Source organism: Aquila chrysaetos, chromosome 16 (genome assembly GCF_900496995.4).
Source record: "Aquila chrysaetos chrysaetos chromosome 16, bAquChr1.4, whole genome shotgun sequence".
Taxonomy (NCBI): domain Eukaryota; kingdom Metazoa; phylum Chordata; class Aves; order Accipitriformes; family Accipitridae; genus Aquila; species Aquila chrysaetos.
Window position 1 is genome coordinate 6,769,439 of NC_044019.1, and position 576,716 is coordinate 7,346,154.

Consider the following 576,716-nt stretch of genomic DNA (forward strand, 5'->3'; position numbering starts at 1 on the left):
ACAAGGACTGTCCTCACTGGAGAAGGACGCAGGGCAGAGCCTGGGCGCAGGGCAAGATGCCGCCGTCTTGGCAGCCCAGGCTGCTCCTGGCCTGACACCAGCATCACCTTGAGGGGGGGACGCAGCCAACACCGAGCGTGTGTGATGGGGGTTCCCCACCCGCACCCCTGAGCTGGAGCAGAACAGGGAGGGAGGGCAGAGGCAGCGATGAACAGAGCCCCCCCCGCGTGAATTAAAAGCAACTCAAATTTGCACGCAGGAATGGCAACCCACCCCCTTGGGCTGCCGCTGGTGTTCTTGCCTGTGTGTGCAACAGGGAAACAGCACAATTGCGGTGAGAGGCTCCGAAATGTCCCCTCCTGGCTCTCGAGGTGCACAGATGATGTCCCCAGGGCTGGGGAAGCGGGGTGCACCCGGGCGATGGAGTCCCTGCTCCCCTGGCCCTCCACCAGGATGCTGTTCCGGGCAGGAGTGGGGCTGGGCCCACATTCCCAGATTCCTAGCTCTGGCCATCTCTTCTCACTGCTGATGGTAAGGGGTGATGCTCAGCACCCAGAGCAAGGTGCCCATCCTGTCCCTTCCCCGAGGAAGCTCAGCACCGCCCGGGGCTTGTGGACCATGGGGAGAAGCTGGTGGCTGAGCCTGGCCCAGCAGTGGTTGCTGACCTGGGAAGGGCGATGCTTTCCTGACCTCTGCACCGGCCAGCAAGGCCAATTCGGACGTGCCTTGCAATGCCAGGGTTGTAGAGGGACAAGAGTCACTGAAGCAGCCAGGACTTGGCCGGTCTCAGCCCGATGCTTGTCTCCAGTACCCGCCGTACCCCCAACAGCTCGGGGCGGGGGGTGCTGGAGCCACTCGGCCCCACCAGCCAGCGGGAGGGACATTTATCCTGCCTGCTCGCTCAGGCGTGGTGATGGGCGACTGGCAGCTCCCGCGCGGCCAGCGGGGAGGAGAGCCTTCGCCAGCTGCTATTTTTAGCTCCTCACGCTCCGTTTTCTCCTTGACTGTCTCCCCTCTCTGGAGCAGTCTCGGGCCGAGCATCGGTGATGTTTATCCTGGCTGGCACCTGATCGGATGTGACACTGGCTGTCGCGGGTGGGGGGGATGGCTGCCATCCCTCTGCTCCGGGAAACGTGTGGGAGCAGGGGAGGAGATGTCGGGGGGACAGGGAGGGAGACAAGGGAAGCCCAGGGTGGTTGGGGAGGGTTCTGCTGGAGCACCCTGGGGAGGGTCTCCCTACCTCCAGCTCCTGGGTGCCCCCGAGGGATGGTCTGCCCTGGGAGAGCTGGGGGAGAGCTGCGGTGCGGTCCCCATTTCCACCTAGGCTGAATGCTTCCCTCTGCCAGTGTGATCCTTTGGGGATGGCTGGGCTAGGGGAGCTGGGTAAACTGAGGCATGCAAGAAGTGTGCGAGTCCCTCCATGTTCAGTCAGTGCATTGCTGGCACCGAATAACCTCTCCAAACCTGCCTGCATCCAGGACGTGGTAAGCATCAGGAGCCCAAACTCCCAGCTAAAGCTCGCAAAACTCTTGGGTACAAGCCCTGGCAATGCAAAAGCACGTCGGCATGGCAGCTGGGAAGGGAAAAATTATTCCCTTATCAGGCAGCACCTGTTCGGTGTTGGTACGGGGCAGTGCCGCGGTGCTTGGTGCTGTACTGACACGGGAGCAAAGGTTGCTCTGCTGTTCCTCTGCTCTTTCAGTGCCTGCTCTCAGGCTTTGAAGACATTGAGATCCTCTTCCCAGAGTGTTCCTGGCAGGGTGAGTATCCCTGCTGATGGAGGACATAAAATATACTGTCGGTGCCCTCCCAAGTATCGGGTCAGCCCCTGCTTTATCCATCAGGGAGGTGAAACCAGCGAGGTCGGCGTCAGACCACTCCCTGCTCTGCCACTTGCTTTAAACCCTACTTTCTTCTAAAAAAAAAGGGTCCACAATAGGGAGGAAAAGGGCTCAGGAGAGTATTTTCCTTCCGCTGCTGCTGCCAAGCTGCTTTATCCCACTTATGCAGGAAGGTCATTAAAAGCCACCAACTCTCGAGCTGCCGTAGGGCTGGGGCATCCCCCCGGGGATGGAAGCAGGGTCCCCCTCCCCAGGGGTGCAGACAGGGGAGGAGCAGGGTTGTTTTCCACTCGCCTGCCCAGTGCTGCAGGCTCTGTTCTGGGCTAAAAGTCACTTCTGAGGGAGAGCAGCACTTTGCTGTTCCTCTTTTAGACGTATCTTCCTAATTTCCAGCCCAGTTAAGACCCTGATTTCTCGCTGGGTACGTAGGTGACGTGGAGGAAAGGTTATTCCTGAGCTGAGCTCGCCCCTGGGCTGCGTCAGTCCCTCCGTTAAGGTGCTATTTTGGGACACGGGTCACAGGGTTTGGGGACCTGCAGGTTGCTCCCTGGCTGGGGACAGGAACTTTCCATCAGCCTGAGCTGGACATGGCCTTGGGGCCATCCCTGCATGGGGGGTACCAGCCCCAGAGCGATGGAGGGGGCTCCTGCAGGATGCATCTGCAGAAAACATGCTCAGCCCTTGGGAAAACCATCCTGCCTGTGAGATCTCAGAGGCCAAAGGCAGCGAGAGCATCTCATTGCCTGGAGGATTTAAAACAAGAGGGAAAATGCCAGCAAACACCTCCCAGGGAGGCAATTTGTCACCAGGCAGGGTGGAGCGTCACACTGAGACAAAAGTCTGGACATCTCCATGCCACCTCGACAGGAGACGCTAAGGTCACAGCAGATAGCAATGCCCTTTCTGGGCATTGTCTTTGCTCCGAGTACTCAGCCATCTGGATCTGAGCTTGCTGCACCCTCCTTCGCAGGGCACATCGATTATGCAGCATCATCTCCCACCGGGCACAACGTGATGGAGGTGGTGGAGATCTTCCCCCCACTGTGCCATGCCATCCCTTCCACGATGGGGGATAGCACATAAGCTGTTTTTCGTATTTCTGTAGGTCAAGGCAGCTTGAATACCTGCAATGAGTTGCACAGGTCTTTGCAACTCATCTGCAACTTAGCCATTCCCAGCAGAATGGGAAAATTCAACCAAAATAATGATGTCTTTTTTTTTTTTTTTTTTTGCAGCAGAAGCTCTTTCCTGACCCAAAGGCGTGGTGGATCATGCAGCCAGATGTAGCCACAGCTTGGGGCTTATCCTGCTGCCAGTTCATCACAAGAGCTGCTGTCCCACCAGGGAAATGAGGTCCCCATCGAATGACTCTAAGTGCCTCTCTTGGGGCCCAGCCATTGAAATATTCATCACCTGCCCCAACGGACAAGCAGAACATGCAAATTATTTCTGGGACAAATTAGCTACAGTTCTGGAAATGACCTTTCCAATGTATCGACTCCTATATTGGTTTAAATCTGATGTTTCTGGGCAGCAGCCCCATCTGCACAGGCAGGTGGTGAGTCCAGGCAAGGTCGGGGCAGTGCAGAAGAGCTCATAGAAACACAGGAGGGTTTGGGAAGAGCTGGGACATGGTGGGACTTGCCCAGTTTTTGCTTTAAGAGGCCAGATCGGGGCTGCGAGGTGAGCCTTTGGAAGAAAGGTGTGTTCAAGTTAACTGAGCATAAAGAAAGCATCCCAAAAAGGTGTCTTCATGGGCAAAAAAAAGCACTCAAATCTGTTGTTCATGCTCCAGTAACTTCCAGATGCCTGGATGGGGATGGAGGGAGCCTCACAGACACCTCCCAGCTTGGGGGAGCAGGCTGTCCCTCCTGCCTGCCACTGTCTCCTGTCCATGGAGGGGGATGCCTGCCCCAAAAGCCCTGGGATTTAACCAAAACCACTGAATTTCAGGCCCCATTCTCCCCCAGCAGACCCTTGCCATCCAGCTGAATGTTGGTATGCTGCAAACCAGCCAAATCAGCCCAAAATCACAGCAGTCAAATCGCCAACCAAGTGGACGGCGAGTAGCCATCACCCAGTGCTACCACCCTGGGGGGATGCGGTTGCTGCCTGCAGCCCTGCCTGCCTGCCTGCCTCCACCTCCAGCAGCGAGAGGGATTTGTGCAAAGCTCCCAGTGCCTGGGTTGGGCTTTTTTTATCCCTGGCTGCTCTTACGTTGACATTCTTAGCTGTGCCACTGGCTCCAGCGCTGCTTGCTAACCCCTTTTACAGGCAGCTAAATATAGCCCAGGCAGCTAAGCAAAATCTGCTCGGCAGGGCCACGTGGGGCTCGGCAGCGCTGCCGCAGCCACGGCCAGGGTGTGGGGTCTGCGAGCACTGGGGGGGGACAACGAGGTCCTCGCTGGTGGCATCTTTCACCCCGCAGTGTCTCACCCCCATCCAGGTGAGCATCACCGCTGCTGTGATGCTCCCAACGGCATCTCATCACTTCTCCCCACCTTGGTAGCCCCGCTCCTCTCCCACCCCAGGGTTTCCTGGGGTCCTTCCACCCAAGCTGGGGTATTTTATGCTGGAGAGCATCTGGACTTTATTAGCATCTCTGATCCTACAGAAACATGGTGTAAAACCCCAGCTTGCTGCTGTGCTTCATAAAGAACAGCCGAGTGACTCTGGGCATCCAGATGGGTGTTGTGCGAAGCACCCGGTGCAGGGAGCAAACCCGAAACCTGATGAGGCACGCTGCGGGCTCACCCGCACTCCACAAAGGGTCTGCAAAGGGGGGAACACGGCTCCCACCCCACAGCACACTCGCCCACGCGTGCAGCTCGGTTTCTGCCTCTCCTGTCAAAGACAGATATTTCCGCCGGAGCCATGAACTCATTAAGGAGACACTGATCTGATTGTCTCCACGCTTGTGCATGTTGGTTTTTTTCTTTTTTTTTCTTTTTTTTTTTTTTTATTCTATACGGCAAGGAACAAGGCGAAAGGCTGACTGGAGAAATCTAATTGGATCCCCATGGCTCATTAGCCATTTCTCCGAGAGGAAGAATCATTAAGGCTGAAAATGAACAGGCTCGAAAACTGCCTGCGCCATATGCAGCTTTCCAAGGGCATCCCAAATTTGCAATCCCCCCAGCATTGCCCTGGCTGGGACACCCAGGTGGCACTGGGGACACCCGGTCACCCAGGGGATGTTGGGAAATGCAGGTGAGGGGCTCAGGGAGGCTCGTGCTGTTGTTTGGAGGAAGGCTGGAGCCTTTGGGTGCTGGGAAAGCAAATTGGGGGGCTCAAACTCAGAGCTGGGGCGAGCGGCAAAGCAGAAGCACCCAGTGGTGTGGAGGCTGCAGGCTGAGAATGAAGGAAGAACCAGGTCCTCCTGCCAGGTGGACCAAGGACACCTTCAGATCAAGGTCTCACCCTGCTTCTTCCTCCCCCCACCTCCCTACCCCACCGTCTCTGTTGACTCAGATCCTGGTACCTTGGGGAAGACATTCAGCTCACAGTGGCGTCGCCTCCTCCCCAGATTTTCCACCCCATGAGAGACCCAGCAGTTGTGACAGCGCAGAAACTCCTGCGCGACACTCCCATCCATCACCGGCCAGGCATCTGGCCACCGCCACGAGAAAGACAAACAGCGTCTGTCCAAACTCAGCAGGGAAATGCCAAAGCTTTTCCAGTCAGTCACTGTGTCTGCAAGCCTAGGCTAAATCAAGCTTCAAGGACGGAGGGCAGCCAGCATTTCTCGGCCTCAAAGCCCTTTGCTCTTCTAGCTGGGAGAGGCTTTGGGGAGAAGACCTCAGCCTGTTGGATGACAAGCGATAAGTTTGGTGATGGCCCATTACAGAAACCGCCAGCCACGTCAGCTCCACATTGCCCCACTGGTCTTTAAGACGTCTCAAACTGGCAAAAGGTCCTCGAAGAGGGTCCAAAATGCAAATCCCGATGCTCAGTGGGTTTCCCAGAAGCAATGCCAGCAGGTGGGATGCCCATCACTAGATTCAGAGGGTTTTCTTTGTGTCCATCAGGCTCCTCTGTTGGGCTGGTCTCAAGGGCTGATGCATTTGAGATGTATTCGGCTGCTAAGCATGCGGTGTTGCAGGATGGGAGGGTCCTGGTAAACAAAAGGGACAAAGCAGGAGCTCAAGCACAGAAGGTTCTGAAGGTGCCTGCAATGGTCTTCCTGAAAATCATCCCCTTCATTTCCACTGGGTTTGAATCCCGGCTCCCGTGACCCTGAACACTCTGCCTCTGTCTGTAATTAAGGGCCAAGCAATCGCCCATTGCTAGTCCTCCCGTGTCTCTGTTTATTACAGAAGAGCTTAGTGGAAAACTAATTCCCTGACTCGAAGACATCCTTAGACAAGGGGGGAGGGAGACGCTTCAATCTCAGGACTTTTGCATTTGTCCTTCCCATCCCAGACTGGCTTTTTGCCTGTCCCCCTTCTTGTCTGGGGGCTGGAAACCCCGAGAGAGGCGGCATGGCTGAGAAAATATACTGCTGGCAGTAAATGGGGCTAGCTTCGTCCCTGGCCTCCCCTGGCTTCTCTTGCAGCCTGGGAAGGGCAGGGGGACCCCCCACACCTCCCAGCACAGATAAGCAGCACCCTGACATCTTGGAGCAGTTCCGCAAAGCACCCAAACCACAAGGCTGTGATGGCAGCTGGTGGCTGAGGGGAAGGGTCCCGGATACCCTAAAAGCCCCATCCAGGAGCGGGGCCGGCCCCCAGGGTGCCAGAGGTAGGACAACTCCATGGACCAGGGGTTCATCAAACCCATAATCATCACCCCAAAAATGCACCTTATGCCATGCCTGCATTTGCCTGCACTAGACGATGCTCTGGAGGAAAGGTGCTTGATGGGTTTAGCTGGTTTTCCAAATACAGAGTCGATTATTAATTATTATTAATTATTGTAATGTAGGTTTATCCATGAATAGCATTGCTCAGGCTCAGCAGGAACCCTTCTGGCTGCGCCCACGGCTAAGCTGGTATTGTCCCAGATACAGTCACATGAGATCATTTGTTTTCCCCCCTGGGTTCCCGGGTGGGAGAGCATCCCTGGCAAGCTGTGCTTGGCCTGCCAGTCTGGTGCTATCCCCAGCCCTATAGTCCCCCGTGGCAGGCAGAAAATGATACCCTGACCCCTAAGGAACCAGGCACTGAGGGGAGGGAAAGAAGATGTCCCCTGGCGCCTCGGGAATGCTGAGTGATGCGGGAGGAGCGGAAAGGGAGGCAGAGCAGAAAAAAGGTGTTTTATTAGGGGTCCATGGGCAAGGATGCTCCCAGCCCTGCTGAGCAGTGGGACGTGGGCTGGGGGTTTCTGTTGCACGGGGGGCTGGAGGCAGCCACACGTCCCTGGGCTCTGGCAGCATCCCTCCTCTCCCATTCCTCATCTTCCCCGTGTGTGGGGTGATGTAAAACCAGCGTGTCCTTTGGTGCACGGGGGGGACTGTCACAGCTCTGTCACTTGTGACATTGCTGCCTGCCTCGCTGCGTCCCGGTCCGGCCCAGGGCAGCTCTTGCTGCCGACGACAAGCCACCTCCCGAGAAGGGGACGGCCAGGGGCTGATGCTGTGGCTGGTGACGTGGACTCTGCTCACCAGCAAAAGCCAGGCGTGGGGACACCCCTATGACACGGGGGGGGGGGGAAGCCCTCTCCGTCCTGGCAGCCGGGGCCCTGCTTGGCCACTCAGGAGCAGGCAGGGCCCGAGCCCAGCCACCGTCCCCACTGCCGTGGCCGGTCTCATAGCGGCACTGCCATCTGGTGGCGTCGTCAAAGGGGACGAGGGGACAGTGTGGGCAGGATTGGTCCCCTCCAGGGTCGATGGAGCCGGTGGGATTTCTGCTCCCGGCGTGCCAGCGGGCTCACGTCCCTGGCAAGGCACAGGGGGACAGCCAGGACCCAGGGGACAAATACCCCTCGGGCCGATTTGTCCTTCCCAGGAGGACAGGGACCAAAGGACACTCGTGCTGCGGCTGTCACCGGGCTCCTGTGGCCAGCCGGGAAGAGATGGGAGCTGCCAGAGCCCCCGCGTCCCACCCGGGGGGCTGTGCCTGGAGCCAGCCCATCGCTGCCAGACCCGTGCCCGCACCCAGCCGGGCCGGGCAGGTCCCCAGCGCACAGCCCGGCCCGTCTCCCGAAAGGAAAAGCAACCCGAGGTCAGCTGAGATCAGCGAGCAATTTATGGGTGCTGACCTCTCCTGTTGCAGGACTGCAATCAGGTGGCAGCTTTTGGGAGCCCACGGTGGCTTAGAAAAGCTTTTTTTTAAATTTGTGCCAACCGCTGATCAGAGGCGGAACCCTGGAGCTTTACCTCTGGAGCAAGAAGCGTGACACCCTCCTCTTCCTCAACGAGACAGGAGGCATGTTGGCTCCTCATCTGCCCCAGCCCCGTGCCCCCCAAAGCCTGCCTGCTGCTGCATACTCATGTATTTTCCCGGCTGTCTAAATTTAGGGTCTGGAAGTGGGCTAGCACATCCCAGTTTATCTCAGCCCCTGAATTATGCATGCCAGCAGCAGAGCAGCATTCGCCGCTCCGAGCAGACGTGCCAGACTCCAGTGGGGCAGGCAGAGCAGGGAGATGGGCTGCCTGCCCAGCCCCAGCTCCCACCCTGGGCTCTGTGCAGGCAGATGCCCCTCGGACCCCCTTGCCCGGGGTCTGGTCCCGCAGGTGGAGTGGGTTCAGGCTGGTAGGTCTGCTGGAGCTGGGCGGTCTGCTGGAGCTGGGGGGGTCTGCTGGAGCTGGAAGGTGTGTTGTCAAAGCCAGCAAGAGGGGCTGCTACAGGCGACAAGCGGAAGACTAGGGAAAATATGGGTCCATTGCTCCATGAGATGGGAGACCTGGTGCCACAGGGCATGGGAAAGGCTAAGGAACTGAATGCCGCCTTTGCCTCTTTACCTGCAAGACCAATATTCAGGAATCCCAGGTCCCAGAGACCAAGGAGAAAGTCTGGAGCAAGGGAGACATACCCTTGGTAGAAGAGGATCAAGTCAGGGGATACTTAAGCAAACTGGACATACAAAAGTACCTGGACCCTGCTGGGATGCACCCACGAGTGCTGAGGGAGGTGGCTGATGTCATTGCGAGGCCACTCTCGACAACCTTTGATTGATCATGGCGACTAGGAGAAGAGCCTGAAGGCTGGAGGAAAGCAAATGTCACTCCTATCTTCAAGAAGGGCAAGGAGGACCCAGGGAACTATGGGCCTGCCAGCTGCACCTCAATCCCTGGGAAGGTGATGGAGCAGCTAAACCTGGGAAGCATTTCCAGGCACATTAAGGATGAGAAGTCAGCATGGCTTCACTAAGGGCAAGACATGCTTGGCCAACTTGATGAACTTCTACAGTGAAAAGACTGGCTTGGTAAACGAGGGGACAGCAGTGGGTATTGTCTACCAGGACTTCAGGAAGGCCTTTGACACTGTCTCCCACAAGATCCTCACAGAGAAGCTGTTGATGCAGGTGGATGAGCAGACAGTGAGGTGGGTTGAAAACTGGCTGAATGACCAGGCCCAGGCGTGGTGATCTGTGGCACAAAGTCTAGTTGGAGACCAGTCACTAGTGGTGTACCCCAGGGGTCTGTACTGGGTCCAGTCCTGTTAAATATCTTCATTAACGATCTGGATGATGGGGCAGAGTGTAGGCTCAGCAAGTTTGCAGATGACACCAAACTGGGAAGGGTGGCTGGTATAGCAGAGGTCATGCTGCCATCCAGAAGGACCTCGTCAGGCTGGAAAAATGGGCTGACAGGAACCTCACGGACTTCAGTAAGGGGAAGGGCAAAGTCTTGCCCCTGGGGAAGTACAGCTCCAGGCACCGGCACATGCTGGGGGCCGCCCAGCTGAAAAGCAGCTTTGCAGAAAAGGACCTGGTAGACACCAGGTTGAACATGAGGCGGCAACATGCCCTTGCTGCAAAGGCGGCGAAGGGTGTCCTTGCCTGCATTAGGCAAAGCACTGCCAGCAGGTCGAGGGAGGTGATCCGGTGATCAGCACTGCTGAGGCCACACCTGGACTGCTGTGGCCAGTGCTGGGCTCCCCAGTACGAGAGACGTGGATGTACTGGAAAGAGTCCAACAAAGGGCCACGAAGGTGATGAAGGGACTGGAGCGCCTCACATATGAGGAAAGGCTGAGGGAGCTGGGACTGTTCAGCCTGGAGCAGAGAAGGCTCAGGGGGATCTCATCAACGTATGTAAATACCTGAAGAGAGGATGCAAAGAGGGCGGATCCAGCCGCTTTTCAGTGTTGCCCAGCGACAGGACCCGTGGCCGTGGGCACAAACTGAAACACAGGAGGGTCCCTCTGAACATCAGGAAACACTTTTTTTACTGTGAGGGTGCCCGAGCACTGGCACAGGTTGCCCAGGCAGGCTGTGGAGTCTCCATCCTTGGAGATATTCAAATGTCGTCTGGACATGGTCCTGGGCAACTGATTCTGGATGGCCCTGCTTGAGCAGGGGGGTTGGACCAGATGACCCCCAGAGGTCCCGGCCAGCCTCAGCCATGCTGTGATTTTGTGATTCTGAGACGGTGGGTGGGCTGGAGCTGGTGGGCGTGCTGGACTTGTAGGACTTGATGGCCAGGAGTAGCCCAGCACTCTGCTCTTCCTGGGCCTCCAGCGCAGTCACTGACCCCACGTCTGCCCTCGGCAGCTCTCAGCAAAGTCACATCAGGCTGCACAAGCGGCATTCAATCACCAAAAATCCCAGGGCTTCATTAATTTCTCTCCTGGAGCCGGGTGCCGGGTGACCCCAGGCTCCCTGCAGCACCCTCAGCTGCTCTGGGGACAGGCGGCGGGGGGGACCAGACCCCCGGACACGGCCTTTCCAAGGGGACCCGGTTCACCGCGAACACACTCAAAACACCCCTCGGGACCCCGAGCTGCCTCCGAAGGCGCCGGGCCCTTCCCGCGGGCTGCTTCGAGGGGAAAGAAAGAGAGCCCCGGCGCTGCGGGCCTGGCCGTTCCTCCCCAGGGCCCCCGCTCCGGCCCGGGCCCACGGTGTCGGCGGGGTCCCCTCGGCGGTCAGCGGCGAAGGAGGGGCCGGGGCTGCCGCTCCCCCGGTCCGAGGGGCTCGGGGCGGCGGTGGAGGGGCTGCCCTGCGGTCGGGAGGGACCCGGGACCCGCCCCCGCCGCCGCGGGGGCCGCCCCGGGGGGAGGCGCGGCGGGAGCGACGCGCCCGGAGCTCGGTGCCCCGGGGCCGGCCCGGGCGGAGCCAGCGCGGCGGCGGCGGAGGGGAGCGGGGAGCCGGCGGCAGCCGCGGCCGCACCATGGGGGCCTGTCTCGGCGTCTGCTCCCTGCTCAGCTGCGTGAGTGCCGGCCCGGGAGGGGAGCGGCGGCGGGGGGGGGGGACGGGACCGAGGCGGGGAGCGGGGCTGCGCCGGGTCCCAGCGCCGCAGCGGCGGGCGCGGCCCGGGGGCCGGGGAGCCGCTGCTGCCGGGGGTCCGGAGGAGGGTTCAGGGGAGGCCCGGGGAGGTCTGAGGGGCACCCCGGGGATGGGCCCCGGTACACCCGGGGGGGCGAAGGAGACGCGGGGGGGGGGGGGGCCCAAGGGAAGCCCGGAGGGTGCGCAGTGCCGCTCCCGGGGGGATGGAGGGGACCCCCGGGGCGATGGAGGGGACCCCCGGAGCAGGGCATCCCACTGCACCCGGGGGTGCGCAGGGGAGACCCAGAGCGGACCCCAGTGCGCTTGGGGAATGTGGGGAGCTGGAGGAGTGATGCCCCCCTGCACCTGGGGGAGTGGGGGGGTCCTGGTCGCCCTGCCCTGATACACTGGGGGGGGGTCCAGTCCTGCTGCACCCATGCAATGCTGAGGGGCCGGGGGTCCTGCCCGGTTCTCACTGCCGAGCCCCAAAGCGGGGGGCTGGGGATGGAGTAAGAGCAGGGATGAGGGGGTGCAGGTCCGTGGGTGGGGGAGGCTCTGCGTGGGGTGCCGTGGCCCAGGGAGGGTGCAGGGTGCGTGATTCGGGGTGCCGTGCCCGGTGATGCAGGGTGCGTGATTCGGGGTGCCGTGCCCGGTGATGCAGGGTGCATGCTTCAGCGTGCCGTGCCCGGTGACGCGGCGGCTGCCCACGGCCGGCGTTGCCTGCCCTGGCGTTGCCTCACCTGCGGGCACGGGGCCAGGGCAGGGCTGTGAGACCAACCCGAGAGCCGCTGGCCTGGAAACCTGGAAATGGGGCCAGTTTTGCAACTTGACCTCAAAGTTTTGGAGGTTTAACGAACCGGAGCTTTTGAAATGTAAGATCGGACGGAGGGCGGTCTGCAAGGCCTCCGTCTGTAACACGTCCGGTATTTTTTCTTATGGGCAGGTATCGGAAAAGCTGGGAGTTACTCTGGAGCAGGGCTGGGGAGGTTTCTGGCCTAGTTCTGGATTTTTTCCCCAAAAAACCTATTCTGGCCCAGGCCATGGTAACAGGATAGAGTTGCTATACAGGTTTAGTTCTCTTATTCTTTCCAGTGGGGCTGGTTGGCTAAAGGGGTGTTTTAGCTCAATTCTGAACTGAAAAACCACAACAGGGGAAAAAAAAACCACCCCCCAAACCAAACAAAACCTTCAATCTTTGTATTTTTTTTAATTTTTAACAAGAAAATCTGAACTAAGTCCTTCTGGTCAGCCTGCATCATTTGACTCAAAGCAGCATCAGATTGTCAAGCCATCTCTTCAGCACTGTCCCGTTAAAACTCTACAAGCTGTTCCTGAGTGAAACTTTGCACCATCTGAGAAAAAATTTCCCTTTCTCTGCCTCCAGTGATTTGCCAGGCTGCCCACCGCCGCCACGAGCAGCGCGGTGGTCTCGAGCTGCCTTCCTTGCGGGACAGGGTTGGTGTTTGCCAGCAGAAGCTTGCCCAAGCTAAAGCAAACCCCAGGGGCAAGTGCAGCCCTCTGGCATGGTTTGGGCACCTCATGGGGACTATCAGCCTCGTTGTACCAATGCAAAGCCACCTGCCAGACGTGAGAGCCACCAGCCTCCCGAGCCTGTGCCTGATCCCGTGGGTTTGGTACTGATTAACCTGCCGGGTTATTCATTTAACAGGAGATAAAGACTGGTTGCTCGGCATTGCTTTTGGTTGACTCAGTCTCTGCCTCCCTGGGTTTGCTGGGGCGAGGGCAGCTTGCAGAAGATGTGGTGTTGGGCTGGTAGTGTTGGGCTGGTGTGGTTGGGCTGTTGTTAGGCTGGTGTAGTTGAGCTGGTGTAGTTGCACTGGTGTTGTTTGGGCGGTGGTGTTGGTTGGTGTAGTTGGGCTGGTGTAGTTGGGTTCATGTTGTTCCATTTCCCTGGGTTGGACTGGGTGGACAGTACTTGTCCGGCTCCAGCCACGCTCTCCTAGTCACCAGGCAGGGGAGGCACAGCAGCCCTTACCTGCAAGTCGCACTGGAGGTGAGCTGGATTTAATGAGGAAGTTGACAGCGAAACTGGAGAGGTTAATCTTTCATCTGCAGCAGCTGAAAACCGATGCTTCCTCATTAATCCACCGCTCTCATGCTGCAGCCACTTCCCTCGGTTGGCTTTTTCCATCCTGCTGTTTGGCCGTTGGCCATGTTCATACTTATGGGCATCTTTGAAAGTCTTTGAAATGAGGTGTATCAAAGGGTGTCCAGTGCTGCCTTAACATGGGAGGATTTTCCCTGCTCTTAACCCATTTGCTTTTTAAAGAGAAAGACTGAATTCAAGAGGTGCCCGGGCAGCAGGTCAGGTTAGCACATGGCACAAGGGATCTGCTTCCTTTGCAAAGGTGCTTAGAGGGGGATACCCAAGAAGGGCACCAGAAGTCATGAAAAAAGGCACCGGGTGACACGCGACTCTCACATTACTGCTGCACAAAGCAGGTCAGCAGAACTGGGCTGCTGTACCCCATTACCTTGGCAGTTGCCCTCCCATGGTTGCAAAAGGCTGTAAAACCTGAAATATTGCTATGGAGCTTGGCCCTCTAAGAGTCATCCTTGAAAATAAACCTCCGGCAGGCTCCAGGGTTGCTGTGGGCTCCCCAAAACCTCATACTAGAAACTACCTCATCCACCTGCAGCTTTCCCAGAGGTCAACCACAGGGTTTGGAGGCTGCACGTGGAGCAAGGATTTCCTTCAGCCCAGCTCCATCCTGGCCCTGTGGACACCCCTGCACCCCCATCCACCTGCACCGACCCTGGGGAAAACGTGACACCCAAGCCTGTGCCTCCTGCAAGCCTTCAGTGGTGTTTGGATGGGAGGCTGAACCCTCAAATCCAACAACCTCCTAAACAACAGCCAACCTCAGGATTTTCCAGGCTGGTTTCAGTGCTTTTAGGACGGGTGCTTTTTGTTTCAGTTGGCACTGAAAGGAGAGGAGCTGGAGGTATTGATGTGCTTAAAGTTAAGGGTGCACTAAGGTGCTTTGCTAGGTCAGGTGAAGTAATGCAGTAATTCTGCCTTAAAAGGGATTTTTGTTGTTCTCTTTTTTTTATTAGAAGGGGAAATACGGTAGTGGTGGCACATTTAAATGCATTCTTGTGCAAGTGGTGCATTTAATGAGCCTGAAAGGAAGCAATCTCTAACTGAAGGCCATTTTTTCTTGTCTTCAAGTTGAAAGCATGAAGTGATGTCCCTTGAGCAGCTCTTGGAGAGGTGGAATGAGGGTCCCTGTGGGATGCAGGGGCTCTCTCACCCATCCCAGCTCCCGTGGGTACCGTCAGCTCAACACAGCCTCTGGTGGGGCTGGGACATGGGGCTGGGATGTGGGTAGAGAGGAATAAATCAGGAAGGAGGTGATTTTTCTCAAATAATGATGTGCTTATGTTTCAAAAAGAAATTCAAAGCCACCTCTAGTGATTCAGGGGCATCAAAGTGATCGCTCATGACCATCCGTGAGCATCCTGGATGAGGGAGCTGCAGGTTTGATGTCCTGCACACAGAGCAGCTCAACATCTGGTTTCCTCTTCTGCCACGTCCATTTCTTACACATGAGAAATGTACATTTGTGTTGATACTTAGTGATATTTAATTAATATTGATTGCTGGGCACAATTAGGAAGTACATAGCCATAATAAACACACAACACGTGCGCATCCCTTAATAGTGGGAGAGAGCTGAACCCTTCTCCTGCTTGCAAGTGCATCTGGCTGGCTGATGTGTCTCAAGTGCAGGAGAGGAAGAGCTGTTCAAAGGGAAGAAATGAAGTATCAAAAGCAAAATAAATCAATGAAGTTAGCTTGTAAGTAGAGGGAAGGTAGTTTGCTGAGGACCAGAGATGGTCACAGGATTTCCTAGGAAGAAGCTGCCTGTGATACAGGAGTTAAAAACGCCCAATGGTCTAAATTTTTAAATAAGTGGATTTGGGAATGTGTTTTAGCTACAGAAAAACATTTTAAAAGCAAAGCAGTAGTATTTTAAACAAACTCTGAATATTTAATTCCCGTTGGTCTCTAGGCAATACCTGTAGCTGGAAGCTTGCCAGTACCTGCTTGGGGATTTCTCTTTGCTCCCTGGGCTGGTGCGTGGGACAGGGGAGGCTGTGCGCTTGTGATGGCTTCAGTGAGATATTAAAAAAAAAAAAGGAAATAGCCTGAAGTTTCCCTATTTTAGAGGACTTGGGGTGTATTTTGCTGCTGCATTGCTTGGGCTGTCTGTCCCGAGAGCCTCACTGTTCCTGCTTACACCATGGGGAGTGGGGCAGAGTTGGGAATTTAGTTTTAATTTAGGTTTTGGGTCCCTTGATGTTTTATTTAGCATTTTAGCCCATCTGTTTGTTTACATGGGGTCAACGCTGGCTCCTGGTTCAGTGGCCCGGAGGGCACAGACACCTGCTTTGCCTTGATGTGAGATGTTGGGTTTACTTCCCCAACCAACCCCGATAAATCCCGAGAGTGCAGCGTCTTCAATGCAAACCCGAGAGATACCTTATTCCCCTATTTTTTCCCCAAATATTGAACATGGGACCTTCTGCTCGCATGACATAGTGGATTAGTGACCCAGCAGTGACAGGCCATCCCAAAAAGCTTCTTCCATTCTCTTGCCTGAAAATGCCCTAGTTGTTCTCCAACTTCACCCTCTTTTGGGAAAATAGGGGTTTCAGGATGTGGCCGCAAGCCAGGAGATCCTGGGGGTGGCATCGGTGATTAAGAGGCTGAAAATCTTCCCCACCCAGCTCAGGGATGTCAGAGTCAGGGCTGGCTATGGCCATATCCTGCATTCCTGCCCCGTCATGGGCTTTAAAACTTGTTATGCAAAACCCCTGCAGCTGTTCTGCCTCTAAGGCAACTGATTGATGCACTCCCAAACTTTGTAGATATTGAATAGGCAGGTAGGTAGCCAAATTGTTGGACAAGCTGGTGACAACAGTGTATACTGGAGCAGCAAAACTCAACTCAACTCAGCCCAGCCCAGCCGAGCTGGTGGGATGCAAACAGCATCTCCCTAATGCTCCTCTGGCGATGGCTTGCAGGAACCAGGGAAGTCTAAGAATATAGTTTAATAAAAATTTCCTTTTTCTCCCTGCAAGCCTTATGCTGCACAATCCTTGTGCAGGAAACCCCTGCCAGTGTTTCGCTAGGTAGTAAGGTTGGGTTTTGTTAAGCTGGGGTTTCCCCAGTTGCCCAGCTCCCCACAGCAGTGGGAGACCCTGGAGTGAGCATGCACCTGGCAGTGCTGCCAATGCTGGCTTTAGGAGCCCAGGACCCACCATGGACTCCCAGGGATGCTGTGCCTCAGTTTCCCCACCTGTAAAGTGGCCTTTGGGGAAGGGGAAGGATGGCAGAACAAGCTAGTTTCCCCATGATGCTGATATCAGTGTTTTCCCCATCCTGTATGTCCTGGTTTTGGCTGGAATAAAGTTAATTTTCTTCCTAGTAGCTGGTATTGTGCTGTGTTTGGGATTTAGGATGAGAATAATGTTGGTAACACACCGATGTTTTAGTTGTTGCTAAGCAGTGTTTATACTAAGTCAAGGACTTTCCAGCTTCTCATACTGCCCTGCCAGCAGAGGCTGGGGGTGCACATGAAGTTGGGAGGGGACACAGCCAGGACAGCTGACCCAAACGAGCCAAAGGGGTATTCCATACCATGTGATGTCATGGCCAGTATATAAACTGGGGGGAGTTGGCCGGGGGACACTGTGCCTCGGGGTCAATTGTATTGTGCATCACTTGTTTTGTATATTCTATTATTATTATTATTATTATTATTATTATTATTATTATTATTATTATTATTATAATAATAATATTTATTTTCCCCCCTTCCTTTTCTGTCCTATTAAAACTGTCTTTATCTCAACCCACGAGTTTTACTTTTTTTTCCCCCAATTCTGTCCCCCATCCCACTGGGTTGGGGGGGAGTGAGTGAGTGGCTGCATGGTGCTTAATTGCTGGCTGGGGTTAAACCATGGCACTGTATTGGATTGGAAAGGCAGCCTTAAATTATTTTACAAGCTCATTTTATTTGGTAAAGAAAAGAAGCTCTGCAGGGCAGTGCTTTGTTTGGACCAGAGCCCTTTTTTGCATGCAATTGCTGGGGAGCTAAAAAGAAGATGAGGGTGTCTCCCAGACTCTTGGTGTCATTTTCCAAGTTGGTTGGTTATTACAGTGAACCCATTCCCGTGGCTTTTTTGGTTTTCAGCAACTTTTTGGGGGGATTTGGGGCCATTTCCATGAGGTCCCGCAGGGTACAGGTTGCAATGCTGGCTGGCGAGAAGCTCTAAGCAAAGCCCCTGGTGCAGTGGTGTGGATTGCTGGGCAGTTCTCCTTACGGTTCGACCTGGGCACGTGTTTTGGGGACAATTTTGACCCCTCCGATGCAGCGATGCTCTCATTGCAGGTGTCCTGTCTCTGCGGCTCTGCGCCATGCCTGCTGTGCGGCTGCTGCCCCTCGGCCAAGAACTCCACTGTCTCGCGCCTCCTCTTCACCTTCTTCCTCTTCCTCGGCACCCTTGTGTCCATCATTATGATAATCCCTGGCGTGGAGAAGGAGCTGCACAAGGTAAATAACTCCTGGAGGTCCTGGGCCTGTTCACCACGGGGAAGAGGTTTAACTCGTGGCGGGTACATGAGGCTGAATCAGAAAGTGAATTTTTGAGGCATGATGTTGCTTCTGTTCCTTTTTTTCTGAGCATCTCGCTGGGAGAGGGTGTTATTAACCCCATCTTTCCACAGAAGGGAAAATGCAGTGGGATAATTTCATGCATTATCTAGTTTGCCCAGATGTCTCCCAGGAAAGTTTCCTACATCCTGTTTTTGGGGTTCCACTGGCCAAGTGACTTGCAAGTCATGGAGGTGGGACTTCAGATGCAGGGAGCTGAGGTCTGCCGGCTGAGCTAATGCGAAGGCTGGGCTAGGGTTTTTGGGAAATGCTGGTTTCATCCCAGCTTTCCACTGACCTGCAGGGTGGCTTTAGCTGTGTCACCCCACCACTGTCCCCAAGAAGGCCAACTGCTTGCTTTATGGGTGGCAGTGGAGCAATCATGGGCTGGCCCATCTTTGGTGGCACCAGGGCTCGCGGTGGGTGCGGGATGCTGGGGTGATGTTCACCCTCCCGTCGCCTTTGCAGCTCCCTGGCTTCTGTGAAGGCAGCGGGTCAGTCCTGGGGGTCCAGACCCACGTCGACTGCAGCAGCTTCCTGGGCCACAAAGCCGTGTACCGCATGGGCTTCGCCATGGCCGCCTTCTTCTTCCTCTTCGCTCTGCTCATGGTGTGCGTGCGCAGCAGCAAGGACCCGCGAGCCGCCGTGCAGAACGGGTGAGCGTTCGTCCCTGGGGGGGGATGCTGGTGTGGGGAAGGGCTAGCCCCCCTCTTCCCCGCTGGCTTCCTGCTTGCAGACCGTGCCTCCTCTCTCCTGCCACAGCTTCTGGTTCTTCAAGTTCCTGGTGCTGGTGGGGATCACGGTGGGGGCCTTCTACATCCCTGACGGTGCCTTCACCTCAGGTGAGGAGCTGCCCGCACTGTCCTCTGCATCTCTGGGTTAACCCTCAGCACAGGATCAAACCTGGCGCTGGAGCTGGCATCCCTGCTGCCACGTGCCCCATTGCCAAATTCCCATTTTCCCTGCTCTTAACTGGTTTTTCTCTTCCCCTCAAGTCTGGTTTTACTTTGGTGTGGTTGGCTCCTTCCTCTTCATCCTCATCCAGCTTGTCCTCCTCATCGACTTCGCCCACTCCTGGAGCCAGCTGTGGCTGCACAATGCGGGCGAGAGCAATGCCAAGGGCTGGTACGCAGGTTGGTACGGCTGGCACTGCAGAGGGTTTAGGGATGGGAAGCTCATCCTGGGGGTGGGTGACACTGAGCTCATGGAGACTCGGGCTCTGCTCCAGCCTCGTTCCTTTTTGCTTTCTCCCCCAGCTCTTTGCATCATCACCTTCATCTTCTATGCCACCTCCATTGCGGCCATAGTGCTGCTCTACATCTACTACACCAAGCCTGAGGGTTGCACGGAGGGCAAGGTCCTCATCAGCATCAACCTCATCCTCTGCCTCATCATCTCTGCTGTGTCCATACTGCCCAAGATCCAGGTGAGGCGGCGGGGGGGCACCTGGGAGGCTGGTGGCCATGACACCGCGGGGTACACGACCAGCCCTGAGCATCCGCCGTTGCGTTTGCAGGATGCTCAGCCGCACTCGGGGCTGCTGCAGGCGTCCCTCATCACCCTCTACACCATCTACGTCACCTGGTCCGCCCTGGCCAATGTACCAAGTAAGCAGGATGCGGCCTCGGGTTCGGGAGGGGGGTGCACAGGGCAGGACCACACGCTGGGTGGTTGCTTTGCACCCCTGGGTCTCTGGGGGCTGAGGAAAGGTGCTGAACTCCCTACACGTCCTCCCCAGCCCAGACCTGTAACCCCACGCTGCTGGTGAGGAACAGCACCGGCTCGGCGACAGCCACCCAGCCGCTGACAACCTGGTGGGATGCCCCGAGCATTGTGGGGCTGATAATCTTCATCCTCTGCACCCTCTTCATCAGGTGAGGACTTGGCTCATGTCCCCAGGGACTGCACTGTCCCTCTGCCTGCCCACAGCAGAGAGGCATCGGGAGACTTTTAGGGAAAGACAATGCTGGAGGGGAGGTCGCAACTTGGTCCAGGGTTTTTGTCACTAAGTGCCTCTTGCAAAGCCGTCCCGGTCCCCAGGGACACAGGCAGGCTGCCCTGAGGGGTTGTGGGTGCAGCTTTTAGGGTTTCCGCACAAGCTGCATCCCGCAAACTGCCCTGCCTGTCCTGGGGATGGCCCCACTCGGGCTGGGGGCAGCCGAGGAGGCAGTGGGCAGGCAGCCCTGAGCCTGCTCTCCCTCTGCCTGCAGCGTCCGCTCCTCGGACCACCCGCAGGTCAACAAGCTGATGTTGACGGAGGAAAGTGCGGCCGGGGCGGGCGGCGAGGCGGCGGCCGTGGAGAGCGGGCTGCACCGTGCCTATGACAACGAGCAGGATGGCGTGTCCTACAACTACACCTTCTTCCACCTCTGCCTCCTCCTTGCTGCCCTCTACATCATGATGACCCTCACCAACTGGTACAGGTGGGCAGAACTCCCGTGGGGACCGGGGACTGTCCCCCTTCCTCTGCATCCACTTCTCCTGGTGTCCTCCCTGCTCTTGCGCTGGGCAGAGCTGTTTGCTGAGATGTGTCTGTGTGCAAGCCCACTTAATGTGCACCCTAATCATGTTAATTATTTCTAGGTAGCATAGGGCTGCCTGTGGCAGGTTGTGCCTGGGCTCACCATCTGTCTACTGCAGCATCTTCTGGTGCAGCCCAGGATCCCTTGGGACATGGGGCGAGCAGGGACCCAGCCCATGGGGTGCTGTAGGCTGCAGCGGTGGGGTCACATCCCCTGGGTGAGCTGCAGGCAGCTGCGCGGCTGCCGGGAGCTGCGTGGCTGCAGGCACGGGGCTCCTCCGCTCTCTCCTCCATGCTCTTTGCATTGCACCCGTGGCTCGGTGCTCGCAGCCTCCATCCTTCTCCAGCGCAGTTGCTGCCCGCCGTGCTCGCCGTGCCACCCTGCAGGCGCAGCACAGTGATGGGTGCCGCCTGCTCGTTTGCTGTTTCAGGCCGGATGAGAGCTTGCGGGTGCTGACGAGCCCCTGGACGGCCGTGTGGGTGAAGATCTGCTCCAGCTGGGCCGGGCTCCTGCTCTACCTCTGGACGTTGGTGGCTCCGCTGGTGCTGCCGAACCGAGACTTCAGCTAAGGTGGCCCTGAGCATCCTGCTGCTGGGTCGGAGCCGCCGTGGCCTTGTCCCTAGAGGCCGGGGACAGCCCCAGCTCTGCCTTGGCCTCAGGTTCTGCATGCTGGAGCTGCTATGCTGGGTTGTGCCTTCTTGCAGGTTTTCTGTTTTAATTTGAAAGGGATGAAGTGCCAAGCAGGGAAAATCAGCAAGGGCTGAGAAAAACTTGAAGATGTTTTTAAAGCTCTTATCATCTCCATGTTTGTCGGTGCCTTTGGCGGTACCTCCATACCCTCTTCTAGCGGAGACCACCGCCTTGCCTTGGGAGGGTTTGGTTTTCACCAGCTGCTGTCGTCTCGCTTGGTGCCCTGGGACCGCGGTGCCTTTTGGAGGGGCTCTGGGGACCGGCTGTGTACCAGGACCCAGGACCTGGCCAGTGTTGCCTTCCAAAACAGCCTGGAGGAAAATGAATCTCGGGAATTCGTGACTGGAGGCAGATGTCCCACTGCACCCCCCAGCCTCAGCGGTGGCTCCAACTCCTCGAGGGCTCTCCTGCCCAGCCCTCCCCACGGGAGAATGGGTCCCTGGTCCTTGCTGGAGGACAGGTCGGGTTTCCCGCAGGCTGTGCTGGCCTGGCCCCAATGTCTTGCCTTGTTAATAAAGTCTTGTTTGGAATAAACCTGGCAGATTTGTCCTTCTGGGGTTTTTCCTGCCGTGTGTGCTGGGTGCATGGGAGGTGGAGGAGGAGAAATGTATTAGAGACCTGACGCCGGGGTGAGGGCACAGCTGGCTGCCCCGTGGGTGCAGGTAGGGTGGCATCGCATTGGGGGGCACGGCGGCTTGGAGCCCTGGACCCTGTTGCCGGCCGGTGGGACCCCGAGAGCCGCTGCCGGAGGAGGGCACGTTGCTCGCAGGGCAGGTGGTGGCGGTAAGCCCAGCGGAGTGCATGCACCACATGGTGGGGTGCACACAGCGTGGGGGTGCACACAGCGTGGGGGTGCCCACCGTGCCCAGGGGCACCTGGGGATGGGGTGGGCACCACGGAAGGGTGCGCGGCGTGCTGGGACGCACGGCGGTGGGAGGCGGGAGGTGCCCGTCGCCCACCCCAGCCGGGGCTCCCAGGCAAAGGGCCCCCCCCCCGCCCCGGCCCTGCCCGGTGCCGGAGCCGCGATTCGGCCCATCCCCGTGGCCAGGCTGGCTTTGTGCCGGAGGAGGGGGCCGGGCCCCGCCGGCGGGAGCGGGCACGGCCGGGCCGGGGGCGCCGAGCGGCTCGGCCGGGGACGGGCCTCCGCCGCCAGGGGGCGCTGGCAGCTCGCGCTGCCGCACCCGGCCCGCGGCACCCAAAACCCCGCGCCCAAAACCCAAAACCCCGCGCCCAAAACCCCGAACCCTGCTCCCAGCACCCTGCACCCAGCAACCCTCAGCCCGCACCCTTCATCGTGTGTTCTGCATCCCGCGTCCGTCATTCCGCACCCCGCGTCCTGCAGCAGCCTGCGCTGGGGTGTGTGGGCGGTGCTGGGGGGTGAGGCCTGGGCAGAAACTGGGGGGCAGATGCACCCCCCAGCAGTGTGTTTGCAGATGCCCCCAACCTTTGCCGCTCCAGCCCAGGCCACGTAGGTGGGGGAGCTGCAGGAGCCCCCACTGCAGACCAGCTGTGCAACCAGCAGCAACGCACCAGGGAGCTGACCGGCACCTGGGTGACTCGAATATCCCCATAGGCACCTTGGGCAAGTGACACTTGCCAATGTGACATAGCAGCAGCTGGAGGTGACACAGTGACGGGGTGTCCCAAGTCTCCAGCTGAGCCAGCAGCAAGTCTCTAGCTACCACCAAAATGCCTTGTCCCTGGGATTTTCTCTGAAACAAGAAATCCTTGTTCTTTCATTTGGCTCTCCAGCTATATCCAAAGAGTTCCAGTGTGACGCTGCTGGAATAACCCAACAGCGAGCGGCAATGTGCTCGTTCCCTTGGCTTGGGAAGGCCTGGATCGCACAAGGGCCTGCTACAAGATTTATTTTCACTTCATGCCACCTATCCATTATTTATTTAAACACGAATAATCTTTGCTTGCTGTTTTCTTTAGGAGATGTTTCAGACCACTAGCAAATACACCTCAATGTAATGAGCATTGCAGCCCCAAAACAACTAAGGAAACTGAGGCAGGGCGACTCGGGGTGACTCTGGCTGTGCTGCTACAGCTGCCAAGCCATGCTGCCGCCGGCATCCTTTGAGTTTGGGTTTCAGCATAGAAAAACCTCCCCATGGTGCGTTATTCCCTCTATGATGTGACTGCCCCATCTGACTCTATTTATCTATTCACACATTCGTCCAGCTACGGAGCCCCCGAAGCAGGAGTTCAAACCACAGAGAAGCCTGGCTGCTATTGCAAGCACCGGCTGTATATTTTAATGCAAATAAATAAATTAAAAAAAAGATGGATTGATGGCAAGGCAAAAAAACCCAGGCCTAAACATGACATGAGTGAGGGTCATGGGCAGAGATGCAGCGTTCAGTCTGGGCCCTTGCAATCCCCTCCTGGTGCCTGTCACGGGAATGGAGAGTTGTGGCTGTTCTGCATTTGCTTCTTAGCAAGCAAGATCCGTTTCTGAGTCCAAATATCCCATCGTCCACAGGCAGGGGGGATGGGAAGCAGCCCCCTGCCAGCTGGGCATCACCTCTGAGCTCACCTGAGCCTGCAGGAGAGGCTGCAGGGAGCATCCATGGAGGCTGTCACCCTCCAGCTCAGGGTGACAACCTAAGAGGCGCACGCTGCCGGACAGCCCAGAATTACGCCTGGGATTCCCCAGCCATGGCTTTGCATCACGGTGTCACGTCCCAATTTCTCAGGACGATGTCTCAGGCTTGCTGATTCCCAGGTCAGGATTAAGGTGAAATGACACCAGGGATCCTTTAACTCACAAAACTCAACTTTTATTTGCTCACAAGAATTGGCATGCTCACCACAAAAATTGGCATGAAACTACATCAGTAAACTGTGTAACATGCTAACCCTACATCACCAAACATATACTACAGGCCTTGCTTATTCGGGGATCAGTTCAGGGAAGACAATAAGGAGAGCCCTCCTGTTGAGTCATGAGGTTCAGAGTAGACTCCCTTGTTTTCTAGACTCTTTCTCAGTGACAAGCCATGGGGTGGCTGGATCCACTCCTAGTCCCAGACTTGGTCAATGGTTTATGTCTAAAGGGATAAGGTGTAGGGATTCTGGAAAAAAAAGAGAGAGAGACAGAGAGAGAGAAGAGAAAGATGTCACCGGTCCTGGGTGCAGCGTTGGTCCAGTCAGCCGAGGGGTCCAGTCCCGGTGGGCTTGCACACATGGGGCTTCAGTTTCTGTCCTTTTATCATCCTTGTCCCTCCTTCGGGCGCACACTCGAACTTATTAGGCTAATTAGGTGTCATGAGCGGTTTGTGAGCCTTTGGGCTTGGGGTCATTTGGGGAGCAACTTCCCCTTCCCTGCAGACATGATCTTTTGCCATGCATGGTGAGCTGTCCTGCTCAGCACATCAGAACAGCGTTATCAGACCAGGGAGCTGTGCACCCTCTGGCACAGCCTCCCCCTCCTGTTGCTGATGGGTGCTGCTGGGCTGCTTTACACCTGGGGTTCCTTGCTATGCAGGGTTCCTTGTTAAGGAGAGTTTGTCATTAAGCAGAACTTGCCCCACCACAATGTTTGAGACATTAACTCTTTCAGGCTCTCACACACGGGTCTGATGGAAAAGGGAGGCACCAAGGAGAGTTTTTGTGCATGGGTGTTGCACAACTGGCATAGAGGCAGTGAGGGTCTAAAAACTTCCTTTTTTTTGGTGATCGTCACTTCCAGAAGGAAATGTTCTCACGTAACTATACTTTTGGGAGGCTAGCTGGTTGTTTAAATATACAGCATGGGCTGGTTGCTCCAGCTCTGCTAGTGATGACGAGGTACGGGCTGTCTCCAAAGTGTGCCTGGTTTAGATAGCATCGTCGGCCTCCAGATCCTGGTGGCTTCAGTAAATGGTCCATTGGCAGGCATGGGCCAGACCGGAGCACCCACAGCCACCTTGTTTCAGAAGTGGCGTGACCCTTTTCATTCTAATTTTCTGGGTGAATAATTCATCAGCAAACATCTGCCATCTTTTGCTCAGCAAAAAACACAGCCCTGGGTTGGGTCCCCTCCCTGCCTGTCCCTCCCCATTGGGCACCCGAGTCTCAGCCCCAGCCTGGAGAGCAGGATCAGACCATGCACGTACTGGGAAATCCACACACCGGCACGGGCACTATCTACTGATGTGGCTTTAAGTGCTCTAGTTTGCTCTCCCTGGGGCACGGGGCACCTCAGAATGATGGATATGGGGGAAATAGCAGTAACGGCTGAAATTGGGGACCCCAGGCAAAGTCACTCAGCAGTTTGACTAACTGAGTGACTAACACAAAAGATAACTGTGATCACTGCGTTGCCAAATTAAACTGAATTTAAACCCAGGGATGGGGACAGTACCCTCCTGGAGGTGCTCAGGTCATCAAAGGGTTTAGGACCACGCAGAGGGGGGACCCTCCAGCAATGCCCAGGTCCAGGGTGACAGGGGCAGCCGCAGTCCCAAACCTCTCCCCTGCCCGCCCCGGCCCCCAGGCGATGCCAGCGCTGCCAGGGGCTTCACAGCATCGTTTTATTCTCTTTAATGCATGGTCTCCCTTGTTTTTTATTTTATTCATGGGATTAACACATCGGGCAGCAGCCGGACTGGCTTTTGCTCAAAAGAGGAGGGGAAAGCGTTTACATAATTCATTTAAATGAGGCACCCGGGGAAATCCAAATTGGACTTCCAGCATGTTTACAGTGCCACGCAGAGCCCCATGATCCGCATCTGGAGCCATTAATGCCTCCCAGACGGACCACAGAGCATGTATAATTAATTGTGGAGCGAAGCCATTGCCCAGCCTCCAAAGACAACGCTCAGAGGCAGCATCGCCCAATGCTGTCCCCCCCGGGGCACAGATTTATTTCAGTGGGTCTTTTCTCTTTCCCAAGATGTTCAACCAACCTTCCTTGGGGTAGGAAGATGCTGGGGAACCGGTGGGGTTAAAGCAGCAGGAGGAATAAGACAAGCTGGGCTGCAAAATCACAGCTGCTTGGCTGGGCTTGTGGGCAAGCATCATCTGTGAGGATTCCTCGGTGTGTGTTTGAGCATAGCAGAGCCCCACAGCAATGGGCAGGCATCAGGGCTGAGCCCTGCCCTGGGGAAGGGGTGAGAGGGACCCCTTGGAGGGGAGAAAATCCACTACAGGGAGGAGGAAATGGGCCAGCACCACTTAGCCCCAAATATCCCCGTGTTGTTTTGCAGACGCATGGACCAAGCATCCCCTGGTCCGACGCATGGGGATGTTTGCTGCTGGGCGAGGCACCGTGGGTGCTCCAGGGGACCTGGCCCCAGGCTCAGCTCCCTCCCTGCCTTCAGAGAATCACTCTCCACGGTTTCCACCCAGTGAAACGGGTCTAATATCGCTCCCTTGGGTGCTCTCCGGGCTGGCTGCCAGCTGTGGTCCAGGGTGGCGGTTTGTGGGTTTCTAAGAAGGTGCCCCCGGCCTTGCACGGGGACACAGGGGCACCTCATCCCACTCAAACACTTTATTTCTAAAACCCCAGAGCAGGGAGTGACCCCTCTGCCTCCCCGCTGCTTTCTGGAGCTGCTTTCTCTACCTTCAGCAATGCTTTGAAGAGCAAAGGAGGGATGTGAAGGAAGACAGGGAGTAAAAAAAAAAAAAAAAAAAAAAAAATCAAGCTTGAACCCTGCTGCTACAGAAACATCTGTATCTATAAATATCTGCCGATGTGAGTGGGAACAGACTGTATCTCCAGCAGCTCCCTAAGGCAGCGGAGCAGCCTCGCCCCAGCTAACCTCATTCCAACACATGCTCCTGTAACACACACAAGTTGCTGCAGCTTTGCAGGCATTTTTCGGGGATAAAACCCCCCAAAACTGGTTTCTAAAAAAAGAAGAAAAAAGTGAGTGTTGTCTTCTTGTTTACAGCTCAGTCAGCGGGAGGGTAAGCCGTGGCCCTGGAGGATGTGACTGGCCCTCTGGGGTGCAGCGGGGCTGTCCCACTGGTTCTCGCTGGGACACAATGTCCCACTGCTGGTCCCCACCCTGCTGTCACCCCTTTCAGTGGCCTTCCCCATCTCGCCAGCCTGGCTCACTTATGCTCAGAGAAACCCATATCGAGCGCAGATTTGCTTTTTCACCATGCACGAACCCTCCTGCAGCCACAGTGGCCCTGGGGCAGGGAGATGCTCACCCAGATGGGAAACTGCTGAGTTCCTGGATGGATCCATCCCTGCCCTGACTCTCTGCAGAAGCTCAGCACCAGCCCTGGGGCAGGCAGGGTGGGATGGTGGCCAGGGGCGACACAGACCCCCATAGGCTGGAGCTGGTCCATGGACATGCCAGTGTTAAAGAACTTTCTCAGTGGGGTTTGATCTGCAAGTGCTGACCATCACTGCTCCAGGTTGCTCCCACTGGGGAGATGTCCCTCGCTGTCCAGCCAGGGACAGGAGGGGGTTGTTGGAGGCCATCACTGCTGCCACCTGCATTAGTTGAGATTTCCCATCAGAAGTGCTCTTAAGACAGGTGTTGCCCACACCCCATACAGTTCACACCATACAATATTCAGCTGCTCCCAGGGGTCTGACCCCTTTCTGGACACGTGTGTGACCTCCTGGTGCCCAAGAGCCATGGCTGCTGGTGCAAGACACGGAACAGGACACGGACCTTTCCATGGCGTGGGAGTTGCTGAAGCCTCAGCTGCAAAGAGGTCCCTGCAAGCTCTTGCTGGTGCTGTGGCAGATGGTGGGTTTCCACTGGTGAGGACCATACCACGCTGAGGTTTTCCAGATCCCAAGCTAGAAATAACACTGGGCCTACAGATGTGGAGCCAGCTCTGAACACCCCCAAATCCTTGTTCAGATCACACGGAGTCAGCAAGGGGGGAGATGATGTTGCTTGGACTCTGCAGCCCTCCCTGTTGCTCATGCAGATGGTTGGGGGAGTGTGGTACATACGGGGCACCCCAGAGCTCCTGCAGGCAACAGCTACAAGGTCATCCCACATCGCTCAGTCCCCCATCAAGTAAAATCCATCCTTCGTCCCTCCTTGGTAGTAGGAGCCTGCATGCACATGCACTTCAAGAGGTTATAGGGCATCTCCTTTCCCATCTCCAGCAAAACTACCCTCTTCCAGCTAAATCCCACGGTCCCGTTGCCTGTCCCAGGGCTGCCGGCTCTCTGTGATACTCCATGGGGTTGGCCCTGCCAGGCTGCTCTCAAGAGGCCATTTCTCCAAGCCACGCAGAACCGCCGTTGTACTTTTTTCCTAGCATCATTTATGTTATCTGTGCTTGGACTGGGGCCATAAGCCCCCAAGCATCCCCTTAAGTGCAGCGCCATTTGGCTCAAGGAAGGGGGGGTCTGAGCCCCCCAGCTCAGAAGATCCCAGGGGGCTGAGCAAGGAGTGGAAACATTTGCTCTGAAGGACGCTTGCACCTTTGGCTCTTTCAACTGGGTCCCATTTCCACTTTTTTTTTGGCTTCCCTCCTCCCAAAATGCCGACAAGGCGACACGTCACGTCCCAGCTTTTCAAGGACTCAGCTTGCTCCGGGTCCTGGAGAAACCCTATCCCAGAGAGCATCCTCCTGCCCAGCCCGCTGCTGCCCGTCACGTAGGGCTGCCGCAGATGTCCGCGCTGCCCCGCGCGGGAGGTGCTGGGGACCCTCGGAGCTGGCGCGTGTGTCAGCAAAGAAGGCAGCAGTGTGGGAAGCACAGGCTGCCCTTACGTCACCCTCCTCCATGGGTTCTTCTCGGGAGCACCGGGGCAGTTCTGTTGTGTTTTTTCCTTTTTTTTTTTTTGTTCTTCTTTTTTTCCCCATCTCCCTGTAACAACTAGGACTTTTCATAAGCTGCGTCCCTCCCCCTCTTTTCCTCTCTGACTCATTCCCTTCTGCCCTTGCAGCCGGGGATGTGCAGCTCCCCACGTCCCACAGCAATGCTCTCCCTCCGGCGTGGCGATCCGCAGCGGTGACACTGACGGCGCAGCCCAGGAGGGGCAATCCCGGGGTGAGGTACAACGAGGGACTTAATGCAACAAAGTGAACATTTTCTTCCCTTTTGTACTAATACTACCAGTGAATTTCAATGCTGGAAATAAACACTTGCTCATCTCAAAGATGTTCATAAGCAGAAATCCCCCCACCCCGGTGGCAGAGGGGGCTTTCATGGAGCATTGATGCAGCTGGGAGATGCGGCAACATGAGGACAGGCTGGCCAGAGTCTGGTCACCCAGCCAGCGTGCTGCTCCAGACTGTGGTACTATCCTGTGCCATCCTCGTTAGAGTCCCGCTGATGGCTGGGGAGGGTGTGGGGTGGGTTACCTGGGGCCCCCACTGGGCTGGGAGAGGGGTTGGCTGCTGATACCTGGGAGTGATGGAGATGGCTCCATCAGCCCTGGTGTTTGTCCTCAAAATGGCAGCCTGACCTCACTGGCAAGTGCTGTCACATAGCTGACACATGCTTCATCCTTTCCCCACACTGATGTTAGTGACTGCAAAGCCTACAAAATAAAAGCACCTGAAGGCTGCTGGTCCTTTTTCTGTCCCCAGGGCCCTCCAGCTGCTGTTGCAGCACTTCTACTCTGGCAAAATGGCAGGGAACAAAAATGTCTCCTGTCCCCAGCCCCTCCCATCCACCTCCCCTTGGCTATAAAAGATGCAGTGATCCCCAAACCCAGTTAATGACTACTCTTCGAGCATCACACCCCAACTCCACCTCTAATCCCAGCACCCCACACCAGCCCAGACCCGCTAGGCCCATTAAGGGGAGGTTAAACAGCTTGGAGAAGTGGCCAGTGTCGCAAAGAAAGCCAGGCCAGTGCTGGGGTTATAAACTGGTATTTGTGACACTCAAAACCTCACAGGACACCCCTTACTGTGGCTTCGCCCACCCTGGAGCCACGGCAGTGGGAAGGCACTGAACTCTGCATTGAAGACGCATGTGTCCATCGCTCCACAGTGCTTCGGTCCCATCCTGACATCCAAATGCAGGTGGGCTGCTAATAATCCACACGATTTTGGTCAGTAATAAATAAGGCAATATCACAACTAGTGGGGCTGTTGCAGGAACACTCGTGGCCAGCAAACAGCCTGTGTCGTGCTCAGGGGAGCATCTGCAGCACCATTTCTTCCTGCTCCTGCAAAGAGCTTTCAGGCTGAAACTGGACTTAGAGGGAATTTTTGCAGTTTCACTAAGTTGGAGGAAATTTGATTAAATAAACAAACAAAATGGCCTTTCAGCTGAAAGGAATAGCTCCACATGCAGAGCTCCTGCCAGCCAGGCCTCCCAGCTCCCCCATGCAAGGGAGGGAAAGGATTGAGCATGGGCTGGTTGCATTTCCCCATCTCGCTGCTCTCCATCACCAAGTGGACCTCTGGGAGCAAGAATCCCACCTGGCTGCTCAGTGCTGCTCACTCTTGTAATCAGACACAACCTGAGCTTGCACTTAATTAGCACAATTTGTTGCTTGGGCTGTGTAAGGCAATGCCACTAATCCTTGCGAAGGAGCAGCTGAGCACACACGGCCTCTCATTCACCTTCTCCCAAAGGCTGGTTATATCACCTGCAGGGCAAAACCCAGGGCAGGCGGCAGGGCTGTTCAAACAGAGAGAGGGAGATTGGCAGCTGGGGGACAACTACTCTGTCATGGGGATATTGATGCACGATACAGCTGGGATGGCTGCTGTGTGAGAGGTGTGTTAGTACTGGAGGTTTGCTAGGGGCGGGAAGGGAGCACTCATGTGCCCAGAGGCAGGGACCAGTTTCTGCTCAGCTCTGTGCCTTTTCTGTGATTTATATGGTTTGCAGGAGGTCAGGCAGGGGAATGGGCAGGGGGTACAAAGGCAGGAGTTGAAACAGGTCAGGCTGGAGGTTCACATAAAAGAATGGCCGTATCCAAGTGCAATGCAGTGACACTAAATACGCAAAAGGTTTTAGGGGCAAATGCAGTAGGGTGTTACAGGAACGTTGTTTGATCCCTGTGCATTTGTGTCAGTAAATGTTTTTCTGCACTAAATCTTTACTGGTGCTCTGGAGACGGTGAAGCTCCAGGCTGTGCTCTCTGGTGTGCAGGGAGGATGAACCTTGGTGCCACTGCAGTGCCCGCTCCTACAAGCTTGCAGCCTGGATTTGCAGAAGGATTTAAGGGCTTAGCTTCCACTGCTGAGGCACCAAAGTGCCTTTGAGGGTCTGGGCTGGAGGATTTACATACAATTTGCCACTGTCATTTTGTTGCTTCTCATGGAGACAGCTGGGAATTGAGGAGGGACGAGGCCTCCCGTCGCAGCGATGCCCTGAGGTCCTGCTCTCTGACCACGTGCTGCAGCTGCAGCGATGCCCACGGTCCCTTCTGGGTGCTGTGAAACCAGCCCAGACCTGGCTGCTGGTGGCGTTGGCTTTGCATTGCTCTTCCTCGGTGCCAGATCGCTTTGCCGCCTGGATTTTGTGGGAGGAGGACTTTTTGCCAAATCGCTTAAAAACCTGCAAACACACATTTGTGTGCTAGAGACCACGAAAGCCCCCAAATCTCTGCTGCTGGGACCCAGCCGGATAGATGCATGAGCAAGCTGTTGTCCAAGGAAACCAGTTGCTGTGGGAGCTGAGGTCCCAGGGGGGTGACACACGCAGTGCCCCGGGGGCAGCAGCAGCACCTCAGCCTCTGCCACCCCCCTCCTCTCCCCTGCTGCCAGCCCTGGGCACGGTGCAGGCAGCAGCGGGAGGCTGGGGTAGTGGGGGGGGTTGCATCCCCACCCACGGCAAACCATCTGGGGCTGCAATGAGTGAGACTCAGCTGATAGCGAGCAACGCTTCCAGCGACTGTGGGCGCGCGGACCGGGGTGAGGATGGCTCGTCTCTGCAGCCCCCGCTTCTACTGGGGCTGCTGGGGGTAGCTGGGGCTACGAAATGAGCAGGCTTTTTATTTTCCAGGAGTTAAGGGCTAAGGAGGAGGTAGGGGAAGGTACTTTATTAGACTGTTTGCTCCAGAGAGGGACCTGAACAGGGAAAGAAATCTGCTGGAAGAACCTCTTCCCTGCGCAGGGCGCCCGGGTGCCTGTCCCCGCATCTCCCTGGGGATGGCAGCTGCTCGGGCTGCCTCTCCCTTTCTCACAGTCTTGTGTTGTGGTTGTCATGAGGATATCAAAAATAAATGAGCAGCTCAGGATCTCGCCTGGGGGGTTGCAGCCTCCATGGCTGGATGCGGCCATGGTCACACTCCATCTCTCCAGCTACCCATGAGGCTGGTCCAGCGCAGACAGCACAGGAGCATCCGACTGTTTGTGATGGAGCACCCTGAGCACACCCACACCCCTGGGGCAGACGGTTCTGCACCTGGAGCTGGTCCTGGATCATGTCCTATGTCATGTCAGGGCTGCCCGTGGCTGCAGCAGGCATGGGAGCACCGTGGGCCTGCCAGGTCCCATCCTGCTCGTGCTCAGCTGTCCTGGGACATTACTTAGTGTTTACTCCAGGAGCTCAGGGGTGTCTCTGTAAACCCATGCGAGCCCATGATCAACCCTAATTACATCATTCCTGACAGATATTCCTCTCTCTGGGCCTTAAATCCCCCAGAGAAAAGTTAAATCGCTCTGGCCCTGGGGATGCTGCATCCTCCCCAGGCAAACCCCTCTAGCACTGGCCATGGTCGGACTCTGCCCCGTAGGTCCCTTGCTGCAGCGGCCGTTCCCGTGCTCCCCGTGCACCTCTGCAGGCAGGCAGCACTGCGTGCCCGTGCCCCGCTTACACCCACCATCGAGCAGCCTGACAACTTCATGTGTCTTGCAGTTATTTTCCTGTTTACACATCCCAAAGTGCTGTTTATCGGTTGTGACAGCTTGACATGGCTGACTCATGCTCAGCTTGTGATAGGCTCTAACCCCCAGCTCTTCTTCTCACTGAGCTCCCACCAGCCCCTTGTGCCGTCCCGTGTTTGTTCCACCGAGTAGCTCAGCTTGGGCATGGGGGCTTGTGTTTGTTCCTCGTGTGGGGCTGCCTGGTTTTTCACATCAACCTCTCCAAATTTGCAAGAGCTCTGCGAACGCCAGCCCTGTCCTCCAGCGTGTCGGTGGGACTGCTTTGGTGCAACCTGGAAAATGAATATCTCCCTTCTCTGTTCAGAGCCTGCAGTCATGAACAGCAGTGCTGAGTGGCACTGTTTCATGAAAAGCATTAAGGAGCATTATTTAATGAAGATATTGGACTTCTACTGTCTTTCCTTTGTCATTATTTACAGTCGGAGACATTGAGGCATGATGACTTTCTCAAGGACATCAAGGAAGCCCGTGTAGTGCAGGAAATAGGGCGTTTTGGTCCCAGACTGACACTCTGCCCTCTCTTGCATGCTGCCCTCTCAGCACTCTGCTTCCTCTTCTCCTTCCCACGTTGCACTTCTTGGCTACAGGTAGGACCAGAAACCAAACAAAACCCAGCCATTGTCTGAGCCTAAGGGGTCTTCTTCTGGCATCCCCCCACCAAATAGCTGCATAAACCCATTTTCTTTATGAAACCAGACTAACAGAGTTCACCAAAGAGAAATGCTCACCACCACTGCAGACTGACACAGAAAAGGTTCCAGGTGAAGATGATTTAATGACTGTTTTCCAGGATTTGCTCTACACTCTGCCCTGTGCTTTGGTAATCAGGCACCTCCAGGGTGGGCATGTGCTTGTTAATTTTTCCCTGGCTTTTATGAATCGAGCAGCTCGATCTGTGCTGAATTGCAGCTTTCCATTTTTCTAAGCAGATGTGAGCCATAGTCTCAGTAAAGTAAATTGCAGACATTTGGCCCCAGAAACAAACTCTTGGGGCTGTGAGCATCAGCCACAGACTGCCAGTTCCCAGGCTGCAATAGTCCTGATGTGCGTTATTTTTAAGAGAGGGTGAGACGGGCCTTAATATGGTTTTGAAAAATGATGCAAACTGGCAGGCGGGATTGCTGGATCTTATTTGCAACTGCACTGTGCCCTGGGACATTGTGAAAGGAACATGAATGTGGCCGTAGCCACAGTGTCCTTTCCAGGGACACTGTGCATCCCTCGGCAGAAGTCCCTTGGCTGGGCTGTCCAGCCTGAGGGGAGTGAGACAAGCAAGGTCTTGAGAGCAAAGGAGGCTGAGTGGAAAATGAGATGCAGGAGGGACTGGGAGGTATGTGGGAAGAAATCCTTAAGGATTCGCATAGTCGATAGTTGGGCTCATCAAAGAAAGGGCTTTGTTAAAAAAGACAGTGGAAAAGACCATCAAGACACCACTTAGAAAAGCTTTGTAAAGGCCAAGGGTTGCTAAATGAGCTGAAGCAATTAGAAATTGCCCCTTCTTAGAATAATAAAGGGGTTTTCTGTGTACAGGGACTGAGGAGAGAAGCAGCAGGCTGGATCCAGCATGATGTGTCAACCCAGCAATGCTCTCCTCTAACATGAGCGCACACCTCGTCATGGGGTGACTTTATGAAATTGTACCTTCCAGGCTTTCTTATGGGCAGCTCATAGGTCTGTCTCGGGTTGCAATCAAAATAATTCCAGTATTATGGCTTTTTTTTGCTTCCTAGGAATTGTGGCTGCAATATCTCCTTTTTTCACCACGTATTTTCATGTTCTAAAGCACTTTGAATGTAAAATTTGAGGGTGAATCATATTTTTGCTTTAAATAAAACTCCTTCCATACTTAAGAATGTGTTTGTCATTGATTGTGTGACTTCTGTGATTGAGCAGTTGTTAGAAGAAATAAAGCAGCCAATAATTATCCTTAAACTCCACCAAGGAGTGCTTTATTGAGGAAGACATAATGAAAGAGGCAATGTTTGTGGGAAGAAATAAGTTTTTTTATTAAATAAAATGATATAGCTGGTAAATAAGGACTAGCTTTTAACCACAAATCAGAGTAAGTGCATGGACAACAGCAAGTATGTCCATTTTTTTCTCTATGTGCTATTTAATCTAATGATGGTTGTGACTCACCCCTGCAGACTTGCCTCCCTTCCATCCTCACGCAGGCAGAGCTGTCACAGCACTGTTACACAGGGACAATAAAAGTCATGTTCTCATCTGCCAGGTGGATGAATTTGCTAAATGATTTTTGGAACAGGTCTAGACACAGGGAAAAAAAATATTACATTTCCTTGCTGCATATCCCACCTTCATCTGATCGTTTTTCTGCTAACTCCTCAGGATGCTGTGCCAGGAGACCAGGAAAGCATCGGGTGGTCCCCACAGCCAGCAGCTGGGGCTCTGTTGGTGTCTCACGCGACGTGTGCTTTGGTGGCCTTTTCTCCACTAAATGTCACAATCCTTTTTAGGCAATAAAAAGCAGTTTGGAGAGCTGGCCTTATAAGTCTGAAAACTTTCTGCAGTGCTTGCCTGTCGGATGCAGGGCTCGCTCAGCATCGCTAAGTCCAAGCTGCGAGAGCCAGCCCCTTGGAGCTGGGTGCTAAGGATCATGTCTACAGGACACCCTTCTGCATGATGCTCTGATGGGCAGAACCTGTTTTTTTCATTCATCTTCCCATTTTATACTGCATATTCCCTTTTTTGACCCAGCTGAGCCGTGGCCAGGGGTCATGCCTGGCCCCTCTCTCCTCTGGAGGAGGAAGAAGTCAGGCAGGGAAGGAGGATTTTGGTGAAACAGTTCACACACCGTTTCGGGACCCCCTCCTGGATCATAGCAGAGGGTCACAGTCCTGAATGAAGCCTGAGCCAGGAAGAGATTAAAACACTCTGTAGCTTCCCCTAAATCCCTGGAGTCATGGGCACTGGATCCACAACTACTTCAGGCTCTATGCAGAGATGGAGAAAAGCAGAAAAGAGAAAATAGGGAGAAATGGCTAAAGGTGCCTTGTCAATCCCGCAGGGATGCTTTGACCTAAGACCAGAGTTCTCTCCCTGACCTGTTTCTTCCACCAGTCGTTAGTAACATGGACATCCATGACTGCTGCAGCAAGCTGGAGACATGCTGGTTCTCTCCACGTAGTGCCTGGATCTCTTCCTAGCACTAGCTGCTGGCTCATGTGAGCCTGCTGAGGAAAGTGGACGCATCCTGCCTCCCTCACCGGGTGCTGCGAACAATGCACAGATGTGCCGGGACACGAGTGCTACATGGCTGAGGTGTGACGTGCCATTGCAGGACTAGCCCAGGGCTTGGCTGCATGGAGATCTGCCTGTGGGTGCATTTGCTCCTGCAGAGCTGAACCACATCCATGGTGCTTCGCTTTGGGAAACTGAGGCAAGCCCATAGTTACCTGCTGTCTCTGCAGGGACCCAAACTGCACTCTGCAGACCTTGGCATCAGCCAGGTGGCTGATGGGGCAAACATTGTGTCCTGCCACAGCTTATGGGACTCTAAGACATGCAGTAATTTAATAACTACCCAGTATCCCTCCCCTCACTTCCCCAAATACATCTGTAATTTGCCCCTGCTGTTTTGAAGCTCATGTCAAGCGTAGAGGACACACAGCCATGAATGCTTAGCAGAGCCAAGAAAATGACTGAAGTGTCTTTGAAAACTGACTGGAATATGAACTGAAATTACAGCAACATATTAGGTGTAAGCCTGGTGGCCAGCAGGCTTGACAGAGCAGGGATTGACCATGGACACCTGTTGGGGAGCAGGGAAAGAGCAGCCTGGAGATCTTCTGACATCTTGTATGGACAGACAGGAGAAGCTCTGCGGGCACGCTGGGGCCAGCTGCGTGGGCCAGACCCCATTTGCATGACTGTCGCTTGGGACGAGTTAAAAACAAACTCAAAGAAATTTGTGCTTGCAAATTGAGGGAACACAACGTTTGTATTGGAAACATCTGGAGGAGTGAACAATGTCTGCGTTCCCTGGGGGCAGGGGGGTGGCAGACAAAATCTGTGCAAGCCCGCATTATATTCCTTGGAAGAAGAGGTCATGGGGACCCTCTGGAGAGAACAGAGATCCCTCCCGAGGAAAGAGAGTGACAGCAAACATTTGGAGACTGCTGAGGTCTTGGCAGCTCCCCACCCCAACTGCTGAGGGAAGGCTCTGGAGCTTATTAGTCGAGTGAAGAGGAGACCAAGATGGGACCTAACAGCAGCCTACAATTCTTTGAAGGGCAGAGAGAAATGATGGATGACAGAGCCAAATTCTTCTTGGTACTGGCGGATGGTAAAACAAGGAGCAGTGGACACAGTTGTGACTTGGGAGGTACAGGAGGTCCTTCACTGCGGGGGTGCTGCAGCCCTGAGGTAGACTGGTAGGGGTGTCTCCATCCTTAAAGATTTTCAAGGCTTGGCCAGACAAAGCCATGGCCGACCTGCTTTAAGGATGGTGATAGACCTGCTCCAAGGGGGAGGAGGGACTGGAGATCTCCAACATCCCTCCCAGCTAAGGCTTCCGTGATTCTACCAGGAAGAAACCCAGGGACCTGAACCTCACCCAGTGGCAATGTTGAAGGGACAACACCCTGGTGTGTCTTGCTGTGAGGCGAGGACACAAACCACAACAGAAGTTGCTTGAGTTCTCCAGTCTGAGCTATGCTCATTTAAAAAGCAGAGGTCACCTGAATCCCTTGAATAGGGGAGGAGACTGAAGGCTGGCATGGCAGGAGCTGCAAGAAGGGCTGCAGGGGTTGAGGAGGGATGTCCTGGGGCTGGTGGGGCTGGCCAGAGCTTGTTGTCATGTGTAACGTCCTGGGGACAAAGTTGTGCATGAACCTTTATCTGTGCTTTGTCAGACTAAGATGCTCTGTGCTTTCTGTATTTCAAAGCAAAAAGATCTTCATTTCACATTTAAAAAGAATTTTTTTTTTTTTTCATTTTTCCTTTCAGCTAATTTAAAAGCCTTTTAGTCACTTTGGGGAGTTCTCGATAGGAAACGGTCTAGACAGAGCCCTTGCAAAGACTCCCCCTTCCCAGCACTCAGCACACAGAGGAAGCAGTAGTAAGGAGAGGGAAGGAAATGGCTCCTACCTAGGAGTGGCTCCTGGTGGCTCCAGGTCCTCAGCCAGGCTCCTGTAGGATGCTGGTTTTCCTCTGGAGGAACTGAAATTCGATGTGGTCATGTATATCCAGAGCAGTGATGGCCATGTAAGGAGGAGAAGCGCTGAAGGGTGACTGTTTGGCCCATAGCCACCAAAAGCCACCAAAAGCCATAGCCTGGAGCTGGAGCTCCAGCGTATACCTGCCCACCCAGCACCAGAGCCAGGCTGAGGCTGCGGAGTCCCTGGAAATCACCTCTCCTTGAAGGGTGAGAGACCAACCTGCCCAGCAGCAAGACTGCTCCAACCTTGGACAATAGTGGGAGTGGTGGAGGTGGGCAGGACCTCTCCAGTACCAGGAAGGTATTGTACCCTGGGGTGATGTTTGCTGCACTTGTCCTCCTGACCCGGTAGAGCACGGACCACTGCACAGCCCTGTGTACTTGGGCTTCTGGGTTGTCTTCTGGGTGGGCAACTTTCTCTTGGAGCTTTTAAAATTTGAGCAGATCTTTTCACTGCTGAAGAGTGTTGTGCAGAAGGGAAGGAGGAGCTGCACCACAGCGGACTGTGCAGTCACTTGTACAAACACACACTCATAAATACATATATATACACATATATAAGGGATATGTATATAGTTGTACAAGTATATAAAGCAAATAGCCTGCTCAGTGAGCCCACACTTCACCAGGAATTTTCTTCCAGCAGCCTCAGGCCTGGACATTGGTGAGGGCTCAGTGACCCATCCCTGTGCCCCCCCCCGCATCCAGTAAGGGTGATGGATATGGGGAGGGCCTGCAGATGGGGAAGGGGGGCACAAGCAGGGTCCCAGTCTGGTGCATTTTCAGGAGCTGGCAGGACTCAGGGAGGTGATGCTGTGCTTGACCTCTGGAACAAAACATGTTGAGACACAGATGTTTGTGTTGTCAGTGCCATGGTTCCTTCCAGGGCCATGTGTGTCCTTTCCAGGCCTCCTTGTACCTTCCAAGCTATGGGGTTGCTCAAGGAAATCTTCTTTTCACCCCCATCTTCATGGCTCCCAAGTTCTCCAGACATCTCTCCCAGGCTATCATGCTTCCCTCAGCATCTCGCCAGCTTTCTGGTGAGGGTGACACCAGTGTTGTCCTAGCCATAGCACAGCTGGATCTAAGGACAGGACGAACAAGCCCAGTACTTGTATATAAACCAGCAAAAATGAATCCATTGTTTGTCAGACAATTTTGGGAAGTGGTTCTGGAATCTCCACTGCTGTTCAGGGGTGGGAAAAGGCTTTGGAGTCTCGGAGAAGGTGGGAGGCTCATGACTGGAGGTTGTCTGCATCCAAGTGGAATGGTTTTCTCTTCCCTGCCTGGCATTGCTCTGCTCACGCCTTGGTCAGATTTGGGACCATCCAAAGATCCCAGCACCCTTTGTAAAGACTCTGCTTAGCCCAGTGTGTCCAAGCCAGTGTCTTTGTTCCTGCCACCATGCAAAGGGCAGCTGGCCCCATAGAAGCGGTGACATGTGGAGAGATGGCTGAAGGAGGGAGGTGGCCTGCAAGGAAGCATCCTTCCTTGCTGCTTGTTTTCCTGCTGGTGGGCAGCTCAGCCAGGGCGAGTCCTGCCCTGTACTCTGTCCTCACCTCTGCCCTGGGTCTGCCCAAGGCACACAAACCACTCTGCTTCGCAGGGTTAACTACCACCTCCTTGTCCCTCCTCATCCTTCCTCCTCCTTGGTTCCGCCGCCCATGACTTCCATCACAGCGTGATGCAGATGTCCCCCTCGTATCCCCCCAGGAGGCTGCCATGCTCCATGCAACGCCTAATTAGTCCTTACAAACAGCATCCTAATTTCCCTGCAGTTTACTCTGTTTTTTGTCACTGACATGTTTTTAAGCTATTAATGACTCCCATTTGGGGTTATTCTTGGCTCTTCTGGCGGGAGCTGGGCTGTCAGTGAGCGACCAGACCTCAGAGGCAGTCATGCCAACACCACACCATCGCCAGAGAGGAAATCAAGCAGAACCCACTGTTTTTAACAAGTTATTCGAAAAGCAGTTGCTTTGCCCCATGATACTCTTCTTCCTGCTTTTTCTGCCCTTTGAGACACTCTTCTGCCCTGCTGTAGGGTAACTACTGACTTGGGGAAGGCAGCTGCAGAGATGGGGACAGCCCAAGTCCCTTTATGCCCTGGCCAGACCTGGAAAAAACACCTCTCCCAGCAATATCCTTTTCAACCTTATCTAAATCAAGTTGTTCTGGGAGAAAAAGGGGGGCGGGGGTGAGTATTTCTCTGCCCTCCAACAAACCCTCTCCAAGCAACCTGCAGAGGATCTTCTCCTAACCACTCGTAGTGCAAATTGTGGAGTCCCTGGTCCCCTGCCTTGAACTGAGCTGTCACAGTGCAGCAAGTCGGAGGTCACAGAGCCACCCGGCACCTTTGCAAACACTTTGACTTCATGCTCAAAAGCAGGGCAAATCTCTCTAAATAAGTATCTTTCTCCTAAGGTCCGTAGGAACCAGTGTGTGGGTTGGAATGATTCCTCCCTGGCACGGCTCAGAGCTAAGAGCTCTGCAGCAGACACTGTTCCTGCCCAGTAAATGAGGAGAAATCATGCATTTGATTGACTTGCTTGACCTCCCCGTTCCTTGTTAGCAGCCCTAGAATAGCAGGTTTCCGTGTGACAGAAAACAACCTGGGAGATGTATGGAGCAGGAGGGGACCTGGTTTGTTTAGCTTCTATGAACGTGATTTTGCTCTGGCACGTGCCACAGGCACCCTTGTTTTAGTCACTCTGGGCCAAATTTTCCCTGTGGAAGGGGCAAGGAAGAAACTAAACAGCTATTTTGCCAAAAGATGAACCAAAACTTGACGTCTCTCTATACTGTCGATCTCCATATATATCTTTCTCTCCCCATACTGATCTACCCACATGCAATCTGCCACTCTGCAAGCTATCTAGGTTTCCATGAAGTCCCTGGGGTGATAGTGAGGGAGCTGTTCTAGTTTATGAGTGTGCCGAGAGCCTCTTTTATAGCTGGGTTAAAATCTTTGCTGCTCCTTTTCCCTTCCCGAGTCCCCACATACTCCAGGGAGATTGGGGGAACCTTTCCAGCCAGTGAGGAATTTTCCACCTAAACACTTTTCTGACCTAAAATCACTTCTTATCTTTCCAGCAGAAAACACGATTTCCATAGAAAATGACTGCTCACTCAACAAATAAAAACCTTGAGTTCTCAGCTTCCATAAAAGAGGGGCTTTACCCTGTTCGCTGAGCACCAATGAATATTTTTAATCAAAAGCCTTTTTTTTTCAAATAAGTTTCCCCATCATCTGTCCTGAGGGGCCCATCCCCAGAGTTTCCAAGCCCCCCAGATGAAGGCTGGGAGCCAGCAGCACATCAGCTTCCTGCAGAGCTGCTCAACTTCTTAAAACCACCAACACTAAGAAGGAAAGCCAATGATCCCATCAGACCCAGCCAGCAAGACTTGGCTGCCAGAGATGGTTGAATGCTGAACACACTTCTGACGATGCTGTTGGCAGCTCTGCTTCCCTGGGCTTTGCGGACCCATCCTTGGAAACGCTGCTGCTGCTTAATAGCAAACATGTGGGCATCTCGGCCCCTTCCCCTTCCAGCGCTGGGGTGCAGAGCGGAGGTAGAGGGCAGTGATGCTTCATCTCTCTCCTCTGTTAGAGCAGCTCATCCCAGCAGGCAGGACCAACTGTCCTTGCACAGGGCTTGGCAACAAATCCTAGCCTGGCTTCAGTGCTAAGCTGGCGGCAAAGGAGCCTCTTCCAGGCCAAATGAAGGGAGGGTCAGTGTCTTGTGGTGGTGCAGAGGGCTACCATCAATGCAAGAGAGAAGCGTGGAGGAGGAAACCTTGAGAGCCTTCCCTTTGCATTTGCTCCCCTGCTGTACCCACCTTCAGATGCCTCTTGTGCCCCTGGCCTTAGAGCAGGGGTTCTCCCAGGGCCAGAAGCAATAGAGGGGTTTCCCTTGCAGATGGATATCTGCTCCTTCAGTGCCTGCCTGCATTGCCTCATTTTTGCCCACAGTCACAAGGACTGGAATATTTCCAGGAAGACAGTTCCTATCCCAACAAGTGCCTTGAAAAATCCCCTGAGGAGCTGCCATGGAGCTTGCGTAGCAGCTGGGGCCATCCAAGGAGGGACGGCCGAGGCATGAAACCCGGCCACTGCTTTCACAGCACAAGGGCTGGCAGCATTCACAGGTTGTTTTCTGTGGATGCATCAGGGAAGTTCATATTGCTAAAACTTTCCAGTGTGGCATGACGGCAAGGACCGTTTCTAACGCATTTTGCCCAATTGTTTCTCCAGCCTGACTGTCCCCAGCCTCCCTTAGCTTGGCTAGTAAATCCCAGCATGAGCACGGCAGCGCGAAGGCTGCTGTGTTTCAGATGCCTTATCCTGCAGACCCAAATCCTCTTGTCAGGAGGTCTGTGACTTGCCACAAACACCAGGGACAACCTAGGGATTTCTGCACTCGCTGACAGGCTTTTCAAAGGCAAACCAAGCCCTCAACCTTAAATCCATCTGCACAAACCGTTGCAGCTCTAGTTGTCCAGAGTGTAAAAGTGCCCACTCATTTTCCTCTTAACTGGGGTCAGGTAACCTTTTTTTCCTAACACACCACCTGCGATGCACTTGATAGATGCATTTACTGGCAGTGTTTGAAGAAGAAAAGCTATAAGTGAGTTTCAGAGAAGAATTTGCAAAGAAGAACCTGACTACAGGAATGGGGTAGATAAGTGCACCCCACAAATGGGTATTTGGAGAAAAGTGTGTCTTTGAGATGTGTGGCAGCACATTGAGCTAGGAGTGGGATGTGGTGGGTGTGTTCCCTCCGGCAGTGTCAGACTATCCCTGTTTCAGCCACAGTGGGGTGAGCTCAGGCATGGAGACAAGAAGCTGTACTCATACTGCTGGGACACTGGGGAGGGACTGGGGCTTTTTCCAGTTAGGTTTTTTACTCTGAAAGCAGCTTAAGCAAAAAGCAGAGATGGTCCTGACCTCAGCTGGGAGCTGTAGTGGAGCAGGGCATGCAGATCGTGGTGCTACCAGCCAGCCTCTGAGCTGGTGTGAAACAGCTGCTCCTTGCACCTTAGCACTGGTCTGTGCTGGATGAGGATCTGGCAGAGGATTTTCCAAAACAGGCATCAATATCTGAGAGTATTTGGAAAAATGGTTTCTCTTACCTGCCCCATTTCTGTAGGAACTGCGCTTAGTTTCCATGGTATCACAGCATGCAAATTCCTGCGTTATCCCTTTTCCCCAGGTAGCACTTGGGAGGGGAGAAAGCCAAGGCTGTAAGTGATAGAGAGTGCAGAACAACTCGGGCTGGGTGAAATGCAGGGAGATATGGTTTTACTCCTGAATGATCTGAGAAGGATTGGAAATTACTGGGCTGTGGCAGGCAGGTCAGGCAGCTCCGCTTTGACAAGCCCAGAAGTCCTACAGCAGGGCAAAGTGCTGCAGAGGGATGCATCTATGGGACGTGAGAGGGATGCCCAACCATCAGTGGGGAGACAGCGGGCTCGGGGTCACAGGGATTTGAACGATACCCATGTGGAAGCAGGATGCTTCCCCAGAGCACGAAGCTTTGGTGGTTTCCCTTTGCATACACAAACCACAGAAGCAACAGGACTTTGGAGCGTAAGTAAGAATAGGTTTTTCAAAATAATTTTTCTCTCCTGAGATATAAGAGCTCTTGAGAGGGGTGTCAGCTGCCCTGTCCTCTCTGAGCACTTGCAGACACCAGGGACAGGAATGATTCACTTACACACATCAAAGCCTGCCCCCTCAGACCCATGTTCTCTGGTCCAGCAGGGCCTTGGGCTTTGTAAACCCCTCCTAGTGCCACATCAGGTGCCTAAGGGCTCTATTGGATTTTATCCTTAAAAAAAATCCACTGCCTCAGCTCCCCACCTGTAAGATGAATTACTTCTTGCACCTTGTTTAAATAGGCTGCTGGGTCCATCTTCTGCCGCCATCCTGGCATCCCAAGCTTGAATTACACCCCTGGACATGGGATTATAGTAATCATATGATCACAGCAGTCTATACATTAGCAGAGAAGACAGCTATGCTTATGCTCAGAAACATCTGCAGAACATGCTGACCATGTCTTATAGGAATATAATATGGGACTGATTATTTGATTGGAAGCACAGAGATAATATGTTTAAAGGATTGTAAAATTTGACCTGAATTGCTTTTTGATTATTATTGCGAGTGGATTTAAGCTTGGAGTCGCTGATATAAAAATGTAAGTAACATAATTAGTAACAAACATCAGTGTGGTGAGTTTTCTTTTATTACTTCATAATTTGAAACAGAAACTGTTTGTGGTATCTTCTGGGATTAAAAAAAATGCACAGAACGTCTGCTCCAGACAGTTTGAGACGAATATGCTGGATTTGATGAAAATGAAGGAACAGACTCCAAGGCCTGAAGTTTGTTGATTTCTCTGCTGCTGTTATTTCCAGTTAAAGTGTCATCTCACTTGAATTTTCTATCAAAACTTTTTTAGATGGATTTGGAAATGTGTGAACCTCAGTCCCATCAGGATCTGTCTTGCACAGTGTGTTCCATGTAAGGTAGCAAAACCCAGCAGTGTGAGCGCATGTCTCACAGCTTTTCCTGCGACAGCTGCTGGAAGTGGGTACTTTTCATGTTCTTTTTTTTTTTTTCCTGAGAAAGAGACCATCAGCAAAACCAGGCAACCCCAAACTCAGCACACCAGCATGTGGTCCTCCAGATGACCCCAGCCTTCCCTGACCACAGCTGGCTGGTTGCTGTGATGGCATTGGGTTGAAATGATCTCACATCTTTAAAGGAAGGACAGGGATTCCCATATCCCATGACATCTGCAGGCAGATTCATTTGCCCTAATTTAGTGCCTAAAAATTAGACTACCAAATATTAACCAGTCCCCTTGGCTTCCTCTGAAGGCAGTGGAGCTCCTCTAAAGAGCAATTCATCTCCTCATGGTGGCCTTCTAAGGCAGGACAGATGACTCCCCATCTGGAGGTGCCTGCTGGTCTCTACAGGCTACCCAGGGAGTTTAAGGTGACATTTAAAGCTTAAAGCTAGGTCAGAGGAGTCTCAGTTCCAGGGTTTCTCAGTTACAGGATTTAGGACAAAAATCCTGCATTTTCTAGCCTTTGTTTGTCTCGGTGACCCGAAGGAATGGGGAGGAGAGGCAGGGAGCTGGCAGTTACTCCCATGTCCTTGCCAGAGTGTCCTGAGAAACATCCATATCAGGGAGAAAAAAATGGCTCTAAAGAAGATACTGGAGCTTATGAGATAATAGTTGGCTCTTTCGATTGTTATAGAAAAATCTAGTGCCAGTGCATCCACTGTGTGATGTACCAAATGTGGGCAGATGCAGGAGAGCTGGGAGGGTGTGGAGGGGCAGTTTCTAGGAGGACATTTCCCTGGGAGAGAGACAGAGAGTATAAAGCTCACTGGAATGAGCCTGGAAGATACTCGTGGAGAGTCAAGGGCGCAAGTGGCTGGAATAAAAGCCTGGTGAAGCCTCAGTGAAGCCAGGCTGAATGTGTTCGGTAAGGATCCTTTCTATGGGTCAAGTGGAAGACTGTATTTGGACAAATAAATGGTCTGTGCAACAGAAGGCAGCATGGATAATAAAGGGTACAGCAGGAGAGGAGGTGAAGCAGTGTTGGACAAGGTCATCAGAGCAAAACTAATATAAAAAATTTCAGCAAATGAGCGTATTCCAGTAGCATGAGCTGAAAACAGCCCCCATGAAGATGTGAAAGACCTCAGTCACCTGCTATCCACTACAGGGAAAAGCAGCAAGACCTGGAGGCCGTGGGGACTTGGATACTACAGCTGAAAGCAGTCACCTGAAGGAGGAACATCTCTTGGAGCTTTGTGCTCTAAACAGTTTTGCAAGTTAGCAAAAGTATTCAGTATCTGCAAGTCACATCAGGACAGCAGCAAGGATTATGGATGCAGCTTTATTTGCAGGTCTAGCAGGGAACTTTTACTTCAGTAATGTTGATTTCTCTGCTGCTCACCAGCACCCAGAGGATATAATGTGTCAAACTGGAGGTGTTTGTAGATGAGAGATAACAACTGTTGAAAAATTAAATTAAGTGTCCTTAGAAAGTGTTAGCTGAGGTGCAGAAACAAAACAGCTGTAACTGCAACACCTGGGAAGCGGAGTGTGAACTTGGGGAATGCAGGAGGGTGATAATATCTTGCTGTCTCACCCAGCAACAGGTCCTAGAGGTAAATTGTCACCCGGCCAGGGAGAAGGAAGCGGGCCTTGGAGACATAAGAAAGCATGCGGGCAGGTTTCAAGAGGCACATATGGTCTTGCCAGTCCTTTTATCCGTGTTTTCAATACATGTGCTAACAGTTACATTCCCAGGGCCAGTTATGCCTTCATTAACCCTTTTGTTTTGACTCAGGTGCTTGGATTATATCTGTCAGCTTAGGCAGAGGGAACGGGGCATTGGGGAAGCCTCGATGCTTGGACCAGCACTGCTGGGTCCCCCCATCCTGGTCAGGCCAGCTGGGTACAGGAGGAAACTGTCCTCCACACACAAGCAAACACATGCCAAAAAAATGCATATGGTTTCTCTGGAGTGGCTGGAGAACCAGCAGGAAATTCTGCTTCTACGTTTGAGCTCCCGGTCGCCTAGATGACAGAGGTGCAATTTGGGAATGGGTGGCATGGGATGCTGTGGTTGGCATGTACTACAATGCAGGATATATTGGGTCCATTGGAGCCCAAACACGTGCTACAGACTCAAGGTCACATCTTTGGGGGTGAAGGCCATGTGAGGTTGCAGGGCTTGTGAGGATGACCCAGGCCATAAAGCAAACGTGTGGCCTATGCTGGGGCTGTAACAATGACTGGAGGGACAACGGAGACTCTGAGTGGCTGGAGCTCCTTCAGGAATCTGGGATTTGGAGTGCTCTTTGCAGTCACACTGCAGATCTGCCCACACTGCTGAAGACATCTCCAGATACTCACCCCTGCGATGCTGAATTCCTGCCTATCCAAAGGGAGCTGGCACAACAGACCCAGACAGGGTCATTTACCTATTTTCTCAAATGGAAGCAGAAAGATAAACTTGTTCCTTCACTTTTTCCAGGCAGCCCAAATCAGGCTGTTATAGCAATTTCAAGACAACCATCCTCCCAAGTGATTCTCAGCCTCACAGTCTTGGCCAAAGGGCCACACGGCAGCCTATACCAACAGTGGTTAAGGGAGCTGGCAAGGAAGCTTCCACATGCACAAATTGCTGCTAGACAGCAAAGCTAATAGTTTTAAACTTCTGTGTTAAACCCTCAACTCAACAAGTAAACATTACTTGGGTAGACAGCACAGAACAGACTTGACACCTGTAAGTGTGGCACATCAGCTCTGTGCTGCACCAACATAAACAATATGCTGGCTTTATGCAGATGTGTGAGCAGCATGTGATCCTGCCCATAACCAGAGCCTCACAAGCAACATGATGTTAGTCTTAACTGGAATTGCAAATTTTGCTATAGCTGAAGAAGTGGAGGCTCATGGTGTCCCAGCTTGGGATGTCTAGTCCCAGCTTGCTCGAGTGTTGTGAGATTGATGTAATAAATGTGAGTGTTGTTTGCAGAGCTCAGATTTGGAAGGGAACTCTTGGAAAAGCTAAACCCAAAACTGTCAAGAGAAAAGTGGTTTCCTTTCCCTTTTTCTGTCCATCACACCTGCCAAACACTAAAGGCAACCCCAGGAGAACATCCCACATTCACTTACGGAAAAAAGTTTCAGGTTTGTAAGGGTTCTCCACTCACTGCCAGAGGAAACAAAGCAATGAGAGGAATTTTACTTTCCAGACGTGTGAAATGTGTGGCATGCTGCACCTTAATTCTGGCCATGTTGGAGCAGTGACCGAAGTAAGGCTCAGGCTTGCACTGTGCTGGTGGATGGATGCTTTGAGAGGTATCCCTGAGCTCTGGGAGATGGATGGTTTGTAAACAGGTCCTGCCTGTCCTATCTCGTGTGGTCCATGGAAAGAGCAGATAACCAGTGACTCCCATACTCCTGTGTTTCTAAGCATGCTCTGGCCAGTTCCCATTTTTACACCCATGTGCAGCTACACCTGTGCTTGCTCTAGCCGATCAGATGGCCTCAGCCTGTACTCTACTCCAGCATGTCATCCTTGGGGAAGAGGTTTTCTCTTGTCCTCCTCCCACCCTTTGAGCCTCTTGTCCACAGAGCCTCTAAGTCCACCAGGATGGAACGTTTCTCACTGTGTGCACACAGTATCCATCAGGACAAAGCTCCCATCCTTGCTGGGGCCTCCAGATGCTCCTGTAATCAAAGCACCTCTTAAGAAAGCTGCGGAGTGGAATGTGTTCATGCCGTGGTATAACGCTCCCTCAGGACTGATGAGGGAGCAGAGAAATCACCATTCTGCAATGGCTCCTCAGCCCTCCCCAGACAGAAGGTGGTCTCAGGGCCAGGCATTGGTCTCTTGGACACACAGCTCCTGCTTCTGACATCGAGATTGATCAACGTTGGAGCCAGTGACCACGTGGAACCCAGTCCTTGTTCCTCACAATCTGCAGGTCAAGCCTGGATATTTTTCTGGTTCAGATGCTTTAGTCAAACAGAGGTAACTGGGTGAACTTTTATAGCCTTTGTTTTCTGCCTGAGGCCAGATGAGATGAGCTAATTGTCCTCTCTGGCTCTGAAGTTCACACCTCCAGGGTGGTATCATGCGCAGCATCCAACCTTGAACACCATGGATGTGGACAGAGATCCAGACACCAGCTGTGCAGTGTTGTGTCCAGAGAGAGCCTCTTTGGACATGATCATCCCATGTTATGCATCAGGAGAAAAAGCTGCCTTTCCCTTAATGTATAACCAGAGAGAGCAACGCTGGTCATTGTCTTGGCCAGCCCCTTCTCAATCAGTGGTGTTTGTCCCTGGTTTCTGCTGACAATGAATTTCAAATGCTGGATCCATGCTGTGTGCTGAATTATTTCCTGATACTTTAAGTTTACTGGCAATTAACTGCCACTGCCAGAGATGAGGATAAGGGGAATTTGGAAATCATCTTCAGATAAGATCCCTTTGCACTTTGTGTTTATCCACGCGAACAGAGATTACTCGGACAGGCAACAGTACGCCCTTGGGATGACCATGCAGAGCCCCTCCACTCTCCAGGCCCTGCCAACAGGATCTATCTCTGTAAACCCAAATCAACCCTTCAGAAATAGTTGGTTTTGTGGTGTCACATCACTGGGTAGGTACAGGTCAGGTCCTGCATCAGCAGAAATCAGGGCTTTACCTCTGCAACTCCCTCCTTCTTACTCCTAATAACCTCCCCAGGGTAACCCCACTAGCATCTCTCTCCCCTGGAGCTCCTCTTGCTGAGGAGCAGGAATTGCCCCCAAAATTGCAAGTGGTCCTGTCACCAGGTCGCTGCCTCTGACATAGGATGGACCATGCCACGCGCACTTGCCACCTTGTGAGCGAGAGCATGAAACGAGCCCTTGGATTTTGTAAATATGAATTTAACAGAAATATGCCTTTTCTTCAAATGTTTATTTTCACGACCTGATGGGTCAAATAGCATGAAAATACAGAAATGTTTTCTCAGTAGGCTTCGATTTGAAACAATCCAAGAATGCTGGGAATCTTCTGCAGAGTCAAGTTCAGCGTTTCGGTCCTGGGCTAACAATGCAGGACGCGGCTGAAGGTCTGCGTGAAACATCCCCCCTCCACATCTGTTTGGTTTTAATCGGAGATTTATTATGAACAAAGGCAGCTCTTGGAAGAGTTACTCTTCTCTGACATGCCTGCCTGGCCTGTTGGACCAGATGGACAGAAATAGTTTCACATATTAGTCAAATTCTGGATGGCTACTCACCATAAACTACCGGCAGGCATGAGCAGAATGGACATTATATTGTCATTGATTTATAGACAACCACAGAAAATAAATTCTAGCCTTGTATGGGGATGTTAGCCACTTAAGTTTCAGTATTGATCTCCAAGCCAAGAGACTGAAACTCCAGGTTTTCGTAGCCCCAAAGCCAGTAGCAGTAAAAGTTTATATTATCCCTGGTGAATTTGTGCTGCACATTGAATTGGAAAACTGATCTGAGGAGCAGAATAGCAGATTAAATTGTTACACTGGAAACCAGGGGATATATTTCCTAGGCTGCAGTCCCAGGGCTTTGCTTCTTACTACCTGGTTTTGAACAATAAATATTTAACAAGGCAAATTTATCCTCCTGCACTCATAATTAAGGGGAGATAAATTGCATTCCTAATTATTCCTAGCAAAAGGAAAAGTAATTTCTTCCAAGATCAGTGAGAATTCCCATATCTCCTCAAGTGAAATAAGAGCATGTAATGAATTGGGGTAAGGTACCAATCTAAACCAAAAGAGGACATTTAGCATCTGATGGAAAATTAAAGGCAGTGCTCATCTCTACTGCATGGTCTTACCCAGGGATGCTGGGTTAACAGAAGGGATTTCTGGCTCCATCACTAACTTACTAATGGACTATGGGAAACTCCCCATCTCTGGGCCTCAGTTTCCCATTTATAATATGAGGAAAACATTGCCTAGAGCTCATAAGGACTTTGTTGCGGGAACACTTTTTTTAGTGCCAAGATATGCATTGAAACATCTTGTGGAAAAATACTTTTAGAGCATATTTGTTGTTGGAAAACATTAATATTTGAGTTTGGAATTTTCAAATATTGCTTCATAATTTATGAGAATTTTCTCCCATAGTTATTTTTATTACTTTTAAGAGTTTTTCCTAACATGCCCCAACTGTTAACGAAGAGGTTTATCAACATGCCATTGCTGATAATAAACAAAGTAAAATGAAGATTAACAGCATGCACAGTCACAGAACCTCAGAAGTGACATCCAGCCTATCTCCCAACATGGTGCTCGAGTAGTGCTGCCACTAACCAGAGTGGAAATGCTGCATGTTGACAGCATCCCATAGGGATAGGGCTTGGACCTTTCCTGGTCCTGGCTTGGTTCCTGTAGCATCACTTGGGGAAGCCCACGCAGTTTCCCACTAAATGATCCCGTGAAGCTACAGTCCCTCCTGCCCACCTCTGTCGTGTGATGCCTGCCCTGTCCTCTCCTCTTGATGCTGGAGCAGCCCCTACAATCCCTGGCACTGTACATACCCTTCAAGGCAGTCTGCTTTCCTCAGGTGCTCCCTCCCTGTGCTGTGGCTCCCACTCCCGGAGCTTCTCCTGGCGCACTGCCTGGTCTCTCCCCATCCCTTTGTGTGGCTGATCATGGGCATCCCGTGAACCTCTGGGTGGAGTGGCCTGTTCCACCCCACCAGTTCCCTGTCCATCCCCTGCTCCTTCCCCAGTTTCAAATCCCTTTGGCTTTTCCTATATCTTCCTATAGAAGAAGCTTTTCCTATATTTTCCTATTTTTTTTCCTGTAGAAGCTTTTCCTATATTTTCCTATAGCTCTGTTCCCAGTTTCCATGCTCCAGCCTACCCCTACTCCTGGCTCTTGTAAAACCTGGATCGAACTCAAGAAGTTTTCACCTGCAAGACCTCAAACTGGTCAGTCCTTGAGGCCAGGGGAAAGCCATGGCTTTGCTCTCAGCTGCAGATAAAGCAAGTGTCACTGGAACAGAGGGATGTGAACACAGAGGGTCCTGCTCACAGATGGACTAGCTGTGGCCATGCAGTTGGAGCTATAGGGGTTGTATCCCTGTAATGTACAGCTGAGGTTTGATGTTAAACACAAGCCAACATCAGCATGGGCTGCTGGCAGCCTGCTTCCCCCTCCAAACCCTGGCAGCACATGTGTGCCCCTTCCTCACACTGCTCTGGTCACGTACCACCACGCAGCAGGTCAGCTCGGGTCCCTGATCTGGTGGAATACTAACCCCAGTCCCACGATGGCTGAGCCCAGCATGGGGAGGGTTAGCCCAGCATGCTGGGAGTGGGAGCTGGGGGCATGGGGAGCCCAGGGAAGCGGCAAGGACACATGGCCGGGATGTGACATAGAGAAAAGGTCTCCCTCTGGCAGCAACATCCAACCAATTTAGTTGACTAAAAACCGCACCAAGCTACTTTGCTGGACCAAGCCCTTGCAGCATTTTTTTTCCGTACAGTTACAACCTGAATTTTCTAGGTGGTAACAAATGGCATAGACTTCACCCAGAAATCACCCTGCAGGCCCCTGTTGTGAAGCATGGGGAGGTCACAACTTTTCAAACAAAAGTTGGCCAGAATTAGCAGGCTGGGGAAAACAATATGTTTTTTCCTCTAACTTTGTTCTTAGAAACTGCTGAATTGTTTTGGCTGAAGTTCACTCCCTCCCCTCCCCTTGCCCCTTAAAAAGAAAATCAGCCTGAGGTGGATGCTCCATTATAGAGAATTTCAGCACAAATGATTTAGATTAAAATTATAACTCCAAGCAGAGTCTTACAAGGGGAGTTTCAGACAGCCTTAATAGGCAATGATGCTATAGATGGGGCTAGTGAATCACCCCTTTTTACTGGATAATATTAATAGGCCTCTTTGCAGAATTATATCCAGAAACAGCAATTAAAGTAAAAATCAGAAAGGGTATAAACTCTGGGCCAGATCCTCAGCCAGCACTAATTGGTACAGCAGACAGAAACCAACAGACCTAAGCAGATTTACACCAGTTCAGGACTGCTCTGAGGAATTAGAGATTTCCTGCCACCCTCCTCTTGCATTTATCTTTTTTCTCTTGAAAAGCCAAGGGCACAATTAGTTTAACCATAACCATGGAGACAAAGGAACCTCTTCACCACCAAAAATGAAAAATAAGGCAGCCCTGGGATAATTGCTGATTTCTTCCAGTCTGGTAGAGTTTTTCTTTAATAAAATCTTGGGGTTTTTTATTTTTAATAATTATAAGAGTTACAATTATATACACCCTCCAGGACCTTTTCTTTCCCTTGTATCCTTTGATGAAGAAAAAGAAGGTAATATTGGACAGTTTAAAAATGAGATTTTTGTTTCAGTTAAAGAACAGGCGTAATGTCCTGGCTGCAGTCCGTTTAGCTCTGGGAAGCAAAGGACTTCACTTGTGTTACGTGTAGAGAGATGGGATTAAGGCAGATGAGGAGTGTCCCATCAAAAAGTGAATATTTCACTCTGTATTAGAGATGGTACCTGCTTCTCTCTAAACCCTTCCCTGAGTACACACAAGCAGAAAGAAGAGCAAAAAAAGCAAGTATAGCTGTTTTTCCTCTCCTTTTGCTTTCTTTGGGTCCGAAATTGACATTTGTATTTAATCCATTACCTGAAGACAAACAATTTGGGAATTTCTTATGAAGGTGTTTTTCTTATTTTATGCCACTTTCTTAGCAGGTGTTAGATAACAACGTCATGTCATCGGCAAATTTATATGGCAGTCTTGGCAACTGGGAAGCTAAATGGTCCCTAAAGTGCCTTAAGAAAATATTTTTTTCCATCAAAATTGGATTACATAAAAATGAGCCTTTTCTTGCATCTTCTAAAGAAGATGACAACCAAGCACTGGGGAAATGAAGGGAAGGAGGAAAGTTTTAAAATGCATATCTGGAAGCTGACATCTGGATTTGGAGGCACCTACATCCATTTACCTACAGACACCCAAGGAAAGCCATGATCTTGGCCAACACGTGACAACTTGGGCCGTGAACTGCCTTGCTTCATCTCAAAGCCCAGGAAATTGGGCAGAGGGGATAAAGCTGATGCTGAAATGCCTGGTGGGATTTGCACACATGCACTGACTTGGAGCTAGTGAGCCACGGAATTGCTGCAGCAAAGCTCATCGCATCCCAATCTTGCAAATGCCTCCAAAGGGTTGACCTTGGCGTAGCACCCTTCTGAGCCCCCTCCAGCACTGTCAAATAAGAATCTCTGACCTCCATGTGTACATTCATTAGTATTTCTTGTTCAATGAGTGAACAACAAGTTGTGGAAAGCCTGGTAGAGCCATCTGTGAGGGGAGAGGAACCCCCTGAATCTCACGTGCTTTGTTGAATTGCAAAACTCACAGAGGGACGTCAGTTGTCAGGTAGAGGTTGAGGACCTGCAGCTCCGTATCCTTGTGGGATGGCTCTGGCTTGATGCCCCAGCCCAAATTAAAACCCCTGCCTCCAGTCCACAGGCTGGCGAGATGCAGGAGCCAGTGGTGCTCACAGGGATGGAGCTGGGGGAAAGTAGAGAGGCAGAGCAGCAGGAAAGTTGGGCTCTGGTGTCACCATCACCTGGGATATTCGCTGGTGCCAGTCAGCAAGAGGGACTTCAGGCCTGCTCTGTAAAAGGCTGCTTCTTGCCCGGGGTCCTGCCTCCTCTCAGTTACAGTGAGGATGAAAATAGCCCCTTTTTAGCCTGTCACCTAAGGACAACAGCATCTTGCTCTCTCACTCTCTGCTTTCTGCCAGCCCCTCTGCAGCGTGGGACTCCAGGGAGCCAGTCTGGGTGGTGAAGGCCAAGGGTTTTAACCTCCTGAAAACATCTTGAGAAATCAACAGCGGAGGGAAGAAATCCTTGTGAACATCCTCAAGAAGGGAATGGCAGCAAGAGACACTCATCCCTACAAACCCAGCCTTTACTATCCCTGACTCCTGCGGTGATGGTGCTGCTGTTGCCCCACAAAGCCACAGCCTCTGAGCATCCATGTCCTGTGCTTGTCCCCCTCCTCATGCACCATTGGCTTGGCCAGTCCCAACTGCAAACCGCTGCTGGGGCCAGTGCAGCGAGTGCAAGTCTGGGAGCAGAGCCCTGCAGTCAGTGGATCCAGCTTGACCCACTGGGACCAAATTATGGATGACCCATGATCGCTGTTGCAGAGATCTACAGCAGCACACAGACACCCACCTCCAGCCAGCACAATTCACGCCTGTGAGCTGGTTGCCTGGATCCTCATTCAATACACAGCTGGAAGAAAATGCCAGAGAGGGACAGGATCCTTGGTTTTTATTTCCTTGTTGTATAAATGATTAAATATAAATTGAGACAGGGTTTTCACCTGTGTTACACAACGCCCCAGCATGGAGACTGGCTGTGGAGCTTGTCTCAGAGAGGGATGGCTTTAATGGGATGGAGCAAGGGTGACAACAAACCTTGCTGCCTTCTGCTTAGAAAAAGAGGTAAAAACAGTCCAAGCTTCAAATCAGGCAGAGAAAAGATTCAATCTCAGGTTTTCCAGTCCTGCTGGGTTTGCTTTCCCCAGGGGAGAATGGGAACAGTTCAACTCATGTAGACAACTTTTAAGATGAAGAATGACCTGGTTTGGAAAGGGGCCACATCTCCTGGACCCAGCTGGGGAAGGCAGTGTGGCTATGCCCCATTGCAGGATTTCTGCATGTGTTTAGCATGCGTAGCGTTGCTGTGTGGCTGCAAGTCAGCAGTGCCAAGCTCTGCTAATGACCACGGCGTGGCTGGCAATCACGAGCCAGGCATCATCCCCTCCTTTTCATCACAGCACGTAATACTTTTGTGAAATACAATGCTTGGCTCTCTTGCTGACTTTCTTAAAGCCCTCTACAAAGCATTGAAGTATTTAATCCTGCAGTAAATTCACACCAGGAGAGAAGTTATGAAAATTATCCTCCTCTTGCCTTTTTGAGGCAGAAAGAAGCAAAAATTGAATTTTTAATGCCAAAAAATCAGAAGTAATGAGTGAGACACCCCCCTCCTCCTTAAATATAGTAGGATCAACTTAAAAGTCAAGATCTTTGTTGCTGTTAAAAATAGCTAATGAAGTGACACTATTTGCTCAGAGGCTGGCTCTCCTGTGTGAGCACGCTGCCAGCCACCGCCAAGTCTCAGATCATCAGGAAGTTTAGAAGTGACATGTACAACGGCAGCAACCAAGTTTTGTAAGCACAATCTGGGAGCAAACAGTGATTATGCAAGAAAATATGGCAAAAACAACCATCTGGTTTATTTTCTCCTTTTGTTTGCCCATTGGGTTTTGAGTCTGTAGGGCTCAAGTTTTCCACATTTTCTCCAAAACAAATAATTGGCTTTTTCAATGAAGCTTGAGATTATCACATAATCACCTGCTTCCTAGACGTGAGGCTGGGAGGCAACGGCACAATCCCCAGCACAGCCAGAAAACCCAGCGGTGCTCAGAAATGAGGTGTCTCTGGACACACAGAGAAGGAAAACTCCGACCTCCCCATTTCTAGGCATGTGTGAGAACCAACGAACCTTTCCCCCCTCTCGCGAGACTTGCAATTGCAGAGGCTTGCCATATAGCCTTGTAATTAATCTAGCGGATCCAGAGAAATAAAAAAAGCCCCTGGAAAAGAAAAAAAATGTTTTCTCTTTGCATGCCAAAACATATGCCTTTTGTTACACCTCTGGCTTGTGCATCTCCCATGTGCTGCAGAAGGGGAAATAAACTCCAATGATTTCACTGCTATGCCTTGGTCAGGCTCCTGTTCACATTTGAGGAGTAATCTTCACACAGATAATGCTGGCTTGGAAAGCATTTTGTGTGCCTGAGAGCCACATGGTGAGAGAGAGGGAAAAAAAACCAGCCTTGCTGTTCATTGGTAGTAAATTCTCCTTCCTGGGAGTTGCCAGCATTTTTGGGTGCTCTTTGTCTTCAAGACAAGTGTTTTCTCCTTTCATCTCAGAGGTGCTGGGAGCAGCAGGCAGCATTGGCTGCTGCCTGGTGAGGGGCTCCCCTTTATCAGGGACAGCTGCTGGGAGATTCCTCTGCTTCATTTTCCTATAAATCATATTTAAAGACCAACAGATCATCCTGTGCTGGTGCATGCACACACACACACACACACACACAGGGTGCATGCACGACAAACGAGAGAGTGGAAAAAGAGGTTGCGTTAAGGAACATGCAGCCTGGGGCAGCTTTTTAGAGGTTTCCCCATTAAAGTGAGCTTTGGGTGTTGTAAGATTAGTGAGGGTTTTTCCACAGGGGGCTAGACAGGGTGGTCAGAGGGAGTCTTTTTGACACAGGGCTGCTAGGGAGACCTCAGCTATCTCGGAGAAGGGCGAGGAAGGGGAGCTTGGCAGTAAGCGGGGCAGGTGGGATCTCTTAAGCCCGAACAGCGTTGTGGTGGGAGGACAGATGGCAGCTGCCCTGGGCATAGAGAGCTCAGACCATACTCTCTAAGTCCTGCAGCAGCAGTAGGAGGAACAGACTGGCTTTTTTTTGTTTCTTTCCTTTTTAGCATCTCTGTCACCGTCTTGGTTCCTCTCTCCAGCAGCCTGTTCCTGTGGCTGTGGAGGAGGCTCTCGGGGAGGCGTTAATTCTGTATCTCCGTCTCGGCAGGTCCCGTCATGCTCAATAGCAGGTGAGAAGCTTGCTGCATACATCTCTCAAGCTCTCTGCCCAAAGACGATTTTAACCCATCCTCGCGTCTATAAACACCCTGCAGAAAGGCAGGGAGCCAATGCATGCCCAGAAATGTGGGTTTTCTTATATTCACACATCAGACTATTCAGTGTCCCAGGCAGGTCTTCAGTGTTACTGGGCCTAATCCCTCACCCAGCTATCTCTATTTTGAGTCTAGTAAACTGTATTTAACAGGGTCATCTTCCCCAGACTATAAATCTGCTCTGAGGGAAGAGGTAGCATAGCTGATCAGCCCCTTTCCCTTTTGCATGTCAGTCAGCTGAGCAGAGCCTCACAAATAATGAAGGTCCTTAGCAATCAGCAGGGAGGCAGAGGAGAGAGACTCAAGCTGATGCTGCCACTGGGGCAGATGCAGGTGAACTGGGGGTGTAACACGTCTGATTTGGCAGCAGGCAACTGATCAAGTAGCTTGTCTTATCTCTGAAGAAAGGGAGGCTGAATGATTTACACTGCAGCTCCTTGTCACAAGCAGCCACCATCTTCCCTGCTCCGCCATGTCCTTCCCAGGCCAAGGCAGCCTAAGGCTACGCTCTCCACCATGCCCAAACTGACCCCAGGGCTTTGGGGATGGAGATGCGCTGGGATACAGAGCTGATACAAAGCTGAGGTAGAGGGCTGTTGCCAAGTCTACCTTGAGGCAGTATTTTACTGGCCATGCTGGTGGGCATCGTCCTGCCTGTGGATGAGGGTGTGAGGAGGGAAGGCATCACAGCATCTGCAGATAATAATCACAGAGGGTTAAGTTAGTAGTGTTTTAGCTTTAAACCCTAACTAAACCTCTTCAGGTTGCTTCTGGCACCCTCTGAGCCAGGGATGGTGGGGAATAGTTCTTCATCTTGCAGATGAACTGATCACATTCTTGCCCACTGCAGAGCTCCAAGTCTATTAGCAGCCTCTGAAAAGCAGAAGCAAGAGGAAGAAAGAAAAGGTGTCAAGGAAATGACTAAGTAAAGACTAAGCCTCACATCTGCCACTGGTGTAAATCAGCACAAGTCCACGGTCATCAGCAGAGCTGGGCTCACATGGGAGTCCTGAGCATCCAGCCCTCCTGGTCCTCATTGCCAGCCAAACCACCACAAAGCCACGTTAAAATATTTCTGGGTGCCTCCAGGGCCCTGATCGGCAGCAGAAAGCTCAGGGATGATGTTCCCCCAAGATGTGTCTTCCGGAGGCAGGCTGAGGATAATTAACAAAAACTTCCTCAGGGGACTCATCGCCTGAGCCAGCTCTGGGGCATGAGGGCTCCCAGAGCTGAGCTGTTTGCTGGGGATGTTGTAAGGACACAGGGGATGTAGTCCTATGCTAACGAACAGTCCCACCTGCTAATCAAGTGGCTCAGTGCCGGGGATGGGGCTCCTCTGTGCCCGCTGAGTCGTGCATCTTTACTTGCAAAGCCGACGCTTTGTGTTTGTGCAGAAGAAACAACTGCTGCATGCTTGTGAGCGCCAGCAGCCACAGCTGTATTGATCTAATTAGCCCCATGAAGCATGGTTTGGCAGCCTGTGTCAGTGTCCCCCACCACGATACAGTCATCTTGTGACAGGCAGCTACAGCCATGAACCATGGGAGGAGGCACGGTCACAGTGTAAGGACTGCAGGCTGTTCTCCTTCTCCAAGCGGGGATGCCCAGGCGGGACAGACTGCATTGAGCTCAGCTGCATTTCAGCAGGTGGCTGCACTTTATTTTCGCCAGTTAAAAATTGGTTATTAAGCCAGAGCAGCAAAAAAGACAAGGAGAGGAAGCAAACGAAAGGCCTTGAACAGAAAAATCCCTGCTGATTGTGAGCCACTAATATGAGAGATTAAGATGTGAGCACTGCCCAGGCAGTCCCCTGATGCTGCACTGGTCGTGTGTTGTCCCAGCAGGTCTGGGATGTTTGCAGCCTTGCCTGGGGCCAGGGATGCTGGGCAGAACATGGCAAGTGCCAAAACTGTGTTGGGGCAGTTTGACTCTATCCAGAGCTGGCTTTGAACATGCCTGCAGGTCTAGGAAGGGACAAAAGCTGGGATGGAGCCCAGGGAAGCCAAAGCTGTGACCTTTGCTCATACCCTGCCAATGCCCTTTCCAGAGCTAAGAGCCATGACAGCCTGAAGACATCTGTCAGAGCACAGCGATTTGCTCCAGTCTGAGCAACTCGAACCAGTTCCCAATGCCCCATGCAGGGGGAGAGGGGAGAGCTGGGTTTTGGTGCATTTACAGCCCCAAGGGTGCATGGTGGTTGTCAGGAGGTTGAGGCAGAGGAGCTCCTGTCCAGCTGCTTTGCCTGGGTCTCTCCGGTGATGTGGGAGCGACCGGTTTCAGGACTCAGTGCAGTCAGTGTCAGCCTTTTCTCCCTGTCACCCGTAGGCTGTGCAGTGCTCAGAGGTGGGGGGAAACACTGAGGGACAGCAGGGACAACTTTGACAACAGACTGCCATCTTCCACGTTTTGTAGTGCAACAGCAAGGGATGAAAAAGAGCTAGGAAGGCTACTCTAGTTATTCCCCCAATAATTAAAATGTAGAATTTATTCCTTCTTCCAGTGAGCCTCATGCAGAGAATTAAACACAAGATTAATGAGGTGCCTAATGGTTTGTGTAGCCCCACTCAGAAATAAAGCAACTGTTTGCTCCTTGTGTGATTGGGTGTCTGAGAGCAGCCAGTTTCTCTCCAGATGATGTGCACTGCTACCAGTGACAACTGCAGATGGATGTTTATGCTGCTTGCCAAGCTGTTGGGAAAAGCACTGACGCAGATCTGAAAGAAATGCACTCAAACTTGCTGCTTTGAGTCATGGGTTTGAGAGCAAAAGCTCAGGGAAGGCGTAATACCCAGGACTCGGCTGCAATCAGGCTCGCTGGACTTTGCTCTCTCAACAAGGTTACTCTGATCCAGCTGGGATTACAGCTCTTAAATTGAGATGCCACAAAGCTTCTGGTGACCCAATGAACTTTGTCACCCAGAGCCACAGATCCATGGGTGGCTGTGACAAGCAGTGTAACCCCCATGCAGGTCTACCTGCGTCCCTGACCGTGCAGGTCTGCTTGCATCTCTGACAAGCAATAAAATCTTCAGTTGTATAACCACGGCGTGTGCTCCAACTGGATGTGTTATCTCTCACTGTCCCTCATTTTTTATTTTTTTTTAAGGACCACCCAGTTAAAGTATTCACTTCCAAAGCACTTGGCCTCCATGTCAAAACCACATGCTCTCCCCAGGCCTCCAAACAGGGGTTCTCCATGCTGGCTCCAGACACTGATGCTTTCTCCCAGCGAGGGCTGGGAAAAAGTGTCAACCCCCAGAGGTGCCCTGCCATGGCTGGGACCAAAAAAGATGAAGCAGGAATTAGAAATGCCAGCTGCTCCCCTTTCCAGAAATTTTTGAGGTCTTTTCTTGCTGGTATTCTGCAGTGTGTTGCAGTCTGCATAGTCAGCCAGCATGGCTTCAGTCATGCCTGCCGGGACATGCATCGTGACATGCTCTTCCCTCTGCAGCTCCTGCTGCCTCTCCCCTGCCGGGACACGTGGTGCGGCTGGGGCTCAGCAGGTGCCTGGTTCCTGCTGCTCTTTTCAGTCCCTATAAATCTGATCTCAGAAGGAGCTCAGGGATCCGTGTCATGTCGGTGATCCGGTGTTCATGGGCATCATAGTGGTACCTTGTGGTGTTCACCTACCAACCTTTCTGAAGAGGAACTGTGGCCTGAGAGATTTCCATCTGAGAACACAGGGCTGGAGACACCCCAGGAGATGGCATCAGCCATCCCCTGCCAGATCATGCCACCCCATGTCCCTGGTGGGCATCAGTAAGACCCCAAACCTCCTCCACTGCCAAACCTGGGACTTCCCTACTTTCCCATCAGGATGTTCTTCCTCAATTACTCTAAATTACCCTTCCCTGGTACCCAGCGACATGGAGAACAGTTTATTCCCTTCTCTCTGCAGCAACTTCTTGCATAGCTGAGGGCTGTTATCATGTCTCCCTTCCATTGCTTCTAGACTAAACAAGCCCAGTTCTCGCAGCCTTTCCCCACAGGTCGTGTTTTCAAAACTTCTGATCACGTTCGCTGATCGCCTTCTAGACTGTCTCCTGCTGATCATCATCTCTCTTTAAAGGCGGTGCCCGCTGGATGCAGTTCTCTGGCTACGTACATGAAGCAGAAGGATTATTTTGCATTTCTTATAGACAGCATTTGGATTTATACCTCCCAGGGGAGGGGAGAGGGGAGAAAGCCAAGCTCTCCTTAGCAGCTCCACTAATCACCCATTTATGATACTGCCTCACACATCAGGCTCCTAATATCCAAGAATCACAAGACATAGCATTTCAGGCATTTTCTTCCTAATTCTGGTGTCTCAGAAACTACCGGGTTGACCTATTTTGGTGTTCCCTGCACCTGGGAAGGCTGGAAGCCCCATGATGCACCCCAGTCACAGTGCTGAGAGATTACAAATGGACAGATAATAGAGCTAGGCAGAAAAAATACAACTCCTTTCCCCTGGGAGAGGATCAGGAGAAACTTAACGTTTTTCTCATAGAAAATCAAAATTCTGAGAATTCTGGGCTGAAAACCAATAAGGTTTTTTTTTCTTCCTTTTTTTTTCTTTTATTCCAGAAATGCTCTGCAGTGTCTCGTGCATCTTTCTGGACCTTGCTCTCTGTTTTCTGGCCAAATCCCATCCCCCAGAACACTCCACTGCCTGCCTTCAGCTGACCGCACTGCTCCACCATGGAGGAGTCTCCATCTACCCTGAGCCACCAGAGATGTCATTCTTTGGCAAAAAGTCATCCTTTTTTAAACAGACAAAGCAATCTGCGATCCAAAAAACCCCCACAGTGTCCCAAAGGTGTCAATAAACCCAATGCAGAAGACGCAATGCTCAGCAGCAGATAGTCAGATGCACTGAGTACTTTTTTGCAGCAGGTCTCACAACTTCTTGATGAGAGAGGGATGTGCCGATCTCAGAGCTGAATGCCCAGGGAGGTCCAGGCTTCACAAAGGAGGAGCTCCAAAGGTGGGAGAAGAGCAGCCCCATTCAGACGTGTGTCCAGCAGCAAAGCAGCATGAGCTCAATGAGCTGCTGTTTGGCGCCTGGTTTGGGACCTTTTAAGGTTGTTGACACAAGAACTGGGGGTCTCAGCTTTGCCACTTGTCCAAAGAGCTTCAGGGAAGGCTAGTGGCACAGGACTGGGCATGAGCTTCGATGGAAACACATCCCCCAGGACTAACCAGCATCTCATCTTGTCCCACCTCCGGAAATGCAACCGAACAGGAGACGGTCCATGAAGCACTCGTGCTGTAAATCCACTAGAAGCTGTATTTCCTAACCGAGGGGCTTTTACAGTCCTTGCAGTAAGTAATAAAACTTCAGGAGGATTTTCTTGTGGTTAAACACTGAGGCCTGTTTTGGCCAAGCAAAGTGGGCTTTGCTCTGTCCTCCGGATGGAGTGGAACTGGATTTATTGTTATTTATGTTTCAGTTTAAGCATTACTCAGAAGGTAGCATTAGTCATAAAGCTGGCTCCCTGCACAGCTACCCTTGTTTTCCTTGTGTTTCTCTTCCTGCCTTTAGCTGAATTCTCTTTGACATCAGCCATCAAACATTAAACTGCACATAGATCACATATTGTCAGGGGCTGGCAGGGTTTCCATTTGGCCTCTTTCCGCTCTACAGCTGTTTGGAGAGCTTGCTTTGCTGGGAGGAGAGTGGTCTGTGTCTCCTGTCCTTTGAAGTCCAAGGAGCCCCTAGACACATGCTCAGACTCTGATGTGCTCTCAGCTCATCCACGTTCAAATGTCAGCTGGACTGTGGCTGTAAAACTGTCTTGTTGGATGAGGCTTTGCACTGTGAGGGAAAGAGCAGAAATGCAACACCCACCTTAGGTGCTTCATCCTCAGACTCTACCTGTAGCCAAAGGAGAGAAACAGGGACTCCCAGGGAGCGTTTCTCCCACCCAAAGCATGGCAAACGAATCGCCTGATGGAGCACTCAGGCTTTTGCCTTGACATGGAGGGAGCTGAGGGGGGCTGGCTCTGGCATAGGCATCCAGCCTTGAGACATCTAAAATCAATAGTGCAATCCTACCCTGCGCTCCTTGCTGTGTGCCACCTTCCATTTCCTACATAATTTCATCCTCTTGACCACAGTTTCGGCTACACGCTGACAATCGCACCTGTCATTGATGCAGTTTCAGGTCATTCCTCTTCTTGCTTGCTGGCCTCACTAACCTTTACCCTTAAATTCACTCTTTCACCTCCCCCTCACTCAGACCTGTCCCCGTGTGAGTGTGCCCATGCGGGACCTCTCTTTTAGCAATGCCACCATCTCTTCTGGTGGGTGCAGTCATGTCTTTTCATTAGCCACAGGTTTGCTCCTGTGAGTGCAAAGGACATGGCAGTGTCGATAGATGGAGACCAAGGTGAGCGATATGCCCACCTGAGATTTGGTCTGTGGACTGAAAATGCTCCAGCAAACCTCTGCCTGCTACTGTTCCCATCAGATGAAGGACCCTCAGCAGGTCCCTGGGGCCTACGATCTGAACCAGGTGGCTGGAGGTTCCCTTTGAGGTTGCCCATGGCTCTCCATCCCCACAAGCTCTCCATGCCCAGCAACTCTCCCAGCCTCAGACCTCCTTGAAGCTGAGCTCAATGACTGTCCATGCATCCGCCTTGGCAAATGTGCTCAGCTTTCCTCCCGCAGCTTCTGCGCTAGACAGTGTCTCTAAACACATTTTCCAAAACAGAATATTATTTACTCACCCAAGGCAAAGAAAAATATTCCAACACGAGGCGGCCTCCTGCATTGCTCTTACCCAACCCCTGGCGTATTCCTCTCTGGGTGCTGTAATTTAGGATGGGGAAGGCAGACAGCCTTGATGTGGTTTTTCTTTCTCCTGGAGCTTCTCCAGCACACTCATCCTCTCCTCCCTACACCAAGTAGCTCTCCTTCCCCTCTCAGCCAACATATAATTGTCCTCTGATATTAGGAAGCTAAATGAAGAAACAGTTTGTTAAACTACTTGGAGCTGGGTAAATAGACTTTTTCTAATTAAGCGTCCTAAACCTGTGCCCTGCCTGGTGGACCAAGCTGCCCTTCATCATCGTCACTGCTAGACATTTTGGAGGGATCAATCCTACAATTTAAAGGTAGCTTTTCACACAGCATCCACAGCACTGCTGATATCCTCAGGGGTGCCTGGGATGGCAGTGAACTGCATGGGATTAGGAGGTGATCCTATTTTACTATCTCATTCCTCTGCTAGCTAAAAGGCCTGATCCCAAATACCAGACAAACCCCAGTGTATGCTATTATTAGTTTTCAATTATAAATTAATAGATTAAAAAGTCATGCTGGTTAATTACAACAGGCTAAAGCAGTAACCTGGCTTTACAGCAATGTTAATATGTGATCCAAGAAATAAAAGCAATGGGATGAGGGCAGGGAAACACAGAGAGAGCAGATGACACTGGAGGGTTACAGGGAAGGAGGTTGTCATCTTTGTGTTTTCCGCTGAAAGCCATGGCTTCATCAGCATGGACATGCTGCAATTCGGAGCCGAGGGCTGGAGCTGCCCTCTCTCACCAATTCTCAGAGGACCTGCATGCAAACCTCAGCCTGAGAAAGCAGCAGGACCAGCCGCGGTGCTGAGGCAGAGGGATATCGCTTCCAATACCCGGTTGCAAAAGCCATTCTGCATTCTGCAACTGTCCACATGTTTTATAATTGTTCATACCAAACTATAAATAAGCACACCCCAAAATTAACAGTGCCCTCCTCCGGCTTTAAATTATTTTCATGGATTCTTCTCTTGAAATCGCAGCAGACTTTTGGTTCAAAGCTTCATGGAAAATAAATCATGCAGGGAAGGAGATGGGACAGGCTAAAGTCTACACTCCTGCAGCTGAGTCTATAAAACCCTGCTGTGCCACTTGCACACGTAGGGGTTTCTGAGTGGGATGGCTCCTTCTTTCACTGATGTCTGCAAAAGGCGTCTCGCCTCTTGCAGAGCAAGCTGGATCTGGCCCACAGTTTCTCTAACGCTTGCCTAAAAAAGCAAGCAAGTCCCAGCAAATCGAGCAGTGGCAGCCGAGTCATTAACAACCCCCGTGATGTCTTCTGGCCTGCTGTTGGGTTTCACCATGTCTAGCAGAGGTGACTAGTGGGGACACGGAGCTGTGGGTCTGTGTCCCAGCAGCTCCAGGATTTTTGGTGCATGAGCTTAAATCCACCCCTGAAGGCTGGGTTGCACTTGGGTGACCAAAGTGTCAGGAGAACGAGTGCAAAGCAGCACTGGGGGATGCACAGGGAGGAATTTCCCCACAGTGTCTTGAGGAAAGCTGCTGCTCTGGGGTAGGACTGTGCCTTCCCAGTTAATGGTCTCCCTTTAGGGAGACCTCTCAGGCTGCACCAGAGCTGGGAATTGCCTGGAAGAGAGAGGCAGGGCTGGCTTTTTACTGCTGCTAATGAAGAGTGATCCCTGCCTGACCCTCGCATCACATGGGTCTTGGCATGGTAGGTCTGGATGTGTTTTACAGGGCAAAGTCTGTTAAAGAAGAGACACTGAAGTTTATTGCCCTGTTTGAATTCCACATACCTCCAGATGAAAAACAAGCCACTTAAAATGATAAAAGGGCCTGCTTTTTATTTACTGGAGTGGCAACCAAACTCCTAGCTACATCTCTCTTGTAGGCTGTATTCATGCAGATCAGACACTACCAGGCACACAGTCTTTCTTGACATAAAGCAACTGCCTGATTGCAGGAGAGATTTGAAGGGTGCTGCAGAAATGCCTGCCTGCCTGCTAGTCCCCTGCCTCTGCGGCTGAAGTTGAACCATCCTTGAGCCCTTCCTTCCCAGCCCTCCTGCCATGGCAGCATCCCTACGCTGTGCAGGAGAGAGGGAGGATGGGGGGGAAGGGATGAAATCAGTAGCGGCTGTCCCAGAGGAGCAGCCATAGAGGGGAGGGAAGGTGACGAAACGGATGGGAAGAGACAAAGTGTGCTGCAAAGGGCCAGGCCGGCATCTGAATGGGATGGAGAGGGTCTGAGACAGGGAGAGACTCCAAAACACTGAGGAAGCTGAAGGCAGAGAAGGGAAGAAAGGAATGGTGGTGACTTGACCTTGAGAGCGGAGAAGAGGGAATGGCAGAGAATGGACACCAAAGCCACAGTGAAAGAGAAACAGACCTCCCTCAGCCCATCAGCAGGGTGGGACAGGAGAGAAGGGGTGACACCCCAAGGTTGGGAGAAGCAGTCCCTCCTGCAGCCCCAGCCCAGGCCCCACAGCTCCTCCCCAGTCAGTCAGAGACCAGGGAGGGAGGGAGGACAGCAGTGGCAGGGTCTTGGGAGAACGCCTGCCAAACAGGGTGAACGCAGGTAGCAGGGTTGAGCCAAACCATAGTCTGAGAGCTTAACCAGCTTACCCTACATGAGACACTGCTTCAGCTTTGGTGAGTTGCAAAAAGCCCCATTTTTAGCGGTTTCCAGGCTCCCAAGTCCTACTGATTTCAGTGCGTTACAGACTGTGAGATCCGCTGTTCCCCAGGGACGGGGGCTGCAGAAAGAGGCAAGGTGAAGGTGTCTGAGCAATAAGCACTTTACAAGGCAGTTCACCCCCTGCTATCCGTGCACGTGTTCGTGTGATGCAGATGCAGATGTCTCTGTCGGTACATGTGCTCTCTACAGCATTACATCATTGCAGTGAAACAGCACCAGGTAGCAATGCAGCATACTGCAATCAAGGCCCAGGGCAGGCTTCTTGCTTCTCCCTCCAAAATAAACCACAACAGCAGCTGGTAGGAAAGAGGAGGCTTTCGAGTGGAAAATGTTGGGGTTTTGACCAGCCCCATCACCTAAACACTTGTGCCACGGTTCTTCAAGGAGGCTATGTCCATCAGATTTAGGAACCTGGATGGACACACATGTTGCAGTGATGGGAGCCCACAGCGCAGTCTGTTGCTGTTATTTAGAGGCTGCTATGGGAGAAACAAAAGGGTTCATTCAACGTGCCATCCTTGGATGGAGAACAAGCTGTCATGGCAACCCTATCAGTGTCATTCCAGTATCAGGACATACGTTGCAAAACAGATATGGTTTAAGGTGTCACTCCATGGAGCCAGAGGAGCCTGATGGGAGCTTGTATCTGGATCCAGGGGACAGGCTGTCCTCATTTGACATGGCAGTGAGTGGACACTCACCTCTGGGGCCAGCGAACAAAGGTGGCCACGTATGAGACTGTTTGCATCCCAGCCTTGTCTGTATAGAAAGCATATGGGAGCTTGTCAGTCCAAGAGGGTAGGTATGCTGAACCTTTGACCAGGAGGAGTTATATTAGTATCTGAAAGGCAAGAGATAATCTCAGCGTTTGGGCCAGAGCTCTGAGCTGCAATGTTTGTGTTGTTTCACAGATCACACTGGTTGTAGAGAAGGTTGTGTATCTGTTTATAGACACTCCATTATCAAAGTGATGCTGATAAATTGGAGCAAATTCCTCCAGAGATTTTTTGAGACGCAGTTTTGCAAAGGAGGCTAAAAGGACTAAATGTGCTTAGGATTTACAAAAGGAATCAGTTAAATGACAGCATGCTCTCTGTCAGGTAGAAATGCTAACTACCTTGATGGGGGAACAACAATTTGGATGGTTTGCAGTGGTAAAACTTCTTGGGATGAATCTAGGCAAAGGAAAACTTAGGCTGGGTCTTGGAAAGTCTAAAAGGATGTATGAGAAAAACTTACAGAGTTTTTTTGAATGGGAACTTACTGGAGGACCAAAAAGTGACTTTAAAAGGCAATAAAAGGACTGACTTATTTTCAGATGAGTTATGTGGCTATCACCATCTATTTGCTTTCTGCAATCTTTAATGCAGCTACAATAACTGCTCTGTTGAATGAAGGGTTTGGCCAGTCTTCTAGACCATCATTGTTCCACACACATTTTTACTCCTATGAATTTTAGTCAGGCAAATAATTTGCTACATGCAGCTTATTACAAAACCGAAACACTTTTTTTCCTGTTTCCGTACTGTAAACACAGAGCAGTTTATGTGACTTTCTTCACTCTTTGTTTATTTGGCAAGTGCAAACAAAACTTGGTTCTTGTGTCACCCACAAAATTTTTCCATGATTATTCACAAGGTGTGTGTCAGTCAAGATGTGTAACCGGTTTGCTGAAATCAATGACACTATTTCTGATTTTTGGCCAGCATCCCAAAATTAGCTATACAGGCATTTTTGGCATGACATTTTGGCATCCTTATGCAGGTATTTGCTTTCTGCAAAGGACAGTCATATTCCCACAAATACACCCCCCCCCCCCCCCCACCGTCGCTTCCACAGATGTACATGCACAATGAACTGCTAGCATCAGTGGTACGTTCAAAGAGAATTGACTTCAGAAATCACTGAAAAATTTACGATTCTGTACTGTTTGTCTGAGCATCTACTTGCAACCTGGGAACAGGAACGCTGCCATACTATGCTCAAGACATGGTCCTTTTCAAGTGCATGATTATATTACACCTATGGGCCATGCTTGCATGAACAGGTTAGCATGACTGGCATGACAGAGGAGTTTGTTCACTGAATCTGGGGATGACACCCGCTGGGAGAAACAGCAAACGTGTTGGAGCACAGGATTTGAATTAAAAATTATTTTGACAAGTTGAAGAAATGGCCTGAAAAAACAGACCTCAGTTCAGTAGGGACAAGCGCCAGGCACCATAGATATGCTCTTGCACCAATAAGGCATAGAAAGAACTGTTTGGGCAGCAAATGCAGAGGACAAGATAAAAAAGAAAGTGGGAGCTGGTGGATTGTAAGCTGAACACAAGTGGCAATGTGATTCAAGGGAAAAATAAACCAAAGAGAGAGAGGATGTGAACAACGAGAGAAAAACAGAAGTGTAGAGAACATGACCTACAGGGAGGGAGTGGGGGACTGGAGCTGCTGATGCCCCAGCGCAGATGGGACGCCCAGCAGTCTTCAAACACATCAAGTGTCTGCTGAAGGGACGGAAGAGCAACCTGCAGCCCGCGGTGAAGAGCAGAGAGATGAGCTCAAACTGCAGCCAGAAGAAGGTTCAGACCCACTTTAGGACAAATATGAACAGCAAGCAGGCTGGAAGAACAGGTATCAGGGAGAAACCTGCACCAGAAAACTCCTCAAGGCCTCTTCATGGCTGATTTTTTCTATATTTCTGCAAGCTGATTTGAGCATCAAAGCTCCTAGTCCATGGTGCAGTTAGAAAAGGCAACGCAGTCCTACCCCAGCTGCAGCAAATTCCTCCCTGGATAAATCAGGCAGTAGGCTCAGAGTTTCCACTGCCGGCTAATCCATGCCCAGCCTGCTCCGGGTACAGCTGCCTCTCTGAGATTAGCTCCAGGATCATGCCCTGACCTTTACCTCTCCTCCCTTAGCCATTTTTGTTTACTTACTAAAATGATTTAAAATTCCTACATATCTGACCACCTTAAAGCATTTAATGTCGTGCAGTACCTGGCGAGTGACACCAGTAACCACAAATGCAGTTGTAAGGACTGCAGAAACTGCTATTGATTGTTCAACAACCTCAGCTGAAAGGGAAGACAGGTGTCCCCCGTGAAATCTGCATTGCACAGGGCAGGAGCTGGCCATGCTTGCAAAAATTTTCCAGCATGGTGTGAGCAATTTGTTTTGTTAGATCAGTAAATATTATGTCTTGGTTTTATTTTATAAGATTTTTCTTGTTAAGAAGTGTAATAACTCTGATGAACCTACAGTTAGCCAAGGGATTTTTAGATGAGTTAAAAGGAAAAAAGACAGGAGTGCACAGGGTTAAACCTCTGGGAAAGCATGTGCTGCAGCCTGGGAAAGTATCTCACCGGCCTGAAAATGGACCTCTTTGATTTTCACGTCCCGTTCCATATTCTCAGGGGGAGAGGTGGTGTACGGTTCCCTCCAGAAAAGGATTAGGTCCATCTTAACACAAGTTTATTTTTTATTTCCTCCTGCTTGTCTTAAGTTAAAGCTATTTCTGCTCTTTGTGTTCAGAATGGCTTCAATGTGAAGCTTAATTTTTTAAGGGAAAACTTATAGCATCTATAAACACCCACCATCAGCATTGGGAACAGTTTTCTTTCCTTATCTCACAGTGTTCCCAGCTGGCTTTCCCACTCCCTTGCCCCACTGAAGTTTTGGGGGAGGACATGCCCTGGATGCTCAGACGTTGTGGGCTCAATGAGCAGCAATCCAGTGTGTGACAGTGACAACGCAGTGACAACGGCTGCTCTGTCCTCCCTGTGCAAAGAGCAAAAGCTAGCAGGGTGGCAGAGGCTGGACTTGTGGGGATGCTGTGCTCATGGAGGCACTTTGCTCCCACAGGTTGGTCGGGTGCTGAGTTTTTGGGCTGTTGCCAGCTTCCTCGAAGCACTGCTTTTCCCACTAACTTCTTCGCACCTCGCCTCCTCAACTGTAGGATTGGGGATGGTCCCTGTGGTCAGTGCACACAAGAAATACCAAAACCTTCTCTCCTGCCTCCTTATCAGTCACTGTGAGGGTTGCCAAGGTAGCGTAAGTGAAATACCTTAAATATTCAGACACAAAATCTTATTGTGAATGGAGACAGCAAAATATTTGGCCTATAAACCCTATGTAAGTACTGATCACCATTCACAAGCAGCAGGGCAGCAGAGTAGGTGTAGAGTTTGAGCTGTCACATCACCAGCAGAGTTTTACAAGCTGGAAGGTATCATCCAACAAGTTTGTTTTGAAAATCACCACTGGCATTTCATTTTGCCAGTGCAAGTCGCCGATGTGGCTTGCGAGCCGCCAGACCGTGTGCCTGCACTGCCCTGCCGGGTGGATGATCGTTGTCCAGGGCAGAGCCTGGCCTGTCAGCCACATGTTTAGGGTGCTGTAAAAGAAAAGTGCTATGTTAATACAGCCCCAAGCTGAGCTGAATAGAAATTCAAAATTCAGACACAGACATGACTCAGTAAGCAGATATTCTTCATTTATTTCTCCCAGAGGATTGAAAAGAGGAGTAGGTGGGCGAAATGTTATATCTTTTTCCCCAGAGATTAAGCCATGACTTGTCTGCACACAAGTGGACCCCGAGGGACCTGGGGTTTGGGAGAACATAGAGCAGGTCTGCCTTTAGCGTGAACTTGTTGTGTGGTGTTGCAAAGACATTTCACCTCCGTCCTGTGCGTCTGCTTTGTCCAACTCGGCACAGCTTTACCAGGGAAGGTTGCTACATTTTTGTGCAGTACACTGGGGTTTCTAGAGCCCTGGTAGATTCAGAGGATCCTGAAAATCAACAGCAATTTCTTAGAGGGTCCTGCAAGGTTTGATCTTTCCTTGAGTCTCCTTAACGGAGAACAGAGTAGACTGACAGCTTCTTACCCCAAACTATGGCTGAATCTTAACAATAAGACTAAGGCTCAGTACAAGAGCAAGCAGCAGACCATGGATATTCAAGTCTGTATTCCCTGGGAGCTCACCATCGTCATGAAGGTCTAATTTCTTCAGGCACACGAGTGGGTTTCTGGATGTGCCAACTGGAACAGCTTCACAGCAGAAACTGCCCTGAAATTGCTGCTTTTTCTTTCCCTCACATTCCCCTTCAAGGGAGAAACAGCCACTTCTCACCCAGCTAGAGCACTTTGATCTCCCAGGCCGTGGGATTTTTGGCTCTGCAGCCCATCTGGTAGGCTCCAAGTGGGGTGCCTGCAGGCCAAAGGATTTCCCATTGTCCTGCGGTAACCACCAAGCTTTGCTACAGGGCACCTTATCATTTTTCCTCTCTTCCTCTTTGTTTCCCAACTTGGATATACAATAAACAACCCAGCAATCAGGTCAGCATACTGTGCTCTTAAAGCAGCATAGGACCTCTGGGGTCATCGTGTTGCAGAAGGGTGATATATCAGAGCCATGGGTCATGCCTGTACTATCGAGGTGTGGTACTGGTGCCATACCTGTACCATCTCTGTGTATGTGCCACCAACATGATGGTCCAAGTGCTGCAGTGATACCCCTGATGCTACTCTTGTTCCATACCCTGAACTACTGTGCTGGTCCTGCCTGCCCCATTTCACCCTATCTGGCCCTTTTGTGTTTTCCTCCTTGCCCCACTGCCCAGCCCAGGCACTTGGTAGGTGTCACAGGGATAGACACCAGTGACAGTAGTGCTGCAAGGATGGGAGAGGAAGGACACATTGAGAAGAACAGATCTGAGGCATCACCTTCACCTTCTTCTGCATTGTGAAGCATGGAGGAGGACCTCCATGCCAAAACAACCCCCCAGCTCCACTAGCGTTGAAACACTGACTACATTGCACATGGATTTTCTCCAGTGCCTGGACCATGACGTAGCCCGCAAGGAGCAGTGGGATGCCGAGCTGAATCACTCTGCCTCCCTAATCATGGTTTTCTCCCTGAGCAGTGCATCTTGCCGCACAGGTGACACATGGGGACAGCCTACCCAGCGGGCCATAATGTGATGTTCCTGTCCCCCTTTGTAGGACATATTTTCCAAGCAATCTGCAAGCGCCAACCACGGTGTTTCTCATGTGTAACGTCAGCAGGCAGGAGCGTGGCAGAGCTGAATTTAGTCACATAGCTCTCCCAATGTGTCACTGCCGAAAGGTCACGGCATCTCTCCTTACCCCGCTGGCGCGGCGCCCGAGGGAGCGGGCGGCATTATATAACCTAGCCTTGTCAGGATCTTTTTGTACTTGGCAGGGCAGCCATACCTCCAATTATTATTTCCTGCAAACAAACAGCCTCAGTGCTTTGCAGCATCCTCAGAAATCCTCCATGCCACAGGGCTGGCATGCAGCTGAGCTCGATGCGGAGACAATGCTGCTGCTTGATTGCTCTCCATCTTCTCCATGGCTCTGCTGCTGCCACCAGGCTCCCGCAAGGCCAACCCTCTCTTCTGTATTTTCCTTTTCTGACAGCTGTTGACATCAAACCTTGAACCTGGAGAGCTGCAAAAAGAAGAGCCAGGCACGCCACGAGAGGCAGCATGATGGCAGAGTAGGGAGCAAGCAAATAACTAATGACAGGCAATACAGTACCTTCTGGTCGCGATGCTGCAAAGTCTTCAGCAAGCAGCACAGCTAGGGGACTAGCCCAGGGAGAGGGACTGATGTGCTGAGCTTGGTGCCCAAGGTCCTGCAGGGTGATGGGCACGGAGGTGGGAGTGTGTCATGCCACAGGATGTGGCTCTGCATCATAAGCCACCATTGCACCATTTGCGTTCATCATAATGTCACACCTGCCTTTGGTCTCGTCTTGATCTTCTGAGCTACCTAGCTTGATCTTCTCCCTACTCACTTCATGGCAGTCTTTCCCCTCCAGGCTCCCAGACTCCCAGAATAGACACTTTTATCCATCCCACAAACAAAAGCTGGATTGGGGGGGCAGGGACTAAATTTATTCCTGAAATAATTTTGTTGATTTGCGCAGTTCAGAATTTTGCCCTAAAGTCAGGGATCTGCTGCCTTTCCTCCCAGAGCAGCCTGTGAAAGCAGCGACGCTCTTTGTGGCTCTAGAAATCAGATCATCCGGATGGATTGGAGGCCATGAATATGCCTGGAGCAATCAGGTGCAAGCGGTAAAGAAAGGGCCCAGCACAGCAGGGCAGGCAGCAGAGAAATGGAAACCGCTTCGTGTGTTTGCAGCTGGTCCTCAGCACTGCCCTTCTTCCTCTGCCTCCGGCAGGACCTCGGCCATCGATGCTGGGTGACCTGGTCCCACCCAATGCCCACTTGGAGCTGCTCAGACTTCTTCAGGGAGTGCTCTGGTCAAGCACTGCCCGTGCACGATCGCCTGCACAGCTTTGAGCTCACCCAGCCACAAGCGCTGGCTGCTCCTGTCGTGTTCCTCCCTGATTCACATCACCTCATGGGGGAAAGCAGCTCACCCCAGGGACGCGACCGCAGTGGTGGGAGCGGAGCTGCTGCAGACACTCACATTCCCAACCCCCTGGGAGAGTGAGATCAGACCTGCCTCTTGGGAGGAAAACGCAGCACAACACAAGCCCTCGGATTGCTTTGTTCAGAGCAAGAAAAAACAAACATTTTACTTCTTAATTAACATCCTTCAACCCTCAAACACACCAAGCAATTATTCGTTCTATATGTCACTCAGTCTAATGACTAGTTAATAATAAAAGCCATGCTGGTCTGCAGCCTTCAAAGCCAGGAAGCAGATTTTAGAGTTAATCTCCTTTCACAACAAGCTTCAAAACATGTCTGTGTTTATTCTGGGACAAAACCATTGGGAACGAATAGGCCTGAACAGGGCAAGCAATTTTTTTCTGTACGGGATTTTTTTAATATATTGTTATTAAGAAAAGTGAATAATAGAGGAAAGTGCTTTGAAATGACAACTAGAAGGTGGCAGCAGTAGGGCTTTGAGCCAGTGAGCCTGGACTACCTCCGAAAGCAAAAGCCCTTCAGCTGCAGAGCACTGGTTAAAGGCTGTGCTACCCTCACCCTGCCACGAGGCTCTCCTGACTCCTTCAGCCTTTTGCCATTCACATCGTCTCATTTGGAGCTGAGCTTCAAATCCATTGGGCTTGCCCACAAAACCACCCTGAAGTCCATAGCCTCCCTGAGCAGTGTTTCAGGCAGTTGCTCACGGTGCTGGGGTAGTTTAGCATAAGCAATGCTGAACTTCTGCCAGGCTTTTAGCTATCTTCCTGCTGCTGTGGCCCCAGGGCTGTGAGCCCTTCTTCAGGAATGATGGTCCTAAGCCTGCTTCTTGGTGGCAGGATGGAGCATCTCAGGGCTACCTGAACCACCCCTTTCCCAGGTCCGGATAACCCAGGCTGCCCGAGGCTCGCTGGAGGTCAAGGTGAGCTGCAGCTCCTCCTGGCCCATGGGGATGTGGGTGCGGAGCGAGGGGGACATGCCTCGGTCCCGTCCCGGCATGCAGTCAGGATGTGGGCAGCCAAGCATCCAGAGCCAGAAGCTGGGAAGCTGCCCGGTGTGGACAGCAACAAGCATCAAAGTGCTGTGATTCACCCTGGGGAGAGGCCTCTCGCCGGTAATTGTATTTTTTCTTCAAGGACTGCTATGTTGCTTTCCCAGATCACCATATCCCCATGCCTTGAACAAGACAATCCTTTCCCAGTGCAATGGGCAATGGGGGAATGGGGAAACTTGGCTTAAAGCGCTGGAGACATCAAAGTGAGGGAGCTCTGTAATTCATGAGCTCTGCGAGGCAGGCTCAGAGAGAACAAGAAAAATTCCTTCTCCAGAAAGATGTGGCAACATGAGCAATGCGAGGGGAGGAACACTTTGGGGAGACATGGAGCAATTATTAAACATCTGTCTTTCCGAATGAGGAATCAGATGTCCAAAGACAGCAGATGATTTGAAAAAGAGAAGGAAGTGACTAGAAATAAAAAAAAATATGCAGTTGCACTGAGCAAAAAGATCAGGTCTGGACATGGTACTGTAGAATGCAGGGCAGGAAAGACAGAAAAGCCCAAGCCAGCTTAGGGCAGATGGTTTCCCGTTTCCCACAGCCTGGGGAATGAAACAAGGCTCCAGCCTTAGTTCAGGCTGCCTGTGGAGGTGGTCTTCCCTCTGGCTCTGGGCCACTCACAGCCAAAGGGTGTTTTACTGTGCAACTCCAGTGCTTTCAGAAGCACCTAAATACCTTCTTGGTTTGGTGTTTAGTCTCACTTGGTCTTGGCACGTCTGCTAAGAAAGTGCTGCCTCCATTCCTTATGGAGAAGTGATAGGGATGGAGACTTTCCACATTGGGGTGGTTGTGCACTGTGTACTGGGTATCTCTGGCAGCTTCCTTGATAGCCTTACTGGGAGGGCTGGAGGAGGGTTAACATCACTCCCAGCTGACAAATTTCCCATTTCTGAGACATGTCTGGGCTAGGGACAGTTTCCACACGCTGCATGTGGAGTGTCTGGCAGGAGAACAATAACCACCATGAAAATACCAACGCAGGTGTCACTGTCTCTTGTGAGAAATGTGTCCCACTTCTTAGATTTTTTCAGGAATTAATTGAAAATATATTTGTGGGTTTTGTTGTAGTGGGGGTTGCCATGACAACTGCTACAGCTACTCGGAAAAAAATAGGAAGGGCTCACACTGTCACCGGGGCCATCTGTCCCTTCCACAGAAGGTCATTACGAAGCCATGTAACCTCCCTGAGCCAAATCTTCATTTAAGCTTATGGTGATAAAAGTGCTTGGTACAATTTATCAAAAAGCTTCTCTCCTGAATCACTGTTTCTTTTCTCTGCACTGACATGATAATTTCCTCTGTATTGGTGCAAATTAAATTCTAATGAGGAAGCTTCGCATTTCAATATGATGGAGAGCTTTTCTTCTCTAAGATGCACAGAAGCATCACACATTCTGGAGGGAGGAGAAGGGATTAAATATGAATCAAGATGCATGAGACAAAAGCACGCTTTCCTTGTCTCTGTCTCTGCTGCTTCCTCCCAGTGCTAGAGGTGCAGGATCCCTTCAGCAGCCTTGGGAAAGGCACATTTGCTAAGGTGTCGTGTTATTCTTTGCCTTAAAGCTCTGGTATTATGTAGTCTGGGAGTCTGCATGTTCCTGTCTGAGCTGAGACCACAGAACCCTCCAAGGATGGAGGCAGTGAGCGGTTCCTGGAAGGGTGTTCAGGATGCAGCAGTGGGCAGGGCTGGGTCGCCCTGGGCAGGGGGAATGGAGGCGAGCGCAGGCGCTTCCCTGCTGTGAAGCTGGGGGCTGCTCTCAGAGTGTTTTGGGTGACATGTGACACCATGGTCCTTGCTACAGCGGTGTCTCCAGATCCCCCAAGTCTCACAGGGGAGGAAGGAGATGCCTCCACTGGTGCAATTTGATCTGGAGGATATTTTCAGTTTTGCTTTCTCCGTGACACTGCTACAGGGAGGGCACCCCCATGTCCCAGCAGTGTGAACTGCCCTTTCAGCTCCGTCACCCTTATCATACAGCCCATCTGATGGTCGAAGGCCTGGGGACCTCTTGGCAGGGAGCAGGAGGCTGTGTCAATGGCTCTCTGCATGCAGGGATGATCCTTGGCAGGGTATTAGATGGGAAAAATGCAGAGATGGTGGGGTTTGTGGGCTTCCCTGCCCCATGGGTCCATGCACTGGTACTGGTGTGGCTAGGGGGTATGAGAAGAGCTCAAGCATGGAAATCTGCTCTCCACAAGGCAGGAACAAATCCCAGCCCCACAGGAGAAAAAAGTGGGGGAATACTTCAAAGGAGACCCCCCTGCTGAAGCTCAGCAGAGTGACGGCTATTCATTTGGATCCTCTCTGGAGTGGGAAGGTCTTGCTTGAGGCACAGGGAGGCTGGGTAGGTCTAGGTTCAACTCCAAACAACTTATTTCCAGGGTCACTGCAAGCTGCTCAATCTTCTGCCAGAAATTCCCCATCAGAAGCGGGGGATGGGGTGGTCAGAAAGCCCATAACTTCACCAGTGGGCAGGAGGAGGTTAAACCTCTATATTATTGGAAAGCTCATTCCCAGGGGCTGCTGGGACCCTGCCTGCAAACCAACAAAGTCTATTTGAATTTGACATTCAGTGTAAAGTCAGGAGCAGGCAGAGAGTCGACTCCAACCAAAACTGCACTGGTATTAGCTTGACCCCTGTAATGTGAATCTGCTCTGCCCGCGTGACACTGTGCATCAGAATAATCTCTGACATCTGCTACGACACAGGGCCAAAGCCACCCTCAGTGGAAACAGCAGGGATTTATTTGACTCGGTGGCCTTTACTCCAGGGTTGCTTTTGGCCCCAGGAATGCAAGTTGCTGCCTCCACAGAGTTATTTACTGGATGCCTGTCTGTAGTTATAGCTGCACTTTTTTGGACGGTGACTTGTATCCTATGCTTTGGAAGCTGTTTATATTGAAACTTCATGATGAAACTCAAGCCAAAAGATACCAGGCAAAAGCAAAAGATTAGAGGCCCTGGAAGAAGGTGGTCAATCTGTGCCATTGTTTTTCTAGGAGTGCTAATTCCAAGTAATCTCAATTATAAACAAAGGTTGCAGCAATCATAGAAAAAAAGAAAAGCATGTAATTGAACTCTATCCCTTCTTGGAGAAATGCAGCTGCTGGGTTGTCCCAGAAATCTTTTCCTGGAAGGAAATCATGAGTCATTATGGAGAAGTTGCTTAGAAGTTGCTTGGAAGACCTGGATCTGAGAGTACTGCAGAGTCCTCAGCCCTGTCCTGGTGCTGGGGAGACTGATGTGCCTTTGGCCACATGAGGAGCATCAAAGTCCTCAGAGCTGCCCAAGGGGTGTTAAGTCCATGCCCTGTTGTATGTGTACACAATGTTTGTTTCTTTGTACAGTAGGAACCATATGATTTCCATGAGACTATTAATCTGTACGATTTACAGAACACCATGGCTGGTAAGGCCATCATAGTGAGACAAAGTAAAGCTTTGCTGCAGTAGTGTGGGCTGAACATGACATAGGCATAGGACAGCCCTGGGATAACCCTGAGAGACACAGACAAGCCAAACACCACTGAACTTGCATGTGATATGTTTAGAGTGAGCCAGGCAGGATGGGTCAATTTAAGAAATTATCAACTTCTGCATAATGGCCCCGCACATCCAATTTGTAGAAAAGCCAAGCAAACCAATCCAAAAGAAAAGGAATGGAGAGGAGCAAGGGCAGGGCATCAAGAGTGCAAAGACAATAAATGAAAGCACGTGCCCTTGGGCCCAGGTACTGGTGAATGCAGAGGAAGGAGCCTAAAGGGGTTAGTGGAGGACACTTCCAGAACTCAGTGTCTTCCTGTTTTACCTTTTGGGAACTGCTTTATTTGTTGGGAATGTCATTTCCCAGGTTGCAAACAGAAACTTGCTGTGACTTCAAAAGACCCTTCTTGTTATCTCAAGACTCAAGTTCCTCTTCCATTGGGTGTAGAGGGTTGGAAGGACTTCCCGTTTGCTTTTTCTCTGTTGCTGTGATTTCCAGGGAAGAAAGCAGAGTCAGGAGCTCTGTGCATGTTGGACGTCCTCCGTGGCCTCATGCACATCATGGTGCAACTTCCTAGTACAAGAATTAATGAAGAATAATTTTCTTGCCCTGCTGTCCTCAGTCCCAGGAGGGCAATCTCCTGGCTGGGGTGATGCTGACACATTTATCCGAGATGCCTTGCTGAACGCTCAGCCTCTAAATTGGGAAACGAAAATGTGCTTTGGCAGTCCTCTTGGAAAGGCTTTGTACACACACTTCAGGAACAGAGCTCTGCACAAGCATGTTCCCTGTGCTCCTCGAGGCAAGCTCCACATACCTGTGTGTGCGGCTGTTGTAGGAGCAGAAAAATACACTGGTTTTTCACATGAGGACTAAGTGAAGGTGCCAGGATTGTTCTCTGAGACCTGGACCCAAACCAGTAAGCTGGCAGGAGAAGAAGGGCTTTCCTTATGTGAAGCCAGAGTCTGTGCTGGTGTAAAGCAGAATAACTCCAATGAAGGGCTCCCTCTTACTTGTGAGTGTAATGGCGGCTGCAGCAAGGGAAACTCTAATTTTTTATATCCTTGTATTTGCAAGAGCTTCTTCCAACAGGATAAATGCTTTGTCTTCTAAAAGAGAGAATGATGTAATTTTTTCTGTTTACCTTCCCCAAAAAAAGAGCTGAGCCGGTAACTGCTTGAGGTCTATTCCTGATCTGTATTTGCTAGAAGCTGTTTTGACTGAATTCTGCAAAGCTGCTAAATAAGTCTCTCATGTAAAATGAACAAATTAAGCAAATTTTTTAATTACTCTGCCCAGTTGCTACATTGCTTCTCTTTGTTCTGGGACACCAAAACTTTACAGCCTGGCCTGGTTAGTACATAGAAAAACAGATCTCCTGTCTCCTTGCAGGCCTAGGGACACAGGGATAAAATTAGAACAGTAATTGTCCATGTTAATGTGAATTACTGTTTTGTATTTATTTATTTCTAATGTTGCTTGCAACAGTGTAATCTTATGGAGTGGCTGCCCAGCCCACAGAGTGTGAATGACAGGAATGGGGAACAACAATAAATCCATAAACACTGTACAACTCATCAGAGAGACAGTGTGACACAGGTAAAGCTTGGTTTTCTGATTTTGCCAGCTCCATGCCTTTCATTTCCTACTTTAGCCTATGTTTGGGGCCACTGATGTTTCCCAGAAGGCCCAGATCCCCAGTCAAAGATCAGATCTTCTTGGACTACCCTTGGTGGTATGTCCCGTCAGTGCAACCAACACAGCTCCATCTCCTTTCTTTCGGATTTTGGATGATGTGGCAAATTTTTTCTCAGATCCAGGCCCATCATCAGCAGATGATAATAGTGGAAAAAAAGAAGGCAGATGACCTAAGTTTGGTGGTCACTTGGGAGCACCCGCCATTTGAACCTGGGCTGTAACTCATAGGTTGCATACGTCAATGTTGTGTCCATTGCTTTCCTTTTCATCAGAAATGCCCACCTTGCTGGGCTTGTTGCTGCAAAGATGCAGGACTTTGTCCCATCCTGTTCCCCTTCCTCGTGTCCATGTAGCTCCTACATCTTTGCTCTCCTGTTGATGCTGTTTTGAGATCTTTCTCACACACAACCTTTGCTTCATGGGTCAGCTTCTCTGTGACTTTCCATCTGACTCACCAGTTTGCCTTTCTAAATGTCCTAAAAATTTCTCCCTCACTGCACCTCTTAATTTATCTGCTGGCATTGTTATCTTCTATTAGCTCTGAAAACCATCCAGAGTTGTGGTTATGGGAAGGGTTGACTCAGGAATGAGCCAGACACAAGGCAGTCTTGTCACTTAGGAGAAAGTACCTCTAAGAGAACTTGGCTCTCTAACTCCTCTGCAGCTTTCTTGCAGTTCCTTGGAGATATTTTTAAACCATGAGTGAAGATGACTGAATTTAATATGGCAATGCTGAGGATGCAAGAAAGTTTCAAAATTTAGCTGTTCTCATTCTTAGGAAAATGACAGTCCAGAAGGCTGATCCCCATCTTATTTTTTAAAGGTGATTGATAGGGTTTGATTTTCTTCCAGTTACAAGGAAGAACCTGAGGACACAACGGCTGCTTGACTGATAACTCTTTGTCATGAGGGTGAGGAAGTCCCTACCTGAAGTGTCCCGGCCAGGCAGAGATGCTGTGAGTGAAGGGCTGGATTACCAAGATGACCGAACTCTAGTATTTTCAGCCACTTTAAAGACTATGAGATCTTAAATATGAGATTTGTGTCTTGAAACTATCATCAGGCAGGTAGCTGGGTGAGGTGTTATTGACACACTGGGTGAAGATGCTCCCAAGCCTTCTGTCAGCCCTCAAAGCTAAATACACCTGCGTCTTCCTGCATGCATCTAGGAAAGGAAAGAGAATTTGGCAAGTAGCAGGGCAGCATCTTAGCCCTATCCATGATTAGCCAGCAAAGGGCATTTCCCAATGACTTGTCAACTCAATTGTTTCAGATTATCTGGAGATGATTAATGATACTGGGAATGTATGGAAATATCAAGGATGTCATCACTGCTGTTCAGTCTGTAACCAATCTGCGATGGACGTAAATCCAGTTCTGAACAATAGTTCCACATGTCCACAGGCAAGAGGCTACCCTACAAGAAAAAACAAAGCTGCCAAAAACCACACTGTTGGTTTGATGTGGATGGTAATTTAGCTTTACAAATACTTGCAGTGAAGCTTCCATCATGCAAGAAGACCACTCAAAATGAGTGAACAAAGGCATCATTTTTCATTACAGTAAACCACAACTTTTGTGTCTGATGAAAAAAAAACCAAACAAACAGATGTTTTCAGGCAGCATTTTGACATTGAATCTCTGGAAATGGAAACCAAGGATCACCACCTCCGTTCCCAATACCAAGCTTTCTGCCATTACAAATTCTTTGAAGTGCCAAGGAAAAGGTGAAGAAACACCCAACTTTCAAGGTCTTTTATGTTCATTTTATGTAAAGTCTTGGCAGAAATTCTTTGCAGACGTTCCAAAAACTCAACAGAGTTTCCTTTATGAGGGTTGCTGACTCAAATGAATATCTTCTGCTTACTGGACTTAAATGGCCACCAGAAGTTTCTGGGAAATATTTTACTTGCCTGAATACATTCATAAATAGATCCTATGAGATATAAAAAAATACTAGACAGTACAGCTTCTCCATGAATGAAACCAAAAAAAGTCCATCCTACGCAGTCAGATGAATTTTATTAACTTGTGAAAAATTCTTGAGCTGTGTACATCAGTATTAACATATATCCCAGTTAGGGACACACAAGGAATTAAGGACTTCGAAATTTCTTGTTCTCTGCTGATAAGAATGTATTTTTGGAACATTTACATTTCCAAATAAGGAAAATGCTAATAACAGAAATCTGTGAATTAGCTACTGTTCTCCTAAAGAAGTCTTTTTGTCCATTTTTTTTTTTCAGTCTCTTTGTTCCACAAGGGAAGCATAGCAATTAGCACTGATTGTGTGACTGGTAAATTATCAACTACTAACTTCCAATCTACAATGTATTTGAGAGACAGCTTTGATTGTAGACACCAAGATCACAACTCAAGATGTCTGGGGTCCAAGGGCTTTTTACAAGGCTACTCTGACCATGGAGGAATCTCTAGCTTTCTGTGAGATTTACCAATTTTCTGGGTAATAAACAGTGGCTAGTATTACTGAAATTAAGTTTGAAGGTATTAACCTTTGTTGTTGTGTAACTACTATTCTGATAAGGAAGGATAGTCCTGAGATGTATGGTGACTCATAGCTGACACAAATTTGTTAGATCATACCAAACTCATCTAATTTCCTCTTTGACAGAGCAAGAGAGAGTAAAGAGATAAGGAGGAGCAGTAAAAAGTAATTTATCTTGAACTTAGGAAGGCTTTTGTATTGCCTTATACGGCACTTTCCTAAGTCACCTCTGAAAATAAGGTCTAAGGATAAATACTGCAAGGTAAAAATTGGTTGGAAAACCATGTTGGATAGAGAGATTCAGGGCTCACTGCTAGACTGGTATTACTGGCACTGTACATGGAGCAGCTCAACACTGTTCACTGTTGTCCTTAATAGCTGGAGGAGAGGAGAGGAGAGGAGAGGAGAGGAGAGAAGAAGGGAATAAACCTGTTGCACATGCAATGGCACCTGGAAGAAGCTGCAAGCATGTTGAGCTGAGGCTTAAGACTCAAAATTACCTTGGTCAGTTGGAAAAATATCCCAAAGAAATGTAATGCTGTCTGATAAATCTTAATGCAAAGTTTGGCATATAGGGTAAGAATAATCATATAGATACAGGAAGGAGAACATCTGGGTGGTTCTACAAAACACGAGAAGATAATGGTTTGCAAACTGAACATCTGGCAGTGATGTTATACTGCTGAAAAAAAAGGTAGTTCTGCTGTTCAGCAAAGATACGGGCTGATCAGAAAGAGCACAGAAGAGAACAAGAAGGACCATGGGCTGAGATGTCTAAAAATGACAAGGTTGAGGGAAGACACAGTAACAATTTCCAACACACAAAGGACTACTAGAAGGAGAAAGGGTGGAACATACGCCCTGTGTGCAGGGCAGATAGGACAAGATGTAAAAGGAGCAAACTGCAGAGATGAGGCTTGAAGTTAAAGTTTAGGAAAAGTATCTAATGGTGAGGATTTCTGGGCAAAGGGAATTTCCTGGGGTGGCTGTGGAAGCCCCCCCTCCAAGGATTTTGGAGGACAGCACAGACAAAGATCTCTCAAAAACAGGTAGTTACAGATAAGTCCTGCTCTGACAGATGAATGAAATGACATTTCAAGCTCTTCATCAGGATTATTTTCTTTAATTGTCTTATTAATCCCTGTGTTTGGCAAAACTCAAAAAACATAGTTAATAATAGCACTGGAGAGATTTTTGTTGTTGTTTTACCTTATCTGGTGGATAACAGCAAATCTTTCTTTGTGACAGGGAGGAAACCTTGTCTAGGAGCACAAGGGGCTCAGAGTGTGTCTGCATTTGCTGATTCAGGCAAGATCCCAGACTGGGGATCCTGGTTTCCTCCCTGGTTCTCTCTGTCTTCCTGTATGGGAGCTGCAGTTAAAGCCAGCGGTGTCATTCCCTAATTCTTGGTCTTTACAGTGTTTCTTGCTGCATGACCTCAGCCACACATTTCATCTCAGTGAGCCAGGGTGCCTCTTTCTGTGCAAAAATGGACATCCACCAGCTTGAATTTCACATCAGAAATTAGTATTTTTAAACTACCTCAAGACCCTTGAGCAGCAGATGCAGAAATACAAAAGAAATGAGTGGGTTTGCAGACAGGGAGAACCCTGCATGCCAGGAAACCCTTGTTCTCACTGCAAAGCAGTAGGAAGGCGGCTGCAACATAGGAGAGAAAGAACCACGTGAGGCATCCAAGCCCATCTCTCATAAGCATGGACTAGATGGACTAGACATCCCCTTTTCACCCCCCAAAAGCCCCCACACCTCAGCATATCACATCAAAATTAGGACCTTTGGTTCAAAAAACCTCAGAATACAATTTACACAAAGAAGCAATCAAGGCAGCCAAAAGATGCTATCAGTGCCTAGATATCTCATCCTTCTTCATTGGTGGAATGGGCACAGTCCACAGAAGTGCTCCACAGCTTTAGGAAAGGCTGTATATACAATTACATTTCCAAGGCCTGATCAGAGTCTCAGTGATATCAGTACAAATCGGGGCTATGGAGCTATGAAGGCATAAAATGAGATCAGAATGAGCCCTGGAGCTTTCGCCCATGCCCAAGACCTATCCCTGGTTCCCTGTCAAACTTCAAGTGAGATCTCACTTGCAGAGCGTGCTCTCATTGGCATAATGCCACCATCGGACTTTCTGCTGGAATCAGCCATCCAGTAACTCATTACTTCCAAATCATTAAATTATTTCTCTCTAATCCAATTAGTCACATAAGCACAGAACAATCCATTCTACTTTCTCCTATTGGGTATTTAAGCAGGCGGCTCCGTATTCATTTACTAATGTCCAGAGCATTAGCTTTGGAGTGACTGGCAGGCAGCCTGCTTAGGTAGATGCAGGCAGACAGTAAGTTGTTGATGGCATAGTATGGCTATATGGTCAGCTGCAACATGCAGTATCTTAAAGACTCAGGTGTTTTGTAATCATTTCCATGCTTTCTCCATTTCAAAGGGTCTTTCTCCTTCATCTTCTGGTTAAGAGGAAAACACTGCTTTTTTGTCCCGCTTGAAAGGCGTCTGCACCTCGTGCTCTCAGCAGGGCAGTGCTATCAGTGTGGAACGCGAGTGCCAGCATGCGTGCCCAGATGCTTGTGAGAGGGGAGCCAAAGCCCATAGCTCTGGCTGGAAATCAGCCGAATTGTGAGTGCGGCTTGATGGACCGCTGCTGCTGTGTCTCCGTCGTAACGAAGCTGGGACCGCAGAGTGAAGACATAACACGGGGTTTTCTCCATCCACCCAGTGCAGCCTTGCCAGCAGGGAGGTCCAACTGCACGGGGTGCGATACAAGGGGTACCCCAGGGTCCAGTCAGGCTGTGATGCTGCAGCAGTGCCTCTACCATGCCAGTTAGTGCATATCTACTTGTGCTACCCCAAGATGCAGCAGAAACACATCCAAAGGCTGGCCCAGCGTCAGGTGGTGGATACCGAGCCCTTTTCTGAGCCTATGAATGCCCCTGCAGCCTTCAGCAAGGGAAGTGTTAGCCTGGGCCAACTTCCAGGCTAAGGAAAATACCCTGCAGTCCATAAATGCCAGATCCACTTCAGCACCCAGCATGGCACAGCCCAGCCCTGCCGTGGGGCTGCTCCAGGGAGCTGGCACGAGGCACATCTCACCCATGAGAAGGAGACACATTTCCCAGGGCCTTTTCCAGGGACCTTACACCAGACACAACCCCAGACACCGGAGGGTGAAAAAGAAGCAGCACAAGGTATTTTTCCCTATCTGGGTTTTATTATTTTTAACATTACACAGGGCTTTCTTGCCGCTCCCCAGATCGCCTGTGATCCTGTGTAAGCTCCAAATGGACACCCCCACCTTTGCTAGTGGGTTTAGCAATTTCTATGTTTTCACCAGATGCTCCCCATTTCACTGCCTTGTTCCAGTGTCTTTGCAGTCCTTCCTCTGATCCTCTCCCTCATCAGCAGCTCAAAGAGGATCCTTCAGCCGATGGCAGCAGAGGGAAACGGAGGTGAACGGCTCCCAGCATGAGTGAGGAGCTGCTGGAAAAACTCCAAGCACAACTGGGATGCTGCGAGTGCTGAAAGTTTACATGGGTTCAGAAGGCAACTGGAAAAAATCACAAAAGGAAATGCATTTAGGGTCACTAACTGCAAAGAGCCCACCTCTAACTCAGCAAATCCCAGAGACACAAACCAGTGGGGAAATTAATCTGGGCAACCATCTCCCTCTTCTCCCTGTTTGCCCCCCAAGCACCCACCCAAACCTGCCTCCCGTTGCATGCATACCCTTGGTGCGACCCTGCATTTCTTTTCTTGCTCTCTTAAGAAAAATAATACCAATCAGAGAGTTTTTAAGGAGCCAGAGGTGTTCTCAATAGCCGCAAGGCCGGTGTATAATGAGCTTTCAGCTTATTGTTACTAAATGGAAAGGCACAATTAAAGCCCATTAGCTACCATGACATCACCAGTTTGGAGGAAACACTCCGTGCAGGGCAGGAAGGGGGTAGGACGGCCACGCAGTTATCTGCAACGATGCCTGGGGAAATGCCGGGCCCTGGGAGGCGATTTCTGTTTGTGCAAGGAGGTCGGCGACAGCCCATTTCCAAAAAAACCTCATTACTTTTCACAAATGCGCTGTGTGCTGGAGATGTGCACAGATCCACCAACTCTGATGGCTCAGAGAGGTTGTGATGCCTTTCATCCATGCTGCAAAAAGTTCATAACTTTAAAAGTTCATAACTGGATCGCAGAGGACAGAGCAACGCAACGTGTCCCCCCTGACGGAGCAAGATCGAGCCTGCCGGGTTTCCTTCCCAGGGCGGGCACAGGCAGCTGGCAGCAGAACAGCACCCAGCTGCTTCATGTCAGCACAAGCAGCAGCCTCGCTGCTGGCACCCCAAGCTGCCGCGGCCGAGTGCGTGCCGCGACTGAGCAGCAGCACAGAGACCCACGGGGATTTCTTGAACTTTGGCTGTCCTCACCCCTCCTGTTGAAGGGAGATTTTTTTTTTTTCCTGGGGTCATGTTTCTCTGGGGCAGGGGGGACAGCGCTGCACGGGGGATGCCGTTTGGGTTGCGGCGGTCTGTCGGGTTTGGTGCTCTGTCCACAAACTGCTGGAGCTGTTTGTAGTTTTGGAGCTGTCAGGATTTCTAAGCAGCAGCTTGGGACCGGTCTGAAAAAAGACACGATGCCTGCTGTTGTCCTCAAGGAGTGCAGCCAGCCGCTGCGCGGGCGTGCGGCATGGCTGGCATCGTGGGGCATGGTCACAGCCCTCCCAAGTGCAACAGGCACACGAACAGCACTCCTTTATGGGAGTTGGGGATTGCCTTAAAAAGTCATGCGAGCTGGGGAAAGGGTTTGGACTGTTCTTTTACATGGATGCGTGCTGAATTCTTCAGTTCATTCGCACTGAGGAGATGCTCTCCTGGGTCACTAGGGTCCATTTCGTATTTTCAAGCCGGTTTTTGCAACTGTGAAAGTCCTTTCTTCTTTCCTTCCTTCCTCCCTTCTTTTTGTCCTCCCTTTGCCAAGCGAAGTGGAACCCCCTTGTGAGCAGCTCTGGCTCCTGCCTCCGGGGGGGAATGGCATAAAGGCAGGAGATTATCTTAACAGCTGGGAAGATTTTCTTCCCCACCATGGAAAGATGATATAAGTTTTGCAATCTAGCAAAGCTCAGGGCTGAGGGCAGCAAGCCAAGCCCTATGTAAATCAAAGGGAGTTTCCCCTTGTTTCCATAGGGGCCAAGATTTCATCCCAAGAAATTTTGCAGTTGCTTCCCTGCTGCGGGTGCAAAGGTTCAGAGCCCTGATGGTTTTTCGTCAGTCTCATGGGAGATTTGCAGCCTCTCCCAGGCCGAAAACAGTCTCTTCCCACACCTCTGCTACTGAGGCTCTGGGTTCAGGAGGTGCAGTGCTGATGGTCTGGGAGTCAGTCTCTTGTGCTGTCAGGGCTCTGCTGGTCTCTGTGCTCCCAGAGGCAGAAATACAGTACTTTTCTTGCAGCAAGAGAATAGCTGGTCTCCTAGATCCTCTCCGGGCATGTGTAAAATTGATGTACTCAATGCAGGGCTGGAGATCTGAGACTGCCAACTCTTGTTCCTAAATCTAGTTCACCATGTTGCCCTGTTTAATTACATTCTCAGTTGCTAGAGAGGGGCCTCAGAAATGTTGTGCAGGGATCCTAGTGTCAATTTTTAGATGAGACAGCATAAATCAGAAGAAAATACTTAGGCGGGAATAAGATTGCACTGGTCTCAAGAAAAAGCAGTAGGGGATACCTGCTAAATATTTTTCGTCCTCTTCCAGCAGTGGAGTTTGCTATAGGTACTTCCTGCTGCACAAGCAGAGCTGCTGGTTTGTGCATCACATGGGAGATGCCACAAACTGGGCAGGGTGGAGGAATCTGACATCCAGCCCTTCAGACGCCATCAACTTGTAGCTGTGAAATGCCTATTGCTCCTGAAGAATTTCTAAGGTCCCATTCATCACGGAGAAACTTTGCATCATCACCTTTCACAAAGCCGTGTGGATTTTGCACAGGAAAATTTTATAAATTCTCTTGTTTGCATACGACCCTTCTTACCATAGAGGCACTGAGCCATGCACAACAAACACGGAAATGAAGGATACATTAAAACCAAAATCTGTCCCATTGCAAAGGGATCATTATAATCCAAGATGTCACTTGCATTTAGGGGAAGGCATTCAATGACTGGCACAAATGAGTCTCTTTTGGGCAGTGAAGACCATTCATCTTCAAAAGTTAGAAAAAAAGACAAGATTCCTTAAAACCAAATTCTTACCATATGCATGGAGCACAAAATTAGAAAACCACACTTCTTGGAAAGCTGAAAGGAAGGTCAGCTTTCCCCAGGGAAGGAGTCTTGTTACACATGAGCGAAATCAGAAGGAAATACAGTTATCTGATAGGAAAGCAAGCTTCAGAAAAACAAAGTTTGTTAATAAGTGTGTAGGAATGGCAGGATGGATGCATCCCCAGTTCTGCTATGAGTGACTTGGAAAAGCTATTTCACTTCTCTTCCGCTTTTCAGTATCCTCCTCTCTCCGAATAATGGCTGCTTTACAGGTATTACTAGCTGTAACCAATGCTTGCAAAAGGACAGTGAGATTCTGGGATCCAAGATGCTTGAGGTGTGTGAATGCAGATGGACAAACTCATTTCCTCTGAAGGGAGCGGAGGAAAGGCAGGAATAGGATTGCCTCTCATATACTGACTTCGGAGAGAGCCTTGAATCACCCCAGAGATGTGATGGTCTCACATCTTCTCGGTTGGGGCCACTGGTGGGACACATTGCAGTAGATGTCCTGCAATACCCAATGCATTGCCTCCCCAGGTGCTCGGCCACCTTCATGTGTAGGACCTGACACCCCCGTCTCGTTGGAGTCCTATACTTTTAGCTGTGATTTCTTTGTCTGTTTTTTCAATTTTGGGCTGGAATAGTGGGAGAGGTGCTGTGGAGCTTGCTGGAACTGCCTCTGCCCAACGTGGCCCCAATGGTTCATGCCTGCACTGCGGTGTGACACAAGGCCATATGGGGTTACAAGTCCTTTGGGAATATTCTTGGAGATGGTTTTGTGCCATTTACACTGCCAGTGTGGAGCAGCTCAAGAGGAAAACTATCCTGCCAGCCACTCCTGGATTTCCTCTTGTAAGCAACAGGCTGGTTGGCTCTAGAGAGCTAAGAGCGGAGCAGGATGCACGACTGGGGTCCCAGGAGTAAAGTGGGGGTGAGACAACATGTAGTGAAAAGACACCCCTGGATCTGGATGTGCTCTAAATAAGGCAGTCACATCTGAGTCCCCTCCTTGGGCACCTCCTACCAAAATCCCAGTGGCCCCCTGTGACTCCACTTACTATGCTGGGGGTCCTACAGTCTCCTGAGAGCCTTGATTTTCAAGCAGTGCAAATACCCAGTGAACACCAGCTGCTCAGATTCAAGAGACGTTTAATATTTAAGTCCTGTTTTTAAATGGGTTGTAAAGAGTTAATGATTAAAAGATGTTCTGACCACATTACAGACATGTCTCATCTGCGAATGGCATTAGAGGTCATTTATAGCAAGTTTTTGCCCTGTTGGATTCTATCAAAAACACTAACAAATAATTATCCATGTTTATTAACACTTTGTAAATTTATTAACACTTTGTAAAATATCTATAAATGGAACCTTATTATATAGTATGGCCCAGAGCAGCCACCTAAATAAAAAGGCATTCAAAGTCCCAGTCACTTCTGCAAACGTTGGCAGTGGTGTTTGCAAGTCTGTGGCATGGGGCCAGATGTTGTCAGGGCAGCTCTGGGTTTTCTCTGATATGTAGCACAAGGCTTGATGAATGCTGCTTTCTTTCTGAATTTGAAAATATTTTGTTTTGCAGGAGAGGGTTTGGAAACCCAGGTTTTCTTCTTCCACACTGAAAGGAGAATATAATAAAATAGCAAAAGCCTTCTTTGCTCAGCACCGTCACTGTTGTCGGGTTTGAATGCACGCACTGTCTTCAACTCTTTAACTTGGAGCTTTACCCTTACACAGGGCAGGCTCTCCCCAGCACTGGAGTGGGAGCCCTGCCTGAGCTGGGGCTGCAGGATTTAGCTCAAAGTTGATTACCGAAAATACGAGAGAGCTGTAATAGCTTTGTAAGCTGAGCTCAAGTTATGCAACCACTGAATTGCACGTCAGGCTTCATCTCTTGCGGTTGGCATTTCCTTAACAGTCAAGCTTGAGCCTGCAAAGGTCTGAGCTCTGTGGCCTGGGAGATTTTTGGGAGCTGTGGGAATGCTCAGCTCCATAGGAGCTGAATACTTCAGCTCCTCTCACTTCCCTTGAAATCCCAGCTGGGAGCCCTCTCGTGAGTGCAAGCACGCAGGCAGCACTGGGCTGTGTTCAGTGGGGCTTCGCAAAGAGGCTGATTTTCTCTTCCCAAACCACTGTGATTTTAACAGATTATTCCTCTGGAAAACAGGTGAGAGAGGCTGATCCACAGGAGAAGTACCATCTCATTGGAAAATAATGTGCCAGATGCTTATCTCTGCTCCAATTCAAATGTTTACCCTCTTTTTTTTCCTTCGTCTTTCTTAGTTCAGTTCTGTCCATCTCCTGATAGTTCAGACTCACTAGTTGCATGTATTCAGTGGTGGGTTTTCTTAAAAATTATCTTGGGGATTGATACGATCATGTTGTGGACAGAAAAGCATCCAGTGATTATCCAAAGACACAGCATTTTTGTGTTTTAGTATGAAGCAGAGAATTGCTTCTATTTATAGAGAAAATAGCACACGATTCCTAAACAGTGTTTTGCGAATTTACATTCCCATGGTGTCTCCTTTCCTGCAAGCATTTCACATGTATACATCACTATAATTTAGAAACCCCTTGACCCTACGCATTTTATTTTGCTTTGCCATCGTTTTGCCCTGTTGTTCCAAGAGCAGGAATTTCCTGCCAGCGCCTGCAGAGCAGAGCCAGCAACGAGCACGTCTGAGTTTTTGCACAGAAACTGCCTTTTCAGACCCAGCTTCTCTCCTCATCTCAGCCATTTCCAGCACCCCTTCCTCGCACAACAGCCAGAGTGCACCGCTACATTAACAATTAATAACAGAGCAGCAGTAAGGAAAAAACTTGACAATAAATCTGCTTTAATTGGACAGGAATGTTGCCAGGTAACCTCCTTCCTATTTTCTATCTGGGCCCTTCATCACCCAGTGAGGCTCCCCCTGCTTTGAGGGCAGCTCTTTTTCCATTAACTGCTCCAGGATGCTCATCTTGGAGACTTACTCCTTCAAGGTTTTTGGTGTCATCTACGCATCGGATCAAGGCTGAACCAATGCGACATGCACCTGACAAAGCTCAGGAGCACAGAGTTGAAGCACAGAGAAGGGCTTTATTACTGTGGTAATGCAAAAAAGCATCTGGAAACCTTGAAACAAGCCCAGACTGGGCTACGGTTACTGCAGCAGGAAGCGTAACCGGTTGGGAACCGGCAGATGGTCCATCATCCTGACAGCAGCAGCTCTGCAGGCTGCAGCCGGAGAGCTTTGGCCTGCAATATAAGCCCTGCGAGATGCTGAAAGCTTCTTGAGCGATGCAGAGCATCCTGGCTCCCTGCTGGCTTCAACAGAGAAGATGGCACGCGGCACCAGGCAGCGCCAGGTCCGTCCCTGAAAAACCTCAGCTTGTTTTAAGCGTGTGAATTGGGTCACCACCTTCAGCGTGACAGTCGGCACACCGACACGGTGTATGCAGGCTTGTTCCAGACACGACTGGAGCCCAATATGTCGGCGCGATTAATCCCAGCAACATGTACGAGCACAAAAAAAATCTCATTTCGTCAGTGGATATTGCCGTATACACACACACGAAAAACCCCATCAGTGAATATTGAAACCAGAACCCGCCCTGCCAAAAATCTAGGTCCCAACCACCTGGGTTACAGAAAAATCCCACCCATGGAAGTGACTCCGACCACCCAGCACAGTGGGATGCGAGCACAGGTTGTGGAGCAATTAACCATACTGATGGCAGAAGCTCTACCCGGACTCTGTGACTTAGGACACGGATCTGTGATGTCAGAACAAGATGCCTTAAAATATCATCACTGTTTGTGTGGGGGGGATTAAACAGAGCAGGTTTACTCCTCTGAGGAAAGTGGCCCAGGCTGTGCCCCTTTGGATCTGGCCCTTCTTTCTTTACTCACTTTGAAAATCCCATGCGTGATGTGGGAGCAATTAGGAGTAATTAGTGCAAGATGACGGTTGTGGTCACTAAGACCATCATTAGCACTTATTTTGGATGGGAATACAGCCCGAGCAGCTTCTAGAAAATATCTTCACCCATCTTCTGCCTGATTCATTTTCACGTATTTCAAATGTCGGGTTATTGGCATCAAAGAAACAGGGTAATTACGCCCTGGGTATCTGGGAAAGGAGGAATTCAGCACCGAGCAACTCCGTAAGACAGCAGGCCAGAGCAAGGTGTTGAATGGCAAGTGGGTTGTTCGGGCCAGGCTTCATCAACTTTCGTTTTACAGCCTGTTGTCAAAAAATGACCTTTTCCTTCAATAGAACAGACAAAGGGAGAGTAAGAAATACAACTCCACCAATGTAATCCTCTGCAGTGGATAACAAGAAGGAGGAAAACAAAAGGCATTTCTTGGAAATCTCTTATTTTACTGATACCCGTAATTGCCCATTGCAGAATTGCTGGGTTTTTCTTTCTAGTTAGGCATTTTCCCTGGGTTATAAATACGTCATAAAAGTGCCAGATCATAAAGTTTACAAGTTATATGAAGGCCAACTTACTGTATAATTACCTTGTTTTTGCTCTCGGGCATTGCTGTCTTCAACTGTTATTCTGCAGGATCTCGCGGGCAGCAGGACCAGCCAGAAAAATAAAAATAAAAGCAAGAAAAGAGGAGGTGTCCTGGTATTCGGTGGCTCAGTTCCGACATAAACACTGCTGGGATCAGGCAGACGTGCTGGAACGCTGCGGGACTCAGGGTCAGAGTGAAAATCCCCTGGTTTTCACATTCATACACCCCAAACCACAAAAGTGCAAGTTTCCCATCTTCAGCTTGAAACCTCAGAGCTCTTGCAGCCAAAAATGGGACAATTGACAAATAGGAACTCCAACCAAGATCTGCTGCAGAAAGACTGGCCAGAAAAGAAAAAGCGAAACATTTCCAAATAGAGAAATGTGCAAAAGCTTCACTGCTGAAGACAAGGATAATATTTGCTATGTTATCCTAACCAAATATGCCACTCAGCACTCTCTCCTTTATCACAGTTATTTTAGTGGTGTTGAGCCAGGGTCAAAACTAAGTCAAAAATTCACAATTTTGCTTTCCAGACAAGGCTATTTTCCCAATGAAATATAGACTTCACTAAATGTGTCTTTCTACAGATCACCTTAATGCAGAGGCATCATTAGATATAGCATTTGCTGTTCACTGCTCACTTTTTCATCCTCTTTGTCTTGTTAATAATTTCTACGTGTAATTAAATATTTTATAAAATAAATGGCATCCCACCTCCTAACATAAATCCCGTTTGAAATTTCAGGCAGAACAGCTACATTTTGGTAAAGTTATAATAGGCAGAGCTTTACGATCATGAGCTCTGAGCAATTTTAGCCATGAGGATGCCACCAGCTCTGTCACTAATAATTGTACGAGGCTGGGCAGAAGTACAGTGTTTTTATGCAGTATAATGGGTTGTGTCTATAGGAAGAGCAGTGTTGCACAGAGAGGCATAAGAGATCTCCACAGTGCTATTAAATAACAAAATGACCATGAAATCAAAATCAAGCACAGCATGCCAGAGCCTGATGCAGCACCTATTAAAACCAAGAGAAACTCTTAATTAAGGACAGTGGATGGGGACGCTGATCCTGCAACTCACCTCAGCAGCACACTGAGGAAGCGCCTAATTTTATGAACAGGTTTAAGTGCTGTCAACTTCAGTGGGACATTAGCACATGTTTAAGTGTCTCCACAGCAGATAAATGGATGTAAGCATAGGCTTAAGTCCTCTGCTAAACTGGAGCCTTGGGATGATGTTTCTGGGAGAAAGAAGTATGTTGGTCTTGCAAAACAGCAGGCTCCTTTTGATGTCTTTATGTCCTCCAAAGGCACCCCATGGTGGAGAGGTTCTATTAGATTTGACATGTTAGAGATGTTATGGGGCTGAAGAAGCTTGGTTTTGGTCTTAATGAGTCCTTTTAAATGAAAAGCAAACACTTAGTTTCACATTTTATGTCACAGAACTGCTTCGAGGTTGGGAAGGCACCCGTGAATCATAATTTGAGAGTTGCAGAATAGGATTTCATACTTCCCAACTAAAGTTTTAGAGCTCTCCAGTGTAAGAAAATACTGCTATTTTTATTTACACTTTAAAATAATAGCGAGGCTTTTGGGAATGAAGACATTTTTCAATAACATTTCTAGAGCCCTCTTTGCAAATGTGTGGCTTCCACAAATCAATTTCACAGCCTCTGTCCCGCAGTGCAGATCCTAAGGGGAGGCAGAAAAAGAGTCCCCTTTGATCCATGTTCAAACAATCATCTCCCAAAGATTTGGGGCCTGCATCCTCAGTGCCCTCCCCTCGTTTCATTAATACATTTTGGGTCTGTAAAGCTTTTAAGGTCATGGAAGTTTATTTGTTAGTTGGTTTGGCTTTGTACCCCTGTTCTTCCTGACTGGGGCTGGTGCCTAAGCAAGGAATGGCACAAAGTCCACGCAACAGCTTGGGCTAAATAAAGCTCCCATGGAGCTGCAGTGGAACCCCAAGAGCAGCAGCGAGCGATTTGCACCAAACAGGCATCTTTGATGGACAAAACAGACCGTTGCAAACGCGAGAAAGATGTGCAAGTCTTTGGGCAAACTGGCTTTTGGACTGGGAAACTGCCCTTGCCTCCTTTGTTAGAGGTTTTACTCTTTTTTTTTTTTTTTTTAACTTCTGTTTGTGGGATATTAATTTTTTCAGGCAGAAAAACACTAAGAGGGTAATGATCCAGGGAACTGATGGGGCGGATGGGCATCTGGTGCACCTGTCTTCCTTCCCCTGTTGAGCTGGTGGCACATTTTCTGAGCAGGACAAATTCCATGGAAGTGAAGGGATGAGATTTGGGAAGGACCTTGATGACAAGGAGCAGGAAGGTAGAGACCAGTTAAGGCACTGTCTCCCTTTTGTCCCCACAGCAATGACCCCGGGTTTGCTGGTGCCTCAAAAGCCACCTTTGGAGATACTGAGGTGGATTCCTCAGGAGGGAAATGTAGGAAATGCTCAAATATTTAAGTCAACTGAAGCCAGAAGACTGAAACCCACTTGGGTTTTCACAATCTGAAAAAATGAAAGAGAGATTAAATAAATATAATGTAACCTATTAATATCTAAGTTACAGCCCTGCTGCTTCTTTGCTTAACAACAAACACCTCGTTCTCTTCACCACACGGAATCACAGAAACAAAGAAGTTGATTTCTATTGTTCAAACTTGGACTTATGACTTCTGCTGGATACTGTAGGGAATAGTCTCTGGACTGTATATGCAATTTCATCCAAGGGGAAGTATAACCCGTTCTCTGGTAAATACCCAAATGAATGGAAATTCTGCTAGAAGATTTAAGATGTTATAGGGTTTTTTTTTTTTAACTTGTAAATAGAGACATCTTAAAGTGCCCTTAAAGCTGCTTTACAACAATTAAGAGAGAGATTTTAAGAGACCACAGTTCCAGGATGTCAGCCTTAGCACTTTAAATAAAATTAATAAGTCTCAAAATTATAGACATCTTCCTGCTTGAAAAGCAAGTGCAAGCCACTCATCATTCTGAAACCCATTAGCAGAGACGATTAAGGGCCTTTTCATCCCGACGCAGCGGGGCTGTAGCACCCTAATTCAGATAGTAAAACTTTGCTTTACACCCTCAGTGGCACTGCAGGATTATTTGGAGCTGTCCTCCTAATTAACTTTAAGTGACCTTGATCAATGACCAAACTGATTTTCTAGTCTGTCTGTGTCCTTACAGGTTAAGGTACCACTTCAGCCTGAAATTTCCTTTGCATAATTTTAAGGGTTGAGTGCAGCAAAGTGAGGTTGAGGGCTCACGGGGCTCAAAAGTTGGCCATGTGAAATTACATAAAAACTGTTTTTCCGTAAATCTTTCACATAGAGGAAAGCAGAGCTCCCCTAAGATCAGAAAGGGATTTTTTTTTTTTTTTTTTTTTAGTGCTGTCTCTGACTACTTGTTACTACCCTGGAATAGAAGCAAACAGATTAATGACTCAGATGACATCATTTCCCATCATATATGATCTGTTGTAGGTTAAAGTATTCATTAAATAGATAATTCAGGCACCATGGATTTGACAGTGCCATTTTAGGAGAAAAGACATTTTGGTCCCTGTGTTGTTCATACAAGTGCAAGTGAAATAAATGCAAAACTTCACATAACAAAATAATACCACAACATTTTTGGCTCTATCTCTCCTTCCAAAAAGGTAAATGCATAACAAAACATACATTTTTTAATTCACTCCGTGGTTGGGTATTTGTACAGTATGATTACTGTACAGGAGTACAACTGTTAGGAAGATGTATGTTTTCTTTCCTGCAACACTTCAGTCTACAATATTAAACTACAATTGCATACTATATATGCTAAAAAATTGGCAAAAATATTCTTATTAAAGGTAATGCACCAGTTGGGAGGAGGCGAAGCAAATGTACCTTAGAGAGATCTTGAAAACATCCAGCAGGGAGGAGGCTGGGCACATTCTCGCTATATTGAACACTCAAAGAGCACTTAGCAGGCGCTGAGTGACTAACCCTCCCAAAACTCCCAGCAAGGAGGGTATTAGCAGGCCACCTTTTCAGAGACTGGCTCAGTTCTTCTCTCCCTTACATCCTCAAGTCACCAGTAATTGTGGGGGATTACTACTGATCTTCCGCAGCAGGAGGAGGATTAGAATCAGTCCCCAAAAACGAGATGGAGGGAGGGGTAGGTGAACTCTCTGTAGGGCAAGGATAAAATGCAAAATGCTCAAGCTCATGGTTATGTCAGGCTTGCTCAGCCCTGCTGACTCCAGGGGGGCTGGGGAAAGCTGCCTTGTAAAAAAAAAATTATGTTAATTCCGCACAATTGGAAAACATTTCCATTCAGCGATGCCAGTGTAAATGTGGTATTTCCTTCGGGAAATGATGTCTTCCTCCATTTCAGGGGCTCTGCACATACACTCCAGCATGTAATTAACAACGGTAAATGAATGCCAGCACGTAAAAAGGCAGAGGAAAAGATTGCAGGTGAAATACTGGTTCCACTGATTTCCCCTCCACCCAGCGATTGTCCAATAGCAATGACTTGTGGCCTAAGATTGCAAGATTTTAAGGTAACAGTATCGACCTTTCTTAACACGTGGATTATGTGTAACCCATCTCCCAGCTGGAGAAAATACAGAGCTGCCTAAAGATGCACATGGGACACAGGAGCTTCTGCGGTTTGGGAGCGCCGTACCAGCTGGTACCTCCACAGAGAGGATAGCTGTGGGCAGAGCTGCCTGCGCCGTCTAAGACACAGCTTCACGTGAGTGATCCTGCCGCACGGGAAGCTCCATCCTGAATCCCAGATGGCTGGGTCATCCCTCCTTTCTCCCAGAGGGAATAAAGACCATGCAGTTTGCTGTGTGGCACACGGTCCCTGAGATTTCTGGGCCATGAGCAAGTGGGGAGGACAGATTCTGCTGCAAAATTGAACCTTCAACACATGAAAGAGAAGGAAGGAGAAGATGAAGCCAGAGCACACAGCCATGACTCTGTCCCTTCACAGAGTTTCAGGATGAGTAAACTCAAGTTTCGATGGCTCCTGTGGAGCCTGAACCAGGTGGAGGATGTGTGGTCTGGACTAATATTTCAGAAATGATTGTCTGATAAAGTCAATTACTGGCATCTTAAAACTGAACATTATGTGGCATATTTCATAGTGTTTCCTAAAAAAACGTTTTCCCATCTAACCTTTATGTATGAACAAATACATGTGAACATAGATGAAATGCCACGGGGATTTTTTGCAGTCATCAGCTGTAACTGGAGAGGGGTGTGAAGCTGCAAACTTTAACAAAGGGAGCTGCATGGAATTTCCCCACTTGTGGTGTGACGAAAAAAATGGAGGATCCCTGAACTAGAGTCAGGCAGGGCTAACAAATATGCAAGAGATGAAAGCAAACTGGATTTGGTTCATTCTCTTGCTCCTGCTCCCACAGGCCTTGTTGCAGCAGCTCTCTGGTGCCCTGGGTGGTACTTTCCATGCCATGCGTCTTGGGCAAGCATCTCTGCAGGGGCACTTTCTAAGTGTTGCTGGTGCTCTGTGAACAAAACATTAATTTAAAAGCAGCACACGATAAAACCACTGCAGTGGTCTGCAGGTCAAGCACAAGGAAGCAATGGTGAAGTGCTCCAGCAGAAGTGAGAAAAGACATGCGAAAAGCCACTGCACCAGCCTGGCCAGGGTCTGTTGAACATGCAGTCGGGGAAGAAAAATTTCACACCAGCTTTGAATTTGCCTCGTTTCCCTGCATCCATGTACCACAGCTCTTGCCCTGACAGATCTCATTGGATTTAGCCCTGTAGCCAGAGTTTGCTCCTCTCAGGGGAGCAGGCAAGCACAGCCCTTGCTCCCCACATAGCGTCTTCCCACGAGACAGAGGAACAGCGTTATCCTCACTTCAATCACCAGATCCCCTGGGACAGCCCAGGGCAGAGCCCTGGCAGAGCTACTGCACTGCTACATGTGTGACCAGGACAGCACAAATGTGCTTGGGACTGCTGGGCACATTCCTCCAGCTGCAAAGCGGTGGGTGTTCCATGCTGTTGCTGTGATTTGCTCAACATCTGCCAGGGCAGGGGAGAACATCTTGTTGATGGGTTCATTAATGTTTTGGGTTATGTTACAGACAGTAAAGATTTGCATTCAATAAATGTTTTTGATTATTTGCCCTTTTTGCTGCTGAAAGGTATTATCCCTGACAAAAGTTCAATAAACCTTTGTAACTTTACATGTATCCCATAAACACAGCAAAATGCCATTTCCGAAAATCTTGGCACAGCCCCTTGGAGGAGCATACCAAACTTGCGTTTCGCAAAAAACCATACACAGACTAATGAAATCCTGTTGCAGAGCACAACAAAATCATATTTCAGCTGCGGTATTGAGCAGAAGCATGAGGCAACTCTGCCCTGGTGACTCCCATCCCTGCTGGTTTCAGAAGTGTCTTCCCTCCCTGTCCATAGTATTCCCAATGTCTCTGTAGAGTATAGCAGCCATTCTTTTATTTTCATTATTATTAATAATAATTTTTGCAGCAGCAATTTCTTTGGAAGTGATGTCCTAACAGAGATGCCCAACCCCTTTACCTAAGGATATTTACTGTGAAAGGACCCTCAACTTATTTAATCCCCCCAACAGTTGTTTGAAGGAGGCTGAGCTACTACTGCATCCATTTCTGTAAAATAGGTACAGAACTTTTTGTTGTTCTGTTCACCTTCAGTCTCGAGGAGTTACTGTAGCACTTGTAGCACCACCACAAATTTATAGGGCAGACTAACATCATAAAACAATCCGGAATAAGTTCATCTTTGAATGGGTTTCAGACCACAAGAATTTTGAAGTCTTACTGTGCTAGCAGCTCAGGCGGCTATCAGGGTTTTTTTTTCTTTTAAAGCTTGTTCAAAATGAAAGGTGTTTTTATGCCAATTTAAATAGGGAGTTGAAGATAAAATTCCAGCCAAAATATGCTACGTCTCTGTATTCCCCAAAATAGGTTGGTTATTCTAGCTGAAAAGGCTACGTGTTAAACAAGATAGACTTGTGTGGAGAATACTTTTTCCCTGTACCAGACTAAACATTTAAATACAGTGAGATTGTTTTTATATAAATTCCTGTTAAAGATTAATGTTAAGTGAAAAGATAATCTTATAGTGTACCAGAGGGTAAAACGCAATCAGAATTTAACCACTGTAAGGAAGAGTGTATTGGAATTATTATTTTGGGGGGTATATCTTAATAAAATGTTACTTTGCTTTAGAGACAGTTTTCCAGAGATATTGGAATCTCTTATCAGGAACTTCATCACTTCAGGAAAAACACATTAGAGCCATGTGCTCAGTGCTTGTGGGTTTTTTTTCCCCTGATTTGTATTCGGATGACAGGAACTGGGGAAATGCTGGACAAAGGAACAACTTGGAGAAAAGTTGCAGATATGGAAGAAGACACACTTGTAGCTCAGTCTAAAAAAAAACCCACATATTAAAAAAACCTCAAACTTACTGTTCTGGTTCTCTACCTGGTCCTTTATGGTCTGTGGGCTGAATTATACCCGTGGCTTTTGCCCGAGACCAAACCCACCCCTGTCCCTGCATGGAGCAGGACCTACAGCCTGTGCTTTGGTGGGGCTGCAGCAGCTCCAACGCCTCCTGCCCCAGGCGACCGAGGGGCCATTTCTGTATTAGTCAGAGGGAGCTATAAAAGACAAGCGTGGGCTGCCAGGGCCTGTAGGCAAATGCACAGGTGCTTCTCGCTCCTGGGGGCCCTTCCTGGAAACGGCTGGTGCTTCATATTGCATCCTCGCCCACAGTGGGTGTTCACACTGAGACATCTACGCCCTTCAGAACCTTTCTTCCCAAACCTAGGTCCCGGCGAGGAAAACCAACTTCATTTCCCGGCTGTCTCGCAGCAAGGGGGCTGCAAAAAGGGAGGTGCTGCTGCCTAGCCCCTACGGCTTTCCGACCACTGCTGAATGGGTGAGGAGGACTTTGCTGCTATACTCTTGCCCCAGCCCCTTCTGCATCACCTAGCCCTGAGCTTTAAAGGTTGAACGATGCCAAGAAGCTTATGCAAACACGATTGTGACCCCAGCGTTGAAGCTGGAAAGGTTTCTGGGGGCAGCTTTCTGCCCTTGTGGGACTCATTGAAGCCGTGGTGGGTTGCAGCAGAGCTGCTGGACGTCCCGGGAGACTCGAAGTTGCGTTGCATTTAGGGTGGCGAGGGAGGTCTTGGGGTCCTGAGCCAAAGCTTTAGCTGCTTTCGCATCAGTGGAACAGCTTTGCTCTCATCGTGCCGGTCTTCAGGTGTCTCTGTAAGCCAAGCGTTTGCATTTTCTTGTGGGAGGAAAGGGTGCGAGGGCGTTTTCACAACCCTTTTCCAAGAAAACAAAGCTTTCACTGTTCCCTCTCCCCTCAACGACTCTTGGAGCCATTTATCACTGGGCTGAGATAAGTTAGGAAGCACTTCCAAGGGTACTTTGCTAGGGCACGTCTCATGGAGCGGGAGGTGGAGCAGAGGCTCTGCTCAGATGCCCGGCGAGGGCGGGCGCTCTTGGTTTGATCTCACAGGGTTAGCGCTTGAGAAGTCTGCTGGAAAGTTGGTTTTGCTGGTTTCCTTGCTGTGGGGGTGTTCATGAAGGTTCATCATGATAATTTTTGCTGTTGTGGAGTTTTGGGGGCTGAGGGAGGTGTTTTCTGCCAGCCAAACTTTTTTTTTTTTCATTTTTTTTCTTTAATAAACACTATTTCTCCCCAAGCAATGCATTAATAAACAAACCAACTGCAGGGCAGGAGGAGGTGCAGCAGAGGCAGCTTTCAAATGATCTTTTTTTGTCAAATAAAACCCTTCTCTTCCTCAAAATAAGGAAAAAAAAGAAAACCATATATTTAGATTGTGGTGCACATACTTTTCATGATCCAGGGCCAACAGGAACAAAACATTAACTTGACTCTTCTCAACAAGATGATTCAAATTTTAACTCTTGTAAAGTTAGCTCCTCTGTACAAAAAAAAAAAAAAGAAATGGAAAAGAGGGATGTTTCTAAACAGTATAAACAGAAATGAAACCTATCTGGCTCCTGTTGCCAACATTAAAGACAGTAGGTGGAGTTAAATACTTTTACATCTAATAATCTGTAGTGTTCTATTAATCATTCTCTTTTAATTTTTTTTTTTTAATTTTTAAATCTCATAGTACTCTGACTAGATAACTAACACTGGATATTACTTCAAGTGCAAACATTGTATGCAAAAAATGGGGAGTTATTTGTGTACGAAACACTTAAGGTTAATCAAGCTTTTAACTTTTACACTTTTTGACTTGTGACTATCCTAACTATGTGACCTTAATGTTTCATTAACACTTTTTTGCATTTATTGCCTACTGCTCTTTAAAACTCCTATTAAAGTGAAACTGTAATGGAAGTGTTAAAACCTGATTCTTGGGAACTCTGTGTGCTATTTCATTCCAGCAATACTGTGATCAGAAAGTATTTTGACTATGTGTGAGCACGGGATTTTTCCCCCTCTTAGGGCTTGGATTCTCACACTTATTATACCAGATGGACCCTTCTTGGGGTGCTGGTCTTTGCCTACGTGTACGTGTGTTCTCCCAGACCTGCCTGTGCCAGCCTTGGAGCTGCAGCCTTTGCCCTCATTTGTTGCCACCCTCTTTGGCTCCAGTCTCTGTATTTACACTGGAAAAGAGTTGCTGGGAAGGGGTTGCAGAAGTAGAGAGGGAAAAACTGTAGGAGAGTTTTCTTTTCCCGGGATTCGTGCCATAATGTGTGCTCCCCCTGCAAGTTTCAGAAATGGAGTCCAGGAGATGAACTCCTATCTAATGTTGTGCTGGGACAGACTGGACACTGGAATTTGGTCACTTTAAATAAGGACTTTAGCTCAACAGTCATCACCAGGCAGGAACAGGTGCTCTTTAATGGTTAAGAAGGATGTAATCTCTCAAAAATAGGCACACATGGCTTAGGATGCCCTAATATCACCCAGAAGTGCAGGTTTGGTCCTGCTGCAAGGGCTCTCAGTCTTGTGAACCATCAGCATGACTTTCTGCAGTACCTCTGTTTTACTTGGTTTCTCTTCTGTGCCTAACCTGCCATGAGATATGAGATGCAGGAAGTTTAATTTAACTTTCCAAGTTAATTAGATATTCTTCAGCCTCCTCTTTGGTCAAACCCTCGCCTCATTGGCCCATTCCTGCAGCCCAATATGATCCTGCCTCTCCCTGTCACAGCAGCTGAGCTGCTGATGCATCTCTAGGGTGGGATTCAGTTTAGCAGGTATCGCGTTGTTTTTTTCGCAGCAAGTGGTTATGATGCCTTTTGGCCTAATATGCTTTCTAGGTCCTGAGTTCCCTTTCCCCACCTGGTCCAAGACCATTTGTACTGAAGGCAGAGAGGTGAACTTTGAATATGCATCATACACCTTGTTGAAACCTAGATATGAAGAACCTCAATCAATTGTTAAAATGTCTCAGGCCAAGGAGGGTCCTTGAGGAAACATGCTTCACCCTGTCCCATGGATACAGCAGGTCTCCCAGGATGAACTTAGACACATGGCAGATGGTTTCATGCCAGAAGAGTTGGCCATGCAGTTGATGTCAATGGTATGATGAGAAGTGATATGCTCTTGTGCTGGTATGAAGTGGACAAGTGCGGTATCGGCATGTCCAGCCTGCTGGAGTGGTCCCTGGATGCACGGGGAGCACCCTGCATGTGCTGCCATGGGGCCACCCATGATGGGGCTCACCCACAGCAGTGTGGACATGGGCTGCTCAGACACATCTGGCCCGAGGAGCGGGGATCAACCTGCAGAGCTGCTTGGACAAATTTTGTGTTGAGCTTGGCAAAGGGCTGGGCTCGCTTGGGGAAGGGTGTTTGCTCTGCCATGCAGCTTCTGCCACTTTCATTCTTTTCAGTGAGAGCTAATTTGGAAAAGGAAACTCCAGTCCACAGAAGTTACTGGGGTGTACGCATTTTCATGCCAGTTGGCAGTGGGAATCAGTTTGTACACTCGGCTCTTGGTTTCAGCTGGGTTTCTTCCCTTGCCGGCCCTGCTGTGCTCCTGTACAGGAAAGTCAGCATCGCTCTGCACAGAAGTGTGGGGCTGAGACGTGGTGCCTGTACCGGTGTGGGGGCCAGGACCCCGCACACCCAGCGGGGCTGTATTGCAGCAGCCATCATGCAGTGCTTTGCTCTTTTGCTCAGAGATTTGCAAGATCGGTTCAATCTCCTATGTCCTCATCCCATCCCAAACTTGTACCAAGGGAAGAGATGAAAACTACCTTTCCTGGGCATGTCACATAACTAAAAATATTTGTTGAAAATAAATTTTCTTTTCCCCATTGAGCATCTGTCCCAAGATTTCCTCTCTTCATTGTTCTTTTTTCAAATCAGAGTAACTTTTCAATGCCATTGGTCATGCTCTTTGCTTTCTGCTCATGTCTGTTTCAATACAATGCCAGTTTGTCTCTTATGAAGTCAAACAAATTGACATATGTTGACTCCTCCTCTTTCTCCCCTCTAACCTGTTCTCCTCCATGTGATTGCAGTGCCTGGCTGGGAGTCTCAGGCTTGTCCCAGGGTGCTGGGAAGATTAAACCAATATCGCAATTCATTTTGTGCAGTTTATCTTTGCAAAGGTTTTTCCTCCATTTCTTGGAGTATGGGTTCTACTACTTCAAATACAAATGTATTTCCCTTTAGGTCACTAGCCACCATTGAGGAATAAATGCTAAGGGATAAGTATTGCTTAAGTATTGGGCTGCTTTTTTTTCCTGTTGCCATATAAACTGAAATTAGAACTTTCCTCTCATGAAATAATCTGTTAATTTTTAAAGGCCATTTTGTTCTTTTATCAAAATGGTAATTTCAAAGGAATCAGACTGGAGCCAGTTGATTCCTTATTTTCTGATTTTAGTGTGGGATGAATAGTCCTGGATATTGAAGTAATATACTACCATGGGTAGCAGTAATTTTGAGCTGTTTCTCACTGAAGCGTTCTAGTCCTTACCAGGAAATATCAATAACAACAAAAAAAATGGCATTTTTTTCATGACCAAGCCACTTTTCTTTGGTGGGATTGCTGCGTGTTGTGGCACTCGGAGTGCAAAATAAACAACTGCCATCTTGGAGGCAGCATGAAGACATCAGACCTGCTTGCACTGCCCAGCAAACGCTGTCTGTTCCAATGACTTTTAGTCCCTGGATCTGATGTGTCTTGGTAACCTAGAAATGAAATGCTTCTTAGCTAGTTTCCTAGGAGGTAGATCTTGCTTTTGCTGTATATTTATTGAATCTGTTCGCTGGCTGGGAAGCGGAACAAGTCTGTGTTTTTATTTTTTGCAGCCACAGCTTGGCAGAGAGTGTTCTGCTGCTGAGGTTACCACCGTTTCCCCACCCCAGTGAATGGCTCTGGTTGTATCCAGCACCACTTTGGACTCCTGAGTGAAGACACAGCAGCAGCAGTTCAATGAGTTTGTTAGACCTTTTGGCAAATCAGTTGAGCTACTTGTAGGAAACCTCAGTGCCTGCTCCTGCTCTTTGTGGCGCTAGTTTTGCATTTTTCTCATATGTGAACATTATGAAACATGCAATTCCTAATGTTAGCACGGCTCAGGTGCTTTCCTCTAAATCCATTTTGAGGCAAACCAAGACAAACAGAAATCAATAATTTCTCTCAAGGAAATGTAAAGGATGAATTTCCTGACTTCGCAAGTCTACAGGGCCTTGTGCTGAGCTAGACTGGCCACCCAAGGGACACCAGGTCTACCTAGGGAAGTGCAAGCTGTAATCTACTGCTGCTCTTCCATTAATCATGTTTTGGAAGGGCTGTTCCCAATCAAAATGCTTCATTCTGGTTCAAGCTTGGGTATTACTTGTTGGGAGACCCAGTCTGGATAGATGAAATAAGTATTTTTGCTGTGGGCAAGCTGAATTTTTGCAGCTGCTCGTGAACTGCTCTGGCCAAGGTTGAGCAGCTCTGGCCTGAAGGAGAGAGTGTCTAGATGTAAATGCAAATAAAAGCAATCAGATCAGCTTTGTTTCTCCTCTGCTGGATTGGGGCAATTGTATCTTCTTATAAGAAGTCTTCCCCTGCGCGGAAACAGCATGTACCTCCAGGGAGAAGAGTGTATGTGCACAGTGGGATTCACTATACAAAAAGGCATTGTATTATAGAGGAATAAAAAATACTGTTTTAGTGTGAGTTTGACCTCCTTCTTAAATAAAAGAAATCACAAATGTTATAGGAGTGGGCAGCAGCCGCCTTAATATGCTCCTAGAAACCAGTGAGGTGACAACACAACACATGCCTGAAGTATCGAAACATGCTGTAGTTCAATTTTCACCATTTTCTTTCCAGAGATACAGAAGTTAAACATATCCCTTACCTCGAATGACCTTTGCAGGAGGCTGAATCATTTGCATTTTGATGCACTGGCATTTTCTAAACCAAAGAGACATAAGAATTTTTATCACCTTCAACAACTGTGTTGCCAGGGGCAACGCTCATAAATCTGCTTACCAGCATCAATCTCTGCATGCAGCAGAGGGCGGTGTTTGTGTGTGTGAAAAATGCATATTTATAGACAAATTATCTCTCTTGAACCTTGGGCAAAATTTGCGGTCCTAGTCTATCATACTGCTAATAGCCATGGCAACAGTATCAATCAAATGCACATGTTAATCTGTTTGCAAATTCCCTTGTATCTGGCCTTGTGTTATTGGGAAAATGCTGGGAGTGTATTTTAACTTATACTGGATAATCCTGGTCCCAAAGGACTTGTGATTTAAAAATATACCTCCTGATGCATTGCTGCTGTCCTCCTTGATAACACAGCCTTCCCTGGCTCCAATTCCTAGGATCCTGTCTGTCCTGTTCTAAAAGGAAAACTATGCAAGGAAAAATAGCCCATTAAATATTTGCTATGGTTGTTTAGATGAGAAAACTGAAGCACAGTTTTCACTCTTGTCATCCATTTCCTTAGCTGAACTTTTTGAATGCCAGCCATCCAGCTTCAACCTAGTGTTAGATTGTGCTCTGCTAATGGTGCTCTTGGCTTTCTATTAGCATAGACATAAAAGTTATTTAATTTTTGGTGTCCATTTCAAAGTGAGAATGAGACAGCCATGCCGTGTTTTGGGGGAATCCCTGAGCTCTGGCTCTTGCTAACCTTTGGGGAGACTTTCAGGACATTATGTCTGGTCTTTCACTTCCACCATCTTTATAAGGATGAGGCTGATGGTTCCCAATGTTGTAAGGCATTTCTTGTAGAGGAAAGCAGAGTGATGCTCACCAAGGGTTGGTGGGCGCTGCAGCAGCTCACTGTCAGTGGACATTTCTCTATCAGAGGCTGCTGGGAGCCTGGGAAGTTAGGTAGAAGCCAGACTGTTAAATTTTATGTTTCTGCATTTAAGAGGAAACTCTCTGACAAATCAGACAAGAAAATGACATGTTGCAAGAAATAGTGAAGCCGCTGGTAGGCTGATGGTGTCCCTATTTAACTTCTTAGCAGGTTTTTTTTTTTTTGGTTTTTTTTTGGCTGGGCTTTGTAGGAGGAAAAAAAATTGTCCTGCTTCTTACAGAGGAAAACAGCAGGAGCGAGCTGCCCTGCAGACAGATGCTCAGTGCAAATCTCCCCTTGTCACACGGTCACTTCAGGCTATGTTTTATGGAGACTTAATTACATGAAATCTCTTTTTAAGAGGAAAGGCTCAGCCTCCACCTGATACCTTGCTTTCAGACGGTGCTTCAGCTGGGGAGCTGATAATGACTGATGTATAGGAACTTATTTGGCTTTTGCAGTATCATTTCAGCACAGATCCTGCCCCTGTTACAGACCCATATCTATGCAATGGGTCCCTGAGTGACAGGACCTGAGCACAAAGAGGTTTTGCCTTGTGGCTACGTGCAGTAAACTTGGTACTTAGCTGTGACCTACAACAGCAACATGAGCTCACTATCTATTTTTTGTTCAGTAAACATCTTGAATAACTTCATTTTGTTAAGTAGGAACCCTTATAGTTATGTGGTGTTTTGGTTTTAAATAAACTCACTTGAATGAAAGGGTAGAAGGTGGTGGGGTGATAAAAAGGGTGCCAGGAAAACCAAAACCTTCTTAGAATAAGGAGGCGAAAAACCATAAGGGAGAAAAGAGAATAAAACCAGTAGCTAAAGCGCTGAATGGTCTATAAATAGCAATAAAGTCAGATTGGGGAGTCAAGTACCAAATGGGCTTTCACTGCTGCTGACAATTAACCTCTTGCAGCGTCCCTGGCTATGGAAGGAACTTCATGATACACCAAATAAGCCTCTCTCCGTCTATAAATACACGCTGACTCACAGGCTGCAGTGTCCAAAACCATGTGGTTTGGCTGTCCGGACATCAGGTGTCAATGCAGCCTCTGAGGCAGGAGTCTGTGATTATTCTGGTACCATCTGGGCTTGAAAGAGGGAAGAGACATCGGCACCACTGGCATCAGAGCCAAAGGATGTAAAAGTGGGTCCAGTGTCAGTAAAAGCTGCTGAAAGCAAAGGTGGACCCTGCACTTCTTCCAGAAAGGTCTGCTAATGCAGGTGTATATTGAAAGGGTCAGGTTTTCTTGCTGGCCTGAATTTTATGCTGTTTTGGGGGAGATGGAAATGCAGCTCAGCCACTAGTCTGGGTGAACAGATTATTCTGATTTAGGTTCGGACTCTTGTATGGGAAAATCAGGGTGTGAGGGACAAGAAGACAGTGACACCCAAGTTATTCCTGGATATTAAGAACCTCCCCCCTATATAAACAGCATGGAGCATCTACTGTTACAGCCACTTGAAGGTGCTCGTTGGTTTAACAGGGAGGTTTCGCAGAGCCAGGCTATGAGGTCAGTCAGCATCATATGGCTGAGGGAAGCAGCCTGCTCTGCCTTATCCACCCGTCAGCACCGCAGCTATAACAGACTTTGCACTTTGATATGTATTTATCACCTTTTTTTTTTTAAATAACTGCACCTGCAAGAAAGTTATTTCATATATTCAGCCCTGATCTGCCATCAGCTGCAGTGACTTGGTCCTGGGGCACGGTGACTGGAGGACTGGACCACTGTCCTTGTTCAGGTCTCAGCTGAAGGCTGGTGAGATGTGTTTTTCCTCTGATGTGCTCTCAGCTCCCTCTGTCCAAAGTGTGACTTACGTGACCAAGTGATGGATGCATGCAATGGTCCCTGTAGGTCTGTCCCCACAGGAGAGGTGTCTTTGAGCTTTTCTCTATCACCTTTTCTTCTCTCAAGGCACTTCTGTCATGAAATGACAAAGGAGCCATCAGCTGACAGCAAATTTTGGTGGTACGTGTTGAATGTGGCTGTATTCCCTAAGGGGCTCTGATGTTCCTTATCAGAAAAAAAAAAAACCCTGGGTGGTTCTTGCTGTCTGTGAGAACAAACTTGGGCTGAATGATCTGAAATGAACAGTACCCCCATTTCCCCAGCTCCTTCCCCCAGAGACCAGCCTTTGAAGGTCAAGATAGAGATGTGCTTGTAGGAGACCCAGGATGAAACCTTCCCTGTAGCTAGCTACAAATGTTACTGAAATGCTCACAGGTCTGGCTTATCACATTCATTTATTGACTTCTTTCTAAAATGCTTTTGAACAATTGAGGAAGTGATAACTGATGCTTGGATTTCCCTTCCTATGGTCATGCAGACTCCCACTAAAGTCCTCAAGGACTCCTCTCTCTCTCTTTTTTTTTTTTTAATGCAAAGTGTAAAGTCATTTTATTTAAGTGTAGTTACGTATAGAAACTTAGGGCAAGATCATACGGCAGCATAGTGTGCATATTGAAAAAGGATATGAAGTGTTATTGGAAACTCCCATGGAAAAAACACGAGTTAATTTTATAAGTCACAGGTGGCATATTTTATTAATGGATGTCATAATCTCTGAATAACTCGTAGAAAATCTAAAACAATCACTAGACTTCACAGTTGCTTGAAACACTGTTTGTAATTTCTTCCACCTTGCCAACATGTGATTACGAAGCAGCATTTGAGAAACTACCAAATACCACTTGTGCAAACGACCTGAGGTTTTTGGTGAGAATCTTTAACCAAAGGGTCTTTAGTTCATGTAAATTAAACTGAAAATCATTTTGGATGCACCTGCATCCTTTGGGGTTCTTTTTCTTATTGAATGGCCGCCACATAATAAAGGCTTAATTTTCAGGCTGATCTTCCTGAACCGTAGAGCAAAATATCTCTTGTATGGAGGGACAGGCTGAATAGGTTCAGTTCCATCGAGAGCAAGCTGCTGGGGGAGGAAGGTCTGTTTTCTGTAATTTTAAGGAATATATTTCAAATCTGCCTGACATTTCATGGAGTCTAGCTGCTAGAGGTCTGTAAGAGCCATTTCCCATGTGAATCCCCCAGTGCCTGACGGGATGTGAGTTCACCCCTTTGCCGTACAAGGTCTCTCCCCTCCCCAGGTATTTGCCCATTGCACTGGAGGAGGAGGAACACAATTCCCTTTACCCTCCGGTCAACTTTGTTTGAATCAGTCAATCAGTTTAAAAGCCATAAGGAAAGGAGAGCTGTGCAGATGAATGATCGCACCAACTCACTGAGCATCTACTCGTTGCTCCCTTAGGAAACATTTTCTGCCATTATGCTAAAATACTGTTACCATAAAAAAAAAAAAAAAAAAAAAAAAAAAAAAATCACTGAGACGTAACGCAAAAATTATTTTAAAGTTACTTTTATCACCAGTGTGTAAACCTTAGTTGGTTTTATTTTTTTGGTTTCGTTTGGTTTGGTTTGTTTTGGGTTGGTTCTTTTTTTATTTTTTTTAAATACATTACAGATAACTTTCATTATTAGTTGAAGATGTGGTCAGTGTAAGAAGGAATCTCTGTATGCCCTGACTGGCAACCTCTGAAAGAGTGAGACAGGCATTGAGCAGCTCTAAGAAGCAATACCTTGACTCTCACTTAATATTATTTAGGCCTTACACATTACCCCTTGGTGGGGAACCTCTAATTTTGTTGCTAATGGGATCAAATGACCAAATGTTATCACTGCAGTCACTTGATATTCTTCTTTCTTTTAAAATATAATGTTACAGATTCATTAAATACACATGCTACCTAAGGTCTTAATAGTGCTTCAAAATCAAACATCTGCTAATTTGGGAATTAAAAGTTCCTGCTCAATCTTGTAGATCTTGTGTATGAGCTTCTCCCTTTCCTCTTCTTCTAGGTATCGCTTTACCACCCCAGGTCAGCACTGCTGCAAGAAGTTAATAAATCTCTCGTACAAGGCACTAACACTTTCCTGATTGATTTTTGAATGAAGTACTACATACATATCATATGTTAACCTTGAAATCCAGCATTGACACCTCATTATTTTCAGCCCCCTTGAGCAGTTTTCAGGGGCACCCTGTACCTGAAAAGCCTTGCTCTTTTCTTTCTGAAAAGGAGGGACACAAGCCTGCTGCAGGTAATAAGTTAATTAATTGGAAGGGCGGGTAAAGAGAACACTAAATGATTTTTTCTAAATAAATAAATATATAAGACCTTAAGATTTTAATGGTAATGTGATTATTTTTATGGTCTGGTTCATTGTCCTTGAATTCAAGGAATTGGTCATATGGACATGTTTTGTCTAAAAATGTTAGGGATCAGAACTTAATTCTAGTGCTTGGAAGGGGTGGTGTCTTAGGAAAAACCTGAGAGATGCACAGGGTCATTCGGGTTCCTTCCAAACCCTCCCTGACACTGTCGTGTGCGACTCGTGTGCTGTCACCCTGTTTTGTGCTCCTGCACATCGGGGACGTACCGCTCCTCTGGCGTCTAACACCTCCTGCACCAAAGCCACCGTGCCCTTGTTCTAGTCTTTCTGGGGGCTACAGAACCCAAAACATTAACAAATGAACTGAGCCTGCAGACCACAAGCCTGGCTTAGAAAAAACCAAGCAGATTTATGTTAAAAAAAAAAAAGTCTTTTTACAGGACTTTGGGCTTTTCAGATTTTTGGGGTCACCATGAGTACTCGTTTCCTACAACTACATCCGTGTCTTGTCCTACTGCATAACCAGGACAGAGGTGCACGCACCTGTCCCACCAGGATACTGACTCTGAAAACTAATAAAGGCTGAGCCTTTCTTAAAAAAAAAAAAAAAAAAAAAAAACAAAACGCACACAAAAACCTGTTTTTTAACACAGACTATTCCAGGGTTTTAAGAAAGGCACAAGACATTTTTTTCCAAAGCTTTCAGAGATACGGTGTGAGCTGGTCATCTGGAGACCAAGCAATGGAGATAACGCACTGTAGGAAAACCTTCTGGTTCTCAGCATAACCAGCAGGTTTTACATGTTTTTTTGTGAATGTGGCAGTCAGTTATTTGTAAACTGCTTGTTCCTGTGTGATGTTAGTCAGTGGCAGTCCCAGGTCATGAGTGAAGATTTTCACTGTTTTTCTTGGGATTCTGGCAAGCAGTGACTATTGCCATCCTTTTTTTTTTTCTGGTCCTTCAGCTGCCCCAAACCACCCAATGCTCGAAGCACAGAAAAGCACCCTTTTACAGAAAGCTCTAGCACCCAGTCAGATACCAACAGGTCTCATTAGCTGCCATGCAGGTATTGCTACCTGTGTCTCTTCTGTTCGCATCTTCACTGGAAGTTTGGTGAAGTTACAAAAGTGATATAATGTGGAGGAATGCCAGCTCTGTGTGTTTTCGGGTAAAACTGCCTCAAAGTAAAGCCAGGCCTAATTTTAACAGGTCAAAAATAAACTTTGGGTAAGAAATTAGGCTTTTACTTTTTTTTTTTTTTTTTTTTTTAAAAACATCATCAGTGATGTTTTAGAGTGATGCTCTAACAGGAGCAAGGGAAGGGAGAAATCTATGGCTGCAGTTGTAGTCGCCCATGATAGCAAAGTACTAGACCTCATGGCCCAGGAAAGTCCCCTCAAGTCTTATAGTCAGAAAGAAACCATACTCCTTAAAGGGAGGATTTTCTTGGCAGCTTTGTAGAAACAGTGAATGTATTGAGAAAATCCTGAGTGATTTATTTCTCTCATAGTACTATTACTTGCTGTTTGAATGAAGAGAACAGTTTTCCTGCTGCTTGAGCTGCAATCCAGCATCATTAATAAATAGCACTGGTAAGAAAGTGAAGTGGCTAAATTGTCAGCTCCCCTTTGGAAGCTGCCCTGATTAGAATATCCATTAGTATAAATTGTATTTTTATGGTTAACCCACTGTGCTAAGTATGAAACTGCATTAAGCTATTATACTCTTTGTAGCCACTAAATTGAATTACCTGGTGTATCTGTTTAGTAAACTGCAAAACCTGAAGAGTTTGGCAATCATTATTATTTATTTTGTGCAATTTAAATCTTTCCTTTGACTAATATGTAGACACTGTTGGGCTTTAGTTCACAGCAATATACCCCTCTGCATTTAAACATAGTTGCAGAGTGCTGAAAATTGGATGTTAAGAAGATTGCCTTTTTAACTTTGCAGTGTGCAGTGCCATAATTCGTTTTTACTCCGTATGCTGTAGTGCCAGAAGATTTGGAACACTTTTTGTTTATATGAAAGATGATACATTTTAAATGGGTAAAAACTGCATTTCAAATTTTCATGCCTGTTCAGATCAATGCTGACAGCTTAGCTTACATTGAATGATTTAATGCATTCCTCCACCTGCTAACCAAGAGAATTACTTGACCCTAAAAAATCTGTGCACATTGAAGAAACCTCTTTAAATCTCTTTCTGACTCAGGAGGAAAGTGTGTTTCTCATTACTGCTGTAGGGGCATGCCTATATTAGGGTAGCAGAAAGACTTGAGCTGGTTTTGCCTGTGTGGAGGCTTGGACTGGGAGTGGAGGGGACTGTGGTGTGGAACCAGCTGGTCCAGACCTGGAAGGTGTGTAATCCCTCTGGTTTTACTCCTGTACTGGCCCTGGTGCGTTAAGTCTATGAAATGCTTTGAACAGTGTTTATGGACTGAGCTTTCCTCTAGTTTGGCTGTGCCTGTGCCGTAGTTCATTATATAGTGTAGACCTGCCGACGTCCCAACCTCTTTGTACCCTGATCTGCCCTGTGCTTTCCGCCTCTTCTTGCTAACAGTGTTGACCCTCCTGCTGCTCGCTCCTGCCCTTTTTCAAGATACGAAAGGTACCAGCTCTTGCAACTTTTTTTGTGACTTGGTGCAACTTTTTCTGAAATTCTCAGCTCCCGCAAGCATGTGACTGTGGGGAGTATCAGCTTGCAGAAAAGCAGTACTTGGTTTTCACCATAACCTTGAGGGCAAGAGCTTACTGACCTGGCTCAGGTTACCCTCAGGGCTCCGAAGCTGTGAGAAAAAAGAACCAAATGCTTTTTGAAGTTTTGTATTTCCTGACTGCTTGGGCTCGGTAGTCCCAGCGCACCATTCCCAGCTCCATCTCCTCCCCTTGTTTCCTGTGCTGTTCCTGGCCCTTCTCCGGACCCAGGGAGCATCCCATCAGCTGAGGGCCCGGTGCGAGGGGGACATCCTTTTATTTCCCAGCTTGTGCGTGATTGCTTTTCCCCATATAGAGCTCCAGCGCGCTTTATGGAGCTTATAGGGATGGGTGGGTGCCGTGCGAGTGAAACCCTGCGTGAATCCTGCCTGTGCCCTTGCTCCCTGTTCGGGGCTGGGGAGCGGGAGCAGCCACGGTCTCCGCGGAAGCGGTGCGAGCTCAGGGCTCGCAGCCATGCTGCTGCTGATGCTATGGCAGGAAGCGAAAACAGCCGCGTCGGCTCCGTCTTAGCCTGAAATTCCCAGATGCCAGCAACTTCTTGAGATATTCACGACTACTAAATTTGCACTAAAAACAAACAAAAATGCTGACAACTAGAGCCTGCTGATTTTACTGCTTAAAACACAGTTTTACTTTCTTTTTTCCTCCCTTCTCCTAAAGAGCTAACGCTTGATGCAGAGAGCTGGATGTCTCTCGACTCCTGAATCATCACTAGCATTGTTACACACACCAGCTGCAGAACTTCGTGCTGTTGATGATCCTTAGCCGGTTTATATTTGCCTCTCTTTGAGCTCGCAAGGCTGGAAGGGAGAACAACTGAACCTTTTCCTTGCAGACTGAGAGATTATCCTGCCCAGTGTGTCAAGAGCTAAATAATAATAATTAAAAAAATCATATTTCTGCTTTTAATCAACTGTCTTTTCAAAGTACAGCTGCATTCCAGCTTTTTGTTGAGCCTTTCTTGCTTAGTGCTAGAGGTGACAGGACAGGTTTGGCTCTCTAATACAGCTAAATACAATGGGAAGTCAGGAATGGGCTAGGAAATGTGACTGAGCTGGCTCATTTGTGGTGAAGTTGAATGCTTAGCATAATTCTAAGTTAATATGTCCCTTAGTTAGACAGTTTAGGCATGTCACAAATATAGCAGTTATACAGCATATGAATTAGTGCTTAAAGAATCAAAACTGCAAGAGTTGAAGTCACTTTAAGCCATAGGTCCAAACCTTGCTGAGGCAAAGAATAAAACAAAGTTCAGTGCAGACATGCTGGTACTTAGAAACCTGTTCGATACATTTTCTAGAGCAGAGTGGTGTTTTCTCCTGAGGTATGTTTTTTCAGGAAAGCTATCTTTTGTAGAGTAAAAATTTTCAGTATCCCTTGCCAGAATGGCCTTTATCCATGCTTCTTTTGATGAGTGATATTCCTCTAGCCAGTTATTTGTTGATCTACTTTGAGATGGCTGCAGCCATGCTTCAGATGGCTAACACGAACCTACTGCACAGATACCAAAGGAAAACAAGAGTAGGAGCGCAGGCTTATGAAAGTTAATGAGTAGTTAGTTGGCTATGCTGTATTTAATAGAGAAACCAAAGACAGCATTATTCAGCAGTAAATGTCTATTTTTTTTTTTTTTTTCTGCATCTGCCACTATTGAAAGGATCAGTTGCAGTCCAGTGTCTATCACTATTAACTAACAGCATCGGCAGGAGAGGGTCTCTGGCTTGAATAGAGAAAGAACAGTCTCGAATATATTAGATAAGTGTGGGGGTTTTTTCTGGTTACCTTGGGCTCATGAACTTCTTGGTGTATTTAAATATAAAAAGAAGCTCAAGCAATCTCCCCTGCCAGTGGTTATTTCTGAGATAATATGGGGGACAGTTGCTGGGTAGCAAGTTTTGCAGGCAGGGGAAAAGTGGTAATGGGATGTATTTAGGTTTTTTATTTATGCTTAATGTAGCTGCAGATGCATGTGGGAATGTTACAGTTTTCCTAACTTAGTGTCTTCTGTCTGCATCTTGATGAAGCAATTACAGAATGGGCACAAAGTTGGTTAGACAGCTATATCTGCAAACTAATTACAATTTCCTGTTGAAAAGGAAGAGCGTATGGAGTAGGGCTCTGCGAGGGCCTGTCCTGGCTCTGGTGACATCAATTATTTTAATTAATGAGAATACACCTATTAAATTTGCAGATGGCACAAAGCTGAGATGGGCTACAAGGATGCTAAAGGACAGGATCGGAATTCAAACTGATGACAACAAAGTGGACAAATCGGAATGTAATTCAATAAGGGCACAAATAAACTTCTAAATATAGACAGGAACCATCAACTGCGCACATGCAAGGTTGCAGCACGGCTGGCCAGGTTGCAGCACGGCGCACCGGGGCCCAGGAGCCGGGGTGGGCTGTAACCTGCCTGTGGGGCGTCAGCATCGGGCTGTTGTGGTGTGCACAGTGCAGCACAGGGTTGTGTGATGCATGAAGTCAACTTGCTCTGGTCATCATCAGGGGCAGTTTTTCGTACCCCACAATGTAAATAAATTAAGTGTAGGCCAGGTGGAGAGAGTGCTTAGAGAAAAACAACAGGAAGGATCAGAGGACTGGGAAATTGGACTTGCAAAGAAAGATGGAGAATACTTAATCTACAGTAAAGAGTTTTTGTACATGCTATCGATCTTCAGATTGGAAGATGTTACTGCAAAGGGTAAGGATATTCTGGGTATGGTCTGAGCCTCATGGCAGGGCTTGAAATGATGGGAAATAGTGGTTAGACTTTAGGAATATACTGTTTCTGTAACTCCTGTTGCAGAAGTAGGAAGGCATCTAATGCAAGAAGTGGATGCCAAAGAAAGAAGCGTACTCCTTATTTCCGTATTGCTTTTATTTGGAAAACTCAAGTCTAATCCCAAATTTTCAGTGTGATTCTGAATGCATCACTTAATGCCTCACTTTCTGATGTTGGACAGGTCATCTTCTTCATCCTGGATAGTGAGGGCTGTACCCAGCAGCCCTGCACGTGAGCCTTGGCCCGAGCTTGCTCTGCAAACACACTGTAGTCGGTTTGCATGTGTGCAGGAGATCTGCTGCTTCGTCCCAAATTGGTGAACAAATTCACAATTTAATATGCGGGCCAGAATTTCCCGTCTGGAAAATGGAGATGATAACAGAAGGAAAAGAACAGAAATCCATTAATATTTTATAAAGCATTCAAACGCTATAGTAGTGAGTGCCATAGAAAAGCCTGTGAGGAAATAAACAAATTTCTGTCTTCAGAGCAGATGTTGAAATAATTATAGTAAATAAGGCACAAGGCCACACACTGAACAGCGAGAACAGAATGGGCTGTTGAATCTCTGCTTGCAGCATCTCCTCAGTGCATTGAGGGAGGCAGAGAGCCTATGAATGAAAGAATCATCTCGAAAAGGTTGCAGCAAAATTCATATGTACAGCAAGGTTTATTTAAGTTTGGGCAGAAGAGCCTGGTTTTCATATTTCCAAGCTTTGGAGACCTTGACTTTGCAATCCTGGTAATCATGTAAAGCACACAGTAAAGTAGACTCCAGTGTGGGAAAAATCAGTGAGACTGTAAAGTTAAATGAAATGTTCTGTTGGATTTTAAAAGAAAATATCACCTGTAGAAGGCAAGATGTGATGCATTCTGACAATTAGAAAGATAGCATATATCTTCAGAATAGACAGGTAAGTGTTGGGTAATTTTTGTCCCTTGCAAAGTCCAGCTATAGCATTTACACCAATATTACAGTACCCATAGAAAAAGTCTTGGGCATCCAGATAACATAAACTAATTATTGTCAGAGTGACAGAAGTTAATCTTTTTTATATTTGTGTCTCTAGGAATAGTTTGAATAAGCTTTGAATGTTTCTATCATATCCTTGCCCATCCTTTCCTCTTCCCAAAATCCATCCTGCAGTGAAGACTAAATAACCTCCTATGCTGGCAAACTGGTCGAGGTGAGCCCTTCGTCCCTGCTGTGGTTCAGCACTACAAATAGGAACTTTTTTCAGAATCTTACCCATTCTGTGATTCAAAAGCTTGCACGAGCTCTGTCCTAATGCGTAACAACCGCATAACATTGCTAACATTATGAGCTTGCAATGTCAGGGACTGCAGCAAGCGTGGTGTTGAACACTAGTAGAGAAACTTATTTCAAATGGTGACAATATTAACATTTTGCTTTAGCAACATGTTTTCTAAGGACCAAACAAAGCACTTGCACACTGAAATTTACAGAGTTGGTTAAGTTCTCCCTTGCTTTACTTCTTCAAAATTTCCTCCATCCCCAGCTAGTAATTTGTATCATTGAGGTGCATAGTGGTTCCAGCATGTTCATGACAGAAGCTGAAGCTATAAATTTCTGACTTGTAGCAGTACTGCTGATTTCACACTGTATTGCATTTGCCATGTGAGAGTTGTTCTGGTTCAGCAACGTTGCTTTTCTAGAGAGAGAAAATGATTGTGTGAACAGCCCAGATGAGGTATGCTTTCCTAGGGTTTTGAGTCCTTTGGTCTCGAAACTATTCGTGGTGCTCCCATTGCAGTAACCCTCATGTAGGGTCCCTTGTGTCCCTTACCTGGTGCTATGGGCTGGGGGTGACCTGCAGCCTGATGTACTGTCTGCATGGTCACTTCATGCTGGTGGGGCTGTTGATGGTAACCAGAGTGAGCTATAATGGCTTAACTCTTGCTTCTTTTTCCATGCGTTGGGGCAGCATTTGTCCACCTACATCTACCCAAATGCTGCTTTTCACTAGTTTTTATGCCTCCCCTTTGTAGAGACATAATCCCCTGAGGTTTATACCCATATTTTGAATTTATCTGCAATCTGGATGTGCAGAAGTGTAATGGCATAAACCTTGTTTCCATAGGAAATCTTGCTAATAATTAGCACTGCAATGTATAGCAGTTCAAAAAGCCACCACAAGTAGAAACTCACATTTTAATTCTGCCTTTCACCACTGTTGGAGGGACTTACTCAGATGCTGCAATGCACACCCACATGTTGGGGCACGATGGTGCCTTGGGCTCCCAGGTTCTGTAATGCCAAGTAATAATGAATAGAAGAAACGCAGGTACTTTATGATTCGCCTGCTGGGTATCTATACTCCATAAGCATAAAAATGCAGACACAGTCCAAAAAAAACAAAAAGCCGAAAGTTCTATAATTAAAACAGTACTAATCTAGTGCTTGCTTACTGGTTGGACTTGGACCTGGCTCTCTGTGTTGCTGCCATTATGCATATATATATGCATATATACATGTGCATATATATATACACATATACTGCTAGCAACTGTTTCCTTTTTCAGCACCTGTCTCCTTTCTGCCTCAGCCACCCTAGTGCAAGTGCTGCAGACTTGCTCAGCTGATGCTCAACCGCCTGCACGGAAGGGACAAGGCTTGTGGCTCAGGTCTCAGCTGTCCTCGCGTTAACCTCAGCCACTTCTTGTTATTTTGCCATGCTGAACTCCACTGTTACATCTTTTTCCATGTGTGGACTTATATTTTCCTTGTTAATCTGGAAAAGAGTGGAGGAGGCGAGAGTTGTGTCCCATCTGTGCATCTCCTCTCCATGTTTTAGATGAGGTCGACACCTTTACTGTGGGGAAACCTTGCTGTTCAGCAACGCAAACCTTTTCTCTGATCTCTTGAAGCTGCTTTTGAAAATGTCTCTCCAGTTCTTTTGCTTTAACTACGTCCATCTCGGTTTCCAACTGAGATGTCCCCAAGTCATGGTTGGTTAAACTTCCTTGCAGCTTTCTCCATTAGTACTTGAAGGACCTTTGAGCAAGGTAATAGACTTACAATACAGAACACGCAGTGTCTTTCTGATAATTGCTCTTAATTCAGATTTCACTGTGCTTAGGGACACTGTGTACAAATATCCGTGCAGGTTTTGAATATTTGTCCTCTATTTTAACCCACCAAAAAATGTTCCTAATAAGCCATACTGGCTTTATTGAAATCTTCTACAGTATCATGTAGGGCTTTGTGCATTGTCTTTGTTAGACATAATTAGTACTTTGAATGTGCACACATCAGATGGTGGTTGAATAGGAGAATTCGTTTAACCCTTCAGCCTCCACATCGCATCCCACTGTGTGCCCTGGAATGACATCACCAGGAAACGGCAGGCAAATTTCTGGTTTCATTGTGTGCTTTGAAGCTCGATGTGGTACCGAACCGAAAGCACTGAGTCCATGCTCGGTTCTCCACATGTGGAAGTAGGCAATGGTGAGACTGATGTTTGTTAACAGTTTTATATTAATTCCAGCGTTGAGTCTCTTCTTTCTTTTTTGTCTTTGTGCCACATGTAGCAACAATACAGTGAGTTTAAATGTCCCTAGCAATACATGGGCAGAGGAGGGCTTCAGTGGGGTCTTTTAAAGTGGCTCAGGTGGGGTGTGCTGGGGTGATGTTAGCATGGAGAGAAGCTGGCGATTTTCTGCTGAATTCAACATTTTTCTAAACAGAAAGGAAAAACCTCTTGGTATTCCAGTCAATTTACTTCATGGGGTAGCATTTTAAGGTTGACAATCAAAATCCATAAATATGAGCCTCAGGCTGAGGAAAGCATAGCCTGAATAAACAGGACAGGGAAGAGAGGTGCCCTTGGCTGCCAGCGGTGGTCAGGCACGCTGCTGCTCACCTGCTTCCCACGGGAACTCCTCCACACCTTCCACCACGCTGTGCTGAGGGGGGCGTTCAGCAATAACTACATCCTCTGGCCTCGCTTGCTTACCCACAAGGTGTTCCCAGAGGAAAACCCTGCGGAGTGGCAGAGGGTTGGGGAATCTGATAAAAGCACCCAGCCCTGAGCAAGTCTGTGCCACGTGTTGGGCGATCCTTGCAGCAGGCTGTGGAAAAAGCTTTGCTGTCTTTTATGGAGCGGTAGTGGTAGCAATGCCAGAAGCTGAAATTTTATTTCTTGACCCTGACTTGGTTCAGCCTCTGCACAGGATGGCTTGGCTTTTCCAGTAATTAGCCAAATCAGGAGGAGCCCCTGCCCGGGTTGTGAAGAGCGGCGTGTGTGTCAGGCAGCTCTCCCGTGCAGATGCACGATGTGCCTGGTGACATGGGCCGAGTCTTGTGCTGTCCTTTCCTCCAGGTTTATGAGCAAATTGAAGCGAACTCTTGTTTTTCTCTATTCCTTGGCTCAAACCTTAAAAGGGGTGTTTTTGTATGAAATTGAGAAGTGATTTGCATACTTCATTTTCTTTACTCTCACAAGTCCAAACAGATCCCTTCCCCTCTCTCTCTTTAGACATCTGTTACTGGATTTCTTGTTTTGTCCTTACCAAATTTTAAGTCTGCTCCATGAGTTCCTGAAGCCTGCAGGGTGTTCCCAGCAGAGCACTGGGAACCCAGGCGTGCGACCTTGTCCCGCCAGCATCCGCTCGGGCTGGGCTCGCAGCTCCTCACTGTTCGGAGGGGTCTGACTTTCTGCCGTTCCTTTTGATCTTCGTTAATAATGGCTGAAAATAGCACTAAGGGGCCCTCCTCCTTCCTCCCTCTTTGTTCATCTTATCGCTATTAAAGAAAGTTGATGCTCCTATTGGAATATGTCATGAGGTTATCTCTTATTTATTCACTGCATGCACGTAGCCATCTCTGCATAGGAGGAGGCACCGCGTTTTAGAAAGGGAAGGCATGAGCTATGCATGGTCTGCCCCAGGATTTATGCAAATATGTATATTTTTATGCCAATTTACAGTCAACTGTCTGTCTTGTTAGGGGAAAAGTGGCAAGTCTGGCTACAAGCCAGAGCAGAAGCCAGTCATTCTCTCCGTGCCTGCTCCATCCGCAGGGAAGGGGCTCCTGTGGATGCTGTGCCAGGGGGAGACCTGCGGTGCTGGGGCAGGGGCATTGCCCCCCCGCCGGCGCAGGTGCTCGGGGTGAGGGCTGCTGGCCCGTGGGATGGGAGGGGCGGGTGAAACCCCAGGCTGGGCAATTATTTCCTCCTTGCATATTCCCCTCCGCCTGTTGCTGGGGTTTGTCTTGGCTCGGCCACTCTGCACTGGGATGTTCTGCGTTTGCGTCTCGGCTGCAATTACCAGCCGCCCCCAGCCCCAAGATGCTGAAATACCTGAGCTGCCCAGCACAGAGCGCTCGAAGGAAGGAGGGGAGGCGAGAAGCTGCCTCTCCTAGTCCCACCCTGCTGTTAATTTTTCCTAGACATCCCCCTTATCAGCATTTTGTACCTCGGAGCCTTGTTAATTGGTGAGAAAAGCCGCCAAGAAATCCGAGGCACGCTGGTCTGAGCTGCCGCAGGAAGCACTGAATTATGTGTGAAGCTGGAAGTCTTGCAGCTGTCTTAGACATGTGAAAAACTTTCCATAAACATTTCTGGATGCTTTGGGGTTTTAAATGAGATTTTAAAAAAATTTTAGAAGAAAAAATTAGTACGGGGGGATGACTGTTTAATTGGAAATTCTGAAAATCTGTTTCAAGTTATAGTTTACATCGACTATTTTAAATAACTGCTATGGAAGAATCTGTGAATGGGACCTCTTTGAGTTTTAAGACATTAAAAATATTTCTCAAGTGTTAAGAGTTATCTTAAGCATTGGAAGTCAGCTCAAGCTTACTGCATACATACTTTCATGCATTTATTAAATATGGGGGGGGGGTTAGTCTCTATAAATGAGGAGTACTGGGGGAAGTTCTGATTTTATTTGCAATAGAAGTTTTTTTCAGAGTCCGTGCTCTAAACCTTTTGCTTCTGTCACTTTTGTTTTCAATTGAATTTTTGGGAGGGTTTTTTGTTTTATTTGGATTTCTTCACGCAAAACTGAGCTAAAGGGTAGGAATTACAAAAACAAGAAAGTTTGTTCCAGTCTACAATTGAAAACACATAGGGAAGGATGGACTCTGCTACCTCCCAAGTCCTGCGGTCAGACTTTCAAAGCCATTTTGTTACCTAAAAGTCTTTCAAAATCCCAGTAGATACCTGTGGAGGCTGGGAACTTAACTTCTCATTTCAGTGGTACTTTGCTATTTACTTTTTTAAGGTACTTTAAAAACTGCTGTTAGGTATTTTATGTGCATCTCAGGGCATATAAATGTATTTGAAAAATCACATGTTAACCTGAAAGAATCAGCTTACTAACTACTGTTAATACACCTCTTGCAGAAGGCGCTTAGTTTTATATGCAAAATATGCTTTGATAATTCATTATTTCTGTCTTTCCAGCACATTTTATTTTTATTTACTTAAATGACAAGCAAATAAAAATGCTGGTTTTATATAATTTCAACTGCATTCCAATTTCAAATCAGACAGCTTGACAAAAATTATTAAATAGTAAATATATGCCATTCTGTATTTCCTAGAATAATAAAGCATATAAAATAAATAAATTAGGACTTCAAATATAGCTTCTGACTAAAAGAATCTAGGTTATAATTGCTTGACAACACTTAGAGAGTATTTTGTGTTCTCTAGGTAGCAAAAAAGTACCAAATTTAACATGAAGGCTAAATTACTGTGTACTCATCACTACACCAGTTAACAAGCATCAGGCTGTCTTCAGGAAAATAGCTAGAACTAGATAAAAATCAACTTTTAAAATTAAAGTTTCTTGTGGTTTTAAATTATGCTCAAAATTGTTGTGTTAATTAAATCTACTCTGAGTTTGGTATAAATTAAAGGGCAGGGAAGGTAATTCTTGCCTAAATTTTAGTTCTGTGTTACAAAATACTTGTGTTATGCTAACAAAGCATAACAGTCACACAAGACCAGAGAATAAGGTAAACAAATATAATAATATGGGTGCTTGCAATGCAGGTAATTAATTTCTGCATTTCCGAGGAGACTGGACTTTGTAGCCAGCCTCTGGGTAAAGGAGAAATCCAGGTTTGAAATTTGCACTTGCCAGCCAGCATGGAGCTTTTGTTCCTGTTTTCCACCAGATTTCAGCATTTCAGATGATACCTGTGTGTTTGAGCGATGTGGTAGAAGCCCATGCTTTGGCAAACTTAAAATAATTAAAGGCCACTTGGGTGCATCATGGAGGTGTATTTGTGACAATCAAATGCAGTAATTTTATTAAATCCTTCATGGAACTTCATCAGGGATATAGTTATTATCTCTGTGTCAGGTTTCTGGGCTGTCACGCAAGTTCAGCCTCCTGGGGTCCAGCCGTGGGATGCCCCATCCCTCTCCCCTGCATTTCATGCCCTGTGCTGCTAGCAGTGCTGGGTGGGGATGCAAAGCTTGTCGCTACCCTTCGCTCCAATTGCTTTATGAAATTTGGATTGTCTTGATGTGGGAGAGTTAGTAAGAAGGCAACATCACTGGTGTAGATAAGGGAAACCTCTCAGGAAAAAGTCCTGAAGGCAGTTGCAAGGCAAGAGCAGAAGTGTGCATGGTGAGGATGCTGCTTCCATCCTGCACTTGGCTCTCCTGCAAGAGAAGATGCAAGGTTTCACAGTCACACTGAAGGCTGATCTGTTTTCCCATCTTTCTTTACACTTAACGGTGATACAATTCTGATGGAGCCCTTTTTTACAGACAAGAAACTGTTGCTAGAGCATCTCACAGACCCGTGGCCCTTTAGTAATCAGTTCTGGACAAACGCTGCTTTCAGAGGTGGTGAAAACGCAGATCAGCAGGACCTCAGTGCTGCTGTGCTGAATTGCAAACGCTTGGGGTGGGTGAACCAGAAAACACAGCATGGTGCAGAGATGCCTCCTTGAAGTCCTGGAAGCAGGATGGGTCTGTGATTCATCTGGCCCCAGTGCACTGTTTCAGCTCCAGTGCTTGTGCTCCTGATCTGATGGGCACTTGGAGAACCTTGCAGAGGGAAGGTGCTGCAATGCCGCAGGCAGAAGATCCCTGTTGCTGCAAGAACGAGAGGAGATGTCACACCCAGCATGCACTGTTCTCCAGCACAAGACATTCTTGCTGTGCTACATCCACCTCCCTCGTGACGGTGGGGCAAACCTTGCCTCCATCCCAGCCGTATCCAACAGCCAGCTGGGAACAGGGTTTCCCTGTGCCTTTCCCCTCTTGGGCATGCAGGAAAACCTTCCCCGCTGTTCTTTTGTCTTGCTGGCAGCAGCTGCAGCTGATTCCTCTCTGCTCTTGTGATATCTTCCCTCTGGCCGCTGCAGAGCTTTGGAAAGGGCAGGTCAAAAGATCCTGGGTTGCTTTTATTTATTTATTTAGGGGGTTAAATGAAATGCAGATTTGTCCTTTCCTGTGCCTTGTACAGCAGAGAATAGAAAACCACATTTCCTTACTGTAGGCCGAGTCCTGCTCCTTTGAAAATTAACTCTTGGGCATGGCTAGAATACTGTTTTCTGTGAATATTTGGCTGTACTGCAATGACGGGCTCTGAAGCTGTTCCCATCCTACATTTAAAATAAAGACATCTGCTAGGAGTCCTTGTACTTTTGCCAGACCACTGAACTGGCCCATACAGGACAATTCTGGGATGGTTCTTCTGCACCTCATAAACCCCTGCTAATGCAGATATTAGACTATCCTTACCTTTTATTTTATGTGGCATTTCTGAGGATTTCAATTGTATTAATGGCTACGTGAATGTATGCTTTGTGATATGGAGCAGGAAAAAAAAGTCCAGTGGGGACTAGAAGGAAACTGAATTACATCCTGCCTGGGCTGTAAGTGAAAATTAAACTGAAATTTCCCCAGGTGAAAGGCCAGCAAAGTGACTGTGCAGCTGAGCATGGCTGGGCTCTTTTCCTCTGCTTTTCACACCACGTCTTCTGCCTGGAGTCATTACAAGGCAACACAATTTGCGTTTCCATTTTTATAGGTACACCCATGTTTATGTGCTCTTTGCATCTTTGTTATTGCTGTTTTGGTGGTGACTAACTGCCGGAGTATAATTAAGAGCTGAATGGTTAGGGTGAGGGGAGGGGAAAAAAAAAAAATCAAACAGTAGCTGTGACATTCATAAAACTCTGGAATTTATTATTTTAAGTGTTGGTGAAAGGTACCAGATAGCCTGAGAGAAGTCCTGTGTGCACCCTCCAGTTAACGTGCCTTATCTCTGGTCTGGAAGAGCAAGTGTGTCCCTAAGAGGCCTCACTGCATGCAAACACGTATTTTCCCTGTATGTGTTCACTGTGGGGTCATTTAGCAGCAGTCCTGGTTCCTGGGAGGGTGAGAACTGAGGACCAGCAAACTCTGCTGATCAAACTACTGTCCATTAGATACTACTTTTCTCCCCATCACCCCCTCCCAAAACTTGAACTGATGACAGGATGAAGGGTTACCAATACCTAAAGGAAGATGAGCAAAGACTCCATTTGTCTTTGTCTTCCCAATGCAACTTCTCTAAAGTGTGGCACTAGTGTAAAAAAAAAAAAACAACCAAAAAACCCACCTTATGGATGACACATTCATCCTCTGTGGGCTGATGTTTGTGTTGCTGTATTGCAGAGACAGCACACGTGGAAGGAAGAGCTGGGTTAGTTTTAGGCTTGTGCACCAGCAAATTGCTAACCAGAGACCAGAGCTGAGCACATTTGTGGTTGATGGTATGGGAGCCAGAGAGAAACCAGCATGAGCTGTAGACACTAGCCTATGTTTTCAGGGCTACGTTTTTCCTTAATGGCTAACATCCTTTTACTTGTTAATTGGAGAAACTCAATGGAGAACCTCACAACACCACTCTCTGCTCTTGAGAATATGAATACATTTTGTGGTGCTTGACATTATTTAGTAATCTGATTAAAAAGCCCTGAAATACAGCATAAAGAGATGCTCCTAAAATTCATTAACAAAAAAATGGAGAGATCATTAAAGCACCTTTCCTAGAGGAAAGCTTCTTAATTTCAGAGACGTAGCAGATACAGAGGGTACGCTGTGTTACTTCCCTCACACCTCCTGGTAAATTAACATTTCAGAGCCCTGCAGACTTCATGGCTTCTGGGAGCACAAACAAGCTAAAATCGTTATTTCAGGTTAGGAGAAACACTGCATGTTGGAAATTAAAATACTTCCTCTGTGGTTTGCATATAACTTGTAGCTTATGTTTCTCCTGACATCCATAAAAATGAAGGCTCTAGTTACTGTATTTAAATAGCATTATTAAAAAATGGAGCAGTTTAACTAAATTACTCTGTTAAATGGAGAACTTCTCATCTCTCTTGAGAAGTGCAAGATAGAGACCAGTTTTCACAGGTACCGAACCTCCCTGGGCCAGTTCCTGGGTTGTCCTGGGAGATCCTGTGCTTGGTTTGGGGTTTGAGGAAGAAGCGATGCTTCAAACCATGCCCATGGCATTGTGCTTCAGCTCAGGAACAGGAGACAAGCCTTCTTTTGTTATCATGTGTTGATGAACCATGCCAGGCACTGTTTGCATGTGTATAATAAAAGGAATTGGGATTTTTTTTTCCAGGATATTAGTAATCTGTTTATTAATGGTTGTTTTTTTCCTCCACTTGATCCTGCCATGTAAGGTTCTGTAGCTCCCAGCTGAGCATCTTCCAAATATTTATGCTATAAATTTCATAACTAGCATGCCAGGATGCACAATTTGGAATGTGATCTTTACTGAGGCCACAAAACCCCAGCTATGTTAAAATCTCCCTGTAGTACTATAATAGTTTAGGCACTAAAATACTTGTCTCCTGAGGCCATGCTCTGACTTGAAGGCGTCTTCATGGTAAGACTGAGGCATCAGGTCTGTATTCAAAAAGAGGGCAGTGAGAGAATACACACCAAGCAATTGACCCTGGTTTCTCTATCAAAAAAAGTTTGAATTTGGAAGTCAGACACTATGTAGTTTAACAAGAGAGACTGTAATTAGGCAAAGTCTGATAGACAATTAAAGCCAGTATAGAGACTGTGCACAACACTTCTGTGCTTATCTGGAATAAAACATCTACAACAGTTTTGTTAATACAAAGTTGATGGTATTTGGACCTAAGAGGAATTAGAGATGTGATACCTGTGACATATACCATCTTTTGAAGTTCCTTACAAACAAGTAGGTATCCATCATTATTGCAAGCTGGGGATTATTTCCCTTTTACAGTCAGGCTTCAGCTCCGGTTTAGGCTAAGCTCTCTCTTACAGGAAGAAGGAACTCAAACCCAAGGTGAAACATCACCATGAGGCATGCAGGATCACTCATGCCTTGCTCTTTCAGCTGATTTTCAGGTGTTCTGTGTAGAGAAGGGCTGAGCAACCTATCAGAGGTACCTCAGGCTTGACCCTTCCTAAATTGGTAGATATGGATGTTTTACTTAGGGGTGCAGCTGGGTGATGGCCAGGTCAGAAGCCCTCTGTACTTAAGTCCATCTCAAATCTGTGCAATGTAACCTGAATGTCTTGGCAAGGCTAGAGCTGAAAGTGTAATTAATATGTTGTATTTGTAATATATGTGCATTGAAAGCTATTTCTCACTTTTTTGGTGCACACTCGTTCCAGCCTGGTGTCATTGCAGGGCACCTGTGGGAGAGCAAACAGATCTTTTTCCATGCCTTTTTTTTTTCTCCTGTACTTTGATGCCAATTATGAGTGATATTTCAGTTGGTAAAGTATTTGCAGTGATGACACCCTGGATAATAGACACAGCAAAAAAAGCCCAGGAATAATTTTTATGTTCCAGACTAGAGTCTGCAGCACTGAGAAGTTAAAAATAAATAAATAAACAACAAAAAAAAGCAAACTTGGGAATTGCACACTGAGCACATTTTCTGTGGAATTACTGAGAAAGAAGCCCATGAGGTCAATTGAGTAGAAATGCGAGTTAAGACAAAACAGTTCTAAATTAGTAGCTGTCAGGAGAGCGCTAGTTTGGCAGAAAATGTTAAACTGGAAGGAGTCTTAGCCAAGAAGGAGTTGCTAGTAGACTCATTAGCACACAAGGAAGATGGGTTTCCAGTTAAAGGTATTTTTAACAAGGGAAAGAATTAAATCCTCCTCCTCAAATTCAGGAATTTGAGGGTCAGATTTCTGCCCCAAACTCTGGGGCATCACTAAACTCAGCTGAAATACATGAATATCATATGAAACATCTAGAAATTAATAGTTAAGGAGGCTGAGGGTTGGAAAGGAAACCAAGATGGGTAAAGTCCTGGTTTAAATGACTACAGAAAAATGTACTGATTCAGAGTACAGTCATCAAACCAACTCTAGCCTCTAAAATACCTGAAACCTTTTGGAGTCTGTATTAATATTTGCTGGCAGCATCTTTAATTGCAATAGGAAATCAGTTTAGTGATGATTTGGACAGGAAGATGGTATTGCTGGAAGACATAGAGGGCTGATTGTCTTGACTTGCATATGTGCTGCCAGTCATAACTTTTGCAGAATAGAAGCAAAATGCAATTTAATGAGCATATTGGTGTTCTCATTCACTTTTTCACACACTGGGTGGCTGTCCAAGTGTGTGAAGAAGAGGGACCAAGAGGAGAAACAAGGTTCTGCAAGAGACCTGGGGCCAGACCAGGCATTCCTGTGGTGCCCCATGGTGATAGAGAGGAGGTACAGGTTAGGGAGGAGAGAAATCATTCAGTGAGAGGTTGAGTTTCAAGTCATCATCGAGGCCATTAGATCCTCTAGTCTGATGTCCAGCAGATGACAAGCCATTATGGGGCACTCAGATGCTCCGTCTTGGAACTAAAGACTTTACCTGGCCGCAGAGGAGGTGGTGCAGTTTTCTTTCTCTGTCCCTCCTGTCCTCTAAGCTGTAGTGCCATCAGCTACCAATGCTTGTACACAAACAGCCACACAAGAACTTGCATCCATGAGCATTTCTGCAATAAATACCTTTTCCCCCCACAGATTAGTGGCCAAGTTAAAAGCTGATGCTGCCCCAAAGGACAAATTGAGATCAAATGGCCTGGGGTAGTGAGTGAGGCTGGCCTCTGCCCATTTCAGATGTGCAGGCGTAAATCAATTTATACCATTTAGGAAGCTGCAACCTCAGATGAAAGCATGTCATTTGATTAGGTGACAAATACCTAACTGATCCCAGCAAAAGCCCAGTCGGGCTGTGTGTGCTCGTGGTCGGACTGGCTGAAAAAAATACATATTTATGTTTCACAAAAAGTCTTGAAAATGTGAATCTGAGAAGCCCAAAAGGCAGATGAAAGGAAAGTGAAGCTTGGTACTCAAAATAGCTCATTGTTTCTGGGTATGGCAGTCCAGCCTTGGCACATGGGGCTGGGAGCAGCAAGCATGGTTTAGTGGCCTTGATCATGAACCAGCCACCTGCTGCGTGCTGTTTCACTGGATAAACAGACATTATACAAATATATATATCTATATGCATATCTATATATATACACACACATGCACGCCTGTATGTGTGAGCATATATATGTATATAAAACTGCCTCTGCTGAAAAAAGTGTTGCAATGAAACATAATATTTGAGAAATTGCGACATACTATTGAGTTAGGAGCCAGGGCATGGCAGGCTGTGCTCAGGATGCTGCTGCCGATGACGGGAATCGCCGCGTGCAGCAGCCTGTGAGCCCAAGCCGGCAGCCAGCAGTGCAGATGGCTCCTGCCAGACCCTCGGGCTTTGCATGATCAGCACAAAGGCCCAGGGCTCACAGGCAGCCTGTGCAGGGTTTTGACACTACTGCTGGTGCTTCAAATCAAGCCTGAAGGAGAAAGAAGCCCAAATTGCTGCTATCCAAGGGCTACTGGATGGCCTGAGTTGGAGAACCACTATGCTTTTGTACTGAGTGAGTGTCCACGCAGCGTTTATAAAAATTTGCCAAAGCTCCCCTGGGAGGGAAGTGGCTGAAAGAGAAATGGGAAGTCTTGTCCTCTGCAGATGGTGACAGAAATAAATGAAAAGCAGTTGAATGTGTTGCTAGAGCAAACTGTTATATTAATAATTTGTAAGCCCTCATTTTTCCTTGCATCAAACAAATGCAACCATTGCTTTTTTCTAATGTTGGTCCCACCTGGGCCAGGACTAGGAGAAAAGGGGTGAGGGCACACTTCTGAAGTTTGAACACGTCCAAAAGGTCAATTTTCCTGATGCTTTGGTCATTTCCACTTGAGCTCCATTTGGGGCTGGTGACATTGCACAAGAGGCAGCACTGGCAGTCTGTAAAATCAGGCAGGTCCCTCAGACAGAGAACCATCCTCAGCTGCCTCCTGAGAGCAGCGGCAGATTTTGGTTTTGTATGTGGACGCTTGTGCAGCAGGTGCTGGAATAAGACTATGAACTTCTTGGGACGTAGATGAGGTTGTAATGGGCTTTCCTCTGTGATGTGTTGTTCATGACATAATAGGAAAGTTTTATGATAATATATAATTAATATCATAATAATACTATATAGATGATATATTAATAAGGAATTATTTGGATATAGCAGAGTCTTAAATATCTGTGTATACAATACGCAGAGAGCGTATTGCACATTCAGGCTCCTTTGAGATTCCGGTTTCTTCCTGCAGAGCACAGAAAAACTCTCCGAAGTGCTCAAAAAAAACTTTGAGAAAGGTGGTTTCCAGCCTTGCTGCTCTAAACTGCCAGAGGATGGCTCGTGAGCTGCGCTGGGAGAGATTCCCCAGGGGTGCAGGAGTGCGAGCGGGGTGCTCCCCTGCTGCTGGCTCTGCGCTGGCCTGGGCTGGGGGTCTTTCTGCAGAGCAGCCCACGTCAGCCCTCGCAGACGCGGTGCTTCCCCAGCACCGGTGGGGTGGGCTGTGGGTCGGTCTGTGCTTCCAGCTGCAGTCCCAAAGCGGGGCAGATTTCTAATTCTTTGGGACCAGTGAGCATTTCACAGGTTCATTCACCCTCTGGCTCCAGCGGGCACGTGTTTTTCCCTCCTGTCTGCAGAGTAAGGTGCAAACCAGGCTTTTGAATGTTAAGTGAAAGGTGAATTTTTTCCCGTAGCTGGTTGTGCCTCTGAGTTGTGGATTTTGGTAAACCACCAAATTTTGTGACATTCCGGGTAAAATTTGAAGTTGTGACTCTGTTGGTATGTTCGGCTGACTTCCCGCTCTTTGCCACTCTGCTACTAGTTGGCTGAAGCTGATGTAGTCTGCAGAAAGCATGAAAGCCTATGGTGCCATGAATTTTTTTGACATTTATTTTGAAAAATAAATTCCACTGATCTTTGACTCCTTTCTGCTGTGTAACTTAAAAAAAAGTAAGTGTGTGTGTGTGTATGATGTTGATAGCAATGGATTTCTGCTTTAGGAGCTGTGTTTGTATTTACCTGCTCAAGCAAAAAATGCGGTGCAGCTGAAGATATTCAGCTTGCTTTGTCAGGGTGATCTGGTTTTATTGTCCCAAGCCATACTTCATGTTTTAACATACCACTTACAGTAATGGTATTTTGAGGGTCTTCCCATCTGCTGTCTCCAGCAGGGATGGCAGAAGTGAAGTTGGCTTCTGATTTCTTTATCCTTTCAAATGACAAACTTATTCAGAGGAGATGCTTTAAAAAAATACTTTCCAAATTGGGACATTGCCTCCTTTTATTGCTGTAACTGCTCAAAGGATTTGCCATGGGGTAGGTGGGACAGAGGGAGCTGACACCCATTTAGCATGCTCAGAGTAACGCAGGTTTTAGCTGGAGGGAGAAATGTGAAACCTTTCATCTTGTAATGAAATTTTTTCTCATCCCACCCTGCCACCCACCAACAGAAAGTTTTGGGTCTTGCCACCGGTACAAAATGATTGGGGGGCTTTCCAGTGCTCATTTTTAAAAGATTTTGCTTGTTTTTTTTCAACTTTGAATACCGTGCTTGCTTCCATGTACAAAGAAAAGAGATGAGTAGTCCTTGCCCCAGGGAGATCACAAAGTTTCCCATCTTCAAGGAGAGTTTCCTCCAGTCTCTGCGAGATCAAAGATTAGAGGATGGGGTTGCGGGCTCTGCTCCCAGGATCATCGCAGCCTCCCTGGCTGACCACAGCTGGGCTTTTCTGCATCCTTTTTGCTCATCTTCCCCATCACCAGCTGGACCTGCTGGTGCTTGTGTACCTCCTCCTGGAAGGAGACGTGGGCGTTTGCTGGTGCTTGGGGACCCCCAGGCAGATGACATGGATCAGCTGCTGGGCTCCAGTTATTAATAGTTTCAGGAATTGCTATTAATACACTTGGAGCAGTGGCAAGCCATACTCCTGCAATGTGTGACAACACACTAAGTTTAAACAGGTTAAATTAATTTCAGCATTAGAAGTAATTTAAATTCAATTATTCATTTAAAAAATGTGGGACCTGTTAAGTGGCTGCCCATCAGAGCTGTTGGGTCTCGGGTTCCTCCTGTTTCCCACAGTTGCTGCTGCCTTTCCACAGAGGCACGAGTGCTTTGCTCCCCAAAGCCAACATGCAGCAGCTTTGGGCACACAGAGACCAGACCTGCCTAATTAAAAGTTTCTGATATGTGTATTTGGTGTTTGGAGAGTAGCAAACCACTGGCGCAGCTGTGCCAGCACTGGAAAAGATGAAACTCAAAGGAATAGTAGGGGAAAAATTAATATTATAGTGTGTGTGCGTGCAGGAGGACCTTCCAGTGCCAGTGTTTAGGGAGTCAAACTTTGAAGTGCCTTGATGATGGATCTTTACTTGTCACTGAGCTCTTGTAACTTTAGTGGTTTTAAAACTTGATTATATTTTCAGTTTGCCAGCAGAGGAACTACAGCAAAGTGATTTGACCTGGGAAGGGGAGGCTGGCATCTGAATAGAGACTATAAGCAGCTGGTGCAGGAGCCTGGAAAAGATTTGTCGACATGATGGTAGTGTAATGTGAAGTTTGAACAACAGTCCATGAGGCTTTCCTGCGAGGTCATCTTTTGCCCAGTCGCTGCTGTCTTGCCCTATAGAAACAAGCATTTAATTCCCTGAAGCCAGTGTGTATTACAAAACCTATCTTTCATATTTCTGGATCCAATTTACTTTGATAAAATGCATGAGATGCCTGTCAAACCATTGCCTTCATTTTTCATGCTTACTTGTCACTTGCTAACAGTCACTGGTGTAAGTTTATTGATGAGACAAATGGCTGGTGTGGCAGCACCCAACCCCTTTGCTTGTTTTATTTATCGAACAGTTAAAAGTTTTTCTTAAAAAAAACAAAACAAAACAAAAAAAAACCCACAAAAAAAACCCTGCCCTGAGGCATTTTTCCCTTTTTGCAGAAGGTCACTAAATACGGTTTGATTTTCCTCTTGTATAGCTAATGCTCTAGAGAAGTTTATGCAATTAAAAAGAAAAACTAAACATTATTGTTACCAGTGTTGAGAAGTGAAAGGTGTGATGGTAACCTGCAGGGAATTGCATTTGAAGCAGGCAAAAGTCTTGTTGTTTTATCCTTATTACCTTTACTCAGGGAGATTAATTGCATTACAAGGCATTATTTTAGTGGGAGACTGTTCCTGCCAAGCCCGTCTGTGGCTGTGTCCAGGCTGCTGTCTTGAAAACTTCTCATTCTCAGGACTCGATATTGCAAATCGTTAAGTGTGTATTAATAATTTCAGAAATGCTGTTGAAATGACTTGTTCAGCAGGTGCAAGGCATGCTTGGGTGTTCACATGCTTAACCTGCAGCTTCAGTGTAAAATTGCCTGAGTTCTTCCTCTGCCTCCAGCCTTTTGGTGTATTTTAGGGTCATTTTCAACCTGGATCAGGTCAGTGGTCAGTTTATAGTGGGGTAGTGACCAGTGGCACAGGAAACCTCAGTAGCAAGGGTGCTGACACAAGACTCTCTGCTTAGCTACCGTAAGCAATTATCTATTTCTTCTTGTTACTCTTAATTCTTTATCCAGTGTTAAGTGGTAAAAAGCCATCAGTTTTCACTGATTTCCAGATTAATAGTTGGGTTCTGATTTTTTTGGTTTTTTTGGTTTTTTATTAATCCAAGCTGGGAAAGATGGGATGACAGAGAAAGTATGTGCAGAGACTGTATGTGAGAATTTAAAATGTCTTCTTGGTGAGAGCCTCCGCTTTCAAGAGAGCTTATTCCTAACCCAAACCAGCTGCTACTGTACTTTAAGAAGGGAGCAAAGCGAATGAAAACCTCCTGTCTTGGTAGATCAGAAGGTTAGGCTAGATGGTGTCGGTGCACTTTTATTAACTAAACCTCAAAGTTTCCTTGGCTGCTGATCTTGGATTTCAGACAGGATTGGGTCAATATTTGGATGGGAAACCTCTAAGGCAATCTCCAATACCTATGACATTAAATGCAAAGGAGTGGATAGGATGGATCATTAGACTTGGACCGTCATATTGCAAAGAAATAATTTTAAAAATATAAAATCTTTGGATTACTAAATCATTAAAGTGCAGGAAATATTGCATACAGGCAGAGTGGTTGTAGGCTTCATAAAGCAGCTTTCCTACTGACCGTGGCAGTCGGAACATCTGATTACAGCTAATACATGGGGTCCCCGCACAGCTGTAGGTAAAATGACCTAGCAGTCTGCCAGTCTTCAGTGACCAGATTTCTTTCAGACCGCTTAGACCTTCTGCACTGGTACGTGTGCACTGTTAGATAAAACTTTTAACTGTATTGTAAATAAATTAGATTTGGCCTGCCTTTAAAAGTGAGTTTTGCAAAGAGCAGTGACAATGTAAGAAGGTATCTTTGCAGGGTGCTTTTTACTACCCTGCTGCCATACCTCAGTTATGGGGATGGCTATTTTTATCTGCCATCACCAGCTCTGGTGATAGTTGATTTATTGCATGTTGGCTGCTTTGGTCTGGAGCACGAGGAGCCTTTGGTTCACTCAGATGTTGGAGTGTGAACAACGGCAAGTAGTGGTGCACACCGACCTGTGAGGGTCCACCTGGAGCTGGAATGGGACATCGGTCCTCAGTCCTGCTGCCAGAGCACCTTTGTACAGCCTATACCCCTCAGAAAAGAAATGTGGGTTTCTTCATGCTTTCCTGCTAGATTTCCTTTCTTTTGGTTTGTGGTTTTCCTTCTATTTTTGAGGTGGAGGGAGATGAAGTGCCAATTTGAATGTCTCTTGTTAACTGTGATTTGACCTCTTCCGATGAACACCACTGTATAAATATTATTACATGGCAAATGAACTGAAAAAATGACTATGTTTTAAAAGTAATTTACAGAAAGTACTCTTAGAAAGTCCACAGGCTGCCTATTTCAAAATGACATACATGATTTCTGCAGGCAAGTGTGTTTCCATAGGGATGTGCACAGGGAGGATGCAAAATGCCGTAGCCCACTGCATCTCCGCGAAGGGATGCAGACCCCTGAACGGACAGCAGGCCTAAAAACTCTTCACATGAGAATAGCATCCCAGACTTGTTAGGCAACAGACTGTGACCTCTGTGCTTCTCGGTCCCATTTTCTCCTCCTGTAGATGACACTGACCTGTACAAAGTTCTCTTCAGGGGTACAAATGCCATGGAAGAAACAACAGGAACATTTTGTATCTCAGTTGCAGTTGTAATAGTATTAACTTGATTTTCCTTTCTTTCTTTGAAAAGTGAGTCCTCAACTTCCTCAAGACTGTTAGAGAAATCGAACAAAGAGCTCTGATTTTGGAGCAAATTTTGGCTTTCTCATCTTCTCAGACCTCAGAAGTGCCCATAATTTTGACAGTAATTTAGTCAGCAGAGAGGAACCAAGCCATGACCCTGAGCATTTTCTTACTAAAAGATGCTTAAGTATTCTTTGTAGACACTTTTGAATTATATCCATGAATTATGTCAGTGGAACTAACGATTATTCTCAGTAAATCTCACTTCTGTCAGAGGTACTTGAATAAATTTGATAGCTGGATGCATTTAAAAATACTTAGTAACACAGCAGTGTTGGAAATAAAAATATGGGTAATAGATTATAATTTCCTCTCATTTCAAACACATATCATTTGTAAATATCCCGTACAAAAGACTGGAATGAATATAGCATTTGCAAATGAAACATTTGTGACAGAACTAAGGGTATGATGCAGTCTGTAAATTCATTTTCATGAGCAAGTTGCTTTTGGACTCTTGCTGTAGAAATCATGAAGGATGGTTGGCCGGCTAGTTTCTGTATTTTATGTTTATAATTCTCTTTGTGCCCCCTTGTCATCACTCATCATTTGTTGCTTATTGTTCAAACTCTGTTTTGATGGCAGGGTTATTAATTTAATCATGAGCTTCTCTGGGGTGGAGGATCAGCAAGGGGTTAATCTCCAGCACAGTCCAGCGATCCAACATGCCATTGCTGCTGCTGTTACTCTGCTTTGAAAGAACTGATGAGCAAAGAGCAATGTCAAATATAAATATCAATTTTCTGGGGATTTTTTAATGACCTGTTGCTTTAGAGAAGGAAGCAGAGCACGGCTGCCATGCACTTGAACTGGAGCGTGCAGTCAGGCAAAGGCATTTTAGTCTGGGACCTCAGACATTAAAAGAAAGCACCCTTTCAGGGCCAGAAGTGGAAAGTTTGGCTTCAGCAACTTCTGATTCCAAACTCAGGCCTTCAGTGTGAAATCTACCCCCAAGCCCATAAACTAGCTTTATTTTTAACCTTTTCTTCCTTTTGTCTCCTAAATGATACTGCTAACTTCACCTCTAATAGGACTAATGCAATACTTGCAAGCTGATACTTTATTTAATTTTGCTTCAGCCACAGCTGGGCTCACCTGGATTAGGGTCAGACAGGAGGAAGCATAGATTTTCCATGCTGTAATGTTATTTTTGACTCACAGATGTGCTTCGGTGGAAGCACAGTAGGAAGCATGTCATTCTCTGACAAACCACTTGCTCACAGCCAGTGCTGGGGTAGATCCTGTTTGAATGGGCTGTGCTGGTTTGCTAGGCTATGGTGCCAGGGCTGTTGGCCGTCAGATTAGTTGAACGTGACTTTCACAGTGAACATGGAATTTGACTAGACTGAGAAGCTGCAAAATGTTATCAGAAATTGAGATAAGGAAAAAAAATGCAAGCTGCCAAACTCCAATGAATGTCAAGCTCAATATTGTGCAAATATTCATCTTGATGAATAGTGGGATCCTTCATGCATTTAATTGGAATATTTTTTTGATCCAAGCAGGATGTTATCTGGAATAACAAGTGTTGGACACAAAGGAAACTGTGTGAAATCTCACCTAAAATATTTAACAGTAGTGTTATTTTGTTCCTCCTAAATCAAACAAACTAGTTGAATTGTTTATCTTTGAGCCATGCAGAAGAAAAGTGGATGCCAAATATGGTCTAAATCTTTTGCTTACACCAAGAATGTGTCCTCTGAAACACTCACTGAAGAAAACAAAGGCTTTTTGCTGGGCTCCAGATCAGCATAGTCCAATTGGTTTGTCTTAGCTTCAGGTTTGGATTTAGTTTTGGCTTGGCTTGACTTTGGCTTTCACAGCAGGTCGGTTGCTTCCCCCGCCACCATTGATGTTTATTCTTGACAATCTTGTTGAAATTTTCTTTCCTTCTTGTTCCATTGTGGGTTTTTAAAATATTATTCACCTGGATACGGTTTCTCAGGGTTAACTTAAGCCCTCTACTACAAACGTTTATAAAGCTGTGGAGGAACCACACTCATGCTCCTGGTTTGCTGCAGATGACCGTAGCTCATGATGGGGCTTTGCTGTGAGACCAAACCCTGGTGCGTGCAGGTGGGCAACCAAGGCTCAGCTGGTCAAAGCCCTCTCTGACCCAGTGCCAAGATTTTCCTGCGGACTTCTTGCAAAGGGACCAGGTTTTGTCTTGTAACTTCTTGCCTTTACTCTTGTAGGAGAGAAACATTGAAGATGATGCCAGACTTCCAGACTAAATTCAATCCTTGGCTGTGTTATCCCCATTTGATCTTATGCCAATATTGTCCTTGAAATAGTTCTTCTCTCAGCTTGCATTTTGCTAGGTCAAACAAACTGTCCTCTTTTAGTCTTCCCTTGTAATATATGTTCTTCATCGCTTCAGTGAACATCATTACAGTTACCTGCATCTTTGCTGGAAATAATTTCTCTCAGAAGTGGTTAAAAGGATTTTGGGTGACGTTACATCAGGGACTTGGATATCTCCTTCTGTTGAATGTATCTTGCTGGATATGTTTTAACACTGAATTTTCTTTTTTTTTTTCCCTGTTGGTTACCTTTACCTTTTGGTGCACTTGAGTCTCTCTTTCCAAAGGCTCCTTTTCTAACTAAAGAGCCCCCAGCTAACTGCGGATTTTTTTTTTTCCTTTTCTTATGAACTTGCTCATTCTCTGCACCATGAAGCTCCATCACGGTCCTAGTGCTCTGGTCTTCAGAGTAGTTCCTCTTTCCCTGTGTGATATTTCATTTTCCTTCATTGATGATACTTCCTTGATTCATATCGCCAGCAATTTTACTCAGAATCCTGCTCCTTTGCATAATGAAAATATTACATGAAATTGGTCTGGAGATGAATTCTGGAGCAGTTCCAATGGTGATCCTGGTTTAATAGTCCTATTATTGGTGAAAACTGTGGGACACTTCCCGATGATCAATTGCTTATGTCCTTTACAATTCTTCTGATCGACATCTTTCTGGTTGGATGCATGATTATGTGGCATTACAGCAAATATTCTAGTCCAGTTTCAAAAGACCCTGATGTTGTGTACCACAAAGCAAGATGAGACAGCTTACCTTGATGCTTTCTGCAAGGAAAATATAACATGAAGTCTTAGATGTCGCAATTTTTTGGATTCAGGACACTTCTTGGACCTGTGTACAGCTATCGATCTCTGAGTTTTGTTTCAGCCCTTGATGTGATCCACTCCAGTATAATACACATGTTCCCATTGGTCATCCTGCCTTTCCTCTTGAAATCTGAAGCAAAGTATTGTACAGTTCAGAGCATATTTGGATTATCTTTAATCCTGGTGCCACCTATAGTGACCTCTTTTCTTCTCTTATTTTTGTGTTATTTATATAAAGAAAACATTTTGTCATTTTAGCTAGTTGCTTTAATTTCCTTTGCAGACTTTAATTCAGTTTGACTTGTGCTATTTTTCACTTATAACATTGTTTCTCAACTTTTAAGACGCAGGTTTCTTTGGGATTGTTTCTTTTCATCTTTCTTTGAATTCTGTCTGCTTACTCCTAGTATCCTTTGAGAGAGATTTAATTACCCAGTTAGTGTGGAGCTTTTGTTCATTATTTTTTACCACCCCCTATTTGTCCAGGATGTAAATTCCTACTAATTTTGTACCCAATAGCTAAATAAATTCCAACCATCCTCTCTGTTCCCATCCCTTATCTTATCTAAACTGATTTTGCTAAGTTCCCTTCATTTAAAAGAGTTTTTCCTCTTGAATCAAAGGTGTAATTTACAGTTTTGATAGTTATATCCTTGCAATTAACTTGATAAATTTAGCCGAGTTTCACTGTTCACGTTCCCTTCCATTAGGCATCTGGGACTGGAGATGCCCGTGGCAACTGGCCATTGCTTCCCTGGGGGGATCTTCAGGCAGAGAGGACTGATGCGGCTAACGCTGCACCATTGCTCTTACTAGAGATCCAAAAGGAGCTTGTTTCATTTGTGAGGGCTCTCGTATCTAAGATGCTTTCCTGCTTGCAGTAGCTCTGCTTGCTCCCTGTCCCCATAGCTAATGCAAGCAAAACTCCTGTTGAGACCATCAAGAGTGATTCACAGGAGTATGAGGAGCCATTAGGTTCAATATATTACTGAATATATTTATGTAGTGAAACATGTATGTGCATTAGAGTGCATGTAGCTAATACTGTAAATCATGCTCTGGTTCCTACGCAGAACTAAAACTTAATTAGTAGCTGCTAAGGGTCACCAGAACAGCCCCGTTTCATAGGTGCATCGCACTCCTTAGCTGTCAGCTAAACAAGCCAGATTCACTTCTGTGGATGTATTGGCCCTAATTTCTGATTTCCTGCTCTTGCTGTTGTGCACACCAGGCCCCCCTTGGGTGCTGAGCCTCTCTCCATCATGTCGTTCAGGACTTGGTAGTTTTGCAGCCTGGAAGTGAAGGCTATCAGCATGCCTGGGCAAGGCTCTTTCTGCAAGCTGATAGTAAGGATTACCCACTTGATAAAGAAAAAGGGAAAAAAAAAAAAAAAAGAGAAGAAAGCAGAATATTCTGTAGCAAAACAATAAATAGTTTGGACACAGGTTTCAGCTGGCAGATCGTGTGGCAGAGTGAAATCTGCCACAAAACCTGACCGAGCAGATGCCCTGGGTCATTGTTTGGGAGCAGGATGAGCAGTGGATGACCTCTCTAGGACAGGGCAGACAATTTATCTCCCACTCCAGCCCTCTGGGACCAAGTCAGGCCAGCATATGCCATTTCTCCCGAGTGTGATGGTCTTGAGTTATTTAACTTTAACTTAATTGTTTCTGCAATGGATGTTTTCATTAATTTCTTCCCAGTGACTGCTTCTACAGGCAGCCTGGCTATTTAGCTGGAAATAAAACAGTTATCCCCTGATAAGGTCGGTAATAACAGGCTTTCCAAAAGCCTAGATGTGGATTCTTTGTATATATTAATGACATGGTATGTTGTTATTGCCATGTTAGTCTAAAGGTATTAAAGGAGTTCACAAGGACTGGCCATATCTTTCAGCGGACCAGCTGGTAAGACTGATAAAAATGGGCAAGGTTTTAGGCATGCTGGTCCATTTATTTAAGTTCCAGTCAGTTTAGTTTGTCTAATAAAAAGATACAAATACTTACATGTTTCAATTCTCTTGTACGTTGGTCACTTCTTGGTATCAATGTAAAATGCATATTTTTTTAATGTGAATGATCAACATTACCTGCCTATCTCTGGTAAAACCTACCAACCCAGTGTTTACTCAACCTTTTAAAATGCATTTTTTGAGCTACTACCTGCTACTACCATTCAGCTCATTGCTGAACTCATTTTCTCTAGGGTTAATGAGAACAAATCCTTTGAACTCGCTAGTTATTTCTGTCTGATTTGGTGCAGGGCTCACTCTAACTGCCTTTTCAGTGAAATTGGTTATATAAATTATCAAGGGCTAGACTATGAAAAAGTTTGACTAAGTTAATTAGAAATTCAGAGCTTGGCCTTTGGCCAAAACGTAATTTACTTTCCTTAAGCCCAATTTGAAATGAAATCTTACTGCAGGTTTTAATCTAAAAATTCACAAGTTTTCTTAGCTCTTATTTTCTACTGTTTATGAAACAACTCAATGAATTAAATGCGTATAAGTGTTTAAATAAGAAAATTAAGCATGGACAAATTCTAAAATCAGGGTGGGGACTGGTGCCCCTGGTTGTAAAGCAGAGGGCTGCCTTTGACAGGTGTTTATCACCAAGGGGAGTTAGCTTAGGGCAGATGCAAACCTTGTAATCCTTCAGAGGGTTATAGATGAGGGCCCAGTGTCTGTGCAGGTACCAGTGTTGGGCTGTGGACCTGCCAGGGTGTCTGAGCATCTCTGCTGCTTAATTGTCCCTAGCACAGTTTTTGTCCAGACAAGGTCTCTCCTGCAAACCTAGCCTGGGCTGAGTTCAGAGGAAAGCATGAGCCAGGGACCATCCTTAGGATGTAATTTAGACCTGCAGCTTGGGCTGCCCCAATCTTCAAACTGTTTCTGGTTTTGGGGTTACCAGGGAACCCCGAAGTCTCCAACCATCCTACCACATGGTTGTACCTGGATACACCCGCGTCTCCACGAGACCAGGATCTGACCACTGCCAGTGTTTGTCCTTCTGAGACATTGCAACCCTGAGCTGGCATCACATCCCCACTCTGGGCAAATGTAGAAGTGCAAGGTGTGGAGAAATGCATAGTACCCCAGTTTTCCAAACCCAATGAGTAAGGAAGCTCATCTTTGCTGCTGTGTCAGAAATATGTTACCTCTGAAGCAGAGCAGAATTAGCATCTATACCCACAGAGCAGTTTTGGTAGTGGCTGGGTCTCTCTTTTTCTCCAAATTAAGTTTCTGCCCTAGGGTTTTGCTGCTTGGCAAGCCATTTCTCTGCAGAGGTACACCAGCACAAACCAGGAGACTGAACTGTGCAGAAGGATGGAAAGGCAAACACTGCACAACTTGCAGGTCTGTGCGCTGGCTCTTGCTCCAGTGCAGCAACGGAAGATAAACACACTCCCCTGCGGGGATTTAAAAAAAAAAACCACAACAAAACAAACAAAATCTATTTAAAGGCCACACTTTTCCAGAATTTTTAAAACTAGACTTACCTTGGTGATGGCTCTTTGGGATCAATGGTAACTCCAGACCCAGCTGAGACACTGGGACCATGGGCTATACAGCCCAGTGCTTACAGCAGAGAGTTCATAGTCAGAAACTGTAGACTCTTTTCCTGCTAACTCAAAATATGACTGTCCACATTGCTTACTCTCTCCATCCCTCTACTTGCGTGTTTTTGAACAGATGATTCTGTGATAACACAATGAGGTATCATTAACGTCTGCAGTGTGTTTTGATGTTCATAAGGGAAAGCGCTACCAAAGTGAATGATTTTGCTGATACTTCTTTTTAATGGTCACTGTGTTGACTCCAAGATGAGGGACCAGTATTCCTAATGATACAGGACGATAAGGGGGGAGAGGGTTGTAGAGCCCCAGGTACATACTGCAAGGCCGGCTGCCTTCTGTCATGCTTAAACCCCCTTTGGGACAGGAAAGCAATACGCTCGCTATTCCACCTAAATGATTTTATAATCACCCCCAGCCTTTATTTTATTCTTCTGCCCATTCACTATTTTAATTATGATTTTTTTCTCCCTGGGCAGTAAAACCTCTTGGATTTTGCCTTTTGGTTCAGTTATTTCGGGAACTCATTAAATGCCTAAGTCACGTGTTCATTATTAGAAAGTGAAAACAACTCTCTAGCTGTGCCATGGGAGAGACTTCATGGTGAATTACCGTAGTTAAGTAGTAGCTTAACAGCTTGAGACTCTTCTAACATTAGGCAGGGTTTTTTTAGACCTTTAATGCATGGCAGATTATGATGCTTCCTGTACTGAATGGTATGAGGTTATTGTCTGTGGTTGGTTTAATATGGATCCTTGTAGAGGGATAACACACAATCCTGTACATGCTGTAGAGGAATTAGATAATGTTCTCTGTTTGATGAGGACAAGGAATGATTTAAAATAAAGGGAGGGGAAAAAAAAACCCAACAATAAGCAAATCCCATCCTACTGCTTAGCTACTCTTACAGCTCTTGTCTAATAGGATTCAGGCTAGAACTGAAGTTGAATCATGATGTGATTCATCAAACTTCAAATTTCACTGTAGTGTCATACCTAGATAAATAATTTCTTCTGAAGAATCTGGTTCCTCTCATCCCTCTACTCCCAACAGTTGAGATCATTGAAACCTCTAGTGCAACTGGGAGGGCTAAAGAGCCCCATAACTTGCCCTGAGAAGCATCACAGTCAGTGGTGAGACAGCAGACGAGGAATCAATACTGCGGGGCTCTGCTGGCAGCAACCTCACAGAGACCGATGGGGAGTTAATGCCTGTGTCCCTGAATGTCACTTTGGGTGATAGATGCTGAGGTGCAAGATATTGCTGTTTAGTGATAGAAACAAAAATAAGAGAACAAGACTACTCACTCATGAGCTTTTATGGCTGTCCTTTCTGTGCTTTGGTAGTCTTTATAGCACAATGGCAGATTGTATTTTTTTTTATACCAATTGCTTAGTTAATTGGGCCAAAATGTGTCTGATCTGAAAGCTCACTAGGTTGTGAGCTCAGTAAAAAGCTGACAGGAAAAACTGTCCTGAATATCAACTAGCTTTCTAATCTGAAACTTGAATCTTTTGGGATTCACCCATCATTTGGTATCGGATGGTAACTTCGGATCACAGAACTAGCTAGAAGTAATAATCCAAATATTTGCATGTTTGTTCTTTTATCAGTCATAGTTAATGTGTTCATTCTGGGTATACAGACAAGCTCAGAGATATATATCCTAAAATGAGGACAGATGATGTAATAGGAATCCCAGGCAAACGTGTGAATACTCTCAGGAGATACAGTTTGCTGTGGCAGAGAACTACCACCCTCTTGTAGGAATAGAACGAAAGGAAAAAAAAAAAAACAACCAACCAAACACCTCCACCGAATATCAAGAGGTTCGTAATGAAATAGGCTCAGGTTTACTCAGTGATTCTTATTTCCCCTTAATAGACTGTGCCCCCTTCAACCACAAATGACCCAGACTGCATAAGGTTCCTCTGTGCAGCGTCTCACCCATGGCTACTTCACGCAGCCCCTTTCAGAGCTCCCGGCAAGCCCTGGGGCACCCATTAGGACTGGCTGCGGGGCAGGGGGTTAGTGATGGGGAAAGGGATACAGAGGCTCCCACCCCCATGCAAACTCCATAAACCCCTTCTCCACATGCTCTCATATTTTTTGTGTGTGTGTTGAATTAGGTTTTGGTTTTTTGAATAAGTTCCAAGAAGTCAAATGGCACATGGAACTTCCCATTCTGGGACCAAGATGCTGGGTTATGTGGGAGGCACCAGTGCCCTGAGATAAAAAGCCAGCTGTGAACAGCAACCAGGCGGTCCTCAGCATCTTATCCTTTCTATCCTACTCCCCACCCTGCTCTTGTGCAAAATCCCCCAGTTGCAGCCAGCAACGTGGTCCCTGAGAGGAGATGGATCAAAATCCAGCCGCTTGGTTAAGGCACAGGCACTCGGGGCTCTGACAGCATTCACAGCCCTGTGGTCTGTTCCCCTGGTTACAACTCGTCCCTTCTCCCTCTATGTGCTGTTATCTTCTGCATCTTCCTAAACCACAGTATGTAATCCAAATGCAATGCATTATGTAGTGGCACCAGGAATCCTATTTGTTTTGCTGTATTAGGTCCCAGGAAGGCAGTGGCTGCAGAGGACTTGAAACCAAAGCCAAGCTTTGCCTTTGTATCTTTGTTACTTATTAAAAAGTGCAAGAAGAGAAACAGAACAACCCCATACCTTGCCTTTTTGATCCCAAGAGCATTAGTGAAGCTAGCAATTAAAAGGAAATGCAACTTTCTGCTTCTAGTTGAGCAGGCTTGATAGGTAGGCAAAAAAAAATGGGGTCTTGCATGCCTCTGTCATTTTTCACAGGAGAATGCCCATCAAATGTCAGAACCATGAATTCCCATGTAAGGAGCTCAGACTCATCCTGCTGAGCGATGTGCACTGTACTGTACACAGTATGTACATAGCACTATGGATATATACTGTACAGTGCATGGGGGAAAGGAGCAGTCTGCCTTTTGCAAATATTCCCAGAGTTTCGGACAAGCTCTAAGCTGGTCCCTGCACCTGTGTCTTACCCCACCTACTCGCTTAGGGTTAAGCAGGTTAGTATTGTCAAGAGAAAAGTATCCACAAGGTAGTGTCAAATAGTTTTGAAGCAAGTTTTAAATTATATTAATTTTTTTCTGTGATTATTTTCATGGGAGAAAAAGAAGGAGGAATGAGCTATGGAGTGAATGTCTTTGACCTCTAAAATACAGCCAGTAGCTGGGTGTGCTAGTAGCAAGTCCTGCCTGAAAAAAAAAAAAGTGGAAAAAGTAATAGCTTTGACTTTTTTTTGGCCCATTCCACCACTCCTGCCCCCTCTTTTCACTGATTGCAACCAGGTCCCCTCCCTGGCCGCACAGCAGGATGGTTTTGCAGTCATGCTAGTTCCCAGCAATACAAGCTCCAGCATGGAGCCCAACTAATAAGCCCTGCAGAACTTATTAGCTCAGGTTTTGTAGAGTGTGTCGCCTCTAATGAGGGTGTGCTTCACTGCGTAGGGAGCAGTGAACTAATGCACCCATCGGGGGTGGGGTCTCCCAGGTTTCAGACCCTGCTCTGCATGTGAAGACGTGGATGATTTGTAATGCAGGACTTTCCATTGCTATTCAGGGAGTTCTCCCTGCTGTTAATGTTGATTTATAACAATTTTTTGACTGCTGGGAAAGTTTCAGAATACTGGAGGAAAGTTGAATTTGTATCGCCTTTAAAAAAAAGGGGGGGGGATTGAACAAAGTGCTAAGGTAATTGGTACAAAGCACTTGCATTGATGCTGTATGCATGCTGTTTTCTGTAAGAAAAGGTGATGCAACTTCAACATGGCACATATGAAAAGGATTAAAACCTAGTTAGCTAATTGATTTCAGGATTATTTTATTGATTTCCTTTTCTAGGGGTGAATCAGGTGGTTGTGGTCTTCCCACAACTTCTGTGCCACCTTTTGGTATGTGTTTTTCTGGAAGGATCTCCTAAAAATTGTGGATCTCCTAAAAATTGTGTGGGGTCAGAGGGAAGCTAGAATGACTGTAAGTGAAGAATATCCCTCCGTCGTGGTTTCAGCCCAGCCGGCAACAAAGCACCACGCAGCCACTCGCTCACTACCCCCCCGCGGCGGGATGGGGAGAAGAAAATATAACGAGAAGCTCGAGGGTCGAGACAAGGACAGGGAGGGATCAGTCACCAGTTATGGTCACAGGCAAAAGACAGACTCAACTTGGGGAAGAAACAAAATCAATTTAACTTACTACCAATCAAATCAAACCAAGGATAATGAGAAGTAAACCCAAACCGTAGAACACCTTCCCCCCACCCCTCCCTCCTTCCCGCCTCAGCCCCACGCCCGGTTCTCTCCCCCTCCTCCCCCCGGCGGTGCAGGGGAACAGGGGACGGGGGCTGGGGTCCGTTCCTCACACCTTGTCTCTGCCGCTCCTTCCTCCTCAGGGGGAGGACTCCTCACTCGGCCCCTGCTCCGCCGTGGGGTCCCTCCCACGGGAGACAGTCCTTCACGAACGCCTCTAACGTGAGTCCTTTCCGCGGGCTGCGGTTCCTCACAAACTTCTCCGGCGTGGGTCCTTTCCGCGGGCCGATCTTCAGTCACAGCCTGCTCCAGCGCGGGCTTTCCCGTGGAGTCGCGGCCATCTTGGGGGGCACCCACCTGCTCCGGCGCGGGCTCCTCTCTCCCCGGGCTGCAGGCGGGCATCTGCTCCCCCGCTGCCCTCCCTGGGCTGGGGGGGGACAGCCTGCCGCCTGGTCTCCCCAGGGGCTGCAGGGGCATCCCCTCCTCCCCCGCTCCTCCTCCCCCCCTTCCTCACTGACCTCGGGATCTGCACAGGGGTTCCTCTCACACTCCACTCCCACTACTCACCGCAGGTTCCCCTTCTTAAACCTGTTCTCCCAGAGGCGCGACCGCCGTCGCTGAGGGGCTCGGCCCGGGCCAGCGGCGGGTCCCACTTGGAGCCGGGGAAGCTTCCAGCAGCTTCTCACAGGAGACACCCTGCAGCCCCTCCCCCGCTACCAAAACCCCGCCACACAAACCCAAAACAGCCTCAAAGCAGAATTGTTTCACACCTTTTATCCTTCCCTTATGTATATAAGGGTAATGTGGTAATGGTCTAAAAGAGCAAAAATGGAGAGCAAAACTGGTAACAGGTCATCTCTTCTGACTCCTGCCCATTTTGGGCCTTCTCATTGAAGTTTCACAGGGAATAAAACCAAGACTCTGGCTTTGCTCAATGTAGCTCAGTTAGGAGTGACTAGGTCTCCAGATCAGGAACCGAAGCCAGCTAAACGCAGCCTGCTGATGAAGCTCACGTTTAGCAGTGGAGATACATAGCCACCACAGGCAATTTTTAAGCCGATTGTACATTTTTCCAAAGAAAGTCTCTTGTTCAAACAGGATTTCATTCTGGGCAGTGTGGTGTTTTCCTTGGGAGGTTGGACTATGTGCTCCTGCTTGCATGAGGCTTTCAAGCACTGGCTGCCCAGCACTGTGTTATGAGGTGATGGTTGATCTGATTTTGCTACCGGTCATTTAGGGGTTTAGATGTTGACTTGACAGACTTCAGTAAACTCTGCCATGCTTTCTTAGCACAGTTATTTTTGCATGTGTCTCGCGGGTGTGGAAAGTGAGGCCCATGAAGACAAGTCACTTCTCAAGGTCTATGTGGTAGTGTGGTGGCATGTGGAGGTCTGGGCTCACGTGAGGGTGTTGGTGTTGGTAGGAGCACAATGACAAGGTGGTGGCACCACTTCTATAGCTCTATTAATTCATTCAGGTGCTCATGCATGGAGCTGCACGGCACCTTGCAGACCTACCATGACAGACTTGGGTCATCTGTCCCATGAAGTCCAGGCTAGCGTAGGTCATGAAACGTCTTGTTGTGTGGCTTCCTCTTGAAATCTGGAAGAGGAAGAACAGCCTGAAGAACTGTGTCCTGTTGCTCTGGACTGAGGCAGTGGGTTTTTTTGCTTAATAGCCTGATTATCTCACTTTCTTCCCTCTTACTGCACTTGTTTTAATGCCTACAGTGACACACAGTGGTGATGAGTTTCTGCTGTGCCAAAGCACTTGCCTTGACACAGGGAGGTAGAGGACATTGTAGATGGTGGAAATGGTGACTGCCAAGCTCCCCTTGCAGGAGCACACTGCCCTGGGCTGGATCCACTTGCTGAAGTGACTTGGGCTGCAGGCTGCTCATCAGATGGCCAAATAAGGAAGCTTTGGAGCTTTTTACTCTTCCATCCAATACATTGCCCATTTAGTATTGAGTTTTTTCACAGTCAGTAGAGAACTGCGGGTTTCATAAGCTGATTTGTACCATAAATGCCGCACTCAAATCCTCTTTATTTGTTGTGACAATGCAATTTTTTTATCCTTGTGTAAGCAGCCACGAAATAAAAGTTAGCTTTTGGCTGTCCTATTTCCCCTGTTCCTTACGCTCCTGTTGGGTTAGAGAGCCCAGCAGGAAAGCGTGGCTCAGTTGCTTCTTAGGAGAACATTTTTCAGTGTCACTGGATGTGTTCACCTCTCATTTCTAGGTTGGGTGTTTGCGGGGGAGATAGGTGACAGTTTTCATCACGATTATTCCATTCTGCTATTCCATTGCTCCATTTCCCAAGAAGATTTTTGGATTTTTTTTCCCTGCTTTGAGAAGGAAAATGATCAGATGATGATAAGTCTTCAGCTGTCTTCCTACTTGAGCTGTTGCTCCACACTGGTTAGCTTCAGGCAAGCCCCTCTTTCCAAATCCCAGCCTCCCCAGCTATTAAGATGATAAAGAAGCATGCTGATACATCTTGTTTGTTTACACCATCTGGGTGTGGGGGGCAAGCTGTAAACAAATGCACTGACTTTGAAAACAGGCAAAAAAAAGAAAGCATTGATTTGTCAGGCATCATCCCTCCGAGCAGCTACAGTACCTGTAGTGTGACTAGAGCTGCACCCATGGAGCTGGTGCTGGGGTGGGTTAGCGCAGCCCCTCGGCGTGGCCCAGCACGGAGGGAGGCAGCTCTGTGGAGCACAGCAGATGTGCTGGGTCTCCGTCATCCGGAAAATGCTTCTTGCTGGCAGCGTAACGCAACCGTGCGGGTCAAGGTCAAGTTGCTGGCAGCCTGCATCCCTCCGGAGCTGAGCCAAAGTCGTGCAGGGAAAAAAAAAAAAAACCCAAACCAAACCAAAACCCACAAAACCCCCTTTTCTTCCAGTTTTGATGGCCAGCCCTGTGCCCCCTGCTCCGGGCTGCGGTTTGCAAACAGCGGGGACCCGGCAGTCCCGGGGGGAACAGGCGGCCACAGGCAGGCACCGATGCTGGGCTGCTCCTGACATTTCCGCCTGCGAGTGCCCAGCCAATTGGCGAGGCTGGAGCAGCGACACATGAAATATGATGATTTTCTGCTGAAGAGGAGGAGGAGGGAGGGGGGGGGGGGGGGGAGAGGGTGGGAGGACCGCTTGCTCCCGATGGTTTGCATGCCGGGGGCTGCAGAGAGGACTGGCCAGAGAGGAGCGCGGGGTGCAGAGCCGCAGCACCCCAGGTATGGCCCCTTGCTCCCTGCTCCCTGACCAGGAGGATGCGATTGCCACCCAGGTGGGCCGGGCGCCGATGGCACCAGGAGAGGCACGAGGCTGCCGGGGGACGCTGCCGTGGGGTGCCAGGCCTGGGGACCCGCTGCTTTGGGGGGCCCAGCACCCCCCGGTCCCCCATGGGAGAGCTGGCTCCGCGTTGTCCTCCGGGGAGCTGTGCCATGCACGGGGCCGCCAGCGCTTTGCAGTGCTTGTTATTGGAGGGCTGAGCTTTTTGGGGGCTTTAGTTCGGTTTGCTAAAAACCCAAAATCCCACTCCTGGAAGAATGCTTTATTGCTGTGCCAGGGCTGCTCAGTTCAAACTTTGCAGCCTGATCCTTAGTTTGATGGGAAGCACTTGACAGAGCTCCTCTCTGCATGTCATTAACCCTCTCACACCACGGCTGGAACAGAAACTGTTAATACCTAAAATTCAGTTGCAACAAATTTAACCCTGATAAGGAGCGACCGTACAACTCCCTGAATCGCATCCAGCAGCTGTTCATTTTTATAATGACTATGCATTTATCCAAGAGCTGGGTGGCAAGTTTTCCGTTTATTATTATTCTCCCAAAGGGGGGGGAATCCTGTTAAAAAAAATATATAATAATACTCACGAAGAAAGACTGCTAGTGCAAACCACACCTCCCCCTGCTCTCACTGTGCTGCTGCTGCTGCTTTATTAATTTATTTGCGCCGTGAGTGACAGTCCTCCAGAAGTGATAATTGGTGCACTGTATCTTTAAAAGGTTAAAACCCTTTTCAAAAAGGCCTAGACTCATAGTGGGAAAAGACAAGAGAGGCTTTGGCTGGCTTTGGATCCAGAAAACAGCTGCTGATTAGAGTCTGCGTCTTCGGGCTGAATTTATTACATATTTTTCAGCAGCAGGGATTCTAGGAGGAAGCTTCCGTTTGGGTTTCTTGATCGTGGTTTATTTTTATTCAGAGGAATAACAGAGGAAGGATTTGTTCCGGCTGGAGCATGCTCACAACCTACAAGATCTCCCATTATTAAACTGCCTAGTTTGGGCTTTAATATACATGTGGTTTTTTTGTTTTTTTTTATTAGCGTTATTATTATTTGGCAGCGTGCATCTCTTTTTTTTTAATAATTTATTTTGAAAGGAAGCTGATCTCGTAATGAGCTTTCTCCTTCCTTACTTGAAACAGGTGCTAATGAAAGAATGCAAATAGCACCGGCTGAGCTGAACATTTCATAAAGAAGGGAACAGCCACCGACCCAAAACAGTCCGGGATCTGCCTGCTGGCACCCAGCAAAGGTAGGCACCGGGGGTTTGGTTGTTTTTTTTTGTTCTCTGCGTGCATATTTGCAAATGGTATATTTTTCTCCCCCCTCCCTTGCTGCGGGTGCACAACCGGACGGCGAGATTCCATTTTGCCTCCCGAAAGGTGTCAGGTTGCCACCGAGACGCTCGCCCGCTGCACACCGAGTGTGCATGTGTGTGTATATATATATATGTATGTGCGTGTGTGTGTATCCCCTGGGTGGCCAGCGCTGGCAGCCGTGCATGGCGCGATGGGCGAGCTCCCCAAGCCCGAGGTAACCTTAGCGGTGTCAATCAGCCCACAGCCAGCCTGTAACCCTGTCCCCGCCACGCTCGCAGCTACTTTGCTGCTTGCTCCTGCTTAATTAGCCCTGGCTGTCGCATGAATTTATCGTCGCTTGACAGCAACTTCATTTTCTCCCAATGTGCACAGATTATTATTATTTTTTTTTTTCCTTGCTGGTGGGAGGCAGGGCTGGGGGGTGGTGGGAGGTGAACGCCGCATGTGTTAGCGACATGCAAGATCGACACAGGCGTGCAGAGGGGCACGCGCCTCCGCCGGGCACCCTGGCCGCTGCGTCGGTGGAAAAATGGACATGTTGCTCTGTGGGGAGCCTCGTCCTCCTGGGGCGATGCCGGGTGCCTGTGCCGAGGCCCTGCTTTGCTTCCCATCCTGCATTTATACTCGCTGCAGAGTGGAAGCAGCTGTTACCTGATGCTACAGCGTGTATGAACATATTAAAAAAAATATATTCCTACCTTCATTTTAACAGCTAGATCCCTGCCTATGGCTGAATCCCCTTTTGCCTGTACAAAGCCTGGGCACTGTTTTTTTCACCCTGCCTAATTTTATTTGTGCATGCTTGGGGCTAGCATTCGGGCAGCGCTGGGATATTACCCTCAGAGGTTTGTCCTTTGCTGGGGAGCTTGAGTTTTGCCCCGTGCTGGTGGGCTGCTGTGGCAGAGGCAGGTGGAGGCATCTGCAGCTGCTGTACGGCAGCCCCATGCAGTACCTGGCCATGGCTCTCACTCGGGCTCTGGGTTTTCTGCCGTGTTCCCACAGCTGCGAGCCTGGGCTTGCAGCAGGGACTGCAGTGGCCTCTCCAAGGGCCAAATCCAGCCCTCGCTGGGATCATCCAGCTCCTTCGGCCATATGAACCTCTCAGGGCAGAAATTAGCCCTTTGTCTGGAAGTTTACATTTATATTTTGGTGTGTTTAAGTGTGTTTGAGCAATATATTTCTTTTCTCTGTGTGCATGCAAGATTAATTGTAGTTTTTTTGCCTGACTGTCAAGGAAAGGATCTCCAAAAAGTTTAGCCCAATTAATTGTGCGAGCTGAGGGTGGGCAGCACATGAAATAAAATACTTATTTTATATAAACAACCCCTTGAGGCTTCCTAGAAAGAGAACTTGTGAATATCTAACCTGACAGATAAAAAGTAATCAAAACTGAATATGCACTCTGGTCTGTCCCCCCCTTCCAAAAGCAAATAATTTTTAATTAGGAGCTTGATATGGGGTATATACAGGAGAATATGATTAAAATATGCTTTGGAGCCAGCAGTAGGGGAATACTCCTCTAAGCCTGGTTTTAGCCGGGCGCGGGGCTCCGAGCACCTTGCGTTCCCTGTCCTCCTGCTCTGCCAGAAATGGCAAATCCGAATGCTGTCGGGTGCTGGCAACCCCCAGCCTTGTGCTTTGGGGTGCAAAGAAAACGGATGTTTCCCCAAACCTCGCACTCCCTCATGCCGAGCCAGTGATCCTCGGCTCGCGCCGGGGCTGTGTGGTCCTGCGGGGATGGGACTTTCTCTCTGGTTTTCACGCCATGCCAATGAAGGAGCGTGCTCACCGCTACTTTTTTTTTTTTTTTGTCGTCTTCTTTTGGAGATTGCAAATCCTCCCAGCTGCAACAAAACATGGGGGGGTCGGTCTTTATTTCTCTCTCCTTTCTGCCAGCCTGCTTGCTTGGCGGGATTTCTGCAAAGCAGTGCCATGTGGGAGCTTGCTGCTCGTCTCCAGTCCCGAGCTCTCGCTCCTCTCAGGCTGGTAGGAAACGTTTTGGATGAGAAACCGGTTCCCTGAGAAAGCCCAAGCGGGTGGTAACTAGGGAGGGGGAGGATGGGAAGGTGGTGTTTTTCCTATCAAATCATCTCCTGTACAGGGAATGGGCTTCTGCTCCGCTGCCTCTGGGGCCACGAAACGCTTTGTGCATTGCCCAGCCCAAACCCTCCTCGCGGCAGTTTGAGCAGGACACAGCAGATTTTGTCTCATGCTGTACCAGAGCCAGCGTGCTTCTCTGCAGGGATAGTGGCATCTGAGTCCTGCCAGGACTTGCCCTTTTACGAGGTCTCTGTAATACCTTGGGACTGGTGGGAGTTGGTGGCCCTGCATCACTCTGACTTTTAACCTTTCACCACCTCCTGAGAAAGGGAAATGAAACTGTTTTTCTCCAAGGCACCAGAGCCCAGGTCATCTGATGGTATCGTGCTTGCAAAGGGTGCTGTTCATTATTTTGCTTGAAACAGTTGTAAATCTCCTATAAACATACGTAACATGCAAGGTTGTGGCTTTCAAATGGCTCTGCAGCATCTTGGCCCATTTCTGGTAAGGATTGTGGCTGGCCTGTTCAATTGAGTTGTATATATAGGGGTATGTGCTGGGAATTGAGAATGCTGTTGATGGGCCAAGAAGTTTTGTGGACCCCTGGAGGAGCCCGGGTTCAGACCGCTTTAAAGGCTTCCTCCTCAGTTGCACTTTAGTTCTGGATTTCCACCTGGCCCTGGGATGGTCCAGCAATTATCAGAAATCTCAGCTTTCTGTGTTCAGGACATGGAGCTGGTGAGGAAGGGATCAGTGCCAGGAGAGCAGGAACATAATATTGACCTAAACCTATCATTTTTAATTGGACCAGCTGGGAGTGAGTCTTTCTGCCTTGTGCTGGTAGAAGCAAAAACCACTCTAGACTTGTTTGGGGCTCAAAAATATCTGCTTTCTCCATGTAAAGCTAAATATCTGAAGCTGGCTCAGTTAAGGCAGATGTGTAACATGGGTTAGTATGGATGCACCAAAGAATAGTACATCCCAGCATGCTGATTTATTTGACTGTTTAAGGGTGTACATTGTTATCTGAAGAGGATCTTCAGAAATACCTAAGAGGGCTGGTTGTTGCTTACCCATATTTAACCATAATACTGACCTTACTGCAGAAGGGATGTCAGAATTCGTAGGCCAAATCTCTTCATTTAGTTCTTTGAAAAGCTCAGAAACTTTTATGCCAAGAATGGAAACATAGCAGCTACGTAAGTCATGGATTTGCTCAACTCTGGTCTCGGTGGTTAACTGAGGTGTGGGGCAGGGGGGAAGCAGCATGGCCTTTTTTGTTCCCATTTAACCTTTCTGCCTCTTACTTTTTCTTCTGTGTGGGAAATGGGGAGGAGGAAGGGGGAGCCATTTGGCCAAGATCTCAGTGTGAGTCCCAGGCAGATTCAAAATACAAGTAATAAGTTTTGACTCTAAGCTCCAACTGCAGACAGCAGGGCTCGCTTTTTTTTTTTTTTTAGATAATTATTTGCTGGGCAGACACCGGTGCTGTAGGGAAATGCATGGGGGAACATATTTTACTGTATAGATAATCCCTGTTGCTAGATGTGTGTTGTTGCACCGATGATCCTTGCTGTGAGAAGCAGGAGCAACCCCAGCTCCTGGGGGCGTGGATGCTGTGGTGGGGTCTGGGCCGTTTGGAGGTGAACGCTGCAACCGGCTGCTGTTAACAATGACTTGAATAATTTAAAGAGGCACGTTGCATGCAGTGTGGCCAGCTTGGGCTCTCAGGGGGCCACATGTGAAAGCCCTCGTGGCTGAGGGACATGGGATGCTGCTGGCATCCCCTGGGATCAGAGGGAGGGGGAGGCCCAGAAATAGCTCCTGGGATGGTCCCCAGGAGGAGCCCAGCTGCTGCTGGTCCCAGCCTGGGGCTGGTCTGGATGGGTTGTTGTGACCCAGGATGGCCTAATAACCCTGACCCTAATGGTCCTAGCTGATCTGCCTCTCCCTGCAGCTGGGAGAGGAGGATCTCACAGCCCTGCTGCTCCAGGGCTACTTGCAAGCTCCCTACATGGGAATCCCATGGGACTCGAGACCTTCAGATGGGTTGTCTGCCCCTCAAACAGCCCAGATTTTCAGTGCAGTGGAGAGATTGTCTCTTGCTTGCTTCCCCTCCTGTGTGCCATCTTTGAAAGGAGCTTGGTCAATAAAATCCGGTGGAGGAGACAACCGCAGGTGGCTGGACCGTCTCCTGTGTCTCTGGAGGAAGGACCCAGGGCTGCTGCTGACTCACGGCCCTGGTTTGGGGGCTGCCAGCAAAAAGAAATGAGTAAACCCTGATGTAACAAGTGATCTGCTGAAAATAAGTCACTGTAGAGTTTATCATTCTGTTAAAGCGCGAGTGAGAAAGGCGAGTGCTGCTCATGATGATGTCAGGGATGATCTCAGAGTCCTTCAAAATACACCTCTGCTACAAACAAAACTTCTAACCCCCCTTTTTTAGTTGCCTTTAGAGTTTAAGCATATTGTATATAACCCGGTGGGTGTTACTGCTAAATGATGGATTTGAAATCAAAAGGTCTAGTATGTTTGAAATAACCAAAGGAAAAATTGATAGAGGTGTGATTGGAGATCATATGGTCTTTTAAATAAATGCTCCTGTGCAAAAGAGCAGACTCCTGGGACCAGCTCAGCTGCGCAAGCATCATCCTGTCCTGCCCCAGTCCTGGTCCCTCTAACCCACATCCTATGTCATCTGTGTTTCAAAGGCATTTCCAATCCTTGCCAGCCAGTTCCCCTTTGCCTGAGTGTTTTAGTCCATGAAAAGAAATTTATCATCCCTCATCTCTCTCCTTAAGGCCCTTACCTCATTCTGTGTTGGTTGTCAAAGTCATTGCAGTCTAGTATGTTGCAGGCATGTTCCCATTCACCCTGTTTTTCGTTGCTTTACCTCATATTTTTAAATTTTTTTTTTTTTTCATCCTGGCATCATAGTGAATTTTATGGGAGAGTGAAAATTGCTGAGCCAAACAGGTTGTTTTGTTTTTAATGGCTGTTCAAAAGCAGTTTGGCCAGGTTTCTTCTGAAAACTCTTCGCTGCAGTGAAATCTGTTGCTAGAAATGAATTCTCCAGATGACCCTGTGCAGCAGGGACGTCTCTAAGCAAGCGCAGGCAACGTCTACCTTACTGATAGTTGCATTTGATTATAAATTTGATTAATTCATTGGACAGTAATTTTATGCAGTGGAAAAAAAATCTACCTGGCAAGTGAAGGACGTACTGTGCACCCATGGCAGATTGAAAGAAAATATTTAGAGTGGCTTCCTGTCTCCAAACAAGATGTGTTGCCATGCCAAGAGAAAGCAGTGAGTAAGGTGGCTGTGTGGGTCAGACCACCCAATACAGGGGGTGAAAACTGATCTTGGGCCAGCTTCAACAGCGATGAGAATGTGTGCTAGTGTGTGTGTGGCTCATGGGCTGCAAGGTGCATGGGGGCAGTCAGCAGAGCATGAACCACAAACTTAAAATAAATAAATAAGGTAACGAATGGAAGATATTGCTGTGAGAACCAAGTGAGTTGTTTTTTGGAGCGCTGACTATATACCTGGTTTGGTTTATAGTGAGAGCGAAAGACGTGCTTCTCAGTTGGGGCAGAAATTATATTATTTTACTCCTCAACTATGTTGCGGATTAAGCATCGATGGGATTTAGTTTCCCCTTGTGAAGCCATGGGGACCTGGAAGCAAAAGTGCTGTTGAATGTTGTGCTCCTAAACTGCATAGCATATGAAATTATGTCTTCCTCTATCTGTGAAACGAGGCACCTGTACGTGCTCTCCCAGTGCAGGGGGATGGTTGATGGTTGGGTTGATGCTACCGAAGGTCTCTTGTACTTCCCTACACTATAGGCAGTTTAAGAGAAGAAAGACTCCTTGTTTCTGTTTTTACAGAGACGTATCACCCTGTAGGGCAAAAAATTTGTTCCTTGACTTCAGTTTCTTATTGGCACCTCAGGAAATGCCAGTGCTACGGGTATTTGTGTGGCACGGGTGTAGCTAGCGTGCTGTTGAGCAGGAAGGTGCTCTTGCTGTTTGGGAGATTTCAGGGTGTTCCGTCATACAGAATAGATGATAAAATCAGAAAAGAGATTCCCTTCAGTGAATTGTGCAAAGACAGTGAACTTGGGCAGTCCAGCGCGGGCAGTGTGCTTGGTTGACCATGGGGCCATGAAGCAGAAGGCTGGGCTGTGCTCATGGGGATGCTGCGGGGAAGAGCTCCATGCTTGTTTCACCCCTTACTGTATTTCCATGCTCAAATTTCAACACCCCTTTGTCTACTGGCAGGGATTGATAATATAAATAACAAGGCATTGCGGTAATGTAAATAACACCAGACCTCAAAAGTGTTCTGGAAAACTTGCACGGGGAAAACCAGGAAGGTAAATAAACTCCCAGAATAGCTAATTTACCTCGAATTTGGCTTATTGATGAATACAGGAATGCGACAAGGTATGATAAAGCTATACAACAGCTGTGTGATTGTATGCCTGCAGCTGGCAGGACCTGTATTCCTTTTGCAGTTGAAATTGTGGAGTGCAATGGGGGCATGTTCTCTCCTGGGTAAATCAGCTCATCGGTTCTGGCGTTGCCTTGCATTTCCCAGTGCTGTCTCCTGGTGTGATGTTATTGCTTATGAAGATTTTGCAAATCATATGATAATCCTCAGATAGGGAGGACTCTAAGGAAGCTGAAATTAGTCTGTATCCATAGTTATTCTGCACTTTGTTTTGGGATGCTGTGTACACTTTTGAGGCATGAACCTGTCCCTGAGCACTCTGTTGTTCCTTACAGTGGAAAAAGTTGGGTAAATTGAAAATCAAGAGGCTAATTTTCTCAGCTAACTGTACATAACAGGTTTCTGTTGCTTCTGTTGCTATTTCTGTCAGTGTTTGTGTATTTTTTTTCTCAGTCATTTGGATTTTGCTCAGTGTTTGCCATTGCAAAAGCTGCTCATGGACTGATGCTGTCTGAAGAAGCACAGTCCCAAGTCAAAAATGCATATTAGGATAAAAATCTTCATTATGAAAAAAAACCCTTATTTGGTTCTCCATGACTGAATAACCATAAAAAGAACTTGGTACTTAAGAGCAAACTGCAAAGGTGGGGGGGGGGGGACTGCAAAGGTGGAGGGGGGAGAGGACGCCTACATTAACACCACATAAAGGTTGCAAAGTTAAGCAATCAAAAGATGGAATAAGAAAGTGTTAGGTTGAATATGTAATTGTCACTTCCCTTTGTCTGTCTGATGTTTATCAGAGAGAATGCAATCTTGTGTTATTTACAACTTTCAATAAATAGATATTTAAGATAAGCTCGATCATGTAATTAAAGACTTTTGACACATGGCCAGATGCTCTGCCTTTATGTTTGTGTAAATGAGAGCAGAGTGTGGCTGTGTACCACAGTGCCTGTGCTCAAGTGGCTTAAAAAAATGGCTCTTTGTCCCAGTCTAACTGCATTTTCTGCATCTAGATGGTATGGAGGGATGGGACCGTCCCCTCCGTGGGGCAGAAAAGGGAAACTAAAAATTGTGGTGATCTAAACTTGCTAAAGGAGACTAGATGTGTTTTTGCAATGTGTTTATAAAAGGTGTGCCCTCAAGCAGGAGAGTTGCCCTGATTTTCCAGACAGTGTTTCAGGAAGGAAATTAAGCTCCCCAAGGGACAGGTGGTGACTCCATCCTTGCAGCTGAGTGCTGTGCTCCAGGAGTTGGGGCTGAGCTTTGCACTGGGCTCCTCATCTCACAGGCTGGGTGGGACTGAACCCGAGGTCTGGGGCAGAACCCAAGGTCTGGGGCAGACTTTGCCCTTGCAGCCTTCCCATGCCCTGCTGGCAGGGTGACACTGCAGAGCTGGAGCTAGTAAAAGGTCTCACTGGGCTAGCAATTGCAGAGCCCAGGGTGCAGTGTTGGAGCAAGACCCGGAGCGTGCATCTCATGGAGAAGGGAGCTTTGGGGACTTTGGGGATGTTTTGAGCCCAGCTGGACCTGCTGAGGAGGAATTAAGAAAATAAAAGCGCTCCTTGCAGCTAAGAGCTGTGCACCTCAGCGAGATAGGTGGTTAACTTGAAGCGTGGGGGCTTGAGTGTCCTCCTTGCAAAAAATTTGCTTGAGTGGGGATAATTTTGTGCTGCAGAGATGCAGATGAGAGTGGAACCCATCCTGGCCTCCTGGAAGAGCCTTCTTGGCCCTTGTGTGTTCCAGCACACCCTGCAATACAGAAGTATTGCTCGAGGCAAGTATCTGTGTGGCTAATGGGGTCTTGTTATTGAGCTTTTCCAGCACCACATGGGCACCTTGGATTTCACATCCCCAGAGGCATCTGTGGGCTTGCAAATAGGTGTAATCCTAAGAAGAGCATGACAAGGGATACTGTATTTTGGTGATACAACGCTGGAAATAAGAGTAGTAGAAAGGAGGAGAGGAAAGCTGAATTTGTAGGGTTTATATATCGTCTACTTTTTCTTAACAGGGTGAAATTGTTGCATTAAGTTTTTGTGTAATTGCCTATGGTACTTTTTTTCTCCTTTTTTTTTAAAGAAGACAGAGTTCTTGGTGCTTTAACTATGGCATGCTGCTCCTTTCAAACTTTTGCCAATAGAAATCATCTGTAAACTCAGTATTTATAGACGTGGTACTGACTGACTTTGACTTTAAGTGTTGCTAACAAAATATTTCACTCCTGCATACGTATTTCTGCATTTGCACCATACTAAAATCCGTGAAATGGTACAACCAGCTCCCAACAAGCAACCCCACTTGCTTTTTGGGGAATGTTTTTTAGCAGTCTAAACCTTTTTAAAACCTTAAAGCTGCATAAGCAGCTTAAACCAATCTAAAGCCTTAGATCATTTTAAACAGCTTGTGCCAATATAAGGACTTAGATTATCTTAAATACCTTAAACAGATCTAAAGCTTTACTGAAAGAATTTGGCCAGTCTCAGATTTGGTTGATTATTTGATTGATTTCACAGGTACTTTGGTCACCACCGGGTGACTCTGCCCAACCACTCCTGACTGGAAGATGCCCTGATTTTCTCTATCTTGTGATTTTTACACTTCGGATGTTTGACGCTTTGACATGTGAACGTGGCAGTAAAATCTGAATCTGTAACCTTAACTCTGCCCTTATGCTTAGGTTATGATCATCTGTAAGTTCTGTACATGGCCCCAGGTTATTTTGGCTAAATATGTATCTAATTTGCAGGAAAAAAATGAATTCTATTACACCAGTTGAGGATTTTCAAAGAATCATGAGCGCCCGAACTGCCCTTTGCAGTCTGGATTCTTATAAATTGCTTATATAGCTTTGAAAATCCCATCTTCAGATGTGGTAGCTTAATTAAACCTCTTTAAAAATGTACATAAACAGAGGAATGAGTCCAGGCTGTGACTTAGGTTAATTTGGACATTCTTTACTTACTGCCTGCTCCTCACTACCACATCTTCATGGTGTTAATGTAGGGTCTAATTCTTCCTTCATTTTGCAAAGGAAAATTGTAAGTAATTCAGGCTCGAAGAGTTGGGGGCTTTTGTTTTTTTCCTAAATTAAATTCGATGGAGTTTCACTTCCACACCAGCCAGCCCTGAAAGGCTGAGTTACTTGTTTTCCCTTAGAGCACAGCGGCACCAAAGCTCTTCTGAAAGCTGAAGGAGCACCAGCCCCAGGAATATTTTCTTTAGCAGATACACTGATAATAACACTAGAACCATAAGAAGACACAGTCAGGGAAATTTTCCACTTGAACTCCTTAGCTGAGAAAAGGAGCCGACGCGCTTCCCTCCTGCTGAACTCTCGGATGCGATTTGTACACCCGGGTAGTTTCCGCTCCCCCTTGACCTGAGCTGCAGTCCCTGGGGCAGCGAACCAGCCTTTCGGCGGGTTGGGCTATGATGTTGCTCCAATCCCACTTGTGCCCTTGCTGCTTTGGCCATGCAGGGTGAAATTTATCTGTATCGTGAGCACCGTGGCAAAGGGGGTTTGTATGAAAACAGGTGGGGTTTTGTGGTGGTGCATGCGAAATAGTGTTAACCTTAAGCTCTCTTCTCTGTTACTGTTTATCATGTAGTATTGGAACAGACCTAAATAAATTGAAGATGAAAATGTGACAGTTCATAGGAAAGACTAACTTGGAGCAAAGCTGGTATCTCCAGCCATCGGCCTCATGGGCTCTGCCATGTGCAATATCTGCTTTTCAATCTGTCCTACATATCGGTAAAACAGATGCACACAGTTCTCTGACATTACAAGGAGACAGGATTTTAGGACTTTCACATATGAAAACTGTTTTAACTTGCAAGAAACTTTAGAAAACTAAGAAAAAGTTTCAGTTTCATTTTGAGATACATGGTTGTTTTTTCAGGCTTGGGTGTTAGATTCCTAACACAGGTTATTCACAGTGCAGCTGCTAATAAGTTCTGGTCTCCTGCCTTTTATTCACTTAATAAATTAATGTATTTATTATTCATAGAAATAGTAGGTGAGTGCTTGCTTGAATGTGAATTGCTTGCTTTCAGCCTGCCAAGCTCTGAATTCTCTTGTAGATAGTGTCATTCATACTTAGAGCAAGAAGCCTGAATGCTACCTTGGTATCTGTGAGAGTATCTAGTGGAAAAATCTGGGATTTTACAAAACACCTATTTTTTTTACAAAGTAAATTAACAAAAAACAACATAAAATACATCCAGAAATTCCTGGGGGTTACACAGTACTGGAGATTTCAGTCCAAGCCTGGATCCTTGAGCAGCTCACTGTTGGTGCAGCTCTCTAGTACATAATTAATAAAGTTCCTTTCCTTTCTTAGAATATCTGGCCCACGGAGTTCAGGATTAAGTTTGCTAGAAATGTAAACACATCACAGCTGGGTAAACCGCAGCTGAATCAGGGCAGAGAGAAGAGCAGCCTTTTAAATCTGATTTTCTTTCCTTTCTGACTGACTTCCCCTATCTATAACCTGGTGACTAGGACTGGGTTTGCTTCTGTAGCCATCCTGCAAAGCCGTGCATCTTTGCACCTACAATGTTGGTGCCCGTGTCTGCTTGGGTGAGATGTGGCATGCTGGTCGCTGTTGGGTTTCTCCTCTTGCTGCAGATCTGGGCAGGAGTGAGCACACTGGTTTTGGAGCTGGACTGGTGCATTTGTTCCCTCCTGTGGAAACCCACAAAGTGCCTGCTTCCTTGCTAGTGACAATTTGGTGCAATGGCTTTTTTTACTCATCTTAGGTGTTTTTACCTTTTTTTACCCTCGGTTTGCTGCACGCTCCAGAGTGCTCTGAGCTCTGACTGGAGGCTCAGAGCAAAAATAAAGAAGCTGGTGCAGGTTACCCCTGTAGCAGCCACTTACTCTCAAGGCTACCCGTCCTGTAATCTGTGCTATTGACAGAAATATGAAAGAAAATATTTCCTAAAGCCAATACTAATAGAAAAAACAAGGGAAAGAGCTTTTTTTCTTCCCTGACATGTTTCCAGTCCCCTCTCACAGTTACTAGGTCTGGCACACATGCTGCTACCCCAGTTGCAGAGCCCCACTGTGCAACATGTAACAGAAACCTGAGGATGCAAATGGACAGAGCCTGGGCAGAGGGGTCTGCAGGACACCCTGGGCTTGGACCTTTCTTGTCACTGCATCCTAGAGATAAAACAGAAATAAGCTGTTTGTTCCACTGCTGTTCACAGCTGGAGATGGGAATAACCACCAAACAGTGCTAAAGCAAGAATTAAATGGATTTAATATAGACAGTGCGGTGCTTGGTGTGTGTCACCCCTGGGCTTCTGGCAGCCCCTGCATCCCCTCTTTGCTTTGCTGGGGGCCGTCGTGCTGCCAGGCAGGACCCTGAACCTGGGAACAAATGCAGATGGACCAGGTATATGACAAGTGTTGTTCAATTCTGTGCCAACCATAATGGGATGTGGAGAATAATTCAGACTATATGGGGTTGTAGCAAAGAGCCCAGCTGCCTGATGTAGGCAGTCGAGGTGAGAGGTTTCCAGTTTTCCTTTCTCCCCAGTTTGTTCACGCATATGCAAACTCTAGTGGTACAAACAAGTCGGTGTTGATGCACCCAGCAACTGCATCTTCCGTGGAAGGGGCCCTGATTTCCGAAAGCATCGCCATCCAGGACAGCGTTTAAGCATGTGCTTGCCTGTAAGCTTGTGTTTAATTGCCATCCTGGATAATGTTGTACTTAATCATGTTCCTAAATGTTTTCCTGATTCAAGGCCAGTGTTGGCGTCCTGCGGGTTGCACTGCCATGTGAGAGCTGCCGGTGGTGGATGTGGCATCCCAGCCCCATGTGGTGTGGACAGGCATTAGGCAAGTTATTGCCATTGTGGAAATGAGCAGTGTGTAGGGAAGGAGGCTTGAAGCTCCCCAGTAAAGAAGAGATCTGTGTTACTTAATGGGGTGAATTGGTGAATACAGTGAGCTGAGGAGGGTGATAAAATATACGGTGTCTGTAGCAGCAAAGGATTTGTAACGTTGGTAGATTTGGGTGAGGATTAATGAGCCTTTTCAGCTCTCAGCGACTTGCTGAAACTCCTTAGCCTCATTCGTATGGGGACTTAGCAGCTCAGGGTTTCTTTCAGACTTCTTAGAAAGCTGAGAAGTGTTATCTGTGTATGCCCAGAGTGTATGTGTGGAGAAGTGTGTGTGTGTGTTTTCAAAAGAAACGTGTGAGATGTGGAGCTGAGGGCTCGTACCTGCCTGGGCACCGATTGCAAAAATCCGTGCAGAGCAGTAAATGTGAAGGCAGAATATTTCCAGTGTCAGTTTAAACTCCTTTTCCTCGATATTAAAACCTGCAGAGTTGTGTGGTCTGTACCAGGAGCAACAGCAGGGTGTCCCAGAGAGCTGCTGGGCAGCCTGGGCTGAAAACACCTGTGTGTCTGTACCCCAGGCACCCTGGCAGGATACGTCCCCCCTCTCCTTCCTTCTCTTGCTGGCAGCTTTGCTGAAGGCTGTTTGCAGCCCAAATGCAACCTTATGCCAAAACTGCTGATGCTGCAACAGAGCTGTGCATCATACTCTCAAAAAAATTCCTTCTGCATGGGGTGGTGCCATGATGTGCCTCCAGGTCCTAGTATGAGTCACAGCATCACACTGTTTCTCTGGGATGCCTGTTGTTGACCCCATAATTTATTTTTTTTTTTAAGCTAAACAAAACTCAATGCTGCATCAGGGCTGCAAAGCTTGTGAGATGTGGGCCGGGTGGCAACCCTGGCACCCTCTCCAGAAGAGGTGAGCCCTGAAAAAGTAAGCTGTGCCACCATGATGCACAAAGACCGCATGTGTCAAAGCTTTGTTGCCTTGTCCTCCTCTCTGTATGGAGGAGAACGGTGCATTTTATGGCTGGCCAGGTTTTATGAGGCCAGATATGTTTGGTCAATGTACCAGAAGGGTTGTCAAAAACCTTGTGTCAAAAGTGGGGACTAGCCTTGCTGGCGTTTGGATGTGGGGAATTAGAGCTAATTAATTCCCAACGTTACTGGGCCAGAGATGAGCACAAGAACGAGTGGGCACAAATTAATGGAAGGTTTGGGCATGTCAGGAATTTAGGTGGAGTTTTTTTATGCAGGGAGGTTAGTGTGTGAACCAAATTGCAGTGGGAACAATTAATAGAAATTATTTTTAAAAGTGCTTGGACGTAAGGACAAACTTGAAGATTACAGCTGATAACTTCAAAGAGGAAAATCACTCCATTTGCATTTGATGTCAGGGGAAAGAGCATTCCTTACTCTGGAAAGGAGTGGACTTGGGGAGTAAATGAATATTTGAAGTCTTAAGGAAAACTGGCTGCATCTCCTCTTTATGCTGTGTCATAAAACTGGGACAAAGAGGTCACTTAGTCACTAATGGGCAGCACATTTAGAGTGGGTGAAAAGAAGTAGCTCGGCCGTGCAGGATGCAGTGCAGGAGGAGAAAAGATGAGATGGGAGATGCACCGCCAGCGTTGGAGGGGGGTGCTCCCACTGGTACTAGGTCAACTCTGGTCCCAGGCACTTCCCTGCGATGCGGTTTGTGCAAAATAGAGATTCACCTGTTCATCAGTGAGGTTAAATGACTTGCTGTGAACATCAGGGAGGAATTTCCTCCTCCTGGAGGGTGTATAGGAGTGAATGGTGGTTGGATATGGTCCTGCTCCACCTTCCTCAGGGATTTGTCACTGCCTCCAGCAGAAGCAGACCCAGTGGGTCAGTGCCTTATCACCTCCGTTAGCCTGAATCCTCCATTTCTGTTTCCCCAGCGATGACAGGGGGTGTTAGTTGGGGGCATGTGAGTGTGGCTTGTTTACCTTCTTCCAATTTCTGCTGCCTTCTGGGTTCTTGTCTGGGTTGAAAGCACTCACATGAGCCTCAGTTCCATCGAGGTGAGGTTAGGTTATGCACAACCCCAAACCAAGAAACTTCACGTTAAAACCCATGCTTTCATGCTAGGCAGTATGGCGTCTCAGTGGTGATGTTGGTTGTACAGTGGGTGCCTCTCAGGGTTGGGGCCATCCCATGGATGCTGTCCTTTGCCTGTGGGATGCTCCTGCTGCTCTTCAGCTGGGCTGGACTGCAGCACCTCACAGAAGGCTCCAAGCCCACCTAGCTCCTCTCGCTCAGTTTCATTTGCTGTCAGCACAGTCCATCCATTGCCACCCTTGCAGTGAGTCATGCAGCCATTTGGGAGCTCAACATGCAGGAGCTGACTTTGATCTGCAGGCTCTGAGCCAGGAAGGATTTAGGTGAACCGTGAGTTTTGGCCAAGGGAGGAATACATGGCCCACGCAAACTGCAAAAGCCAGACCAGCAACCCTGCTGAGGGATGCATTTGGCAGCATGGGGGCTGAAAAAGGTCCTGGGAACTGGTTAGTGCAGGCAGAGACACAGGCAAGTAGCGGCGGTCTGTGTTAGCATCAGGAAGAGGATTAGGCAGGCAGGGAGGGCAGCTACACACCCGTGAGCCCATTGCATGAAGCTGCAATGATGAAATCCTCTAATTGAGATATTTGGGAGGCTTGAGTTGCTCTTTCACCTTGCATACCTTATATCTTATATGTCTTTGTAGTTCTGGTCTTTGATTTCTTCAACCCTTCTCTCTTGAGTGGCACTGCCAAAGCTTGCTGTCCTGTTTGCTGGTGGTGGGATTTGAGGATGCAACGGGAAGCAGAGCCCTGTTGGCATGGAGAAGCGGTGCAGTCTCTCACAAGCACCCAGCCATTGTGGTTTATGTCTGAGTGGCAGTGCGAGGCAAAATTTGTCATGACATTGAAAAGCGCTGCTGGTGCTAAGGAAGTGTATTGGTGCTGTCAACATGACGGGGGAAGTCCTGAGGGGGTTACCTGCCACTCAGCTGCAAGTTAGAAAAAACTTCTGTGCTTTAGTGAGTCCAAAAAACCTCAAAAAGAATGAAAAAACAGGGGGGAAAGGGCATAGATACATTATTTGCTGGTAAAATAACATGTCAGGTTTTTGTCCTATCTATTTTACAAGGCAGGTCACCTCGCAGAGTCCTCTTTTGCTTCTCCCAGCCCCAAAGGAGACATGGTGCTGGGGTCACTGGAGAACTGAGATGGGTTTTTTGTGTCCTTTTCCCTGCTTATACATGAAACCCCTCAGAAACCCCCCATGTTCTTACGGGAACAGGGTGAGAGGGATTACGTCCATCTTACATCTGGAGAACTGGGGTGTCAAGAGGTGAAACGCTGGTGCTGCAGGGGGGCTGCGGAGCGGGGGACTGCACTTGCACCCCAGATTTGCAACCAGCTTTTTTAACCCAGAGATACCTTTGACCTTTCCATGGAGGCAGGGCACAAGCTGTCCCTTTATTTTTGCTGTTAGTCTCTATAATGGGAATTTAATACTCTCTGGGCTCTCTGCCGTTCGGCAACAGAAAACTATATAGTAGGAATAACTCCCTGTACATGAAATAAAATTATATTCTATCTTTTTGATACAGTAGAAATGTCTTGTCTTCCCCAAGCTTCTGTCTTTGCATGCTTTCCTTAGGGAGGTACCTACAATCTTTTAATTATTGACCGTGTAATGCAGGGCAGAGTGACATTATTTGTCAGTAATACAATACCGGAGGAGCTGCCCTCCTTTCTCTCTAATTTTCCAATAAGCAAATTGAACCCCATGCAGTGCCGTGTTCAACCAGCCCTTTCCTTTACAGCCTCCCATACCCCTGCACGGTGCTTGCATCCCTCCCATAGTGCGAGCAATTAAGCGACATTTAGCAAACGAAGCTCTCGCCTCCGCCGGGTGACTTTGCTATGAGACAGCCTCCCTCGTAAGGAGAATTTACGTTGATGAAGCTCGGCTGTATCATTTCTGCTGTAAGGCTGCACGGGTGGTTGTTGTGGATGTTGTCCATGTCCCTGTGCTTTGTGAAAACAAATCAGAGGAGTCCCTGAGCATGCAGCTGAGTTGCCTGTTCATTTTCGTGGGAACTGAGCCTTGGAGATGATACGTCTGCTCATCCTGTTAATCAAGGAGGAGACACCTTGCAGTTAGTCCCTGGCAGGAGGCTGGAGCATGCGTGGGTGCTGCGCTGATAGAGCCGAGGTGTGAGAGGACACCTTACTCCTGGTGCTGGTGGTGGGGAGCTTCGGGGGATGGTTTGCAGGCAGCGGGTTGGGTATGTTCAGTGGGGTTTAGTGTCTCTGCGTGCTGGCCACGGCACCCTGGCAGCAGCAGGAGACTTTCAGGTATGTTTCCTAAACCCTTGCATGCCAGTGGTTTTGCCCATCTTTGTGGCACATGTGTAAGAGAGTCAGAGTGAAAGCACAATATTTATTCTTAAGTTTTCAGAGTTAGAAGAGAGTTATGCTATTCTGAATTATGCACGGACATTATTGTTTTCTTAGGGTTTACAGGGCAGTGCTGCCTGGAGGCCAGATCAGACCCATGGCTTTGCAGCCCATCCAGGCATGTGGTCACAGATAGCTCCTCACTCCTGTGAAACAAAACCTAAACCATGACCCATAACGGGTAGAAAAGAAAAACAAACAGGAAAGGGTTGCAAGGTAACAAATAGTAGGACACTTAAGGAAAAGATGACTGTGCAGAAGGATGGAGCAGGTGGAGGAGTATTGTCCTCTGTAGAACAAAAAAGTGAGAACAGCAATAAGACCCATGGGTTATCTCAAAATTTTCTAGAGAATAGAAAAAGTCAAAAAGAGTTCCATTTCCTGAAAACTGTATCTTCTGAGTAAAAGATTTTGCCCATTTTGCCCTTTGTGTTAGTGTGCTGATAAATATGCTTTTAACTTGGATTTTTATTAAAATACCAATGTTCCGTAGAAAACTTGTCTTTTCTGGGCAACTTTCTTCTAAGCCCACAAGCAGCTAATGCTTGCTTTTTCATCTATTGTGGCACATCATCCTATATAACACTAAATACTGTTGCTTATTCTTGCAAATGCTGTAGTTGTTCCTAGTATCTTACTAAGCTGTTGGCTTTTACTTTTATGACACTGATTGCCAGTGGAGTAATAGCACTTTAAAAAAAAAAAAAAAAGCAAGCCTTTTCTTTTAAATACCTACTTCTGTCTTCGAGTGTTATTCTCCATCATATCACACTTTTTCTCATTTACCTTTGCAAAATGAGGTAATAACCTGCCAGAGCAGAATGGTATCTATATTTTTATACTAAGTACAAAAAAAATACATTCTTTTCACAAAGTATAAGGTTGGAAGAAAAGAGAGCTAAAATTTTGTATTTCTTTCTGTGACATCCAGAAAGTTCACTGTATTTTTGTGCTGGAGGTACTAGTTGTTCGGAGGAAATAACCGCAATAAGCTTGCTGCAAGGGCAAGTCAAATTGACGTGGTGTGCTGAAGAAGTCATTGTGGCTTAAAGAAGCTGCATGCAAACCAGGTAGGGTTATATATGTATTTTAAATACAATTACTTGCTCTGTCCTCCAAATTACCCCGAGTGTGCGCTCCTGAGCGAGGCCTCACCAAAAGCTCGTTGCTGAAGGGTGCTTCTGGAAGAAGTGCACACTTCCTGCAAGGTACAGCATGTACGGCAGCAATTACAAGTTTTACATGCATGCAAATGGGGAGCAGCGGTTAAGCCTACAGACTGCGACTGCTACCTTCTCCTGCCCATGGGCATGAATCTCCTTCCTGGCAAAGCAGGTCTTAAGCATCTGCAGGACTAATAAGCTAGAAAACAGGCCCCGGGGAAAACCCCTCTTCCTCCCTCTTTTTCTTTTTTTCTTTTTATTTTTCAGTGCACTGAGCAGAGATTTGCAAGACAAAAGCGTTTGCTTTGCATTGTGCATTTTGTTTTGTGTCTCTGGGTTACATGGAAACACACCTGCCATTTTACTGCTTCCTGCAGCAGATGCAAATAGAGCATCCTCTCAGGAAAATGTTACATCCCTTAAAATAAACTCTGCTGCTCAGTGGTGCGTATTGTCTCTGGTTTCATGCTGGAATGTGTCTGCAAAAACAGAAAGCCACAGGATAAAAATACAGTTGCCCACTAGTAATAAAGAGGGGTTTCTATGAAAGGTGCATGCAGACTGCTGCTGTTATTAGGTTCCAGCGCAGGGGTGTTGGGGGGAGGGGGGAAGAATTCGGGTTTTTTGTTTTTCTCTCCCTCCTTCCTACTTTCCCCTCCCTGTTTTGCTTTGCAGAGCCCCTTGCCTGGCTCTGTGCCTGCGAACCACACCGCTGGCTGTGATGGGCAGCAGTGCTGCCTTTGGCTTTCTCTTGGCCCTGGCTCTATTGCGCAGCAGCAGCAGCAGCAGCAGCAGCAGCAGCGAGTGCCGGCTGCTCCCTGCCTCTGCGGGGCTGCCCAGGATGGGGCTGCCTTGCTGCTGGTGTCTCCTTTTTTCTTTCTTCCTCCTCCTTTGCCATTAAGCCTAAAAGCCCTAATAGGAGAGTTAAGGATAGCTTGAATGGGTGAGAAATTTTCTTGCTTTTGGTTTCCTCACCGCAGAGCCAGACCCATGTCTGGTACATGGAGATGTTGAAACCTGCCTGATGCGGGAGTTTCACTCTCAGTTCATCAGGTGACTGACTGCAAAAATGAATAAGGTTTCTTGCAAGGCTAGAAAAACCGAGAGGAGGAAAAGCGGCTCCTTTATGCAACCGCTGCACTGATGCAGCCATGGCGTGCACAGCAGGGCGATGGGCGGGTGCGGAGTTCGGAGGGTGCAGTTCTGCACATCTTCTCTACAGAGGTCTGCGAGCATCAGCTGCCAACTCAGCTATGCAGTAGCACAGCAGGGCTTGCTTTTGGGTTTTTTGTGGTGGTGGCTAGGTGTAGATTTGCCGTCATTTGCGGTGGGCACTCCAGTTTGCCGGATGTGGACGTGGGGAGACATGCGTAGATGCTCAGGGTTTATCACCTGAAAAATAAGTGGCTGAGTCATTGAAGAAGCTTTGCTGTCTTTAAAAATCACAGATAGGATTTGCTGCCAGCATTGTTTCAAGACAGAAAGTTGATAAAGCTGAAATAACCTGCCTGGAGGTCGCAGTGGTTGTTTGGAGGTATTGGCTAGACTTGGTTTTGGTTCTAGTCGAAGTGACTTTCGGTCATCAAGTGATGAAATGGTTGGTATGGGGAAAGATGGATTGGTATGGGGATATGGGTGGATTTGCTAGGAACAGAGAATTCTCTTCAAGGTGACGTCAAATGGCAGGGTTGGAAACAAGAGGAACAGTATGGTCAGGGAGAGAGAGGACAAGGAGCCCCAGGGCCCTGGGGTGTCTGTGGGACACAGCACATGGGGAGAGCTTACAGGGGACTCTGCAGGCAGGACAGCTGAGGAGAGCACTGAAAAGGAGGTGTTAAGGGTATCTTGGTAGAGAGGGGACTGAGTAGCACAACCATAATTGATGGAAATTACTGCTGAAAGAGGCTTGAAGTTTTCAAGCGGCTGCAAACTGCTGAAGGACAATCTTCTACGGGGCCAAGCTCTTTAGAGACACCAGGGAGGAGAGCCGAGACTGGGGTGCTGCAGTGGGATGGGGCGGGTGGCTGGCAGGGCTCCCTGGGGAGAGCTGGGTTGTGCAAAGGAGAGCTCACAGGTGTGACTGTCACAGCGTCTGTTTTCACAGCACATGTTTTTCTTGGCTCCTGAGCGTAAGAGAGGGGTATCGGGGCATGCCTCCCCATGCTGACAAGAATTCCCCTCAAGGCTTGCTGGGTTCAGGTGTCTTTTCCCTGGAATTGCTGTTGGATCGCTGCAACTTGCTGCCGTTTTTCCCCTTCTGTCCCTTGCTTTCAGTTGGCAGCATCCCATCCCTGCCTGAGCAGCGCCTGTATGATCCATCCTGCAGGGTGGATGTATTCTGGCTCTGTGGCTCCTTTCACACCCTAACCGGGTGGGGGCAGGGCACAGCACAAATCCTGCTTTCTTATGTTGGGGTAACTCCTAAGAAACTAAACTGCCATAGGCTGACCCTTAGCTTGCACTGGGGTAACTAGGAGCCAGATCTGTTTGCGATCACTGTTTTTAATGTGCTGTGCAATCTGCTGAGAAGTGGGGGGCTTGTCCCTGAGTGATTGCATGTGTCTTTCATTTCAGTGATGAGCATTTATCCCTTCACATGTGGGACCGGCTTCTTTCTGTCAGCAGTGTCTGCCGAGACTGCATCTGTCTGGATATCCTTATCGCTCGGCTCTCTGCACATCTGGGGCGGTGAGGCACAGGGCAAGCCCACCCGTGCTCTTCCTTATGGCTGCAGCTGTGAGACAGGACCTTTTCCTTTTAATGCCTGCTGTCCACTAGGAAATTCAGTTGGTTAGAGTAAAGGGCGTCCCTGATGCAAGGGTTTGGCCCCAAGGCTGTCCTCGAAGCCTGCCCTCCGGGGATACTGCTGCGTGATGGGCTCTCAAGGTCCCTCCTGTTTCCCTTTGAGGAAACTCATGTTCTTGAAGTTCAGTTTGTATCTTGTTTCCTGAAAGATCTCAGAAAAGGGAAGTAGCTCTATTTTAAATATTCTCTGTCCATTTGCTTTATATTTTCTTGGCCAGAGAGCTATGAAATTGGTCCTGTAGGTGTTAAAGTAGAGCACCTCATGAGCGGCTTTCACCTTGACTCCTACTCTCTCTTTATCCCAACAGTGATTAATTCTGATCCTTTTGGTTTCTTGGTAGAGATTAGCAGACACCAGGAAAGCCCACTTCACCCTCCCTTCAACACCTGCATTTCAGGATCATGCAAGATGGATGGGCAGTGCGTAGTCCTGGTGCTTGGTGCACTGTGTGGAGGGGTGGCCCAAGCCATGGCTGACACTACAAGTGCAATATTTTGCACTGAGAGTATCACTGTCCCCCTTCCTCATGAAGCTGTCCACATTCGTAACAGCTGTATTTGCTTCCTAATCATATTAACATCTCTTAATCTCCTAAATCTATGCAGTGTCCTAGCAGACCAGCTCGCTGAAGTGGTCGCAAGGAGCTCTATGTGCTACTAGGGACTCAATGCTATGCTGAATAATTTGCAAGAGCAAGCAATGCCAAACATTCTGCTCAGAGAAGATCAGAGACTTTTTCTTCTTTTAATCATGTGCTTTCCTTGCCTTATGAAAACATCTCTGTACTGCTCTTGCTAATAGCAGGAATCCTAAGAAAACACAGAGGGATCTGCAGTAAAGATCAAGCTACCGTCAGCTTGCCCAGACAGCTCTGTTATCCTAGCAGAACAAACCTCTCCAGTGGGACTCCAGTAACCTCACCAGAGGTAATTGTGGGCAGATGCATCACCTGGATATGATGTCATTGCACTGTGCTAATGTTATTTTGTTCAATGCAAGCGAAGGAGGTTGATGAAATGGCTGGGAGCATTAGCACACAGCATCAAGGACTAGACCAGGGTGATTTATGCAGCCAGCTGGAAGAGATCCCCTGTTTGGGCAGCATGACACTCCCTGTCCTTTCTCAACATGCTGATTCGTGTTGTTGTGAACTACCTGCTTGAGGCTCTAAGGAGGTGCTTGGCATGGCCTGGCCTGGAGTTTGTTGCCACTTTTTTCCTCTCCTCGGTTGCTGGACTTGTAAAGAGCATCCCCCACATGTTATATGAGCCTGGGAGCCTCCTGCTGCCTGGAGCCTTAATAAAGTATTAGATGCAACTGAAGGGATGCAGTACCGCAGTAGATCTTATCCACCATTTTCAGGCTGAGGCTTGAGCATTGGTACCCTCTGAGATCTGACCAGTGTGCTCTCAATGTGTGTAATATCAGCTGGAAGCAGAGGAGGAATTCAGGCTCTGGTCCAGCTCCCACGGTGTTCCATGAGGTAGGGTTGCTAGACATCCGTGTAACGTGAGATTTCCTGTATTTCAGACTGTGAGTTGTATTGAAAACATACGGGATGCTATCCTTCCTGTATTTCCTGCACAGTTTTAATATGGGACCTGAGAAATCCCACTATCACCTGCCCCTTCCCCAGACGTATTTCTTAGAATCTTCTTTGCTGTCTGTCTTTTCCCCAAAAGTTTGCATTTGGCCATCAACTTGTAAGGACAAAGTGACCATTGGAGCATGTTTGAGGTTTTCACTTTTATGATGTTATCTATCCACTGGCTTTCTTAAGACCTTCAGCAGAGTCAACCAAACTGCATCACAGTTTACTGGTAAGGTGAAAGTCTAAGTGATGTCTATCAGATTATTATCTTATTTTATTACATAATTAAACACAAGATAAAACTAGGTTATCCCAATTGCTGAGAAAGCTGATTTTTCAGACAAGGTAAGCACTTTGGGTCTCAACACTCCAGATTTCTGGAAGTGTTTGACACAGTGTCACATGGAGAATTATACACCAAAGAGAATGGAGATTAGCTCACAGAGAACTAGCAAGGTAGGAGAGGCTGCGAAAGGAGTCCCCTGAAGATCAGTCGTGGGCTGAGCTTCTCTGTTACGTTGATATTGGAGCAAGTATGAGGAATACCCTGAGGAGATACATGGACAGTACATTAGGTGCCTTTGTGGATGGAAGGGAGGATTGTGATGGGAGAGGAAGCACTGGTGGATCTCGGCTGCTTTTGTACAAAGTTCTGGTTCCCTACGTCCAGGAAGATGAATTCAAATTAGGATAAATGTGATGACCAGCTATTACAGTGATGAGAATGGAGCAATTTCCTTACCAAGAGGAGATTAAGGGCATATCTACATCATCATAATGAGAGACAGTCTTGTCTTAGAGTTCATAGTCCAGCGTAAAGCACAGTAGTGAATTTATAATGATGGGGTTGAATTTGGGACTTGCCAAATTCATGGTATAAATGATCAAATGTGAATTTAATAGAAATAATTATGGATGACTTTAGAACTAGTCAGAATGCAGACCAGTTACTACAGTGTGAGTATCTTGGGGCACGCAGTCCCCACAACTGCTATTATATTATTTGGAAAAGGAGGCTGCTTTTCTGTAGAGACGTACTTAATCAAGATCTGATGATTTTGGAGTTTGTCTCAGCAAAGCTTGATCTCAGACAAGCTTCTTGTCTGTCACACCTTGCTCCTAAACAGGCAGCTCTGCGTAACCACGATCTTTCAGCTGGGAAGAGAGGAGTGGGAGCAAACAGATTTGTCTCTGAACTTCAGAAGAGTTGTGTGGGTTTTGCTTCCTTATCCCTGGCTGCAAGAACCAAGTTGTGCCAACGGTTCCGGTCATAATTCATGAAATACTGACCATGAACTGCTAAATGATGACATGTGGCCATTTTTTTTGTCGTAAGCTATAGATGCCTCTAATTTGAGACATTCCTCCCGGCTGGGTGGGTGGGAGCTGGGACTGCTGTTTTAGGGAGCTGTGTTCAGTTCTTTGCTTACCCCCCAAGACTTTGCAAAGCTCAAGAGTGGCGTAAGCCTTCTCTGTCCCAGCCATGTGAGGCCCTGGGCCAGTGGAAGAGGCAAGCTTATAGACTCAATGGTTTAGACTCATGATTTGGTGCCTATTTACCTTTTTTTTGCCTCAGGGAATAACACTGAGTTCCCTTCCAGCTCCTACTCTGTGAAGGCTGCTCCTGACGTCCAGGAGCATCTGCCTGCTGGACAGGCCAAAACCATGTTTCTCTTCCAGCCAGCCATGGTGATGCTTATGTCCCAGCTGGTCCTGGGGTCTTTGCAGGGATATGCCCCCTCTGTGCAATCCTTGTTACAAGTGCTGCAAGAGGTGTTGAAGTCAGAAGCTGAGCTCAGCTTCTTTGCATTTTAACAAGTTGCATTTTTAAAATAATTAGATTGAGTGAGAATTGCTTTTTTAGAAAAATGAGAAAAGATGCAGCACTTGCAGAGTTTGGGAGAGCTGTGTGCTGGAGCCAAGAGTCTGGATGCTGGAGTGTCTCCTTTCTGGACTCCCCAACCCATAAGAGTCATGTTATGTTCTCTCTTCAGTAGTGAGGGATGTAGGAATGCCAAATACACCAAGCTGCTGGCTTTCTGTGCTGGGCTGCAGAATAACATGCTGGCATTGTGCTTTAGGCTAGCCTCAATTACTTGCTTGTTATCAGGGTGGAGATCAAAGTACATCATTTAAAGAACAAATGCAGTAAATACCTTGAATTTATGTATTGACTTTTTTGGAAAAGTGAATTGTCACAACAAGCTCAAGCTAATCTTTTGGATTTTGCATAAAGAACTGGGAAGAGAGAGAGACATAAATGTTACCTGAGGTGTCTCAATTTGCATGATGCAGCGTGATTTTATGAGGATACCACTGCCTGCTGTGTAATTCCTGATTCCACGCCTTGGCGTTGCTCTGGGATCTCTGTGCACTCTGAATATCCTCAGGTCTCTGGGTACTACGGGAGTTGAGTCAGTGCTCTTTTCATCTTCTAAGTGCTGACTTAGATGTTAGTGATTTATTTTTCTGCTCGAAGTTTATTTTTAGTATCTCCTGAAAAGTTGCATACCTTGAAAAGTAAAAGCAAAGGCACTGTTAGAGAGTCTGCTGGTGAGCTGATTACTCAGGTTCATCTGGCTCTTCCTTTTAAAGGCATTTCTTTCACTATATAGCGGCTTTGCTCCATGAAAAAGTGTGGTATATACGAAGGAAAAAGTGTGAATGAAGTCAGGCTAAATCTTTTGCCATTTTAGTGCAGACTGGAACTGGGGAAGAGGCAGGGGACAGAGGAAGAGCAGATCCCTAAGAAGTTGCTCCCATCCCATCCAACAGCAAGGCTTTTATCTTCCCTGATGTTAGAGTTGCCTTCGTTAGTTCAGATTAACTAAGAGGTAATAGTATGTGAGAGAGACACACAACCAGGGTGGATTTAGAGATGGAGCAGCTGTGAATATAGTGGAGGTTATTTGCCGTTGTAATGTCTTAAATTCTAGCAGAATGTCCTGTATATAAATTACAGCTTGTAATTTAAATGTGTTAATGAAATAGGGCAAGCTAAAGCCTACCCTGATAAGAGGAATGACTACATGGAATTGGGTTTTGTGGATCTTGTGAGCAAATTGAAAGACACTTTTTTCTTTAAAACATTTAGTTATGCTGCAACCCTGATGTTTTAATTATGTTGAAACTACTGGACTTGCATGTGGTGGGGATTGTTATTAAGGTGTCTCCACAATGAGTTTTCTTATCTCCTTCAGTGGAAGCTTCTGAATATAAAAGTGATAGCCTTTCCATGTGTGCTTCATCCTCTGGTATGCTTCCTTAAACAGAAACCTTTTTGTAAGAGTTTAAATGATCTGGTTTGGGGTTTTCTGTGAAAGCCGGTGGGAGAACTTTTGTGTGTCTTGATGGACTATAAGAACTATTCCTTGCCAAATGAAAATGCAATGCTTTTCAATATTTTCCTAGTTTTCTTACTTAAGAAAAAAAAGAAAATCTAACAGTCAACCCTGCAGATATCCATGGTATCGTCACATCTTCAGTCTTGCATTTCCATACTGAGTTTTTACAGCACAGGAGGTGACGGTAGCCATCAGCTGGTGCCCTTTACCAGCACTGCAAAGCATCCTGCCTTGCCTTGAGACCAACCTGCAGAGAAGCTGTAGGAGGAGATGGCTCAGATGGTGGTGCAGCCCTTGACAACATTGACACTCTTGGCCCTCGGGGCTGCCAGGCTGCAGCTGCTCCGCTCCTCCTTTCCAGAGGGATTGAGAGGCTGGTGGTGAACAATTGCTGTTTTGACCTCTCTCCCTTTCCCCCTTCCTTTTGTAGCAGATGGGGGAAAGGTGAGAAGCCATGAACTCTTCTGTCACTGGTCTTCTGAGAGCAGTCATTTGCATGCTGTTTATCCCAAATTCTCTGCTATGAAAAAGTCACAAAGTCTGCAGAAATCCCAGTTCAAGGAACAGCTGGCTCCAGGTCCAACAGGTGGGGCTTGAAATGGAGCTAGGTGGAGAGGAAACAATTTTGAAGGAGTCGCCCTTTACTGAATTCATGCACCTTCTGTTTGCAAAAATACCGGGAATCCCCAGCAGTCCCCCTGACATATCATTGAGTAGCATTTCTCAGGAGGGTAAGCAGGAAAAAAGGCCTCTTCCAAGTGCTGGGTTCATTCAAATTGGGGGCTTTTTCCACACAGATTGAAGAAGACAGAAGTCTTGCATTTTTCACCAAAGAGCTGGATTATTTAAATTTTCCCTGTCTGAAAGCAATGGCAGGACAAGGGAAAAAGCTCTAGCTGATGCAAAGGAGAATTTGCAGGTCTCCTGCAGGTCAGTCTGCAAAGGGAATATCACCCCATCACCCTGTTTCTGTCCCCAGCTCCACTGCAAAATAACAGTCTTGGTATGGGTCCTTGAAAGCCAACTACGTTGGAAATTGAATCTCTGCTTGTGGTCTTTTGAAACAGCTGAAGCACCAAAGGGCAGCATAAATCTGAGAGGTTGGAGATGAGGTCCCTTGCACCAAAAAACCTTGCAGGTAGAATTAGCTCTGCCCAGATTGCCAATGCTCAGGACAAGATGGAAAAATCATCTGCCTAGTAAATAATTCTTCACTGTAATGGGAGTGTGTATGAACAGAGGAGGAAATAACAGCTGCATGAAGTACTTTATCCGCCGCGCTGTGCTTATGGTCCTTTTCTGAAAAATGCGTGTGTACGATGGCTGTGGGACCCGCAGCACCCCCAGGTAAATGGGAAGATTTTTGTATCAGGGAATACCCACCTGCATGTATCCAACATTGTTTGAAGAAGAAACGAACCCATGGAGGTAGTCTGTGGATCATTTGGATGTCTAGTGCATTAGTACATAAAGGAAACTGCATGTTGATATTATTTCTTTTTTAATCCAGAAGTGGAAGTGCCCTTTTTTAAAAAAAGAAAACTGCACCAACTTCCTTAGGTGACAAGGGAAGCTTTAATGCAGTTTCACTAATATTTGAGAGATTCCTGTCATTTTATACGGAGCAAAAATTAGTCTTGAGGTAATAAAAACTGCAAGCCTCTCAAAGCTGGAAAATATCCCTTTCACTAAACCACTGAAAATAAGTTCCAAGGATACAGCAAGCATTTATCAGATTTTTCCATTTCTGCAAAGCTTTTTTTACAAGAGATTCTGCTTTTTCTGGGCCTTCCCTTAATCTACTTCTGACTTTTTTTTTTTTTTTTAAGGAAGGAAACTTTGCTGGCTGAAGCTTCACTCCTTTTAAAGTTTTATGTAAAGTCTTGGTGCCAGATGCTGCTCACTAGCTCAGTGGCTCTATACTTGCAGCCTGCCCTGGAGTTGCTCTCTTGCAGTTTGGCTTGTTTATTCCATATTCTGCCTGGTTGGTTAATTAAACTCTGCCCAACTCTTGCAAAAATATAAAATAGAATTACAATAGGCTGCCTGTGGACGTCTGAATGCAATCAGCGTGTGGAGGATGGATGTGTTTTCGTGTTAACAAACTGAGCCATTGCATTTTGGCTAAGATAGACTTCATTTCTTTATCACAGAGCATTTGACAGGGAATAAGTAACCCATGTAATCGTTGCTGCATCCTTGTTTTTTCCCTCTGTCTCGCTGGATGCGGAGGAGCACCCACTTGCATGGGGAGGTGTCTGACTCAGCAGCTGGATCATCTGGAGGCAGCTCTCCAAGGCCAGCTCCTCTTCTGCAACGTTGCTCCTGTGCATCATGATGGGAGAAGACCCCGTGCTGCGTTGCAGCTCAAAACCTGCCCCGCACAGGCTGCAAGGAGCTTGGCTGCAGCCTTATGTGGCATGGTCCTGAGCCAGTACAGAGCCTGGGGTGTGACTGGGGTGACACATCTGTGTCACCTCATCTCGACAACCAACGTGGGGAGGCCAAACGATAGGAAACAGGGGGGTGTTGTTTGCATGCCTGGCGTACATAAAATTTAGCTCCAATTTTGTCAGCTTGAGATGCTGCTCTAAGTGTATAAATGTGTTCTGGTTTATTTGGGGCAGCAGATTTGTTTTTCTTTATTGGCTTAAAAATAAATTGTGCAGCCTATACTATTTAAGCCACTAGCCAGGCTGCTTGCTCAACCGCTGCAGAGCCCTTCTTCAGTTCTGTATTGTTAATTCAAACTGTTTTAGCTGGTATGCTTTGCCTTGCAGATTTTACTTTATTCTGTGGTGTTCCCCCCCCCCCCCCCCCCCCCCCCGCGCGCAATGTATGTATTGCTGTGATTTTTGGTTGTTATTTTCTCTGCCATACAGGCATTCTTTGTGCTTGCTTAAATTGCCATGGGCGTTCCTGCCAAAGCTAATGCATTAATACCTGTTTCATGCTGATGTATGTGCAAGTGTTATGTATTCTTCTTGAATTAACATAAAAGTTAATAATTGCCCAGCACATGATATGTCTGGTAAGTCCACTCACAGTGCTGAGCACAGTGAGTTTTCCTGATCTTCTACAGACCAACTTGCATCTAGATGTTTCTCATGGAGAAGGAACAAAATACCCTCTGTCTCCATTGCCAGAAATCACACATCCCCATTTGTTTTGGGAATATTATTTCCTCTTTAATCCTGTGTATTCTTCTGGTTTGTTTGCTTTGGTATTACTCTCCTTTCCACCATGGAGATGGGGGAGCTCAGCTGCAGAAAGGCTGCTTAGTCTAAAGCTTCAAGGAGACGGCCTCCTGACGTAGTCCATTGCTTTTCTCACCCGGGTGTGTTTCTGGAGAAACATCCTGGTGACATTTAAGCCCATAATTTTTTAGCTGCTTGATGAGCTGTTGCTTGGGGATGCTGCTTGGATCTCAGTGCTGGGAAGCAAAGGGTTTAATTTTTGGTTGGGGAGCCAGCTCTGGGTATGGACCCAAGGAGTATGGACCCTGGCAGGAATACTTCTCATGCACCTTTGCTTGTCAGTATTTCACGTCAAGGGACTGTTTTCTGGGCTCACGAGGAGGAAACACGGCCCCTGCAGCTCCACTGGGTGGGTTTGTTTTGTTTGGATACTCGTGATGTGGATGACGGCTCTGAGAAACATTGAATGCTTGCACAGGAGCTTTCAAACCGCATCCGCTGCTGGCTTTGGCTGGATCTGAAGTGGCAAATGAAATACGGGAGAGAGAGAAACTTTCACACCTTCTAGCCAGCCAACCTCAACTGAGCAGTTAGCTACACTGTTGGCTTTTCTGCATCTAAATACACCATAGGACTGGGTTAAAGGAACAACTTTCTACCACTTCAGTCTCTGTAGGACTTCAGGAAAAAAATTAACTGAAGCGCTCCATGCAGTTTCCCCACTTGCAAAATTGCATTAATGATGTTTGCATGCGTTCATAAAGTGTTTTGTGCTCCAAGAATAGAATTGTTATGTCAGTGCTGTGCATTGTCATTATTTATTATCTTGGAGCTAATGGTGTGCAATACAAAGAGCGTGGCATGATTTCGGAAGCTGAAGGCATGCCACGTTTCCTGATGACAATGTGAATGATTGCGGGTTTTTGAGGCACTGTGAGACGTGGAATTTGTCCTTTGCAGCGTGCCGATGAGGAATCCTTCATTGTTCCTCCAAGCGAGACTCACCAGGCGGTAGGTGTTTTGTGTTAGTCTGGAAGGACACTGGAGAAATTTGAGAAAATAACTGGTGTAAATTTGTGGTTTCAGCAATATTGAGAAACTGTTGACATGTTGTTGGGAATAGCATTTCAGGGTGTAAATGCATGAGAAAGGCAGTAGGGAGATACTTGAGTTACGGAAGCATTTCAGTCTTGAAAGTCCTGCGTGACCTGTCATTTGCTGGAATAGCATTTTGAATCTAGAAGGAAACTGTGAATGGCTGAATTTCATCCCCCCCCCCCCCCCCCCCCTTCTCCCCCAGCTTTTCCTCAAAGCAGGTCGGCACACGTATAGTGGAGCAACCACATGGCCTGTACCTTGGCTCCATCATCTTGTTGCATCTCACAAGGTGAGCAGTGCTAGGTTTGGTCTGGTCCTTGAGCAGGAGACATCCAGGCATCTCCAAAGCATTGAGGTCTGAGGGAAACAGCCTCTTGTTGCCAGCAAAGGTGCCAAGTTTTGGTTGACCTGGCCAGCAAAAGAGCCAAGGAGAAGACCTGTTTTTTTTGTAGTCTTTAAAGTTAAACGTTATGCAAAATTCTTGTTGTGAGCCCAAGGGTCTGGCCACTGTCTCATCCGGGTGCACTCCATTTAACCTAATTCCAGTTGCATTTTTAACTCAAAAATGCTTTAGATGAGCACAAATGGCTGTGTCCCATGCTTTGACGTAGATGCTTTTGACTTAGATTTAGAGACTTAATTTTGAAGTGAATACTTTTGTGAAGTTTTTTCATAAATACTTACATCCCTCCACTCCAGGGTCTTCACTGGCACCAGGCTGGTCCCAGCTCCTCTTACACTGTAAACTGGCTTTAGATCTTTCAAAAAAGAAAACATCCAACTATGTGTTAAAAAATGCAACCCCCCACCCTGTAATGTCAGATAATTAAATACATCCTTGCATATTTGTAGTCTGCATAATCAGTTGTTCAAACATGACAGTCTTATTAAGTATGGATTGTAAGTAGTCTCTAGAGTTTAAACCATTGCGTAGTTATTTAAAAAGAAAGAAAAAAGAACCTGTGGGCAACAGAAATGTCGTGTCATACATCCTGGCTGACCTGCTGTTGTCTATCAAGGTATGTTTGAGCTTTCAGATATTAGAACTTTTCAAAGGAAAACACATGGATCCCACCTCTTTTGTATTAATATTTCCTGAGTGCTTTTCCTTTCAAGTGTTTCTGTTTTCAGTGGTGCCTTTTTCAAATTAAAAAGGCTTCCCAAGCCTTTAAACACAGCATGTGTCCAAAGTGTGGAAAATTCTCTTTGAAGAGTCACAGTGTTTAAAAAAAAAGAAGGGGGGAGGTAAAAAAGAGGGAGAGCAAATGCTGGCTGGTGTGGTGTGAAGGGCAGCTCGGTGCTTTCAAATAGAGCATTTCTGATTAGATATGGGCTTTGCTGTGCTGGTGTTACACATTATCCAGATAAAGATGAATATGCATGCAGGCATACTTTGAAATATTTGTGTGATCTATATTAATGTAAGTTGGTGTTAACAGGAATATTTGGATGCTCATACTGTTTGCATCTGAGGTAGGATGTAAAATAGCTGAGGCTGGTTTCTCTGGAAGGTTTCATGTGAACGTGGGGACACCTGACAACACTAACATCACGGAGAAGGGGGGAAGAAGGGGAAAATAGTATCTACCAAATACAGGTTTCTTTTTTGATATAACTGCACTTGCATATCCCTTGGATGCTGGTCTACATGTTGTTGGTTTCAATGAAATGCAAAGTGATTTTGTGACAACATGTAAATGTCAGACTCTGCGCTGACCTGGCTGCTCTCTGCCCAGGCTCTCTGGTCCCACTGGCCACTTCCAGACAGTGAAACTGCAGGATCAGGGCTGGTCTTGTGATTGCCAAGAACTTTATTTTGAGATTTGTACAGGGTTACTGCAAGTGAACAAGGGATTAGGAAATACTTTGCATTACAATTTGCCAAAACTATGTTTCAGCCTGCAACTACCCTCTGCAAACAGTGCTGAAGTGCTCTGCGTGAGTTTGCAAGCTTTCATCACAGCTGCCCTGAGCATCCTGGGTTGTTGGTGGAGGAGCAGGTCTCAGCAGTGCTTGGATGTGGAGGGTCCCTGGTGTGCTGTGATCTCCCCGTAGTCCCTGAGTCGAAGGAGACGGGGACTCGCAGGCAGAGCCCTGCCTTGTTCCCCGAGTTCATGTGAAGCTTCAGACTGCAGGGGTGAGGGAAGGGACCGGTGCAACAGCTCGCAAATCCCTGCTGGCCTCTTTAATTGGCGAGGAGCTGTTATGTCCTTTTTAATCTGTGCAAAACTTTCCTGCAAACCAGCTTAGATAGTTATTTGTAGTCTGTCATTATCTGATTATCACAATGCTGATTGATGGGCAGGGAACGTGGTGAACATCTGACCCTTGAAGCCGCTGCAGAGCACAGTGTATTGACAACCTGTGAAAAAGGCAGTTTTGTGTCTTTTAGGCTATCTTAGCCAGCAGTTAAGTATCTCTGTATTACTGAACCAGCTTTCAGGATAAAACTGGATGCTTATAGACTGTTTGCTTGGTTTACTCCTCTGTGCTTGCTATCCCCCTTTTTTCCCCTACCTTGTGTTGCTGGTGCTAAATGTAGAGCAAAACCTCTCTGGTGGGGTTTGAAGTTAGCAGGTATGCTGTTAAGTTACTGCTTGTCTAAGGTAGCAAAGTTCAGGGCAGGAGCTGTGAAAATATTGGGAGAATAGAAGCAAGTCAAAAGTTTGGGAATGATATTTCTTGTAGCAGGCACCTAATTAGTTGGAAAAGAGAAAAAGAAAAACATTTTTGGCATGGCATGACATTATCTTTTATGAAGATCTTGGTGCATTTTAAGACATACTGTCTCTCATGTGCACATGGCCCATGATACTGGCATTACAGGCACCTACATCGGAAAAGGGGAGACTGAGAAAAGATGTCTCATGTACTGGTTCACAACTGGGAAGATAATTCAGGGTTTGATTCCCAATTCCCTCCCTTTTCCGCATTGACATTTCTTTATTCTCCATCTGCTTAGCACTGGAATACAATCATAGTACATAAATTGTCCTTAAACCTCGCCAGATGTTTGATCAAAGGTGGAGAGATAGTACACAGGTTAAAGGCCAAAAAGAGACCTGCAGAAAGCAGATGCAAAGCTGAAGCGTCAGAGACAACATCATGTTGGATAACAAGTTTTGTAGCTGCGATGCACAGCTGGTACCGGGAAGTACAGGGAGAAAAAATGGACTCCTTCACTGCTTGCCCTTTGAGACTTAGGATACCAAGACAGTACAGTCTGCTTTTGCTGGATTTCTCCCCCCCGCCCCTTCAGATCTGAAAGTTAAATCATAGGAGTGGGGACGCGTTTACTCGAACATACCCAGCAGGTTTAGTTGGCTTCTGGGAATCCCTCTGAACGTGAACTTGAACTCTGAGGGATGGAGCTGCTGGCCTTGGAGGAGGTGAATAAAAGGCTCTACTTGCTGTATCTTAGCTAGTCTTTGCATTTTTTTTTGTCCTCTGAGGCTGTGCTGCTTTGTCTTCCCAGGCTGTTTCCTGGTGCTTAGAGAAAAAAAGGCCACAACCGTGCTCTGAGAAGAGATTTGTGCTATAATGAGAATCCTTTGCTTTTATTAGTGCTATTTGCATAGACTCAGAGCATGTGGAAGATAAGAGGCTTAAGCCGTTAAGTGTAGAGAAATGTAAGGTAATAATGAGGTTATGGAGGAAACCCTCGGCGGTTGTGCTGAGCTGGGAGCAGAGCCCTGAACCCCTCTGCTCAGCCACCCACAGCAATGCCAAATGTGGGGTGCAAAGCTGTGCGGACCCTGGGAATTTCCCCTGTCCTCTGAGATGTGCAGCACTGGATTTTGCCTGAAATGCTGCCTGTTATTCCACCTCTTTGCTTCTGCCTTGCTCCCACTGTATTTATAGCCTTTGCTCCTAATTTCTTCAGGTCTAGCATGGGGTTTATTGCCCATCGGGCTTTGTAAGGCAGTGGGAGGATGCCCAAGTACCTTCAGAGAGCAGGAGCAGGTGGAGGGGTTTTATGCTGCTTTCAGTCTCTCTCTGTCTGGTGCTTCAGCGTGCTATGGGAGCCTGCACAGGTTGGATGTTGCTGGTATGAGATGGACAGATTTTCTGATAATGCCATTTATTTAAAGACTTGTTTAGATGCCCGACTGAGAGCCCTTCATGGGGACAGACTCCTCCTTGGAATATGCCATTTTCCAAAGCCAATATATGCCATATATTTTTTTTTTATATATATGTCTCTATATTTTTATATGTACGATTGCCCCACTGGATGGACCACTCTGTAGATTAGTAGGAAATGTAGTTATTAGCTCTTGATAAGCAGCCACTTTTTGTCCCAGCTGTTTTTTAATTAAACATAGATGTGAAGTGCAGCTGTTCATTCAAAGGACACTTTTTACTTCTCTGTAAAATGCACCATTTTCCAGTGTTAAGTCCTGTAGCTCAGTGCAAGAAGAAAATTCTTTCTAAGGTCCTATTTTCATTCCTATTTAATTTTGTAACAAATATTTCTTATTGCAGCTGAAGGTGAACTTAGTTTGGGAACTATTAGCAAAGGTGAGAGGTGGTCTTCAGGAATGGGGAGAGGATTTATTTTATTTGCTTCAAAAATATTTTCAGATCTTGGTGCTTTTGTGCTTTTCAAAAAAAAAAAAAAAGAAAAGTGTAATTTTATACGTACAGCTGTGCCTTGATTTGAGGCTTTCCAAAAGCTTGAAGCCCCAGCAGTTGTACAAAAGTTGTTTTGAGGATCTGTGAGTAAATCAGAGATTGCTGTGAGAAAGTAGTGTGCTGCTGAAAATATTGGGAAAATTCAGGAGGGACAAAATCCCGTGGTTGAAACCCAAGTATTATCCCGGTATGACTCTAAATGGCATAAACTGCCTGAGTGGATGCTCTTATGGTAGTCTTCACTGATGGAAGACGACCAGTAGTGGTTTTGGAGAGGATTTTTATAGGCCACCAGTGATATTACAAGCAGTTGTTGATTTTGATTGTAAACTAGTGTGCCAAAACAGTAACTGTTCACTGCTTTGATTTAAAACAGTGGTGCCATTTCTGATAAATCAATTGCGTTTGCATTACTGGTCATCTGGGTTTTTCCTTTCTTGCTCTTCCTTGTCACTCCCCAAATACACTATAGGGATGTTAGCAACACCCATGCTAGGAGAGAAGTTAAAACAAGCTCTGCAATTGCTGAAGAAGTGTGAACAATCCCTGGTCATCTCAATTTTCTGCTTGTTGGTGCAACGTTTCATGGTTTCTGGGAGCTGAGCGAGCTAATGTAGGGTTCCCAGTTGATGTACTCAGAATATCAAAGTGTTTCTGAGAAATTCCTCATGACAAAGTTTAACACCTTTCCATTTTTGCAGTAAGCCCACCTGAATGGAGCATGTTTCTTTTAAGGTCCCTGTGGTCTGTGCGGAGGCCCCTGGGCTGCAAAGAAATGATAAGCACAAGAAGACAGGAACTTTAACTTTTTAACTTTAACACTTGCACTGTTCATTTTTACTGGAGTGCCTGACAGCCCTAAGCAAGCTCTTTAACTGGTATGACTTTGGAATGTGCTGCCTCTTTTAAAAGAAACCCTATGTAACCCAGGTGTGTTTTAGCTGTGTTTGGCTTTTAACTGTGCTGTGCCTGGATGGTTGTTACAGCTTTTGGGCAGAATCCGGCAGCAAAAACAGGGAGTACGATTTCAGAGTAATTGCAAGTGCGTTTGTAAGTGATTCCTGGTGGGAAATTTGTGAGCAGATGAGTGTGGTGCCTTAGCATGGATCCAGAAAAATGAGTCAGACTTAAGATGCAATAGTCTTGCCATGTTTGACTCTTGGTGCAAGTCCCACTGGTGAATGAAAATTTTACTGTATGTTTTACTTTTGACTCAGGATTTTCCGTATTAATTTCCTAGATGGTTCCAGGTCCCCCAGTGCTATTTCCCGGTGGAGAATACAGGGTTGTTTGTAGCCTAGCAGGAGCTTGTTAAATAGGTTTTCCAGCATACCAAGAGAAGAGGAAGAGTTCCTGGTCAGAGAAATTTTCCTCTCTATGGAGTGAGTGTGAGCTCAAGTGCAAAGGCTGGTGCAGTCTGGCACATCCCACAGGTGTGCGTGAAGCAATTCTGCAGACAACAGGCTATCCAGGATGCCTTGTTTCACTCTTGTTGTTTGTTGCCACCGGGGCCCTGCCGGCTTTGCCTGGTCTCACTCCAGCTTTATTGGGTCAGCACTGATTCCCCCTGGAGCCTGGGCTGCTGAAGAAAAAGCCAACAGCTCATCCTCCCTCTTGGACTACTGTGGAACTGGACATGTTCCTTTTTATTATTTCTACATTTAGGTACAGCATGACCATTTGCAGGTCAACATCTCCCTGCACATGATGTGCCTCGGGTCTGTCCCTAGACAAGTGCAGTCCAAGCAGCAATTTCAGAAGCATTGCTAGTATTAGTGCCCCACGGTAGCCTGCTCGGCCATCTCCAGGGACCAAAGGGGTGTCCTCATCTGTGTTGAGGATACCAGCCATGCCATGCATGGCATAGACACTGATACCTCCATTGCCCGGGACTGTTGGTTCTTGTATTTCTGTGCAAAAGGAGGGCCAAGGAGTCCTTTGTGATTTAGTAGCGCATTATCCCCAGTTAACACCAGTGTAAGTGATGACATGGGATCAAGGCAGATGAAATCATGCCTTCAAATTCTTCCAGCTGGGACCCTAAGACTGGATAACAGGAACACCAAAGCTGCTTCAGGCAATGAGTCACCGATGGCTTAAAGGTGAAAATCCTAAGGTCTTATTCCTAATGCATCAAAACAGTATCTGTTCCTTGCAGTTAGAAGCACTGAAGGCTGGTCCTGTACGCGTTGGACATCAACACACTCAACACTGACTTCGTTTTCTCTCTTTTGTGTACATCTTATGTGATAGGGGAAGCTGCAGTCTCAACCTGCAAAACTATTTTTGGAAGGAAGCTCACTTCATTAAACCTGCAACTCAGTATTTTTTTAAGGGGAGAGGGAGACAGAGTGGTTTGTTACAGTTTATTTGACCTAGTTAAGGAAAATATCAAGTCACCTCAGGCAAGTAATTAATTTGTACATACTTCCTCCCGCTCGCGGCATGTTGTATATGCAGCCAATATTTTCTGCAGGTGAAGATGATCGGCTTCACAGCTCGCAGGAAGTCTGCCCAGATTTGCAGCTGCCGTGCGGTATGTTAGGTAGATCCTACATCTGAAAGGAAAGGCAGCAGGTCTGCAAGAGAGCTCCAGATGGTACTTATTCGAGACCTCAGCAGTTGACTTGGGATGATATAAAGCTTTCCCTGTTGCTTTCTCTTTGGCAGAGGCACTGCCTTACGGTGTTGTTTCCAGACTGACTGTCAGGGCTGGATTCAAGGGTATTTTTGTTGTTAGCTTGAGAGCCCTGTCTGCAAGGGAGGTGCCGAGCAAGCGTGTCTCCTTGCAAGCTCCTTCCGTGCTGCTTGGCCCCAACTCACAGGGACCGGCAGCCCAGGGCGAAGATGGTGCTGCTGCTCTCTATTCCTGTCCCCACTGCTGGGACAGGTTATTATGGGCTCCAAGGTGACACCAACCCCACCAGCTGGTTATTAGATATGAATCCATCCTATTCCAAACCCCACTGCCAGGTCATTTCATCTTGTAATGCCTGTCCTGCTCCAAACTGTACATTTTTGCAGCTTAGCACTGCACCTTGGCGTGGTTTTGAGAAAAGCATCAAACATTGTGGGCACGGGGCCAAACCACAGTGGCGAGGAGGTGACAGTCTTGCATGAAGTAAAGCTAAACTCTCAGAATTAAAATAACTTGTTTTCAGGCTCGGAGTCAAAACCCTTGTGGAACCCAGTTGCGGGGAGAGGCCAGTTTCTTATTACTTCAGCCTCTGCTACAGGAAACTCCTGGTTACCCAAACCAATGTTGTGCTACATGGCGATTCCACAGGTGTGTAAACCATCAGTTATCCAAGTATATTCAGCCACACTCCATATAGTCACCCCATTCCATTTGCATAATGAGGGATGCTGGCAGGTAAAAAAAGTCCCTGAAAGTTGTTTTAAGCTGGAAATCTTGAACTGGCAGAAAGATGAATCTCAAACTCTTGTCTGGTTTGTGAGATAGCATTTAAAAGAAATAGAAATGGTATTTTGTTCGTAGCTGTGGCAATCTGTTAAAAAGAAGATCTAATTTAATGAGTTGGCACTGTGGTCATTTGGAGAAGCTTGCTTTTTACAGAAAAATATAAATATCTTATGTAATATATAAAATTTCTAGCAGCAGTTGGCTCTTTAGCAGGAGGGTAGGTGCATGCCGGCATCAGGAGAAAAGTGGAAATAGGCCCAGATTTGGCAAAACACTTGCAGAGAATTTGCTGAAGGGCTGCGTTCTACAGAAGCGGGTTGTCTGAAACCACCCAGACTGGCAGGGCTTGGTGCAGCTGGCATCCGAGTAAATTCTGGAGGGGCGCACACAGATTTAGAAAGTATTGACTGCTTGACTGAAAATGTAATAAATACACTGAAAAGTAAAGTCTGAAATTACTTCTGTGTCGTGACTGTAAATGTTGCTCTCAGGTGTGTATACATGCACGTGTGTGCTGCGCTTGTCCAGAGGGCAAGACTGCTGCAGTCCAGCACCAGGTCTGACCGAGCATCGCTGCAGGTCCCCGTCGACTGCCTCAGCCCCACACAGCCTCTGGGAAGGGCTGTTCCTTTTTTCAGAGAGAGAAATCATATGAAACTGAATCTTTTGTGACCTGACATAACATGAAAAGTTGTTTTGTGGTGGGTTTTGGTTTTTTTGTTGTTGTTTTGGGGTGGTTTTTTTGTTAGGTTTCCCTTGTTGGAGTACTAATGGTGGTTGAAAGGCTTTAAAAAACACAGGCAAATCATGGGAATGGGTATAACACTGGTAAAGCATTAGGAAATGAATGTAGCAGACTCAAGAAAAAGAATAATTAGGTAACCACACTCCCTTCTGGAACCAGCATTCCTTGTGCACAAGTTCAAGTGCTTTGTCCCATTTCAAATTATCCAACTTGCAGAATTTCTACATGAACTCTTTGGTGACTAGTCATCCAGGACCTGTTACTATCTATTTTAGAGAGAGAGAGAGAGGAAAAAATAGGATACATATATCTCATATATATATATATGTGATATCTGCCATTTTTTTTCTGTTTTATTTTCCTTTCATAAAGCTGGAGGTGGAGGGACTATGAGTGTCTTCACTGTGGGTACTTGGGTGCTAAGCATCCCAGGTGCTAGACATGCTTGATCTAATATTCAGTTGGGAATAACCATGTTTGTTTTTCTTGTATTCCTACCTGGAACATTTCTCCTTTCTTTAGACCAGTGTGGATGGTTTTTCTTGTTTTCAGTATAAGGGCATGATACTGGAGTTTCAGGTCTCTCCAACTTCTCCTCTAAGATAATGGGAATGGGGGATATTCTTTATCCTCTCCCCCCACCCCCTGCCAAGTAACTTGGCTTTTTTTTTCCCCAGTGAAACAATCTGGTTGATCTTAAAACTGCAGCATCATTTTTTTTAGTGGAGAATAAACTGGAATAAACACAGTTCTTTGATCTATGTGTTAATGAAAAAGAACCTAATGGACATGGGAGGACAAGTAATACTTGTTTTAATGTACCTTTTGATCATTTCAAGTGCCAATGCTGGGAAGCACGTGCCCATTTTTCTGGGCTTCTGTAATTTATTGTGTTTTGGGTAAAAGCATCACTGCTGATGTGAATTGTTGAAAAAGAGAATGCATTTGAACGTAGCAGGAGGTATCACTGAAGACAGGAGCGGGTAGATGTCCGGGGGATGGGAAGAGATGGGAGCAGGGTCACATTACTGAAAAACAGAGAGGAGGGGAGCGATGCACCAACAGGAGCCAGGATCTTGAGCAAGAAAGCCCAGAGAGCAGAGCCCTGAGAAACTGCAGCGAAGTCCAGGTTTGGATGCAGACTGGCGAAATAAAGAGTTTTTCAAGCAAAGTGACCCCCAAACTGGGACTTTTCTTGGGGAGGTTCCTGTGCTCTGAACCCAGCCCTGCCGGCAGGAGGGAAATTCCCAGCCGCCTCACTCCCCAGAAATGGAAATTGGAGCCTGCTGAGGCAAGCGTTGCTGTTGGAGGTCGTTTGGGCTCTTTTGGGAGATGATTATTTGCATTTAGTTCTATTAATTTCCTCTCTTAAAATATGCCCCGTGGGCCCCAGAATTGTTGTGGCTGTTCAGCCCTGGGTTTCGCTGAAGCCTTTTCAGTATTGGGAGGATGCTGGAGAATAAATTTCACTAGTTAGACATTATCATATTCATGCCACTCAGATTTATGAATCAGTGCTTTTCACTTCAGCTTCTATTACAGGGGTTTTCTCTCCTCCCAACGCCCCCTTCCCAACATCTTTCAGTTGTTTCCAAACAGCTGGCTGGCTAGTGGCATCACCAGTTGCTAGCATAGGATGAGCAAAAATAATAAATCAGAGCTACACAACTCATGAAAATTATTTGAAAGCCATGAGGTTTTAAGCATAATAACAGTTAGAGATTTAGGGGTGATTACTTATTTGCTTATTTAAGTTTTATCTCATGGGTTTTAAGGATTTAGGTTGCAAATTTTCTTCCGGCTGTCGCTGTTAAAGAAAACCGAAACTCTCGCCGAGCTCCAGGAACTGGGCCTTTAAGGGAAATAATGTCAGGATATTCTGGGTAAAATGCTGAGTTCGCAACATTCAGATAAATCTCAAGCGAAGCAGTTTAGACATCTGAACGACGGCATCGTAATCTGATCTCTGCTGGTGGGATCACTTTTCCGTGTGTCCTGTTTAGTGAGATCCTGCAGGATTTTACCCCTGGCTGAAGGGAATCAGCCTGGCAGGGAGGAATTATCGTGTTCAGCATCTTGCTCTGAACACCTGGCAGGGGAAGCCTCCATAATGGAAACACTCAAACATGAAGGTATACATATTTATATGTACTCATATATGTCCGTATACATATTTATCCAAGTCTTTGCAGGGATGGGATACGGTATAATCACACACACTGGCATAAAGCACTGTCTTCCAATTTATCCCAGTATGATGCTGTCTTTGTGCAGGACAGCACAGAGCGATGCACTCTGAGCTGAGATTCCGCACGTGCAATGAGAAAGCCCGATGGCATGGTCCTCCATCAGAGAGGATGCCTCTTTGGGAGGACGGAGCTTTTAGCTCTGTCGTAAAGGGTTTGTAGAGGCTCAGCTCAGCTTGCAAAACGCCTTGGCCCTGGGGGGCATATGAATCCAGATCTGCTGGCTTGCTTGTTGGGGGGACGATGCCTGTAGGGCTGTGCCAAACCCACTCATGATGGGTGCTGAAAATCTGTGTGGAGCACCGTGGTTTTATTTCGGTTGGTTTCAGTGACAGGTAAAGCTGTTGGGCTGCATTAAAATGAACTCGCAGTGAACTGCGTGCGTAGGCTTAGCTGAATTGCCCGTTTCATTCAAATTCTTACAGCTGAAAAGAAGCTCGCTGTGTTCAAGTGTCAAGAGGGGCCAGCGCTGAGCAATTCGTGTCATAGCTCTGCCTTGGTGAGGGCAGGACCGTGAGTGAGGCTAAGATGTTAGAAAGTGGGGGGGAACTTTCCTGGTAAACCAATAAAATGAATATTTTCTTAGTTTCACTTGCAGCAGAAAGCAGGGGTTTGGTGATTTTTTTAAAAAAAATTTTTTTATAGATGAAAAGCACTTAAAAACCTGGGGATTAAATAAAAGAAAGTGTCTGCTCACGTGGGAATTACCGTGACCCTGTACAGATGGCACAGCTGAAAAGCATCCCAGCCACGTGCCTCGGGTTTGATTTACTCTGTCGGTGCTGACGACGGGTGACTTAAGTGCCAGGGACCGGCGTTGTGGGAGTTGGCGGGACCTGAAAGGTTATCGGAGTCCTTGCTTGCAAGGCGAGCATCGCGGTGAGTTCAGCCCTGCCTGCTGATCGGCGTGTGCCTGGGGAAGCATGTGCCAGCCTGACGCATCCTTCCTCCGCACTCCGCTCTCGGATGCTGTGCGGGGGGGGGGGGGGAGGGCAGGCGGGGAGAAAAAGCATGGCTCTGAGGCAGATTTGGTAAAATTTGCATCTCGTCTCTGTTGGTACGTGTCTTCAGGCCAGGAAACGTGTTTTCCTTGGAAGTCTTCTTGAACCACACGATCTGGTAGCACAGGGCTGGGTGCCTGGGGTGCAGACTCGGCTCCCGCCATGGAGCAGAATTGGTGGCAATAATGTGAGTTTGCTTCGTGCTGCTTAAGCATTTCATAGAGAGGCATCGCAACCCATCTTTGAAGTACAGTAAGAAAATTTTAATTGGCCTAATTAGTGCAGGAAAATAAGGTATATCATAAGTAGGACTAATAGCCGAAAAATGGCTTTTAATTTTGAGTACTGCAATTCTTGTTCTTGCCTGAAATTACCCATGCGAATGCCTGATTTTTCAGCTGTCAAAACTTGGGCCATAATAAAGAATGAAGCCATCCAAAATCAGAAGTCATTTGTGAAAATACAAGCCTTAATCTCTGTGCTTAATCCCTTTGTGTAACACAGATATCGTTGCTCACCCACCCACCAGACTGCGACCAAACGTCTTTTAATCCGGGGCGTTTTGAGAGCTGATTTGTGGCAACTACCCCACTTCAAACCCTTGAAAAGCAGAAATGCATGCGGCCTCCCTGTGAACCACTTCATCTCTAAGCCCCGCTTCTCGCTTTTGTACTGGTGATAACCCAGAGCAGCATCGGGGAAGCCTGAGGATTAACATTAATGCTTGTGTAGTGATTTGAAAACAAGAGCTCTGCTTTACAGAGGAGCAGTTGTCTCCTCTTGTAAAAGAAAAAAGGATTAACTCCTTTCCTGAAAACACATTAATTTAGCCAAAACAACATCAATTCACCTAAAACATGTCACGGGTGGTGTAATGAAGTGTGCAAGTGGCTGTATGACCTGCTGCTCCTTTTTTCGGTCAAGTGTTTCTGGGCTTCTGGAAGCAAAGGTCTTGCTGACAGCCCTTACGGAGGTGGGGGTTCAGGCAGCATCTGGAATCAGAAACCACTAGAATATGGGTTTGCATTTAAAAATAATAATAATAAAAAAAAGTTAATTGGACTAGGTTTTCTAAGGACCACTAGTTGAATCCTGAGATGGCAACCTAGGGAAAAATATTTATATCCCTTACAAATCAACCACACTGTTCACTGGAAAATCTATACTAATTTTCTTTCTTTGACCTTGGGAAGACCTGGGATTTTGGAGAGAGGTTGGTTGACGTTTGTTAAGGTCTAAGAAATATAGGAGCTCTCTACAAAGATCAGGTTTGCTCTTCTGTGGCATATTTAACTTTCCCAGGAAAATTACATCTAACATTTGCTTCCAGTGTCCTTCCCTGACCTCCCCCCGCCACCACACTAAGCCAACAATACTTCTGCAGAATACTGTTGATATGTATAAACTCTTATCTCCTTGAAGTCTTTTTGTTTGTTTGTTTGTTTGTTTGTTTGTTTTCCTAGCCCCATTATGCCTGTGCCTGGGCAGGAGAAAGCTTTGCCTTGGAGTGAGGGCTGGTTCTGTCCATGGGGTTTTTGCACTTCTAGGTCTCTCCTGGGTTTGCTGGTTGGTGCAGAGCACAGCAGTGTGTGAACACAAAACTCTTTCTGTAATAAGGTCATTTAACATCCAAGGGAGGAGAACAGCTTTTAATCCTTACTAGATCTGGCTGGGCCGGATTCAGACTGGCATTAACAAAGCCTTGAGGCATCCAGTTTCATCTGTATTGCTAATTTAAAGGAAGAAGGGGAGATATGTCACGGCCAGAAAGAGTGCTGAAGAGCTGTACGGTTGAGAAGTCCAATTCAGGAATTGCAAAATTAACTTCCAGTTTGCGGTTCATGCAATAGATCATACATACACACATACATGGACATTATATATATAAAAAATATGTATTACATTTATAATATATTTATTATAGCATATTGTTATAGATAACATTATATCATATTATTACATGTATAATGTATTATACATATATAAATATTTATGTATAGAATAGTCCATATGTATATATATATATTATATATATATTATATGTATGGACACCCAAGGTGAGCCCCAGACTCCTGAGGTGAGCCCCTGACTCTGAGCAGAAACCAGGACTGGTGGTGAGATTCATGGTCCTAGGCAGCACCCTCAGTACGTGTTTATTTTGAACATCTCTTGTCATATTACGTATCTAAATCCTGTTTACAGTGGTGTCTTTGCACAGTCTCGCAGTTTCTTATTTTTAGATTGGGTGCATTACGGTAAGGGCAACGATTCATGGTTGTGGCCAAAAAGAAGTGTGCTGAATGGCACCCAAGTCATAGCAGAAGGGATGAAATCAGACCCCATCTTGGCTTATAAACAAACAAAAAGCAGTGTTGCAGTGCAAAAAGAAAGATGTTTGCAGGACCCAGCTCCTGTCCAGATGGCGCACCGCAGGGTCAGTCCCTCCCCGTGAGGAGCAGTGATTTAAATCAGTGCGTAGCAGGCAGTAACTGTAGAAATAAAGTGATTTTAATTTCTGGAATCATTACCATTATGTCATATCAATTCTGTATAGAACAATCAGCATTTGAATCTGATGGGACATTTTGCAGTTGCTATTGGTAACGTTCACTGTTCCTTCTAAAAACACCGAGTCTGGGGGAAGGATGTTAGTGCCGAAAGCCGAGTGGTTAGCACAAAATTTGTGTTTATTTTCCCGGATGTATTTTATTTTGGGGGTCATTTAAGGATAATAACAGACAGTGATTGATCAGGGGCAAAGTGGCTCCATCTGGCTCAGGAATCTGACTGTTTTGCTCTGCCTTCCCAGGCAGTTTTCCTGGTTGCTGTTAAGGAGCTCAATTCTATCCTTAAAATAGAATATTGTATTTGTGAAAATGGCTTAAAATCCCCAGTGGTTTCAGCATAGATACATGTTAGTGATACAGTAACATTGTTAATTGCAAACTTCTCCTCTTAACAGCCTTTTATGCATGCGTTATGTTTTTTATGAATCCTTAAAAGACTTTTCTAACGTCTTATGGCATAAATGACTCATCTCACCTGACATGAATAGTGAGAAAATCGGAGCCTGCTTTTTTTCTGCCTCCTTTTCTTCTGATTTCAGAATGCATAATTTCTCTGCTGTGGTTAAAGCCAAAGCCTCAGCATCCTTTCAATTACTTCATAAGAATAAGAAAAAAAACCCCAGTGTCAGGTGGGGAAGAGTAGGGTGAGGAAGGGCAACACAGTGGGGTCCTTTTAGTTTTTTAGAGGCTGCTTGAGGGTTTTTAAGCTCAGGTTTTGGGGCATGTTGTGTTTAGCATTAATGCATTTTTTTCCTCCAAAACTCTGAGTGTAAGGTCCCTTGCTTGGCCTGCACTTCTCAATCTGCTCCTGTGTTTTTCCCTCTCCTGCAACCCAAGCTGCTGTCAGTACAAAATGTGTCCTTTTTTTTTTTTTTCCTTCTCCTGCTTTACCTTATGTCTTTTTATTTGCATTTCAGTGGCCTGTCAAAACAGGAGAGCACTGAAATAAAAGTATAAAATCTTTAAATTAATCACTATACATCAGACATTCCTCATGAGCCTTTTGCATCAGTGCAACAATCTCACCTCCGCTGCATGTGACAGCAGCACCTTCCCCGTGGGTGACACTGCCAGTGTTAAACCATCAGTTGCCCAAATAACGCCAGGGAATCAGCAAATTTCAAGTTTCTTTGCCTTCCTCTCATAAGTGCCTCAAAATTACTCCCAGCCTTTCAAAATATTGCCCTTTGCTGACACAGGCTGATTTAGAGAGAAATGTTATTTGGAATATTCATAGCAAGTGTGTTGCTAATTAGTGCTTTACAGAACTTCCACTGGGGTCCATGCGTGCTATTTTCTGGACTGGGGTGCATGCTGTGAGATTGGGAGGGGATGCAGCTCCTCTGGTCGGGCACCGCTGGGCTTCGTCCTCTGCGCAGCAAAAGTGCAAGTTTAACTGGGAGAAGCAGGAAAGTCTTATAAGTCACCTTGCTCCGCTTTCGTCCCAGGCTGCTGTTGTTGCAGGGATGCAATGACTTTATGCAATGCATTTCTGGAGCACAGTGCAGTCATCATCTTTGCTTTCACGCTCTTCCACAAGCACAGGGCTTGGAAACCCCCCTTGGCATCTGCAGGTCCAAGGAAGAAAATGTCCTGTGAAGGTACTGATGCTGATGTGCTCCCAGAAAGTCTTTACTTCTATGGATGCTGATGCATGTAATCATAGAATCGAAGAATGGTTTGTGTTGGAAGGGACCTTTAAAGATCATCCAGTTCAACCCCTCTGCCACAGGCAGGGACATCTTTCACTAGATCAGGTTGCGTAAAGCCATGTAATCATACCTGTAAGCAAGTCTTGCAAGGGTCTTTGATGCCTGTGATGAGTCTGACAGTCCTCTGTGGTGGATGATGCTGGAGCTGAGCCTCAAACCCTCAAAGGCAGGAGAGGGATGGGATTTAGCAAGAAGGATCTCTGCATAGGAAGGATTATCATTTTGGCTATTTGCAAATCTGTCAGTGATTAAGAATGTTACTAATGGCAAGTTATTTATAAACGTTTAAAGCATTGGGACTTGTTTGCATTATGGCATACTTTCTTTTATTCTGCTCTTGGATATGCCAAACAGAATTTATCCTGGCAGCAGTGTCAATGCCTTTTCTCTAATAATACTGCTTTACCTACTAATACATTTTTCCATGGAAACATGCCAAATGCTGTGCTGTTCTGACCCCCACATTTGCCCCTTTGATTTGCACCTATTTATGTGAAGTGTGTCCTTTGAGTTTATTAGTAAAGCTGCAATGAGAAGTATCGGCGTCTCAAACAGCAGCAACACCAGGTCCAAGTTAAAGGTTTTGAGGCAGAAAGTGTGTTACCATCTGTTCTCTAGATGGAAACAGGGCTGTAAGGAGGAGGACGGTGGCCTCTTGTCGTGGTTTAACCCCAGCCGGCAACGAAGCCCCACACAGCCACTTGCTCACTCCTCCCCAGTGGGGTGGGAGAAAGAATCGGCAGGGTAAAGGTGAGAAAACTCTTGGGTTGAGATAAAGACAGTTTAATAGGTAAAGCAAAAGCCGCGCGCACAAGCAAAGCAAACCAAACCAAGGAATTCATTCACCACTTCCCATGGGCAGACAGGTGTTCAGCCATCTCCAGGAAAGCAGGGCTCCAGCACGTGGAATGGTGACTTGGGAAGACAGATGCCATCACTCTGAACGTCCTCCCTTTCCTCCTTCTTCTCCCAGCATTATGTGCTGAGCATCACGTGCTATGGTCTGGAATATCCCTTGGGTCAGTTGGGGTCAGCTGTCCCAGCCGTGTCCCCTCCTGACTTCTTGTGCCCCCCAGCCTCCTCGCTGGTGGGTGCTGTGAGGGGCAGAAAAGCCCTTGGCTCTGCGTAAGCACTGCTCAGCAGTAACAAAAACACCTCTGAATTACCAACACTGTTTCCAGCACAAATCCAAAGCATAGCCTCATACTAGCTACCATGAAGAAAATTAACTCTATCCCAGCCAAAACCAGCACACCTCTGTAGGGTTGAATGAGCATTGAGGCTTTTGGAAAATGAATTTGCAACTGCTGAGCTTGGAGTCTAAGTGTCAGACATGGTCTGTGCTGTGCAAATATGCACATCTGCACTCCCTGCTTGTAGGGAAGGACTCTCACCCTCTCGTGTTTCTCGTTTCGGTCTCATGAGTGAACAGAAATGATAGTGATCTTAATAGTAGAGTTGCATCTCTTCATCTCAGAGAAGGACTGATGTGCTTCAGTTGCCCTGGCATCACCTTTGCATTGGCAAAATGCAGTTATTTTGCCATCAGGTGCTTAACTGGGAACTGCTTTTCCTCCTGATATTGAGCCACATGCAGCTTTTCAACTCCAACATTTAAGATTTAAAAATACCAGTTTATTTCAGGTAAGATGAAGGCACCCACAGAAATCCTTCCCTCTTCTTTTTTAGTCAGGTGTTCCCAGGTCCAATGTGTAGCTAATTGTTGGTTTCTGTGATGACTTTCACCAACTTGATTGCAAATACAATCCTCAATTAAATGATTTTGCAGTAGTAAATAATGGAGAGGGAAAACAAGCAAGACATTTGCTGACCCCTGGAATGGATGCAGTCTCATTTCCAACAGACTTGTGTCTTGAGGTCTATTGGCTTTCTAACTAAATTAAAAAAGGCTTCAGAGTGAGCTACTTATTAGGCATCAGAGACTCTACATTGGACAGAGGTATTAAAATGCTTCAATGTTGCAGGACAAGCTTTGACTAGCTTTCCACGCCTATTAGACATCAGAGAATCTACATGGGAGGGGACGCTTCACTGAGGAGTGTATTCTCTAGTGTCTAATAATTGCAAATAAAGCTTTTTGGCAGGTCAGGACATGCAAAATGTTGTTCTCCTTTTGAATTAGTGGTCTAATAATAAATTCATGCTGCCATTTAGTGGGGACCCAGGTAGAATCACTCTTTTCTGCCTCTTGTTCTGTTTCCATGAAGTTTGTAGGAAAGTAATAATTTAGGCTGCTGTCTCCTGCTGATGTGGTAATAATGAACTCGGTGATTCAGAAGTTAAGGGGGATATATGGGTAGGAAGATGCATATGTACACAGCAATCATACAGTCCCATAAGCCCTATATGTGAGCTTTAGGAGAAAAATCAGAAATCTAAGCACAACTGAGTGGAAGGAGCCTTTCAGATGAGACTTTAAATCAAGCCATGAAAACACTGAAGCACAAGAAGGCTCTTTGAGGCTGGGAGAGACATGGAGTGGAAAATCCATGCTGTGGGCTTTTTTTGCCGTAAGGAATACAGGAGGGAGCAGAGCATTGCATGGAGCTGGGAGATTGTCAGGAGCATCTCTTGGCTCAAGGAGTGGTGCAGGACATGGTGGGGAGGTGAGCAGAGCAGTGCAGGGCACAGGCGTAGGAGACTGGGCTTCATCCCCTCCGCTTTTCACAAAATCACTTTTTGCAAGCCAAGAGTAGAATAATTTATGCAAAAATTGGGAACTTTTGACAGAGATGCATAGCACTTGTTTGCACTGTTTTACAAAATATTTTATGGTTAGAAGCTATGGAAGAGCTTAAATTAAAATAATTGAAGTTACCTGTAGGGAGTAAGTCATGGCAGAGTAAGGAATGTAGACCTGTCCATTAAGCATTTACAGAAAAGCCAAGAGGAATAACTATTAAAGATGCAAATATTGAAATGTCCTTTATCCTCTCATGTCGGGGGCTATCTGTTCTGGGGTTAGGGGTGAACATATGTGGAGGAGGGATGAACAGAGGGGTGAGAGCTCTGCATTCATCTGCTGTTGATTTTTTAACATGGACAGTAATGAGGGAAGATGTTAGTGGGGTATTTATCTGCCTTAGTTTTTCTAATTAACTCCTGGCTAATGAGAGGAGGAGAACATTTTTTGTTTCTCGGGTGGATGTTAGTGTAAGCTGGAGGTCCTGGCTGCTAGGAGGGAGGAATCAAGAGCCTGGTGGTTGCGATCCCATCGTGATTGCAGTGCTAGCCTGGAGGATTAGGCTGGCTTTTGGGAGAACTGGAGCAAAGCCAAGGAAAACTGCACATTGCCTTAAAATAGGCAGCGGGCTCAGAAAAGCCTCACAGAGTTTGTGTCTCTTGAAAGCACGTGGTGTCACTGAAGTTGTGGGCAACTTGAGACATGGAGTCAAGAGCGTTATTTCAGAGCTGGTAAAACATTATACAGCCCACATTTGACACTCAGTAGAACACCCTCAGCATTTAATGGGGGGAAAAAAGTATTGATTTGCAATAATTTGTTTTTCTCATGTTTGACTTCACTGAAATGATCAACTTCTGTGAAATTTCTGTAAGTTCTGAGTATGGTCATGGGTTTGCTGTATTTTAAATCAAGTGACCCTAATAAACTTTTGCTACTTACTCAAAATACTGTATACACCTTGGGCTGGAGAAAAGTTGATTGACTGGTGTCCCAGAGGGTGGGTGGAGAGCTGTAGAGGACTGCTGCTTCTAGTGTGAGTAGAAAGGTTCCTCTTTGTCCGTTGGATGCTGGAGGAGGCACACACGGAAGGTCCTTCTTGTTTGTGACCAAGACTCTCTACCACCCTCCTGCTGAGTGGGAGCTCAGGAGAGGTGGTTGTAGGTTTTGGGTTAGTTCTGTGTATTTTCGCCAAACAGAGGCTGATGCTCAAAGAGAGTTGATGTGTGTTGCACAAGCACAGAGGCTCAAGAACCACACTGATTCTTTGATTAAACTACTTTTCATATTTTATCATATAACTACCTGAACGGGACCGCAGGAAAAAGCTGAAATTGCTACAAAGACAAGTGTTTTGTTTTGTAACTTTTGTAACTTTGTTTTATAACTTTCTCTTGTTAAGAACTTTAATGTGTCCATTTGCAGTTGTAAATTAACCATTTCTTAATTCACTCAGGAGAGTTTGAGCATCTGATGCAATTAGCTGTGCCAAGGTGCTGCTGTCTTTCAGAAGAGTTGCCAGTCTAGGACATAAGGTTGGTGAGCCTGTGAGAGTGCCAGGCTTTATCAGGCAAAATTAGCAGCTTGTTCTCACAGCCTGGACAGTATAAACCTTTTTTTTTTCTTTTCTTTCTCTTTTTTTTTTTTTTAAATAAAGGACTGACTCTAATTAAAGAAGTGCATCCTTGCATGCTGGAGAATGAGCAATTGTTGTGGGACGGGGTTTTGGATTAGCACAGACTCCAAAACGTCACAATGAGTGGGTTTTGCTGGGGCAGAGCGTAGTCAAGCAGAATACGCAAAGGGGCAGGATGGGTCCCACAAAGAACGCTGTGTGGAGCCCCAGGGGAGCGCAAAACACTGCATCCTCCTGGGGCTTGGGACAGCTCGGCTGCAGGGAGTCTTGTAGAAAAGCAGCAGCCACCTGATGGGTTTACTGACTGGGAATGACTAAGTTTTATGAAAAACTCTGTTGTAATGCACCTCTAAAGGTATGTTTTGCATCAGCATAGCAGAGGTGAGGAGTGAGGATTTCTGTCTTACCCTAGCTGTGATGCTGAGCATGCCCGTCAGCTCTGTGCCTTGTTTTCCACATCGATCAAAAGGCTATGACAGCACTAATGTAGGGATGCAAACCTCCTCCAGTTGACTGCAGTCTGTCCCACAGGCATTGCCATTTGTCCCTTGCCCATTGGCCTGGAAGCCGAATCCCTTGTCTTACTGCTGTGTCTTCTGGGGGGGATGGCTAACACACCCCCATGCATGCGAGCGAGGTGAAGCCCTGGAGAAAAGCACCAAAAAACCCAGCTCCGCAGGAGTGCCTGGTACCCATCCTGCATTAGCCTGGTCTCTGCCAGCAGCCGTGTGTGCCAGGCACTTTGCCATCCCATGTCGGCACCGGAGAATGTACCTGACTGCAGCCGTGCAGGCAGGATGCTCTTGGAAAAGATACCTGGGCATGACCCCATGGGCAGGGCCTGATCCTGCAAAGCTGTGGCAGGTCCATTGACTGTGGTTGCGCTACTCTTACGCTGCCATCCTTCCTCTGCCTTGCCTTGTGGTTATTTTGGTTTGTCTCATTTCTTTCACAGTTTTTGAATTTCTTTCCACCTTTCCTGGGGACAGCAAATTGAATCCTGAGCTCCAAAGGCTCTGGAAGATGTAGGCTCCAGGAAGGTTCAAGTTTTCTCCCCCTGCTACTCATATAGATTAAAATAAAGGGCAGGAAAGGGTGAATTAGGTCTGTAGGGGTTCAGTGTTCAAAACTGACAGTTTTGACTGTCTGAAGACTTTTACATTGAAGAAAGTTACTCCTGATTTTCCAGTTTATCCTGGCTGTCGACCTAAACTCATGCTCAGTTTTCCCACTATTCTGTTCATCCTCTCACGTTGTTAAAGCTGGCCCAGGGCAGCCTGGCGTTCCCGCATGCGAAATCAGATTTGCACGTATTCCCTCCCAGCAAGGGACAGGACCGAGGTGTGTGATGTCCCAGGACAGTCCATCTGTCCTTTTCATCCAGCGTTTCCAGCTTTCTGATCGCTGTCCCGGGCCCATTCCCCTGGCCGGGGCTGTCCTGTGCTGTGGGATGCAGCTCGGCAGCTGGGATGATTCACCAGCTGGAACAGTCCTCACTGCAGAGGGTGAGAGATTTAAAGGCTGTTTAAAGATTTGTTTCCTACTATGTTTATCCAAAAGAACAAACCATTGCTAGGCTGCAAAACAGGCTCAGGAAAGCTCAGATGCTGTATTTTCAGCCCAGACTGGAGGGGAAGCATCTCATCCCCTGCTCCAGGGGATACAGCCCTGGCTTCTATGAGTGACCACAAGCTGTCGTCTTCTGGGGGCTGGTGGCCAGCTGGTGGGAAAGGTGCCTGTGGTCGTTCCCTTCCCACGGGGACTGGCCATGACCATCACTCCATGATTTCCATGCAGGCAGAGATGCATGGATGGAGCGGCACCCCAGAAAAAAACAGACTCCTCTTTGTGTCCCAGGGTCTCGGGCTGTGTGTGGCATGTTGGAGATTGGGGAACATGGGGAAACCTTTTTGTTTCCCATCCTGTGCATCGGCAGGCTGCTGGGCTGCTTTCGTGGGTGTTGCTTTTGCCCTGGGTTATTGGAGGGGAGTTTCCTGCTTAGGGCTCATCCACTACGTTTTCCACCTGTGCCTCATTCCTTGCATAAGCAACGAATGGATTCGTTAAGTGAGCTATGTTAATTCATAGTGTTCAGAATAGAAATGGCCCCTTTTATAGCCAAAGTCTCTTTCTTTAGCTACCACCGACAGAGTTTCCAAACCTCCTGGTGCTGGCGAGTGCTGTCGCTGTGCCTGAGCTTGGCAGCAGGCAGGACCTGCGCGGCAGCCCTCACCTGTGACGTCCCGCTCCCTTCCCTGGTCCGGCTGCAACCATTGGTCCCCTCCTTTAAAAACAAATGGTGCATCTATTTTCTCCTTTTCCATTGAAGCACTTGACAATTATTACTACTGTCCTTCCTTTATTGTTTTTGTTTATCCATCTGTCTGTCATTTTTGTAGAAGCTGTGCTGGTTTTAATTAATGAAAAATTGTTGTTGTATTTGCTGTTCAGCACTCTATTTCGCTGGAAACGGGGGGTTTATTCTTCTGTTAGTGAGCTGTTTTGAGCTAGCCTTTTCCAGCACAAAACCCACCCAGTTTAAAGTAGTAGTTTTGGGGGGTTAAGCATGAGCACTTGCATTCAGCCTAGGCAATAAATTTATTTATTTTTTATTTTGCTCTTGGCTGTATGGCTGTTCAGCTGCTTGAGAGTGAGAAACTCTTCGTGGGTTTGCACTGAACCAGCAGCAAGTCCTGTGTTTTGGGGCCTTTAGATTTTCCCTGGAGAGCTGCTTGCGCTAGCTGGATGCTCTGAAAGACCTGCCATCCGCACGGTTGGAGCGCAGGACCCCACGGTTGGACCCCCATACCAGGTACCTTCGCTGTGCCGTGGCTCTGACCCTGCTGGCCCTTGCGTGTGCTCGGAGCTGCGTTAGTGCCTGGGGAAGATGCTGCCTGGAAATCATCTTAAAAGTAGATGTAGTCACCAGTGCTGGGGTTTAATCCTGCCCGAAGCTCCTTGTCCTACACCCAGTTTCGTTCCCCAGCTGGAGGATGAAGACTTTGGATCGAAGGTTCGATGCTTTTTACCAGGTGCCTCTGCAGCAGTGAATGCTGCCGGTGTGCCAGGGCATGGCGGGGCTGATGTTTAATTAATACCTGCAGGTACAGAGGCACCTGGTTGCAGCCACAGGGTGCCCAGACCCCTGGTACTGTGGGTGCCCACTTGCTCTACTGTAAAACCCCAAGCTGAAGGTGCTCAGTGCTTGGCTGGATCAGTCCCACGCTGTGAACCGGATCTGTAGCAGAAGTGGCAATTGGCCTCAGATTTTTCTGCTCTTGTCCAGCGTCTGACTCACTAATTTCCGCACTTACTGGAAACATAGCTTATTATTGCAACATTTAATAAAATCATAAGACAAAACAAAATATTGACAAGAAAACTGTTTCAATACTAAAGCAAAAATTGTATCGTGCTGTTAGTGATTAGGTTGGCTGCACTGTGCTACATCTTCACTTAAATGCTTGCTATATCTTTCTGTATCCTGATTTTTTTTACATTGTCCCTTATCTCTCTTTGCCTTGGCTCCTGCATGGAGCTAGGCATTCTCTTGTCTTGTACTTTCCTTGGAGCATCCTTTAATAATGACATCTCTAATATATTTTTATATTATGCATGTTCAGAGAGGTGAGGCTGAACACTGTGCTTCCACAGAACTGTGAAAGCCAGTTGCTGATGAGGGCTCTGAGAAATGTACTGCTAGATGTTAATTATCCTGATCATTACTGGTCTTCATTTTTATATTCAAGTCAGATTTCTGTACTAGCAACAGCAGACTTGGCAGTGGTTTGTTTTTTCAAGTAGAGGTAATTGTATTTAGTGCTAAGTCTCCTGCAGCCTTTCTGTTTGCCTACCTAATTTAATCTGCTTGTCTGTATCCATCTAATGGGGGCATTAACAGATTGTGACTCAGGAGCTGTGGTGAGTTTCAAACTCCCACCAAACCTGATGTGGACCCCGAGCCCCTGGCCCATTAGTGGCATTGCTCATAGCAGCAATGGTCCAAACTTCTGCTGTGGCACCTGGGCACGGGATGGGCACACGATGGAGCATGAGCTAAACTGAGATGCTGCAGGGCCAGCAGTCACTGCCTGCAAGTAAAGGTGTGGATCTTCAAAGTAGTAGACCAGATCCAAAACCAGATGGAGATACCCAGTCAGGATTTGGGCAGATTCATGAATCAAGGATGAAAACCATGACCACTCTTGGTTGAAAGAAACACATAAACTAAAGGAAAGAAACTCTGGGCTGTAGTTCTGCAGTAATTCCCAGTGGATCCATATGCAAGGGCCAGCAGGATGGCTGTGATGTGGGTCCACCAGGTTCAGCACCTGGCTGGTGCACAGCTTGTGGGTGAACTAACTTTGCACTGATAGAGAGGGGACAGTCAAGAGGAGAATCGATGTACTAGTCGCTGAAACAAAATCACCCAAACCTTTAAGCAACTTTGAGCCAGGAGAGTGAGCTCCGGTTGGATCAGTGCTGTCCATCAAGATGCAGTTTCAGTGTGATACCTGGGCCCTCATGATCAATTTGCTGCATGGATAGTGGGTTTTTTTCCAGCAGAATTGGCTCAAGTTGGAGAGAGATCTCAAGCAGAGGTGTTTTTTATTTGTTGTTTCTTTATGGATCAGTTCACCCATCTGTGTCAGAGCGTGACTCAGTGATAGCTGCCAGGGGAATGCTTTTCAGAGTTTGTGGTGAGGGTAGTTTTGTGGCAGAGGTAGCAGGAATTTTTTAAGCCCATATTACCTTTCTTCATCTCTATAGTATGAAACTGCATCCTGAGCATTAGATTTTGGCAGCCCTCAATATCGCTGTTGATATTCCTCCTAACGCCACCGGTTCGTTGGATGCTGGCCTGTCCAATGGCATTTAAATGGTACTGGCTTTGGTGCCATCCATTCCAAGTGATGCTGGCTCAGGAGAGCTTATTAAGACCCCATTTCAGACTACCTGAATGATTAAATACTACTCAATTTGAGGGGGAAAAAAATGCCAAATCAGAGCCTTGTTTTTATTGAAAGTTCAGTGATCTGCTTCTGTTTCAAGCTTCAAGAGTTTTATGAAAAACTGCTCTGAACAAGTTCCATAAACAGGCTTTCCTGTTCAAATTGTGCTTGAATTTATGTCAGCAATGTGCATTTTGAATAAATGTTACCTTTTCTGTGCATACAAAGATTTTTAAATTGGCTTCACTAGCAAAAATGCTTATTGCTGTTACGTACTTTGCCTCTACAATGGCAACATACCTCATCTGCGGGAGCTGGAGCTCTATGTTATCAACAGAGCTGTCTGCTAAGTTTTTATGATTTTCAGGCGTTTTTGTTGCTCTGGTAGTGAATAGAGCATGAACTGACTTGCAGATCTGGTTGTAAATGAGCAATGAGGATGTGCGAGGCGGAGTGGAGAACCCAGCTTTACCCTCGGATCCTGGAGGGAGGTCTACAGCCTTTGGATTATGAGGAAAAACCATTTATCCTTGTAAACTTGGATTAAACGTGTTTGATTCAAAAGTAAAGAAATGCTAACAGCTTCTGCAGTGCATTTTTACAGTTGCTTTTTGGAGTGAAAGCATGCTTGGACTTGGAAGCGAGTTTCCAGTCTTTGCTGTGGAGGGGGGATTAAGACTCCCCAAGATGGGAATTTTACTTTCCAAGACATTCATTCTAGCACCATTTTTATTAGCATGAAAATTCAGTGTAAAATGGTTTTCTATAAAAATTGTGAAGTCTGTACATGCCAGGAGAAGTCTGCACTCCTGAGCATTTTTCTTGGAGGCGGCTGCTTCCTGAAAGCATTACACACTGCGCTTGCAGTCTTTGCGCTTTACGCTGAAGAACTGCATTTACCCTGATAAAGTCGTGTCTTTTATGAGGCTTTACTGTTGAGCTGGGCTGCTTGAAATAACTTTGTATAGTGCTTTTTAAATGGTTAAATTCACTTGTATGAAGAACCTATTATGATTTTCTTTTATAGCAACTCATTAGGGTGATTTCCACATTTTTTAATTTTATTTTTAATATGCCAGTAGAAACGGTATTGCCAAAATAAAACAATTTTTCTTTCCATACTCATACAGAAAAGGAATCATGATAAAATCAGACTGGTTTCAGGGAGCATGAAAGGGGGTGAAAATAACCAAAGGGGAAGACCGAAGTCTGCACAGGATCCATGTGGATAAAATGAAAGTGTCAGAAGCACATTGTTGCTAAGTTTCTGGGGACTATAAACATGATTTGTGTGGCAAGGTTGTTGGGGGTTTCTTTTTCTTCTTCATTTACAACAGAATTACTTTATTTCATTTTTCTGAAGTGTCTGGTGTTGTAAGCATTGCACTATATTTATACAGCAACCTCTGCAAGATATATATGTGAAATAGTTAAGTTATATATCTATATCTATATCTATATCTATCTCATACCTGTGAAATCAATCCTTTCATGAATAATTTATGTCAGGCTCCTTGGCATTCCGTATAGATTATTTTGAATTCATAGAAGGTTTTTCACAAAGAATTATAAATCCAAATGATTAAAAAAAAAAAAAGCCATCCAATGTCAACAGATAAACCTGTATGAGAATAATAAATGATCATCCGTCACGCAGTGCTCCACTACATGTTGCCTGCAAGGAGGTGCTGACAGCTCTTTATGTGTCACTGCAGAAAGGGTGACACTTCTTTTTCTTCTCTTCCCTCTCTTTTTCTCTGCCTGTTCCCTGCGTGGTGGACAGCGATGCCGTGCTGTCCTCCCAACTTCATCCCCCGTTTCAGACACTTCAGTGCTGTGGTTCCCGTATGTCGTCACTCCAGTGCTGCTGCGGTTTCTTTGCTGTTGCTGTTCCCTACTCCCAGCTGGCCGCAGCAGCAAATACCCTGCTCCCTTCAGTCACAGCCTGACCCGTGGAACAAGAGCAGAATTAAATGCTGTGTTTTTAACAGCTTTCCAGCCTATTCTGTAGCTATTTTCTTTGGAGACCTTTAATTGCTGCATGCTAGAAGATTAAAATGTTTTGGTGCTGTTGGTAATTATTAGGTAATTATTAGAAATAGGGTTATTTATAAAGTAGCTGCCCGTTATTCTCCCTGTGGGCTGCATGTTTGACTGTTTCTTGTTAATTCTGCTGACGTTGGGTGGAAGGCAGAGCGGTGCAGGGTTCGCCACGTTGAGTCTGGGTTTGTGGGACTGGGACAGCGAATGCTTGAACAAGGAACCACTCAAAAACCTGTTTCAGATGGAGTCATGCAGGCTAGAAAAGCAATTTTCATATTTTTGGTTTGCCCCTTCCACTGGTGGCTGTTCTCTCAGCTCAGAGCAGTTATTCTCTCCATGGGACCATGCTCTTAAATTTAAGGAGCACACTTGCCCCAAGGGTAGACATGCTTGTCCTACTATGGAGCATTTTGCAAGGGATTTGGGACTTATTACCTCAGTGTAAATACTGTCCTTTCAGTGCACCAGCAACGTGGCACAGTTGCCTTGTGTCTTACAAAAAACACTTTGGGCCCATCAGTCTGGGTTATTTAGGTTAATTCCACGTGTGCATCGGTTCAGTTACAAAAACTGAATAAACGCAGGACTGTTGTTTGCTTGACACAAGCTGAGGAGGATTTCAGGCAGAGACTCTGTAGTGCTTTGAAAGTGGAATAAATTAACGGTCCTGCTTTGTGACTGGGATGAAGGCAGCCCTGGAGGGAAGATGCTTTCTGGATGCTGTGTGGAAGGTGGAAATGCAGTGATGGGGCTTGGGGGGAGGTGGTGGAGGCTCCCCCAAAACTTGGCTCCTCAGTGCCATGCGAGGAGTCATTGATGCCTTCAGAAAGATATATGCAGTTAAACAATCTGCCATGCTGCAGGGAGAGAGCTGATCTCAGCACAAATTAGAAGTGCGATTGCGTTATACTCAATGTCCGATGCAATGTCCTGGTCCAGCGTTGCACAGACCTCCCCATAGCAAACAGTGATGGAAGCAGATCGGCACTGACTGCTGGGCTGATCCCTGGTAGTTTTATCGGTTTAGTTTACTTTGGGGAAGTTTTTCTGTAAATCCAGGCACATACGTAATTCTTTACTAATTGAGTTCTTCAGCTCCCTGTTGTACCAAGGCAGTGAGTTTACAACCTTGTCATATATTGGATAAATTACTTGAAAAATGCTCTTTTGATTGCTTTTGTTTTAATTGTATCATTTGTCTCTTCATCCTGTGCTTAAAAATTATACAAATTGATTTTGTATTATTCAGGTCTTAATTTGCACTTCTGTCTCTCCTCTTACTCTCCCTATCTAAAGATTTCAGTGAATGTGTATCTAGCTTTTCAGCTGCTTTTCCCAAATTGTACCTTATGTTTGAGCAAGTACCTATCTGAAGTAAGGAGCAGTATGGCATCCTGGAAATGTTGTTTGATTCATTTGACCCATGCTGTAGAAAACCCTCTTACAGCTCCAGCAACTTTTTAGTTATTCGGAATTCCCCAGAATGGTGTCATTGGAGTCCCCATGCTCAGAAATGTGTTCGCTTGCAATAGCAATGATGTCTGTGCCTGCTGGAGTAGAGGAGGGAGACCATAAACCAACCTCTCTAAGGCCATCTCCTAACATATTCCCCATTCACAGTTCAATTTAGAGAGATTGAGCTGGACTGGGGATACAGGCTGTCATTGAACAAGATCTGATAAAATTAGGAAGAAATCTTTAACCCTGTTTTTCCTTAGATATTACTTATTCCTGTATTCCATAAGCTACTCCCAGTACTAATCCAGCAACGTGCAAGCATCAAGCCTCAACCTAGATGCTACTCAGTATGCTAGGGTTTATTAAAGATAGAAGAAAATTAAACACAGCTATAATTCTGCCATCCTAATTTTGTCTGGATATTTATTTATTTTTCTTTTATCTGCTATGTTCCAAAATTAATGTGCAGGAAGGGGAAGAAACGTTAAACACTCAGTGCGAAGCACTGATGTGTGCAGTAGGGCAGGATTTGAATTTTGTCATATAACGAACTTCATATTGCACTTAGCATTCAAATTTAATGCTATGTAATTTAATTAGTAAAGTATTTAGCAGCACAATTAATAGTCTGAAAGAAAGGATAAATGGCACATTAATTTAAGTTCCAAATGAGACAAAGCTAGGAAGTATTAAAAACAAAAATAATGGCAGAAAAATAATATGATGAAACACAGAAACCTAGCCTAGGAATAAGGGTAACAAACAGCAAGATGTGTCTCACACTGGAAGAATGTAAGATAATGTAACTGGAAGAAAAAAAAAAATAATCCAAACATACTCATTGCAAAGAAAGAAGCACTTGAAAGGCAGCAACACCAAAGAGACTGAGATGCAACAGGCAATAAATCAGACCTCAGCTTAGAATGGGAGTAAAACAATTAAAATAAATAAAACCAATAAAAGTTAAGCAAGCAAAATTTTGTTAGCTTTTGTAAATGTCTCGTAAGTGTTCTTGTAATTGTCTACAGTTATTTAAAGCATATGGATGCAAGGGAGAAAAAGTGTTGCTTCAAGATCGTCCAGGCTGATGTAGGTAGGAATGAGGAGATGAAATAAAGATGTCCTCCTCTCCTCAGCTGATGTAAAAGAAGGAAATATTTTCCCAGAAAGGAGGGGCTGGTCACCCCCCGGTAGCTTGCTGTTGAAATACTGAAAGATGAAGTTCAGGCAATATGTGCAGATGGGCAGAGGAAATAGAGGAGATGGTTATCTTCAGGTATGTGTGTATACATACATATATATATATATATATATATATGTACCTACACCTATATATAAAAATCTGTTCTTTCTAGTTTAAGGCATGAGTTGGTCTCACTTGGGATAGTATCTTCTTCTTTTTCAAAAAAAGAAAAAAATAAATGAAATGTAGATAGAAACTGGGCATGCCTACTTAACTGGTGTAAGTCAGTGTAGCTACATTAAGTTGGGGTTTGCAGTTGCCTCTTATGTACCCAAACCTGTCTGTTATGTACCCACAATTAAAGCTTAGTGCGTTATTTCCCCCATGTGCTGTCCTGCATCCCTCTGCGGCTGTGCCCTGGGACAAAGGGGCTTAGAGGGAAATACTCCTGGCCTTGTTGGCTCTGAAGATTTAAAGGATTTGGGTCTGTTTTCCCTCGCTAAGTCAGTATTTTGCCATTTGCAATCTACATTTATGCAGAACAGCTTATTATATTCTCATTCTTCTCCTGCCTTTTGCAGTCCTTAGTTTTGATCTTCCTTAGAAGTACAATACAGTTGATTTTCCTCCTGTGCCCACTGCTCGGTTGTGCTCCTGAGCTGTGCTAAGCTGGTCTGTTCAGTTGAGCCCTTGCTTTTCTCACATAGAGATGGGAGAAGAGTTGGTATCAGAAACAGAAGTTACACCTTCTGTTTTATTCCTCCTTTCTCCTCCCCCAGTTTTGAGGGGAAAAAAAAGGGGGATTTCAGCAGCAGTGGTTGCAAAATCAGCTCCAGTCCCTTCCAGCTTACATTTTCTCCCTAAAATGAGATTACTAGTAATTGTGATGTATCAGAGTTTTTCCTATCAAGCTCTTCACAGCTGAAGAAAAAGGGAATAAGAAAGATCGTTAAAGTGAAAGCCTTAATGCTTTATAAAGCAATTGTTATTTTTTTTCCCCATTGCTGTATTAAGATATTTAAAAACGTGTAATGGCAATTGCTTCCATGCAGCCAGGAGGTTGAGTCTGGCTGTTAAATGGCTTATAGGAACAGGGTCACGTGAATTCTGACTGGCGGGTTCCCACTTGCTTTATTGATAGTAGCGCCCTTGAAAGAGCTGGGTGGATTTAGAGAGGCAATTTGAAAAATAATTTCAGCTTTTTATCTTGGATTAATCTAAATACTCTCCAACGTGACACAAGGCAAGCTGATAGCGGGCATGCCAGCGCGGGGCATCCGCAGGGCATCACCCCGACCAAGCGACTTTGCTCCGTGCTGTGCCTGCTCTCGCAGCAGTCAGACATTCCTGCGGAGACGATCTCCAGAGACGTTCAGAAAGGGATCAGTGAAGACTGTCATCTTTAAGACGCCTGTAACATGGATGTTTGGGTTTCTAGGCAGATCTGCACAATTAAGGCATTGTGCAGAGGCTCCTGTTAAAAATGAGCAGCCATAAAGCTTCAACCAAAGGAATACCATAGAGCTTTAGAAATGTCTGTAATATTCACAACAAAGGCTGATTTGACACTGTCTGATCATTTCACACCTCTTTGTACAAGTCTTCCTTTTGCTGCTCTGAGCAAGATATCCATCCCTGGCTGGAGAGGAGATGGGGCAAATTTTCTCACGCAGCATCAGTGTCAGTGTGATGCTCTGTGGTCTGGACCCTCGCCTGCCTGAGCACTGGCTAGAGATTATTAGCCATTTGATTGCAAGCTGGAGCAAATTATTATTGCAATCCAAAAGAAGGAGAGTTGCTAAATGCTCTCCTCCAGCACAGCCATCCTGAGATTTCAAGCTCAGAGAAGTGCACAAAAAAAAAAAAAAAAAAAGGAGCTATTGTGCCTGTGTTGGGAAGAAAAGGAAAAAAAGAAAAAAAAAAAGGTTGCTCTGGATGCCCTTTTCCTGATTGTTTCCATTTTCCAGCAGGGCCATGTTTTGCTCCTGAGCTGTGAAAAATCCTGGCGCTGTGTGAGGTGTGGCAGATGGAGGAGTGCGAGGGTCTGGCAGCTCAGGGTTTGCACAGGGGAGCTCTGGGCAGTGGCGGGGGGAGAGGAGCATGGGGCCAGGCTGGGAGATGTGGAATAGCTTCTCCTTGACAAGAAAGTCTCTGAGGTTTCCTGTCCCTGCCCTACTCGATGAGCCGCTGCATTGGTGTGTTGGGATGCCCTTCCCTGGCAAGAACACTGTGTGGCACCCAGGGCATTTCACTGCGTGGCAAAGCTGCTCTGACCCAGCAGAAACCTCCAGCTGTGTCACCCATACAGTGATGCCACCACCTTTTACTGCTGCTTTTCTCCCCTTTCTCTTCCTTAAAATTTCCCATGAATGTTGGACAGGAGCATCTTTTATGGAGATGCAGTTGTTTTTGAGTCCTGCTACTCAGACTTTAAGGACAAAACCAGGTTTAATAGATTTTTTTCCTTTTTCATTTCTAATTTCTGTGGGTTTGTGATAATTACTTTGCAGCTGTTTTCCAAGTGCATATGCTTTAATTGAGTTATTTTCAGGTCTGTTTTCTGCACGTGTACCAGAGGGGTATCATGGTACCAGGTGAGGCAGGGGGAAAGAACCCAGAGTGTTAATTCTAATGCTGGAAATATCTTCATTAAAAGTTCAGCAGAGATCTTCAAATGCTTTACGAATAGGCCATCTGTCAGCTGAAAGATGTACTTGTCTGGGGAGTCACAGAGAGAGACCAGGGTGGTAGTGAGGGCACTGATTTTGATTTATTGTTTTTTTCAGACCTTAAACACCTCCTGGATGCTTTCCAGTCTCTGCCCTGGAGACCCTCCAGCCCCAAGGCCAGAGCACGGGGGTCAGGTGATGAAGTAAGCCTTCACTTCTTCTACTTCCAAACAAAATACACCCAGTATGAAATTTATTTTTAAAAGGGAAAGAAGTAGATTTGAGATTTAAACCTAGGTGTGAGTGAGTACCAGAAGGAAGGGAGTAGTGTACCCTGTGCTAGAAGATGCCCTGAGTAGCTGTGACCTTCATGGTCACAACCTGACAGGTGATCCCAGTGGATGTGAATGAGTTGTGAGGATCATTTGAGTGCCATTTCACTAATTAAACTGACTTTTTTTTAAAAAAAGCTCTGCTGAAATTCCAGTTGGAAATTGAAGAGGAAGCTTTGTTCTTTAAAAACACCCTATTGGATCTGCCCCTTCCTCTGGGAGGAGATGCTACTAACCTTTCCCTTTGGACCCTGTTTTAGAACTAGTGGAGTATGGAAAGAGGATGGCAGGAAGAACAGAGTGTAATTTAGCATATCTTCATTGTTCTCCAGCGCTGGCATGTGTGGTGGCTTGTGTCTGGCCAGAGGTTGCAGCCTTTTGTGCTGTACGGCAGTGAAGTGTGAGTGCCATTTCTGCGCTCCAGCCTGCTCCTTGGCTTTTGTGCTTGAGTGTGATGAGCGAGTGCATGGTTATTACCGTCTGATAAATGTTACACTCCAGCTGCTGGCAAGTCACACGTGATGTTCTTCCTCTCCTTCTCACATATTTTATTGAGAGGCATACCTTGCACATTGGAGAGAGCTGGAAAAAATTACAGGGTGTTTATTGCAAAAAGATGCTTTCAAGTAAATTATATTCTGAAGGTGAAGATCTTTGGATTCTTGACCGTGTAATAAATCTTTTTCAAAGGACGAAGCAGGCTCTTGGCAGAAGTTAGAGGACTGGCCTTCTGGCAAATATTTCTGTGCGAGATTCTTATTTGTGACTACTAATAGAGCAAAGTGGAGTCTCATTCATTGGAGATGCAAAGTCTAATCTCATTTGCGTGTGTTACATCTTCCTCTCCTGAATGTTGTTCCCTCTCCACCAGTCTCCTGGAGTTCCTTGTACTGGTATTTGCTAGGGGGCAGGTGGAGCATCTCCAATTTTTCTTCCTGTGCATTAAAATCTTGATGTGTAACTGCATCTTCTGTGAGCAGAGCTGCTATACTTAGTTGTGAGCACTTTCTTCGGAGTTTTATTTGCACAATGGTGGCTTATAACTCTACACCTGCTTTCTGAAACCTTCTGAATTACTTGACCATGGTGCTGTGCTGAATGATTAATTCATGCGCATGACCGTGGATGGTACCATCCTGCACTTCACCTCTAATCCCTGTGAATTTCCTCAGGGATGTGGGGGAATTCTCTCTCCTTTCTGTCCATCCTGCATGCCTGCTGTTATTGCTAACTCAATGGGTCGTTGCTTTTTGATGCAGTTGCCTCTTAGTTTTGCGACCAGGAGAACGTTACCAGTGATTTTGCACTGTGATCGTCACCTTGCCAGTGGACTGTGGGGATGTTGCTGTCTGGCGATAGGGATTTTCGTGTGATAAACATCATGATTATAATCCTTTGGGATAAGGAATAGCCCACCGTTCTGTGCATAAATAGTATTTCTTGTTGATATACATCTTCAGTAACAACAACAGTGGTGCTCTTTTACTCTTTAACAGAGTTACAGGGGGTGTAAGTTATCCCTCCTCCTCGCTGCTCTCTAATTACAGTTGTTTTTTCTCTTCAGCACCTTAGAAGCTGTCAACCTACATAGCAAGACCCTTGCTCTTCAGATGTGAATTTATTTCTTCCTCCCAGCATCACCCCTTTGCCACTGGGCTGGCCAGTATTGAATAAAAATTACTTTCAAGCCCAGTGGCTCTCTTGAGATATTCTGAAGATGCTGAGCTGCTATTAAGACGTTTTTGCTTAATCTCATTCTGTATCACAATGTGATTTTCTTTTTATAATATAATTGACGAATCATGTCCTGCAAAAAGAGTATAGTCTGTTGGATGCTTTAGTTCAGAAGTTCAGTATTTTTGTGTTTTTGTTGCTTTGTTTTAGGCTGCCTCACTGCCATGGTTTAGCAAAGATTTGGTGTCTGTTTGCTGGGTTTTTAATGACTGGGCTTTTGGTAGGACAATTATTAAACAGATTGCAGGGGCTGTCTGGAAATGTGCTGTTTGGTGGGAGTAGGAGATTTAAAAATGTTTCTTCCTTACCTTAAAAACATATATACAGAGCAGCGTGCAATGAAATTATTTTCTGCTCCTGTGGATTGGCTTCAGGTTGAATTCTCAGCTCTCCTAATTGCCCATAAAGTGGGGTGGAAGCTACTGCTTAAATGTTAATAAGTAAACAAACAAATCATGAAACAGAAAAGATGTAAAGATAGGCTACTTATAAATCTGAATTTTAAAGCCAATCTCCCTACTTTAAGCCTGTCCACTGAGTTTTGCACTCCTAGTGTTGCTACCTGAGCTGTAGTTGTTCTGCCACCCTGGAATTACTCACCAGTACAAATTAATTACTGCCGTCTTCCCAGAAGTGCTCTGCTATCAGCAGCAGCATCTGCAGTGATGCTTAATGCCCCGAAGGCAAAAGCAAAGCAAACAGTGCATTGTCCCTCTTGGTCTGTTCTAGGTTGTTGCTAGATGTGCAGGGCAAAGCAGGGCTGATGTTAGTCTTCCTTGTGTGGGGAATTTGACATTAAAACAGGGTGAAACTAGGGGAGGGGATGAGCCACATGGGTAAAAAACTAACACGTGCCAGTGTAGAAAGAGCAAAGCCACTAAGAAAAAAATTGCTGCAGTCAAACACTGCGAACAACTAATAGGAAGGTGATAAATAACAGAAGTAGCCTAAAATCCTGAGTTTAGGGGTTTGGGTTGTTGCTACAAGTGTGATACTTGTTACTGCGAGGAAGCCCTTGCAAAGGGGTAATGCAGCTCTGCTGAAGCTACCCCCTTGAAGCAGCGGCAGCAGGTCGTGTACTGAACTTGTGCTTTGTATCATCTTTTGGGGGGATGCAGTCTAAAATTTTGCCTGGCATTTCTGCATGGTTTAGACTACATTCAAAGCAAGTTTTGACTATTGCCATACACTATTTCTGTCAGCTGTCCTGTGATCCTTGTTCCAGTAGCACAAGGCTTGCTTCTTTATCTCCAGCTTAAGGCTTTTATTTTATTTTTCCATGTATTCCTACCGTTTTGTTTTCCCCTCCTGCTATATCTTTAGCCTCTGTAACCTAGGGAAAAAAGTTGTAATGCCATCCAGCCCATACTTTTGTGAGTGGTGCTGAGGAATCGTGACCACAGGCTGTCAGGATGCTAGGTTTCCAGTTCGCTGGCCCGAGGATGCTTCTGCTGCTACCACCAAGCTGCCAGCGCATCCCCGTGCCATGCAGGGAATCCTGTAAAGGCACGAGAGCTGCCTCCACCAAAACAGCTCGAAGTAATAAGAATTACCTAGTGTGGGCTGTAACTATATCCCTGTCTTATAAGGGTATTTATTTACATCACAAAAGTGGTAAAAGAAAACAGCAAATAATACAGTTATGCCAAGGTAAAATGAACTCTCTACTGTAAATTACTTAGAGGCACTCTAGCTGCTTTATTCAATAAATGAGGTTTTCAAGTGCTTAAAACTCTTGTGTGAGGTCAGTGACTGGGGTTTTGTCTGTCTTGAGGTGAGCTTTTAGCTGCCAAGTCACCCCATGCTCCTCTGAAAATGTGGCCACTAGAATTTGGGGTAATTCATGACATTTTTGGTATAGTGGTTGCAGGAAGGATGAATCCTAGTGAAAGCACTTTTCATTGGACATGTGTCGTGAATTCCTTCCTTCCCATTTTGGGGTGACTGTGTTGGGAAAGGACTTTCACCTGATAATATGCAGGGTTAAACAGCTAACGAGCTATCAAAATATGCTCCTTTGCAGGCAGGTTGGCTTGCAAAGTTGAGCCTTCCCTCCCTCACCTGCCCCTCTGCTGCAGGTGGGTCCAGCAGAGACCTCTGGTGAACTCACAGCCGTGGTTATAAAAGTGTTAATGGCAGAGGAGGAAGACTTTTTTTTCTCTCCCCCACTGCAGCTTTTAAGTTTGGAAAGCATGTGCCTTGATTTTAATATAAAGTAGCCATTGATGTGAGATGCCATGAATAAAAGGCGCTTTTCTTTTTTCTTTGGCATTGAGTCATTGTACAGTTAGTTTTGTGGCAGTGCATTTGTGAATGCATTTGTGTGTGTGTGTGGAGGGGGTATAGAAAAAGGCACTAACAGCACACTAGCAGAATAGATTTATTTAGAAACCATTGGATTTTGCTCTATCCATCTTCTTAATGCCCTCTCTGAGTGTCAGTCAAACAACTCCTTTGGATTTTCTCTCTTAGGTATCTTCAGTTATACGCAGGCACAGCTGATAGGACACACTTATGCACAAAGATAGGAGAGAGATAAAATTCTTCTATGCTGCTCTATGCTAATAGCACCAAACCCTCTCACAGCATCACTGAAAGCTGTATTGTTTTAGTTTTGCTCGGGAATGTGGTATAATTACAGCATTTTGTTCCATTGCCCTCCTTTAATAAAAGTAATAACAGTAATTGTGCTTTTCACCTATTGGTCTCAAAGTGGATCCCAAACTATGGGTAAATATAGTTGTCCCTGATGAAAGAGCCTCACCCAGGGTGAGGGAACCTTGAGTAGCTCCATGGATGGGTGATGATAGGTGAGATGCCCTACCCTGACTCTGCAGCAAAGAGCTATTTCTTTTAAAAAAAAAAAAAAAAAAAAAAAAAGTGGTAACATTTAGCTAGAGTAACTGACTCTGAGAGTTTGCCTCGCGGTGGGCTCAGCTGTACTAAATCCCATGCTGCCGCTCAGTCTCTCCAGGCGCTTCTCTTTCCACGACAGTCACCTAGGGGCTTTCCTCCAGCAACAAGCTGCTAGGAAGGCAGTGCTCAATATACCATGGGAAAGTATTTTTAGGGGAAAAAGACATGCTTTTAGAGAAAGGAGGGGAGGACCCTTTGACCATCACTTCCCGTTCCTCGGGCTTGCCCCTGCCTGTTTTGCACAACCTTTAATATCGTCTTGCAGTCCGACTGCCATGTTGCAGTGGACTTCCAGTCTCCACATCTGCTCCTTTACAGGCATGTTGTTTGACATCAAGATGTTCGTGTGCCTGCCTGCCTAGCTAATATCTGTTGATCTTTCTGGCTCTCTGCCTGCCATGGTGGGGAAATATTGAGGCTTAATGGAAGCTTTGCAGCTGACGGCTAAATGAGCTTAATTTTGACACTTACTTTTTTTAGCAGAAGTAATGCATTTGGCGGGCTAATGCTATAGCATTTCTTGTTTTAACGTTATCAGCAATTTTTGTGACAATTTCACAGCTCCAAAATGTCAACATGTTACATTTCAACTCAGCGTGGATAAATGTGTGTTAAATACTGAGTGCTTATGTCATTCATTCATTCATTCCTATTAACTGCCCAGTGTGAAACCTTGTGGCTGCTGACCACTTCTTGCACATTTAAAAGTATTACTGTATGGTGTCAGAAAGCCAGAAGTGCTTGGAATGACTTCTCTGATCTCCCTAGGACTCAGTGTGTGTCATCCGCAAAGTCAGTGCATGGTTTGTCAGTCTAAAATGCTTCTGCAAACCCCATTTCCATCCTGTTGATGGATTGCACCACACCAGCATATGTCTGGGAACAATGCAATCAGGTGTTTGTGCACGTGACTTTGCAAAAAATGCAACTTTTAAACCCGTCTTGGGGCATATGTGCAACCTTGAAGGAAAACCCCCTCTGGGACAGCATTCCTCATGGCTGTCAGCCAAGTGGCCGAGAAATACTTTGCGCCTTGATGCCCATCACCGTATTTCTGGCTGAACAGGGAAAAAAGCACATTTGAGCCCTAAATATTTCTATACTCCTCACCCCAGCTGGTCTGAGCTCTATGGTTTATGTTAGTGGTTGTAGAATGGGCAGCATTTGACCTCAAGCCGCCTATAGCTTTGGAAAATATGTGTGGCTCTGAACAGCCTGATGATGCTGAAACGTTTCTTATATCCCCACATCATTTTCATCTGTTCTCTGGGTTGTCCTGGGAGGTTTCTCAACGTGGTCTGTGTTTGGCCAGGCTTACAGCCCAACACGCTGTAACACTCCAGTACAGGAGTCAAATGCTTGGGGAAGGTTAAAATTAAGTAAGAACAGGTAATGTAATAGGGCTTGGTCAAAATACTGAGAAGGGTGCCCTCAACTTGGCGACAGGCCTTTAACAAACAAACTGAGATAGTAACAGAACGTGCTCATTTTATTTTCACTAGAAAATAAAATATTTTTGAAGAAGTTTGCTGGTTTGAGGCCTCAGTGGAAGTATCCATAATTGCGGGTTAACTGGCCTGGTAAACAGACCCTTGTGCAGCTCGGCTGTAATTGAGGGTGTGTGGGTCAGGCTGTTTAATTGCTCTCTGCTTGCTTGGAATAGAAACCTCTCCACTGCCACCGAATCATTCTGCATCTGATTAAGTAAACAAATTGCCAGCCATCGAGCTATATGACGTCCTGCGGGAGGATCCGCTTGCCCAGGACATGCATGGCCAGGGGAGCATCCTCGGCCCCTCTCTGCTCATCTGGCGAGAAAGGACCTAATTAAACTCCCAAACAAATTGCTGTGTGAGCCAATTGCACTCTTGCTGAAAGATGAAATTAGAAAGTAGAGAAGATCGAGGCAGATGGCAATGTGGGGGTCTGTGGTCCATCCTGAGTCTCTCCTCCATCGTAGCATCGCTTGGTGCACCTGAGCATCTTCTGTGGCTGCTGTTCCCTGGTTTGCTGGCGCTCCTCAGGGCAAGTGGCATTTACACAGTGTTTTATGTGTTTCTGAAATACGGACGCTATTGTGCTATGGGCGTCCAATATAAGTTAGTATTTTCCTTCTGAGATTCAAGCAGGAATTTAAAGAGAAAACATAGCAGTCAGCCTGCTTGTGATGCTGGATTTTACAATTTGGTTGCAGCGAGGGCTCTTTGAGGCTTCTGATCCCTGATTCGATGTCATTTGGTAAGATAGTGCAGTTTATTCCCAATCTGTAAATTTAAAAAAAAAAAAAAAAAAAAGATCGCAGGATGTATCTGTGCTTCCTTTTCCTGTCTGCCAGACTGATTATAATACCCTCTTCATTATTCTTCTTATCTCCTTCTGAATCAGGACTTTTTACTATGCTTCTCCATATGATTTAGGGCCTCTCCTGAATTTCACAGTGTTCTTTCAGAGCCCCCTTAAACCATGCTTCTCTGGTGGTGCATAGGAAAATCAAATTGAAAGAATCTGGGATAATGAATTCATTGAGCCACTGTGGTGCACAGAGGGCATCACAGCATAACCATCATCTCCTAATACTGTAACCCACATGTACTCTACACTTTTATTGCCCTTGCTCCCACTGCATTACAGCCCGATTCACCAGTGTGGTCTAGCTGGTCTGGATATTTGTGATGCAAAGCAATTACAAGCCTGGCTGGTTTTATAGCTCCATTGTGTCTCTGGGATAGCGCGGCTTGGCCGGAGCAGGCTGGTGAATCTGCTTTTTAGGCTGCATGATCTTTGGAGGCGAGACTTTGTATTTGTTCTGTGCACACACACTTTTCTAATGACGGTGATACATGAGATTACAGAGTGTAGCTGATTTTCAAGATTCCTTCTAACCCATGAGCTGAGAATTCCTGTTTAGAGATGCTATCCAGCAACTGGGAAAAAAACCCCAACACATTTGCAGTATAAAATATTGCAAACACTGATGAGATGGTCTGAGGTTTAGCACTGTTCAGCCACCTCTGACTTTGATTTTGCTGCCCTGCGCAATGTGTTGCTTTTCAAGAAAGTGCTGTTTATTGCATCCTCGGTTCATTTGAATAAAGCAGGGACTTAGAGAGCAAGCTATTTCCTTGTTTAATATACACACCGAAACTGCAAAATTACTCCACAGCTCAAACTTGTAGACTTGAAAAATTATCCAGTAGAGAAAGAAAATTTTCCAGCTGAGGAATAGTGGCTGTTTGTTTTTTTCCCCTCCCTTGATGGGTTTGTGTCTGGGCATGATTTCAGTCCTTCCTTCCTATTTAGTGGACCAAATGTTCAAGTGGGTGTGAAACCTGCAAGGAAGACAAGCAAGCGGAGAGCAAAATAAGTGTGGTGTTGCTTGTGTGACACTGTGTGGTAATGTCTCAGCATAGCTACCTCCAGGAAAGGCTCCTGGTGGCAGCAGTAGAACATAGAGGAGGTGTAGTAGCATTTTGAAAGGCACTTAAGTGGCTTGGGTAGGTCTCTATGAAGATGTTCCTTTAGTCTGTATGAGAGAAAAAATGTGAGTAGAGCAAATCCACTTCAAACTTTAATGGGGTGTGGAAGGGGCTGCGTGTTCCCTGTCCCAAATTGCTCTCTTTTGGCTGGTTTTGGCCAGGACATTGCCAGGGGTTCTGCAGACCATGACTCACGGAAGGGCTAGGGACTGTCACTCTTCAGCTAATGGGGCACCTTCAAGGCATACATGAAGTGCATATGTTGCAAAGTTGGATGTCCTAACATATGGAAAAAAACAGATTTTTTTTTTTAAATGTTTTTTCCTTGGGCAAGTGTTGGATAAGTAGCTTATAGATGATTCTTTAAATGCCAGTACCCAGCAGGGTAAGAGAGGCAAGCCCAGTAGTCTCAAGGTTTCCTCCTCTGCTGTTGGTACTCCTACAGATCCACATGAAGGAGAAAGCAGGAGGAGAACAAGTCTGTATGCAGTGTTGTCAAGGATTGTGGTGTCCCAAAAGCAGCCTGCGTTTTGGGAATGAGTAACATGAAGGCCCATCCTTTGCCTCCCTGGCTATGGGTGGCAATTCTTTCCAAAGGATAAGGTGCTACAAACCAAGGAGGGATTTTCTGCAGTCCTAGGGCTTAATACCCTACTTGTAGTCTAGCAATTTTCATACTATAGTTTTGGTGGTTTTTTTAACTTGAGAAAGGAATTAATTTTACCTAATTTAATGGTCTAAGAGTTGGGCACCTGTTCAAAACTCCCAGAAGCAGGACCTGCCGGAGGGTGAATCAGCCCATCTGTCTCAGACACCTATCTCAGATGGGAAGGATCCCTCTCCATTTCTTCACCGACTGCTCAGGGAACAGACGACTGGTTGTGACCTTTGATTTTGAGATAGCTGTCTGCCATCCTCCAAATTGTTGCAGCAAACAGAATTAGATGTCCTAGTGCCATCGACCAAGGAAAAAATTCCCAGATATTAATAAATGCCATATTTGCCACACGAATGAACAGAATTTTTGTTCCTTGTTCAGAAGAGGAAATAATCATGATCTTTCTCAGACAGAACGCAAACTTTAACAATGAGGGGGGGAAAAAAAAGCCATGTGAAGTGCTTAGCTCTTGGGAAACAATTAGAAAAATCTGAGCCACTGGGTTTTTCTAGGGTGGTTTGGTTTTTTTTTTTTTTTTGCTTGTTCTGTTTTCGATCCTGGTTATGCAGTTTCCTGTTTATTGCAGAACGGGTGTGTGTCTGCATTTCGTACCTGTGCTGTGCTCCAGAACCCCCCCACTCCCTGCCCATCACTGGGCTCTGGGATGACAGCGGTATGTTAGTTCCGCATTGCAATTTCTGCAAACTATGTAAAACCAGAGTCCTCGGTACGTGTTAGCAGGAAGGGCCCAGGTAAATTATATTCAAGGCCACCTGGGGCCAGGACGGACTAATTAACAATATTTGTCATTGCTGCTTTTTGGTGTGTTAGATGTTGTTTGTGTTCTGGCTTTTTTTTTTTTTTAAAATAGAATTTCATATTTTTAAGCTGGCATAGACACATTATAATAATTTTTCTCTTTGTACTTCTGGTCAGAGCTGCTGAAAGTTGCTTGGCTGAAATTTTGTGACTGTCCCCAGGAGAAGGGTTGCTCTAGCAGAGTCTCTGATGTCTTTTTGCCTTGCTCTGAACTCAGATCAAGGGAATAATCCCTGTTTAACTTGGGCTCATGAATCCGAAACAGGATGCAGGTCAAGGAGCCCATCCTAATGTTTGACAAGTCAGGGCTAAGCTTGTGTTGCGGACTTAGGCTGCTGGAAGGTGAAGATAAATGTCTGGGTTTCTATTGGAAAAACTGAGGATTTTCCTCCCCGTGGCGGATGTGTGGCTCTGTGCAGTTCATGCCAGGCAGCAGGATGCTTGGCCAACGTCCTGCCGCTCCCCTCGCTTGCTTAATTCATTGCTTTCGAACAGCACTGCCACCCTGCCTGCCGTGACTTCTGAAATTCAAGCCCTTCTCTTTGATTACAGAAACACTTTGAAATTTTGCCCTATTTGAGGGAGATGCTAAGGTGTCTGCAGAGGAAAGAGGGGGAATTATGGATTTGTACGGAAAATGCTTTTGACTTCAGCTTATTTTTTTTCCTGAGTAAATAAATGTCTTACTAATGTTACTACATGGGGATTGCAGAGCAGAAGACTAAATAAAAGCCCAGAAAAAAACATGTATTCTCCTAATAATTTTATTATGCCACAGCAACTTACAGAATACCTACATTCTGCATGCAGGATGTATCCTTAAAGAGCTGTTAAAATTGATTCTGCATTCTAATTAAGCTGTCACTTTGTTTTCCTTTTGATTAAAGATATTTTGTGCTGTACTTTGCGAGCATCTTGGGGGGCAGAGTGTAAAACATTGGCTCTTTCTAGATACAGTGTGGGATGTGGACACTGCTGCCTATTGGTGCTTTAACACCAAGCTCTCAGCACCACCTTCCTGCTCAGGTTGTGCAACATGTGGCTGACCCTGACTTGAGTTTCCCTCATGGTAGTCTCTGGTGCCTTTGCCACTCACTTTTTGCACCTGACAGCAGTTATCACGTGCATGTTGCTCCCATTTGTATTCCCACTGAGAAGACCATACCCTAGGGAGATCTCAGCTCTCCTTTGAAGTGTCTGGCATCGCAAAGGTTTGTGTTCAGAAGCAGACACAGCTTCATAGGATTTTTTGAGAGCAATTTTGGGGTTATTGTTCAATTCTAGACTCTATTCTTGTTCCCATTGAAGTTAATGACAGCCTTCTTGCCAGTGTCACAGGTTTGGATTGGACCCTTAAAGAGCTGGTGGTAACATGGAAGACAACTCTGGGTGATCTTTGTTCTGCTTAAAATATGGTTTCTTTAGTCTAAGTTTCTTATATTTCTCTCCTCATTCTTTTATCACTAGGAAGCTATTAAACTAAAGTAAGATTTTTGGGTTTTAGCAATTTGCCACCTATGCCTGTTTCCTACATAAGGCTTTCAACCTTTGTTCAAGGTACAATAATTGGTGTGAATAGGAAACAGCCCAAAGGAATAGTAGGCTAAATTTTGACCTAATATAACTCAATTTTTTTACAATCAGCAAAGTTAAATCATTACTAAATTGGGATTAGAATTTTATGTTTGTGAGACTCACTGTTTTTTCGTTGAAAACTGTGTTTTAGAAAATCCTGAGTTCTCAGGATGGGAAACACTTTCATAGTCACTTCTTTAAAATTCTACTAATTAATTTCTCATTAAATGTCTGCATCCCTATTATGGGTGTTTTGCTGATACATCACAATGTATGCAGTTAGTTTCACAACTCCATCAGATACCTTCTATCATACAGTTCATTACATTTAATACAGTTCTGTGGGAGATGTAAATTCCAGTAGACTGTTCAATACCTAAAATACGTGTAACCATATATTTTTCCTGTCTGTTGATACTTCCAGGTTCCCTGACAGACAGTTCTCATTTTTCTTCCTCCAAGTAGAGCCTAAGTAGTTTTTTTTAGGTACAGTTAATTGACTGCATCTGTAATCAAAGGAGTATACTGAATGAACCAAATTCTACCACAAGAGTAATTTTATCCTTTACCAAGAAATCTGCTGCTCTTTACCCATTTTCCAAACACACACATGTTGCTGATTCATAGATAAAAATATTTGTTGTTAAATTAGTGATTATTTTCAGGAGGTTTTGACTTTCATCTGTGTAGGTGGTCCAGAAATTCCTTCTAGTCATAAGATAGGCAGTAACTTCGCAGACCTCCTTTACTGTGTGTGCCACAGAAACGAAAGAGCTTCATGTTAGGTTCAGCAACATCTCCCACTCTTTGGTCCAATATGGTGCACACATGCTCTTGAAGGACAGGTCTGAGTCTTCCTGGAGCTGCTGTGGCAAGAGGAACCCTTCCTTCCTCAAACCCCCATGAGAAGAGCTGCCGAGCAAGAGGTGGTTCTGGGCAGGTCCTTCAAGCACCAATAAACAGGAGCAGATTTGTTGAGAATCAGGCTTCAGCGAATTCCACAGCAGAAATATCTCATGGGATGTATAAAATGAATGCCATGAATACCATAATTAGTGGCATTGCTTCAGTCTCACTGCAGCCTCAGACAGATCTTCCAATACATCGGTTTGTGCAGGAGGTAAATTCACTGTCACGGTATCAACAGGCTGGGTTTGCCTGACCTGTATTGTACCATCAGAGCTCTGGAGATCACAGTCTCAGGGTGTCTCTTGCTTGTGTCTATGCACTTGGTCACATCAGTCTCTTCCAACCAGATGTATTTCTTCTTAGCCAGCAGTCTTCTGTCTTCTTGGGAACATGTCATTGTGGGAGCTATCCTGCCTGGAATCTCTGGTGCTTTGATAACACAAGTGTTAATTAATCCTACAAACACTGTCATTAGCTTTTTGTCTGGCTGTTCCAATCTGTCCCTAGCAATAACCAGAGAGACTGCTCTATGCTTCCCTTTTTTCTCCTATCCCTTCATTTCCATCCCCGAGGGCTGGGTAGGGTTATGACTGACCTGAGCAGCATTTCTTCAGACAGGAATTTTCAATGGACCCTGTGCCTTGAGTCTTCCTGTCTTCCTGTCTTTTTTTCCTATGACCCTCACAATATAACAGTGCAGCTCTAAAGGGCTTGGAGATGTGTTTTGGGACAGTAGTGCACAGATGGCCTCCTTCTCGGTGCAGATCTCCCAAGGCCTGTTGGGTGTTGTTGCTGCCCATCTGCTCCATTGCACATAGCAATACCATGGGGAGCATCCCTTTGGCGAGGACAGTGTAGCCCTTTGTCCTTCTCTAAATAGCACTTCTTGATGGATGCCAGAAAAAAGGCCACCCTGGCCCTCCAGGTTCTCTAGGAGGGACATCTCCAAACCCAGTATGAGACTTGCCCCTCCTGGTCTGCCTCAACATGTTCCCAAGAGCCCTGTTCCCGTGGTGGGACCACTGCCACTAATGCTGATGCTCAGTGCAGAGCTCACCTCTGTGCATAGTGCAATAATAACGAATACCCTCTCCAAAATGTTTTGTGGTGTTGATTTTACTCCTTCCTCATCTTTATAGTGTATTGTGCAAGTTTTGTTGCTCCCTGATTGCATTGCCACGAGCGCCGTGCCTGATAAACATTTCTTTTGCCTTCTGTGAGCCTCCGATCCCTCGGGTGGCTGAACAAGGTCCTCCAATGCATCCTTTGATATTCCCTGTTTATCTTATGGAAATGAGTCCTCCCGAAATGGACTGGTTCTTTCTCTTGCCATATTTCCCAGCTGTCTTTCTGGATGATTTTTATTTCCCATTGCCCCTGGGGCTGTTCAAAGGCTTCTTTGGAGTCTGAAATCCCTGCCTGTGTCTCTGAGCAGTAAAGCCAGAAGACCGTACCTGATGGGTCATTACGATTTACTCTGAATTTTGACGCCTGGTGTGTGTTCTCCCATGCTGGCCTTGTGTGTAACAAGCCAGAGTGCTCTGGGCCAGCACTGTGGTTTTTTTTTTTTCTTTTCCTTTTTCCTTTGTTTCTGTTATGCTTGATTTGATATTCAGACCTCACTCGGTTCTCTTTGGCTGCTTCTTCTGAATAAGAAAAAAATGTTTCAAGAAGCTTGTGACTCTGGGTTTTTCAGGTAAATACATTGCTTTCCTCATTTGGAAAGAGAGAATTGAACTTCAAAAATGAATAAAGAAGATCTCTGTTTGGTAAGTGGTAACAATGGAAAGGCCTGGTAGTTACATGAATAGTTCAGCTGGTCTTCTTAAAACTATTTACTCAACAAAGATAAGGTTTATGGCTTTTTGAATGTGCAGTATTTTTATGGAATTAAATTTGTGTTTAAAGAGTTAAAATCATAACATTAAAATAGATACAGCTAGTGGATGATGGCTTCTAGGTATCAGAGATAGCTCAATAGAAAATAGTATTTTTCAAGTTAAGGATTCAAAAGTTGTTCCTGCTGGTGGGGAGTGGATTGTCCCTGTTAAAACTCAAATTAACACTGTTTTGGGATGCAGATTCCCACTTGTGTCTGATGCCATCACCTCATCCACTTCCCTGAGATTGACTCTACTGTTCCGTCACAGCCCCTGTTTGGTTTTTAAAGGTGGGTTTGCCAGAGAAATGTTTTTCTCCAGCTTCCAAGATACCAAGTTTGTGATTGACGATGAGCAAGACATCAGCATCTTTTGTCGATTGCCTTTAAGTAAAACCCATTTAGGTCTTGTGCATCCATGCAGGGACTGGAAAATGCAGGTGCTGCCATCAGGAAGGGGAGATTCATGTTTTCTCAGAGGACAGGCAGCATGAGATCCTAGATATCCTAGTTTGGAAAACCTTCAGTTATCATTCACAATATTATTTTTTTTTTAGTCTAGACATAATATTTTAGTTTAATTGGTAGTTTAAATTTTTTCTGTCTCGGTGCATTGACTTTACATTAGCTGGCTTTGTGGGGTCGTAAAAGTAAGGCAAACAAAGTTAAGCAAGCTAACAGGCCACTTGTTTGGATATGCGTGCATCGATGTGCTGGGATGGAGACATCCAGGAAGGTGGTGGTGGAGAAGTGGCTGGACGAGGAGGTAGAAGAGTTAGTGTTATCATGGATGTTTGATTGTTGCTTGTAGTCTGTTGGCTTGTGAAAGCTCTGGCAACAGTATGAAGCAGAAGGGCAGCTGACATACCTTGTCCTTCCCCTTGTGGGTTTACGTAAAGAATATTTTGAACAACCTGCAGCTTTGGAGCAAAGCTTTATTGTGCATTCATTTCCTAGCTTGCTTTAGTGCTCTCTGTAGGAGGAAGAACTTGGTGAGCAGGACGCAAGGTAAATATGGGAAGGTCAACTGCTGATGGAGAACACTTCAAGCGGCTGTGCTTGAACTTCTATACACAACTTGCAGTGCACAATCCCTCTTTGTTATAGGATAAAATTGGTTACAGGAAAAGGGTGTTTCCATGCAGAGCAAATGTCATGTCTCGCTGTGTCGCACTAACCTCAGTACAAGCTGATGTGGATGTTCCCTGCTTCCTTGCTCCTTCTGTCCACAGTGTTTCAATCAATGTTCAACCCAAAGCAATGGTTTGCTTTCAGCTATGCATCAATCAGGATGTTGCACGTGGTGCATATATTCTTTAGCTATATTGGGGAAAAAACCCAAGGGTTAAAAATTACTTCCAATTCAGTAATCCAAAAGGGGTATTTCCTACCCCTTAAAGAAAAAAAACCCCAACTAAACACAGAAGAAAAGAGGGCAGCCTCCTCCCAAAACCAGACTCACCCTACCTGTTCCAGGCGGCTGGCTGGGAATCCAGACCTCTGCACCCTGACGGCAACTGTGAGCAGGTATCACGCAGTGGTGCAAAAGGGATAGGCAAGGAAAAGCTCTCCAGCTGACTTCAGAGGCTTCTAATTAAAGAGCTTAATAGGAAGCAAATAAAATGAAATAGAAAAAGAAAGCCCTGGGTGAGATTTCAAATGAATGGCCTTTCTGCCCAAATTTTGTAGGAAAAAGGCTTTAATGCATGTCCCAGTTTGAAGCTCGTTTTTCATCGCAGACAGAGCTGGATTTTCCATTGAGCATCATCCTAACAGGGTTCAAGGTACCAACCCCAGCACCCACCTACTCAGTGAAAACGGCCCAGCAGATCTTCCCAGACACTTAGTCCTGAGGTATACAAGCAGAAGGGGGGTTTGTTTGGGTTTTTTTTCTACTTTTCTTAAACCAACAGGCCAGCAGGCATCTGCATTTTATCCAGAATATTGTCTGTTTGTTTGGAGAATTTGGTATGGCTTAAAGTCCAAGTTTTCTTTGGATCAAGCCTTTAGGATTTGGTTTGATTTATTTCCAGTGACACTACTGAAATGTAGCTTCCTTCTTTTTTTTCCATCTCTGCTGACCTGCTAAGTTAAAATAAACGTTATGTTTTGATGTATTTCTTTATTTATTTGAGTTACCACAGAGGCAAGAATGTGGAGTGAGAAACTTTGATTAAATTTTGAGTGTACTCAGATTAGCTAGGACAGGTGCCAGGCAGCTTTGGTGCCCTTGTTGCTCAGGATGTTTGACTTGTGTTTTTAGGCTAGTTTTTCACGTTCATCTTGGAGTCCTCAGCAAAGTGAGTTTTATTACGGCCATGTCTCCATCTGCACTGCACAGGCAGGTTCGACAGGACTATGGTGGTAGTGAAATGAGCCTTTGGCACTGCAGTGAAGCAACTGCACTCTTAAAAAGCCAGACCGAGACAGTGATGGTCTTGCTGAGCATGAATATGATTTTTGCATCAAGTGTGTTGCTAAAGTGGGAAGGATCACAATTGTGTGCTGTTGCAAAAATTTCATCCATTCTCAGGTGTTGCTTGTTTCTTGCTGGGGTGTTTAGGTAATTCTAAGCTTGTATGAACAATGTGCCCATGTGGTACACAAAAGCAAAGCATCCTGGACACTGTGGATTTAAGGAACTTGACCAAATTCATGCACAGAATTTAGTTCCTATGCTGGGAATGTAACCCATCCTACACGCCCAGCATTTGCAGTCACTGTGCACGCAGTGAAGGCAAACAATTGTGAGTCTATAAATTGCAGCGAACAAAGATGACCCATTTTGTCCTGCAGCTGCATTGCTTTAGATAAAAAAGGCCATAGCTCTTGCATGCTCCTGAGCTGCAGCAAGCAGTGCATGTTGTGCATCCCATCAAGGCGCACAGCAGCTCTCCTGCCTCTGGGTCCCCTGGGGCTGCTTTTGCAGGCAGCGTGTGAGCAGGTTTTGGGGCACGCTGGCAGAGCCGATGTCCCTGGTCTATCCATTCTCCCCGGGTGCTGGTGTCCAGAGCGTGCCGTGCTTTCAGGCTGGGGGTGTGCAAAGGTGGAAGGGCTGGTTTTGAAGGTGGCCTCAGGACAGCCCAGCATGGATGTACCAGAGAGCTCGCAGGGAAGGCGTAATTGTTGCAGAGTAAATTACAATGAGTGTTGCCTTTAACCTAAACGCCAAGGTTTGCTGGTTTTGGCAACTGGAGATGAAACTAGTTTGGAGCTGCAAGCGGCAGCCGGTGTTGTTACAGAGCTCCTGCCTCTCTGCTGCTCGTGACTCGAAGCGTCCGGGTTTTGCTCCAGGCAAGAGCTTCTCCTTTGCCTTTGCTGCTGGTTGCTTCTGCCCACATATTACAATGCAGAGCGTGCAGCAAGCTTGGAGGACTAGTGAGGAGGGATGATATAAACCTGTTTTGTTTTAAGTACTAAAATCTTTTTGACATTTGGGAGCTAGCCTGTGGTCCTGGAGCGAGCAGGGGGCCTCTGATATTATTTTAGTTGAACTAAATTTTGAATAATGCTGTGCCAGTATAAGGGGTGGGGGTTGTTTTTTGGGAGGATATACTGTGAATAATAATATTTTGCCCTCATTTAGCCTCTTTAATCTATGGATAAAAAATCCATTTTGCATCTTAATGAATTCACACAGCAGCTAGGAAGGGAGCAAGCAGCTAGGCTTGGTGAACAAATATATACAGAAAATGATTGCATAATGTAGATCCAAGGGGGGATAATGTAATTTATCCAGGTTAGGAGTTACAGCAATTTTGCACATATGAAAAAGAGATTGGAAAGTGTTAACTGACTTACTCAAAGCCTCAAAATTCAGAGGGGGGTCTGGGATGTGGCCCCTGAGCTTTGTGCTTAAATTCCTGGCACAGATACCCTTGGAGGGTCACCAAGCTGAAGGATCCACAAATCTCTGCTTGTTTCTTACATTTCAAATTCAGCCACGTATAAAGGAGTTAATGGGAAAAAAAGGAAATAAATTCAATATACTTTTTTTTTTCTTTTCTTGAAGGATTCCCTCTCTTAAGGAAAGTCACTTTACAAACATCCATGAGTAACAGGAGTTGCAAACTGTAAGAAAGCTGACTGTTTGCTGCCACACTATTTTCAGCTATACTTCATATGCTTCCTTTTTTCACTTTCTTTCCCCAAGCAAAAGGCTGACCTGTCTGTAGTAAGGACCTATGAGGACAGTGCATTCCACCTCTCCATGATATGCTTCTCAGAGGCACCATTATGCCTTATTTTAGGGCCAACAGAGCTGGATAGGGAAGGCTTTAAGAGTTGGGACAGAGTGGAGTTCAAACTTACTCATTTTCATAGATCAGTAGCTCTTTTAATGCAAGATTTTCCCAAAGTCTTTCCCTTCAAATCCAGGATGTCCGATACAGCCATCTGTGAACATCTCTGCAGAGGCAGGAATTTGGGTTTGTGTGAGGCAAGGCTGGATAAACTCTGTATTTCACCTGGCTCTTCCCCAAGACCTGGGCTGACCCCAGGCAGCTGGGAGAGGCAGGAACCGCCTGTGTAAGCTCATCGGGTTTTTTGTCATTCTTCTTTCCTGATTTTAAATGCTCATGTGTCACTGAGCCCATGTGGTCCGTGGAGATAAATGCTTGGGGAATCAGTCTGGATTCCCTCCACCCCATCTGTCTATTTTAGAAGAGCAGAGCCCAGAGCTTTCATGGCAGGGGAGAGGGAGCATGCTAGCATGGGGATACTGTAGGTAATTCCTGATGGCAATAGTGTTCTGTATTTTTCCATTTGGAAATTCCCGAAACTTTTCCCTGGAGGAGCAGATCTCTGACACTGAAATCTACTGGCAGTTGTGGGCTCACCTCCCTTCACTACTACAGTCAATGTATCTCAGGGATCTACAGACTACAAGATAAAAAACAGTTTTAAGAGCATCATAGGACACATGCAAGTCATACAAATTTTGATTATTAGTGCTGGATTACCCCTGTGAACTTTATCAGGGAAAATAGGTTTTCATAGAGAATTTGAAGAAAAAGTAGAGATTGCCTGACAACATTTAGCTTGCTTTAAAATTCATATGTAAGTGCTGTTTCTGCATGTGATTATTTCTGGTTTTCATCTTTCTGGAAAGAATTATTTTAATTATCACAAAAGATGGCACAGCACCGGACAGGACACGGCTGAGTCTGAAATTTGCCCTGGCTGTACTTTATTACGGTATTTAAACAGAGAAGCTTTTCCTCCAGCTTAAGAGAGAAATATTCTCTCTTATGTATTCTTTCTGCAGGCAACTAATTGATTTCTTCAGGGTAATACTTGGTGAACTTTGCTGTGGTGATAAACACAGTTTGAGTCTTTCTCAGAAACATAAATGTTTTACAGACACATGGATTATTTGTTCAAGTCCTCTCTTGAATAATTTATTTTTTTCTCCCAAGACCTCTTCACAAAAGTTGTTGTTGGTTACAAACCAGTCTGACTTGCTTCAATGAAAGGCTTGAGAACAGGGTTTGCTCAAACCCCCATAGGTCTATGGCTTCCCTGGGAAGCACTTGATTAAAAATGAAATCAGAGTAGTTGTGGTCACTGGTTCATTCGTTGTGGTCCTGTTTCGGGGACCCAGGCATGACAGATTTTTGGAGAAAGATTGGGATGCTCTGACAAAGGAATTTGTTTTCCAGAGATTTTTCTAGAGGAGAAAGCCAGAGAGGGACTTTTAGACAAGGGCATGTAGTGACAGGACAAGGGGTAATGGCTTTAAACTGAAAGAGGGTAGATTTATATTGGGTGTAAGGAAGAAGTTCTTCGCTGTGAGGGTGGTGAGGCACTGGAACAGGTTGCCCAGAGAGGTTGTGGATGCCCCATCCCTGGAAGTGTTCACCGTCAGGTTGGATGGGGCTTTGAGCAACCTGGTCTAGTGGAAGGTGTCCCTGCCCATGTCAGGGGGCTTGGAACGAGATGATCTTTAAGGTCCCTTCCAACCCAAACCATTCTGTGATGATTCTATGATTATACATCTATAGGCTTGAAACTAGGCTCTGAGTTACAGCTGTCTGGCAACATCTTGGAATACCTGGAAGCAATCAGCTAGTTTTTAAGGTGAAAATCCTTCAAAATGTCCAATTTTTTTGCATTTTTCTGGTCTGGTCTCGTGATTCCTCACTTGATGTCTAACGCCTGTGCTGCTCGTGTTATTTATCCACAGCACAGCGCTGCCCCGGAGTCACAGGCAGGTCTCCAGGTCTGTTGAGCCTCCTGTGGTGTTTGGGAGACTCAGGCTTTTCTTTGCCCGTCTCACGCTCCCTGCGTGGCACTGGCATCCTCTGTGGCTCCAGAAGCCCATATGCCAGTCTCAGCTGGTTGGCAGATCTGAGATCCTCCATGACCTCTGCATGGGCTCTTTGGGCTGGAGGGAGCAGCGATTGCTCAGCGCCAAGTGCAGACATGCTGTGTGTGTTGCATTGTGTGCATCCTGGTGGCTTTGAAACACTTTTAAAATATTTATTTTAAAAAGATCCTCTGATAATGTACCAAGGGTGATGGCTGATCACTCAACGTGGGGCTGCAAGAGAAGAGCTGTGTTCCTGGTTTGGATTGTTGTCACTGACATGTCATTGGGAGCACTGTGAACCCAGACTCATCCTAGATGTTTCCTTTTGGAGACAGATTCACTATCTAATTCACTTTGAAAATCACTTTCTCTCCTGTTCCTATAGAAAGCAATAAAAATTTTACTGTTTATAACTACTATTTATTACTACTCTGCACTTGCTTTTATAGGAGTTAGACCAGGGACAAAGTTGGTGAGGTAGAGTGCTGGAGCGTGGGATGTTTATATGCAAATTAATTGATATCTGTTTTTCTCAGTGACATGTTATTTTATTGTAGCAGCCTTTGAAGAAAGAGTGGGCCTTACACATAGCTGAGATGAGTAGCTCCAATAGGAGATGCTATCCTGGGAGAGCACACCAGCCTGTCTGCTGGCTGTGGTCCATTCCTCTCTGACCTCATCAGCACTTGTGGCTGTCATGTGAGGGGTGTGAGGGGGTGATGGGGGACATCCCTGTCTGTTGACTTTGCCATTTGCTTCTGGCCCACAAATCTTGTCTAATCCTGTTTTGAACCTGCTGGTCTCACCTGCCACACCAGCCTCCTATGGCAGTGGGCTCTGGAGACTCACTCCCCACTGTGCCAATACTTTATTTTCTCTATCTTAAACCAATCTCCTACTAGTTTGGAGCACTCTCTGGTTCTCATATGGCAGGCTTTGCTGACTGACACCTCTGTGTCGGCCTTAACTGCTGCCTTAATGGAGCCAGCGTTGTGGCCTCAGGTGCCCATGGATATTTTTTCTAGAAATCACAGACCTCTTCTGTCTAAAGCATATAAGCTAGGTGAATTTTGTATTGTTTTCCTGAATTTCACCCTAAACCCCTCCTACGCTGCACTTCAGGTAATTGTGTACTGTTTTGGATCTCATCTTAATCTTTATTGGATCTTTTAGCTGCTTTGCACTAATCAGACTTAGTCAACAGATACATAGGTGGGAGAAAATGGTTGCTCAGGTATGATAAGCATAACAGTCTTGTCTGAGATACTGCAGCACTCCATGCTTCACACTAGTATCAACAGGTAAGACAAATTTTCCTATGGTAAGAATAAACCTAGCAGCCACCTGAACCCTGCAGATGCTGTCCCAGCTGCAGACCAGCAGCTGTCACTTTTGCTGGGAGTCACCGGGAGCACTCAGCATCAACGGCATCAACTCGCCAACTTGGCAAAGCAGCAGCTTTTATGTTGTCCAGAATTTCAAAGCCAAAGTTATAATTCAGGGGGGAGGAAGAGACGTAAGAGTGCAGCACCATAAAGGAGAGATGATGGTGCTTTATACCTTGATTAAAATAAACCAAAACATAAACCCTTTTCACTTGGGGCACTGTGCTGTAGCAGCGACACAAATGGGATCACAGAATCCCAGACTGGTTGAGGTTGGAAGGGAATCCTGGAGGTCATCTGGCCCAAACCCCTGCTCAAGCAGGGCCACCTACAGCCAGTTGCCAAGGACCATGTCTAGATGTTTCTTGAGTATCTTCAAGGAGGGACATTCCACAACCTCCCTGGGCAACCTGTGCCAGTGCTTGGTCACCCTCACAGCCAAAAAGTGGCTCCTGATGTTCGGAGGGACCCTCCTGTGTTTCAGTCTGTGCCTGTGACCTCTGGTCCTGTCACTGGGGACCACTGCAAAAAGCCTGGATCTGTCCTCTTTGCACCCTCTCCTCAGGTGTTTATGTACATTGATAAGATCCCCCCTGAACCTTCTCTTATCTGGCCTGAATAGTCCCAGCCTCTCAGCGTTTCCTCAAGCATGAGATGCTCCAGACCCTTAATCACCTTCATGGCCCTTCGTTGGACTCTCTCCACTATGTCCATGTCTCTCTTGTACTCTCAGCACAGGACCCAGTACTCCAAGTGTGACCTCACTAGCGCTGAGCAGAGGGGAAGGATCCACTCCCTCACCCTTCTGGCAATACTTTGTCTAATGCAGCCCAGGACATCATTCGTCTTCATTGCAGCAAGGGCATATTGCTGCCTCATCTTCAACCTGGTGCCCGCCAGGACGCCCAGGTCCTTTTCTGCCAAGCTGCTTTCCAGCTGGGTGGCCCCCAGCATATATTGGTGCCTGGAGTTGTTCTTCCCCAGGACTTTTTTTTCAGGGATCTGAAACAAGGGCAAGCTCGGAGCATGGTACAGACTTTTTATTTTTAACTTTGCAATTATAAATCTGGAAAACTGGTGGTCCGAGAACTGAAGAGAACAGCACCTTTGGAAGAAGGTTCATTCCCCTGAATTCAGGCATAAGATGAAGCTGCTGTCCCAGCTGGTCACCTTGACACCATCATTGCCATCAGTGGGATGGTGGCACCTCTGGAAGACAATTTATTGCAAGTATATGTCTCTCTCGGAGAAAAAGTGTTCCTTGGGGTTCTGTGTCTCTCCATTGACTATCAAGGGAGCCTGGATGCTTGGGCTGGACCAGGCCACTAACTCTTCAAGGACTACAGTGAGCTGAAGCAAGTGTATTCAGTGGGTGCAATGTCATAAGAATAATCATAGAAATTTAGGAACTTGTTTGAGCTTCTCATAACTTTCTTTCATGCTGCTTCATGAAACACTGTGTGTTGTTTTCTGTTTTCTCATCTGGACAGGACAGTTATAAAATATTTCAGCCACGTTCAGAGTTGCATGAACTCAATTTTCAAATGGGATTATAAAATATTTTCATATTTAAAAATGGAAGTTTATGTTGAGTTTTCTTTTTTAATAACATTCATGAATGTACAAAATTCTGGGATTTTTCTCACTCTTCTAGGACCATTGGTTTCTTGCACTCCTCAAACTTGTTCAGAATTTCCTAAATACTGGGTCACCTGAGTCGATTCAGGGCAGTATAAGAATGTAGTTGCTTCAGATGTCCATGTTGTGCCCAGTTATCCAAACCTTTAGAATTAGACATACTGTCTTGTTAAGTTCATAAATGAATAAAATAAAAAGAAATATTTTTTTAAAAATTAATAAATAACTAAATAAAAAAGAAAAGAAAAAATAAAATAATTAGGGAGGTATAGAATAGCTCTGCAGGTTGTTACGATCAGGCATGGGATATAGAAAGGTGAGAGTCAAATTGCAAGAGGTGCATAGGGATGCCTTTTAAAAAACAATTTTGGAAGAAATCAGAGAAGATGACTTGCAATGTAAATCAGACTGTAGTCTTTGACACCCAAAACAGTAAATGACAGGGGGAAACACGGGCCTGAGGGGCTGTGTTATCCCTGCAAGTCTAAATTCTCATCCCAAAATATCTTTTATAGGCACCAAAGAATCCCCTGGAGGATGTAAACTGGCTATTTCATTCAGAGCAAATATTATAAATAAAAATAGAATAAGTAAATACACTGTATTGACACAAGGACATCTCTGTTGAGTATTTTTCATGCCGACTGGCAAGCTGCCTATGTCGTGCCAATTTACAGTTGTACCAACAGCAAGCAAGTAAAAGCCTCCCTACAAGTAGCAGTAGCCATGGTAAACTTTGGAGATGAAAAGGGCAGTGTAGTACACGTGTTGGGCTTTGTTGCCACTTTTCAGCGCAGCACGGAGACCAGCAGGGTCTCTGGCATGGGTTTGGGGCACTTCGAGCCTGTGCAAGAGGAGTCCATGCCTTGTGCTTCTCTCTCCGTTTGCTGGGGCTTGCTGAGAGCGCAAGCACCTGGGAAGAAAGGTGGATGAAAAATGTTTGTGCAGAAATCTCAAGGTGATAACGGGGCTTGCGTGTGTTGGCTGATGTCTTTCTCCATGAAAGGCCTAACTTCTTCAGTAAGATGAATGAAATGATTCAATTACAAAATCTTTTGATACTCAATGTCAGTGTGGATGTCAGAGGCTGGACCTGGCTGTAGCTTAATAAGACCTTTCCCAGTCCTGTTGGTTAGGCATTTTTAATGAGAATTTTATTTCAGTGTTATGCTTCGTTTATGGTTTGAGTTGCATCTTGTTTAATACAGAGTTTAGGAAATTAATAACACAGACCTTTTCATGAAGTTTCTCCTACTGTATGAACACCCAGAGAATATTTCTGCTGACTTATTTTCTTCAAAACAGGGGCTTTCCATAATTTTGTTTTTATTTTAAGACACTCCCCCCCATGAATTTTCCAATAAAGATGTGGACCCTCTACAAAGAATGTGCTCCTTGACATAAACTTGCTTTTTTTTCACAACCCATGATCCCTTATTGCTCCCTGACCCACAGGTTGAAAGCTTTTAAAGCCAGGACAAAATTCTACCAAAAACCTAAAACCATCTGAAGAAACCTAAATGGACGCTTAAAGTTTTATAGGAGGCTGTTGGGTCGCACATCACCTGAGCTCCTTTGAGCAGTATTACACCTTTTCACTTAAGCAAGGAACAGATAGATTGAAGCAAATTTTTAGTTGCTTCTTATGCATGTGTTTCTGCTACCAAAGAATGATGTATTTTTGTGTGATGTATTTTGTGTAGATTTTGCCAGTGATGTGTGAATTGTATTTTACCTGTTTTGACTTTTAAATCTGGCTTTGTATGTCTTGATACTATTACATTTTATTTATAGCACAAAGTGCTTCATATGAGCGCAGACATTGTCTAATGTCTAAAAGACAGTGATTGTTTCAGAAACAGTTCTCCCACATTTTCACCCATCCTTAGTTTTTCTCTCCATGTTATCCTGCTGTGCATGATAGATATGCTTGGGAACAAGCTGGATCTTGTCAGTTTAACAGTTAAATCTACTTTAAAATGTCACTTTATGGAAATGTCACATAGACATTCGTCAGATATTAGGACTCTTCAATAGATTTTGATTTGTCAGCTTCAACTAAAGTAAATTTTATTTACTCCCACCAGCTCCGTGGACCCAGTAAAGCCCCAGGAGATGACATACTGGGTTGTGGTTCATCAGCACCGTTTTGTCCCTAATGCTCAGAGCTGCTGAGCACCTTCAAATCTTGATGCATGTGCTTTTTGGCTTGTGAAAATCGGGGTATGTGTCCTTACTGTTGGGCAGGTTTTGTGGCTTGCTTCCAATCTTTTTAAAGACTTTTGGGTGCCAGAAGGGCACTGTTACAAAAATCTGGTCAAGAAAGAATAAAACTCATCTCTCACAGACTTAGGGATTGAATGTGTTTTGGGCTTGCTGAGATCCTGCATGTTCAGAGCTGTTGTAAGTAACTTCTCAACACAGAGCTGCACTTGCCCCTTCCCCTCGCCTGGGGCACGATGGTACATTCATTTCTGCAGTTACCAATTTTGATTCCACAAAGTGAGGATTCAGGTTTTGGATGAAGACACACCAGAGGATTCTTATCTCCTACAAATGGTCTTATTAACACAAAAACATGCAAAAGAAATAAAACCTGGTTCTTGCGTGTTCCCTTGGAACGATACACTCCCTGTTTTGTGAAGCGTCGGGGACCTCTGAAGACAAGACAGTGCAGTCAATTAAATCACAACATCTTGCACTGAGCATGAATGTTTGCCATCTACAATGAGCTGCTCCTGCTAGTTCACCCAGTGATGTGCAGTCACGTAGCAAAGTGGTGTGTGAGTTAAACTCTCCTCCTCCCCCTCCTTTCCTGCTTTGCTTCTCCCTCTTGGTTGGGGTGTCGGGAAGCAGACACGTGTTGACCTGCTGTATTTATTAGTTGCGGCACACTTGCCAATTCTGGCCCAAGAAGAGAGTGATTTAAACAAGACCGAGGGACTCAGCTTGTGCATCTTTCCTGTCTGGAACTGTAACAGGTCATCCCTCCCCTGGCTGCTCCCTCATCTTTCCCCTGCCTTCCATCCTGACTTTTTTAAGTGGCCTGGGCGTAAGAAGTTTATTAACGTTTCTACAGAGGATTTTGCTCTGCAACACAGATTCTGGAGGATTTACAATCTTGCGGTAAAAGGCTAAGCTTTTATTTAAAAAAAAAAAAAAGAAAGTGAGGGTAAAATCACAGTTGTATTGAAAGCTCTAGGAGTTTTTGCAATGATTTGTCTTTGCTCAGATTTATACTCAGCATGTCCAGTTGTTATCCTATGGAGAGGAATCTCAATTCTGAAGGAAAATTTTTTTGGTGGAAAATGGGTATGTTGGAACCAAAAGGCTAAAAAATTTGGATTGTGGAAAGTAGGTATTGGTTCCTCAAAGTTCACCAAGGGTCTCTTTGCCCTTAAATCTCATGAGACTTGCAATAAAAGGAACAAAGCTTCCTTGAACCCATTGCTGCCCGAAACTGCTTTCTGTGCACAGCCTGCAAAGTTGCCCTGCTTCATTGGTTCTAGGCAGGTTCATTCCCTGGTACAAAGTGGTCTTCAACAAGTGCAAACAATCGATTGCAATGTGGCTGTAGATGGGGGGATGTGGGGGAGTTCGTGCATAATAACCTTGTGCTGCAGTACTTCTGATGCAATTTAACTTCTCCCAGACAATCCTAAAATAGCTTTCCATCCTTGTATTGCATCAAAGATGATGTGCTAGATCATTAAGAATTAATGCAGAAAAAACTAGCATTCTTACTCAATTCAAGCCCTAACGAAGGCATAAAGCTAACTCAGAAAAACCAGGAAACTAGTTGGCATCTTTCATTTTAAAATCTGAAATGGTATCTTTCATTTTAAAGTCTAGCATGTAGTTGTAACTTTTGCACTAAGTCAAAATTTTCAGAAAGTAATATTTTCAACTACAGATGGAAGAAACTCAGATGATTCACAGAAGAGTACAAATCAGTAATCTGATTGAGAAGTCCCATCTTCATGTTAAATTTTCAGATTTTCTGACTTCTGAATTTTAAAAAATCTTTGCATTTTAGAAAGGCAGCACATTTGGACTGTGGGGATGTGCCTCTGATGCAACTTTCTCCATTACATTATTCAGGTTGTATTAGATAATGGTAAATTCCCTGTCCCACTGACAAGCAGTATACTTTCATTACATCGCATTTAGCATAAAATAAGAATAAATAAAATAAAATAAAGTGCTCCATTATTTATTTAGAAGGCAGAGCATTTCAAGCCTTCACATTACATTCCTTCTTGGAACTGTGACTGTACAATTTTGCACTATAGGAAAATGGAAGGGAGACTGGATTAGGCAAGACTCAATGCTTATCTATGAAATAGATACTCTAATGAGAGTCTAGAAATATTTCTTTCCTCCTGTATGCTGGTTTCTTTGGTGTGACAAAAGCAATATAGCCTCAGAGCTTTTTGTTGGCTGAGTGGAAAGCACCATGTCTGTAGACTTTTGACATATGCCAAAAATTAAACCAATGTATCAAGGCGATAGCACTGCCAGCCCAACCTTTGTGAATGTGCTTTGATTTATCTCTATTTCTGCCCCTCCCAGTGTTCATCATTGCTCATCAGCAAATATTTATGCATCTCTATTACTTGTTTTTCCAGAAAGCTTGAGGTGAAGCTTGATAAAGTGGTGATAATTAAAATACGAAGGTCCTTTTTTCTTCCAGATAAATAGTAAAAACCCCAAATGACTTCATGCATGCCACCTATCACTGGCTAGGATCTGGCTTGGCTTCAAAATTCTGTTATTGGATTATTTAGCCTCATGCAACGTTTCCTCCAAGACCGATAAGATGGAGGTGAGCTTGGGATAGGAGGAGGGAAGCTTACATGCCCCTGTCTTTGCAAAGAGTGGGCAAATACAGCATGGCAGCTTCCTGAAGGCTGAAAGTATCTCAATGGAAGAACAAAACCCCAACGAAACAGTGGAGTGAGGGGAAGTGGCTAATAAAGAATAATGCGTTTTTTTGATACTACCCGAGTCGTATTCCTGCCTTGAACCCCTGTCTACAGGGTTGCTGATCTGGTTCATAATGCAGCCATTCCCTTGCGTGGCTCTGGGTCGTGCAATGCCTGCCAGACTGCTCCCGGGGCCAGTTCTGCACCCGCACCTGAATGAGGTGAATCCTACTGTCCTAGACACGCCTTCACCTTGCAAAACACGTTCACTGCAAAATCACAAATGTGGGTCAGTTCTTCTCCCAGAGGGAGAACTTTTGAGGTCCAGAGATGAAGCCTCCACTTTAAGAGCCTTGTTTTCCAGCTGGAGACCTGCCTGAGCCCCAAGCACCACCTGAGTGCAGAGCACTACTCTTCTTTCATGTTGGTTTAGACTATCAGGAAATTCTGCAGGTTTCCCATTTTGGGGGCATTGGATGGCCCTGCTGAGCAGAGCATGGTTATTGATCCAGCTGTGTGGATCTGTGCAAGGGGAGAGAAAGGACAACAGGTCTTCCTCAGCAGAAACTAGTATTTTTTCATTGGTTTTGTGTGTGTGTATGGATTTTTTTGCTTGGTTCTGTTTTCTTAGCTCTTTTGGTGTTTTTTTGTTTGTTTAGTTTTTGTTTTGGGCAGTTTTGTTTGTTTGTTTGTTTGTTGGGTGCTTAAATGATTCATGTTGGAACAGTCCCAGAGAAAAGCTTTGGTTGGATCAGAAACACTCCTGGTATCTCTTACAGCAAGGTTGGGATGGAGGGAGAGCGCTGCCCTTCCAGAGGGAGAATTCACACTCATCAAAAGGGAGTCGACAAGGTTAAATAACCCTGGATACCAGTGCTAGTAGAGGAGTATCAGTGAAAATGAGGACCCCTGGTGCCAAAAAAATTCTCTTCATTTTCAGCATAGAGGCTCTATACTGCGAGTGAACTGAAGATGTGTCCTATATGTGACCTTATAATCCAGCAAACATTTTGAGCAGCTGTGGAAATATTTGTGTGGCTCTGGCTTTCATCGGGACATCACGGGTAAAACCTATAGCTCTGGCAAATAGCAGAATGTGGGTTTTTTAGCTATGAGGGAAATTTAAAGAAAGATCTCTTGAACCAGGCTGTGGCTGAGCCTTTGGTTTCCTCTTGAAGAAGGCAATTTTCAGTGTTGCAGAGGCTCATGTTTCTTTGTAGTTAAACGCAGAACTTTCCACTGTAAGTTTGATGTTGCTCTCCATAGTCTCCACCTCTAAATCTCTCCAGAAAGTGGTAGGTACTTAGTATTTCCTATGTAGGATCTTGATCAACAGATAACGTTTACTTGTTGAAGGCTACCTATAAATAACTGACACTGTAGCATGCCTGTGCTATCTTTTTTTCCCTTGTGTTTTTAAGTCATGTTTCACAGATGGCCCAGCCTGAACTCCATCATTGTTTTCCCTTTGAAGGAGCAGATTACAAGAAGCAGAAGGAGATATATATATATATATATATGTTTTTTTGGTTACACCAATAAGTACCAGGGGAGATTTCCTCAGATCAATCATGAAACAGAATTTGACCTTGCAACAGCAAATGCAGGAGTGACAGGTTGGGTTGGGGGTTGCTGGGAAGGGCCTTGAAAACAGAGACAAGCACTTCTCGTTTGATGCTATAAAGAGGGAAGAGGTGGAAGGCGAGATGCTCAAAGTGGCAGGCTAGCAGCAGAATATTGGATGACGAGATGGCATTTGTCAAGGACAAAAGCATACTGTGATTGTGAGAATCAAGCTGATGAGACTTTTCACTGCGTGGATGCGTAGAAAGGCTGTGCCTTTGGTGTGTTATGTAGAGAAAATGAACAAGATTTCACTGTAGTTGGATATAGGTTCTTGGAGGAATCTGTGAGTCAATGTTGAGGTGACAGTTATAGGTCACGGTGTGGGTCATGGTGGTGTTTATGGGGATGAAACTGAGTGGGGATGGGAGACTGTACAACAGCATGAGGTAGAGAGGACTAGCAATGCTGCAAGAAGGTTTTTGTATCCAGGATTCATCTTGGAGCAGTCCCAGAGAAAAGCTCTGGTCAGATCAGAAACACCTCTTATAGCAAGGCACTGTAGGCACCAGGTTGGAGAGACTGATGGCTGTAATCTGCCTTCCTCCCTGGTACCCCAAGAGGTCTGTGTGCTGAACTGATTTCATTAGTTTTAATCAAATTATCAATGAAGCTAAGGGGTTTTTACTTCCAGGGCTTTTTCATTTTTGTTCGTCTGTGCGTCTGAGGCTACACAATTATTTTCTGTTGGTGGTTGAGGGCTGGCCATAGGTCTTCCAAGTTAAATTGTTCTTTCTGGGTCCATACAGGGACAAAAAGTTGGGGTGAGATTAGTAATGCAATTGTGAATATATAGAAGTTAAAAGTTTAAGTCAAGGTTATCATTTTAGGTTCTTTCAATAGCCAGTTGGGAGAAATAGGGAGCTCTTAGAGGTGTTTTAGCTCCTCCTGAAGTAGTCATTCAGTACAGATGGGTGACTGGCTCAAACTGGGTATCTAGCCTGTAGACACCCAGCTCAAATGGAAAGGGTCTTGCCCATGGACACGTGGAGTAAGTCAGCATTGCACAGCACAAGATAGACACCTCCAAGCTTGATCTGAACAAGACAGCCTCTCCCTGGCAGCATGCAGCATCGGTGCTAACGCTGTGGCAAGTCCCACAGCCCTCTTACATGGCACGATGGGTGTTTACATTTTTGCTAAAAGCTATAGAGATGGTTGCAGAGCCTGTGTTGGTGAACGGGAAGCTCTGCGGTGCATGAGCTCTCCTTAGTGATGGCTACACTCATGGAATCACTTCAGCTAGTTTTTTGGGTGCTTTAGGGAACTTGTGGGTGCTGCCTGGCTTGTCAGCTGCTTGGGGGGCTGCAGGCCAGTATCTTCAGTGCCCTGTTGGCTCCATTCTTGTCCAGAAAATGGAGGAGGTGGTACTGAAAAGCGTTGACATTTATTTCAGAAATTAGTAACGTGAACAAGTACTATTTTTTCTTTTTTTTAATTAGTGCTTTCTTTGCCAAACTTTTGGATCCACCTTACCTGTTAACCCCTGCTCCAGCCATTCAGGGATAAAGCGTGATGATCTTCCCTTTGGAGTCACTGCTCTGTATGAAGAGTACTGAAACTTGGGAATTGGCTGGGGCTCTCCCCTCTCCCAGCTGCCAGGACTCCTCTCTTCCTCCTCTGTCATTGCTAGATATTTTATACATCACTCAAATGACTGTGGGGTCCCACATTAGCCTTTTTTCTCCACCAAAAGACATCAGAAAATTGTTTCTCAGGTTCAGCTCCTACTCAGCACCACTCTAAGTTCATGTGGTGCGATAAAATGAATGGAGGAATGAGCCTTGGTGGCTGTGTGTGCCTGCATGGGTTCAGAGGCACGTGGGACAGGTACCGGTCCTGGGAGCCACCAACTCCAAGAAACATGGAAATCAGCTGGAGGCCAGAGGGTCAATGAAAGAAGGAGAAGAAAGAGAAAAAGGGGGGAAAGATGGGGTGAGAGATGTCCCCTTTCCTATCCAGACCACTGATCCTGTTGCCCCCAGAGCTCTCGGGTGCATTGGTACAGGCAGCTCTTCCAATATCGCTCCTTGCATCAGTATCAGCAAAGACTTTTAATGGTGTTTCCCAGCCTGGCTGTGGGCGACGGGAAATGCTGTGCAGACCCCATGGATGGGTGACTCTGGGGTCACGATATTTGTGCAGAGGAGAGTGACGGATGGACCTGGCCGGCTCAGGTGAGACAGGCCAGTCCAGCAGCATCGTGCTGTGGTGGGCATTTGGGTGCAGTTCCCCAGCAGGAGGTCCTCCCTGCTGAGACACCAGCACAAGCACTGGGCTCCAGTACAGAAGGGTTTAATTGCTAAAAGAACATCAGAGCTGCCCCAAAGCTACTGTTGTGCTATTGATGCAGCTTTTTTTTCCTTAAGAATGCTTTTCTTTTTCTTTTTCTTTTTTTTTTTTAAATGAGTAACTTGCACATAAAAAAACCCAAAAAGCATCTGAGTTTCAGATGTGCCCCAAAATGATGTCAGTTAGAGATCACATCTTGTGAACTTCCCTTCTCACTTACCACATCCTGGTGGGGTTTTCTGTGTCCCATCTCAAGTTAAACATTTCTTATAGGAGGTAAATATAGCTGGGCACCTACTCGTGATGAAATGCGTGGGCTGAAGCAGCCGCCTTTGGGGGCGTAAGCACTTTCTAATTATAGCAGGTCCAGCTTCCTTTTTTCTCCCCTTCACACGTCATTATGTAAAACTCATTCTTCTCGGTTGTCTTTCCTGAAATAGGACCTCGGTGGATGTGTGTACACAGACTAGAAGTGAGTGTCAAAATTGTGTTCTGGCCCGGTCTCCCTTTTGCCTGGTGGGAATCAGACCAGCATAAATCAGATGACAATGGCAGCCTTTTATTTTTTTTTTTGTCTCGGGCAGCCCCGGGGTGGAAAAGGTGAACACTGGAGCTGTTTTCTGCAGAAATTTTGAGCAGGCTCTTTAGAAATTGGTTAAATACAGGCAATTTGGCTCCTGTAGGCTGGAGGTTGAGACTACAAAGAGGATAAATTGCACTGTGAGAAGTTGAAGATTAATGATTAAACTTTCATCTCCCGCTTAATTCACCATTATAAGTACGTGACAATTGTAGTTCAGCCACTCTCAGGTGTTTTTGTTGTGTTTTTTTTTTTCAAAGGGAGGTGAGAGGGTACCAGATAAGGGTCCTATTGCATTATTTCTGTGCCCTAGAGGGTCAGCAAAGCTGGTTTGACTCCTGAAATGGAGGGGAATGGGGTCAAGGTAGGATGGGCAGCTGGGCTTGATCCACTATGTGATACATGAGCCTGCATTTTTCTGCTGAAGACCTGAGCAAAATCAGTTGTGTAGGGCCAGGCTTGCTGCATACGTAGCACTGAAGTTTCCATTACAGAGAGTGCTGAAAAAGAAATTTTAGTGGAAGTGCTGTTGGTACCATCCCTTCCAATGTGTGCACAGCGGTCAGAGGCTAACTGTGGACCTCCGTCCATTCTAGTGGAGTGAGTACATGCTGGGACTGGAGTCAGGGACCTCTTCACAATTAGGGCTTGAAATGCAGCATCATTTTGCCCGTGCCTTTGCCAGCAGTCAAGGTGGATGCTGCAGTGGGAGGTATGCTGGGAAAAGCTGTAGGCTTGTGGGGTGCAAAAGGAAGAGGGACGTGGCGTTTCAAAACAAACACATGTGAAAATTGCCCATAACCAGGGCAGACCACTGCTCAGATGCCAAGTTATTTGATAACTGCTGTCATAGTGGGTACAAGATTATATGATGATATACTGAGGCACTTGCAAGATAATTCATCCTGTAACATTGCCTTGTAAGCAGAGTGAATGGTTCTGGCTGAGCAAATAAAGAGGGTGCTTCGTAGCCCTGCAGTGTTCTCTGAGATAATATGCCTGGGTGTACAGGTCCGTTGATTTATTCCTTTGTTTTTATGGACTAATGTTTGTGGCAGACAGACGCTGACATACTGATATTGCAGATGGGTGGTGATGTATCGCTCGCAGAACCTTTAGCTGCTTTTTTATTTCAATGTTTAAAATGCTTTTTATTGCAGCTCAGCCTTTTATTCTAATTATCTGCCCAGTGTTGTCAGTAGAGAGCAGAGTCTGGAGGTTACGAGTGTCATATACCACGAGGACAGGAGGAAGGAAGGGTGACAGCAAGGACAGAGATGTCCTTTGCAGCCAGAGTGGCCACTGGGAATGAGTCTGAAATAACAGCAGCCTTTCAGTGGCAACTTTCTTTTACTGGCAAAGGGGTGACATAACGGAGCCCCTGCAGAGTGACAGGCAGAGGGACATTGGTCAGGGCTTGGGCTAGCTTCTGAAGTTCTCTTTTATGGGTCCATCCTCCTCAGAACAGGAGTCTCCCTTAGGCCATGTTCTCCTTCTACCCATGGGTCATGTGAAGTCATAATCCTGTGATTTCGGTTTTTTTACATGACTTTACTACCATGGGGTGAAGGTGATTCACAAAAGGCATTGCTGGTGGGAAAAACACCAAAAATCCAGCCTGGTGAGGTTGCTTGGAGCCCAGCCTCCAGAAGGAGACACAGCAGAGATCTGCCCCATGCTTTCAGTGCAAGGTGGGAGAGGATGAGAAAGGCAGGTAAATACCTTTTTACCCAGTAATGTTGCTTTCTGTGGCTAAGTTTTCACCTCAGCCCTTCACTGTCAACCAACTTAGTGTGTGGATTTCCAGATGAGTGGAGAGGTTATCATGGAAATGCTGAGCAAGTCACTCCTTAGGTTGATCATGGGAAAATCCAAATAACTGGGGTATTCAGCACAGCCAGAACCAACATTACATGGTATTTTCTTCCTTGTATATAGTTGAGCCACCTTTCTCTGCTGCTACAATAAGGGATCAGAGCTATGCTATAGGAGCAAATGTTGCACCTTTATGCTTCCCACTCTCCACAGATGCACTTGAAGTTTCAGAAAGTGCACACAATCATTGTAATTCATAAAAAAGCCTGAAAACAGTCAGTATTTGTTATCTGGTCCTGACCTAAAAGTCCTGCCTAAAACGTTATATTGGGTGCTGCTTTCCTGCTGTTTTGGGAAAGTGATCCAACTGAAACATGCAGATCTTTGAAAGCTGGAGACACATGGAAGAAGCTCCTGAGACGCAGTTACTGAAGCAGCCAGAGCTGCTATCCTGTCAGGTCCCTAGGTCCCCAAAGGGGCTCTTCTGGAGTATTAGCACTCATGGAAGGTGTTTGTAGCAAGGGCTGTAGGAGAAGGCAAGGAAGCAGGTAAATTCTTGAAGTGGTTTTGTTTCTTGAAAGAGCATCTTCATCACAGCAGAAATCGTGTTCTCCTCCCAGGAGACAGAGGCAGGAGGCTTTGGCTTGTTCTTGGTTGATGGAGCCTCCGTGGACCTGCAGGGCATAGTCACCCATTTTTCTGGGATGGGTGGGATGATGGGTGTGGAGGGTTCCTGTGGGTGCTGTTGCCAACAGGCTCTTGACTGCTTTGGTGTGTTATTCAACAGTTTTGAAGCAATGACGCATTTTGTAAAAATATGGGTACCGTCCCCTTTCTTACTGTAACATTTGGGTGGGCTCTGTGAATCTAGAGAAATAAGTATTATTAGGCTTTATAATTCTGCTTTATAGGCTTTGCAGTTGAGAGACTCTCCTTTCAACCAGAGGCCAGTAAGCAAGATTACTCAGTGTAATAGTTATTCATGTGTTCTGTCTGAAAGCAAGGGATACTCCTTTGCAGAATGGATTGTGAAAGATTTCTCTCGCCCCCTCCAAATCTGATGTAATAAAGTCAGAGCTAGAATGATCTCTTCTCTTTCTTTTTCCCTAGCGTAGCATGATATATTTTCTGGGAACAAATGTCTCATGTGCCTCTCTGCAATGGAAATGACCTCATTTTCAGAAAATGTCTGTGGATTGTGTGATTATGACACTGTATAGTGCTACTGCTCTTCTACTGAGGTGCAAAACCTTTGCTTCTTTGGGAGGCAGCCCTACAGCAAAATTATCCCAACTCTAATATTGATGCATATCTTGTGTGTGCATAACATTTGGAAGTCTGTGCTCAACATCGCCAAGCCGCACTGGTAAGGAGGTGCAGTGTGCAACTTGGAGCAGTCGTGTGTTTTGTGATGCACGCTGCAACCGGTCCAAGATGAAGTCATCCAGGCCTTCCTCTGCTGTTCTCTGAATCAGCTTATTCTCATAAATTACTTTCAGGTTCCTCCATGAAATGCCCAGGGTGTGTATTAGTGAAAGAAGCCATGATCTCTCCCACATATATATTGTGATGATCACAGCGCTCTGTAAATAAAACAGTTTATAGCTGGGAGCTAAGCTTGCTGCAGACACACCAGTCATTTTTGATAGTAATGATAGAAGAATTATTCCTTATTATGTATCTGGCATTGAGGTATATCAACAGTATCACTCTTTTGAAGCATTATGAGGGAACCAACTCACCATAAAATTCTTGATTTGAGGCGTGTAGAATAAATTCATATTGTTTGTTCTTCTGCTGTTTAATGAATCACCTGAGCCAGAAACGGATATGAAATGTCATAGGTCATAATAAATGTACTGAATCACAAGATTTGCGGGGAAAACCCCTCTGAATTTCACCAATGCTAGGTTTTATTCAGCCCTACGGAGGCATGCTTACTCCTCCAGGTTTCTCTTTGTCAATAATAAAGAGGAGGCACTGTTAGTCAGCGAACTATTGGAAGAGGAAGTGTTTAAGCAAAACGCTAACTTCAATAGAAATTAGTCAGTGGGACAGAGTGATAATCAGTCAAGACTCTTGAAGGCACCTAAAGTGGGTGCTAGGCTGCTAACAAAAATACACAAACCTGTTGAAATCTACTTCTCTCCAGGAGAACTGGAATATGGCACATACCTTAACTGTCTGCAGGAGTTGCAACGTGATGATAGAGAATTAGAGATCAGGACAAGAGTAGCATCCAGAAAACTGGTGAAAAGCTACAAAAAGACCAAAAGTCTTCCACTACAGGACTCATGCTGTTTTTCTGCCTTTTTAAATTTTTTAAGGGAATCAATATACTGTGCAGTCAGAGAGCCAGCAGGCTAGAATTTGTATCAGCTTCCAAAAAATCTTTCATGAGGACTCTTACAGTGATGCTCTTAGAGAAATTTAGTTATGGACAGAGATGATTCTAAGGATGTACCATTAGATGACGAAGTAGAAGCTGAAGTTCTCTTTGGGCAGTGTAAGAGTGCAGACTGCATTAGTGCTGCAGGTGGGTAGGGTTCATGCTGGCTCAAGCCTTTGCAGGGGAGGCTTGGACAACTCAGCATTAAGTTCTGCACATCACTGAAGAAAGCAAACAAAGGTAGTGGTTGCGCAAAAATCAGGACGGAAAATAATAATTGGTATTACCAAAGCATTTGAGAAATATGGCTATGTTCTCCCCGAACTTACTGTTGTGAACACCATCTTGAAGTGTCTCTGCTAATGGCATATTTTTAGGCTATGGCTAAAAAAAGACTAAGATTTACCTCTGAAGAAAGATTAAAAGTGTTTTAGCAAAAGGGGAAACAAGAAAGGTGATTTTGTAGGATATATTAAACAACGAGTGGTAAAGAAAAGGCCAACGCAAGTTTCTTATTGAGGTCTTTCTGCAATACAGGAACATAGACAAAGCGTTAAAGACTGTAAAAGCAATTTTAAAACAGGTAGCTGGCACAACGCTATTTTGTTGAACATCTGCTTGGAGACACAGGCATGAGATGTTAGTGGACTGTGTTCATAATGCTTTAGCTAAGATTAGCTAATTGTTAGCTAACATTAAAGTGTTGTAGGGGTATCAACATTTGTGCTTATGAGGATAACCTGAACACCAAATACTTGGAAGTAGCTTCCTCCAGGCACAGTGTTAGAGAATGGGTAATTACATCCTCTGAAGGAACCTATTTTCTCCACTATCCGAGACAGATATGTATCCTTTTCCAAGTATTTATGATTTTGTGAACCTCTCAGTTTAGGATCTATTTCTCAGTAGTGATTTCTCTTGCTCCAGGAATATTTGATTAAATTTGTTTCTCCAAAATTTTAGGCAGAAACCATGAGCTGCGAAGTAGGAGAATGAGAGTGTTTCCGAGTTTGTCAGTTCCTCAAACAAAAGAAAATCTTTTTTCATTAGGAAACGGTATTCTTACAATATATAAACATAATGTTTGTTTATAAAGCAAATCTGCAGATGGTGTTTATGAACAATATCAAAACTGTGGTTTGGGACAGGCTAGATTTCATAAAATCACTGATTGTATTTCGTGCTTGCATTGCAATTACCTAATCTCTTTTTTCTTGTGGCTCTCAGAGAGAAACAAATGAACAGCATCTAGTAATGCTTGCACTGAGACAATACTTTTAAACAGTAATCTAAATGGAATATGAATTAATAATGTGCCTGATCACTGCTGTAGTTCCATTTAAGTTACGCATTTGCACCAGGGCAATAGATTTGGCCCAGTGCATTAAGTGTCCTAGGCTGAAAATTCCCTTCTGTTCAGGTTTTATACAAGTTTTCTACTCCGTAGCGGTAAGTTGGCCTGCTCAGCGCAGTAGTGGTGCCATTTCATCGAAACAGGAGATATTTCCCGTACTTCCCGCTTCTCCCTCCTTCCCTCTCCTGGGTGCCCGTGCTTTGTGGTGCAGAGCGTGGAAGGGCTCAGCACTGCACCGAGCATGTGGTGTTGGTGTTGCTTTTGGCTCTCATGTCGCTGCTGCAGATGGTGGGACGTACCCTGTGGAGTGTTTCCATCTTCACTGTGTCTTGGTGGGAGGGATGGAAAGGAATTGACTGGGAGCAATGAACAGCACGAGTCAAAGAAAGGTGGGTTTCTGTGCGGCCCTCAGACCTGAGCCCTGCATGTGAGTCTGTTAGTACTGAAGATGCTCCTTAGGGAAGTAATTTGAATAAAAGATTGGAGAAAATCTGAAAAAGGGGCTCTAAAGTGCAGTGAGTTGACTGTATTGGCATTCCTCGCTTATGCAACAAATCTGTTCCTTGTACCTATCCAAAATCTCACATGTGCTACCTAAGCACCAGCAAGACGTTTTTACATGTTTTAGCTTGGTTTCTTAAGGAGGCTTTGGAAGTCAGTCTGTCTGTCAGTCTCTCCCTGATACCTTTTGCATCTGCTGGCCAATTTCAGCTTCATTCGGCGGAGAGAGAATCTCCATGATAATCAGTTCTTGCAATTTCTGTGAAAACTGGCACCAGGATTGAGCAGAGAGACCAAAGTGGATGCTGTCACTAGTGAAAGGATATTTATAGCTCAGCTTCTTGATCACTGCAGCAGGCAATGGCCTTGTGGCCACAAGCGTGGTGGCCCAGCTGACGTGTGTGGCTCCAAGTCAGTCACACTCTCTGCATACTGCCTCATTGGCAGAGCACAAAAGGGATTTGGAGGAGCTGGGGAAGGAAGGAGGGACCATAGGATCAAATCTATAGGAAACTAGCCTTCATGTCTGCTTCTGCATATGGAGTAAGTGTTTTAGACTTTGATCTTAGACTTCGAGTCAACTGGGGAAGACTAAATGGCAGTGTTCTCTTGGCTCCTTCACCCAGGTCTGTGTTACACGGACAGGGTGGGTGTGGGGTACATGGAAGGATACATGCAGATTTTAAGGAAGGTAGGGTTGATCAGGAGTGTTGGTGAGATGTGGGCTAGAAGGACCCTTGTGAGAATTTCAGATCCAGTTTTGAAGTCTTCCTTTGGGGAAGGTCTGAGCAATTATGCACTGCCTCCTGTAAGCATGCAAGTGAGCTGCGTGAATTTTCCCTTCTTTTGCTTTCTTTTAGGCTCTGATTTTCTCCATCAGTGAATAAAACCTGGATATACATGCTTACAGGCTCCAAGCTTATGAGGCTTTTGCTGGACATAATAGTAGTGTTAACTTCAAAGGAGCCTAACGTGGACCTCTGACAGGTCCATCCTTGTGGACTGCACAGGAGAAGGAGCCCTGGTCATCCCAGCCTTTCAGTGCAGGCTGGCCTGTGCCTGCACTGTTCTGCGTGGGCTGGCTGCATCCACCCTGCAAAGGTTTTCATCTTCTCCAGGCCTTTACAGCACTTCCGTAGCCCTGAGACATTGTTTTTGTTTATTGGTGGGGTTTTGGGGCTCAAAAGAGGAGAGTGTTGCAACCCCTGTGCGTTGCTTCTGAGCTGAACTTGGTGCGGGGAGCTAGCAGTTGGGAGCTGAAAAATTTTGCATGCTTTGACCATGCCCCAAAATGAGTTTTAAAGAGGTCTTTGTCCCTGCGGTTTACTGAAGGGACTGACCAACCTGCTTCGTAGTTTGTAGTTGTGCAGGCTCTGACCCCTGCACCTCCCTGCCGTTGCTCTCCACCTTCGCCTGGATCCTCTTCACCTTTCTGTTTTGTTCCTCCACTTCTAACCCTCTCTGCCTGGCAGTTTTGCCTCCACCCCTGCCTGCAGGCAGATTTCGGCAGCAGCCCTGCGTCTCAGTGGTGCTCCCGAGGCTCAGCCGCGGAGCGCTGCCCAGGTGCAGCACGTTCCCCGCTGTGCCCTCCCATCTATTAGAACTGCTGCAGCAGCAAGAGCTTTCCACCAGCTCGAAAAGCCAGGGAGCTATTTCCTTTACAGTCCCACTGGCATTAGTATACAGAGTAAGTCTTGTCCCCAGTTTGACAACCCTCTTTTTTCATAGCCTGGTGGCTCCTCTATTCCCCTCCCCACCGCTCTGCTCAAAGAGCGGAGTTACAGAGGCTCTCCTCTTCTCTGTGCCACTGCCCCAGCCATCTCCAGCCCTGCTTCTTTTACTTCAGCCCCTCCTCCCAGCAGAAAGACTTTTCTAGACTTGTTCCTAGTTAATTTTAGGATATTCTGACTGATTTCTCTTCAAAGATTTCCCCCCTGCCCTTTCCAAAAATTAGAGGTGCAGTGATTCCACACAGCACGCCCTGCTGATGAGCAGCAACTTCTTGCAGAAAAACTTTGACCCAGCAATTCCCTTCTCTTTCACTGTCCTGCAAAGTTAGAGGCTCTTTTGGCACCATCAGAGCTGGTTTTGTCATTTGCCTTTTGAAGGAACTGCACATGAGGAGGAGATCTCTACCACTCTGGAAAGCAGCAGGCGCTGAATAATTGTGAAATGGTCCCTGGGAAATGAACCCAAGACTTCCATGGATAAACATGTGAGCGCTGGCCATGCTGGCTAAAAATATAATTTATGCATCTGGTATCTTCAATATTTCACATGGGCTGGAGACTGAAGAGAGGTTTTATAAAGTATGCTGAGATAATATGTATATGCGTGTCTGTATATATCACTGTATTTCAGCAATACATCTATTTATATTTCATTTTCTATTAAAAAACAGGCTTGGGTTTGGGTTTGGTTATAGCCATTGTTGTGTAGTTTGGCTTTAATCAACTTGCTCATCTGCTTTGTACTTCCATTTTCCTGCCTGTAAAATGGGCACAGTGACACTGCCCTTATCAGGAACTGATGAGACGTGTCAGGAACATTTTAAAGGCCGCAGAGGGGACTGAATGGAAGATGACAGGCACACACGATAGATGCTGCCACTGCTGGATGCCCTGATCCAGTTGTGTGGATCCTGACAGCTGCTCTTAGCAGAAAGAATTTCACTATTTGCTTATACTCTGAGAAAAACGTATGTATGTGTATACAACCTTGTAATCTTTTCATTGCTGAAGTGGCTGAAGGCCTTTCTACTGTTGCTGAGTTCAAACAGATCCTTCTGGGAAGGGAATCTAGGGGTACCCGTATGCGGCTGATAAAGCAGAGGACTTGGTAACGTCCCCACCACTTCTCTTATAGATGTGAAGAGCAGAGCTTTGGGACAGTGTTAATTACAGACACAGGATACAGCAAATAAGAGCAGCTGTATGACAGAAGGAAATACACAGGCACCACTTAGCACTGCTATCCTTTAATTAATAATTAGCCTTTCTGACTGTAGATGAGAATGTCTCAAAAGTGCCAACAGAGAGTTTCAGCCCTTGGTGAAGCAATAAGGCAAACAAACCAAGCCTTGAGGAGCTAATTAAGGACATTCGTCATCAGACCTACCCTCATCCACCTATTTCTCTGGCCTGAAACCTGTGCAGGTGACCTGTCCCTAAAGTCCTAGACTGAATTTCTGTCTGCAGAAGAACATGGTTGCACAGGGGATTACTCAAGAGTCTGAGACTTGCATAAAACCACTTGGCTAGAAAGGGAGATAGCCATAACCCAAAGCAAACAGGCCAGATTGCAGTCAGCCAAGGCTTGGAGGGAGGGCAACACTTGTGCTCAGAGTTGCCCAAAGAGCTAACGGGAGTATTTTGTCAATATCTATCCAATGGGTCATGCAGGGAAAGAATCTCTTTTATTGCTTCTTGTGTGTGAATTTCAGCACTGGGAAGGGGTTTGTCTATTCCTCTTGCTAATCCCTTGCTGCCTCATTCAGGCAGGTGGTGCTGGCCCACCGTACACTTGCTCCTGTGTCCTCAAGCAAGGTCTTCGTCTCACTAGGTCCATGGCAGGAAGGCTAGAGTGGGGGAAACACCAAAGGGACCTTCTTAGAAATCTCCTCACAAGTCCTGGTTTACCCAGAACACAGAGTTTTCTCTCTTAAAATCCAAAACTTGTTGGCCTCAGTTCCTTGAGGTGTTTTGTGGGTTGTATGTCAATGATGCCATTCTTAAAACGTTTGTCCTTTCCCAGTACAAGTATTAAGTGTAATGCAGCCACGTGCATAGTGCCAGAAGTTGTCCACTTTTATACGTGTATCAGCATTAGAAAAACACATCCAGCACATTTAGGATCTCATTGCTCACACTGGTGAACCATCACTTGTGTGGTGGCACTCATATGCGCAAGCATAAGGTGAAAAACTAGACATACTATTTATGCATGTACCTATGTGTATGTATTCATAGCCCAGCTTACAGAGATGGTGACTGGAAGAGCATTATACAAGTCATCATTCAGAATATAAATAATGATGTCTGTATGGTGAGAGCTGAAAAAACATGCCTGCAAAAATATGTCTCAAAGGCATTTTCACTGCTGATAGCACACACCACCCCCCCCCACCCCCCCCGCCCCGTAATGCCTATGGGCTAAACTTAAGGTCAAGAAAATTTAGCCAAAAGAATATATTTTTCTGAGAAAGCTTACTGCCACCAGCACGTGAGCTGTCTGTGAAATGCAGCACGTGTTCAACCATACGGAGGCACTGGGTAAAAGTTGCACAAGTGTGTGGTGCTGGGGCTATGCCTGCAGGCATATGAGAACTTGATTTCCTTGAGCTGAAGGAGTGACACTTCTGTTACAGTTAAAGTTACTGATAGGATTTTTTTGTTGTTTAAAAAGTGTTAGCAAAAAGCAAAACATGGAAAGTGCTTTTCTTACTCGTTTTGTATAGATTTGGGCTGATTCACAAGATGTAATGCAAATTATAATGGCTACTTTTGGGGAAAAGGCAGAAGAGATGTCTCAGCTGCTCAGCCATTTTTAATCTTGTTCACAAAGAAAATATATAAGCAATTAGGATCTGGATATTGCCTTTATTTATACCACTGCTAAGCAATATGGCAAACATAGCGTTAGGTATTGCTTTTTATTTTTCCTTTTTCTTCATTTGTACAAGCTGCAGGATTTTTAGTAAGTTTTTCCATTAGCTTCTCATTCCCAAGATGTTGCAATTTTGGAAGTGTGACCACATGCAGTCGTAGCTGTCATGACTCTGGCTGAGGATGATAATAATTGCAATATTTGATCCTTGTGAAACTTGGGTCGTTATCTATTCCCATAGTGTTTCCTCTGGCACGTATTCTCAGGAAAATACTTTCTGGCACTGATTTCTATTAGATCGTGGAATAATCTTCCAAAGGAAGTGGCAGAAGGCCAATTGTTGATCCAATTAAAACAATGGTTAGAGATTAACCCCTTAACAGTTGCAAATTACATATGTAGTTCATTAAGCACAGAAAAGCAAAGTATTTGAAGATACAAAGGTTAAAGCAACCTTAAACTATGGGTATCCTTTCTTCATAATTCTTAGGGAATTATTATTATTCTTTTCTCCTGATGCTCAGCTGATTTGTTATTAGTGGCAAAAAGTCTTGTAAATGAAGAAAATACTTATGTTGCCCGCCTGTTACATAAGCTACCATCTAACTTTGCATGGAAAGGGTGCTTAATAGAGATCTATTGCTATATATACATTGTTTTTAAAAAAGGAGCTGTCTTTGTGACAATGGGGCTAAGTCCAAGGCCTGATTAGATGGTTTTTTCTCCCCCCCCCCCCCCCCCAATAGGCAGGCTCTGATTACTGGGAGCGATATCTCACCGTGAATGAATGGCATAGAGGGAGCTGCAAAGACAAAGAGCTGGCTTTGTCTGCTGATGAATTAAGATAGCATGTGGGTGGCTGGGTGGCTGGTGAATAGCACAGACTTCCTTCATCCTCCTGTCACTGAGCTTTTCTTGTGTTTTCATTAAAAAAAAAAGGGCTTAATCCCATGAACAATGAATTGAGAGCAAATTAGGGGGCTTAGAGAGAAAATAATGCTACATCAATATCTTAATGGCAACTAAGGCGTTGTCAAGACTCTTGAAGGAAGCAGGATCTTGGCCTTATGTTACTTTAATAAATGTATAGAGAAAGCTGCTGCTATTATGATCACTGTATACTTTCCTCCAGTTTCGCTCTGTTATATCCATGAACATTGAAAAAATCCGGGACTTGCGGGTATACTCCAGGAAATGATAAAATTTGTGTTGGATCAGTGATTCACACCAATCCTCTCATGTTTTGCTGTGCCTGAGCTCTCTCCGTGGGCTTTTCCAGGTGGTCCCTGCCAGATGCCAAGTTTTTACTGCATGCAGGGTGGCATTTCTCCACCCCTCTGCTCTTATGCTGCTAGCAGGGTTACAGCCTCCTGGGGCAGCAGGACATGGATTCAGCACATGCAAGCCGGGCTGGGTCCTGCCAGGAGCCTGGGACAGGGACTGGGGAAAGTGGCTTTTGAGTCAAGCAAGATCTACTCATTTCTTAGAGGTGCAAAGTGTTTACCACACGGTGCAAGACACACAAAGAGGTTACCCTGTCATTACTCCTCTCTTGGCTTGCAAACATCCCAGCTCCACTGTCTCCCTGCCTTTCTTGCCTGCTGGGCTGAACCTCCTTTTTCTAGGATGGGTGTCCCATCCACGTCTGCTTTGCTTTCCACATTTCGTTTGGGGAGAGCCTGGGGGGAAGCTACCCCTTGTGATCTTAACTTCTTTGAGGCCAAATACCATCTGCTTTCTCTGTGTTGTTTTTTATCTTTACTGTTTGATGCTCTAACAGCCCCATCACTGTGTCCTTTGACACGTGGCGATGCATTCAGACAGGCACAGACCGCACATGGTGGGATGACCTGGGCATTGCAAGTATTTTCCCACGTTATTACTTCTCTGTTCAGGGCTATTATTCCTTACTATTAGTCCAGCAAAGGAACATCTTATTCCATGAGGAGACCTGTGAGACGTGATGTCGCAACTTGGCCTGAAAATGGACTCACCATTGCATACTTTTATTTTCTGTTTTTCTCAAGATTTCCTAACAGCTGCTTTTATTTGGCCTTAGGTTCTGCACATCAAATCCTAAGTCTGGATTTTTAGCCTGTCAGTCTTTCAGTTACTTCTAGAGTCAAGGGCTTGATTGGTCGTGCGAGTCTTCAGACTGTGATGTTTGTGTCTGACCTTGGGTTAGATGATGCCTGTGCTGCATTGAAAATTGCAGCACTCAAGTGCAAAGAGATAGCAGAGTACATTTAGCCAAGGGGTGGATAAGAGGTAGTTTTTTATCTACGAATCCCAGCCATGCTGGTAGTTTACCTGGTTTTGTTTTTTTCTTGGGCCACTTCTAGCCCTGGATATTACAGCCTGTGTGATAAAAGCTGGAGTGGCTTGGAAATTTCTGAGGTTCTAAGAAGTCTGCAAGTGTGAAGTTAGTCAATGTAGTTAATGAATAAAAAAAAAAAATATTTATTTATTTACTAACATGTTTACTTAACTACTGGAAATTTAATAACCAGTTGCATGTGCTTTGAGAAGCTGCCACAACTTCCCTCCTGAGAAGGGAATGAAATAGTCCGAGCAGGTAAATCCCTCTTTATACCTTGTACAGGGGTCATCCAGACATGCATACAGACATTTCCCTCTCTCCCCCATGCCAGCAGACATAATATATAGGTGTACTTTGCACAGCCACTGGTGAGACAGAGGTTGGCAGCCTTGTTTCTAATGCTGGATGCTATATTTCCAGAGCAGATGCAATTGCAGAAGACAGCAGTGCCCATCAGATGTGTTGCTCATGCTAGAAGTTGTGCTCAAGTTTTTGCGGGGGAGAATGTGGAAAAGTTTAAATCTGGCTTAAAACCAAACAAAACTTGACATTTCTTCCATGTCTTGTTTGGGTCCTTTGGACTAGAGCTTGTCACCTCCCAGCCTGGGTGCTGTAGCCCAGTCTCCCATGGCCATTCTTGGTTTTGCTCTTGTCCTTCCTGCCGTAGATCCTGACATTTCTTGCTCCTTTACCTGCCACCAGTGCTGTTTTCTGCAGAATAAAAGGCAGCACTGTATTGAATCCACCTTCTTCTTTGCCCTGGAAATAGCTCATGGCCTTCTTGCTGCAGAACAAGGGAGGATCAAAAGAGAGAGAAGAGAAAAGGAAAACGCTTTGCTCTATTGGGATGTCATCTTCTGACCTGGTCTTTATATGAAAGGCAGGGAATTTAGCCAAAAATAACAAGCTTGAAACTGGGAAACCAACCTGAATGCTTATTTTACGCATCCTTCTTTTGACCTCATGCTTTGTAGCAATATAATTAATGTTTAATGCATATATAAACCAATCTGTGGGTCCTCTTTTGCATACCTTAACCAATCAGACCAGAAAAAACCCCAAACCAAAAAACATTGGCATGGGTATTGTGTGTCCAGTCAGAGTACATTGAGTAATATGCTGTAGTAGACAGCTGTTATCTCAGACTTTTATTTGATATAGGAGATACTGTGTTCAGAAAATGGTGCTGGAGCTCAGGAGAGTTAAGTACAATAAGGGAAATTCATTGCCCTGATTCTCACTTGAGTTTTGATAGTGGAAACTGAACCCACCAAATCTCTAGATTTCCACCACGAGCCGTGGGGCACCAGGAAAATGTCCTCAGCGTTGTCAAGGCAGCTTTCTGTCATGTGTGATAGGATAAGATGTTTCAGTATGCTTTGTAAAATCCCTTGGGATCTCGGCTCCTTAAGCCCATTCACGGTATCAGAGGTTGTACCAAAGGCACGTCAGTGGCAATAACCTACCTGCACCTGGGACTGAAGGGATGGAGTTGAAATCAAGTAAGAACATGAGTTTGGGCTATGGTCATGGCAGGAACTTCTTTTTATGTGTTGAAACATTAGCTATTTGAATTGTGCAAAAGCAAACAGGAATGCAGCAGTGTTTGGGATGCGCTTGCTTTTTGACATGTGAATGACGGCTGCAGGCTCAGCGTCGGGGTGTGTGCATGCACATGCTTGCAGTTCTTCTATTGCATATTTTTACAGGGGAATTACAGGAATTGTTCACACTATTTTCCCCTGTAGGATTCTCTAGAGGACAGGAAAGGGAAAAATGAATAAAATAAGAAGTCAGAATTTTTGCTCAACCTGCCTAAATCTGAATACATTTTGTTTGTATCTTGTTGATAACAGTTTAGTTGGAAAGATGATAAAAGGGTTTAATAGAAAAGTCGTCTCTGGTGTTGAACATGGAGCCCTTTGGATTGAAAACACTCAGTCCAGATCTCAGCAGCTCCACACACATCTCTAACAAAAGCAACTTCTGATTGTTTGATGTCCTTTATATTTATATTTATAAAGCAAAATGGAAGTAAAGCAAACTAAGTTTTTGACAACCCTTTCTGATCTTTCTTAACTGAACCTGGACTTCGTTTTATTTTTGATTGTGTTCTAAATTGAAAATCAGTTTTCTCTTCTGGCCTAGTTGAAACTACAAGCTAAACTAAAGATTTAGAAATGGTCTTTAATAGGAATTTTATTAAGATGCAAGAAGGAAAAAATCCAGTTTAATTTTCATATCTCAGGAGGAATATGCAGTTAGAACAAAAAAATCTTTTTTCCTTGCAAACTTTGTGAATTTGCTCTGCAGTCATCAGCAGAGGGATTTCATTCCCATATCATGGAGCACTCATTATTTTATCTGTCGGAAGAAGCATCTCATCTGCATGTTACTTCTACTGAACAGCAGCATCAGTCCCTGCTGTTGGAGCTGGCAGACACATTGCCAAGTTGAAATGCTCTTCCGAGCTGATGCAAGCTTCAAAAGCAGAGCCCAGGTATTTCATTATTCCCACCACTGCAGAGCATGCCACGGCATTTTCCTTTCCCGCAGAACTGCGTCCCGTAACACAACGGGACTAAGATCTGCGCTTGCATTTGAAGGAGGGGTGGGAATGAGAAGTATTTCATGAAAATGCGCTGAATTAATACTGCCGTGAAGTCTAAGGCTTGTTGCCAAGGAATTTTGGGGTGGTTTGAATTTATTCCCACTGTGCCACAGAGAACGCTTGGCCTTGCTTACGAAGCTTGATTCTTGGCCGCAACAAAGCTCCACAAATGGGTAAAACAGGGTGAGCTGCCGCCACTTTAATGTACTTCCAGGTGCATCAGCCCTGAAAGCTGTGCAAGTTTGCTGGTTTCTTGGACTTCCTTGTCTGGTAAAATCATGTCCTGTTTCTCTCTGGGGTGAAGTGGAGTTTGAACCTCCACTGCAAGTGTAAGGAAAAACATTTGTGGGGGCAGCGAGCATGAATTTGCCAGCGCGCTGCTCCTGCATGATGAAAAGAGTATCAAGCGATTAACTAGCACATGGGAGCTGATGCACTGTTGGCTAGACAACTGGTGCTGATTCATTAGACTCTAATTACAAGTTATTTTTACCCATCCTCCCATCTTTACAAAGGGCTGCTTGGAAGGCAGCGTTGAAAGTCTTCCTTCATCCAGGCTTTGATAAAAGTCAGATGGAAGCCTGTCTGTCCTTTGTGTTTATTTTTTTGGAAGAAATACAAACCCGCTTTGCAGATGGAAGGGGCACTGCTGTGTGACTGAGAGCGGCTTGTTTGACTTTTCACTCGGGCTGGGATGAACTGGAGGGCAGGAAGTGTGCGCTGTTGATGTTTGCTCAATGAGTGTTTCCAAGGGAAAGTCCAAGTTTCACTTCAGATTAGTGGGGGGTTGATCAGTGCAAATTGTGTATTGGACACAGGATCTCAGCTCTCTGGTTTTTCTTTCAGTACTCTTCATGTGTGGTTCCTGTAGTGATAAAGGAAGTAATTTATTAGCTGCCTCTCCATCCCTTTTACTTTATTACCTATATCATGCAGCAGATATAGTTAAGAGAGGGTCTGTGCCCAAACTGACACGTTACTGTCCTGTTTATAGCAGCATGAAGTATGCTCAAGAGGAAGCATTTAAATCCCATATTAGTGCCCTTACTCTCAAAGGCCAGGCTGCTTTCTAAGGAAGACTGTTGTATTTTCCTCTGTACATAGCTTAATACTCTTTCACTAAGCACTGTCTCTAGCCATAAATTGCCCTCTTAGAAGATCCTGACATGCTTGGATAAAGTCTCATGTCTGAGGATGAAACAGTGTCTTGGTAACCCTGAGATTTCCACTGTATGGGTGGGAATGACCCGCTTCCTTTCCTTACCTCGGGATAGTGCCTCCTCCCATCCTTTTACATCTAACATGTCCAAAGACCACAATAACATACATATGTAGTGAACCCATGCATACACAGAACAAATTTTGGTAAGGAAGATGTCTGAACACCAGATTTCCAAAAAACCTGCAAGCAATATCTTTCCTTTGAGCTCACTCTTTCACTTCAGCCTGAGGTCTGAGGACTCTGGGGTGAGTTGGTCCAGGTCCTGAGAAATGTTGGTGCAGGGAGCATGTCCAACACAGTCCCGTGGAGCTGCAACAGTGATGCTGATGGGATAACGTTTCTGATAGATGACACTTATGATTGCTGGCTCTTTTCAGGAGCTTTGGATTTCAGGCAGGAGTAAAAGGCGCAGATCATGGAAAGAGCTTGTTTTCCTACACAAGGAGGATAGGTCTGTTGAGAAACCTGTCTTGGTGAGTTGGCTGGGAGAGAGGTCTGCAAAGCAGTTGCAATTGGTTCAAGTCCAGCATCAACCAGAGCAGCAAGGTTGTCCTGCTGCACAGCTTCTCCTTCTTTGCTGACTTACGTGTCTCAAGATGTCAGAAAACCATCACGGAGCAGGGAGGAGCTGGCTGACCTGAAGCATGACCCACTGAACTCTCTCTGGAGGGCCCCAGGTCAGGCGGATGAGTGTAAGCACAACTTCACATGACTTGAGGAAGCCTCCCAGTTTGGGATGGTTCTTAATCCACAGACCATAATTTATAGGTGATGATACCTGGGCTCTGCCAAGTTTCCTCAAGCTTTTGTCAAAGACGTGAGGGATGCGGACCATTTATGACATCTGTGAACCCCATCTGGAAAGGACCTTTTTTTCCCCTCCCTGTCTTTCTGAGGGACTGGAGTAGAAATGGTGGAGAGCATGTGTGTAAGGGCAGCAGAGTGATGAGCCAGACAGGCTGTGCTGGTGCAATGGAGAGGTCTGGCTGGGGCACTTTGGCCGAGTTGGCTGGGTGGGAGGCAGAGCTTCAGGAGAGAAGAGGGAGCTGGGGAGGAGGACGACTCAAAGCGCACCCGACCACAGGCGGTGCAGGAGACTCTAGGGGAGAGCTGGGTCGGCTGGTGGAGGGCAGAGCGGGGCTTGGTGGCTTGGACAAAGAAGAAAGCACAGCAAATACTGAGAATACATATCCTTACTTGGAGTTAATATGAAATTGAGAACAAACCTCCTAACCCCATTAAGTAGTTCTGCAGAGAAAGCATGATGCAGGCTTTTTATTACCTTCTGGAAGAGCACACAGCCAGACATTTGGCAAGAGGTTCCAGAAAATCACTAGGTAAATGCAAACTGCAGGTACTGTGTTAAAACCCTCAGTTCTCTGGTTCTCCCAAACTCCAGGAAAGGTCTTTTAGTGCAGAAGAAAAAAATCACAAATGAGTCTTCTAACCTCTGTACAAGTAATGGGGCTCCCTAATGTGGCTTTTGTGAGCTTTTGGTGCAGGAAATGTTTCCTTTCGTGCTGATTTGATGCAGTCTATAACTTTTGGTGTGCTGAAGGTTACAAAGGGGAAGGAGACCAAGAGCCCTCTCCTGGCACAGACCGAAAGGACAGCTGGAAAAATAGAGCAGGCTGATGGACTTGGATGGGCAGGTGAAATGAAGGCATGAACACTGAAGTAGGACTGAATGGCAAGCCACACACTTTATTTATAACCCAAATATAAATATACACCAGGCATAAATCTGGAGAGTGCATTCTGGGTAGGCCCATGTTTCAGGTGTCCAACATGGAAAATGGGTTGGTCTTGTGGCTTCCCTCTGGATTGCCCCTGCCCAACTGAGCACAGGCAGTGCAGGGGGATGAGGGAATGCTGGTTTGCGTGGTTGCTGGTAGACTGGCATGCTGTCAAGCTGACTTGCAAGAATTTGCATAAACAGCTCAGCAAAGTACATTTTGAAAGAGGTTTTGGGAAGGCAGATCAAGAGGTACCTTTACAGTTTTACTGGACTTCCTTCCAAGTGTGAGCAGCAGCTCCAGGGGAAGCACAGCGAGGTTTGCTCTTATCTCCAGACCACAGCCCCCACAAAGACCTGGAAACCGAGCCCAGTTGCTGAGCTGATTCCCATCTCATAGGCATTGCTATTGAGCAAATAATAGGCTACAGTGATGTGGGACTTTGCCCTACCCTTCTTCTGAACAACTTTTTTAACATTTCCCCATGGGCTCAGGATACCTCATAGGCTGTAGTTGCAAAGCACGGGGACAAGCTCAGGGGCTATGCTGGCAGGTGGGTCTGAGCTCTAGAAGCATTTGTTAGAGTGCTTTTTACATAGCTCAGTAATATCTCAATGTTGCATCTGGGATCCTGCCTCTTCTGTGGCATGGCCAAGCTCTTTTCAATCCACACATGTGTCACTTATGGTCTGGAAGCCCCTGGTTACTGTGGCATGTCCATGGTCTGCTCCCATACCAGCTTGTCCCAAGGACGTTACATTGCTTTGGTGCTTTGACCAAGCCATTTGGACAGTGTCAGTCAATGAAGAATATTCCTGATCTGGCCTGTAGTATATACTGTTATGTGTTCTACAAACACCACCTGAGGTTGAGACTGTTGTATAAATGCTGTAAGTTAAGTCCTGTCTATGCTTACGTATCACTCATAGATCTAAGACACCTTACATATATGTAAACCCTAGGCTTAGATATGACCCATGTAGTATGAGCTCTTCCGTGCCGCCTCTGTTGTAACTCTCCTTTAAAAGCCAAAATATGCTTGAAAGTGTTTATAAATTAAATCTTCCCCTTTTGAAAACAACCCACAGGCTTTAGCTTTCTCAGTGCTGAGAAAACCCTCAGCCTGCCTAACACTTGGAGCATGCCTGTGTATGTGCAGAGCTGCAAAATGCCTTGTCCATCCACCACAGAGATGGAAGCACAGCCGGGCACTCATCACTCTTGGGGTTTGCAGGAGTGGGGGCAGAGGGTGTCAGTCCTCCTCCAGACTTCACATCCCCTTCTGCCATGCAAAAGGAGGCTGGGAAGGAGAGGTGCACGTGTCATCTGTGCAGAGGTGATGGCCTCAGTTACCTTCACGTCCTCACCACCAGCATCTCCAAGTGCTGCTGGCACGGATGCCGGCTCTCCCCCTGCTCCTCCCTCCCCAGCACACGCGTGTGCTCCGAGTACAGCAGTTTGCAAGCACACAGGTCCTGGAAAATGTGAGGTAGCGTGAACGAAAATTAATGCGTTGTCAAAGTAAGCAAACAAACAAGGAGGGTTACTCTCCTGATGGCCAGGGAGGGCTGGGAGAGGGCCAGAGCCGCGCCATCAAGCACCCCAGCCACATAGTTTTGGTCTGATGTGTTGCACGGGCTATGGCTTCGTGCTGGCACACAGACCGTGCACTGCGAGTATTAGGTTACAAATTGTCATACAATTTTGGTGAAAACCATGCGTATTACAGACGTCTGTATTACATTATTATCCCTCCAGATCCTATAGACATTCTTCAGTGCTCCTTTGGGGCATCATCTGTGCTGCTAGTTCCCATAACAACTTGTGAATTCATCATTCCAAAGCTGCTTTTTTTTAAAAAAAAAAAGAAAAAGAAAAAGAAAATCAGCCCAAATTCTCTTGTCTTTTGTCAGCTACTGAAGCATTCGGATCCCTGGCAGCCTGCCGCTTCTTTTCTCCTCCTCTTTTTCTTGTTTTTCATGAAAAGAAATCCAGGCATATACTTAGAAGGGTCATTAGAATTATTTGTAAAGAAAAAGCATATTACCTATGCAGCATTATAGATGCTGGGCCTTGGTAAACATTTAAAATTGAAAGACAGTAGATTAAAAGATTTTTATGTATTGGGCGCTGATTTAGTTCATGTATTAGTCTCTTTAGCATCTCTCTGACAGGTCTATTTAGAGCTTCCTTTTCGTCTGGCCTTCCTCAGGCAATGACACTCATTACTCTCTGCCTGTCAGTCAAAAGGAGTTATAATAGAGCTTAAATGGGTCTCCTGACACAATGCCCTTGTAACAGTAAAGGAGTGATAAATACCAACAGTAACGCTCCTACCTGTAGGTGCCTTGGGAGGGGGCAGGCAGCGTCCCCCAGCTGCCCTGGGTGCAGGCACCACCTTTCATTCCTGCCCTGGGGTGCTCAGTTCAGAGGAGAGTGGTTTTTTTCCTGGGAGTTAAGGAGTAATGGGAAGGAATTGGAGGCTTTTGAGGGATGGTGAACTAAAATTAGTATGTTGAGAGTGTGGAGCTAAAACACAGTAACTGAGCACAGCAAGTTAAGATTCAACATGGGGCAGGACAGGCGGGGAGCGTATTTCAGTGTAAGCATGTAAAACACTCCAGCATCCTGGAGTGCACATTTTCTAAGTGAACATTTATGAACCACACTGAGCGCTAGCATGGAATAAAAATTATTTAACTGGTTAGAGATGAGTGCATCTGTTATTTCAGGTCCTGTAGTTCTTTGCCCTCACTAAGGATTCCTTGCCCAGGTACTTCTCAGGTTACTTTTAATTCACCATCTTGTTCTGTGTTGGTACTTAAGGATGGTACTATTTCGGTGCACAAGCTGAGGTGCCACTACTTTCCTCCTTTCAAGAAACTGCACAAAAATGCAGTGAAAACTGCCACAAGTTTAGACGTAGAGATGCTTAGTAACATCAGGCACGACTTCGAATCTATAGATAGACAAATTCTGCAAATGCTGACACCCAAGTAACTGGACGTATGTCATGCACTCCATCACATCACAACATCTGTGCTTGTGCAGACAGGTTGCTTTGAAATACAGAGGCTATGGACAAAATCTGAGCTCCGGGCAGTTAATGACTGTGATAAATTAGTAGCCATACTAGATTTTAATGCAATGGTCAGTCTGTGCAGTTAAAGAGTTAACAGCCTGCGAGGAAAAAGCCTGAGTTTGTCTGAGGACCATTTATCCACCCGACTGTCAGTCATCGGCATTCCTCTCTGCTGAGCAGACCCCGAGTTTGGTGCTTTTAAGGACAATGAACTATTGCTTAGGAGGAGAAATATTCCCATTTGAATTAGATTATCTGACAATTTAAGTGCAATTGCATGAAAACAACATTAAAAAAACATTAAGATATTCTAGATAATAGGTCAGCTTTGTCTGATATTACATAGCACTAGCCTTGGTTTCTTGGCTTGCTCCACCTTGTTCATCGGCCATCCGGGAACAGAACAAAGCAGAAGTTATATAAAACTTACACAAAAAGAAAAAAAAAAAAGTACCTTTTCACGTATGTAAAACCCAGTTCATGCGCACAATGGAACAAATTAAACTTGTGGAGTCAGCCGTAATTTTGTCATTTCTCAACTTTGCAAATAAACATTCTTTAATTAAAACTCATCTCTCACTGCTGATGATTTTTAGAAAAAGCAAACAGGGGCAGTGCTGCGCTGGCTGCAGGACTGGGAACCTTCCCATTTCTGCTTGCGGAGCACGCTGCCTCACTGCTGCTGTGCGAGGAACTGGTTGCACCAGCGAGTTGTCCCATTTATGTGAGCTGGTTTATGGGGGGGATATGCAGCTCAAGTTTGCTAATTAGCTTAAACAGCTCTTTAACAGGTGGCACAGCCCTGGTGAAAACCAGGACTTCCTATGGGGAGGTGGTCTAGGAGCACAAGACAGCACAAGTAAACTTGGCTACTGGGATAAGCAGGATGTATCTGACTGGGTGAGATTTGCCAGATTTAATCAGAGTCCTGGAGTCTGTTCCCAGTTGTGCCAGAACTGATCTTATGCAACTTCTCTGCTATCTTATTTGTCTGAGTTTTGAATTATATTTGCCTGGCTCTTAAGATCAATAGGAGATGTTGCTCAATATTATAGCCAATGGAAATCATGACATTATCATGGGTTGCTAGAAGAGCTGGGACTAGAGCACATGAAAGTATGCTCCTATAGTCCAGTGCTCCTTTCTTAAGGGGCTGTTGTGCTTTTTGCAAGCAGGGCACGATCACTGTGCCTCCCCACGAGTAGGGTACGTGGGCTGCAGCAGGGAATTCAGTGCCCCAAATTTAAATGTAGGAGACAAGGAGGGACTGGAGACTTTAGCCCCAAGTAAGTGCAGACGACAATTTTCAGGTGTGTGTAACTTGGCGAAATGGAGTGAATTTTCATGGAAGCCATAAAGATCTCCTTCCCAAATCCAGGACTTCAGCCATGACAAATTTCCAGTTGGAGGGGGGAGCTGAGAGGGTTCTTTAGAGAAGTGATTGGACAGCACAATTATTTTTACTTGGGGTAAGGCATTTTATTTTCATTTGTTTTTTGACTGTGCTGCTAAAATTACTATTCCAGTAGGACTGAGTTGATCCTTACTAATTTAAGTGTCTAAAATAAAGTTATAAATGAGCTGTGTTTCCATGAGTAAGATTCCCATTCATCGTTGCAAGGTTTATTTCATGGCAGTGAAATCATTACCAGTAAGCAGCTAGTGTGCTTTGAAATCACTGAAATCATTTAGCGATGATAATTAAATACAAAGAGTTGCTCTAACAGTTAGTATAGATTATTTCAGCACACTAAAAGTTTTGCATTTATTTACACATTGCAAGAGGAATGTGTTGTTAAGAGAATAGTACAGCAAGATCAGCCTTTAAAGAGTCTCAACCAGCTTCCAGTGACCGGACCGGCTCTGATGGGTTACACCTCTGTAAACCTGCCATAGTTGACTGTGACATTTTCCTGAATCTTTTTTTCCCATTTATATCAACAGCTTTAACCCCAGTTTTACCCCCTCAACTCTAATTTAGTCTCAAGTATTGCCCCTGGGAAATTTCAATTTTAGGTTTTCGAAGGTTACCCAAAGTATCAAGTTACTGGATTATATTCTGCGAGCGGATTTGGGGGGAGCGAGGAAGAAGCGTGATCAATATCTGTGTCCTCTGGTGTTTTATGAAGAAGTCCTCCCAGGGAATAATTTAGCCTCTGATTTTGCAAAGTGTTTGGCACAGCTCAATGTTAGCTGGAAGTGCTCAGCATCTCATGGATTGCGGAGCTGGATGTGAACTTGGCTGTTTCACTGTTTTATACGGCATTTTCAATGCTGCAGCATAATACTTAACAAAACTGGGCTTTGGCCAGTATTTGTGACTTGGGATGGGGCTATTCCCAGTGCGAGCCAGACATCCCAGACATTATTGTATTCACGTGCTTTGTCTTTCCTGAAGAATCGTGTATCTCTTTGCTCTTCTCCCGTTACCAACTGGCTTAGTTCAGAGAGACTCTTCATGGCTCCCAAAGGTTGACTTTGGGGTTGTCGTTAGTTTGAGATGTTATTGGCACCAGGTTATAGGAGTTACCGCCAAGAAACATGTTTAGGCATTTGGATTACTCTTGTAAATTTTAATTAATCACTTTGCTGCTGTATAAGGCAGCACTGTAACACATACTTAATGCTCAAGTATTCAATTTCTTACAGCAACATTGCACTGCGGGTTAAAAAATAAAGCTGCGGGGTAACAAATGTTTACATTCATGACAGTTTCTTTTGTAAAGAGTCTTTCTAAGCGCTCTCTGTGCCTCGAGTGGTCGTAGTTTGGGGGTACACAGTAATGAACCTTAGTGGTGTTACCTCTGCACTGTCCAGTTAGCAGGGTGGTGACGGGTGCTCTGCCTCAGCTCCTGCAGACATCTCTCCAGACGGTCCTTCAGAAATGTTGTCATCTCCTGGCACTCTCCAGATAGCTAAAATTACCCGGTCAGCTGTGTGCAATAGTAGTCTGGCTCCTAACGAGAAGCGTGTGGTCGGGGGTTTCTGTTTTATAGGAGATGGGGTCCAGACTTCTTGGGGGCTACCCGATGTGTTCAGTCTTTGTTCGCTTTGACAGAAGGGTAAGCATAAGCCTTTAAAACAGCAAGTGTCGAACAAAAATAACAGCTGATGTTGTTTTGCTTCTCTGGTCGCTGCTGCAAATTGCCACCTGCAAGCTGGTGCTGAGAGGTGTGCGGAGCACCTCTCATCCCTCCCAGCCTCTGGGCAGCACAGAGCAGCCTGTCTGTGGCGCGGCACCTGCGCAGTTGTCTGTCCGGATGGTCTGCCCCGAAGCTGCCATCAGCCGCGGTGGGTTTGTGCAATGGTCTTTCCAGACAGCTTCTCAAACACCTGCAGGGATGCTTCAGATGAAGGGATCGGGGATTCAGGGTGCACGGTGGGGTGTCCAGGCATTCCTTATAGACACAGACATCTGCCTTTTTTTGCAAAGACGTCTGTGCAAAGCCTACATGCCTTTTGAATAATGCTGAAATATTGTTACCGCCTGAGAATTTGGTGAGAGGATTTGGGTGGTGCAGGGGATTTCTGGTGCTTTTGCTTTACATAAAGATGAATTTTACAATAAACAGGCTTTCTGTTTCAAAGTTTGTTAACACAGCACTTTGTATCAACAATAAGTGCATGGAGTAAGTCACAAAAGGGAATTAAAATAGTATTGACTTTAATTGAACTACAGCTGTATGCAGTAGTCTCTGACCTTGGAGTATACCAGTAAAGTTTATGGATGCTAATAGGTGTGAGCTATGTCCCTGATACAGTTAGAAAAAGGGGAGACAAACTCCAAATAGCAAGAACAATATGAACATACTGTTTTCAGGTTCTGTTTGCTGTCTTTGATGATGCAGATGAGGTTCTCGTTAGAAAAGGGATTTGCAAACTGTGACTTGTGTCCTGCTAGGCTTAACCGGGCTGTGCGCAGCCAGGAGCTGCTGCTGCTGTGTCGGTGCTGCTGACACGCCCAAGGAAACAAAGTTTGGAAAGTCCTGCTGTACTGCGAGCATGGGTGAAAAAATCAGCCTTGCCATTAAGGAATATGCTGGGGAAAGGAACTGCTGGAAAACCAGGAACCAGAAGGGGAAGAGGCAGGTTAGATCAGATTTAGTCCTCCTCCCAGGAGCCAGTGCTCAGCAGAACCTTATAGCGCATTTTCTAGGGCATTGCCCAGTCTAGTTGTAAATGCGTTAATGGGTCTGCTGCCACTTTCCTTAGGAGATGTTCCAGTCTCAGATGTGTCTCTTCTCTCTGGTAGCTTGTTTTTGTAGTACTCAGGCTAAATTCTCCTTTCCATAATCTACCTCATTAGGAAAATACACTCCCTAGATAATTTCTTTTCAATCCAGCGTTTATACCCATCAATCATTTGCAGACTTTTATTCCCTCCCACTTTTTTTTTTTTTTTTTTTTACTTAAATGAAACATGCAGATTTGGCTCCTTTAACTTCTCCAAATGTATCAGTGCTGCCAGACTCCAGGCACTGTATTACTGATTCCTGGACACATGGTAGTTTGACCACATCTTGTAGCATGAAACCCTCACCCTAAATGGGCTTTTGGACCACACCAGAGTTTTTGTGTTGCACCCTTGTGCAGAGCATGCTGTGGAATAGCACCACCCTGAGACATTTGGGATGAAGGAGGTAATTTTGCTGCTGCCTTGGTTTTGATGTTCTGATCCAGGGTACCAGTACAGCCTGGGGGTAGCCCAACATCCAAAAAGATATACTGAACAGGTTTTTTTACCCAGAAATCTCATTACAGAATGTGCCACCAGAGACATTACAAGTATTGTGATTTCCCATGATTTTGCCCTGGTCTTATTTCTGCAATGGCTATATGGTTGTTCTTTCACTTTTTTTTTTTTTTGGTGTGTGTGTGTACTTCTGTTTGAGAGTTTGATGGAGGGATTGACAGAAGCTCAGCACATCCTTCCAGGGGTGGAACAATATAAAAGCTGACTTTTGCAGCATGACAAAGCTGTGATTTTTTTTTTTTTTTTTTTTTTAAAAGTGAAAACCAGACTTTGCAGCCAGCCTCATTACTCAGATACCTGCCCTTCTGGGACAGTGCACCCTCGCCTGCTTAGCGCTGCTGTAGCTGCCTGCTCTGTACCACATCCCGGAGCCTGGTACTCCAACCTATTGATTGACATCTCCGTCTCCAGCTCTGATCTCATGTCTTGACCATCTGCTTCTTCTGGTGGTCTCCAGAGGGTCTGCCAATCAGCAAAGCAGGCTCAAAACTCACAGGCAAATGGGTTAGATTATTTTTGGACCTTCCTTGCAGCCATCTGTTTGGGAGGGAGCCATGAGCTTGTCTTACCCAGCTGGGTTAAGGTGCTGTGGCAGCCTGCAAGGGAGGAGGAAGCAAACAGGATAAAGAAAATTACCCTCTTCTTAAGGAGCTGAATCAGCTGCGAGACGGCGCTGAGCTCTCAGCCAGCAACTGGCACCAGCAGTGAGATATCAGGATATTTCCCGGTCCCTGTTGGAGCTGGCTGCTGCCTTCAGATGACACCAGGCAAGACAGCGATTTTGATGTGACTTCGAAGCTGACTTGTGTTGCCCGTGACAACCTGGGTTTGAATTTATTTCACATGCACACACATACACACGTGCATATGTTGCTATAACAACCACCCAGGACTTTCAAAAAATGTTGGACTCTGTTTTCCAGGTTGTGAAGCACCTAAGTTTTCCTGCAATCCAGGAGGCAAACAGCTGCCTTCAGTCTCTTCTTTTTTCCCCCTTAAAAAAAGCGCACTAAATCAAGTATGCTAGGCAAAATGTCTGGCTTAATTATGTAAAAAGAGTCTGTAATGCCTTAGTAGGAAAAGAGAGGCTCACAGGGCTCTGTGCTGTTCTGGTGTTTGAAACAGCCCAGCCAGTTCACAGCAGTAAAGGTTGAAATGTAAATGCTGTTTTTGGTGTCCCCAGAACATCACAGTTAATGCTACCAGTAAAGCCACTGGTGTCACCAGTCAGCAGTAAATCGCAAATCATGGATGAAGATTATGACCTGTGCAGCCTCTGACCCAACATGATCCATACTAATGCTGTAACCTGCAAAACAGCAATCAGATAAGGGTAAGAGCAGGGGATGTGAACAGCAAAGAGCCTGTATTAGCCATAGGAAGCCCTTCCCTATAGCTGCAGGCTCTGGTTAAGGTACTAATGGTATCTAGGCAATGGCATTTGTCTCCTCTAGCAGGCTCATACCAAGACTCTGTATTTTCCCTTTTTCTCTAAGCGATGGGGACACTCTGAACAGTGTTATCTTCCAAAAAAAGGAGTTTACTTGTGGGGAAAAGGGAAAGCAAGAGAGGCACAGCTACCAGACAGCATGTGTTTCGCAGGATATGGATGTATGTGATAACCCTTGTGTGCTGGTCTTCATCTTGCATGTGTTTGAAAGTGAGCCTTGCCCGTAAAACAAGCCCTGATGGAGCGGAGGGAGTTCTGGTTTCCCCTCGTAGGCAGTGCTTGGTCTTCCTGTGCGGTTCGTGACCCAGCCTGCTGCTGGGGCTGCATCCTTCCACTCAGGGGTGGGTGTCACTTTTCTCCCTCGCAGCGCAAATGGGGTTACACAGAGGTTGCAGAAAGTCACTTGGGTCAGAGCTCAGAATAGAGACCAGGACCTAATATGGCACGTTTTGGTGTCCCCTTGCTCACAGCTCTGCCTTAGTGCAACTATCCACTGCTCTGCATTGGGTCCTTGGGGCTGCATGTGATCTTAGGCAATCAGATATGACGCATGCAATGCTTTTTCATCAACGGGTGTTAAACTTGCTAGCAAAACGCATGTCCTGTCACTCCTAAAAATGACATACAATTCTTCATGTGTCAATTTAGTGGACAAAGTTTGTGCTGGCTTGTCATATTCCAAATTCAAGCCCGTTATATGAGGGAACAAAATACCTTGTGATTCTGTGATTAACTTAGTGCAAACACCAATGTCGAGGATACCCTAGTCTTTTTTCCCACCCAGAAGCTATGTTGAGAGAATGGAGGAAAAAAATTCTTTGGATATTTGTTTAGGATTTCTAGCTACATGATAGTCCAAAACCAGCTGCTGCAAATAGATTGTTGGAGGTCTAGAAATCCTAGAGTAATAGATGTGTGGGCAGTAGGGATCTGTGCAGTCTGAAAGCATGGTTTAAGCTGGATCCCTCTAACTGATGGTGGATCCCTTGGGGAGGTCCTGCAAGACAGATACGCCTGTGGTGCTGTGTTGGACTTCTTGGATGGGGTGTGGGAATGTGATGCACATGTTCAATACCAACTGGTTGGTTTATACCTCCTGGTATCAACCATGCTTTTTAATTTGCATGAGCGCTCTTCAATGTTTTTAGCACTTCCAGTGGGTTTATGTTGCAAAATGCTGTCTACAGACATGGATCGGGATGCTAGTGGGTGTTTCATGGTCATGTTTTGTACATGATGGTGGTCTGCCGTTAGCACTTGAGACTTAATGCTTGATTATGGACTGTGCTGAACAGTCGCTGAACAACCGTGGGGGATGCTTTGCCTATATTCAGAGATGGGGTCCCAAAAAGGTCATAATTTGATGCAAACATGCACTATTCCAGAAATCGGTTTGATTTTCCAACACATGCCCTTACCTCTTATAGCTGACTGGAGACCTCAGAACCTACCTGAGGAAATAAAGACCTTTTCATCTGGAGATCACCAGTCTGAATCCAACTCAAACTACAAATTGTACTTATTTTGTGGATTGAGGATGGCCTGTATCACCAGAAACCATTCTATTTTGCTCAAAGTGGTGGCTTCCAGAGAAAAGCCTTGACCTTTGTTGGTTCTGCAGACTGACCTCCCTTTGAGGCAGGCAGTGTGATGTGCTGGCACGGCAGTGCTCGTGGGAAGCTTGTCCTCAAAGACAGCTCCGTTTGGCAGGCCAAAGCTCAACTCAGCTTTGACGTACAACTTCTTCTCCAACGTACAAATTAGCTCATTACACTCTTTGCATAAGATACACAGGAGCTGGCAGCAAGGGAGAGGAAATCAAACCCACTCACGCTTTGTTCACCTGTGTTCAAAGTCATGAAACCTTCCTGCAATGATTCATCCCAAGCCACAGGCTCCGGAGCCCTGATTTGCCTTCTCCAGAGCTGCTCCATGGACAGGAACAGGCTGCTGAGCTGAAAGGAACCTTTTTAGCTGCAAAATTGTGCAAGCCAGTGTGTGCTATTTCTGGAGCGCGCTGTAATGTATGCGTCTAGCCTGGCTCTCTCCAGCAACGGCCAAATGTTTTTCAAGCAGTAAAGAAGGTAAAATAGAGCAACACTGTACTGGAGCCAGATTTTCCATGCGTTCCCTGAGCAGAGCCTGCAGGAGCCCGCACGTGCACTCGCAGACACATAATTAAATGCACCGGTCACCAGAAGGATGGAGCAGGGGGACCGGGGACCTCAGTTTGGCAGCTGCAGCCGGTTACACTGCGCTGTGGCACGGTCTGTGGCAGCGCAGGCAGCACGTGCCCTCCCAAACTGGGGTCAGCAAAGCCCAGACTGGGGTGAAGTTTGGCACCACTGAGCGAGCAGGGGGGTTATACCGGGGGAGAGAAGTGGCCAGGAGAAGGAAGCACCAGGGAGTGGGAAGCAGCAAAGCATAGTAACATGTCGCCCCAACTGCAGCAATTGCAAGCCCCAATCTCAGCTCACCTTCGTGAGGAGAGTCAGGATCGTTATCTTACTGCAAAACTGTCATGAAAGAGCATGTCTGCATGGTGCACCACTGTGTCATGGAGCAAGGGCTGAACCGGCTTGTTAGGGGACTGGAAGCAATTACGGCAATGTTAGCTTGTTTTTTTGCCTGGTCTACACATTGGTGCTTCTGGGGAGGGAGGCTTGCCAAAACAATGTTGCATGAACGTGGCCCCACAGCTTTTGGCTCTGGAGCGATCCGATTTGGGGTTGAGTGGTGCATCTCGGCTCGGACTGCTGAGCCCTGCAGCATGCTTCATGATGCTGCTGTCAAGCAAATGTCATGGTATCACTGCGTATATCAGGAGGCCTTTGGAACAAAGGGACAGTTGCAAGACACTTACTGTGGGGAGCACCACCCTTTTTCCCATTTGACTGGTCTCCAGCAACCTGCTCAGGCTAATCCTGCTCAGCAGGAGCACTTGTCCCTGTGGAGTTGCAGCTCCCAATTGAAGATACACTAGAAGATGCAAGCCCCCTCCCAATACAGCCCCTTCTTCACCCTCTCCCATCCCAGGGAGCTCTCAATCCTCACTTGCTCCACCCATTTGGCAGCCTGCTGTGTAATTCCTGCACTTTTGGGAGGGGTAAGAAAGGGGTGATGCCAACCAAGAGGGAGAAGAGATGGAGATATGGACCTGTCTGACTTCCCCTGGATGTTGATCAGGGTCACCCACTGTCCTCCTTGCTGGACACTGCTGCTTGAAGGAAAGAAGAGGGAAAGAAGGAAAGAAAGTAGAAACACGGGCTGAGGACTGTGTAGAAATAATGCAAGGTGGGATCTTTCCGGATCAGCCAGAGCTTGGCAGATTTTTGCACACGCGCGTGGCAGCAGTGCCCAGCCATAGCAGGGAGACCTGCATAGATGTCTCCTTGTTTCCCTTTTGGAAGCTGGCAGGTATACAGGGCTCTGTAATATCATTGAGCATCCATGAGCCGTCTTTGTATTTACTGGCATGGAGTTTTATATGTGTTGAATGAGAGAGCAGTGAGTGTTTTCTGGTGTTTTATGAACGCCGCTGGCTCTCCGGGAGCAGCGTGGGGACAGGTACAGAACAGGTCGGAGATCTGAGCTGGGACTTTATAGATCTCTGCAAAACCTTAGGTAAATTAATGTTTGAGAAAGGGACAACAAAGTCCCTTAACAGAATTTAGCAGAAAATGGGATGTTTTTTTATCGCACATGCTTCAGGAATTAATTGAGCCATGTCCATGGTGCTGTGTTCTGATGCTAAAACCAACATTTACTCACAACCTCTATGGGTTGTTAAACTGATTTTGTAGCACTTTCTGGACTTTCACCCTCATTAAATTAAAACAACATTTTCTTGTAAGACAGTTGCAAGATTAACATATAAATGTTTTTTAATTTGTCGAGCATTATTGAGTAGGGTGGTTTATCTTCAACAGTGCCTTTAGCTTTTTGTTCACGATGATTTAAAGTATTCTCAGTGTTCATATTCAGTCCTGTCGTGCTATTGCATTTATGTGTGCGCATATGTGCTTTTGCAATAATGTTGTATGGAGTTTTCTGTTACTTCATACTAGCTCTGTATCTGCATGTGTGTGCGAACACGCTTTCAGGAGAAGCCACTAATAAGGATACCGATTTAAAATTATCTAATCTAATTGCTGGCAGCAGAAGGCATGGTAGGGAAGATGTTATGAAGAATTGCTGGATGGCCTAACAGTGTTAGTTCCATTAAATCCTCAGAGTCTGACCTGTCTGTAGTTATTTCCTCCTGCATAATGAGAAAAATGAATTTAAAGAGACAATAAGAGTAACCATGGATGGATGTATCTGAAGATATCTGAAGAAGCGTGGTGCAAAGGGCAGATCGTGGGAACTGTGTGAGCTCTGCATTGGCATCAGTGCAGCCCTGTCCAACCACGGCTGTGAAGCTGCAGCCCTCCCTGCCTCAGTTTCCACATCAGTGAAATGGGGCTAAGCACTCACTTGCTTGTCTGAGATTATGAGAATTAATGGCTGACTAGAAAGTGCCCAGAAATCTACAGCTCAAAGGAGTCACGCAAGGGCAAAGCTGCTTTTTTTATTCCCGCGTGCTGCTGATTTTCAGGCTACAGTTGTTCCTCTTGCTTTATTTGCATGCCTGGTCGCAGTCGGCCACAGAGGATGCTCCATGCCATGGTGGGGGTGCCGCCTGTGGTCACGCTGCAGTCCTCCCTACGTGTGGGGCCACTGCCCTTGGGGCTGAAGGCACTTTTCATTAGCGGTGCCCGAAGGCAGCTTCCTTGTGCTGCCTTTTTTTTCCCTGCATCCAGGATGCATTATGGCTAACTTTATTCTTTAGCTCTGCTTTAAGCCAATCTCAGCCTTTTGAACATTATTTTTCCTGGGTACTTTCCCATAAACTGTTGTGATTTTTAGTTTTCGATTAAGGCTTAGCCCCACCGATCCTGAGGTTGGAAGTGAATGATCAGTCCCCGACTGCGCCCGGAGCAGCTCACCCTGCTACAGGCTGGGGCAGGGCCAGGGCCAGGCATGCAGGCAGCCTGGGGCAGTGCTTGTGTTTATTTTCCAGCTCTGAAGTAGTCAGGACAGGGTCCAGTTTGCATTCAGGGTCTGATTTTAGGATAACTTGAAAGCCCATCACCAGCCAGTCTCCTGTGCCTTGTCTTTGTACATCCGGAAATGAATCATTTCACATGTAAAGAAAAATCTCTGCAACGATATTCTTCAAAAATTATTTGCTCTCATGTCCAGGTCCCATGTGAGAAGAGGACAGCATAGAGAAAAATGTCTAAAAGATTAGGCCAAAATGGTGGCAGAAGGGATTGCAGATAAGAAGTGGAAGGGCAAGTAAGGAAAAGCCCTGATGTCTCAGTGGGAGCAAGTAGAAAAGTATCTGAGTTGCTACCACAGTTGGAGAGGATGTGACTGTGTCTGTGGTATAAATGGCATACATTTAAAACTGCCTCATTACATTAAGGTTTCATGTTTTCTACCCCAGGCTCCCTTTCCCAGGTCACCGTATGAACACCTGAGTCTCCTCGAAGTATCAGAGAGATGAACCTGTAGCGGCTTGTCCACAGGTAAGAGGCTCAGCCATCGCTTCGGTGCCTGTTCCAGGGATTTGGGAAGCACAGGGGACCACAGAGCCCGTGGCCGCAGTACTTCAGGGCTTGAGCCTGTGCCCATGCTGCCTGGCATTGTGATTCAAGGTTTGCTTTCTGCCGGGGTTTCTGCAGGTTTTATGCCCCGCTGAGGTGACGCAGTCGCAGGGATTTGCAATTCCTAGGGCAGATATACGGTGACTGAGCATTGAAAAAGATGTTTTGAGGGGCAAGGACTGATCCAGGCTGCTGATCTTGTTTTTTTTATTTTATTTCTGCTTACAGTGTGCCACTGATTTTGTTTGTAGCTGCCCAGACAGAGCAGCCTGTGATCCCGTACAGGTGCTTGCTGTAATTTTCTGAACCCAGTAAATGTGGATTGCAGTGCTAGGGTGGAGGTTGCCTCTCTTGCTGCTGTGATTTTCTTTCTGGCTCTTTATCCAGCAGCTGCCTAATATAAAATATTTAGAAACAGAAGCCACTGTTGGGTCTCTTTCCTTGTAGCTGAGCAACATGACCAGCAGGTACACAAATCCCATCCTCCCTTGCCTGCTCTCCCTGTCCCTTGCAGCTGTGCCTTTTTCCCCTTGCAACCTTCACAAAGTTGCTTCATTTGCTGATGAAGTTTTACCTTCCTTGGGGATGCCACTTGCCCAACTTTGGGGAAGTTTGTGGAAATGAATAACTGTTCACGGAGCTCTTGGAGAACCCACCAGAAGAAGGTGCTGCGCTGCTGGGCATGGATACTGGCCACCAGCATGTTGTAGAGGCTCAACCCAGGGTCTGGCACCAGTGTTGGGTGTATTTTAAGGACTGGAAGTCACTTGGCTGATATGAGACAGATGACCAGAGTCCTTGAGTGAAAAAAGGGTTTGTCTGCTCCCTGCTTGAGAGTGTACAGCTTTATCCATAGGGATGCACATCCCACAGTGGCTTGCTGCTGTCTGCAGCCAGGTCCACGGAGCCGAGGGCATGTTGCAGATCTCCAGCCATGGGTTATTTTCAGAGCTAAAACGCGGTGGTGTAGGATGGGCAGCACAGCAGCGTTCCCTGCGCGAGCACAGGACAGCCACTGGGCCGGGGCTGGGCTGGGGGAGGTGGTGGTGCTGCCCATGCAGAAGCCACAGCCTTTTCTTGGGGAGAAGCTGTTGGCCTGGAAAGAATGTGAGAGCGGCCGGGGGAAGAGCACAGCTTCCCGGAGAGCAGCAGCCACTGCCCTGCTGTGACATAGCCAGGCCTTTTGTCTCATCAGCAAGCATTAATTGAAGGGAAGAGATTTTGCACCCTGGGAGCAGCAGGTAGCCACACTCCAGTGAGAGCTCAGAGCCGGCTCCATCAGCAAATACTTCTTGCTCGGCTGCAGTTATAGCTCATTATCTTGCTGACCTTTAATTTCACAAGTGTTTCTTGCAGTGTGTTTCTTCAGCCTGGTCCGGCTTCTGACCTCTGTTCCCAGAGGCAGTGGGATAATATATTCATCTGCTGTGCTGTCTAGCCACTTTGCATCCCTCCCTCCCTCCCTCCATCTACCCCTCCGTCTCCGTCCTTTTTGGCAATCTGTCATTTTTATTTTTGGTACAAGTCCAGGAGCTGAGTAAAAAGTACTTGGGCAGCTGGAGCGAGGAACAATGGGTTTTAAATACGCTTTAACGTGTTTGTAAACAACTGCACTTCATCAGGGTCCCTGCCCAGCACTCTGGCAGCAGACAAAACTGATGAGACTCATCTGAGATCAGAATTAATTACACTGCATGGAAATGGTGCAAAGCAGACAACGATGCAGTGGGAAATATCTCCTGTTCTGTGGTCCATGTGTATTCGTTTATGCTGCGCTCATCACTGTGGCCACTGAGCACCTGAGATTGCTCTTCTTTTAGCTGTGGCAGGGAAGAAGATGAGCAGAGAGTGCTAAAAATGTTGGGAGGACTGTGTAGCTGTTGCGCTTTGAGGATGCTCTACGGAGTGTTTGGTAGGATGTCTTCTTTTTTGGAAATCATCTGTCAGGGAAGATCAGTATGTGGAATAATGCTGTTGTCCTGTCAAAATATCCCCATTTCTCCTGAATTCCCACAGCTTGCTCCTGGTGAAAAAAACAGTTTTGTGGTTTCTTCATATCAGGGAGTAAAAAGTCCTTTACTGAGGATGATTTGAAGAGGGAAGCAAGCTCAGAAGCATAGGGAGGGAGCAAAAGAGCTGTAGTTAGCGCACATGGATTGGATGATACCAGGTAGTCCGTTGGTCCCAACTCATCAATTTAGATGAATAAAGACTGAATTTGCAGGTACGGGACTCCCACTCTGTTGCTGAGGGCTGTGAGTGGAGCGGGGCTGACCTCATGATATGACTGTTCATACCTGCAGGAGTTCTTCTAGTGGGGAAGTAATGGAGGAGAAAAATCAAGGTGCTTTGAAAATAACCCCTTTGCTGCCTAGTGACTCGGCTCACAACCCCCTGGTTGGCCTGTGGCTGCTCCTGCTCGGGGGATGGATGCAGCCAGTCTCTGACTCTTCTGTGAGTAACAGTGTAATTGCAGAAATTGGCACGGTGGCTTGGAACGAGATCTAATTAATTAATTCAAGACATGCTGGGATTAAATTTTATTAAACCTTGGAATCAGAGTAGACTAGATGAAATGTAAGCAAAGGTTGGGAAGGGAAAGGAGGGGTATGTGCCACACGTGCTGCCTGCCAGCGCTGCTGCTGTCGTGGCCTTGGCTGGCAGGGTACCGAGCGCGTGCTGAGGTTATATATAGGTATATGCATATGTACCCATAAATATATGTGTATGTATTTACACACACATATGTACGTGGTTTCACTCCAGCCAGGGTGATCAGGGAGGCACTGCTTTCCTTACCCAGTTGCTCTGGATTTTTACGTGCAAGGTGACTGACCCGTCCCTCCGTCCTGCAGCAGGTCAGAAGCCAGGCACCGCTGGCCATGTACTCCCTAATGTCATTGGGAGTGAAAAGGAGGTTTCTTTTGCCTTTCCCTTGATCCTGTGCTGATAAACGTGTCATGCTCCATCCAGACCTGCCTAATATTTCATAATAAGGGATGTCAGCTCCATATTTACTGCCTTTAAAATGATTTGGGGTCTTCTGGAATGGAAATTGCTCACATAGTTGCATGTTCATGCTTACTCTGCTCCCAGAAGCTGCCTGGTCAGGCATGTATGTGCTGGCACCGCTTTACACTGCTGGACTTCTCAGGAATAACTAAGTTTTTTGAACAGGTAAACAAGTGGGTATGTGGGGTGTATGCAAACCCATTGGCTTTCCAATAGGAGGTGCAGCACAGGACCCAGCCTTTTCAGGGATGTTGTTTTGCCTGCCGAATCTCTAGCATCCCACACGAGCCGTCTTTTCTTCTGACAGTTTCAGGAATATACTTAACACTAATTTTAGCTCTCCCTCCAAGGTGGATATCTTTGGGGTTTGGGCACAATGAATGCCTTATTCATAAAACTACAAACACTGTAAAAAGAAGGGGGGGGGAGCGGGGGGGGGGGGGGGGGGCAGGGCAGAAAGTGTCCCGCCCTAAAATGTTTCTGATCTCCAAGCAGCTATAATTTTGGCTTGCTCGGAGAACAAGCTGAGGTAGTGTTCATTTTAACAGCCAGGAAAGGGCTGTCTGTTTATATTTAGGGCCTTGTAGATTTGCGCAGTATATGCAGGTGGCACATTAAAATGTGCGGATGATTTCTTACCAGGATAAGGCTGTGTTTTTACTGGACTGCTGTTAATTCTGTGTGAAGGCTAAGTAAGTAAGCATTGAAAATTTTGTTGTAACAGTTTTGGGGGTTAAATTTTGTAGCCTTTGGAGTATTGCTTTGAGCATAATCCTGGTGAATTCCTCCCATGCACCTTCCTACACAGTTTTGCCCAGAACACACATTTTTAAGAGCAGGTTGCCAGCTCCTGCCACTTTGAGTCTGTAGGGGATTGGCATTAGTGATCATCATTCAGTTCTCACAAGATAAGTGTTAGTAGACTGTTGCAATGAAAATAAGTAGGTGGTTACAAAGCATCTTCCAGCAGTGAGGTGGGTAGTGGTCCAGGATCTCAGTCAGCCTGATGGTTGCAGCTCTGACCTTCATCTCTGCATAGGCTCTGTCTGAAGAAGACTGCTTCCCATCTATCTCCAGCCTTGCTTATTACCCCGTTGGCTCCAGGAGCTGCAAAAACTGAATCAATGCTCACCTGGAGTCATCTTGATTTCGATGGCTTTTGCTTGGCATGAGCTGAAGAGGATAGTGTATCCAAAACAAGTGCATGTGCTTTTGGGCCATGGCTTCTGGAGTTGGGCCATTGTTGCTGCTTCTCCCCCAGTACTGCAAAGTCCTGGTCAAGATGCAAAAGAGAGAGCTCTCCAGCATGGCTGAGATTGGTCCTTCAGAGAGAGCAGCATTCATCTCTGGAGAAGCAGAAATTGTTACAAAATGTGCATGCCATTTGTTTTTGAGCTGTAGCTGAACAGCAAACAAAGATGCTGAAGGTCTCTTGCCAGTATTCGGGAGCTGAAAGCCTGCTCCATCCACACATCATTCTTCTGCCACCCCTCAGAAATTGCTCACTGGCTACTAATCTTGCTCTGATAATAAGTAATGCCTTTTTCACGGGGGAATCCAGACGCTTATTTGGTATTTGCAAAGCTTACCAAGATCCCAGGACTGAGGAGGTTTGTAAAAAGTAGAGTGCAGCTATTAACGTCAGTTGTCTCAGTCTCCTGGAGAGTGCCTGGGCTCTGAGGTTTGTTCGCAGATCCAAAATTAGAAAGTTGTTGATGTTCTTTTCATTCAGAGTTACGAAAAGTCCTGTTTGATGGAATTGAAACACCAGGCAGCTGCGAGCCAATGAGGTTCAAAGTGGGTGTAAGAGATGGATGGAGCTCAGTGCAGGGAAAAGATGTTGAATTTTAATTATATGTACCTGTAACATACCATGGCAGGTTATGGTCTTGGGAATGGGGTAGAAAAAAGTGAAATCCAGGTTCTGTTTGCACTAAAATATTTCCATGCATGTTTGGGTACTTTGCTGTGGTAACCAGAGGGCCTATTTTTAGAATCTTTCCCAAGATGCTGCTCTATACTACACCGAGTTGCTTGGAAAGCTGGTGTAAAAAGTTGTCCCAGGAGTTTTCAAGTTGAAATGAGTATTAATTCAGAAAGATTCCAAAAGTTATGTTCTTCAAAATTGATCAGATTGTGTGTGAGATCTTTCTGGCTGTGTGTCCTTCCTGGACCTCATGTTGGGCATCTCTGAGATCCCAAATTCGAGCATTTAGGTATGGAAAGGGTCATCTTTTATTTGGCCAGATCCTGACTACAGCAATAAATCAATGATATTGTAATGGCAACTTGTCTTAGCAGTTAAACAGAGTAATCCCAAAATATATGTTAGCGTTTTTAATCACAGTATTTTTGGTCTTCAGCCAGTGAAGCGCCTCCGAGTCTAATCTAGCAAAGATCAGCTCTCTGTTTTCCTGCAAAGATTCATCACGGAAAAGAACAAGCCCACAGGTTTAGTTGTACATTTGTGTGTGGCTCTATGGTGAAGCTTCTACCCTATCTTGTTCATCTGAAAGTCCTTCAGATTTTACTAGGCTAACACCGGGGTATTTATGTGTTCCAGTTTTCAAATGAAAGGTATTTAGAAGATTCAGGTTGAAACATTTATTTCTTAGGAAAGTGTTGTTATGCTCCATAAGGTATATATTCAAAAAGAACAAAAGCAGTCCTATTCAAAGAAGCCACAAACAGCACCAACAGAGAAAGGCAAGCTTCTTTTTCAAATGTCATTCTTTGTATTTTATTGTCTTTCATCCATACTCATTTAAATACACTCACATGTATTTGGAAAAATAACAACAGCACAGCAATTGCACTTTATCCATAGCAAGCTCATGAATACATTGTATTTTGTGATATATTGTTTCTCTCTTGGATTTTTTTCAAAGATGTTCTGCAAAATGTTTCCGTGTGCATTTTAACAAGACAATTCTCTGTCTATACATGGATTTTGTACCAGAACAATTTGTGCTTGCTCAAGGGCTCATTATTCTTTGAAAATTTTAGAAATACAAAAACTAAAAATATGCAGAGGAATGTCTATACACTGTCAGATTCAGAGGAAAAGGTATCCTTACATATATATATTGCTAATGTATGGGCTATCAAAGAGGATTGACGGGGGACTGGGACAGTTTGGCCTAATGGAGGCCCAGGATTGGCACACAAATTGTTAATGCACTTCAATATTTGAGTTTTGAAGAAATGAAGCACCACAGCTTTTTAAAATTATCTGTGAGTAATGGGTCACCTTCAGTCAATGTGAACAGTCTTGCTGTTAAGAGAAGTGTACAGATGAGGGACTTGCTTCTATATGACGCATCAAGTGTGTGCATTAAACTGAAATGGGCATTACGCAGTGGAAATCCTGATGTGGAAAATTATATGCTGCTGTTAACGTTTGTAACATGCGAGCTCTTGGCTGTTGAAGCCTTTTACTTTCAACAAGATATATCTCAAGTATGCATTGTTGTCTTGAGTTATATTTCAGACTTATGCTCTATTCTGTGGCCATAGAGGCAATTATAATATTATTTGCTTAGTCTCAATTCTTATGTTGTTTATATGAAAAAAAAACCAAACATTTTCTCACAGACAATGAGGTAGTTAGCATTTTTTAATGTTTTGGATTTGTTTTAATCCCATGTGACCATAGTTATGCATTTAATCCTGGAGGATGAAGTAACTTTTAAACTCAAAAAGATACCTGAGTTTTAATAGCAATGTTTACCAGCTCAATTTCATGTTGACACAGATAAACAAAATGCCCTTATTTTTTCTTGATTGTTTTCTTATTTCTTCTCTTCTTATTATTACACCACAGAAGCAAAATTAAGTAGGTGAGTAAATAGCATCTTCCAGCAGTGAGGTGGGTAGGTTCATTTTCTTATTTGTTCTGGGTACAGAAAAAAAAATAGTCTTTAAAATGTGAATATTAAAAACAGGAGGCTAGTATGGACCTGGTTATGTACAGGTAAAGTCAACAAGTAGCATTTAGCAGAGCAAGTCTGAAATCTATACACATATTTAATCTTCATCAGTATTAGATCCGGTTGTCGTATCATGGTGCCGGGGAAGCTGATGAGAAATTTAGGTGTTACAGCATGGGGGAGAGGCTGACATGAAACCTCTCCCTGTGTGTGACTGTCCTTTTGCCAGTGTAAAACCAACTGCACGTGTATTAACCCAGCTCACACTATGGGGAAAACTTGTCTGAAAGCTATTAGACATGGGAAGTCCCGGTATGGCAGCATGGTTTATACTACAGTGATCTGGAAGCAATAGCATTTTGTCATCTACTGGTTGTGGTAGCATGACAGCCAACGTGAAGTGTTCGTTTGAAGAATGTCAGTGCATAAACTCATTTTTTCCCTAAACCATGTGGGGAGCATTACTGAGATGAGCGTGGAACAACAGACGTTTTCAGTTTTGTTGGCATTAATTGAGATGGAGGTGAAGGATTTCTGTAAATCGGTGCAACATTTAGAAAGGTTGACTCACTTTGAAGATGCATCACAGTGGCAATGTATCCAGTGTGTCCACAGTAATTTGATCAATACAGTAAACATCCTGTAAAGGTATACAGGATACGCTAGTTTTGTTATTTAACTTGCTCTGAAAATGCAAGAGCACGTGGCCTCTAACGAGATTAGATATTACATTTAAAAACACTAAGCCTGTTAATGCAGTGCATAATTAAGCCCCGGAATTCATTACCAAGGAAGATCTTTGAGTGGATCTTAATAACATTTAAAAAAGAGACAGACACGTCTATTATTAATAAAACTAGGCATAGATCTGTTCTGTGAGAGGTATAAAAAAGCAAGGCTGTTTAAGAAATAGTCTTACATGTGCAAGTCAAACACTGCCTGCCTAGCAAGGAAGCATTTTTTTTTCCTTTTATGCTCACTATTATGTTCTGCTTTGCACCTGTCTTTGAAGTGCTGTGCCTATGAGCAGGGGAGATGTCTGCAGAGCTGCAAGGTCCATGGGCAGGTCCTGCAGCTCCGACCGGGAGATTAGGGAGCTGCTCAGATAAGCAATGGGTCAGCTGAGGCACTTCTGAGAGCGCTCATGCCGTTTAAGGTCACCATACCATTTAGTGGAGTGAAAAAAAAAGGTGTCGAGTCTTCCAGCAACACAGGGTGTTTTTGTAGCCGTTTGCCTGTAAACAGCGAAACGTGGGACTCAGTGGATCACTGCGTGTCTGAGCTGCAGTTGTTTTGCTTTTGAGCTTTTTAAGAAAAGCTGGAGGAGCGAGCAGGCCAATAAAACTGGCTGCCAGCAACCTCAGAGTATTCCTGGGCTTTCACAATCCCCACTTTGTGCTAGGGTTAACCCAAGCAAAATCCACAGAGAAGGAAAATGGGATGAACCTTGTCTAACCAAATGGGTGTCCTGTATTTGCACTTTGTGTCCAGGCAGAGCTTTACTCCTTGATTCCTTTCTTTCTTAATCAGCTTTATGCCACTGCAAATCTATGAGGTGATGCGCAATGACCTGCTCATGGTTTCTGTCGTGCCAGTTCATGATCTGGTGGGCATTAACATTTCATGCTTGATGAGGTTGTGCATGGTTGGGTCCCGTCCTGCACTGCGTAAGGAGAGGAGCTTTGTTTAGAGGGGAGGCAGAGGCATGACATGGTGATGCTGTGGGCAGAGCCTGGCCATACTGCCTGCATCTCTGCCTGCGGGCACTTGCTGGGACCTAGACACACCACAGCACCTCATATGGCAGTGTTGGTTTGTGGGACAGCCTTGGCATATGGTGGACCCAACATGTGCTTCTTGCCTCTGATCTCCAGCTTTCCTTGGTCTGGCCCATGCCAGCATCTCCTGGCTCTGGCAGCGGAAGGATGAAGGTTTGTGAGGGCATGGTGGCACTCACATGGTGAACACAGCACGGTGCGTATCATAGTACAGAGGTGCCTGCCTAGGACCAGATTCTCCATGTTGATGCCTGGCACTTCGTGATGCTCAGACTTGCCTGGTACCAGCAAGCTCTGGGGCAGGGAAGCCCTGGCACACTTCAATGTCAGATAACTGTCCTGGGCAACCTGCTCTAGGTGGCCCTGCTTGAGGAGGGAGTTGGACAAGATGATCACCAGAAGTGCCTTCCCACCTCAACCATGTTGAGGGAAGGATGTTCCCCTTATACCTGGGCACACAGGGGCAAGTCAGGGATTAAAAATCATAGTCCAGTGACCCTGCCACTGGTGCATAGCCTCTTGAGAGCCAGGTTCCATGTGTCTGCTTCTTCTGCTCTTGCTGTGACATGGGACAGGGCATGAGGAGCGCTGGAGCTACAGCCCCTTCCTGGCTTGCAGGAGGCAATCTGGGGCAGTAGTGTCAGCTTTCCATCACTGCTTTCCCTCCATGTCCTGGGAACTGCCTACTCAGTTTCCCCTCTCTGTCATCCCTCTGGGCTTGGCTGTGCTGCTGCATCCCACTGGTTGCTGCCATCTTGGATGATAAACCCTGAAAGGGCAATTCACCTTTATGTGCCTTGCACGAGCAGTAGTGAACAGAGAGCTGGGAGATGCCTGGCATCTGCCTTTCTACTGATGTGGTCTCTGGGAGGTGATGTGCAGATTTACCAGCTGGAGAAAACAAAGTTTTCAAGTTAATGATCTCTTTTTAACCTTTTCCCTAGAAGCTTGAGTTACTTCCAATAATCCATGCTCAAAACAGGGGTGGTGGTGGAGGATTCCCACAAACCCCCTGACTCAAGCTACTGGCCCCAGGTCTCTGGGCTATTTGAGAGCCAGCCCTCGGCAAGGAGCACCTGAGGAAGCCTGCTTCATGCTTGCTCCTCCTTCTCTTCCTCCCTGGCTGTGGCAGTCATGGGAATGGCAGGAGTCCAGCAAGCCCTTACACACCGCAGCTCTTTACACTTTGTCGCAAGCCTCGGTCTGGGAAAGTATGTAAGAACATCCTTAAAGTTAATTATGTGTTTCAGCACCCTCCCTAAGTAGGCATGTTTTTTTAATCGAGACCCCAAGTTGGAGGTGAGAAGAGACAGGATGGGAACCTCACCAACTTCACCCTGCAGGTTTGAAGTTGATTTTATGCCAAAACATCATTAATTTCTGCCATCTCTGAAATTAAGCCTTTGCTGTCTGTGCTCAGTGCTGAGATATGTAGGTCTTGCTGCATAGCTCTATTAGCTCAATTTACCTTTCTCTTCCAAGACAGTTTTAGCACTAATTGACCAGAATTCAAACCAGCTTTCTCTCCTGGTAATGTGGGTTCATTGCTTATAATTGACCTGCTTTTCTGGCAGTGAAGAGAGCTCTACCAGCCAGCATATACTGTGTGACTGTAGCCTGTAATTACTTAGATTTAAGCCCTTGAAGGAAAATTTTAGGAGCTTTCTCTGTTGAATTGAAACTGTAAAATAATATATATAAAAGAAAAATTTCCAAGCTAGTCTTTTAAACATCTAAGCAGAGTCAGGGAAAGAAGCTTAGAACTTCTGAGCTGGTGGCAGAATACAGCTTTCTGGAGGAGGTTATGGTTTCAGATCTGCTGGATGGATGGCCAAGGAAGTAATTTTTATGTCACTGTCTCAGAGCTGTTGGTTGTAATGGGTGATACAGAGCTACCAAAACAGTTTTGCCATTCTAAAATCACACTGTACCAAAGAAACCCCAATGCTTAGGTGTTGCAGTTGGCCGCAGTCCTGTGCAGCACTGCAGCCTCAGCTGCAGCAACTCCAGTTGCTGGTACTGACCCACTCAACGACCAACATCTCCACATACCCCCCTCTCTGGCAGCTGGCCAGGACACCCCAGTCCCTCTGATAGCCAGTTTTTCCTCTGGTCTCACCTCTAGAGAGACACACACACCCCACTGGCTCCCAGGACCTTCACCTACTTCCCAATTAGTCTGGCTTGGTGTTTGCTAGTGATCACACACTGACCCGAGTCCCAGTCCAGCTGCTGCACCCAGACCCCATACACAGGCATGCAGAACAGATCCCTCCTCCAGGAAAATAGTTAGAAATGAAGTTTAATAGAAGATAGGACAGACTGCACTCATCATGCACCAGGGCATGGCTGCATAAGCGTACTGACCAGCACTCTTTACACAGGGATGGCCCTTTTTATCTCTTTATCCCTGTATTTTACCACATATGTTCCTCCCAAAACCATCTTGATCCCTCCCTTCCCCTACTGTGGTTCCTTCCCTAAACATCCTGTTGTAAGTCTTGTGCAACCCCCAATTGCCCTTCCCCTGCATCCTGCATGTCCCACACCCCCTCAGTCCCAAAGGAGCTCCACTTGACTCATCTCAGTGGATTTCACAACTGTACCCTGGGGCTGTAGCTCTCCTGGGACAGCCCTGGGAGGAGCCAGGCAGGGTGTCCCTTCCTCTGAGCCTATAATTTCGGTCTCCACCTGCCATTGTGCCCTGTGCTACTCTGGGTTTGTGGAGATGGGCCTGGGATGGGTTGATGGCTCCTGGGATGGGCCTGGGAGTAGCTGAGCAGGGTGTTATTTGCTTCCCCTGCCTGCCGTGGACTCTCTGTTCTCCTTTGTGGGTGTGCAGGTGAGATTTTTATTGCAAAACCTAATACAGCCTGCAGAAGTGGCCAAAGACGGTCATGGCCATGTTCTGGCACAATCTTGCATGACAGTCTCCACCAAAAAGGTGACGTCTCCCGCCTTTCCTTGTGGGAGGTGAGGGGAGCAGGAACAGGTGTCTAAGGGGAACGGCAAACCTCTAGTCCAAGATAACATCATAAAACTGATTCTGGGAAGAAAGTGACTGCCCATCAGCACTTCTCATACAGCTCCTATCCATATCAGAGAGCAGCTTTTGTGCTTCATGCTGAATTTGGGGGCTGCCCATGCCTAGTGGGTGGTGTTTGAGCAGATGCCTTCCCTTTGGATCAAGACATAGATTAGATATGAGCAAAGTGTCCAGCTCCAAAGCTTGGGGTATTTCTGACCATGTTTGGGTGCCTGAATGTGAGCACCCAGGGATATTTTAGGTGCTACATGGCCTCTAGTCAAGTTTAGGCATCTGCAAGGCTAAGCAGCTTGGAGCATGGCATATCTGGATTGCTTTCCTGAATGCACACACCACGTCAGATGCCAAAGCCAGTCAAAGATGCCAAAGTAGATGCAAAAACATCTGGACATCACCTAAAGCTCAAAGATTCTCTCCATCTTCTGCGGATATCCAGCATAGAGCATTGGCTGATCTCCAGCAGAAGTCCTTTTCTGTTCTCCTGCTTTGGAGGCAAGCAATAACATAACTTCTGCCATAAAGCCATGAGGGAGAGAAGAAAATTGAGAGAGGGAAACATACCTCGCTCTTTAAATTAACCTCTGTGGGCTTCTTTTTAGAAGATAAGAAAAACGACAACCTGATTTACAACAGCCCTTTTCTGCCTTGAAATTCACTGTGTGCCTGTCCTGTCTTTCTGCATCTAGAAATAAATCATCAAGCGCTTCAGAAATGCACTGATAGAAATGTACCCTTTTATTTGGCCACCATATGCACTTCACAGCTCAAACACGCTTTTTCAGGTAGTGCTGCGGCTCCATGTTTCTTTTCCAGACCCCCTGAGTTCGAAGCATTGATTTTACATTAAGGTTTTGCTATTTTTTCCTTGTTTGGGGTCTCTAGGGGGCTGCAGAAGGGGGCTGTAGCAGCTTTTTTGTATTGTTTAACACTGTTTTGAGGAGTTATAATGGGAAGCTTAAAAAGGGTGAGCAGATGAGTTTTAAAAGCTTCATCCTCCAAAAGGAGCATGATGTGCACAGATACACAAGCCCTAAGTTCACAAAAGCTGGTATAATAGCAAATTGTTGAAGCATCACCCAGCTGCTGTGTGGGCCAAGACTGGCTCCAGTTTTGCCTAGGCCATGGGAGCTCAGATGCAGAAAATGCTTTTCTCTCTTTCCACTTCCTCCCCCCAAAAGTCTAAACTAAAACAAAGCCTCAAGATTTGTCCTTCTTACTTCATGTGACAGAAGAGGCAATCTAGAGGCAAAGAGGGAGACTACCTAGTATTTAATTTCTCTTTCTCTGCTCAATTAAATAACCAAAGATAATCTCTTGGCTAATTTTATACCCTTGACACAATGCTACGCTGGAGAATGAACTTAAAGTAGTTGTAAACCAAAAATTCTTTAAAAAATAATCACAATTTTGAAAGTTTGCATTTTTATACAGAGAAAATGTAGGACAGGACATTCTGTGCTGTGAGGTGAGGATCAGTGTGGCTTGCCTGTCCCCAAGCTTGGACACTCAGTGTGTTTGCGGGCACAGAGGAGAAAAGCAGCTGTGCTCTCCTGAGCACCGGAGAGCAGGAAAATTGGGATTCACACAAACAGAAACTTTGTGCAGGAATAGCCCAGTTCTGACCATGTTTTTTTCAGATGTGGAAAGAAATCCATGACAGAGGCTCCCAGGAAGTCCCCTGCAGAGTCAGGCTTATCTGGTCCTGTGTGTGTGACAGCCTGGTTCTTGCTGGTTGTTTTGATACATGGAAAACTCCAGTCGATTTTTTCCTCCAACTAATAACTAACCATTTACATAAGATAGATCCAGTTCCCAATGTGGAGAGGGTTATGATCCACATCCAACCTGCCAGGTTATTAGGATGCTCACCTGGATGGAGAAAATCAGATCTCATCTGAGCTTCCCTCATTGTAGCTGAACACTTTAACCAGCACATTAATTCAAGCCAAGTGAGAGGGTCTTCCTCCCGATTTCATTTTTCAAATTAAAAAATGTGAAAGATCTTCATTGCATCCCAAGGCAGAGCAGGCAAACCTCTGAAATAAGACATCCATGCACAAAGAAAACCTGTCTGCCAGCATCCCTACTACAGATCTAAACCTATGTGGACTTTCCCCATCTTCCTCTCACAGAATCTGCTCTGAGCAGGAGGCTCCAATGGCAGAGCAGCGCCCACATTTAGTTGTTTCCTTTGTCCTGGGGATGGTGGCTTGCAGGACTGGTGTGTACTGCTTGGTTAGGGGTCCAGGCAATCCCCATGCTGAAGGCTGCATTTCAGTTTTCTGGAGTTTCAGTGCCATTCTCTAGATTCCTAGAAATCTGCGTTTTCATTTCCTAGACCATTGCCATATCTTCTCTTTCAGGAATAAAACCACAAATCATCTCTACGGCCAGTTCATACTCTTTCAGTTGCTTGTGTGACCCTGAATGCAGGAGAGAGAATATAGAACAGCAGAAAAAATAAAAATCGGAGAAAAATACCTTCTCATGCAAAGTAAGTTTATCAGGGGCTGTCCTGGTGGTTATGAACACTCCCTTAGTCCCTAACAAGATGTGTGGCCATGTTGTTTACAGGATAGCTAGACTAAAAAAAACCCAATAAACAGTTGCATTAGGAGAGCTGGTATCTTGCCTGTGGACTGTTTACTTTCAAGTTGTCAAAACTAAGTTTGGAAGAACATTAGCCAACTGTTGTCTAAATCAGAAATGTCCTGCCCTGGTCCTGTGCTGGGAGGAGCAGCTGTCCACAGATATGTCAGATCCATCCCTGAGTGCCAGAGTAGCCTGTACACTACTTGAAGGGGCTTACTGGAGGTTGAACTTCACCTGGAAATACTCCAGCCCTAATTAGGTTGTAGCCACATACACAGACACGGTCTCGGTTGTTGCAATAGGTTACTTGGCCATTTGGGGACATAGCAACTAATTACTGGCTGTATGTAGACTTCCAAGTGGCCCAAGCACTTTGCAGCTATTTTCTCCTGTTTGTGCAAACTGTTTGCAGTTCTGGGTTTTCATCATGATACTGATGAAGTTCAGTCACCCAGTGGAGACCTGTCCTTCTCGTCCCTTGCTATACCTTCTTGAGTGCAGTTTGATGGTACAGCCATGTACCTTCTGGCTACCTCTGGAGAAGGGATACAGAAGGGATACAGGAATGGGTGGGTACACCTTGATTTGACCAAGAATGGCAGTTCAGCTTCTGGAACCACAAACACTGCAGTGGTGATTTTATGATTTCCTGCAATGTATTGGCTCAGAGTGTTAGAGATTTTTTGATACCTTCACATCACATGTGTTTATTTGAATTTATTTTTGTATGTGACCTGAAGTCTTGATTTCCTAAGTTTCTAAGTTCTAAGTTACTACATCTTATTTGGAAGGGTCTTTTTGATTAATTTCCTTGTCTAAAACATGCATTTTTTTTTGTATGGCATTCATTAGTGAATTATACACAACTGAAGGTATGAATTACACATAATAACCACAGTGAGGGTAGTCAGGTGACATTTCTAGTGGTTTGATGAAGTGTAAAATAATGCACACTCATGCACTCACATACACACATCCTTTTAAGACCACACTACTGGAGTTTTGGGGCAGTGTGAGCAGCAGGGTTGGAACTCCTCTCATCTCTCTCCAGTTGAGAAGTCATCCGCTCTCCCTTTGCAGTCAGTAGAGAGAAAAAAAGTGTTCCAGGGCATGATTCACCTACTACTTTAGATGTGTATCTTGCAATGAAGTGAATCAACTCTAGGACTTCCTCCATAAAAGGAGGTGTGGAGGTATTTACTTTGTAGAAATCTGAAGTTGGGCAAGATAAATTCCAGCCAGGAAGTATGCTGGAGAAGACAGACATTAATATATTTTTATTAGCAATAGCTTAGAGGCCTGTGCTGCCAAGAATAGCACATTGGGAAAAGGTGTGCAGGGTTAAAACCCCCAGCCCCCTTTTTCTCTGTATTTTAAAGGCTTCCTTTGTGCTATGAAGCAGCACACAAAGATGCCAGACAAAGAGGCAAGGCTGTTGGGAGCCTTACATCCCCAGTGTTCAAACTCCCAAGTAGCCACAAAGTTTTTCACAAGCAGTGGCAAGTGAGCAATGAGAACTGCTGCCATACTCTGCTGGCCCTGCCCGTTCACTTCAGCCACCGGTAAATGCATGGCCGCAGTAAATGAGAGATTTGTTAACTCTTGTCTCATAAGAGCCCTGCTTCAGAGATGTTGTATTAAGTAGCTGATGTAATGTAGGTGAGCACATTGATTAGGTGCAACAGGCGTTCATACTTTTGCTTAACTATATTTTTCCTAGTGTAGTATACATCTAAGATTTTACTGAATTTTAACTTTGCACGAAGTATTTCAGAGCCAACGTTACTGTGCTGTGAGGTCACTTAGGACAAAGACAAGCTTGCTGCAGAAACTAGTTTTGCACCAGCTCTAACATTATTATTCAGTGGATGCATATTTCTACACTTAAAGAACAAATGCTGTAAATTTGGAGAAGCTGTGCTGCGTGCATTTTCTTATACATCAAAGAACTGAAATCCCTGCTTTACAAATGCAAAAAACCTCAACTGACTCTTAACTATAAAGTTATGGTTGTTGCCTGAATGATGCTTTTTTCCCCCTTTTTCGGTGTTGTTAGGCTGCTGCCTGCTCTCCCTTGAGCTTCCATCAAAAGATGCTGTCTGTTAGTGGCCAAATGCACACCCCCCCGGTCCTGTTGCGTTTAGCCACAGATGCAAAGCTTATGATGTTTTATTACTGAAGTTTGTTAAAAGGACACAGTCCACTAATAAAACTATTTTGGTTTTCTATTGCTAATTCTGACTTGAAAGAGAGAATATGAGCTGACAAAATGTTGCAAGTTTCTTTAGTGAGAAGCAGAAATGAGGTAATGCAATTAATGCAAAAAGCAGCAGAAGCTTCTGGTGGAGCTTTCGTCATGGGAAATAATTCTTCCAAGAAAATTCACTGATGCGTTATTACCTGGCTTCACAGTATACGGGTATTTGTGAAGTTTCAGTCCAAACACACTACTGTTGTTACTGCCTTAAAAGTTTTAAGAGTTTCTAATTGCTGCTCAATATACTGGATTTGGAAGAACTGTATTAAAAGTTGTTAGTTTATCCTTAGGTCCTAGCAGAGGAGGCAGCTTTAGGGAATGCATGAGTGTTTTGTCTCTAGAAGAAAGTAAGAGCTGTCATTGTCCATCCCCATCCAGGCCTTGTAGTCATCCACCTCATGATGTAGCCCCATTTAAGACTGCACTTCAGGATTAATCTAGTTTTTCTCTAATGAGGATGTATTATTCAATGTTTCTTGTATCGTTCATTATTTTACTTCTTCCTGGGTGAGTCCACAGCCGCGTGCAGCATAAACTGTCCTATTTAAACACCACTGAGAATCTGGGGCCAAATTCAACCTCAGAACTACTCCATTGAAATGAATGGGCAAATTGTTGGGAAAACTTTCCTGTTTATCTGTGTACATACTAATGATATTGCAAGAGCACCCATCCAAAGGTCAGGATGCGCAGGGGAAATTTTTAAAAATAGTAAACCAACCTGTCAGTTCAGCTGGAGCAAATGAAAAAATCCTGCAACCAAACTGAGAGTCCCTCAGGCTCACAGGGCAGTGCCCCGGCTTTCCCCTCTGCTCGCGTGCCAGAGACGTAAGTCGGGCTGAGCAGGGTAACCTGAGAGCTGGCTGTTACGGGAGCAGGGTGTGAGCAAGTGCCAAAGGTCCAAGACAGGGCACACTGCCCACGGCTGCTGCCTTCTCCTCTGCCTCTGCTGCAGGGCAGGTGCCAGTGCCTGCTACAGCGGGATGCTGCCCTGGAGGGGTGGCAGAAGCAGCCAGCTATTTCTTTGCATGGGGTTTTCCTCTAAAAGACAAGTGGTGGCAGCATTTGGGTTAATCCCGGCTGTAATGACACCACTGCATGTGAAAGGCAGCATGCTGGCAATTTGCCGACACACACCAAGATGCGCAAGCTGCAAGTGCAGTACCCATGTCTGAGCACCAGTGGATTAGGACGTGTGACTTAAAACCTGGAGCTCGTCTGAAAACTCAAAGCCCGTCGCGTTCCCTGAGCATGGCATTCAAATAACATGGCTTTCCCAGCAAAACACACGCTCTCTGTGAGCTCGAACAGCCTGTGTGGCACCGGCTTCGCGTGGCTTACTCGAGCAGCTCGGGGGTGTACCATGCTGTTTTTCCCAAAGGGCACGGACATCCTGGATCGGGCTGCTTTGGCTGGACCACTCTCTGCTGCTGGTGGTTGATGGATTGGTGTGACCGGGCAGTGAGGCACGCAATGAGGGTGGATGGAGCAAAAAAGTTTTGGGTGTTACTCAGTTCTCACTTGCACTGGAGTAAACTGGGAGTGAAGGGATCGACACTGGTGGAAGGTCAAGTCCTGTGTTTCCTTTTACGCACAAGCTTTCTCCAGGGAGTGTGTTTTGGTTTTTTTTTTTTTCTCTGTTACCTCCCCCACCCTTTGAGTATTTTATTTATACTTTTGTTAGTTATTGATTTCTTTTGCTTGGTTTCCTGTTTGGTGCTTGGAAGCCCCATCTCACTGCTGGTTGCTGCATATGGCTTTTACTCCCTGCCTCCTGGAAGCCTCAGGGGTTATGGGCATAGTGTTCTCCCTGCTTGGGAATTCATCCTTTGCCATGCCATGTTTAAGGGAAAATGAATCTAAGCAGGATATTTGCATGGGACAATTGGTAATTTCACAGACAGAAATGATTGTGATTACTTGAAAAGTGTCAGGATCAAAATTAAGGAGAAACAGGTTTTAGGCAGCATGACTGAATTTTGATGGCTATTTCTATGGCATCTTTTGTCTAAAAGGCAGACAAATACTTGTGGAGTATATATATATATATGTATATATATATATATATATATACAGTACTGCCAAAAGGGAGATGGCTCAGAGCTCAGTGGCTGATTTTAAAAACAGGCATTTAGGGTATTTGAGATGAGCAATTTCTAATGGAACTTAGGAGTTCTACCAGGTAGAATTCAAAAGACCTTATCCAGTAGACACTACAATGGCAATTTGTGACCATTTAACTTCAGTTCTTAAAAGTAAAATTGAAGCTTTATTTTTGCACTATTCTGGGGGGAATGTGACTCCTGTGTATACAGTATAATTCAAAATATATGGTAAAAATGCTTATTTAATTTTTAAGTTAACGCTTGTTATGTATAGACACCCATTCTGCTAGATGTGGACCTACTCTGTAATACCTTGTTTCACGTGTGTTGATGTGGTTATTGGGGTGTTAACCGTATATTGGTCTATGTCAGTGGTTTCCAACCTTTTTTTTTTTGATTTGTAAATCTTACATTTTTACAGTGGGGTGCAGTTATTTGCATAGCAAATTTAAGCTTCCAGGCGCTGGGTTTGCTTTTCTTAGTTACAACTCACAAAACCCTTAGAAGCTGCCTCCAGATCCCCAGGGCTCCCCAGGCACGCTGGAAACGACTGGCCTAAAATTAATAGGAAGGTTGTACAGAAAAACAGAAGGGAAGGGAAGAAACGTGCTGGAAGGTAGCAGAGTCTCTTCCTTCAGTGCAAGCAGGGCTGGCAACTGAGAGGGTTGAGGCTGATAGTTCTGAAGATGCTATCTCCTGTCCCCGGGTACTTTATAAAACTGGGTTAGGTGACTGGGAAGCTGCTCAGGTGCTTGTGCAAAAAAATAAAAAATAGGGTAAGTTGGTGCTTGAAGACATGTTATGTAGTTTATTCCAGCAGTGCAATAAGCATTGCTTAAGGCTGTTTGGTCTGTACAGGTACACGTATGGCTGAAGGGAGAGGTCCCAGGTTTCCAACCAACCTTCTCCCTGGGAGATGCTGAGCAGAACCCGGGAGCCGGGCAGGTAGCTGGCAGGCTGGGTAACCCCCGGCTGCTGGGAGTGAAGGTAGAAGGAAGGGGCACAGGCAGATGGAGAACACACAGCCTCAAGGCGAGGGCCTGTGCCACCAACAGAAGCTGGCAGGGATGGCTTGGAGGCAGGAAGCACGTCATCCCAGCTATTTTACTCATTAATTCCTGCCATGCCAAAATGCAGCAACTTCTCTCCCCGAGTGCTTTTCGCCGTGGTGGAGTACGTGTGCTCGCTTGGATTACTCATAGTTGGCTGCGATTTCTATTCACAACATATTGTTTGACAAATGTCAATTCTGAAGAAAAATAATTTAAATTATTTCTTCGAGACAAAGTTTCAGATATAACATTGAGCAGATGCTCTGTCTAATATTAGCATAATGATTCCTCATGCCTGCTACTTACCAGGACATGTGTCTTTAATGTAAGTGTTGGAATAATGATGAAACTTTGCAGTGATTGTTTGGATAATTGAAGATTCTCCCGCATGCTTTTGAAACATTTAATGAGCGCAGGGACCTTTTGAGTTAAGGAATGCTGTTATTCCCATTTTGCAGATGTGGAAAGTGAGATGCAGGGCTCCTGGAGTGCCTGAGGTTCAGGGCCCAGGTGAGCTGGGGAGAGCAAGGCTCCCAGGCAGGCGAACAGGCACTGCCCTTCAGTGGGCATTGAGCTCCTGAGGCTGATGTGATGACTGAAAAGGGACGTGGGCTTCTGGGGTCGGACTGTTCAAATTAAACACACCTCAGGAAAGGTGCCTGGTGGGATTTCCAAAAGCAGGGGGAGCTCAGGGCTTGTCGATGGCGCTGACTGAGCCTAAAACTTCTGAAGAGCTCGTTTCACTTTTAGGGATTTACAGTTCAGGTTGTAAAAGGTTGTTAAATAAGTCTGAAGTACGTTTGATTCACAGGTTTCTGCTGCTCCAGCTTTCCCGAGAGGAAGAATGACATGGGAACTGTATTCCCGGTCCCCTCTTCAATCGGGAGCACAATTGCTCATACTTGGACATATAGGGGCTTTAAAAAACCCACCACAACAGTATTTGTAACTCCCTAGATAGTTTCCCCAGATCGTTGATAGCTATATAGCAAATCGGTAGGAGAACTGATATGAAAATCCCTGATTCCCACGCTGCAGCAAAGGGGTTCTTTAGGTGGAACCTCCTTTCCTGCTCGGTTACTCAAATGGGAGCTCTAGCAATCGTGTATGGAGAAGCTGAAGGTCCTGACCATGCTTTCACCTTCTGTTAATGCATTTTAGCAGCAGGGAAGAGAGGGATGAGTTAGGGACCAGCTGGAAGTCTGCAGAGCGCCGGGCGCTGGGAACTCCTGCGCAGCAGCAGGGATGGTGGAAAAACTAATAGTGCTCAAACAAAAAAAAAAAAAAAAAAAAAAGAGGTGGAAACAGTTTCAAAGGGGCCTTTTCAGGCAGCGGGTAATTTGTGCATACCCTGGGCCATGCTGAGGTGAACAGGAGTGGGTGAAGGATGGGGATGTAGCATACTCAGTCTAAACACCACGGGGAGGAGAAGTCTGACCTTTAAATGGGGAGTGAGATGTGGTTGTTTTAACCATCCTCGACCCGAGGACAGTCCCTTTCCTGTCTAAATACTGGTTTCTAACAAAGGATTTCCACAAAACTACCCACCGTGGCCTGAACTTAACCCCATGTGTTCCTGACCCTGCAGTGGGAAGAGGGGCCTCAGGGGAACCTGACCCTTCATTTTCCCATTTAAGCAAAACCGCACTATTCCACCTAAGAAAAGCCACCACCACCGTCAAACACCTTTGTGCTGATCGCCTTGAATGGCCGTGTTCGTACCATTTAGGGGAAAAATACCTTGACCTTTTTGGATGTTGGAGCACAGAGATCGACCTCCATAACTGGGAAGAGCATGTTTGGGTGTTTGGTGTGATGGGCAGAGTAAAGGATGCTGGTTAAACATAAATCAAGAAAAATCTATAGCATTTTTTTGGATAAAAATCTTAAATGTGCCCATGTTTGGTACTGTGTGGTGCGCTTTAAAAGCAACATTTGCACCTTGCTACTATTTTCATGAATTCCTGGGGCTGTGTCTTCCAAGGAGAGACAGTTTATCATAGCAGAGGTGCTGAAGCCTCTCACAGGCACGCTGGGTGCCCTCACCCAGGTGATACTTTATTAAGTGCTTCTCACAGCCAGTTCTCAGTTCATCCTCGTGCAAAGAAAGGAAGGAAGACCGTAGATGGATCAGGAGGAGATGATGTCTGTCTGACCTAGTAAAATCATAACCGTCATGAGGCTGCTGTTGGAATCTGAGGTGTTTACGCATCAACTGAGATGTAACTGATTTTTCCCCACCGTGGCATGGAGTAAATGAGAGACTTTGGTGGTTGCTTTTCCTTCTGATTAGGGGTCCTTGCATTTTTGCTCCTGTGAGCTATATTTCATTTATTATGTGTCCGTCTAAATACTCAAGTCCAGTTTGAGGAAGAAAGTGGACACCTTGCCGTATCCAGTCCTTTCTATCACCACAGTCCCCCTGCTCAGTCCGGGTTGCATTAGCTGGCCTTTAAGTGACAAACCTGCTTTTGGCCCGACAAACTGGAGTTGGTCCATGCAGAGCTCTGGCTGCGACGTGCTCTCTGTGGCCAGGAGCAAACTGGATATGCAGCTGGGGCTGTAACCCCAGCGACTGGGATGGAGAAACTTTGTAATTGCAGCCAGCCCCATGTTAAAGTTCGCTCTAGGGGGAAGCACACCCAATTTCAGTGTTTATCAAGTGAGGTTTGGGAGGGTAGAGGCCACTCCACATGCACTGGTTGAGAGTCCTTGTGGGCCCGTTAGCGTATCCAGTGTCTGACTGCATCCGTACAATTCCTTAAAGACCTTAAGCAACTGCACCTGCTTACACCGAAGTGACTCAGGCTGCGAGAGACTGTGGCAGCATGGGACCAAAATTAAACAAATAAAACTATGAAGCATTTTTACATCACACTCTAATTCTCATTTCTGTCCGGAATGAGAGAAGCTGAAATTGGTTGTGAAACTGGGCTGTTGAGGAAATAATATGCTCATAGAAAGTGCATGTGTTACATGGTATTTTCTCAGTTTTAGCACCAAAAGCATTTTGGGGATGAAGTTTACACGGAGTTTGCTCTGTGGCTGGTTGGAGACAGGCCAGACTGGTGTTTTGGTAGCAGGTTTCCAATCATTAATTCTCCTGAAAAGCAACATGCTGTTTCCTGAGTGAAACGACAACTCTGTTGATGTTCACCCCAAAAAGCACATCCTACTAAGTTTCTTGTTTGGCTGCCAGCGTAATTCTTTCTATCATAGAGACCTCACATCATCGTTACTTCATTGTTAGGTGACTTTTTTTTTTTTGCTTACCCCTGACTTTATAAAGTCTGGAGTCAGATAGGAACATAGGCTTGGTAATAGTGGTAATGGCTGGTGTTTGTTTTTTTTCTTTTTTACTAGTGATTTTTTTTGTGTAGCCTGCTTTAGAAAAGGAGGGCTGAGATGCAGTTTTGCTAGGATGGCTGTGCCAGCTATGGGGTATAGCTGCTTTCACCACGGTATGTTTTACCAGGTACACCATATAGTGGCAATCAGTTATCAAGCATATACTGATGAGCAGAGCAAATTAAGTGATCTTGCAAGAGTTCTCATTTTTGCCAGTAAACCCCTATCTACAGTAGCACTTCCAATGACTACAGAACAAGCACAAAACATTTTGCTGAATATGCACGTATATTTAAAATGTAAACACAGCCTGGGATGCAAGGCTACTCTTCTGCTTTCTTCTAAAAACCACCCAGCCTGCTTCTTCCCAGCTGCCTGGCTGAAAACCTGGGGTTATCTTGCTCTGTCCTCTGAACTCATCTCAGGCTGCCCGGAGCCGGGATCCCGTTTGGGAGCCAGGACGAGCACCACTGGTGCCCTTTTGCCATCACCACGTGGAAGAGGGACAGGCTCTGCCGATCTCGCCTGCCCGATCATTTTGCCTTGCCTGCAGCCGTATGAAGGAGCACTTTGTCTCCCCCTTTGAGCACAAGGGCTCAGGCTTTCAGTTTGTTACGGCAGTGATAACTTAAAAAAAGAAAAAAAAGACACCCCCCCAAAAAAGGACAAAGAAAAAAAAAAGACCAAAAAAGAGACAAAAAGGCAAAAAAGAGACAAAAAAAGAGACACCCCCCTAAAAAAAAAAAAAAAAGACCAAAAAAGACAACAACAACAATTAAAAAGAAAGGAGCGGGTGGGTTTTGGGGGTAAATCAGGCAGCGTGAAGGCGTGCTGGGTCCCGCCGTGGCCGTGGGGGTGCTGAGCGCTGCGGAGCAGCTCCGCGTCGGCTGGACGCGGCTGCTGAGCTCGGAGTTTCCCTCCGCTGGAAACCCCGGCGGGAGCGGCTGCCCCCGGCTGTCCCCGGCACGGTCCTGCGTGGGCAGCCCCGCCGGTCCCTCCCGCGGCCGCGGGGGGATGCTCACGGGTCCCCTCCGGGAGAGCATCTCCTCCCCCCGTCCCGGGGCGGCCAGGGCTGTGCGTGTGTCCCGTCCGTTCTCCCCCCCCCCCCGCTCCCTAAGTGCAGCCCCGGGGCAGAGCTGCCGCCGCCGCGGTCGGGCTGCTCTCGGTCCTGCGGGGCGGAGCGGAGCGGAGCGGGGTCCCCCCGCGATGCAATGCGCCGGGTGCCGCCGGGAGAGAGCCTGGATCAGCGGGGCGGGGGGGGGGAGCTGGGACAGATGGGGAGGGGACGAGGAGGAGGAGGAAGAGGATGTAGGGGAGGAAGGCGGCGAGGGAGGGATGGAGAAGGGAGGGAGGCGGCGGGGCGGGCGAGCCGCGCTGGCAGCGCCGGGCCGGCAGCGCGCTCCCTCCGCCGGGCCGGGGGCTCCCCCCCGCCCCAGCCCCCGGGGCAGCCGGGCTCCCCCCTCCCTCCGACGGCACCGGCTCCCGCAGGCAAGAAGCCGCTTTTGTGATGGAAAGCGCTGGCGTGTGCGGGGCGGGAGGGGGGAAAACCAGCTCCGACCCGCTCCCGTGCTCCAGCCCGGATGAGTTTTGCTCCCCCCGCCCCGGGTGTGCGTGCGTGGGCAGCCGGGATCGGGCAGCGGGGCTGCCTCGGCAGCGCCTTCTGCAACGGCCGGAGCCAGCCGGGGCTGAAGGATTCCCTTGTCCGTGCCGAAAGCCACAGCAGCTGCTTGACAACAGGAAACAATGTGTAGTGAATGGAAAAAGGGGGAGGCGCTGCCTGAACAACTTCCCTTTACATCACTGCCCAAATAAGGAGCTTTAAACTAACCTTTTCTATTGCAGCCCGGCAGAAGATCCCCCTGGAGTCCCAGGGTCCCAACCTCGCAGCGGGCAGAGTCATGGGAGAGCCGCGGCTGCAGTGCGAGGGGCATGTGCAGGTAACGAACCCCATCGCTTCATTCCAGGCGCTCGCTGCTGGGGAGGGGGGTGTGTGTCTGTGGGTGCTTTAATATATATATCTTTATTTTTCTCGTATCAGCCGTGGTCAGTGCTGAGAGGGAAGAGCAGCCGATGAGGTGTAATTAGGAGCACTTGTAAGGCACGGGCATGTCTCGCTGATGAGGTCACTGCCATGAGTAACCAGGAGTTACTGGATGTCGGGCTACTGTATACTGTAAACACGGAGGGGTTGTTTCTCTTGATCCGCCGCCAGACAGCCCGGGTGCCTGCACTGGCACAGGCTTAAACTGCAGCTCCACTCTTAATTGGCAGCCACCTCTAATTAAGGTCCTGGGAGCTGGGGACTTTCGCTGGCTTGCACCATGTGGCAGGGGCGAGCTGTCTGTCTGTCTGTCTGGGACGGATTTCCTCCTTATCACTTGTACAGGAAAGCAAGTGGGGAGCAGAGGGGTTGTTCTTGGGTGACACGTGATGCGAGCCAGAAGCTGTGAGAGTAAAATCCCTGCGTGAGCTCCCAGCAAGCTGACTTTCCCAAGCCAGAGTCCAGAATACCTGCTGGGCTTCTGCAGGCCAGTGAGGAGGTTGAACCTGCTGGGTGCAGAGAAGGAGGGCCTGCACCAGGGGCTGACCCTTCGGGTGTTTTATCCCTTTTAAGTGTTTCTCACTGCTGATTAGCACCTGCACATCAGCATAAAGTGCGGCAGCTTTAAGAATGCATTAAGTCTGAGTAAATGAGTGTTAACGATTTAAGCTTCTTAATCCTCCTCAATGGAAATTAATAACGCTTTTGATGCACCCAGAGGTGTGATCAGAAATGCAGACACACACTGAGCTGCTCTATGCAAATGTGTGGATTGTTGTTCCGGAAAAAGGCACCATGCATTATTTTATTTTTTCTCCCCTCCTCGTTCTTTAGCTAATTGGTCGACCATCGTGAAAGTGCCTAGCACTTTTACCAAGTTACACTTTGGCGAGTGGAAATGGCTGGGGCAGCTGACATGGTGATTTATGGTGTGAGCAATACAATCCAAACCCTGCTCTGCTGCTAGAGGATAACCTGTAGCTTACAGGCTTTTAGTTTCCCTGGTGTTGAAAGATTATTAGTGTCAGCATGCAGAGCCAGTTTTAACCTTCAGTGTCCGGATGTCCTGACAGGCCCTTTGTTGTAACTCCTATTTCTCTTATTTTATTGGGCTTCAGTGATCCCCTAGGAAGCTGTTTGTGCTTGTTGGGGACTGTCATGTTTTTCTCACAATCTCAGTGCTTCAGGAACTTTTCTGATTCATGTAGGAAGATGTTCATAATGCTGTCAGAGGGTGTTTCCTCAATAAGCATGGGTGGGATTCGTGTGGGGTGGGACGTTGTGGTTCTCACTTGGCTCACAGGTGTCAAGAAGCTCCAAAGCCCGTTCAAGGAGTTGCCCCATCTCCTTCCTGCCTTGCTCTTCTTAGCAGGGGGTCCTGGAAATACGATTTCTTTCATCTGTAGAGAAGTATCCTTCAGTGGAGGATGCAGAGATACTGGTGTAGGACGTGGTGGGGATTGATAGGTGCTGCCCTGACCTGCTGCTGAGAAGAAATGCCTTCTGCCTCCAAGGCTTGCCATTGGGCTTCTCGGACTGGTGAAGGATTCGCTGCAGTCCTTGTTAAGGAAAGGAAAAACAAAATCTGCAGAGGACTTGTGTAAACTTCCAGAAGTTACTAGTTGGTTAATTAATGAGTGTGTTACCACCAAACTGCTTGCAGCAGGTCTGGGCTTTGTGTTCTCTGGAATACATTCAGCACACACAGAAGTGCAGTGTAGCCCCTGAGAAATGCCTTTGAGGAGCCCTCTGCTCTCCTGGGGAAGCTCTTGCAGCATAAAGGAGGGGGACTTATTCACTGTGATCGACCATTTTCATCGTAATCCACAATGGGCACTTCTAATTTCTGCGTGTTGGACATCATCCATTTCAGAAACATTTGTAAGGTCCTGCTGCAGCTTCTCTACTGCTCTTTTAGCATCTTAATAAGGGACCCTCACAAGATTTCTTTCCCCCCCTTGCCCTGATGAGTGGCTGCCCCAGGTGCATGAGTGGCAGAAAAAGGAGAGACAGGACTGCAGGCTCTGCTCTTTTGGTTTTCCCAACTGAGCAAAAGCACGTTCTTGCAGCTGGGGTGGAGGAGAGAGCAGACCAGGGGGTAAGCAAGCTCAGAAATGTTTGGAGTTTGCTCTTGAAAAATATACGGCAGCCGTCAATAGAATAGCTCAGTGTTAGGCTTGCGTAGTTTGCAGTGTGTGTGAGCGTGATCGGATGTGGGGGACTACTAAGGGGATCCGGTGGGGTGAGTCCCTGGAGAAACAGTTTCGAAAATAATATTTATTCTGAAGTTAACAACAAAAGCGCTGTTGAGAAACCTTTCCTGAGCTGCAGGGATAAGGCATCGCTGACATGGGTGGTTTAGCAGTAATCGGAGAGAGCAGGGAAGTGTATCCCGGCTGGGGAAATCACCGTGGCCATCCTGTTGATTGGGTGGCAAGTCATTAATGAGGGGCTCCTGGGAACTCCCTTGCTGTACGTCACTGGCAAAATCCCATGGCCACGTCGGGTAGCTCCTTCTGCGTTAGGAAAGCTGGCTTTCCTCCGGCTTCCTCCGTCTCCCCTAATCACCGAGGTTCCTGCTGATTCTGTGCTCGGAGGAGCTCTGCCGTCATAACTTCTGGCCACATTTGGCTGCACATGTTGAATGCAAAAAGTGTTTCAGCAGACTCGCCGTTTCTAAAGCACTTTAAAGCATTTGGTTTCTTGGCAAGGGAGTTCAAACTTAGGGAAAAAAACAACCCCTCTCTGGAAAGGAAAGCAATTTATTTAAAATATACATTCAACACCATTGTCTCTGACTTTAAAAAGGCTGCTTGTTAGTAGATCTTTATAGCTCTGCTGGGATCTGCAGTCAGTAGGGCCAGTTGGGATGCAGAGAAATATTTATTCTGTTTTCCATTCTGCCCATTACACTTGCTGAATTCTTCCCACCTTTCGCTTGTTAATCCAGACCGATTTCTCACTGGTGCTCCCTCTCCTGGGCTCTGCCGAGACCACCTTGCAAGAGGACAGTTGTGATTAGTGCTCCCGCTGTGCCACGACTTGAATTCAAGAAAATGGTCTTTCCCAGGCCAGCTTTGCACAGTCAGCTGGGATCTCGGTCTCTATAATCGGTGCAGTAATCAGAATGGAGATTTTTATCCTGCCCGGCTCTAATTACGTGCCTGCATAAGGTGAACCTTTTAATGAGCATCAAAAGACGCATTGTGTGTCAGGGAGGGCCTGTGTTAAAGGTACTAGGGGATTATTCAGTCATTCAAAAAATATTTGGTGAAAGTAAATGTGCAATAAATCTTCCTTATCCTCTATGTTGCCTCATTTTCCTTGTAAAGCCCTGAACCAAGCCCAACCCCTCCTCCTTAGGAAGTCCAAGCTGTGACTAGCTCATGTAGCACTGGTTTTCGCTTACTGCCCGCTTTTCTGAGAAGGTGAACAGGGGTTGCACATGCAGCAGGGTAAGGTGAGGAAATCAGCTGTGCAGAGCTGAGTGAGATGAGCAGAGACGCCCCTGAGCGTTTACTGCGTGGAAATCTTCTGAGAAGCCTTTTCCCTAAGAGGAACAGTAACTAACCCATTTAAAGACACCTAGATGGTATTTTTGTAACCCCTTTTTTTTTTTTCCAGTTGTATGGAAATTTCAGTTTGGGGTCACTTCTGGGAATTGCTCAGCGACTTTTAAGCAGGGATAACTAAGAGGAAAACATGAGTGAGATCAAGTTTTCCTACCTTCCCAAAATGGACTTGCTGTAAGCAACTACTGCTTCTTCCTCAGTGCCTTGAAGCCCGTGCACCATCTTGCACAGGCACAAAGCGCTTGTAGGGCATCGCTGTAGAAGTGAGCAGGTGGGTCAGCCACTGGTAGAAACTCCAAGCAGAGCATCTTCAGCGCTGTGGGAAACCTTATACGTTGACAGTACAAAAATCTTTTTTGTGCAAATGAGGTTTTCAGTTTCAGCAGCTCCTCAGTCTTCAGATCCTAAGTTGTCTTTTCCATGCCACTTATCCAGACCTTCCCTTGTTCCTTCCTCGGACTTTGGAGGGTCACCTGCTCATTAAACCATTATTCAGGCTTTGCAGGCCTGGGAGGCTTTGGGGTTTCAGTTATTTTGCTCTGCTTCTCCATTAGACCTACAGACTTTAGGCAGGAAGGCATGCTGTGTCAAAAATTGGCTAGATCTGGCTGAATTCAGACATAGGATTTGAGTTTCTCTGCTAATGTTGCTCTCAGATGCATCGAGACCTGGAGGGGCTTGCTGAGCCCTCATCTGGTGGTGCAGTTTAGAGGGGAAACCTCAGGAGAATCCAATAAAATTGAGCCTGGCCCTTTTCCCAGCAAACTTGGTTTTAAGTGTAGTAGTTCCCTGAAGCCTTTACCGCCACGCTCCTACATCCAGATTGAAATCCAACTTCTGCACTGCTTAAATGGTCTCTCCTGAAGGGCAGTTCACTACTTTGCAGAACTCAAAAGGCAGAAACCAGACACAACCATTAATTCTATAACCACCTACTGTCACTTTTCATAAGAATTACTAGTAGATTTAAGTCTCAGGTATACATGGACTGGCCTTCTTCATCTTCAGGTGTATGATAATTCTCTTGATAGCCCCGTCTATTTTCAATATCATAATGAACTGTGAGCCAGTGGTGACGAAGGGACCCAAGGGGTGTTGCGTTGTGAGCTGGTTGCGTTCCTGACTCAGGGTAGGGTATGGTCTTGGGTAAAAGGCCAACTAGATAAGTGTGTGACTGGACACATGCTCCCCAAAAGTAATGTAGTAGGATAAGTTGGGTTGAGTGCTTTAGAGGTCTGCGTCACCGCTGGAAGTGATGGCATGCCGTCTCCAGCCATTTCATCTGGTGAAGGTGAATGAGTGGTTGTTATTTAGGTAGTGGGGTACAGTGTTCACAAAATAGGTTGTGAAACTCAGAGAGCTTCTAAGAGCTTTCAAGGGGTTTAGGAGGAACACCCTGGGCCCTGGACTTTTGGCTGGTTCCTCCTGCCCCAAGCTGCTGGGAGATGCCCGGGAGAAGGTGTTGGATAGAAAGGCTCTCCCCATTCCCTGCTGTTCAGGGTGAGGCAGTGAGGACCCCAAGGGATGCAGCAAGTGACCTGGGGACAAAGCAGCGTGTTTGTCACTAACAGGAATGTGTTTCAGAGTTTTCCATGAGGCATCGCTGACTCTTTAAATAGCTGCCCACGGGTTTCCTGTGTTCCCTCCTGCCCTTTATTTGGGTTTTTTTTTGTGTGTTTGTTCCCTTCTGGGGAGATTTACTAACATAAATTAAAGCTATAGAAAAACTGAAGATGGGGCTAAAATGAGTTGAATAGAAATAAAAAATAAAAAAGGTTCATAAAGTTCATGTGTTTTGGAAAGCACTGGGATGGCACCTGCCACCTGTAAAACAAGAGCAGCTGCTGGGCTGGGTCAGCTGTGACTCGGTAACGGGCTGGTAATTTGCAGTTGCCACCCTATTGCCACAGAGGTGTAAATCTGATAAACTCCCTTGGAGGCACTACAGCCACACCAGGTTGTATGGGCTGCAGAGGAACAAGTTAAGGGTGATTAGCTGGCTCCTGTGAGGAAGGATGGAGAGGTAATGCCTCTTCCTTAAGCGGATGCATCCTCCAGGAGGAAGAGCATTGCATGGTGTTTCTGGAGTGGGTCTCCTTAGAAGAGCTGTTCCCAGCAGTTATACTTTGTACAGGTGAAAACAGCTAAGGGATTTCTTTACTCAAATTTGAGGTCTCTTGGCATCTCATCTGGGGTGCTGGTCTGAACTGGGAGGTTTCTCTTGGGGGGATGTTGGGGCTAGTAGGGGCAGGACAAAGTGTTCTTGTGTGTATTTGAACCCATAAAAATGTGTTGACTCTTTGCATGTTTTAAAGAGGAAAATAAAGTTTTGGTCATGTTTAAAAGAAAAATGCCTTCATTTTGAAGATGTGGAGTGTTTAACTTTGGAACAAAACAGTGCAATGAAAGGTCAGGCTAGAACCAAGTGCAAAAATAGAGTTGTAGATATCTACAGAAGAACGTGAAGCTTTTCTGAGTTGGAAGGGAAGTCGAGCTGGGTGTTTAATTACCTCCCACAAACTTGCCCATAGTGCTCAGGTATTTCCTTCATGACTTTCTCAGGCTAAAATTAACAAAACCCGAAGAGAAACCACTCTTCCCCACCATTTCACCACGCTGTTTACGTGAGAAAATTGGCTGGGGCACAACAGTGTCACCACTGTAGTCTGGAATAAGCGTACGTTTCTTCTGGAAGTGAGGATCTCTGTGGGAAGTTATCCTGCAAGAATTCAGAAGTGTTTCTGGCCAATATCCTTCTGTGGAAGAGTGCGTGCCTCAGTTCCCACTTCTGTAAAATGGGGTTAAAAATATTCTCCCTCCTTCCCAGGAGCATTGCCACACTCCCTCCACAGCAGTTTGTAGAACACCACAGATTTTTTTCCTCCAGTGTGAAAATGCTAAATGAAAGTAAATTGGTACTGTTTTAAATAATATTTTAAGTGCTTCATGCTACAGTGAATGACTACAAATAACTATGAAAACATATTATGGTAAAGATTCACAGTTATGGTCCACGAGCACTCCAGGCTGGGGAAGCTACTGCTTTTCAGCACTGGTGGCCCAGCAGACACTCAAAAACCTGCTGAAATGGGTAAAAGAGATCCAAGAATCACCTAAGATCTTCCTCACACCATACAAGTAGACTCGCCAGCAGCACGGGCTGGATCTTCACATCTGATAGCATGCATCCTACAGTAATGACTCAGTGTCTAATGAGTTTACTACCGTGGTTTGTATCATTACTAAGGTAATCCTTTTTAATTCAAGGAGCGTTTATTAAAACCAAACCCTTGCTGCTTTTGCAAACCTGCTTTGAATGGCGCCGTTTGCATTCAGAAACAGTAAAGCGAGGAAGGCTAAAACCATTACTGCCAAACTGAAGAATTTTTTCATAACCCTAAGGCAGTGCTGTGCTGTTTTTCTGCTGAAGAAAAAGCCTGCAGTGTTGGTTTTATTATGTATTATGCAGGTTTTAGGTCTTTAAAGAAGTTAAGGGAAAGTCCCCGATGAGGTGTTGGTTGCCTTATAGTCTCCATGGAATATAGTTGCTTTTTGATTCTGCCTGTAATTCATTGCCGTAGATATGGTCTGCTGCCTTCGTGTTTTGATCTGTCATCCACCTGTGGGGATTTGCTGCAAAGTTAGAAAATACTTTGCGTTCGTATTTGCATTAATCAGAATTCAGAATTATTCAGAAGATAGGAGGTGGTATGCCAAAATGTTAAACCAGCAGTTAAATTTTTTTTAAGTAAACAGGTGTAAAGGCAGAAATGAAGTGTGTGAATATAACAGAAGTCCTCAAATCCCATTTCTTCTGAACTGGAAATAAGTCTTTGCTGGCAGTCGGGGATATATCTAGCCTGTCCTGGGAGGCTTCTGGTTGTGGATGTGTCAGTCCTGTCAAGCACAAAACCTATCACAAAAAAATCTAAGCTGGACATTGTTGTTTAGGGTTTTATTTCTTTTTGAACCCATTCTTGCCACCTTAAATTAGAGCGATACCTTCCTAAGTGAACAGTAGGTTGGTCATGTACTTTAATAATTTCTAATGCAAATCAAGGTGATAAACGTAGTCCTTTTTTACACAGATAAGCATGTTGAGTTCTTCCCAGGCGAAACAAGGCTCCTGGCTGGTGAGGACTCTGAAGGGACACGGGGACAGAGAGCTAAAAAGGAGAAGATGCTTGTGAGGGGTGTGGGCAGAGGCCTGGGACTGCTGCCCTGGTGGTGAGCAAAAAGCGTAGGTTTTGGAAAAAAAAAAAAAAAAGTTCATTTTGTTCTTTTCTTGAGAACAATAAGCCAGGAAAGAGTTTGAAGCTGCTGAGGGCACTTGTTGCAGAAAAATAGCTTTGGAAAGGTGTTTGCTGAAAGCCACCTCTCTACTTTGGTAAATAAATGAGGAAAGTCAGAGGTGTCGGTCCAGTCACAGGAGTGGTGGAGATGGCACTGCCTGAAGCCTCCCTCCGCCGGCATGCAGAGAGCAGGCTGCCTGCAGCCTGGAGTGGGGAAGAGCAGTATGGCAGCATCCTGAAAATACACATAGTTTCACATGAATGGAAACTGCAGCTTTTGCATGCCTTAGACCTCGAATAACTGAATGAATGTGAGTGCAGGGAGTGGGGGAGGTGAGGGGTGGGTTGGTTTAGAGAAGCTCTGAGACTTGGTACGTTTCCTGCCTTTGCACCAGGTCTGTGTCAGAACAAAAATTGCCTTTCACAAGGCAGGAGATACCATCTGGAGTGGTCATTTTGTCCCGCCTTGCTAGGGAAAATATTTTGAATATTGTACTTGGGAAGCTGCTTTTGGTATATGGTCACGGATTATATCTCTATTCAAAAGTATGCTGTTGCATGCCTGTGTGTAGGGGGTACCTGCCCATGTGCCATCATCAAGACACCTACTTAAAAAGTGGTATTTTGACTCAATTTCCATCTCCATTTCCATTTGCACTGGGGTGGCTACTCGGTGCTTGGGTTCTCACCATGAGGAATCGTCCCTAGTGCCGGCGAGCCCGTTTGCTCTCGATGGGTGTGTGCATGTGTAAGAGTGAGTGCAGGGGATGTTTTCCATTTAACTGTTATTTCTGGCACTGCTGCTTTTTCTGTAATCGCTGTGGAAACTGTTATGCTTGGGGGTTCATCAAGGAAACACTGTAAGTTCTTCTAGGGAGAAATACATTAAGCAAGTGGCTGTGATACTGGTTTCATAAGGGCTCACTTTAATTGGGAACAGTGTTTTCAGGAGATTTTTACTGGCTGTGTTTCTAATGGAGTTGAGAAACAGCTAAAGTGAAATGACAGAGAAGAGCGCCCAGTATGCTGGAAAAGGGGCAGTTTGATGTTTGGACTCTGGTGCTGTGTACAGCACCAGATGGTGGTGTTTCAGGAAAAAAAAAAAGTCAGATTTTCTTTTGAGAAAGAAAAAAAGTTTGAAGATAGATGGGATCTGCCTGCAGAGTAGCGATGGTCTGGGCCCTGTCTTAGAGAAATACGAGAATTTACTGATGCAGGTCATTTATTGTGAGGGGTTTTTTTAGATACATTAACGGGTATCCTACTCTACTGTGGCCACAAAGAGTAGACCGGCATGGCATCACCGCATGGCTGAGGCTGGATTTGGGGTGCTGACGTGCCATGGTGCCGAGATGTGTGAGCATCTCGTGTGCCGTGGCGCGGGGGGAGGACTGCGGGTGGGAGAACCCCTGGACTCGCCACTGGTGGAGGAGCCACCTCCAGCTGGGAGCCGGCTCTCGCAGTCTCACCCTGGCTCTGCATGCACAGGAGTTTCCGTGCTACACCTTTGTGTGCGGTGAAGCACGCCTGATGTGCAGGCAGGATTTGGGGAGAAAAGCCTACAGTATGTAACTGCAGGGAGAGGATGGCGTGCAGCTGGAGCGTGCACTTCCCATGCCACGCGGCCCATGCACCCGAGGCTGTTGTCGTCTCATGTTCAAAGACAGTGGTGAGGACATTCATCTGCTGCTGCCAGCTCACCGTCGGTGCTGGGCAGTTTTCTCTTACTGTAATGTGTTAGACAGTAATAGAGCGATATGCACGGCTGTGCTTAACCAAGCAGCATGGTATTCCTCACAGATAATGTGTCATTTCTGCATGGATACGGTAACAACACTGTTCACAAATCAGGAAGAAACTTCCGGAGAGCTTTTAAAACTCATTTCATAGGTGCAGCACAAAGCAGAGAGGTCCTGAGCACTTGTGTGGGGCTGTGAAGCACTGGCATTTTGTGCAAATATTAGCTATTAACTCTCACTAAACTACAGTTTGAGCTGTTAAATTTCTCCAATTTCTCCTTAGATGTAGAAATAAACCTAATATTTCTCCTCTGTTTGTGCCTGACATGCTGGGGGGGTGTCATTATTCCTTGTCAAGCTGCTGATCTGACCCAGTCCAGAGACTGAATCATGCCATTGCTGTTGGTCAGAGCTCAAGGACCTGACAGGCTGGATCACATCAGGTCACCTTGCTCAGCAGCCTGTCTCTGAAGGGTGCAACGAGCTTTGCAACACATCAGCTGTGGGATAAATTTCTTCCATTCTGGGCATTCATGTTCATTGTCGTTAACCACTTATTTATGATCAGAATAACACCATCACATGCTAGAAACTGCACATACCACAAAAAACTGGCCGCGTGGTCCCAGCTTGAGGGAGCTTACCATTGAGGGCAAAACTCAGAGGGAGAAGACGGGGGAAGAGAAAGGGTTACGGTGGCCAGGTGGTGAGGTGTGTTTGCTAGCTTTCATGCATGCCCTGTATTTTATTTGTGGTACTTAAGAGTGCTCTTTTTCATTGGCATTTGTGGAGAGGCTGATACCGGAAAGAGGAAAGGAGGTTTTGTCTATGCTATACATATTTGATGTTTTGCGATTATGCATTTTAATAATTACCTTAATAAGTTACTCAAACTTGCCTCTCACTTTATTTTGGGATCTCTGGAGGCATTCTGTTTGCTTAACACTCTTGAAGTCTTTACAGCACTCAGCAAATGATTTATTACTATTGATTTATATGGCACCCAGTACAAGCTTCATGGCAGCGGGTGCAGAAATTATGGTTCTTCCAGGACCACTTCACCCACCATTGAAACAGAGACTTCTCTGATTAACAGGAGAGTGGAGAGTGAGATGGACAGATTCATACAATTTGATGACCTCACCCATTAATTATTTATTGAGCTTTTAATTTTGCATCCATCATTCTAGCTCTGTCTCCCTTGACTTCCCAGAGTAGTGGCATGGGAGGTAAAGTATCAACAGATACCTTTAGAGGGAGAGGTTTGCAGCTTTTAGAGCAGCACAGCTGTGCCTGTGTTAACCCCTGAGACTCCAGAAAGGTGCTAATATCTACTTTGGCCCTGGGTATTTCAGGTCTTCAGAGACCCTTAGTTTTAAGCCCGAAATGCTGTGTTTTCCCCAGTACTATGAGCTGCAGGGCAGACGATGGTGTTAATCCATCCTGGGCTTGGAGCTGGTGTGTGCGTAAGCCTCTTCTTCCTCCAGCTGTGGACAGAGAGGGGTTGCCATTGTTTTTCTTGGCATCCCATATCACTCGCAGCTCGGCATGCTTTCCTTGGGTCTTGTGCTTCAGGGCTTCGAGCAGATGTCTGCAGGTATCAGGAGGGCAATTTTTCTAAATGCACAAGGAGCTGAGGATGTTTCATCTTGTTTTTTTGGCTCTTTCTCCCTCTTTTTTGAAGGATCAAGGGTGGCCTCAACTGGCAGAAGGACACTGAGGTTTAGGATAATCTGGTGCTATCAAGCATCAGCTTTCATGAATGCGACTGTTTCCTTCCTTGGCTGTGTTGTTTTGCTCATGGATTTGGGGTCACTGTATATGTGATCCAGGAGGAGATATCTGATGAGGTACCTGTGGGATTTTCTTCTTCCCTTACAGCCAGGGACACTTATGGGACCTCTGCACACCTGATCATTGCCAGAACCTCTGGGATAGATGGGACCTTGTGTGTAAGCCCCAGAGCTGCTGAGTCTCCTACACTTGTGCTTGTAGTTACTGGCTTTCATAGGAGCCACCAGAAAAATGTACAGGAGAAAAGGTGATCTTGTGCTGCTGTCCAGCCCCCAGCTGAAACTATGCAAGATCTGGGCATGGTGGAGTGCACAGAGAAGCAGTCTGGGACCGAGCAGACCTGGTCCCTTTGCTTCATCCACTGAAAGCACTAGGTCCCTCAAGCTCCCTGATGGCTCCAGCTGCTATAATGGGAGCAAGAATGGTCATTCATCATTTTGGGGCAAAAAAAGCACAAATCATTGAGGAGTCCCTATTAGCTGAACAGATCCTCCCACCAGGTTGGGATTATCCCTAAAAGGTCTGTGATGTGGGAAATGAAATGGTGAATAAGGAGCTTTTTGTAGTAAAAGTGCTTTCCTCCTAAGCTGGACAAGTGAACTGTTGAGTCCGGTTCTTCCATCCTCTGCTCCTAGAGGGATCCTGCATGACCCATCCATGTGTTGGACTTGTCCCACAGCCGACTTCAGGCTGGTTCAGATCAGGCACCAGTGCCAGGAACAGCAGTGCAAGGCCCCCGCGCAGGGAAAAAACGTCAGATAACCAAACCTCTTACCACACACTTTCTTTTCCTCTTTCAGAGCTACCGTATTTTATTGATGAACTGGGCTCGTTTGCTCCGAAAGATCCACTTTTCTCTTCAGTCTGTTCCGTTTCGTGCTGTGGAGAGAGCTGATGGGAATCGCCACAATAAAATTTTAATTAAATGCCAGGCAATAATTTGCAGCGAGTAAATTGCGGTACCTGCAGTATGCTGTTGACATCTGTTCACAGACCCAGAGGGCCATTAGTGACTTTGAGAACCAGGAGAAAAACACAGGTCCACTTACCTTGTTTTTTATTCTTTCAGTCCAGGGCAGAGAGACCTATTATGTTTAATATTTTATAGCAGTGCATTGTTGCCATCCTTCCTGTGAGTCATTTTTCCACAAGAAACCCGTGCTCACCGTGTTATTTAACCCCTTTAGAGGGTTTAAAGGTGGATTGTAAATCTTCTGCAGAAATGGTCTTTTATATGCTGTGTTCGTGCCACTGCATTGCTGCACAGTGCCAGGAAGCAAAAGCTGCTTTAATATTCAGCCATCTGCACGCTCGGGGGAAGGCCGGCAGCGCACCGGAGACTGGCACAGACGTCCCAAAATCACTTGGAGGCTCAGGCTCAGGTTTGAAGCTCTGACCCAAGCTGCATTTCTCTTGCGTGGTGGTGTTTTCCCCCACGTCTGAGTCTGCTGGAGCCCAAAATGGAGATGATGATAATGAAAATCTGCATCCTGGAAAGGAGTGTTCCCAACCCGATAGTGTGAGGATGTTTGTCCAGCCTTGAGATGTTTCTCCAGCCTTGATATGTTTCAAGTGTTGGGATGACTCTTGGAGGAGGGATTTCCTAATGTTCATTCAGCCCTTCCCTTTCCCTGTTTTGCCCCATCCTACGAAGATCTATGTGCCTGTGCAGGTACCTTTGGACTCTTACCTTTCACATGCTTGCAGACAGTTTTGTCCCCCCTAAAACATCTCCAGTGGCTTTGCTAAATAGTACCTTGAGGTCTTTCCAGGTTTTAGTTTAAGAAAATGACTTGCTAATTGTTTTGGAGCATTCCTTGTGTTTCCTCTATGTTTCTGACCAAAGAACCTGGACCTGTGCACAATTACATGTTGTTTTACTGATTTTCAGCAGAGCTCCTGCTATGCAGCCTCATAGGTCTGAAGACAAAAATATACATGAGTTTCATTTAAATAACTGTAGTGGAAACTTTCTATGGAAAGAAGATACCCCAAAAAGCCCCTGAAAGAACAAAGTAATTGCCTTACAGAATGACTTCCTTTTGCTGCATTGTTTTCCGTTTGCATCAGCCGTTTGTCTCCTTTGGGCTGTGCAGTTGTGGTTCTTTGGTGTGTCATCCAGCAAAAGTACAGCAGAACTTGTGTGCACAGAAGAGAATTGCTACTTTTTTTTTTTTTTCTCTCTCATGAGGTGAAAAACCCCCAGCTGTGCTTTGTACAAATTGGGTCTGTGACATGAGTGGAATTTAAAAATTACAATTAGTCTTGGACGCTCTGATCAAGGTTACACTTTTGTGTTGTCCTTCAGATGAGGATGTTGAAGAAAGTGAGTGGTAGCATAGAAATTGCTAATATGTCAGAGCTTCTTGACCAGTGAGATGAAAATACTTGGCATTTCAGCATGTGCAATGCGGAGATGCGCTTCTGTTGGCCACGCTGCAGCAAAGAGAGTTCATATTGTCATAGGGTAACTTTATCAGGGTGCTAAAGCCTTAAAACCCCCCAAAGGTTCTGGTTTCTACTTTGGACCTCAGGGCACAGACTGTTGCAGGGAACTGCAGGAGGTGTGATCTCTCCCCTCGCTGCTGATGGCGTGGGAAGGGTGGTGTGAGCTTTCTGGTTGCTCGCTCTTGGGAGGAACCTGGATATTCATATTTTGGAGGCTGGAAATTGAAATTTTTCATTTCACACTTCTGGGAAGATGAAGCAAAGATTTTTATCCAAATGAGTCATTAGTACATATGTTTGGCCATCTTATTTTTTACTGAAATAACTGCCTATATGATGCTTTCTGCTTAGAGATGGAGGCCAGTATTCTGCAAGAGATTCTGTTTTCTTTTTTACACTCTTCTCTTTAACTGATTACAGCCTATACTTAAGTCTCATGAACTGCTGGTTCAATCTCAGTTCATAGCCTCACTCCACTTCCTTTAGTTCGGCAGAGCACTTTTACTCTGCAGAAGTGTCAAAAAGTTAAAAGTGCCTAACGCTTTCCCGTACCTGTGAGTCTCTTTGCTTCTCTTAATGATTTCTAAAGGCAAAGGTCATGCCTTTTAACATCTTGAAAAACTTCTAAAATACCATACTGAAGTAAAATAAAACCAACGAGCACCAGAAATGTGCCACATGAATAATTTTTCTGTTGCTCTTGATAGGCTGTTGATACGGCTGTGGGAAAGATGAATGAATAGCTGTAGAAACGGCCATAGACGCTATTTCATGCTTGACAGCGGATTTCTTTTGAGAACATTGTGTTTATAATGTGTATACAAAACTTGGGAAGCGGGGAGCTGCAGATCTCCTGAGGGTCTTCAAGTCAAGACACCACCGTGCTCGTGGTGCTGCAGCTATCCGCTGCATCGTCTGGGCTGGGGAGGCGGTTTGGTGGGTCCCTGCCAGGCTGGAGAGGTTTGAGCTGCCGGTCTGAGGAGGCACGTCCTGTCCCCTGCAGGAAGGTGACTAATGGGGTTGCATCCCACCCTTTCATACCACCTCTTTGCCGAAACACTTGGTTTGAACTTGCAGTAGCCTGCTGAGCAAATGCCCAGAAGATGAAAATGACAAAACCTTCTGGTCTCCTCGGTCTTACAAGAAGCTGCCTGGAAGTTCATAGTTTAATTGATAGTGAGTGACCTTATGAGAATATGGAGCCTGATACGGTCAGAGGTGTATAATTGGACGAGAATCCAGAGAAATTTCCTTCTCAGCTGCTAATCACTGATTTCAGAGCGCCGAAGACTGCTGGACTTGTTTTTTCTTTTTATACTTGTTTGTGCCTTGCAGTATCTTGTGCTAAAAGTGCATCTCATTCACCTCAGACCACAGCTTCAGGCTTCTGCATGGCTTCTTGCTTCCTGCCTGGGAATGTGAAAATAAATGGTGATGGTGGGTTTAGAAGAGGTGCATGGAAAACAAAGAACCAGCTTGGGGAGATTGAATTTCCCCAAAGCAAGAGATTTGTGCTAAGTGGCAGGCTGGTTTCACCTGAAAGCACCAGCTCCCCATGGATGAACAAAGTTAGCCCAACCTGGCAGTGTGGTCAGTCCATCATTACGTGGGCTTTAGTTTAATTCCCAAGAAGATGACAAGAAAGTCTTGGTTAGGCATGATCTTAATCTTGACATTGATGTTAATTAATCCTGATTCATTGTTATAAGAGTATGAGGCCAGGCAGGAAATGGGCAAAAAGCATTACTGAGAAAAAAAAAAAAATCTCTGATTTCACACTTCAGGGTCTGGGGAGGGAAAGCTTTGAAGATGCTGTGTTCTTGCTGCAGTATAATATATTAACTTTTTTGGTTTTGGCTCATGAAGTACTCTTTTCCCTCACCCTTAGAAGCATCGGATGTAATTAAGCTCAGAAGCAATGGCCCTTTCCAGCTCTTTCCTGTCAGCAGGGTGAAATAGCACATAAATGGTGGATTTTTTTATTTTTTTTTCTTCTTAGTGGGTGAATAGCCACTACAGAAATTTACTTTCTCAGTGCTGTATTACCTCCTGAGAACCAAAGCTTTGCTAGTACCTGTTTTCAGCTGCTAAACCAAGACCCTGGATGCTTTCAGTTGCTCATTTAATTGGCTGCATTTTGTCCTGTAAGTCTGCTCGGGATGCAGCACTGGTGGGGGGAGACGGGATGAAATCCTGCCAGCAGCACTGCAGAAACCCACTACTTTGTCAGAAAGCAGAGCTAGACGGTATGTTATCGCCCTGTTCAGAGTCATTGCAAAGGAGACTTGCCAGATGTCTCCATGCTAGACTAGTTGTGTGATTTACAAAGTTGTTTTCAACCCCAAATAGAGATTTTTCATCTAAATGGTTTTGTAAGCTTTTATTCAACAAGGAAGGAGAAGCACCAAGGCCCTTCCCTGTCTGAAGAGGGTGGCCAGAGCAGTGAGCTGCCCGGTGTATCTGGCAGTGCGACCATCTTCCAGAAATGCATAGTGAGAGGTCATAGGAGCTCTGACCCTCCTCTGGCTTAGGAAGCACAGCTTGGCTGGGATATGAATTTTTAACTTGTGTTCAAACTACTTTCACAGAGTCATTGCCTGGAGATAGAAAGCATACAGCCTTGTTAGAGAGGGTGATAACAGCTACTTTATCTCAAGTGCCTGGACTGCTGCTTTTTTTTTTTTTTTCCTTTTTCCTTTTAATCTGATATTCTTTGTTCAAAACCCAGAAGGGGCAGATGCCTCCCAGTTAAGACTGATGTAGCTTATCGGTAGAAGTCTGCCTGCTGTTTCATAGGATGCTCCCGAACTAAATTGGGGTAAAGGCTGGAGATTCAGCTTGTCAAAGACAGTGCTAAAGGAAATCTGTTTAGATGTTTATGCATCAGCAAGGTGGCAAGGCCAACATTTATTCCCATTGGCATTTCAGCTGCTCTTTGTGATTAGAGATGCCCTGGAGAAGCCTTGGCGGTAGAGGAGTGACACGACAGTAATACTCCGCTAATGCCAGAGCAGTTTTGCACTGGCTAGCATCACTGTGTGCTTCTGAAACGCTCTCTTTATTTATTTTTTTTTTAACTTTCCCATTAAAATGAAAATTCACTTCTGTTAAAAGTATCTGTAATGCCTGTTCTGGCACTGAATTTTCCTAGCTTCTCTACAGCCAGGTGGCAGCGAGGGCTTGATGATGCTGGAGGCTATCAGTGGCTTCAGTGAGCCCTTTTTGTTCTCTTGAGATCATTGGTGAAGATCTCTGCACAGACCAGAGACTGCTTGTTCACTGGGTGTGCAGAGGGAAGATTTTGTGGCTTGGTGGTGAGGCTGGACCAAACTGTCCCCCTGCCACTCGAAGGAAGCTGTAAGACCCTTTGCCAGCCCAGGTGAGGTGCCTGTTGCAGCCTCCACTGTGGCTGTCAGCAACCTGCCAGACTGGGAGAGCAGCTTATTATAAATCTATTTTTGCACTCAATGAAAATTGCTAAAAATATTTGCTTTCACTCATCAGCCATCAAACTCCTGCCCTCCAGCACCATCGTTATTCTGTGCAGGTTACTTCTAATGAGAAATTAGTGCTCTAAGCATTTATGTTGCAGTCTTTCACCTGCAAACGAATATTTTGCATGCCATGTGGGAAGGCAGATTTGTTAAAAAATAAAACTGTTTTGAGATCCTATTACGTACTGCCACAAGCAGGACATTTGCAAATATTTGAGTGAGACCTCTATTGAATATACTTTAATATTTCCCCAAGTAGAAGGGTCATTTTGAGATTACGCCACTGGACAGGGCTCTTCTTTTATTGTGGCAGATCCTCTGTATGACATTGGCATATGACTCGGTCTCTTCAAGTCTCTGTTTCTTCTCCACAATTTTGACGTAATAATACTTCTTTCCCCTACCTGGTCTGTGTAGATAGACAGCAGTTGGGGAAGATGGGCTGCCTGTGTGGATCATGCGGTAGATGGGGCCATCACCTCAACTGTTGTAGTGTAGTTAATTAATTAACAGCTGGGTTATGCAGGTTCAGTGGGCAGTCATTGGGTTGATTCCTAAGGTTTTTTTTACCCTTTGAAACAAAGAAAATTCAGACTTCAAGGTAAAGCCACCTCCTCCATGCCTCTTCCTGATGGACAGTGCCTTAACTTTTCTCATCTAAATGTTGGAGAGCCCTCAGCTGTCCTTCAATTTCTATCTCAGTGCTTTTCTTCCCTTAGTCAGGAAATTCTTCCTAGTGTCTAACCTGTGTTCTTTGGTGCAATTTAAGACTATGACATTTTGTGCTACTTTTGACAAGCCAGGAAGATAGTTTATTCCTCTCTGTTGTGGCCCTCTTGATGTGTTTGAAGACCATTATGATGCCTCCCTGTCGTCTTTACTGTTTGGTCCAGATGAATGTGATTTTTTCACTGATTTTTCAGTCTGTGCTTTCTTGATCTCTGATCATTCTTGCTATCTGCATTGGGACTTTCTCTACAACTTTATTGAAATGCAGTGTCCGTTATCAGAACCTCAGTAATGCTACATAAATGAAAAGTTCCCTTTGTGTATCTGGTGAACAGTACACCTCTCTATGTATCACAGTGTGATGTTTGGTTTTATTGCAGTATTGTGACTGCGTTCAGCTCCTGTTCAGTTTGTGATCCATGGTAATCCTGAGATCCTTTAAAAAAAACCAAAACCAAACCCTTTGTGAGCTGATATTTATTTCCCTTGTGACCATGTCATTGATTATTCCTGTCTTAGCACTGTTCACCCATCATTCCTGAATTGTCTTTTTCTTTTTCTCTTTTTTTTTTCCAGACCATTTCTACAATTTATCAAGATCATTTTGAATCCTAATCCTGGCCTCCGAAGTACTTGCAGCCTGTCCCAGCCTGGTATCAGCAGCAATTTTAGTAAGCATACTATGTTCCATCATTCAAACCAATTACAAAGATACCGAATTGTGCTAGAGCTAGGACACCTTGGACACCCACTCAATACGTCTTTCCCTTTGGCAGTGTGCATTGTGGCAGCATCATGCAATGCTGCATTTGCCTTTCAAAAGGTACGAAAGGCAATGCAACTCCCTTGGACAATGAGATTTGTATCCCAAAGCAAGAGATTTCATCAGCCCCTTTGAAGTTTTGTCACGAGAAATAAGTTTATTTACCATACTGATGCCTGAACAAGACCAGTTATGTGCAGGGCCAGGAGTTTGAAAGAGTAGAAGCTATGCTTTCTTGGAAAATCAGCAAGTTGACTTTTTCCTATGTATTTGTTACAGTTTTCTTTTTTCCTTCATTCTCAATGGAAAACCCGCCTTCTGTTCGCACCTCATAGCTGCCCTTTTGCTCAGCAAATACTTGTTTATTAAGGAGTGTTTGGGGCTGAGACCCAGAGGGAAGAAAAGCAAACACGATTTGTTTCATGACTTACAAACCGAGAAGGCAGTTGTGGGCGATGGTGGGGATGTGTTGGACCTGTTGGGGGTGGCAGCAGGTACATGTCTGAGTAGACGGTCTATGTCCTTTGCTTGGATTTTTGCCCTCTGGCTCAAACACTGCGTTTCTGTATCAGTGAACTATCACATAGGTTCATTTTGGTGGAGATAGTGAAGGGCGTAGTATTCCAGGATTTATGAATTTCCATGGGGTCTGATAAATGAAGCTTTATAGACCAAGCTTATATTTATAACGCAAAGGGGCAGAGCCAGATGCTGCCCGCGGAGACCAAAAATATAGTGGCCTGGCCCTGTTTATGTCCCTGTAACTGTCAGTGTTTAACAAATAAGAAATGAAAACAAAAACAGTGAATGGACCCCAAAGGTAATTAGTTGCAAATGAACTCAGACGAGAATTAGTTTCTTGTTTCTCTCTCAGGAGGAGTATAAAGCTGTGTTTTGTTGTCAGCTGCACCTAAATCTATATGTGTTTGTCAGAATAGCTCTTGATTTCAAACCTCGTCTCCTTTGTGACATCTGTTTCTGGAAATTTAAGCTTAAACAGGAAAAATAATTTCTGCTTGCTTTTCACCTCAGACTTCACAGATGTGAGAGTGAATTAGGATTTCCAGCACCTGTGTCATAGGGCCAGAAATACTATTCCCATGTTGCAAATAGGGAAACTGAGGCACAGGAGGCCAGTATTGTGTTAGGCTCATAGAGTGAGCCTGGATGAGAAACGCTGATTTCTAGTCCCCTCCTCTGTGACCTGTATGTCTTTCCCAAAGTTACAAGAATTTGAGAAGAATTGAAGTTCTGTGAACAAAGACTTGCAATTTGATATTTTCAAGGACTCTAACTACATAAAACTGATTTACTCTGGGGGAAAAAGCCTTAAATATCACTGTAGAGAGTACATAATGTGAATGATTTTGTATTTATTCATTGCATTTCACTGAGTGGATGAAACCTCTCCTGACCATAATGGAATTATATTTGGATGTGCTATCTAGTATGGTGGTGTTAAAAGCAGGTGCACAAAGGGAATTCTTTTTGGAGAGCGGGGAAAAAGGCTTATGGTACCAGTAAATTATTCTTACTGCTGCAGTAATCCTAATCAGATTAATTAGGATTAATTTATCTGTCTGGCTTTTATTTATGTGAAGTAAAACCAACATGTCTAAAGAATTTTGTTTAAAACTTTTATGAATTTTAGTAATATTTTTTACGTGTTTCACATGGTGCAATGTATAGTGAATAAATAAATCTCTGGCTGGTTGGGCTTTTGGGGAGAATTATATTACATCCAGCATTTAGAACCATCCATTAGTTCTCCATCTCCTCTTACATCTTTTGTTGTCAGTAAATCCCTCTCCTGTCACCTTTCCCGTATTGCCCATCTGTAGGTGGCCCAGCTACCCCCTGTGCTAATGTCTTCAAGTTTCTTCTCTTCTTGCAGCTTCTTTTTCGAGAATTGTACCAAATCTCCCCTCTGGCAGCAGCCTAGTTCTGCTCCTGATCGTCTGGTATAACCAAAACCCCACTTCTGTGGAGCATCCTTGCCCTGTCCTACACGTGGCTTTTTCCCTCTGGAACAATCCTTCCATAATTTTCCACTTGTGTGTCTCACCAAAAGCCATATCTTTTCTCACTTGCGTATGCCGCTGACTTTTCCCATCACTTTTTTTACTGTTTCTTTCTCTTACTGTTTTCCATTTCTGAAAAGCTGTTCAGATTTTCACAAAACAAAACTGTATGGCATTGCATATGTGCTTGCCCATATGTATCCATGTATAGAGAAGGTTGCAGAACAGTATCTGTCAAGTAAGGTAATTTTCCATCAGATTCATCCCTCTATTCTCATTTCATATTTATTCCTTGGAAAGCTTCAATCAAAATATTAAGATAGCTTTGAGTTTTACAAGTCTGAAAGACCAGAAGATTTTCCCTGTAAAAATAGCTGTGTGGATGCTATGACCATTACTTTATGTCTTCATCAGTTAAATTGGAAGGTTTGATGTTGTGGAGCCACAAGCAGAGCCCGTGTGCACTGGCAGAGGCTTCTCTGCAGAGTCTCTTCCACATCACTTTCAAACCTCATGTGACTACTGTTTTCCCTTTTGGTTTAATTCAGCTTTCAGCTTTTCTTTTCTTACTTGGTTTCACAGTGCCATGAACCTCTGGTGTTTTTGAGGTGTATCCATCACGTTTGATCTTGCTAGGATTCAACAGTGTCTTCACTGATGAATTTTCCCATGTCCTTTCACGAAAGGGCAAGGAGCACAAGGAGGTGCAGAGTGGACACAGCACAGCCTGTGGAGAAGTATTTGCTCTTGGCAGAGATTTTATTATCCGCAAGGGTTTTTAGTGAAACACCTGAGGATGTGATGTCCTCCTAGTCCTTGTGTCAGGAGTCAGCTGGAGCCTATTTTGGAGAAAGGGTACCCCACGGTGTTGGTGCTGGGGGTGCATGTGTGCAGGGATGCATGCTGCTGCCAAGGGCTGTTTTCCTTTCCATTACTTTACTGGTGCAGAAGGGTGTACTGGAGGTGCCACATCAGGATACGTCCTCAAGTCTTTGCATCAAGGCCTGGTTTCACAGCGGTAACAGCATTTCAAATCAAGAGTCCACATTGCATCAGAGTCCGTTTCAGACCCGTGGCTGACTGTCAGAAACCAAAACCCTTCTGCAAAGTTAAATGCAGCTTTTTCTTTTCGGTTTTTAGTGGGAAATATGCTGTTATTTCCAAAATCTTCTTTGCCTCATCTCTTTACATTCCTCTCTTCAAGCCCTGGCATCTTATTATGTTGGCAGTGAGGCATTAAGACCAATTGTGGACTTCCTCCCCTCCTTTTTTTTAGTGTTTTCTCTCAGTGTGGTGCCATGCAGAAGTTCTGGTGCAGGGTGTGAAGTGCCTTTCCACACAGGAGTGTGTATCACTGCTCTTATGTCATCCTTTACCAAAATAGAGAGGCGATGTTTTTCAACAAGGTAACACACACTCTATTTTAAGCTGCTTCTAAAAATAAATTCCCGCACAAGCTGGTGTTGTGGCAGCAATGTTTTATATTTTAATTGGGGCTGTTTTCTTAGGATGATTCATAGAAAGAAGATGAGCTTTACTAGTTTTACCCTGGGGTGAAACAACGTAGGTGAGTTGCTGATCGTACATGAAGGTCTACGCGGTCGCGAGGACTTTTCCGATTAGCTCTGTGGTTGCTGGCTTTTCCCCTAAGGCTGAAGTGTCATGTTAAACACTGGACAAACTCTTTCTCCTGGAGGTGTCTGGTAGCTAATACAACACATTCTGTATGTGGACAGTGTCCCACAGTGCTTTGGAGAGTTGGTGGCATTGTCACATCAAATGAGAAATAATGACTAAGGGAAGTAATGAGGAAAGAGGTGGTTGCTCTGGGAAATACGGTGGAGATTTAAAATTTTTTTGCGTGTGCTCAGAGCTACAAGGAAGAAGTACAAGAGCCAGAGATATTGGGTGAAATGGAGGAAGGCATTGCAGAAGTATCTAGAGAGCAGAAGATGACTCTGCCTTCCCACAGTGTCACCAAATATCTCCACATCTTGGGGGGAACAGCTTCCTTGCTGTAGCTCACAGCATGTGGGACAGGTTTGTTCTTTTTAACATTAAGAACAAGTCTTCTTTGCTGAGCTACTTCATGGTCACCCTTGCCCAGCCAACCATGTGAGCAGGTCACAAAGAAAACCTTTGGCCTCTTGTCCCATGCCAAGATGTGTCATCTCCTGGGGTTAGTGCACACTTAGAGATGATTTAGGAATGAATGTGAAATAAGGAGAAAGAACGGAAAGAATTGAAGGGAGCAGAAATGGCTCAAGTCCCCCGAATAGACTATTCAAATTACTATCAATAACGGTGGTTCTTGTATGTCCGTGAGAGCGGCAGGATCTCAAGGTTGTTGTCTTGAAGTGTCTTTGAAAGGCCAAATACCTCAAGAACAGTGATCTCCAGCCTACCAGCTTTGGGACAGCAATACTGAACAAATAATCACCACGCCGAAGGTATGCCATCATTTGCTCTTCCTGTTGATTTGGAGCAGAGCAGCAGCAGGCTTGGCTGTGTCTGCTCGAGGTCCGTGTCAGCAGGTCTCATAGGCAGTAGGTGACCCAATGGCCATGGATTTGCCACCGTGGGCCTAAAAGAAAAAGCGCTGCTTCCTGTAGGGTGTTCATATGAATGATCTAGGATCGTGGAAGACGTAAGGTCACCTTTACTCCACCCAGAAAACTTGCTCTTGTGCTGCCAGCAATGTGTCGAGTGCTAACATACTCCCTGCTAGAAGCCAGGTTGTACTTGGCTCCTTCCTCTTGCAAGAACCAGCCAGTGTGTCCTGTCCTCTTGCTGGTGCACCTCGGCAAAGGGAAGCACAAGTTGAAGAAGACATGTTTGTGTCTGAGGTGCCCAGTCGTGTTTCAGGGTGACGTTGTACCAAACTTGATGCATGCAAGAAAGGAGCCTGTCCCACAGAAGCTGCGAATGTGACTTTTCTTCTCCTCCAGACCTGTGCTGTGGTGCAAATGTATTACAAAACATTAATACTTCATGGAGAGACATAGAGGAGAGTTATTACTTAAAGTGATGACTGTACTGGTATCCTTGTGTACCACAGATGGCCAAAAAGCCCTGGCCCTGTAGAGATGTGCACAACTCACTGCTAAACAACAGGAAAGCAGATCACAGAAATGAAAGGTTGTATGATGATATACAGAAACCCACAGTCTGATCCTGTTCTCTTTGAGGTCAAAGCCCTCTCGGTATCAGAGGATTGGGTGCTAGTCTGTAATCTTCCACCTCCTCTCCTTCTCGTATGACTATGCCTTTCAGAGCTTGACAGCACCCTCAAGACCTCTTGCTTCCTAGAGCTTTCTATGGTGGCATTAACCTGCAGCGTGTTGCAGTGAAGAAGACAGTGATCCTCTTTCCCTCCTGGAAGAAGTGATGAGGCTCCACCACACAATTCAAGGGAAAGATTGCTGCATGGGAAATGGGAGAAAAATATCATTGCTTGCTTACAGCGTGGTTCTTTAGAATGGAAAAAGAGCAGCTTATCATGATAAAAGGAGGCAAAACAGGACGTCTGGGCTCAGCTCTAATACTGGCTTGTCATTCAACACTTTTCCAGGATCCTGTGTTTCAGCTGTAATACAGGAATGATGCATTTCTATTTTTGTGGGGCTGTCTGGGATTCGCTCGTGTTGGACTTGGGATCCTGGGTTAAAACATGCTGCTGGATAAATTCGTTGTGTTTCGAACTGGCAGTAGGGATAGGAGCAGAGGGTCAAATTAGGCCTAATTCTGATCTTATTTACGGTGCATTTCAGTAATGGCTGCCTCAAAGACAGCAGTCACTCAGTGCAAAAGCAGTTAAAGAAAATCAGAATTGTTATCAAGGCAAAAGCATGCAACGCAGGACCTTTGCTGAGGCTGAGCAGAGGCGTATTGTTTTTACTTGCAAGGATACAGGCTTTTTAACCTGGTGTTTCCTTCATTTGTCTTCATTAAGAAAATGACAATCGGAGTGAAAATGAAATACCCCAGGGAAATAAAAACGCTTCAACTCTTGATTAGATCTGCCCAGCACTACAGTGCAGCCCTTTCAGATAAGTTTGTTCCTTGCGTTGCCTCACGGTGGAGGGAACGAGATCATCTGCAGAGCATCAAAGCCGGTGAATGGGTGAGATAACGAAACCAGTGAAGAAGTGGGAAGAACCCCCGTCTCACCTGTCTGCACTGAAATTTTTCATAGCTCACCAGGATGTGGGGGGACATCGATGGCAACGTTTGTGCCCCCAGTGCTGCTTGGTCAGGGGTTGAAGCGGTGCAGGGACTGGGGGAAGTCCTGCTGCCGCCGCCAAAGTGTTAATCCCAACATAATCGTCTCATTCTCTTTCGGAGAGGAGTTTCTCCGTGGCAGCCTGCAGGGCCGTCGGGTAAGACGCGTGATTGTGTGTTCTGGCAACCACTTTGCAATGTGAAATAAACACCCTTTCGTATAATAGCATTCATTGAGCATTGTGCCTGGGAACTCATCATGACACATGTCAGCCCGGGGCTGGGGAAGCTTCCTCCTTTTGCAGCTCAGCAAAATATTTATGCAGTGTCTTCTAGTAAACCAGTTCCTCCATGCTGCTGGGGGAAGCGGCTCCAGAGCTGGTCTTAATGGCTGACCTTGCTCTAAGTCCCTCCTAAAATAGCGAGTGCAGCTTGGCTCTGTTCAATGTGCCAGCCAGATGGAACAGCTACCAAATTTGCTTCCCTGTTAGGTTTACTTTTTAAATTGCTATAATAGCCCTGCAGATTTATTGTTGCTTTAAGTAACTGGAACATAGCTTTAAAAACAACAGCCCGCATACCCAGTCCTCAAGCCATGCACTGGGGAGCTAATAGGGAAACTGTAGGGGCTGATGGTTGCCTTGTGTTGAACTTTGAGTCTCGGATACTATGCACTCTGTGATTATTAAGCCCTGCAGTTGCTAAGAAAAAAATAATCTTTTTTTTTTTTTTTCTTGTTTGCAGTATTTAAGAATAACATTTTAAAAATCTTGGTGCTACAGAAAAAAAAATACAAATTTTGCCATTGGCGGATAGCCAGATGGGGGTACTGGAATGTCAACTAGTTTGCAAAGAATAGAAATACCTCTTTCTTTTTTTTTTTTATTTCACTTTGACCTTCAGCACCATAGGGTCTCTATGACCAGAGAAAATTATGATGGTTTCTGGCTCCTGACCATTGCTGCTCATCAAAAGTCGTTCCACAGTGTCACAGTCAGCCTCTGCAGACCGCAAAACCAGTTGCAGCTAGAAAGTTTGTGTAAGATGTATAGAAGGCTGATTGAAAAAGAAGCATGTTTCCAAGAATTCTCTATGTTTTGGTTTGTGTAAGGTCTAAAATTTAAAGTATGTTTCTCTTACCCCAAATAGATCTCAAGTAGTAATTGTAGGTGGGGAATTACAACATATATGGCTGGTTTTAGGAAGGGCCCACAAAGATCTGTTCTTGGCTTGTGATAGTCAGGGTATTTCTCCTCGAAGAGCAAAAACAACAAAAAAAAGTCTGGTATTTAATTTTGTAGATGCAGGGTTTGGGCAATGAAGCTAGACAAAGTAAGCCTAGAAAAAAGGAACAGAATCTTAGCAGAGAAGAAATCAATCACTGGAACATCTTAACTGAGAACTGCTTCTTCTACCACCATTTGTAGTCTTTAAATCAAGACTGTTATCTATGTTCATAAGAGATATTGAGGCTCAAGGACAAGGAATGAGCTTGATGCAGAAATGTCTGACAGGTTCTGCAGCCTCTGTGTAGCAGGAGGTCAGGCTTTATCATTTATCATGCTGTCTTCTGGTCTTAACATTTGAGGATCTCTGAAGACCATGTGAGATTGTGGCATCACATTTTGAAAATTAACCTTTTAATCTTCCTGGAAATGCCTATTCCAAAAAATCAAGGGCCTTGACTACAGTATAATTGTTTTCCTGAAATTCTCTATGTGTAGTGCCCCATAAATGTGAGCATGAATGTTGTTTGCTATTCAGTCTAGGACTAAGAATAGGAATTCCCAAAACAAATGCTGGACTAACTGCATACCAGTTCATTGCTTTAGGACTTGGCATCACAGAATAGCCTATATGGAGCCCCTGCAGGTCATAGTATTTGGTTTGTGAGCTGTGCAGAAGCTCATGGTGAAAACAAACAAGCTCTCGTGCAATTATCATGCAGTTCATGTATTTTTAATTTAACACTTTTGCATCCAGGCTTGAACTTCCCTCTTTTTTGGATGATCTTTTTTTTTATTTCTGGGATCCTTCTCTTAAACTCCAGGTTTGGTTGTAAGGATGCCACTTACTTTTGCTGTGGGAAGGAACAATATCTTCCAAACTGACTTTTAGGAGAAAAAAAAAAAAAAGACAAAAAAAAAAAAAAAGGCAGGGAGGGGGAAAGCATGTTTCTCTCTTTTTGGGTGTGTGGTCAGATTTCTACTTGTCTGCCCAAGCGTCCTCTCTCTGCAACCAGAGCAGGGCCATATTTATGGCTCTCCTCCCCCACAGTCCTGTTGTTCATGAATGAATGCAAAAGACTCAGAGAGGAAAATTTTGCAAAGCAGAAACCCCAAGGTCGTAATTTCACGTTCCTCAGAAAAGGGCTCCTACCCAGATGGCCAATTAATTGCTTGGGTTCCTTCAGCTTTGCACCCTGTTGGTTTTGGGTGAGCAGGTCTGATAGGCTTTATGAAGCTCGAAGGATGATTCAGCATCTTCGACCCCAGCTCAGATCAGGTGGTTGCATCTCCACCACTCTTGCAGCACCACCTTCTGGTCTGCAGCCTGGCATGATGGAGGAGCCATGGGTGATGCAGCAAGCGTGTTGGGAGGCATGCACAGAAGTGCTCTTCACTAGCTGCAGCCTGGAAGTGGAGGAGTGAAACTCCTGGGCGGCTTGTGGGCAGCTACCGAGGTGGTGGAGGAGTTGGGGGGAAACCTAAGCAACCTTCATGACGTGTTTTTCTGCAGGGCTTCCTAGCCCTCCGAGTGCTGGGCTGTGACTGGGGTGCTGTATGTTGCGCACCGGTAAGCCAGCACGCACAGGAGGTGTGGGACCACATCCTGCCCCCCGCTGCGGGGCACACCCCATGCACCCAGAGCCCGTGATCGCAACCGAAAGGAAACGTGCAGAGAGAATTACTGATCTTGCAGACTGACTTGCTGAGCAAGGGGTGAGCGGGAGAGAAAGCAGACAGTCTAGTAGCTACCTGCCCTTTTATACCATGCCACGGGGACACGTCTACTGCTGCACCTCATTTTCCCACCCTGGCGGCGCGAGAGCTGCTCATTTCTTTTAATGACTTGCTCTTGCAGAAGTTGTAGCATTATTGATCTGCAACAGGGCTGGTGTGGCTGAGAGCTCGTCCGGGTGTTTCCGACTGTATCAGCTGGTCTATTTAAAGACAAGAACTCTTCCTCCAGAGCTAGCCTTGCCGTTGGTTACATTAACGAGAGATCTCTGAGTTCCCCTCCTTAACAAGATGTGACTGGAGCCGTCTGTTCAGGGGCATGCAGAAACCTCATCCAACACCTTTTTTGAACCTGTCCCCCACTGTTTTATGCTTGTACTGACATAACTGTCCTGTTCGGCTGCCGAGCAGACAAAAGACAGTCTCTGCTATCTGCTGCCTAAAGCCAGTGAGTAGTGTCTGCAGAGACAGCAGCCATAAAACAGACCTACACCAGTAAATGAAGGTCTGCTTCATTCCTGTCAAGGCCTGTAGCTATTCTTTTTTTTTGCCTGCTAATGCTCAGGCATAAAGCAGGAATGCTGGCCCCTTAATAGATTTTTTTTTTTTTAATATATTTTTTTAACCTTTCCTAAAGAGACTGGAGGCAATTTCAGACTTGCCTCGTCTACAAACATTGTTTTGCATGTTGAGGGGAAGGTAGAGACAGAAGTCTTGTTACAACACTTGGTGCATCCGTACAGGGTAGTTTTAACAGGCAGTTGTCTGTCCGTGGACCCAGCAAAAATAGCTTGCAGTGAATAATAGACGTGGTCTTTATATTAAGGTGGAGGTAGTTGTGGCTTGTTTTCAGTAGCCCTTTAACTAGACTTGCTGGTTAGAGGTTTAGTGCTGTGCTTTGTAGATGGTATTTTGCAAAAAGTTGTTGCTAGTCTGGGATACGCCAGGAGAGCCTATTGTGAATCCAGATGCGAGGATTACTAGATCTAACCACAGCATCTGGACAAAAACTGGGTTGTCAGTACTGTCATAAACTTCTCTTGTTATTTCTCATGCTGCTATGGCATAATCAGGAGGAGAGATGAACCGCTGGCTGAAGACCCGTTTTGCCAACAGATGTCGACTTGATGGTTTTAAGTGTTGTTATTTTTAAAGTAGTCACTTAATCTAAAGTTCATATGTGTAGCTAGTGTGGTCTTTGACCAAAGAATTTCTTGCTTGCATTAAAATAATGAGGGTTTTTTGTGATCTCTTAGCTGTTTAATCAGTTAGAGATTTCATCTTAGGTGAGGTTTTTTGAAGCATTCTTCCTCCTGAGGCTTTGGAAAGCAGGAGGCTTTTTGGATCAGCAGCCGAGGCACATGAGTAGTTTCTGGATCTAGGTTCTCTGCAGGTTTAAGATCTGTTATTTTAATTTCTTAGAAAAAGGTAACCTGCTTTTAAAGAAAACAATCAGGTTGGAAGTGTTAATGAAAATCTTTGTCCATTTTTTCTTGCCAAAGACATTTAAATTCTTTTAAATATATCACCAAATAAACGTTTTAAAGCCTAACTAGTTTCTCTTGAGCTCTGAGCTAAGCAGAAGGAATATGATCTCAGATTTCTTGGATGACTATGCACAGAGATATATCCACCTGCTTTGCTGGGGCTGTGGGACCAGGCTTTGAAAAATATTTATTTGCCTTGAAATCTTTAATATTTGACCTTCATATCATTTCCTTAATGCCATTCCAACTCAAAGCCCTGATGAGCTCAGTTGTGAAGTGCTCAAAGATATTTTAAAGGTGTCTCTGGTCACCAGCATGAGCTCATTTCTAATTAAACAGAAACTCACACTTTATTTCATTAGAAGCATAATAATAAATATACACATAATTGGTTGCTTCTTAATTCATTAGCTATTAGAAGCAAATTCCATAAGTCTATTAGGATTAGAAAGTGGAGTTTGTGTCACTGGTCTCATTCTCCTGATGTACATTAAGATGTCATTTTACTTACAGCTTTGATAAGTTAGGATAAATTATCCAGTCTGTGAATATGATAGCAGCATATACAGTTTCTGCTGAAATATTGCCACAAGGTTACACCATACATAAGATCCCTTTCCCTTTGATTTGCGGTAAGTTCTGTAACTTCCCATCTGCTTTTGACAAAAATGGTGACTCTCAGTGTCACGTCTCAATTCACCAGCTCCATCTGCAGGTACCTTCACTGGACAGATTTCAGTGGCCAATGAAATACTAATAAAAGTCACAAAACTTGAGTTGCTTCTCATGAATACCAGGTTGTCGAAGTAACTGCCTTACAAAAGTAAACAGGTGGATGTAGCAAAGAGAAATCTCACACATTAGCTCTTCCTTTGACGTATTCAGGTGGCCCCAAATGAAGAGGACCAAGGCCATTCCCATGCTGTGAAGTTTGGATGGTTTTGCACAGTTGATTGGGAATGGGATGAAGCTGGAAGTCTCATATAGCAGATTCTTCTGGGGTGGCTCCTCCTGCTTGTTCTTCACTCCAAGTCCATGCATGACCTACAGCTGTCGGACTAGGTGGTGTGGTGGACTTGTATGGCTTTGTACACCGGGTCTGCATCCTGAGGTTTGTTCCTGTTTGGAGCTCTCAAACCTTAACAGAGGTAAAGGGAAGGAAAATGTAAGGAAGTAGCATTGTCTGAAGCAGCCTGGAGACTCAGAGCAAGAAAAGGACAAGGTAGCACCAGGCTTCTTGGTTTTTAAATTGGCTTTTAAAACTAGGAATGCCTGTTATATCTCAGGCACAGGCAGAAGTCTCTAGGTCTTCATTTTGGTAAAGAATTGTTCTTTGTCTTGCCCCATTGCTATACGCTCAGTAAATCTGTCCCACCAAAGTGGAGAGCAGCTTCCCCATCCAAAACCACCTTAGCTCTCCAATAGAGCCACAACAGTCCATTGGAAGCAGCAGATGCTAGAGCGAATATTTGGTCTAGCTGCATCCCTGTGTAGGAGTTGGGGATGGGGAATTTTTGATTGATACTTTAATCCAATCTAAAAGATCTAAAAGATCTAAAAGAGTAGAGACTCTCTGGTGCAGAGGAGATCCTGTCTAGAGTGTGAAGACATGGAAAATCCTACTCTGGGTTTTGTCTCGTTCCCCCAGTGAGTGCTGGTGCTGTGGATTCCTGAGGAACAGGTTTATGAGGGGAAAAACAGAAATAGGTGGACACACAGCCAATGGGGTTCCTACGTAAATATTTGCATTCATCTACAAGAAGTATCTGTTAATAAGAGGCCAATCACCTGGAAATTAACCAAAACACATTCTGGTTCTCATTAAATGCCCCTTCGTTTCACTGGCATAAGGTGTATTTTTGTATGTGCATACAAGGGAGTTTTGTAGAGCTTGTGATGACAAGGAAGCAAACACTGTCCAGACTTGATTCTTTTCTTCCTACAAAGCTAACAACATTCCCTCCAAACTCAGTCATGTTTTTTCTTTCTTTCCTGTTAAACAAATGTATATCTTGATTTAAAATTATTTCTGCTTTTTGTGACTTGGCTTGGCCTTTACTGGCAGTATGAGAACTCTAAAACGTGACATTTCTCTCTGAACCTCCATGCCATTGGGCTGAGGAACACCAGGGTCTTCCAATGGTGACGTGTCTTCACACTCTTCATAGCTGTTTGCAAAGAGCTGTGCAGCTTGTAATTTGGAATCACTAATGTACATATATGTGTGTGTGTGTGTGTGTGCACAGACATCTGCAATATATATATTATCCTTTCAAAGTGAGGTTTGAGGCATGTTGCTGGGGAGGAGAAATTGAACGAGCTGCACCATCTATTGCAGCTGGTTCTGAGCTGGTAGATCTGCTTCCATCTGCCCAGCTGCCAATGCATGGTGTTTCAGCAGCTCCGCAATGTCTGAGAAAATATTTATCTTGAGAAAAGTTGTGTTAATTAAACTGACTCTTCTACCAATTCCCCCGCCACGTAACAAAAACACAGCAAAGTCTTTATCAAGGAAGTTTTCAAGATGAGGGTGGCATTGGGGACAAGCAGGCACTTGCTCAGTGTGTGTAATATGGGTTTCTTTTTTTTTTTTTTTCCCACCGTTTCTGTTATGTGACAAAATATAAATGAATTTCAATGTATGCTGCCAACGAGTCAAGTCTGTTTCTGTAAATAGGAGGTTGTCAATCTGGTGATAGGATCAGAAGCTGGTTTTGGCTGTAGGGAATAAAAGGACCATTTTCTTCTCTTTCTGGCTTTCTTTTCATTGAGGATAGGAAAAACTCCATTGTCTTTGGTCCTGAATTGGTGGGGGAAGTTTGCTTGTTGAATTTTTTCCACTGAGATTCCAGGGGTTTTTTCACTGTCACTTAAACAGAAATCTTTCAGCATCTCCTCTTTGTGTTTGGTTAAATAACATACAGACAGGAATAATACAGCATTATGTATTGATGCTGTGTCCAGAAAGTAACGCACTACTTTGGAAGAGCTCTTACTGGTTATTTTTTTTCTTGTCAGGGGCTGCAGACAGATGCAGTAATTCCCCCATCTACATCCTGCTTTTGCATCATCCTATTTCAGAGAATTAATAATGTATTTGTACTTCTATAGTATCTTCTGTCCTTACTGGATATTAGAGCACGTAGGAACTTTGTTAACTCAATGCATCACTTCTGATGCTGGAATACTGTGCATGGGGAGAGGGCAGCTGGGCAAGAGCATGCAGCAACCTTGCACAGTATTGCAGGGCAGCAAGGAAAGGAAACCCTCCTGTCCAACAGAGTGTGGGAATTTCAGGCTGTGGTTGCCCAGAAGGGCTTATAGGCTCTTTAATGATCGGTCCTCAGATTTCAGTCACAAACTTCAGCCAACCTCCTGGCCTGGGGGCACTGATGTAGCTGCTCCTCCTGGGTAGGGAAGCTGTCTGCTGAATCTCTGCCTGGATTTCCCTGCAGACCTTTAGCAAAATACCAGCGTCTTCCAGATCCTGATGTAGCCAGTGAGATCCGGTGAGGTCACGACCTGAAGTGATGCAAACTCTTCACAGCAGCAGGGATTACCCACCTGGTATGCCATGATCCAGGGAAGCGAGGCAAAAAATACAAGCTTGCTTTTTGCTACATGGAGAAGAAAGCTGCCGCCTTCTGGCTCTAAGCCTCTGGGTGAACTGCAGTTATGCAGACCGGTAACTCACCCTGGGTAGCATGGAAGTAGCATGACTTCTGGGTGGCATGAGAAATGGGTCTGCTCCGACGGAGCTCCTACCAGTTACAAAACCAATAGCAAGAGCCTGCAATGCAAAACTCCGATCCTTTGGCTCTGTTTGGCTCTTGTGCTTATACCGGGTTTATAACTCAATCCTTTCGCTGGAGGCGGCAGCACACAACCTTTACTGAAGCCGGGCAGGCAGGGGAGGTTGCCCACTGCTGTTTGCTTCCCATCACCAGGGATGTCATGCGGGTGTGCAGTGTGGCTGTGCGTTTGCTGTGTTTTATAGTGGCTTTTGTGGTTGGGTTTTTCTGAGGGGAGGGATCTAGAATTAAGGACAGATAGGTTCATTCTGACATGCCTTGATATTGCAGTTTATTGGGCAAAAGTGACTTCTTTCTGCCCCCTTCGTGTATGATCAGTGCTTTCCTCTTGTCTCCTCCCTTCTGTGCTTGCAGCTCGCTGGGACGATGGCTTAGCAAGGCAGAGCTGTGGGGTTGATTCAGCAGCGAGCTCCTCAGCTTTGGTCCTGTGTCAGCACCGTGTTTTCTAAAGCCAGAGCAATGGCAAGCTTCACAGCAGGGGTACTTTATCAGCCTTGATCCCTCTCTTCTTTCCTTGAGGAGAGAGAAAAAAATCAGCAAGCTGAGAGGGCAAAGCTTTTCATGTTTTCTGTGGAAACTTTCTGCTGAGCGTGTGTTAGTTTTGCTGAAGCTGTGGGAGAATGCTGTGGTGAGCAGGCCAGTCAGTCGTCTCTGCGAGGAGCTCTGGAGGTTGTGGCCTGCATGCTTTTGGCTTATTTCAGTATTGTACATGTCGAATGTGATACTCCAGATTTTCCTGGCTGCCTTTCAAATGCTTCTCACCTTTACCAGTGACTGGCATTTAAACTCTGGAAGGATGCAGCCCTTGGCGCATTCCAAGCGTTTGCTAAAGCCCTGTAAATTTAATTTGTTTTCTCAGAGAGGGAAATGACAAAAACCCATAGATATTTAATGATTTATTTTTTTTAAAGTATAAACCAGAAAACATTAAAAGAAAAAAAAAAGTAAGTATGTATGGGCTAGCCAAAACAAAGTATGAACACCAGAGTTGGGCTGCCAGTAATATATTACAGAAATGAACCTGCCACCCATTGGTGAATTATGGCAGAGGTCCCTCTCCATCCCATCCAGACAGGATGCGAGATGCTACATCTGCCAACGGCAGAGCCTTGGCTCGGGCAGTAGCTGCTCCCGCTTCCAGCTTGGCTGGTTTCTGGTTTGTTTCCCGTGTGTTAGCCAGTAGCGGCTGTCAGAACATCTTCCTCTGCTAACAGCAATGGATTACAGAAACCAACGGCAAGATGCCCTTCTGTCTGCAGGGCCTTGGAAGTGCGTGTGCAGTGAGGGTGAGGGTGGGTGGAGGTGGCTGGATCACGAGGCAGACCATCGTGTTGTCTTCAGATGTTAGGTCAGGGTTTCTGTTTGCCACCTCTGAGCTGCTCCCCTTGCAGGCTGGGGGCTGGGGGATAGTGCATTTACAAGGCACTTTGCAGCCCAGTTCTACCATCTCAGGAACGTGTTGCTTAAAGAATACCTGTTTTTTCAGATCTGTTGTGTATCTGAAGGTTGGAAAACTGAAACTCCTGTGTAATCTTGCACAAATCAATTCATCAGGAAAAAAAATTGAGTCACTGGAGGAAAGGGCATCAGTTTGGGTGTATGTATATGCTGACATTGAAAGGATGGCAAACCAAAACTGGTAAAACCTCAGCAGTTGTTTCTGTTTTGTCAATTAAAGCGATGAGTTGATTGAGCATTGTGTGTTGTTGCATAGTTTGATGTGTATGTAGATATACACAAAGGTGCAAATGCATTCAGGAGTGGATGCTTCATTGCCCTGTTTTGCTATGCCTATATAAAGAGAGGGAGCCTTATTGTGGGCTTGGACTGTAATTCTGCATGGGGATGAATGATAACGCAGCTCGCAGCCACCAGCGACCTCCACTCCCAGTGAGAGATGTTGTTTGTATAGAGATGTTTTCTGTAGCATTTCTTCTCCTCGCTTCTGTATTCAAAGCAAACTGGCAGCTTTTTGTGATGTCAGCTTGAAAGGTCACTTTGTCATTTTAGTGAGATGATACAATAATCTTGGAGTCTGTTTTAATTTTATTTTGCTTAAGTTTTATTGCATTTTGCTTAATTGCTTCTGCTTTATTGTTAATGAGACAAAAAGCAGTTTGTGTAATAGCTTGCAGAGTAAAATTATCAAGGAGCAGAGATGGAATTTGCATGTTAAAAGTTTCTTTTTATTGTTTTCATTGTCTTCAAATTCCTCATTTGGTTTCTTCAGTCCTACAAACCTGCTGTGCCGTGCAGGCAACATCACTGACTCATCTGTGTCCTGCAAGTACATCTTTAGGGCGGACTCGTCTGGACCATGGCAGAAGGATGAGTTCTCCATGGGGCAGGATGGTACACAGCCCATACTAGCACTTGGTCAAGGCAGCGCCTCGCTGCCTGAACACTCCATCAGTGCTTTGTTTCTGGTCACTTCTGCAATTAGACACAAGTAGCGCTCTCTTCTTCTGTTAATGAAATACACCAAAATTCCTCATTTTCCCTGTTGTGGAATGGCTTCGACTCCTGCAGTAACCAACTGTCAGAAAACCAGAGGCTGAGTTAAACAATACAGCTAACAAGCCCATGACACTTGTTGGTTGGGGTTTATTTTTCCATTTTTTTTTTTTCTTTGGTGAAGACTGAGAGGAATACTACTCTCAGGAAGCCCATGAAATGCAAGATAAACTGGAAAGGAAAATATATTAATTCAGCCAGTGAGCATCATGCAAGAAGCTAGGACATGCAGGCTTGTGCCTGGCGTTACCCCTGCTGTGGAGAGCTGTGGAAGGCTAAACGAGTTATTACTAGCTCCAGTCTGAAAAGAGCACAGTTACAACCTTTTCGCAGAGCTTTCTTTCTGTACTTATGAAGCAAAATGATATAAGAGTTATGTAGTCTGGCGTGGGGTCTAAATCATGGGTGGTAAAATCTGTGTGTATAAAACACTGAATACAAGAAATGGGAATTAATCTCATTATTACACACAGTCATGATTTCCTTGCTGCTGCTGTCTCTTTTCTGTCATTCAGTACTGTTTTGCATAGTGATTAACTGACCATCTAATTTACGTAGCTGCAGACTTGCCTGCTGGGTAAACCTTTACTCCATTAATTGTTCTGCTGAAGTCAATGAGAGAAGAGGTTCCAAATTGGTCCCTTAAGGACAGCACAGTCCAGGTGTGTGAATAGCAGCCAGGACGTGGGACTTGCTGTGTATCATTGCAGGGTAAAAGGAAATATGAAAAGTTCTGGGACAAACCTGTTTCCATTTTGGTAGATGATTTGGGGTCCATTTTTCACACTGAGTGCTAAAATCACTGCTGTGTTACTGTGATATTAATTTTGGTTCTCGAATACAGATGATGCACTCTGCCTGCGGCCCAGCGGGGTTCTGGGTCTGGTGTGTATTTGCATAGGGCTTGACAAGATGTGTGCAGTGAGCCCAGACTCCTACGCATGCAAAACGGCAACTTCATGACCTGTGCTCTGTCTGACTTGCTGCAGGTCTGCAGACCACCCTGGCTGCAAGGGTGCAATGGGTCTGGCTGGGACCCCCTCCTTGTCCCAGCGGCTGCTTACAGGTCTTTTCAAACTGGAGCCCCATGCTATGAGACAACATTGAGTATGATGTCTGAAAGTTGGCCTGTTATCTGTTTCTTAACATTTTGGCAGACTGACCTCCATTGTGGTTCATCTCTCTTTGTTCAACTTCCCGTAGTGCGCTTCCTTCTGCTCCATCCCAACCTTTGAGTTCACCAGACAGTGAGGGGAGTCAGTTCCTCAGGGCAGGAGAAGCAGGGTAGTGACTAGCTGCAGATACAAACCTCCACGCTCCAACTTCAGAGCAACTGTGCCTACTCTTTTACCAGTAAATAAAAGGAACCAGGATCAATTTTCCGACCCTGAGGGCCTGTGACATGGAAGAAATTCACTCCATCTCAGCATCTAGTCTTTGTGTGTACTCTCTGCAGAAGGGCGAGCTTCATCTTGAAGCAACATTCTGCTTCTCAGACAGCAAAATAATGCGAGACACTCCCTATATCTGCCTGGGTTTTGCATCATACCTCCACTATCCATTGGCTGGTTGGCTTTTGCACAAGGCAAATGGAGAAGTGAGCAGCCAGTGTGCAGCGACTCTTGTGCTCAGCAAGACTGTCCAGACATGGCTGTGTGCTATCCATGGAAGAAAATCAAGGCAGTCTCTGAGGCAAGGTTCATCAATAAGTCAGGGGAGGGTCAAGGGAAACCGTTTTCAGCTGATCTCTACAAAGACTGCTGGCCATGAGACCAGGGGCTGTGGTATTGACTAAAACCTCATTCCCCACTGATTCACCCTACAATTACGCGATTGAGCAGAAATCATAAACTCCATCTGAACTGTAGTTGTCCCTTTCTTTTTTTTCACTCCTGTGGTTTGAAACTATGTAGAAATGTTTTGGAAGGTTTCTCAATACATGAGTTTAACCATAAGTCTCAGCAGGGGGAACATACTATCGGGGAAAGGCAATTACTGCTTTAGCTGTATGCAAGACACATTAACTTGGAAAGAATCACCATCTCGCCGATAGCTGGCTTCCCACTCTAGGTTTGGCAGGTCTGGAGCGTTCAATTCAGATTAATTTTGAAAGAATCATTATGCAGCAGTAGTTTCAAAATATTAGTTTACTAATGACTTTCTTGCGCCAATAAGTGTGAGAAGTGAAAGCAGCAGAGATTTTTTACAATCTTCTGGAGGAGATGTGATGGTGATGCACATAATCCCTCTTCAGTCACAAGCATTGAATGGTTCTTGAGGGTCATCTTAAACATTGCAAGAGAACTTGGTTTTCTTGAGTGTTTGCAAGAAAACAGGATTGGTTTCATTACAAATGTAAAAAAAACCCCAACAAACCCTCTGGAATATAAGAGTGGTATATTGGCATGCCCTTCCTGTCTGCAGGAGCCTGACTTCCCAGTTGTGCTTAATGGTGGAAATGGAGCAGCTGTGAGCTGGTCCAGGCAGCACACACAAGACTGTGCAAGAGCTGGGTCTGCCTTAAAACCGTACTAGAGGTTTGCATTGGATGGGGCAGAGCTGAGTATTGGGCTCTAAGGTAGGATGAAACTGCTGTGTCTTCTGCGTTTTTCGAGTGTGACCAGGAGGAAGGGAGCTCTCAGCTGCCTTTTGCCATATCTGGGTTTGTGGTGCAGAGAGCCCTGCTCCATCTCTGGCTTTCTGGTGGTGATGCTTGCAAGGCTGCACAGGGCTTGTTGCTTTTTTTTTCCTTCTAGTTTCAATGGTGATATTTCTGGGAATATTTAGCTCTAAAATATGCAGATTTTGCAATAATTACTCTGTTCCGACTCAAATGCTTTTCTGGAAAAACTGTTTTATGTTATGAAAATAGATTAATCCTTTGCACATGCCTTGCTGGGAAAATGCAGAGTTGCTTTTAGTTGTCTGCCTTCTTCGTGGTGCAGGTACCAGTGCCCTTTGTTGCCTGGAAAGGTGAGGAGGGAAGCTGCTGAAACCATGTGGGGTATAAGTAAAAGTTAATAAGCACAGCATTCAATCCTACACTTTTTCATGAGCACAGAAAGGCTCCTGGATGTCTTCCCGTCTGTTTCTAGTTATATGGATCCCTGTTTATCTCTGTGGGTCTCTCCCTTCCCGTAGTATCTGAGGGCCTCACGGACATTAATGGATGACTCACAACACATCTGTGAAATAAGGAAGTATCCCCGTTTTAGAAATGGGGACTAACGTGGACCGTAGATGATATGACTTGCCCAGTTTCACACAGGAAATGTGTAACCGAAGTGGGAATTGAACCCAAGTCACTTGAGTTTAGCACTGGATTGCCTTCTCCCCTCGGCAAGTCCACAGCAACTCGGCAGATGTTGCACGTGTGAAATTGGTTTAAGAATCAAACATGTGAATCGTGTTGGTAGATGCCTGAGTTTGTAGCTTTAAAACAAAAACCTGCTGCTTCCTAAAAAAGAAAAGAAAGAAAGAAAAAAATCCTTATTTTAAGAAATCATTTATTTTCTAACAATCAGCTGCCAATGAGAAAGAATAAAACTTGCTCTGTGCGTCTGCCCCTGGACAGAAGGGAGATCTGGCAGGTGCATTTCAGCCGGGCAGGGTTTGAATGCGCTGAGTGGCTTGGGCAGCGGTGAAGTTCAGACACATCGAGCAAACGGCTTCCCCTGGGGAGCATGTCCAGCCTCCCGCTGAGTTGCCCTTCCTGCTCGCCTGCACCATGGTGGGTTCTTCCCTGGGACAGCCATCCCGTACCTTTGTAATCGTACACTCCGTTCTCACTGACAGCGCTGGGCAGCCCTTTCATGCCTGCAGCCTTTCCCCCCGTGGCTCTTGTCCCTTCCTCTCCGTGCTTTGCCTTTCCCGCTGCCTCCTTGCCCCGCTCTGCCAGCGGACCGGGGGCATGCGGTGGGGTAAGCATGGCATGGGACACCTGCTGGAAGCAGGGTTAGACCGGAGGGGGCTGCAGATGGAGACGAACCGCCTGAGTGATATTCACACTTCGTATGGATACAACTTGTTTTATCATTGAGCCGGAGGAGCACAGAGAGAGAGATCTTTTGCCAGTCCCAAGTGTTGCTCTGAGCAATGGAGGATGTGCTTTTTCTTTCTGTCACTACTTTTTCAATCAGCTGTACCCACTTAGGGAGGCAGCATTCACCCCAGAGCATGGGGGGAAGGTGAGCTGGAAGTCAGCATGGAGGTCCCCTTGCCCCCGTGCATGGGGCTGTTCTTGCCCCATGTTAGCCGCACATGCCCACTCAGAAGAACTTCAGCTCCCGTTAGAGCAGAGTCCTCCTTTCTCCAGCAGAAGCAGATGTTGGAGAGGAAAGAGGAGCGCTGCTTGTTCATGGCGCCTTGGGGAAGAGGGAAGGAGGACTGAAGAGCCCCACAACTTAGCCCCTTCAGTCTAGAAGCTGCTCTCATAATTGGCTTGATGCCATTGTTGGCAGTGGTTTGGGAATTTCTTACTCAGGGGGTGGCCTGAGGACTGGCTGTCCAGAGCAGGCACCATGGACATGACGATGCTCTGTGGACTAGCAATGGGCACAGGGACATTAGGAGCTTTTGCAGAGCCCATCAGCATTAACTACTGCTGTACATCTCTTTCTGCAGCAATGCCCATGTGCATCTGCCCTGCTTTGCTGACATCCATCTCACCTCTGCCTGTGAGCACATCCCCTCTTTCCTCTCTTAGTGTGTAAGCTGCTCGTGGCAGCATTTATTTTCTGTGTTATGTGACACTGAGTGCATCATTGGGACTCACAGATGGATAAATTGTGGCTTGTGGAAATAGCTCATTGGTGGGTCCAAACCATTCATCGACCCTGGGTATGAGCAAGAAATAGCTGTGTGACCCCATGGTCTCTTTGTGCACGAAGTTCAGCAGTGAGTCTGTCCAGCCCACGGCTCTTCACCCACAGAGCACAACTCTGAGTGCTGCGCTAAAGGTGGGAGCAGGACCCAGGGTGTGCTCCTCTCTCCACCATCACATAGAGCTGCAGGGTGAAGGTCCCATTTGTTTCTCCTCTCTTTGACTCGTGACCACTGTGCTCCTGGCTGCAGGGTGGGCCAGCCCTATCTGGAAAGACAAAAATACACCACACTGGTGATGGGGCTGGGACAGTAAGCTGGGACATGGGACGGTGGCATCCAGCTTCCTAAGGGGCAGGAGGGTCAAGTCTTGCATTTCATCACCATGTGCTTCACAGTGACGCAGGGAGCACCTCTTCTCTTATGGATGCTGCGTTCATAACACAGCATGGAGGCACCATCTGATTTCAGATACCAACAGGATTTAAGTGGCTTGAGTTGTTGTTTGAGACTTGGCTGGATTTTAGGAGGCATGGCCTCAAGGGACGTGGAATTTCATCCCTCTTCCCAGCCAAACAAGTGCTCCTTGTGCCAGGGTTTGCGGTGGCTGCAAGGTTCAAATGGAGTTTATGACACTTCACCAACTTGTTTCCACTTTGAGCTTGGGAGGAGACAGGGCTGCATTCAGGCACTGCAGTGCCATCCATCCGCTGCTTTGTTCTTCCTGACCTTACAACTTCTGGGAGTCTGGATGGCAAAACTGGAATGAAAACCTAAGTGGTGAAAAAATTACCTTTTTCTTATGGCTGTGGTTGGGCATGCTCCTCAGGTGAGAGGAGACTGCTTGCCAAAGTATTTAGTTTCCAAACTCATTCTTCTTTAGATGTTTCTATGTCCCTATCTGCCTGGTCAGAATTGGTGTCTGTGTACAGAGGTGCACGTGTCCATTGGGATGGCCTGGCACATGCCCAGGGGTTCTGCTGTCTGGAGAAGTGGGCCGGTGAGGTGGTTTCCCACTGCAACCTCATCTTTACACAGCTGGTATTGGCACAAGGGAATGGCACTGGGGCTTGCAGCACTGTGTTTTCAGGGGAAGGAAAAGGACGGGGAGGTGGAGGCCTGATTAGCATGATGAGGTCTGTGGTAGCAGGAGGTTGGAGCAATAAGGAAGGTGCAGTCCAGAACTGGACACGATATGATAAAAAGGCAAGGTGGCAGCAAGCTGGGGTTGAAGGCAGGTTGAAGAAGGTGGCAGGAGTGAAGCTCAAAACTTTGGGAATATTTGGGCACATGAGCCGTAAAGTCAGAGATTTTCCTGCAGCAGCCAGTTGTGGAAGGAGTTACGGTCTCTGAACATGAAGCCCCTCGAAGCTTTCACAAATTCGTCACAAAGCCTGAGAGACCTTAAACTGCTTATGAAAACCAGGGTTTCTGTGCAATCAGAACTGTGTTCTGGAGGTGCTTTAGTAAGCAGTAGGTGCTGCCACCCTTTGTTCCTTCAGTGTTTCAGAAATGCTGTGACCATATAGGAAGGGAATAGAGAGGTGTTTAGTCCTGATTGCATTATTCTCTGAGCTGAGCTTTGGTGGCAGGTTCAAACCCCTCTGCTGCAGAGTGGTTTGCACAGGTGCCACTGGACACAGGATTTGTGATGGGGACATCAACTTGGAGAAACTATACATTCTCCTGTGGAATTGCAGTGCTTGTTGTCTGTGAAAGAAGTGTCTTTTTCTTTGCATATAAAGTATAGTCAGAGCACGGTCCATATTCAGGGTCGTTTTTTAAAGTAGATCTTAATTTGGAATGTTGTGTTCCCTTATCTAAACCTGACCCATGTGCAGATCAATTCAACTGTGTTAGGAGCTTTGTGGAAGGTAAGTATGGAGGAACTGAATGGTTTACTTAAAACTAAAGGTGGTCTAAATGCAAAACTCAGGACTAAATACGAGCTTTGGAGGAAGGGCTGCTGCACCTGCATGCTGATATGAATACTCAGTATCTGAGCAGATGTGAAATCCATGCCAGGGTGTGGAGCTTTTGTCTTGTGTGCACTGCATCTGCCTGTGGCTGACACCAGCCAGGCTGTGGTTTCCCTTGCAGCCTCATCCAGGACGAGGAATACCCCATGGCAGCGTGTTTTCTACGAGCGTGCACGTCACCATGAGGGTAAATGTGCTGAAGGAGGTGAATGCAGTCACCAAGGGCTTCTCCAGCTGTTGGGACTGAGTTTGTGTACTGTTTCGGTTACCAAGCAATCCTCTCCATCAGGGCACCTGATGCAAGTCCTGCGTGCTCACTGCTGAGATGGCATTTTAGTAAACGCGCATTACGATTCCAATGTGCTGTTTCTTTTACAGACTGAATTAAATCGTGGGCAAACAAAAGAGAGACACCGTCAAAATAACAGACTACCAAGTCCACTGTAAGTAATCTTTGTTTTTTCCCTAGTGACTTATCCTGGATGTGTGCACTGCCCTTTACAGTGGCCTCAACCTGGGGACAGGACTTGCTTTTCTGTTTGTCTGGTTTACTTTGCTTTTTCTTCAATATATTTGAGAAAATTTTGCCTGGCAAGTCCTCCCAGTGCTGCAGTAGAATTTTATATTACTGAGTCTAGTTACAAGAGGTAATGACAGGAGATCTACTACTGCTGCCCGCTGTTTGCATTGTAAATTGCTCTCCGTCATAAATCAGTTTAAATGTCTAAGGTGGCATCTGCCCTTTTGTTCAAAGCTACAGTTGGGTTCTAGTTGCAAAGACCATGATCTCCAGGTAGCAGAATGCCCTACCACCCTGTGCTTTGCCCATCACCTTATCTGCTTTTATAAAGCATGGACATGCAGGTATTTGTAAGAACTGAGGAACATTGTGGGCTACTGAAAACAGGGATCTGTTTTGCCACAGATGTGTCTCTTCAGACTGATTCATCTGTAGATTAGAAAGGGGTAAATGCTGAATATGGCTTTTCCGTAGACAGGACATTTTAGTGGCTGCCAGTAAGAAGGGAGCTGTACCTGTCCCTCAGCAGAGCAGAAGTAGGAACTTGTGCTTTGCCTATTTCACTCACTTTCACAAAACTTGTAAGATTTTAAAATATATTTAACATATGTCAAATATGTTGGTCATTGGTTAAATTTGGTTAAAATTGGCCAAATGGCTGAAAAGTTATCACAAGGAATAAACAGGCGGATTTTCTACTAGCACACCAGGCATTCTCACATAAGCCTGGCATCCTTAAAAACAGGCTAAAATTTGGTGTATAGAAGAAAATGCTGTTATGGTTGGAATAGTATAGAAAAGGCAGAGTTGTAATAGCTTCCCACTAATCACACTGGATCTGGATCTGGCTGGGACAGGACCAAACAGCAGAGAAAATCCTTTCATCTGCTTGAATATTGCAAACAGCAGAGTTTTGCCACCAACGGGGTTTTAAGGACCCACTGTAACGAGATGTTTCAGTGTCCTGGAAACAAAAGACAAGAGACAGGAAGCCAAGCACTGCAGTTTTCCACATGTCACTTGAAAGGAATGAATTCTGGAGGCCAACCACAATGTAGAGAAAGGCCTGATGCCTTCAAATGTCTTTTCAGCGATGTTCCCACCTGGAGCTCAGGTGTCACATGCAACCTGCAGCATTTCTCTTCACACTTATGGGGGGTCTCAATCCCAAATCCAATGGTAAAGAGCTTGTTTGGGTGCATGGCTGCATATATGTGGTGATAATCCCAGGGACAGAGGGGCCAACCTAAGGCTTGACACTGGTTCCTCAAACCCTTTAGGAAGACTTAGATGAGGTTTAGGATTGGGAGAGACTGTGTGCCTGGGCCTCTTTGCAGGAACTAATTTCAGCTGTAATAAGGTAATTCAAAATACCAACAGTTGTGATTTTCTAAAAGAGCATTTCTAAGCATTTTATCTCAGGCTTTAGGGTAAAATTCTGGTCCCATTAAAATCAGAAGGAATTCTGTCATTGATTTCTTTCATCAGGGTGGCAGCCTTTGTTTCCGTCATTGCAAATGAAACAGGCATTTCTGTTCATGTTCACTCCATTGCATTTCAAGTAAAACCCTAAGAAATTATGTTTGAATAGAAATAATAGCTGGAATCCCCAGTTTTAGTGCCTGTACTTTGGATTTGGCCACAGACATGCAATGTTAGCATCTGGAAACCATGTGCCATAAAATCCATGTGATTTTTTTCTTAAAGAGTTGCTGATGTTGTGCCAATGCCATGCACTGCCTTGCTGTGCGTTAGCTGCTGTTGTGCTGTTCTACAGAGAACACAGTGCAGAATACATGCTAAGTGAAAGTGATAAGCAAAAATAGTAGAGGCATAACACATGACAAAGAGAAGAAGCTACTTGGGTCATGAGGAGGAGGAGATGAAAGTAAAAGCAAAAGACGTGCCTTTTCTGAGGAAAAAGGGGAGAATTGGGAAAGTGTAATGAATATTAAAAGGCTGAAGTCTGAAGATAGATTTTGAGCGAGGTAAAGAGAATAGAAACTGGAAGGAAAATGAGGAAGATAAAAACAAGAGTTGGTTTTCCCACCCGCGTTAGTCCCATTGCATTTCCAGAAGGAGCCAGTCGGAAGCTGTCTGTGTGCAGAGGAGCTCTGTGGAGGGCTGACTCGTGCCAGGCCCCTTGTCTCTGCCAGCTGGAGGGAGGCATCAGGCAAAAGAGAGAGGAGCAGGAACAAGATCTCTTATCTGATGTAATGCAGTGAGATGCTCCTTAGCTACTCTAGGTTGTATCTGAGCTGGGCAGAATAGTGTTAGGCATCTGCAGCCAGCTTTTTGGGAGCTCTCATTCCATTCCTCTACCATGCCTCCAAGTTCATAGGGGAGAAACCCTCCTACAATTTTTAGCTGGGTGGACTTCATTTTTTCCGCCACTTTATTTTGCACTGTTGAATTTTCCTTGTGAGAGGTATCAATCTGGAGTAACTGCATCCAGCTAGGAGGATTATCTTTTGCCATTGCCATTCCAGGGGTCATTTCCAGTAATGGAAAAAATATGTAGAAAGTAGCCTGAATTGCCCAAGAATGTCTGTGCTCACTGCTGTAGGCAGCAGGTGTGCTTGTTTGTTGACCAATTCTTTAAATGTTAACTTTTGTGCAGAGCTTCTAACAAAATCAGCTGGGGCCCATGTGTTCATCAGAGGAGGCTGAGGATGGTCTGAACATTTGGGATGATACTGAATCATCTCAGGAAGCTTCCTCACAACCCTAATTATTATACACTTAGTAGTGGATATGGAGCCTATAGGAGAAGACACAGTATTAAAATGTTTTTCAGGCATTCTTGAGTTGGCAGTTCTTAAATGTGAGTGCTTGAGTTTGTGGGAGGCAGTGTTCACTTTGCGCTTGCTGAAAAAGTCTCTGCTTAAATCCACTTTACCAAATTAATATGCTCTGTGTGTCATGAGTGGGGCAAAGAACAGCATCTTGGGCAAAAATCAATATGATAAATAAGCTCCACAATTGTCTTTGATCTTGAGTAAGTCCTGTGCTGTAAGTACAGTGGTCTAAGTCTAGCCCAGACCATGGTCAGTGTTAGTCAGCATCGAGGAGCCAGCACTCTCTAAAAAGGGGGTTCAAAATGTAATGAATTACTCTCATAGCAATGAGCCCATAAACATGAGGCACCATTCTTAACAAGTTGGGACAAGTGTAGGTGCTCTGCAGGTCCTGGGAAGATGTGAAGTTCATGCTGGAGGGGAGCAGAACCTATATTTGGGGAAAAGGAAGGTGAAGTTTAAAGATAGGACTGATTTTCTGTATATTTACCTAAAATGTGGGTGTCACAGGTGGCCAAGTAAGCCACTAATCCAGTCAATAGGTGATGACATCTCAGAGCAAATAATCTCACTGAACTGAGACCTTAATGTGGGATGCATTGTCCTCCTTGGTCCCTCATTGGCGCCTGCCTCTCAGTGATAGTACAGGGGGTCGTGTCTAAGGACTTGAACCCTGACTTGTGGCCATCTAAGGTTAGGTGAAATCAATCCTATCCAAAGAATAGACAGTTTTTAACCACTTTTGTAAAGTCTAGTTGGTCATGATGTGTCCTAGGGTGTTATCATACCTTCAGACTCTGCTAAATTAAACTAAGTTACCTTACACTCCACGTCTCTCTTTTCTCATTGAATGTGGAGAGTCCACAGGGTTGTAGGAATGAATAAGGAGTGGGTAATCCTTGGAGGACTTCATATTGAACACAACCAACCTCTTCTGCTGGCTCTTCACTGTTGCTCCTCAACATGAAGTCAGGCCATTGTGCACCTAAAATCTCAGTCCCCTGTGCTTCCCTGTTTTGCTGGGTTTACACTTCAGCCCCAGCCATGCACCCTCCCCCTGCATGGGGCAAGGTCAAAGCAGCAGGGCTTTGAGCAATTTCCCATAATTAAACCAACGCAATTCTGTCATAGCAAGGCACTGCACCCTAAGGCTAATAGCTTCGTAAAGAAGGAAGCTAGTTCTTTTCTCATTGTAAATTACATGTATCAATTTGCTTCACTTAAAAGCACCATCTTTATTTTCCTTAGGAGTATTCCACCCATTTTCTATTCCATCTCTTGGTGATGCTGTCTTATTTCAGTGGAACCAGAGTATTTCCTCCCCAAGTGTCTCATTAATAGCTGTATTTGCTGACAAGGGTGGTAGGTTTAATAGAGCCTCCCATTCAAATTCATTGTAAGAAGGGTTCCCCTTTACAGACAGCCAATTTCGACATCCCGCCTGTATGAAATACATGCATGCTTTAGAAGTTGGATTTGCACCATTGTTTGGTAACAAAAGGCAGGAAATTAAAGAGGCAACATTTCAGTAAAAGAGTGTGTGTGCTTTCTCTTTACCTGCTATTCTTGTAAATGACACTGAAGATTACTGCAAGCTTAAGAGCGGATTTTATACAGAAAAGATTTGCTTTTTATTTGTCAGTGAATGTATGTGCTGCATTAGGCAGGGCTTTGTATTTAGTCAGCTTTACTGTGTAGTCTGTTTGGAAGGGAAATATAATTATAAAAATTGTAAAACCATAAAAGTTTGCAGGAGATTAGAAGGAATTGAAGTTTGAAACCATTTTATACATTTTTCAAAACTGTCTGTGTTTCAGGTTACTGTCTTTTGTTACTGCTACAGAGCCAGGTTATGTGTGCATTAAACTGAGCATGAGTCCCTGAGGTTTGACTTAGTACAATTTATATTTAGATTACCATTAAAAGTAATGTCTCATGAATGGTAGATATTCAATCAGTTATTCTGAATTACTTTTGTGCAAAATATTTACTGTTATTCTCTATAGGAATAGCAGCATTTAATTACTTAAATACAAATGCTAAAGTAATTTTTTCTGTTTGTTTTCTTTTGGATGTAATTACAGAAATGTGGGAAATACTTTTCCAAGGCTTTTGAACTCAAAAGTGGAACAGAAGGCAGACACAGGGGGACATACACCGTTCAGTGTTATTTTCCTTGCACAGGAAAAAAAGATCATTATGAGATGAGCACTAAAGTCTCAAGTTTTCAAAGGTTTGCATAACAAACAAGAGACACATTGTGGGTTGCATCTTGACTTTGAAGGCTTGCCACTGTCAACTGAAATAAAATGGCAAGGTTTAAAGCCTTAACCAAGTTCACAAGGAAAATATTTGGACTAAAAGTTTTGGAAAGTTTTCTCTCTTTGAAGTAGTTTGTCATGTGTTACCAATGTGAACTTTATTGACCTTGAAACATTTTTTTTTTTTGAATCAAATAGCAACTAGTGACACTTTAGTAAAATCTTAAATCAACAACCATCTCCTGGCGGCTCCAGCTTCATAGCAAATGCAGGCAAAACAGGGAATCTACAGAAGAGACCTTTATTATTCGTAAATGAAGCCTGCCAAAACCTTCCCGAAATAGCATTCAAAGACCCTTTTAAGGTCATGGATCCTGAACAAAGCCAGAAGAGCACAAAAAAAGCTGAGGAAAGTCCAAGAAAGAGGCTTCCCAAAGGAGAGGCTTTCCAAGCCAGTATTTCGTCCACAGCTACGTACCAGGGCAGCTCTGCTTCTTCGCAAGGAACCCCTCTCCGAGATATCATATCACAGCAGCACTTTTCTGGTTCTTTGTCGATTCCAAGAGAGGAGTCTCAGGAGAAGACTGGACATCAGAAGCAACCTAAGCCTTCCTCTTTTGAACATCCTCCCCACGTTTCGCAGCTTCAGCAGCACGCACTGTCACCAGCATTTATGTCTCCTGGGAAACCAGAGCATGTCCTTGAAGGTCCCACGTGGCAGCTAGTTGATCCAGTAAGACCAGGTCCCTCTGGCTCCTTTTCATCACCTGGGCTTCATTCTCACCACAGCCAGCTCTTACCTTCCCATTCACCAATCATTCCTGGAGAGGACATGCCGTCCGTTCAAAAGGTCTATATCCCTCGCCCTTCACAGGTTTCCTTAAAACAAGCTGAGGAAGTGCACAAGAAGGAAAAGAAACCTCAGAAGCCAGGCAAATATATTTGCCAGTACTGCAGCAGGCCTTGTGCGAAGCCAAGTGTGCTCCAAAAACATATCAGGTCACACACGGGTGAGAGGCCATACCCTTGCATTCCATGTGGCTTTTCTTTTAAGACTAAGAGCAATTTGTATAAACATAGGAAATCTCATGCTCATCGAATAAAAGCTGGACTGGCCTCAGGGATTGGAGCAGAGATGTATCCATCAAGCTTGGAAATGGAAAGGATTGGCGGGGAGGACTTTGAAGAGCCAACAGAAGGAGAAAGCACAGATTCTGAGGAGGAAACGGGTGCGATGTCAGGCCATTCGGTAGAGCTCTCACCCAGGCAGAAGCACACCCTGTTGTCCAGTAGTTTACTGAGTGGAGGGAGCCAAGGCTCCAGCCATGACCGGTGTTCTTTGTCTCATTCCAGTATGTCTCAGTCTCTTGAGGACAGCACCCAGTTTGTGGAGCCATCGTCAGACCATGCTCTGAGCCATAAATCTGAAGATACCCATACTATAAAGCAGAAGCTTGCACTCCGCTTGAGCGAACGGAAGAAGGTCATAGATGAGCAAGCTTTCCTGAGCCCTGGGAGCAAAGGGAGTACTGAGTCGGGCTACTTCTCAAGATCAGAAAGTGCAGAGCAGCAGATCAGCCCACCAAATACTAATGCAAAATCTTATGCAGAAATTATTTTTGGGAAATGTGGTAGAATTGGGCAAAGGACTGCAGCATTAGCTGCAAACACAACCCAGGGGTTTCCGCACCTGTCTACTGAAGAGAAACCTAGTATGGTACCATTATCTGTGCCTAGAACACAGGTTATTGAACACATCACTAAGCTAATTACAATTAATGAAGCTGTTGTAGATACCAGTGAAATAGATAGTGTTAAGCCTAGAAGAAGCTCTTTATCTAGACGTAGCAGCATTGAATCTCCAAAGTCTGGTGTATATAGAGAACCGTTTCAGTTTGATATCAAGTCTGGTTCCAGTAGCCAGTTGGATGCATCAAAAGTGTTGACATCCCACAGTGAAAAAATTAAGCCCGAACAATCATTGTTGTCACTTCAGCAATCCCACAGTGCCACAGAGACAGTGCCTCTCCTAAGAAGCCACTCAATGCCTTCTGCTGCATGCACTATAAGCTCCCCACACACCTTTAGAGGTAGCTATTCATTTGATGATCACATCATGGAGCCTGAAGTCTTAAGCCGCAGTCAAGCGTTTTCTTCCCATCCTCGAATGCTAAAACGACAACCAGCTATTGAGCTACCTTTGGGAGTAGAATACGTCTCGGAGGAGGTTAGCTCTGCGAACAAAGAAACTGTTTCCAAACCTCCCGAGGAGCCTGAAACCAAGGAAAGCGATCTTACCAAAAAGTCACGGAAGGGTCCGAAAGTTAAAGGGTTCATGTACGAGTGTAACGTATGTGGTGCTCGGTATAAGAAAAGGGACAATTATGAAGCCCATAAGAAATACTACTGTTCAGAACTGCAGCTCTCAAAGCCTCGTTCTTCCACTTCCCATACCTCTTCAGAGACTGAGAAAAGTGTTGCGGATCCTGACACGTGGCCCCAGATGATGCATTACAAGCTAGGGAGCAGTTTGGAGCTCACCCCGCTCCGAAAAAGACGAAAGGAAAAGAGTCTCGGTGATGATGAGGAGCCTCCAGCTTTCGAGTTGTCTGACACTCCCTCCTCCAGTACTGGGCCAGGGACTCAGTTTGCAAACCCAGCATCATCTGATGTCACTTTAAACCTAACCCGTGAATCCATTAAGTCACCAGCAGATCCGGGTAAATCCGCACCTTCTGATGTCAGTGCCAGCTTTCATTCCAGGAATACCAAACCGGCTTCGAGTGCGGAAGGCAAAGAGAGAAGAACAACCTCGAAGGAGATCTCCGTCATCCAGCATACGAGCTCCTTTGAGAAGTCTGACTCTATCGAGCAAGTGAGCAGCTTGGAAGGAGAAGACAAACCCTTGTCACAGTACTCATCTCAGCCGACACCCCAGCACAGCCGACCACCTCACTCCCTGCAGCCCAAGCTGGTACGCCAGCCCAACATCCAGGTCCCAGAGATTCTGGTCACGGAAGAGCCTGACAGACCAGAAACGGAGCCAGAGCCTCCTCCAAAAGAGCCAGAGAAAACAGAGGAATTTCAATGGCCGCAGAGGAGTCAGACCCTTTCTCAGCTCCCTGCGGAGAAACTCCCACCAAAAAAGAAGAGGCTGCGGCTGGCAGAAATGGCTCAGTCCTCCGGAGAGTCCAGTTTTGAATCAGTCTCTCTCACCCGAAGCCCAAGTCAGGAAAGCAGCGTATCCCACGGCTCCAGCCACTCTGTCTCGTTTGATCGTGAAGATCACAGCAAGTCAGAGTCAACTAGCCAGCCCTCTGAATCCCACCCAAAGCCTCCTGGCATTGGCTCGCATATGTTGATGGTACCAAGCCACCATCATCATTCCAGGGAAATGAGGAGATCTGCTTCTGAGCAGACACCGAATGTGTCCCATCCTTCCCAGATGTCAGAGACCCGCAGTAAATCATTTGACTACGGGAGCTTGTCGTCCACTCCTGCCTCAACCCCCGGCCCCTCAGCCTCCTCAGCTCCACAGGAGAGAAGAAAATGCTTTCTAGTTAGGCAAGCATCCCTCACTAGACACCCAGAGCATGAGCCAGACTCAGCCCCAACAGGCCGGCCAGAGACAGAAGATCCAATTCCTTCTTCAAGTAAATCTCCTTCAACAAGTTTGCCCCATCAGCCTCCATCTTCATCCCCTTTGCCCTCTCATGGTACTTACCCAAGTGAAAAGAGTCAGCCAAAAGACAGCCCTCAGCCAGCGTATACCCAGCCATACACAGAAGCTCTGCAAGTGTTTCATCATCCTGTACCACAGCTAACGCTGCATGAAAAGCAGTTCATGTCCCCACAAGTTTCTATCTTTCCCTACCAGCATCTCCTGCCACAGCCAGGGCAGTCTGCAGAGCTCTTCGCCACACACACTATGTCCGACATCCTCTCTGCTCAGTTCACCATGCCTCAGATTCCTCCTTCCATATTTCAGACCCCACCACTGCCTCTCCCGCAAACTCTCATCCACCCAGGCCCGCTTCATATCGCTCCTCCGTTAATGTCTCACCCTGCCGAGGTGCCGTTCAGGCAGCATACTTCATTCCTGCCAGTGCATTACCCTGGCTCCTCACCGATCCCCTCAGCCTTTTTTCTGCCTCTTCAGTCTCAGTTTGCTCTCCAGTTGCCAGGTGAAGCTGGTGGACATTTACCACAGATCAAATCCAGTTTATTCCCAGCAGCAGGAACCTCCAGTCTTTCCCCATGCACAGAATATAGCTTGGACAGTAGGTTGCATCCTCTGACCTGCACAAGTCCTTCGGTGTCTGTATCCACATCTCAGCTCGTTGTTCCTACGCGGTCAGACCCAATGGTGTCACTTGTTGTCCCCGTTCGCATACAGACAAATATGCCGTCCTATGGGAGTGCGATGTACACAACGCTTTCCCAGATTCTGGTCACTCAATCCCAGTGCAGTTCCTCTTCTATTGTTCTCCCGAAGTTTGATGATCGCCAGCCGAAGGGTACCCTGGTCTGTAGCGCTGATGTTCATGGTCTAGGTTTCGATCTGGCACAGATGATCACAGAGGATCAAAGAAACATTTTCCAGAGCCCGTATCTGAGAGTGCCCTTACCCTTACCAGAACGAAAAGGCTATATGCCACTCACCTCCCCATCAGACAGTGTCCTTGGACTGGAAGGAGGCCCATCAACAGTTGGTGGAAGCAAAAGGATGCTCTCTCCAGCTGGTAGTTTGGAGCTTACAATGGAAACACAACAACAGAAGAGAGTGAAAGAGGAGGAAGTGTCTGAAGCGGAAGAGAAGTTGGAAGTGGTGAAGCCACCCAGTGCAATAGAGGAAGGGAAAAAGCAGGATAAATCTCACTTTCTTACAGAAAGCCAAGGCAGGGTCGAGGTTGAAACACCACCTAGTTTGTCCTTAGAGCAGTCAGAGCCAAAGGAAATCCCAAGTACTTTGCAGCAAGCTGTGTCCCATTCAGGTTCTCCAAGTTTCGAGGCACTGGACGAGTATAAGCAGCCAGCTGGCAAGCAGTTCCTCAGCAAGGCACCTTTGCAACCTGTGAAGAAAGAAGACTCCAAAGAACTGGTGGAGCAGTCTCCACCAAACCCTCCAAGCCCTGCACCTCTGTCTGAGGTCACTCATAGTGCAATGAAGTCTCGAGAAGGTACAGATACGAAGAAGGTACTTCAGTTCCCCAGTCTCCACACAACCACTAATGTCAGTTGGTGCTATTTAAACTACATAAAGCCAAATCATATCCAGCAAGTTGATCGACGGTCTTCAGTGTATGCCAGCTGGTGTATTAGCTTGTATAATCCTAACCTTCCAGGTATATCCACTAAAGCAGCCCTGTCCCTCCTGAGGTCCAAGCAGAAGGTGAGCAAGGAAACCTACACCATGGCTACTGCTCCACGTCCAGAGGCAGGCAGGCTTGTCCCGTCCAGCTCCAGGAAGCCAAAAATGACAGAGGTAATGCAATCCTATATATTTCTCCTCATCCATTTGGATACATGGGAAGAGGGGGATGAGGGATGGGGAATTGCTATTCTTAGTTTAATAGGAGTTTATTCATCCCTCTCTGTTTGGTAAGCACTTGTTCTCAGTGAAACTTTTAGAATGAAGAAGCTAAAACCCAGTGTAAAAAAAAAAAAAAAAAAAAGGCAAGCCTGCTCCAAGGCAACGTGCCATATTTCTGTTCTCCAGTTTCTACTTGCCTTGTAATCAAAAGAGCATGTAGGAGTCACCACCGCACCATGAACTGCCACTGCTCGAGCACAAAGGATTAGACTTGATTTGCATTTGTCTTGATATTTCAAATAGCTTTACAACTTTTTTTTTTTTTTTTTTTTATAAATGCTGTTATAATTCCATACATTTTGCATGTTATAAATGAAAAAGGATTACCTTGGGGAAATGGGATTCTGTCTGGTTGTGCATCTACTGATCTCACATTAATGAACATGGAGAGGCATGCTTAAAAGTATTTAAAAATATTAAAGGGAGATTTGCAAGTGTATTTAGGCCCCCAAAGAAGCGTAAAGGCATGCAGTGACATTTATAAAAGTGCCTCACTAGGTTAGACATGGAGTCTTGTTAATACACCCATGTCATTTGGTCCATTTAGTTAATGTCCTTAGCTGTCTGCCGGCTTTTCCAGGTATCTAGGAATATTTTATACCTGGTCTTTAGAGTTAAGGGGAGCAAGGCAAACAGCTTCACAGGGGCAGAGCTCACCAAAGGCATCGGCTTTATGGGCACAGAAGTCTTTGAGACACTTCTGGTAGCTGCCTAGTGTTACGTATCTCATTCTGAGGCCAGACTTTTCCCCTCTTGGTTAATGCTGAACCATACAGATCCCTTTAATCCAGATCATGTTCATGTAGATTAGCAAACAGAATTGCTTTAAAGATTTTGCAATTTGATATTCATCTCAAGTCAATTTATATTGATGGATTATTCATTTTATTTCTGTATCATGAAATGAACTCTGAATATTAAATTTATCATAATCGCTGCTGCAGCTGCTGCTTATAAATATGTCTTAAAATACACAGTAGAGTCACTTTGATTCAATAAATCTTTATTTCTATTCAGCATTTCCATCATTCTTCTGCAGAAATCCAAAAGACAGAATTTCTAGGGACATAGGGGCAGATAATTACCTGTGCAGTGCAATAACCACACTAATGCTTGATATTTATGCACTCTTTTTCAAAGGATTTTATCTGAATGGTGTTGTACCATCCTTGATTTCATTCTCTAATAGAAGTGCCTGTGCTCCTCTGAGCTTTGCTCTTTGACATGGTGCTAAAATGCACACCAAGTGTGTGTTTCAGAAATATAAGACCCTCATACCCTGAAGTTAAAGGTTAAGCTCTAGACAGGAATTGTTCAGCCCTTAGTCATCAAAATACCTATTTCACTGCATGCATTTGCTCAAAAGACTCAAAAACCTTTTAGACCAACCCCTATAAGCTGACTGGTGGTGAAAGTTAAGGTTTTCATGGTACAGTTTGCAAAAGTAAGAGTTTGTCCTGCCAAATTCACCTAGAAAATGGCGTAACCTAAATCTAATAGTAATACCTACTGCTTAAAGGAGTACGGTTTGCAGAAATTGTGTTAATTTCAATAGAGATAAATTGATCTCATGCCAAGCAGAGAAATAATTGTTGATTAGATGATCAGTGGGAGTGCAATCCTCAGTTTAGTTTTTAAAATACATATGACTGGCACAGATTAGGAAGTAGCGTTGCTGGTTACTCAGGAAGATGCGATTAACAGGAGCTGTGTAGCAGTAGCATCAATCAGAGGTTGAAAGTTCAACCTTCAGTTAACTCTGCTCTAGCTATTTCCCTTAAATATTTTCTTCTTTATGTAACTATAAGTTGTCAGTCAACACAACCGAAAATGTAAAACAGCTCTAATATTTTGTACAATTATGCATGCAGCAAGCTACCAGCAAGCAGTAGTACTGTATATACTGTCTACGTACTTGGCTTGGTTTTTAAATTACCAGTGGGATTTACTGAGCAGATCAATTCTGAAGTGACTGTAGGCTCCACCGTGCATGTAGGGATGGCTAATTACACTGTATCGGGCTTGCACACTTTGTAAATTAAACGAGATTGTAAAAGGGGATAGTAGTGACTGTATGATTTTGGCTCATTCTGGTGCCTTTCATCTGTCTATGTTTTGTGCTTCAAAAGTTGCAATAAATAAACCTCATGCTACATCTAGAAAGTCAATTGTTTTGTATTCCTCAGTAAATAAGGAAATGAACTGGAAGGTTATCACTAGCATTGTTATAAGCGTGTAGCTCATATCAGGAGATGAAGTCATTAACAGCCAAGGTTTAATTTTTGAAGGTGCTCAGTGTGTCTCCTACCACTGATTTCTCTGAGCACAGACATCTCCATGTCCAGAGACACCAGCTTGAGACCGTTTCTGTTGTTAAATTGTTAAAATGGTTCCTGGCACCGTTCTGTCCTGGCCTGATAGCCCTCTCCCAAGCAATTCCTGGGCACATTTAGGGAAATAGGACAGGACAAGGACCGTTCTCAGGAGGCATCTAGGAAGAGTATATGGGTCTAATGGTGTGGACATGGGCTAATTTGCACAAGCCAGCCCCAAGGGCAAAGAGCAGTCCCGGGTGCATTTAATGCTCTAAGCTGTGCTCCTGAAATTACTCACAAATTTGAAATGTTTGACCTCAGTTTTGCAAAGCTACTTTTTAGTGAGTCCATCCCTCCTCCTACTGAGCATCTGATGGTAGTAGCAGCAGCATGCTGCTCTGGAGGCTGGGTTATATCCCACTGAATTTTGCATGTCTCAGTTTGAGCTAGTCACTCTTTGGCTTTCCGTATAACCATGGGAGACAAAGAGGCACCTCTTGGGTGATTCATCCCCCCTTAAGATAAGTGTCTAAGGTAGGGCAGATGAATCACCCTTGAGAGCTGCCACTCTTTCCAGCAACTGTAAAGAGTCAAGGGTGACCAGCTCTGCTTTAGACTTCTGCCAGTTCATTGGCTACGTTCAGGCCAAAATCCCTCTAATAACCCTGGTCTCTCAAACACCTTCAGTCTGTTTCCATAAATTATATATAAAGCAAGGATATGGGTAATTCAGTTGAACTTCAAAGATATTCTTGAACTTGTGCAAAAAGTAGCCTGGGTGAAAGGCAATCTGCTTTACTCTTTCAGAGCTTTGGAGACCCCTGTTATTTGTACTGTTATGTTGTAGGAGGGCAAGATCCCAAGAATTCATTCTGGATGTAGAAAGCTCCCCTTGCATCGTACAGAGCTAGAGAGGCAGCTGTAATATTTAGGTCCATATATTATAACAGATAACTTTAAACATGCTAGATGAGATAGATGTCAGTGCATGACTTTAACCTTGGTCTAAACAAGGGGTGGCAAGTTTAACAATGAAAAAGCAAATTTTACCCTGGGAACATCTGGGGAGGTTGAGGATTATTTTCTCCCGTTGGTTTTGTGGCTTTCTCTGTACTGCGCCCCTGGCAACAGGGTTTTGGTGGAAGGAAATCACCCGAGAGCTTTGACTGTCAAGTGATTTATATCAAGTTTAGATGGCTAAAGTCCAAATTTGTGTGAATGTGTGTGTATGTTGGGGAAACCCAAAGGTTGAGGTTAAATATATGAATTCTACAGATGCCTCCACTCTAGACCTTTGTAGATGTATATGTCAGAGAGAGGATTATCCAAGGACAGAGCAGTGGATTTGGGAACAGAGACCCATGGCTCCACCACATGCTCAGAGTGACCCCGGCCAAGACACTTCTCTTTATGCCTCGGTTTTCCAGTTGGCAAGAGCTGGATAATATTGAGCCACCATATGCAGGGGGTGATATAAAAACCTGTAAGTGGTCACAGTAAATATAACATAACCAGCAGGGCTCAAATCCAGAGGCCCTGTTTGATAAAAGGATGTCCTAATTACTGCACTTAGCTGTCAGGAGCAGCATGTGCGGTAGATTGCTGGCTCTTTCTGAGGCTGTTTGGTCTGTGTCTGTCTTAGAGTGATTTTGTATGTAATCATTGATTGTTTTGCTCTTTTGGGGAGATAGGTTCATTTGCCTTCGCTCCTTTCTAATGAAGGTCGAAAAGATATAACTAGAGCTGAGAAAGAAGAAGATAAAAGAGGAAAATCAGAAGAAGAGGCTCTTGTAACCAAAAGAGGGGAGCCAGTCAGGATCAAGATCTTTGAAGGAGGGTAAGTGTCTCATTTTATTTCTCTTTTTGTCACAGTTGTATGGGAGTTACTGGTAACAATGATGGCAAGTCAGTGAAGGTGCCACATGGAGGTGAGCAGAAGGCCAGATATAGCTGGATTTCAACTTACTTTCTACAGCCACTGTAAAAACCTGGCCCTTGAGATCAGCAGATACTCCGGACTGCATTAATTTTCTTTTTTTGAGTTGTCTTTAAGTTAGCAAGCACCTCGACCTCTTTTCTGAGTGGGTGGTTGAGCGAAGACGGCTGAAGAACACAAATACATCTTGTAGCTGTTTCTGATGTGACAGAGGTGTACTCCATATCTTCTAAGTCTTTCCAGAGCCTTCTCCTGAAAATGATGTTCCTAATGGTTTTTACCATTATCAGGAGGATCTGGGGAGATCTTTTCTGATGCCTGGGTTTTGGGTGGGAGACAAAAGGATAATCGTTTATGTGATTTTAATCCCACCCAACCAAAGTAGCTCAAACCAGAATGGATGCAAGATCTAAATTTCATCTTAATTCTCGGCTCCAGGTAATTCAGAGTACTCTTCAGTAATTCAGCACCAGTCTAATACTACTGTTTATCTTTAAAAAAAAAAACCAATCAGCTAATAAGTAGCATGTCTGTGGGATACAGTTAAAGATCATCCTTCCTGTGTTGCAGAGGGCGCCAAAGAGATGTAAGAAATCCCTCGCAGGATTCATCAGTCCTGCTCTTGCCATTGGGTGGTCTTGTTTTTTGTGTGTTAGAAAAAGGGTTTAATTAGTCAGTGGTTGTGGTTTTCTGCTGTTACCAGTTGAAGTTTGCTTTTATTTTAAAAATTTCATTAGCAGATGATCAAACTAGCTAACCAAAAGAGTAAAATAGTGCTTTGGGAAAGGAAACCTGCTTGTTTGTTCAGGAGAACTCACCTCTCACCCAGACATAGGCACTATGTGCCCAGCTCAGGTTTAGATAGATGTCAGCAGTGAACGGTGAATGCAAAGAGCTAAAGTAGTGGCAACCTCTAATGGTTATGACCTGAAGTGATTTAGGGAGGGAGCCAGGGAATGCCAAGAAACCAACAGACTGAGAAATAGGATGAGTTCAGTATGTTGCCATCACCCTCCTGTAGCAGATAGGACCCATGGGACTAACTGATCTCCAGGTTTTGTTGCTTTAAAACCCATGAGAAGCCTCCATTCCCCTCAACTGCATCATCCCGGAGCTGCAGCCATTTCAGGGGGACTCTTGGACTCCTTCCTAGATGTGATTAAAGAGGCTCAGCGTTAACATAAATGAAAATCACCCTGTCCCTTGCAGAGCAGCTCTGCAGAGGGTTTTTGGGGAGAGATGCGGTGGTGCTTGGTGCTGGCTGCTCCCCAACTGCCCCCACCGAGATGAGATGCGTCTCCATGTCCCTGCGCTCACGCGGGGAGGCTGTCTGCGTCCCCGAGCCCAGCACAACGGATGCGGAGTTACATTTTCTAAACGACAGACACAAAATAAAGCAACTTTTCCAACATGTTCTGTGTAAGCCAGCATCAGGGAACGTATTAGTCATCCTGAACGTATGTTATGTTTTATTTTAAAGTTCCTGTAGCACTGACTTAAGGCAGCCGTCCTTCTGGATGTGAGACAGAATATAGTAGCTGTTTAATGCCAAGCACAGGCACTAATGTAACACACCAGGTCACAGAAATAAATTTTATATCTAAATTACATGGCAATACGCACTGCTAAGAGGTCAGGCAGGACAGGCAGTTCTCCTGAGGTGCTTGGTGCATACCTGGTGGTCCGTGCCTAGTTCCCGCAAGGTTTCTGATGTCGAATGTTGAGCCTCAGCAGCTTGTGTCTGTGAGGATATTTTCTTGCAGTGAAGGAACAAGCCTGCAGATGAATCCGCAGGGTGCCTAGTGCTTTGTGCAAGATACTAAATGGATCAGACCTCTTTCCTGGCCTTCTCTTGAAAATGTTTTACAAAAAGTGCATCCATTCTCAAGACATTATTTCACTGTCTTTTTTTTTCCCATAAAAATTTCCTCCTTGTCTCATTTTTCCCCTTATTTATTGGTTTCACATGGTCTGCTGCTGTCTAGACCCATCCTTCCGGTGGGATGCAGTTGGTTTCAAATTTTTTGGAGCCATCCCATGCTTTGTTGCCTCAACCAAGGAGGGAGATTATAAAGAAATTCAAGTGTTCCTACAAAAGGTGAACTTGCTGCAGCTCTTTTAGCTCCTTCTTCGTCTCGGTTTTTATATCTTTAGGGCTCTTGCCTTTCTCACTGCCATTTTCAACACTTGCTTTTCCCTCTGTACAGTCTTCTGGCTTCCCCAATCCCATATCTGCCTTTCCCCCATTGCTACATTGCTTACAGCACTGCCAGGACCAGCTCTGCTACTTTCCCTGCTGCTGTCCAGCCTGCTGACTAGAATCGTATTTCCTGGCTTTCAGAGAAAACCAGAAAAGCCAGATTTCATACTTTCATCATACCCACTGCCCATTTTTAAGTAATGAACTGATGAACCCCCCAGAGGCTCTCGGAGCGTGCGGGGCAGCTTGGCTTCCCTTGCAAAGTCTCTCTCACTTGAAGATGTCTCCTCTTTAAGCTATGAAAGTGGATGGTTGCTTTGGTTGTGTTTACCCACTGGGAAGTGTTTTGGAAACAGCAGCTTGCCGATTCCTTGAGCCTTGAGGTACATTCATACCTGGGTTTAGGATCAAGACTCAGTAATGCCATGCATGGGGTGTGCTCGGGCTCACTTTCTTCCCTCATCACTCTTTCCATAAAGGATGTCAGTCGGCTCCTGTGGTGCCATCTCAGGATGTGGAGTAGCGGCCACTGGGTCTGTCAAGAGGACCTGGGTGGTGGAGCTGTTCAGCTCCTGTTGAGTTACCCAGCCATTTCAGCATCTACCTCCCCTGGCCTCCTCTGAAGAAGAGGACCTGTAGTCCCTTTGTATTGTGTCTCGGGTTTCTTCGGGATCACAGGAGGGACGTGCGTGGTTCTGCCTTGACTTTTCCAGAGTTAACTGTAGATGGGATACACAGAGTTTTCTGTTGAGCTCCTGTTTAAAGAACAAATTCCTCTTAGACAGCAAGTCTTAGAATCACTCCATATATAATTTCAGCAGTAGCTTTTTACCTGCAGTCCTGAAATTTTGTAAGACTGGATTTACCTCCATTGCAACCAGCATTCACCCCCTGCCCCACGAGCATACCCCATGCACTTGACTGCAAAGGAGGTGGGAGTCATTTAACATCCCATGCACAGGCTGGACGCTGCACAGTCTTGTTAGATTGTGTTTGGGAGAACCATGCCATTAAGCAGCCAGGTCAATGTTTGTACTCCTGAAGAAGCTAATGAAAATATCCATTGGACTTGTCCTGAGGGATATTGTGGTGGTTTTGAGCAGTGAAACCGATCTTTGAAGGTCAAGCTGGCCAGCACTGCTTCAGGAGAAGTGCTGTGATTCCTTGGTGGCTCTGTGTCACCTTCATCAATCCGTTCTGGTACTTTGGAGGCACTGGGCCCATTTTGAAATCTTACATCATGAAACTGTAGATTGGTATCGACCTGATTTGAGAGTGAGGTTTGTGATGGTATCGTGGTCTTGTTAGGGAAATGTTGCCTGTTTACTGTGCATTAGCATTACCATGATGAAATCTGATAGTAATGGGGTAGTTACAGTCAATATATGTTCTTCTATTTCATAGCCAAACTCTCTGCGCTTTTATGGGGCCCATCAGTTAGCTTATTGCACTAGTTGATTGCAACTAGTATGGAAAGCAATATCAAGATATAGAAGGTTAAAGACCACTAACCTTAACTGACATCCCCAAACTAGTGTGATGTAAAATGAAAACTATGTCAAAAGGAAGGCTCTCTTTGGAAAACTGTTCCAATTTTTTCCCTCTTTAGGGAAAAAACCTTATGGGTGCAACCTGATGGTTGCAGACATGAAGATCCTTGCATTCACACCTTAAAAAAATACCTCCCCTTCACACCATCCCATGTGTACAAATCCACACATGACCAAGAAGAACCTATGGTGATGTAATGTAGTATATGTTTTAAGAGAGATGCTCATAGTGCTCTTGTGACCCAGGCTACTCCAGTCATCGGTTTGGTCTGACTCAGATATGAATCCAAGTCCTTCACTCTTTGCCCTCACCAATAAGTAACAGAGAGTTGCAGGTTCACAAGCCATGGGATCTTCTGAAATGGGGTCCTGAACCCCCACCTTAAATCCCTGCTCCCTTGAGCCTGGGTGAAGCCTCTTCTGCCTAGTACAGTACAAATAACTGGGGGTTTGTATGAAGTTTGACCATTGCATTCCCTAGAGAGCCCCAGAGCTGATGGGGTAGAGGCTGCTGTGTTGCACTGCTCTTTGTCTCCATGCTGTGGGGCTGCTTAAGGAATTTTAGGCAGGCAGGAAGACGATGGAGCTGTACGTTTGCCTCACAGCCTGTCTAGCAAGAGACTTTCCTCTGGGTTGAAGGAAAATGGAGAAACCTTGGGACTGTTTTATCAGACTTGAACAGGACTGCTAATTAGTGCATGCATAAGGAAAAAAAAACTTTTGCGGGACCCATTAGCTGTATGCAAGCCTCCCTTCCCCCAGCTCTCTTCCCAGTTCTTACTGTTGTGGACTCACTGGGATCTGTGGTCGGCTTTTCCGGGGTGATCTCACTCCACTTCTATGACCGGCCACAGAAACTGCAGCTCCCACCACCCGCTGACACACACCTAATGGAAAATCCCTGGCACAGCAATGCGAGAGTTTTATTACCCTAGAGAAAGCCTCTCTGTTAAACAAGCAAAGTTTCTCAGCATGTAACTCCAAACCCCTGCATCAGACCTGGTTCGTTCAGGGGATTTCCTTTGCTGCTTAGATGAGTTCTAAGAATTCACCATGTTTATTTTGAAAGGAGTCATTTATCCCAAAGACACTAACTTGAGCACGCACATTAGCAGCAAAGGAGGAATCTGAGCAAGCTCTTGTCTGTAGCACATCCAGCTGCCGTGTGTACCAGTGTGAGCTAACGGCTGATACTCCTTCATCTACCTGCAAACTGCTTGAATCCTGGAGGTGAACTCACTTCACAGCCCCAGGGCAGTGCCTCAAATAGGTATACATCTCTGCAAAGCAGGGCTGGTGTTAAATAGTAATATTTTACTCTGTACCCTGTTCCTAGATATAAGCAAAGAATTCCTGTAATTTGCATTTTTAAGTGAAAGGGATTTTCCTGAGACTGTCCGCTTTGCACGGAAGGCAGAAATTGGTGTTAAAACTTTTCCATTAGGGCTAGTGGTGCCGCACTGACCACTTGACATTAATTTCAGCATCTTGTGGGGTTTGGTTGCTGGATTTTCCCTGTCTTGAGAAGTGCTGAACAGGCATTGCTGTGCTCCATTTGGGCAGCCTTTTGGCTGCACAGCCCTTGTGAAAATCTGGTCCTGCATGTGTCAAGCTGCTCTTGATGATTTTAAAGTCTCAAGCATCAGCTTGTACCCAGGTGTTTATCCTGCTTCTGTAAGGACCGTTAAAAAAAAGTATTTCTTATATGTGGAATTTTTTGTTTGTTTTTCAGATAGGATTTTACAACAAATGGAGAGGAGAGCTTTCATGCCGCTGGCTTTGAGGCTACCAGGGACAGTCCTATTGCCTAGGCAGATCTGAAAATTGCTAACCAGCTTGTGTTGGGGATGCTGGGAAAAGGGAAGAGCATACCCTGATTTTGTTAAAGCTCATATGAAAAAAGGCATGTCATGTTAGATGCTGGCAGCTCTCCAGGAATCCCCACCAAAGTAGCCAGTCTCCATTTCCATCTAAGAGGTTGGCTTTCTGGTGGTCCATACCCACTGGGTTTGGGTAAAGCCTGAAGGGTCACGATGTTCACGCTCCCCAGGATCTGTCCTCATGGGTACTGGGGCTGCGCCCAGGCACCGTGCTCCATCTGGGGGGAAGGACAGGCCTCATTTCTCATGCCCGTTAAAAGAACATAAGGTCTCTTTTGAGCACCATACGTTTACACTCTCTCTTTTTTTTCATAGCACAAGCAGAGCACATTTTCTGCCTAAAAAGATAACAATCCAAAGGAGACAAGACACAGGGTGGCAATTTAAGGAAGGACAGGTTTGTGAATTTTACCAATGCTGACAAGATGAAAGGAGGAATTGTTTGAAGAGACAGGTTTGCAGGCAGTGAGAAAGGCTGCTTGAAAGATACATTCTGGAATAGCAGCAGAGGAAAATAGCAGCTAGAGAAAAAATATTTTCAAAATGAAAGGAATATGTGCTTTTTGCTTTGAAAAGCATTGCATTCTTACATTAAAATATATTTAAAAGCTAATCTGAAGAAAAGGATCGATTTGACTTGAAGCAAATGCTTTTTTCTCCCTATAATATATGTTAATGAAAATTTGGATTTTTTTTTTCTTTTTAATTTTGTGTTTAATTAAAAAAAATATTTTCCCCTGGTGACTCAAGGAGTAGCCAAACTGAAAAATCAGTTCTTTTCAGTGGTCTGTTCAGGAAATCTTTTCTTGGATTGGGAGCAGCAAGGTAGACGGCAGGAAACAGCACATGGAAGAGGAGGAAAGTAAGAAGTTTGCAGGTAGAGTCAGTGCAGAGAGCAGCAAAGCAAAGGTGTAACTTGCTTGACTCTGACTTTGGACACCTCAGCCTATCTGCTTGCTTTGAGCCACTGCTGAGATGTGTTAGATAAGAGCCGGTGTGTCTGGGAGAGCTGACAGATTTCCTTTCGGAGGGAAAGAGTGGGACGGCTCTGTAACGGCGCCAGTTCCCAAACCTGCCACTCAGCAGATGGTGCTGCGTGCCAAGAGCTCTTGTATAAGTAACCTTGTATAATATAGAAGTAACCTCGGGTTATTAACTTTAAAACAGGTTATTAATTTCTGTTGGGAGCAGCTTCTGGTTGTATAACCACTACTGATGCTTCATGCAAGATCCCAAATGTTGTATCTTTGGGACAGAGCTCAAGGCTTGAAGCACTTTATATTTTCCTTGCTTTTATGACAGTACATGCAACCTGTGAGTTGATACCTTCCCTGAACATTTCTCAAGGGTCTGTGCAATGCGAATCAGCGTCATTCACATTCAGTCTACTCTTTGCTACCTCCTTTTGTTTCCTTTTATGGATGCAGCTACAAAAAAAACCATTAAATCCTGCATACGTTTCAGTCAACTAAGCATGGACCCACTCTCGGTTATCACCCTAGGCCTCATACAGCTGGATGAAAAAATATTTGCAACACATGGACCCCTGTGCTCTTCATGCTTTGGGTGCGGTGATGACTGGCTGTGCCTGCATCACCTCCACCTTGGCTCCAAAATGCAGGATGTCCCCATGTGCCTGCAGCTCGGAGCTTTCCTTTAATACCAGCTGTGTTTGTGCTGAGCAGTTCCTGAACATACTGTTCCTTGGCCTCCTGAGCATATCCCAGAGACAGCGAATGGTGGTGGTTAGAGCACAGAAGTGTGACTTGGGGATGGTGGACTCATGACTCACTGTGACTCTTGGATAAGTCATTCTCCTCTCTATGCTTCAATTTCCTTGTTTGTGAGGAGGGACATACAAACTCACCTACTGCTAAGCTTGATTATATTATGCCTTTAAAATGTCTTAATACTGCTCAGTGGGAATTGTTAATGTTTCCTGTCCTGAATATCTCATCACTTCACTTGACAAATTGGGTTCACTCTGCAGCTTATTCCTCTTTTCCCAGGAAATTTGACAAGCACAGAAGGATTTAGTTGAGGTTGTTGTCTGGTTTTTGTTATTATTTTTCCTAAATTATTTTTGCCTGTACAGCCAGCCCACTTTCTTGACACGTCCTGCTGGCAGGCGCTCATAATGCAGCTTGATGCTAATTTCCCACAGCCAATTATTAAAAAATATTATCTCCAGTTTCCCATCTGACCTTGTGTGGGATGCTCAACTTTCTGCAGGAATTTCTTTCCTAAGTAAAGATCCCTGTAAGCATCCAGCCAGCCCGCCTGTGGGGTTCCCCAGTGTGACATGGTTACAGTGGGACAAAGGCTACGTGTGGTCCTTGGGTGGAGAATGGTACTCTTCCTGAGCTCAGCATTCCCAGTAGGGTTTTCCCAGCCTCTTATTCCACTCACCATGACTTTTGTCTTCTGTGTGTTACACAAAGACAAGAATTCCCATTTGCTTTCAGTTCAAATAATAAAAAATACACACTTAATAAACAGTATCAAGCAAGAAAATGTCTTTGATGCCTTACACAAGTGCTTGGGTACCTGGCTAGGGCAAACCTGCCTTGCTATCATTGTGCTCTATCTTATTTGGGGAATGAAGAGTGCTCCAGCGGCCAGGCTTGTCAGTCTACCTTTGTAGCACTAAATGTATTAAAAAGATACTAATAATTGCATTTGTTCTAGCAATCACTTTGCTTATAACACCTTGTAGATCCAAGGATCAGTCCAGGTAGATAAAGAGAGGTGGCCCCTGTTCTGCAAGAGAACCAACAAGCAAGTGGGTTCCTAGGGTAGGACAGAGCACAATTTTCCTTCCTTCTTCAGTGGAAAGATGAGTTCAGGTCACTGCAAGCAAAGAGGCAGAAAGTGAGCACTGCTTTGCTTGGGGTATCTCTTCCATGCCCTGCCAGAGACTTGTGACCCTGGACATCACCCTGCCTCTCCCTGTCTCAGTCATCCCTTTGCAAAAATGGGGGCAAAGTTGAGGATGACAGTAGTGGGTGTTTCATTTTTAGACCTCAGGTCTCTCCTTGGGGATGGTTAGACCGTTCCACAAGTCTACAGTGTTGCCTCTTTCCTGGACCTACGTGCAACTTCATCTCATTTCTGGGACTGAGGTTTGCTCATGAAACCCTGCATGCACTACTCTGGAGTCGTGAGGGCACAAAGAGTATTGGGGTCTAAGAGGGGGGAAGATAAACATGGGGAAGATGATCCTGTCATCCCAGGTGGGGGGAGTCTGAGGATGTAACCTGTGTGCTGGCATGTGTTTTATACCAAAGAGTTACAAAACAAAATGGACAAACAGCATTTGGGTCAAAAAGTGTTAGTGGGTGTTAGAGGTCCAGGGCTGTTGATAAGCAGAGCTGTGCATGAGAGATGGGAGAAAACGTGACATCTAAGAGCAGATGAAGGGACGCATGAGCATTTCACAGTGCCTTGATCACACAGGTAAGGGAAAGCCAGTGGAAAGGAAGAGTGTGATTTGATCTGACAGACAATTTTGGCAGCTGAACAGAGATGGAGAGAGGTAGAAAATGGTTAGAAGGTAAGAGACTGTAATTATCCAAGCAGGAGAGGATCAGGCTGGAAGATCTGAGCTCTCACAACAAAGAGTGAGGGTGTGGGATGGAGAGAAAAATGGTAACTGTTGCTGCCAGCAAAGAAATGAAGAAAAAGAGAGGATGAGGGTCAGAGATGATCTCAGGATAGGGCAAATGACATACTCATAGAAATGGGTGCATGCAGGTACCAAGTTAATAACACTCATGTTGTGCACATTTCTGAGGTTGTGTATGCCCTCAGTTTTGTAAGACTAAGCATTTTTTTGCAGTTTAATAAAAGGCAAGCTGGACACTTTCCTTTGTCAGGGGTTTGAAAATGATAATGTAAAAGAATCTATGTGAAGTCCTGAAGTAAGTCTGTGATCACCTGGGCTGTCCTTCTGCATCTTGGATTCACAGGAATGACACAATGTCTTATTCTGGGCCGCTGTTTGATATGGGCCAAATGTCTGGAATAATAAGCTCTCCCTGTTAGCAGACTATTTATGGGCTTGTGGCAAACATCAAGATTATAGGGTTTTCGCTTTATTGATTCAGTGACACAATCTCTACAATTAATTCAGTGGAAAATTTGAGAAAGCAAACGTTTTTACCAGGTTTACTTAGGATTAGCCAGTTCTTAACATCTGCATATCTAGGCAGCCTGTCCTATACAGAAATGTAATTTATAGAAGCCCTTTAATAGATTCCAAGTACTGTGCAATCAATTAGAAACCTGATGTTCAAATAGACAGATCCAGACCTGACTGCTTATTACTCAATCCATATTCCACTAGGTAAATGGCAGGAAGATGACTCTGAGAATATAATTCTGAACTGGCTTTTGGGGACTTCCTTTTCTGTCCCTTTCTAATGATGAAAACATTACTTTTGAGGGGACAGGTCTCTTCTCAAGGCAGATGTTAATCTGATTCCTGTTTGGTGTTTGGTTTTTTTTTTCCAATCTTCCCAAATGTAGCAGTTGATTTTCAATTCTCCTTAGTATCAACTACCAGAGAATCCCAGTGATGACAGATGGGATGTGAAATTCTTGGGAACATTCTGTGTGATGGAAATGATAGAGGTTTGAGATTAAAGTGTGCCTCAATCATATTTTCAAATAATGACATGCATTTGGGAGCATGAATCCTATGAAATCTGTCCACTGACTAGGTATTTCACCTAGAGAGGGACCATGTCCCCGAGACTGGGAATTAAGCACTCCCCGCTCCCAGTTTGGGTTCCAAATTTTACTTTTGGAAAAGTTTTACTTTTTTGCATAATTTGGAAGTGAGCACACAAGTCATACTGATGGTGAGAATGCTTGTAAGAACTGAGTAAAGCCTGTTACATCCTTAAGTAGTGGGACTGTGAGAGCCAGACTCAACGTTGGAGAAAGATTTTCCAATTCTTCCCTGTTTGTTGCTGGAAGGAGAGCAGCTTAGCTTGTGTGCTTTGTCCTGATATAGCCCATGATGTAAGTGGATCTTTGATGGTTATGAATATCATCGTTCATCTGCACCACTGAGGGAGGTGCAATGCCATGGAAGGAAGGTGAGATCATTCCCTCTCATGGGACGCTGCTGGGCTTGCTGGAGCAGGGAGAGGTTTGAGAGGCTGTGGGACCTGGCAGGAGCAGATGGAAAGAAGACCAGTGGGACCAGAGGGAATGGGCAGAGTCTGCTGCTGCTGCTCAGAAAGCCATCGAGTTGCTGGAGGCAAGGATCCAACTGCAGAGATGTGGTGGGCAGGGCTGCATATAAACTTTTTTTTTTTTTTTTAAATATTCCATCTTCCCAAGTTGCTTTTCACTATTTAAAAGTTAGGTGTCCATTTTTTTATGATAAAGCCTGTTTACCTACTTTTTAGTTTTAGTCTTTTTTCGAGGAGGAGCTCACTAGGGACATAGTGCAGGCAGATGCATCTTAAACCTGTAGCCAATCTGAGTCCCATGATCTCTGGATCATGAAGTGCTATAAGGTGGCTGCCAGCCCAGCTCAGTTTCTCCAGGATGGAGGAGTGGGGAAAAGCTGTGATTACTCACTGCAAGTGTTTTAAGTCATTTCCCTGTCATGAAGGACCTGCTGCTGCTCAGATAGTTACACAGAATCAATTGAATGAAAAGGCAGGGTGGGATGGGGTGTCCCTCTTTAGAACCACGTGAGAAAGTCATGCATATGTGTTGAAAAATATGAATCCCAACTAACTGTAGCTGCATTGCTTCTTTGTGTCTAGAACCTCAGACAAAAGGCAATGTGACCTAATAAGATATTTTTGCTGCTCTGTTTTGCTGCTTGTGCTGGTGTAGAGATAAGACAAGAATTACAAGATTTTTAAAAACTAGAAGCAGGTGAGATTACAGGCTGGGTCTTAGCTAACTCTCCTGATGATGTTTGCCTGGCATCTGTGCATGGTGGCTTGGTTTCTTGGAAGTTCATGTGTTTCTGAATGCTTGGGTGCTGTTGTCTCTAAACTTCATTCAGGACTTGGTATGTCAAACGTAGGGGAATAATCAGATGCATGTAGCCAAGTTTTTGTAAACCTTTCTGGTTTTTGGGTGCTTTGGCTTCTTGTAGACCCCGGACATGATTGAACTGGTTTGTGTAACTCTTGGTTGGGTTAGCAGCACAGTAGCAGCGCTTTCAAAGAGCAAGTATTTCTTGCAGATGTTTTAGATCAGCAGTTAAACCAGTGGTTTTCAATGTTTGTGAATTTCTTGCCATTCTTACTTAAACAAACTATTTGATGGCAGAATTATGTGGTTTTCAAGGTTGCGAGAGGCTGAGCACTTACGCCACTCTTCTGAGATTCAACTGTATGTATTTCAGTCCCCTTACAAGACCAGAGAGCGCTTCCAAGCATGGGGTTATCTGCAAAGCGTTGGTCTGAAGTGTGCCAGAGCAGCCTGTGCCTGCAAGCTGATTTTGATAAAATCAGAACCATTCCCAAATGTGAACTGAGCAAAGACCTTCATTACTAAAAATACAGCCCTCTGCTTGGCAGGAGAGCTGCTCTGGGGTGAAAGACCTGGAGGCTGTCAGGTAATTGGAGTTAGTCACTGGGGAGGGATGCTGTACTGCACGAGGTCCCTGCGTCAGGTGTCATGGGGGTATAGTGCTGCTAGAGAAATGCAGTAGATAAAAGAGAGCCTTGGGGAGTTTAGGCTAAAGATTGATAAGTTTTTCACAAGAAATCAAAAAGGCCGAGTAACGTTTGCTGTGTGCTTACTCAGGCAGTGTACCATGTAGGGGGGGAAGTCATTTTTTTGCATGGCTCTGTTATTGCCTTGGTTTGTGGATATTTTCCTTCTTTCCCAAAACGGTATAATGTTGAGAACTGCAGTGAGATCTCCTGTGTATGTGGGAATGTAGGGTCACAGTACAAATAAAGGATAATTAGTCTACTTACCCAGGTTGTGAATGGCTTTGAGTTTTGGAGCTGAAACATGCTAGTTTTGCTGCAAAGTATCATTAATAACAATAATTTATTATGAATTCAGCTCTTCATGTGTTGAATCTTGAGTTAAATTTGATGAGCTGAAAGCTGAGCTCATCACTCAAAGAAGGACTTAATCTTCCGAGGTGCTGAGTAATGGGCAGAGCTCACTGCAGTCATTAAGAACTGTGGGTATTTGTGCCTGTGCAAATTGGACCTTTATGTGAATATCACTGTATGAGTTTAATAAGCTCACCTGCAGCATCCAAGAGAGAAAACTGTGGCCCTACTGCATGGTTGCACCATTAATGCTGATGGTAAATTCAGAAAGTGCTAATACATTGCAAAGAGTACTTGCAGGTGGCAGCAGCCTACGAACATACAAGAGCTCTGGGAGATGCCAGTCCTGTACATTTGCAATCTGCAGCTGGACTTTACCAACAGAGAAAGTCACTGTAATTTCTGACCCTGCACCGCTGGGCCATGGTGCTTCACTGTTGTGCAGCACAGCAGCTCTCCAGGGTACCGCGGCATAAAACACGCTTGGGTCTCTCTGCTGAAGCTTAGGGAGTTTTTATTTCTTGCAGTGAAGAGCAGCAAGTTAAAATAGTTTCTAACTCTGCCCCCCCTCCTTCAGAAGAGGACTTCATGGTCCTCCTTTTCCTGCACAGCCCAGAAATGCTGGAGAGCAGAGGACGTGTCAGCAGTAACGGCAGCCAGTTATTTTTGCACAGACAGTCTCTGTGGCCTTCCTGCTGTCTCTTAAGAAGTGTGAGTCGTGTCACCAGAACTGCTGAAGCCTCCAGCAGCCAAGGTCACATCTGGAGCAGTGGGTTCATGAACTGTGCCTGGGATCAGATGGCTTCAAGTTCCTCTGCAGATGTCCCCGTCAAGGGAACTCCCAGCTGGATGGTGATCCCATGAGTGCTGGTGGTTGTTGGCAGCCTCCTACCATTCGATGTTTATCTAAGAGAGGGGAAGATGAGTGGTTTTGAGGAGGAGTCACCTCGGATTCTTGCAGGGTTTAGTGTCGCCTTGCCTTCAGACAGCAGCATGTCTTCCAGCAGAGTCTTAGCTGGAAGCAAGCCCACGTGTCCCATATGAAGACGTGCACATGAGAGACCCCCAGAAGCCTGCATGTCACTCCCTGGCTTGGGAAAAGTGCCACAATCATAGGATAAGCAAGGATGGCTGGTTTTGTAACTTTCTGGAGATAAAAATGAATATATTTTGGTCTCGGTAAAACTGAGCATGATATACTGCCATTTTTGACAGACTGCCTTGCACACATGCAAAATATAAAGAGTTCTGGACAGGGATTTATGTGATGTTCCAATCTTTTTCTTTTAAAGGGAAATATCCGGAAGTGTTAGTGCAGAAAGGAGTTTCCTGAAATACATGGAGAATGGTCTTTACTCCCCTGGGTGTAACACATTCCGAGTAGGTTGGGTCTTGTCTGCAAGCTATGTGCTGTTGAGCTTGTCAAGATCCACTTCCAGGTGGCAGCTCATCTCGAAGGAGGGACCGGAGATCTCTTCCCCATTCCTTGGGGGTTATTCTGGCTCCCAACACCCCAGCCTTTCTGCTGGGTGGGCAACAGCTTCTCTAGTGGTAGGACAGGGCTACAAGCTGCTTGCCCTTGTCACATAACTGATCCCTCTGTGGAAAGGCAGCACAGGTGATGCAGCCTGACTTTTTTCTTCTCTGATGAACATGTGCAAAACCAGCAGCTGTAAATAGGATAGTGCCACCAGAGTATACCTGCCTATGGAGTATTCCTTTCTGCATGGCTAATTTGGCCTGGGTAGGCAGCTTGGAGAGGACTGAGGTGAAATGAGGGAAATCCTGCCCTAAGCATCAGCTCAAGTTCAACCTGGAAAAAATGTGCTGCGCTGCAAGTTCTCCATCCTCGGCACCTTTGCATGATTGCATTCGACAACACCACCTTCCCGCTGTTATCTGGGGAGCTCTGTCTCTGCAGGGCTCTTCCCTGGTACATTCAGTCCGTGTTTGCGCTTTACCAACGCTTCAGGCACAGCTCTCGCATACAACCTTTCCTGTCCATGTATAGAAGCAAAATTCATCAGACGCTCATCCAATTCCTTTGCTATATCCTATTCTGCATGCTGACAGTGGGAATCTGGGTCTGTCTCAGTCCATTTTGGAAAATAGAAGGAAAAAGTAATTTCCCTAGTGCTTTGTCCACATAGACCCCTCTTTGCATCCTCTTGTACTCCCTGCTCACTCCCTATCATGTCAGACACAAGCTGGTGTCACTAAGAAGATGCTCCACAGCTCAGCACCACCCTACCTGTTGCCTGTTTTTGATCACAAAAATGTCATCTCCTGCCTCTGAATGGTAGCAATGCTCTCCACTCCCTGTGTATTACGTTTTCAAACCCTCCCTGTTGGAAAGAGCTCTCTGAAAACATCTGCCAACCTTCTTTTTCCTCCTTCAATTCACCTCTACTCTGAGATGTCTACAGAAATGATGACAACATTTAGGCTGCTGTGCCAGGACATCCCAGCCCATCACACCATCCAGCGCCATCCTGTTGTTTTCCCATATTATCCACCAGTGTCCATCTGCTGTGTCTTCATATATCCTTGGGGTGGGAACTCTATAGGGTACAAACCAGTTTTTTATTCTGTGTGCAGTGCCTGCATAGTGGACTTGTAGGCACCATGTTAATACAAATAATAGGGTTCCTGTCTTGGAAAATTTTCCTCTTTTATGTGTGCAAGGTACTGGACCTGCAGCACTGGGGAGCAAAGTCACTATGTGCGGAAGGGGGGATGGCAGGGCCAAAGGGGACTCGTTCTGATCGGTGGAGGGAAGCTAAAGAGAGCAGCCGCTCTGCAGTGCAGAGACACAGTCCATAGGAGCTCAGCTGCAATTACCAGCTTCTTTCTCTTATGAGCTACCAGAAAACTGCCAGACCGTGACAGCTTTCAGCTGCAACTGTTTTGGGCTGAATGTTGAGCTAGAGACTCAAAGTGAAAGCCCTTCAATGTTACCAGCAGACTTTGGAACTCTCAGGGGACTTTTTTTAATATATATTTTTCATCCTGTTTAAACACTCTCCCCCTCCCCCAAACCTTATGATCTTCCGCCATTTGCACACACAAACATTGGCATGTTTTTCTCTCTGTGTGTTATCTCTGCGAGATTTCCATGGGAAACTTTCCAAGGAGGGATTATTTCACAGTCCCTTTCAACCCACAGGGGAGGTGGCCAGACCCATGGCGTTTTCCATCAGTGACTTGGGAGCCAGTCTCCTCCTCCCACCAGCTCCGCATTCTTTGGAGAGAAATCCATGCTGCCGGTGTGTATCCGTGCCGGCGATTAAGGGACTTCATCCCTGCCTTACTCATTTCCCAGCTGCTTTGCTGCTTGTGTCTCTGATCTCACCCATGAGCGTGGCATAACGTCTGGGAACAGACAGGCCAGCGTGATCCCGTGGCCCTTGCAGGAATGCAGGGGGTTGCGTTGCATCCTTGAAAAGTGGGGGCTCCCTGCTGGAGCGGAGAGACCTGCATTGGCTGTTTGTGCTGAATGATGGTCCCGTGAGAACCGCTGTGCTACTGGGGCTTATGAAAACATTTGCGTGTCATAGATCTGTTATCTGAAGTTGTAAAACTGTATCTGTAGAAATGGTTTCTAAAACTAGCAGGATGTAATTGAGACTATCCATGGCTGAAGAATATTTAGGACTTCTAAAAGAAATTACTTGGGGCATGCACAGATACTGCTTAAGCTACAGAAGAATGTGCTCTTGGCATAATCGTATTTTTTATTATTATTATAATCATTATACACTGAAACTTCTGCACAGCAATTATCTAATGCACCAGCTAAAAGCAGATGCCTAAGAAAGAGGTGTTTGGGTTCTTTTCTTTTTTTTTTTTTAAGCTCAGTTGCAGAAAAATGACTGGGAAAATAGCATTATGGGTTTTCCAGATTTTTTCCTCAATAATTGTGGTATCTAATGTGCTTCGGTTCCAAGTTAAAAGATGAGGGTTTTGAACTGTAGGTCCTGCAAGCACAACTTTGGCTCTGCTCACCTCCTCACACATCATCATGGGTAATGAAGGCTCTACCCCTAGTTAGCCTTGTGCTGCCCTGTTTCCTTCAATTGCTTTGCATGTGTGATTGGAGCTGCCTAAATCATTGTGTTGATTATGTGCAAGAGAGAGCAGGATCCAGCTCCCTCTCTCTGGGCTGTCTTGGTTTTTGCAGCAATAGCAGAAGAGGGAAATTGCGAACTTTTTTCAGTTGCTGAAGTCAGAAATTCTGACTCTGAAGATGCCCTGGGGAGGAGCAGTGAGATGGAAAGGGGCACTTTCAGAGGCACTCCTCACCCTGTGTGAGTGGCCCTGGAAAGCCACGGGGCAGTTGAAACTTTGCTGAAGACTGCATGTCTGACAGAGGATGGTCCTTAGGGATGTGTGATTTTGTACAGATGTGGGAATAGTAGTCACCAAACTCCTTTCAGAGTGCCTGCGCTGGAGGAGCGAGCTGCCTAGCTGGCAAGAATTCAGTCGCTTGGTCAAGGATTCATTTACAATGCATGGACCCGGTTCATGCTGCCTAAAGCAAGCCTCTGCTCGACCCTGCCTACAGCCCATGTCCAGGCCCTCGCACTGGCTTGAGGGCAGGTTGGATTGGGGCCCATATCTTAGTTGTAGAAACACTAAAAGAGCATCCTGGCGTTCATAGATTCAGTGGGACTGATGACTTACTGCCTCTTGCCAGGAGTTTCACAACACGGGTCCTCCCCGTGGGTCGGTGATTCCTCATCATTATTAGAGACGAGTAGGGCTTAAAATCTCTCATCCCACTAGTCCAGATGAGTGCCTGAGGGTCAAGACACTTCACTCCAGCTCATCTGGAATCTCTTACCTGTCTAGAATCAGTCTGAAATTTGGTAGGACAAAACTTTCTTTTGCAGTTCCTAGTGTTCCTGCTGTCCAGTTGGACTGATGGTATCTCAGGCCTCCTTAGGAATAGTCGTCATTTCCTTGCTTGGCCTTGACAGGAGACAGGAAGCACAGGAAATGAGAAATAATGGAATCAGTTCTTAGAAACTGGTTTGTCTTGGATCCAGTCTGAAGGATGGGTAAAGGCCTGGGACGAGTCTGAGGTGTGCGTTTCCTTGAAGCATTTCTCTATCTACCAGACTAATGTACAGAGTTGCAACACCTAGGTCCTGTAGAGCAGAATGAGGGTTGATGTGATGGTCTACTTGTAGGTGATAATCTAAGCTCAGTTCATTTAGATCCTCTGGGATGTCGAGATGTCATAATAATCTAAGTGGCTTTGGGTATTTTGTCAGTGATATTTTTTATCTGGAGATCAGAAATTGATCAACCATCAATACCCAGTGGTGATAAGGGCAGGAACAGACCAGAAAGTGATACTGAGTATTTTTGTTACTGGTGGTTCTCAGATTGTCTTTACTATGCTTTTGTATACAGTTTTGTTACCTTTGGGGAAAAAAGGGACCAGGCAGGTGGACTTGCTTTTATTTACTACATTTCAATATAGCCAGAGGCTTTTTGGCTTCCATGCTATAGAAATAAATCTGGTCTATTATTATTATTTATTGTTATTACTTATTAAGAGCTTTCACTGGGGAGCTGGACCTCACTTAGGGAAGTGTCAGACTCGGTGGAACCGGTCTATTCCCCTCCACCTTCCAGCAGCTGGCGGTCAGCAGAGCCAAGGTGCGTAACTCGGAAGAGTCAGCTGGCAGGAAACCCCCAGGATCCTGCTAGCAGGGAGAGGTGCTCTGACATCTCGAGGTCAGCCGCAGGTTAGCACAAGGAAATGCACGGTGCAAGAAATCTTGAAGGACTTGGCTGCCGATGCCAGTCCCATCCATGGCGTCTTCTCACCCGAGTCTTTCTGAAGGGCTTGAGACTCCAAGGGGGACCATTTCTCTTGCAAAAACGCCCTGCTGCTTCCAACCAGCTCTCTGGCTTCTGCTGAAGCTTCGCATGGGATTGGCAGTAGGGTTGTCTGGGCTGTCTTGTGAAGACATTTGGAAATCAAGCGTTTGTCTCGAAGAAGTTATTCCATAATGTGCAGGATATCAGATTTGCATCCAAGATTCTTTGAAATCAAGGCACTTCCTGTTATTTCAAAGTGTAACCAGGCCGCCTTATGGGTGGGGTTTGTGTTATTGTTAATGGCAGGCAGTCTTAGACGTTCGGTTTTTATTGTGCCAGCAGTTTATGGATGGGTATTCATGTCGCTGGTGAAGAAGTGAATGAAATTCAATACTCCCTGCAGGGCTCTTGCTGGAGCTGCTGGAAGCCTTCTACACTTGGAGGAGAAGTGTTTGGGTTTATATTGCTAAGTAACAAAAGAATGGGGATAAAAACAGTTCCTGAACAGCACCCCCCTCCCAAGCCCCCATACACCTACATTGAGAGCTGAGTGCTGTAGCCTCTTCATACAAACTAGAGAGGAAGACTGTATTCCCCAAGGAAAACTTCTCCAGTGTGTGATGGTGGAGGTGGAGGAACTTGAGAGGAAGTTTTCTTTTGTTTCACCATTCCTGTTGTTCTTACGGATTCCTCCTGTGATGCTCCCAAAGTCTATTGCTGACTGAGCAGTGGGAATGAAGATGTAGGAGGTCACTGTAAAAGCATCCTTGCCAAAGTCTTTCAGAAAATCTTTCAGAAATAAGCTTACATGTAAGGAAGATGGGCTGAAGCCCCATGAGACAACAAGAGGAAAACGGATGTGTCAAAGCAGACAGTGAACGGGTCCATCCATCAGTGAACGGGTTTAGTCTGAGCCATTTTTGTGGCTCATTTGTAAGACGAATCAGTCCTTCTTATTCTGTCTCTGCATATCTTAATAATAACATGATTAGCATTACTAGAGTTGACTGATACTAAAGGGAAGCTGGAAGTAACCAGTGATCCCTGTATTATATTGCAACCTTCTCTGAGAGAAAGGAGTGGCATCTCCACTGCTTGGAGGGAGGGAACTTTTGAAATTTGCTTGAGTGAGTCAGCTGCACCAGAAAATACCTTTTCTTCATCTTGTGAAATACTTTACAAGTTTTACTCAAATAAGAATGGCTGAAAATTCCTTTCTCTCACTTGGAGTATTCAGGGGATTTAAGTAGGTAGCCTGGCCAAACAGCAAGGAAACACAAGGATCCTATAAGACAGGACATCCATTGCCATCAACATCAAGGACGCTAGCAATGAACAGGGCACTTCGCCAGTGGAAGTGTCTTCAAGTTGCTAATGCTATTAAAATACTAGGTTCTGTAGCTCTGACTGCAGTTCATGTCTCAGCTACTCTAATGAATGCCAAAATACTCTTCATTGCCCATTTGAGTGATGAGAAATGTGTATAATAAAATGCATTTATTGATGTTAAAAAAATAAAAATTTGGAAATGTCGTATCACATCTCTTCCAAAGCTTGTCAACATTAAAAACAAAATCTAAAAGATCATCATCAAAGTTGTAGTCAGACCTGTAAGACTTACGGTTAAGTGGACAAACTTATAAGTAGTATTTCCTAATTTCTAATTAATGGAATTTGCAACTTTAATTAATTCTATGATTTATTTATCCAGAGATTTTTTTATTTGTAATATATACTGAAATTAGAAATAGTGCATAAGGCATGGAGTCAAGACACTTTAGTCTTGAGGCAAGATTGGCGTGCAGACTTGATAACAGCAGTTAACATCTCCGAGATGTGTCTGAGCTGTGAAATGAAACCCAGTACAGAAGTGCCTGAAGTCTGGAGTGATTAAATCAGCCCAGTTTGGGGTAGGGCTGATGGACTTACTCGCACAAATGTCCAGAAGCATGGGCAAACAGCCCTGGCCAGTCCATCGCACCAGTGTGGAAATGCTGGTTCAGGCTGTGTTCACCTTGCTGATACGGATAAAACTATCTCTGGCATCGTTTTGGTGAAAGGTTTGAACTCAGGGCTAAAAAACTATTGATGTGTAAGTTTGGTCTGTTCAATTCTTTTAACTCCTGAGTGTTCCTTGTTATTACTGAGATCGTCTTTGCCATTTACTTGGTGTGTTCATGTTGCAGCTCATAGCTTTCCAGTAATGTTGGCAAGCAGGTTGCTTCTAGTACATGAAATAAGTTTAGGAAACATGACTTAACAGTAGATGTTGTTGATCTCAGTCTCAGTTTCTTTGCTGCTTCTTGTCCTGCTTAGTGAAGCGTAAAGTGGTTTTCAAATGCACCATTCAGATCTAGCAGTGCTGTACCCCCTTCGTACTCCCACTGCAGAGGAGTAAATAATCACACGAGGAGCGGGACACAGGGGAGCCAGGCTCAGAGTGCATTGCTCCAGAGCAGTAGCAGAACAATGCAGTTAAATTTCCCTTGTGTGGTGTTCATCTTAATTACTGTTTTTCTTTATGTGCAGAAATTTGGCTTTTTTAACACAACAGTGTTTTAGTCTAAAAAGTGCCTTTTTTTTTTTTTTAACAGAGAAGCAACCAACCTTATTAGGTATCAGCTTTATAAGTCTCACCACAAAAGCAATTAGCATTCAGGCTGAGCGTAAAATATGTTTTCTATGTTAAAGACCTTACAAAATTGGCTGCTACACTACAGATTTATTGTAAAAGCCAGTAGATGGCTCTTTTTTTTCCTGCCTGCCTGCCTACCAGTAATTCCAGTGACCGTGGATGGGATAGCTCCATTTCTGGGTCAGTGATCTCTAAAAGCAGAGGAATTACTTGCAGAAGATTAAGCAATAATTGGATGAAACCATGTAAATATAATTTTGGACAGAATACTAGAAAAAATTTCCAATGCACCCTTCTGTAAAGTGTCAGTTGAGTTTGTTTCTCAAGTGAAATGATGAAATTCCACTTTTTAATAATTTAAAACTGAGCAATGTAGCAATGGACAGCATACAGGGGCAGCGGTGATTTCTTTCTGTACCTGTCCCTGTCCCCAAGACCCACTTTGAGGTGTAAGTTGTAAATGGGATATTTATTCATTTCTAATAGGCTGGAGAACAAGAAGGCTTGTATCAGATGTGGTGACAGAAGAGAAAATGCATTTCTGTAACATAGTCACTGGAGTCAATGGTTACTCACCTTGTCCCATGGCAGGGATATTAAGCTTTTTTCACCTTGACTCGTGTTAGGTAACCGGGGCCAGTCTGGTAACAGCACTCCCCTGTGCTGCATCTTAATGACATGGTGTCTGGCAAAAACTAAACCTGGGTCAAAAATGGAGCAAGCAGAGCACCGTGAACCCCTCAGAATGGACAGGCACCACACAGAGAGCTCGAGGAGGAGACAACCGTGTTCAGGAGACAGGGAAGAAGTCCTCAAAAACTAAATCCTCTGGACCAGCCCATGCATCAGGCCCAGAGGTGTTGAGCATCCTCTGGGTACCTCAGCTGAACCAGGAGGGGATTGAAAGCCGGAGAAAATTCATCCACAAACGGAATAAACTTTGAAAGTGACACAGGAAAGTGTCACTCCAGAAAGCAGATTTTTTTGCCAGAATATGGCTATCGAGAGACTCCACTGACTGTTACATCACAGATCTACTTAATTCTGTAGCATGTGCATTTCAGCAGTTAATAAATGGACTAATTAGAGACTGAAGTATTGGTAGTATTTACCCATGTAAGTAATAACAGTCTCCAATCAAGATTACTGTAAGGAATGGACTTGACTTTGAAAAGGACCGGACTTCTGCTGGGCTACTGAAAATTCAGCTTCTCAAATGAAAAAGTCAGAAAATGTAAAAAATGCTAATTAATAGCATCAACCTTTCAGTAATGGTGTGGAAAAAAAGCTGCTTGAAATAAATGTGGAGGTAGATATAATGTGGTGGTATCCAACCTGAACAATGAGATGGTGTGTGTACCCCAAAAGTGTGCTTTTGTCAAAAAAGGGTGGTTCTTTGTACAGGCACACAGAAACGCACCAACAAAATGCATTTATGTTTATGCATCTCAGACATAATGATAATTTCTTTGAATGTTTGTAACTGTGTTAATATAAACTCTAGAGTATATTGGTAGCAGTTTCAAAATAGAGAGGGGGGATAGATCCTGGAGCTAACAACCATGCACCAAGAGTAGTGGGCAGAATGTATTGATGTAGGCACTTGTTTCTTGCATTGGATATTTCCATTCAACATCCTCAGTGCAATTTGAAATAATTCTTGAGTTGTAATTGACCTCAATTCAAAACAGTTTCTTCAAGAATTTGATTATCTGTTTAGGACTAACAAGTGTTAGAGACCTTAACATGCCTCGAAAAATACACGTACTGCAGGGAGTGCAGTTTGTACTGAGAAATAAAGCACTGAAGTAAGGCCATTAAACACAGTCCTTCCTCCTTGACATGACAAGCAACAGAAGGACAAGAAGGCAGCCTATAATTAAAACAGTGATGGCATCCAGAATCATTCATAGCACTTAGAAAAATAGTTGCAGAAAGAGCTGTTTTGAGAACAAGAAGTATCTGTGTCAGATGAGAGTCACTTAGAATCAGACGGAGTCATTAATGTCAGATTCTCCGGAAATTGTTTAATCAATTCTGATGGGGGTGGAGGAGGAAGAAATGGAATTGAGACAGGTCATCTATGGGGATTTCCATGCTAGACTTTCTCTATGAATATTTTATGAATCAGCTGTATGAGTTTGTGGTGGTGGTTTTTTTTTTTTTATCTGGTATTTTATTCTATTTGTATTTGATCTTCAAAAGGGAAAGGTGATGTTGGAGCAGTGCCCTGGGAACAGTGTGCATGCTTACCCATGTGGACTTTTGTATTGTGGCCTAACCTGTCTGACTGGTGCTGCGAAAAAAAGCCCAGCCTCGTGTTAGCAGTCATGCAGCATTAATTTATTCTAATAACATATAGAGAAATCTTTGGAAATGGGCACGTAGAGGTGGAAGGCAGACGTGTTGTTTTGTGATGCTGCCATCATGTCCCTGTCATTGCAAAACACTGAAGCAGCTAATTACTTTATTTTTTCTTTCCTGTTTATGCCACTGTGGTGGTAGGATGAGGTATTTACATTGCATGTGCTCTGCAATAACTGTTTGACTTTTGCGTGGCATCTTCTGAGGATAGGGACACATGGCCCAATCATTAAACAAGAAGTGAGAGACTGTGGAAGTTTTTGCATTACCTCTCTGCTCTTGCAATTGGATTTAATGGAAGGGAAGCCCAGAAGGGACTAATTAGCCGGTACACACAATATAATTCCACATTTCTTCATGCTTAGGTGGCTAAAGCTGACCACCTGGCAGGGACAATGCACCTTGCAGTGAATGTACTTTCATTTTTTTAGTCTGGTTTAATCTCTAATTGCATTTTAGTAATCACACCCCGGTTTTCAGCTTGTATTAAGCAGTGTAGTACTATTTACATTGATTTTTTTCTGAAATAGATGTGTTTTTATAGTGGTTTGCAATGACAATTAAATGATTAAAGAGTAGAGAGGATGAAGTTGTATAACAGCAGATAGAGCCATAATGAGTATAACTGCAATTTTACTTCTAATAGACTAGAAGAGGTCTGATGCCACAACCCAAAATTGAATCAAGCTTTCACTCAAGCATAACATTTGGAGAAATAATACAAAACTGCGCTAGTTTTGCAGTTTTACATCCATATACAATGTTTGCTGGTATTGTGCTTGCTCTGTGTTGGATTAATTTAATTGAAGGAAGTCCCGTGGTCTGTCTTGGAGATACCACACTGCTCAAGGGCCAGCTTCAGGATCAGGGATCAGATACAGCTGTTGGTGGAGCAGTCCTCCTGGTGCAGATCAGCTCATGCAGTCACAGATCCTCTTGTCTCTGTAGCCCACAACACTTCTTCAATCAAAATAGGCTCTACTGGCAAAAGGATTTGCTTTTGCTGATGGAGAAATGCCATTAAAAGTCATTCTCTGGCTTGTGTTTTTATGCTAGTAAAAGCTTCTTGTGTAGATTTGGTTTTTTTATGCATATTTTCTGTATTGCTTTCACTCTGGCTGTTTGTCTACCTCTGGAGACCACTTTGTGAGTGTTACAGAGGTGTCAACATTTTTGTCAGCTCTTCCAGTGAATTTACAGCAAGAAGCTGTATCCAGTGAAAGGTGCTTTAAAGGCTGAACCTGCAGGAGGTGTTATACTGCTTAAATCCATGCCACAGTATTGTGCAGGGTAAACCTCCTTAAAGACATTGCCTATCTACATTCATATTTATCTTAAATTTTCCACTTTTTGGTTTCACTCTGTAGTTCTTGGGATAACTGTCAATAATAAATGTCTCTCCATCCTGACCATCACGTACATCTTTTCCAGATCATTAGCCTGTCCCTAGACCTTTTACTGTCTATGGTTCAGTATGATGTTTGAATCATTCACTTTTTGTATACTTTCCTCCCAGATTCATCTTTGCATCCATTCCCTTCACCAGAGATGTTGTTTCACTCCCATTTTATCTGGTTTGCTGGCACCATTCGAATTCTGAAATGCAAAAACCTGGACACAGTGTCCCAGATGTGATCACATCAAGAGCTATTTCCTTTGACTTGGTGTTTCTACACCGACCTCCCCACGTTCTGGTGGTCTGGCTGCCTTGTCACAGGGCAGTGCTATAGGAAGCAACTCTGGTGGCTTTTTTTCAATGATATATGGGCTCTGCCAGTGTTCATTTTTTGTAGGCAGGCTGGAGAATCACTGATTTGCTTTTGAACAGTGCCTTGACCACCCATGGTGCTAGCATCACTTCTGAAGCAGCTGACATGTCCCATGCAGCCCCAGTGCCACTGAGGTCGTGCTGACAGAGCTGTGATCACAAGGAGCACACTGTGGGGATACACCCACTTTATTGTTTCCCATTCAAAGAAATGTGGAAAATTGCCTTAGGTAAAATCTGAGCTGTGAGGACCCACCAGGGATATTATAAAAAGCAGAAAGGGTAACTTGGGCCTGAGCTGTCCTGTATGATTTTTTTTTTTGCAGTGCCATAACATTCCTCCTCCTTCTATCTATGCTTACATTCCCGCAGAGCGGAAATGAGCAGGATACATTTATTCCTGAAGTTGCCTTTAGAGTTTCTTGCTGAATTGATTTGCATTTCACAGTTGTGGAGATCAGCATTGCTGGCGAGCCAAGGGGACGTTTTGCTCTGTGGGGCACCAGCAGTGCCAAAGAGTACTGGTTTCCATGCAAGCAGACATGCTGTCCTGCGCTTTACGTGCGCTAGTGACTGTATGAATGGTGTGCCTGTCCTCCAGTTGATGGCTAACCTCATGGCACACAGCACAGAGTGGGTTTACATGCAAGAAACCTGATGGTTCTTTGATCATCATCTCTTTTTACCTAAACAGACTGAATGATCATAAGCAACATCTTCCCCTTTGAGGTACTGCACTTTGGTGAGGATAAAAACGTTCCTGTGCAAAATGCTTTAAAGGGTTTCTTTGAAAAAGTATGATCTGCTTTTGATATGACTTGATATAAAAATAACAGTATTTGGTGCTCATGTAACTTTACCTGTTCAGTTCTCTAAGCAAGATTAGTCAATTCTGGTAGATTTTAAAAACAGCAACATGATATCCTTGACTGCTGCCTCTCCTGACGTAGGCAAATGGGGTTTCCATCTGCAAATAATGCATTCTTCTTCAATGCTTTCCAACTATTTCATAAAGGTGCTTCCTGATAAGTGACAAATAGTTGGTGTGCTGCTCTGTACGTGGATGAGACATAAATACAAAATGTCAGCAAGTCCAGAACTGGTAACACATAGAAGAAGATCACAAAAGTGTGTTTGTGAAAAGCTTCCCACTTTATGTAGTAAAATTAAATCTACAAAAATGAGTTACTGACCTATGTATTTCTACCAGTATTCATTGCTTGGTCATGATAGAAGTTTTATAGAGCCTAGGGCCTGGAAAGCAGCTCTGGGCTTGGAACAAAAGTTCCTCTTCTGAGCTTGGCATGGCATCTTCACAAAGGGCTTTGTTTTAGAGATGATTCTCACTGTCATCTCTATGTTAAAAAAAAAATACAGGTGAGTTTTAAGGCACTGCCCCACAACTACCTGTGACAGAATGTGATCCTGCTCACTTTATGCAGAGATGTAATGTCCTGTTTCAATGGGAAAGCATGGCAAGACCTGCTCTTTGGTGCCAATGCTGGTGGGCTGTCACACTGCCAAGGCTTTGTCCAGAACACTTGCAAAAATTGAGGAATGTCTCCTTGCTCCTGTCCTCCTGACAAGTTTTTCACTTTTCAGCAGGTCCCCCAAGCCCCACTGACGTCCTCTCTCAGTGTGACGGGGCTGGGGAGGATGGACAGGAGAAGCCCGCAACGATGTTTATTTGCACCATGCCTTTTTCCATACAGGTGGGCTCATAATCTCACCAGGGTGACTTTCATAGTCCAGGGGATGCTTCTGCAGTTGTTAGTCCCAACTGCAAGTGGTCCAGGAAGGGAAAGCAGTAAATCCTGGCTTTGGTTTGCTTGATGTAGTGTGTACTTCTCTGCAAAGACCTGAATCACACCTGGGACCTGGCCCTGAAAATCTGATAACACTTTTAATTATATTTGTTTAGTTAATGTGGATGATAGCATGGGTAAATCTGTAAGTTTTCCTCCTTTAGTGTTAGTATCCAGTAACAGTGTGAATTTAGCCCATGTCTGCTGGGTTGGAAAGGTTTATCCCCAAATATGGGAAATTCATAGCTGAGTACCAGCTGCGTTTCCTTTTATAGACTTGCAGTAGCTGGAGATGGCGATGACTCTTAGCCAGTCTAGGTACCCTGTTCTGCATCTGAAGGTGTCTCATTTTGCTCCTGTCTCCTCCATCCTCATCTATTGCTTTACCTGCCAGTCCGTACTGTCTCTTGCCAGTCCTTGCTCTTCATAAACCAATCACATACCCACATCTCACTTTATTTTAAAAATACAAGTTATAGAAGCCATCAGGTGTCACCTTTTCTCAAAGGAGCATGTGGTTGTTTATACTTTACTTCTTTCCTCCATATATATGAATATATGATCATATGCCATCATGAAATGATGGAGTTTTCGATTCTTGGAGAAGTAAGGAGGGGGGTCAGCAGAACTGCTACCTTGGACTTCCAGAGGGTAGACTTTGGCCTGTTTAGGAGACTGGTTGACAGAGTCCCTTGGGAGGCAGTCCTGAAGGGCAAAGGAGTCCAGGAAGGCTGGACATTGTTCAAGAAGGAAATCTTAAAGGCGCAGGAGTAGGCCGTCCCCATGTGCCGAAAGATGAGCCAGTGGGGAAGAAGACCAGCCTAGCTGAACAGAGAGCTTTTGCTGGAATTCAGGAAAAAAAGGAGAAGGGGCAGGCAACTCAGGAGGACTAAAAGGATGTCGTGAGGGAGAAAATTAGAAGGGCCAAAGTCCAACTAGAACTTAATCTGGCTACTGTCGTAAAAGACAATAAAAATGTTTCTATAAATACATTAGCAACAAAAGGAGGGCTAAGGAGATTCTCCGTCCTTTATTGGATGTGGGGGGTAACATAGTGACAAAGGATGAGGAAAAGGCTGAGGTACTTAATGCCTTCTTTGCCTCAGTCTTTAATAGTAAGACCAGTTGTTCTGAGGGTACCCAGCCCCCTGAGCTGGAAAACAGGGACGGGGAGCAGAATGAAGCCCCCATAATCCAAGGGGAATTGGTTAGTGACCTGCTACACCACTTAGACACACACAGAGGTCTCTGGGGCCGGATGGGATCCATCCAAGAGTACTGAGGGAGCTGGCAGAAGAGCTCACCGATCCACTCTCCATCATTTATCAGCAGTCCTGACTAACCAGGGAGGTCCCGGTTGACTGGAGGTTAGCAAATGTGACACCCATCTACAAGAAGGGCCGGAAGGAGGATCCGGGGAGCTGCAGGCCTGTCAGCCTGACCTCGGTGCCGGGGAAGGTTGTGGAGCAGATCATCCTGAGTGCCATCGCATGGCACATACAGGACAACCAGATGATCAGACCCAGTCGGCATGGGTTTGTGAAAGGCAGGTCCTGCTTGACCAACCTGATGTCCTTCTATGACAAGGTGACCCACTTAGTGGATGAGGGGGAGGCTGTGGATGTTGTCTACCTAGGCTTTAGTAAAGTCTTTGACACCATTTCCTACAGCATTGTCCTGGAGAAACTGGCTGCTCATGGCTTGGGCAGGCATACTCTTCACTGGGTAAAAAACTGGCTGGATGGCCAGGGCCAAAGAGTGGTGGAGAATGGAGTTAAGTCCAGTTGGTGGCCAGTCACAAGTGGTGTTCCCCAGGGCTCAGTATTGGGCCCAGTTCTGTTTAATGTCTTTATCAGTGATCTGGACGAGGGGATCGAGTGCACCCTCAGTAAGTTTGCAGATGACACCAAGCTGGGCAGGAGGGTTGATCTGCTTGAGGGTAGGAAGGCTCTACAGAGGGATCTGGAGAGACTGGATCAATGGGCCCAGGCCAGTTGTAGGAGGTTCAACAAGGCTCAGTGCCGGGTCCTGCACTTGGGTCACAACAACCCCATGCAACACTACAGCCTTGGGGAAGAGTGGCTGGAAAGCTGCCCGGCAGAAAAAGACCTGGGGTTGTTGGTCAACAGCCGGCTGAATATGAGCCAGCAGTGTGCCCAGGTGGCCAAGAAGGCCAGTAGCATCCTGGCTTCTGTCAGAAATAGTGTGGCCAGCAGGACTAGGAGAGTGATTGTCCCCATGCACTCAGAACTGCTGAGGCCGCACCTCGAGTACTGTGTTCAGTTTTGGGCCCCTCACTACAAGAAAGACATTGAGGTGCTGGAGCGTGTCCAAAGAAGAGCAACGAAGCTGGTGAGGGGCCTGGAGCACAAGTCTTATGAGGAGCGGCTGAGGGAACTGGGGTTGTTTAGCCTGGAGAAAAGGAGGCTGAGGGGAGACCTTATCGCGCTCTACAACTACCTGGAAAGAAGTTGTAGTGAGGTGGGTGTTGGTCTCTTCTCCCAAGTAACAAGTGATAGGACAAGAGGAGACGGCCTCAAGTTGCACCAGGGGAGGTTTACATTGGGTATTAGGAAGAACTCCTTCACTGAAAGGGCTGTCAAGCACTGGAACAGGCTGCCTAGGGAAGTGGTTGAGTCACCATCCCTGGAGGTATTTCAACGATATGTAGATGTGGCACTCAGGGACATGGTTTAGTAGTCAACGTGGCAGTGCTAGGTTTATGGTTGGACTCAATGATCTTAAAGGTCTTTTCCAACCTAAATGATTCTATGATTCTGTGAATAAACTTGGAATGCCCACAGAAACTCAGGGATGAGATGTGCTGTTTTTCCATGTGTTTCTTGTTGCTCCTTGTGCGGAAGAGACATAATCAAAGCTGCAGGTTTTCAAATCAGACACCAAGTGTCTGTGGTTGGCAAGTTTACCGTGGTGTCTCTCTGCTTTGCCTTTCCATCCTGCAGCCACAAGCAGCCATGGACCTGAAATGAGTGAGGAAGCTGATCCCAGCAGCAGTCCTGAGAGGGAGCTGTGGTTGTAATATTTTGATCTGCTGTCCACTATCAATCGTAGTTGGTCTTTTCCAACCTAAACAATTCTATGATTCTATAGGAGGGAGGACTCTTGATAAGGCACATCCATCCATCTCCTCTGGATCGGCAGAGAGCCCCATGCAGTGGAGACACTGCAGCACGTGGGGATGGGAGCAGTGGCTGCCCAGCCACTCTTCCCATGCCAGCAGCGTGTGTTGCTGATTAAGGGAAGATTTAATACCCCTCAGCCTCTGTGAGATTCCCCACAAGTCCAAGCCAGCTACTTATCTTTGGATCGATCCTGATTTGTCAGCTGAATTAGAGTGCACTCAAAATGAGGGTCCTGTTGCTTCAGGCACTGTGTTGTACCTGTGGCAGAAGATAGTCCCTGCCCCAATATTTTACAAAGCACAGTGAGCCCTAGGTTTGCTGCCTGTGAGCTGGTCATCTTGGATAGGGTAGTGTAATTCTTCCAGTGTGAAATCTTACTTGAGCTGCTGATACCTAATTCAAGGGCAAGATGATGTTCATAGTAACACCATCATACCAGGCTTCTTGCGTATGTCCGGTCTGGGTCGTGGGGTCTCATTCGGCTCAGACTCTTGTCTGCTGCAGTTTCACTGGAGATTGGAAAGTGCTCTTTGCAGAAGATCCATTACTTCAGACAGGGAAGAGGGGATTTCTGTGCCAGGTCCTCTCATAACCATACCCAGCTCTTTCTCTGTCTTGCTGTATCATTCTTCGGAAGTTCGTTGTTTGTCTTGGTGCAATATCCCTGTCTGGTAAATTGGGATACTAGAAGGTTTTATGATGCTTTTATAAACCTGGAAATGACATTGTCTGGTCTGGATTTTGTAAAGAAATCCTTCTGTTTGTTCTGCTGTTGCTTGGTTTGAGTTAAGGGAGATTTCATAGTTAACTGTCTGGGCTTAAGGACACGCCTCTGTGTGTGGTGATCCTTAACATAACATAGGCTGCAGTCTTGTAGGGTCTCCCACCCTGTGTTTCCCTAGGGTATGCAATAGGTGAGGCTAAGGACTTCTGCTGCACATGCAGTTTCAGAGTGGGTATTGCAGGTGTCGCCGTGGAAGAAGTGGTCTAATCATCTAGTGGGGAGCTGTGAGAAAGGCAATAAACTTACTAGTAATTAGTGACATTATAATAGTTACACATTTATTAGCGATCTGGCAAATCTTTCAGGTGGCATTAGATTAGTTAATACAAGGGCAGACTGTCAGGAACTTGCGAAGGATTTAACCAAGCCAGATGAGTGGGCAGCCTGATGACAGAGAAAATGGGCCATCAGTAAAACCAGAAGACTGACACCGAAAGCAACAACCCGAGCTACTCGGTTCACTTGACTGTGAACTTAATGCAGCAGCTCAGGAAAGGGATCAGATATCTGATTCCTGTTACTATGTACCAGAAATCCAAAAAGCAAACAAGTGAGTTTAACAAATGTCAAAACCAGTCGAGGAAATACTTGTTCAGTTGCTGCAAAATGAAAGAACAGGGGTGTTCTTTACCATAATACATTATCGAGCTTCAAATTCTGGAAATTCACAAAATCAGGCTGCCTACCTGTGACTTGCAAATAAGATAAGTGCAGCTGCTGTACTCAGGCTGCGACCAGCAAGGTCACATTGGCAAAGACTTTGCAGGGCAAGGTAAATTCCTGGCAGTTGTAGAAAGGGGGAGAGACGGGGTGATTCAGCGCAACTGTGTCTCATAGTGAAGCAATGAGTCCCCCAGAAACCTGCTCTCCCTTCCTGCCTGTGAACCACCAAACTTCCTTCCCCCTCTGCTCTCCAAGGTTTTATCGTGTGGTTTTCAGCCACATGAGGATTTTGGATGTGGCTCACAGCACTGAGGAAAAAAAAAAAAAAAAAAAAGAAGTGTCTGTGGCTAAAAAGGATAGTCAGATATTTGTAACAGCAAATACTAAGAGCTAAGCCTCCTAAAGCCTGCAAAGGAATAAAAGCTTCATGGTTTTAGGTTTCAACTAAATTTAAGGGAAGGAGCTGAGACAAAGCTTTCTCCAGGTTCATGTTTTCCCATTGTTGGGTTTCTTGTGACTCCTGACAGTGATGGCCTGTTCTGGGGCCATCAAGTCTCTGAATCTGGTACTGTCTACGGGAGCACCAATGCTGCCATGGCTGTGCCAGTTCCTCTTGCTCTGAAAGTGTTTGTAGTGGTTGCACAAAATTCAGCAGATGTGCATTTGCTAGCAGAACAAAGCAAATAACCTTTCAAAAAATGCATCAAATAAATAACTGAATTTTTATCTTTTTGTCTGTCTGTTTGAAAGAACTATTTCCTAAATTAGTCTCTGAGCTCATTATGGCCAGTTAGCCTCCTGGGTTTCAAATCATCTCAGTATTAGATGGGAGCTGTGACACTGTAGGAGGTGTAAGTTGCTAACTACAGGATTATGAATTCCACAGTGCTCTGGAAGAGAAGCCCAAATTTGCTGACACAAACTCCAACTGTGGATATTAGAGGGATCTGGTTACAGCAAATGTTACGGAGCAGGAAGATCCTTTGTCCAGGGTAAATCTTCACGTGAAGTGAGCTGTCATTGATTTGTCTTTCTGATGCAAATCATATGAGCGTATTAGATCCACAAAGAAACCAGCGTCATATTGAAGTAATTATCTCCATAAACATATTATAGCCTTCGATGTAGACAGATGGCATTTGCAGCAGCCCTCTCTGTGTTGTGGCAGTATCACTTCCCTTGCTTTCTTCTTCTTGTTTGGTTTGGTATTTCTGTAGGCTACCTTTCTTTTTCTGTTTCTCTCCTCTCCCTGTGTGTTTTACACATTGTATCAGGGAGCTGTAGAAAAATATCTGTGTTGAAGGATGGCTCAGTCTCACAGAGTGTCAGATAAACTGCAATGTCTAATTTCAGATTAAATCACGTGTCCCTTTTTATCCAGGAAAAGCCAGCCCCGATAGCTTTAATGAGGCTGACGAAGGGACTGTTGGACACAAAGAACTTGCTCAGAGATTTCCATGTGAGAGTGTAATTAAGGGTAGTGCAAGTACAAGGCTGATAAAGGAGCAATTTCATTTTTTAAATGACAAGGTGATTACCAGCATAATGACAGAATGAAAGGAGGGCAAGAAGGAAGCCTCAAATACAAATTTGAACAGAAGAAGAGAAATCAGGATTTCTGGGTTCCTTTTGCTGCTTTTGCTGCTTTAGTGTTAAGTCACTGACTGAATGAAGAAGGGACATTGGCCATCCCTAACAATTAATTATGTGTAGCCTGCTATCGGTCCAGTTAAATAGAGATAGCTGGACATACTGGGGTGGAGGCTGGCAGTCAGTGTGTGCTCTTCAGACACCAGCTCAGTCCCCCCTGGCCAAATAATGAGAACCTTGTGATGAAGGGGTTTTGGTGTTGGTTTTTTTTTGGTGGGGGGAAAGGCAGGGGGTAGATGGCATTGCTGTGGCTTCAGTTACAGGAGATAGAATAAAGTATCTGGGCTACCAGATGACCCTGGTTACAGTCTGGAGAGCTTCTGCTGATGCTGAAGGACAGAAATACAAGCTGCTCCCCCACATATAGCTGTTGGACACCGAGACCTGGTTATGCTGGTGCTGCTACTGGTATTTCAGGCTAGACTGAGGCTATCTAGACACCCATTTTTCTTCTCTAGTCTGTGTCTGAACCTGCATAGGAGGTTTGTGACCTCATCACCTTAACGCATGAGCAACTCATCATCTTTTAAGCATCTGCTCACATCTCTCCTATGAAGAAAAGAAGTGGCTCAGCTTGCTTCTTACAGATAAGACCTTGAGGCGGAGAGACCAAGACTAGGCAGGAGAGGAAGGGTTTAGTCCAGAACTCACATCTACCAGGTGGCACCCAGGAGGATTATTCTGAATTTCATGTGTATTAGATCCCCCAAACACCCATGTGGAACTGAAATTGCCTGTACACTTCCTAAGTGAATGAAACAAAATGGAGCCAAGGCCACGTGCATTCTGGCTGGGTGGGAGATGAAGGGGTTCATGCAGTGTGACTTACCTGCTTTTAAATACACACATGGGGGTAACGGGGATGCATTTTCTTGGATGCATCCTGTGCAGACCATGCCATTATCATTCTGTCAGTTCAGGGCTGGATTCATGATCTTTGTGTATTTTTTACTCAGTTTTAAATGATCTTTTTTTTCTGCATTATAAATACATAGTTTTTTTAGGACTTACTACATCTTCACTTAAATAAGTGCTCAAGATATTCCTAGTGCTGCTGTTTCTATTCAGTTTCTATTCAGTCTGGCTGCTGTTTTCTCACCATTCTGGTTTGGAATAGGCTTTATTGGGAAGATACTAAAAGGTGACTAATGGTGCTGTGTGTCTTTGGATCCCCTATTAAGATGCTTTAGAAGGCCTGATTTTCAAAGGTGGATGTTTGGAAATTTCTGAAGACCAGACATAATTCATACTGGATAGAAAAATGGGTTGCAAGAAGTACCACGCTTCAAAAATTTGGCCTCTTAAAAACCCGAGGGGACCAATTTCCTGTTACCTTATTCTTCTTGTGCTGCAAGTACAGGAAATTACAGACTCCATTTGCTAAATGACAGGAGGCTAAATGATTTGTCTCAGTCTCACAAATATTTTTCAAACCCCCATCATGTAGCCTTCCCTATGCATTAGCGTGGACAGAAAATAAATTAATATACAATGTGAAGGAAGGATGACCAATCTCATTCTCTTGGGTAAACCTAAGTCATGACATTGTGCCAAAGATAAAAGAGCCTGGAGTCTGTGGTGTTTACATTTAGTGTTAGCACAATGTATTTTAAAAATGGATGTTTTCTTCTCTTTGTGTCCATTCTGGGTGTCTCATTCTAGCAAGAGTCTGTGCAGGGACCACAACTTGCAGTATGGCATCAGAGTCTTGTCAGATGGCTTTTACTGTTGCAATGGGTGGGAAAGGTTGTATCACAAGAGGTTTAGCTAGGATGTATTTTCTCAGTACTTTGCATAGTACAGCAACAGACTGTGCATATTTTAAAACACAGCACAGGCTGAGAGAGAGATGATTCAGGCAGCCAGGCTGGACTGTGACATATCTTATTCAGACTATTATGAGTGCCTCAGTTTTTGTTTGAAGGTGGGGAAAATCAGGATGTTTGGGTGACCCTGTGACTTATCCCAGACTTTGGGCTATTTGTCTGTACAGACAAGCAGGTGTAGGATGTAAGAACATATTCCAGAAGAGGAAGTAGGCATCTGGGCAAAAGCTTTTGAAGATATTTTGAATTTAGCCTAATTACCCAGAGCTAGCAAATGGTAAATGAGACCGGTGGTGTCAATAACATGCTGAATTAATCCAGGAAAGTTGTGACTACTTTTGAGGTGGGAATCTTCTTTTTTTTTTTTTTTTTATCATGACACCTGTTGCTCATAGGTACAAATCAAACGAAGAGTATGTGTATGTGCGAGGCCGTGGAAGAGGGAAGTATGTATGTGAGGAGTGTGGAATTCGCTGCAAGAAACCCAGCATGCTGAAGAAACACATTCGCACGCACACAGACGTCAGGCCATATGTCTGCAAGTACTGTAACTTTGCTTTTAAAACCAAAGGTAAGAGACAGTCAGCTCCTAGCTCCTCTGCTTAGTATATTGACTTACAAGCCTTCTTGGGGGCACTGGTGAAGGGGAAAGGAAAGCCTTCCCAGGGTCTGGAAAACTCCAGGAGTCGGAGGGAGGGGGATGAGGGAGTCTTAAATTGGCTGAAGTTTTCAGAAGAGGACCAGTCCTGCGTTAAGCTGACGCGTGTCGCGGTGGAGAGCACTGGCTGCATGTGCCAGCCTGCAGCAGAGCATCTGCGCCATCCTATTTGTGCTTCTTAAAGGGAATGATCCTGAAATACAGCTTCGCTGCCAGGGATTTTTAAACAAAACCACCCCAGAATGAGAGCAGGAGCTCCTGGGTACAGGCAAACATCCCTGAGTGAGCGCCTGGAGACAGTCTTTGGGTGGCTTTTTATGCTAGTGCTCTCAAGATCTGTTTGCGCTGCACATTTTCATCCTTGGCAGTTGCATGTAGCTTCGACATTTTCTGTATCATATCGATAGACTTTTTCTCTAAAGACCTCCATTCCAGGACATCTAGTCATTAATGATCCACAATCTCACTACCACCAGATACTCTTTGCAAGCAACCTTCATCATTGCCTCAGGGAGTGTGTGGGTGAACTCTATCAGGAACATGTAAAACCACATGCAAAAAAAAAGTCTCTTCCAAAAGACTGTGGGTAAAGTTCTCAAAAGTGCCAGAGGTGCCCAGGTCCCTGTAACTTCTCATAGGAGTCTGGCACCATGGGTTTGACAAATCTCCCCTCCATCTTTGGCTGCAGCAAGTCTTGCAATAAAGATGTTGAGTTCAGTTCTTGATTATAGTCTGACATAAATATAAAATGACTGTTGTCTGTAGCTCCATCATTACACATCTCGGAAGATGACACAGCTGGGAGAGTTAATTACTCAAGAAGAGCGTCAACCCCCAAAAAACAGTGCTACCCAAGGAAGTGGCACAGAATGGGTATGGGAAGGAGGCACTGGGTGCTGCGTGGACCGTGGCACACGTGCTTACCCAGAAGTGCCGATGGAGGGCATGTCTGTGCTAGACAAGTGACCCAGACGCCGGGTGATTCAGGGTGGGCAGTGCCTGGAGCTGATGGCTTTGTCGGTAAAGCTGGTGGGCGATTTATGGGTAACAACGTGTTGGTAATCACTAGGCGTATGGGAGCATGGGGAAGTGATACCGAATTTGAGGCCAAATTCTCGTCAGACACATGCAGCAGATCCGAGTGACGGTTCTTTCTCTCCCTCCCAGCCTGGAGCTATTTCTGATTCATTTTCTTTCTCTTTCCCTCTTGCTTTTGTCACTTCGTTCTGAGATTTTCCTTTGAGAGGTGAATCCATTCAGCCTCTTCCGTCACTTCACCTTGCTTTCCACCATGCTTCTGTTAGGCTTTTATTCAGGATGCTGTGATCAAACCATCCTTTTCACCATCTCTCTAGCTGCTTTGCTCTTCATCTCTACTCCCTTGAAGCACACAAACTGTCAGCACTGGCTGTGCCGATTGCACATTGCAAATAGACACTTGCCTCCAAGGGACTTCCCTTCTTTAGCTTTGCAGGAAATTTGCATGAGGAAGGCAGCATGGAAATGCTTCCTTCAGAAAAAAAACCCAGTGTTGGGGTTTGAATACAAAACTATCCAGTTGCCTATGGATGCATAAGGGGGCAGAACTTCCCCGGATCAGTGATTTCAGGACAAATAGTTGCATGATGGTAACTTGGAATTGCATGAAAATGGCTCTTTGCTGGAAGCGGGTGACAGTCAGAGCCCTGGCTGTTTCCTGTGGGCATGCTTATATTCCACATAACTTTGCAGCACTTGGGTAAAAGCTGTTTGCTTTGCTGATGGATACACAAGGGCCTTTGGAAGAGTTACTGGAGAGTGAGAAAAAGATCAGCCTTGTGTGCTGATAAAATCATCAGTTAAAGTCCAGTTACAGAATCATTGCTGTTGGTGATGGAGTGCGAACCGGAGGTCCAGGAGGTTTGCAGAACTGGATGTTTCACAGCTTAGTTTGCAGATGTCTAGAATAAGTTTGTTTGTGCCCTGATTCATTAGGATCCTCATTCCTGGTGTGCGGTTTTGCAACCACAGTTAATTGCAGAATGGAGAAGCTGGAGCTCTCGCTACTGGACTGCACTTGCAAAAACATAAGCTGAGTTGAAGCTCTTTTAGAAAACAGCTTTCCAAAGTTAATTTTAGCCTTCAGCGTAAACTCAAGGGGGATATCTGTGGAGCTGTCTTCATTTTGGCTGTGGTAGATCTCTCCAGCATGATCTAATGCTCTAAACTCTCAAGTAGGCTGGAAGCAGTTAAACATTTTTTTTATTATTATTTTTAATGAGGATCTTTATCTGGTTAAAATGTACCTCTCCCCCCGCCCACCCTGGAAAATCCATATCTGTGTTCCAAGAACTGGGAAAACTTTTGCAAAAGAAAGAGCTTTAAATATTTTCCCCTTTTCACTAATTATGCTGCTTGTCTGCTTTTTGTGCATTTTTGTCACTGTAAGCAAAGCTGTTCCTTTGGGTTACAGAACTGCAGGGAAATTTTTTTATTATTATTTTAAAACAAATCCATGAGATTTTTGTGTGCTCACTTAGCTGATGGAAACAGCAGTCTTGGAAATTTGGTTTGTAAAGATTTATTTGATTTTACATTTCTGGACCAGATATAAACGTGCCTCTTTAATGAGGTGTCTCTACCTCCACTGTAGTAGCGCTCTCCTAAGAGGTTTGTTACCGTGGCCTCCAAGAGGTTGTCTAAAAGAAGTTAAGCAGCTTCTTCATTGTTTTCTTACCAGGAAGGAAATGAAGAAAAAGTTGCAGTCTAACAATTTTCCCTTTCAGGAAGGTCAGGGAGAGCTTTTCCCTTAACCACCTTCCCAGAGGGGACACAGGAACCGCCAGCCTTCCCTTGTCACTCATCTCCAGACCCTCAAGGGAAGCGCAGCCCCTTTCTTCACTTCTTCTCTTGGGTGACTTGGGGATGCGGGTCAGTGTTGGCACATTAATTCCCCTCCTGTGCAGACATTATCCTTTTCCACAGCTATTTTCTGTTCTCGTTCAGACTCACATCAGACTCTCATGTCCTGATTACTTAAGATTTCTTAAAATTTCTGGACAAAGTGTATGGAGCAGCTCGCTATGTCGATGCCGCTGCCTTTGCTTGGAGGTCAGAAGGGACAAGGAGCTTCACATTAATTTAAAAGGTGCTTGTGTAAAGGACTTCAGTGCCTGTTGGCTGAAGATATCCATTTGATAGTCTAGTCCACTCACAGTTTCCAGACAGCAGACTTCTTCATGTCCTCAGCCATAGTCTTCCTTTAATAAATTAGTTTGCAGTTCCTTAAATCAGCACATGACAGGCACTGAGGTTATTGAACATGTTAATATATTAAATGCATTACCCCCTCAGCCCTTACAGGCAAGGTTATGGCTGCACAGTTTATTATTATTACTGCTCTAGCAGACTCAGCGCTCTGCTAAGCCTCCTCTGGAAACTACAGAGCAGGTCCAACTGGCGGAAAGCTCCAAGAGAATTAACTGCTGTTATAGCAGAGCAGATTGATATACAGATTTGCAAAATGTCCCTGCACCCTGTGTGTGCTGGGGCCCTTCCTTAGCGGCTGGGAAGAGGGAAAGGGTCTGAGCATCCCTGTGGAGCCACTGCTGGGAGGAGGCTTTGGTTCCCCTGCTCCTCAGGATGTCAGAAACCTCTGATGGGATGAGGACAGTTATCCTCAAGAATTTGCTGCCTGCTCCCTTATGCAATGTGACGTGAGACATGTCGCTGGGAACAGAAAATGACCCAGTGGTCCAGACAGGAGATGAAACACTGTAAGCAAAAGGGCTCTTTAACTTACATGGGAAAGGTAAAAAAAAAAAAGGAATGAGGGCTGGAAGTAAAAGACTGGCAAATTCAAGTGAAATATTAGCTGTTATTTTTTTAAACAGCGCAGCCATTAAATCTCAGCACAAGCCTCAATGGGAAATATGCTAATTTTCTGTATTTTGAAATCTGCAAATCCAGCCCGGGTAACTTTCTGGAAGATTATTTTTTGGCTAACACAAGCTGATAGGCTTGATCCAGAAGATGGCTAATATTTTATAGCCTGTATCAATACAGGCCGGCAGGCTAGATGTTCAAATTCTCTCCTTTAATCTTTAAGTCAATAAGTATAAAAGATAATAAAAGAAATGTTAAAAATTGAAATCTTTTCCCCAATAAATTAAAGCTTTCCTTCTCATAGAGTCTCACTTGGGGACATTACCTCCATGCTGAGACCAAAATCAAGACCTGTGCATTATTTAAGTCATACATAAAACCTATTTCAAGGGTTTATCTGGGATGAAGAGTATTGGCCTGTGGCTGGTTCTCTGTGTGCGAGTGCATCTCACAGCAAAATGGGAGTCTGCTAGTTGCAGAGGAGCTGTTGCTCCCCTTGCATATTATTTTAAAAGAGGAATATGAAAATACTGAAGTCCTGGAAAGCTGTGAATGTTTGTATCACAATGTCGCCTTGGACACTGAGATCATGCAGTTGGTCATTTGTTGGGTTTTTGTTGTTGTTGTTAAATGGTTCAAGTTTAATAGGAGAAATAGAAAGCATGGTGTATTCCCGATACAGACAGGATAATTTTTCCTGGAAGAATTTCTGTTCCCTACGTTTTGTTTTAACTCCGCCACCTTTAAAATATGATAATGGATATTCTGAAAAATTAATTTCCCTCTTTAAATTTAACTGAGAAATCACTTCTAGTCCCTATTAAGCTGCTTTAAGTGCTTTTGGAACACTAGAGTTTTAGCTTTCTCAAAACAACATGAGTATTTAAGCTGCTTTAAGTCCAGAATAAGACCTCACAACATCAGAAGAGCTTAAGCAGCCAGTAATACATAGTTATAAGCAGGCATAATGAGAGCTGTGCTGATACTGCACGTACTCCTCCAATGCAGCAATAATTGGGGTAGGGTCACAATTTCCACTGATTCCTGAATTTATTTAAATATAGCCAGTCTATTTCAAATCTGGGAACTTTTTGGTAAACAATCCTTAGTGAGGACGACTTACCTGCTTAGGATTCAATATAGCTGTTTTGCTATTTAAATCCAGCTTCCCCGCCTGCTAGTTTCTCTCTTGCTCCTTCAAATATGTTTTTTCCACTGTTTCCAAGGAAGCAATGCTATGTGGGTTTTCTTGGGTTTTTTTAAGTTGGGGGCCAGTACTCTGTAAGGCAACAAGTAGCTGTGAGTCCTTGTAGGATTCATATCCAACTTTTACTTAGGCAAAGTGGTGTTGGTTTTACTGGAAATTTGCCAAAGGACTTTAGCATTTAATCCTGCCAGCATTAATTAAGGGGTCTAAAAACACAAACTGTAAGAAGAACCCTGATAAGATAAATATCATTGTCCTCCAAATTGCTCCCAAGATGGTAAATCAGCTTCTCAGCTTGTGTAAGTAAGCCTCGAGCTTTTAACTTCCTTAAAATGATGGAAACTTAGGTCAGATGAGAATCTGGCCTGCTGAGTTGCCCTTCCCTAAGAGGACAGCAGCATCCCTGTTTTGTTGGAATTTCTTCTTGGTGTGCATGCAGGGTGCTGTGCATGGACAGACCGTGCACCAGGGGGATTTGCACCAAGAGCTTTGCAGGCTTATCTTGTTCATCAGCGTGTGTGGGTATTACCTTATCTAACCAAATGAGAATGAAGGAGTAGAAAAAAGTAGAAAGGGAAAGAAAGCAACACGTGCTATGAATTGGTCCTTTGGTATTTTGCATAAACTCATTTGCACAGGGAGTTTTGGCATTGCCTGTGCAGTGCCTTCCAGCTCACGCCTCTGCAGGCAGCCTGCGGGGGGAAGGAAGAGGAGAAGCCATGGCGTTGCCTTGCACAAGGACAGTTGCCACCAGTGAAAGAAAATAAAAAAGGAAGTGACACTGATGGCTTCTGGCAGAGCTTGTCAACCCAAACCGTTGCTCAGGGTGGAGCTGAGTCAAAGCAGAGGTGTAATGAAGTGACGGGCGGAGAGCTGCAGGCTGCCGAAGCAGCCAGCTGGGCTCCCCGTCTCTGCCCAGATCCTGCAGCAGCAGTGTGTGTTCGCTCCGAACAGCACTGGAGCTAAGGCAGTGGGGAGGACTTGTGCGTATAACCAGCCTTGGGACATCTGAAGTGGCCAAGGTGGCTGCTGCATGCCTCTGAGGACCAGAGTCCTTCCCTCGAGTATGGGGTGGCTGCAGTCTTGCCCAAAACATTGCATTCAACAGCCTCCCGCAAGTAATTAATGTTATGCCCTCCCTGTTTAGCCAAAGCCAGATGCATCTAGCACAGTGAATTTATGAGCTTGTTTTGGGGATGTAGTAGCACCAAAATGGCTGGTGGACCTCCCCTCCCCACTCTTCCCACCATGGGGATCACAGCTGGATTCCCGAGGTGCCACAGGCCATAGGTTAACCAACAACCCCCTGCTCACACCAGGCATTTACTTGGGCTTATTTTCTGTGTTTATTATCATTGGAGGGAATCCATTTAGGGATTTTGCTGTGGTAACTGAGCAAAGACGGGTCATTTTTGCCAGCCAAGATGTGATGTGCCGTGATGGACAGGCAGCAGCAGCAGGGTTTGATTTCAACAGACTGAGTCAGTTTGTCTTTTTGCTAGTTAGGTCCAAAATTAAATTCCAGTTCCATGAGGCCACAGTTTGGACTCATTGGATACTTTTCGGTGAAATAGTTTTTCACTTTAAAATGATGGTGATTCACTGGAACCAGAGGTGTCCATGAGCGCATGCTCTTGTCTGACTGGGTATCTTTGGGTCCACAACAAAACTTCTGGTCCAAAGTGGAGAAAGAGAGGTCTGATTTGGAGCAAGGACCTGAGCCAAGCTGGCCTCATCCTCATACCTGAGTGTCCTAACCATAGGGCTAAGGGTATTTAGGCATGAAGTTTAAAAATAATAAATCTCTCTTATTGGAGCTGTTTTGCTGCATTTAAATTATTAAATATCCTTTGAATCCACATCCTAGATGGGTGCCAGATACACAAGGATATATAGTCAGCCTTTGTCTCTCTTGGTCTTTCCTGTTGGAGCTATTCCATTTTGTATAAAATGGGCTAAATAAATAATTCATGGACTAAAGAGAAACTAACTTGGTAGCTAGATGGTTATGGCACTCTTCTGAGATGTGAGAGCGTCACGGGTAATTCTCTGCTCCAATGAATAGTTGCTTATTTATTTATACTATCCGGAGCAGCAGGAGGAGAGGTTGATAGAGGCCCTCTATACTCCCACCCAGCTCAGGGACCAGGGGACTCTGTGGATTGCAGGATACCAGCTGAGGGACCTCAGTCCTCAGCTGAAGGTTATAATAAAGTGTGAGAATTCATTTTTTCCTCAATTTTTTTTCTTTTTTTTTTTTGGTGAGAAAAACAAGCCTCAGGTTCAGCACTGCTCTCAAGTGTTAGCTAACAGGAAGGCTGATGGCACATCATATTGCTGCAGTGAATTTGGAGTGCTTAGCCAGCTCCTGGACTGTGCTGGGAAATTAAACAGCCTTTGGTGGAGCTTCAGCAAGGGCCCAGTTTCTTATCATCAGCTCCGCCCATAAAGAGGTGTGGGAGAGGAAAGGGAAAAATGGGACATTTTTTCTTTATTTCTCCTACCCTTTATTTTTCTCTCCGTTCCACCTACCTACCTTTTCCCCCTCAACGAAGGTTCCCCTTTGTTCAGCAATTCCCTTGGATATAAGTAGGGTTAATAACTGTCTAATTAACCTGCCTGTAATTTGGGAGTTAGAATTAGAGAGGTGTCCTGAGAGGCTGGCATGCCCACGAGTTATCCCATCACACTGTCTCAGACCAGTAACCAAGCCTCCACATCCCAGACTCCCCCTCGCAGGGGCTGCTCTTTCCATCCCACCCCGAGGAAGCCCCATCAGCAGGTTGCCTCAGTGCTGCCAGACCCTGGTGCACAGGGCTTCAGAGGGTATCTGTGACTCCACTTGCCCCAGGGAGCTGAGAACTTTTGCCTGGCACTTCGGTGCATGCCAGAGCAACTGAGCCATCCCAGTAGCAGGGAGAGGGTGACTGTAGGGTTTATCCCTGTTGCTGGCATCTCGAGCACTCATTTTGGTAGTACCAGTCTGCCCTGTGGTGCTAAGGAGCTCCTCACCTCTGGGCAGGTGACCCTGTGTGCTGGGATGAGGTGGGAGGTGATGCTAGATTGAGATGTGTTTCTCTTCCCTGCTTTCCTACCATTTTTATTTGCTGCACCATCACAGCTGAAAGCAGTCCAGAACTTTTCTTCCCCCCAAACCCAAATGTGTACCCCGACTGTTTTTTTGGGTTGTGCAACACCTGAAAGGTTGCACAACCCTGCCAGCACCTCCTCTTCTACCCCAGTGCAGCAGCAAAGGAATGAAAGGGAGGACATAGCCTTGTGTCATGGGGTATTTGCTATGAATAGTGGTTTGGGGAAAGTCAGAGGTCTCCTTTGTCCTGTTCAGAGCCGAATTATTAACTTGTTACTGCAGACCTTGCAAAATGAAAAAAAAAAAGAAAAAAAGAAAAAAAGAGCCATATTGACCGAAATATGTTTTCTGCTTCTTTTCAGGGAATCTGACTAAACATATGAAGTCAAAGGCCCACAGCAAAAAATGTCAGGAGATGGGCGTGTTGGTATCTTCACTGGTGGATCTGGAAGCCGAAGAAGGTAAAATCTTTCACGTTATAAACCTGCTATTGCTGCTAAGAGAGGGCAGTACCCATTCAGGCAGGAAACATGCTCCGCAGAACATGTTTTCAAAGATGTGGAGCAGTTTTGTTCACCCCAGGCTCCTTCCAGCCCCCAAGAGGGGATTTCTGCTTGCATGGGGTGGGTTACGGGGCCATCCTGGGAGTCTGCATCCGTGGGACAGTCTGTGAGCCAGTGTCTCCCTGCTGGGGGTTGTGCGTGTTTGTCTGAAGTATTTTGGCTGGCTGCAGACAGAGGCAAGAGTAAACAGACGGGTAGGGAGCATCCTGCATTTGGCCCAGTGCTCTGCATGTGGGCTATATACATAATAATAAATAGTGGATCCGTAGCATGAGAAGGTGCTTCTTGGTATTTTGCGGTATCTCTAGCAGGGAGTTCAGGAGCCTGACTGCTATGCTCTGGAAGAACCTGGGTCTCTCCTGGCTGCATAGGGAGTCTCCTAAGCACCAAAATGAGACCCACCCCTGAGGATGCATTGCATGAGGCTGTGAACCCCCACTTTGCTGCTGCAAGCACAGTCTGGTGGGTGAAGGAGAAAAATCAGTCCTGGCACCCGGACAGCATATTTTACTGGAGCTGAAGTGCATGAGTGTGGGGTGACCCTTTGGTGCGTGGCCTGTGCAGGTTGTGGTGATCGTGCAGAGGGGATGCACTCCAGCAATGCAGGAGTATTAATAATTTGGGGGATACCTTCCTCTTGAAAGGGCCTCCAGAGAAGGACTTTTCCATAAGGATCATCTTCTAGGGACCTGCCTATCTTACTGTATTTGGCTGATGCCAGGAGACTCCAAATTACCAGTGCAAACGCGGGCTGCGTCTGGAGGGACTGGTGCATGCATGAGCTGCCCCCATCTCTGCAGGCAGACCCAGCCGGGACGCTGCACCACTGCTGGAGACCTCAGCGTACCAGGATGGGGTGTGAGCGGCATGGAGGCAGCTGCTTCCCTCATCCCTCACTCTTATGCATCTTTTCCATGTGTAGGATGAAGGTGGATTACCCAGGTCAGAAATGATCTGGAAGATTTCTCAGTAGGGAAAGAGCCAGCAAAACTAAAATAACATGGTGCTTTGGCATATAATGGCATTATTCTGAGTGCTTTACAAGAAGATACATTTACCTTGACTCACCTGCTTATTTCTTTCATCTACTTATGCACAAACACACACACACAAAATCTGTCCAAGGCTCTGTAAATTCAGGAGTCTGTCTGTTCTTTGAGAAGGACGCATGACTCTCTTATTTAGTAATTTCCGCCCTGGTTTATAGTATCTGCAGCTGAATTTCCCTGAAGTCATCCCGAGAAGCAGATCTCCTGGGAGGCTGGGCAGCATCAGGCAGGAGTGTGGTGACCATAAGCACTCCTGTCTCCTTCAGAAATGTTGAGGGAAAGGTGAGGAAGATCTCCAAGCTGGGAGATGAAGGAACGTGGGGAAGTCTCATGTATACTTAGCTGTTTGAGCTAGAAAAAGATATTTTACCCAAATTATTGGAGGCTGCGCTCCGACAGCTGTGAAGGGTTAGGTTATGTGTCTCCAGGGAACAGTTAGATGTTTTTACAATTGTTATTCTGTTTCCTTTAGTAAGACCCTGAGTATTTGGGGCTGGAGCCGCAGTGCAGGAATGATGGGGAAGAAGCCTTAGGGGTAGCAGATCTCAAGTCCTCATGAAATTTTGGTTCATCTGCATTTGTGTTCAGCAGGTTGTTTGTATTTATAGGAAACACTGCACACAGCAGCTATAGAGGGAAGAGAGGCTCTGGGAGCACAGGTCTGTCTCTGTCACAGTGTGTTTATTCCTGGATAAAACACTTAGTGCCACGGAGCAGGGTGGTGTTTTCTGTTTGCATTGCATTGCAGGCTGGTCATGACACCATTGACCCTTCCTGGCTGCCACCCCAGAAATCCCAGCATGAAAGCAGCTCTTGTGGCTGTCTTCAGCATTTTTTTTTCCCTGTTTCCTGTTTCATCCCCGTCTCACCCCAAACAATTTTGATTCCCCCATCCCTGGGATTCATTCTGCCACAGCCCGCAAGGGTTTGTTGACAATGGGTTAAAATGAACTTCATAAAACACATGGCGCCACGGTTATTTTTATAAAGTGAACATCAGCTGAGCAAGTTCTGGAGACAGCACTGTGAGCCAGGGAATGTTAACTCGGCAGGAACAACAAACAGCGCTTATCACCCCGGTTCCCTGCTGAGGTCAAGTCCCTCAGAGGCTTTATTGGGAAAGGGACTGATTCCCGGGACATGGGCAGTGTCACACGCTTCCTGCTTCCTAGGTAATTAAAAATCACTAAGTGTGTTTCCCTACGTAGCCCGTGGTGGGAATGGGGTTTGCTCTGCTGCAGGCTGCAGCCCTTCGTGCCGTGGAGGGAGCTTGCGGCGCAGGTGGTTCACAGGGCTGGGGATGCTGTGCCGGCCGGGCAGCCCTGGCCGCTGGGACCCCTGAGATGCTTTAAGTCTCAGTTTTTGGATATCGAAGCTCAGAAATGCTGTCCCCCGCTGTGTGCTGTATCCTTGGGCTATCTCCATGCTGGTTAATTAAACTGTGCTGCGGACATTTGCAGGGACTGGCACGCCATTGTCTCAACTTAAACTGCAGGAGGGATCAACAAGACATCTGTGGTTCAGGCCATCTACCACACTTCAAAAAAAATGCTAAGCACAATTTGGGAATTAGCATTCCTGCAGAGGAGGTTGGATGTGGCCACCCTGTTTTGGAGGCACAGAGGTGCAGATGCAGAGCAATCTGATGAGGCTGCAGGGCTTGGGTCACTGTCCTGGGACAAGTGTGGCTTGGAGGGCTGATGTGACTGTCCTTGACCTGAAGAGACCACGGCTCAACTTGCCAGCAGAGAACCTGTAGGAGATATCAGAGAAGTCCTACTGGTTAACCAGTTCCAAACCCCAGTGATCCCCCAGTGCAATGGTACCATGCCCTTTCAGGCTTGGGTTCTGGTTCAGGCCAGGTGTAGTCACCTGGGCAGTCAGGGGACGAGGACCTGGGAGAAAGAGCGAGCCCTATGGCATTACCAGACACCTGTGCCCCCTCTCACAGTGCCTTTCCTGACATGTACAGGGATGCACAAAGGGCTCTCCCAGGCCACACAGCATAAACATCTAGCCAAGGCTAAGGATATCTGACCTGGCTGACGGTGTGCCGCTTTGTCTCAAGGGATGGCTTGTTTCCTTTTAAATCTGCTTGAACTTGGCTTTTCTCCAGCTCTTCAGAGCAACTTTTCGATCAGGCAGAGACATGCTGTACTTGGCCGTGGCCTTTCCAAAGGAGGACATGGCCAACAGAAAACCTAGTCAGGGATTTTGCAGTAGCCGCCCCAAGGGAAAAGTGTTGGCATGGTGTTAGCAGCGGGAGGCTGCTCCCGTGTGGGACTGCTGGAGAACTCCTTCAGCCCAGGAACTCACTTAAAATAATTGATTAGATGATGTCTCCAGAAATCCCTCTCTGCTGTTATACCACCTGTCAGTGGTGCTTCTGCAGATCAAAGCTAGATAGGGAAAGAGGAAAGTGGCTCCTGAAATGTTGGTTGCATGACTCTGAAAAGAACAACTGTTATTTTAAACCTTTCCATTATAGTCAATTAGAACTAATGAATCATATTAATTGAGTGTCACTTTTGAAAACCTGCATATCAGAAGTCCTATTTATGTTACATGTAATTGCAGGCTTCTGAGGACAGACCGCAAGGGCTCACTTCGCTAGTCCAGGGGAATGCTTTCGTTCATGATTTCCTTCAGTCATTCATCCCCGGGCTCATACAGGGTTAATAGTAGCGCACTCAGCAGCGTGTTGTGCAAGCAGTGTGAAAGCCAGTCCAGGCTTTCAGCTGATGGGAGCACTCTGCTTGTGAAGATGGGGGTCTGGCAGGTGGTGAGGCTGAGCTGGTCTCAGCCTTTGGCCTCATGAAAAGAGTAGGTCTAAACAAAAGGCCAAGAAAGGTCTGCCTTGCATCCCCAGGTCAGCTGAGAGAGCACTCAGCGGAAAGGATGGGACCATCAGCTGGGGGACTTTTTTGGGGACTATCATTAACTCGTTGGTCCCTGACTGCTTGTGGCTGAGCACGTGGTGGTTGGTCACCTACTAAGCCCAGCAAGGAAAGGCCCTACCTGGACTGCAGAGGACAGGAACCCATTAGCTTTCGGAAGGGACTCCTCTCCTGTTGTTGCTGTTGGCTGCGTGGCTGCTCACTGGAATGTGTTGCGCTGTCTGGACTTTATTGCATTATGCAAGCAATCCATGTAATTTTAGAATTACAAAAAATATACAGTCCCCATTTCCTCCCATTGATGAAGACCATTTGTGTTTGTGTAAAGGGGACGGTCTGCCAGGAAGGAATGCAGAAAGGTGAAAACGGGAAGGCGTGGTATCAGAGGATTTTTCCTTTGTTTCCTTCCAGCTTCTTTTTCACCTGGTTAAAGCTAACACTGGACTTCTGCTGAAATTTCAAATATTCTGCCTCATAAGTAAGGAGGCCCATTGCTCACAAATGCTAAGTAAATACTAAATAAAACAGCCAAGAAGATGGTCAGAAAATCGTATTTTGTACTGTAATGGTTGGGGTTATTTGGATAGATGAGAAAATAACATAAAAATGGCAGAAAGGTACATAAGAAATCAGAGATCACAGCTGTAGCACACATCCCCTGTTCTCAGAGTACTGGATTGCAACGAGCCTTCCCCCGAGCCTTTCCCTGTGTAACCACTAAGCGTCTTCTCTCTTCTTTGCAAAGAGGCTCAGAGCAGAGCCTAGCAAAGACTATTTTAATTAAAAAAAAAAAAAAAAGAACTAAAAAAAAAAAAAGACTATTTCCATGTGACACAAACCAGCACAGGAAGATCGTCGTGCTTTCCTTTGGGGGCAGACAGGGAGGGAGCAGCAATTCCTAAAACTCCCTGGATTATTTTAAACTAGAGTTATATTTCACTTGATTGTTTTTATTTCTATTTAAGGGGCAGGAGAAAGTAAGGAGAGTTACTATAAAAGGAGATTGGAGTATAATTCTTCTCTTGTGCATTGGTTTTGCTTGGTGTGATTGCACTAGTTTGGTGGAATAACCTTAGAATAACACATGTGTAATGATATGCAACCCTCAGACAAAGCCATCGACAGGGCATGTTTTCACTAGCTCCCTCTCTCCTTCCTTTTTCCATCTCTCCCTCCCTCCCTGTCTTCTCCTGACTTGCCCTTTCTCTGCCCATTAGCTCAGCAAAATGCATTTCAGTTGCAAGAAGCCAGGGCTCAGGTCTGAACTCTCTTTCTGCCTGCAAGAAGCGTGTTAGGAAGCCAAAGCAAATTCCCTTTGGGCTGTCCCAGGACTCGCTGAAATGTTTCCCTTGGTGGCAAATGTAAACAACTCCCCATTGAGGAGCTGGCTTCATGTTTCCCTCACTCCATACTTCTAACCTTGCTCTCTGTCCTGGCCAGTGCCTGTCCATTGTGTGACTGGGGCCAAAAAAGGAGACCACACGGGACAAGGCTCTCAGAGCCATGCAGTGGAGGCTGAGGCTATAGCTGCCTGTCCATCCCGAAGCCCATAGATGTCAAATCCTGAAACCAGAGACAGGGACTAGCTCACAGCTCTGGTAGTGAAATGCATTCCTTTTCCAAGCAAGAAATATGCACAGTTCACCCTATGGCTGGGAGAACTGGTCCTTTGCAATAATATTTGTTCTGAACTCAGTTCCTTTGGGAGTTTGCAAACAACCCACCACTGGATCCTGGGTCCAGCAAACACCATCATTATACAAGCATTTCACAATGCAAGTCAGCCTCTTGGTGGAGAGCTGCTGACTTCAACTCGATGCTGTAGGAGTTCTGCAGTAGGTCTCGCTTTATGGACTAGTTAACAGGTACTTTTGAAATGGGGTGAGGAGCAAATGAGATTCATTTCAGGTTGAGTCTTGGATGGATAATCAGCCTTGGTAAAATACATGTCTTATTTCACTGGTAATGCCAAATACTTCATGAGCATTTATTAGTAAGGCCCTGTTATTCAAAGTAAACAAAATTAGACTTTTTATCCATAGGTCATAGTGACTTCTCACTGTGTGGCCATGTCCCCTTCTGAAAACCACCCTGCCTGCTGCAGGCAGGTGTGGTCCAGCCTCAGTGTTAGCTCCATTTAATTTCCCCTCCGGCTCGTCCCGCTGACAGATGGCAGCTCTAAATGGAAAACCATTTCCGTGTTCATCAGAGGAGAAACAGTGTCCTAGGCTGAACTGATGGGGAAAGGAGGCCAGCAGTGCTGCAATTAGTTACTGGGCTTCACACAGGTGTCAAAGCAGCATCCAGGCGTTCTCCTTCCAAAGCCAGGGACCAAGCGTGTCCCAGCAGCTCTGCACCCATCATCTTGGTGCTTGGCACAAACAGAGTTTGAGAAACTGCTATTTTATTAGCCCCTCCAGAGCAGTGGGCATTTGCAGGAAAGCCTCCTGACTGCAATTTTGTTGAGCTACAGTGACATCCAGTGGCTGCTCCCGATGGACCTCTTCAGGCTGAGCTTGCATTTCTGCCAGGATCACTGCACATCTGGCATGGGGAAATGTAGATTTTTCTCAGTGCAGAGCAGAGCAGCAGGTGAGCCAGCAGCAATCTGCTTGGGAGCTTGGTACTGATCTCAGAAAGCTTCTGCTGGCCCTTAAAAGTAGAAGAGAGATGCTGTTTTTTTGCCTGCAGATATATTTCAAATCCTTTAGAATTTGCTTTTTGTATACTCCTTGCTGTTTACAAGCTCTTATTCACAAAGCATCCCTGTGCAAGGCCCTCCACAGACAGTCAGCAAAAACCTCTGCCATAAAGAAGTGTCTGCGTCATAGCTAGAATTTATCAAAATAAGGGAAAATCCACAGAGGTTCTTCCAACTCTGTTGTTTGCTTTTTAATATAAGTCTTGTCTTGCTAATGTTTAACCATCATGTAATCTAGGCAGGAGAAGGCCCAAGATGTGGAGGATGGGAGCAGTCATCCTAGCAACTTTCCTGTACGTTGGCAGCTGTAGATATTTTGTAGGTACCATTGCAACAAATGGTCATAAAAAGCCCACCAAAGGATGATAGTGCTGCTGTTATCCTCATCTATTAAGAGCCTTTTTTGCATTTCTAGAGAAAGGCAGGCAGGGGGTGTGAAGGTGTACAGCAGAAGCAGGGACCGATGGCTGCATGTGTTGACGGAGCAATGGCTGGAACCAAAATCAGGGTAGAGCGGGAGGTCCCAATGGTGAGATTCACTGGGATCTGCTGGGACCATCAGGAGTGGAGCTGGCACAGAGGGCAAGACTGCAGGCTTTAAAGCACGAGATGCTCAGATCTTGGAAATAGCTGGGTCCTCTCTCCTCTTGTCCCCTTAGAACTTTTGAGCAGATTTAGCACAAAAATAGTCCCTGTATGTGTGCTTTACACTCTCTGTTTTGTGTTTGCCCATCCCTTCAGGAACCAGTGAAGACCTATTCCAGGACTCTGAGGGGCGGGAGGGATCTGAGCCAATTGAGGAACACCAGTTTTCAGACCTAGAGGAATCTGACGATGATGATGACAATGAAGATGAGGAAGATGAGGAGGAAGAGGAGAGCCAAGATGAGCCACCTTTAAAGTTGCCGGAAGGCAAGCATAGCACCCTTCCAATGCACTCTTCAGGTGGCTCTCCATCGTCTCAAGAGGAAGGCACCGAAATATCATTGTCCGTAGCCCAAGAAACTGTTTCCAGCAGCCAAAAAGTAGGTGAAGGCCAGCAGGCCTCCTCCTCAGGACTGGAAACAAAGTGGTCAGCAGACAGCAGTGACATTGCTGTGTGCCACAGCTTCTTGAGTCTCCACAGACCAGCTTTGACCTCCACCGAACAATTGGCTTCTGCTGAAAGAGAGTCTGTCACAAGGCCACAGATGTCCTTAGTTATGGACCTGTCAACCTCAAAAGACACCTCCCCAAGAAAAAGGTGGTCTCCGAGCCAGGACTCTGGCAGAGGTGGTGGCAGCAGCAGACCAATGCTAGCAAGAAAGCACCTATTAACCAAAAATGAAACTTCACCGAAACGGTTTTCGCCAACTGGAGAACTGTCTTCTCTGAGGTGCCTGTCTCCAGGGAGAGGGTTGTCTCCTTGCCAGCGCGTCTCTCCTAGGAGGGAGGCATCTCCACTGAGATGTGTGTCACCAAGACTTGAGCTGTCGCCCAGCAGGCATCTTTCCCCTAGAAGAGAGCTGTCCCCAAGAACATACCTTCCACCAGAGGGAGAAGTCTCCCCTGTGAGGCACTCATCGCCGAGCAGAGAGATGTCATCAGTCAGATATTTATCGCTGAAGAAAGTCTCGTCTCCAGGCTGTTCAGAGTCGTCTAGGTATCCATCCCCTGGGAAGGAGGACTTGCCTGGTACTAGCAAATCAGCAGCAGATGACAAAGTTCAAAGCTCATATCAAGCCCAGCACGGGATATTATCTTCGATGCCTCTACCTCACAGGTTCTTTGGCAAAAATGTACAGCTCTACGAGTCCAAGCTGGTAAGTTCAAGACCCTCTTGCTTTCTAGTCCCTGCAGTGTGTTCTCTGATATGTTTTTTAATGAGGGTTGCAATACAGAAGTGCACAGTGACTCTGACTGTGACCAATGTCACAGGTAACCCAGAGAAAAATGACAGCGGACAGCAATGGGTTTTGCACCCATTTTGGTCCTGCCCATCTCAGTTGAAGAGAAATAATGTTGTCCCTTCTCCAAGGGATTATTTAAAATCCCGACCCAACCAGTCTCCTGCTGAGACAAGCAGTAAGGATGACCGCTTAACAATGACTAGTTGTCACTGAGAGGCTTTTTTCCCCTGGGAATTTCATACCCACTTCTGAGATCTCACCAGCTGGGATGAAGCTGTGACCATTTTTCACTGGTCAGTGACCTGGACCAGATCTGAACTAGCCATTGCACTCTATTGCTGGCTCCTGGGCTACGTATATACGCAGCCAGCTCTGTTAGATTAACTGCTGAGAAATGTTTGTTTGGACATCTCTGATTTCATCTCGCTTCTCTCTTCAGCACAGAGAGGTGTTTCCCACTGGGTCCAGAAAATTATTTAATCTCTCTGCTGGACATATCAAATCCTATGGGTAAAGGAAAATTGCATGTTCCTCCCACTGCTACAGGCAAATTAGACGTCGGGTTTGGTGGAACGTTTCCCATTTCTACTGAAGTGCCTGGCTCTCCTGTAATTTATGCTGATGAACATGAGATTCAGTTGCTGGAGTTGCTCTGCTGTGAAACTGGTGTGAGGAGAGACTCGAGCCCTTAGGGACTGCACTGGGAAGAGAGAGGCCTTTATACAACCTCTGGAGAACCTGTCACGGCAGATGCTGACCCAGGTCTTCTCCAGAAAAGCCACGCTGCCCAGTGTGCGTTTCTTCCATGTCTATGATAACGTACCGTCTTCTGGTGCTGTCTTCCTTCTGCTTTCCACTATGAGTGTTTGTCTTACCTTCTCAGAGACTATCCTTTGTTTTAGGTCCAAACTTTTGCTTACTTTAATGCTATTTCCCTTTCCTGTCAATTAACTTCTTGTGGTGAATCTCAGGGCTGTGGAAACCCCCGTCCTTCAACTCTGAAGCATCTCTGTCAGGAAAACTGCCCACTGCCACTACTTGTGGCAAATCCCCTAAGCTGCCTAGTCCACAGTAGGAAACAATATTGTATACTCCCGCTTATGTGCCCGTTCACACCTTTTAACTTACACTCTCATACACATACCTTTTTGCTCCATTTTCCTATTCCTTTTATGCACCCAAAGTCACCACTGTTGCTTTTCTCATGTGCCTCCAAAGCAACAATAAAGACCTAACTGGGAAAATTTCCATTTATCAGCAAGCTGGACAGCTGGGCTTTCATTGCAAAATTATGTTCCTGGTAAGGCTACAAGAGACAGAAAGATCAGAGGTGGATTTATCAGATCCCAAACGGAGCTCTGTGCTCAAAACTGGTGCTCTATGCATTACTTAGAAACAATCTTAGCTTACCTTCAGTGTAAGGCTTTCTGCCAAGTCTGTGCATCAGGCCTGACCATGACCATCTTTCTTCGCACTGGCTCTTGCTGTAGGTAGTCTCTCCTTCTGGTGGCTGTTGCACCACTGAGATGATTTGTTTGGGGGTTTCCCAGCCTCCCTATAGTGATTCTGCCAAGATTTCGTGTGGATAAGTGGGATTTAGCAAGTCTTTGGGCTTGTAACTTCTGACCAAGTATACATTAACTTCAGTGGCTCTTGCTTTCTCTCTCTTCTGTTCTCTTTTGCTGCTTTCCTCTTGCCTCTTCATGGAGATCCAGCTCGCAGGGTCAGGCAATTCTCCATAATCCTACAAAGAAATATGCCCTCCAGTGAATCCTCAAATTTTATAGCTAACCCCATCTTAATGGAAAGTTGGTTGCAGTTTCTATTGCTTCCTCTTCTTGGGAGTCCTGTTTAAGGGTTTAGTTATAACCTCATCACTAATTAATCCATTTCTGTTTAGCCACATATCTCTCCATGATGTACATTAGGAAACTATGTGAAGCACCGAGAGAGAAAGAGGAACAGGTAAAATGGTAGGGTCTTAACCCTTGATTTCTACAGACCACACCATGAGGGTGGTGGTGGGGACCACACTGACGGGTGTGCTTTGTCTCAAACGAGAGTTAATGCTATCTCTCGCTTGGTCCAAAACATCCTTGCAAGTAGCAGCTGTAAGGATGTAATCCTGCTTTAAGAAAGTACAGTAAAAATAAAGAACATTATTCTGGGCTCTCAGAAACCCCATGTACTGGAAGGGATCCAAAGCAGCTTGGATGGCAGGAAACACTGGCATCCTCTGCCAGGGTTTCAGAGGCAACTCTGATAATAGGACAAGGGGTGATGGTTTTAGGCTAAAAGAAGGTAGATTCAGACTAGCTAGAAGGAAGAAATTTTTTATGATGAGGGTGGTGAAATACTGGAACAGGTTGCCTAGAGGGGCATTCCAGGGATGCCCCATCCCTGGAAACATTCAAGGTCAGGTTGGACGGGGCTCTGAGCAATCTGATCTAGTTGAAGATGCCCCTGCTCATCGCAGGGGGGTTGGACTAGATGACCTTGAAAGGTCCCTTCCAACCCAAATCATTCTATGATTTTGTAATGATCCAAGCCTGAACCAAAGCCCTGGATCTGTGCCCCAACAGGCTGTGGGCATATTTGTACCCAGAAGGCAAACACCGTGGGTTGTGTTGCTCCCTACCTTAAAGGTTTGGGAGTCCAAATCTTCCTCAATTGATTGATCTCCCTCAAATTAGAATAAAATGTTAAGAAAACGAATACTTACAGTGAGCATTAATGATGCTAATGCTGTAACTTTTACCTTGCACTGATTCAGCTGTTTCTTTTCCCTCTCCGGTGCAGAAGATAGAACCACGAAGCCCAACATGCTCACCTGGCATCACGCAGCCTGTCTGCTCCAGACCCTTGCAGGCACCTCATGAAATACATGTCCATGCTCCCAGCCGAGGGGAGGAGAATGTCTTCAGCCATCTCCCGTTGCATTCGCAGCAGCTCACGAGGACCCCGTATCCTATGATTCCCATTGGGGGCATCCAGATGGTCCAGGCGAGGCCAAGCACCCATCCCAGCTTGGTGCCCAGTTCAGTTGTGTCCCTGCAAGCGGGATACTTTGCCTCTGGTGGCAGCAGCTTCACCGAGTTCAGCCGGGCTCCCAAGAGGGACGAGGAACCACAGGTCCCACGGGAGCCATCGTCGGCATCTGTCTCCCCGGTTGCAAAGGTTTCTAAATACACGCTGTCCCCAGAGCTTGCGAGCAGTGGTTGCTTAGAAGAGAAAATGAGGACTAGTGAGCTTCAGCAAAAGACAGACCAGGAGGAATACAGGGTAAAAATGTTCGCTGAGTCTAGCCATGCGGAGCAGGCAGGCTGCTCGGCATCCCCAGCCAGCCCCAGCACAACCGACGAGCACTCTCCAAAGCCTTCGACAAGCGGGGAAGAACCCTTGAAAAAACCGGGCAAGAAGCAATCTGGCAGCTCGAGCACTTCCTTTGAATCATCCTGCACTTTCATCTCAGATCTCCCCTCCCAGCCGTTGGACCGAAGCAGCAGCACCGGCTGCCTCTCAGAGCCCTCATCGAGCCATTCGCACGCCCAGCCGTTCTCCGTCCGGAGGAGAAACCTCTCCGGAGAGCCCAGTCGCCAAGGGGGAACCTCCAGGAAGAGCAGTCCACAGCTAGAGCACGCAGATTTAGGTCAAACTCAAAAAAAGGTGGATGAAAACACGGGAAGTACTTAAGCCTCCACCATCTATTCCACCTTTAGGCTTCCTATGTAAAATCAACAGACATTTTCAACACTATTTCCTTTAGTATAATCATCGCTATAAGAAGCACTCTAGTGAATGACCAAACCCATGGAAGATTCCTGGTTTTCTTTGTCCCAGTCTGGTATTATCTCCACATGTATGCAGTTACTTGTGCCTTTTTCTATACCTTTTGTTGCTTGAAATGTACAAAACTGTTTGAGGCTGTGAATATTTTTTTAGAGTTTTTTGGAAAGGGGTTTGTTAGACCTTGTCTTTTTTGCCATTTAGGTGTGCGTAATTATGGGCCTGAGAGATGCAGAAAGGAAAGGGTTAAGCATTTTAAGAGGAAGAAGATGCACTGAAAACAAAAACAAAACAGAAAAACTTTTTTATATTGATTAAATGATTAAAAAAAAAAACCAAACCCTTGCTCCTGTGTACAGAAGTTTATGATTCGTATTTATTACATGCTTTATTTAATTCTCGCAAAGTGCTTGTTTTTTTTTTTCTTGCATCCCTCTGATTGCCTATGGTTGTGCTTTAAACAGTTGAGACTGCTTTACATTTGAAAAACATGTTTACCCTGAACTTGTAAATGAAATTAGCACTTCCTTGAGTAGGGGGAGGTTCATTCACAGCGAGAGAAATTGTCACTCAAAAGAGAAAATTAATCTTGAGCATCCCTCCCTCCTGCAGAACCCATCAAAGCACTTTTCTAAAAAGGGACAAAAAAAAAGGTTCTTCTTCAAAGATTTAACTTCAAGAACATAGGAATGTATCGAATGTAGACCCAGTGCCAGGAATGGTGTCTCTCGCTGGACGAGCCGGCCTCCTGCTTGCTTTAATCCTTCCATCCCGCGCCCCCTCCCCGCGCGCACGGCCGCTCCGCGATGCCCCCCCACGTCGCCCCGGCAAAGTCATGCCTGTGCCTGAGAGCCCCTCTTTTCTGGGGTTTGGAAGCCCTCTGTAAACACCCTCCCTTGGTCTAAGAGTGGAAGTAAACTCAGCCTTGCAACCTTTTTTCCTCCATAATTTTTTAGTTGCGGACAAGCTCCCTCCATCCCATCCCCGCTCTGTCCTGGCTGGTTTGGCTTCGTTGAGCTCTAGGGATGCAGGAGTAGTTTGTGCTCTGCTCGTTTGCATGCCTGCGGCTCTGTAACTCACGAGTGACTCTGTGTCTTATTTTAATTTTTATTTATTTATTTAAGCGGAACGTCGCAAACGTAGTCCTTATTGTGCAGATGGGCCCTTTTTTGGTGTTTTGGAAGAAAAAAGTTATGATGCTGAGTGGTTAATGTTTGCAGTCAGCTTGTTATGCATGCACAGTAACTTTTTCCAGAGCAAATTTTTAACTATGACCATCCGTAGCAGAGCAATGGCCTCTACTGCCAATAGATACGATACCAAATACAGAGAGACCCAATGGAGCCATTCCTCTCTGTCACGTTAGCATACTTTTTAAAATACAAATGTTCGATACATGTTTGCCCTAGCAGACAGCAGGCTCTTTACTACTTCAGAGGGTTTTCTGGTCTATGGAATCTGTACAAACCTCTTTTTTTTTATTTAAAAAAAAAAAAAAAGATATAAATATTTAACCAGTGGACCAGTTCTTTCTTCTTTCAGAGCTGTTCCAGTTTATCGGGTACGTAATACACTTTTTAAAAAAAAAAAAAAAAAAAATTAAAAGAAATCAAATAAAACCCTGAATGAGAACATATTTCCTTGCCAGACTTGATGAGCTATGAACTGTTCCCGTTTCACGGGCAAATAATATAAATTTTTTAATAATCTTCTGTGATTTTTTTTTTTTTCTTTTCTTGTAAAGGGAATTAAGTACAAAAGAAGATATCATGGAAATAACATTAAGGCTGTGACACTGACCGAAACAATGTCCAGAACCCATTTATACCTTAATTAGCACTTTTATCAAGTTTCCCTTTTTCCCATCTCCCCCTCTTTGGCCCCAAGCCTGGAAGCTGGTCCTGCTTTCAAACCTGGCCAGATCCCATGGCAGGAGTAAGGGGCTGAGAGTTCAGTTCAGTGTAGCAACTCTGTTCAGTGAAACTCTTAAGCACCAGCTTAAATCCTACTCAGACTTTAAGCGTGTGCTTAATATCAAGATGACTCAAAGTGGACTGCTCAGCCAGGGTCTGTGTGAGCATCCCTGGAAACCATCCACCAAATCTAGTGACGGTTTTGACCTTCCTGGCTTCTGCCATTTTTCTTCCCCTTGCCCTTGTCACACACTTAACATTATTCCACGGTAGCTTTTTGTATTTAATTTTTTTTTAAATATATATATATATATATATATATAGAAATTGTACATAAAGAAAAATAATGCAGCAGTTGTGCACTCAGCATCCTGGTTTTGTTAGGTGCATTTGACATGAGCTTTGGGCTAGATCAAATTTGCTTGGCTTCTTTCTGTAACTGTATTTTAATCCTTGACCTGTTGTTACTTTGCATTGGGTTTTTTTTTGATCCCTCTGTCATTTCTGGACAGAAGAAAAAAAAAAAAGGCCCAGCAAAACCCAGAAGTCATTACATTGGTTTCTTGCTTTTGTTATTGTGCTTTATTTTTTTTTTTAATTATTATTTTTTAAAGCTTTTCCAGCACCTCAAGATGAGTTGAAGCTTTCTGCATCTCAGCTGCAGAGCATCCAGGCTGGCAGCTGGCGCTGCGTGGGGCAGCGGTGTGTGCGACCATCCAGATGCCTTCGCCCGCAGCCAAACAAAAGCGGGGAGAGGAGTTTGGGAAAGGGCTGTGCAGCAATGAGGTGCTCCCCAGGTCAGGCCCTGCTCAGTTCCCACGCCCACCACCTGGCAGCCACGGAGCGGGTGCATGCAGGGACCGCTGAAAACTCAGGAGATGGGCAAAAAAACCCCAAGGCTGTGCCGAGTCTCGACCTGGTTCGGCTTCTTAGCAGAGCGGCTGCGGGCACGGCAGGGGAGGCTCTGGCTGGAGTGAAATGGTGCTTCACGCTTTACCTAACAGGCGCAATATGGCCTATTGGATAGGCAAAAAGGATCAAAAAAAAAAAAAAATTGTATTTAAGGGCTAATTATCACACTGACAGCTCAGAGCTCCGTGGGAAGGGTGTCCTCCTCCGCGCCGGCACCAGCATCTCCATCTGTGGGCAGGGCGGGCATCCCCGAGGGGCACCCCCAGCCCTGCTGTGAAACCATAGCATGCCCTTGTGCAAATCGTGTCTCCCCTCTGCCTCATACTCACCCAAGGAGCACAGTGATGCCGCTCCACTGATTTTCAGAGTTGTGCGTTGTTTACAGCGGGGCTGAAGACCCAGCCTTCACTGGTGGCTGCCTTTCCTACCTGGAGCAGCCATTGACTTCCCTGTGTCACACGTGGTGAAAGCTGTTTGCAGGTCACAGCTTTTAATATCACGCTGGGTGTCTGTTCAGTCTGCAAAAGAGGGATAATCCTGATTTACTTTCCACAAGGGCTGCAGAGGTGGCTAAGTTTGTATCTGTACAGACGCTTTGCAGAGCAGTTAGCAGTATTATTTGCAAGAGAATGTATTAAGAATGCCAATAGGCAAATTAAAAACCAGAGCCCAGCCCTTCCTCTTCATCGGCAGGTGGAAATAAAAATCCTCTGCTTTTCTTATGGCAGAGGTTCTTAAATTTATAGTCCATGAAGGCACATAGCCTCCAGAGACTGGCTGCTGCTCTTTGTTATGTAGCTGGTTAATCAGCCAAAACCCTACTCTGATATTTCCTTCCCTGGTAAGCTGTTTGTGTAGCTCCCATGAATGCAGGTACTCAATGGCAAACGGATGCTCTGGCATCCAAGAAATCATTCTGCACAGAGGACTTGGCCCATGCTCTTAAATAACTCCTCGAAGCAGTCATGTTACGTACCAAGCCTTATATCCAGAGCTAATAAAGCACTTGTATGTTGGCTTAAGCATTTCTGGAGTTTCAGTAACTTCGTTGTGCTTAAGCATGAATTTAGCTTCTTTCATCAAGGTTACAGAGCTCAGCGTCTTGCGGGACCGAGCAGACCATGGGAGGAGGAGAGGGGGGCAGTCGGCTCCCAAAAATGACCCCGTGCCTTGAAGCAGGTCTCTGTCAGCTCTAATTATTCACAGGTTGTTGGCTGGATACCCAGGAACTGCAGCAGAAAACTCTTAAAAGTAATGATGAAGTAGCTGTGACTTTACAGCTTATGACTGGGACATGTATTTCATCACCTGCTCCTAAGGGGTGACATTTTCACCCTGGTGTCTATAAAGTTCCACTCCCCGGCCAGTGCTCGGGCTCGCTGATAAAAGCCACCCGCCAGTCCCAAACCCTGCTCTCGCTCGAGCCCCATCAAAGCTGCCGGGGTTTGCTGCGAGCGCTCGGTCGGTCCCGCTGCCCGCTCGCTTGCCGAGCCCTGGAGCTGGACGCGGCAGGAGATGTCTGCGGGCAGAGCTGGGGGATGCCGACTGCACTCAACCAGAGGGACGTGTCCAAGCACCCTTCCAGTTGTTGACCATCGGCTCCATCGGAGCGATGTCGGGCACAACTGGCCACCTCCCCATCGCTTTTCTTTCACCTCCACCAAAAAATCTGCAAAAGAGTTGGTTTTCTCTTAAGCCAGCTTTCACTTTTACCTGGTTTTTGTTTTAAATCCACAGAAACGGCACCTGAACAAGCAATATACTTGGTCACGCAGAAGTCATTAAAATTATTCCAATTTTCATGCAAAATCCTGGACAATTTGATCTAGCCCTTTTCTGCTGTTCTTGCAATAGCTTTTCATTTGCTGACTTGGTTTCATCATGTGCTTTTCTTTTTTTTTTTTAATATTTCCATCTATTGCACAGTATTTACAAATAAAACCATATTGTAAATTATTTTCAAAAAATAAAAAAAAAAATTAAAAAAATCAGTCCTGATGGCATAAAACCAATCTGTTTTCATTACTGAGATATGATGGCACTTACGATCACTTTAGTAAATGTAATGTAAAAAATAATAATAATAATAATAATGTGTACGCAAATTTAATATACATGGTCTCATGTAAGATAAATATTTGCCTTTTTTTCTAAAAGGTGTATGTATTCTGTAAGTGGAATAGTCTGTAGAAAGTTTCTATATGTTCTTAAAATGGCAATACATTCCAAAAAAGGTACTGTAAATATGTACAGCATACAATGTAATTTGGTAGTTTTGCCTGTAATTTTATTTTAACTCCAGTTTCTACACTTGCATCTTGCAATGTCTGTATGGTTATATCAGTGCAAAAAAATGCAGGTAAAAGCACAGTCTGATGTAAAAAAAAAACAAAACAACAAAACCAAACAAAAAACACAAAAAAAACACAAAACAAAAAAAAAAAAACAAAGAAGAAAAAATACTCAGTATTTGATGTTTGTGACCCTTATTGTAAATGACATCTGTACTGTGAATGAGAAGTTTTTACAAGTATAATATTGCCTTTACTACAGCTCAGATTGTCTGCTCAGTCTGAGCGTATTTTTAAAAAAATAGCATGTTGGAATAAATTTTAAAGTCCCAACATATTACTACTTGCATGACTGGCAGTCTTTAATTTTCATTTTATTTAGCACAGTCAGGGACCTGGGATGTAAAATGATGGAGGCAACTTCAGATAAACCAGTGTTAAGTTGCAGCCACCCCTCCCAAGCAATCGCCGCTGAAACACCCCAGTTGCATGTAAAGTGCTGCCATCACAGAAATACGACGAATATAGGTTTTTTTCAGTGTTTCCTCCTCGCAGTGCAGAGGTAGGGAAGCAAAGGTACGTGGTGGATGCTCCAATGGGGCTCTGCCAAGGTCGGACTGAATTCAGTGCACTGATCAGAGACCATCCGCAGGAAGCATCGCTGGGTTTGATTTTTTTAAGAAGCGTCTTTCCTTGCTGGATCCCCCAAAACCTGGGATGCTGCACAGCATCCCGAGGTGGCCGCATACGCTGCAGGGGTCTTGCCTGGCTTTCCGCTGCCAGGTGAAGCAACGTGCCCTGCCAGAAAGCCAGGGGGCTGCTTTCCTCATTCCCTCCTTGTCGCACCCCTCCAGACTGTCCTTCGCCCTCCGCGGCACGTCTGGGCATTTCCCCCCACTGCGTCCCTCCTCTGCCCCACTCGTGTGCCAGGGTGCTGCCTGCCCCGCTGCCTGGGCACCCCGGCACAGGGCCAGCTGAGGGAAAGCAACCCTGAAGAGGTCATTTTGGAGCAGGAAGGGAATCTGCTCCCCTCCTCGTCCCGCTTTGCCCCTTCGCCCTGCCAGCAGGGAGCAGCTCGGGGGTTTGCTGCACCCCAGCACCCCTGTGAACCCCAACCTTTCTGACCATGCTCTCCAGCTAATACAAGCCTCGGTGCAGCAAGCATTGCGTCTCGGGAGCCAGGCCTGCCTGAGACTGGGGCACCGCCAGTGCTGCTCCTGAAATGAGCATGACCATTAGAAAAAAAAAAAAAAAAAAAAAGAAAAAAAAAAGAAAAGCCTGTAATTTCCCCCTGCTAATTGTCCTTCCAACGAAGCAGGCTGCCCTCAGCCCATCGGTTCCCTTTATGCATCAGTAAACTCTCCTGGGCAACTTCCCACCTGCTCATCTTCACCCCATTGCCTCCAGAGGTCTGACCAGCCTTTGATGGACATTTGCAGACAAGTTCAGAGACTAAAGCAGGGGGGGCTGGTGGAGGGAGGCTTTGCAAAATAGGTCAAGGAAGGAAATCTCTATCCGATTTCTATCTGTGACCATGCAGCTGAGGCTGCACCAGCCAGCAGAACCACCTGCTCCCTGTCCAAACATCAGAGCCCATAGCCTGAATAGTTGGCTTCTCTGGCACTGGTTTCTGAGCACGGTGGCTGTGCTGGATGAGAGAGATGAGGGAAGGGATGGGGAAGCTCATCTGGTCTCCATTTAGTCTCACAAAAGCCACATTTCTGTATGAAGAGGAGTGAGAGGTGTTGGTGGCAGCGTGCAAACCTCTGGCTTCCTCCTCTCTGAGATCTGGCGGGCTTTGCAGCAATTACTGTTTTTTAGTTTATTCATCGCTTAGGAGGAAGGAGTGAACCAGTCCCCAGCACTCAGCTGTGGGAGCAGGTCCCTGCTCTGTGCCTCAGTTTCCCCAACTACAGAGCACTCCTGGCCTCCTCATAAGGCTATGAGAAAACTCCAGTGGAACAGCAAGGCCTAAAGTTGCACAGCTTTGGGTAACAGCTCCCCAGGGGTTCTCCTGTGTTGGAAAGGCTTAGAAACTTTTGGGTGGTGGGTGCTATGCTCTGTGTCCCTCTGCTCCAAGGGGTTCCCACTCTTGCTGTTGTCCCTGCTCCAAGAGTCTGCTAGGTGCGGTAGAAGTGGATCTAGCATTTTGGTCCGTGCATCCAAAGAGCCTCTGTGGACCCAGGGAGATATGTGAGAGTCAGGGCTTGGGGAAGACTCTGTCCTTTACTACCCTGATAACACCTTGTATTTTCCTTTATGGTGGTTGAAGGCAATGAGTCTTGGCTGGAGGCTGCGGGATGGTGACGTTTGTTCCAGATACACTGCCAGTTCCTCCAGTGTGTGCTTTAGCCACTGAATGGAGCAATGATTTTTCCTTTTAAAAAAATAGTTTCTCCAATGCTTAAAAACAGAGACGCTTTAAAGGCAGCCAGAGCTGTCTGGAGAATGCTGCAGCTAAACCCCGCTAATCTCCCAAACCTGGAAGTAATTTGGTTTACACGAATCTCCAGAGTGGCTCCAATTAATCAGGTGTCCCAAGAAATTCCTTCCCCCTAAAGGGGCTTTGTTTTCTAGACACAGAGACCAGACATTTCCTCCCCTGGGAAGCCAAACATAGTATCAAAACATTAAGAATCCTTCGGCTGATGTTACAGGCTGGTTACCCCCTGGGAATTGCAGCTACCGATAACCGTGTGAAGCGGGGAAGGTTGTGACAATGCTGTAGGAAGTTCAAACCAGTGCCTCTCTCTGGGAAGCTGAAATTTCTGCTGTTCTTTTGAAATACCCGAGTCCCATGGTGAAATGGACTTTCCTTCCCCCCAGGTTCAGGCTCAGCCTCCCAGCAGTTCGGGAGCTTAACCTGAGAACCTGGAAAGATGAATTCCTGTTATAACCAGGCCTTTATGTGCGTCACAGGCATTAAAGCACCTTCAGAAATCTTCACTCCTTGACCTCTCATGGGGCTTTTGGCTGAAGAAGGAGCCAGATTACACAGCCGAGGGGTGGGTTTTAGCTGCTCCATGTTGGAAGATGTAGCCCAGCATCACTACTGGGAAGGGCTGATGAGGTTGTGTGGAGAGTGAGCTGGATGGCTTTAGCAAAAAAAAAAAGCAGTTTACCCACTTCCAGTCACTGCGCAGTCTTGCACAGAGCTGCACCAAAAGGAGCCGCTGGCGTGGGAGGAATAAGAGAGGGGAAAGGACTGGGGACGGGGATGAAGTAATGCCTCCAGGGAGATGTGGCAGGACTGAAGCTGAGACGGGGTGGAGGTGGGCACAGGCAACTGTCCACACCAAGATCCAGCCCTGCCAGCAAGTTTTTGGTCGGTTTCTGGTTTTGCTTTTCCACACCAGCACCAGTGCTAGGGGCTGTGAACACTCCCCTGAGGGGTGGAGCTGGCAGGGTTTGCTGGAAACCAGCTGGGAAAGAGAGGCTGAGAGCCACTAAGGAGGGCGTTGGTCTTCAGTTCTGGCATAGAGGGTCTGGGTTGAATGAAACTCACACAAAGCTTGTGAGGAATGAATAAGGAGTAGGTAAGCCTCAGATCTTCATTGCTTTATCTTGGTGCTGTTTCCTACTTAACTCTGGGTGTCGCAGCATCCCCTTGCTCTAAACAGGGTGGTCTTGAGTGGCTTTAATCTGTTGCTGGCCACAGGCTTCCAGAAGGGGAAATGCCTTTGAGGCCTTGGATTTGATGGATTTTCTGGAACACAGGATGGATGCCCAGTGTCCCCGGTGCCTTCAGGAGTAGCTCTGGCTGTGTCTGTCATCCTGGTGCCCCTCGGAGAAGCATGTCCTAAGCCACAGCGAGCCTATGGGACTCCTTAATCTGCACGGACCTGGTCTTGTTTGATCCCACCTGTGCCTCAGGGTGCTACATATTTGGGTTGTGTCATACAGGGAGGAGAGGAGACCCAAGGGCTGAGAGGGTCAGGGGACCTGGCTCCGGGGATATTGGGAGTCCGTCTTGCTGGTGGGGAGGAGGGATTGCCGGGGCAGGTCACGGATGTGCACTGCAGATGTACGTGCTGCCTCGCCGCGGGGTGCTGGGCAGGGACACGGCCCTTTCTGCATCTGCCCCACACGCCCTTGCTGTGGCTCGGACAGAGGGAAGGATGCCGGCAAGCGCAGAGGGAGTGCGGGGTGTCAGCGAGCCAAAGCTGCAGAGACCGGCCGGGGGACTGTGCCCGAGGCAAAATGTGGGTGAAGCAGCCCCCCATCCCTCTGCCTGGGGGGTGAGCTCGGCCTCCTCCCCACCGCGGCCAGACGGTTTGGGGCCGGGAGCCGGTGCTTTCTCCCATGAGGAGGTGTTTTTGGTGGCAGGGCTGGTGGGGCTGCCGCGGGCCGATGCGTGTTGTTATGACAACAGGAGGAGGCTGCTGCGTGCAGAGCGGAACAGGGGAGGAAGGGAAGGAAAAGGGATGGCGGTGGAGAGGGGCTGAGCCAGGAGGGGGTCAGGCAGAGGCATGGGGTTATGCAGCCATCAGGAGGGGCTGGGCTTCGCAGCTTCTCCCACGGCTCATGACACCAGTGTGCACAAGAAGGGTCTGGGCATGCCTGCAGTGCCGCATGCCGGCAGCTTAAACCCCACCAGCATCATGCGTGCGGCTGGTGGGACTTGTGCAGTGGGTAAAAACTGGGAAAATAATGCCCCATATAACAGACTCTGCTGATTATTGCAGCAGATCACTCATGGGGAGCACTGGCGGGCGAAGCATGACTTCATTCTCCTTACAGACATTTCTTGGACCGTTAGCAAGACAAATAAAAAAAAATCACCTAATAACAAACTTTGTGTCCTACTGGAGTCACCAGTGTGCCCTCACAGACTTTCCTGCCCAAAAGGGGGTCAGCATAAAATCAAGAGATGCAGGAAGCTGTCAGGGTAAGTCCACGGTGTCAGCTTGTGCTTTTCATTTTAATCGGGTGTCTCATAATGTGCACTTCTTTGTAAAACCACAGCTCCCGGACCCAGATGATTAAGTGAAAACCTTGGCTTTCATTGTTAGAAAGATGCAAACAACTGTATCCTCTGGGTTATGGAGGAAACCTTGGAACTGTGGCCCCTGTGTGCTTGCCAAGAGGGATTAACACCCATGCGAAATTTGTGACTCTGCCACTGCCTTCCTGTGAGACCTGGTCACATCCCTTAGGAATGTGGCCCTGACTTTTCTAAAGGGAGCATAAGCAAAGTTTTCAAGACCAGACTAGATAAAGGCCAGGGTAACCTGGTCTGACCTCCTAGCTGACCCTGCTCTCAACTCCCTTCCAACCTGAATTATTCTATGATCCTAAGTGTGTACATCAATGTGTGAGGAATGGGTTAAAGCCTTCCAGGTGCTCAGAAGCTATGGTGAAGGCAACACCAGCCAGACATTGCTTCTGCACCACTGTGCTCAGGGGGTCTGTGAGTCCACCACATCCTACTGCTGCTGCCCTTTCCAAGCCATAGCGTTGAAAGGACACAAGTAACTTGCCCTTATGGCACACCTTTAACCAGGTAACCAGCAAACACTTTAAACCTTAAAAAAAAAAAAAGCCTGTGAGATGAGTTGGCTTTATTCTTCCTCAAATTACAGATCAGCTAAAGAAAGGACATGGTTTCAGCAAGAGGCAGCTGTGGGTGGGAGCATATTCTATGTATTATTTATCTCAGAAGGGCTTCCCTGATTTTAGTGGCAAAGTTGAAAGGCAGCTTAGGCCACATATATGCCCAGTTGCTTCAGTCCTAAAGAAATGCAGCGTTCCAGCTGAAATATTTGGGTTAGGAGATGAAATGCTACACTCCCAGAGAGAGGGTTGGGTTCGTGGTCCGAACATTTGGTTAAACCTTTGGTCCTACAAATGTGTGAGGACTGGGAATTCCCAGGCACACGCGTGCCATTGCTAGGTCTGGACTGTTCAGTCCTGCAACATATTTCACTTATACCTTTTTGCTCCTGGAATCAGGTTATTAACTAAGAATCCAAATTTTCACTTTAAAATAGATTTCTAAATATTGTGGCTGTGAAAAAAAGCTGGAAATCATGACTTTATATTTCCTAACATAAGGCAAATATGAAGAATGCAAAATGTATTATTCTTTTAACATCATAACATCAAAGAGTTCACTTAGGACTTTTCAATACATAGTGCCAAGAGTGCCGTGTCTGAACACTAAGGTCCAGCAGAGGAGACCTCCAATTTTAAGTTCTCTGTAAGCCATTAGGATGCAAATTTATTAAAGGAGTCCTACTAGATAAAAATCAGGCAGTGTTTTAAAGTAAGTATTGTGCTCAAGGAAGGTCTTTTCATATTTTTTGACAAGCTTTATACCAGTGCCTTTTGGTTTGGGGCATGTTTCACCCAGCTGGTGGCACATGAGGATCGTGTCTGCTGGCCCATCACTTTGACAGTGCCAGCTGGCAGGAGGCAAGTGTGGGGAGAAGAGGAAATAAGGGTTATGGGGAAGGTACATAGGAGATGCATGAGCACAAGGATATCCAGGATAGATGGATGGATGGATTGGTGTAGGGGGGGAAGCCTCCAAAGTGTGGGTCCATGTTGTTTAGTGGAAGAGCTCAACTTCTTGAAGTAGACACTGCAGTGGTGGCTGATGGCATGTGAGCATCCTGGTTGATCCTCCTCTGGGACAGACAGATAGACCAGAAAGTCTCCTCCCAGCTCATTTTCTATGTCTTCCTGACTCTTTGTGAATGTTTGTGTAGTTATCACCCACTTTCTGAACTCCTTCTTCAGAAACAAACCCCACAATTCCCAAACTCTCATGTGGCACCAGGAGCTGGTGCTTTAAATTCTTCTCTCACAACCCAGCAAACAGTGTGAGACTCACAGGCTGCTCACAGCAGAAAAAGTAATGGCTATTGCTAACAGCAGACCTATCTTCCTGGTGTTTTTATATATCTGACTGGAGACCTAATAAGCGCTGAATTGGTGTGTGATTTAATGAGTCGAACTTCAAAGCTGCTGTTTCAACACCTAATTCACTCATCTGGACTAATAACTGAAATGGGTGGCATTTTTTTTATTTCCTTCTAGCAATTTATTATTTACTCAGTTGCTTTACAGCTCCTAATTTAATAAGTGCAATAACCCAGGGGTACTGCTTCAGGAAGGAGGAGAAACTGTGAAATCCTACAGTCTCTCATATGAACTGCTTTGGTGGACACCAGAGGTCCCATTATAACATTTTAAGCCCTTTATGCCATTGGCAAGTAAGAGATCTGGAGCACTGTGCCTCGTCAGACAGCCTCCATTTCCAAAACGTGCCAGCAGCTGCTGAAATGGAAGAATGGCAGTGCTGGGTCTGTTCCTGTGGACTAGTGTCACACAGGCTGGCGAGGTGTTAAGCGTGGCTGAGGACACGCAGAGGTGGGCTGCTCCCCTGTATCGAGCCAAAGGGCACCTGAGGATGGCAAAGCGCATCCCCTCCAGGCAGCGTGGCTCATTTTTGGGCTCTCCTCTCTCTCTGCCTCCCCTTCCAGGGATGTGCACGAGAGAGCAATGACCTTGTTCTAGCCCAGTTTCTTCCTGTGGGTTAAAATTAGGGACGCAAAACCCACTCTGCCTTCCAGCAAGGCTGAGGCATAAATCCCAGCAGGTCACTTTTAGAGGTCCAGAGGACTTTTTGTTGGGGAACAATCAAGGCTGGCAGTTTCCAGGATCCTTCTGGGGACATGCAGACAGCTCTGGGTGTGAGGGAGGGAGCCCAAAGCACATTACAGTTCTTAACCTCCATCTGCCCAGCAAGCAGGATAAAAAAGAGGTCTTTCTGCCATTGCATTGCACTGACAGCTTCTGCACTGCTGGATCATCAAGAACTGCCCATTTGCTTTTTTTGAGGGCTTCATCCCACCTGAAGCATCCTTTAGGTCATGCAGCTCACTGGGTCTCCTTGGATATTTCTCAGCTATATCAGTCGAGGGAAATCTGAGCTGAGCTGTCTCACTGAGACACTCTTCAGGCGTGATTTCTCTGAGCTGTTGCATTCAGATACGCTTGAAGCACAATCTGCCGTGTTTGTAATAACCGCCGTCCTTCCCCTTCCACATTTCTCATCCCTGGGTTTCAAAGCATTTTTGCAGACATTAAAGAGCTGCTCCCCAGAACCCCAGAGGCTGCGGCTAAACCGAGCTTGCTCTGAAATGTTCCCGCTGTTGCTGTGATACCGGTGAGAGCTCGCACCAGCCGCTAGCCTTTTTATTACAGCCTAAACTAGCTCAGAGGTTAGGTCATTTTACAGATAAAGAACTGAGCCAGAGATGTGACTGTGCTAGGATCTTACTGTTAGCCACTGGCAGAACAAGGGATGCTGCTTGGGATTCATCATCTCTTTAGGCAAGCCCACATCCTCCTTTTCTGCACTTACACCATTCTTCCCCCCACCCCCGACTTATTCATCCTTTGGGCACTGGCCGTGCTCTTTGCAAATGTGCAGTGTTGAAAGTATGGTATTTTGTAGCCTGTCCGTTAATCAGGTGGTTCTGCAGAAGGGGAAAATCCTAATAAACGTGCAGCAGGTTCCTCTGCTGCTAATTAACATTTGATCTATTTTCCTCTGGTTTTAAGTGAGAAAATAGCAGTGATCCTAGCTTGTGCTCTGAAGAGCCACATTCCTGGCCCATGAGCTATTCCCAGAAGACAGCTCTGAGAGCATCCAAGGCAAAAATGCAGCTCGGTTTTCCTGACTGCAGTGCATGATGAAAAGGGGCTGCGTTTCCCATTTTGGGCTGCTGATAATTGAAGCCAGCAAAAATTGCAGCCAGACCTTTATTTTAGAGGTGGGCAGGCAGAGACCTGCCTGGGCTCCAGGCCATGGGGCTGCACTAAGCTAGGTAGCAGTGCAAGCCATCGCTGGTCCTGGGGAGCATCAAGGGGCCCATGCTTGGGGCTCCAGAAGCAAACAGAAGCTTCAGTCACAGCCCCCTCTGCACAGAGGTGAAGGGGAAAGGCACTGATGACTCGCGTTGGCATGGAGGGGTGTGCAGGGCTGAGCTGCTGGCGTTACATCTGCTCTGGGAAAAAGCACAGTCTGGAGCCGACCAGGCTCAGCCCACGCTCGGGCACGTGGCACACACTGCAGGTCTGGTTATGGTCTCGCCACACCAGCCTCGAGCTGTGCTTGAGCCAGAGATGCCTGGAACTAACGCGTGCAGTCTGGAAGTCCTGCGCAGGGTGGCAGGGTGATGAACTGCAATGGTGTGGGGATGTGCGCCCCACTGGGGTCCACAGGCACCACGATGAGATCAGGGTTCATAAGCGGTGTTTTCATAAGTCCAGGACATCCCAAGAAAGAGCTCCCCAACCCCCGGCCTGCAGCTGGAACGGGCACAGAGCTGATTCTTTTTTTGACCCTCTGCTTTTCACCCGTGGGCGGCAAAACCATGGAGCAAAGCGTCAAATCCCACAGCCGAACACCTCCAGCTCTGTGTGTGCCTCCTGGGAGGGCTGGCAGCGAAGACACGCACCAGGGGCCAGGCTGGGGCTGAAGAGGAGGAGGACTGGCTAATGGATTCTCTTTTCTTGCTGGCACAGTTCCCCACCCTCTGCCACCTTGCAGTGGGGTACGGAGGAGTGTTAACTGCAGGGTACCTGAGTGTGTAACCATGTCAGGGTGTGCACCCAGCCAGAGCTGGGGTGTGCATTTGACTGCAGAGCCCCAGGCCGATGTGTGGCTGCAAGGAGCTATGTGTGACAGCTCTGTCTGCATAAACACGTAAATATGCATCTGGTTTAGCTCTGGGTCAGGGTGCACACAGGTTTGTCAGCTGCATCACTGCAAACCTTGCGGTGCCAGCACCCTGCCTTGCTGGAGGGACCAGCACCACCTGCCAGCTCGCCTGGCCCTTGATGGACGTTGTCACTGTGTGTCCACGCTGGAGACATCCACCTGCAATGGGCTGGGAGATGAGCAAGGGGGGCTGCAGGTTCAGCAGCCACCTGGCCAGTGGGACACACAGCTCTGCAATGACAAGACAGGGCAGTGCGAGAGGATCAAGCCACAGAAGCAGTGAGGGTACTATTTAAGCTGATGGCAACAAGAATACTGCAGATGATCGAGGTATTAGTGGCTATTTAACTAAGCCTGAGCAGCCTTTCTAGGGGAGATCACTTGTGTGCTGCTTGGGATTCCATCCATGGCTCTGTCTGGAGACCCATGGCTCACTCCTGGGACCTTTGCAATTTGGGCTACTGCTCCCACAGCTGGTCCCTTTGCTTTCATTTGGCTCTTGGCCGTGGTTGTGGCTGTCTCAGGCCTGCCAGACCATGGTAGCTGTGTTGGTGGTTTCAGTGACATGGCCACCGATGGAAGCCAGGCTGAATGTCCCAGCTGGTTCCCCACAAACCACCCATCAAGTGGCAGCCTGACCTTGCTGGCCAGGTTTGAGTCACTCCAGACACAGTGATGATGTGCCATGTCCCCTCTCTGCTGTGGCACTCAGGCAAAAGGAATCTGCACTTGGGTTTCTCAGGCTGGGACCCACTCAGATCTGGGTTCCTGTCACAAGCTTCCTTCATTCTCCTCCTTGCTTGACCAGTGATGGTCACAGCCCTCCCCAGTCACCCTCTGTGGCCCTTGGCCCCTCAGTCTCAAACCCTGTAAGGTACCTGGACCACCAGCATCCCTCCTCTCACCTTCAGCCAACCCTTGAGCAGCATCACCTTAGCAATAAATTCCATTTTCCCACCAACCCTGCACACAGAACAGCTAAAATCAAGCCAGTCATAGCCATCCCCAGTGCCACCAGTCTCCATCCACCTCTTGCAGCACTGGACGCATTTGCCCTTGTTTCTGCAGAGCAGTGGCAATGGCATTGGAGCTGTTGTCATCTCAAAGGCCAGTGTTTCCTGGGGCCGGTTGCTGCCGTCCTAGGCACAACGATTCCTCGACAGCTCGGCAGGGTTTACAGCCTGTGCGGAGGTGGCTGCGTGTACCCTCCGGCCCCGTCATCGCTGCCTGTCTAATGGCTGGATGGTCTTACAGTGGTGATAAGAGGCGATCGGATTGCTGACAGATGGTATTAAAATGAGCTTGCAGGAATGAAACATAAAAAGATTGGATTAGCACGGATGTGGGCGCTCATGCCAATTACTGCTGGAGCGCAGCCCCGCTCCTCGCAGCCCTGCATCGGGCAGGTATGTTCGGCAAAGATTTCTCTTTAAGAGAAATTAATGATTTTTCCCGAGCACGCTCGTCTCTTTAATTAAATTGCCTTGGGAAGCTGTCAGTCAAGCTGTGCAAGTTACAGTCCTGCTGCCAAGCATCCATTCGGTCAAATGAGCATTTTGTGGTCATGATGCTCGTGAAGGAGCTAGGATCACCAGTAGCCCACAGGGGTGGCACTGGGAGCAGGGCTGTCTGGACGTGTCCCCATGCCTCAGCAGTGGGGCTGGGAGTAGGGCCCTTGACGAAGAGCATCACCCTGGAGAAGACAAGACCCTCATGGGCTCAGCTGCTCCTGCAGGCATCCCTGAGCCAAACACATACAGAATAAAAGGGTTTGAGGCCAGATGGGAGAAAGGATTGGGTCTTGGGTTTCACTAGATGTTCCTCTAGCCCAAGCCACATCTTCACAGCATGCAGGAGGTTTCCCTGGTGGGGTCTGGTTCTCCCATCTGCCTTTGTTCACAGCCCTGACATGGTGCTATGGAGTTGGGAAGCCCCCAGACCCTCTCCTCACTGATAATTATATTCCTCCAAGTGAAACAGGACCCTTTCCAGCTCCCTTTAGGCCAGCAGCGACCCCCGGCTGTGCCCAGCCTGGCCTTCCTCTGGACAAGTGCCCCACACGAGTCACCTCAGCTGGGGGGATTAGGCTGGGAGCCAGTGGGCAAGGGGAGCAGGAGGAGGAAGGTGCCCCTTTCCACTGTCTCTGTCCTACAGCCACATCACAGGGCAGCTCCCTGGCATGAGCTATTGATCGAAGGGTCAAAGCAAGGTTTCTGTTGCCCTAACTCAAGGCTGTTTGATGTTGGTTATGCTACAGGGTAGACCGCCGCGATGCCATCCTTCCTGGCTGGCTGAAGGCCCCTGACGAGAGCAGGGGGGCAGGAGTTGTGGGTTCAGGGCTTCTCTCCCCAGCACACTTCCCCCCTTCATTTCAGCAAATCTTTGCCTCGGGACTCAGTTTCCCACCCACGAAACACAAATCGCAGCCCCCTTGGCTACAGAAGGGGAAGCAGATTGACACGGAGACAAACGTGCCGCGATGTCAGGTTGGAGGCAGAAACAAGGCTTTGGCACCGAGCACGGACGCTCTGGACCACGCTCGTGGGCCATGCGGTGCACCGGCTCCCGGCGTTGCATCAGCCGCGCCAGGCCGGCGAGCTCTGCGGCAAGCCTGCAGCCAGCTCGCATTTGGCAGAGGGCTCTGCATGATTTGGAAAGTGAATTATGCATGTCCACGGAGTGCCATCTAGTGGGATTTTATTTTATCAACCGTATTTCCTTAAAAAAAGCTGCGTTTCCTTAAAAAAATACAGCGTTGTGCATAGGTTTGATGCATGCCGGAGAGGAGAAAACAAACTAATTAATGCAAATTTTCCCTATCGCGCACTCTCCCAGCAGCTCCTTTCCAATTGTGTTTTTCCATCTCCCTTCCTTGCATAATGTCTGCATTTTTCTGGCACATTATCAATCTTGATTTAGAGTGGAAGCTCCGCAAGGAAAATATTGCATGTTTTCACTTGTATTTAAAGGGCCCTGTAAGTCAGTGCTACTACAGGGTGGATAAGTATTGTAAGACCTAGATCCTCTTGTGAGACACCCTACAGAAATGACTACATCTTCTCTAAACCTGTTAGCGCATATATCCGTGCATCTCTGTGTGTCTGACTACATGTGACAGAAGGAGAGAGAGCGTGCGCACACGTGTGTGTTTGCACTTGTTTAAGTGCATATTTGCATTTCTTTGAAAACACAAAGTGTGTCACTGCAAGCACAGGTATGTGTGGGGGCCTGCCCAAGGCACATATGTGTGTTCCTCCATGCTGGTGGCACTCCACATGAAATGCAGGGGAGAATTTGGCTCTTTGCAGCATGTCTGTGCTCTGTTCTGCCTGTCTCTCCTTCAAGACCAAGAGCCTTGCACCAGAGCAAGCCTGATCCTTGTGCTTATGGTTATTCCACCCTGGAGTGATTAGAGGGGTCACAGTGAAAATCTCTCAAGTGCTTTTATAGTCTAATTATGTCCTTGGAGGTCCCCGTAAGTAATGGGAGATGCTGGGTTGCATTGAGAGAACCCGTTTGGAAATCACAAGTCTGAAAGGGGGAGACCAACAACAGAGACAAGGGGAGACCAGCGATAAGGGAATTGGAGCTGGAAAGGGCCAGTGCTGTGCTAAGGGACAGGTTTAAAGCTGCAAGAGACTTAGCCCTTTGGAGGCCATGTAAGCTATGATCAGGATTTCACTGGACTTCTCTGTCTCTCCCTTTACTATATGCATGCTCCCAGCCCTTCTCACCTGGCAGCTGGTCTGACACCAATGCCTCAATCTGCCAGCTGTGGAGTCTGCTGTTCTCTGCTGGCTGGTATAGAGAAGCAGGAGGATGTTCCTTCAAAGAAATTCTGGAGAAGTGATGCAGGGGATACACCTTCCAGGGATCGACCCCCAGACCAGTGATCAGTGAGACTCTCTGCATCTTAGTGACCATCTAATCAGGTCACCTGTACTAGGAACATAATGCAATATTTTCTTGAAACAAAATGTCATAGACCAGTGGGGAGAGGCTTCATTTCCTGAAAAATCCTTAGGTTTGAAAAACATTTATTTTTGTGGTAGAATAAGGGGGGGGGGGGGGGGGGGGGGGTTGCCATTTTTGCTACAATATGCTTATGCATTAAATAGAAAGTAGGACATTGTGGTCTAAGCACTGTATGTACATATTTTTAAATACGTGTATACTCACACATATATGGCATATATACATATATTTATACCACATATATATCCCACAGACACACACATACATATACATATATATAAGGTATTGTTTCTGATATTTTAAAAATATATAGCAGAATAACTGCTAGACAATTATTCTGCCTACTCCAGAAGTGTGGTGGATGGCTGATATATTCTGGCTGTTGAGAGAGGTAAGAGCTGGCAAAAATGGTGCTTCCTCTTCCACTCTCTCTTTGTGCTTACAATCTGATTGACTGAAGTTTTAAAAATCAGAAAAGAATAATCAGTTTATCAAAATCTATTGTGAAAAATTGTCCATAAATTTATATTTTCTTTTAAAATAAAATTATAAAGGTGGGGCTGCCAGAGTGGTGATATGTCTCCCACCATTTGTGGGTCCAGTGAGTCTCTTCTGTCAGTGTCAGTCCTAGATAGCATTAATCATGTTTTACTCATTCCTTATTCAAATCACCACCCACAAATGACTTGTCTGAGGAAGAGCTGAGTAAAGCCTTGAGAAGCTGATAATATAAAATGGTAGATACTTAGCTATCTCCCTAGCTTTGTTTGCACACTCGTCATCAGGATATCCGAAAAAGACTACATCTGCATCATTGCTACACCCAGGAATGCCTGCCTGCAGCATCAGACCCAAGGTATGGCTGTGTGGCAACACAGGGGTTGTCCATGACATAGCTTGGTGATGCTTTGGAAGGTCAATCCAGGTCAACATGAGTTGTCTCCTCTGTGGCAGTTACCTGCTCTGCCTCCTACCTAGGATGGCCCCATGCAAGGGGAGAGAGAGAGAAAGCCTTCATTGAATCTCAAACCCAGTTGGAGGTTTGGATTCCCAAGTGGGGTCACTGGGCTTGGAAACATTTAGCTTGGCTCTGGCTTTTGTCTCCATACTTTTGGCTCCTAGTGATCTCTTCTATGTTTGCTGTAATTCATCCTCAGATAGTCCTGGTGCCTGGACGAGCCTCACTGTGAAAAGGCTCTGTGTTTATTCACTGGATCAGCCTGTTGCTCCACTCAGGCAACTCCTGCTCATGTTTCTCTTGTAGGGGAAGAAAGGAGCAGTTATTTAATTTATTCCAAGTGAGTTCCCCTTCTGAATGAGGCTTATGATAACGACACCATGGACCAGTGCAGATAGGGAAGCATAGCCATGTACTGCAGGTGTGAGTCACCACCAACCTGTCACAGACACTGCTTTGAGACAGGCCAGCAGTGTCTTAAAAAGTCATCACCTGAAATTATCCTGCCTGTTCTTAAAATTACACCCAGGAGCAATTGGTCAGTGGGATGCCGTAATCAAAGCGAAAATATCCTGGCTCCTGAGGTTTCTTTTGGGATTAAGGACTTCATGGCATACTCCATCCATGGTGGGCCCACAGCCATCGTCATGGTCCACTGTTGTCTCTCCAGGAGAGCTGGGCTTGCAGGTGGGGTTTGCATTTGAGGCTGGCTCAGGCTGTTGGGCACATGCCATAACCTGACACACTGTTTATCTAAAACATACTCCAACTTGGACCAGTCTGCTCTCAAGAGACCTTGGCCACAGCCAACATGGAAGCAGTGAAGGGGCCCCTTTGGGAATTTGGCCCAAACTGAGTCAAAGCTGTTGGTGACGATCCAAGAATTTTAATTGATTCTGCCAACACACACACCCCCTCAGCACTCGAAGGGGCTCGATGTTGGCCCACGTGCACAAAATCTTGCCCCAGGGAACTGCTAATGTTGTGAATTGTTGGCATGCTCAGCACCCGGCACCAGGGCTTAGATGGGAACGTGGCGGAGGGGCCCTGCTTGGTACCAGCTGCCAGCATCTGCTCCCATGGGGAGACAGCGTACGTGGTAGAGCACCCAGATGGGATCTGCAGAGAATGATCACAGCAGGGACACCGTTGGCTTTGCCTATGTGCGAGTGGTGGCATACAACCTTCCTTCACCCTTGCGACAACTGGTTGGGGAAAGCTGCTCCCAGACCTACAGAGAACGAAATCACCGGAGGTGGCTAATTAACATCCATGGCCCTTTTACACCATCATCCTCAGGACCTTGTGAGTGCAAATGAGCTTTGCAAACCATGTGTGCAACAGGGACCTGGTACTCCAAACTCAGCACAAGAAGGCTTTGCAGCCATTTCGCATTGGCACAGACGACTCAGAGAAGGATCAGCCCTCAGGCTGCCTGGTAGTCTCTCCTAATTGAGGCAGGGATAAGGGAGTGGGGCACTGGGCCCAGATTCGCTATCTCTAATTAACTTCCTTGACTCATCCCTGCTCGCTGGTGTGAAGCTCCAGCTGCTGCTGCACTTGCTGCCCCTCAAAAAGTGCAGGAAGAAAGCACCTTCATCTGAGAGCTGCTTGGTTGAGGGGATGAAGCAGCTCAGAGGGAAAATAGATATTGCTAATCTGTACAGAGTGGGCATGTTTGTACTGGGTTAGTATAAGCAAGCTCTGGGCACAGGTTATTTTTCTCCAGCCTCCCCTGAGAGACCTGGGATCTGGTGAGCTCAATGGTGCTATTCGAACAGCCTTTGTCATGTTGATTCTGGAGCCAGTCCAGAATGCACAGAAATTAAAAAGAACAGGAAAATTAACCAAACTTCTGAAAAACCTCTAATTGATTGGCTTTTTCTTGACGGGGGGCACGGGAAGAAGTTTCACTACTTTCCTCTAGTGTAATTTTGCTAGTCTCCCACTGCTTCTCTTCTTGCACATGAAGTGCTGCTGGGCCAGACAGATGGGGAAACAGCTCAGAAACTCCCTGACTTTCCATGGAGGATTGCCTGGAGCTCTGCTCCTTGTCCTGAGGCTGTGATACCCTGGAGTGCCAATGCTTCAGGTAGCTCCTAACTGGAGACTGGAGCCTGTAGCTCAGGCACGTTGAAGCCGTGCAGCACTGCAGCCTCTTAGCCTGCCTTACATCACCACGATAGAGCAAGCAAACAAAATGCATGTAATCAAGAGAGGTGAACGTGACAAGAGCGATAACTCACATGCCACTCTGCTTGCTCACCCAGAGTAAGTTAGGCAGAAGCTATATATAGAAGTGAGATTGCTAATAACTGGCACGGGGAAGCCTTCAGCGTCTCCATTCAATTCATTTACACCTCCCACAAAGAAGACAAAGAAAGCCTCTTTGAAGGACTGCCAACCTGTTGCCATCTGAGTCAGTCACTCTCAGCCACAGCCTCTAGTGCAGCCTCCACTACCCGATGTCAGGCACGTTGAGGGCCGGATTCACAGCTCCGTTACCTCCAGGCGAACTGCTGAACCAAGGTCATGCTAGTGCTGCTAAAATCAGCATCTGGCCTCTCCATCCCTCCACCCATTATCAAGACCCCCAAATCTAGCTCAGCCAGAAGCTGGCATCGGAGAAGATCATTCACCTTTGATTTTGGAGCTCCCTTTGCTGGTCAGACTTCACAGGCTCTTTGGTAAAGGTGACCAGCAGTGAACTAACCCAGCGACAAGCTGCGCATTAACTAAATGCTGAAAAGTTTCTCCGATGTCAAAAAGGGGGATGTTTTAAGCATCTGGACATTTTCTGCATGGCAATATTTTAATTGCTGTATTAATAATAAAAATTGTATGTTATAACAGCTTTCTGCAGTTGATATTGGTAGTAAAAGAAAGTTTGAGACACAAGAATGAATAGCCTCACCTGAGTTTTACCCATATGCTGTCCCCCATGGGATCTCTGGAATTGTCAGTGCAAGGCTCAGGCTCGGTATTATGTCAGGTATGACAAAGGTTTGGCATTTTTCTGCCAATGTGTTTTTCCAGGCTCTTTATCATGGCTTTGACTGGGGCAGAAAAGCTCAGCTGAAGATGTATGACCAGCCTGTGACAGCCACAATGTGTGCTGCAATGGTGACAGGAAAACCAAGCTGAGATGCCCTGATGACAGAGCATCAGTCAGATGTGAATAATTTTTGATTCTTAAGAACAAGGCTGCGATTAAACCTGGTGACATAAAACCAGCAGGTCCATCCTGACTGCTGCAGCCACTGCCTTGCAAAGAAATAAGGAGGCAAATGTGAGATTATCTCCTGGTCCTGTGCCTAATAGGGAGGCAAGTAACATCGGAGCTGTGATCAGTGCTGGCCTCACGCGTCCTGGTGATGTTGGACAAGTCACATAGCACCTGAACTGTGAAGTTACTTGGGGCTGTATGCAGTTTGCCTAATTTAGGTGTCTAATTCAAGTGCTACCCTCTGGAAATGTCACATGCCTTGCCTCAGGGATGGTCAGGAGAGATAGATGGCCTAAAGTAACCATGTCAGTCAGAGGAGAGGCCATTGTCTTGGAGAATCTGCAGAAAATGAGCCAAGCAGCCTAATTTTGCTTTCCTCTCTCTGTGAACAGCACATTGCCTAAGTGATTCCAGATGTGTCCACCTCCCCACTGAGAATATAAGGATGCTACTGGAAATGGCAGTTGTCTTCATCAGCTGGGAGCCAGCCTTGCTCCTGTTTGAGGATGATGGGCAGCAGGGTGGGTGCTGGCCACCTCGTACATGGTCATCTCTCCAGTCACACACTCAGGGGGGAACAGACCTGCTGCTGCAGCCCTTCTGCCTGCTTTTTTTCATCCTTTGAATGAAATAAAAATAAACAAAATAAATAAATTTGATGCATCTGGGATTGGATACAGCTCTGACTCCATGCGGAGGATTGCTGTAACCACAGGGCAGCCAGAGCCCTCTCCTCCTGCCCCAACACCTTCCATTGAGTTCCCAGCAGCTCAGCAACACCAGGGTGAGTGCAAGTGGGGAAAGCCCCCTCCACTGGGAAAGCATGGCCTGCTGAGGAAGAGAAGGCACCTTCCTGGGGAAGTGCTCTTTATACAGAGCTGTTACCCCAAACACTCTCCGACTGGATCCTCAGAGGAAGATGTCACCTAACTGTCCCCGCTGGATTGTCGGTGGAGAGGCAGACATCTCCCATAAGGAACCCATCACTACTGGGATGTGGGGAAGCTGTAGAACATGGGGGTGTTCTGGTTTCTATCCCGAACTGCCTGTTGGCTTCAGTGGGGAAGTATGTGCTTCACTAGGAGTTTGGTGCCGATTTGTGTGGATCTGGACTGTTACTTGTCACGCCTTTGCTCCTCAACTATGAAATGAGGGTATTGGGCCTGCCCTCCTTCACAAGTATGTCAAGGTAGATCCACCACTGCCCCTCAGACACACAGATACTGCAGAAAGGTTGCAGGAGCAAACTAGGCAAGTCAGCTATGATCCCCCCTATGTTAGATCTTGTTAGCATCTGTGGTGTGGCTTTCAATACGTGCATCAATACCACAGGTGAGGGAGAGCTGTGCTTGCTAGGCTGGGCATATGGCAGATGCCATTAAGATCTCCTCGAGCCTGTGATGGTTAATCTACTCCAAGCAAAGGTTGTTTTTCAACTCCTACATGGAAAGACAAGGCAAGACGATGGAGTCTAACTGCAAGACAAGTCATGGTTTAACCTCCTGAAAGGCAGCTGCTCAGGCTAGCTGGAGTTGAGGATGTGGGTGCAGTGTGCTGTGTGTGTAGGAGGTTGAAGACTCTTCTGCCCTACTGTTTTCCCCAGTGGTTCATGGCTCCATATCACCCCAAACGAGCCACTCTGGCTTCATTTGTGGATGCCAAGTGATGGCAAGCCAACCCTTCCCTGCAACACTGTTCCAGGGATGAACTGTGCTCCTTCTAAAAGCCCTGTACCTTGTTTGCAGACACGGCCATAACTTCTCTAAGGTGCTGATTTAGGGAATGGTTACAGTGCCAGCCCATGTACAGGTGAGAGGAGACGCCGACGGTTATCGATTGAGGCGATGAGGGCAATGCTGGAGAGAAGGAAGTGTTGACAGAGACAAAACTGAAATCTGTCTAGAGCCTAACAAAGGTGTGAGGCTGGAGCCACTCCAAGGAGCCATGGGAGAGGCCACTGGGTTGAACGTTGTTTTCTCTGACCCTTTGCCAATACATTTCCCAGATCGTGACAGATGATTTGGGTTTTTAGTTGCAGCATGCACTTTTTCCCTCCTGCCTGGTCCCTCACACTTCCATACCTGACTGACCAGATTGAGGAGACCAGTGTGCCGATCAGTATCTTGGCAAGGCGGCTCACTTGAAGAACGAAGTGTGACCACATTCCAGGGAACAACGACTGTCCCAACAGCAGGCTGCAAATAGGAGCAAAGAAAACGTTGGACATGCATTTATGAGACTTCCTGTGGGCTTCTGCCTCCTTTGGGCATCCCCTGGGGACTGATATTTATCTTCCTGAGATTCCTTCAGCTATAGCTGCTGTTCTGAGCTTCTCATGACCCCAGGTGTTAATGGGGCTTTGACTCAAGTGGGTCTGATTTATCAGCCTCCAAAGAATTCCCCCCTACTCTAACTTAATGAGCTGAAGAGTAGCGGTGTCTCAAGACAGCATGGCTGATTAATACCCCATGGTTTGCATTCCAGTGGCCAGGGAACTCCCCACATGGTACCCATGTGAGACAGGAATACCTGCAGGAAAATGGCTTTCACCTTGAGGTGATTGTTGGAAGGAGGAAACCTGACATGTCTAGAAAGCCTGCTTGTGCCATGGCAAGAGCACAAGCCCAGAAATGCTCTCCTTCCCAGCCTCAGGTGTAGGATTCACCCACCTGAGCACGTATTTTTGAAAATCAGAGGTCTATGTCCAAACTAGTCAGCCTTTTCTTCAGTGGTGTGCAGGAGACAGCTTCAGAGGGTGGAGGCAAGTCAGAGGAAAGCCTTTCAGAGGGACATAGACTCCTACACAGAGACTCACCAGATGTAGTAGTCTGATCTCATGCTAAAGGGGATAATGCCCAACCTAACTGACCTTCACATTTTGATGCATTAATAATGGTGGCTGCTGCTGGACTGAGAGCATGGGAAAGCACAGGAATTCAGGGCCTGGAAACCAGCTTACCAAGGTAGAACAGGCACAGCATAGGCAAACAGCAAAGGTGTTTTCTGCACATGGCGTTATCCATATTCATAGGGAAAAGGTGCTGAATGAGAATAAGAATCAGGCTGAGATTTGCCACTCTCAGGCAAAGGCTGTGAAAGTCTAAAGCTAGACAGTGATGATTAAAGTGGTCCCCTCCAACATCAATAAATGGGAATGGAGATCACCGTTGTCCCCCCCCACCCTTAAACTTTTGCTGTGCATGATCAGAAAAAGTTTATTGCTGGTTGTATTGCTTTTGTGCTCCAGATCCTCACCTCCCAGGACCCTGAGTAAGACTCTTGCACACATTTTCACATAAATGAGCCATCTACTAAGCTGAAGCCACTACCAGAGGTAGAAATGTTCACTGGCACCCATATATGAGAAAATGCACTGGGAGGAGGGTGGTTTTGCCTATTCCAGGCTGTGCAAATGGAAGTGGGTTCACAGATGGCTTCCAGGGGCAAGTGAGCATCCTAATGTTCCTGTTGACACTGAGACTGGTCACAACAATTAATTATCAAAGGTCAGTGTAGACAACAGATACAAACCCCATGAGGACATAAAGGCAAATCAATGCCCATCCCTGTTCTGGTTACATTTCCATTTGACTTCCTCACTACTCTCCCTTGTGCTCTGTGGGAAAGGGCAGTGCTACCATCCCCTCTTTGAAGCTGGGGAGCTGAGCCACTCTTCAGTGGTGCTGTGGCAGACCAGAGAGGTGAATCTCAGTGCTCTGATTTCCTGGGCAATCTTTACTGATGTCAGTAGAGATAACTGTGAATAAAACCCAGATATGTACATTCCCAGACCTGGAAGCTCATTTTACAGGGACTGCAGAGAACAGACTGTGGGGCAACAGGCATAAGTGATTAATACCCTTTTAGGAAACAAGCCTGATCTGTTACTCATTCTTTGTGAGAACAGCAAACAAAACCTTTAAGTCAGGGTGATAACAATAGTGTCCTGCCTTCCAGCCTCCCGGGCACTCATTGCTGTAGGGACATGACTCTTCATGTCCTTGTGTGCTGCCCATTGCACGGCAGCGGAGGCAAATCCTTCATGCAGTCACAGGCCCGTGTCTTTCTCAATCCACTGAGATTGTCCTGGCCTTTGAGTAGGTATTGTTCCTGACAGTGCATTCATTTCTGTTTGAAGTATTTAGGCTAAAATAATTTCCACAGACGTCTTGATCTTTGACAGTCTCCACAGCCTGGGATGGGAGGCCCCGTGTGAAGGCTACACGGTGGCCTGACTGAAGCAAGCAGTCTTAAGGACCTGGCTGGGGAGGTCACAGCCCAGCCCAGCCTATTTTCCTGTGTTCAGCAGACTTCTCAGGAGTGATACACACAATTTCACATCCTCGCTCAGCAGCTAGATGGAAGCTCTGCTCATGTATCATTCATTCATCTGGTCATCAAAAGCAACATTATGTCAGATGACGCAGATATAACTAGTTGAACCAAAGTCAGCTGCAAGTTCATTTCCATGCCTTGTTTGACAGCTCCGTGCTATAACCCGGCATCCCACAGCACACAGTGGTGCCAGAACGTCTTCCTTCTACCTCCCTGTCATCCCACAGGGGTATTCCAGGCTCTGGCATAGGCAGGTCAATGATAGTATTTAGGCTCTGTGACCGCTGAGTGTTGTAACCTCAAACATTTAGGTGCTTGGCTCCCACCATGGAGCTGAGGGGATGAAGACTGCTTAGAGACAGCCATTGGGGAAATGAAAAGTGTGTCTCAACTCTTGCTGCTCACTGACCATAGGGGTGCAGGAAGCCTACAGGGAAATTCCTCTTCCCAAAGGCACAGCTCTGCCCTGAAATTAGGCAGACACCATTTATTTCAAATATAGAACAAGGGCTGCTTTTGGACATGACTTTGTGAAGACCTGCTTTCCAGCTTTAGGAAGAAACTCAGAGCTTTAAAGACTCGCTTAAGCACTTGGTGACCAGAAGGGGAATTCACATTTCTTCCATCCCTAACAGCAGACTACAACCTGGTTTAAAACTAGGGTGGGAAAAGGGTACAGCATTCCCTGCTCCTCCTGCACACCCCGCCTACCTACAGACTTTGCACCTCAACAGCCTGTTTGCAAAAGCCCACCTTCAGAGCCAGCCTTCCTCCTCCGAACATGACAGAGGTGCTGAGGATCCCAGCCGAGCCCTTTGCAGGCTTTGCCTCATCGCCAGGCCCCCGTGAGCAGCGTTCAGTCAGCGTGCTGGGGAATCCATGCTGCCACAGGTGAGTGCAACACTGTGGGTAATCAATTATCTCAGTTGCACATTGTTTTCATTCCTTGCCTATGCTTATTTCCCAGAGAGCTGATTATGTCACTCATTAACCTTCCAGACCTCTTTATTTTCTTTATGCAAAGAGCCGGCTTTTGTCAGGCCAGCACGTTCATATTTCGGCTGAGCTTCAAGAACAAAGAGTCCCCACTAATTCCTTTCTGCTTAGTCATACCCGAGTCACGTAGAAAGCTATTACCAAAATTGGTACAGAAAGGTTGCCAACCGCAAAGCTCCAGCCCAGCTGCGTGTGGTGAGATTTGCATATCAGCGAGCTGGGGAGAAGGCTCAGTGCAGGCAGCACTTACCGCAAAAGATGTTTTTGTTCATTTCTGTGAGTGAATGTTTGTAAAGTCAGAGCCTTTCCCAAAACAGTGGAGATAGATAATCCTCCCATCTGGCCTGTCCTCCCAGAAGCTTTTATCCTCTCTCAGCACTTATGTCAAGGCCAAACTAAGCTGGCATCTCAGTGGATTAAAATCCAGTTTTTTTGGATTGACTACATGGAGGTATTTGCTTCTTGACAGTTAAGGAACATGGTGCCGTGAAAGCATCTGACATCCCTTTTCACCCCTACATGCTGCAAAGCATCACATTGGAACGGTGCTACCGTGCAGTTGGCTGCTCAAGATATGTGGCATGACTGCCCGATTCTAGCCAAGGTTAAGGCAGGCAGCATGTATTACAGCAGCACGGCAGTGGGGAGATATTCAGGTCTAACAGGTCACGAACCACCCCTGCTTCGTAATATATAGATATTCTGCAGTGGTGATTCCTAGGTATTATCACTGCAGCAGCCACAGGTGGTTCTCCAGAAGAAAGTCAGGTCATCATCTCCAGCCTGCATTCCCAGCCCCTTCTCTAAAATCATCGAGGAAGATCCTCCACATAATTAGTTTTTTCTGAGTTAGGTTTATGTTTTCCAGTTTTACCTTAGAGCTACACAGACTAAGAGACCTCCTTTCAAACCATGTAAACTGAGATTCTCACAGCACCATATGAATCCACAGCCCAGGACTTTAAGGAAGATTTTCATAAGATTTGTAATCATACTCTTACAGCTGGTGCTGATGCATTTCAGAGGTGAGCCAGTATCCCACAAAACAGTGCTGTACCTCAGCCTGAGCTCTTGTTCTGTTTGCACAGGGTAGCAGGTTAGAGAAACCGAAGTGCTCCTAGTTACACCTGATGTTGATGATTAGATCCAGAAGACAGTGGCCTAAAACCATGGTGGCACAGGGCATAACAGAGTAACACCTCCACGGCTGCAGAAGTCATGACAAATGATCTCAGGAACAGAGTCATTCTCAACCCTTGATTTGGTGGGGGGGAACACTTTTAAGATCCCCTAGAACATCTTGCCTTCTTCGCCATGCATGTTGCACCCAGCCCTTCTCAGGCAAGCCCTTGTGCCTGTGTAGGTTTGTGCCTTAGGGTTGCTTTGCAGAGCTGGGTGGGGTATGCTCCTGGTTGCAGCTTCTCTGCCTGCAGGAATGTGTGCTCTCCATGAACTGTCATCTGAATAGTTATTGTTAAAAGTGCCTAATGTTAACTAAGATTTGTGTTACATCATCCGTCTGTAGCATATATACCCCTTCCTTAGGTGGCATCTGTCACCACGTAGATAAATAAGATGCCTCCCAGGGCTGCCACAACTCATAATTTTCACACCTCTCTCATTATGCCATTAACCTAGGGCAGATCATCCTCCTAGTATTTCTGCTTATCCCTCTGACATAGCTAGACCAAGGCTTTGCTATATCATGTCCAGACAACCATAGCACAATGAGGCATCTGCTGCTGCGTGCAATTAGCTGTGCAAAGCAGCCTGTCTTGCTGGCACTGAATTACAAAGGTTTGAGCCTAAAAACATGGTGATTTGAATAACTGCAAAAGCAGGGTAGAGGATGACTGAGCCAGAGCTGAGCCTCCAAAGCATTTAACAGCCCCTCTCAGCTCATAACTTATCAGGGCAAATGCTAACAGTAGGTTTAAAATCTGTTCCTGATGGACTCCTTTCCCTCTTGCTATGCATAGGCAACAACATTAGGTCCTGCTAAGAGTATGGTGAGAGCACTCAGAGCTGTGCTGGAAGTTGCAGGGCTATCAGTAAAAGGAAAATTTGACCTTCTGTGCTTTCCATACCAAGTCAGATCAAAGCTGAGTTTGGAAAGACTTTTCTGAAACTAACTTTGCACAATGGACAGACCTTCAAAGGCAACAGACAACTTCAAATGTTTTGATTCTTGGGTGTCCAGTACTTTAGAGGAACATGGGTTTGGAGTGCAATGGCAGACCCCCTCTAAAGGCAAGTCCATCTAGTTGCCCGCCACTGGACGCTCAAACCAATGTCAGCCAGACTCTTCAGTCGTTTCGAAGCTGTGAATAGTCTTTTGGATAGAGTCACCTTGCCCAGACTCTTGGGCCCTCTTTGATGTAGGCTCTTGAAAAAGTCTTGGATTTTGAAGAGCAATTAGTAATAATACACATCACTCTTTTCTGTACCCAATTTTTCCCTTTCCTTTCACAGACAATAAAGCTCTAGCTGACCCCAGGAACAGGTGTCCTGCACATGCCATTCCAGTGGAAGGCCTTGGCTTTTAATTTCAACACTCTCACCCTCTGGTGGGACTGAAAAGGGGTAGCTGTGCCCATCTTTCCTCCAGAAATCAACTCTAAGGAGTGGTAACACCCAACTACCCTCAATTTGCAGTCCAACCATGCATGGCCTTCTACAAACACCAACTTCATCCTAAGCATCTGCTTCTGTTTTCTCAGACTGATTTCTCCTTACTGTCTCTAACCCCGTGGGGACAAGTTTGTCCTCCACAACCAACCAACCTTGCATTACACCTACAAACACTAGCCTTCTACTCTTTCAGCTAAAGAATTTCTTCAGGGATTTGGAAGCAAATGTGTGCTATCGTGTATGGAGCTCTGTATGTGTTATGACTGTTAATGTCTACAGTGATGTTAGATTTCAATTTAGAGACACAGGCAGCCAATTTATGTTCACTTCATTGCAGATTATTACAGAGGGAGCACACGCACACACACTCACACGCTTCTCTCATGAAAACTACTTTTGTTCTTTCTTGTTTTGTTCTCTTACACAATAAAAAATCCTTCTGGCTCAAAGCACCTTTGCTCACCATGTATAGAGAAACACACGTTTTGCCAACAACTCTCCTGAAGAGACACCCTGCAGGGATATCCTGTCTACACTTTTCCTATCATTAAGCAGAGGGTGGAAGTCTGTATTTGGGGAGCTATCAAACACCCACTCTGTTTGCCACTTTGCCAATGTTATCAGTGTTTGTCCCTGCTCTGTTATGTGTCCTTCAATGTACTGCTGAATTCCTTTCCAAAATGTCATAAAACAACAGGGACAACTCTGTTGTTTTAGGAAAGAGGAGAACAGTCTGAGTGCAGTGGAGAATGTTTATGCCATGGGGATGTGCACGTACCTCGTGTAGGATGTCTGCCATGCAGCAGCAGAAATATGAGTGTCAAAAGGCCTGGGGTGTAGACAGTTTTGTGTGCACTCCTTTGGAGGAACGTCAGCACCTAGGAACCTAAAGCACCTACAGTGTTAGGCGGCAGCTCAGGTTTTAGGTTTCTCAAGGATGCCTACATGCTAGGCTTGAGCACTTAATCCCCTCTGGATTTAGCTCTTTGGACATGGTGAGCTGCCTGTGCACAAGCCCTGGAGAGACGCTTAAACTAGGCGTTCCCCACTTTCTGTTTTTTTGGGAGGACCTGATCCATTAGGCATGTGCAGAGCTTGCCAAACCCACACAAAAGACAGCAGAGACGAGCCCTCAGACATGTGTGTGTACTAGTAGACTCAAAGCCCAGTGGTTACAGCACTTTCCTGGGCTGTGGGAGAGGCCAAGTGTGAATAACTTTACCTGTTTTATGCTGCGGTTATTAAACACAGAGCCCTCTTGGTAGGAGACAGTGAGGTTATCTGGGATGGAATTTTCATATCTTTCCTTATATTTTGTACAACTAATTAAATACTGTCTAAAGTAGAAGCTTGGGAGTAAGTAAGTGGGCTACTGGATACGATGAGAAGGGAGGGAGGGACCTTTTTCTTCCAGGACCTCATTTATCATGGGAAACACCGGACCTGTTCTTGTATTGAACTTCTGGGAAATGTTCATAGTTAATTCTCCTCCTGGTCGTCTAACTAACTCCTTTCTTTGTATTTCCCACTTATTTAGGCAGCTCTCTGCTCAAACTTGGTCTTCTCCGAGTCCTGACTCCCCCTTATGCATGGCAGCACTTTGTGGATTTACCGTCTGAGACAAAAGCAACTTTGAAAATTCATGTTTCTAAAGCACCTTCGTCTTGCCATGCTGGCAGAATGCCTAAATTTTTTAAATCTGTGTTTTGGCATTTCCCAGGGCCCTGGAGGAAGCTTGCAGCAAAAAAATGGGACTGAACTCAGTTTTCCAATGTAGTGGATTTGTAGTACTTCATAGTCATCAATTTAGCAAGCTTAACAACTTCTGTGGCAGACAGATGAGGATTATTGCAGAGAGGAAAATGAAGGGGCGTGGAAATTTGGGTATGTGGGAGGGCTGTGAGAAGCACATCTGACTTACAGCTGAGCCAAGCTAAATCTGAGCCCACTGGAGAAAATGGTGAGAGGGATTGACTTGGGGCCATGCAGGAGGCAGGATGCTTCTCTGAGAGGGGAAAGGAAAGGAAAGCAGTGGTGGAAGGATGGGGCTTGCTGAGTCCCTGGTGTGGTGGGAAGCTGCAGAGGGAGCATGGAGGACTGCAGCCATGGCCAAGTGGAGGAGAGCTCAACAGAGGTTACTGGGGATTATGGAAGAGCTAGGTGGAGATATGGCTCAGGCCAGTCTGCTGTCTTGTTATTTGGTTTTCAGTGAAAGTATCCAGACCCTTCCTTAGTAAGAGCCTGAAAAAATGAGGCAATGACCACCCCAAGGACTGCTGAATTTCCTGACACCTCCTCAGGCTACGTCCCTATTTGGAGGTGAAGATGGGATTTAACCAGGCTGTTCCCTGCATCCAGCACTCTAAGTTGCATTCGGGTTCTAAGTATCCATCCTGATCAGATGTGAAAAGCACCCCTGGGCCATCTGGATGGCCTGAGATTAGCCTGCTCAGCCATCCCTTAGCTTATCACTGCAGACTGCATTGATAAAAACTGGTGTCTATGTTTGGGGCTGATCTTTCCCCATCAGAGGAGCTTCAGCACATGGTATTAGCTGAGCCATAAGCAGACAGCAGATGAATCAAGGTGGGTGGCAGGTTTGGACTTACTCGTAACTGACAGCATGATGTAGCCTCAGTGGTCAAAGAGAGGAGTTTGCCTGGAAGTGGCTAAGAATGTTTTTGGCTGTCCTTCCTCATGGCACCCTGAAATCCTCTCTTCCCCAGCCTCCCCCCAGGGCTGAGCTCCTCCATCAGCTGGTGAGACCCCATGACCTGTGGACAATGCTGAGCAGGAGGAATGCGCATCTCTGTGTGATTCATGCCAGAGAAAACCACCCCGTAAACACAGCAGAGGCTATTTTGAGGAATCCCTCAAGTATAAATAGTAACAGCTCCAGGGGAGCTGAGTTCTCTCACCTCCTCTGCTACTCATCTGCCTTGTTTTCTCCTAGACTTTCTATTATCTCCAGTAACAAAGCAGATGGTTTGTGGCATCCAAGAGATGTCAGACATAACTAACGTGTGGCCTTCAGAGCAAAACCACTCAACGGCAACACTGCTCCCTGCTCGGCAGCTGCTGTTGGAGACCTGGTCTCTGAGCTGGGGTCAGAGAGCTCAGAACCATCACAGACAGCCAAGGAGTTTCTAGAATAAATAGACAAAACAACCAGTGGCAAGAAAAAGGACAAGATTTCCTTCTTTCTCTTCTCCACCATTTTTATATTGGGAAATTGAGACAAAGTTAATATTAGAAATGCAACTACTTTGGGGGAATTACAAACACAGCTAATATTGTTAAACATCCTTTACAAATACACTGATTGTACTGAAACCAATGCATTAACAGCAAAGCCAACAAAATTAAGCATTGTTATGAATTTGCCGTATCTCATGTCTGCAGTTTTGGAATGGATTATTTTGCTATTCTGTTTAAATTTACTTTTCAAAGTGAAACCTTTGCCTTAATATACTAAAATTCTGTTTAGGAAACCAAACAATTGCAACTGTTTGCTCAGAATAATACACTTCTGTGACCTGAGATAATATTGCTTATGAGATTATTTTTTTCTATATGAAATTCCTAATTGGTTTACATCCTTTTATGTTGGAATAGAAAATTGCAGAATTTCTAGTGAAGCAGAAAATCTGGTTGCTACCCTCAGCTGTGATCCCTCTGGACTTGCAGTCAGATACCAATAGTTACAGCATAAACCAGCCTGTAAGAATGAAGTTTCATGGCAAGCTGGTTAACCAGTAACTGAAATTATGGTTACATCTGTCCAAGGGCAGAGACATACAGCAAAAAGACACTGCTAGCATAGACTGATCCCTTGCCAAGTTTGTGTTGTGATTCCTCAGCACCTAATTACTCCTACTTTAATTAAACTTTCTTGTAAAACTTTCGTTGTTTCCTTCCCTAAATGATCTGCTTCTGCAGACTGGAGTCTCTCATCTCCTACCAAAATTGCAAATAGAGCTGGATGGAAATTATTACCTTCTTAGTTTGCTGGAAATGTTTTTGTTTTTTTTTTTTTGTTTTTTTTTTTCAAATCAAGTATTTCTGATTTCTTTTAAAAACAAGATGTTTTTAAAAGTTGCAGGTCTGATTAAAAAGTTGCATTTTGACAGGAGAAATTTTTTTCCATTACAATATTGACTCCCCAAGTAAAGAAAATGAAATCAATTCAATCATTTTGCAACAAATTGCAAGCTGAGAGCTGAAATAATTTTACTGAATGTAACAAACTGTCTGATTCAAAAGCTCTGGACTTCATTTCTTACTCTACCCATAATTTGGGGGGGAAAACTGAGATATTCTCAGTGTTCAAATTTTTCAGTGTTCCAGCATCTGCACTGCTCATTGGAAAACCTTTGTAAACCCTTCAGATACTGTCATGGAGTTGTACATTGTTCAGAACAATGGGATCTGTCCTCTAGGTGGCACAAATCAATACATCGATACATCAATAAACCATATCAATAATTAATAATTAACCACATGTACAAGTGCTGAGGTTTAAAGGGCATATGCTTGCATTTTCTTTGTTTTCCTTGTTTTTCTTCAAACTATATTTAACTTCTGCGTTATTCTCTGTACGAATGTCTGTTTCTAACCGATCTTTGCAGCTTACTTACCCGAATACTTACACCACATATCTCCCCAAAAGAATAACCTAAAAAGAGAGATCTGGAATGGATATAAGCTGCTGGCCAAATAAAAACTAGTTGCTTAAAGGGGACTTCAAGCATATGTGTCATCTGCTGGTATCTGAACTGGATACTGAATATTGCTGTGTCTGCAGCCTGGAACACCTTGGCATTTGCAGAAAGCAGCTGTTGCAGAAAAGGGTATTTGCACCTCTCCGGGTGGTAGGAACCCCACTGAACTTGTCTCAGCTGGAAATAGTTATGTTACACAAGCTGTTCTCATGCACTTGCTGCAAAGGATTGGTATCATAAAGCAGTTAGCGATAGAAGACAGCTCCGAGGTGGTGATTAATTGCATTACACCTATTGTAATTATAAATTCCAGGTCACTCATCATTCTGGAAATCTGAAGGAGTTCAACCATCAGGGTGGAGTAAACACAGACATCCATATTAAAGTGTTCCAATGAACACCCAACGTACAAGGAATGTCTCCATGGGGCTGTCTAAACACACACTGCACTTTTCTTTTCTTGCCCTTTGGGCACAGAAAGTATGTAATCAGAGAGGCACACAGGACAGATCTGTAATTGTCATTCAGTTTAACTCTATAAAAAACTTTCTTGCCTGCAAAGGTTTCTCTTTGATGCAACTTTTCCATTCACAGAAAAAGGGTTAACATGCTTTGCTTCCCAGGTAGTAAGGAAGGAATAGGGTGAGTTCACAGCCTTTGGAGTCCTTACATTTTTGAAAGAAGAAATAGCTTGTGCTGAAAATATTCAGCAAATTTCTTGGTGTGTGAGATTTGCAAGTTTTTACCAGTGCGTCTCTCTGCAAGAGCTCCCACAGCAGTATGGAAGGGTGTCATCAGGAGCACATTTATTATGACTTTAAAATAACAACTGTAAAACCAGACTAGATCAGGTCTGTCATCTGTGGCAGTAACCAGTAGAAGATGCTGAAGAGGAAAGTGGACAAGTCTTGCCATAAGGGATAAGGTATGGCCTGCTCCTGCTGTAGGTCTCATCCAGGTCTAACATAATAGGAGAGCCCTGATGCATGAAGTTGTATGTCCCTTCCAAAGCTGATCATACATTCATATATTCACAATATCTCCAGTTTATCTAGTGCCTTCCTGGATTTAATTTGAACTGGTGTCCTAGGGGCAAATCTTGCCTCCCCCCACTCTTTTATTTTACTGAAGGACTAGTTACTTTGCTATAAAATTTATTACACTTGTGTAACAGAGTGATCATCACGTTAGGCTACAGACAGAGAGCTCAGTACATTTCAAAGGTCTCTGAGACATTCAACTCATTTTTCCCCCTTCGAAATGACCTGAGAATCACACCTCTCTTTCACTGCCCTTAAGTTTTCCTTAGCAGCTTCCTGAACTGCAGCGTTGCAGAGGCCTCTTTCTGCCTGACAGACATCCCAAGACAGTCCATCATTGCCATAACCCTGGTGGTACCAAACTTGCCCTGTTCAAATGACTTTTGACACCTCTAGTCAAAGCGGAGAAGCACTGCAGAAAGGGAGCATGATTCTACTCAATGCCTGCCCTCCCCCTTTGCTGTCTTGTAGCCACTCACAGCCGCTGTAAATTTAAACTTGCACGTAGGAAAGTGCTACCATGCCCTACAGAACAAAGCCTATGGCTTTGTCCCTTCTGCATGCAGTACAGGTCTGAGATAATTCGTTCTTGCAGTTCGCTAGCGAGGATGCCAGGCAAATATCAGCCTTGTTGTAACAGGCTGGCTCAAGGCACATGCAAGGTCGGCAAAGGGCAGCATCCTGCCAAGGGGTCAGTGCTGTCACAGGGACAGACACTTTCTGTGTAATGCTACAAGCAGGCTGGCTCTCCTGGATGTGAGAGGTGATCTATGCAAAGGCCAGCCCAGCCGCTGCCGCCTGCCCCCTTCCCACCTCCCTGGGAAGGATGGAGATAGCAATCCCCAGGTTGCAGGGCACCATCTTCACCTTCCTGTCTGACCCCACCTTCTCTCACCACTTTCCGGGGCAGTTTTCTGCCTCTGCAGCAGAGAAGCCTTGTGTCTGTGATATGGGGAGACAGAGGCAGCAGGACAGCTCTAGCAGTTTCAGATGGCAGTCCCAGTGCCTGGGGCCAGGCTACCTCTCCCCATGTCTGTGAGGGACACTGGGTTTCTCTGGAAACTCCTAGGATGGGGAAAATACACAAAGATCTGGAAACAGGGACCAGAGTAAACAACCCTTCACGGTATATTCAGGCATTGATAATGCAAACCACAGACAAACATAGAACAGGGACAAATCTGTTATCAGTAAACCATGCAAACACTCATGTCTTAATGCTTCTTTTCTTCAGGGCTGCCATTTCATGGCTGGCTTAGACTCCTTGAAGTCCTTTTTGCTGTTGAAAGAGTAATCCCACGTCCAGCTTGGCCAAGCAGTCCCACCTCCCCATCGTACTTAACAGCAACCTTCATGTAACAAAATAAAAGTGACAGCCCTGAGTTGGTGTACTCTGCAGAGAAGCTGACTGGGGTCTTGCAGAGCAAATCTTGGAGAGGTGAAAGCAGTCTTGATTTTCAGTAATAGCCCAATAATGATTGAAAGCCATCACAAACTGTGAGGATTGCCTGGCTACCCCAGTCCTCTCAAGGGATTTGTCCCTGTCAAAAGAAAGGAGCCAAAGGGGAATTCAAGAGCTGCTTCAGAAAATGTCTGGGTGCTGCAAGTGAACTTCAGGTCACTCTCCACGGAGCTGACTTTAAGCCAAAATAAGAAAGAGAGTCTGGGATCTTGAGGATGCCCTCATATTGCTCATGTCATTTAGTAGCCTTAAACTTGGTTGAAATCCTCCAAACATCACTGTTTTTGCAAGACTGTGTCTCCTAAGCTCCTTGCCATTCTCAGCACCTTTGAAACTGCAAGGACAATGCTCCATACTGATGCTGTGTCAGCTCCAAGTCCTAGCTAGCTAATGAGACTTCTGCCCCTTTGCCCTTACAAGCATCCAGACCCTTGTGTGCACCATTCTTCACTGTGTGAAATATATTCTTCAGGCAGCCTTGTGCTCAGCCTCCCGGCACCACCACTGAAATTCCTTGTAGTCAGCAGAAAGCAGTGATTTATAACAACTGATGCGTTGATCTGGGGGTGGGGGGCGACGAATCTCCCAAAGGAAGCTTCACTTGACAATGTCTCTTTCCTATACTTCCTAACAGGGACTCAGTGGGGGGATGATCAACTGTGGAAAAATTTTGCTAATGTCCCAGGACAAGAATTATGATTATTTGCTGGGCTTCCATCCACCGTGGGGAATTCTGGCTCGTGACATCACCCTATTGTTCCTGCTGGTGCCAAGAACATGCTGGGATCCCGCCTTCTCAATGGTTAAAGCACTTTCCTGTTTGCTCGTTCCTTGTTTCCAAACAGCACATTTCATGAATGCTGCACGGGACGTCTCTTTTCTTGAGCTGTTTTGTCCCTTTCGTCATGTCTGCCTGGAACTCTTCACAATGAAGTGAACAATGTATTCCTACAGTCAGAAACAAAAGGGAAAAAATAACTGCAGGAGGCAAAGCCCATCTTTGGCATTTAGGACCCTGTGTACGCCTTTGTTCCTTCTTTGGAAGCCGTGTTTGTGTAGCACGGACCCGTCCCTCTGCTCCAGCCTGTTGTTTTTCTTAGTGATTTTGGTGTGGTGATAATGCCAGGAGGATTGGCCCTGGGAAGCAGCAGCCCCTGCTCTTTATCAGGGGAACAGGGACAGTTGCAGGAGCAGTGCGGCTTCTCTGCGTCTAGGAGGTCAAGGAGAACCACTGTTCCCAGGCCAAGTTGAACCCCCCAGCCCATAGTACAAAGCAGGATTGAACATTCAGCCTAAAATGAGTAGCTACTCTTGAAACCACCATAGTTAGACACCAGAATGATACTCTGTGGGGATGGCTGATGCTGAGACAGCTGTTTCACTCTATGTCTGGACGTTCTTCTTCGCAAGCCTAAAGGCAAATTACTTTTTAAAAAGTCATTGGTCTTTTTCACACAGAAATTCTGTAGCTCTGGACAAAGCTCTCAGAGCAGGGTCAGTTCAAAGCAGTCCTGGTCAATGCAATCCCAACCCCACCTCTCCTCTGCAGGGTTCCTACATCCCTGCAACAAACGGAGACTTTTGTCCATAGCCTCACATCCTTTAAGATCTTTGAAACACTGGTGCCAAACATCCACATGTGTGCTGGTCAGGTTTGTGCCTGCCCAACACAGTAGGGTATTTCCTGGAGAAAAAAATTAGTTCAAACTCCATTCAGTAGGCATATATGAACAAAAGGGTGCAACACTTGCTCTGTTTTCTGTGACAGTGTAAATCTCTTGGGATTTATGAGAAATGAAGAAAACAAGTGAGAAATCTTGGATGAAAGATCAGGTTTGTAAAGATGTTTTTGCACCTGGCATTAAAGGCAGCTACCTAGCAAATATCTGGGCACTTGTCTTCTTCTAGCAACCAGTAAGAGATCTTTACAGACAGTTACATGTAGCTTCAGGCACTTCTTCAAAATGTAAGCTAAGTGACAAAGCTATGGCCACAAAGGGAGTCTGGTAAAGGAAATAGCTTGAACCATATCTCCAAAAACTCAGGTTAACTTGAGACTCTTCTTCCTTCCTGGAGACATGAGGGGTCTTCATGTGACAAAGTTCTCTGCTGATCCTTTCAGTAAGTGAATTCTGGGAAGCCATATTACTGTGGCTCTGTCTTATACTTCATGCAAACGACTGGTAGTACCTTTGCTATGAGCCCCTTCTTTAAGCAAAATGATGTCATTTATTCCCCAGCCTTTCCTCTGTGTGGGTAAATAGTGCTGCGTTACCTTCCCCACGTCGAGGATATCTTCTTTCACCCTGCAGTGACCAGAATGAGGACCACAGAAACTGGAGCCAAGAGAATTTAGCTTATCATTGAACTAGCATCTGGAATGTCACATAGTATCTGAGCTCTGACATAACTCTGAAACTTGGCACAGCTGGAATATGGGCTGTAACAGGTAATGCTGCTATTGTATTTCCCTGTTTTCTTTAGAATGATTGTTGCATTGGTACAGAGATTAAAAACTTCCCTCTATCTGTTTGCCTCTCACACTGAAGCTTTATTTTATCAGTTATATCTTTGTTTTCTTATTATTTTAAAATAAAATTTTCACTGTTCCTGCTTTTCTCTGCCTAACATGTCCTCTACCCTGCAATTTTAGCTCCTTTCCCAGATGTACATTTTCCATCTGCTCTGGCCTCCTGTGCACTCTTACTTTATCCCCACTCAGTAAACGGAGCTCTCGACAGTACCTGCACTCTCATGGGCCGTCATAGTCAGAGTTGTTTGGTGAACAGAACAATAATTTCCCCATAGCATATCTTTTTGATCCCACTGTGGGTTTTCCCCTGCACACATCTTCTGCATGCATTTTGCATGAATACAGAGAGGGATTCACACTACTGCTTGGTCTGAGTGAACGTTAAAGCCTCCTGTCGGTGTTTGCAGGAATGCAATCGTAACCCGTTTTGCTTCCATGAGATGCTGTGAGCAGAAGCTATTGCTGAGATGAAAGCTGTTTTCCACACTGGCTCGCTGCACTTTTTCTTATTTCTCTTTCCATTCCCCACGCACGTGTTACACTTTGCATGAGACCTCACACTGATTCACTGTAATTGCCATCATCTTGCATCTGTTCATGACAACAGTGCAATAAACCCCTAAACTATCCATTGTAAACAAATAAAAATACACTCCCTTTCCTACAAAGCCTTTAAAAACATCGTGAGAAAGTCAAGTGTGGTAGTTCTTGTTGGCTCTTCTAACCTGCTCAGGCTCCTAGGCATACTCCACTCCCAAGATTTACCCAAGATTTGTGAAGCCAGGAGCTGCCTCTCTGAGCTGGAGTGGTGGCCCCAGGGGATACGGGGTGCCTGGAAGCTGTTACCCATCCCTGTTGTGGTCAGTACCCAACGCTTCTCTGGAGGACAGTTTCCTACTTCTGCATGACACACACGATGGGCAAGATGAAGCTGCTTTGCTTGTCTCCTCATGCAGGCCAAGAGGTGACTTCTATGTTTTATATTCTTTGTACCCTAAAAATGTGCAGATAGTGTCGAGTATGCCATCATTAATGTTGAAGCAAAATCAGAGAGTGGTCGGACAGTTTTCTTGCAAGAAATTTTAACAGCTGAACCTAGCAAAAGACTTTACACTGATTTCATGGAAAAAAAAAACCAAAAACAGACAAAGCAGGGACTTTCATTCAACAGTTGTATTTTCCTGAACTGAGTAACACTTTTACTTGAAATTTAACTTGTCTTGAATTCTACCTAGTTCACGCAGGTGAAATCAGCTTTCCCCTGCAGACCAGGTTAGCCTGCTAAACCGTCTGGTTTCACTCGCCCAGGTTTTGCCACGACTCGGAGGAGCAGCCCGGGGGACCCTCTGCGGGGAAGCGCCTGGGGCCGGCATCAACCCCCACGCGTGGGGCCGGCGGGCAGCGGGCTCCCACGGCGGCAAGCGCTGCCTGCACCCCTCCCGCTCCATCTGCCGGCGGCGGCTGCAAACTACCTCCTGCCTTCACCTGCTGCCGGCAGGCTCCGACCCCCAGCCCCGGCTAACCCGAACCCTAACCACCCCCCCCGGCTGGGGGGCAGCAGCAGCAGCAGCCGCAGCCCCCACTCGGGACCGCCAGGGGACAGAACACCCCCGCCCTCCCCCGCGCGGAGCAGCGCGCACACTGTAGACCCACGCACGGCCGCCCCACGCCGCGTCGCCTCTCCGCCACCTCCCGGCAACTTTCTCCCGGCACCGTCCCCGCCCCGACTCCGCGCTCCCCTGCCCCTCGCTGCGTGGGGAGGTGGAAGAGCCCACGCGTGCTTCGCGCAGCCCGCGGAGCGGCGGGGCTGGGAGCGGGCGGCGGGGCGGCGCGGGGGGCGGTCGGTCGGTCGGTCGGTCTGTTTGCCCGCGGGGGGCCGCCACCCCCCCACGCGTGCCCGCTCCCCGCTTGTTTCCCCCCGCGGCCGCTCCACGCGGCGGGGCGGAGCGGGGCCGTGACGCGGCGGCGGCGGGGCTATAAAGCACCTGCCAGGCGCCCGCCGGCTCCACAGGCATCGCGGCGGCTCCGGCTAAAGCAGCGCACGGAGGAGCAGCGGGAGAGCTTGAGGGGTGGGGGGCGGGAAGGAGAAAAAAAAACCCAAACCCCGAAGCCTCCAGCTCTCTCCGGCCATCCCAGCCCCACGCCTGCGAGACCTGCGGCCATGCCTAGCCCCCCCGCCGGCGCCGTGCTGCTGGCGCTCGCCCTCTGCGCCCTCCTGGAAGATGGTGAGCTTCGGGCTGGAGGGGGGGGGGTGGGTGTCTCTGTGCCCCCCGGGGGTGCCTGCCCCGGCGGGGGGACGCGTCTGCACCTCCTCGGCTGGGGGAGTGGGGCTGAGGGGGGGTGACCTGGGGTCTGCCCGAAGGCTGGCTGCGGGGGCATTGCATGGTGCCCTTGCTCTCGGGGGTAGCCCCTGCGGCTGCCAGGGTTGTGCAAGTCCTTCAGGATCCCGCAGCCTCATCGGTAAGGCTGCACCTCCTGCAAAACTGCCTGCATATTGAAACCACCGTCATCCTTACCGGGGGTGTAATTGCAGAGGTGACATACTGACGGGCATTCCAGCGCTCTACACTGAGCCTCCAACTCATCCCTTCCTCCTTCTGCTGCAGGTACGGGCCATCCTCCGCTGGAGTCCCACCTGGCCGCGCACCAGAGGACCAAGCGATGTTCCTGCAACAGCTGGCTGGATAAGGAATGCATTTACTTCTGTCACCTGGATATCATCTGGGTCAACACACCTGGGTGAGCATGAACGAAGCTTTCTGCGGGGGGTGGCTCTGTTGCTGAGTAAGTGACTGGACTTTCTGATCGAGGATGGGGTTAGGTTAGAGGAAGGTGAGAAGGGGTCCCAGTGCTGTGAGGCTCTTGTAGCACCTGCTCTGGAGAGCATTGCAAGTCCAGTCCTTTCCAACATCTAGAAGGGGCCAAGCTGTGCTTCTGCTCAGGAGTTTCAGTATTACCCACAGGGGAAGGGGGTGAAAGCACAGGGCGCTTCTTCCTCACGGGTTCATCTTTTTCTGAGATTTGTACCTGTGCGAGCCGAAAGCAACACCAAGATGTTATAGCTGCAAGTCAGAAAGTTACTCTACCCGCTTGCGAACTGCAACCCTGACTGCTGACTGCCAGTATTGTTAATGAGACAGTGGTGGGCTGGCACTCAAGTCCTGTGGCTGCCAAGTCCTGCCCTCAAGAATGCTAAAGCTGCTTTCCGAGCAGATTCAGACCAATAGCCATCACACTGTAGCAAAACACATGTACTCAGGTGTGGTTATAATCATGCTCGCTAACGTGCAATTACAACTCACTGCTTGCTCGGAGAATAGTTGCAGTCACTGCCAATCCTAAACCCTCTGGGAGAGTAGATTGTGATCAAAGATGGAGCGGGAATGTGCTAACAGCTCTGAAAGCATGCTGTGATCAGAAGAACCTGTTATGGCCCCAAGACATCTTCATTTGTACTACGTCCTGTGTGTTAAAACCCATGGGGGGAGGGAAAGCCCTGATATCTTTGTGCTTGAAAAACTGGTCACTTGCTGCTGGTGGGGCTAGTGGACTGGGGCAGCCACGCTCCTCCTGTGCTTTGCCACCCAGGTGAACCGCCAGCTTGCCTAGTCCATGCGGCGACCCTTGCACGGGCGCCTGGGCTGCTGCAAGGAGAGAAAATTCCACTGGCAACCCAGCGCATACTGGCAATCTCCCTGGGAGGGGTAGGGTGGGGAAAACAGTAGGTGGGAGAGCAGCTGGAGTTTAAAGGCTTAGACATATCAGTGACCTTTTCACCTTATGCCTATAGATGAGTCTTTTATTATCCTGGCACTGGCTTGGCTGCCTCCCAGGACACTGTTATAAACCTGTTGGCTAATAAAAAGTTAGTTGCATAGCTGATTTCTTTTGTTTTTAACAGACACACCGCTCCCTATGGCTTGGGAAGCCCGCCAAGGCGGCGCAAGAGATCGCTCAGCAGGTGCGAATGCTCGCACTCGAGGGACAACATCTGTGCCACCTTCTGCCAAGCAGAGCCTGGGTAAGTCGAGGGGGTCCTGGGGATGTCCCTGGGGGTTGCTCGGCGAGGGTGCAAGCAGACAGACAAAGCTTAGGAGCTGCAGTAACTCTACAGCCTCCCTGGGGATGTCTGCGCAGCTCTTTGCAAACAGCTGGAACTTGTCTAGTGGCTTTCATAACCCTCCCAAGAGGCCCTGGCAAAGTGTCACTAGGGTGTTTTTGTTGTACAATAGTCTCTTTACTAGCTGATATGAAGCAACGTTACCTCCATCCCTCCTGCTGCCAGGAGGCTGAGGAAGTGCTGGGTGCGCTGGTGGGAAGGGAGGAACTGGCAGCATGCTGGGAGAGGAACAAGCAGAGGGTGTGAAGCTTTGGGACACTAGTGTGTTCTGCATGGCTCAGGTGGGAGAGGCTGCAGGAGACTAGGACCAGTGTGAGCTGGGACCCAGAAGTCAAATATCTTCTGTAGCCATCTTTTTTTATAGTCCACGTGGGCTCTCAGTTGTCTCACTTCAGCCAGCAGCATAGAGGAGTGCTTACACTGTGGAGAGGTGGGGAGCAAAGTCGTTGTAGAGATCTGTCATTAATTTCATAGCAAGGCAATAGTTAAAATCCCCAATCATTAAATATGACTGTGAATAGAGCGAGGTCTGACAGAAGAGGATAGCAGTAAAAGTGAGCTATGAATAGCTCTCAAATAGCTGCAATTAACCCTTCAAAAACATGCATTCAACTGTCTTAGTCTGTCACTGGTGATGTTACAGCAACACTCCCCCTGGTACTTACCACAGCATGGTTGGACTTGAGTGGTTCATGCATCTCCTCTTGCTCATTAGGTATCTCCAGAGTCTGAAGCTCCCAGTGAGCTCTGGAGCATCAATGAAATCTCCGCAGAGCGGTGGCATGAGGCCTTCCCATCATGGCCTGCTGAGAGCTCTCAGGTGAGCATGCCACTTAAACCCACTCTGAACATCCCTCATAAGCACTTTAAAATCTGCGGTTGTGACCCCAGACTGCAGTTACCACTTGGATTTGACCTGACTTCTCTCTCTTGTCTCCTTTTAAATGAGTATACTTGACTATTTCTGCTTTCTGTAGAATTGAAGGCTAACAGCTGAGGGAACCAGGGTTGCTTGTGTCCTTCCAAAACTGGAGGAATATTACATAAAATGTAATTCTTGATTGGACTGGGAAATTCCTCTGATATGGGACAGGCAAATGGGCGATGTACAAGAAGCGGGGGGAGGGACGGCATCATGTAGGAAAATGATTGGTTGGGCAGCAACTTTGGACCAAAGGAGATAGCTTTACTCACATCACATCAGTGAGTTGCGGAACTCCCTGCTGGAAAAAAAACGTGGACTCCAGAAGTGTAAATGAGTTAAAGGGAGCTGGCAAATTGAAGGAGGGTTGGTCTATTGGTGGCAGTTAAATCAGATGCAATGGGAACACTTTCTGCAAGGCAGATCTGGGAAAGCATCATTTGGGTCATGCCCTGCTGCAGGACTCCTTGAATCCTCTGCCACCAGCCACTGGTGGAAAGAGGATATTGGGCTAGATGGATCTCCGCTGTGGCTTAATACAGCTGCAGCTAGAAATTCCCCTTCTTCCTTCCCCCATCTTCTGCCTCACAATAAATCTTGGCGAGGGGTAGACAAATATCATAATATGGGCTGTTGCTGAGCAGTAGGAAAATGGACTGGAGAATGAATATTGTGTCTCTTCTGTTTACAGGGATCTTGCCGTCTCCAGTCTGCGGTTCAGCAAACATCAGCACCATTCTCGGAGGAATGCACAGCCAACAGTTTTGCCTTGGAAGAAAAACATCTGGAAGAAGAAGAGATAAGAAGCAGGTGCATACCAAGTTCACCAGAAGAATTTGGAGTCCTGTGGGTGCCACTAACTCCGCTGTGGGTACTTAGAGCTGAAGGAAAGGCCATGAGTGGAAGGGGGAAGAAGTGGAAGTCTCCATGCTCCTGTTGCGTGAACCAGTACTGCATGCACTCCAGAGACTGTTGTAAAGGGAAAACTGTCTCTCTATACAGTCATTGATGTGTCGTGGAGCTGAATTGTGCCTTTTTGGATCAGGCAAGGGTCTTGCTGGAGGAGTACTAGCTTAACTCTGCACTGGAGTCCTAGGCAGAGGGTCAGCCCGCGCTGGGCAGTTGAATCTCTTGCAAACCAGACAGCTCTGTGCAGTGCTGGACCTGGCAGCACTGAGCCCGTGTCACTGCCTGGTCTGCTCTGCCCTTGGGCCATGTTTGAGCATGGTTCTGGCTTGGCCCCATTCAGAGGTGGTTTGGCTGGTCACTGTAAATGGGGATAAACTGCCTCTAGCGTGAGCCCACCTTTGCACTTTTTTCTCTTACTTGGCAGACAGTGCGATGTGCGTATGAATGAGACTCCCATGGTAAAACAGCTCCCAGTTTTTATTAAAAAATATATATATCACCTAGAAGCCGGAAAGCCAACGGAGTAGTCAGTGGCATTCTTTGGCTGAGAAGTTCACTGAAGAGCCATCCTTAAGTGGCTCTTGTTTAGGTGGAGGATAGCTTGCTTACACTGGAGCTTGCATCAAATCTGAGCATGACCCCTGCTATCAGGCACAGCAGTGGCAGGGGTGGGGAGGCTGAAGTGGAGCTGTGTTTCAGCAGGAGCCCCGTGCATGCAGCTCCATGTAGCCTGGGGGAGGGAGCCCCGCTGGGTCCGAGGCAGAGCCGAGCTGCTAGTCTAGATGAGTTCAGTGCTGTGAATCTGTCTCATCTCCTTGGACATACCCTTAGTGGGGTAGAGTACTTCCAGCTCTTAACCTAATATCCCAGCTTTCTTTCAGCTCTGCCTGAAAGGAGAGGCTAGGGGCAGAGAAGATGGGTGGTGGGAAAATAGCACACAAAGGCTTGCTTGCTGCTTCGCTTAGATCAGGTCTCTGAGTCAGGCTCTATATAATAAATGACCAGTATATGGATAGCATGTCACTATGAGAAGTGTAACCTGAATAGAGAATGCATTAGGCAGGGGGCAGGCAGGTGGGATTGATGTGGAGGAAAGGATTGGTAAGAAGAGAGCACAGCACTGTCTGCATAGCTTTAGAAGAAAGGCTGGGATTTAAACCCATGCCAGAATCATGGTGGCTTCCACGGCCATGGAGCAGCATGGTGCTGTTGGCCCAGAGGAAGGAAGGAATAATTTGGAAAAAACACTGAGCCCAGGACCTAGAAACCAATCTTGCAGGCAAACACAATCTGAAGGCTCTGGAGCTGTATCACAAATGCACTTTTGTTTGCCTGGGCAGATGAACTTCTATTATAAATCGTGGCTGCAGCTGTCATCTGATTAGTGCAGACAAACAATTGCTCTCCTGGAACCACTGTTGGATCCCCCTTGCTGCCCAATCCAGTATTACATGAGGCATTTAAAAAGGCTGCTTGAAGTTGGTGGTGGACCAAAATCTGTGGCTGTTGCAAATGTAGTCCCATTGGACATACAAAATACTCCCTTGATTTTGCTTTAAGCCCTAGAGGGGGGAAAAATGAGACCAATTGATTGTATTGTAAATGAAACAGCAGACTAATCATTTGGTCCCCAAAGCTGCAGAGAATCTTTTTTATATTTGACCTTCTGAAGGTTTGAGTCATTCTAAAAAAAAAATCCTGAAAGGATTTGTTCCAGAGGAAACTTTGCACATGGTTTAATGTGAGCCTAGTAATTTAAAATAAAACTACTGCTGTAAAGTACTATGTATATCTCCTTGTGTGTATAATGTCTCCTCTTTAAGTGACTTATTGCACACATACCGTATGTAGCATCCTGAAATCTGTATATTTATTTAAATCTATTGATTTTTTTAGACAGTAATTTGCAAAATTTAATTTTTAATAAATAATAATAAAAGTCAATACATTTTTCTTCCTTATTTGATGGCTGGGGGGTGGTGGATGAAATGAAAGAAATCCAGATGGCCAAAAGCACTGTGAAAGTGAGTGGGACAGCAGAGCTGGGTGAGAATTGGGAGGCTGTGTAGTCTTGTGAATGGTTCAAATTTCAGTTCAAAGTGAATCCATCTAGCTGGCTTAAACATTCCTTAACTTAAAATAAATACCTCGTTCCTTTCTAGATGTCTGTGGGAACATAGATGTGAAATTATCACCAACTTATTGTGCTTAGGGCTGTGGATGCTGAGACCAGCTTGAATCCTTGTGCCAAGGGATCCTGTTAATGTTTTCCCATGGTTGAGTCCTTTTCCTCAAATCGTCTTAGCGGGTCTGTGACAGTGGGTGTCGGCATCGCAGGGACAGAGCAACCACACACCCTCTCCCACACCCACCAACTTTTAGATCTGAGTTTTGCTGATTGTTTTAATTTTTTTTTTTTTTAAAGTACAGTTAAAAAACCATCATCCATTTGATGGTCTTTGCCTGAAGACCACACCATTGATTATTCTGGTGTAGTTAACTCGGTGAATCTCATGGCATAACTATGAGAAGGGAATAAAAAAGAAACATTAATGTAATAGCTAGCGCTGTGCTTACTGCATAACCAGAAACCATAGCACTTCTTCGTGGGTTTCAATGGCTTCCTGGGAACAGTAATTCAGAGACCTACAGCCCCATCCTTTCCTACTGCCCAGCTTTCTTGGCTGAGCTGCATCTCCCATGGCCAAGCCTCCACCCTGTGACTTGGTGTTAGAGTGTGTGAAAATCAGGTTCCTCCAGATGTTTCTATGACAAGAAGTCATAGTTTCTATACTTTAATGATAAAGGTCCATGATAAAAAGGACTTTGAATTACAGGTAAAAGGGAAAAAAAGATACCCTGAAAACCTGCAAATTTCCTATGTATAATATCTAAGGTGCAATTCTCCCCTCTTCTGCTCAAACTTGTTCCAGAACAGGCCTGAAAATTTTGCCTGTTTGGGATAATTTCCACGCTGTCCTGCTTGGACTGATTTCAGGTGGTGTGAATGAGGAAGCTGAGGGCTGTTGGAAATTCATACATTTCCCAGGAAAGATTTCACCATCATCTGGAACGTCTATTGAGTCAGCTGTGGGCCCAGCCTTTTATTTGTCTTTCTTAAATCACAGAATTATGAGCTTAGTCAGCCCTTGGTCTCAGAGAATAAAGCATCCCTGCTCGGGCAGCTCAAGGCCCAGCCAGTTGCAAGGGTAATAGCACAAGGGGAGCATCACATTTGCTGGAGGTGGGACCACAAGAAATGCTCTCCAACCCTGCTACAGTATGTGGGCTTGAAGCGAGACATCCAAACAGGGAAAGAGAAAATTTGAACTAATCCATTTGTGGGTGGGTTGTGTTTTGTTTTTGTTTTGTTTTGTTTTGTTTTGTTTTTCCCTGGCCCTAAGATCAATGAACAGAGGAAAATTTGACATAGGGCTGAATAATGGAAAATCTTCCAGGGCAGGCTATCCACATTCACTTGGGGAACCTTTGGACTCACCGGTGAGTACTACAGAAGGAAATACTGGAAGTCAACTTATCTGGAAAACCAGTTTAAAAATACCACAGGCCAGACATCCAGAAAAGTCCCCCAAGGCCCTGATCACAAAATCTCAGAAGACTGCCTTGCTAGGATCTTATATAAGGCCACCAAGTGCTGAGGAACAACCTGAGCCTGGCAGTAACTCAGTGGTGTTGCCTGGAATAATGCCAACATCTGTGCAAAGCCCAGTCCTTCGGGTACAGTTTTAATTGCAAGAGCTAATTAGGTATCACCCAAGGGAAGAAGAGAAGGGAGATATTTAAGAGCACCTTAATTAGGGTGCAAAGGGAGAAGACAGGACTGTGCTTATTCTGAGGTTATTGAATTCAGTGGCAAAGATTAGCTGAAGCTGGTTGGAGGAGGCATATTTTATAAATTCTCACACGTAACAGGAAAGAACAGAACAACAAAACTTTATTTAAGAGGAAAATCCAGGAAAGCAGGCAACTTCCAAAGCCAGTTCTAAAGTATAAGTGATAGGGTGTCTTTTCTAAGATACAACATTTTGTTTGAGCAGTCTTTTTTATGATTGACAGTTCCCATAAAAGTGGATCTCTTGTGCCCTGCGTGTGACTCTGGCATGTTTTTCTGCAGCAGGAGTTCCTGAACAAGGGCCCTTTCTAGATGGCCCATAGGCAGCTAACTTTCCTTCTGCACTGTGGGACAGTTCTGTCCTCATCAGGTTAGGCAATATTTTTTTGGATGGGACTTTGTTCACGTCTCGTATTTGTTGAACTGATAGGTTCTGCTCGGGAGAAGATGTGTTGACATAAAAATAGAAGGATGCTTTGAGTGAGGGCTATTTGGGTGGATGCCTTTTCAAGGCCAGCACGTTGATGCTTTGATGGAAGGAAGAAGCTGTCCATGGCAGATATCTGCTTTGCTATAAGATTTTCCTACCTGGCATTTTGTAATCTTGCACTGTTTTGGTCTGGATCACCCTGCAGAAGGGCCGGGCCTTATGAAATAAGACCTAGGGTGTAACAGGAGGGGAAGGGACACTGAATAATGGGTGCAGGGTCATACTTTGCCACAGGTCATCAGCTGGTCCCTGTGCCTTTGATTTCAGCACCTGTGGCCTGAGCTACAAGGTCAGGGGCCCTGTGGAGGTTGAATACGGTCCAGCAGTACAGACCCCCCAGACAGTACCAGTGGCCTCTCCAGTAGCTACGTCTCTATCTATAGGATTCAATCTATTACAGAAATCTTTCACTCCTGCATGTGACTAAAGCTGAAGCTACACAGCACTGAGGAAGATATTCTGCAAAAGGTCTCTCTGGGAAATACCTCCTGTGAGCACTTGTGCTGTAATGCCAAGGTTAGAATAATGTAATTCAATGGAATGGAAGCTTCTCAGTGTTCTCCACCACTGAGAGGTTCTCCAGTCATCTTGGCCACGGCCAGGGTGCAGCCATGTGGTTTGGCTTGCACCTGTCAGACTATGGCAGGATACGGCATGTGTCAATGGGTAGTTCTAGCCAAGGAAATAGAAGGCTTGATTAAACTTCTGTGTTTAAAGTTGCTACATCTTGTCTCTAGCCCCAGTATCCTTGGGTATGAAGATTATTGACTTGACTGGTTGTCTTGAGCTAGCTGGAGTGAGGAACAAGTGGATCTACAGTGGATGTAAGCTCCATAATTCATGCCTTCTGCCACAGGCTGGTGAGCTCTCTGCCATCAGCTGCATCCCACATCTTCAGGATCTCCTAGCTGTGGGGCAAGAAAAGCCACGGGCTCTTTGGATGTCATGCCCAGGTATAGACATCACACTAACTGACCACAACCTGTTTTATCTGATCCAGGCAACAGTGAAGTACAAAACACTGAAATCCCTCCCATGGGAACTAGGTCTCCAGTTTAACCCTTAATCACTTCCTTTAAGAGGGGATTGGTAGGAAAGCTGAGGCATGCAGAGCTGGCATGAAACTGTTGGGTGAAGCACGTCTCCATCTGTCAAACCTTCCTCTGACACACAGCGGGAGCATTATACTGCCTATGAACCTGTTTGAAGTCCTTTCCTCAACCTCACACCTGCTCACTGGTGAGTAACCATGTGTCTCTCACCCATCTAACTTCTCTAAGACCTTTGAGGAGACCTTACAGCCACTCCCTTGTTAAAAGGAAACACGTGTTCCTCTTCAAAGCACTGCTCCACCAGGTTGCCCTGCAAAGGCGAGATGGTTTCACTGACCTCCCTGAGGGAAAAGCTTCTTGAAGTGACAAGGTTGACTTAACAACCTTCAACAGGGCAAATCTGCACCCTTTGGTCCTCATCCCCCCTTTACCCTCTAGCATTAACTCTGATGCCAGACTAAACCCAGTGGGAAAACTGCGCTGGTAGAAATCCAGTTCAGGAGAAGTGAGGGAGGAGGTTTCTGATGGTTTAGTGACTTCAGCTGGGTCAGATGAGTCGGGAGCTGAAAGTTGAAGTCCTGTGAGCAGCTAAACATCTGGCTGAGAGTCTGAAATGTGGGAGGCCAACAAGACCATCGAGATTTTGCAGGTGGAATTTACCATAGAAATGGCTTCTAGTGATTTTCATTTCTCATCTCAGGTGACAGCAGGAGGCTTGTGAGAGGGTGGAAGCTGAAGCAGTAAATTTAAATGGGCACAGTCAGATTAAGTAATCACACAGTTTAAAACTGTATTTGTTAGCTGTACTGAGTAACGAATACAGGCTCATGCCCCACTCTGGCTCCAGGTAAGTATGTCCTTGATCCCTCAAGGAGCTTGGTGAAGCATGGAAGGTGTGAACACCCTTAGCCACACACTGTATGAGAAGGGAGCTGAAGCCTTCTACTCACCCTGCAGCCAAAGCCAGCAGTCAGCAGAGCCATGTCCCATCACTGGACGTGCACCCTCTCCAGGAGCACAAGGCTGGTGGTTGCTCTCCCAGGCTCACAGTGTGGATTTCTTTGGAAGCAGTGTAGCGGAGGGGTATCCTCCCTTTCACCGTCTGCTGTGATCCCAGAGGGTGCATGCTGCTGAGACGAGGAGCACAGAGGGGAAAACAGCTTGTTTTCTGATTTAAACAAACTCCTTTTCTCCGGTTTTGTTGGTGAGGGGGAGGGAGGATTCTACTGGCTCTGTTAAAGTGTCTGTGCTGGAAATGGTCATTCCTGTAGCGCATCTGGAGTATGCTGGAAGTACAGCTCAGTGTGTAGTTGGTGTAGTCCGGAGGACAGGGTATGAACATCTTGCTGAGCAGCTTTCCCTTGTGAATTAACAGGAAAACACCTGAAGTGCTGCATTCCAAAGGAAAGAATGACAAGGCTGAACAGAAAGACTTCCACGAACTCTGGGATCCCTTGTCTGTGAAGGGGTTGTTCTGGCAATATACCTAGGAGTTGTGAGAGTCTACAGAGGCTAGGAAATCATATTCCCTTTCCTCCCAAAGACAGAGACCTCCCTTCAGCATATCTGTGCATTATTTTATTATGAGACTAATAGCACATTATTTGCAATATGTGTTAACCAATTCAATAAGTCACCCTGATGTTTTTTGGGTTTTTTTTGTAGTTTTCAATACATGCTATGAAAACCTCCAAGACTTCATTTCAGCCGCAAGACCATAACAGTTTAGACAAGATCTGAAATGGTGAATAACCCCCTCCCTGGAGATTTGATGGCAAATACGAGGTATGCCTCTGTGACTTTATTATTAAAACAGAATGATCTCCCTCCAGCTCTGTTGGAGGGGGAGGAGGAGGGAGCACACATGGAGCAATTAAGAAAAATGTCTTTGACCTTCAGCAACTTAATCAGCTGCCAGTGTTCTTCCTAATAGTGTGCTAATGGTTAAGTTCTTCTGGATGCCATAAAAAGTGCTATAACTGGAGGCTACAATAAAGTGCTGATCAACCCATCAAGTGAGTCAATCCAAAAGTAATATCTGTCTTTGTAATGACTATAATAAAACCTATGCCAAGCCAGGAGATGACGTGAATAAGAATGCTGCTTAATTACGCTGGGCTGCAATGCTGGGTGAATTTGCCACACTTCTGCAAACTTGCTCTTGGGTGACATTCCCACTCCTGCCTAGGAAAGCCAAACTTTATACTTGTGTGGCCAGTGCTCCAAGGACAGTCCTAAGAAGTTTGGGCAGGTGACATCTCCATCCAAGCTGACTAGAGTTTTGGTGCAGAAAAGGCTGTTGAATTTGGGCCTGGGCTGTTCATCCAGCCAGTAACTGCACTGACAAAAAGCAGGTTGGAGGCATGACTGCAATTCCCTTTTTGAGAGGTTGGGGCTGGGGAGAGGAGAAAAGGTGTTTATAAATTTTATGTATCCTGGTGTTAAAGATAGCCTAACATTTAATGCCATGGTATTGAAACAGGGAGAAAGTTCAGTGAAGCACCCAACACAGCACCATGGGATGAAGTAGTTGAGTGCTATGCTAAAAAGGGATAGATGTAATGAAGCAGAAAGCACCCCTGGTAGAGGAGAAAGGCCTGGGTGAATCAGAGAGGCCCTTCCTGGTGCTGGGGATGGAGCTAAGGAGCTGACAGAGGTTGAACACCATCCCTGAGTATTTACCATGAAGAAGGCAATGATCAAGTGCCCTTCAAAGGTACCTCATGGTGTAACAGGAGCAGAGGGACTGGAGGAGCCTCCCATGCACGCTGCCTTTCCTTGGTCTCCCTGAGAGCTGAGGGCACTCAGCACCCCCAGGCAACTGCTCACCTCTTGAAGGATGGAGCACAAGCCACACTGGGCTTTCTCTTTGACCCCTATGCCCTTTACAAATCAAGTTTTGCCTGTCTTGCCCTTTGCAAAGGTGCAAGTGAATAGTGGGGTCAGCGGGCAGTGAGTAAACCAACACTGGGATCTCATATCTCCCTGCTTTGGGAATTGTCTTTCTGTTCGCAGACAGCAGGGGAATGGGATGGAGCACGAAGGGACAGCGGGTGCCAGGTGCCGAGGCACCTGCTGCTATCAATGGAAGGATGGCGTTCTTTTCCTACAAAACATAGCCAGTGTTTTGGGATCCCTTTGAGCACAAAGCTGCTCTCCAGGATGCTAAGAAGCAGGAACCTAATTCACAAACCCAGCATGGAGCTGGTGGAAAACACGCCACAGCCTTTCAAGGAATCGCGGAGTGGATTCCTCCCCCATCGGTAAAGAAAACAGGATGCAGGCCACATTCCTGCTCGCATAGACAAGGCTCTCCACACCAGCACAAACACATTTTCTCAGTTCCAATTAAACCCTGGCTTTATATCACCTTGCTGCTGATAAGGGTCTGATTAATGGAAGAATTGTCTTTTTTTTTTTTTTTTTTAATAAAGTCTCTGGTGCTAATTGTTTTTTCCCTCTCCCATTTCTTGTTTAAAAGGCGCTTTCTAGGAGGGCTGCTGATTGTGCTGGAAGTTGTATGGGAACACTTAGTCTCTTCCTGGTTTTGTTTTTGGGGCTAACTGCTGCCACTGAGACTAGCAGGTCCAATAGACAAATCACCTCTGCGGATAACCGGCAAAATCCTGCCCTTGTGCCTCCCGATAAACAAGTGCAGATTCATGTGTTTGTTCATGACACAGAAAGCAGCCAGAACAATGATTTGGTGACTTTTTGCCAGTGTTGTTTCCTCTGGAGAGCCAACTTCCCTTGCGGAGCCTCAGGTGCATAGCAACAGCTCCGCAAAACAAAAGCCAACCAGTGCAAGGCATTAGAAAAATATTATCCCGGTCCGAAGGGTGGGGCTCGCCTTCCCATCGGCACCTTAGTGCTGGAATCAGCCCCAAAGCCAAACCTTCCCGCGATGCAGCCGTGTGCATGCCAGGCTAATTAGCTAACCATTCTTCTCCCAGGTAAAGCTGCAGGAGCGGTACGAGAGGCGGCTTCTGCTCCAAGCCCATGGGGGACGGTGCGATGATGTGCACATGTGTCATAGTTTAAGTGAAGGGCTGGAGTCTTAATTTAAAAATGTGGTTTCTTCAGTCATCATAGTGTCTTTGCTCTCTGCCCTCCATGGGGTAATGTCAGGTGGGAATGGTTCTGTCACCATGTTTGCTGTCCAGCCTCTAAGATGAAGAGTCTTGAGCAGAGATGCGATCAGGGAGCCACATTGTTGCTCATACCTCAGCCCTGGTGCAGGTAAGAAGTCAGGCCCTACAAGACCTGACAGAAGCTGACACCAAGACCTAGCAGAGACATGTGGTACTTGGCCTCTGAAGTGTCCTTGAGCATCTCTTTTGCCTGTGCTGGAGCAGTTCAGCTCTGCATTGTCACTGTGTCCCTGGGGAAGCTCGCTAGGAGACGGTGTTGAAATGACTGATAGAGCAGAAATGCCTGAGACCCTGAGCTTCTTTCCTAGACATGCCAGCAGAGGGGAAGCTCAGCCAAGGAGCTCAGAGGGACAGGATGTGAAGGAGACCAGCAAAATCAGTGACTGATAAAGCAAACGGAAATTGTGAACAAAGAAGGAATCAGCCAGTTTGGGCCAGTGGGGCTGAAGATGTCTGAGTTAATGGGGGAAATGCTTTGCTAAAAAGTCCTGTCTAGTGCATGGCAGGCTGCTATCATGCTCTCCGGGCTGGTCTCACCTGTAGGAAACTTTCAGACCTCACTGTGCTGCTGTGCCCACCTGGGCACCTGCTGTTTGGTGAAGCATTAGCTGTGTGCCTGCTGTGTGCAGGGAGTGTGTGACCCAGTCCACACCATCACATTTTCTCACGTTGTGGAGTACTGCACTGTTGATTGCTCCCCTACATTCACTGATGGATGACTGCCTTTCCCCAGTCTGGAGAAAAGGCTGGCCTTTTCCTTTCCTCTTCTATTTCCACATTTCCCTGACTGAAGTTTTCCACACTTTCTCTGCACATCTTTCCCCATCTCCATCCCACAGCTGTGGTACCCTGCTCTGCTTTTCCTTCCCCTTTCTTTATCTTTATAGCTTTTTGCTTGTCCTGGTTTTGACTGGGATAGAGTTAATTTTCTTCTTAGTAGCTGGTACAGTGTGTTTTGGATTTAGTGTGAGAATAATGTTGATAACACACTGATGTTTTAGTTGTTGCTAAGTAGTGCTTATCCTAAGTTAAGGATTTTTCAGTTTCCCATGCTCTGCCAGCAAGCAGGTGTACAAGAAGCTGGGAGGGAGCATGGCCAGGACAGCTGACCCAAAAGTGGCCAAAGGGATATTCCATACCAGAGAATGTCGTGCTCAGTATATAAACTGGGGTGAGTTGGCTGGGGTGGGGGTGGATCACTGCTCAGGCGTTGGTCACTGGTGGTGAGCAATTGCATTGTGCATCCCTTGTCTCCTCTTGGGTCTAATTTCTCTCTTTTTGTTCTATTCTTTTTCATTACAATTATTATTATTGCTATTATATTTGTATTATTACTATTGTTATTATTTTATTTTAGTTATTAAACTGTTCGTAACTCAACCCATGAGTTTTACTTTTCTTCCCCATTCTCCTCCCCATCGCACTGGGAGCTGGGAGGAATGAGCAGGTGGCTGCGTGGTGCTTAGTTTCTGGCTGGGATTAAACCACGACATTGCTGTTATGACTATGCCATGATTATGTCCATTTTTTTTCTTTCACCTTTTCCTCTCTGCTCTTCCTTGCTCTTCTATTTTGCTTTCCACAGTAGGTGAGTTTTTAGGTTTAAGTAAAAAAAGAGGACATCAGGGCAAGAAAAGGGATGGGTGAGAGATGTCAAGACATGAGATGTTGAGCAATGAATGAGAGAGAAGCAGCATGAAAGGGCAGCTCAATGTCGGCTCATGCTTATGGGGTAAGCAATGAAATGAATTTATCAGTGTCTACATCCATATTGCTAAGGGCACCCACCTCACAGGCAGATTCTCATCTCCTGGCCCAGTGGGAATGAGCAGCTCATGTCCCACTGCTCAGAGGGGTTCCTCCAGGGTCCAAACAGCTCTCAGCATGGCTCTTTTCTGAGCTTTTTTTGAAATATTATTGGTTTTGTAGTGGTTTCTCAGGTCACAATGATGGATTTGTCACAGCGTGATGTTTCTGTAGCCCAATGCTGAGGACATGTGCTGTGTGTTTTAAAACCCAGTGGGAGGGTATGGGGGAGAGCTTGTAGGCACCCAGTCTGCTGGGAGAGATTGGGATGGAGAACAGCTTGATCCATGCTGCCTGCGGGGGGCCGTCCCTGGAGCACATTGCCCCCAGAACCACATCTACTTTGCTTCAGAGAGGGTGAACTGATGCATCTGACAGCACAGACATAGCTGGTATAAACCAGCTGAATACGGCACTGGAGGGATGCTCTGAGGAAGAGCCATGTAAGCAGGAGTCCCCTGAGCAGCCTGGAGAAGGTGACAACAAGTCTGCCAGTAGCCGTGCCTAGCTCTGGGTGGTGTGTTGTACGCGGGAGCCTGCTCAGTGGAAAGGGACCTTACGCCACAGCTGCAATAACCTCTCTGGGCTGTGAACAGGAGACTTGGAAACATGGGCTTCTCACAGAGATGTCTGAAGGAGACTTGACCAAAGTCTCCTTGAAGTAAAGATTTATGACAAGTGTTGGATCCAGCACAGGGCACTGAAAGGAGCCATGGCAGGGAAACAGGGGCAATTCCCCAGCCTGGGCTAGACAAGGTGTCAAACCAGATGGTTCAAATGGGTCCTTCCAACCTCATAGTCTCTCAGGTGTCACTGCAAAGGCAGACAAGAATGGAGGAGAAATTTTGGAGACGATGGAGTGAATTGGCAAGCAATCATCCCTCTTGGCTCTTGGGGGGCATAAGTGAGAAGTCAGCACATGGGGACTGCAGGGGTTGGGGAGAGGTTTCAAGGAGCAGCTGCAGAGCCAGGACTGTCACTGCAAAGTTTTATCCAATTTTCTTGGGAAAACTGACCAAAACACAGCCCTTGACAGCCTTAAAGAGTAGCTATGGGTTTTTGCTTCCTCAGTCATCATCTTCCTCACAGCATCGCAGGACAGGGAGCTGCAGGCATTCCCCCCATGGACCCTTTGGACAGGATGCTGCTGCCTTATTGGGGGAACAGCTGATGCTTCATGATGTCTGAATGTTTTATTTTAAGAAGAGACATTAATTTTTCTTAACTTCTGGAAAAACAACTAGAAGACTTGGGCCTTTTGTGAAAATTATTGTAGGTAGAGCTCTCAGCTCACACCTGGAACTGTCTCCAGGCCCAGTGTTTGGAAGCTGATGAGTCTGGATACCTTCATGTCTGTTCTCACTGCCAGGCAAGAGACTGGGGACATTTTTCTGTGTGTTGTGTGTACTTGGCATGTGCAGGGCACAGAAATATTTGCACACACATGCTCAAGAGATTGGGTGCAGAGATGCAAAAAAGGAACAGGTCCAAGCTCTAAACACAACTCCCCCCTCCGCCAATACACTTTCAGCATAAACACGCAAAATTTAAATTGTAGCATCAGCACTCTTCCTAGAGAATCTCAGTTTGTGCACAGCTGTTTCCAGTTCTAAGTGCTCAGAAAGACCTTCTAAGGTCTTTCTGAGCCAGAGCAATCTTCCACTCCCTCTCTTATCACTAGCTAATACCAATGGTGCAGGAGACCACAGAAAAGTAGCACAAACAGCAAACTAGTTTGATGGCTACCTACCCTTCACTGAGCATCTGCATGGAGTTGCACAAATTCCCTTGTACAGAGGAACTGAGGCATCTGAAGGTGCATACAAGAGAAAAAGCAGGCAAAGAGCCAGAGAATGGAGAGTCTCAGAGGTGGGGCTGGGAACCTTGCACTGGCTGTGGAGCAAAGTGGAAGTCACCATGGATCCCTGCAACATGTAGACCTGGGGAAGGCTCCCACCAGACCTTGCTTTGAAGATGTTGGTGGGCACGCTGGTGTGCTCTGACCATGCCATTTCCTTGTAAAAAGAGGATCCAAAGTGACTAAGGCTGTTACCCCTTTGCACCATCCTCTTTTCGCCTTTCTCCTCAGCTATACCTTAAGTTGCTTTTGCAAACTTACATCATTTTGGCTTCTGGGAGATGAACTGGAGGGCTGTGTTGGAGTGCAATTGGAGAGTATGTGGGGACATGATTCCATGGCACACAGGCATAAAGCTTGATGAAAGGTATGGAAATTGGGAAAAAAATGAAGTGCAGTCTACTTAAGGATACTGCAAAAGTTTTAGGTACTAAGAAGTATACAGTTCAGCTACTATTTTATTGGTCATATCCCTAGAGAGGTTAGTAGAGTACTTTTTCACTAAGCTCAGAAATTTAAAGGATCACAGATCTGGATGAAAATTACTTCAGTATAACACTGACTTCAACATCTGGCTGTATAGAAGAATGTCAGTGTGGGTCTTTTTTAATTGCTTTTTTGATGTTGAGCCAGCAAATGTCATGTTTGAAGTGTGCTTTTCAACAGAGGATCTAGGTGCATACTTTAATCTTTATGAAAAGAATGGAGTCTCACATCACACCATGACTCTAGGAGTTGGGGATTTAAGGAAGATGTCAAATACAAGTTGTAACACCGATTGCTACATCTTGGTCTTGGGGACGGGTACCACTTTCCAGTCAGAAACCCGGAGCCTTAGTTCAACTGGGCAGCTATTTGTATACATCTTGAAAAGAAACACACTTTTCTCCCTTGTGAAGACCTTCAGCCTTGGATGTGTGTTCTGATGTGCTGGATGCCCAATGCCCCACTGCCTGAACTGTGATTGATCTGCCCTCTCAGATCAGGGGTAGCACAGAGTGGGAGAGTGTGGGCAAGTTGGAACAACACCTCCACATCTGATGCTTTCTTCAAGGGCTGCTCTCTCTGTGTCACCTTTGAATTTTAGCCAATTAGCCTCTAGAGTGTGATTTAAATATTGTTGCTAATGTTAATGCAGGGTGTGCATGTTTTGATATTTACAGGTTGCCTGCAGGCTGGGAATAACACTTGCCATCCAGAGAGGAGGAGGAGCAGCAGGGCCTGTGGACCTGGCAATGAAGGTTTGCTACCCATCAGAGATGTCCAGTCCTCCTTGAGATCCTGCTTATAGCACTTAATCGCCTGAGTTAATAACTCTGTAGCTCTCTTTCTGCAGAACCCCTTGATAATGGGTGGCAGCACAGAACATCATCTCATACGCTCTGGTGTGTACTTCAAACCTGCCCCGAGGTAGCCTCTGCTAGGGAAAGAGAGCAAGACAGGACCTGTTGGTCCCAGTGTCCTCTGCTGCCCTGGTCTTAGAAGAAGCCATGCATGCCTGGCATCAGGAAGATGATTTCTTTAGATCATTTCACACTGTGCAGCTCTCAGTCAAAGGTTTAAATGAACGTCTATACCCAGCATATGGAAAAAGCCTTCCATAGCTTGAGTGGGGTGAGAGGGGCAATGATGGTGGAGTCTGTAGCATATGCAGGGTGAATTACCCGATTTGTCTGTGGGTCTTGGCAGTGGTCTAGCAGAAGTCATTGGTTATTGTGAGGTTCAGTTCTGCACTGCCTAAACAGGGGTGGAAATCCTGAGCCCTGTTTGGCACCTTGGTCCCTGACTCAGTGAAGTGGAGAGAGGCACCTTGGATGGGACTGATGACGTTCAGTACCTGGGTGCAGAGCCCGGTCTGTAGGAGATGCCCAGGTGCGGACAGTGTGAGTGTTCTGCACGAGCCAAGTTCAGGGCTGCTTGGAAATGCCACTGGGAGGTGGACTTTGACCCTGAAATGGCTGTCTGTGATTCTTTGCCCAGCCTGCACCTTTCTCTGCTGAAGTGGGCTCCTCCTTGTGTCTCCCCCAGCAGCACAAGACCCTGACTGACTGGAGAAGCTGGGTGCCCTAAACCTCCAGACACTCCTCTACTCAAAGGTGTTTAAACCTGCCTCTCCAAAGGGCCTGACCATCAGTCTGGGAAATTTTCTAGGTGGAAGGGTTTTGCACCTCCCCTGTGAAGCTGGGACTCTGCTAGGATTTGAGTACTGAGCGGTCCCACTCCCAAGGTCAGTGCTGTAATGACTGCAGCTTGCCACAGACTGGAGAACCAGGGACAGAGTTGCCTGTTTTCTGCACCCCAAATGGCTTTCATTTGTGAAGACATAGGAATAGTGTTGATCATAGGCAGAAGGTGTGTAGGGAGACTTCTACCTGAAACCTTTGTCCTCTAGGATATCTCAAGGGCCTAAGATCAAGCAAAGCCTTCCCAGATCACATTCCATATTTCCCTACCTATTACTACCCGTTAGGTCTTGCCCATCAACACTTGCATAACCTTCTAGATTTCACTTGTCTTTACCTAGGAGAAAGAGGCTGTTAAAAGCTTGGTTGGACAAACTACATCAGACAGCCTTCTCTTCAGCCTCACAGACAGATCCATCAGCTGTTTTGTGCTCAGCTTCCTCTTGTGTCCATGTCTTCAGAGGCAGAAGAGGGATGCTGTTGCTGGCAGCATGGGGAAGCCTAGTGCTGCTGTGCTGGAGGCAATTCTGAAACTGATAGGACAGTTTGAAACTGTGTTTTCCTTATGACTGTAATCAGTCAGTAATTAAGTGACAGTCAGCAGCGTATCCTTCTGTTGACCTACCTATGACACTGATTTAGAAAATTGTCTGATATTTCAAGAAGTAATTCTGAAAGTAGGGGATGTTCCCTTGAAACACTCAAAGGGAATTTATTATGGTTTCTCGTCAGTCAAGCATTGTAACTCTTGTCCTGCTTTGAGACTGTGAATGATTAACTCAGTTTGCGTAGCATGAATGAATTTCACGCATTTTTTTAACTACATTTGTTACATGAAAAGCTAGGCACCTGCTTCTTAGAGTGTAGCCACCTGCTAGTGCTAACAGCAAGCTGAATTGGACCTTTAACTCAACTAGATAAGCCTTGGCTTCTTAGCTTTTGCATTTATTGCAGAATATCATTTGCAAGCAGTAATGAACTAGTCATGGTGGAAAGCAGAGCTCTGACACCTTCGAGTCCTGGTCACTGACATCTGCAGCATGCAGACCAGGCATTCTTCACAAATGAAAAAGCACTTTAATTTCACTTGAAAAGTTTCAAATGTGTTTAACGAGTCTTTCTTTTACTGTCTTAAAACCTGTGCCATCACCAGGAAAGGAGCCATCAGAGACTGTTCCCTCTAATGCTCTTTGTGGCTTGACTTACTCTGAAGTAACGTTGAAACACCATGTTTTTTTCTATATGGCTGTTTTGTAAGTGATACTTGGAGATCTAACTATTCTGGGTCTAGTACTTTCACTCTAACTTATACAGTCTCATAAAAACATACATATAAAACATAGACTCCTGATATATGGATTATCCCAGTGGCAAGACAAGTGCATTTATTCTGTCCTGTCCACTTTTTGTACTGGTTTATGCCCATGTGATTTAGAGGAAAGTTCACTGAAGCATTTTAAGGCAGTTTCAAGTGTAGACAATGATTTTTATTTTTTTTTGTAATATACTGCTTGGCAAGAACGTTTGGCCATGTTAATATGTGTATGATGGTGATAGAGGAAGAATGGAAAACAGAAGAAAATTTAACAGAGAATTTAAACCTCTTTAAAAGGCTATAGCAGCTTTCTGCATAGATCAGAACATCATTGTTTGACTGTCCCATGTCTCCACAGTGTGTGCCTGAAGTGAAGAGCAAGTGGTTCAGAAGCAGCAGTGTTTACATGAAATGAGTGCTTGAGACACTTTGGGCTTCAACCCTACTCTCTACAGAGCCTCTTGCCATTCTGCCAGCCCAAGAAATGGGTAAAAATGGAGTAACTTCTACAGGGAGCAGCTAATCAGAGGCATCTGCTTGCAGGACAAGGAAAATGTTCCTGATGATCCCCAGCTGTGTTCTTGGTCTCACATGAAACCATGCTCTTACATCAAGAATACCAGATCTGCCTTGGAAGGCAGGGGGTGGGGGGGGGGTGGTGGTGGTGCTGGTGGTGGTGAGGTTGCAAGGACATAAGAAATGCATTCCCAGTACATAGGTTTGTGGGATACTGAGCTTTAATCCTTCCCCAGAGTCAGGATGGAAATGTGTTAGTTGTGGAATTAAGAGTAAAATGCCAAGATTCTGGGTAATCCATTTGGAGAAGAGGAGGGATCTGAAGAGACCACTGTGGTAATATATTATTTTAATTGGGCAACTACCTGAAACCTGCTGAAGTCTGAGATCTAAGGAGCAGTCCATACAGTGCTGAGGTTGCTGCCTGAGGCCAGAAAGTTGGTTTGAGGTTAAAAAAAAAAAGTACAGCTGTAATTTTGGAGCAGACCCACTTCAGTGGCAAGGTTTGTTTGTAGGAAGGAAACAAGCCCAGCTTTGGAAAAAGGAGTTTTCTCTTTGATACCCCAAGAACTGAAGAGTTGACTTGGTGCCATGAGTAGGTCCTTGAACACAGAGATGTTTTACAAGAACAGCTTTTTGCCCTTGTTGACAAAACATACTGGCATTCTGTCTTTGGTTTGCATGTTTTAAGACAGGGTGGAGATACATAATCCCTCCTGGAGGAAATGGGTTTTCTTGCTTTGTCTCTGGTAAAACAGTGGTTCTGATTTAATCTCATGCTTCAGGGATGATCTGTAACTTGACTTTTGCTTGTGGGTTATGAATTCTGTTTTACCCCCTCTAAAGCATCCCAGATGAGGTAGGATTTTGTATGAAGATGGGACAGAGACCCTCCAGCACCTCCTTACATGCACAGGGCCCCACGTTATCACCAGGTTTTGGGTAAGAAAACTTTTCTAAGATTAAATTGGCAGGTTCACAGCTTTCCTTCACTTATTCTGAAACATAAGAACACACATCAGTTTCTGGGATTGTCGTTCACCCAAGCTATGTCCTGCTGTCAAGAGGCTTCAGGATCTGGCCCTTAGTCTTCTTAGTCTTTTCTGGGTCAGACAGTCAGACATGCTCAGCACAGATATCTGCCTAGCTGGAGTCTTTGGGTTTGCTAGGTGTTCTTATTTAGGAAATGTTGATTTAACCCTCTCAGGAATTAGCATTACTCAGGGCAGTGCTGCTTTGAAGTGGTTACCAGCCTAGTTAGAAGTAAGTGCTGGGTGTGGTATGTATCTGCAAGGCAATGGTGTCATTCTGTTTCCTGGGGACTGAACCTTTAATAAGGGGAGTTTCCCTTGTTGCAGGGGGCAGGTGTGAGGCAGCTGCTGTTTTGGGCAGCCAAGTGAGACGCAGAGTTTTGAGAACATGGTAAAATACCGCCTTCTGTTAAGGCCACTTCACACTTATTCACTGGCATAAAGCTAGAGGGACCCCTGCAACTCAGTAGGAGAGAACACGGTTGAGTGATTTCAGCAGAAGTTTCTTGTTACTATTTAGTACTGAATTGTACTTGCACAACCATCTCTGGTTCCTGTTTGTAAGTGGTCTGCAATGATGCTCACCTGTACCTCTAGGGTCTACAAGGGTCCTGTGATGTTAGATAAACACTTCATATGTGATGCTGAAAAGTGCACCAATGGATTGTGTATAGAGATATGCCTAAGTCCACGGATCAGGGTTTGCGCTGGGAACATAGAAATATTCCCGATTTTTTTTTTTTTTTTTTTTTTTTTAACCTTGCCCCACCAGTACAGTATTTGGTAAAACAGCTGCCACCAGAGGTAGAGCTCCAGCTCATCCCTGTTGCAAAATACCATGCTGGTAATGTCTAAGAGATGCTCTCAGTCTGTTCTGGAGGGGGTGCTTACTCATTTTCTTGAGTGCAAAGTTGGTCCCTGGGCATTTGTGTTGGCAGCAATGCTGTAACACCTTGCCTTTTGGCATTAGTTATGTAAGGATCTAAATATGCTGGAGTGACTCACTTCACTGTCTGAACAGAGCTGTTCAAACAAGAATAATGCAGTGAGTTACCCCAGTGATGGGTGCAGAGGAATCCCAGGAGACACGTGTCCCAGCAGCACCCCCTTGGTGGCTGCTTCTGTTGAAGACTCATTTACTCTGTGTGGGACTCTCCTTTCCTTTTCTTCCCCACTGCAGTCTGTCAAATGATGTTAGACCTCCTCCAAAGCTTATCAGTCACGCCACTGAATTCTCTAGCAGTCAGGCTGGGTCTTTACTGGGGGATATCCCAAGCCCTCTCTTGATTCTAGGAAACCTGCATCCCATCTCCCGTTGTTTTATTTGCTCCCTTTCCATTTTCCTGCTCTCTTTCTAAAGAACGCTTCAATCCAGAAGCATCTGCAATTAAGGGAGGCTGGATCCAGGTTATTTTGCTTCGTTGCTGTGTGCACAATCTCTTACTATAGTCACCTGTGAACACTGTGGTGCTTAACTCTTCTATCCTTCTCCACTCAACCTAGTCCTTGCCTGATCTGTGTCAGAGGGGCTTGTGCCCTTCTGTGAAGGAGACTCAGTAAGTACCTCATATCTTTCATGAACTATTTTTTCTGATTTTTGCCCATACCTTAGTACTCCATCAGATCCAAGATAGGTCTCTACCAAAGAGGCAAATTTGTACCTCCTGTGACTTTTGTGGGCAATAGCTATTTCTCATTATGCTACTGCATAAGCTTTGTACCACTGTGTCAAAAAGAGTGTAATTTTCCCATAAATGATGAAGATTCATAATAGTATCAATACTGGACTTGCCCTAAAGTTTTCAGCTCATTGTACTTCACAAACGTGAACGCCAGTCCTGCCATCTTCACAAACAGAAATAAGTTAGGGAGCAGGATTGGTCCCTGTTACTGACATTCTTCCTTTCTGAGTGCAATTTTTGCTGAGTGTCTAGATACCCATTCCAACAAATTGGGTGGGGAGACACCTCAGCTTACACACCATGGATCCAGGAGGTGGAAAGGCTTCTGTGCTTCAGCTAGCTTGAAATGGGTGTGACACTGCAGGTGAGAAGCCTCAGCTCCAGAGGGAGCTCCAAACTCTACCTGTTGGTTTGATAGAGGCAAATGTCCATGGTCTTCTCAGCATCTGTGTGCTGGATAGGAGACAGCCAGTTGTCCACTCTCTGTGTTATTCCCTCTTGGCTGGTATCGCAACATGAGGAGGTCCCAGTCCCAGTCCCTAGCTGTTCTCCTCCAGCGAGTCTGTGACAGCGGTGCCTAACGCAGTACAGGGATTTCCATTCCTGGGGGCAACTTCTGTTTCTCAGTTAATGATCTCCAACCTCTTCTGTGTGTCGAAGGGCTACTGAATTGGTCCTGGATAGAGGGACCCCAACAGAGATTTTAGTCTACTGATTCCAAGCTTGATTTTCTTTCTGATCCTTAGAAGTAGTCAGTCAAACCTAGAGTAAAATCCATGTTAAAAGTGCAGGCATGGAGCACAAGGCTTCACTCACCATTTCTGGACACAGGGACATTGAATCTAAGGTGCAGGTGTTTTACACAACAGTTCAAATATCCCTAATTCTAGTGGTTTCAATAGATGAGTGCCTACATAGCACAACATAAGCTTCAGCTTTCACAATGCTGAACTGAGCAGTATCCACATATCTTGACATTTGGGCTGTAGAACTGGAAATTAGTTTTACCTTGTCAGGAAGAAAGCAGAAGCACTGTCTACACTTCAGAGGCACGGTTACTCTCAAGCAAAACATAAAAACCCAACCCAACCACCCTACCAAAGTGCTGGTTACAGATTAAAGAAAGAAGGAGGTAGCTTGGAGGAAAGGTCAGGCACTGTGGATTTAAAAAAAAAAAAAAAAAAAAAAAAGGAGGAGGGAAAAAAAAAAAGAAAATGAAAAACAAATCAAAACATCTAAGACGATAACTTGGAAACTTTCCTGGGAGTGGAGACACTTGAATTACCTCAGAACAAAGGCTGTTGACTTTCCTCATAGGGAGAGAAAGTCTTGGTTCTAAAATCCTAAAAGCTTGGTAAATAATTGTTTTCTTCTTTATTGATTTGTTGGAAGTTTAAAAAAGCTATAATAGACACTTTGGAGTGAAGCAAACATTTAGTTCAGGCAAAATGAATGGATAAAAATTCAAGTTACTTCAACTATTTTAAAGTATTTTTATTCTTTCTGTAATTTATGCACTAGTCTGCACTGCAAAAAAAGTTTGAAACTGGAGTAATGAAAAACTTTTTTATTCATATTTTGAGACTTCTTTCTTCCCACTTCTGTGTAAACAATTTCTGAGGTAAGGATGAAATCACAATTGCTTCTCGGAGAGCTAGGTCAGTGGGCTTATGGCCACCCAATGATGTAACAGGAAGTCTTGACACAGAAGTCACTGGGTAAAGTCTGCTTGCTCTTGTGCAGGACCTGAGAGCAGGGCGTCAAAACACTCCCTCTGGATTTTAAAATGGTGGCTCCATTAGTAAATCTCACAAATTTACGTATGGCATGCAAATAAAGGAGAGGTATGAATAATTGTTCAAGCCATGAATAATGGCTTGAAACTACTGTCTGAGGGTGGATGTTCAGGTCACTCAGAGTCCTTAGAAGGATGATCATTTAAGGAGACTGTTGAAGGCAATTCAGAACACAGTTCACAAGCTTGGTCCTGTGAACACTTTTGGACAAGGCAGATGCACTGGGAGGAGGAGCAGCAACTGGACCTAAAGAAGGGACGTGATGGAGACTTCTACTACCATGGGGATAGGCATGACTAGGAAGGTAGAGCAGGATTTCATTTGGGCAGATCCTGAAGAAGCACATGGATATTGCATCTTACAGGGCGGACAAAGGATGGCAGAAGAGAGGCTGACCCTATTGCCATGTAGATAGGCATCTAATGTAGAGAGAAGGTTTCTGAATCCTCTGGGTGAGGGGAAGCTTTGGGTTAAAGAGAGGTGTACAAAGGAGGGCCAGGTTTTGTTGAAGGTAAAAGTAGCACCTGGTCAGTGGGCTCTGGTCTTTGCTTAAGTAATTCAAGGAGGCACATAACAGCTCCTTCTAAATCATTATGCACTAACACAAACCCTGGTCCCCTTTATGCCCCCAAAGTGTAAGGTAAAAAAAAAAAAAAAAAAAAAGCCAGGCAGGAATCAGGGGCTTTCACTCTCTCCCACCACTCACTTTTTTTCCTTGCTTTTTATTGCATGCCGTAGATCCCCATCAAATCCACAAGAAAATGCATTCCTGCATCCAGAGTATCTGCACATCACTTGTCCCACCAAAATCACAATAAATGTGAACACAAGCTTAGGACCTGTTCCAGTGATTCATTAGCTGTCTAAAGTCAGGGTAATAAATTTTTGGAGACAGAGACCAACACTTCTTTCCTAGAATGACTGTAGAACCATCGCACAACCAATACTAGAACAGCTCTCTGCAAATGCCATCTGTCTAACCTGGTACGTGTGGGATGGAAAGTGGGGCTCATGGTACAGTTCCCCAATGATTAAAATGGGGAGAGGCAATCAGAGATGTCTTCTGCATGCAAAGGCATGTCTGCAAGAAATTAATAGCAGCAGGAGGGAGATGAGGAGGGGCTCTCTCCCATAGCAGGAACACAGTAACTCTCATTATACTCAATAGTTTGACTTTATGCAGAAGTTTTTGGTTCAACGGACCTCACAGCTTTTTATCCTGGGCTCTTGATAATTTTCAGGAGGGAGTGTGCTCACAGGTCTGTGCTCTGTAGCTCACTTGTACATGGAGGAAAGCCTATGCCCAGCTCAAGCTGCGGGAGATTTTAGGACATAGCAAGTGATTAGTAGGTGGAACTGGCCCAGATATGCAGTTAATGCACAGGCATTTGCAGAAGGGCTCTTTAACGACTGCCTTGGATGAAGTTTGCTTCACACCCAGAAATTCGTCTACTGTTGTGACTTGCACAGTAAGCCTCACTGTGCTGCCAGGTCCACTTCTTCAGCAAGTGCTCACAAGCTCTTTGGGTCAGGAACCTGGTACCTTTTTCTGTATTAATCCAAAGGTTTCTGTCCTGGATCCCATTCCCAATTGCCCCATCCCTTACTGTATCTCAGGAAGGGGAGTGGGTGTGAAGGGAGGAAAAAAAAGGAAAGAATATAGGTAGGAAAGGAGCCTCCTCATTACCCTGCCCAGAAACAATCCCACAGGATGCCTTGCACAAAGCTAGCTACTGCTTTTTGCTCTTGGGCAGTCCTGCCAAAGTAGTCTCTATCTAGTCTTAGCTCACCATGTTTATGTCCTTGGTCCTCTCCTGGACTCTCTTCCTCACCATTTCTCTTGTGATTTACTGCGATTGAGGCTTCAGTTGGAGTGGCCACCAAGACCAAGCAGGAAGAGTCATTTGATGACTTCCTTGTGGACAGGTGTTAACAGCACCAATACCACTAGCTTGAGCACTGCCCACCAGCAGCCAGCACGCTTCTGCATGCTTAGGTCTAGCTAATCATCTACATTGAGCTCAAAGCACAGCTGCCTTCACGAACAGCAATGAAAAAGATCCTTGGGCAAGCAGCAGCACTGCAATTAGAGCACCTGTGCATGCCCAGGAGCTGCTGAGAGGGCATCACAGCTTTCCTCCTGCTCCCTGGAGGTCCTGGGAACTCAGTGTGCACAAGTATTCCATGCAGCATGGTCTGCTTTATTCAGGGTGGATCAACAAGACTGTTTTGTTGGTCAGCCTGTCTCTATCCCATCGTTCCTGTCCACTTGTGCTGTGCTCAGAGCCGTCATTGCCCTGGAACCTGCCCTGTGCAGCTGGAGACAATTCTCTTGGGTTTCATCTGCCCCTTTTCAGAAACTCTCAAGCAGTCGTCATTATGTGTCTTACAGCTGAGTCTGTCTTAAATTTGGTAAATTTAATATCTCTAAAGTTCTGTGTGGATGCACGTTTTAAAGTTTGCAATGTTAATATTTTTTCTTTCCCTTTTCTAGATTTTCTGTAATATAGTATCTCCTTGTTTCATTGTGTTGGAGGTAACATAAAAATGTTCTATCAGCTGATCTGAATTTCTTTATTCCTGGCAACAGTGTCCCATCAGATACAGAGAACAGTGCTGCTTTCATTTTATTGTCACTATTCTCCCACTGCCAGGTCTGTACACAATCTCTCTTCTCTCTTCCAGTGCAACCAGATTTGTGCAAGGCTTCTTGTTTTAAAGCCACTGTTTCCAGTGGGTCAGCTGGGAGACCAATGACACAATACCATGAAACCCCAAACTGCCATTCTGAAAAAGGAAAATTATTCTGATGGCTAAGAGTGGTGGGAGGGACAGTAAACAACAGTGTGAGTGTGAAGAAGGACTCAGCAGCATACTGCTTTACAACCACAATACACATTATATTTGCACATCTAAGCAAGCTATAAAATTTTGGAGCCTTTACAAGATCCACAGAAACCTGCCAGGCTTGTGAACTGCTCCAGAGAACTATCAGGAGTACAGGAGCTCCCGACAGTAGTGGAAATGGTTCAAGGACATGATAGCAAGGACATCCCTCCATGAATGTGCTGACTCTGCCCTTCCATGGCACAATGTCACCTCTATCATGGTCTATGCAGCTCCATTCATGTAGTGTTAATGCAACTCTTTTATATGCTGATATTCTTCCACGTTCAGGGAAAAAAGTAAACCATTAACCAAAAGACCCCTAAATAATTGATAAAATAAAGGATGACTATTATATTATTTAAACACATGCTTTTATTTTTAAGCTTCCTATGTTGGCTCTATATGTGGACATAATTTACATTTTGGGTGAATGCCATTTTGCATTTAATTCGTGAGTCTGACACTGTCCTAGGCGGCATCGTGTATGATCTTGAAAAGAAACTGAACAATGAAAGATTTGCAGATCACACAGAATTACTGAGGTCAGTCAAGACCTCGGAAGAATGGGAAAAACTCCAGGTGGGCCTGCCAAAGGCAGGTGAATGAGTAGGTTGGTGTCAGATGAAATGTAAAATGGATAACCACCAGATTAGAAGGAATAACTTGAGCTTTCTATGTATGTGGCTGGGCAAGGAAAAGCTGCATGTGGTCAGTTACAAGACACCTCAACTGAAAGCTTGGTGGTAGCAGAAAAGAAAGAATGAATGTGATGATGGGCTGTATAAAGAATGAGACAAAAGAATGATACTGAAAATATGCTAATATTATTAGATAAATCAATGCTGCACTCTCACTGGCAATATGCTGTGCAGTTTGTCACCTTATTTAAGGGGAAAAAAAAAAAAAGTAGTGATTTCAGAGACAAGCAATGAAGATAAGTGACCTGAAGAAATTTCTGTAAGAGGAAATGTTGAAAAGCCCCTTCCTTACCTCTCCCTGATATGTGCCACAGTCTCCATTTATCTCTTTCCTTTGCCTGCAAGTCATTTTGTTCTCCTGCTTTCCATTATTTTGATTAAGCACTTTTGGGGGCTCTGATGTATGAAAGACTATATGTGAAGTGCACTGGACCAGTGTTGCCCCTTCAGTTCCTGCTTTGCCTTAATTGTACTCTTAGCCCTTTGTTTGGGTATCCACTTATTTCATTTGTCAGGATGTTGGAAAGTGGCCTTTTCTTTGAAAATTTTTTTCAGCTAATTTTAGTTTGTTTTATTACATGCACATTGTCCAAGAAAGTGATTAATAATACTGCATTGCCTTCATGGCTTGCTGAAAAGCTTTGGCTGAAACTTTTTTTTGACAAAATAATGAGTCTTTGAGTTTATGAAGCCTTTCCCAGAAGTATTAGCTTTCTTCAGAAGTTTGATATATTTATTTTTTTTAAATTCAAAACCAAAGTGCCTGAAAACTGCAAGTTTTCTTTTAATTTGGAAATACTGTTATTTTGATACCTTAAAGAAATTGTAACTTGGCCTTTTCATGTCTCTGGTGTCTTCTGTGTAAGATTCCACAGACAGGTTTTTGCATCCTATAAAATTAAAAATCAACACTGACTATTTAATCCAAGCCATTTGCAGCTACCTCCAGCTAATGCAGCCATGCAATGACAGGTCTTTAGCAAATGCTGCATCCTGCGTCACTGTGAATGGATTTCATATGCTGCAAGTGCTGTAGTAACCAACCTCTTCCATCATCTTCACAATGAATACTCCTTACCTCCAGGGAAGTTTCCAAGGGGCTCTAATGAACTCTTTTAGAGCACTCCAGCACTGCTTGATTCCTCCTTTACGCGTATCATTTAAAGGATAGGAAGAACTTTAAGGATTCACTATGTTTTAAGTCCAAGAAGATAAAAATCATCTAGCCCTGAGCATAATGGACCACAGGACCTCTTCCTGTAACCCCCACATCAGGAGCCACAGTCTGTGGCTGAATGACTGCAGGGTCTCTATTCAGTTGTCCATCTGAGCTGTCTCGGGGCAGGTGAACACCTGCACAGTGCTGGTGAATATGAGATGGGGTAGGTCGGAGCTCTGCCTGGCTGGAGCAGCAGTTCAAAGCCAGGTGTGACAGTGCCGTGTGTTTCAAGTGGTACAGGACACTGCGTGCGGTGACTGAAATGGGCTTTGAAGTGGGAGCCAGGTTGCACATTAACATACAAGTCCCTCCATGTGAGCTGGGCACCTCTGCTCCCACCACAGCCAGTGGAGAGCAGATCAGTACACATGGTGGAAGCTGGAGAGCAACCCCACTCATCTCATGCAGGGTTCTACTGAGCAAGTGCCAAGCCCCTTTCTAGGTTTCCACTGATTGATCCGATATTCAGTGACTGGAATAGGAGCCAAGATACCCACATATAGACACCAACATCCAGCTTTCTTAATCTGTACCTGAATGTTCTTCTAAGTGAAGTAGAACTTATCATACCTCTGAGACATTTGATCAGATCAGGTATCTGTTTGATCTAATGCAGGTTTTCTCCTACATTGCAATGCATATGTCCCATTTTCTTTCTTTGGTTGTTTGTATATTTATCTGGAGGGTAACATGGTCCTCTCTGTGGTGAATAATGTATATGATAGTGGGAGAAAAATGTCCAGTTCCAACTTGGTTTGTAAACCTTTTACGTTTGATCTTGATGAATTCATTTTTCACTGCAATGATAAGTCATTTCACTGTTTCCCACCACTGAGTGGCCCAAGGTCATGGAGGGTCAGTAGTGGAAACAGCAGTCTTGCTGTATACATGAAATAATACCTTCTCCCATTAAATGTCAGGAGCTCTGAAAACAGGTTATAAGATTTGGGATCAAACTCAAAAAAGCAGTTACTTGTGGTGTTACTTCCCTCGTGAGAATCAAAGTAAAAGAATGGAGAATGAAGCTGGTATGTGGTGGGCAGAGCAGGGATCCATATTTATTTACATGTCGCTTAATCTCAGAGGTCAGATCACTCCCTGTCGGTGTTTCAGTTTGCCTTTCTATACAAATGCAAAGGATAGTGATAATGAGAAAAACAATTGCATCATAAATGCTGACCTAGTGTCAGGCACAGTGAAAACAGGGGTGAAGTTCATTTATTATTTCCCCTAAGGGCAATTTTGATCTGCAGTGATGTTCATTGCCTAGGATCTTGAGATGACCTCTCCTGGGCCTAGTTTCAGTACTGCCTACCCTCAGCTTTTGATCTGGCTTTAGCTGTTCCTGTGGAAGAGCTACAGACCCACCATGAACGTTGACTGAGACTTGCCTGTTGCCTATGGGATATGTTGCAGCTGGTTACTGGCTCAGGGAATGCAAAGTATGTCTGATGCTATGCCCTGAACTCAACCTGCCCTGGGGTTTGTTTCCTTCCCACTTGCCTCAGCTCTGGCCTTTTCAGTTTTTTAACACGGAGGCATGGAGTGGATGGGGTGGGCAGATCTGCACACAGCTCTTGTAGGCAAGAGGAAAGCCACTCAGGAAAAAATTACTGAAAAATGTGGAGGTCCTTCAGAAGATGTCAGCTCCACAAACCCCTCCTGGCTCCCACTGCTCTCCCTCATACTGTAATGAGAGCATACTGAGACCCATGCAACCCAGCACCTCATCTCTGACAGCAGCCAGTATCAAAGAAAGGCCCAAGAACCTCTCAGAAGAGGATGATCTGCTCCTTTTGTCCCTGTATCCATCTGAATGGTCCAAACATCTGAACCTGACAGCAGGTTTTGGCCTTGCATGAGCTAGCAGGAGAAGTTTCTTCATCAGCAGCCCCTACCCCAAAAGGAGGAATCTGCAGTCAATCCAAAAATATTTTTTTGCCAGCACTGTTTGTCCTCTGCCAACAAGTGAGGACTCTGTGATCCTGGCTCCACAGGCTCTGTACAAGTCTGGTCAAGCCTGTTTGGGAAGGTGACCTGCATGTCCCTTCTGATGGAGGAAGGCTGTAATGCCACCGCAGCACGAATGTCTGTCACAGTCTGGGGTTTGCCTGCCTTGCAAAGTGTCTTTCTACTGACTCCATCCAACCTGGAATGTGACAAATCCAAGCCTGGCCCTGGCCTTGCAGCTTGGCCCAGCACAGTCAACGGCTTCAGATTGCTCCAAAGTGGCAGCAGGTCCTAGGTGTCCCAGGATACACAGCGCTTTGTTTGTATGTGTTGTCTCAGAAAAGGTAATGCTAGTCCAGATTTCATAGCTTCACCTAGACTTGCCTTTAATACCAGACATGCTTAAGGGTGGAAACAAGTTTATTCTGGCAAAACAAGAGTTTAAATTCCTAATTATGAAGTTTGAAAGAAGATTACAAAAGAGAAAATAAAACACAATTCTAGATCATACTAAGCAACAGGATTCCTTCTCACCCCCGGTATCTCTCACCTGAGATCTCTTGGGCGTGTTGCAGTTGTTAGCATGATGGGACTAAGTGTGCACACGGCAGAGTGGCTTTGGTTTTTGGATGGGTATTGGGAGAGATGTGGGTCTAGACCTGAGGCTGGCTGACAGCAAAACTACAGGGGTTGTTTAAAAAAAATGGTAGTTTGTCTGATAGGCTGGCACGTTAATGGGAAATTTCAGCAGGAGCACTTGAGAGGCCAGAGGGGGTATAATACGTGAAAATGGTGAAATCCAAGTTTGTACAGTGGTGCTGGGAGGAAGGAGGATAAACAAGAGGAACTTGAAGTCACAGCCAACACAGTGACTGATTTGACATCAAAGGCAGTGAGAGCCCACAAGTCTGGAGCAGAGGCAGGGAGAACAACAGCTTCTTGGGAAGGGCAGATGAGGGGGTCAGAAGCACTCTTTGGAAGAGTAACAGCCCATAGACTTGTTCAAAATCCAATAAAAGTTAAAGACAGTTTTGTATAATGTGTTTGGATGGAAATAAGAGAAAAATAACAAATGTATGGTCATAGCAGCCAGTTTGCAGAAGCACAAGTTAATGAGGAGTTTGGGGATGTCTGAGTAGCTAACACAAGGAAGAAACTGCCTTAGAGACAAAGGGCAAAAATCCTGGTGCAGAAAGATTATCATTATGGAGTCCTTTAAACAAATATGAAAGTCAAAACATATTAAGAGAGACAAATCATTAACAAGGAGTGAGTGTAAAGCACGTGGTGATCATGTCAGAAACCCTTAGACTAAGGTGAGATATGGTTAGCAAGAGGCAAGTGGTCTTCTTCCTTGGTTAGCACAATATCATATCTAGGGAAAAGATAACTTTGGTAGGCTTCAGTATTCAGTACCTTCTTTGCTTCTGCCTTCGTGAAAATCCTGCTAACATAATTAACTGTAAGAGCAGGCAGATAGGCAGATCAGAAGAGGGAAAGAAGCAGCTTGAGAATATCTAGGAAAATGGATGACTCAGGACACCAAGACATTGTGAGGTTTAGCACAGAGTGCAGCAGGAACTAGTTCATGACAATCTCTGAAACCAATTCTCTTCAAGCAGTGATGGAGAATGCTTAAGGTCCAAAAGGACTGAAAAATGGCAAACGCAAAAGTATACCTTTAGAAGCAGGAAAGGAGGACCTTGAAAGCTGCACATGAGAATAATCTAACTTGTGCAGCAGAAGGATGCAAGAACAAATTATTAAATAATCAGTTTAAAGGTGCCAAGAGGATAATAAGGTGATAAAGAAACACAGACGTGGATTTATGAAGAATAAAACTTGTCTAACTACTTTAATGTATTTCTTCCATTTAGGGGATATGGGAAAAGCAATAAGTAAAATAAATCTTTGGCAAAGCCTTTGAGAATTTTCTTTGACAGGAACAGCAGTTTGATAACCATTGTCCAGCTCATAGATCTTGTTATGAAGAAGGCAGTGATGAACTGTTTTTCATCTCTCCTTGGGAAAGAAAAACAGAAAACTGATTAATTTCCAATAAAGAGGATTTAGGTTAGATGCTAAGACAAAACATCCTAGCTAAAAAGGATGTGGAGTACTAGGAGAGGCCACACAGGGAAGCTCTGGAGCCTCCATCATTAGAAGATTCAACAAACATGTAATGGAGCTGGTCTTGGAATTCCTCAGGCAGCACCTCTGTGGGGAGCGGTCTGTGGGACTCCTTGGCATCTCTTACCCCCTTTTCCTTTTCACCCAAAGGCAAATGGCATGGTGCTGCATGGTAAGGCCTTGCAGGTGGTATTTCAGGTGTATTCCACTTTTGACCTCCACATTTCTCTGATCCAGTAGTGGCTCCGGTATAGCTAGGACATGCAGCTTGTGTATGCACTGCAGCTTGTTTGAAGAGAAAACAGACACTTCTCATTCTGGTTACAAATGTTTATTGCCTTCTAACTGTCTTTACTGGGCTGCTACTCTGGTTCCTGAAAGCCTTTCTCCTGGGTGTGCTCTCCTGAACTGGGTTCTGAGTATTTGATCTGAGTCAACTTTTAAGAGGTGTGAAGAGGTGACTTTTGAGGCTTGTGGATAGGACAACAGACTGGAGATGATCTCTCATATACACCTGAAAATGGACATGGAAAGAATAGAAAGGCTGGAAGATGGCATAGGCAAACGTCATTTTGGCAATCACACGAGCCATCTCTGCCAAGGTCTGCATTAATGATGTAGGCAGCCCTGGGAGCAACAGCTAATACAGGTACATCCTCCAGTGTCGCATATGAATTTATGAGCTCCACTTTTGTTCAGAACATCTAAAAGATAATTACAACAGTTGCTTGGCTAATCCGACAATTTCCATTGATTCTATATCTGTTCCTGCTAGCCGCCTCTCTCTGCTGGGAGATCAGCTGTGGAGATGCCAGACCACACTGGGTGAGCACATTGCTGTGGAGGTCTGTGTAGGCATGAACAGACAGGGAAACCAAGGGTCAGGCTCTTCTTGCCTCATTCCCATGTTTTCACACAAGTGCAACACGCTCCCATAGTCTTTGCACAGTAGTTTACATGAGTATAGCTGGCAAACCACGGTCTAAGTCTGTGGGAACTGAACCTCCTGTGACCATACTTAGTACTCTCCCAATGATGGAGTTACTTTTCTGTAGATATATGTGTTCAGGAGCAACAGCTGATCAGAGCAACTGAGGGGACCTATTGTCTCAGCTCTTAGGAGCTTGTTCTGAGCTATCCCCAAGGGGAGCCTGACACTTTGGAAAGACTCCCAGTGAGGCTGTTCATGTCCCGGAGAGTCTAGCACTGTGTGCTCACATCACCCCACTGTCATCCATCACCAAACTATGTAAATGAAGCCAAAATCTCCTTTCTGAGCAAAGGGGAAGGCAGGCAGGACACTTCATGTGCAGGCAGTTTGCATGCATAGACATGGTGTAGCTGGCAGATGAGTTACCATCCATGCTACTCTCTGCAGCCTCCCCAGCCATTATAAAGCCCTCCCATGGGGACTGCCAGACACAGGCTGGGTGCTTGAACACAGCAGACTTCACTGGGCGTAAATACTGCCACTTGTCTCCACATTTAATTTTCCCTAGAGCAGAAAACAAGCCATTTAAGCAGTTTGTATTTTAAATGTCAAATGAATGGTATCAAGCTGAGCTGTTTGGATAATAATTCTTGTAAGATCTGTATGAAAATATTCTGACTGACTGTCACTGGCTGGGAGTTTGCAGGTACTCAATATGACTGTCATATATTGCAAGACCAGCTCTCACCACCATGTATTGAACTGTCTAACAAAACAGATTCATTCACTGTGTGCTGCATATTTAAATACCTAATGGCAGTAATATCATTGGAGACCGGTCATTTCAAGCTAATCCCAATGAGGTTTGTTGTAGAGGACATACACCCAGTGCACTCTGTCCCTGGGAGACTTTATTGTCTTGCATGTTTGTTCCTTTCCTTTGAAGCAAGGTTCTGCTTCAGTCCTGACAGGTGTGTGTGGTGTGTCTGTATTTTCCTACTCTACCAGTTTGGCCTAGTGAAAGATTGGACCTCTCTCCACCACTTTGTCTTTTTTTATACAAAGAGAGAGGCCGTCTTTCTTCCACAAATGCCAACCTTTGTATTAAACACTAAGTATGTGCCTCATCCCAGCCCTCACTATTGGGCTCACATTTAAAGATCAACTGGTCATATCTTTATTAAAGAGCTTTGCAGACATCTGGACATGGCCAAAGAAGACATAAGTCAGGAACTTGCCCATTGACAAAAGCGTTTTGTTGAATATAACCACCGTGGCTGTATGTCTGTGCTGATCAGTGTCCAGCCCGGTCCCAGCAAGAAATGGGTCACTGGGGTGAACTGTTTGCTCTGAAAGATAGTGATTTTTTGTCATTGTTTTTACAAAGTCTTAGTCCTGGCTGTGAAAGGAGAGCCTAGGCAGGCAATTACAGGAGGAGCATGCACTATGAAGCTGAAAGTGTCTTCCTAATAATAAAGGAAATAAAGCCAAGCTTTTCTTCTAAAGGACTCTAAGAAGATCCCGCTTACCTCCTGCTTTATCCATGCCTTGTCCTCTTCTAGTTATCTTCTTTTGTCTTGTTTCAGAAAGGCTGTGAGGCTTAATTGCTTTAGGTTCTATTGAAATTGTTACAGGGATGCCAAGGCAAGTGTAGGAAAAGATTTCACTTGGCTTTCTGTGTTAAAATATTCTTGTTCCATGTCTTTCCAGTACACCAATAACACGAATTTCCAGCATCTTCCTAAATAAGCCTGGAAGCCCTACACAATTATATAATGTTTTGCATGAATGTTTTATAAAAGACTGTTAATCACCACCTTGCACCCATGACACAGGAGATGTGGTCATCGGCTGAAATTCCACCAGCAGAGACTGAGCTGACCACTCTGAACTCAAGCTTTGTGTTGAAATGTGGTCTCTTTTAACAATCAGCTGCAGGCCTGGCGGCACAATCAGTTCATCCCTGCTCCAGCTCAGCCCTACTCTGGAAAGCGTAAAAGAGCATCTCCATGGGAAAATGCTCCATTTGCAAATGCGCATTTCCAGTCTGAGGGCAAGAGGGATCTCTAAAGAGACTCCTAAATAAAGGAATCTACTTCTTTGACCCTAATCTCTTTCAGGCACATCTCAGTCCCTACTCCCTGCAAAGCTGTTCCAGCGTAGCTGCTTGCAATGAACTTCCCTTGCCACTGGGATGGCGGTGGGGAAGGCGGCAGGGCTGGACGCGTGCAGCTGCGCTGCGTGGTCCTGGACACCCCGCTGGACACAGGTGTTCTCTTCTCTTTCCTACGTGACACTCAGTCTGCACTTTTCCATCAGATCCTCTGTGTGTACATACGACATCCTTAAAAAATGTTAAAAGTACAAGCTATTTCCCCGGTTGGCAGCAAACACAAAGAATTGTTCACTGTATCTATTGGCTACTTAAAAACAGGAAATGTTCTTTCCTTAGTGCTGCTTTCTAGTAGGGGTGATTCGTACTGAGCCCTGTGCCTGTTCTCCTTGCTAAGGCGAATTTTTGTCATGGCACACGCTGTCTCATTTGCATGAAGTATACAGCATGTCTCGAGGTAACTGATGTAAACAGAAAGGGTAAGTACAGTATGGAGATCAGTGGGGTGTTTTATCTCAGCTGCTAGAAACAACTGAGATTAGTCACTGCAAAACACAAGCAGTGAGTTGGTTATCGTTTTTTAAAGTTCCAGTGCTATAACTCAGTTTGGAGTTTTATCTTTGGTGAAAAGGCAGAAGAAACACCCTCTGGGGTCTCTTAACTTTCTTTTGCTGCTGGCTTTTGCCTTCCACCTTTAGACATGTCTGCACATATGGATTAGTATTTTCTCTTTGATCACATGCAGCTGTATGTGTGTATCTGACTCTTGTGGTGCAGAAGATTTGAAAAAGAGCACTTGCAGGGATAGCGCTGGTTTGGAAGCCAGTCAAGGGGGGCATTTCATCAACAGGTAATAGCTTTTCTGGAAGCACTAGGAGAGGAATCAATGCATAAAGTTTCTTGTTTTCTTAATCATGCTCCTATTCTATCTTTCCTGGGAGATTTATGAGCCTCCAAATGTTGGACAAACACCAATAATAGTTACACATTTTTAGCATCTGAATGCTTTGCTTTGCCTGGCTTCATACGGAAAGACAAGTCCAGACAAGGTGGTCCTCCAGAAAATGGTTTATTGGGACAGCATTCTGGCCTGCAGCCATGGCACCTTGGGCAGTGATCTTATCAGACCTCCTAAACAGAGCAGGGTTGGGCCTGTTTGTTACTTCAGTGGAAGACCTCCGAGGAGAACCTGGGTGTTGCAAGAGGTGGTATCAATTGTTCTCTGGGCAATGCTTTCCCTGGAGAGGAATGAACCCGTACTGCAGGCTACTGTGCTGCTGAAATGACACCACTTCAGGGAGATGCAAAGCCCACTGAACTGAGGATGAAAAGCAGAAGGAATAAACAAAATCAGATCTGTATTCTCAGTGGTATTCAAGGAAGTTAGGGAGGAACTGGCCATTGATTTCCAAGGAGATCTGGGTAGCTAAATACTGCGGGTTCCTTTGGGAATCCCAGTCCAACTGTGTGTCTTTGAAGTGTACGGTTGATTTGGCAGAGATATCAGCAAGGGTTTGCTTGTTTCTTATTTTAGCCAGCTTTGATATGTGGGCTGAACTTTACCTTAACTTACAGTTCTCTGGAAGCACTGTCATTCCATTTTCTATTGAGTACTGACTTGCCTGGCAGGTTTGATGTGATTTCAGATAACCTTCTGCTGAAAACAACCACATCCATAATGATGACACTTTTGGCCTTGACATGACTGTACCTTTGGACTTGATTAAGGTGCCTAAACATAGACTTCTAGTGACCTTTGAGACACCTTAGGGTATCTGAGACATCTGCATAGTGTGGCAGATAAGATGAGTCTATAGAAGACCTGTTCTCTTCTTAGCTGGCAGCTGGTGGATGGGTGGGCTGCCCCTACCCTCTTGAGTGCGGCTAGACTCCTGCATGTAGGTTACTGGACTGAACTGCCCGTGTCCATAGTTTTTAGGGCCAGAGTGGACTAGCATGTCTTCAGGATGAGATGCAACTCTTAATTAAGGCAACTAAGTGCAGGTGCCTGCATCTAAGATGCTACAGCTCAGCTAGGGGTCTAAGGTCTGATTACAGCTAATGGAGAAGTAGTAAGTAAGTCAGCTGAGTCCGGAGTGATGCAGTCCACCCTAAATAGACACCAGGTGATCAGCTGGATTGCTCTTTAGGCTCCATTGACCAAGGGCTCAACTCGTCCACTTACACATAAGAGGCTAGTGACATTTCAAATTACCTGTTTATCCCATCCAGTCTCCAGCTCTCACTGTAGACAAGCAGAGCTACCCAAGGCTCCTATGACATATTTGCTCCTCATGGATGTCTGGGATACCTTACGATGTCCCATATTACTGTTGATGTCTACGTAGAGGAAAGTGAAGAGCACTCCACATGTCCACTGACTTTAATGTAAGCTTAGCGCTATAGTGCACATGGATTCACTGGATTTTAGGTGTCTTAATTGCAGACTGCATCCCACTGCTTTGTGGCCTTCTCAATAATCCAGAACAGACACTTCTTCTGGTGAATACTGCATTAGATTTTATAACTTTTGGAGTAAGAAAAGGTGTTTTATAATTTTGGTGTTATTCACAACAGGCTGTTCTATTGCTACAACAAAAGCTATTATCATTAATGCTTCTGTATAGACCATCCCTTGGATGAAATGGTAGATAAAGAAACTAGAAGGAAATGAAGCTTGTTAGAATGATATCTGATGTAAATGGTCCTATAAGACAGAGATGATGTGACTGTTTTTTCTTACACTTTTTTTCCTATTTTGAATGTAAAGATTTTGGGGTAAGGGCTTTTCTTACCATGTGCATGCACAGATTTCAATAGCTTGATATGGCCTCAATTGTTATGTTGTACAACTAACAAATACTAATCTTCGCTGTGTGTTTTCCAGCTCACTACATAAAAGACTCAATTGTTGGTTCTTTCTGCCACTTCCCTTAGGAGACTATTGCATATTCTGTTTGCTCTCATTTGATGTATAATTCTGGCTGATTATTCTTGATGCGTGACTAATTACCAGTATCATAACTTGTTTTCTAGCATCATAACATTTTTTCTATTTGTGTCTTTGCATCTGATAATAAGCCATTATCACCCTAAGAAATGATACTATCATTAGATATGATGTAGTGGGACAGAAAAGTTTTTGCTAGCTAGTGGTAACATTAGGGGTTTTTTTTCTTTTCTTACAAAGCACTTAGTCTAAAGCCCATTGTTGTTAGCTGCCATCTTTCCTTTGGCTTCAGTGAGCTTTGCATTGGGCATAAATCTAACACCATCAAAAATATTTAGGGATGTAAGTCCTCTTGATTTCGGTGGAACTTATTTACAGACCTGGCCCTAGCCTCTTAAGCACAAGTTTTGGGGAAAAAAACAGCACGCAGAAAAATATGGAAGATTTTAAGACTTCTCTTCAGTGTCCTGTTACTGGGCTCCCTTGTCTTCATTCCCCGCTTGGCAATTATCTATTTGGGGCTTCTTCCTAACTTTCTTGCAGCATCCTCCTGAAAACTGGGATAGTTAGGAATAAAGGTGGAATTGAATCTTAAAGTAGCATCTGTCATACAGACAACATGCTTTTGTTCAGCCTGTTATCTTTAGCCTGAATACCTTGTATTTTATATGCTTCTGCAGATGATAGGGTTTCATTCTGTAGATCCCATCAGAAATCAATGCTCGTGAGCATATGGTGAGAGTAACCACAATGTGGAAAGAAGTTCACTTGAAGGGGAGTTTGCTCAAAGTGTATTTGCAGTGGATCTGAAATTATTTTCACATTCAGAATGTATTCAACTAATAAGTTTGACAAAATAATCACAAGGCATTGAAAAAAATTTAATAGATTAACAAATGGATTATGGTACTAAGCTAATCAGTAGCAATGTTTTGCTGCTGCCAGCCATCTCAAGCCACTCAACCTTATCCACATTTTGGGGGTGGATTAGTGAGACCTAGAGTCTAAAGTGAGTTTTTCTGGATCACCACATGAAATAATATAAAAATGTGCCTAGAAACTAACTCCAATCTCATTGTACTGAGTATTTCCAGCTTGTGATGTTCACCTCTTTCCAGAGCCTACTAGATGTTCATGTGTCTGTTACGAGAAGAAATTGGTAACATGTACCAAAGTATATCTTTGGGGCAATTCCATTTATTTACAAGGAAGAAGAACACCACTTTATTTCCTAGAAGGCATTTGAAACAAATGCTGTCTATGCCTGCCTTTCCACTGAATTTTAGTTATCAAAGAGTTCCCTTGCTCCTACTTCTATTCAAGGCCACCTTTCAGAATACATCTCTTTTCTGTTTACTTTTCTGCTGTTTTTTGAGGTTTCTTTTTGCATATAGGTGACTAGATAAATAATTTCCTAGCCCCTGCATTTGCCAACACCTTGCACAAATGCTTAATGCTGCTCAGATCCCACCATGCAGTCAGTTGTTTTGGGTGACTTTCTCTCTATCTCCTTGGATTGATCCCCACAAGAAGAGGGGTTGATGAGGCCACTGATTTAACCTGATCTTTGATCGACGATAACAGAGTCATCTTCTGGCCCAACAGGGTATAAATATGAAAATAAATGAGTTAATTTTCTGTGGAGTCTAAGCTATGATCACTACTGCTCAAGCCTCTTCCATCAGGACTCCTGCTCAGAGTCATTGAGGTAATGCCAGACCTTAAAGACGGGTAAGAAATATCCTCTGGAAGTTCAGATGGAGTCATAGTAAGAGACTCTAGGCTGAGAGGGTATTGTTTATGCCTTTATATCAAGACAGATGTGAGCATCTTTTGTGTTGTCCTTAAAATAACCCTTTATCATGAAGATGTAGCTAGAATAATCATCATGAAAAATGGGGCTACCCTGGACAGAAATGTGCATTGTATCCTGCGTATTTTGAAGGGATATTTATCTGCTTTATTGCAAGGTCACAGGAAAGTTCAGAACATTTTCCTTATAAAGCAGAAAACCTTGGTGAAAGCAATTTGATGGTCTTCATTTAAGTCTCGGCAGAGCCTAGTTGTGTGACTTGTGTGGCCACTCTCTTTTCTTACAAACACTTCAGCCCTTTCTTGGTCCAAAGTGTTCTGGCTGGGTGTAGAGAGTTGTATAAATCTATTTCCAAGAGTGGGTCCTGAACACTTGATCATCCGGCTATAAGCTCTTGGGAAGCTCTGGTCACCAAAGAACGATATAATCACTGCGGAGGCATCACTTGGCATTCATCATCTCTATGGTCCTTTTATTGCAGGTCTCCACCTTTGCTGATGCCCACAGCTATCCTCTCCAACCTTGTTCAGATATTCCATGATTTTAATAAGACTCCTAATAAGCAAGAGAGTATGACCCGTGAATGGGATAGCCTTTTTTTTTCTCCAAACACATCTTAAGAATTTGGCATTTTCCAGAGCTGAGAACACTATTTACACAGAAACCTTTGAGCCATGTTCTTTGACTCAATCTTGGGCTTTTTGTGCTGGAAAAGAAGTTCCCCACTGTTCTTCCAAGAGCTGTTGAATCCTCTTAGAGCAGACACAGAGAGAGCTATAGGGCAGCAATGAAGATGCTGACTGTGAAGATAGAATGAACAGCTAATGGTGACCAAGCAGTAACAATGTCATTGGTGTGGACACAGTGTCAGAAAAAGGTGTACCAGAAATGTCCAGGGATGTCCTATTTGGGACCCTCTGATAAAGTCATAGATCCTTTTAATGGTGAGACAGAAGGAGGTGGTGCAGTATGTCTCCAAAGAGTACCCTTTAACTGAAAAGGAAAGTTTCCTATTTTATCTGGGATTAGACTAAGGAATTTACATAACCCCAGGCTAAGGAGTGCACTCCCACCCTGTACCTTGCTCTGCCAGTGGTGTTATAAATAGAGACTCGAGTTTCATTTTGCTGGCATTCAGACATGGAGGGCTTTCTGTGGGAACAGAAGGCACAAGAGGTAGATATTTCGCAGCAGTGGTTTGAGTGTGCTGGTCTAGCTTGTTCTGAGTGCAGTCTAAAATCCACAGAGCCTGAATGAGAGGGGTGGGAGTTAGATTTGCACATGACCAGAAAGAGATGGTCTGGTAGGGAAGGGTTGAGCTGGATCCTGGAGCCAGGCTCAGTGGGGTCCTTCCGAAGCATCTGACCACTCCAGACAGCTAGGTGATGTCTCTGCTGGGTGTCACTTGGATTAAGGATGGAAGGGGAAGGAGCACACTGTGAATGGAGCAGCTCTACACTTTTTAGATATGGTGTCCCACTGTCACAGCTGAGTGGTCAGGGTGAGCATCCAGACCTCCTTCTCCTTGGTTCTTCTCGCATTCTCCAATTCCCTTTAACCTGGAGGAGGCAGATAATAAAGTGGGGATCTCTCCCAAGGGATAGGAAATATTAGGAGCTCTACCACAGCTGGGGCATAGAGCAGGGAGCTCAGTATCAGGGATGTCCTGAAATCTTACCCCTTTTATTTCTTTTCTTGAGGGACAGTCAACATACAAAAAGTAAAAATGCTGCCAGGCTTTGGGTAGTTTCTTTTTTGGGCTTTCCTTCTACCAAGGCTTTGAACTAGCTAGCTGGGAAAGAAGTGTGTGGGTAAAGAGGTGATAATTAGCGGAGGTAGGCAGGCAGTGTCAAAGCTGAATGGATGGATGCATTTGCAGGATGCAGAAGGCAAACAAAACATTAGGGAATTGCAGCTTCACAAGATCAAAAATATGCTGATAGGAAAGTTGGTTAGTACTTCTAAAAAGCCATGGTTAGGAAATTAATGAATTACTGAAGGTTTAACTGGGTCAGTGGGGGGAAGTAGGCCTGATAAGGAACTCCTCATACAGGAGTGTTTTGATGTTTGGATACATCTGTTTATTTTCATCACCAATATATATAAGATAACTTCAGGCTGTATTGTAAAGCAGGTTAAAACAGTTTAGTAAACATAGTTATTTATATGCATGAACATACTTGCATAAAAACATACATATGGTAACACATATATTAGCATATACTTCAGTTCAGGAGATTTTTCAATCATGATTACAGTCTTTCTCATTAAAGAGGTCTTTTATCACTGAAAGCCAAATATTCCAGACAAATTGCTGTAATTATACCTGTGAGATAAAATAGCATTTTTTGGCCAAAGCAGGTCCCTCGACCTCTGTCTCACTGCTTTGAGGGAGTCCAACAAACCTGCTGAGGCAGCCAGAAGGCTAGAAAGGAATTGCATGAGAAACCAAATTACTCATCTCTGAGGGCTGGACAGACCCCATTCAGGTAGAAAATCCCATGACCATCACAGATGCAGCTCTCTGCTACAACCCTGTGTGGGAGGGAGAAGCGAGCCAAAGCTGCTGCGAGGATGCTCTGTGCAGGGACAGCAAGTGGAGTGGGGAGAGGATCGCACAACCCACCCAGGAACACACCGCCACCACCTGTGGTTTTATCTAGGCAGGGTGTGAATACGGAATAGAGACCTATTATGGAGAAACAGAAACGGATATTCATGTGGTCAAGTCCCTTCAATCCATAGGGAGAATGAAGGAGGGAAAGTTCTTCTGTGTGGGAACTGCTCACAGTGTCAGAGCAACATGGCCAGGGGAGACTAAATACCATAGACCAAGCACAGCTGTGTGTTGCAAGCAGCACTTTTCCCATCATTAGCACTGCTGAGTCCTGCTCAGACAGCATGTACATGTTGGGTGATTCCACCTCCCCACCCTGCAAGAGTCCTGCTGGACCTTCCAGCTAGGTTAGTCCTGGTGCCTACCACCCTCCATCAGCATCTCTTGTCTCCTCTAGGATCACTTTTTGCCATTTCTGCCCAAGGGCAAAGGACCCTGAGAAAAATCAGGGAGATGTAGAGGGGCCTGGACGCAGGAGCTCTGGGCAGGAGGTGTAGAAATGTGGAGCAGGGAAACTGCCTGCTCCCATTCACTTCTTCTGTGATACAGGGAACCAGGTCCCCAGCAAGATTCCCCTAATGCAAGTCAACATTTTGCAGTGAAGAAATCAGGATGTGAGCAAGTCATCTAGGGAGCTCAAGCCACTGAAGAGAAAACTTTCTCCAGGCCCCCTTCCTTTCCTTTCCCCAACCCCTGACCCAAGTCCAGGCCCCACGGGATGATGTGGGGTCCAACCTCCAGGGCTGGAGACAGACCCTTTGTCCCTGAGCATCCCCAGCAGAGCTGCAGCCCAGACACCCCTTCCTTATGGCTCCGGGTGGTGGGGGCTCTGCATCATTCCCAGGGACAGACCTATCTGCAACCCAGTGCAGGCAGTCCTCCCCCTCTGCCCTGTGCTGCAGCCCCCTGGCCCCTCAGGGCCTCTTTCCTCAATGGGGGGATCACCCTAGAAGGGGCTGCTGTCATGGTCCCTTGCATGGGGAAGTTGGCAGGGCTCCTTTCATCTGTGGAGGTCAAAACACTTCCCCCATGCATCCCCTCCTGCTGCCAACAGCCCGGTGCTTTGGGGTTTCTGTTCTGGTGTCACAGCCTTGTTGCACACAGGGGTCTCCAGGAATCCCAGACAGCATGGGAGAAGCCAGAGGATGTGTTCAAATGCTTCTCTGTGCACAAGTTATTGGGTTAAGCATCAGTGACAACTTCCAGCTCCAGGGGTTTTGCTCTGGGCTCTGCTAATCATTCACTTCACCATTTGGATTGCCTTCCCAGGGCAGGACTATGCAAGACCAACACGCAACATGGGTTGCTGCTGCACAGGGCATGGCTGCCACTCATTCCTCCAGCAATACAACAGGGATTGTGACTGGGAAGCTGCTTTCTAGCAGACTAGAGTGCAGACCCTGGCCCTGTGGGGGCCTGTGCAATTACAACCAGGAGAGTAATTGACTGTGGATATTAGGGCAAAGACAGGAATCTTTACAGGATAAGAAAGCAGAAGATAAATAAGAATAAAAGCAGATATAGAGGGAATCAGTCCACAAAAATCTTATTGGAAATCTGGTGACAGTGTTGTGCAGGCAGCCAAATGCTCTAGCAAGTCCCTAATCTTTCAACCTTTGCAGAGCATCAGGTGGAGAAGGGCTGGGAGTTTTCCAGATGGCAGCAGCGCCCAGTGGTACAAAGCCATGTCCAGAACAGGGAAATCTTACAGACATGAAGCTTAGGAAGAAGGCAAGGAGAAGTCCACATGAATCCAAACAGAGGATCAGGTCCTCAGCTGCACTGTGGAGAGGGTATAGGGTACAGATGAGACTGGAGAATACATCCTCAATCTGGCCTGGAGAAGGAGGGGTGTGGGTTCCCATAGTGGCAGACTAACTTCCCAGACAAAGGCAACGGGCTACAATATCTAAATGAACAAATTTATTATCTGTGAGGCTCTCCCACATGGTAAAACTCTTCTTTGTTCATTAATTTCCAAGAGCAAAGTAAAAAGGTCAGTGCGCTGTGCCAAGGAGCACTCCAGCACTTCATCGCTGATTGTCTGGAGCTCTGTGGCTGCAGAAGGGACAATAACCCTGAGCTTCGGATTTTTGACCAGCTGTCTGCTACCAGTGGTACCCCCACTCTCTTCCACACTGCACCAGCCGATGCACACATCCTATCCTGGACCCCCTCCCCAGCCCACAGGCACAGCATGTTGCCCCCTCCAGCAGATGCTTCACCATCTGCTCGAGCTCTCCTCCGGCCTTGCCTGGCCTTCCTCAGGGCTAAGCCACCTTTGAGCCACCTCCACAGTGAAAGCCATGTCAGGATGAGCTGGGCTGGTCCCCCCAGAAGTCAATATTGCAGTGTCAACTGTCATGGTCCCAGTCTTTTCCCATGCACCTGAACTGGGCTTCCTCTGGGGGAGGCCTGGGTCTGTCAACTTCACCCTTCTACTTGTTGACCAGACCTGCTCTTCCCATCACTGCAGGGTTGCTCATGGCTGTAGCTGGGGCCAGCTATGGCCAGTACATGGGCAGCTGTGTGATGGACCTGGCTGCTTTCATGGAAGAAAGGATGTCCCTGGGTGGGCAGGGAAGGGTGGAGGGAGACATCTTCTGCACAACGGGGCTGGGTTTCCCATTGACAGCCTCCAAGCAGGGTGTGTTACGTGGGTGAGGTGAAGGGAGGTCACACTTTTGGATCTTGATGTGGACATGGTTTGGGAACAGAGAAGTGGAGCTTCCTTCTGGCCTGAGATCCAGGCCAGTGGTCAGGCTGTGGAGCTGATGCTGGGCTCCTGCTTTCCTTGTCTGGTTTGTCAGAAGGAACCATATCAACAGGGAAGTCCTGGTGGGTTTGGATATCTATGTTCACCTTCTGACTTTCTCTGGTTTTGTTGTTGGATAAAATCATATATATGATGCCTATGTTGCTTATTCCTTTTTTTCCCCCTTTCTTTATGCTTCCTGATGGAGGAAAACAGGAAAATTTCCAGTTCAGGTGAACTATACCAATTTTTTCTTTCTTTTTTTTTCTGGATAGAGCCTAGATGAAGAACAGCACTAGCTTAAATAAGAGCTCTAATGAATGGTAACTACCAGAGACTGAATGGGGAGTTTTCCTCCAGCTCCCTCTCAACATTTCTCAATGGGCTCAGCCCTAACTACAGAAAGAGAAAATGGGAAGTAAAATCCTCATGGGGATGTAATGCTTTTAACTAGCTCTCTCAGTGAGCCCTTTCACCCTCTTCTCTGTGAGGGTATTGGTAGACCTCAATGGCCCTAGCCAGTCTCTGCTGGGGCCTCCATCAAGCCCCTGCCCATGGATCCAGGGGCCCATCTGAGCTCAGTCCTGGGCTTTCAGACCATGCCTGAGCTACATTGGAGGAGTGTTGATCTCCAGGTCAGCCAGTCATGCCCCTGCCATGTCATGGACCCTTTGGATCCCAATCCTGTCCTGCACGCTGACTTCCCAGTTTGACCTGGGACCTCCCTCATCACCAGGATGTTGTCCAGTGATCTGGACTCTTGGTTGAACCTGACCATGATGTCTGGTTCTGCCCTCTTTGCCTTACTTGGGGGCTGTGGGACAGGCGCTGGCTCCCCATCCCTTAGGCAGCAGCTGACCCTTGCTGTTCCTTGTCAGTGGGGAACCTCAGGCACATATTACTCTTGATTTTCATTTTCAAAAATTCAGGAGATTTGTGCATGTCAACACAAAACTGCAAACTTAATCCTCCCCAAAGGTTTTGTACAATCCATCTAACACAAAAGAGCCAATTCACTGCTGATGTTGAGCTATACAGAGGCTGTTTGGTCCAGAGGAACATGAGGGAGTAAGCAAAAAGAGAGGGCGAGAAATCATTGCTTTGAGGTAAGATTCATTCCCCTGTAAAGGACCACAACAAATCTCAGTAAAGCCAGCAAAATGAGAGTTAATTTAACCTGAAGTCTTGACTTTCTGAGAAAACTTAAAAGCTAAGACTGTAGCACTGTAGCTCTCGTCCTTTCTCAGAAAGCCAGGATACACTCTCCCAAACTGTAGCCTTACTTACTGGTTTCCCTTCCACAATTGCCCTCTTTCTGGGACAGAGTTGCCATTCACAACCTCGACAGAAGATATGCAGAGCACGTCTGTTTCCTTCAGATTTTTATGTAGGGGTGAACCAAAAAGAGCACAACAGCTCCGGACAGCTCTACTCTGTCTTTCCCCTTTCTCTGCTGTGCACCATGGGTCTGTCTTATCTTCTGCTTGGTCTCCAACCCTGCAGCATCATGACAAGAGAGAAAGTAGAGGAAAAACTTCGAACAGCATCTCCTGGCAGAACCAAACAAGGCTGGGGAGCAATGTCATTAATTGCTGGGAAGATGTGGGCTGATGATTTAAATATTTAGACTCCTGGAGTCTGCAGGACAGTTGGATGCCCCACAGAAATCCACAGAGCTTCAGCAGAACAGAGTGGCCCACTTCATCAGTAAAGATGGGATGGAGGAGATGGCAGTCTCTGAGGCTGGGGAGAGGAAAGGGATGCAGAGAAAGAATCAGGAAATCAGATCCTACCATGCTGAAGGGACAGCATCTTCAAAGCCAAGTTCTTCTGCTCTGCACATGCATGAATTCCCCAGAGGAATGTGTTTGCTTGGTGCCTGTTAGAGCAGAGGAAAATGACAGATTTACATGTGAACCAACCAGAAGCTGAAGTTCCCTGTACCACAAGTCATGGGGAGAGAGGTAGGTGAGTCCAAGGGTACTCATAGCATCGAAGTCAAGTATCTACAAAACCAGCAAGCAGTTAGTATGAATAGCCTGGCTATGCCACTAAGAAAAAACAGAGGAGCTTGTACCTGCATCATTCATTCACTCCAGAGATTGCCCCAATGTTTATCTCAGCTTGCAAGTGTAGCAGCTCCAGCCTACAATCTTACCTCTGCCCCGTGCCAGTGCATTAGCTGAACTAGGGGAGATTCCAGACTCTGTAGAGACAATCATTAATATGTAAAAATGTGGGCATTTCCCTTATTTTTTTCTGCAGACTGAAGACTTGTTAAGCTCTGGAATGTTTCTGACTGCACTTCTCAGGATACACCTGGTCCTCTTGTTTTCCTGTGTTAGATAACTAAGAATAAATCACTTGGTTTTTTTTAAGAGTTCTACCTGAAATCTAGGGTGAGTTTGGAATTGAAATCCACAGCAGAATGAGGAAGAGGGTTTTGAGGAAGAGGTGAATCTACATTAACAGAAGTTGCGGGCACAATCTTGAATGTGTCATTTCTAATTTAGGTGGAGGACTGGTGAGCTCCCACCTGCTTTCCAAGGCTGTTACACGTCTGGTTGTAAGCTTGTCTGAAGTTCTGCATGTTTATATCTTTATTTACTAATTGACTTCAGCACCGATGGTCTAATCTCAGACCTTTTTTCTTCCTTTAAATATTTCACTGACACCTTCTCCTGGAAATCTTTTCCATCTAATTTTCTCTGAAGGAAGGAGGATCAGTTAGCACAGAGCCCTTGGTCTTGCAGGCACTCTTGAGGGTGAGATAGGTACTTGCCAGTAGACCCCAACCTGGTAGTAGGTCACGAACTAAGGAGTCTTAAGAGCACATAACTTTTGCCGTCACCCTTGCATGTTAAGCTGTCAGCGCTGTGACCCAAGCGTAAATGGGAAGGGAGCTGTAGTGTAGGTCTTTGTGTACAGGTAGAAAGCCAAAAGTCACTCAGAGTGTGGAAGAGTGCATGTGATGGGGGTGTGGATCGGGAATGGAACACGTAAGCACCTGCTCGCAGCAACAGGTAACACACCTCCTCCGGTTCATGCTGGCTTTTATGGAGGTGGGGACCGATGGCCGCACTGCCCTGCACTCCCTGACTCTCTGCATTTTCCTGTTGGCTTGCAGCAGCCAGGTACATTACATATGTTTGGGTGAGTTTTCTAGATCAATGCTTCACAGTCCATGCTTCGCTGCAGGCATTGTAGGTCTGTTTGCATATTGCCCTAATAGCTTCTTCCCAGGGTCTGGGTTGGGGTGTGGGAGAACAGCCCTGTGCTCCCTTATCAGTGTGTGTTGTGGGTTGCTGAGTACATTTCAAGGTGTACGGAGCTGTTTTTTCTCCGGCTTGCTTTCCTTGCAAAGCAAAATTCGTCTTCGAGCACCATTAGCCTCGTAGCTTAGAGCAAAAGGAAAATGACAGCTATCACCAAAAGACACAGCACACTCCTTGGCAGAACGTGAAGGCCAACAACACCGTCAGTGCCAGGAAGTTTAAGGAACACACGTATTTCCCTGGACATGGCATTCAGGTACTGAGGGGGGGAAAGAGGGAGCATGTTCCTGCCCCTTCCACACCAACAGAACATCTTGTTCCTCCTTCTCCGTTTTACACAGAAGTAAGTTGAGGACTGACAAGTTTTGCCCTGTCTCACCCCTCTGCTTTGGTAGAGATGGCCTGAGGATCTTTCTTTCCAGAGCCTTGTGCCCTGGACTCTAATAGTTAATGCTCTACGGTGCTTTCAAAGGTTTCCTTTATTTCCTGCCTGACCGACAGGGGGGAGGAACTTGGTCTGCCAGTGAAGGAGAAAGATGTTTTCCTACAGTGCTCCAATCCAGCTCCATCCACACCCTCTGCTCAGACGGACAATTGTTTCCAAGAGCAGTACAAAAACACACCATTCACATGAAAATAAGGAAGATTGTTTTCCCGTTTCTTTCCACCAGCAGAAGTCAGTGAAGAAACTGCTGTGTTGCGCTCCAGAAGAGAAGCCTGCAGCGAGGCTTGGTGCCAGGAGAGATTTCCACCGGAGGGGTCATTTTTTAGCATCACTGCAGAGTGTGTCGGTCAGCACAACATGCCCATTGCCACAGTGCTGAGCTCAGGAGAACTCTCCCTTGAGGGAGGTGAAAGGAGGGCTTAATTCTCCCTAGCTTTCCCCCAGCATGTCAGGAAGAAGGTCGGAGTAGTGGGTCTCCTGGCTGTGTGCCTGTCACCTTTAGCTTCCCCAGAGCCGAGACAACAGGTTATGTACCCACAGTCACAGCGCTCAGCCAAAACTAGCATGCAGCCCACCTTTCTCCTGCTACTTTCAAACTACAGCCACTGAAGCAGGTGCCACATTTCTTGTCCATAGCTTTGCCAACCTGTTATGATTTTCATCATGGCAGTGGGCAGCCTGCTGTCCACTGTGCATTTCTTTTCCTAAGGGTTTCACTCGCAGCTGTCCTGAAATTCCTAGGAACTGATAAGAGCTAAAATTATTTTGTGTACAAAATACTAGAAGGAGACACAGCTCTAAAGGGTGCTGGTCCCTAGGAGTCCTGGGCTGCAGCAGAGAATGATGAGTTGTAAAAGTTTCATACGCTAACCATTTTCCTCCAGTTAGCTGTTTTCCCTCCAATGCTTGTTGCCCTCTCTGCTGAGACTTGTAATCTTTAAGAACTCACCCAGATTTCTCCATTGGTCATCACCTAGCAACACAGCCGAGTGTCAATGTCAGACTCCTGTTGGAGTCAAGGCTGGCTCACCTGCCATCGCCTCCTACAGACTGAGAGTCATGGAGTGTGTGCAGAGCTGCAGGAGCTTTGCTACCATGATGATGCCTCCTGAAACACATGCCCAGGGGTTTGCAGTACAGAGAGCCTGTACTCAACCTAGCTAACTCTGAGCCTCGCTCACAGCTAGCACTCATCAGATCCCAGGTACAACCAGCTCTGTTCAAGCCCTTATGCAGTGGTCAGTCCCTGTGGCGTGTGAAGACAGTCAGAAGGATGTGCAAGCACCGTATCTATCAGCATCTTCCATGGGATGGTGAGTGGGAAAGGAAGGCTCCAGGGACTTTCCAATTTTGCAAGCTTGGGTGGAATCTGCTTCTTAAAGTTCATGAATTCAGATGTGTGATAACACCTGGGGCCAGACACTGCAAATTCCTGGGATTAGGGCTTTGGGAAGCAGTGGTGTAATGCAACCAGATGCTGCATGCCATGGGCCTCTTGGCCAGCTGCCTCGGGCACTGCGGCAAGCAGCATGTCCATCCCTGCCAGAGAACGTAAGCCCTGTGTGCTCGTGCTTTGTACACATGACCCAGGAGCAACATTCACACTGCCAGACTATCAGTCAGGAGCCCTTTATTAAAAAAGAAAAATAAAACAATAGCCCCGTGTTTTCTTTGGAGTTCTAACCACGCAGTACAGTTAGCAGCACAAGCTGTGGCTGGCAGCAAGTGCTGCCTGCTCACCCTCCTCTCCCTCCCCAGCAACAGCCTGAGTCATGGCTGTGGTCACAGACAGTGACACAATGCCATTGTCATCCAAAGAATGCAGTGTTTTCCTGCTCTGCAAAAATATTTTGTACAGTGCATTTTCCATGTTCTCCAGAGGAGACACTGTCCGGATTCTTGCTGTAAGTGCCCCCAGTAACGCTGCTGACTAATACTCCCATTTCTCTCCCTGTGCTCCCCCAAGGTCCCAGGCTTATTTATAATCTTCACAAAGAGCTTGGAATCAAGGTTGGTGAAGTGGATTTCCTCAGAACAGCACATGCACTGAAGTGTAAGGAAATTGTGAATTTAATCTCTTGAGGTAAGATTCATTGAGGTCATGTCACTGGAGCCAGCTCATGGCTAAGGGTCTGGCCCAGAGGAGTTGGCTTGGACATATATAGGCAATAGCAAAGCAGGTAGACAATTTGGCCCCCCTACTCCAGAGATGGCCATGGGGTGACTCATCCTCTGGAGATGCCTCTCTTGCTGTTGCCTCCTGAAGTAATGAGACACACAGCTCAGACAAGAGCCACGCTGCAGGCACACTAAGCCCTGCAAAAGCCTCCTTTAAACACCAGGCATGCTCCTGCCCTCTGTGCACACCTCGGGACTGCAGCCTCGTAACCTCTACAGACCTGTCCGCTCTACTTAGCTTGGAAATGAAATTGCAATTACTTCCTAATACTGCAGTCCTGCCTTTCTCTTGTTGTACAGCAGACAGCAAAGGACAGGGCTAGCATTTTCTATTTCTGCCAGGTAGTTATCAGGGTGATTTAAAATCAAATTTCTTGGGAGTAGATAGGAGAAATAAATTCAAATGCAAATCTCAGGACATGGAAAAGACCCCATTCCCCCAAATGTCTTTGTTTTATGTAACTGAAGGACAGATGACAAGGCTGCAACAAGGCTGCTCACTGTGGTGAGCTCTGCAACTCCTTAATTAACACTGAGGGCTGGTGCGCTGCTGGTGAGTGTGTAACCCTACACACTCCATTGGCAAAAAGCATGTCTTCAATGTGACAGCACACAGGGCCTTGCTGGAGTCAGGTTGTGTGACGGGATGTAGCATAACCATTGTGCTTCAGCATATTTTGGGATGCAGCATAGCAACTTGTGGATGCCTTCAGTGGACGGTGAAAATCCTGCACATTGCACATAGCCAGTTGTGAAATAGCGGATGTTTTGGTGCAGATAGGTGATGCAGAAGACTTCCTTCCTCAACTCAGAACGCAAATAATTTGTATCCTGATTACAAATTATGAGGGTTTGTAGACTGCAAGGTCAGAAGGGACCGTTATAATTATGTCATCTGACCTTCCCAAATAGTGCAGTCTTGGAATGACACTCAGTGATTCCCATGCCAAGGCCAACGGTTTATGGCTGACCTACAGTGGGTCTTTTCTTAAAGACTCAGACACAGAGAGTTACCTGTCACTGACTCCATGGCCTGCAAGGTTATTCCAGTACATAACCTTTTTTTCTGCTCAAAATATGCAGCTCATTTCCAGTTTGTGTTTTGCCTGCAAGACCTTTGTCTACAGAGATCATGTCAGATTTATAATCACCTGCTCTATCTATGAAGTAAGCAACAGTGGGATTGTGCCATGTCCCTCTGTTTCCACAACACCTCTTCCCACCTCATTACCTGGCATGAAGAAAAGAGGAGACTGCTTAGAAAACCCAGGAAGACTTGTGGACCCAGGGTTTCACACTCCCACCTCTACTGTGCAGGTGTCACACAGGAAGGTCATTTATGAGCCAAAAACTGAGACTTTGACCTCTGCGGGATGTAAACACGTTTGAAACTTGTATCCAATTTTTTCACTGTTTAAATACTGGAACTCTCTAGAGGCTGCAGACCACAGAGATCTGTATCAGTGCAGACTATGCCAACCCCTAATATAACTGTGATGTATCCTGCTCTGTGATTGCACCCGTCTGGCTTTGGCAGCCACATATGCTGGTTAATACAAATAACACCGAACAGTTTTTGCAAACATTAATAAAGCCACTCACCATGCCAGGAGACAAGTAGGTATCATTATTAATTAGGCTGTTTATCGTTTATATTGTGGTAGGACCCAGAGGCCCCGGGTCAGGGATGTGGGTCTCATTGCACAGTAACTGATAGCTCAAATGCAATCACTACCCAAAGGCCCTGCAGTTCAAGATGAGTAGAGATACTAGCTGCATGCAGAGACCAAAGAGGTGCCTTGCAGGATAACCACAGGCCAAATTCTCATTGATTTACTCTTCTGGAAACTGAAGCACATAGGTAGCAAGTCTGTGGCCAGATGTTAGTGCAGAATACAGCCCCGAGACCCTGCCCGTCAGCCTCGCTGATAGCCAAGTCTGGTGGCACTTCAGCCTTGTCTCAGTGTCTTTGCTGCTTTGTACTAGAGGACTGGAAATGTGGTTTCCATTCCCAGTTTAAGACTTCTGAGGCTGTTCTCTGTGCCTGTAAAGCAGGAAGCTAATGCGGTTTCCTGTCTCACAGGTGTGCAGCATGTTTTACCCCACACAGTGGGACTTGCAAGTTAGGAACTTGATTGGAAGGAGCTGGAGACCTTCCAAGCACTGTTATTACATTAATATGTCACATTCATAAAGCAGCCTATCTCCCATCCCTTGAGGTGTTCAGCATACCTGGCTGAGAGTGGGGCTAAAGGGCTCCTCCGAACTCACACAGCAGGCCTGTGGCAGGGTCAGGAACACCGCGAAGGCAGCCGTGAAGATGACTCACACCTATGACAGTTCAAGCTGCAACACAAGTGTGGGGCTTTGCTGCAAAAGATGCACAGGCAGTGCAGGGAAAAGTCTACTGAGCAAGGATTTATGGCACATCCAGAAATCTTGAGGCATGACTCAGGCCTTGCCTTATCTTAGGAGGATGCACGTTGCCTGTTTTAGCCAGGGAGGGCAGAGCACAGTGTCAGCCCCTTCCCCACCACTGTTACCCACCTGGCACCAGCACTGTGCTAGGACAGGTCCCAAGTGCATTGTGGCTCGGGGTGCTTTTGTAGGCTTGCGTACAGCCTGGGGATGCCGTCTGTGATTTGCATGACCAGGTTTATGCAACTTCTCAGCTCTGTACACGCTGGCAGCGTTAGCCCTGCTGACTCAAGCAATATTTCAACATGAGGACAATCCTGGGTGGAGAGAAGAAAACAAAGCAAACCAGCCGTTCCCCGGGGCTGAGCTAGCAAAGGGTGGCAAGGAGATAGTGATAGGACAAGGGCAAGTGAGTCAGGCTGCATGGGCCAGCAGGCACAGGCGCATATGAGGACCTGCTCCCTCCCTCCTGCTCGGCTGCCGGCTGGCCGTGCTGCCGACAGCCCTCTTACATCACCCCACGCTCTTGGCCGAACGGTCACCGGGCTCCGCTGGTGCATCCACCCCAGGACACGCTGTTACGTTTGCAAGCGTCCTCCTTTTCCCTACGCATAGGCACTGCCTCATAGGCTCAGCCCAACGGGTCCTTCCCAGGCCGTTGTGGCCGGAGGGGGGGGGACACAGGCTGGCAAGCAGCACCTCTGGCACCTCTTCAATGCGGGACACAATAAGGATTAATCACAGCCTGTCAGAGAGCCTGCTGTATTTTTCCTCCATTCTTATTTGCGTGCTAGCGCCTGGAAAACAGGATGGCGATGTTTTCCTGCCACTCATTCACCGAGACTAAACAAAGGAGGTTGTATTTCCAGCCCCCCCCCCCCCCCGCCCCCCCCCCCCCCCCCCCCCCCCGCTCTCTGATAACTGCGGAGCTTTCAGGAATTGCTTGGGGAGAGCAACGGGGGGGTGTGTGTGTGTGTGTCAAAGATCTGCCCCTTGGGCTGGCTGTATAGGAGGGGGTGGCCACAGATCTGAGCAGAAAGCCTCTGACATCACTGATGAGGGTGAAGGTTTTCTATCTCACTTTTGGGGAAAAATGGATTGCCCAAAGAAAGGTCTTGTGTGCACAGCCTGCCTGGCTTGCCACAGATGTGCTGGTTTGCTCTTAAGATTTATTACTCATAGTTTGTTAAAGTCTCATTAGTTTTAAGTCCAACCATGCTAGGTGCTTTACAGTGTAGTATAAAAGAGAAACCAGGCCATTACAGTCTAAAGAGGGAGGAAGTGTTTATTTCTAATTGTGTAACCATCAGCATCACCCAGGCATGAGTTAGATGCTGTGTCCTTATGCCAACATCTAAAATGGGAGTTGAGCTCAACTGGGAATGAAACACTGCCCTTGCATGCTTTGAAAGCCCAGGCCTTTTCTCTACCTGTTGCAATGCCTTTCCCTCATCCCAGTTTCAATAGGATGCACTGGGTTTCTACTTTTTACCTGGTGCTTCATGGGTTTAAATAGCTGCTTTCTCCAACCTCAGATGAACTTTGCAGAGTAAGCAATAATTGGTGCTTATACAGCTTGTGTGGAACTTTTGGAAGGACTTAGAAACGTTCCCTGAACTGGGAAAATGAATGGAGGAAAACCTAGTTCTGAACTGATTTTGGGAACTTAACGCCATGTGTATAGTTTCTGCATGAGCAGTGGCTCTATGCGTAGATTTGGTGAGTCTGTTGCCATCACCAGGAGCAACAAAACCAGCCAGAGGCAGCTTCTGGGACAGCAGGGACCAGGGAAAAAGAGAAGAGCTGAAGAGAGAAAAGCTATGTTAGATGCCTTGGAGAGAGGCTCTGAGTAGCTGTGGAGGTTTTCACACTGAAAATATCTCAATTTCAACTCAGACTTCACAGGGAAACATTTTCCATCTATAGATCACCCTTCTCACCTATTCCTGTAAAAGGGGAATGGTTTTGTTGCTAGGTACTTTGCTGATTTGGAGGACAAAGGCTCAACCCCCTACCTGGCATTAAATTGGGAATACCACCCGGATTTGTTTAATTCCAGGGAAGCAATCACAGCGTGGGGCTGATTCCTGTTTTTCAGCTATGCTTTCTCTGGTCAAAAATCCCATCCCCAGAGCCAAGATGCCTCAATGAATGTAGGCTGTTAATGCAAAGGTTTCAGCCAGCTAGTATAAGGAAATTTCTCTTTTAAAAAAAAAAACTTCCTGTGACAACTCTGGTTTCTGAAGTAGAATTGCGATATATGTATTTTTAAAACCACTGCTTGAAGAAACTGCTTTCCCCTTTGCATGGCTTGGGAAAAATGCTGAGAAAGTGCATGGCAGGTCTGACTTTTGATGTCTTCCAATGTGTGATATAGGGACTGTGCTCGCTCCTCCAGGAGTGTGTGTTGGAGCAGAGCCAGGATGAAGAATGGCACTTGACTCCAGCTGGGCTGTGGGTTGTGGGAGGCCAGGCTAACCACAAGCAAGTGGATTCAGCCTGCTCTGTGCTACAGTTCATCACTTCATTATATCGCTGGGTTTGGCCCTGGATGTTCTGTCCCTGGAATACTAAAATGCTGAAGAAATCCCAACTCCCCCCAGCATAATCTCACCAGATTAAGGCCTGAAACCTTATTATAGTTTACAAGACAAGAGCTTAGTAAACAGTGTGAAGGTAACCTTGAAAAAGGGGATTTCAAAATCTGCAGTGCAAGGGCCTGAGATTTGAGTGCTGAGAAATCTGGTTGGGTTACTTCATATTCCTTGATGATGCTTATCTCTATGATCCCCAGTAACTGTCATATGGGAAGCTCACTGCATCAGGGACCTGATATTACCAGGAAAAACAGGAAGGCCTGAGAGGAAATTGTTTGCATATATATTTTTCTGTGTGGATGACTCAAACAAGGAATAAACTGTACTATCTATAAAAATATCTCCAAGATCTTGAGGCAGGGATGGTATCTGAGAAGCACTCTTCATGTCCAAAAAAACCCCCCAAAACATGCATCCTACTGAACACTGGCACACCACAAACCACACGTTTAGCCAGCAGCAAAGCCACAGAGCACCTGTGCTGCAATCAAGCAGAAGCATCCGGGGAAGTTAGAAGGGAGTTGGAGAGGGAGAAAGCTCACCTGGAAATGGCAACAACAAAAAAACCCCAAACTTTCTCCCTTTTTCTGTCCCCCCACATTTCTCAACAAAACTTATAAGTTACAGATTTTAAATATGTTACAAATGAATAAAAACTTGCAATACTGCCTGAGGTATGGCAAGAAAGCACGTGCTGTCATGATTAAAGCACTCGGATAGCATGCTAATTACGTAACACCCTAGGAATTTGGCAGTGCTGATCTGGAAATAGGGCAAATAATCATGTTTCCCCCACCACCTACTTCCCCAATTCTCTCTGCTTCAGTTTTCCGTGATTGAAAATTTGGTTTTCAAACCCTTCCAGACAGCTCTGTAACCTGGCCAAAGTGAGAAACAACTTTTACAAAAGCTTTGTCATACCTCAAGCAACTCTTTTTTTTAAAAGAAAAATCTGCACTAAACATTCAGTAGTATTTTGCTATAGTGTTTAAGAAGTGCTTCCAAACTGTGGCATAAACTGGTATTAGGGTTGCTTGGCCCCACTTTGCCTCTAGGCAAAGACTTGGCCCAGAATAATTTAACATTCCTATCATTGTAATAATTCAACACTGCACAAACGTGAGGACATTTTTTCTATGTCACTCATGTTTATCAGGAAAGTAATTTTCCTATTTGATGGAGGAAAAATGGAGACAGAAGGACCACCAGTGCTTGCCAAGATGGCATAAACAGATGTCAAGTCCTTCAAGCATGCTCCAGTCCACTTCCATACAATAAGCCTCAACAGCTTTGTGCTTTTGCATTCCCAGGTCTGGACAAAGGAAAAATGAATGGCCTTCAAACACTGCCAATATAGAGCAGTGATGGGAGTGGAACCAACGCCTCCAGAGCTCTCTGAATGTAGGTGGTCATCTGTTCATCAGCTTCCTTCTTTTCTTTTGGAGTGGAAGCAAGGCTTCTCTGATGTCCAGCACTAAAGTGTGTATGGGGGAGCATCTTTCTCAAGCTCTGCGAACTGAAGAATGAGCATTAGTCTAGATCTAACTATTGCAGAAAGTATAAGAATGCAGTTAGGGTCCTTACTTACAGAAAAAGTCACTCTAATAGTAATAACAGAATTAAAATTGTTACACACACATTTCTTAGTTTCTGTCCTTTCTCTTGGAGTCATGTACCCTCTTCCATTGCTCCTCTGGGTCTTAACATCAGTAGCCTCAGATGCTGGAGAGGATAACACCACAGTCTTCAGCCTCTAAAGTCCTCTTCTGGGAGGAATTTGATGTTCATGTTGCTGCTTTCTTCTTTTTCTCTCCAGGATCCACTTGGAGACATATTTATATGTTCACTAACATGCTAATAGCTAACATTTGTGTGTTAGCTACTAAGCTAACATGTAACATTTGTTTACACCCAAATTCAATGTATACAGTGTCCTTCACATACGTTAGATGCTACCTCCTTGTTCTCTTTGTTAGCCTTAAAACCTGTTTTCTCCGACCGCAGATCTGCATTTTTTTAACTGACCATTGGTGAGTTGCTCATAGCTGTGGGGTCTCCTGTACTAGCCTGTGTCCCACCTCTTATCAACCCATGTCTTATCATCCCATGCCTTATCACCCCACCTCTATGCTGCATCCTGTGCCTCCACTTCTCAGGTCCTCTGCTGTCATACCTGGCTTGTATTTCTCTATTTTACCTCACTGTCTGGAGACCCATAAACATCTCATTATGCCTAGAATAAGCACTTGTTGATGCCGTCTATAAAAAAATTCTGATTGCACACAAAGGCAACAAAAATAAAAAACGGTAGCCATAGACACCAACTCAATTAGCTAAACTGTCGTCACAGCAAAACCTGGTTAAATAAAGGTCCAAAGGGATCAGGAAAAGTTCAGATGGTGAAATCCTGACCAGCCTCAGCCCTGAGGTCCTGCAGACCCAGTACAAAACTTACGTCCCATTGCTAGCAACGTCAATGCCATGTTACAGGGCTACCCTGTTACAATGCGCAGCATCTCAGCGCAGGAGTATTGAGTAGAGGCAAAGAGGTTACAACAACCCAGCGTTTGTGACTGCTGCTTTGTTTCTGCTGATGGTGGTTCAAGGAGACTGAGAGCATACCAGTGAGGGCTCAGAGAAGAGCCCCCGACTCGGTGACCAAATAAACAGGAGGGTCTCTGTGGATATCCCCAAGAGATGTGCTGTCTTTGAACATGTACAGCAGAAGTATCAGATGCCTTCAATTGCCAGTGAAGGTAGGGTGAAAGTGGAGGGTAAGACCATACAGATTCACATGAGCATGAAGGGATGGACTGAGCACCAGGAGGGAAACTGCTCATTGGGATGGCTTGCAAAAGGTGTGGATTTCTGGATTCTCCATCACTGGCATTTTTTAAATCAAGATGACATTTTTTTTTCAACATAGTCTCTACCTCACTCAGGAATTAATTCCCTACAATCCTGAAGTCTTTATTACTCAGGAAGACAGATAAGATGCCACATCAACTCCTCCTTTACAATCTATGAACCTCTAGGCAGAATCCAATGCTTCAAATCGGTGTCAAGGGTGCTGCAGGGAGGAAATTGGCAGCTTCTTAGGTGCTCAGCCAGCCCTTGGTCCTGCTTATTGGCACAGCACACATACTTCTTCCAGCAGGTAGCAAAAAAATCTCTTGTAGTGCTCATCACAAGCCATGGGCTGGGATGTGTGGAGAGGAAAGGGATGCTCAGAGGGCAGACTGGCACTCATCAGTGCCACTCATCAGGTGAACTGAGACCTGCAATTGTTAATTAAATCTGAACAGCATATATGTGCAGACCTTTAGATAAGTGAAAATCTCTGCGGTGAAGCATTCCTGGAGCACTCTCTGTCAGCTTGGCAGGATTTGTCTACAAGGAAGGACAAACCTTGACACCAAAATGTATTAGAAAACAAAGCAAAACCAAACCAACTTTTTTTTTTTTGGGGGGGGGGGGGGGGGAATATGCTTTTTATTGGGAAAACGTCAAATTTCTTTCTCACAATCTCCCTAGTTAAAAGAAAGAAGAAAAATTTTTGGCCCGATGGGTCATGGCTTCACTTGGCTTCCCAGAAATCTGTGGCAATTTATACTGGTTATTGCTAGGAGCTCAGGTGTCACTCTTGTTCTTGGTGGAGCTGTGATTGCAATTGTTATTCCTGTGTACCTGCATAGGCTTAGAACAGGCTTCCTGTTTCCACCTGGAAAGATGATTCAAGCTCCCTGTGAAATAGGGCTCTGCACCTCAGAGAGTTTGCTGTCTGCATCTGAGTGGCATCAAGCACAGGTAGCAAGTAGGCTGAGGATGCTGCCTTACCATGAAACTCAGGCATAAGGATTACTCACCATATCCCAGCTTCATGACCACCACAGATCACTTAATGTTACTTGAGCCTCAGCCTGCTCCCAGGGTGTGAGAAATCTGTTCAAACAGAGGCAACTACTCTGTATATCTCCAAGGCAGGTATGATGAAGTTACCCCTCATGTTTGGGCAGATTTGGATCCACAGAAATTTTTGTCTGGTAGCAGAGTCCACAATATTTTTGAAGTATGCAGTAGTACTCTGCCAAACTGCAGGAGTGAGGGGTCCATCTTGTAGCACAGGAAGATCTGAAAAGCTTTTCTCCGAAGCAGACAGCACAGAGTATGTGGAGAGCACAGTGGCCCCTGGAATTACTGGTAATTAAAGGAATGCCTTCTCCAACACAACCTCTTCTTCAGTGGGCTTTGGTTCAAGCTTCTCCATCATCTTTCCATCATCTCTGAATGAGAGCCAAGGAAAGCAAACAAGACCCATGTTGCTTTTTGCAGAAGTCAGTCATGTAACTGGCAGCTGGTGATAACACTGTTTGTATCTACATGAGAAGTTTAACCTGCCCTCAGACTCCAAAAAGGCACCTTGACATGCTTGGCATCCACATGTAAAAAATATCTAGTGTTCTTAAAGCCTGGGTTCAGACTGGCCCCCAGGAATATTGAGCTCATGACAAGGTTTCTGGCATCCTCAGTCAGGCCATGTGGGGCTAAAAAGTAATCAGCAGTCAAGTCTTGTACAAAAGCATCGCTCAACCACACTGTGTTCATGTCAGTACCAGAAACAAGCATATGCAGATAAGCTATATCCCTAAATCTAGCTGCTTAATACATGTATTAACTCCACTGTGTTCCCAAGTGATTTTCATTAGGCTACTATTTCTCTTCTGTCTGCCCATCACTAACTTCACATCTACAGGCGACTACCACACCTGCCTGCTCGGTGAGGAACTGCAAAAAGTAAAAATATCATCTCCCAGGCTGACAGAAAGCAGCTCATTTTCCATTCACATTGTTGTCGTGTAAGACAGACCCATATTTTTCTGTGCATCCAGAGGAATGGTCATTAGCTTTGCTAGTCTGTGTGCAAAATGAAGGTCTCAGACCAATGCCGCAGCCTCCTGGTTGTGTCTAGGGTTATTCCTGGAGCGACCAAGCTGTTCACCTCAGTTCTGAGTTCACTGCATTTCAATGCAGTTTGGCTGAGTCAATATTCAGCTGCATCCAGGAAAAATTGCTTTCCAAACACTGGGTCACTCAGTTCAGAGATGTTCTTCCCAGCCACTGCACCCACATGCTGCCTGCCCCCTTGTACCTGCTTGGTACAGTAGTCACCATGTAGTCCTTCTCTCTCCTCCATCACCCAGCTGCTTCCACCCATCCATTGTAAACTGGATGTCAATATTTAACAAGACCTGTAATACTGCAGGATTTTTCTTGGCATCTGCTGGCCCAGCCTGTGCAGCAGGGGAGTGGAGCTGCTCTGCTGGGAAGGAGATGCAGAGTGCAGCAGCCTGGTTAAGGGCTGGCTTTGCAGTCCCCTTTCCCTGCAGGTGATCCCATTGCCCTCTCATACTTGCAGACTCAGAAATAACCACAGGGATTTACCCTGAACGTTCACCTCGGGGATGAGGCCAAACACAGCACCAGCAGAGCAGGCAAGTGATGGCAGGGAGTGCCTAACGCTGTTATAAGGAAATGCTTAGTCGCCTTCATCTAGTCTCACAAACACTGTCCCTTATCACAGCAAATCCTTTATAGAGCATTGTACCTAAACACAGCGCCTTAAAATCCCACTAGAAACGTGACCCTGCCCTGCAGAACCAACAGTCTAGTCACCCACTTCATTAGTTAGTGCATTAATATAAAACCAGCTGGTGAGTGGTTGCTGAGACGTGCTAACAGCAAACACATCTCAGGGACTTCCAGGTAGGACCTGGCCAACACTGGCTGGGGACACTGGAAAAGGGTATGCTGGTGCTTGGCTGTGCAGGGTAAAAGGCCCTCATGCATCAACCATCAATCAAGGAGAGGAGGGGCAAGGAGGCACCAGGTCCCTTTGCCAGCAGCATCCAAGGACCCTCCACTGTCTGTAGTGGGGTGGAAAGCACTGGGGCTCAGAGGGACCAGTGTGAGTTGGGGTCATGGAGGTTCATGCAGAAAGAGCTGGATCTCAGCAAGGGATGTCAGCAGTGCTGAATGCTGGGTGCTCCGTCTGTTTCCTCTGTGGACCAGGAGAAGTGAGGAGCTGATCTGTGCTATGGCAATAACATGGGGCTCTTTACTGCTCACTGACTGGTGGTATCAACGCACTCTATCTACTTGGGAAGGCCAGAGATTTTTGCCACCAATCTTCAGCAGACAAGGCATCTAGACAGACATTGTCCAGCAATTTAATTCTCTGACATTGAGGGGTAGGAACACCCTTGTGGGTTAAGAAAAAAGTATTGCAAAGAGCAATAAGTTTATGTATATACAGGTGGAGAAACTGAGGCACAAAACCCAGCAACAACTGCCAGCAGTACCTGCACAGAGAAACAAACCATAGTGCAGATCCCAAAAATCCTCTCTGCCACTTGCAACTTTGCTTCTGTTGGCTGTGCCCGGTGAGGAAGAAGGCTGAACTCGTTCTGCAGCCCAAGCCCTTTGCACTACTTCCCCAAACGGCAAGCTGAGAGAGAGCAAAACTTGCAGCATTCATCAAAACTGCCCGTTTAAATACATGGGAGAGGTTGCGATTGCTATCTGGGCACGCTCATCAGGTGAAGGCATCTCAAGACAGATACCGCAGGAGACTTCCTGGTAAATTGCAGCACCGCAGAGGAGTCTGCAGCTACTTGTACCCAGCCATCATCGGAGCAAAGAACGCTCCGATTCCTGGCTGGTACCTGAGCTGATAATTGCTCAGAAAAATTAAGGGTTGGGTAATTCCTCCTGAAATTAATTACCTTGCTAAGGTGCCGCAGGGCAGTTACCACAAGAAGGTTTGAAGCAGATGATATAACCATTTCCCTCTTCAGCATTAAAATCAGGAAACTGGTCGCAAAAGTCCACCTTTGTCACAAAGGGCTTTTAGCTTTCTGGATTTCTCTTCTCTGGAAAATTTTTGGGCTTTTCAGGTGTTCCTGAAACAGCTATGAGGGTCCTGAGGAGTTGCAAGCATTTATGGACACTCCTATTGTCTGCCTCATCTGACATTGACAATTCAGTTCTCTTCAGCAGCTTGCTTTGCTCATTTTAACAGTTTTTAAGCAGCCACTCCTCCTTGCAAAGTGTTTATAAACAGAGGCAGTAAATTAGAAGAGGCTCAGAATATTCACAGTGTTCTTCAGCCTTCAATTAACTTAAAGGCAGTCCTTCGTTCCCTTCGCATGGTCTGCTTCCAGTTACCTCCTCTCTCTCAGACTGTGCAGCTGACTTTGGGCAAAATCCTTTATTTCCCCTGCATCTGTCTTGGCTTTTGAAAAAGTTTCTCATCCTTCCTTTTTGTGTCTTGGCTCTCTAGAGAAAGATTTCTCTGAGGAAATAGATGCTTTGCCTGTGCATGTGGGCTACCTCCTTCCTTCACCTCCTTTATATAAAGAATATCCTTTTTTAGTGAAAGAAACCATAAAATCATTGATTCACAATGGAATGGAGCTGGCACTACCTGCCCAAGGCAGATCAACTACGTTTGTGTCTCTGACCCTTTTAAATACCCCCAACAAAGAAGTTTTCACCACCTTCCCAGGCAAAATATTCCAGTTTGACATGTTTTCACCCATGGAAATTTTCCCTTAGTTTTATCTTTATTACCAGCCCAAATGATATAGTCTTTCCACACAGTTCACATCTTCCAGACATCTTCTTACTTCTGTTGCTGCTTGTGGATGATCTCCAACTGGTCCACAGTTCTTCTGAAGTATCATGGCCTCATGGGCACAGGACCCCTCCTGAGACCTTGCCAGGGCCCTGCAGGGCTCTGCACATCCTTTCAGCTCTATTTCTATTTATGACACTACAAATAGGACATTTGCCTTTACCATAGCTGTCTGACACTGGTACCTCACACTAGTTTGTGATCTACTGCAGCCTCCAGTAGTACTGCACTTTTCAATATTACTGAAGCTGTTTACTCCAGAGTATGAGTAGGGTTCCTACCTAGACATCCATTTGTGAGATGTAACTCTGAGTCAGTCACTCTTTGGGTCCCTCCAGTTACCTGGGAGATAAATGCATCTCAAGGTGATGGTTAATCTCATCCAGGAGAGGTGTCTAAAGGCAAATTGCCCTCTGGAGGGACTTTCCCCTGTAGAGCAGCATTCAGGGTGGTTTTTGTTGTTGTTGTTTAGTTGGTTTGTTTTTTTATCCCAAAGCACTTCTTGAGCATTTTGAATTATGATTTAATCTTCCAACACATTTTCAATACCCTCCCAGCTTCATGACATCTTCAGGCTTGCAAATTCTCTTCCTTTACTGAGGACACTTATGAAAATGCTGAAGTGAGCCCTGGCAATCACTGCTTGGTAAATCCTGTCATTTTGGTAGTCAGCCTTTGGTATGTAATGGCAGCAAAACGGTCTGCTAGTGCAAATCTGTATCATGTTTCCTTGGCTTGCTTATAAGGATGTGCTGTAAGACAGTGTGAAATCCTCACTAAAGATAAGACATAACATCTTATAACCATGCGATAGACAATCTCACCTGAAACTCTCTAGCCAGTGTGTTGAATCTCTGCAACGTGTGGTTCGGGTTTCTCCTGCACTCAGCAATGGAGAAAATGCACAGAAAATACTGTTTCCATAAAGTTTCAAATTACCTGTAACCTCCCTAGGCAATATCACAGTAAGAAACAGCCTCCTCATACAAACTTTCTTTAAGGAAGCTCCCCGTGACATTCCCTATCCCTCCTTCTCCCTCTCCCTTCACTCACACAGAGTGGAGGATGTATATGAAAGCAGTCAGCTCCTTGACTCCGAGGGAAAGCCCACACAGTTGGCAGAAGAGTGGGCAAAGTTGGTTTGACTGATGTTTGGATGTTTCCTACAGGGTCTGGAAATGGGGTCAATTTGGACTCCAGCTGGGAACTTTTGGGGGGAATCTCAAGGACTGCATGCTTCAAAGAGAGCAGGCGAGGCTCATGGAGAACATCAGAGGAATCTGTCACCTGCCTGTCTGTGTATGCATGAGCAAGTACCTCCTCTTCCTCAGCACTTTCGAATTAGGAGTCTCTTTTGTATTTCAGGAAAAATTAGGTATTCGTAAGCCTAAGAAAATAAAGCTTGTGGTCAAATGCTTAGCTAAGAACAGACGCCAGCTCTAATTGCTGTGATTCACTGCAGGTACCTGGTCCTTTCTTAAGCAAACTTTAGTTCCCTCTGGTCGTCTAGCATCCTGACTTACAGATGCACTTCAGAGAGAGCAGGAAGTCTAACACCACCAAATAAACACAGCAGGGGGATGAACGCCAGCTCTTCTCCTGGGCTGCCCTTGTTTTTCTTGCTCCTGTTTTTGGCTTAACCCAGGGTTAATCACCAATGGTTCCGAATTCCGCCTGTGAAGAGGGGAAAGGGAAATGAGCAGGAGGGCTTTGATTCAGCACCAGGGCACTGCAAGCTGCCTTGAACCCCTTGCTGCTTCATTAGTTGCTTTTCCATGTTGGGAGGCCGAGGCTGCATGAGAGACACAAGAGCTGCCAAGGCCAAGAACCAGTACCCTTATTCAGAGCACACAAATGCACTTTGCATTGTTCTCATTTCCCCTCATATGAATAATAAAAGCTGTTTGACAGCATGATGACTAGAACTATTTTATGCCATAGCTAAATCTCCATAATTTGTCCCATTTAAACCCTTAAATCCATTTAACCCTTCTCTGCCAATCTAACTATAAGAAGCATATAGGTAGACCAGAGGTGGTAGACATGGCATCAGCTCCTAAGACAGAGCTTAGATGGCTGAGAGCACATTGCAGGCATCTGTGGTGTTGCATGTGCATGCCTAAATGCTGTCTGAAAAGCTGAAAAGGACAGTGTGTAGAGTCATGTGGCTGAGCAGAGCCCCAGGGATGCAAATTAGTTTTTTCACTATTCTACTCTGGATTTATTTCTGAAACTAGAAGAGGTTTCCTTGAAGAACGATCTGTTTATATAAGAAAGTTTTTAACCTCTCCATTACAAAAAGGTCCACTTCAATGTAAAAATGAAACTGCTAGCACCAAAGCTGAGTGTTTGCCATGTGTCTACTCAACATTAAGTGGAGGAGAAAAGCAGAGAACACGTGAGCAAACACTGTTGCTAATAATGCAGAATTCTTTAAGGAATCTTGGAAATGGAAAAGTAACATTTTCAAAGGTGAGTGAGTGACAAAGGCATAAGAATCTAATTTTCTGCAATGATTCAGGATCTATGGTCCAGACTCTCAGAAAAGTGTAAGTGGTGTCCAGCTCCTGTGGATTTAGGGGCCTAGCTACTTTGAAGTACCTACACCAAGAAGCTCCATCTTGCTGAAGGTCAACAAGACTGGCTTAGCACCTTAGTGAATTTTATAATGGGACTTCCTACGGCACCAGTGCCGTTCAGAAGACTGTTCATATGGTCTTCCAATTGTGAGGATAGTTTTTTAGAAAAATCTTTGGGTTCTTGCCAGGCAATCACTGTTCCCAAACACTGCAAAGATGTTTTCAAATTAAACATCAAACCACCCTTGTTAAGGATACTGCAGGACTCATTTTTTGAATACCAAAAATCAAGCTTTCTTGGGAGAGGACAACAGGTGGGTAACAGCATGCAGCATGATTGTAAAACAGGTTGGGGAAAGGAAATATCATTGTTATGGGACTAACTTAAAGTAGGATGCTTGTAGCTAGGAAATTAACTGTCTGCAGTAGAGTCTGCTGCCTCTGCTGTTGGGAAATGCAACATCTTTCATGAACATATGTGAATCCTGGTGGCTTGTTGGTTTCACAGCTGATCTGGAGAAGAGAAGCTCTATACTGTGTCTTCTGGAAATACGCCTCATCTGTTGGGTCTGATGGTACTGACAGCTCCAGTGTTTGTAGCAAAGGTGCAACTGTGGCTCAGAGGCCCATGCACAACTCACATGAAATGTAGTTTCCTCAGTCTGAAGCAGTACAGGTTTAGATTTCAGGGTCGGTCAACCTCATCTGTTACCTCAGAGATATTGGGAAGGAAAAAAGAAATGAAGATCAAAGAAGGTGGAGATATACAACAAAACTAGTGCAGGTAGGAGGCAATTCAAACTGAAGAACAGGCATTTTTTGCAGTGGAGAGGGCTTGACCTGTTGGACAGGAGGGTCAAAGGGCCAGGTTTTGAGTGGATTTAGGTGCCCAAGCTGCCATTAAAATCGTCAATCACCACTATCTGTGAAATGAAGAGTAAGAGTCAGATGCCTAAGTGCCTTTTGACTTGGTCTTACAGTAGGTCATGTTTTCATGCATGAACTAGAAAAGGATTGTGTTGCAAGAAAGAAGAATCCTGTTAAAAACATGCTGGATGGTGATTTGTGAACAGCTTCATTGTGCCATTCATTCAGCCCAGGATGCTGCTTATTAATCCATATGTCCTGCTGAGCAGTCCCGAGGCCAGTCAGGAGCATGTTATGGCTATTCTACAACCCTGATATTTCCGTGAAACTTGTACTTCAAAGTTCTTGGCTGTCTGGGCTGAAATCAATGGAACTGCCTAGGGTATTCAGATATTTAGCTCCAACTAATCCAATGAGACCTGGATGTCTAATTGGTTTTCTCAAGTTTCAATATCAGCTTTTGCATATCAAGGAATCTTTTTACCCATCACAGAAAATGGAGCACATCTTGCTAGGACTTATGACAGCAGGAGAGAGGATATTGCACCCTCGGAGTAAGCTGGAGGATTCAGGGAAGAAATCTGCAGTTTGTCAGTCTTCTCTAGGCATACTGAGGCTAATTGCTGTCAACAGAACTGGAGACCATCAGGAAAACTTGGTTGTCCATTTTTTTGCCAAAGAAACAGCTCTCCTGCCAGCATAGGGCCTCTGGTACCACACTGTGGTTCAGGCCCAATATTGTCTTACAGGAGATGATCAGCATTTGAAGCCTGAGCCAACATCCCTGCAGAACAAGGCCTGGTTATTTTCTCTGAGCATCCTTTCAGGGCTCTTGCTTGGCCCCAACCTGATGATGCTTGGAGAACCAATGCAGGATGAACCCCAGCTGCTACGGCTGCTCTCCCTGATGCTGGGTCTCAAACAATGCATACAACCTAGCACCTACAAAGTTTCTGCCCTGGGTTCAGTGTGGGGATGCACAGAGAGGTTGGATGGTACTGGGCAGAGACTTTGCTGTGCTCCCAAGCTCACCCTCTTTGCTCTCACATATCTGGCTGCAGCAGAGTGGGCTTTGCATGTGGTGGAGACTAGAAGGGAAAAGTAATTATTTTCACTGGTGTTATGTGGACCATTCAAACAGAACTCAGAGGAGATTTTCATCTTCCCAATGCTGGGCTGCCTTCTCTGGTATGGAGTCACTGAGCCTGTCCCTGATGTCCTAATAGTGTTGCCATGCACCTCCTTTCATCAGCACGGGATCAGGGACAAAATGCCCCAGGTGCTGGAGCTTCCTCCGCAGCCTCACCAGGATTCCTCCCTGATGTCCCTCCCAACCGCACAGCACAGCGTTACTGTGCCACACTGTGACTCTGTCCTAAAGCTGGGCTCAAACAGGAAACCTGGCTTGCCAGACACCCTGCGTCTTCCTACAGCTCTTCTCTCCGGTCCCTGCTCTACTGATGCCCTAAGCTGTGTGAAGAGGGCAGGGGTGCCCCAGTGGCTACTCAGGCTGTGCCAGGCAGTGGCAGTAACACTAGCACAGCTGGCCCCCATGACAGATCACCCCATATTTGAGCTGTTTCAAATAATTTTGGGGTGGAATAATCCTTCTCTAATAGGAAAAGGTCCCAGAAATCAGAGAGGTTCCTATGGTTGTGGAGAGTTTTCCTTCTTCTACCACCTTTGTGACTTCAAGTAACTTGATTTTGATTGCTGCAGGGCAATTTTAACTTAAGATTCAAGATTTTGATCTAAGATTAGGTGCCTAATACCTGGGAGATGGGAGCCTTTGGGTATAAGCAGCAAGTCAGGGTTAACAAAGAGGCGCATTGTGGGGCATTCATTGAAAAAAAAGGGAGTTGCTGAGATACAATAGGTGACAAGACCATATTCAGTCCTTAGCTACACAGTATTCACAAGGAAAATACAGGCTTTTGGTCAATGAAGTGCCATATCTCCCTCTTCAGGTTCCTGTTCTTACCTCTGAAAAGTCACAGTCTATCAGACAAATGTCATTCACTCTGAACAATAATGTCTTCAGGAAGGAGAGAAACATTATTTTTGATAAAAAGCATTAACTGAGTTAAGTTGCTCTGGGACTTTGGAAGTCTGCCGTGGAGAAGGCTTGCAGGACAAAGTGCAGAAAAAAAAATGGGAGATAAATGCATTTTATCACCTAGGAATCATGTAATAAACAGATGTATTGCTACCTTTGCCTCCCTTGCACCCTGCCCTTCTGTTTCTTTCTGTAGGATTTATACCTTCCCACAGCTTTAACAACTCCAAAAAGTGGCCAGTTTTGTAAAACAGGTCAAACTCCATGTATTTCCCTATCTTACTACAGAATTTATTTAGAACATTCAGACCAACATCCGAGGTAGGCAGGTGTGCATTATAATCCATTGATCTAGACAGCAAGGCTGAATGTTTTGCTATGCAAAGTCCAGGAGATGTGCAATTACCTAGTATGCCACATGGCCAGTGTGTCTCCTCTCTCTTTTGTGCTTTTGAGAAACGTTTCTTTCTGACAGAAGGTAGGCAACCCTGCGCTGGGGTAACCCCTGAGAGCTGTGACAGCTCAGTGAATCACCCTGTAAGAGGTATTACACCTTGCTGTGGTAATTGCATCTGTGCAAGAACTATCCCAACCTTGAAGAACAGAAGGATATTTAAGCAAACAGCAATAGCCTGCTTTGAGCCTTGCAACATGCCCTGTTGTTATATATGAAAAAAATGCATAAGGCCATCAGAGATGGTGCTTCATGCCAGGATCACTGTGGACACAAGAGGTCTGTCTCGGATGAAGTCTTGCTAGGTTCATGCAAGCTGCAGTTATACGAGGGAAGCTCTATGGTCATACGGGAGAGCCGCACAGAGCAGCCCCACAGACATGAATGGGAGGGGGTTTGATGCTGTAACTAGCTGTGTGTTAGCTCCCACAAGCTAGCCAGGACTACGTGGGAGACCACCAAGGGAAGCTGTGATGCTGCAGGGTGGGATGCTGCGTTCTGGCATGTCGGTCTGTGAGTCAGAACTAAGTCAATGTATTTTGGATCTGGAAAGAGACTGTGATAGGTTATGGTCTCTGAAGACCCCTCGCTACACTTTTTATATAAGGGTACCAAATTAATGTTATCCTGAATTCCAGCAGGGGTTACTATATCTGTCTGACAGTTCTGCCCCAAAGCTCCACTGGGAGCCAGGCCCAGGTTGCACTTTTGAAATGACAGCATGAAGTAGTGAGGCAGGAAAAGATGTTCTGCCTTTTGATATCAGTGGGGGATCTGCCTCCAACTTATTTGTCTTTTCCTGAACTGTGTGGCTTATCTGTACCCTGTTCAGTAGCAGCTGTATTCTGGCCCAGAAGCCATATCAATTCAGAATGAGATAAATCAGTGAATGCATTGAAAACCTTGAAAATTATTCTAGAAACATTTTATTGTCATTATTAGCTAATTGTTGGAACAATTTGGGTTCCCTCATCATCTTTGCTGGATGTCATGTTGTTTGTTGTGGTCGTTCAGGGGAATGTCCTGTCACCAAGGTTGAAACTGCATCTTCTGAGTTAGTTGAGGTATAGGTACCTATGTAGCCTGGGTAGGGTTTGCAGCCAGGGCTGCTCCCACTCCAGCTGTATGCAGCCTTGCTAATACACCTATGTGACCTTCTGTAGCCACGGTGCCACCAGGTCTCACTCACAGCTTTCAATGTCAACCAACTGGAGGAGGCAGTTCAAGTATTATCTTGGATCAGTAAGGACTTGAGGTCTAAGGGGGCTGAAGACACTGACAAAGATACTGCAGAAGAGATTGGTTACTGGAAGAAACCGAAGGATCCCCCTGTGATACTGAGTCTTTTCATCATTTGTCTTGTTCAGGGCACTAGGAGTAGAGTCTGGGCCCTTTTTTTTTCCTGGAAGCTCTATTTCTCATGGCAGTTTGGAAAAGCAGCAAATTAACTGTAATCATGCATTGCATGCCAAAGGGGAGTGAACTGCACTCAGTAGAGAAACGGCTTAATTAGGGTGCCCTTGGCAGAGGCAGGACTCAGTTCTGGGTATATTCTGAAAACTAATTAACAGTTGACTTTTAAGGGTGGGAGAATTGGAAGGTCAGTCTAAGACTTGAGTTCACTGCATGCAAGAGAGCGAACAGACTTTATGTTGGATAAGGGAAAAATCGATGGAGGCAGACTTTTTTGTGTCTGGGAACCAGGCAGATGGGGAAGGAGACAGTGGGTTCCTCTTCAGCTCCCAACACAAGAAATGAAAGGGAAAGAATCCTTTTGGAAAAGGTTATGCTTCTTCCCAGGCAGGTAGAAGAAGCCTCAGATTGAGCAAGAACTCAGCTGTGTGCCAGCCAGCACAGAGCACCCCAGACCTGGCCTGCAGCTGAGAGCGTGACTGCTAATTTCTCAGTGTTGCAGTAGATATGAGGACATGGTACCTTAACAAACCCTCCGACGGACTGTTCTCTAAACCACTAAGAAGCAGCACTTGCCTTCACTGCGACTTGCTTTCCTGTTGTTTGTTGTAATGTTTTGGTATGTGGGAAACATATTTGAAGCCTTTCCCCAGCCTGCTCCAGACATATTTGTGTGTGCTAGAAAGATGATTTAAAAAAAAAAAAACAACAAACTATTACCTGTAAAACCCTAAAAGAAAATAACTTAGACAAAACAATGTAAGAAAATGCTTATAGAAATTTTTTTTAAAAGAATTGAGCCTGGGATCTAGTGGTAAAAAAACCTGTATGTGATGACATGGGAAAACATGATCATGATACCACTGTCCAGTGACTCAGCTGTGGTTGTGCAGGAACCCACAAGCTTTCTCAAATGTTTTGAGTTTGCAGCCTTGATGTTTCTCCAATTTACTTTAACAACCTGGAAGTGCTGCCCCAGGAACCTGTTAACTCTCCATCCAGCATTGCAAGGCTTAGGTCTGCCCAGGGTGAAGGATGAGAGTAGAAGAAACAGTCCAGTTGGGCAGGGCTATGAGCAACAGTTTGGGAATTACAGATCTTTGCCGAGTGAGGGTAAATGGGTTGTGAGGAGCCTCGAGTGAGTTGTCCTTCATTTCTCTTTAGTTCCTACGATAGACAGTTATGACTTGGTCTGACCATGTTCTAGTGCAGCTTCATCAGAAACAGTGCAAGAGTTGAGAGATTTCATTATTGTGCAATTCAAGGGTGAAAGCAACATCATTCTTGTGAACTGAACTTCAGTTTTTTGCCTATCACGGACAATGGAGAGGTTGTCAGTCAGAAACTCCTTTTACAGCCAAACTTTATTCTGTGTTCAGAGCTGTCCAGCTTTTGTCACAAGCCCCTTGAATGGACTTGGCTGTCCCTATTTTGGAAGTTAAGGGTGGGAAAAGTAAGAAATATGATTAAAGATTGAAGTGGTGGCAACACCACCACACCCAAGACATAATTTGGAAAATGTCAGCATTGTCCAAAGAAGAGTATTCAGATTTGTTTATCACACTGCCATAAAAATAGGATGGAGGGAGAAATAGAGAGGAGGAAGACAGAGATGGACAAAAGAGGACTGCAGAAGTAGTAGTAGTACAAGAGTGGAAGTAACTAGGGATTACTTAGAGGATTAGAGAGAAAATAGCAGACCATGCACTGAGGCATGGTTGCGTACTGATTTTTATGGACTGTACACTGGCAGAGGCACTGAAGTCACGATCAATGGTGTGGAGAGTCCTTAGAGGCCACAGTGAGGAGGAGCAGTGGGATTTCTGTCAGATGTTTAATGAAACCAGTCCAACAGGAAGAAGAGATGGATGTGAGAGGTTTAGAGAAAGATAACATATTAGAAAGCAGCAGCTGGGAGGGAGAATATATGGTCCCATGCAGCGTGAGATCAATTCCTTCAGCAGCAGTTCACTGAATCACTGACTGTGGTCCATTTCAAAGGGATGGACAACTGCAGAGCTGCAGCCTGTGGAATATCTGCAGACAGAAGAGCTGAGATAATGACGAAAGTGGCTGCCCAAGGGAATGTTCTGCTCTGGGGAAGAGCATCAGTGCAGGATTAGGACAGAAAGATCCCTTTCCATGGCACCACTGACCACTGCCCATTAAGTTTGTGGCCACTTGCTGTGGCCCTGGCCAGTGCCAGAAATAAGGTGCTGGACCAGACAGACTAATAAGCAATCTTTAGCTCAAAGATGCAGTCTGAAGTATGGCACCTGAAGCAAAACAGGCAGCTTGCCTCTGAGACAGACACACGCAGACAGTGCTTTAATGAGCAGATGTTAGAAATCCATCCGAGGTACCTCGTGAGGATGCACTGTCAGCTTGCAAGGCTGGAGAAGTTTAAATGGAGCTATAAAATGAGGTCAGGCTTGATAGACACTGCTGCCAGGCAAACTCATGTGGAAGGGGAGAACAAGAAGGAGACCTCCTGCTTTCTTGTTCCAACCTGCGGGTACCTAAATATAGACAGCTCTGACAAGCCTGCTGCCACTCCCTGCTCTGTCAGCTGTACTTCACAATCCCCCCCACACCCTCCCAGCACTCAAGGAGGGAAACTTGCAGGGCAGGTGCTGGGAACTGCTCACATTCACTTTTTAGCATTTGGAGCTACACTTCCTGGGTCTACCTTTGGTCCTCAGTCCAATTTCCCAGCAGCAGGATTAGTGTGATGCTGCAGTGGGAGGCAGAAATACCCCTGAAACAGGGATAGTAGCTCTTTGAAGGGGACAGTGGGGCAGTACTCTCACATTTCAGGAACAGATCTTAAAGATGTAGTGGAGGGAATAGAAAGATCTTCAGCAAAGACCCAAGGCAAAATAATTTCTTGCCTTGACTGATTCTTCAAATTAAGCTGGTGCTACTGCATGGCCAAAATCAGTCAATCCACAGGATACAGGGGAAGCTGAATGACCTGTTACTCCCATGAAGGGAGAAACTCTGCTTGAACCCAACTTGCACTTACAACAGGAGAAACCACTGTAATGTTACAGTTGACTGGACAGGTAAAACAGCAGCAAATTCACTGCAAAATGTTGCATGCATTTTCTGTAGACTCTGCAGGAGCCTACAAGCCACTGTACCCTCCAATGATGCAGAGCTGTAATGCACACCGTGCTGGAAGGCACACAGATTAAAGTGCACTTTGGAAAGACAATGTTATCCTTTACATGCTGTCTGCAGTTCAAACCCTGAATCCTTACGAAGACAGGAATCTCTCTTTCCAGCCATATGTTTTGTTTTTTTCCATGGTTTGCAGAAGCGAATGAAATCATGATATCTGCAGATATCAGGCTGTGTATAGGTAGACCCTGTGATGTCCGCAGTGCATGAATGCACATTTATTTAGCCCATCTCAAACCTGTAGCAAGCTTCACAGCTAACATTGGGGATATCAAGAGGGTTATGAACCAACTTGGTCTGTGATAATGCGTTTTAAAGTTTGGGGACCCCTGAGAAGCACTGAGTGTTTCTTGGCTTGGTGGCCTTACAAATGTTGGTCATAGTTGCCTCTCCTACTGTCCTTCATACACAGTATTTGAGGAGTGAGCCTCATCCTGATACTGTTCTTGGGGTGAAGAGGCAAGGCAAAGCAGCTGTTTGCTTGAGATGATGAGCCTGAAAGTTTACTAGGTACATTTGCTATTTTAGCTGCTTTGTCTGGCTCTGTCAGGCATTTGTACTAAAAGTCCCTGATTCTCATGTGTCACTTCAACGTGGGCTAGATGCCAAGCAGAGAAGAAGATAGTATTTTGCTTCTGACCAATTGTTCAGGTGTAAGCTGAATGGAGAAGGAGCAGCTCTGCAAAGCTGGAGCTTGCTTCCCCTGACTTTAGATGTCTACACTGTAGACATCTGTGTCTGCATCAGTCATTGCCATCAGAGAATAGAAGTTGGCTCTTTCAAGCCTTGATCCACCTGACCTATTTTAGGTCTCTGCTGCAGGATGTGTCATGCCCTCAGTGCTCCTGTTTCTCTCCACTGACAGTATAGGGACTTGAGACGTAACTCAACTGAATCTCATGCTACAGCATACGTATTCTCCAGTCTCCATGATGTTATTCCACAATTCCATCTGGAAATACCCAGATGATATAGGTGATTTGTCCCAGACATCCTTGAGAAGATTATTCAGGTCTCATTTCACTGCTTCCTGATACACCAGAGGAATACAGAGTAGAGACTTCCTGACAAGAACATCCCCTAGGTAAGGATGATCTGGTGTATCTGATTATATCTCTTAAGCTCATTACCCTTGGGAAGCACAATTGCATGCTGCAAAGGCAGCTGTTCTCATAGCTTCCTTTCTTTGCACTCAGTGGATGCTTCTGTCAAATTGTCAAATTAACCCCTACTTCTTTCATAGCTAGCTCTTGAACTCTGCCCCTGAGAAAGGCTTTCAGTCATTCAACTCCATCACACCCAGCCTCCATCAGCTGATTTTTTCAGTAACTGTACCTTCTGGCCAGTTACATTATTTGCTCTTATCTGAAACTCACCATTTGTCTGAAATGGAATTGCACTTCTGCTCTACTTTAGTTCTGCCTGAGTATCTGCAGTTCTGCACAGTCCAGGTGGTTCCTCTGAAAGCTACTTCTCCACAAGGACATTACAGCATGGAGACCAGCTTTTGCCCATACTTATTGTGAGCCACCTCAAGCACCAATTGTCTTCAGCCACCATGCAGGCAAAGTAGAGACACCACCAAAGATCCCCAGATCATCACTTAGGGTGGACCCATGTGACATGAAGCTTTGCTCAACCACTTCAGCTGGCCCACAGGAGGGTACCAAATCTAGATCTAGTTCCCCTTCATTACCAGGAATGCAAGTCCCTGGCTCAGCTAACTCTAACCTTTCTGAACTTTCCACATTTCCTATTGACTTTGGGGTTAAAATTTACCTTCCCCCAGTCACCTACATACCTAAGCTTTACCTTCAGAAGTGACATCAATACTTAGGAACCCAGGACTATTCAAACCAGTAAGACTTATCACATTCCAGTCTCTGAAAAAATTACAGCATGCCGGGGGATGATAGTAGCTGTCTGTGGATATGCTCCTAGTCCGTGGCAAATGCAAGGAGTGCACCTTCTTTCATGGTGGGTTAAGCTAAGTCACATTGCCTCAGATTTGCTGTGGGCTAAGAGCATACATGAACACTTCTCACAGCTCGGCGCATGCACTGTGTCTTGTTAAGCCGTGGTAACTTGATCACACTTGTGCAATCCCCAGGCACCATAAAATCACTCTTTTCATGCAGTGCAGATGCTGTCTGCCTGCTGTGGGCTGTATAGTCCTGTGCATTAGCCACAGATAAATCACTTTGTCTCATGCTCAATAAGGAAGGAAAAGGAGTGAAATGTGTTTTGTATAGTGAACCCAGGCTTTGGAAAGTAACAAATAGAGTCCCAGAGAGAGATGAATGTGGAAGAGTAAAGTAATTTCTGCATCTGTACAGAAATTGATTATATTAGGATTCCTGCTGAAGACGAGGTATGCTGTGTCTGGAGGAAGAATGTGGTTGAGAACAGCAGCACTCTTAGTCCAAGGGATGCGCTCTTCCAATCACTGAATTTTCCACAGTGTGCCCACAAGAGTGCCATTGGCAGTGCTGTGGATGGCAGGTCCTGTTTCAGCTGCTTCTGCAGAGCAGGGACCTTCTCATTGCTGCTCTGATGCCTTGTGTAATGCAGGAGTCAGGCAGACAGCCCTCTCTTACTGGATCCCTAAAGGCACCAGGAAGCCAGTTGTTCTCCCAACACTGGAATAAGATGGTCTCAGCCCTGGGCCAAATTCGGAGCTTCCTATTCATACTTTACTTGCCCTTACTGGAGCAAGACCTGGCAACCTCCACACAAAAAAGGGAGAAAACCACCCCTGTCATATCCCTATCTCAGCACAGCCAACCTGAAGGACCCACGAGTCAGAGACTGTCTTGATAATAAATCATAAGGGGTTAAACATAGAGGGTATGGTGGTGGTTTTTTGAGCCTTTGTATGATATACTTCAGCGCTTCCCTGAACTGCTGAAATGTTCAAGAGATTACAAGAGATCCAATGAGTATTTGGAAAGACTCTGTCTCCCAAACTCCTAGACCTTCCTCAGTCAGGGAACAACAGAAAGAAGGTTCAGCATGAGAAGTATCCTGAGATATGTTCCCCTCACCCCCTGGGCAGGCTGTTCTTGGAGCCAAATTCATGTTCAAACACCCAATGGGCTGCAGGTAAGGCCCCAGGTGTGCCCAGAAAGGATCTGTGTGCCTGGAGATGCAGTGTGGCTTAATGCACCGTCAGGGGCCTGGACAGCAGGTTGGTGTCTGTTCCTGGAAAGATGTGGCAGAGAAGGAAGCACAGCCAACGCAAGGCTGCTTTTTCAGAATATTTTACTATGTTTCTTTTCCCAAGGGTGGTGTTGGTTAAAATGTTCTTCAGGTGAAATCTAAGTTGAATTAACACACTCTGACTCACATCATGGATGCTCGCAAACCAATGTATGAGATGCTGCTATTCAAACTAAATTCTGCAGCTGTAAAATTCACATAATCACTGCAACCAATATAGCAGGATGGAATAACTAAAGATGCACTGAGATATTACTGAAAGGGCTTGAACCAAGAGGGAGTGTTGCCAGCTTTCCTGACTGTCCTCAACTTCATTTGACTAGTGCTTTACATGTTGTCCTGATGGTATTGAACTTCTACTTTTAGAAATCCTGGTCCTAAATTTTATCTTCACACATCTATTGCCATGTCCTGCTACCTCTGAAATATGCAGTTTTCTGTGGAGGTCTCCTGATGTACAGAGATACATGCTGACCAGGACTGATACTGGACTATGGCGCCAGGAGAGGGTATCTTTTGATTGGCATCTTTTGAGAAAATGGCTAAACAAATCAGGTCTCACTGGTTTGCCTGTTTGATATTTCATCTAATTCAGTTAAGAATTAATTTCAGGGGAAATGAGACACAGCTATTCTTGAGTAGAAAGACCACACAAACATAAAGATAATGTGAAACAACACAGAGACACCCTATGTAGCTGGAGGAACGTATTTGGGGAGTGTAGCAGGGCTCACAACAAAAGGCTGTTTTGTTTTTATTAAGCAAATTCCTGGTTTTCTAAACCTTAATCTGGGCTAAGCATGGTACTACTCCATATTCTCCAGGAAGCCTTGTCATCTTGACGGGGATGGGGGAAGGACAGTGGACAGACTTAATGAGCACATACAGATATTGCTGGTTAATAGTTTTGGTTTTCCATTACTCTACTCAGTGCCTCTTCTCCCCTCTTCTCCCTGCCCTGAAGTGTCCTTGTTTGAACAATGGACTTGGTGGGGGAGAGTCTCTCCTGCCAAGTGCACCCAGTGGACATCTAGCTTTCATAGGTCTCTGAGGGGAAGCTCGAGATGGCATTGTTCTGCTCTAAAGAAGAAACCTCATGAAGTGGATTGAGCTTTGGGCTGTCAGCAACCCCTAGGAGAAGTGTCTGAAGTCAGAAGATTTCATCTTTCATCCAGATACTGTCCTACAAGTGCTTCCAGCAATTGGTGGCACATCTGTACACCCAACCATCTTCACATTTAGGATGCCTGTTGCAGACCTGTTCTTTGGGCACCAGATGTGAGGCAAGTAAAGGAGAAACATCAGAGCTGAGCTCCTTATTGCATAAGGGTTATGGGAGGCCTTGCTGAAGCTGGCTTAGTTGTCTCAAGGCACGGTTTCTACTACTTGGTTCCACAAAAGTTAAGCAAAGTGTCTGCAGATTTTGTAAATCTTTCTCTCGTGAGAATGTGGCTACTTGAATGGGCCCCTTATCCATGATCTGCATCTCTTTCTGGGTTGCTGACACAGGCAAGACTTGGTTCAAATATTTCTGCTGGCCCCTCTTAAAGGTTTTGAATTATGGGATTGGGGTTGTCCTGTTAGGATTGGGTCAAAATGGATCTTTCCAGGATCCTCATTTTAGGAATCAGATTTTTCCTCTTTACGCTGTTTTCCAGCAGGAGGTGGAAGGAAAAGGTATCAAGGTGGAAGTCACAGTCCTGGGGCCCTCCACAGCTACAATGCAGTATATTTAGCCTGGCCATTTTTTAGGATGGCGTCTTAGTCCCGGTCTATTCACAAAATTAGTCTTTAGCACTCTATAGGATCCCAACCCATTTCTCCACCTCAAAGGCTCTCTTCTTTACAATGCTTTTCTTATAAATCCCTGCTCTGCGTCCAAATTCTGGCACCAGTCTTCATCTCCCCCACGCCTTTTCCACCATGTCACAGCCCACAAGGAGCTAAGTAACTCAGGGTTAAGTGCCATGTTCACCTTATGGGGTGTCAGGATAACTGACCTCTAAAAGATGATTCCCAAGGGTGAATTGCCACCAACAAAACCAAAGACATGAAAATATCTACTTCCTGTTGGACTCCTATAACTACATGAGTTGCTCCTCAGAAGCATAGGTCCCACTTCTTTCCAGTTATGTATCAAGTGTTTGGGTGTTGCAAGGAGCTAAAAGCTTCTCTCAGCACCCTTTCCTGTTTGCGGTACAGGCAGAGACAATGTCCCAGATAACAGGACATACAGAAGCAAGTCTCAGCAGGCAGCATCATGGTGTTTCCCACCCCAAAGTTTCTCAGGCAAGTTGACTTATTGGCTAATGCCCATGTTGCCCCATTCAGACTTTTCTTTCTCCTTGAAGGAAATTCATGTAGCTAAACCTGGTGCAACACCTTAGTGAAAAAGGAAGGTGATATTTATTTTAAGCAAAATTTATTTCACTCAATCCCACTCCAAACCCCACTTACCAGCACCAAGACACCTGTCCAAGGGGTCTGGTCAGGGTCACCTGCATGTGGCATAAAGGATGAAGGCTATTGGTTGTCAAGTCTTCAGTGCCTCTTTTGTTTTTCTTAACTGATGACAACAAACTGCCTTTTGGTCACATGTTTTATACTATTTCAGTTCTTAATATAATCTTTGTGTCCAAACCTTGTGTACTTCACCGTCCTTAAATCTAAGGCAGGCTTGCTGCCTTTCATTTGCATTTCCTTGTTTCGGGTATGTTCATGGCTAATGAGTGTCTTCTGTTGGGATAAGAGGCAGAGGAATGTCACACACAATACTCTGCACCTTGTTGCCATCCTCCAGCTATCGACCTGATACCATCCTTCCATCTTTCACCTAGTGACTCAGCAGTGCTGTGGTCTTTATACAAATGACACATTCCTGAGTGCTTACCAGTCTGATTGCTGCTGATCATGCCCTTGTTTATCAAAAAATGCCATTCTTCTAACCCTTGCTCCAATGTTTCTTCTAGTGCTTCATCACAGATATTTTCATTTATGCTCCATTCAGAACAGTTCAAACTCTTCTGTTACAAATCGTGACATAATAATGAAATCTTGTGGGACTTTTGATAGAAATGCAAAGTCACAAACCTTACTCTGTGTCTTCCTCCCAGCAGCAGATGAACGATTTATTGGTCTCCTTCCTGAAGCCCAAAGCTGTGCCGCATTGTTTGTCATCAAGACCGCAAGAGAGGAAGGTCAGAGAGCCTCACAGCTTCTCCATGTGAGCTGGTTTGCCCATTATGCAGTCACAGAAAATGTGGGGGCTGCAGCATCACCTTCCCCAAAAAGCAACCTGACCAGCCTCTGCTCGAATGGGACTAAGACTGGAAGAGGGAGGGAAGTTCTCAGTCTGACATGCCTGTCTGCAGAGGGAGAACTCAGGCCTGTGGGGATCGACATGCAGTGGCAAAGCTGAAAAGTGGGCATTTGTAGGGTACTAGCATGTCCTTGTAGACTATCAGGCCCATTGCTTTAACTATGACTAAATAAATACCTTAGTATCAACAGATAACATGTGGCTGGGCTTGTTCTTGCATCAGTGCCCTACTTTGCTTGGCCCGATCTACAGTGTGTGCAGGCTTGGCACACCGGTGCCTGCTGGAATGGGAATGTGTTTTACTTCATCCTTATCTATCTATCAGATCACTGTGGTTTTGCATAGGCATTAACAAGGGTGCTGTGGAGGGCCTCACCTTGAGATAACAAGGCATTAAAAGGGCTGAGCAGGGATGGAGAGCAAATACTGTGCAGGGTGAACGTTTGCAGAGTACTGGAGCTGGGAGTGATGGTGCTGCTGTGGGTAAACTTTGCCCTAGTGAATTTGAACTTGCTAAGCAGAGCCCAAGACCAACCCTGACTTGCGCGTGTCATTTACCATCAGATCTGGACTTGGTGCAAGCAGAGACTGACAACTGCAGGAGGAACTTCAGGTGTGAGTTCAGAAAGTTTCTTCTTGAGGCTGCCAGCTGAGTGATCACCACTTCGCGCAACCCAACGCAAAGTCTGCATGTGACACGCTGTGCCAAATACTCCTGAGGGGAGACATTGCTATGCAGAGAGCGCCAGGTTTCTGACTGATAAACACCTGACATCTCCTTCTGCAAGAATTCCAAGCGCCAGTGAGTTTTCTTTCTTGACAGGTGCTGAAGTGTCTGACTGTCTCCCTGTCTTGAAAGTACCGTGGAGCCAAGCTGGTTTTGGAGCCTGTCTGTAGGTTCAGGTGCAGATTCCTCCAGGCATTTATGCAAAACACAAATAAAGGCGTATTACTGAGTGTGTAATTTCTAAAGTTTTACTCTAAGGAGGTAAGGTATAGGAGAATAAGTCTGAAGCTGAATATGTTAATTAAAATACACCTCTGGAAGGTTTGCCTGAGCCCATGGTATTGCAGAGTATCCAGTGCTTTGGTGCAAGGACTGGCGGGAAATTCAGAAGGAAGACATTAAGAAGCAGGTATTGTCTCTGGAGATAGAGATAGGCTGCCCAGTGTGACTGCTGTGACTGATGCTTCTCACCAGCTTTTCAATAAGAGCAGGAAATATCCATTTGTAAGAGCTCTCCAGGGCTTGCCAGACAAGAAATGCATGGTAGAGAGTTCTGCCATTCTTACAGACTAGTTGAGATACAAGAGCTGTTAAGGAAATTCCTTAATTTTATATGCAAACGTAATAATGTGTTTTATTGTTTTATATTTCTGTAACTTTGTTCCGTTATTGCAAATCGATGCTTTCAGGTAAACACATTCTTCGGCCTTTAAATCTCTGTTAGTGATAAAGCTGACAGCCTCACTTTCTGGTAAGCAAGCACTGCACTTCTGAGGGTGTGGTGGTTCTTAAACCTCGTACTAGAGGACTCCTGTAATTATGAGGCTCTCAGCAACTTTCTCATGGAAAGCTGAAGAGCGACAGGGATCCCCTCCATTGTTTCTTGGACCACCTTGGAGCTGGTCTGATGGAGGGAGTTACTGGTACCACTGCAAGCCAGGAAAGCTCCTTGTCAGGGGCCAGGAGAAAAGGCTTGGACCCTGGGGTTCCTGCAGCAGCTTCTGGCATTTATCTCACTACTCCTGGCCCATGTGGGGACACAAAGGTGCTGTCAAAGTCACAGCTTTATCATCTGAGAGTGAAAGGTCTCCACTTGGAGATTACTCCCCCCCCCCCCCCGCCTCCATTATTAGTTGGCTGTATTTTTTCAGCATTTTTCCTTAATTTCAAGAAAGCTGTATGTGGGTGCACACAGAAGGTGCTCTGTGGGTCTGGAAATAATTGTATGTTCCCACACTCACCAAGATGGTGCCATCTCTTCTCCAGCTCAGAACTAGCTGCAGTTAAAATTAATGATTAAAATATGTAAAAATGTGAGAAAACAGTTCTGCAGATTTGATGCTCCATCATTTCAGTGGGATTTGGAGCTGCCTTCTTCATAAAGGTGCAGTAGGAAGTTTGTTTGAGGAAACAAAAATGAAAGATAAAGATAAACCACAGAATGTTTCATCCACAGTGGAGATCAAGAAACTGATCTGTTCAGGGCAGCATATGAGAATAAATACGCAGAGTCAATACTTCTTTGGACATGTCCCAGCTATTTACTGTCACCCATCTACTAGCATGGGGTAATCAGGCCCACATCTTGACAGCAAAGGGTTTGGTCCTCAGCGGGTGGGAATGGAAATGACTTCTGCTGGCTTGAGGTTTCTGCTGAGGCCATGACCTCCAGCCATTAGCTTGCAAACATTTGACGAGCCAATGGCTGCTGAGCAGCCCACTGTCTGCAAATGACCTGGCACGTAGACTATGGCAGGATCACAGCCTGGGTGAGGGTCCAAACACTTTGAGGCTGCCAGGAGCCTGTAACCCAGCTGGTCCCCTTCATAGGTGAGCTGCAGGAACCCAAACTCAACACTGTCCACAGTGTCAGTTTGCATTAGATACCCATGAAAGTAATTTTATCGGGGACCTCAGGATCATATAATGTCCCAAGTATTGTCCAGGTCAGGAAATTTTTTAGATTAAATTTAAGTATCCAAAATACACTACGTAATTGTCTCCCATCTAGTTGACTGTAATCTTGTCGTTACTTGGAGCGAGACGTCTACAGTAACACATTGAACATTTAAGTTAAAACCCTGGTTATGTAGTATCACAACTGAACAAGAAAGACTATGTAATAGTTAAGATTTTATTAATTAGTGTGTGAAAATCATATCACTTATGAGATAGATACAAAATAACAACTTAGACTCAGAAGCTCTATTACTGCTATCACCAAGAACACCCTGGCCTTCCCAAAGCTAAAACTCACCCATGTTGCAGCACCAAGTTTTTAATGAGGACTGGGAGCTGATTGCAGTTGCATTTAAGGGCAGGAGGAGCTCTGTCGCTGAGAGGAGCTCCTCTTTCCTTGTCACATCACTGGTGTAAAACTATCTATCTCACACAAGACAAGCAGATATACCTAATTTGTTAACTGCAGTTAGAATTAATTTGCTGTCTGCACTTTTGGAAAGTCCCAACTTATTTTTCTCTTCTGACACATCTGACATTTTTCCTGCTATGCTGTTTCCTGTTCATGTTCCTTAGGCTAATTTAAGTCAAGATGCAGCCTACGCTATTGGCAGATATAACACTTCTACATTTTTGAGCATCTGTCCTATATATGTAATTTACATTTAACCTACCCTACTTTAAGGCTTAAAGTGTAAAGGTCACAGTCATTACCTACAGCAAGCCAATTTATAGGTGGTGTGAACAATTGGGGAATTTATGCCTCAGGCTGCTATCACAGTACAGGTATAGTCCTGCCGTGTACCTCTGTCCACGTAACAGAGAAAATAGCACTGTGCAATGAAGAGGTTGAGAGGGTCAGATACATTCCCCAGCACCACTGTTGGGCTGAGTAGAAGCATCCCAGTAGCAGAGTGAAATCTAATCTCTTTGCTGGTAAATATAACTCAGGTTTTAAAATATGTTTCTGATACTGGGTGAATTTGCACAAGGGTAAATAAGAAGTATTTAAGTGGAAATACTTTGGTGTGGATTGTGCAATGAAGGTCTTATGATTAGTAATGGTAAGTGTGTAGTTTGCTAAGGGATGGACACTTTCTAAAGGGTACTACAGCTGCTGGTGGGGCCATGGCCATTCCAGAGCTGGGGGCAAGAGTAAGGCCGGTCTTGCTTGGTGTGAGTCTACATACATGCATGTCACTACTCTTCCCGTGCTCTGCTACCTTTGAAAGGACACCTGAGCACACAGATGAGGGCAGCATGTATGCCACAGCATTGACACACCATTATCCTTTAGACCAGGATATGCATCCCAGGGTTAAAGCAGCTTAAGGAGGTCAGCGATCATGTGCTACATTCACTGAGGCTGTGGCTGCGTCTGTGGACCCAGAAGATGCCATCCTTCTGAGATAACTGACCTGCCAGTATAGGAGAGAGACTATAGAAACATCAGACTCCTGTTGCTCTTCATGTTGCTTCAGGCCTCTGCCTGGCAGTGGTCTGCTTGCTTTGTCCTGCCTTGGGCTTTTGTTTAATAGACCGAGCTGTTTAGCCCACCAGTCAACTTAGAAGCTCCTGAACACTCAGCCAAAAGGTCCCTGATGATTGCTTGGGGTTCCTACAAACCCTGCTCCAGAAGACTGTCTGGGGATGTGAAGACCCTGAGTTGAGCAAACATGGAACAGGGAGTATTTGTAGTGACTTTGTGGAGATATTGGGCTGGGGTCCTTCTCATCAGTGTTGTCCAGGAGTGTTGTCCAGGCTGGATGTGATGTACTTTAAAAAATGGGTTGTACATGCTGTTTCTTAAGCAGGCTTTCCTCCTGGACTGCTGATACGATCAGGTGAAGGTATATGCAGTGAGGCTTGACTCACCTCCAACTATATATTGAACCACAGCCCTTGGATGCTCACTCACACTGGTCTGGCTCTGCAGGCATCAGTGCAGCTGCTGCTTCACACCAGTGTGAAATGGAAATGATGCCCAGGTCGTGTCCACACAAGGACAGTTCTCTGCAGCTCTTGAAAGAGAAGAGTTGCTTAATGACAGAGGCTGCTTCTGGTGTTAGGAAGCTTACCTGAGTTTGCCCTGCCAAGATGCAACTAATTGCCTGGGTTGGAGATAGTGCACCAGCCTTCACCCAGTCCTCCAACCTCCTGTACCAGTGTCAGATGTGATGACTCCAAACCCAACATGCAGGGCAGAGGAGGAGGGCAGAGGCAGACAAACAAGTTGGGAGAAAACTGGTCCTTGGCAGAACTGTTTCTTTACTCTCCTGTTTTTATATGTTCCAAGAGCAGCAGGGGTTTTAAGTGTCTCCCCTGGGGCAGAAAAAGGATAGTGATGGAGGTAACCTGAAGGTGCCTGCCAGCACCACAAGACTTCCTAGATTTGAGAGGAGAAAGGCTCCTTCCAAGGAAGCAGAGACAAGGCAAAATGTGTAGCAGGAACCTGGATCTGTGGCTCCTTTTGTACGGTTATAAGACTGAGGGGAAGGGAGGAAAGTGCCACAGCCTGGGAAACTAAGCTGGGATACCGAAGGAGAGGCAGCTCTGCACCAAGAGCACATTTCAGGGTGCTGGACCAGCTGGGATGTCTCAGTCACCAAGGATCATCATTTCAAATACTTTAGCAGCAGGTTTTTCAAGGCTTGGCACCTGAAATGCCTTTGACAAGCCATGCAGTTCCAGTGGGTGCACTTAATCAGTGGGTGCAGCCCATGCTGCTGAAGGCTGGCTGCTCAGGGCCAGCCTTGCTGCTCCCCACTGGATGCAAAACAGAAAGCGAAGTCATTGCCAGGCTGCAGGGTGAGGTCTGGCCTCAGTGTCTTCATGAAATCTGAATTCCTGCTCTACTGTGCTCTGGGAGAAAATGGTCCTACTAAGCTTAAAAGCTCTTCTGCTGGACAATGACAAGAAGGGACCAGGAAGGATGGGTTCAAGGGTGGAAGTCAGATAAAACACCTGTCTCTGTTCATTCCTTTCTCATTCTTTGGCAATGACTCATTTGCAGGATTTGACACAGCGGCATGCACTACTGCTGGTAGCTACAGGGAAATTCTTTTCGGTCCTCACTGTTACTTTTTACAGACACCCTCCTTTGCAGGAAGAGTAATGTTCTGCAAGGGAAATAGAGCAGGGAGCACATGCAGGCACCGTTCAGTTGCACACCCTAATTCACACAGCGTAGGCTGCAAGGCTGGGTTCCTACATTTAAAAGATACATGAGCATTAACAGGCCACAGGTTTTAGAGCTGGATGCTTTCACATCAAGCACTGGAATCCAAATGGCTCTGATCTCAGAGGAACTTGATATTACCCCTTGGTGCTAATGGGATTTGGTATTTGGGCAATGTGAAAAACAGATTTAACTGCAGTTGCCTAAATATGGGCATGGGAGATTAGCTGTGGACACTCAGAGAGGTAGTCATGTCACCTGCTTTGAGACACCTGGAAATAAGATGATTTAATCAGAATGAATCACCCCCAGATTCCTCTACCAAGAGTCAGGCACCTCTGGGACAAAGTCAGCACAGTGGTTTAGAGCTCAGGTTTGGATGGGTACACCTGGTGTCACATGGTATGGAACATTCCTTTGGCCAGTTTGGGTCAGCTGCCCTGGCTGTGTCCCCTCCCAAGTCCTTGTGCCCCTCCAGCCTTCTTGCTGGCTGGGCATGAGAAGCTGAAAAGTCCTTGACTTGATATAAACACTACTTAGCAACAACTGAAAACATCAGTGTGTTATCAACATTATTCTCATACTAAATCCAAAACATTACACTATACAAGCTACTAGAAAGAAAATTAACTCTATCCCAGCCGAAACCAGGACAAGGAGGTTATTTTCCTCCAAATGAACCAGAAGGAACCACTGCAGAACAGCATCCAGCTCTGGGATGCCATGTCTGAGCCGAGGAATCCCCACCCTCGGTTTTCATATTCTGTGGGGTGGCAATAACGCAGAAGGATCTTGTCCTTGCAAAGCCAGTCTAATTGTTCATGAAATACCCAGTCAGCAGAGCTGTGGTGGCAGCAGCGGGAGGTCCAGCTATCTGCATCTTCATGTCCATTGCATCCCAGGAACAGGGGACCCTCCAGCACAGGCTGCTGGGCCACAGGAATTCAGGCCTAAAGAAATGATGGTATGTTCTGGTGAAGTTTTGGGGTGCAAGAAAAATTTCTAGCTGTAACCTGAACTCCAGTGATTCATTGGTTTTGAGGTCAGAAGAGACTAAATGATGTTATCACTCCTCCTGAGACATAAAGCACCTGGAATGTCACGAAGTGATTTGAGTTCATAAACCCCGTGATGCTGCAGAAAGCTGCCTAGTCTTGTACTCAAAAGCTCCAAGTGATGGAGAATCCACCACACTCTGAAGTTGCATCAATGATTCATTAACCTTGCCTCAGCTTCCAGCAGCTGTTGGTTTAGTCTGCCTACTACCATCAGTGACCTACTTTTCCTCTGGCTAATTATAGACTGCAATCAAGTCACTTCTTAGCTAGTTAGTCCCCTTTGTAAGCACATACTGCATGCCTAAATTCCCCTTATACCTTCAAACTGGAAGCATTACTCATAGTTATTTCATTTTTTCTGGAATGCTATCACCTCAGAAGAGGCTGCATTCCACTGGTGGGTACAGTATTTTTGGATCAGTTTGTGTTTTGGTGTAGTCAGATGAAGGGTCTACTTACCAGTGTCCAGACACTGCTGTTATTTATTATTTTAGTAGCTTAACATTCCTGAAAAGAAATGATGGAGAAGAAATGCTGGTTTTGCCCCACGGGCAGCAACTTTCTCTGGAGGACTTGCTTGGCTTCCTGAGAAGTTCTTCCATGTGGCATGGCTCCTTTGGCTATAGACATATGGCAAACACAGAGAACAATTGATTTCTTTTGGAGCTGCATCCAAGAGCAGAATGTCCCTTCCTTCTGGGATATTTGTGGTGGTTTTACACGTCTGTTGTCTCTTCCATTGAGCAACAGAGATGGTGAGTGACAGACTGGTAAGTACTTTAGGGTCCTAGCTGGGATTAGGCTCCACGTGCACATGCCGAATGCAAATCTTTGCACCTAATTAACTTGTAAGCTGAATGCACAAGGGAAAGGTGTTAACAGAGAGGGAAAACAACTTGTTTAATGTTATGTAGTGACTGAGGCTTATAACTTGAAGCATCATCATGATGTCCAGATATTGAAAGCAGAGTCTAGTCCCTTTATCTTCTCACAGAAGGGTTTTGCAACCAGCCTAGTGACAAACTTCCATGGACCAGCTCCGCTGCTGAACAGTAGCATTTTCATATTTGCTTCTGTGCATTTAATGGCTGTGATTTTCTCTTAATCAGCAAAAAGGAAATTAAAACACTGTATGAAGTCTGCGGGAGTCATTGGTAACTACCTTCTACTGGGCTTGTCTTGCTGTTTACCAGGCCTAGGATACCTAGCTGTTTGTCCAGAGATGGCATTGTTGCCTGCAAAAATACTTAATTCCTACTAAATCTCTCTGCCTAACATGTCTTATGGCAAGAGAGACAGCATGACTCATGGTGAGGACAGCGCCTGTAAAAGCAGCTTTCAGGCTGGACTGTAGCTGAAGCTCTCAAACTCCTGGCTTCATCTACTAGCACATAATAAAAAAAATTAAAAACATAAAAATGGGAACTTTCACACAGTGCTAATTTTAGATACAGTTTTCCCAGCTCTGCAAAGCCCACAGTGATGGGGGGTGGGATTCCCATTTCATGTATATCATCTATCTGTGTTAAGTAGCAGGCTTTCATAACAGGCAACATTAGATGTTATAAGCCTCATAAAAACATTTAGAGAAGAATTGTGCAATTAAACAATGGCTTTTCTTCCTAAACCTAAGTAGGAAGTGCCCAGTGTGAGCCTAGCTGTGTGCAAGGGCCTAGCACTGATGCTGGAGCATAGCAGAGAGGGGGATTATTTCAAGAGATTTCTAAATCTCCTCGCAGTTTTACATCTGTGGCAATGATGTCGTCCAGCCAGAAATTCACCCTCTGTGAATTAGTATTGCTTCACCGATTTCTGGCCCAAAACCTAGCTCCTAAGCTTCAGTTTTTAAGAGCGATTTATCTTAGTGGCAAGTATTAACTATATAGCACGTGGCAGCCTTGTTAAGTCTGGGTTACTGAACACAGAAACTAACTGCAAGCTTGGCAAGAGCTGGCCTTTGCTGTAAGCATAAAGCATATGGAATACAAATGAGCCAACAGCTTAAAGACACTTAGAGAAGGTAAGAAAAATAAAAGTGTAATTAAATGAGACCACAACTATGATGACACGTTTCAAACTGCAAGTGGAGAGACAAATCACTCAGAAAGCAGTAACCAAAGAGGCTGTGTTGCTGACTAACGTGTCTTCTGAGCTATGTACTGTGCAGTGTCATTCCCCATGCATTAACCTTGTGCTGATGACAGGTCCATTGTCAAGGCTCTGGAGTGTCCCAGGTCTCTTCTTCCAGAAGAACTGTGAACTCTAGAAAGACATTAGGGAGAAGACCTCTGCAGTGTAGTAAGAAGTCCAAAAATGAAGAAATCAAATCCAGTGGGGATCCACTCCCTTAACAGATACTTGGAGGCAAGGATGGAGGCAGATGCTGGCAGGCCAGCAAAGGTTTTCAAAGAGGTGTTGGGCAGGGCAAGTAACAGTCTGAGAGGATCAGAAAGCTAAGCAGTTCATTGCCATGATGAAAGCAAGGGCTGAGACTACAGGGTTGGGAAACTTGAGTCCTGTTTCTATAGTATGCTGGTTTTTTTCTAAATTTCCAGGAAACAAAGCAAGACCTTTGTGAATTTTGGCAAAAAGCACAAGAATGAGAAACTAATCATTGTTGCAAAATACTCCCTGTTTGCAAGAGAAAAAATTGGTTTGTTGAAAGCTTTCAAACAGTTTTCGTCAATACCTAACCTTCAAATATCCTACTCAGCAGTCATTGTTTCTGTCATCATGAGAGGCTGCTGGGTGAATCAATCCTTTCGTCCCAAAGGGCAGTTGTCCTTCCTATATCCATTTCCCATGTGGGATGATGGGTCCTTTGACAAAACACTTCATTCTTCTTCCATGGCTAAATGGAAATTCCTTGCTAGAGCTGGTCCAATGACTCTTTGCTATCATCTTTCCCAGTGATTTACCTGCGTGGGGCAAGCCTGACTCATTTGCACTTATGTGGCTTTATTACCATTCTATGGGCTTGGTGCCCACCAGCTCACACACCAAACTCTTCTTTGAGGGGTCAGACTAAGGCCAGCAGGACTTAGGAGCCAGGATCTGTTTGTCATGGGAGCCTGATGCAATGAAGGGCATTTGACCTTCCTCAGCTCTCCTTATTTCTCCCATAAGATCTTCTACCCCTGCTCAAGATATCACCATGGATGTTAAAACACAAACACAATAAATCCAGACCGCTGTAGTATTCAAGCACTAGAAAAAAACAGTGTCTTGTTAATGAAGCTGGTACAGAGAGCATCAATAGCACCATTTTGTGGATAGCCAACACAGCAGGGAATGGAAGGATGTGTGATGTAGTCTCTTACAGGTGCTAGCATGAAGATCGAAATACTTCAGCAAGTGTTGGCAATTAAAGAAACTGTCATGCCAAGCCTTTTGTTTCTGCTTGAAGCCAGCAGAGCCCATGATCTCAAAGCTGTGTCTGCAGCCTGGAGACCCTGAGTGGAACCAACCTGGAGTTGGATAGTTTGGTTGCAGAAACCAACCTGGATATTAATTGGTTGTAGCAGTAAGCTCTGGGCTCTGACATCAGGTCCCCTGTTCAGTGTCAACTTAGCCCAAGGTACGTTGTAAATGCCAGTGGGGTCCATTTCACCAGCAATTCCAGCCTGAGGGAGTGCATCCAGCCTGCTTGCTGTGGATGGGATGGTTTGTCCCCTCTGAACTACAGATATTAGGAGCTAATGAGAAATGACATGTGTCCAAGCTCTTCATCCGCAGTGGGTCAGGCAAGCTGACTTGGTCACACTTGACCCCCTGCAAGCTTACTCGGTCACGGTTAATGTGGATGCAGCCTTGCCTGAGGGAAGCTGGCCCTTGGTAAATGCTGCCTCTGCCTCTGGAGTGATGGAGGTGGGATGGTGTCCTAAAGCATTCGAGCTGTCTGTCTCTGCTTCCAAGGTCAGGCCCTGGGATTCTTTTGTGTTCAAAGGAAACATAAGAAAATTTCTCACAGACACAGAAAAATGAGCTAAACCCAGAGAAACCACAGATCATCTCTGTTCCCAGGAGAGGGAGATCTCATTCCAGGAGGATGTCTGGAGTTGTCCTTTCTCTATCCCACACTGGTTTCTTATCCTTCCCATGGGAACTAGAATTATAGAGTGTCATCCTCTGAATGTTATTTAGCACTTTTATAGTTATTGATTTTGTTCTTTTCTGCTCCTTTTGATGTGCATCTTGATCTTTAAGCTCTGGGACACAGCTTGGTGTTCTTTGGCAACATGGCTTACAGCACAGGAACTCATTTTAGGTGAATGGTGAGAAATATTTTTGGGGAAGTTTAAATTATTTTATTCTTTACATATAATTGAAAATGGAATCTGGAAAACATACAGAATCTGACAAAAATCTGGATTCTGAAGGTCTATTTTAGTTTGAAAAATCTGTTAGTAATGATGTCCAAGTTTTGGTTTTTTTTTTAAAATACACATTTTGGGGAAAAAAACACTTTATTAAACTTTCCATGTTGAGGTAATAGAGTCAAACCTGGCATTTTACAATAAACATTTTTTCCCTAACTGGAAGATTTTTCATTTAAACTTAAACTGTGTTTTGGAGGAAAAATTGAAGTGAGCTCATGGGCTTCTTGTGGTGGTAGGATAACAGCAATTCCCTTGTGGCCTGGGGACTCCTTGACTGCATCTGTAATGCCACTTGACTCATTTATTTCAACAGGCTGGATCTCAAACTGGTGCTGATGTGCTGTTTGTTCCTTCTCTTCTGCCACACACCCCTTGGGAGTTCACCGTCTCCTCATTTTTAATGGCATATTTTATTTCCTGTTTTTGAAGACTGTAGACATGGGACTCCACAGTGACCTAACCTGGTTCTCTGGTGTGCTGGAGCCCTTCATCTCCTGATGAAGTTCATGCAACCCCTGACAATATTGGGCACCCACCTAATTCTCCATAACTACCTGGAAGTGACTAACAGATGTTTGCAGAGTTTGTTCCTTAGTTCTTGTAGTTTGTTAGATCTTGTAATAATCTGGAATAGAGGTTGTCCAGACTGATTTGACTCACACCACTGCAGGATTTGGCCCTTTACTGCTGCTCCTGTCATAAAGGTGAGACCTGAACTCCTCAGGGTTGAAAAGCAAATCTGCGGTCAAGCTCTTGACTGGCATAATATAAAGCACCCCATTCAATTCCAGCTCACAAGCACAAGCCATTGCCAGGGCAATGTCTGGAGATGAGGTGAATGATCAGCTCCTGCAGAGAAGTGGAGTGGGGAGGCTGCAGTTTGGGGCTTGTTTGTTTAATGATTGAAGAAGCAATTGCTTTATAATAGGAAAGGACTTATATTGCCTGCTCTACACTTTTCCTGTTTTTTCTCAGGCTGTTTGAGAGCATGTCCCAGACACCAGCTTGGGATGTGCTAGGAGCTGCTCAGTGAGTGACCATGCAGTCATAACTAGTTGTCCTCAGCAGAGTGAAAATAGGAAGCAAAGGTGGCTTTATTCCTCTTCATCTGTCCCTAGGGCTGCTGGAGCCCAAACAGGTCCATGGCACAGCCTGGAATGTGTCTGCAGTCACTGCAGTGGCCCAGCCTCTTGATCTACACCCTCCACCTCTGTGGTCTTTTCACCTTTGTTTTAGACCAACGTGCCTCCAGGCACGCAGAATTGAAATGACAGAGGTTTTTCCCCCTGCAGCAACTTCAACCAACAGCATGAACTTCTTGAAGCAGCATCCCATGAGCCAGCAGCACAGGAGTGCCAGTGGCAGAAGGGCAGCAAGCAGCTGATCGCCGGCTGGAGAATGCTTCCTCCAGTCTGCATGTCCCTGGCTTCTCTCTCCTGCCAGACATGCTGGCTGGGGAGTGTGACACAGTGACCAGGAGCACTGGAGCTCTCACTTGCCTGTGGCACCTGCCCAAAAGAATTAATCAGAGTCACTCGGTGGCTGCCTTGGAGGAGTCATCTCCATGCACCCTGCCAGGAACAGTGGGACTTCAGACAAAGAGGACAGACACTGTTTGGTAATTTGTTGATGCCAAATGCGTTCATTATCCATCTCTCAGTATCAGATAAGTGTCTGGAAGAATTGGTCAGCAGCCATGGGGATGGTGCTTTCTGGCAGTGTCTGACGGCCTGACGAGGGCAGAGAAAGCCCTGGGGAACTGCTGCACAATGAAAAGAGAAGACACACCAAGTGTGAGGCCAAGACTGTGCAGAGGACCACTGTATTCGAATCCCACAGTAACTGAGCCTTTCTTTCTTGCCGCCTGGCAGTAGGAGTCCTGATAGCCGTGCAGGATGACCCCTGTTCCAAAGGGATGAAACACGCTGTCCTCTCTACCTCACCCCCCAGCACACAGAAGCACTGCAAGAAAAGCACCTTTGGAGCAAGAAAGGGGCAGGCCAGAGCAGTACAAGTTCCTGACCTGCATCTTTTTAATACAGTTATCTTATCAGCCCTGGGGCTCACAGATAGCTATACCCAGCAGCCTGCAGCCAAGGCAGGCTGGCTGGGTTACAGGCAATGGCGTTCTGTGAGTTATGGAGTCAACAAAGGCAGAAAAATATAAGGCTTCTCCCAAAGCCTAAGTACTCATTGCATATCATTAGAAAGGAGGGCGTTTAAGCATCTCATGAATGCTCAGTGTCAGCAGTTGCTCTTTGTAGCCTACCCGTATTCTGCATGAATGGTTGCCCTGTGGTTGAGCAACTGGTCAAGCATCTGGACTCCAGGACTCCAGGACTCCCACCTCCGCTCTGTCCACATCTATTTGTCCTCTGTCAAATGAGATGGCATTTCCTTTGTCTGTCTAGTCATTTGGGTGTGGACTAGAAGCAACTGGGATTCTTCAGAGGAGAAACTGTTGCTGCTGAAAAGTGCTTGTCAGAAAAAGTTTCTTAGATCTAGGATGGTGTCTCTGGTAGGGTGTGGAGGAGATTAGTCACCCCAAAATAACCCAGAGGTTAGGGCATGTGCAAATGCAGAGGCACATCAGGTTCAAGTCACAGCTGAGCTTCATTTAAAGCAGGAACTGAAATTTGATCTCCTACATGCTTGATGAACATCCTAACCACAGGGCTATTCTGGAAAGGACTTGTCCAGAAAACATTTCCAGAGATCTCAGTTATACTAAATACGTATTAAAAACCAACCCTCGATTGTTTCAGGGCTTCTTCTTTTCCTTAAATAAAATTCTTGTTTCTGTCCCTGTCTTATATGGATGCTTCTTTGCTGTATGTACATACAGCTCCAGGCACAATGGTGACCCTTCAGCTGAGCAATGTCCCAGTGCCAGAGATAAAGTAGGTATGTGTGATGTGCAGGCCAGATGAGGTGGTCTCTCCAGTTACAAGGCTGGCCTGGATGCTCTCTGGCTTAAGTACCAAAGACCTATCCAATTCTTCTGACAGTGAAAGAGTGCAGGAGCTGAACTAGCATAAGTTGCTATTCCTGGAAAGTGGAATTGATGCTGATATTCAGTTCTTTATGGAGCAAATTCCCAGTCTCACATGCAAAATGTGACTCATCTGAAGGAGAATATTCAAGAGGTTTCCCTGCACTTGCCATGCTTTCCCATTTTTTATAGCATTTTGTATTGTAATTACACTCCATTTTTTGCCCATGCTACACACCACGCTTCCCATCTCTGGGATTCACCCGTTCATCAACCATACTGGCTAGATCTTGCTTCTTGGATACTTGGGTAGCTATGATATTGATACTGCCCTTCATTTAACAAGAACTGTTACCTCAGTGCAGACAGCTATGTCTGTAGCTGAGCAGTGGCAAAACAAAGGGCTTTGCCAAGTCCACCGTTGCCTGTGTAACATCTTGTATCCAACATGGGAGCTGGGTGACTGCAGCCTGCAGCCAACGAACCACAGCATGGCCCAGGCAGAGCTCTAGTCATAGTGGCAGGACACCAGCTATGGTGACTGAACCATCAGCTGGGTAAATAGCCTCAGGTCTGCAAATTTCCAGGACAAGTTGGACCACCTGAGACTACCGAGAGAAGCCAGAAATAGCTGTCTGTGTCTCTACTTTTTGCATCCATCTTCTTTTTTCAGGGGTCACTTATTTGCTGTCAATTTTCTGTTGTTCATCACTGACCTGGCTGCCCCCTTTGAACCAGTCTCACCGGCCAGAAGGGACCTCCTGATAGATCCAACCATTTAAAATCGTGATGTCTCTGGGATAGCACTGCCGATCTTTACAAACAGTTCAGGAGTTTCACCATCAGTCTCCTGAAATCTTTAAATTGGAGTTCTCATGCCCACTGAACAACGATGCGTCATTAACTCAGTCACTGCGCCCAAACCACACCTCGAGCAAAAACCTGAGTGAACAGATAGGCTTGTAATGTGTCCTTAAAGCCAGCACATTCCTGTCTGAATTTCACGTCTGCTCCACTGTCTGATGGAGGAAGTGAATTCCACAGCTGCTGCCCCTGCCGAAAATGCTCTGCTCCAGCCACCCACGTCTACAGCCAATTTTTTCAGACATGAGGGGCTTGAGGTGCCTTATTTCTGGGAAGAGCAGTTCATCTGCCTGTGGGAAACTTGGTTCCTCTCTAAAATGTCAGGTTAGACAACCAAAAATGGACCTTCTAGTCATGCATTTAAATCTTAGCTAAACCCTGGGTGTTGCTACCCAGCATTTTCCGAGATGCTGTCAGTTGATGGGGTGGTACGTAACCAGGGTCTCCAAAATCGGTTGGCTCATATCATAGAGCAAGTTTTGTGCAGATTCCTTTGAGACAATGTACTTCCAATGCAAAATGTCTTCCAGCCTTATACAGAATATAAATCCCCACATGCCCTTTAACTACTGACAAATACAGTGCAGCAGACATACTTGGTATTCACTCATAGTGAAGTTTCTTTAGTGAGAACAACATTCTCTGGGACTGTAAAAGGAATCACTCGACTGATGTTAATAAACTGACAGATTAGAAATTGGAGGAAATAAGAGGCTGAGGCACTGCTGCTGAAAATGCTCACAAGGCTGGAATAGCTCTGCACATTGTGTCAATCTAGTCAGTTAACTGGAAGGAAGAATCCAATTTATTCTGAGGCCCAACATGATGAATAAGTCATTTCCCTGGATGGGAGCAAGAAGAACTCCTCAAAACACATTGGACAATTCAAAGAGAGCCTTTTGGCATTGAGTAATAAGTGTGGAGAAAAAAAGAAGAAAAAAAGAAGGTTCAGTTTTGAGAGTGATTTTCTCCTCTCTGTTGAGGAATTTCATTTTATCTTTACACTCAGAAGCCTGTAAGTCAGGATCTTTTTTTTTTTTTCTTTTTTTCATAAAGAAAGGTATCTGTGCTAAAAGGAAATGGGCCTGAATTACTTTATTCAGTGTGTGGCTTTTGCGTTTGCATCAAGAGGCACTTATAACGATATTCTGTGAATAGCACCTGCCAACATGCACATGGTGGATCCAAGATAGAGAATTTCCTTAGTGAATCCTCAGAGGTTGGCCATTTGCTTAATAAAATTTACTAGAAGTAGCTTTTAACCCTTAGTTCTTGTTCCCATCAAATAGGTGGAAGAGAAAATAGGACTGCTGGCTTTAAATACCACTGCTCTATCTCTGCAGACAAGATGTTTGACACAATGGGACTGCAAATGAGAATGACGTATGATCCTGCCTTTTCAGAGCTGTGAGAAATGGTGACCTGTTCAAACAAAGACCCATGTCAAACACCAGGTGTTGGCCCAGAGTATGAATAAGGACTTCACCATCCCCGTGAGCATTACATGGGACTCGTCACCCATCATGTTCCCCTGAGGGGGTTGACAGTCTCTATATGCTCTCTACCTCTTGGCTTGCATCCTGCAGACAAAGGGAAGTGGGCTGTCCCATATGTCCAAACACCCTTGAACATTAGGAATTTTTAGTCCTGGATCCAGATGGATCATATGCCTGAGGGTCGGGGCACTAGTCATTGGGATCAGTGTAGAGGTCAGTTTATTCAAGAGGTTAACAGTGGAGAAAGCCCAGTAACTCCTGGGGCCAAAGCGTGGCAGCAGAGGTAGATCTGCTGAAAGAATGACTTACTGAAGAGAGGAATACTACTAACCGTGATCCATTAGAGAAAACCCTGTCAGAAAGGAACGCTGGGATTCCCCTGAATCCGGCTAAAGCAAGTCCTGTCTTCCCCAGACCCTTAGCAGCATACCTACATAGCACAGTGCAATCCTGCAGGGCATGAGCTTCCTACACAGTGTGATTGCGTTGGCACAGCGCTGTAGTCTGGTTAGTCCTTTTTTCACTAGGCTAGTTATCCAGGGTAGAGCGCCGTGCTAGCCCAATAGAGGCAGCTGCACATGCACAACACACTTCAGAGATGATTTGAATTACCTGATGTTTTTCATGTCACAGAATTTATGCAAACTAGCTTTTAAATGTGATTACTGTTGCTTCTGTTTCCCATCATGCCTGGAAATATCACAGCAATCAGAAATGCAGTGAGAACCAGACTATGCATGAATCAGGGCAGAGCCTGTTTGTTAAAACAGGGAAAGCTTCCCCTGCAGCGGGAAGGAGGGCGAATTCTAATTCCAGCTCATCTGCAACTTTAGCTTGTTTCACATAAATGACAAGGAGACACTGTGAAATACCTAGGGCCAAACCTCTTACAGCGTTCATGCACGTTTCCTGATGTACAGCCTTCCTGCTGCTCCTGCACACCTTGAAGTTTGAGCTTGCTTGCGAATGAACACCCAGCTCTATGCACCAGCATGGAGTCCTGGCAACCTCAGGGGTGCACAGACATGTTCATTCATGCACACTCAAAGGTGTTTTCATCAGATCCATGCAACGCTTAAAACTGCATTTTCTCCAAAATGACTGGGCCAGGTGTCTGTGTGCAAAACAAGCTTTAGCTCCGTTCTCAGTGGTGCTCCTCACTCATGGTCATACAAATGGGAGGAAGAGCTGTTTTTATATGCATAGTTTATTCTCTTCTCCATTTTATTGTCCTTCAGATAGACTAGTATTCAATTCATTGATGTATTATATAATGTAACCTTAGCTTCAGGCATTATCTGTCCTCATTCTATTTTTAACAGCCAACCTGATCTTTATATGTTATTTCCTGAACTAAAGGCTCTGGCCTCTTTGCTGTCATATTTGTGAGTATTTTGCAATCTGCACTTGAAAGATAAAGCCATTAATCCAAGTCCTGATGATTTCATGATTAACGTTGAAGAATTATGGGCAATGCATCACACTGCATCTCACATTATAGATATGGGAATGTTTTTCCCCATACCACAGTTAAACACATATTCAGCACATCAGCCCTGATGGCAGCTCTTAGCAGTACCAAAGGATTCAATATAGGCATGAATATTGTTAAGCATTAGGACTAGCAATCTTTTGGATGAGGCATGCTTTTCTGCACAAATGTAGTATGCTACAGGCACTAGCTACACAGAGCAGATTAGACTCCAAAGGAATGACTTATGCTGGAGGTCTTATGTAACTGGTTGCAAAATACCACTAGTTTTTAAAATAAAATATGATAATGTACTTATACAAAAGAAATTGTTGTGAAGAATATGTAACACAGCCCTAGATGGCCATCAGATGGATAAAGAAGAATTAATCACCAGTTGGCAGTTGACTAGGGTCCAGTAACAGTCTATAAACTCACAATGAAGGCACTGGTATTTTTTTGTCCTTTTTTGAAAGCCACATGATACAATATGGGCTGGCCCTTTACAGAGGCTTGGGGGTACCCTGAAGAACAAGTCAGTGACCTAGCAAATGCTCTTCCCAAACTGGGGGCAACTGATTGCAAAAGGTAAATAGATACAGAAAGCTGAGAATGAAATTAGAAGTTCTATAAGAGTTCATTAAAACCCCTAAAAGCCACAAATTCTCAATGAAGGAGGCCACTTTTTGCAGAAACACTCCTTTTCTCACTGACATGGAGAAGCCTGCAATTAAAGATAAAGTACTATATTACTGATAAATAAAGGAGAAATAGTGATGAATATCCATTGCATGATCTACTTATTAAAAAAAAATGCCAAAGAAAGCTAAATATAGTGGGAGAAGAAGCAGTGCTTGGGGCAGAAGACAGAAATATGTCCAGGTTTTGAAAGCATCTTCAGAATCAAAGAATTGAAAAAGCATCACATCATTGAAACAATTTTTAGGAAGCAAACCAACTGAAATAACTTTTTTTTTTTTCCTCCAGAAAATATGTCGAAGTTTTCAGGTGCAATTTTTGATCTAATAACCCAAGAGATGCTCAAGGAGAGATATTTACCTAGGACAGATAAGACAAAAGGAAGTCCCAGAAAAAGCCAAGGAATTCCTGATGCACTTGGTCATCAGGCCATCCCTTTGTGTTTTGTGAAAAAATGCTAAAGCTCTTGAATTCCTCTCGCTGCATAATAGGAATACATTCAACCTGTTTTTAATGCAGTCAGATGTGCTCCAGGAGGAAGGGACTGTCATCTATGACTGAGACAATACAGGTAGTAAGTTGTTCCTGCAGTGATGGACCAGAAAAGTGTAGTGGGGAGATTTTAACTCCATGCACTGCACAGGTGGGACCAAGATGGAAAAATGGGGTGGGATTCCCCTCCTGCTATGAAAGGTATCTGTGGAGTAGGTGTCTCTGTGTGCTAAGCTCCCCTTAGGGTCAATGGAGATCTGGTCAATACTGTTGGTGGAGTCCAGAGGGTAACTCATCCCTTTCTGAAGCAGACTCTTACTTGTCCAAGTGAATTGTTCCCTGGGCCACACAGCCTGGATAAATCAGCCCTGTATGGGGGATAAGCAAACTGTGGACTGGGAGCAAAGACCCCCAATGCCTACAGAGACACCTTGGTGGATGGGAATTAAAGAGAGATGCTGCCACTACTGCTGCCATACCGCCTCTGGTGCTGGCATCCATGGCTCCAAAGGATGCTGGAACATGAACTGCACACAGGTGAGAGCTAGAAAAAAAGACTTAAGCACCAGAGTAAATGTGTTCATTCTAGGGAGAGGCTTGAGAAAGCTAATTTATTTAGCTTCTCATAAATTAAGATTGATTTGATCACAAAGGATGGATACCCTCACTAGCAAGAAGTACTGTGCACTTTTCAAGAAAGGAATCATGTCTGAATGTTGAAATAAGAGAAATTCAAATGAGGAGGTGGCAGAAATTTTAATGAATTGTTGTGCACATGCGGTTTAGATGATTCCAGTAGAAGGCAATTCCAGTAAAGGCAATGTAAAGCCACAGTAAGTGCAAATAAATGTAATACAGTTACAAAGGCACACCACCCAAATAGAAAAGAATGTGCGTGGGGTGGGAGGCAGAGAGGATTGAGAAAAGTAAATTCTTTAGGACAACTGGGCAGGCTCATTCTTGGAGACACATCACAACGCTATGCATGTTGTATGACCACGCACAGCATCATCAAAAGGTAAAGGTACAGGGAAGTGAGTGACCTTCCTCCTTCACTGGGCAAGGCAGGGCAAGGTGTTTCATGTAGGTCCGGATCAGGTTTTTTTTTTTTTTCATTTAGGCTCCTCTAATTGCATTCCATTTCTTTTATTGTTTATCAACAAACTTCACTGTCAAGTCAGGGGAAGTTATAGTCTTTATCTAATTACTGCTGTGTTTAAATACTTTTGTCTTGGAGAGCTGAGTTAGTACTCATGGAGTCATGGGTGTGGGTGTGAGTGCTTGTGTGTGAGTGAAGTGGGGAAGAAAAGTTGTCAATCTTAAAAGTGTCCTGTTTGGGGACATGGGTGGGGAAATAAACAGATTTATTTTCAATACAGAATAATGTTTCTCTCTGGCATTACAGTAATATTTATAGGGAAAACTTGTAAAAGAGGTGGCATTTAGACCTCTTGCATAGTGTTCATGCTCACATTGTCACTCTGCACCAATCTGAGAAAAAAGTGAGAATTACTCTATTTATAAGGCTAGCACTGTCAGAAGCAGGCACCTAACTGGACTTTTGGAAACACCAGCTATATATGTCTCTAGTTGAGTCATTGGAACATTTTTAATCAGCTGCATCATTTTATCTTATCTCTCCACTATCCAATAAAACATCAGGGAGAAGCTGAGGCGCAGGACATACTGCTCCTCAGTCCCTGTGGTCCTGCTCTGACAAGGTGCCTATTAGTGGCTTTCTGACTCCCTGACTCTCACATTCTCGATTGCCCAGTAGCTGAGTAGGAGAGCTGGAAGGGGAACTTAAGTAAAAACCTCCCCTCGTCCAGTAATTGCTCTCTAGGCAAACAATGCACTTGTCAGTGAGTCACCACAGATTTTCAGTGCATAATAAGGGAAAGACAATAATTTATTATCAGAACAATTTCTTTTGTCTGCACAATGTCATTATTTTCCAGCAATATTTATAGCTTAAGAATGTGTATATTAGCTCTGTGGTTTTTGTTGTAACATTATGTACATCAAAAATATAAATAGACTGTGGGATAAAAGGAGATGCATATGAGCGCAGCAGTGACTGATAAAGAATGGGTTTGAAACCAGTAGAGCCAATGGAGGCAGTCATGGTAGTGTCTTGTATCTACTAACTACCTCCCTTCTAAAGCATCCCAGTGCATTCTTTACTGTGAGGGTGGTGAGGCACTGGAACAGGTTGCCCAGAGAGGTTGTGGATGTTCCATCCTGGAAGTGTTCAAGGTCAGGCTGGATGGGGCTTTGAGCAACCTGGTCTAGTGGAAGGTGTCTCAGCCCATGGCAGGGGATGTTGGAAATAGATGATCTTTGAGGTCCCTTCCAACACAAACCATTCCATGATTCTATTCTATGATACAAAGGAGGCTGTCACTTGGTGAACAAGATACTATTCTCACTCTCATTTTCCTGAGAGTAGTTTTTTTTCAGTTATTAAAAGCTCCAGACCTTCTAGCCCAGCTTTCTTGATCTTATTTGGAGTCTACACTTCCATGCTGGCGAATTCGTCTTCTCATAGAATCATAGAATCATTTAGGTTGGAAAAGACCTTCAAGATCATCGAGTCCAACCATCAACCATGCCCACTAAACCATGTCCTGAAGTACCCCGTCCACTCGCTTTTTGCATACCTCCAGGGATGGTGACTCAACCACTTCCCTGGGCAGCCCATTCCAATGTTTGACAACCCTCTCAGTAAAAAAAAATTTCCTAATATGTAACCTAAATCTCCCTTGCCTCAACTTGAGGCCATTTCCTCTTGTCCTATCTCCAGCCACCTGACAGAAGAGACCAACCCCCACCTCACTACAACCCCCCTTCAGGTAGTTGTAGAGAGCAATAAGGTCTCCCCTCAGCCTCCTTTTCTCCAGGCTAAACAGACCCAGTTCCCTCAGCCGCTCCTCATAAGACTTGTGCTCCAGGCCCCTCACCAACTCGGTTGCCCTTCTCTGGACACGTTCCAGCAACTCAATGTCTTGCCTGTAGTGAGGGGCCCAAAACTGAACACAGTACTCAAGGTGCAGCCTCACCAGTGCCGAACACAGGGGAACAATCACCTCCCTGCTCCTACTGGCCACACTATTTCTGATAGAAGCCAGGATGGCATTGGCCTTCCTGGCCACCTGGGCACACTGCTGGCTCATATTCAGCCGGCTGTCAGCCAACACTCCCAGGTCTTTTTCTGCCGGGCATCTTTCCAGCCACTCTTCCCCAAGCTTGTAGTGCTGCATGGGGTTGCCGTGACCGAAGTGCAGGACCCAGCACTTGGCCTTGTTGAACTTCATACAATTGGCCTCGGCCCATCGATCCAGCCTGTCCAGATCCCTCTGTCGAGCCTTCCTACCCTTGAGCAGATCAATCCTCCTGCCCAGCTTGGTGTCGTCTGCAAACTTGCTGAGGGTGCACTCGATCCCCTCATCCAGATCACTGATAAAGATATTAAACAGAACAGGGCCCAACACTGAGCCCTGAGGAACACCACTTGTGACCCGCCGCCAACTGGATTTCACCCCATTCACCACCACCCTCTGGGCTCGTCCATCCAGCCAGTTTTTCACCCAGTGAAGAGTACACTTATCCAAGCCACGAGACGCCAGTTTCTCAAGGAGTATGCCATGAGAGACAGTGTCAAAGGCCTTGCTGAAGTCAAGGAAGATAACATCCACAGCCTTTCCCTCATCCACTAGGCAGGTCACCTGATCATAGAAGGAGATCAGGTTGGTCAAGCAGGACCTGCCTTTCGTAAACCCATGCTGACCGGGCCTGATCCCCTTCTTATCCTGGACTTGCCATGTGAGTGCTCTCAAGACAAACTGTTCCATAATCTTCCCTGGTACCGAGGTCAGGCTGACAGGCCCGTAGTTCCCTGGATCCTCCCTCCAGCCCTTCTTATAAATGGGAGTCACACTGGCAAGCCTCCAGTCCTCTGGGACCTCCCCTGTTGACCAGGAATGCTGATAGATAATAGAGAGTGGCTTGGCAAGGACCTCTGCCAGTTCCCTCAGTACTCTTGGATGGATCCCATCAGGCCCCACAGATTTCTGAGTGTCCAGATGGCATAGTAGGTCCCTAACTATTTCCTCCTGGATTAAGGGGGGGTATGTTCTGCTCTTCATCCTTACCTTCCAGCTCAAGGTGTGGAGTATCCTGGGGATAACTGGACTCACTATTAAAGACTGAGGCAAAGAAGGCATTAAGTACTTCGGCCTTTTCCTCATCACTGGTTGCTACGTTCCCTTCTGTATCCATTAAAGGAAAGATATTCTCCTTGGGATTCTTTTTACTGTTAACATATTTGTAAAAACTTTTTTTGTTGTCCCTTACAATAGTGGCCAGATTTAGTTCTAGCTGAGCTTTTGCCTTTCTAATTTTCTCTCTGTATGATCTAACAAGATCCCTGTGCTCCTCCCAAGTTGCCCACCCTTTCCTCCAGAGATGATAAACTCTCCTTTTTTTCTTGAGTCCTAGCAAAAGCTCCCCATTCAGCCAGGCTGGTAATTTTCCTCGGCGGTTTGACTTGCGGCACATGGGAATAGCCTGGTCCTGAGCCGTTAAGATTTCCTTCTTAAAGAATGTCCATCCCTCCTGGACCCCTTTGCCCTTCAGGACCGTCTCCCAAGGGACTCTCAACCAGTGCCTTGAAGAGGCCAAAGTTAGCCCTCCGGAAGTCCATCGTGGTGGTTTTACTGACCACCTTCTTTGCCTCACCAAGAATTGAAAATTCTATCATTTCATGGTTGCTAAGCCCAAGACGGCCTCCGACCATCACACCTCCCACCAGTCCTTCCCTGTTTGTAAACAACAGATCTAGCAAGGCTCCTCCCCTGGTTGGCTCACCCACCAGCTGTGTCAAGAAGCTATCTTCCACACCCTCCAGGAACCTCCTAGATAGTTTACTCACTGCTGTGTTGTATTTCCAGCAGATGTCTGGAAAGTTAAAGTCCCCCACGAGGACAAGGGCACACGATTCTGAGACTACTGCCAGCCGCTTGTAGAACGATTCATCCATCTCTTCAACCTGGTTGGGTGGTCTATAACAGACTCCCAGCACAATATCTGTCTTATTGGCTTTCCCTCTCATCCTCACCCATAAGCACTCCACCTTGTCATCAGAATCGTGTAGCTCCGTACAGTCAAAACATTTCCTAACATAGAAAGCCACCCCACTAACTCTTCTACCTTGCTATCCCTTCTGAAGAGCTTGTAGCCATCCCTTGCAGCACTCCAGTCATGGGATTCGTCCCATGATGTTTCCGTGATGGCAACTAAGTCATATCTATCCTGCTGCACGATGGCTTCCAGCTCCTCCTTTTTATTGCCCATGCTGGATGCATTGGCATAGATGCATTTGAGCTGGATTATCGAATCCACCCCTAACATCGGCATGCTGCCCCCAGGCTCATCTCTGGTGCACCTAGTTTTATCCCTTACCCCCTTCGAACCTAGTTTAAAGCCCTCTCTATGAGCCCTGCCATCTCATGAGCGAGGATTCTTTTCCCCTTTTGAGATAGCTGGACACCATCTGTCGCTAGCAAGCCCGGTGCCGTGTAAACCTCCCCATGATCAAAAAACCCAAAATTCCATCGATGGCACCAGCCTCTGAGCCATGTATTAACCAGGTGTGTTTTTCTGTTCCTTTCAGTGTATTTCCCTTCCACTGAAGGGATTGAGGAAAACACTACCAGTGCTCCCAATCCTTCCACTAATCATCCCAGTGCCCTGAAATCCCTTTTGATTGCCTTTGGATTTCTCTCTGCAATCTCATCACCGCCAACCTGCACAACCAGCAATGGGTAATAATCAGAGGTCCGAACCAGACCAGGGAGTTTCCTGGTAATGTCTTTTACGCGGGCCACAGGGAGGCAGCAGACTTCCCTGTGGGATGGGTCAGGTCTGCATATTGGGCCCTCTGTCCCCCTCAGAAGGGAGTCTTCTGCGCAAGCACAGAGCCAGCAGAGCCTCGACACAGCCTCCCCTCCTGCCGCAGCTAGGAAGGAGAGGCTGGAGCAGGATGAACCCTGGCACGTCCTACTAGGTGAAGAGGCACTTGGGGGCTGCAGTCTGGGGCAGGTTGGACTGCCACCAGACTGAGGCCGACTTCTTCAGGCACCTTTTGCTGAGCTGCCAAGTAAAATTTTGGTGAGACATAGGGATCTGAGTCCAGGAGGGAGCCTTGTCTGCAACAATAACTCCTTAGGGAGCAGGGTTTGGGATCTCCAGGCCTGCTGCCCATCTGTTAGATAGGGACAACTCCCCCAGAGAGCAAGCAGAGGCACCTCCCAGGAGCAGAGGCATGTGGAGCTCTGGGTACACGTGTTACTACAGTAGCACCAAGTGGCCCAGATCAGCATCTTGGTGCAGTCGGATAATTGCGCCCACCAGCCAGGAGGTTGCTGGAAGAGGCATTATTACCCAGGTATGCTGGCTGGTGTAGCCAGGAGGTAAGGCGCAGTAGCATTAGTTCAGTGAGAAGGTATGATTAAGTCACCCAGCTTTATGAGAAATGAACACAGCCGTGAGGAGTGAGTCATGACTGCAAATGAAACACATCTGAACCGAGTGAGAGATGGCAAGTCACTGCCTCTGGAGCCCAGATCTCTGGTGGAGTATTACTTGAGAGAAAGGTGAACTGAAGCTCAGATACCAAGGGAAAGCACAGCTAGAAGAGATCAATAGCTTTGAGAAAACATCTGAGCTCAGCAATGATGTTAACTTTAACTCCAGACACACTACGGGCTCTCTTCTTTAGCAATCACATGGAAAACAAAAAGGGTTACATCGTCCATTCAGTAACTGGCAAGGGTGGCTCACCAATGCCTTAAATCTCCAAGTTGTCCTTTCTTCATGTACTGAAGAGACATTGCACTGTACTCATAAGCTCTGTGCTGCTGCCATACTGCCACATTGGTTTTGTGGTTATGGCTATAATGATTAACTAGTTAGGTGCCTCAGCCAGAGGTGTGGCCAGCTTCCATCCTTTAATACAAGAGTCTCAGCCTTCTCTGGCCCATGGGTTAAAGTACTGGGCAAGTAACATGCTGTGGGCCTGGCTGTATTTGGCTTTTGCTGTCAATCTGGATTGTAAGTGGTGGCAAATTTGGTGTGTTCATAATCTTGTGGTTATGAGTAACAGCATCTTGTGGGCAACATGCTGGGAATGTATTACTTAACTTTAAACCAAGATTAGGAGGTGTTTCTACAAAATAGTCTCGCTCAGTCAGAAGAAATGGGATCACCTGTGACAGTCTGTGTTCCTTTGTATTTTTGTATAAAAGCTAGGGATTTCTGACAATGGTTGATCAACCTTACTGTTCACTCATTTCCAGTGTTTCCTAGCTTTGATTTTTAGCTTCCAGCCACTGGAAATTTGAACTGCACAGTCATCTGCTCTAATGCGTCACTAGCCACACCAATCAACATCTTAAAAAGACCAAGGTCTGAGGTTTGCTGGCAGCTGAACTTCCTCACATGGAAGATGTCACTGGAAAGTGCCTCATAGTAACTTAAAAAATAAATCTTCAAGAAGTCTTTTGAAAATCTACCCTAGCAGTGTTGATTTGAAACAAGTGATGTTGGTTGCAGTTTCAAAGACCCATGACACAAGATCTTAATAGCCTTGGGATCCTTCCAGCATTTTTGGGCAACTTATTCAGCATAATCTTATAAAAACTTGTGTATGCTGATGTGTGAGTACCTTGGCACGAGAATCAAATCCCTGACCACACTGCACCCTTGGCAGATGCCAAATCTACTGGAGCTCAGGGGCCACGTGGGCAGCAGCATCACAGTGCAGAGGAAGGGTCCTATATGAGAGACACTCCAAAGACCTGAAGGTCAAGTGAAATTGTAGAGCAGAGTGTGTATAATAGCTGAAAGAGGGAGATTTACAGAAGGAAAATGAAGAAAAAAAGAGGAGAGCAGTCCACTGAAAACAAGCTCAGTAGCACTGAAGAAACTTGAGGTTGTTCCCTGTTTTGTTGATATTATTTTTCCTAGAATGATCTCAGAGATGTTTGACAAATAAAAGTCTCCCTGCTGGAGAGATGACCATCTGTCTGCCCCTCCCTGCCCTCCTGCTTGTTCTGTTTTTCCATTAGCACTGGTGCCTTCAGGACCTCTTAAAAAAGAGAGGCAAGTAAGTTTCATAACCACACTGGATGGGACATGGTCAGCAGAAGCCTTCAGAGGCATCTCCAAAGGCATCCCCATGGCGCGTCTGCTAGGTGATTAAATGGGAAGGACTCATTTTGTGGGCATGGTGATAGCATCTACCCCTTCTGTGCCACTTCCCTCTAGGTCTCAATGCTTCTTTTAAGGTGTGAGGTGATAGCAATGTTCCTTTTGTAAGACAGTGAACCTGCAGCAGGAACTTGTGTGAAGTCACCTGGTGAGGTAGACGCCTGCAGGTTGTAGGAGAGGGTCTCCAATAATGTGAG

General features: G+C 46.1%; 3 protein-coding genes across 15 annotated transcripts; all 3 read left to right on the plus strand.

The window, feature by feature from the left end:
- The first annotated feature begins 11,045 nt into the window (after window positions 1–11,045).
- On the plus strand, window positions 11,046–21,635 carry SERINC2 (serine incorporator 2). 2 transcript variants are annotated; one of them, XM_030039813.2, is made up of 11 exons: window positions 11,046–11,150; window positions 17,629–17,790; window positions 18,358–18,545; window positions 18,652–18,731; window positions 18,885–19,022; window positions 19,146–19,315; window positions 19,406–19,496; window positions 19,628–19,763; window positions 20,100–20,312; window positions 20,842–20,981; window positions 21,116–21,635. In XM_030039813.2, exons 1-10 carry the CDS (start codon window positions 11,112–11,114, stop codon window positions 20,978–20,980), a joined length of 1,356 nt encoding a protein of 451 aa, XP_029895673.1. In that variant the 5' UTR covers window positions 11,046–11,111; the 3' UTR covers window position 20,981; window positions 21,116–21,635. The 2 variants fall into 2 exon arrangements, with proteins under 2 accessions (XP_029895673.1, XP_029895672.1); XM_030039812.2 differs by having other exon boundaries at window positions 20,842–21,635.
- A 130,067-nt stretch (window positions 21,636–151,702) lies between these two features.
- On the plus strand, window positions 151,703–428,218 carry HIVEP3 (HIVEP zinc finger 3). Of its 12 annotated transcripts, XM_030039183.1 has the most exons (13): window positions 151,728–151,820; window positions 152,966–153,075; window positions 216,266–216,351; window positions 282,529–282,610; window positions 307,650–307,744; window positions 326,493–326,587; window positions 350,873–350,937; window positions 355,897–361,558; window positions 365,673–365,818; window positions 401,456–401,631; window positions 410,243–410,341; window positions 417,832–418,892; window positions 421,779–428,218. In XM_030039183.1, the coding sequence occupies exons 8-13, from the start codon at window positions 356,441–356,443 to the stop codon at window positions 422,670–422,672; spliced, it is 7,494 nt and encodes a 2,497-aa protein (XP_029895043.1). In that variant the 5' UTR covers window positions 151,728–151,820; window positions 152,966–153,075; window positions 216,266–216,351; window positions 282,529–282,610; window positions 307,650–307,744; window positions 326,493–326,587; window positions 350,873–350,937; window positions 355,897–356,440; the 3' UTR covers window positions 422,673–428,218. The 12 variants fall into 12 exon arrangements, with proteins under 12 accessions (XP_040985162.1, XP_040985165.1, XP_029895043.1 ...); XM_041129228.1 differs by lacking the exon at window positions 216,266–216,351 and having other exon boundaries at window positions 151,703–151,767; XM_041129231.1 differs by lacking the exons at window positions 216,266–216,351; window positions 421,779–428,218 and adding an exon at window positions 419,419–420,873 and having other exon boundaries at window positions 151,727–151,820.
- A 37,299-nt stretch (window positions 428,219–465,517) lies between these two features.
- Window positions 465,518–471,345, plus strand: EDN2 (endothelin 2). The gene is made up of 5 exons (XM_030039985.1): window positions 465,518–465,716; window positions 466,098–466,230; window positions 467,393–467,512; window positions 468,327–468,431; window positions 469,225–471,345. The coding sequence occupies exons 1-5, from the start codon at window positions 465,653–465,655 to the stop codon at window positions 469,334–469,336; spliced, it is 534 nt and encodes a 177-aa protein (XP_029895845.1). The 5' UTR covers window positions 465,518–465,652; the 3' UTR covers window positions 469,337–471,345.
- Window positions 471,346–576,716: the final 105,371 nt, after the last annotated feature.

Bases quoted from the DNA above. Each gene is read 5' to 3' on its own strand.
- HIVEP3 (XM_041129228.1), top strand. From the start codon at position 356,441: ATGGATCCTGAACAAAGCCAGAAGAGCACAAAAAAAGCTGAGGAAAGT. The intron at 361,559-365,672 runs GTAATGCAATCC...TTGGGGAGATAG, and splicing joins GGAAGCCAAAAATGACAGAG to GTTCATTTGCCTTCGCTCCT. The intron at 418,893-421,778 runs GTAAGTTCAAGA...TCTCCGGTGCAG, and splicing joins AGCTCTACGAGTCCAAGCTG to AAGATAGAACCACGAAGCCC.
- SERINC2 (XM_030039812.2), top strand. From the start codon at position 11,112: ATGGGGGCCTGTCTCGGCGTCTGCTCCCTGCTCAGCTGC. The intron at 11,151-17,628 runs GTGAGTGCCGGC...CTCTCATTGCAG, and splicing joins TCTGCTCCCTGCTCAGCTGC to GTGTCCTGTCTCTGCGGCTC. The intron at 19,023-19,145 runs GTTGGTACGGCT...TTTCTCCCCCAG, and splicing joins TGCCAAGGGCTGGTACGCAG to CTCTTTGCATCATCACCTTC.
- EDN2 (XM_030039985.1), top strand. From the start codon at position 465,653: ATGCCTAGCCCCCCCGCCGGCGCCGTGCTGCTGGCGCTCGCCCTCTGC. The intron at 465,717-466,097 runs GTGAGCTTCGGG...CTTCTGCTGCAG, and splicing joins CTGCGCCCTCCTGGAAGATG to GTACGGGCCATCCTCCGCTG. The intron at 466,231-467,392 runs GTGAGCATGAAC...TGTTTTTAACAG, and splicing joins ATCTGGGTCAACACACCTGG to ACACACCGCTCCCTATGGCT.